The 576,716-nt window shown below is 40.5% G+C and overlaps 3 protein-coding genes across 9 annotated transcripts in view; 1 reads left to right on the forward strand and 2 right to left on the reverse strand.

The window, feature by feature from the left end:
• Positions 1–124,829: 124,829 nt before the first annotated feature.
• LOC126356101 (negative elongation factor A-like) lies at positions 124,830–274,570 on the reverse strand. 2 transcript variants are annotated; one of them, XM_050006800.1, is made up of 10 exons: positions 274,152–274,570; positions 237,807–237,987; positions 188,134–188,219; positions 147,412–147,577; positions 147,130–147,321; positions 141,692–141,940; positions 140,783–140,919; positions 140,097–140,372; positions 139,597–139,696; positions 124,830–125,738 (listed from the first exon to the last, which is right to left on the reverse strand). In XM_050006800.1, exons 1-10 carry the CDS (start codon positions 274,359–274,361, stop codon positions 125,470–125,472), a joined length of 1,866 nt encoding a protein of 621 aa, XP_049862757.1. In that variant the 5' UTR covers positions 274,362–274,570; the 3' UTR covers positions 124,830–125,469. The 2 variants fall into 2 exon arrangements, with proteins under 2 accessions (XP_049862757.1, XP_049862759.1); XM_050006802.1 differs by lacking the exon at positions 274,152–274,570 and adding an exon at positions 213,735–213,865 and having other exon boundaries at positions 237,807–237,891.
• Positions 274,571–274,591: 21 nt separating this feature from the next.
• Positions 274,592–421,711, forward strand: LOC126356103 (E3 ubiquitin-protein ligase LRSAM1-like). Its single transcript, XM_050006803.1, has 9 exons — positions 274,592–274,871; positions 274,948–275,137; positions 330,073–330,464; positions 357,056–357,153; positions 358,271–358,375; positions 358,471–358,559; positions 358,675–358,795; positions 403,460–403,580; positions 418,246–421,711. Exons 1-9 carry the CDS (start codon positions 274,749–274,751, stop codon positions 418,369–418,371), a joined length of 1,365 nt encoding a protein of 454 aa, XP_049862760.1. The 5' UTR covers positions 274,592–274,748; the 3' UTR covers positions 418,372–421,711.
• Positions 421,712–475,776: 54,065 nt separating this feature from the next.
• The window catches only part of LOC126356100 (glycerol-3-phosphate acyltransferase 1, mitochondrial), a 387,533-nt gene continuing 286,593 nt past the window's right edge, over positions 475,777–576,716 (reverse strand). For all 6 annotated transcript variants that reach the window (XM_050006796.1, XM_050006798.1, XM_050006795.1 and 3 more), the window contains 6 exons: positions 571,946–572,130; positions 541,761–541,938; positions 541,459–541,667; positions 521,777–521,881; positions 496,782–496,974; positions 475,777–476,353 (listed from right to left, as the gene is read on the reverse strand). In XM_050006796.1, coding sequence (XP_049862753.1) covers positions 476,172–476,353; positions 496,782–496,974; positions 521,777–521,881; positions 541,459–541,667; positions 541,761–541,938; positions 571,946–572,130 — 1,052 coding nt within the window. In that variant the 3' untranslated portion in view covers positions 475,777–476,171. The remainder of the gene's footprint in view (positions 476,354–496,781; positions 496,975–521,776; positions 521,882–541,458; positions 541,668–541,760; positions 541,939–571,945; positions 572,131–576,716) is intronic.

Raw genomic sequence — 576,716 nt, forward strand, 5'->3', positions numbered from 1 at the left:
TTATGAAAATAATATTTTGATAAATTTTAATGGTGCTAATATAACAGTTCATTTAGAAATGAATTAAAGAAAATTAATCATCATAAATGGACGAGATCGAAAGCTTTCAGTTTTATTCTTTTTCAGAGAATGACAAAAGTAAAAGAATTTAAATTTTCCTAACAAAGATAATGAAATTAATATAGATATTGGTGATGATAGGCTTCATCCCAATCACGATCATATATACTTATGAGTCTTGAAATTATTCAAGCTTACGATTCAAATAATCCCCTAGTAAATAATTAATTGAAAACTGTGTTTCATAGCTATTTCATTTCATAACTATAAAAAGGGAAATGAAATTTTTTCAATATTATGGCATTTTTTTATTTCTTAATCAGTTTCATTAAATTTAACTTTGTCTCTTTGTGATAAAATTATATGCAAGGAGATATACTTAATAATCGTAAAACAGAAAAGTTAAAAAAGCATTCTTTACCCTTTGGAAATATAAGGAGTTTTTTTTAAAGATGATACAGAATTTATGTGGGAAGGAGATTTAACTGTAACTTAAAATGGTCCTCTAGTGTTGATGATTCTGTACTGAGTTATATACTTCTGTAGTCGAAATAAAAGATACTTTGCCAATAGAGGTAAAATTATTATTTAAAATATATAAATCAGAGTACATAATGTTCAATATGGATCTGAATATGAACTTGAATGAAAAAAAAAACACTAAAAGATCAATATCTTCCTATGATTCAAAAACTACAGAAATCGTTAGGCTGAGTAGTAAACATGATTTTGTGTTACATACAACAAATCATTATGATTGAGCTGAATTTTATGTAACTTATTTTGTTTGTTGTTTTTCATAAAAATCCGAAAAAAATCAGCTGATTCGTCTTTTTGTGATGATGTTAAATTATAGAATATTTATTCAAAATATCAATACAATCAATATCTTACTGATCATGTAAGCCATTAAATCTAATGGAAACAGAAATTTGCAGACTAAATAATTAATGAATCCTCCACTCTGTCTCTCTCTCTCTCTCTCTCTCTCTCTCTCTCTCTCTCTCTCACACACACACACACACACACACACACACACACACACACACACACACACACACTAACACACACCAAGAAATATCGCTAAACAGACACAGCACGAACAAAAGACGAAAGATAAACTCACATTGACAGTTCGTAAAAATACACACTGTAAACACACATAAATTTGTCACAAAACGGAAGCGCATGTGATGCGTTGTAATAAATTTAGGTGATAAAGCTCCACAAATCGAGCTGCTGGAGATGGTGATCGAACGAACGCATCTTTAGGGCCACACATATGGACTAATATCATTGGAAATCGTAAGTAATGTAACATAGTAACATATCGTGAGTACTACATGATACATTTATTATACAGCATGTTACAAAAAGGTACGGCCAAACTTTCAGGAAACGTTCCTCACACATAAAGAAAGAAAAGATGTTATGTTGACATGTGTTCGGATACGCTTACTTTCCATGTTAGAGCTCATTTTATTACTTCTCTTCAAATCAAATTAATCATGGAATAGAAACACACAGCAACAGAAGGTACCAGCGTGACTTAAAACATTTTCTTACAGGAAATGTTCAAAATGTACTCCGTTAGTGAGGATACATGCATCCACCCTCCGTTGCATGGAATCCCTGATGCGCTGATGCAGCCCTGGAGAATGGCGTATTGTATCACAGCTGTCCACAATACGAGCACGAAGAGTCTCTACATTTGGTACCGGGGTTGCGTAGACAAGAGCTTTCAAATGCCCCCATAAATGAAAGTCAAGAGGGTCGACGTCAGGAGAGCGTGGAGGCCATGGAATTGGTCCGCCTCTACCAATCTATCGGTCACCGAATCTGTTGTTGAGAAGCGTATGAACACTTCGACTGAAATGTGCAGGAGCTCCATCATGCATGAACCACACGTTGTGTCGTACTTGTAAAGGCACATATTCTAGCAGCACAGATAGAGTATCCTGTATGAAATCATGATAACATGCTCCATTGAGCGTAGGTAGAATAGCATGGGGCTCAATCAAGACATCACCAACAATGCCTGCCCAAACATTCACAGAAAATCTGTGTTGATGACGTGATTGCACAATTGCATGCGGATTCTCGTCAGCCCACACATGTTCATTGTGAAAATTTACAATTTGATCATGTTGCAATGAAGCCTCATCCATAAAGAGAACATTTGCACTGAAATGAGGATTGACACATTGTTGGATGAACCATTCTCAGAAGTGTACCCATGGAGGCCAATCAGCTGCTGATAGTGCCTGCACACGCTGTACATGGTACGGAAACAACTGGTTCTCCCGCAGCACTCTCCATACAGTGACGTGGGCAACGTTACCTTGTACAGCAGCAACTTCTCCCGACTCTGACATTAGGGTTATCGTCAACTGCACAAAGAATTGCCTCGTCCATTGCAGGTGTCCTCGTCGTTCTAGGTCTTCCCCAGTCGCGAGTCATAGGCTGGAATGTTCCGTGCTCCCTAAGACGACGATCAATTGCTTCGAACGTCTTCCAGTCGCGACCCTTCATTCTGGAAATCTGTCTCGATACAAACGTACCGCGCCACGACTATTGTCCGGTGCTAATCCATACATCAAATGGGCATCTGCCAACTCCACATTTGTAAACATTGCACTGACTGCAAAACCACGTTCGTGATGAACGCTAACCTGTTGATGCTATGTACTGATGTGCTTGATGCTAGATTTGTAGAGCAATGAGTCGCATGTCAACATTAGCACCGAAGTCGACATTACCTTTCTTCAATTGGGCCAACTGGCGGTGAATCGAGGAAGTACATTGCATACTGACGAAACTAAAATGAGCTCTAACATGGAAATTAAGCGTTTCCAGACACATCTGCACATAACATCTTTTCTTTATTTGTGTGTGACGAATGTTTCCTGAAAGTTTGGCCGTACCTTGTGGTAACACCCTGTTTATATATCAGAAATGAACATGTATTACAGACTGCAGAGGACGTATCATAAACAAATGGACTGAAATGCATATGGCAAAAAAAAATTGCCTTCTAAAGATGGAACATATCTCCATGAACCCTTTTGAACTATTTAATTCTTTCGGTATATTGCCGCCAGATGACCCAAAAAGTGAGTGACAGTGTTATCAGATATATCTAAATTAAATATATGAGATTCAAGAATTTTTGAATGATCAGCTAATTCATCGATTATAGAAACACCTCAAATTTTTTAGTTTTTAATTCCTTAGCAAGATTTTCTGTATTAATATTTCATAATGGTCTATTGTGTTTTATAATTATTTTTTTAAATCTTCTTCCTCTAGATTTTTGTCGAGCACCTTTCTTCTCTAATGCTAAATTAAGTCATTTTTGTTCTTCCATTCCGTAATCAACTTTTTTTGTTATTTACTGCATTAGCTACAGCAGCTAATAAACCAGCAGCTGCAAAATATGGAAAAAGCATCAAATAATAAAGTAAGAAACCCACTTCATATTCCTTTTTTGCTAAATGTTCAATAATTTTTATCTCAATAGGTATACCAAGTGTTACAAGTAATTTTCGTCAATTTTTTTGTCTCTTTCTTTTCTGAATACCTATTAAAATTAATAATACTATTTAATTGTTCAATATTTAGCTTGATATTAATCACCATGATTTTAGTTTTACCCTTTGGCAACATTGAATATTAGATACTAAAGTTAATCATTTATGTAGATTAAAATTTTATGAAGATGTAGCTTTTGGATGAAAAAATTAGTTTGCAAAAATTTATGAAATTATCCTATTTGCAAAATATTATAACATCCAACCATTTTCATCGAGTCAGTGCCTAATTTTCTTATACCAAACATTATTGCTCTTACTGCTGTTGCTGCTAATTTTTCTCCTAATGTTGAATACATTCTTTAATTTGCGATTTCTTGACTTTTTTTATTTTTTCTTATTTCTTTATCGTACCAAGAAAGTCATAATGTTTGTGTAATTTATTTATTCCTTGATCACATCTACATAATCATTCTTCTAATTTTGTTCCTGAACCCCAGTAAATTCAATGAGGAAGATGCATTTCAAATGGTATTTCTTTGATAAACTGTTTCCAAAACCTTTATCATATTTTTCTGATTTCTAAAAAAAAGAGTAAATTATTCAGAATCTAATTAAATAAGTTATACCTTTTGAACTATTAATAATAAAAATCATAAAATTTCCAGAACTCTGTAGTGGAGTGTGCACTGACATGAAACTTCCTGGCAGATTAAAACTATGTGCCAGACTGAGTTCAAGTCTCAGTCTGGCACACAGTTTTAATCTGCCAGGAAGTTTGATCATTAAATTTTTGTTATGCCAAATGCTGACAATTTTGGAAAATAGAGATCAAAAATTTTTAGAAAACTATTATATTTAATGCCTGTACTTGATTTTATATTATTCAGATTTTTTTCAGAATATAATGTACTTGAATGAAATAATGTATCTATATAATTTGATAAATTTGTTCTCTTATTATTCATACTCATATCATCATTAGTAATCGTTTCTTAATTAAAAGATTCGTTAAACCATCTGTACTCGCATCTGTCCTTTCACCAACTATTAATTTATCTCCATCAAGTTTTACTGGTAATTTACCAATAAATTTAGTTGTGGCGACATGTGTTATACTTCGAAAACTTGATTTCACTATTGTTGATATATTTCAACATTCTTTCACTATTGCTTATTTTTAACATTTTGTTCTTTCTCTTTGTAACCTCTTCTTCATAGTTATTCAGTGCATCTTATATTTCTCATTGATAACTGGTTATATGTCACCAAATTCTTCTGAACATTTAACAAGCGGACCCTCAGTACTTTAATCACAGATATTGATGCGCTTCAAATATGTTGTAGAGGCACTTACCCTGCATACCTGGCTATCCGGTTTTTAAGCGACACGCATTGGTTTTTGGGAAAATCGATTTTGAAGTTTATTGCGTGCTCTGTATACCCATAACATTGCATTAATTCCGAACAAGTCAGTGTAGTGCTGTGGTAAAGGTTCATGACTATCACATTGGAGGTACCGTGTTCGAATCGTGCTTGTGAACCTTTTTTCTCAAAATCAACCAAATTTCAAAGAATATAAACAAACCGTGTAAGGTGTGCAAAATTATAAAGATATATTGAGTTATTAATTTTCTCTGTCATACGAGATTGTAAAATCCTACTTTTCATCGTTCACATTGCTGGATGTGTAAGAACAATATTGTGGGTGATACTTATCATAGAAGCAACCAAAGCACAAATTTCCCCAGCACCACAAGCATTTTATAGAAGCAACCATCTTGCAGGGCCATTGTTTATTCATAAGCGATACTGGGAAACACCGTTGTTTTGCATTCAAAAAGATTATTCTTTCATCCACTGACTTCCATGGAACCATTTGTATCTAATCATGCTTTCAAAATTAGATGCGCTAAATTGATGTAGAATAAGGGAATGTAATTTTATCGCATAGTCCCTAGAAGTGATCCTCTATTGTCTTTCATCAAGTCAGGAGCATTCTGAATAATAAGCATGAGGATTTTCACTTGCTGGTAAAAATAAACATGGCAGGGCTGGCAGTAAGGAGTGCACTTTGGTGGGTGCACTTTTGAGGTGCAGGTGCTCGCTTTCCTTTCATCAGTGAATGGATGATCATATAAAGTTTAATTGGTATGCTGTCCCCACAAATCGATAATATACCAAAAATTTTTCAGTCCCACATACGGAAGAATTATAGAAGCAAAAATTCTTCATACACCAGTTTCATGAATTTCCTGATTTTCGTGCCAGACACGACTACATTTCTGTATTTCCCAGTTAATTCATCGGTTCGTTTTTGAACATTAGGACCAAATTGTCTGGACGGTTCTTCCATATATAAAAAAACATATGAGAGCAGGATTCAAACACAGCACTTCCAGCACGGTAGCCATGAACCTTTACCGTTGTGCTACGCTGACTTGCTAGTTTTCTAACATTTTAAAACATTTTCGTAAATTCTCGAAATATTGGTTGATTTAAACTTTATTCTAAAATAATAAATGATTAATTTTACGCAGTTTAACCATTTTGAGGCTAAAATATAATTATCAGTCATTAATGTTAGTTTACCACAACTACTTGGTCACATTATAGAACATTGAAAAGAATTACGTAGGAGCTATACAAGTTTATTTTGTAATTTATTTCTGGAATTATTGTTTTTAATTCCCAATCAGTTTTATTTAATTACATAATGTTAATAATATTAAATTTTTTTATTAATTTATTTGATCTGCTTATTTCAATTTAACAGTATTTTTCGCTATCCCAAAAATCTGTTTGTACATGAAAGTTGTAGTAGTTCATTCTTATACAATATTTAATCCAAAATTGACTTAAAAAATAATAAATCACATTGTGATGGAGAAACTATAACAAGTCTACTGGGCAATATAGTATAAAAAGTTTAGAAAAATTTATTCAATCTAAAAAACATAGTACATGTATTAAAGAAGATGAAATTTTATATAAAAGTATTATTGAGAGTGATGTTAAATTGTACATAGATATAAAAGCAGAAGAAACTGAGTAGCACAGTCACTGTGGTGTAGTGGTTATGATACTAGACTGTTGTACAGAGGGTTGTCAGTTCAAAACTCACCTGAATTGTTAACTTTCAATGTCTATTTCGATCTGAGTACAGTCTAGAAGAACCCACAAATGTCAAGAATCATTGTACTGGAATGTTTTGTAACTGTATACATACCATATGTGTTCTGGCTGGAGGCAGTTTGCTCTGCACTCTTGTATGTGCAAGTGCTGAATTGTGTGCCACCATATGAGACATCCTTCCAGGTTCTCTGGTGACAATGGCCAAGATCCAAACAAATGGCTGAAGGTATATGAGCTTATGGCTAAATTTAACAAATGGGATGACACCGTGTGTTTGGCTAACGTATTTTTCTGCTTCGAGGGCACTGCCAAGCAATGGTATGAGAACAATGAGGAGATGTTCACAAGCTGGGAAGTATTCCAGGTGGAACTGCGCAAGTATTTCAGCGACACACAATGACAGAATAGCAAGGCTGAAGATAAATTAAAGTTCAAAGCACAGTGTTTAGGAGAAACTACAGCATCCTACATTCAAGACGTCTGGGGCTGTATAAAATAGTGGATCCTAGAATGAAGGAGGAAGATAAGGTTGCACACCTCATAAAGGGTGTTGCTGAGGACTTGTATCAATCCCTACTCCTGAAGGAGGTTTCGTCAGCAGACGACTTCATAAAATGATGCCAGTATTTCGAGATAATGCATCCAAAAAGAATTACATGCGAGAAGTTTGAACGGCTTCCAAACGTCGTATCGATGTCTGTGATGGAGGATGGAGCTGACTTCACAAGTGGTCTTCGTCAAATAGTGAGAGAGGAAGTTCCGAAGGCCCTTGAGGAGGACGCAGGATAACCAACCAGTATGTTTCCAGTGCGGACGACCGGGACATGTGGTGCGCTATTGTCGAGCAAGGTGGCTGATATTTGATGACGCCTGTGCCAGAAGAAGCAGACTGATCTTAACCAACACCAATTCCAGGACGACGAAGATGAACAAGAAGATATTGGTGCAGGACGACGTAGGTCGTCATCGCGGCAAGCTAGCCGCTGGAGAGGACGCTCCCCAACACGCCCATCAAGGTCTCCATCGCCGTTTAGAAGTTTCAGCCGATCACCTAGTCGCCGCAAACTGGAAGGCTAAAGGGTACGGCCTACCTTAGAGGCGAGGCCGTCGAAGGGAAAAATCCTCCGCCGCCGGTCACTACAAAAATGATAGGAAACTACATCAATATCCTCATGGATGTACGACCAGCCCAAGCTCTTGTGGACCGTGGAGCACCATATTCAATCATTTCGGAGAAGTACCGCCGCCAGTTGCAGAAATTCGTATTCGTCGACAACAAAACATCTCTGCTGAAGGTGGCTAACGGGAAATACGTAAAACCTACAAGAAGTTGTATCATTCGTGTGGGTATAAGTGGCCACACACAGCCCTTAGAATTCATCATCTTACAAGAGTGTAGTCAGGACATCATTCTTGGATGGGACTTTTTCAAAATTTCTCAGGCAATTATAGACTGTGGTCGCTCGAAGGTTATGCTAGACGAAATGAGATACTATGGACAGGAAGGTGCGCATCCAAGTGCGTGGAGACTATGTGTGCTGGATGAAGTGATCATTACTGCAGTCAGCACTAGAAAGGTAACTGTCATCTGTCATGCCATGCATCAACCGATGGATCTTGTAGTGAAATGTAAGAGAAGCATACCACCGAAGAATAACTTGGTCATCCCAGCCTCTGTCGTCTTGTTTAAGAACGGATTCGGTGCACTGTGGATAGTTAACTGTCACGGAGACCCACAGATCCTTCCAAGGCGCATGTGCATAGCAAATACTGAGCTGTTAATTGCCGAACAGCTGAGCATCATAGAAACCTCGCATGCTGAGTCTGTGGGCGAAATTGGCGCTACCACTATAAAACAAGATCTTCTATCTCGACTGTCACCAGATCTCACTAGTTTCCATTCTTCAAGAGTTCTCTGAATGCTTTAATCCACAAGTGAAGAGCAAATTAAACAAATCGATGGCGAAGCGCCGGATTAGCACTGGAGACCATCAACCAATAAGCCAGAGAGCAAACCGTGTGTCAGCAAGGTAACGTCGAATAATTCGCGACTAGGTAGAGAAAATGCTGAAAAGTGACATCATCAGCCTTCGCAGAGCCCATGGTCGTCACCAGTGGTTCTCGTCAGGAAGAAGGTTGGCAGTTGGCGCTTTTGTGTTGATTACAGGAAGCTTAATAAGATAACTAAAAAGGACCTTTACCCTCTTCCACGAATTGACGATACACTAGATTGTCTGAAGGGGGCTAAGTTTTTCTCAACCATGGACATGTACTCGGGATACTAGCAAATCAAAGTACACGAGGCTGATCGTCAGAAAACTGCATTCATCGCCTCTGAGAGCCTGTATGAGTTTAAGGTAATGCCGTTTGCTTTGTGTAATGCACCAGCAACTTTTGAAAGGATGATGGATAATCTTCTAAGGCACCTGAAGTGGACGATGTGTCTTTGTTATTTAGATGACATTATACTGTTCTCAGAGATGTTTGATGAACATATAAAAAGACTGAAGGCCTTTCTAAATGTCTACAAAAAGGCTGACTGAAACTTAATTCAAGAAAGTGTCTCTTTGGAGCAAAAGAAGTCTAACACTTGAACACCTTGTGTGAAACGAAGGTGTGCGACCAGAAAAAGTGAGATCTATGATGGAATTTCCTATTCCTAAAAGTATTAGAAATATGAGAAACTTCCTCGGATAATGTTCTTATTACCGTCGTTTTATCAAAGACTTTCGTATCAAAGTCAGGCCACTCCAAGAGTTGTTAAAATCCAATGCTAAATTTATCTGGGGTGGTCTTTAACAAGATTCTTTTGATGTGCTGCGAAACGTTCTGACGACTGACCCCGTACTTGGTCTGTATGACGAGAGAGCACCTACAGAACTACACACAGATGCTTGTGGGTATGGGATCAGTGCTGTTATAGTGCAAATTTCGGATGGAAAAGAGAAGTTTATAGTCTATGTTCCTAGGACACTTACAAAAGCCCAGAGAAACTGCTGAACTACAGAAAGAGAATGTCTTGCTGTGTTGCTGTGTTGTGGGTCATGCGCAGATTTCGACAGTATCTCTATGGAAGGCCATTCACAGTTATTACAGACCATCATTAACTTTGTTGGTTGACAGGCCTTAAGGATCCAATAGGATGACTCGCCAGATGGGCACTACATCTTCAAGAATATGACATTAACATAGTGTACAAAAGTTGAAGAAATTATTATTTGTTGCAATTCTTCATGTAAAAATTGAGGATTAAAAATCAATGTTACTGATGAAAATAATAATTTAATGGATATTAGCGGTGCTGATGTAACAGTTAATTTAGAAATGAATTTAAAAAATTAATCTTTATAAATGAACAAGATTGACTGCTCTGTAACAATAGTATTAAAAGAAAAGTTGGTACTCACCGAAAGGAGAAGCTGAGTCTCAGATAGACACAACAAAAAGACTGTCACAAATAAAGCTTTCAGGCAGTGAATCCTTTGGCAGAAATAGGCTACACACACACATACACACACACACACACAAACACACACACACACACACAAACACACACACACACACACACACATAACTGCAGTTGATGTGCCTGAGACGCACTCATGTATGTGAGTTGCATTTGTGTGAGTGTATGTATGTGTGTGTGTGTGTGTGTGTGTGTGTGTGTGTGTGTGTGTGTGTGTGTGTGTGTGTATGTGTGTGTGTGTGTGCCTGTTGTCTATTTTTGATGAAGGCCTTAGCGACCGAGAGCTTTGTTTGTGACAGTGTTTTTAGTCTACCTATTTGTGACTCAGCATCTCTGCTATATGGCGAGTAGCAACTTTCCTTTTATAATGGTATTATATTCCATCCTTGATTTTCCATTCTTCAAGACTGAGAGCTAACAATTTTATTCTGTTTCAGTGAATGAGAAAAGTAAAAATAAAAACATAAAATAAAAATAAAAAATAATAAAAGTAAAAATAATTCAAATATTCCTAATAAAGATATTGGTAATAATATAAATATTGGTGATGGTTGCTTCAACCAAATCATGCTCATATAAATATAAGTACAGGATGTCTCACCTAACTTTGCCACCTCAGATATCTCTGGAATAACAATTGAAATTAAAAAACGGTTTTCACCAGCATGAATGTACTGCAGGAGCTTGGGAAACCCAATTCTATGCAAACTTTTATAACGTAAATAAATATTATTTTCAACAACAACTTGTGTATTTCTAAATGGACACCCCCTACTGTTTCGTTTGCAATCAATAGCATGAAAAATCACAAAATAACGGCGTTGGCAGCATCGCAATACGTCAGTTACATTCCGAGAAATTGCTAAGTGAAGTTGATACTTGAAATACATTAAGCGCACAGCTAGCGCACTTCGTGAGACTCAAGTGTACACCTCACGCTGCCTGTGTCAGGGGCTCACACAATGGGAAGGTATGCACAATCCACAAAATTAAACAAGTAACACGTCCGTCGCAAAGTTACGTTTTTCAATTTGTAAATGTATGTTTATTCTAGCGAAATGACAACTAGAGCTAATATTAGAGATAACACACTTGAATTCACTTTGCTAAACACTTTTACTAGTTCCCTGTCGCCCACAGAAACTGTATTGTTGTCCATTACATCCAGAATAGAAAATACACCAGCATCTTGACCAATGAAACTGTGTCACTTCAATATATGTTCGAAGTGCCCTCCGTTTGCAATAATACACGTCTGCAGACGAGCAACGAGAGAGTGTTTCACGCCGAAGTAAAACGTTGTTGCATATCCCCCTTGTCGTTTGGGGTTCTTGATATACTCTGTCTCTCACTGCGCCCCAGAGAAAGAAGCCTAATGGCATCAAGTCGGAGGGCCGTGTTGGCCATCGCATAGTACCTCACCGCCCCACCCACCAATTGGAAATGTCGCATCTAGAACGTTTCTGGGAACTTTTGCATTGTGTGCGGGACATCCATCATGTTGGACCAACATTGACAGACGAGTTTACAATCCTAGATCCTCCATGAGGAGCGCTAGTGTGTGTTGAAGACACGATGCATATCGTTGTCCATTCAATGTTCCACAGTAAAAATAGGGACCTACAGTACAGTTAGCAATGATACCGTACCAAACACTGACACTCCACTGTCGTTCATGGGCAACTTGGCGAATCCAGTGGGTATTTTACATGGACCAGTAGTGCATGTTTCGCAGATTCACATTACCATGATTTGTAAATAAAAGTTCGTCCGCAAGCAATGTATTGCTTAGGAATACTCGATTACCTTGCAACTGCTGAAGTGCAAATCGACAGAATGCAATGCTGGATTCAAAGTCATTCCTGTGCAGTTCTTGGTGCAGTGAGATGTGGAACGGATGGAACTGATGCCGATGCAAGATTCTGCACACCTTGTGCAATTTCTCGCACTCCCACCTGAGGATTTTGCGCTACAGCAGCCAGCAATTTCGTTTCCATTGCCAGTCGCTGGCGTTGTACGTCGACGTTTTGTGGGAGCCCAGCTTCCTGTGTCCGTGTGTGTCTTGCAGCTGTTGCCACGGGTTCCACGTGACGGACACCGGCGATCTGGGTGGCATTCAGCATACTATTGCGATGCAACCAACAACATTATTTTTGTGATTTTTCATACTATTGATTTCCTACGATATAATAGGGGGTATACATTTTAAAATACACATCTTTTTGTTGAAAATAGTATTTGTTTATGTTTTAAAATTTCGCGTGGTATTTGGTTTCCTAAGCCCATGCCATACGTTAATGCTGCTGAAAACCGTTTTTGAATATCTATTGTTGTTCCAGATATACTTGAGGTGGCAGAGTTATGGTTCAAATGGCACTATGGGACTTAACATCTGTGGTCATCAGTCCCGTAGAACGTAGAACTACTTAAACCTAACTAACCTAAGGACATTACACAACACACAGACATCACGAGGCAAAGAAAATCGCTGACCCCGCCGGGAATCGAACCTGGGAACCCGGGCGTTGGATCGAGAACGCTACCGCACGACCACGAGCTGCGGACGGCAGAGTTATATATATACAGGTCCGCAGCTCGTGGTCTCGCGGTAGCGTTCTCGCTTCCCGAGCACGGGGTCCCGGGTTCGATTCCCGGCGGGGTCAGGGATTTTTCACCTGCCTCGTGATGACTGGGTGTTTGTGTCGTCTTCATCATCATCATCAATCATCCCCATTACGGTCGGAGGAAGGCAATGGCAAACCACCTCCACTAGGACCTTGCCTAGTATGGCGGCGCGGGTCTCCCGCGTCGCTCCCCTACGCTCGGTAAACGGAGTATGGGACTCATCATCATCATCATCATATATATATGAGCATGACTTGGATGAAGCCAACCATAATCAATATTCCAATATCTGATGGAAAATCTAATCAAAAAATTAATTGATAACGATGTTTGAAAGTTATTCGAGTTTGTAACTACAAAGAAAGGAAATAATATTTTGCCAAGAATAGGACATCCTTTTATTTCTTCATCAGTTTCATTACGTTTAACTCTGTCTCTTTCTGATAAAATTTATGTAATATGATGCATACTTAATAATGCCAAAATAAAAAAATGAAAAATCAAGTTAATTATCCTTTAGATATACACACATCACAAACCGTTTTGCATCACCCTGTTTCCCAGAACTCCTGAAGATAGATGTTGACTGTGTATATTGTATCACAGAGTCCCTTTGACTGTTCAAAGATATCACTAAACCCACCCAAATATGTAAACAACCATTCATGAGCAGCATCTATTAGACTGAGGGAGTCTGGCAGCCAATTAGTTCCAGTCATTCCGCCCGGAAGAAGGTACACGGCTTGTGTTGTCTGTAGTTCAACCATGCCTAGACAGTCAATACCACAGTTCGAGTGGGTCTACATTGTTACTTTGTGCCAGGAATGGCTCTCAACAAGGGAAGTGTCCACATGTCTCGGAGTGTGTTGTTCAGACATGGAGGAGATAGAGAGAGACAGGAAATGTAGATGACATGCCTCGCTTAGGCTGCTCAAGGGCTACGACTACAGTGGATTATGGCTACCTACAGATTGTGGCTCAGAGGAACCATCACAGTAACATCACCATGTTGAATAATGCTTTTTGTGCAGCCACAGGACGTTGTGCTATGACTCAAACTGTGCGCAATAGGATGCATGATGCGAAACTTCACTCCCTACACCCATGGTGAGGTCCATCTTTGCAACCACAACACCATGCACTGCAGTACAGGTGGAGCGAACAATGTGCCAAATGGACTGCTGAGAATTAACATCATGTTCTCTTTATTGATGGGTGTCACATATGCCTCCAACCAGACAATAGTCGGAGATGTGTTTGGAGGCAACCCGGTCAGGCTGAACGCCTTAGTCACACTGTCCAGCGAGTGCAGCAAGGTGGAGGTTCCCCGCTATTTTGGGGTGGCATTATATGGGGTCTACGTACTCTGCTGGTGGTCATGGAATACGCCATAATGGCTGTATGATACATGAATGCCATCCTCCGGCCCATAGTGCAACCATATCGGCAGCATATTGGCGAGGCATTCGTCCACATGGACGACATTTCGTGCCCCATCATGCACATCTTGTAAATGACTTCCTTCAGGAAAACGACTTCACTCGACTAGAGTTGCCAGCATGTTCTCCAGACATGAATCTTGTCGAATATGCCTGTTATAGATTTGACTCACAATGTGACCTTCCAACCACTCTGGGGGATCTACGCCGAATCGCCCTTGAGAAGTGGGACAATCTGGACCAACAGTGCCTTGATGAACTTGTGGACAGTATCCCATGTCAAATACAGGCACACATCAAAGCAAGATGACGTGCTACTGGGTATTAGAGGTACTGGTGAGTATAGCAATTTGGACCACCACCTCCGAAGGTCTTGCTGTATGGTAGTACATCATGCTATGTGTTGTTTTTGTGAGCAATAAAAAGGTGGAAATGATGTTTATATTGATCTCTATTGCAATTTTCTGTACAGGTTCCGGAACTCTCAGAACCAAGGTGATGCAAAATTTTTTTGAAGAGTGTTGAAGGAGTTTTTTTAAAAGAGTAATATGGCAACTAAATTTAACTATAATTTTTAGAAGGTCTTCAAGTCTTGAAGATTCTATATTGAGATGGGCTGATTTAAATAATTCTGGTGTGAAAGTAAGAGATTCTTTACCAAAAGAAGGAAAAATTATGTTGAAAATATATAAATGAGAGAATGTAATATTAAATATGAACCTGAACATGAACTTGAATTAGAGGAAGAAAGATTAAAAAATCCCAAAATACCAATATCATCCTGTGAATTAAAAACTGTAGATTATGTTCCATTATGTAGCAAAAATAAATTTGAGTTACATATAACATATCATTATAATTGAGCAGAGTTTCATATGCCTTATTTTATTTTTGTTGTTTTTCAAACAAATCTAAAAATTACCAGCCCATTCTACATTACTGGATAATGTTAAATTGCAGAATATTTATTTTAAAAATGGGAAGAATGAAATTTTTCCTTGCGAGATATGGAATTTAGACCCACTAAGAACAGAGCACAACTTAATCATAGCTAACACTTGGTTTAAGAATCATGAAAGAAGGTTGTATACGTGGAAGAACCCTGGAGATACTAAAAGGTATCAGATAGATTATATAATGGTAAGACAGAGATTTAGGAACCAGGTTTTAAGTTGTAAGACATTCCCAGGGGCAGATGTGGACTCTGACCACAATCTATTGGTTATGACCTGTAGATTAAAACTGAAGAAACTGCAAAAATGTGGGAAATTAAGGAGATGGGACCTGGATAAACTGAAAGAACCAGAGGTTGTACAGAGTTTCAGAGAGAGCATAAGGGAACAATTGACAGGAATAGGGGAAAGAAATACAGTAGAAGAAGAATGGGTAGCTCTGAGGGATGTAGTAGTGAAGGCAGCAGAGGATAAAGTAGGTACAAAGACGAGGGCAGCTAGAAATCCTTGGGTAACAGAAGAAATATTGAATTTAATTGATGAAAGGAGAAAATATAAAAATGCAGTAAATGAAGCAGGCAAAAAGGAATACAAACGTCTCAAAAATGAGATCGACAGGAAGTGCAAAATGGCTAAACAGGGATGGCTAGAAGACAAATGTAAGGATGTAGAGGCTTATCTCACTAGGGGTAAGATAGATACAGCCTACAGGAAAATGAAAGAGACCTTTGGAGAGAAGAGAACCACGTGTATGAATATCAAGAGCTCAGATGGCAGCCCAGTTCTAAGCAAAGAAGGGAAGGCAGAAAGGTGGAAGGAGTATATAGAAGGTTTATACAAGGGCGATGTACTTGAGGACAATATTATGGAAATAGAAGAGGATGTAGATGAAGACAAAATGGGAGATACGATACTGCGTGAAGAGTTTGACAGAGCACTGAAAGACCTGAGTCGAAACAAGGCCCCCGGAGTAGACAACATTCCATTAGAACTACTGACGGCCTTGGGAGAGCCAGTCATGACAAAACTCTACCAGCTGGTGAGCAAGATGTATGAGACAGGCCAAATACCATCAGACTTCAAGAAGAATATAATAATTCCAATCCCAAAGAAAGCAGGTGCTGACAGATGTGAAAATTACCGAACTATCAGCTTAATAAGCCACGGCTGCAAAATACTAACGCGAATTCTTTACAGACGAATGGAAAAACTGGTAGATGCAGACCTCGGGGAGTATCAGTTTGGATTCCGTCGAAATGTTGGAACACGTGAGGCAATACTGACCTTACGACTTATCTTAGAAGAAAGATTAAGAAAAGGCAAACCTACGTTTCTAGCATTTGTAGACTTAGAGAAAGCTTTTGACAATGTTGACTGGAATACTCTTTTTCAAATTCTAAAGGTGGCAGGGGTAAAATACAGGGAGCGAAAGGCTATTTATAATTTGTACAGAAACCAGATGGCAGTAATAAGAGTCGAGGGGCATGAAAGGGAAGCAGTGGTTGGGAAAGGAGTGAGACAGGGTTGTAGCCTCTCCCCGATGTTATTCAATCTGTATATTGAGCAAGCAGTAAAGGAAACAAAAGAAAAATTTGGAGTAGGTATTAAAATTCATGGAGACGAAGTAAAAACTTTGAGGTTCGCCGATGACATTGTAATTCTGTCAGAGACAGCAAAGGACTTGGAAGAGCAGTTGAACGGAATGGACAGTGTCTTGAAAGGAGGATATAAGATGAACATTAACAAAAGCAAAACGAGGATAATGGAATGTAGTCAAATTAAATCGGGTGATGCTGAGGGAATTAGATTAGGAAATGAGACACTTAAAGTAGTAAAGGAGTTTTGCTATTTAGGAAGTAAAATAACTGATGATGGTCGAAGTAGAGAGGATATAAAATGTAGACTGGCAATGGCAAGGAAGGCGTTTCTGAAGAAGAGAAATTTGTTAACATCGAATATAGATTTATGTATTAGGAAGTCGTTTCTGAAAGTATTTGTTTGGAGTGTAGCCATGTATGGAAGTGAAACATGGACGATAACTAGTTTGGACAAGAAGAGAATAGAAGCTTTCTAAATGTGGTGCTACAGAAGAATACTGAAGATAAGGTGGATAGATCACGTAACTAATGAGGAGGTATTGAATAGGATTGAGGAGAAGAGAAGTTTGTGGCACAACTTGACTAGAAGAAGGGATCGGTTGGTAGGACATGTTTTGAGGCATCAAGGGATCACAAATTTAGCATTGTAGGGCAGCGTGGATGGTAAAAATCGTAGAGGGAGACCGAGAGATGAGTACACTAAACAGATTCAGAAAGATGTAGGTTGCAGTAGGTACTGGGAGATGAAGCAGCTTGCACAGGATAGAGTAGCATAGAGAGCTGCATCAAACCAGTCTCAGGACTGAAGACAACAACAACAAACAAGTAACTTTTTAAAAGGTTATGACTCATTTCATGACTTTAAAAAAGTTATACAATTAGAAGGAGATACTGATATAACACATATAATTTTAATACAAATTATCCAATTTATCTTATAAATATGACACAAAGAAAAAATATGGTAACAACACAAAAAACCACTACGAAATTTGTAGTACTCTTAATGATAAAACTGCTAATGGTGCATTAGCTTATACAACTTTTGTGGAACAAAGTTTAACTTATGATACGCAGCACAGCATATCATGTGAGAATTTTTAATCCTTAAAATATTACATTTTTTGGTTGTTAAGAATGAAACATTTAAAAACATTATGTATAAACATCAATTGTTTATAATTCATAATATAAATCATTTATCAGATTTTTAAAATGAAAAACTATTTGTTATAGATTTTGTGAATATTTGAAACTTGTTAATAAAAAAAGAAACTTATTCGACTTGTGCAAAAAGTAAAATGTTGTTAGATGTTTAAAAACTTAAAAATATATATATTGCGAATATTTGAGTTCCATATTTAGGGAGCTAATTTGTAACATAAAAATTTTATTGTTGTTGTTGGTATTGTTTTTGTTGTTGTTGATGTTGTGGTCTTCAGTCCTGAGACTGGTTTGCTGCAGCTCTCCATGATACTCCATCCTTTGCAAGCTTCTTCATCTCTCAGTACCTACTGCAGCCTAAATCCTTCTGAGTCTGCTTGATGTATACATCTCTTGGTCTCTCTCTACGATTTTTACCCTCCTCGCTCCCCTCCAGTACTAAACTGGTGATCCCTTGATGCCTCAGAATATGCCCTACCAACCAATCCCTTCTTCTAGTCAAGTTGTGCCACAAATTTATCTTCTCTCCAATTCTATTCAATACCTCCTCATTAGTTATGCGATCTACCCATCTAATCTTTCAGCATTCTTCTGTAGCACCACATTTAGAAAGCTTCTATTCTCTTCTTGTCCAAACAATTTATCGTCCATGTTTCACTTCCATACATGGCTACACTCCAAACAGATACTTTCAGAAACGACATCCTGTCACTTAAATCTACTCGATGTTAACAAATTTCTCGTCATCAGAAACGCTTTGCTTGCCATTGCCAGTCTACATTTTATAACCTCTCTACTTCGACCATCATCAGTTATTTTGCTCCCCGAATAGCAAAACTCCTTTACTACTTTAAGTGTCTCATTTCCTAATCTAATTCCCTTAGCATCACCCGACTTAATTCGACTACATTCCATTACCCTCGATTTGCTTTTGTTGATGTTCATCTTATACCCTCCTTTCAAGACACTGTCCATTCCGTCCAACTGCTCTTCCAAGTCCTTTGCTGTCTCTAACAGAATTACAATGTCATCGGCGAACCTCAAAGTTTTATTTTTTCTCCATGGATTTTAATAGCTACTCCGAACTTTTCTTTTGTTTCCTTTACTGCTTGCTCAATATACAGATTGATTAGCATCGGGGAGAGACTACAACCCTGTCTCACTCCCTTCCCAACCACTGCTTCCCTTTCATGTCCCTCGACTTTTATAACTGCCATCTTGTTTCTGTACAAATTGTAAATAGCCTTTCGCTCCCTGTATTTCACCCCTGCCGTCTTCAGAATTTGAAAGAGAGTATTCCAGTCAACATTGTCAAAAGCTTTCTCTAAGTCTACAAATGCTAGAAACGTGGGTTTGCCTTTCATTAATCTTTCTTCTAAGATAAGTTGTAGGGTCAGTATTGCCTCACGTGTTCCAACATTTATACAGAATCCAAACTGATCTTCCCAGAAGTCGGCTTCTACTAGTTTTTCCATTCGCCTGTAAGGAATTCGCGTTAGTATTTTGCAGCTGTGACTTATTAAACTGGTAGTTCGGTAATTTTCACATCTCTCAACACCTGCTTTCTTTGGGATTGGAATTATTATATGCTTCTTGAAGTCTGAGGGAATTTCACTTGTCTCATACATCTTGCTCACTAGGTGGCAGAGTTTTGTCAGGACTGGCTCTCCCAAGGCTGTCAGTAGTTCTAATGGAATGTTAACTACTCCCAGGGCCTTGTTTCGACTTAGGTCTTTCAGTGCTCTGTCAAACTCTTCACGCAGTATCATATCTCCCATTTCATCTCCATCTGCATCCTCTTCCATTTCCATGATATTGTCCTCAAGAACATCGCCCCTGCATAGACCCTCTATATACTCCTTCCACCTTTCTGCTTTCCCTTCTTTGCTTAGAACTGGGATTCCATCTGAGCTCTTGATATTCATGCAAGTGGTTCTCTTTTCTCCAAAGGTCTCTTTAATTTTCCTGTAGGCAGTATCTATCTTACCACTCATGAGATAAGCCTCTACATCTTTAAATTTGTCCTTTAGTCATCCCTGCTTAACCGTTTTGCACTTCCTGTCGATCTTATTTTTGATACGTTTGTATTCCTTTTTGCCTGCTTCATTTACTGCATTCTCCTTTCATCAATTAAATTCAATGTTTCTTCTGTTACCCAAGGATTTGTACTAGCCCTTGTCTTTTTACCTACTTGATCCTCTGCTGGCTTCACTATTTCATTCCTCACAACTACCCATTCTTCTTCTACTGTATTTCTTTCCCACATTCCTGTCAATTGTTCCCTTATGCTCTCCCTGAAACTCTGTACAACCTCTGGTCTTTCACTTTATCCAGATCCCATCTCCTTAAATTCCCACCTTTTTGCAGTTTCTTCAAATTTAATCTACAGTTCATAACCAATAGATTGTGGTCACAGTCCACATCTGCCCCTGGAAATGTCTTACAGTTTCAAACCTGGTTCCTAAATCTCTGTCATACCATCATATAATCTATCTTCTTTCTCCTGATAACGACGTCCTCCTGAGTAGTCCCCGCCTGGAGATCCGAATGGGGTACTATTTTACCTCCGGAATATTTTACCCAAGAGGACGCCATCATCAATTAATCATACAATAAAGCTACTTGCGCTTGGGAAAAATTACGACTGTAGTTTCCCCTTGCTTTCAGCTATTCGCAGTACCACAACAGCAAGGCCATTTTGGTTAGTTTTACAGGGCCAGGTCAGTCATCATCCAGACTGTTGCCCCTACAACTACTGAAAAGGCTGCTGCCCCTCTTCAGGAAGCACACGTTTGTCTGGCCTCTCAACAGGTACCCCTCCGTTGTGGTTGCACCTACGGTACAGCTATCTGTGTTGTTGAGGCACACAAGCCTTCCCACCAATGACAAGGTCCATGGTTCACGGAGGGGAAAAATTTTACTACGTTTTTAAAAATGAAAAAAGCAGTTTATATATTTATTAGGTTTATATTTTTAGAGTTTAAATTTTTTAATTTATTTCTTACACTGTATTATTTGTTTAGTTAAAAATTCGTAATTAACTAAATCTCAGTCATTTTCATGTTTGGTTAAATTTATAGTTTAAGCGATTCTCAAATTAATTCCCATTCATTTTAATTTATAGATTTGGTGGAATTTATTTTCGTAGTACAGGGTGGGCATTGGGTTGAAATTTTTTTTTTAAAGTGGATGATATTTGGAGCTTTACCACTTATCACAAAATCTAAGATTTTAACCAATTATAATGGTAGTGTGGATCAGAGCACCAAATATCATCTACTGTCATCATCATATGTATTATGTCTTACATATTTTCAAAATTAGGCTTTCGAACATTACAGACTTTAGTACACTCACTAAGACATGCCAATTTTCATCTAAATGCTTCTTCTGCATTTGGAACTCCAGTTTGTTGCATCCTATTGTAAATGTTTGACAATAAGGTCATTTTAGTGGTATCAGCCCAACAGTTTTGAGAAACTTCGTCAAACTGCTTCAGAACAGCAACTGGATTTACAGAACCATCTGGTTTAAACTGCAAAAAATTCTTTCTGGTGTTCTACAATAACACTGTAGTTATAGCACTAGCGGAGTCAACTCTCTCAATTACTTTTTGTTCAGTTAACTCTTGTAAACATTCGTCCAAAGTATTCAAATTGTTTGAGACACTTTACATCACCAAAATGTACTTGGTTTCGCGTTTCTGAGATTTTATTATTTATATCTTCGAATTCCTGGGTGGATCCTTCCTCTAAATTGTAATGAGTGGGTGCTAGGAGTTGCCGTATTAAAACTTGGCGAGAACTTTCCAAATGATTTATTTGTTTGCACTACACTGCTTCATTCACCACAGTCCATGTCACAGGGCCCTGCAATGTTGAGGAAGCAGAGGAAGCACCCCAGCGGCCTCTGCAACGCAATGCTGTGTTGTGCTGGCCCTGTATACCAGCTACAGAGTTCCGATTACGTCAGGATGGCTGCGCCAGCAGCTGACTCAGCAGCCACAATCCTCGTTGTTTCCACACTGATCTGCCGGGAGCCTTTGGCCAGCCCGCTGCCACTTCTTCCTTGCTGACGTTGCTGAGAACACAAAAATGACCGCCCACGATCCAGAATCCGAATCTGTGGTCCTCGCCTCAGAAGTCTCCGGCATGTGTGAGGTGCTCAAAATGATCGTTATTTGCCATCGCCTTTCCCTATACTGCGCGACATATTGAACAAACTGTTTGGCTGATATGCGCCCCTGTTGCTCTAAAATGATCTGGATTACAGATCTCAACAGACCTGGCTCCAGAGTTTGATTTAGCAAGGTCAGATTCTGCCTTGCAAAAACCCTAAAGTGGTTTCTGGCCAGTACAGCTGTGGCTCCGCAACATTCAATTGTGTGACTCCTGAAACAGACCCAGGCTGGTGGAAGGTTGATCCTATTGTGTTACACTTAGTTCCACTGATTAAAATTCCGCTCCCCTCGAGCTCTATACGTTTAGCTTCTGCAAATACTCCCCGCTCAAAGCAACTTGTTACTATTACCAAATTCTCGTAGATAGAGAAGATCCAATGCATCCTGATCCATTGCAAGCGTAATTTTGGCTCCACAATGTTTCTTGGACAGTCTATTCCTTTCCCCCTGGCTAAAAATAACTGCGCCGTGCATGTGTCTGGATTGGTAGCTTCATAGGTCCTCCAACATTCACTATTCTTGATCCAAACTCAACACCAATTGTGTGACTACTTTAATCCTTAAATTTACTTATATGCACTAGTGCAATAAACACGACTTTCCTGACCCAGCACTGTCGATGACAAAACATTTAAACAGGAAATCGTACGACTCCGACATTGTTCAACACATATTTATTACGACTCTGCCGCAAAATTCACTCCGACGCATTTATTTCTCCAGAACTGTGTTTGATTTCTCCTCCAACAATACTCCGCATACTTCAGATGCTGCACTTCCTTTTCAGTGACCTTAGGACAGGGATCATCATCACCCTCTCTTCCTCTTCAAAAGGACTGCTGCCCCTAGCAGGCTCACAATACTCGAAAACTCATATAAAATTCAATGCCTACTTAATCTATAAAAACCCAATGATACATAACAAGAAAACAAAAAAACTACAAATACTCTACTACATTCTAGATCGCAAAGCATACGGTATATCACGCTGTACTCTAACTTCCTGGTTTTCGCTGTGCTTTGCACCTCTCTTCACTCTGTCTCTCTTCCTCTTTCCTTCCTGTGACACGCCTGGAATCGCATCCATGCAACCCTTAAATGGCCGTAACCGCCCATAGTGTACTGTTGTTGTTCTAGTTGGCAGCTGAAGCTTAGCATTAACGGGAGATGTGGTTTCAACAACTTGGTATGGCACTTGTTACCTCGTGAGGAACTACTTCGTTTCCCCTTTTTGCATATAGGGGCTGGACAGCATTACCCATTGCCCCACTGTATACTGCAGTAAACTTCGTTTCTACTTTACTGCATCTTCCTACCTTTCCAAAATCTTCATATTTACCTTTTGTACCCGTTTCCAAACATCCCGAATTGTCCTTGAGAATTGACGTACAGATTCACCAGTCCTTCCTTTCTGTAGTTTCAATAAATCAAACAGTGACAGCATTTTTCGCTCGTACACTACCTCATGTGGAGACAAACCGTTGTATGTGCATATAATATGCTTCAAATACTCGTCCCACAGATCGTGAAGAAAATCCACATAAAAACTCAGTATCTTCCCAATTGTTCTGTGTACCCGTTCTGTCCTTCTGTTGGCCTGTGGATGCAACGCCCTCGTCCTCAACTTCTTCACGTTCAACAATTTACACAGCTCCTTCATTAAATCCGACATGAAGTTGGTCCCTTGGTCAGTAATTATTGTTTCTGGTGCACAACACTTCAAAATCCAGTTGTTTACTAACACTTGCGCGACCATTGCTGCCTGTTGTTTTGGCATTGCCACCATCTCCATGTATCTCGAAAAATGATCTATTACTGTGAGAACGAATCTGTTCCCCGATGGTGTTTGCCTAAAAGGCCCTAAGACATCAATCCCGAGCGTAGAGAATGGACACATTGCTTCTGGTAATCGTTGTAGCTGTATCTGTTTCCGGCTCAAATCTGCTCTCTGCGCACATGGTATACAATTTTTGACATACTGATCCACAGCTGCTTTCCTTCCTCTTCACCAATACCTCTCCGCCATTCTCCTATTCGTCACTCTACACTCTCCATGACCAGATAAAATGTGACCATGTGCTTTCTTTAAAACATCATCCCTCAACTTCACTGGAACTACTAACATTGGTCCTAATTTCGTTTCCGTGCACAGAAGACCGTCGTAAATATTAAACTGCGGCTGTGTCCGATACAATTTACAATCATTGTCCACGTCCTGTAATTTTTGCCATACCGCTAGGTCATAACCTAGGACTTCTATTTTTGCCACCTTCCTACGAAGTGCAACCGCATTACCGTGCTTCTTCCCAGGCTTATGCACCACCTCGTAGTCGAATCCACTAAGCCTCACAGCCCATCTAGCGAGTCTAGTGGCAGGATCCTTCAACCCTCAACAACCACTTCAACGCAGTATGATCTGTCACTACCCGAAATCTTCTCCCATGTAAATAAAATTTAAAATATGTGTTTCCATAGATTACGCTAAGCATCTCCCTCTCAGTTGTTAAGTAATTCCTCTCTGCTGTATTCAACTGCCTAGATACATAGGCTTCAAGATGTTCTTTCCCATCAATTTCCTGGCTAAGAACACACCCCAATACTTGATTCCATGCATCGCATACTAGTATAAACTCCTTTTCAAAACCTGGAAACACAAGAACTGGAATTGATGTTAACACTTCTTTCAGTTTGTCAAACGCTTTTGACACTCTTCTGTCCACTCAAATTTCACACCCTTCCGTAACAACCGCGTCGACGGCTGTGCTAAATCTGCAAAACCCTTCACGAACTTTCGATAGAAATTGCAAATTCCGATGAATGACTGCACTTCCTTAACCGATTTCGGTTCCCGAAAATCCCTTACAGCCTGTACCAACCTCGGATCTTTTCGCACTCCGTCCTTACTGATAATACGACCCAAATATTTTACTTCTTCTAATGCAAAATGACACTTTTGCAGGCTCAACATCAAACGAGCTGCTCTTAACCTCATAAAGACTTCCCTTAACCGCTATGTTGCTCCATACTACTTGAAAACACTATAATGTGATCCAAATAGACAAGAGACTGCCGTGGTTTCAAACCCCTCAAAACACTGTCTAGCAACCTCTCAAAAGTTGCCGGAGCGTTTTTCAAACCGAATGGCATTCTAATGTACTGGTAATGGCCTCCAGGTGTAGAGAAAGCAGTTTTTGCCGATCCTCGGGAGCCACCTCTAACTGATGATAACCACTTGTCGAATCCATCGTAGAATTGTACTGGCACTGTCCTGAGTGTTCCAATCTCTCCGATATGTTTGGAAGAGGGTATGCGCCCATTATTGTCTTATTATTGAGGTATCGGTAGTCACAACAGAACCTGTATGTCTTAGTTCCACCGGCAGATTTTTTAGGCACAAGGACAATGCCCTCTCCCCAACTATGCTCTATAATTCCGTCCGAAATGTGCTGATCAATGAAATCCTCCACAATCGGCTGCAAATACCTCAGTATTCTGTATGGTTTACGGTAAAGAGGTGCTTCATTCCCTGTTGATATCTTGTGTTGAACTAATGGAGTTGCTGGTAACAGCTCTTGTGGAAAAAAAAACAAATCCTTAAATTCCCACAATAATTCTTCCATATGCTCTCTTTCTCCTCCTTTGAAATGCTTAATTTTGGCCCGCAATGCTGTTCTATCGACAGTTAGTTGTTGATCGCTACGCCTACCTCTCGAACACCAGTCTTCGTCACCTGGCACATCCAAATTTGCTACTAAAACTCCTTTCCTCAAATTCGCGCCTACAGCTTTAAAATTATCCACGTTCACGGGAACTACTCTCCCGTCGTTCCCCTCCTGTAGGCGCACAACACTACATTTCAAAAAACAACCCAATGGATCCAAAAATTCATTATCCTTCAATGGTTCAGTAATACATACTGTACCCATAGGTAGATTCGACTCCACACTTACTCAAAGCGACTTCCCTGTGCCACTAGACACACACTCATGCGAATTAAGCCTTAATGCTAATGTACTCAGTTCAGTTGGTTTGTTCATTACGTTGAATGCCCCTTGGACAGCTCTGCATTGACAACAGTTTCCACCAGTGGAAATAACATTCCACCAAGTTCCACAGTTGGTTGTCCAAGGTCAATTTTGACATGATGTTGATGCAAGAAATCTACTCCTAGGATCATGTCATAGCCCCGTACTACCTACATGCAAGCATTAAATCGGACTTTCCCTATGCGAAAGTCAATTGTCACCCAGACCAAAGGTGTGATCTCCTTATCCCCCACTCCACACAACCTATAACGTGGCGGGTCTAACATCCTTCGTCCCATTATATTCTTACTAGCCACTGACACTTGCGCCCCTGAGTCCAACAAAATCTTAAACTTTCTAGTTCCTACAGATCCTACCACTGAACGTTCCACCTCTGCATACATATTCGTAGCATTGAAATTAAACAGGGTCTCACTTAGGTGGGTCTTGGGCCCCCTCTGCCGTTTAACGATTGTCCACCTCTCCTATCTCCACTTCTCCATCCTCCACGCTGCTGATTTCCACTCCTTCCTCTATTCCTTGGTGACTGGATACATGTCCCGTACGACCACACTTAAAACATTTCACTCCCGCTGTAAACGCTGTTTGCCTCTCTCATGTCCCTGTTGTCACGACTATTTCCTCACATTGAACTGCCAGCTGAATGGCCGAATACAAATCTTACTGAATCCCTTCACGCACTTTCCGTGACATATGAACCGGCAACCCTATCAAAAATACATCAAGTGCCCTTTGCTCGGCCTCCTGCAACAGAACACTATTCGCTTCATCGCATTGACCCAACTCGTAAGTATATGCATTAATTTCCCTTATCGGGTCTGCAAATTTCTCCACTGTCTCCCGCTGTCTCTTTGTCATTGTACTCACCTCTCCCTAAAGTACCGAGTGCTATCCTGTTTCTTGTACCTTTGTAAAAGCCCTTCCTTTAACTGTTTTAACTGTCCTTCCTTCCTGAAGGTCTCAGAACACCTTACATATGTATTCACTTCACCCATTAATCTAATCTTGGCTATATGTAACAACTGCTCATCAGAGCAACCATTCGTCACAGCTGTAATTTCCAAGTCCTCCACAAACGAACGCACATCCTCAGATGCTTTGCAAGAAAACGGAACAATCAAAGTCACAGTGGCTGGATCAATCTCCTGAACCCTAGGCAACAACGACTGATCAGATTTGGTTTCCCAATCACTTCTAGATGTTAATTCATTTCTCAACTGCGTATTGTCCGCTGTCAATTGTGCTATCTTTTCCATCAAAATCCGCATCACTTCTGGTTCCGACACACCTTGCGTCCTTGGCTCTGCCATTGTGTTGCTTTCGTTGCCAGTTAGTCGTTTTGTTTAGGAATTATGCACAAGCTACAGCTCCGTAACGTCATACTCAGTATCATCATAAACCAATACAAGAATAATCAAACGCCAGGGAAAAAAATCTTACTGCCTCAAATACACTAGCACTTACTCTGACGATAGAAAATACCAAGGAACATAGAATAATATACTACGCCCTTGCAAAACATCTAAAATGTGGCTTGCCATGACCAATACTCGAAAAAACAAAAAACAAAGAAAACGCCCAACTTTCAAAAATAAAACTGGTCAAAACTCACCACATCTTGTGACTATATTGCAGGCGGTGGGCTCAAAAGTTGTACTGTACATATGACGTCCCCTATTCTGGCACCAAATGTAATGGCGACTTCTGCCACCGAGTGTATCAGGATGACCAAATGTGGCGTGAAGACACCAAATGTAGTGCATGGGTGCCAGGAGGTACCATATCAAAATTCGATGAGAACTTTCGAAATTATTTGTTTCCACCACAGTGCTCCAGTCACCTCAGTCTGCGCCACAGGTCCCTGCAATGCTGAGGAGGCATCCCAGCAGCCTGTGCAATGCAACGCTGTATCGTGCTGGCCTTGTACGCCAGCTGCAGAGTTCTGATTACGTCAGGATGGCTGCGCCATCCTCGTTGTTTCCGTGCTGCTCCGCCAATGGCCACAAGCCGCCCCAATGCTGCTTCTTCCTTGCTGGCGCAGCTGAGAACGCGCCGGCAACGACCGCCTGCGATCCGGCGTCTGAATCTGCGGCCCTCGCCTCAGAAGTCTCCTTTTTTTCATTGAGATGGAGCCCCTCAACGCCCACACCGGCATGATGGCCAACTCAAAAGGTCTACTGCCATCTCTGCATAAGGGTTAGTATTCACTAATGTGAGGTGTCACAGGATGTGGGTACTGCGATGTGTGCGTACGTCTGGTTATGGTTAACCATTAATACGCGCTCATCTGGAGATAGATCGGGTCGAAAAGCGAACGAAGGGTAGCGGTTTGAAGGGCAGAGGAAAAAAAGTGCCAAGGCAAGAGCCATGGGAAAAAAAAAACCTCTGCGATAGTTAGGTCGGGTGGTAAGAGCAGTAGCGGATGTCTTGCTGCCTGCGATAGGTCGTGCAAGGGTAGGCTTTGTTAGTAGTGGGTATCATGCTTGTCGATACTTTTACGTAGTGCGTTGCTGCTGCTCGGCGGCTTCCGCTGGTGGCTACGTTGGGCTCTTGCTCAGCGTCAGCAACCTGCAACAGTTAGGTTTGTCATCATTTTGTGTCCAATAGGTCATATATCGGAAGCACAGTGTTGGGTGATGTTGGCGATTGTTTGTGCGTCAGTGGGCGAGCTCGTCGGTTTCCCTGCGATAGCCTGTTTGCCGGCTTTGATAGCAGCTGGTACTTCCAGTCAATGTTGCTGATAAACAGGGGCTTACCGAAGTTTTGTCGCTTGTTAGTGTAGGTTATCTTGCCATAGGTGGTTATGCCCTACCTAGGAGTGTTTTTGGCCGTTTATGCTTCCACCTATGGTTGTGATCGTAGTTACCCAGAGTAAGGATGAAAGGATTGTTCGAGTGTCTCGAGTTCCTGTATAGTCGTTCGGCGTGTTTTTTGAATACTTCCTTGAGAGTTTCAAGGCGGTATTCATTGTGAAGGTCCACGTTGCGTGTGTAGCGTGGAGCGTTGCTAATGATTCGTAGTACTTTGTTCTGTATGATCTGCAGGCGGCGCAGTCGTGTAGGAGCCGCATATCCCCAGAGGGGAGCTGCGTACGTCATCAGAGGTCTAATCAGTGTCATGTAGATGGACCTCGACACCCTCCTATTCAGTGTGCTTTCCTTGTTGAGCATTGGGTAGAGCTGTTTGAGCCTCGCGTGCGCTCTGTTGGCAACGTATTCAATGTGGTCCCCCCATGTAAGTTTCCGGTCCAGCCAGACACCGAGATATCTGACCTTCTCTCGGAAACGTATTGGGCGTGCATGTAGTGTTATTTGTCTACTGTGTTGGTGTTTGCGCAGTAGTTTCGGTCTGCGTGTGAACAGAACTGCTTCGCACTTGTCGACGTTTACTTTAATACGCCACCTCTCGAACCAAGGCTCAGCAGTTCTGAGTGCCGTCTGTATTCGTGAATTTATGTTCGACGGTTTCCAATCTTGCGCAAGGATGGCTGTGTCATCCGCGTAGATGGCTAGCGTCGTGTTATGTGTTGCTGGGAAGTCGTTAATGTACAGGTTGAACAAGATGGGCCCCAGGATGCTTCCCTGGGGTACTCCAGCTTGGATACCGTGTTGTGTTGATTGTTTGCCCTGCACGTCAGTGTTGAAACATCTGTTAGTGAGGTATGAGTGTATGAGACGCACGAGTCCGTCTGGGAAACCAGCTTCGCTTAGTTTGCGTATGAGGCCGTTGTGCCATAGACGATCGAAAGCCTTCTCGATGTCCAGGAACACCGCACCGGTTGCTTTGTTCATGTTGTAGCCGTGTGCTATGTGTTCGACTACGCGTAGGAGTTGTTGTGTTGTCGAGTGGTGATTCCTAAAGCCGAATTGCTCCGGTCTTAGGGTGTCATTGGTGATGAAGTGCCTAATGATGCGTTTTAAAATCACCTTCTCAACAATCTTGCTGAGTGAGCACAGCAGACTTATGGGTCGGTAATTTTGTGGGAGGGAGTGGTCTTTCCCTGGCTTCCTGAACATCAGGACCTTGGCCGCCTTCCAAAAGTCAGGGAAGTGTTGGTGTTTTAGGATGGCATTCGTTATGTGTGTAAGGTATTCTACGGCTCTATCCGTGAACTCCTGGAGGACACGGTTTTGAATGCCATCAGGCCCAGGGGCTTTCCTAGCGTTGGTATGCTTGATAGCCCATGTGACTTCGTTTGTGCTAGTGCGTCTAATGTCGTCGCGCGTGGGCTGGGCTACAAGTCGTGTAACCTCCTGGTCCGTTTCAAGTGTGAATACTGGATCTGAAGGAGCCAGATTCGGCATGAAAGACGCTGCAAGTGTGGTGGCCATAAGCTCTGCCTTCTCCATCGCGGAGTAGGCTGGGCCGTCTGGTCCCTGTAGCGTTGGAATGTAGTGTTTCTCCCTGGTGAAGTGTCTGGCTAGCTTCCACACGCCAGGACGTGTGGTATCTAGCCCAGCGAGTTTCTGTCCCCATTGTTCGTTTTTGAATGTTTGTATTTTACCCCGTATTACACCCTGGAGTCTGTTGACGTGCAGTTTATAGAACGGGCGCCTGGTACGCTGCCAGTATCTCCTGAGTCGGTTCCTCATTGAGATAAGGCCCAGGATCTCCTGGGGCAGGGCCGTCGAGTGTTGTTTCGGTGTTGTTTGTGGAATGGCGTCGGACATTGCGTCTTGGACGGCAGCAGTGAGAGCCTCCACTGCCTCATCGATTTGTTGTGTGTTGTTAATTTCTTGGGTGTCAGGAATGCGACTATCAATCGTTTCCTTGAACAGAGTCCAATTCGCGCGCTTGTAGTTCAGCATCCTGCGTGGTTCAGTGTCCTGCAGTGTTTCTTCCGTGTGCAGTATTACAGGCATGTGGTCTGAGTCCAGATCGGTTTCAACCGTGAGGTTGAGTGTGCATGTGATGCCCTTGATGAGGGCTATGTCTAGCACGTCTGGCCTGTGTCGGGCCTGTGGAGGCACGAACGTGGGGACGTCCGGCCCGAGTATTATGTAGTTTCGGCCTAGTGTGTGTTCGTACAGTTTTTTGCCGTTGGAGGTACGTATTCGTGAGTTCCAGTCGGGGTGTTTTGCGTTTAGATCTCCAGCGGCGATTACTCGCGGTGCAATGTTGAGAACTGTGCTGATATCGCGTGTTACTATGTTTTTAGGAGGATTGTATAGCGATACCAGTGCGGTATTGGCTCCGTTGAACTTGACCCTGACGGCCGTGGCCTCTAATCTCTCAAGCACAGGGAGCTCTATGTTCGTGTGGTCTATGTCTTTGTGTATGATGATCGCCGTGCCGCCTCCCCTCCTGCCATCCATTCGGTCGGTACGATAAACGCAATAGCCCGGGATGTTTAGCTGTTTGCGAGGCGTGAGCAGTGTTTCGTTCACTAGAGCGATTTGGATACCCTTTCGCACCATGAACGCGACCAATTCGGTTCTTTTGCTTGCGATCCCGTTGGCATTCCAAAACAGGATCTGTGAGTTCGTGTTAGCGTCTGCGTTTCGGGGCTGGTGTAGTGTATTATCCATGTATTGGTGTGAGAAGTGGCGTGATAGTGGCTTGGATGCTAGTCCAGTTGAGCGAGCCCGACATGAACAGCGTGAAGAGTTGTGTGACACACCCCATAATCTTCATGACTACTTCGGTGGTCGTGAGCCCGGGGAATAATGTCTCCATTATCCTCTGGAATGTTGTGGTAATGTTGGGTGTGTCAGCCTGAGAGTTGTTGGTCGTGTTAACGGCCGCTGGTGCTTGTGTTGGCGTTTGGTGAGGGCTGGCTTGTGTGTCGGGTGCCTGGGTTACGTTTGTGGGTGCCTGTGTGTTCTCTGTGATGAGTGGGTGTGTTGTGTGGGTCGTAGTATTGGTGTCCGGGTTGTGTTCATGTGTGTTGGTGTTCTGTTGGCTGTTTCTTTGTTGTGGTGCGGTCGTGTTCCTCCTGATTTGGTTGTTTCTCCTTCCCCTTCTCTGGCGTTGTGGTCGTCCCTGTGTGGGTGCGTCTTCTGTGGCCAGTCAGAAGTCTCCTGTGTGTGTCGGGAGCCGAGACGATTGCCCACAGTAGTGAGCCAAAGAGTGACCTGCCGCTGGCTGGCTGTGGAACCCGCGTCGACCTCAGAGGGTCGAACCAATGGCCCACCATGGACTGGGACACTGTCGCCCCAGCTGTTGCTGCATGTAGTCCAATGGTTTGACACGTCTTGCCGTCCCACACTTGAATGCCTTGTTAGAAAACCGGCACCTATATTTATACGCGGCTGTGCGTCTCTGTTTCGCTAACGCGCCGCTTTGCGTCACATACGCGTAACATGTTGGGCTGGCCAGTGGCTCCCTTCCACCTGGGACTTGCGCCATGCAGACTGCTGTGTGTGTGTGTGTGTATGTGTGTGTGTGTGTGTGTGTGTATACACTCTCCAGCAGTTCTACGCTCCTGTGGCCTCTATTTGCCTTCGCAACTGCTGGTATGTGCAACTTACTGGAATCTGGCCCGCACCAGGCTGTGACTTGCTCTCGGAATATCGCACAAAACTAACTTTCCCTATCCTAAACGGTGGGCCGCTACAATATTTTTCACCTTACCATTCACCACTTTAAACCGTTCTTGAACTCCTTTTCAGACCAAATCATATTGTTTTTCTGTTTCAAGCTGTAGATGCAGCCAGCAAAGACGAGATATTGGCTGAGCTGTTCATAAGAACGACGAGGAAAGAAAAGAAAAAGTGACGACGGGGAATCCGAATTTATATCCAGATTTTTCTTATCAAAGCAGTCAGTCTTGTACGTGAGAAACTGGAGGATATGACTGACAGGTGACACTATTTCTGTGCTTTCTTAAATAATACCTTTTATTCGTAGTAATATGCATTCGATTACAGTACCTCGTGAATTCCGTCGTGCTATTTTCGTACATCAGGCACATTTAACTGACGATTCGTACAAAAATAGTCTTGTTTATCTGGTATGTGTTACAATGGCTGCAGTAGCGAAAAGAACTATTTCGTTTTATGTATCAGACAGTGCCATAATAGACCTAACTAAACCGAAAACTTTTTCTGTTTTTGACGAAACATCGACTTTTCGTGTTGCAAAGCGTTTTGACAAAACAACAATTTCCCAATCTCATCAATAGCAGAAAATATTGTCCCATTCTGTTTTGTGTTGGGAATGCCCCTTTTTGTAAAGATCACAGCAGTGTCAAAATAAACTTTCCACTTTTTATTGAAAATATTAGGATGCTTCAGAGCAAGAAGATTCTATCACACCTACTGAAGCCAGTGAACTATTTGCTCTTACTCAGACCAAGTTTAACACAGTAAGTTTAAGAGGAAAGTAAGATTTTTTAAGAAAGTGATGCATTCCCAGCTATAGAACGTAGCTGTTGTTTCTCTGTTATTAGTATTAACCATTTAATCCCAACAATATTCATTATAAAATAATAGCTGTACGTCTATGCTATAAGAACAGAATACTAATCTACACTCCTTTCAACATAAGAATAAACCTCATATAAACATTAGACTATGTATTCTTCCACGATTGTCGAGACATCATTGGATTTCGGTTTCATGTGGAGCGGAAGCTGTCTCGAATACAGTGAAGTACGATAATCAAGATACGTTTTATGCTGTACGTTATGCGTACATCGACTCAGCGTTGATACAAGGCAGCAGCTTTACTGGTGCATTTTACTTGGACAGCACTGGCCAGGCAAGTAGTTGAACGTACTTGCAGTGATGTGAACAGTTGCAGTAAAGACGCAAAAAGAAACCAGCAGACAAACAATATAGCTTTGAATATCATTTAATTTTTGAAGATAAGGAAATAATATGACAAAACTCTGGCGAGACGCTTCTTATGTGACCGGACGAAAACATGACATGCTCTCGATCTTAGCTAACACAGTATTGTAATTAAAAGCAAGAGTGATGCAAATCCTGGCTTTAAAAAGGGTAATTTCTCTGCATGTGTGGTGTGAAAGCGCACTACTGTTTCCCATGAAGTTAACTACTGAAGCCAGTGAAGGTATTACAGTCAGTCGTCTGGTAATCTCTGAACTCCCTCCATATCGGTCTCCGAGCAATTGCTACGTTGATAACGAGACGATCAGCAACAGAGTCCCAAGCCACCATAAAATCCACATTTCCTCCTCCTCTTTTATGACGTTCTGTTCTGCATTTCACCATCGCTCGGCAGTGACGTGCCACAAAGCTTCCTGCGTTTGGCAGCTTCAGTGTCTTGCTATATCTCGTGACAAATCCCTTACCTTGACTCCAGATCCATTCTACTGGGTTCAGATCACAGTGTTACGGTGACAACTGTAAAAATGCAGCATTTGTATAGTGTGCTCGACGCCTCCAAAATTGTTGTTTTCATGTTTCTACGACGCTTACCGCTCTGGCCCATATAAGACCACATTTGTCCTGTAAACCGATGGGCATGTTCAAATAAAGAGTAATTGATTTTTCATTTTTCTCCAAAAAATTTAATTGCATTATGTTTTCTTAACTTCAATAATTTTTTATAAAATATCGGGAAATTAAGACTGTACATTTGCAACGAAAACAAATATTTTGCGTGTGATATGTAATTAGAAAATAGCAGACATGCGTTTTCTTGAAAATTGATGGTTAAGTATGCGTTAATTATCATATATTTGATGAATTTCATATTTAAATGATTTAAGTATTCAAACCGAAACTGTAACGTGTTTCGATCCGCCACCCGCCTGCATTATATGACCACTACTGTTCACGACACGCATATAATTACAATACCCTCCTTTATATTTATTACATAGAGTTTCTCGAAAAACGTCAAAGTTGACTTTTTCGACATAACCTTGTGAAAAATATTAAGAACAACTTTTTTCTCGCAATTAAAGGTATTCCGCGCGTGTGTTTCACTACGAAGCAGGAAGCACTGTCGTCTATTTTCACACTACATATAAACAGCGAGTCAATCAGAGCACAAGTAGCGGTTACAGAGGCTGCGACTGTATATGGTTTGTGAAATAAAAATTGTATAGCCAAAGTATGATTAATAAAAACGTTAATGGCTGTTAATTCATCAGACTGTCTTAAAGGTTCTTTTACAGTGACATAGTAACAAGTTGTCTGAAACATAGGCTGGACCGACTTCCAAGAGCGGAATAACACCAATGTACAAGAGCTACGGCTTCTGACCGCTTATCGCCTTTCTGTTCGTTTGCATCAGGTTTGTTCTTATGATGAGTGAAGTATAGTTATCTGCATAGTTGTAGCATGTGAAAAGAGTTTCTGGAATGCTATGTTTTCGAAGTTCCTTGAATATCAGGCTTCTTTTTTTCAGTGTTCTCTTTTATGTCAAACTGTAACTAGTTGAAAGTAACTTAAATTGAAATATCTTATGTTGTATTTGTGTGAACTACCATTTTTTCCGAAATTGATGGCATATTATGATTGTTTAATGTAACAAAAATATTCGTACCTCTCTAATGTCCCCAGTTCACTTAGCCAGATCTATAGCAGAATATATCGTTCACTCTTACATACCATTGGGACAATAACTTTGCATCATTAATGAATGCTTCAGAGCAAAAATATAGTCCACCACCATTCCTATAAACATGTAAGTTATTTGTGTTTGCTCACACTAAGTATAACCAGTAAAATCAGTAGGAAAATAGTTTTTTTTTAAAAAAAAGCTATAGCAGATATGTGTTGTATTTCTGAGTTATCCTCATGATCACATACGTATTTATCATAAAGTAATTATTTCTGTGTTCCAAGAGCATAGGTACTTTTCATTCAGTTCACATGACTCTTTATTTATTGGATCTACAAAATTAGAACAGTGGAAGGAGTGGCTGCAAATTATGTTTTCAAATTTCTTTTGAATTGTCTCATATCATTCTTTTCTTTCTTTCAGAAATGACTCTGGTCTACCAATGAACCAGCTGCTAGAGATACTTAAATATTTTGCCTCTGGTGATTTATTTCTGTCCATTGGAGGCTTAATTGGTACTGGCAAAGGGACAGCCAGCATGTTCATTAACAGGATGTCTATGACACTGGACAACATTCACAAGAGACAGTTTTTTTTAATTATTTCAGTTCTGTGATGGAATTAAAGTAAAATGAAATAAAGTAAAGAAATATATAAGGATTAATATATTTTTGTTCTGAAATAATTTGTATTAATTTTTATTTTCTGATTCTAATGTTGGGCTTTACGATCCTTTTTAACCAATACAGTTCTTTGTGCCTTCTCTGGTTCTTGTCAAGCTACTTTTGAAGCATCATCATCTGCAACTCTGCTAATTCTTTCACTTTTCAGAATAGGTAGTATTATTTTCTGAAAACAAAACTGACAGTTCTATACTGAGGTGCCGAGAAAAGAAGGAAGGAGACAGTGAAGGTACCAGGCCTCTGGATACTACTCCTACCAGATTACATTCAGGTGACTGCACAACCCAAAATTATGTATGAAACTGTTTCTCAATCATTTAGGTGAGATATAGTAACAGCAGCCTCCAGTTTGGTATTTGCCATAGGTACATTTCCACCCCAAGATTATAAGAAAGATAATGGATGCTTATTGTAAATGATGGCATATTATACTTCATACACACACAATATAATTAATAATCATCACATCACAGAAATATGATTTATATATCTCAAAGAACTGCAAAAAGTGATGCACAAATAGTGTTCAAAATTTTAGCAAGGGTATTTTCTGCATAAAACCCATTGCTGCTGCAGTGAATGAATCATTCTACGATGTAAATACAACAGCAAGCTAGCCAGAATCCCTTTCAGAATTTGTAGTCAAATCAATCTCCATCATATCTATAATGTGAAAGTTTGTTGGAGAGACTGTAAAGACCAACTATTTCACAAAGCAGAGCGCATTTCACAATTTCTTCTATTTATGTGTCTATTTACAATTCAGTTCACCATCTACCCTACAGTCACATTTGATGACGTACTATTGTATAGAAATGTTGCTTCTGAATCAAACCAAATGTGGCATCCTTGTGTTTACAACTTTATCAAATGGTTCAAATGGCTCTGAGCGCTATGGGACTTAACATCTGAGGTCATCAGTCCCCTAAACATAGAACTACTTAAACCTAACTAACCTAAGGACATCACACACATCTGTGCCCAAGGCAGGATTATTACCTGCGATCGTAGCGGTCATGTGGTTCCAGACTGAAGCGCCTAAAACCGCTCGGTCACAACGGCCCTCACAACTTTATCAGTTCGTGTATTTCATTGTAGACAATTTGGAACTTACAGTCCACATATGGGGCGCCACCAATCTGTTAGCCTCCACTACCTTTTCTGTGCTTAACATTTACGTATTTCTTTCTTTAAATAATATTAATACATCTGTTGTAGCTGCTCTGTCAATCTATGTGAAGTTGATTGTGAATGGAAACTGTTGCTAATTTTTTCGTATAATTTATTCGTAAATCTAGAGAAATCTGTTACTGGTCACAAATACACGATCATTTAACTAAATTCAAGATAGGAAGCATATATATATATATATATATATATATATATATATATATATATATATACTACCAATTTATAAATGTTTTGCACTAATATTTTTACAGAATGAGACTGCAACAGCTTTCGTGTTTTCTGCTATACTCTTGAACTCATTGACAATATCTAATAGCCTCAAGGTATCCACAAGCGAAACGTTTTGCGGTCTGGACGTATGTCATTCATGTTTGACATGCTTTTCCTACAGATGACGACTACATAAATATGAAATGACGTAATCAAAAATACCCAGAGAGCTCCTCAGTTGTTGCCAACATAATTCGACATGAACGCTATTCCTGGAATAATTAACTGAGGAATAAAATGGAGACATACAAAGCACACTCCACGATAATCAGTGGTTAGCCCTATTCCTCGGTTAGCTAGCCCTGGACTTATCTCGAGATTGTACATCTACATCCATACTCCGCAAGCCACCTGACGGTGTTTGGCGGAGGGTACCTTGAGTACCTCTATCGGTTCTCCCTTCTATTCCAGGCTCGTATTGTTCGTGGAAAGAAAGATTGTCAGTATGCCTCTGTGTGGGCTCTAATCTCTCTGATTTTATCCTCATGGTCTCTTCGTGAGATATACGTAGGAGGGAGCAATATACTGCCTGACTCCTCGGTGAAGGTTTGTTCTCGAAACTTCAACAAAAGCCTGTACAGAGCTACTGAATGTCTCTCTTGCAGAGTCTTCCACTGGAGTTTATCATCTCAGTAACACTTTCGCGATTAATAAATGATCCTGTAACGGGACACCGCTGTTCTCTGTTGGATCTTCTCTATCTCTTCTATCAACCCTGTCTGGTATGGATCCCACACCGGTGAGCAGTATTCAAGCAGTAGGCGAACAAGTGTACTGTAACCTACTTCCTTTGTTTTTGGACTGCATTTCCTTAGGATTCTTCCAATGAATCTCAGTCTGGCATCTGCTTTACCGATGGTTAATTTTATATGGTCATTCCATTTTAAATCAGCCCGAATTCCTACTCCCAGATAGTTTATGGAATTAACTGTTTCCAGTTGCTGACCTGGTATATTGTAGCTCAATGATAAAGGATCTTTCTATGTATTCGCATCACATTACAGTTTTCTACATTGATATTCAGTTGCCATTTCCTGCACCATGCACCAATTCGTTGCTGATTCCCCTGCATTTCAGCTCCAAGCAAATGTAGCCATGATACAAGAACTTAGCACTGCTAGCACAAAACCCAAAGTGCACACACATAATTTTACGTATTTAAGCTGTACCAAAAACGTCTCGCATCATTACTTTTTTAAATGATGCAGTTCATGACTACAGCTAAGCTGTTGCAGATGTAAGTGTTACCCAAGTGACTAAGAGAGGAAAAAAAATCAAGGCAGTGTACGATGTTGCATAACAGACGACTTCCATCAGTGAAGCATTTAATTCGCTGACATTAAATATTTTACTACAGTTTCTATAGCACAATTCATATGACAATTTGTAAATAGCATAAATTTCACTAACAATGAAACAGTTCCTTTTTTGTTCCCTCCAACCATAACAAAAATGTGAAGTGTCTACTGGATGATGATAACAAACATTTTCCTTACAAGTCATAGTAATTATTAGTTATGTTCAGACAGAAATCGGATGGAGTAAGAAATGGTCATGGCTGTTGTTCTGCAAATAGCGGTGCATATCAGGCATACTTTATCGAATTTGCAAAAGGTGGTGATGCAAACTGACAATGCACAGCTGAATGATGTGTTGAACAAAACTCTCAGAAACTATATTCACCTATAATTTTGTTTATCGAGAGACTAAATCACACTATTAGTTCTGAGTGGAATACAAATAATATTAAGTCTTTTCGTCCTCCTCCTAATGGCAGAGGTCTCACCCTGTCCAGGAGAAGATATTAGTAAAGGCAATGAATCAATTTCTGTATTTGGTACGAAGACGCTTTAATACTGAAAATTATTCTTTTCTATTTCTCCAGTTTTAATGTTTGGTTTTCATTTTCCTTGGGGTTTCTTAATATAGATATAAAGCTTCCGAAACATTAATCCACTGTTTCTTAACACTGGCATTGTTGTGTACGAATGTTTCATAGCATTTATCAACTGCACAAGCGACTCTTTTTTTCACTCGAAATGATAAAATGTTGTTTGCACACTGTTCTTGCACAAAACATGACTGGCTGGCATTATAAACATTTTAAGGGTGACAAGAAGCTTCGTCTTCACGTCAGCTACGAATTTCTCTGTAGTATTACCTGTTGGCGTCTCTACATGTTTGCTGTAAGCAAATTTAATTTCTCAACTTCCTTTTGCGTATAATTTCCCGTATCTATGTCACCAGAGGGCTCAGTCTTCTATACCTCCCTCAGTAACGGTGTATACTAGTACAAACAGTTATAGATCTTTCGAACAGTTTTTCTTTCACTCTATTGCGTGTTTCAGTTTGGTGTATTTTTATGCTTCATGTAAATATTTTTTCCATTTCTACAAATTTCGTTCAAATTTTATGCAGCGAAATTGGATTTGCATACAGCTTATCATTAAGCGCTTTATCCCTGCTTAATTTCACCAAAACATTTAAAGTCTTTTCTTTGTCACCCAAAGCTATTGTTACACTTGTTTGCTTTGTGTAGGAAGGTAGTATATTTTAGTTCTGGGCTTTAATTAGCACAATAATCATCGTTCACATACAATTCATGGAATCGTTATGAGTTACTTATTGTTTCTTGTAATGTTTGAAAGTTTCCTAAGGAAACGCAACATCATTTGAATGGATTTCCATGAAATTAACTGATAAATAACACATATGTAGGTCTTCAAGACAAGAATATTATTTCGAGTGCATACCACTTTCCTGATATTTCATCTTTGCGAGTTTTAAAACATTTATCCACCATATTTTCGGAAGTCATTGTGTAACAGTGACTAAATTGAGGAAGCACTGCTGCATGCAACCAGCGTTCAAAATGGGTCAAGTGGCGTCAACTCCTCGTTCTGTGGTGCGATCTTTGTCTTGTCCCCCAAACTTATGAAAGTATTGTTAAATAATTCGATGGCAGCTGAATATTTGTAACAACTAAGACTGCAAGTATGATAGCTGCACGTTTCATTCACAGCAAATTCAAGCTGTGCTCTTAGATTCCTTTCTATTCACACACTCGGCAATCGACACATATTAATAAATAAATAGCCAACTATTTGTGACATGCAAGAATATAAATGCCATTCCTGCTCATTTCACTCCCAGCAATTAAACTAGATTCCTGCCTAATGCACCCTTTGAAATCGCGAAACATTCTGAAAAATACGGTCAAATATTTGTGACAATCAGGAATATAAATGCCATTACTTGTTGTATCACTCGCAGCAGTATAATCTATCGTTTTTTAAACTGAATGAAATCATGAAATGGAAGGAACCCATTCGTGATAGAGCATGCTCTTATATTGATATAACATTAAACTTTGCAGATTATACATCTATTACAAGAATAAGAAAGTCCCAGAATGCGTTAATGAGCGCAAAGATGGGAAATAAAAGCGTCTACCAGGATATGAATGTAAGTAGTGGGACAAAGCCAGCGGCACCCTCTTTGCATTGTTGCCAAATGTATTCAGGATGGCAGATCCAAGATGGGAGCCATAGATGTGGCAATGTTACAGTGATGTCATTGTGGTAAGTTCAAATTTTTGCGGGAAAACAGGTCAATTGGGCTACCTCCACTAACCTAACCCCCTCCCTTCCTCCCTCTCCTTCCCACCTCCCCCCCACCCCTACACACCAATCCCCTCCCTTCCCACGTCTATAACTCGAGGAAAAAGTCAGTGCTGATCTGCTGGATAGGATGGATGTAGGTCTTCATTTCGTATGCATTTTTCCCTTCCCCTTCCCTCCCACATCTGGAAACTGGTGGGAAAAGGACTCAGTTCGTGCTGGGCTGCTGGGAAGGATGGAGGTAAGTATGAATTATTTATTTACATAATTTGAGTTGTCATAGACAGTAGATCCGTCCAGTGTGTTCATCATGAGGTCTGAAGTCCAACTGACCTAGTTCACAGCACCACCACGAGAGGATGCTATCCTCCCTCCCCCACACCCCTCTTATGATGTAATTCAAGATGGTGATCTGGGGAAAAACCTGCAGGAAAAGGACGCAATCTGTGTCTAGCTGCTACACGGGAAGGACAGATGTAATGGTTTACTGTGTTCAATGGACGAGATGCCAGTGGTGGAGGAGTAGTATATTAGCATCTGAGAACTGTATTGAGCTGGCCGCGGTGGTCTAGCAGTTAAGGTGCTCAGTCCGGAACCGCGTGACTGCTGCGGTTGCAGGTTCGAATCCTGCCTCAGGCATGGATGTGTGTGATGTCCTTAGGTTAATTAGGTTTAAGTAGTTCTAAGTTCTGGGGGACTGATGACCACAGCAGTTAAGTCCCATAGTGCTCAGAGCCATTTTTGAACTGTATTGATAGCAATGATATTTGGTAAAGACGAGTACACTTCATGAAATAATACTAATAGGGCTAAGTTATGCTTCGCAACTCATGCGGATAAATGCATGTGCCGTTAGCATAGATAATTTGATAAAACCCCAGTCAATAAGCCTTCCAAAGCGCAAGAGGAAATATGTTCACCTCAGAGTCTCCATGCCCTGTTGGAAGAGAGGCAACATGCAAGCTTACGGCACAGTGAGGGAGCGCGCCAGCTTAGGGAACGGTCATGCATTAACCACAGGGCCATGCACTAAGCACTTCCTGTCACACTGGAAATACCCACAGCCCTCCTCCTCCTCCGTCCCATCCCCAGTGCAAAGATACCCTTTGTTGTTGAACATGAACTGCTTCAGGAGTTATTACATCTGATGTTGCAGAATATTGTCACATACATAACAAGAAAATGTCTCAGGGACTAAATGTACTGCTGCACAAAGAGAGGGAGAGTGAAGGAAAGAGAGAGAGAGAGAGGGGGGGGGGGGGGGAGACAGCTTTGCAGATGACGCTAGAGTATTTAAACACGTTTTATTCCCAGGAATACCTTGCCGCCATACTCTAAAAAGATCGCGACACACTTCTGAAACCATCCCTGAAACAATTTGTGTGGTTTTTTGGGAAATACCCTTGTCATTGAACGTGAGCAGCTACATTTGTCACTAAAACCAATTGAATATGTCTCTAAATACACCTTCAAAGAAAGGTATCTGCACAATAGTTTGCTTCAGTTTTGCGATATATGGCGCCACACTCGGACATGGACTCTAAAGTGATCGCTGCACACTTGTGAAACCTTCCCTGAGGCACTTCGTGCGCTTTTGTGGGAAATACACTAGTCTTTGAGAATAAGCTGCTTTAGGGGTTACTAAACCCAATTGAATACATCTGTAAATACACATGTAAAAAAGATCGCTGCACAGTAGCTTGCCTCAGTTTTGTGAAGTATACCGCCACACTTGAACACAGACTCTAAAGAAAGATCACGGCACACTTGTGAAATCTCTCAGTCTTCCTCGACTACTCTGGATTGTTAGAGTGCAACAAACAAATTAGGTAAAGTGTTTAATTCCTCAGTACATTTGAGTATGTTACTTTAAACAATTTGTTTCAAATTCACCCACTAAATATTGCACTGTCTTCCAAGGTGCACATGGAACGGAAATACATTACAGAAAAATGCACTCGAAGAAATACATGCCTAAAATAAATGAACGCAAATAAACCGTGTCGGAACTCTGAAGATGATCTTGCAAAATATTGTTAAATACACTACCGTAGTAGTTTGCTACACGAGGCACGGTCGTTACTGGGGGACTCACAAAGCGGCAGAGTATCCGTCAGCAGCCACAGCTTGCCACAGAGTGTTGTGCAGACTGAAAGCCGGCATCAACTTGTCGTGCGTGCTGAGACAAGCACACATCTGCACGTAGGGTAGAATGTCACACTCCTATTGGTTCCTGGGTACAATGGCTGGTGGAGGTGTTAGAGGTAGTGTAAACCCTTGTCGGGTACAGTTACTCTCATTCTGCATTTGTCAGGTCATGTGTGTGCTTGATTGTGTGCTTGATCAGCATTCCTAGTCTTCCTTTGTTCGCTTGTGTGGTACTCATGAACATTACAAGATGAAACATTCAGCCAGCGACACCATCAACAGCGGTAGCGTCAAACGCCTTTGCCAGGACAGTCTAATCATTGAATGTACCTATGTATGCCTCATAATTTTAGCACCTATCACAGCACTTGTGCAGGTTGTAGTCGGTAGAGTCAAACCTCCAGTCTACTGAACTTCTGAATGGCTCGTTGCTATAATTTTAGTTCCTAGAGAATTTTTATTCTGTAGCTGGCGTTACAGCCCTTCATCTTATTCTTGTCGTATAGCCTCCATCCCTGAGGTGCTGTCTGATCTAGATCGGCAGCTGGAGGCTGAGAGACTATTGCAGCAATGGCCTCCAGCAAAATTAACAGACGTAGCGCAGCAAGAACATAAGTAAATTTATTTTTTATTTTTAACATGTGGCTGTTAGAGCATTTTTTTGTTCACTTAAAATACTGTGACTCTACTGATCAGGGCTGCGGAATTTACTTACATTTACTTTTTGTAATGTGATGCATTCAGTTGTCCGAGATATATTCTTTGCTTTTATTGATGTCTCTATGGACGAGAGGGAGACATAGGGGTATGTGTCGAGGCTGAGAGCCACGAACGATCGATTCAGTCTTGTAAGTAGCAGAACACGGTTTACAAATTCGGTCTGTCTAGTACATAAGTAATTTCAGTGAACTAGAGAATACGGTTTTCTGTTTATATTTCAGTGACTTAACAGAAAGGATTTTCAGTACAAACAAGAAATAATTATGTTCAGTATCCTACTGTTCTAGGTAGCACCAGTGTGGATGATAAATGGCTCCAAGACGAGGGTGAAATACCTAAGTGGGTACATGAGACGGCAGCTGCTGCAGAGGAAGCTGAAAGGCAGCGCCTCTTCCCCCTTTGAGGGTGGATGATGAAATTCTGGATTGGGTGGGAGAGCTACTGGAAAACCCAACTGAACTACTCTCCTTGGATTCAGTGCGAAAAAGGTGATTATAAGGCATATATAATGATTATTATTCTAAAATGATGTTATTCGTTTACAGAATATATATATATATATATATATATGTTTTAAAAAATCTTTGCTGTTATACTTAATTTTTTCTCGCTATTCCTATGTTACAATGTACCACAGCTGCCACCAGCAGCACAACAGCTTGTTGAGGCACGAGTGCCCAGAGCAGTGGTTGTGGGGATTGAAATGAGCACCCAAGCGGCATGCAGCGCCATGCTAAGTGCCACTGGCGGCTGTACGAGAGGCGGTAGCATCAGCTGCGGCCGCTGCAGCCCCTGCCCCTGCACCACTTGTACCCCTTGTCGTTCATGGGTGATTCATTTGGAAAAAGAAGAAGTACAGCAATGATCTCCTACCTCCCAGGCTAACGTTGATGAAGACCCCAGCATACAGCAGCAGCATTGCTGGACACCATCACCACAACCGGGGTGTTCCCACAGGTCCTCACTGCCTCTATTTGATCCACTCTGGCTCTGGTCGCCTTCGCCGGCAATGGAAGGTATGTGTTCCTCAGTGCACACACCCGTGCATCTCACCAACTTCATCATTGACAATGTGGACTTCATCATCATCCTGTAGTAGTAGTAGTAGTAGTAGTAATACAGAAGATCCTGTGACTAACGGCAGTTCCCTCTCCCATTCTTTTAGTGAAGGACATCAGGTCAGTGACATCATACCACAGTTAGAATACTTGGTGATTGCAGACGCCTTTGAGGAGCGAATCTGATTCACAAGGATCGATAATCTGGCAGGAAGGTACGTGCCTGTGTTGGTTTTCTAAGGGCTTGCCTGCCTCTCGTGGAGAAGGAGCTCCTCAAAACATGTTTACCATGCACGGGTAGGAAGTGACATGTTGTTCAATGATTATGTAAAGATATGTGCCTACTGCTGGAATCACTCACAATATGGGTTTCTCGTTATTGATAAAACAAGAAAATTGGATGATGGTAGGTACAGGTGAAACAGGTGAGTACATCAGTATACGCTGCACCATGGGCAAATTTGCGCCCATGTCTAGCTCTCAATCAAAGTGAATGGGCGTACAGAGACAGAACATTCATTTATCTATGGACGCGAAAATTCAGGCTGTCGTATACAAAGAAAGAGGTATGTGCAGGGAGCTAGAGAAGTATTACCAGTCCCTTCTGAGAATGGTCAATGCATTAAATGAGTTAGTTAATGAAATCGGTAAGGAAGTAACAGGCGTAACTGAAAATATCGTGTCTATTGAAGGGAAAATAGATGTAGAGGCCTTTGTTGTTGAGAAGGGCGAGCAGGCACATAATAAAAGGAAGAAGAGCGGATATATAAAGCCTCCCGCCACAGAGAGTTCTGATTAGTATACACTGATATGTCAACAAACCCGAAAGTCATTCAAGCACAGAAAGCCATTCCAGAGAAGTTACGGTTGGTACGGTCAGGACTTATGGATCGCCAGCAAACACTAAGAGAGACATTTAAGCAGGTTATCGAATATCTCAGGCAGTTCTCAGCAAAAGCAAAACAACATGATAACGATGGTGTTCCCATTGTCGACTGAATTACCCGTCACGTCCCTGGCCAGATAGATAGGACATTTGGCGTTAGAAGGGGAAGAGCATACATGTTGGGTACGCAGCCTATAAATATAATTGATGACACAATACAGATTGGTGATAGGCGGTTTGAGAGAACGCCTGGCTTAATGAATCTTATTTTCCTAAGACCCACGAAAAAAACCTCAAATTGCTCAGTTAATGATAGCGAAATGTACTGTGAAATACTGCATTTGGCTGATGTACATAAGATAGTAAAAAGCCTGACCAACAAGAAGTATAAAACCAATACTTGACGGTGAAAACAACATCAACAAAAGTATCAGCGGCGGTGGTATTGGCATTGATCACAAAGCAGTGAACAATCTAACCAGCAGATTATGACGACCCCAACGAGCTAATAGATTGACTCTGCCTTCTCATGTCAACAGCTCCTGCAGGTAATACAGCTCATTCGAATCAGGCTGTTTCCATAACCTCTGAGCTTAGAGAGAGAGAGAGATTATCGAATAAGTATGGAGATAATAGTTCGAGAACGGCACAAACCAGCGCGCAAAACTTACCCTCATAGTCACGTTATGACTGAAGGTTTGGACGTCTCATGGCAGGCTGATCTTGTAGATGTGAGAGAATATTCACATGATAATAATGGATTCAAGTATAATGTATTGGTTATTGATACATACTCCATATATGCCTGGGCATTACCAGTTAAAACAAAAACGGGTAGAAATGTTGTGGATGGATTTGAGCGTTTGCTACAGATGGGGACGAATTGATACCCGGACAGCCTCCAAACAGATCATGATGGAGAGTTTTACAATAGGTATTTCAAGGTCAAATGTGGAAGTATTTTAATCTTCTTGGCTCATACAAAGGGACAGATATCCTCACAGGAGTAATCGCTCTGTATAATCGAACCAAACATAGCACAATAAAAATGAGACCAATGGATGTTCGTGATAATGGACTCACGGATATAGTACTGTCGCATTAAAATGCTGAATCCACGAAAATAGAATTTAATGTAGGTGCTTTGGTACTATGTTGTATCAGGCAGCGTAACTTGCTATGACAGTGCGAGACAGAGAGAGAGAGAGAGAGAGAGAGAGAGAGAGAGACAAATGTATTGTTTTTTACTCTGTGGCGGTCAGCGCTCACATAATTATTCTTAGGATATAGAGCTTTTGTTCTTCTTAAGAGTAATTTTTTACTAGAAGAGAGCCATCCTTGTGATGTAAAAATTGATGCCATGGGGAGTTTATTATTCACATTATAAAATGCATGTGTATATAGAAGGAAATCATTCAATAGAACAATAAAATATTGTTCATTTCAAGAAGGTACGTGTTATTCTACACCAAGCGTATACTTCTATTGTGATTTAATAATAAATACCCGCTTGAGAACAGTTCCAACGGGAGCGTTCAGTTCTAGTGAAGTAGTTCGATGTTTTCTTCGGAAAAGGAGTCACTTCATGGAGCATTCAAATCCACAATGGTACCTGGACATTTCTCAGAACTGAAAGCAATCTGCTTGCTATGCAACAGAGCCTCGAAGAATATTTCTCCGTACTTTGGTTACCACTTTCAGCTCAACACGGTATCTGCAGCATCTGGAGCAGATTTCTACAACAGCGGAAGCGTGTAATCGCTATCAGTTTCACACATCGCCCTTTGTACGCTGTGTGTATTTACCCACAACAGTGAACATACAGTTACTCACACACATAGAGAGGCAATACAAGGTGGTGTGGGAAACATTTCACTATAAAGGTCTTGTTGAGCTAAACAGTAATTAGCCTAGTAGTAGTAGTGAACAATTTTTTTTTTCTCAAAGGAGCCTTTATAATCCATACCTCAAAACACAAGACAGCGTTTGAAAAATCGTACCTACTGAAACGGTCAACAGAGATCTTTACAGTTTCAAACGTGCAAAGAACGAATCTTAGAACTTATGTCTCGAAGGTTAGTAAAGGCAAAGAAATTGCAGGTTGCTTCTATGCCGAAGAGTTCCAGAAAAGCTCAGGTCCGGATGTGTTTCGCGTGGAGAGAGTCATAAGAGATCGGAGAAACAGACCACTAATCAAATGGCTTTGTTTTCCTGCAGCACAGAACAGCTGGATTGATGTTAACGATTTGCTATATAATGTGGGGCACAGTCCACAACCACCGCAAGCTGCAGCAGCATAACATGTGTGCTAGAAGATGATTTAGAGGAGGTGGTGTTATAGCTTCAGAAACATTTGGCATAAAGTGATAAGGGGCTTAATCTGCTTGACGGAGTGTGTTTGGAACACGACATTGCTTATGCTGCAAATAAAGATCTCCCAAGTTGTCACATTGCAGAAAGGATTTTACCTGGTAAGGCTTAGGCGATAAGCAGAAAAAAAGATATTGGTATAGGCAAATGCATTGCAAATTTGCAGTTAATAAAAACATGTGTGGAAAAATTAGGTTGGGTTTAGGAGCGATGAATTTCAAGCGAGTTATGAATGCTGCATGTTGTGCACTAAACAAGAAGAAGGAGAATGGGAAGCAGAGCTGTTTGAAGAACTGTGTTCTGACAGCAACGTATGCACCAAAGAACGCTCTGGAGGAGAAAGGTGTGGGAAGAAGAAGAAGAAGAAGAAGAAGAAGAAGAGGATTGATAAACCTTGAGTTCTACCAATACCAAAGTCGTCTGGTGGTTTTCTTCCATTCCTCATTCCTGCCCTCTCCGCTCTCTCAGTGGTAGGGTCCCTCGCTGGTGGTGCTGTCACTATTGCTCAAACAATCAAGAACGTCCAAAACTCCCAAGCGCAGTTAGAAGAGGCAAGAACACATAACCACATGACGCAAGCCACAGCCATCGGAAGATGACTATACTTGAAACCGTTCAAGAAAGGGTTGGTCTATTCATAAATTAAAAAAAAAAAAAAAGGCCATTAGCAGTCGTACCAGGTCGACCACTCAGAAATATCGATCTTCTTCTTAAGTTCGTTAGAAAAAAAATTCAACGTTCCACGATTCCGTGGTGTGTTTATATGGGATACATTACCGAAGACGATGTGTAGAACTTGTGAATGTGGTACTGTGAATGTAGATGTTGTTGGATGTCCAGGTACTCACTTGGTGTTATATGTTTCGAACACTGCAGATACCGTCTACTACTTCGACTAATTTCGTGACCTGCAACAGCCAGAAGAATTACAACGATTCTTCACTCGCAGATGACGTGTGTTCTATAATTTTCGGCGCTATTTGGACACACCTCTGCGAACATCTACACATCATGTTTCTCTTGACGTTTACAAAGGAGAAGAAAAAGAAGAAGAAGAATACAGAAGGAGGAGCTTTAAACATTCCTTCATCAGTTGAAGTTCAGATGCAATTGCGTCGCCGGCCGCAGTGGCCGAGCGGTTCAAGGCGCTTCAGTAGGGAACCGCGCGACCGCTACGGTCGCAGGTTTGAATCCTGCCTTGGGCACGGATGTGTGTGACGTCCTTAGGTTAGTTAGGTTTAAGTACTTCTAAGCTCTAGGAGACTGATGTTAAGTCCCATAGTGCTCAGAGCCATTTGAACCATTTGCAGTGGCGTACACTTTGACTTTAAAAGAACGAACATCTGTACTTCTCACCAATTGATTTAAGTATTGGCGAATGGAGTATTGCATTGATTGGACTGGAGTGTGTAATGGTTCTTTATTTGCGAAACCATTACTATTTTTCAATACTGTAGATTAATGAATATTTTTCTACGTAATGCCTCATACTTTTCACTCTATTCAAATTTGGTTTCATTTTTATATGTATATACGCCGATATTTTGAGATGTTGAAATCGATATAATATCTAGGGTGAAAATCTTTGTACTTATTGTTATCTTTGATGCTGGCCTGTGACTTTTGGCACGAAAGCGTACAGAGTACTCAAGTTTTTGTGCTGAATATGAACAGCCTCAAATTTGTGTTGGAAATGGAAAGATGGGGCTGAGTTGTGGACAATGAAAAATGTGAGTTTTATTAAGAGCAGTAACGGGTGCGAAATTGTATGATGAAGTAATGTTTTGAACATGAAAAAGTATAAAAAGCTTAACAAATGTGAATTTTTATGAAAAGTGAATGTCAAGAATTATTGTCAGGTGACCATTGTTTAAAAACGTTTGGTTGCGCAATGAAAAGATCATACTTTGAGTGTGCGACGTGATAATTTTTGAACCAATTAACTGTTAGTGGAGGTATTGTTATAAGTCATGCAACAGCTTCCCAAATATCACCAAGACTAACAAATAACTGCATCTGGATGTTAATGGTGAGAAAGACATTATGTAACCAGGTCCATATGCTATTGATGATTTAAACGAAGTCTTAAAACAGTCTAGAAAAGGCATTGAGCTGTGTGCAACCATCAGCACGCTTAAATCTGAAATAAGGATTGTGAATGCAACGACTGACTTTAACCAAAAAGGTTGAATAGGGCGCCTACTGGGTTTCACAAATGAGCAGGTTTTGAAGAAGGATCCCAGCAAATTTTACAAGTCAGATCAGACTGTAGTCATACTACCTATCAGCACAATCCGAGTTGAGTGTAACACTGCAACGAACTCCTGCCTAAACGACAGTCTCATTCATACTATTTACGGATTCTTCCCGTCATTTGTAATAGGGTGTAAGATTGTTGAGATTCCCACCAATGCAATATACTTTCCAGTCACAATTCAGACATTGGACTATTTGAAGTTGCGTATTGTGGAGAGAATAATCAGCTTGTTGACATAAGTGATGAGGAAATTATTGTACGGTTACATGTAAGGCAGGATGGGTGCACAGTATAAAACCAGTGCAAGCAATCCACAGCACGTCACTTCCCCGCTGAATCACAAAGTGATAACATGTGCAAACTACGAGTTTCTTAAATCAGTTGGCTTTAAACCTCGCAGTGATGCCCTCGCTCAGGGTAACAAGTCCAGTAGAGTGTGATGTGAGAATTATACATCAGGAATACTTCTCCCATAAACGTTACGATTCACCTACATTTAACAAGAAGATGAAATTACGTTTTTCATCCAGCACCAAGATGTACTGACTCTTCCATGCAAGAGTTTCATATATTTAGAGGGATCATTCAAGAAAACTGACAGCAGCGGTACAGTAGGATCCAAGCTTACACGTAATGATTTAACATTCCTCTTGCAAGACATATGCTATGAACTCAATGGGTCTGAGATCTGCCATTCACACAGTGTTGGCATAACATCAATCCTTAAAACATATGTTTCTGCATCACCCATGGGTATGAATGGTTTAGAAAATGGGGTATGTTTCATAGATGATCTGGTGGATAGAGCAGTTGCAGAGTACAAGCTATTTACTGCATGCATACCTCTAAAAAGGCTTATGGCCTACTTCGCGGATATGTGGCAGATTATTATGATTGCTAAACAGGAACTCATTCTGGTATGGAGTGCAACGCATAATAACTCATACATTCACGGAGCTCAAGAGGAGAATATGATTACAATCAGCAAGATAATATGGAAAATGCCTCATGTGAGTGTATCAGACAAGAGGCGTTTGAAGCTTTTAAAAGTTCTGAATTCCAGTACATTTCTGTCACTAACATTTGGCTCTTGGGAGGATTTTGAGTACCCAGTGCTACCGATGGCAAGCTTACAAACATGAGCTATTAAAACCTCTTCGCAGCTAGACACACCTAGATTCATCATACTTGCGTTTCAGACTGACAGAAGAGGGAATACAGCAATGATTCCACTGTATATGACAAGTGCAAGTTAACTAATGCCAAAGTCTGCCTGAATTCAGAACTGTACCTATATGAGAATTTACACGTGCAGTGGGATGAAAATACACGACTGGCCATTAAAATTGCTACACCAAGAAGAAATGCAGATGATAAACGAGTATTCATTGGACAAATATATTATACTAGAACTGACATCTGATTACATTTTCATGCAATTTGGGTGCATAGATCCTGAGAAATCAGTCCCCAGAACAACCACATCTGGCCATAATAACGGCCTGCATACGCCTGGGCATTGAATCAGACAGAGCTTGGATGGCGTGTACAGGTACAGCTGCCCATGCAGCTTCAACACGATACCACAGTTCATCAAGAGTAGTGACTGGCACATTGTGATGTGCCAGTTGCTCGGTCACCATTGACCAGACGTTTTCAATTGGTGAGAGATCTGGAGAATGCGCTGGCCAGGGCAGCAGTCGAACATTTTCTGTATCCAGAAAGGCCCACACAGGACCTGCAACATGCGGTCGTGCATTATACTGCTGAACTGTAGGGTTTTGCAGGGATCGAATGAAGGGTAGAGCCACGGGTTGTAACATACCTGAAATGTAACGTCCACTGTTCAAAGTGCCGTCAATGCGAACAAGATGTGACCAAGACGTGTAACCAATGGTACCCCATACCAACACGCCCGGTGATACGCCAGTATGGCAGTGATGAATACACACTTCCTATGTGCGTTCACCGCGATGTCGCCAAACATGGATGCGACCATCATGATGCTGTAAACAGAAGCTGGATTCATCCAAATAAAATGACGTTTTGCCATTCGTGCACCTAAGTTCGTCATTGAGTACACCATCGCAACCCCTGCTGTCTGTGGTGCAGCGTCAAGGGTAACGGCAGCCATGGTCTCCGAGCTGATAGTCCATGCTGCTGCATACGTCGTCGAACTGTTCGTGCAGATGGTTGTTGTCTTGCAAACGACCCCATCTGTTGACTCAGGAATAGAGACGTGGCTGCACGATCTGTTACAACCGTGCGGATAAGATGCCTGTCATCTCGACTGCTAGTGATACGAGGCCCCGTTGGGATGCAGAACGGCGTTCCGTATTACCCTCCTGAACCCCCCGATTCCATATTCTGCTAACAGTCATTGCATCTCGACCAACGCGAGCAGCAATGTCGCGATACCATAAACCGCAATCGCGATAGGCTACAATCTGACCCTTTATCAAAGTCTGAAACGTGATGGAACGCATTTCTCCTCCTTACACGGCGCATCACAACAACGTTTCAGCAGGCAACGCCGGTCAACTACTGTTTGTGTATGAGAAATCGGTTGGAAACTTTCCTCATGTCAGCGCGTTGTAGGTGTCGCCACCGGCACCAACCTTGTGTGGATCCTCTAAAAAGCTAATCATTTGCATATCACAGCGTCGTCTTCCTGTGGGTTAAATTTCGCGTCTGCAGCACGTCATCTTCATGTATAGCCATTTTAATGGCCAGTAATGTATGTACAGTCTAGCATATGACATGTATGCAAACTTTCATGGTTCTTACTATAGAAGTGCCGAAGAAATAGGAGGAGGCTGTCTACTGAGTCCATGGAAATTCAAGTAGCTATCGTCAGTCATCGTAACAGACTGCTCAAACTGTACAAACTGAATTTGAATCTTCGGAAAATTTCCTGGAACACAATGCCACGTATGCTCTAGTCGTACATGGCCGTGTGATCAACTATCGCCAGGTCACTGGTGTTGTGCAATGAGTGTATAAATGAACAGGTGCTGTGTCATACCTAGAGCTCAGAGTTTCTCTGATGAGGAGCGTATACAGTTCATATTTAAAGATGTTGCATTTATAACATACACAGAGGATGCCGGAATAATAGGGACATTTTCATCAAACACTGCAGCACCGACGTTGTTCAAGGATGTGAAGTGCACTAAAACATGAAAGAGTGCAAAGTGGTTAACATATTTCTACCATGGATTTCACTGGGATGATCCTAGCATACCCTATAAAGATACAGTAGCGTCGCTGCCATTATTCAACCACGTGGATACCATTGTCTACATGAAGGAGAAGGAGATCTTACAGATGCGTCGAATCTTCAAGTTCGCTGCTATTCAAGACCTGGAATTCTACAGGTGTCATGCTCTCCATCTATTCAAGAAGAAGAAGATGTGTGAAAATAGTGTTCCTGTGTCTGCTTATGAAAACGTAAAATTATTTTTAAGTTGAATGAGAAGTAAATGAATTTTTACCTCATAATGTGTCTATGATTTCTCTTCACCCTGAATGAGATTCTCACCCTGCAGCGGAGTGTGTGCTGATATGAAACTTCCTGGCATGTTAAAACTGTGTGCCGGACCGAGACTCGAACTCAGGACCTTTGCCTTTTGCGGGCAAGTGCTCTATCACCTGAGCTACCCAAGCACAACTCACGCCCCGTCTTCACAGCTTTACTTCTCCCAGTGCCTCGTCTCCTACCTTCCAGATTTTACAGAAGCTCTCCTGTGAACCTGGCGCTCTTGCGGAAAAGTCCCCTGGAAAACGAACAGAAGGGTACGGAGCCACCTCCTGATGCCATGAACCAGATGAAGAAGGCAGCGACTGCTGCGGTGTGGGCGCGTCCAGCTCCATCGGTACGACGAGAGTAGAGGAAGGCTCCGTCTCTTGGGGGACTGGATTCGAAATAAGATACATGCCAGCGCCAAGCCAACGAACGATTTCGCTTCGCGCCCACCGTCTGCTGCCGCTAAAAGCCCTGTAAAAGACTATCATGCGGCGCGAAGCGATACTTGCGGCCTTCCTTGAACGTCAGATGTTGAGGAGGCTGGAAAAGGTAGAGCAGTGCCCGATGGCGGCGGCTGTGAAGCAATTGCGCCCTCGATGGTTCATCTCGTGCTTGCGAACGATATAAGGCGAGAATCAGTTCCAATGCTTGATCCCTGGTGTGTGTGGAGCGAAGTTTGGCCATCTGGTGCTTGAAGGTTTTGACAAAACGTCCCACTTCGCCGTTTGATCGTTGATGAAACGATGCACTACTTAGATGCTATATGCCATTGCGTTCACAGAATGTTTCAAGTTAGCAAAACGATAAGAAACAGTTAAAGCAATAAGCGCCCCTGCAAGGTAAAGACAAGAGAGAATTAAGCTGACAACAGAATTCTGTGGTCGTCAGGCACGGGGTTCGGCGCAAACTCGTCGCCAAATGCGGGGTCCTGCCCAGTCGTCTCGTGTAGAGCGCCTAAAGGATCCTGCATTCTCAGAATGCTATACAGCAATTCAAGCACATCACATTAATAGTTTTTATTACAAAAAAGAGGATTGACAATACTTAACTTTGAATTTACAACGGTGTTGCAAGCGATGGCTGACATGCAAACAAGTAATTTTCTCCACTACAGACAATGTCCATGTAAGCAATTTATATGGATCACACGTCACTGCTATCGGACCGAGCGAGGTGGCGCAGTGGTTAGCACACTGGACTCGCATTCTGGAGGACGTCGGTTCAATCCCGCGTCCAGCCATCCTGATTTAGGTTTTCCGTGATTTCCCTAAATCGCTCCAGGCAAATGCCAGGATGGCTCCTTTGAAAGTGCACGGCCGCCTTCCTTCCCTTATCCGACGAGACCGATGACCTCAGAGTTTGGTCTCTTCCCACAAACAACCCAACAAGGGCCCTCCGCTAGTACTGTGCTGGCCTGCGAGTCCCGGTCTGATTCTGTCCGAATACTGTCCACAATGTCCGGACGAGGCTGGCAGGAGCAGCGCTTATATCCTCTTTGGCTATAGGGTGCTCCTGTCATGGTGTGGTCCTTGTCAGTGTGCTATTAGCTGGCGTCATCTCACCATCTTGTTTGCTCTTGCGATCTTTGTCTTCATGCTGGCACTTGTCAATACATTGGAACAGATATGCATAGCTTTTTGATCGCAGACCTACTAACTCCACAATTGGCAACCCATTCGCCTCATTCTTCATATGGCTGTCAACCCTCTTGTTCTGTGGAACAATACCATAAGGATTATCAGCCATGTATGAGGATGTGTCGAATTCATTACTGTGATACCTTGTTACTTCATATAGATTGCAGTTCTTCACCCAATAGATGAAGCTATCTGCATCCATATAAAGTAATTTACGGTCTGCTAAATGAGTTTTCACAAACTCATAATGAAAGCGGTACATTTGGTGTTTTGATAGGTCTAGTATGCAAATCCCCACATAAATAGGTTTCGTAAACTCTACTGCAGTCTTCGCCATCTCCACAGCAAGAAACTTCTTATTGATATGGTGCCCCACTTAAAATTTGGTCTGTCAATGGATTTTCTAATGCCATAACGCCCATCCCATTGGGTTCTAATCAAAATTTCACGTCGTTACCTCAAATTCTCCATTGTTTTATGGAAAACTGAATTATTCATTAACTTGTAAAAATCTTTCTCAAAGTCACATGCCGTGGAAGCTCTCTGTCTCATATTCAGATCAATATATTCCTTCAACCAGGGGGACTACTTCAAGGGAAGAGCCTGGGCGATTCTAACCACCTCCATCCTCAAACTGAGTCACTGCTGGAGATTATGATAATGGATAGTGTATGTCCTCAGTTTTGGTGTGGGGCCTCGTCATGGAACCAGATGCCCTCGATACAGCGGCAAACCAGCGTGCACATCATACAAACTGATAGGGTATGTGAGTTCTGCCTCCACCACATGCTATATATCAGAATCAGCTGCCATACCTCCCGCCCTCCCCTCCTGATTTTTCATCCTAATCCCTTGCATTCTCCTTGGGCAACCGTCGAAACTCACCAATCGGCAGAGAGTGCTGTGTGGGTGCCCGTATAAGTTATTTACATCAAGTTACAATATGTAACTCGAATCAAGGGATGCGCTGAACCTGTCATGCATCTGTGGGTTGTTTGTCTTCACATGCCTATGAAGATATAGTCAAAATCCCCCACAGATCCTTCGCTCAAAGAAGAGAAGCATGTCAGCATCGGTCAATACTTCAATACTGCACTTCGTTTCCTTGAGCATTGCATCCTAAGACAACCCAGGTGCCATGTAATAAAAGACGGGATGCAGAAAATATGTGACTATGCATAGACTCTGCAATTTCTTGAAAACGTCTGCAAGCAACCAGACATCTATGCCCATGTAAAGCAGTGCATACTGTCCTAAAGTGGAGATGTTGAATTCTCACCAGACGTTCATGGCATGCTCATAGTCTGCATCCATTTTGGCATTGCCTGCAAGGTTGCTTGAGAATACAGTTATATCAGGTAGACTGGTTTCGTTGTTTTGCCATACTATTCACATATTCATATGATAAAACCCCCTTGCTAGTCACAAGTTGAAACTTTTCCTTCTCGGGAAATGCAGCTCTAGGAATATGCAAATCCCCCCTGACGTAGAGTCTCAACAAGTTTCTGGAATGGTACCTGTATAAAACATAGCGTGTCAAGGAAGCAGAGTGTAATTCTTCATCCATTTGAAGAATGAAATGTATTTCTCGATTCTTTCAGATGCACACTGATATGATATTTCTTCATGCCAAAATCAGCCATATGCTCAATTAGAAAGTTAGTGTCATACCCGCTTAAATCATGGAAGAAAACGGGTGTGTGCCTTATTGGCTGGTACTTCGAATTACATGTATTGTAAGTTGCGCCACAGAATTTCCCTGTAAGATGACAGTGGTCCCTACTAGGAGTTTCCACCTTTCTATCTAATGGCAGCCCACAAATGTGACAGTCAACCATGTTATTGTACGAATCTTTAATTCTCCTTCAATTTGGTCATAGGAACATTTCACTGTAAAGCTTATCAACTTTCCCATGAAATTTTTTCTAGCTCAGTGAGCAGCCAAACTGCAGGATTATCCCCACCATAAGATTTTCAGCAGTTAAGACTGGAATCATTGGACGATGCAGTTTGGTACGCTGTGGCATATGGAATGTGTTTTTCTGTAAAGGTGGTGTGTGAGGTCGCGGCGTCACCTTCACAGCAGGTCACAGGAGTGAGGAGGTGTTCAAAGTCAATGTGCACTACAAACAGTCATCACACCTGGTGGGCCTTTTTGACTTTATGAATTTGTCTTCCTCAGCAGGCATAATAACACTGATTGGGTCTTTGGAAATGTAGTCTGCAAGATGCTCTGCTAATAACTTGTCTGAGGAAAAGGTATTGAGGCACCTTAAGCAGATGTACTGCTGATGTGCATGTTTGCTCAGTTGGGTGGAAAGGCATTGGGACATGTCTTTGACCCAAACAAAGTGATAATTATCACCTGGAGAGTAGAGTACCGTGTTTACATGGAACTCACACTCACATGCAAATTGGAGGGGGCATTGACAATATGTTTGTCTTGCTCATCAGACATGCTTTTCTTCTCGAGGTTATAACATGAACTGATATTCTGGTATTCTGCATCTCAAATTTACGTATATCCTGGATCTTGATGGGGAACTCGATACCATCAAAGTTATAACACCCACGAATATTATCACATACATGGTATGTACTGGGATGCTCAGGACGATCTCGGTAATTATATTTTCCCTCTCAAGCCATGACTGACCATGCAAAACAAGCCTGACCCTTTCTATTTGCAACATTAATGCATGCTCGCTTATTAGCTATGTCATTAGGGAGTTTGATATAGCCAGACCCTTCATTTACCAGACCATACACATGTGTATGGCTGTCCAGGTGTTGTATTCGGCTGTTTTAGCTGACTCTCTCACTTCCATCTCAGAAAACCGGACCAGTATAGCACTCACGGTGGATTTATAAAACCACTAGGTGATTGATGTGCTCTGTGTTGTCACACCATGTCCCCGCCCTCCCTCCCCCCAAAGATAATGATGATCAACTTTGGGGGGGGGGGGGGAGTTGTGACAGTTCGATGCAGAGCGCATTTACTGGCAGGATACCATGGGTCACTGACTACTTTGAGGAACTCCTTTTCCACAACAGAAAAGCATGATCTTAGAAAATGAACAGGATCTCGATACCCTTCTGCAGGATTCTCGATCCTTGTCAACAAATTCACTCCTCAAAGGCACCTGTAGTCATTGAGTATTCTAACTGCAGTCTGGTGCCAGTGCCCTGATGTCTTTCACTGAAAGGATGGGAGAGGAAACTGCCACTAGCAACAGGATCTTCTCTATTACTAGCTCTACTACTACTTTAGGATGATGATGATGTGGAGCTAGCGAGGTGCATAATGGTATACGCAAGGTACACATACCTTCCATTGCTGGTGAGGACGACCAGTCAGAGCAGGAGGTGGATGAGGTGGCAGCAGTGAGGGCCAGTGGGAACACCCTGTTTGTGGCAATGTGTCTGGCGATGCTGCTGCTGCTGCATGCTGGAGTCTAGGGGAGAGGGGGGGGGGAGGAATCGTTGCTGTCCCCCTCCTCCTCCTTCTTCTTCTTCTGACTGAACTACCCAGGAACACCAGGGGATACATGATGGGGCAGGGGCAGGGGCTGCAGCGGCCGCAGCTGATGCTACCGCCTCTCGTACAGCCGCCAGTGGCACTTAGCATGGCGCTGCATGCCACTTGGGTGCTCATTTCAATCCTGTCCCTACAACCACTGCTCTGGGCACTCGTGCCTCAACAAGCTGTTGTGGTGCTGGTGGCAGCTGTGGTACACTGTAACACAGGAATAGCGAGAAAAAATTAAGTACAATGGACAAGATTTTTTAAAACTTTTATGTATTCTGTAAACAAATAACAACATCATTTTAGAATTATAATCACTGTCTGTGCTGTAACGACGATGGTTGCCTTGTAATCACTTTTTTCGCACTGAATCCAAGGAGAGTAGTTCAGTTGGGTTTTCCAGTAGCTCTCCCACCCAATCCAGAATTTCATCATCCACCCTCAAAGGGGGAAGAGGCGCTGCCTTTCAGCTTCCTCTGTAGCAGCTGACGTCTCATGTACCCACGTAGGTATTTCACCCTCGTCTTGGAGCCATTTATCATCCACACTGGTGCTACCTAGAACAGTAGGATACTGAACATAATTATTTCTTGTTTGTACTGAAAATCCTTTCTGTTAAGTCACTGAAATATAAACAGAAAATCGTTTTCTCTAGTTCACTGAAATTACTTGTGTACGAGACAGACCGAATTTGTAAACCGTGTTCTGCTACTTACAAGACTGAATCGATCGTTCGTGGCTCTCAGCCTCGACACATACCCCTATGTCTCCCTCTCGTCCATAGAGACATCTATAAAAGCAAAGAATATATCTCAGACAGCTTAATGCGTCACATTACAAAAAATAAATGTAAGTACATTCCGCAGCCCTGATCAGTAGAGCCACAATACGTTATGTGAACAAAAAAAATGCTCTAACAGCCACATGTTAAAAATAAAAAATAAATTTACTTATTTTCTTGCTGCGCTGCGTCTGTTAATTTTGCTGGAGGCCATTGCTGCAATAGTCTCTCAGCCTCCAGCTGCCGATCTAGATCAGATAGCACCTCAGGGATGGAGGCTATAAGACAAGAAAAAAATGAGGGGCTGTAACACCAGCTACAGAATAAAAATTCTCTAGGAACTAAAATTATAGCAACGAGCCTTTCAGAAGTTCAATAGAATGGGGGTTTGACTCTACCGACTACAACCTGCACAAGTGCTGTGATAGGTGCTAAAATTATGGGGCATACATAGTTACATTCAATGATTAGACTGTTCTGGCAAAGGCGTTTGATGCTACCGCTGTTGATGGTGTCGCTGGCTGAACGTTTCATCTTGTAATGTTAATGAGTACCACATAAGACAACAAAGGAAGACTAGGAATGCTGATAAGTACACAATCAAGCACACAGATGACCTGTCAAATGCAGTACAAGAGCAACTGCACCACAAGAAGGGTTTATACAACCTCTAACACCTCCACCAGTCGCATTCGGGAGGACGATGGTTCAATCCCACATGCGGCCATCCTGATTTAGGTTTTCTGTGATTTCCCTAAATCGCTCCAGGCAAATGCTGGGATGCTCCTATAAAAGGGCACGGCCGACTTTCTTCCCCGTCCTTCCCTAATCCGATGTGACAGATGACTTTGCTGTTTGGTCTCTTACCCCAAACAACCCAACCCTACCAACCCAACCTCCACCAGCCATTGTACCCAGGAACCAATAGGAGTGTGACATTCTACCCCACTTGCAGATGAGTGCTGGTCTCAGCTTGCAGGACAAGCTGATGCTGGCTATGCTTTTTCTGCACTGATGAGTCCAGCTGGAAACCCCCACTACTGGTCTGCACAACACTCTGTGACAAGCTGTGGCCGCTGACGGACACACTGCCACTTTGTGAGTCCCCCAGTAACGACTGTGCCTCATGTAGCAATTTTTTGTTTCGACACAGTATATTTGTGCTCGTTTATTTTAGCGATGTATTTTGCCATAATGTATTTCCGTTCCACGTGCACCTGCAGCAGACAGTGCAGTGTTTTGTGTGTGAATTTGAAACAAATTGCTTTGAAGCAACATCTGCACATATGTTGAGGCGTTTAACACTTTACTAGTTTGTTTATGCATGGAATCATTCCAGAGTAGTGGAGGATGACTGAGAGGTTTCACAAGTGTGTCGTGATCTTTTTTTAGCGTATGTGTTCAGATGTGGCGATATACATTGCAAAATTGTGGTAAACTACTGTGTAGCAATCATTTTTGAAAGTGTATTTACAGACATATTCAGCTGGGTGTAGTAACTCCCAAAGCAGCTCATACTCAAAGACTAGTGTATTTCGCACCAAAGCTCAAGTGTGTTCTGCAACATCAGTTGTAATAAATCCTGAAGCAGATCGTGTTCAGTGACAAAGGTATCCATGCACTGAGGAGGGGAAGGGGGAGGAAGAGAGCCACGAGTATTTCCTACATGACAGGAAGCACTTAGTGCACTGTCCTGCAGTTACCATGTGACTGTGCCACAAGCTGGCATGCTCCCTGGCCATGACGTAAGGTAGTGCATTGCTTCTCTTCCTGTGGGATGTGCAGACTGTAGGGTGAATATCTTGCCTCTTGCACTTCATAAGGGTGACTGACTGGAGTTTTATCAAATGATCTACGGTTACAGGACACGCATTTATCAGCATGACTTGTGAAGCGTAACTTAGGCTCATATTAATTATTTCATGATACGTATTTTTCTTCACCAAATATCATTGCTATCAACACAGTCCTCAGAAGTCAATATACTACTCCTTCACCAGCACTGACATCTCGTCCATTGAACACAGTAAACAATTATATCTGTCCTTCCAGTCCAGCAGATAGACACAGACTGAGTTTCTTTCCCGTCAGTTTTTCCCCAGACCGCCATCTTGGATTATGTCACGGGAGGGACGAGGAGGAGGAAAGATAGCGCCCTCTGATGGTGGTGTTGTTATTAGGTCAGGTGGACTTCACATCACATGGTGAACACACTGGATGGAGCTAATGTCTATGAAGAATCAAATTGTGTAAATACATAATACATACTTATGTCCATCACATTTGGCAGTCCAGCACAGCTTGGAGTTCTTTTCCCGACATATTCGTGATGGGGGAGGAGAGGGGAGTGCAGAAATGCATACAAAATAAAGACTCACATCCCTCCCATGTGGCAGCTCAGAAAGTTTACAGACGGCAGAGGGGAGGGGGTTAGGTTAGGTGAGTTAGCCCAATTGACCTATTTTCCCACCAAATTTGGAACTTTCCGCCATGACACCACTGCGACGTTGCCACATCTATGGCCGCCATTCTGGATCCGCCATTTTAAATATATTTGGTGACAATTCAGAGCGGCGCTACACTATTGCAGAGGGCGGCTTCTGAGGTAGTGCTGCTGTGCCACAGCACCACTTGTACGAAAAAGAAAGAGAAATCTATGAGAATTGTGCGTAAACATTGTTTGAGAGTATGTAGTTTTTGATTTGAAGAGGGGCGTTTTGTCGCACGCGTTCTCGCGGTAGTTTTCTGAAGCTTGGAGCCAACTGTAGATTCGCACCATGTGCCCTCATAAGTGCTGTGTGAAAGGCTCAAGCATTGGTTTCTACACGCTTCTTATGACGGAGGTAGAGACACAGCTAGTCTGGCTCAAAGCTTCACAATCTTTCCACCAGAGAGCAGTAAAGTGCAGCACCTGTAGAAGCACGATCTGCCATCTAGCAATCATGTTAGAATATATCGGGGCACAGATTTCTTGTAATCCAGTTTTACAATCTTTGTACAAGTTAATGCTAATACATTCCTAAACGCTAATTAATGCTTAATTAAATGGAATTCAGAAATAATGCACTTAAATATCGTTACAAAAAGCTGTATATAAATTGAATATGAATATGCCCTTAGATTTTGAAACTATGAGCCATTATATTAATTTTGGTATATTTCACAACAGTAGGGCTATTGCTACCGAACAAAAAAAAAGAACTAACGTTTTCACCACCGGTTGAGCATCTGTTTTCCAAGCAAAGGTGTAATATATCTGTTTATTCTTGTCACGTTCGTGTATTACAGTTCTGTACTAACCGTGTACAGCTGTCTTCACAGTGTTATCTGTAAGGGAAAATTCAGTTGACTATGAAAATAGCAAACATGAACAATGTAAATGAGTTATTAAAGTCGCCATTTAGCGACAGAACTCTCATATAAAAAGCACTAGGTAGGCCACTCCTGAATCTGAATCTGCAGCAGCAAACAAAAAATCGATGCTTGGAGTTCAATCCAGACATTTACCAAAAGAAGAAATGGATTTGTGGTTGTGAAGAAAGCATCGCTGTTTTCTGTTTTCCTTATGTGTTATTTGTGGGGAGATGTTAATTGCTGTAAGACCTGAATAACTTATATTGAGCTTATATGGTCTAAAATGAAACTTCATGAAACGTCAAAGCGACACATGAATAACGTGTTTAGTCTTTCATTTCTAGACAAAATCAAAATTATAGACAAACAATTGACAGCCACAACAAACGTGTACAAAAGAATAGATATATTCTGAATTTAATTATAAACTGTATTCAGTTCTGTGGTGCTTTGGAACTGGCTCTCAGGAGTCACGATGAATCTGATGCCTCTCAAAATAAGATGATTTTTTGCGAGCTAATTCAGTTCAACGCGGAACTGGATAAACATCTTCAAGTTCATCTCACTCAAGCATCAGTGTTCAAAGGCCTTTTTAAGATTGTTCAGAACGAACTGTTGCAATGCACATTGGAAGTGTACCACGATGAAGTTCGTAAAGAAATAAAACTTGTCGATTATGTTGGAATAATCTCGGATGAAACCACAGATGTGTCTTGCGAATTTCATTTGGTTATTGTTTTGCGTTATGTTGTTGAGGGAAAACCTGTTGAAAGATTTTGAACCTTTATTAATCCAGAAAGTCAGCATGCTCATTCTATAGCTGAGAGTATTTTGAAAGAAGCTGAACAATTAATTGATAATGATCGAGCATAACTAATAGCTCAGAGTTACGATGATGCGAACGTTATGAGTGACAAGTCGAACGGGCTTCAGAAATCAAAGACAAATATCCAAATGCAAACTACATCCATTGTTGTGGGTATTAGTTCGACCTTATATCTACGGCAACCTCTGTTAATCGCAAAGTCCGCTCCTTATTTGCACACCTTTCAGGTAATTCTTCTTTCTTTTCTAACTCGCCACAGAGTTTAAAAGTGTTGCAAAGCATTATTCAAAAAAAGCTTGCCCTGTTTGTGTGACGAGATAGAATTCCATTTGCGAGTAGTGAAAGACTTTTTTCAAAACAGAGGACAATCGTATTAGTGTTGTGGAAGTCACTGAAACAAGCGAGGGCATAAAGCTCTCTCCTACTATTGAAAAAGCTGGTTCATACAAACAAAGACTTCAAGGTAAGGAAGTCATTTTTCTGGCTATCACTTTTCTATAAGATAATGCCTCATGCAGACATACTTTTTAATCAGCTCCAGAAGAAGATAACCGAACCTACCACAGCAACACAAGACAGTCAAAACATAGAAGCGGTAATGCAAAACATCACAGATGACATTCACCGCATCTTTAACGAAATTAATTTCGAAAATGATGAAACGATGCCTGCCAAGACACGGATTCTTGGTGGGCATCAAAAAATAGATGCTTTATAAGTTTGCGATGTCGTGCTTTCTGAAATAAAATTACGTTTTCAGTTCAATGGACACCTCATTGGTGCCAACTTCCTTGATGTGAATCAGTTTGACAAATACATCACAGATTTTCCTGACGAGTACCTTGAAATTAAAGACACATACGCTTCTGGAAAAAAGAAAGTTGAAGGGCGAGCTTCATGCTAGGCCTGAGTTGAGAGCAGTTGCGTTTCTTTCGCTGATTCTAGAGGATGAACTTCGTGACACATTGGACGATGAGACTGTTAAAGTTTTGAAACTGCTAATCACGACGTCTGTCTCGACATCAGAATCTGAGCGGTGCTTTTCAATGCTCCAGAGAGTTCTAACTTTCCTACGAAACGCCATGAAAGAAGAATGAGTGCCTTAGGAATGTTATCGTGTGAAAAGTCGTTCGTGTGTAAAATTGAACCTTTCTTTCTGAGATAATAGATTTATTGCCAACAAGGAGCGACGAATCGATTTACAATATCGTTCCTACTAATTATTTCGATGCTGTCTTCCCAAAGTCATGGACAACGCTTTTACTTTTAAATGTTGCTAATTTGATTAAATTTGTTTCGCAAAATCCAGATTGCAAGTTCGAATAATTTATACATGCTCTATTATTCCTCGTTCTGGCACTCATGTCGTAGTGGACACTTTTCTGGCAGTCGGCCGCGAACGTAAAACAAACGAGGAGTTCTGGCTGTCGAGGGGAGAAGTGGTAGGAGGGGGGGGGGGGGGGGGGCAAGCCACACCTCCCTCTCACAGGGCTGGCAGCCTACGCCCGCGCATGTTGTTGTTGTTGTGGTCTTCAGTCCTGAGACTGGTTTGATGCAACTCTCCATGCTACTCTATCCTGTGCAAGCTTCTTCATCTCCCGGTACCTACTGCAGCCTACATCCTTCTGAATCTGCTTAGTGTATTCATCTCTTGGTCTCCCTCTACGATTTTTACCCTCCACTCTGCCCTCCAATACTAAATTGATGATCCCTTGATGCCTCAGAACATGTCCTACCAACCGATCCCTTCTTCTAGTCAAGTTGTGCCACAAACTCCTCTTCTCCCCAATTCCATTCAGTACCTCCTCATTAGTTATGTGATCTACCCATATAATCTTCAGCATTCTTCTGTAGCACCACATTTCGAAAGCTTCTATTCTCTTCTTGTCCAAACTATTTATCGTCCATGTTTCACTTCCGTACATGGCTACACTCCATACAAATACTTTCAGAAACGACTTCCTGACACTTAAATCTATACTCGATGTTAACAAGTTTCTCTTCTTCAGAAACGCTTTCAGTGCCATTGCCAGTCTACATTTTATATCCTCTCTACTTCGACCATCATCAGTTATTTTGCTCCCCAAATAGCAAAACTAATTTACTACTTTAAGGGTCTCATTTCCTAATCTAATTCCCTCAGCATCGCCCGACGTAATTCGACTACATTCCATGATCCTCGTTTTGCTTTTGTTGGTGTTCATGTATATCCTCCTTTCAAGACACTGTCCATTCTGTTCAACTGCTCTTCCAAGTCCTTTGCTGTCTCTGACAGAATTACAATGTCATCGGCGAACCTCAACATTTTTATTTCTTCTCCATGGATTTTAATACCTACTCCGAACTTTTCTTTTGTTTCCTTTACTGATTGCTCAATATACAGATTGAATAACATCGGGAAGAGGCTACAACCCTGTCTCACTCCTTTCCCAACCACTGCTTCCCTTTCATGCCCCTCGACTCTAATAACTGCCATCTGGTTTCTGTACAAATTGTAAATAGCCTTTCGCTCCCTGTATTTTACACCTGCTACCTTCAGAATTTGAAAGAGAGTATTCCAGTCAACATTGTCAAAAGCTTTCTTGAAGATGTCTCCCGCAGTCGGAGACGAAACGTTGGGAATCGACACAGAATTCATCAACCGACCACGGCATAAGAGCCCGGATAGTTATAACAGACATATTGTGCATAAAGTTGTAGGTATGCGCAGGGGGCTAGAGACGTATTATCAGACTCTCCTGAGAATGGTGAATGCGTTAAATGAGTTAGTTAATGAAGTCGGTAAGACAGTAGCCGACTTAACTGAAAAGGTCGAAGCTACTGAGGGGAAAATAGATGTGGAGTTCCTTGTTGAGAAGATGGAGCAGGTACATAGTAAGAGGAAGAAGAAATGAGCGGATGTATAAAACCTCAAGCTGTGCAGATGTCTTATTAGTATACACCGAGATGTCGACGAAGCAGAAAGTGATTCAAGCGCAGAAAGCAGTTCGTGAGAAATTACGGTTGCTGAGGTTATGGGATATAGATCGACTGCAATCACTAAAAGAGACCTTTAAGCCGGTTACTGAATCTCTCCGGCAGCTCTCACCAAATACAAAAACACACAATAACGATGGTGTTACCATTGACGAATTAATTTTCCGTCACGCCCCTGGTCAGATAGAAGAACATTCGGCGTTAGCAGGGGGAGACAGTACATTTTGGGTATGCATCCTATAACAGTAACTGATGACACAATACAGATTGGTGATAGGCGGTTTAAAAGACCACATGGCTTAATGAATCTTATTTTCATGAAACCTACAAATAAACCTATAAATTAGTCAGTTAATGATAGGGAAACGTGAAATATTGCACATGACTGGTGTACGTGAGATCACAAAAGCCTGAGCAACAAGAATTATAAAACCATTATAAAACCAATACTTGAAGGTGAAGACAACAACAGCAGCAGCAGCGGTAGTGGTACTGACATTGAGCATAAAGCAGTGAACAATAGAATCCCGCAGTACATACACTCCTGGAAATGGAAAAAAGAACACATTGACAACGGTGTGTCAGACCCACCATACTTGCTCCAGACACTGTGAGAGGGCTATACAAGCAATGATCACACGCACGGCACAGCGGACACACCAGGAACTGCTGTGTTGGCCGTCGAATGGCGCTAGCTGCGCAGCATTTGTGCACCGCCGCCGTCAGTATCAGCAAGTTTGCCGTGGCATACGGAGCTCCATCGCAGTCTTTAACACTGGTAGCATACCGCGACAGCGTGGACGTGAACCGTATGTGCAGTTGACGGACTTTGAGCGAGGGCGTATAGTGGGCATGCGGGAGGCCGGGTGGACGTACCGCCGAATTGCTCAACACGTGGGGCGTGAGGTCTCCACAGTACATCGATGTTGTCGCCAGTGGTCGGCGGAAGGTGCACGTGCCCGTCGACCTGGGACCGGACCGCAGCGACGCACAGATGCACGCCAAGACCGTAGGATCCTACGCAGTGCCGTAGGGGACCGCACCGCCACTTCCCAGCAAATTAGGGACACTGTTGCTCCTGGGGTATCGGCAAGGACCATTCGCAACCGTCTCCATGAAGCTGGGCTACGGTCCCGCACACCGTTAGGCCGTCTTCCGCTCACGCCCCAACATCGTGCAGCCCGCCTCCAGTGGTGTCGCGACAGGCGTGAATGGAGGGACGAATGGAGACGTGTCGTCTTCAGCGATGAGAGTCGCTTCTGCCTTGGTACCAACGATGGTCGTATGCGTGTTTGGCGCCGTGCAGGTGAGCGCCACAATCAGGACTGCATACGACCGAGGCACACAGGGCCAACACCCGGCATCATGGTGTGGAGAGCGATCTCCTACACTGGCCGTACACCTCTGGTGATCGTCGAGGGGACACTGAATAGTGCACGGTACATCCAAACCGTCATCGAACCCATCGTTCTACCATTTCTAGACCGGCAAGGGAACTTGGTGTTCCAACAGGACAATGCACGTCCGCATGTATCCCGTGCCACCCAACGTGCTCTAGAAGGTGTAAGTCAACTACCCTGGCCAGAAGATCTCCGGATCTGTCCGCCATTGAGCATGTTTGGGACTGGATGAAGCGTCGTCTCACGCGGTCTGCACGTCCAGCACGAACGCTGGTCCAACTGAGGCGCCAGGTGGAAATGGCATGGCAAGCCGTTCCACAGGACTACATCCAGCATCTCTACGATCGTCTCCATGGGAGAATAGCAGCCTGCATTGCTGCGAAAGGTGGATATACACTGTACTAGTGCCGACATTGTGCATGCTCTGTTGCCTGTGTCTATGTGCCTGTGGTTCTGTCAGTGTGATCATGTGATGTATCTGACCCCAGGAATGTGTCAATGAAGTTTCCCCTTCCTGGGACAATGAATTCACGGTGTTCTTATTTCAATTTCCAGGAGTGTATATTATGACGACCCCAAGAGCTTATAGATCGACTACGGCTGCTCATGGAATGAGCTGCTGCAACTAATACAGCTCATTCGAATGAGATTGTTTCAATAGTCTCTGAGCATAGAGAGAGAGGTATCATCGAATAAGTATGGGGCCAATAGTTCGAGAACAGCACAAACTAGCTGTGACGTCCCCTGGCAAGACATTCACAAAGTCTTTGTAATATATGTGAAGAAAGAATCATTTATCTGTATTATTATTGTTATGTCATTTCTGAATGAACGGTTGTCGATTATGTGGACTTTGTAAAAAAAGGAAATAATCGTTTTTTTCATTTTTATGTTCGTGCAATGATTATGTATCTATATTTTGCAAATAACGTCTGTGGTCGGCGAGTATAGAAATCAAGCAGACAATGATAATTAAAAAAGATAACAAAGATGCAAATTAAATCGCCTATAAATAATGGAGGTTAAAACACTACTCTCTCTGTCTTCTTGTAGTCGTTTAAGTTGTAAGAGCCTGTAACGCTCGATTAAATAACTGGTTAGCTTTCTTTTGTTCCTTCTTTGAGAAAGACGCCATTGGAGGCTGATGGATGAAAAAGGTGTGTACTTTAAATTTGTGTTGATTTTTTAGTATAGAAATTGTTAAAAATACTTAGATAATTTGTTGCTAGTTTGCTGAGTATTTCATTCCACATTTTTAGCCGTTTTCAGCATATTTAGAATTTTTCATGACGCAAAGAAGTAAAGCGATCGCGGGAGCCACTGTCGCGGCAAATTCAAATTAAACTGTATGAAAGCAGTTTTCCCGCAATTAAGCGGGCAGGTAACGGTACATTAAAATTATTTCTTTCAGCTTCCCGGAGACCTCAGAGGTGAATGGTGGATTTTATTATGTCATTTTCAGGTGGACATGGGCAACTGCTATTACATGCTATTACAATATCAGTGACGTGAATAATATACGTAAATTAGAGCAATAAAATTTTACTTGTGTTTTGTCAAAGACTGCTGTAATGAAACCTGTTCTGGCTAATAATTCAAAGATATTACAAAGAACATAGTATACTGTAACTTCTGTACGTATAATAAAAGTAATTTTCAGTGCATTTCAGAGATGAAAGTAGCGAAGGACATATTTAATTTCATAATTAGTTACAGTAATAATACCGTGTTCCATTTGTAACAAGCCAGATCAGGGATGTATAAAAATAGTTTGCAAATTAAATATCATACATGTGCAGCAGGAAATATTTTAGAGTTGTGCAAATCCCCACATAAGAGATCAAGGTGCACAAAGCTAAAATATTTTCAACTGCAGAAACTAATAGGGAGAATGGCATTTTATCTGTTGTGCTCGCAACAATAAGCAATATACAGTTAATTAAAATATTATGCCATATAAACTGCACATAAAGTCAAAAGCGCGGTGGGGATTACGTGACACAGCAAGCAAAACCTTCCCTCGTAGGCACGTTATGATTAAAAGTTTGAATGACTTATGGCAAGCTGACCTTGTAGATATGAGGAAATATTCACATGAGAATAATGGATTCAAATATATTTTAATCGTTATTGATACGTACTCCAAATCTGCCTGGTCATTACCTGTCAAAACAAAAACAGGTAGAAATGTAGCAGATGATTTTGAGCATTTGCTACAGACAGGGACGAATCGATGCCCAGACAACCTCCAAACTAATCACTGTGAGGAGTTCTACAATAGGTATTTTAAGACCGTGATGAAGCGGTACAGAATACATCACTACTCAACAATCAACTGAAGGAAAGTATCATGGAGCGTCTAAACAGAACAATAAAAGGTCGAATGTGGATGCGTTTTAACCTTCGCCGCTCATACAAATGGACAGGTATCCTCCCAGAAATAATTTCTCAGTAGGCCTATAATCGAACCAAACATACCACAATTCAAATGAGGCCAATTGATGTTCGTGATAATGGACTCAGGGATACGGTGTACTATCGCATTAAAATGCTGGATCGATGCAGACAGAAATTTAATGTAGGTGATTTCGTGCTTATCTCAAAACACAAGATGGTATTTGAGAAAGCATACCTACCGAACTGGTCAACAGGGATATTTACAGTTTCAAACGTGCAAAAACGAATCCTAGACCTTATATATTGAAGGATAGTAAAGGTGAAGAAATTGCAGGCTGCTTCTACACCGAGGAGTTGCAGAAAATCTCAGAAGCAGATGTTTTTCTCGTGGAGAGAGTTATAAGACGTCGTGGAAATAAAGCACTAGTCAAATGGCTTGGTTTTCCTGCTACACAAAACAGTTGGATTGATGCTGAAAATTTTGCTGTATAATGGGGGCGCATAGTCCACAACCACCTAGTAGCAAAACATGAGTGCTAGGAGACGCATTAGAGGAGGTGGTGGCATTCTAGACAAACTGCCGGTGGAATTACACATAACTGAGTATAACTACTGTGGACCTGGGGCAAAACTTCAGAAACGCTTGGCACGAGGTGATAAGGGAGTTAATCTGCACAACGAAGCGTGTATGGAACATGACATTGCATATGCTGCAAATGAAGATCTATCAAGTTGTCACATTGCAGACGGGATTTTAACTGATAAGCAAAGGATATTGGTATAGGTCAACACATCGCAGCATTTGCAGTTGATAAAAGCAAGTGAGGAAAAATTAAGTTGGGTTTAGGAGTGGTGGATTTCAAACTAGTTATGAATACTGCACATTGTGCACTAAATAAGAAGAAGGACAAGGGTGGGAAGCAGGGCTGTTTCAAGATCTGTGTCATGACTCCGGTGTGTGCAGCTAAAAATGCACTGTAGCAGAAAGATGTGGGAAGAAGGAGAAGAAGAGGATCAGTTAAAAGCACCTCGAGTTTTACCAATACCCAAGACATCTGGCGGTTTTCTTCCATTTCTCATCCTGCCCCTCTCCAAGCTCTCTGCCATAGGTTCCCTCTCTGGTGGTGCTGTAGCTATCGCTAGAAGAGGCAAGAAGACATAACTGCGTGATGAAAACCACAGCCATCGGGAAAGGACTATGCTTGAAACCATACATGAAAGGACTTTGTCTATTCATAAATTAAAAAAAGCCCATTAGCGGCCCTACCAGATTGACCCCTCACAAATACTGATCTTCTTAAGTTTGTTAGAAATAAATTCAACATACCAAGATTGTGTGTGAATTCTCATGGGACTTAACTGCTAAGGTCATCAGTCCCTAAGCTTACACACTACTTAACCTAAATTATCCTAAGGACAAACACACACACCCGTGCCCGAAGGAGGACTCGAACCTCCGCCGGGACCAGCTGCACAGTCCATGACTGCAGCACCGTAGAGCGCTCGGCTAATCCCGCGCAGCATACCAAGATTCCATGGTGTGTTTATGCGGGATACATTGTCGTAGACTATGTTATAAACTGGTGAATGTGGCATTGTGAATTTAGATGTTGCTGGTGGCCCCAGCGCTCACTGGGTATCATATGTTGCGAAAAATGTGGATACCATCTACTATTTCGACTCATTTGGTGACCTGCAACCACCAGAAGAATTACAACGATACTTCACTCACAGAAGACGTGTGTTCTGCAATTATCTGCGCTATCAGGACTTTACTACATACCCCTGCGGGCATCATGCTTCTCTTGACATTTGCACAGAAGAAGAAGAAGATGAAGCGTGCTATATAAGAAGAAGCTTTAAACATTCCTTCATCAGTTGAGGTTCAGATGCAATGTCGTACACTTTGATGTTAAAAGAACAATCATCTGTATTGCGTGTAAATTACTTACCACCAATTGATTTGGGATTTGGTGAATGAAATATTGCATTGATTGGACTGGAAACGTACAACAGCGTCCCAAATATCTCTGAGACTAAGAACAAACTGCGCCTGGATATTAATGGTGGAAAAGATATTGTGGAAATAGAAGCGGGTGCATTTGATATCGACAATTTAAGCGAAGTCTTGAAACAGTCTGGAAAAGGTACTGAACTATGTGCAAACATCAATATACTTAAATCTGAAATAAGGACTGTACATGCAACCATTGATTTTAACCAGAAAGGTTCAATAGGGCGCCTGCTGGGTTTCACAAAAGGGCAGGTTTCGAAGAAGGATCCAAGTAAATTTTACAAGTCAGATCAGACTGTGGACATACTTCCCGTCAGCACAATCCGAGTCGAGTGTAACGCTGCAACGAACTCCTATCTCAACAACAGTCTGATTCACTCTATTTACGGATTCGTCTCCTCAGTTGCAATGGGGTATAAGGTTGTTGAGACCCCTGCCAATGCAATATACCTTCCAGCGACAGCTCAGACATTGGACTATTTGGAGCTACGTATTGTGGACCAGAATAATCAACTTGTTGACTTTCGTGGTGAGGAAATCATTGTACGATTACATATAAGGCAGGATGGGTGTATGGTATAAAACAAGTGCATGCAATCCACATCTCGCCACTTCTCTACCAAAGAGCAAATAGATAACATGTGCGAACTACGAGTTTCTTAAATCAGTGGGCCTGAAACCGCGCAAAGACATGCTCACTCAGTATAACCGTTGCAGTAGCGTATGACGTGAGAATTATACATCAGGAATACTTCTTCCATAAAATCTACGCTTCAACCACATTTAAGAAGAACGATGAAATTAGGATCGTCATTCAGCACCAAGACACACTCACACTTCCATGCAAGAGTTTCATGTATCTAGAGGGCTCATTCAAGCAAACCGACGGCAGTGATACAGTGGGTTCCAAGCTTACACGTAACGCTTTAACAGTCCTTTTCCAAGAGATACGCTATGAAATCAATGGGTCTGAGGTCGACCGTAGACGCAATGTCGGCATAAGATCAACCCTTAAAACATATGTCTCTGCATCATCCGCATTTTTTGCTTGCTTTAGAACATGCGGGATGGTTCATAGACGATCCTGAGGATAGAACAGTTGCAGAGTATAAGCGATTTACTGCATGCATACCTCTAAAAATACTTACGGAATACCTTGAGGACATGAGAGAGATTATTATGAATGCGAAAGAGGAACTCATTCTGGTACAGAGTGTGATGGACAATAACTCATACATTCAAGGAGCTCAAGAGGAGAATATGATTACAATCAGCAAGATAACATGGAAAATGCCCCACATCAGTGTATCAGACGAAGAGCGTTTGAAGCTTTTAAAAGTCCTGCATTCTGGTACGTTTCTGTCACTGACGTTTCGCTAGTGGGAGGTTTTCGAGTACTCAATGTTGTGAGTACTGTGAACAGACAAACATGGGCTATTAAAACCTCCCCCCATCTAGAGACACCTCGATTCATCGTACTTGCGTTTCAGACTTATAGAAGAGGTAATGTAGCAAATGATTCCTCTGTGCTCGACAACTCCAGGTTAACTAATGCCAAAGTCTACCTCAGTTCAGATTCTACCCATATGACAATTTACATTTGCAGTGGAATCAAAATGTATACAGTATAGCGTATGATATGTATGCAAGGTTTCGTGCTTCTTACTATGAAATTGCCGAAGGAGAGGGAGGAGGGTATCTACTCAGTCTACGTAAGTTCAAGGAGCTTTCGCCGATCATCATAACAGACTGCTCGAAACAGAACAAGATAATTAAGTCTGGACCTATAGATGTGCGAATTGAATTTGAATCACCAACAAATTTCCCAGAACACACTTCCGCGTTTGCTCTAGTTCTACATGACCGTGTGATCAACTACTGCCTGCTCACCGGTGTTGTGCAATGAGCTGTATAAATGAATAGGTGCTGCACCATATCCAGAGCATTTCACATCGACGTCTCAAGGTGTGAACATCATTGCAGACACTCAGGGTTTCTATGATGGCGAGGGTAGACTGTTCATATTTAAAGATGTTGCGTTTGTAGTGTTCAACCACATTTAAGAAGAACGATGAAATTAGGATCGTCATTCAGCTCCAAGACACACTCACACTTCCACGCAAGAGTTTCATGTATCTAGAGGGCTCATTCAAGCAAACCGACGGCAGTGATGCAGTGGGTTCCAAGCTTACACGTAACGCTTTAGCATTCCTTTTCCAAGAGATACGCTATGAAATCAATGGGTCTGAGATCGACCGTAGACGCAATGTCGGCATAAGATCAACCCTTAAAACATACGTCTCTGCATCATCCGCATTTTTTTCTTGCTTTAGAAAATGCTGGAATAATAGAGACATTATCAGCAAACATTCCATCACCAAGTTCTTTCAATTATGTGAAGGGTGCTAAGACACGGAAGAGTGCAATGTGGTTAATATATTTCTACCATGGAATTCACTGGGATGATCCTGGCATACGCTATAAAGATGTGGTGACTGTGCTTAAATTATTCGATCACACAGATACTATCATCTACACGAAATGGAAGGAGAAAATCTCACGGATGTGTCGAATCTTTAAGTTTGCTGCTATTCAAGACCTGGAATTCTACGGGTGTCCTTCTCTCCATCAAATCATGAACATGTATGAAAAAAAGTGTTGCTGTATCTGCTTATGAAAATGTAAAATTACTTATAAGTTGGATGAAAAATAAATGAATTTTTACCTCACAACCTCTGTGTTCTTCTTTCGCAACCCTGTTCCCATTGTGACAATGTACAGTTTTTCAGCCACATGCTGTGTCTGTGCTTTTCTTCGAGCACAGGAGATATAATTTTAGACATGTCTGCTATATATCTTTGGAAGTGGAGATGGCCTCGTGCTTCCTGCACCCATAACCCAATTCGTGGTGTATGATAGGCGTAATTCCATGTAACCATTCTATATATTTTGTTATCTCCCATGTTCAACTTCATCTCCTTAATAGCACTCATCTTGAGCAAAACTAATGTCGTTTGAGTCATGCACAGCATTTTATGTATACATGTATACATACATAATGCAATTGGGATAGGGTTTATTTTTTTAAAATAAAAACAAAGATGTATGGTAACTAATTTTTTCTTACTTTATTCAGTTCACACAAATACAATATAGTATTGTGGAGGTACAATATAGCATTCTTGAGGTATAATATAGTATTCTTGTGGTACAAATTGACTCTGTTATTCCAATGCAGAAATACTTTTAATTTACGCACTACAACAGTAACACTGGTAGGAAACTTTTTTATAAAGCTATGCTAAAAACTTAAGTTGAGATATTTCGTTTACTACTATAACTAAATTCGACAGCACCAGTTGCAAAGCTTTTAGAATAATTCTGATGGACTGTGCACACTTACAATCTAATTTCAAGAGTCCACAATAGCAAAGGTTTTTACAATAAAAATTATGATGGACTGTGAGCTATATATACACTTGGCTTCTGGTTTGGATGGCTAGTCTCAGGTGAAAACCTTCTATTCTATTTTTAAAAAACTGAGCAGAACTCACTAGATGCATTTTTGCGGGGAATACAACCCGAAACCTCCCGCAAGATTAGGATGGAATTCCCTAAGACTCTCAATGAGGCAGGCGGAATCGCTGTGGCGTTAGAGGAAGTTGAAGCAGTAACAAAGACGTGGGGACAGGAGAGCAATGTTTAATGCAGAAATAAAATGTTTCAGATGTGGTCGGATGGGACACATTATACACGACTGCAAGGAAGTGCAGTGCAGGAAATGCAGATGTAGGGGTCATCGGGAGCGTATTTGCAATGGATCCTGACAGAAACCTGATAGGAAAGGTGCAAGGTGGGCCTCACCCCCCTCAGTGAAACGGAACAGGGGGTGGTGGGTCCACTGTGCAACATCCTCGGTAAGGATTAATGCTAGTGCAGAATCAGTGGCAGACTTTTTTCTGGCCGGCTTGGTGAGAAGCAGACCGTGCACATTTTTATTGGTCTCAGATATCCGTGGCGAGTAGAAATGAACTCAGTAAAGTAGAACTAAAACCACCACGCTGTGCGTTAAGTGGCGTGGGTGGGGGACAGGTGAAGTCACTCGGATCAGTGGTGTTAAACTTCCGAATGGAAATGAGGAACTTCCAGGTGAAGGTAGAAGTTCTTCCTGTTGTTGGCAGCAGCTATGATGTCATACTCGGATTCGATTTCCTGGTTGCACATCACGCAAAAGTTAACCTGGAATGGTGCACAGTAGAACTGGACGGAATACAATTTCGCCTACGTTCTGCAGCCGAAAAACCATTACTGTCGCAAGGTGCCGCCCAGATGTCGGGTGGGCCACCTAAACTGCGTACAAGGTCCCTTATGGTTAACTCGTGGGATACTATACTGAAGGGTACAGGGAAAATAATCGGGGCACATGTTGGAGCTAGGGTGCCGGTAAACTCATTGTGTGTCGTTAAACCTTTGTCTGTGAATGTGCCGCTGGATAAAATGAAGCAGTAGCGTGTCCTACATGCGGGAGGTAGAAGGAATAAAGGTTGTGCCTGTCGGTATTGATAATTTTGGACTTGAAGAGGTGCAGTTAGCACGGGGCACCGTAATAGCGAATCTGGAGATAATAGGGGAAGATGAACTGGATGTGGATTTCACAGCAGATTACACAATGCCGGGAGAGTCTATTAGCTGGTTTGCCCTAAAGGGTAAAGTAGCACATTTAGAACGGTAGGACAGAGAAGTCATGGAGAACGTTTTTGATGGAATATAAAGAGTTACTTAATTCTCATGGGCCACTGCCTGCCACACCATTAGTTCGGCATTACATCCCCACTGGGAATGAAGCATCGGTGTATAAACGTCCTAATAGTATTCCAAAAAGTTTACAGCCTGCCATGGAAGAATTTATTAATCAACAGCTTAGGGATGGGATAATAGAAACCAGCAGTAGCCCCTGGTCCGCTCCTCTCGTAATAGTGGGTAAAAATCACTTGGTGGGGGCAAGGCATATCGTTTTCGTTGTGATTATCATTTCCTGAATCAAAAACCTGTATCAGATGCATACCCAATGCCTAATATCACTGAAACTGGATAATTTGGAGCAGTGTCGGTACTTCACGACCTTGGATCATCGAAGCGGGCACCACCAGTTGGAGGTCGCCCCAGAAGACCGACCGAAGACAGCTTTTTCAACACCTACAGGTCATTTTCAGTATCGGCGAATGCCTTTCGGAATCAAAAATGCTCCAGCAACCTTCCAATGGTTACTAGGTAGCGTGTTATGAGGGCTGAAACCTAATCAGTGTATGGAATATTGGGACGACATAATTGTTTTCTCAAAGGACATGCAAGAACATATTCGCCGTTTGCGCAAAGTTTTCGATCGTCTGAAAGCAGCGCAGTTAACTCTTCATACGGAAAAATGTCGTTTTTTGTTGCAAGAAGTCCGTAATGTAGGTCATATTATAGGACAGGAGGGAGTCCACACGGATCCAAAACTTGTAGAGGCGGTAATGAATTTTCCGACACCTACAAAAGTAAAAGAGTTGCAGTCTTATTTAGGTCTCACCAATTTTTACAGGAGGTATATTCCAAAATTTGCGGAAATTGCAAGGCCCCTCACACAGTTGTTGAAGAAGGGAGCAAAATTTCACTGGTCAGCAGAATGCGAAGAGGCTTTTCAAAATTTAAAAAATTTGTTAACATCCAGTCCAGTTTTGGCTTTTCCAGATTTTAGTAAACAGTTTATATTATATTGTGACTCTAGCAATTTTACTTTGAGTATTGTATTATCTCAGGAAATAGATGGGCAGAAACACCCAATTGCATATGCTTCCAGACAGCTAAACAATGCAGGAAAAAATTTCTCAACACTTGAGAAGGAGTTATTGGCATTAATTTTCAGAATGACCTATTTCTGGTATTATTTGTGTGGACGACGTTTCAATGTGATTACTGACCGTGCAGCACTTAAGTGGTTGTTAGGGCTTAAAGACCCAACTAGTAGATTAACTAAGTGGACTTTGCATGTTAGTGAGTATGATTTTTAAGTGATCCATCGACTGGGCAAATCCCACGGAAACGCGGATGGTCTGACTCGTAAAGTATGCGCCATGTAATGCACAGGAATAAATTAGACGAATGGGTGGAGGCAAAAACCGCTGACATAGTTTGCCAACGATTAGCCTCACAGCGACAGTTCATAGTGGACGACGGGATATTGTACCGTAAAACTAGGAACGGTCCACGCATAGTCGTACCAGAAACATTTTGAAGCGAAATCACATGATTCAATGTTTTCTGGTCATTCGGGTCGAAGAGCAACGGCAAGGAGGGTAGCACAGAGTTATAGGTGGTCAACACATAGGCAAGATGTCGATCAGTACGTAAAGAATTGCATTCCGTGTGCTCAATGGGTGGAATTGAGTCATCAGAAAAATTGTGTTGCAGTGACTACCGGAAGCGGATAGATCTCCCCATTACTTGGCATAGACGTGTTGGGACCATTTGTGCAAACACCAGCGGGTAATCGCTATGATTTAACAATAATAGATCATTTTTCGCGCTATGTGTCTATGACAGCTATTCCGGACTAGTGAGCCGAAACAGTGGCTCATGCCATGGTACATCAATGGATATTGAAATTCGTCACACCTGAAACTATAATTACAGATCAAGTGACAAACTTTGTGTCTAATTTGATGAAACAGTTATGCAAGTTGTTGCATGTAAAGAAATTGAGAACGTGCGCGTTACACCCGCAGGCTAATCGTCGGATCGAGAGAGTTTATCGTACAATAGCTAAGATGTTAAGTAATTATGTAACTTCGGAACACAACAATTGGGACACCCTATTGGCATTTGTAGCCATGCCGTATAACTCAAAAGTGCATGAAAGTACAGGATTGTCTCGGTATGAAGTACTGTTCGGTCGGAAGATGCCATCTCCATTTGAATTGCTCAAGACCCCACAATGAACCTATATTTCGGCTGTTAAGGATTTGGAAACAATCTGGCAGCAGCTGAAAAAAGTGAACACTAAAGTGTAGGACGAACTTCACAACAGAATGGCGGCTTTGCCTAAATATCATTTAGGACAATGGGTGATGATGACTAATCCGTATGTGCTAAAAGGCAAAATGAAAAGATTTGTATACCGTTATCAAAGTCCTTTCCAGGTTATCGAGATGACATCGCCAGTGAATGTAAAATTACAGCTTCCAACTCGCTCTACTATTGTGTATGTGAGCCGAATTAGGCCTTTCAAGGTGAATTTTGAGGAACTTCTTTCATTGTCTGCAGTAACTTCTACTGGAGAGAAAAATTAATCTAAGAAAAAGAATAAGAAAGAAGCAGATAAACAAGAGAACCAAGTTTATTGTGGAAGCAATCAGACATGCTATTATGCTCTTAGGCCACGCGTAGAAAATTGTAGTGAAATGCAGGAAGATCTGCAGCGGATAGGCACTTGGTGTAGGGAGTGGCAACTGACCCTTAACATAGACAAATGTAATGTATTGCGAATACATAGAAAGAAGGATCCTTTATTGTATGATTATATGATAGCGGAACAAACACTGGTAGCAGTTACTTCTGTTAAATATCTGGGAGTATGCATGCGGAACGATTTGAAATGGAATGACCATATAAAATTAATTGTTGGTAAGGCAGGTACCAGATTGAGATTCATTGTGAGAGTCCTTAGAAAATGTAGTCCATCAACAAAGGAGGTGGCTTACAAAACACTCGTTCGACCTTTACTTGAGTATTGCTCATCAGTGTGGGATCCGTACCAGATCGGGTTAATGGAGGAGATAGAGAAGATCCAAGAAGAGCGGCGCGTTTCGTCACAGGGTTATTTGGTAACCGTGATAGCGTTACGGAGATGTTTAGCAAACTCAAGTGGCAGACTCTGCAAGAGAGGCGCTCTGCATCGCGGTGTAGCTTGCTGTCCAGGTTTCGAGAGGGTGCATTTCTGGATGAGGTATCGAATATACTGCTTCCCCCTACTTATACCTCCCGTGGAGATCATGAATGTAAAATTAGAGAGATTCGAGCGCGCACGGTGGCTTTCAGACAGTCGTTCTTCCCGCGAACCATACGCGACTGGAACAGAAAAGGGAGGTAATGACAGTGGCACGTAAAGTGCCCTCCGCCACACACCGTTGGGTGGCTTGCATAGTATGAATGTAGATGTAGAAGAGCTAACGTGAGTTGTTTTTCTTTTGTTTCTCAGGAGGCGAGACCTTCTGGTAAGACCAGTAGTTCCAGCGTCATGGGTTGCACTGAAGAGGGAAGAGGGAAGGTGTGCACTGTCTCTCAGCATATTTATTCTGTTTTGCTGTTGCAACTTAGCTGAAGCCTTGAAGATACATACTATATCAAGTGGTGTTTTGTTCTCGCGACAAGCAGACACAATTATGTCCGGACTGTAATATTTGGGCGGTTGATGACGAAATAAATTAGAGGATACATTTAATGAACTTCATTCCATGGTGGCCAATCAGTCAAGGTTTAATGACACACAGGGGGAATATCAGCTACTACGATCAGCTTTTGCACGCTTACAAACTCAGTTGCGGCAAACTGCAGGGTTAATCCCGCACGTCCGTAGGAAAAGAGGACGGTTAGGCGCAGGTGGCGGTATCCTAAAAACTGTTTTGGGACTGCTGATGCGGAAGATATTAAAAGTATTAACGAAACGCTGTGGCAGGTACAAGATAATGTGAATAGCAACCAGGGAATGCTAGATCTTCACACAACCCAATTATAGAGTTTGGAGAAAGCTGTAGTTAATAATACACGCCAATTGCGAGATTTGGTCGCGACCTTGATGTCCCACATTAAGGCCACAGCCGACACAACCAATCACGATTTGGGTATAATCAAGTACCGGTTGGATAACATCGATTCACAGCTGATAATCGCTAAGCTGCTCCGTTTTCTTGTTGATAGTATTACGGAAGCACGCATAGAAGCCACGGAACTACAGGAGGCTTTGTTGCACGCAAAGCATGGACACCTAACCCCGTTACTGTTACCTTCGGTCCGGCCGCGGTGGTCTAGCGGTTCTAGGCGCTCAGTCAGGTACCGCGCGACTGCTACGGTCGCAGGTTCGAATCCTGCCTCGGGCATGGATGTGTGTGATGTCCTTAGGTTAGTTAGGTTTAAGTAGTTCTAAGTTCTAGGGGACTTATGACCACAGATGTTGAGTCCCATAGTGCTCAGAGCCATTTGAACCATTTGTTACCTTCGGAAGAACTTCGGGAAGGATTACGGAAAGTTCAATCTGAATTGCCCGCATCCCTGGAGCTACTGACGACATTAACAGACGAACACTTATCTCTGTACTACAAAATGGCCACTGTTACCAGTACGCGGACGGGTACCCTGCTGAGAATTCATATCATAATACCATTAACATCTAAGGATTGTAAATTTGAATGTTACGCCTTGGATACGTGTCCAGTGATGTGGGAAATTTTGCAGAAATTCGTACAATTAACCGTACGGGAAATACTGTTAGTGGCACGTAACAGACAAGCTGATGCATGCTTCTCTGCACAAGACTTGCTGTGTTGTCGAACAGGTCCAGTTGCCATCTGCCCCGCGAAATAGTTACACACTGTTCACAAATCTTGTGAGTATTCTCTATTCCGCTCTCAAGAACCAGTCGCGAAGTGCCCTGAGGAAACTGTAGCAGGCACGATGCAGTTCTTTCAGCAAGTGGGTCCAAATTGAGTATTTTCAGTAATGGAAAACACAGTCGTTATTTGCGTTTGTTACAAGCAGGGTAAGCAAGGGAGTATGCAAAGAATAGAATTGCAGGGGCAAGGACTGTTAATTAACGGCACACAGTGTCACATTTCAGGGAGGACTTTCCGTTTACCAGTCGTGATTACTGGAGCTACAATCATGAACATAACAAGCACATTGATCTATGTACCCGACCAACCGGTGCAATTCGTACCAAAAGAAAATCTCACTATTTAGAATAGCACATTAGAGCCGACTTTTCTCGCCTCTTTGGATCGGATGCTAGGAGCTCAGGATGGACGTATAACTATGGAACATCTTTTTCAATGAGTGCGTGAGTACCGTAATGGGCATAAGCAATGCTTAATAGTTATTGGATCATCTACCACCGCTACCTGTATTTTTATGTTTGTCAGAGGATTAGTGTACCATCAACTCAAGAGGAAGGTAGCCCAAATCTCGCCCCTTCCAACCTTTAACCTAAGGGTCCTGACAAAATCACTGAACAGTTGTGAGGCGCTACAGCAGAACACTGAGTAAGGTTTATGGACAAAGATTAGACTGAGGATAGAAGTGAATGAACACAGTGTAAATAGTGAATCAATAGCATTTTTTGTTGATTGTGAAGTGAACTGTAGATGTTTTGACTTTTTGGTTTAATTCGGGGACGAATTCTTTTCGTACGAGGGAGGAATTGTAGAGGACATGCGATTTTTTTTTTTTAAGATATATGGTGCGAAATTGTGATTTAGCGTGTTTCATTGCGCGATGCGCCAGCCTCACAGCAGACGGCGGACGAATGCTAGCTGGAGCGTTATGCAGGTGACACAGTTTTGCAACTAGCGTCGGTATGTGTTGTGATGTCCGGAATTTAAAAAAAGGGAGGGTGGTAATTTTTTGTTTTTTGTTTTTTGTTTTGTTGAAAGGAAAGAAAGAAAAAAGGGTGAATAAAGGTGAAGGGAAGTGGTTCTATTTTTACTGGAATGAACTTATTGATGGACATCACAAAAATTTATTTACCTATTTTTTTTTTTACTCATCGAAGAAGACAACACAACACATATAAAAGAAATCATCACACTAATATTATCCACAGAATGATCGTTTCACAAGACACTTTCTAGCTCGACTGACTCTTAAGACTGAACAAGACTCGACTGACTCTACTCTCTCGCTGGACCACAGCCTCTTCACGTCCCTCTGGACCAGAGATTTCAACTGTGATTAGCACGCCGATTATTTAATTAATCGTACAGCCGCTGGGCGCGCGCTTGGCGCGTCATTTAAATGGGGTTAAACGCACACCGCGAGAGGCGTGGGCTAGCGGTGTCTTACAGGTATCGCCACACGGCCCCCTCTACTGGTGCGTAAGTTTTTCAAACTTCGCGGCAGTACCAGATTTGAGTTGACGAACAAGGTTGTGCAGTGTTTGCACCAGCATTATACAACATTTTCAAACATATGACAAGTACATACATATATAAAGAATTATAGCCTAAAGTACAAAGTTTAAGTAAATATACATAAATTGTTGCACATTACAAAATAGCCACTTTGAAATTGATCAATGGATGATTCATTTTTTTTAGAGAGATGCCTGCACCGTTGGCAGTCCTGTTATTAAAACAATAGCTGCTACCCTGTATTCACAGTTCTTATCGTGTCGACCAGTGAGCACTATGCTTTGCCTCAGTTCAGTGTGGTGCGTCGTGCGAAGCACAGTAAAAGTCACAGCACCACAACTTTGTTTACTTTACAGTTTGCACATCAGGACAATAGGTAATGAATCTACTTACGACAAAAGAACACAAAAGGTCATACAATTTGGTTTTAAGTTGTCGATGACAACAAAGTTCATGTCAGTATTGTTGGTGTTTAAGAGTGGCTGTGCGTGCACGAGTGCAGTAATTTTGATAAAGTGGTCCATCCACCACGCACCGCTGCACTGCGTACAGCCTCGCGCTCGGGTCCGCTGTTGAGGTATAATAGGCGGTGACACGTCTGGCGGCGCCACCCCTTACGACGGACGCGACAGTACTGGTAGCCGCATCCGAAGACCGTACAACGCAGACTTCCAAGCACTTTCCAAGGTAGGGATCACTGTGATACGCATCATTGCACTTTATCGTAGAATTTGAGATTAAACTTATTACTTTGTACGGAAAACACTTTTCTATCATATTTTTACTCTTGACTGGTTGATTTCTCTTTATCAACACTATTTGATTTTTTTTACACTGTTCAGAAGGGAGGTTCGACGTCCTGTTCCTTCTGAGAACACATTTTCACAGACACTTCACTTTTGAGCAAAATTACACTTTGCATCTTTTCTCCTTTTATATTAGGTGCACATAGTAAGACTGTTTTGTGTGTAGCCTTCACAAGAGGACATTTAAGTTTTGAATAGGCAAGTTCAAAATTACATAGAAAAAATGGACATGTACATATACATAAAATGATTACCTACTATAGACATGAAATTCAATATACATAATACAAATGAACTTCTTCGTAGCTAAGTTGCTACATAGCCATTGAAATACTTTGCTAGTCGTGACCTGTGAAACTCTCCCACAATTCATATTTATATAGAGAATACTAGTTGTTTACATCTTCAAAAACTTACAATTAGACATGTTTTGCTAGTCGTTTCCTGTGAAACTTTACAAAATTCAGATTTATATTGAGATTGCTAGTTGTTTACATTTACAAAATTTTACAATTAGACATGACATGACATATTTATGTACACGAAATTCAGGTTGTGCCATCTATTTCTTGCTGTGCATGTGCACTAACGGAGTACTATCTCCTTCTTTACAGAATATTGAAATCTATGGCATCTGCCATCAAGAATTCTGCAAAACTCGACGAGAGACCCTAAGTGCTGCAAATTATGAATGGACAAAATATACAAAAGAATAGTGCAAAAACCTCACTACCCCACTATCCATCGTCCAGCAGTGGGCAAGGAGGTGGGAGAAGGATCAAGATAGAAGGATTGGGTTATATTCATATTTACAAAATCTTCATCAATACAGTAGTGTTTTCACACATGTGTGCGACGAATAGTGTATCTGTTTGCGTAACGTATGCATCATAAACTTTGCCATTGCGCAAGTGTCACTGACTTTAAGCCAATTCATGTTGTATTCAGTTTCATCCTTTAAAGTTGATCCGAATTGCTGTTTAAGCAAAAAGAAATTCAATGATCATTGTCAATCACTTCCTGTAAATCAGTCAAAGATTTTTGCAAGAATCAATGTGAGTACCGTATATGGTTTAATTCACTCGTTGAATCAGTCATGTTTAGGTAAATACGCGCTTAATGACACGGTAGTTTATATTCCTGAAAAAAATTCGGTCAGTAAACGTACTAATAAATGACTATAGGATCCTTCCATAAGAGGTGTACTTTAGTGAGTATCACGTAGTAAAATAAATATATGAATTTCCTGTAGGTAAAGGAAAATGAATGCGCTTTAGTTTCCATAAAGACAAGAAAATCGCTGTGTCCACGAAGACAGCTGCGTCGTACTGCTTCACACACAAATCTTCAAAAACTTATCCACTTTGCTGAAAGAGAAAGAAAAATCTCATACACTAAAGTATGTTTTCTTGTAATCGTGAATTGTACGTCCTACCGGTAGTCGTGTAGTTTTTGTTTCCTGGTCGAGAACATGAGAAGAGAGCGGGAGACTTCGTATCCTAGCAATTGTTTTATGAGAGTCGCATTTTCTTAACTCTGGTCCAGACAGAACGACATAAAATTACATAACTTATATACTATCCCACTTACACAAATACATATGTCCATGTCCTCACAGTATCAAGTAATGAGTGCTAGATTTCACCTAAATTACTTCACAGGATAAAAACATTTTTTTAAATAGTGTTAATGTTAGTGAGTTCATAAGTTCGTAACCATTAAACACGACCTTCGTAAATGTAGAATACGAATCTTACGAAGGCAGCCTGCATGCATGGTACTACACAATTAGCCTGTGTAAAGAATGAGATTCTATAACGACAGCAATTTTTATTCGCTACGTAAGCAGATTATTTATTTCGCTGTGGCTGATAAACATTTTTCCTCCACAATGACCTATGTACAAAATTTACGTTTGTTACGATGGAGAGCACACAAACTCTTTATGCCAAGCGTGAGATAATGGTTTTTTAAATACGGCACATACCAAATAAGTTTTTCTTTCTCCTTTTTTATTGCCTACACGGCGAATCATTTCTCATTAACATCTATCAGTATTCATACACACGTATCGTTTTCATTCATACAGCTTCATATAATTAATATTCACCTTTCTTCTCATAGAACAGCTTCAATATAAATCGCAAATCATCAAATAATACTACGTGGTGGCATCATTGGCTCACACACAACGAAATCCTCATCATCATCATAAAAACTACCTTATAAACTAAAATTCACATTCATTCTTTCACACTCATTTCAGCACAATCATTCACTCATGCTGGCGTATAGTATAGCATTCTGGTGGCTCTCAAATTCATCACAGTTATTAACATAATAAAATCTTTTTTCTTGTACATAGTTTCCTGTTCTAGAAAATGCCTGTTTAAGGAGTAAGTTTGGTCGCTAACTTCGTTGTCCTTGGCTAGTAGTCAAATTATTCGTAGCATAGTAAATATAACGTAGATTAAATAGTTCTTGGATTGCATGTAATGTTTAACGTAGATTTGCTATAGTTTAATGCGTTATGATTCTTTGCATTGACTAACAATTAACACTAACATTTTAGCTGTAACTAGCACATCCTTTCTCTTTCTCTTACTTTACATACTGCTTTAAGTGGTGGTGGGCTTAAAGTCCTTTAACTTTCTGTGTTGTAGGGTATGCTAATAAATAACATCCAGGGTGAGGAATATCGACGATCCGGTATGGACCTGAGTAAACTAATTGCCATTTCTTAAGCAAACGTTTTAGCCTCGTAGATTTGGGATGGGTTGTGAGCAATACCAAATCATCAATTTCGAACACACGTGTCGGTCTGACCCGTTGATCAAATTTTTTCTTCCGGAGCTCCGCAGTGTGTGCCAGGGTAATGGCAGCTTGCCTTACCTTTTCCTGCAAAGAAATATCGTTCGAAGACAACTTAGGCAGGGGACTTGACCATGAGTTTTTTTCTGGTTCGTCTGATAATAACTCGGCAGGTGAGAATCCGGTTGAACTATGTGGCAAATTGTTCACAATGTACTCGAACGGAGCGAGGTATTCTATCCATTTGGAATGTTTTGTAGAAGAATGGATGCGCATAAATTGATTAAATTCTTTAAAAATTCTCTCAACGGGGTTACCCTGTGGGTGAAATCGGGAAGTAAGAACATGTTTAATATCGGAATCTTGCAGAAATGATTTCCACTTTGCACTCGTAAAGTACGATGCATTGTCCGTTAGGACAGCGACAGGTTTTCCGACGCGGGCTAGGTAGTCGGCCGAAAAGCGTCGAATGATAGCCGCAACAGTGGCTGTGCGCAAGGCGTACAATTTCACATACTTAGTAAAAACGTCCAATATAGCCAAAATGTATTTAGCACCACCGCGGGATTGTGGATAGGGTCCGCCAATGTCTACGGAAATCAAATCAAGCGGTTGCTTTGGAAGAATGGGATGCAATTCAATTGATGCATGTTTGTTCAAATATTTTGCCTTCTGGCAAATGATACATTTGCGAATGACCTGCAGGACTCTACGTCGCATGTTAGGAAAATAGCAGAAGCGTAGGATCTCGGCGGCACATTTATTAATGCCGTAATGTCCCCAGGTTTTGTGGGTGAACAAAATGAAGTCGTCAACATAAGCTTCCGGTAAACATACCAACCAACGCTCTGACACAAGATGGGAACGATGAAACAGTACACCATTGTTGATCTTGTAGTAATTTTGAAGATTAGAATTTGAATTCTGACATAATTTTGTTTTTACTGTAGACCACCTAGGATCGGCATCTTGTAACTGTGCAAAATCCTTGCAGATTCGGTGATAGTAGCGGTTGTAGGATTCGTCATACATTAACATGACCTGAAAGTCGGAAGTTTGCTCATGCAAATCTGAAAGATTTTTCGCATCGTGCGGAAGACGAGAAAGAGCGTCCGCAACAATATTGGTTTCGCCGGAGATGTAAATAATTTCGAAATCGTATTCTTGTAACGACAAACACCAACGAGTGAGCCGGGAATGAAGTAATTTGCAAGACAGTAAAAATGATAAAGCTTGGTGGTCTGTATAGATGCGTGTTTGTTTTCCCCAGAGAAAATATTGAAATTTTCGCATAGACCAAATAATTGCAAGGGTCTCGCGTTCCGTAACTGAATACGATCTCTCGCATTCAGTTAAGGTGCGACTGGCAAAACTGATAGGTTTTACTATTGTTCGATCATGTTCAACAGACAGTTGAAACAAAAAGGCCCCAAGTCCATAAGATGACGCATCGGTCGATAGGCAGAAGTCTTTTGACATGTCCGGATGACAGAGGAGCGGTGCGTGGATTAATGATTGTTTAATTTTTTCAAAATCGGCTTGACATTCTGTAGTCCATCGCCAAAGGGAATTTTTCTTTAGAAGATTTAGAAGATGTGGGCTGTTAAGAGCTTGCTGTGTCACGAACTTTCTGAAAAATGACGAAAGACCCAAAAATGCTTTAAGTTGTTTTTTGGTTCGGGGTGCAGGAAAGTTGCGAACTGCTTCAGTCTTTTTAGAGTCCGGCCTGATGCCTTCCGGCGTGATGATGTGGCCAAGGAACTTAATCTGTTGTCGGGCGAACCTTGATTTTTCCAAATTGATTGTCACGCCTGCATCCGCGAATTTAATCAAAATTTGTCTTAGAAGATCGACATGTTCTTCCCAGGTGGCAGTCGCCACAACTAAATCATCCACATAGGGAGTGATTTGTGAAAGTAAATCTGGCCCGAGGACGTCGTCAAGCGCCTCGATAAAGATTCCTGCACTTATTCGTAACCCGAATGGCAAAACACGGAATTGGTATGATCGTCCTTCGCACAAAAATGCGGTATATTTACGTGATTCAGGATGTAGAAGAACCTGGTAGTAGGACGATCGTAGGTCGATATTAGTCAGAAATTTGGCGTTGTGAAATTTCAGGAGTTGTTCGTCCAGATTTACAGGGCGAGTATTTACCGGTATAATAATTTTGTTGATTTCGCGTGCATCGAGAACAAGGCGCACGCTTCCATCGGGTTTCGAAACTGACAACAAAGGGTTGCAATACGGCGAGTGCGAATTTTCTATGATTTTCCAACGTAGCATTCTGTTAATTTCCTGCATAACCGCTGGTTTTTTAGACCACGGTATATTGTAGTGTGTACGACAAAATGTTAGGTGGGGTTTGACATCCATCTTGTACACATACCCACGTATGATACCAGGTTTATCTTGAAAGACTACTGAAAATTGTTGAAGAAGGTGAAACAGATTCTGTTTTTGCAAATCAGTTAGATGGTAGGCTTCGGCACACTTTTCCCACAGAGTTTTACTATCAGCATTGTAAGAAGAATTGCAATTGTTTGTCATAGAAAAATTAGTGATGGGCACAGATTGTACTTTCAAGTGACGTACGTCCCGATAAGAATTGTTGTTATTAATTGTTTTAGATAAAGGTATCAAAATTCTTTGCTTTTCAACCGTCAATTGACAGATACCATTCCCTAAGTCAATCACTGCTCGACACTGATTTAAGAAATCGATGCCGAAAAGACATGGAACTGTTAAATTATCCACAACAAGGAAATGATAACGAACATGCACGTTGGAAACAGCAGAAGTTAGAAGAGCTTGTAATTTGACATTTTTTGATTTGTTTCCAGTGGCACCGATGATTCGGCAGTTCTGCACTGGAAACGTCGGAAGTTTAGAACCTTTATCTAGATCCAAGTACAGGGAACTAGAAATCACGCTTGCTGACGCTCCAGTGTCGAATAACACTTCTACAATGGATTTCTCTAACGATAAAACAGCAGTTGCCTGAACCGTTACCTTTACTTTGTCGTTATTACTAGACTTATTATTCTCGGCAAGAAGGTCATGTTCCATAGTGTGTCCGTCTTGGAATCTCAAAAAACAATTTGCAAGATTATTTGCGCCCGTGCTCACGTTCTCGACCGGGGGTTGGGCGCTTACGCCGGTCTGCTCATGTTTTCCGCCGCGTTATTAGGCGACGCATTTTGGTCATCACTTACCTCAATAATATTTATCCTTTGTTCATGGACATGTTTGGTATTCGGTGGAGTTTGATTACCGCAGTCCTGATTATTAGCATTGTTTGTTGGTACAAAGTGTCGTGCATTCGGAAACATATAATTGTAGTTGTGTGGTGTATAGTTCGGGTTTCCCCACTGCGGGGGTGGATAACTGACTCTAGAATTTTGACAATTTGAATTATTCTGCTGATATGGCGAATTTCTCTCAAAATAACCAGGGTTGTATCTTCCATCCTGACGTCTGTTTTGATTGTTGTTGTTTCGGTTACGGTTGTTGTTGCCTCTGGAGTACTGATTGTTGTTGAAACTACCATTGCGTCTGTTGCCATTACTATTACTTTTTCGGTAAAATTGACCATTACCAAAACTGTTGTAATTGTTGGAATTTTGGAATCGGGGATCGCAAGATTGCTGCGAATATTGTGTGAAGTTGGGCTGTTGTGATTTTTGCCCCTGATTTTGAGGAAGCGGGTTTGCATTCCACATGTTACCGCTGTTGTTATTTTGATTGAAATTATGGCAATTGTTTTGGCGAGAGTTGGAATTAGCATTATAAATATGTGGAGTGTTCCCTGAATCTCCTCTAAACACAAGGTCTACTTCATTCAAATAATCTAGAAAGTTCTTGATGTTAGTTTCCGGAACACCAATTAATTGTGTCCGGTAATGCAGGGGTAAATGACTTTTTAAGGTGTTAATCACATCGGCAAGATCGGCCGGTTTTGACCAATAAAGTGTTTTGTCCAGGTATCTTTCAAAATATTGACGCAAAGTTTCTTTACGAGGGTTGTATGGTTCGGGCTTGTGAACTTCACGTCGAAGTTGTTTTTGCTCATGTTCTGACCAGAATTCCTGCAGAAAAGCCTCTTCAAATTGCTTGAAAGTTAAATTTTGCCTTTTTATTTCAGCTCCCCATCTGGATGCTCGCCCCCTCAACAGATTACTTACAAAAAAAATCTTTTCCGCATCTGACCAGTTGTGCGGAAACATTCCGTCAAAAGACCTAATAAAAACAATCGGGTGCACCGTTTGGGTATCATCGGAACTGAACGTTGGAAAATAGGCATGTTTAATCATGTTACCGTCAACAATACCGGCAGGCACTATAGGGCCTGAACTATTGTTCCCTGGTGAAACTTCATGGCACAAGGGTGGTTGAGAATTACTGTTTTGTGCGATCACTGAGAGCGGCTCTGTTTGATGTTTTTCGCTCGCAAGTGATTCGCTGTTAGACTGTGGAACAAACTACACAGTGAAATTAGGCGGTGAACTCGTTGTGAGTGGGGTTGTAGGCGGAACAGTAACTACGTTAGAATCGGGAGTTAATAACTGAGAAATTTGGTTTTTTAAAGTGTTGGTCTCGGTTTGCACCTGCGACATGGCCTGGTGTAAAATCTCTTTTGTAGCGGTTTCTACCCTTTGCTCAATGAGCTTGTTGCAAATACCACATTCGTGCACTAATTTTTCTGCAATGTTTGCGTTACCCTCTAAAGAAAGCGATTCTGTTTTTTCCTCCAAATGGGAAATCTTTTCTTTCATTTCTAATTGTTGTAAGCATACTACGCTAACTTGTTGAGTAATACCTTCGATATCCATCGAAATTTTATTTTGTGAGGTGGTTTGATTTTGCACGAAATTCTGAACTAGATCATTGACCTGAGCCTGAGCGTTCGTGACCTGATCCAACTTGGTTTTACATGACTGCATTTCGGAATTTGTCACTGTTTGATATTTAACAAAGGAATTTTCGTGAGTGTTTACACGACATGACAATTCGTTGAAACTTTCGGTCAATTGTGTCGTTTTTGAATTAAGTTCTGAGATTTGGTTAGCCTGTTTTTCCAGAGTAGATGTTACCTCAGAAGACAATTGATCGATTTTGCTGTTTAATTCTTTTGTACTCTGCTCCTGTTTATCAAATCTGGTGTCTAGTTTATCAAACCTTTCATTAAGGATGCTATCCATACTTCGCGTAAGAAGTTGTATTAAAATTCCGTACTGATTCGGATCAATGTTTGGATCATTGTTCCTTTCACTAGAATTGTGCAAATTAGGATCGGAGTGGGAAATCCCTAGTTGGACACGTCTACTATCGTTTTCCATGGGGTCAGGATTATTGGGTGTGTCACCTGATGAATTACTTTCGTTACTTAGTATTATTTGATGTGATACACCTGCAGTAAATTCCATAGATTCTGGGCTGGAAAAGCCTAGGAAAGGGGATGCTGATGATACAGTAGCATCACCGTTATCAGTTTGCTGTTGCTGTTGTTCCATTTTTGCCAATAATTAACAAACGTGAAATATACAAATAGTACACCCAGAATGGCGATGGCTTGCAAAGTACAAAAGATAAATAAAATTTAAATAGTTAGACGGTAATAACTATTACTTGATAGAATTTCCAAAAATGTCTGAATTATTATTGTGGTTGTAACCGTATTCGCGTAGCTAATCTGAAAGTGGTGACATGACGTAACAAACAGGATTGACTCATAACAATGACTTCTGCATATCTTACTGTTGAATTTCAATGTTACAATAATAGAAATTCCATTGACAAAGGGTATGATTCTTGTTTAGGGAAAGGCATGGGAAATGGGAATAAAAGTTAGCATAGGCGGGAGGCGCACGCTGGACAATGGCATAGCAGAACAAATGCTTTTGCACTACTCACCGCGCTGCGTTGAAGCTTGCAGAAGTCTTGTTAATCTTGAAACAACGTTAGCTCTCGTTTTCATATTGGGCATGAAAAAGAAAATTACAGTTTTTTAGCCAATGTACAAAACAGTAAATATTACTACACGTATGATTTTACTTTAATTTGCCCTTGTTAAGTTCATTCCAGTAAAATCCGAAGATTGGCGTCCTGTCGCGGTCGCCAGTGTGATGTCCGGAATTAAAAAAAAAGGGAGGATGGTAATTTTTTGTTTTTTGTTTTGTTGAAAGGAAAGAAAGAAAAAATGGTGAATAAAGGTGAAGGGAAGTGGTTCTATTTTTACTGGAATGAACTTATTGATGGACATCACAAGAATTTATTTTACCTATATTTTATTATTTTTTTTTACTCATCGAAGAAGACAACACAACACATATAAAAGAAATCATCACACTAATATTATCCACAGAATGATCGTTTCACAAGACACTTCCTAGCTCGACTGACTCTTAAGACTGAACAAGACTCGACTGACTCTACTCTCTCTCTGGACCACAGCCTCTTCACGTCCCTCTGGACCAGAGATTTCAACTGTGATTAGCACGCCGATTATTTAATTAATCGTACAGCCACTGGGCGCGCGCTTGGCGCGTCATTTAAATGGGGTTAAACGCACACCGCGAGAGGCGTGGGTTAGCGGTGTCTTACAGGTATCGCCACAGTGTGTACGTGCGCGGCAGCCATCAACAGCCAGAACACAGCATTAGCAGAATTACGCAGGCACGGGCCGCGTGTGGCACGGTTGCGTTAGCCAACTCATCGAGAACGTTCTAATAAACATGGCGCCGTGTAACTGGCGGATTCGGCAGTGGTCTGCACTAGTTAAGGGCATCAGAGGTAGGCGTCGGCACTCGGTTCGACCGATTGGGCGTTAGGTCGCTGTTATGTCGTCGTCATCAGTGACGCTGTCCCTCAGGACCGGCCGGTGGAGGGCGTTGTCCGCTGCTGCACCGGCGACTCCCGGCGTCGTCATGAGCCACCGCGTCTGTGAGCTGGGCCACCCCTCGTGACGCTAACCTCCTACCGCCTGCGCAGCCGCTGACCGAGCACGGCGTTGCGTTCCCCGGGCTGCGTGCATCAGCACGTCTCCACCACGACACGAGCGGTGGGGCTGAGCTACCTGTAAATGTATTGGAAGAACCAACAATAAAGAGGAGGATTGCTAAAAACAGCCACCTTCTTCTACCCATGCACGCTCTACAACCCCGACCACATCACCTGCTCCGGTCATCCTATTACTGTCCCAAGACAAAGCAGTTGCTGTGTAATAAAAGGCAGGATCCAGAGAATATGTGGTCATAGGTAGACTCTGGAACGTCTCGAAAATATCCGCAAGGAAGCTCACGTCTGTGTTCATGTAAAGCCATGCATACTCTCCTAGAGCGGAAATATTGAATTTCCGCCACACATTCACGGCATGCTTATACTCTGCACCTGTTATGACATGGCCTGTGAGGTTGCTGGAGAATGCAGTTATGTCAGGTAGCCTGGTTTCGTTGAGTTTCGCCGTACTATCCACATACTCATATGGGAAACCCCCTTCCTAGTCACAAGTTGAAACTTTTCTTCGTCGGGAAATGTAGCTCGAGTAATATGCATATCCCCCACGAGGTAGAATGTCAACGAGTTTCTGGAGTGGTGCCTGCATAAAACGTAGCGTATCAAGGAAGTGGAGCTTAATTCTTGGCATCATTCGCTTGGAGAATGAAATACACGTCTAGATGTTCTCAGGTAGGACACTGACCTGATTGTTCTCCAAACCGAAATCAGCCAAGTGCTCAACTAGAAAGTGAGCATCATACCCACATAAATTGTAGAAGAAAACGAGTATGTGTCTAGGTAGCTGCTACTCCAAATTGCATGCATTTTGAGCTGCGCCACGGAACTGACCCATAAGATGACAGTGGTCCCTATGACGAGTTTCCGCTTTTCCGTCTAAAGGCAGACCACAAATATGACAATCAGTTGCGTTGTTACACAGATCTTCATTCTCCTTCGATTTGGTCATGGGAACGTTGCTGCTGTAAAGCTTATCAACCTCCCGTGAAAATTTTTCGAGCTCAGTGAGCAGTCCAACTGCAGTATTATCCCCAATGTAAGATATGTAGCAGTTAAGGCTAAAATCATATGACGATACAATTTGGTACGCTGCCACATATGGTATGTATTTCTCTGTAAAAGTTGTGCTTGCGGCTGTAGGGTCACTTTCACAGCGGAGCACAAGAGTGAGGAAGCATTCAAAGTCAGCGTACACTACAAATAGACATCGCTCCTGGTGGTGTGCATTGTTAAACTTTATGAATTTGTTGTACTCAGTAGGCATAATAATACATACGGGATCCTTGGAAGTGCAGTCTACTAGATGCGCCACTAATAACTTGTCTGATGAGAAATGATTGAGGCATCTTAAGCATATATGTTTTGGACGACGATTAATTGATAATTGGGTGGAGAGGAGTTGGTATGTGTCTTAAATCCAAACATAGCGATAATTATCACCTTCAGAGAAGGGCAGCATGTTTACATGCGGCTCGTGCTCAATGGCAAATTTTGAGAAATTTTGGGGGGGGGGGGGGGCGACGAAGATGTGCTTGTTTGCTCATCTGACTTGCTTTTCTTCTCCAGGCCATAAATATGAACCGATATACTGGTATTCTAGACCTCATATTTAGGTATGTCCTGGATCTTGATGGGGAACTCTGTACCATCAAATTTATAACACAAATGGATATTATCACCTACATAGTATGTACTGGGACACTCAAGATGATCTCTTCGATCATACTTCCTTTCACAAGCCAGGATTGACCATGTAAAAGAAGCCTGGTGTTTTCTCTTTTGACATTAATGCATGCCTGCTTATTAGCTATATCTCTAAGGAGCTTCATATAGCTGGACCCTCCATTTACCAGATTGCAGATCTGTATATACGTCCAGATGTATAAATCTGCTGAGTGCTTTAGCTGAGCCTTTCACTTCCATCTCAGAAAAGCGGCCCAATATAGCGCTCAAGGTGGAATTACGAAACCACTCGGCGATTGATGTACTCCGCACCAGAAACCCAACAGAATTGTAGAACCCTCCTGCCAGGTTTTCGATCCTGGTGAACGAGATACGCTCCTCAAAGGCTTCGACAATCACCGAGTACTGCAATTGCGGTATGATATCACTGAGCTGATGTCCTTGACTAAAAGGACAGGGGAGGGAACAGCCACTAGCCACAGAATCTTCACTAATACTATAACTATTCGACGGAGTTGGTGAGATGGATAGGTGTGCGCGCTGTACTTCATGTGAGGGTACAGGAGGAGATGCTGATGAATCGAGCAGCTGTGAGAGGTCAAGCCTGTGGAGGCCAGAGCGAAAGCTGTAGCAGTCAGATTAGCGACGGCTGCAGCGGTGGTGGGGAGGTGGTTGTGGTGGCCGCTTCCCAGTGAGAGCAGCCCGGGACAGGCTCGGCCCTGGGTGCTGCAGCCATGGTTGATGAGGTGCGCGCTTCTCACGTGCCGACTAGTGGGACCCTTACAGGCGATGCATGCCTTTCCGGACGCCGCTTTGATGATGCTTTAGCCGCTGCCAGTATGCGCGACACCTTGATGACACGCGACTGTTGTAGAAGTACAAGTAGAAGTAAAATAAATAATAGCTAAGTACATTGTTTACTGCTGCTGGCGCGGTGAAAGGATGGATTCTAACGATCACATCGTTACAAGCAGAGTGAGTAATTACCTTTTTCGTTCTGGTTCCAGGGCATAAACAATGTATCAGGTGACTCCACCACTACCCCCCGAACACACACACACACACACACACACACACACACACACACACACACACGAATGAACGAAATATGTGACGATCGAAGGACAAGTGAGAAAGACTGTTGGAGAGCAATTCCTCTGTATAGATGTGATGATGTAGTGTTGCAACTTCTGCCATCGAATGTATCAGGATCACCAAATGTAGTGGGAAGACACCAAGTGTAGTGGATGGGTACCAGGAGGTGTCATATTAAAACTTGGCGAGAACTTTCCAAATGATTTATTTGCTTCCACTACAGTGCTCCGTTCACATCGGTCTGCATCAACGGCCCTGCAGTGCTGAGGAAGCACCCGGGTGGCCTGTACAACGCAATGCTAAGTTCCGAGGATGTCAGGATGGCTACACCAGCAGCCCGCTCAGTACTGCTCGGTGTGAGCTGCGGACGCCCAGCTGCATCCTTATCCTCGCCAGCATGGCTGAGATTGTGGCGCCCAACAAGCACCCGCTATCCGGCGTGTGTCGGGAGCCGAAATGACTGCCTGTGGTAGCCAGCCGAGGAGTGGCCCACACTGGCTGGCTGCGGACCCCGTGTCGGCCTCAGAGGGTTGAACCAACGACCTGCCGTGGACTGGGACACTGGCACCCTATCTGTTGGTGCGAATGGCCCTCTTAAAACCATGACACAAAACAAAACGCAAAAATTCCTTACTGGACGACCAATGCTTGATCAACCCCTTACCTACTCGTCTCACGTCCTCGGTATCCAATCCACTGGAACTTGGACTGCCCTTTGTTCCCTTTTGTAATTAGCTCTCTGCCTGGGCAGAAAGAAACAACGCATAACAAAGTTGAGGCTGCGATGACACTTGGCACAGAGGTGCATTTCCCTATACTGAGCGACATGTTGAACAAGCTGTTCGGCTGATATGTGCCCCTCTTGCTCTAAAATGAACTGGTTTATGTATCTCAACAGACCTGGCTCAAGAGTTTAATTTAACAAGGTCAGATTCTGCCTTGGCAAAAACTCTAAAGTGGTTTCTGGCCAGTACATCTGTGGCTGCGTAACATTCAATTGCGTGACTCCTGAATTTGACGCTGGCGGTAGGTTGGTCCTATTATGTTACACTTAGTTCCATTGATTAAAATGCCGCTTTCTACGAGCTCTACACGTTTCGTTTCCGTAAACACTCCTTGCTCAAAACAACTTGCTACTACTACCAAAGAAGATCCAATGCATCCCGACCCATTGCAAGCTCAATTTTGGCTCCATTATGTCCCTTGGACAGTCTATTCCTCATGGCTGAAAATAACTGCGGCGGGCACGTGTCCCATATTTGTAGCTTCACAGATTTTCCTCCAACATCCGGTATTTTTTCTCCAAACTCAACACTGATTGTGTGACTACTTTCATCCTTAAATTTACATTATATGAACTACTGCAATAACACGACTTTCCTGACCCAGAACTGTCGATAACTAAAAATTTAAACAAGAAATCATACAACTCTGACATCGTTCAGTACACATTTATTACGGCTTTGCAGCAAAATTTACTCCGACGCATTTATTTCTGCAGAACTGCATTCGATTTCTCCTCCAACAACACTCCACATACATCACACACTACACTTCCCTTTTCACTGGCCTGAGGACAGGGATCACCTTCACCCTTCCTCCCTCTACAAAAAGACTTTTGCTACCCCTAGCTGGCTCAAAATTCTCGAAAACACATGTAAAATACAATGCCTAATTACTCTACGCAAACCCAATGATACATAACAAGAAAACAATATATATATATATATATATATATATATATATATATATATATATATATACTCTACTACCTTCTGGATCGCTAAGCATATTATCTTCCTGTTTTTTTCTGCGCTTAGCACCTCTCTTCACTCTTTCTTTCCCTCCTGTGACATGCCTGGAATCACATCCAGGCAACCCTTAAATGACCGTACCGGCCCAATGTGTACTATTGTCGTTCCCGTTGGCAGCTGGAGCTTAACATTAACGGGAGATGTGGTTTCCACAACTTGGTATGTCCCTTGATATCTCTTGAGGGACTTATTCGTTTTCCCTTTTTGCGTATAGCGGCTGGACAGCATTACCCATTGCCCCACTTTATATTGCAGTAAACTTCCTTACCGCTTTACTGTGTTTTCCTGCCTTTCCAAAGCCTTTGTATTCGCCCTTTGCACCCATTTCCAAACATCCCGAATTGTCCTTGCGAAATGACGTACAGATCCACCAGTCCTTCCTTTCTGCAGCTTCACTGAATCAGACGGTGACGGCATTTTTTACCCGTTGCCGGAGCGTTTTTCAAACCGAATGGCATTCTAATGTACTGGTAATGGCCTCCAGGTGTAGAGAAAGCAGTTTCTGCCGAGCCACCTCTAAGTGATGATAACCACTTGTCAAATCCATCGTAGAAAAGTACTGGCACTGTCCTCAGTTTTCCAAAGTCTCCGATATGTTTGGAAGGAGATATGAGCCCGTTATTGTCTTATTATTGAGGTATCGGTAGTCACAACAGAAACTGTATTTCTTAGTTCCACCGGCAGATTTTTTAGGCACAAGGACAATGCCCTCTCCCCAACTATGCTCTATAATTCCGTCCGAAATGTGCTGATCAATGAAATCCTCCACAATCAGCTGCAAATACCTCAGTATTCTGTATGGTTTACGGTAAAGAGGTGCTTCATTCCCTGTTGATATCTTGTGTTGAACTAATGGAGTTGCTGGTAACGGCTCTTGGGGAAAAAAACAAATCCTTAAATTCCCACAATAATTCTTCCATATGCTCTCTTTCTCCTCCTTTGAAATGCTTAATTTTGGCCCGCAATGCTGTTCTATCGACAGTTAGTTGTTGATCGCTACGCCTACCTCTCGAACACCAGTCTTCGGCATCTGGCACATCCAAATTTGCTACTAAAACTCCTTTCCTCAAATTCGCGCCTACAGCGCTAAAATTATCCACGTCCACGGGAACTACTCTCCCGTCGTTCCCCTCCTGTAGGCGCACAACACTACATTTCACAAAACAACCCAATGGATCCAAAAATTCATTATCCTTCAATGGTTCAGTAATACATACTGTACCCATAGGTAGATTCGACTCCACACTTACTCAAAGCGACTTCCCTGTGCCACTAGACACACACTCATGCGAATTAAGCCTTAATGCTAATGTACTCAGTTCAGTTGGTTTGTTCATTACGTTGAATGCCCCTTGGACAGCTCTGCATTTACAATAGTTTCCCTAATAGAAATAACATTCCACCAAGTTCCGCAGTTGGTTGTCCAAGGTCAATTTTTACATGATGTTGATGCAAGAAATCTACTCCTAGGATCATGTCATAGCCCTCGCTTACCCTTGGTACTACCTCCATGCATGCATTAAATCAGACTTTCCCTATGCGAAAGTCAGCTGTCACTGACCCCAAAGGCGTGGCATCCTTATCCCCCACTCCACGCAATCTATAACGTGGTGGGTATAACTCACTTCATCCCATTATATTCTTAGTAGCCACTAACTCTTGCGCCCCTCTGTCCAACAAAATCTTAAACATTTTAGTTCCTACAGATCCTACCACTGAACATTCCACCTCTGCACATCTATTCGTAGCATTGAAATTAAACGGAGCTCCCTTAAGTGGATCTTGGGCCCCCTCTGCCGTTTAACGCTTGTCCACCTCTTCTATCTCCACTTCTCCATCCTCCACGCTGTTGATTTCCACTTCTTCCTCTATTCCTTGGTGACTGGGTACATTGCCTCTGCACATGTCCCGTAGGACCACACTTAAAACATTTCACACCCACTTTAAACACCGTTTGCCTCTCGCATGCCCCTCTTGCTACGTCTATTTCTTACATTGAACTGCCAGCTGAATGACCGAAGATAAATCTTTTGGTTTCCTTTCACGTACTTTCCGTGACATGCACCGGTAACCCTCTCAAAAATACGTCAAGTGCCCTTTGCTCGGCTTCCTGCAACAGAACACTATTCGCTTCATTGCACTGACCCAACTCGTAGGTATATGCATTAATTTCCCTAATCCTGTCCGCAAATTTCTCCACCGTCTCCCCCTGTCTCTTTGTCATTGTACTCACCCTCTCTCTAAAATACCGAGCGCTATTCTGTTTCTTGTCCCTTTGTTAAAGCCCTTCATTTAACTGCTTAAACTGTCCTGCCTTCCTTAAGGCCTCAGAACACCTTACATATGTTTTCGCTTCACCCTTTAATCTAATCTTGGGTATATGTAACAACTGCTCATCAGACCAACCACTCATCACCGCTCAAGTCTCCAAGTCCCCCACAGACGAACACACATCCTCAGATGCCTTGACAGAAAATGGAATAGTCAAACTTGCGGCAGCTGGATCGATCTCCTGCATCCTATGCAACAACGATTGATCAGATGTGGTTTCCCGCTCACTTCTAGATGTTAATTCATTTCTCAACTGTGTATTGTCTGCTGTCAATTGTGCTATCTTTCCCATCAAACTCCGCACCGCTTCTAGTTCCGACACACCTTGTGTCCTTGACTTTGCCATTGTGTTGCTTTCGTTCTCAGTTAGTCGTTTCGTTTCAGGATTAAGTACAAGAACAACCTGAGTTCTTACAGCTCTGTATCATCATACTCGGTAACATCATATACAAACCATCACAAAATCAATTAAATGCCACGAAAAAAAATCTTACTGCCCCAAATACACTACCACTTATTTTGACAAAATAAATAATATGCATACGCAAAATATCTACAATGTGGCTTTGACACTTCATACTCAAAACACAAACAAAAAAGAAAGAAAACGTCCAACATTCAAAAGAGCAATTTTGACAGCACTCACAACATCTTGTGACTGTACTGCAGGCGGCGGGCTCGAACGTCGTACTGGACAGATGACGTCCGTTATTGTGACACCAAATTTTGTGAGTATCAGATGACAAATGTGGCGTGAAGACACCAAACGTAGTGCATGAGTGCCAGGAGGTGCCATATCAAAACTCGGTGAGAACTTTCCACATGATTTATTTGCTTCCACTACAGTGCTCCATTCACCTTGGTCTGCGTCACATGGTCCCGCAATGCTGAGAAAGCACCCCAGCAGCCTGTTCAATGGAACGCTGTGTCGTGCCAACCTTGGCCAGCCCGCTGAGTTTCGAGGATGTCAGGATGGCTGCGCCAGCAGCCGAATCAGCGCTACTCGGTGGAGCCGCGGATGGCCAGCTGCACCCTTCTCCTTGCCGGTGTGGCTGAGACATGGCGACCAACAAGCGCCCACTATCTGGTGGCCGTATCTGCGACACTCGCCTCGGGAAGTCTCCAGGATGTGTCGGGAGCCGAGACGACTGCCTGTGGTAGCGAGCTGAGGAGTGGCCAACCCTGGCTGGCTGCAGACCCTGCGTCAGCCTCAGAGGGACGAAACAATGACCCACCTTGGACTGGGATGCTGGCGCCCCATCTGTTGCTGCGAGTAGCTCGGCGGTGTGATACGCCCCCCTGTCCAAGAGAGCTGCCACACTTGAATGCCTCTCATTAGAAGACAACACCTATTTATACTTGGCTGCACACCTCTGTTTCGCTAAAACACCGCTTTGCGTCGCATATGCATAACACTTAGGTTGCCCAGTGGCCCTCTTCTGCCTGTGACTTGCGCCATGGAAAATGCTGTGTGCACCCTCTCTGGCAGTTCTACACCCCCATGGCCTCTATTTGCCATTGCAACTGCTGATATGCATAGCTTACTGCAATCCGGCCCACACCTGCTTGTAACACGTGCTCTGAATATCACACAAAACTAACTTTCTCTATTCTAAACGATGGTGCCACTACGTAGTATCATGTGATCGCAGCGTGAACCAATGGCCAATGGGTATTGAACTTTTTCGGGGTTGGGGGGGTGGGGGGGTGGGGGGTGGACTCACTAACAGTCCTAGTGACTGAAAGCTGAACTAGCCAGATGCTTCCAGTACCTTTAAGAGAACTAAGTCCATGATAATTTACCGATTTACAGTGAAAGAATACATGCAATAAGTGAAGATGCTATTTGGAATACACACTGGATGATATTGAATTCAGCCTTTGAATCTGAAGTCATTATGTGTATATTACAAACTCATCTGAGGAGAATGCATTTAGATATATTCTTGATCAAGGAAGGGAGGTGTTTTATTGCATCACGCTCAAAGTATGCAAGCTTTGTGATTTTCGAATGTGACTGCTATATATGTATAATTGTAGGTTGCTGATATTGAGACTAGTGTTTGGTAGATTTAGCATAGCTTCGTAAACACTGAAGGAAATCATTTAGAAAGTCTTGATATGACAAAATAGAGAATTTTTTTAGTATTTAGGAATGGTGTACAGTAGAAAAGATGAAATTCTGGGCTATTTTGGTAAACAGATCATGTTAAGGGAAGAATTTCTATGGAGACATCAAGATATCGAACATTAAGTATTTGTGGGACACTATAGAATTTCCAAGAGTTCAAGTTGGTTCTTATTTTTACATAGTGATGTGACTTTAGAACCTTGTTAGATGCGCGCTTTTCGCGCAGTGTGTCAGCTACACGTCACATGTGTTCTGTTAGAATCACTACCAGTGGAACAAATTTTCTAGAGCATGATCTGTGACATCTGGGCTAGATGCTGTGACATCACTATGCGTATGGGCTACACACATTGCGAGTGTTCTGTTAGAATCACCAGCGGTGGAGTGGATTTCTATTGCACTATCTATGACGTCGGTATGCGTGTCACAAACGTATGTCACAAGCGATGGAACAGTTTTTCTATAGAGTCTGTGAGGGTGAGTCGCTCTGCAAATAGGTCTTTGCAGGACTGCAGATAGAGAGAAGAATGACGTCAGCAAAGGTAAACACACACGCGGTCCAGATAACGATTTGGCACTTATTTAGATAGACATATGACATCAGTATGTGCGTCACATCTTGTGAGCAGTAGAACAGTTTTTCTATAGCATAATCTGTGACGTCAGTATGCACGTGTGGGCTAGACGCTGTGATGTCACCATGCACGCGCTTGCGGGCTAGAGACGTCATCCATGTTCTGTTAGAATCATGAGAGAAAAAGTGGTCGAACAGATGAGAGAGGTGACAGCGCTCTCTGGTGGTGATACTGTGTACTAGGGCCAGACCTCGTGGCGAACATGCTGTTTCCCTCCATTTCACCTCGCCATCTTGGATTACGCCGAGGAACAGAACGGACGACAGTGCCCTCTGATGGCTGTACTGTGTACTAGGTCATTGGACTCTGGACCTCATGGTGGATGGCAGTAGTGCCTCAAATTTTTTTCACCTCGCCATCTTGGATTACTCCGCGGAACAGAACGGACGACAGTGCCCTCTGATGGCTGTACTGTGTACTAGGTCAGTGGACTCTGGACCTCATGGTGGATGGCAGTAGTGCCTCAAATTGTTTAAATAAAGACTGGTGCTTGATTTCAAGAGTTGACGATTAGCAAGCATGTTTGCAGTCTCTTTTAGATGAATTATTATTTCGGCGATTTGCAAGTTCTTTGGCTCTCTGGACATAAATGTACTTAATTATTTACGAGTCATTTGTGGGGCAATGCATTATTTTGGCTGTTTACAATTAGCAAGCGTGTCTACAGAGCATTATACATGGGTTATTTAGGAGTAGTTTGCAGGTCTATAGGCTGTGTGGTGTAACCCCAAGCATGTCAGATTGTGTGTTTTGTATCATTCTGATAAATATACTATCTCTCAAAATCAATCTCTAAATAAATTGTTCCAAAATAAATAACGTACACTCCTTCCTCTCTCCAGCAGCCCAGTGTAGGTTGGGTCCTCTTCCCACCAATCCCTAGGAAGAGGTGGCGATTGGCTAACTTAGTGGAGGTAGCCCATGTGACCTTTTCCCCCGTCAGTTTCTTAGGTTAGTAGAGGTTTGTTGCATTGTCCTGATGAAATTTTAACTTCTCGCCATTTTCTGGGGGAGGGGAGGGGGGTTAGGTTAGTGGAAGTAGCCCAATTGACCTCTCTTCCCACCAACATCCGCCATCTTGGATGACATCATCACCGCCATCTTAGATTATGTCATGCACTGTTGCCAAGTCTACACACTGCCATCTTGGATGATGTCATCACTGCTATCTTGGAGCAATCTGGCAGCAATGGAGAGTGGGGCCGTAACTGCTTTGTTCTACTGCTTACACCAGTATAGAAAGCGCTTTGATGTGGTTATCTTCACGTGAATATGAATTTATTATTTTAGGCTAGGTTTCGTAATTTCCTTGCGCACTATCCCCGCATCATGTCCCTTTCTTTTAACTTCCTAAAACATGGCGGAGGGTTGTTCAATTTGCTCCATACTGGTTGCAGTGTTGCCTCTGTATGGTATTCTCTCTCTTTGGTTTCCACATTGCTTTGAAACTCTGGGACCTGCACATTGACAGATGCTATCAGCAAGGAGTTAGGAAAGAAACACTGAGAAAATTAATTTAGTTTTAACACTGCAAGGGGAACTTTTAATTATTATGGATATTAAATGACCTCCGAGTTCCAGTCAATAGTGAATGTGACTGATTATGACAGAGGAACTACCAACGAAACCTGAAATTTACTTTAAAAATAATGATAGCACGTGTTAACTGTTTACTGACATGACGACAACAAAGGCTGTATGTTTGCTGCCTTCCGTATGCGCTATATGCTGGAACTACAGTAGGGGCGTACATTTCTCCAACCGACTGGTGAGTTACGAATTTTTCAACTTTCAGAACTTTTATAAAAAGTAATTACAGTGTGTTTTAGCTAAAAATTTTATATAGTATTTCGTTCAATGTATTCTTCCTGTATAAAAAATTTCAGAACTGTTCTCAAGGTGTCAAACTGGACCATACCTTGCAACATAACTTTGATATTAGAAACTTATACACTTTTGTAGGTATCACGTCTAATACTTGTCCAAGGGTATTAATATTATTAGATAACTCTTCTTCGCTGGTTTTCATATTGTCAGCTGACGTGCATTTGGTGGCTTTAATATTTTTTAATGAGTTTGGAGGGCTTCACACTATTTGACAGATTGTCTAATGTTTCTAGTTTTTCTAATATTTCAGTTTAATTGCTTCCCATGTGTGGGTTGTAGGCTTCATGCTGTAATCTACATCTACATCACACTTCGCAAGTCACCTAATGGTGTGTGGCGGAGGGTACTTACGGTACTACTATCTGATGCCTCCAACTCTGCTCCACTCGCAAATAGTACGTGGAAAGAATGATTGTCGGTAAGCCTCTGTATTGGTACTAATTTCTCGAATTTTTTCCTAGTGGTCAATACGAGAGATGTATGTGGGGTTGGTTGGTTTGTGGGATTGAATGGACCAGCTGCTAGGGCCATCGCTCCCTGTATGTGGGGGGAAGTAATATGTTGTTTGACTCCTCCTGAAAAGTGCTGTCCCGAAATTTCATTAGTAGATCTCTCCGTGATGCACAACGTCTCTCTTGTAACGTCTGTCAGTGGAGTTTGTTTAGCATATCCGAAACGCTCTCTCGCCAGCAAAACGATCCCGTGACGAAATATGCTGCTCTTCGTTGGATCTTCTCCATCTCCTCAATCAGTTCTACCTGACAGGGATCCCAGATAGATGAACCATACTCAAGAATCGTGTGAACAAGCGCCTTATAAGCCACTTCTTTCATGGATGAGTTACATTTCTTTAAGATTCTTCTGATGAATCTGATTCTTGTGTCTGCTTTTTCCACTATCTGTTTTACATTATCATTCCACTTAAGGTCTCTCTGGATAGTTATGCCTAGATATTTTACGGCAGATGCTGTCTCCAGCGGTGTTTAATCAATAGTTTAGCTGTACAGTAGTGGATATCTTTTCCTATATATGCGCAATATGTGACATTTATTTACGTTTAGGGTTAACTGCGAAAGTTTGCACCATTCATCAATTCTCTGCATGGCGTTCTGCAAATTCTTACTATCTTCTGGCGTTGCTATTTTGGTATTAACAACTGCATCATCTGCAAATAGCCTTAAAGAGCATCCGACGCTTTGTACAAGATCATTTATATTTCCTGTGAACAGCAACGGTCATGTCACACTTCCCAGTGGTACTCCGGATATTACCTTTACATCTGTCGATTTAGTTCCGTTAAGAGTTCTATCTGCAAGAAAGACTTGAATCCAATTGCAGGTCTGCTCCGATACTCCGAAAGCTCGTATTTTTCTCATTAAACGGCAATGCAGAACGGTGTCAAAAGCCTTACTGAAATCAAGGAACATGGCATCAGCCTGAGCGCCGTTGTCCACTGTGCTGTGGATCCCATGGAGCAACAGAGCGAGCTGAGTTTTGCAGGATCTCTGTTTGAGGAATCCATGTTGATTTTTACAGAGGAGCTGTTCATTTTCCAAGAACGTCATAATTGTTGAGCATAAAACATGTTCCATAATCCTGCAACAGATTGACGTCAACGATATTGGTTTATAATTGTGTGGATCTGTTTTATGGCCTTTCTTGTAAACGGGAATGACCTGCGCTTTTTTCAATTACTGCTAGAAGGGGAGCAAGTTCTTTCGCATAATCTTTACAGAACCTTATAGGTAGGGCCTATCTCATTTGGTCCTGAAGCCTTTCCACTACTAAGCGATTGTAGCTGCTTTTCAGTGCCGTGATCGGTTATCTCAATATCTGCCATTTCGATGTTTGCACGACGATTGAAAGGAGGAACAGTGTTACGTTCTTCTGCGGTGAAACAGCTACGAAAGACCGGATTCAGTATTTCGGCCTTCTCGCTGATATCTTTCGTTTCTGTGCCGGTGTGGTAGCTGAGAGAATGAATAGATGATTTTGACCCACTTACTGATTTTACATACGACCAAAATCTCATAGGGTTTTTACTCAGGTCGGTTGACAAGGTCTTACTTTCAAAATCATTTATCACTTCTCTCATTGCTCTACTTAGGCTCATTTTCGCTTCGTTCAGATTTTGTTTGTCAGATAGGTTTTTACTTCTCTTGAATCTGAGATGAAGTGCTCTTTGTTTAAGTATCGCTCTTCTAACATGGCTATTAACGCAGGTGGATCTTCCCCATCCCTTAAAACCTTACTCGGAACATACTTTTCAAGGGCATATTGAACGATACCTTTGAATTTTTTCCATTTATTCTCCACATCTTCGTCCTCATCACAGAGTGTTTGATGCTGACTGCTGAGATATTCTGAAATTTGAATCCTGTCACCCTTGCTGAGCAAGTATATCTTCCTACCTTTCTTAACTAAAACTACAGACTCTGACCCAGGTGGTCTATAAAAGCATTCCTTGTAGGACACGTCGTCATAGATGCTGTCACAGCCTTATGACCACTAATATGTTCCTCTATGTTAACTGGTTTGTTAAGTTTAGGTCTGTTTGTTGCCAGGAGGTCTAAGAATTGGTTCTCTATCTGCCCAAGGTAATATTCGGACAAAACATCCAGAACAATGCCACACGATTCCCTGTCTCTGGCACCAGTTTTGATGGCATAACACTGCCAATCTATACCTGGCAAGCTGAAGTTATCCCCTATTACAAAGGCATGACCATGAAAATTACTAATGGTATTCTGCAAGCACTGACTGAAGCGCTCTATAACTACAGACCCTGACCCAGGTGGTCTATAAAAGCATCCGATCACCATTTTTGATCGTTCTTTGATACTCAATTTCACCCAGATTGATTCACATTCGGAATCTGTGGTAACCTCGCTAGATTTTATCAAATTTTTTACTGCAATAAACACGCCGCCACCATTGGCGACTAACCTATCTTTACGATAAATATTCCAGTCTGAACTTAGGATTTGGTTGTCGTTGAAGTCTGGCTTCCACCAGCTTTCTGTTCCCAATACTATCTGTGCATTATAACCTTCAATAAGCGATACTAATTCTGCGACCTTTCCTTGGATTCTCTTGCAGTTTACTAAAATCATATTAAACTTTTCTATTTCTGATCTGCGAGGACCTACATTGTCTGTGGTCGCTGTGGCTGATTTAACAGGCAAACCATGTTTGCTCCCAAGAGAGGGTCCTCTAACCTAAAAATGACCCATGTGCACGCCACATGTACTCCGATACCCTAGTAGCCGCTTCCTGCGTGTAGTGCGCACCTGACCTATTAAGGGGAACCCAACAATTGTGCACCCGATAGCGCAGGTCGAGAAATTCGCATCCGATACCGTCGCAAAGGCGCATGAGCCTCTGGTTTAGACCTTCCACTCTGCTCCAAACCAGAGGACTGCAATCAACCCTGGGTACGACGCTACAAACAGACAGCTTAGCCTGCACACCACGTGCGTTGCGAGTTGCCTTCATCAAATCAGCCGGCAGCCGAAAGGAGCCGAGGATGGCCTCAGAACCAAAGCAGCAGGCAACATGCTTGCCGACATGTGCCACTACATGCACCCGGTTGCACCCAGTGCGCCTAATAGCCACTGGCAGGGCCTCCACCACATCACGAATGAGACCTACTGGAAAACAAACTGAATGCACACTGGAACTCCTTCTCGATTTCCCTGCCATCTCCCTGAGGGGCTCCATCACCTGCCCAACATTGGAGTTGCCAATGACTAGCATACCCACCCTCTGTACTTGGTCTGGACTGGACAGGAACATCGACTGCTGACCCAACAGGAGAGGCATCTCGTCCTGGTTCAGAGTTATCATCAACACTGCGAAGCACCTCGTACCTGTTGCTAAGACTTAGGAAGCCAGCCACATGGCCTGCTCTCTCTTTTGCTTTCCGCCCAGTGACACGCAAACCCACCACTGTCTGCCACCCACTCTGGAGTGAGGACAGACCGGTCAGATGATGCGTATTGGAAGCCGCAGTGAAGTCCAAGCCACTAGGGGATTCCAGTGACACCAAACATGTCAGAGGTCTCGTCACTGGCGCCTCGATATCACCGCCACTTCGAGCATTAGCTAGATGCTTGTCGTCAGTAGCCAACGCAGCTTCCAGTTGTTTACGGACAGCAGCCAACTCTCCTTTTGTCCACGCACAACAAGCACAGTCCCTTGCCATATCGTACTGTGTATAAAATAGATATAAAGTCTCAAATGAAGCTGCTGATTTTGAAAATATATCAAAGGAGAATAAAGTAACACTAAAAGTTGGCATGCAGATTGCTCACTGAACTCCAAGACCGCAAACTATTAAACAGAAATAAATTCCTCTACACAGAAAATTTACACTAGGAAGCTGCCCTACACTAGGAAATTCACAAGACTTATGAAAAAAAACCTACGATTAATTTTCTAACAACTAGTCTACACAGTAAAATACAGACGTACAGTTTACTTCTTTGCAGAAGCACGCGAACAAGAAACTAAGATCTGTCACTCTGATGCTATTGATGATACTTTTTATCTTAACTGTTTTCTTGTAGGGTGGCCTTTCCAGGATTCTCCTGTTGTAACTGATCTATTATGCAGTGCTCCAAACTCTTCATCTGCAGAGGGTAAAGAACTGGAAGATAGCTTTGTAGTACTCTAGCTACAAAATGACATAACTGTTTTTTTTAAAGAACACTTCTGTATTTTGTTGCTCTAATATAACAATTATAACATTGGATGAATAGATCTATTAATAATTAGAATTTCATCTCTTAGCCAAATCTGAGAAAAGAACAGATGAGAATGACATTTCTCTTCGGCTTCGGGATGTCATTATTGTAAGTAGTGCCTCTTGTTCTCTGCTGCAATGCCAAATCACAAGTGACCCTTTCACACCTGGTGGAGATGCCCCATTGCCGTTACGCCTTGGTGATGTTCTGTGCACACATTATCTCGCTCCAATTCTGCAAATTCATCAAAGCACCATGCAGACAGTGGAAAGATCTCTACAAGTTAACTGCTTAAGCAACTATTCTACATGAACATCATTCATCTGATTGTGAGGAAGAGGTGGATCATCATGTTACACCACAATACGCAAGAAAAAATTCATATTTGGTGTTTATTTCTTTGTATGAAAAAAGCTAATATTTTTAGTAAATAAAATAAGGAGCAACTAATTGCAGGTCCAGAAATATGAGACAAATATCATTCAATATTGAGATAAAGATAGATTTCTAAGTTATGTTCTGTACCCATATATTGTGCAAGTAATGAGGTCTGGAAGTTCTTGGTCGCTAATTCCTTTCATTTACGTATTAATGACTGACACTTCCATCAGTAATTATCAATCAATAATATCTGGTATAGTAAGATGAAATGTTATTAATAATGAAACCTAAAGACCACATGTTTGAATTTTTGCTAATGTACCAAGCATGAACTAAATTTTATTCTGTCAAGTACAGTAGATCAGTAACTATGAATTAATGCAATGGTAAAAAGAGAACAGAAACTATTGTTAAATGTTTGTTTCACCTATGTAACCACATCTTTATGGGTGTCAACAGGTATCCAGTAGCTTCGATCTTTCATAAAAACCACACAAAAAAGTCCATGGGTGTTATCTGGAGAGGCACCCTTGGGAATATTGCACCTATAGTGATATCCAAGTATGAATGCGGCAGCAAAATGTGTTCTGCACAGGGAGGGACAGGGGGAGAGGGTGGAGGGATGGATGGGGGGGGGGAGGAAGAAGGGGTGGGGGGAGATGGAGAGGGAGAGAGAGAATACTTTGCAGTGTCACCAGTGTGTTCTCTGTCTTGTCACACACTGTACCCTGGCCATTGGCAATGTCAGGGTGAGCGTTATAACAGGCCACTTTTTCTGCTTCTGACTTGCCCTTGTAGAATTTGTAAAGGGTGGTTCTGAGAGAATGTTATGAACTTTTAGGAATGATGGAGAAGGTGAACTGTATCAATATGACCTAAGGAACCTGGTTCAGAAATGACAGAGCTGAAAGTTATAAGTGAAAATTGATCTGATATCTGAGACAGTGGACCTCTTCTATGTGAGCTCTTTGCTTTCTATGTTTTGACAGCAGGTAGTATGGACCAAAACAGGGAAAGAATGTCCAGTAAACATGGCTATGTTTTGACAGCAGGTAGTATGGACCAAAACAGGGAAAGAATGTCCAGTAAACATGGACACTTGTTTAGTTGGAGAGATGCATTTTGCAGTAGCATCGGGAATTGCCTTGTATGCTTGGGACACGATTGCTATCACTTCTTAAGATAATAGTGGTCTTGTCTTTTTATGCCACTGTAGTGGCTAAGTAACCTCACCATACTTAAACTAACATGAAAATCAACGCATATATGCACACTCCAAAGTGCATTCTACAGCCAGGCACAGCAGAATGACTATTGTGACTGCACACCATTCTACCACCTGTCTTCTCATATGGCCACCACTGTAACACACCTGGTGCTGTTTGAAGGCATTTTATTGACACACCATAGTATCTCTTCATCAAATTCAAATGTCACCTGACTGTAATACTGGAATGTGGCAGTTGTCTTCCAACAGTAAGGAAATTTCCACTATTGAAAACTGTAAATAATTATGTTCATTTGAGTTGAGAGTTAGAATGAGATGTGCAACAAGTTTTCTCTGATAGTTCCTGCTCACACGTTAACTGACAACTTGTCATCGTGATCAGGCTGATTGGGTATTTTCGTATGCACACTGGTGACAGTTGTGGACATTAAACATTGTTCCCCTAATAAAAATAGCCTCATCCACAGGCAGGACAAAGGCACTGCTTTACTGCCCAGGCACAAAAATTTGCTTGCCATGAATAATCTTCTACTTTAAAAACATATCTTTTGTGCATGACAAGGATGTAAATCATTTTCGTTTGTAACATTCCAGACAAGAAGAGTGTCACTGAGTTTGTTAGTTGTTGCAGGTTACAGTCATTGTTTTGAAATGCTGGAGCACCTGATCTTCAAATTTCAGCCTTTTCTGTCCTGTATTGGCCTTTTTGAGCGCAAACAAGCTTGTTTCTCTCAAGCAATGACCCACAGCCCTAAGGGTACTGATTGCTTGTAACCTTCTGTTTGTTAGTTAATTAGTTGGTTGCGTGCTCCATTGATCAATCGCACGGTACGGTAGCCGTTATGATGTGGAACGTGTAAAGTGCACAAGAAATGTGGCACAAAATGCATATACTATATTTATAGATTTAGTTATTCCTATTCAAGAATTCATCTATGGTATAGAAGGAGATATGATTTCAATTCATTTTTGAAGCTATTACTGCTGTCTGTCAGACATTTCATTTCCTCTGGTATTTGCCGAAAATTTTTATAGCAGCATATTTTACCCCTTTTTGTGACAAAGATAGGTTGAGTAAAGGATAGTGCAAGTCTTTCTTTTCTCTGGCATTATAATCATGAATGTCACTGTGATTTTTAAACTGGTCCATGCTGTCGAGAACAAATTTAATTAGTGACTAAATGTACTGTGAGGCTGTTGTAAGAATTCTCAATCTTTTAAAAAGATGCCTACAAGATGTGCGACTAAGAACCCCACACATTTTTCTAACCACTTTCTAGTGAATAATTTTTGTCTAAATGTTGAATTACCTCAAAATATCATTCCGTATGACATCAGAGAGTGGAAGTATGCAGAGTATGTTAGCTTATTAATTTCTATATCTTCGAAATTGGCAATTATTCTGATTGCAAACGTTTCTGAACCTAGTCGCTTTAGAAGATCCAAAATATGAATTTCTCAATTAAGATTCTGATCTATATGTACACCCAAAAATTTAGTATGCTCTACCCTGTCTACTGACTTCTGTTGATGTGTTATATTTATTGAAGGAACTGTACTTTTTGCAGCAGAAAATTGGATGTACTGTGTTTTTACAAAGTTTAGAGCAAGCCCATTTACAGAAAACCAATTAATTACTTTTCCAAAGACCTTATTTGTATCATTTTCAATTGGAGTTTCTTTTACTCAGTAAATAACGATGCTTGTGTCATCAGCAAACAGTCAGTTTATCTTCCTGTTTCAGATAGGAAGGGAGGTCGTTTACATGTATCAAGAACAGAAGGGTGCCCATGATTGAACCATGTGGAACACCTAATATAATTTCATCCCAGTTATATGAAGTGGCAAACTTATTTAAATCACTTGACCCATAAAAGGAAACTTTTTTGCTTCCTGTTCTGTAGGTATGACTTAAACCACTCACATGCTATTCCATTTATACCACAGAATTGTAATTTCTGTAACATAATATCATGGTTCACACAATCAAATGTGTTGGACAAGTTACAGAAAATTCCTATTGGTGGCATTTTACTATTTAAAATCTATTATGTGGGCAGTGAAATTGTATATTGCCGTCTCAGTGGAACAGCATTTTTGAAACAAACTGTGATTTACCAAGTATCCCATTACTGTTGAGATGGCTAACCACTCGAGTGCATTACTTTCTCGAAGATTTTTGAAAATGCTGTAAGCAAGGATACTGGCCAATAATTATTGACATCTGTGGTGTCCCCGTTTTTGTAGAGAGACCTTACAATGGCATATTTTAACATTTATTTTTCAAAGACTTAATAATCTTATTTATTTAACAAGAGGTTGTTGAGTGAAACTTAATCTGACTAATTTTTTTTAAAATCAGACTATTGGATGTACTGGATGGCTTTTTATTTTGAACTGTCCTCACCAATTTTTTCTGCTACACTTAAGAAATGGTTGTTAAATACATTAGCTACTTGTGTACTTTTGGATAGGATGGTCTTGTTTTCTTTATTAATAAGATGTCTATTTGAGAGATGTTCAGCAGTGTAATCGAGAGTGACTGGACACATCATAATGAATCAAAAATGTTCAGATATGTGTGAATCAATAAGGGACCAAACTGCTGAGATCATCGGTCCCTAGACTTACACGCTACTTAAACTAACTTATGCTAATAAAAACACACACACGCATGCCCTCTGGCAGGAGGGGCCACACAGTCAGTGACATAGCGCCTCTAACCATGTGGCCACTCCTTGTGGCTCATAATGAATCCAAATTGTCTACAGAGAAAGGATGGGCATAACTGGCGAACTGAGTAGCGTCACCTAATTTATGAAAGAGCAGTTTATCTCAATGTGGAAGTCTTGCGTCAAGCTGTGTTACAACGTTATCCAGTACCTGTAAGTAAACCTGTTTGTAATTTGTTGTAACTGGACTGCCAGAGCATTTGTCCATCATTTCAGTTCTATTCATGGAAGCTTCAGGTTGCGAATAAGTCCAGTGTTTCATTGAATTTAAAAAGTTGATAAATTTATCTTAATCTCTTAAGTTCTTTATGTAGGCTATACATTCTGAGACAGTATTGTTACAAAACTTTCCATCGTTGTTTTTTTGTGAATAATGTTGAGAAGCAGTTCAGTTTTTAAAAAATACTTTTAAACACAGATAGAAGAAAAATAGTGTGAAAGTCTAGGAGGCTATTTTTGAAATCTGCAGACATCTCTTGTAGTCTTTACACTAGATTCTGTCAGTTACCTCATTTACCTCTGGACGGTTTTTTGGGAATGGCAGTTATTAATCTGACATTACAGTTAGATTTCATTTCACTGTTGGGAGGAATGCATTTGCCAGCAATATTGTTGATAATTGCTTTTGAGAGGCTGGTGGAAGAAAGCACGAATACCCTGACTTGCAAATGAAAATTTCCTTAGATACTCGTATTATACAAGAACAGCTCTGCTACAGAACTAAATTTAAACAATGTGCAAAACAGTGAGTAAAAAGTGCTAGGAGGGTAGTTTCACATACTTTAGTTCACAGGCCACTCAATTCTCCTGCTAGAATGGAAGCACCATCATACGTCTGGATCAACAGTTTGTTCTTCATATCATAATTCTGAAACATGTTGATTAGTGCACTGAATAAAGCAGTACCAGTTCTGACTTGGTTAACATCATGAAAACCAAGAAAATGTTCTTGAATATCGCTGTTGGAGTCCACCACTCTCACAACACTAGAGGATTGTGGCCTGTCTGAAATGTCTGTTGCTTTATTCATAATGTAGGCATAAAGTGAGGTTCTATCCAAACTTGAATGCATATATTCACAAACCAGCTTATTTATGCATTCCGTCAATTGGTTCTGTATAGTTTTTGAAAATCCCTGGAAATGCTAATTTTCTTCTAGTGTGTTTTCAAACCTTAATTTCTATTTAGCCCTAGTTTAAAAATGGCTCAATTTTCTGGAATTCAGGGACTCTTCTGTCTCAGCACAATCTCTGTAAGGTAGCTCCTTCTTACACGAAAGACTTGTCACATTAATTAGAATTTTCATGAGGTTCATTAACTTTCACATCATTGTTGTGTTTGTTTGTCATTAGTTTGTGATGTTCATTAAGTAGCTCTGAAATACTTGTTTACATAGTTCTTTACATAAAATAAACCTACTTAGAGGGTCTTCAGAAGAAGCATGCTGTTCTAAACCTCTACGCAGATTTTTAGATAGTCAAAACCCTACGTGGATCATACAGTTTTTTTAGTACTTAAGAGCAAACATAGCAAGCAGAATATTTTCCTTTTGTGGGGCTACCACAATCTACTTGCACTGCTCTATCATGAACTTTGGAATGCATGTTTTTTGAACTTATCTTTCTGAAGAAGGTGCACAGCTGGTGTTTGATGTCCTTTCTCCAAAATTTAAAGTTGTTCATTTTCAAATTTGCTTGAAAATGAAAGCTCTTGCAAGGAAATAATGATGTTCTCGTTCAAAAGCATTACATCTGTCGCCATACAAGGCTGGGCTTCATCCATACTCACTGCACACAGGACGAGAAAATTGGAGAGGTGGCACCACAGCTGCTGGCCTCCCACGCCACTAAAGCGCACGGCAACACGGCAGAGGCAGCCTATACCCCCTTCAACTCCTAGTAATGATGTCAGATTACCACAGCAACCAAATGTTTGCAGGCAGCCTTGCATGTGTCTGGCCTCCTCACCGTATGCTACTTGCCTCCAGTTGCCTTACAGTTTAGGGTCAAGCTTTTGTACTTTAATTTGCTCCCTAGTGCTGGCAGTTTAGAAGAAATGAAATAAACTAATGTCTTTTGTTCTCACTAACAAAAGAGCATAAAGATTTATTGTGAAAAACATATAGTGCTACTGCTGCAACTACTTCTGCCACACAAAAGTGAGGAGGCCTGGCTTCCCTTGCCTCCTCTGATCAGCCGCCGCTGGATGGTGCACTTCTAACCTACAGCTATTTGGAAAATTTTGGTAGATTTAATGTCACCTGCCCTATTCTGATCTTATCATCAGGACGCTTTCCTCCACCCTGTGTACCAGCTCAAAATTATTTAGCAGCTGGACTAGTCAATTATTTTACAAGATGAAGTGTAATCCTGCTTAAATATATATATATATATATATATATATATATATATATATATATATATATATATATATATATATATATATATATATATATATAAAATAGAGGGAAACATTCCAAGTGGGAAAAATATATCTAAAAACAAATATAATGTGACTTACCAAACAGAAGCACTGGCAGGTCGATAGACACACAAACAAACACAAACATACACACAAAATTCAAGCTTTCGCAACCAACGGTTGCTTCTTTAGGAAAGAGGGAAGGAGAGGGAAAGACGAAAGTATGTGGGTTTTAAGGGAGAGGGTAAGGAGTCATTCCAATCCCGGGAGCGGAAAGACTTACCTTAAGGGGGAAAAAAAGGGCAGGTATACACTCGCGCACACGCACACGCACACGCGCACACGCACGCGCACAAGCAGACATTTGTAAAGGCAAAGAGTTTGGGCAGAGATGTCAGTCGAGGCGGAAGTACAGAGGCAAAGATGATGTTGAATGACAGGTGAGGTATGAGCGGCAGCAACTTGAAATTAGCGGAGGTTGAGGCCTGGTGGATAACGAGAAGAGAGGATATACTGAAGAGCAAGTTCCCATCTGCGGAGTTCTGACAGGTTGGTGTTAGTGGGAAGTATCCAGATAACCCGGACGGTGTAACACTGTGCCAAGATGTGCTGGCCGTGCACCAAGGCATGTTTAGCCACACGGTGATCCTCATTACCAACAAACACTGTCTGCCTGTGTCCATTCATGCGAATGGACAGTTTGTTGCTGGTCATTCCCACATATACAGCTTCACAGTGTAGGCAAGGTCAGTTGGTAAATCACGTGGGTGCTTTCACACATGGCTCTGCCTTTAATTGTGTACACCTTCCGAGTTACAGGACTGGAGTAGGTGGTGGTGGGAGGGTGCATGGGACAGGTTTTACACCGGGGGCGGTTACAAGGGTAGGAGCCAGAGGTAGGGAAGGTGGTTTAGGGATTTCATAGGGATGAACCAAGAGGTTACGAAGGTTAGGTGGATGGCGGAAAGACACTTGGTGGAGTGAGGAGGATTTCATGAACGATATATCCCATTTCGGGGCAGGATTTTAGGAAGTCGAATCCCTGCTGGAGAGCCACATTCAGAGTCTGATCCAGTCGCCTGGAATCCTTACCCAGTCTGTTACCCCCGAAAACCATCCTTGTAACCATTGATGCCACTTCCCTATACATAAATAACACGCACGTCCAGGGCCTCGCTGCAATGGAGCACTTCTTTTCACGCCGATCACCTGTCACCCCACCTAAAACCTCTTTCCTCATCATCTTAGCCAGCTTCATCCTGACCCACAACTTCTTCACTTTTGAAGGCCAGACATACCAACAATTAAAGGGAATCGCCATGGGTACCAGGATGGGCCCCTCATATGCCAACCTATTTATGGGTCGCTTAGAGGAAGCCTTCTTGGTTACCCAAGCCTGCCAACCCAAAGTTTGGTATAGATTTATTGATGACATCTTCATGATCTGGACTCACAGTGAAGAACAACTCCAGAATTTCCTCTCCAACCTCAACTCTTTTGGTTCCATCAGATTCACCTGGTCCTACTCCAAATCCCATGCCACTTTCCTTGACGTTGACCTCCATCTGCCCAATGGCCAGCTTCACACACCCGTCCACATCAAACCCACCAATAAGCAACAGTACCTCCATTATGACAGCTGCCACCCATTCCATATCAAACGATCCCTTTCCTACAGCCTAGGCCTTTGTGACAAACGAATCTGCTCCAGTCCTGAATTCCTGAACCATTACACCGACAACCTGAAAACAGCTTTCGCATCCCGCAATTACCCTCCCGACCTGGTACAGAAACAAATAACCAGAGCCACTTCCTCATCCCCTCAAACTCAGAACCTCTCACAGAAGAACCCCAAAAGTGCCCCACTTGTGACAGGATACTTCCCGGGACTGGATCAGACTCTGAATGTGGCTCTCCAGCAGGGATACGACTTCCTAAAATCCTGCCCCGAAATGGGATCCATCCTTCATGAAATCCTCCCCACGGCCAGCACATCTTGGCACAGTGTTACACCGTCCGGGTTATCTGGATACTTCCCACCAAGACCAACCTATCCGAACTCCGGAGATGGGAACTTGCCCTTCAATATATCCTCTCTTCCTGTTATCCACCAGGCCTCAATCTCCGCTAATTTCAAGTTGCCGCCACTCATACCTCACCTGTCATTCAACATCATCTTTGCCTCTGCACTTCCGCCTCAACTGACATCTCTGCCCAAACTCTTTGCCTTTAAGTATGTCTGCTTGTGTATACCTATCCTTTTTTCCCCCTAAGGTAAGTCTTTCCGCTCCCGGGATTGGAATGACTCCTTACCCTCTCCTTTAAAACCCACATCCTTTCTACTTTCCCTCTTTCCTGACGAAGCAACCGCCGGTTGCGAAAGCTCTTTTTTGCAACTTCTTGTTGATATGGGTTGCTGAATGTGCAGCGAATTCTCTGAGTGGTGGTCTTTACTCACTCTATTGTTTGCATTCCGTCAAAAGACAATTCATTTTTGTTTTTAACATGCACAAATCTGTGCTTAGTAGAAGCCAGGAAAAAAACTAACTGTGAGTTGGATACACATATGAGAGTAGCTTTTATCATCCAACACAGAAGAGAGCTATGATGAACACCCTAATACACAGAGCCAGGATTATTTTAGATAAGGGGCACCACAGCTTCAAGATTAGCTATCCAATGACTCTCACAGAAACCAAGACACAATGCTGTTCAGACACAACAGGGGGACTAACGCATAGTGGAGCTTCCATATATAAGGTCCATGTTTTAACATACTTAACACTAGGAAGATTATAATTATTTTACACAAATTTGTTAATTAACCTGCATATGCCTTTGTTCTAAATTATAATTAATTATTGTTATCATTGGTGTAAATATGACTGTGTGTAATGTTTTAAAAATTACTTTTAAATATTTTTTCTGCAGGTGCAGGTTAATTAACAAATTTCTGTAAAATAATTATAATCTTCCTACTGTTAAGTACATTAAAACATGGGCCTTACAGTTAAGAGCTTTGTAACAACTGCTCGAAAGTAATGTGCTCCTAAAATAGCGTAAAACATCTCCGATTTATTTTATGAGCATAACATGGAGTCATACGGTCAATGAATCAAAATCGCAAGTGTCACTAATATATCCAATGTATAACGCTACCATTTTAAATACTTGAAAATTGCCTACAGCCGAAATTGCACAACTGTATATGAAATAAAGACAATGGCAGCTGAAGGTCTCATGAAATCTTTCAAAAAAACTCATCACAGCTGCAGACTAACACCCTGAAAATTAAGGAAATGTTGCAACCTGTTAAAGATAATCTTGCTCTGAGAGCACCACAGATTTATAATTTTCCTTGTGAGTGAGGAACTGTTGCTGATTGCTGTGTGGGGAATCAGCATCATGTTAAATATAGGCATTTTGAAAAATCAGCAGTGGCAGTGCACAGCCACTTAAACACAAGATTTTGTTTCTATAAGTGAAAACCCTTGCTTACGCAATAAACTACTGGGAGTCTGTGATGAGGTAAGGAGTTGAAATTATGTTACACGGAGGAGGAGGGGGGGGGGGGGGGGGGAACAACAACAGCAACTTTAAAGAGAGACACCATCTATGCACTTGAGAAGAAAGAACACAGTGGAAGACTTCCTGTAGTTAACCACCTGATGCAAGTGGAGACACTCCAAGCAACACTGGATAGAGTGCACAAACATTATCTACAGAAGTAGACAACACTGCCTGAGTACCTACTGTTCCCAAGGTCTCATTATGATGTGATCCAGCTGTCCAAATCTGGCTCTTGAATGATTCAACCACCGGCCCAATGGACACACACAATGAGGCCCCTTACACACTATGTCAGGTGCTAATAATGTTGTCACACCAGAGTATGCAGCATCTCTGTACCCTTCTCAGTGATCACTCAATATCTGACACTATCTGCACCTCTTATACACCCTGCCACGTCTGGTAACACAAGCATGAACAACATTAATGCATCACCTGACCATGCCTCCTGGGTGTTTCACTTTTTTGTCATGCAGTGTATTCTGTACTGCTGCCATGTAACCCAGTATTACATATTTCTCGATTTACATGTTCATAAATTTTGTATCACGTCGCAAACAGCAATTCATTCAACGTAAAATGGATTGTCAACTACCTATTTTTATAGCTGAAGAGTCTCAATATTACATTCCTTTTACAAGATTTCTGACAACTAACTATTGCTACCAATAATTTCTCCAATTAGTAATTCAAAACGGCTTCCTCCAACTACTAAGAGGTTGGTAATTTACAATTTTCAATTTTCTGTCCTTTTACGTAGCTGCCAAATTGGTAGGAAAAAGATTATAGGACGAATTCATATGCATGTTTAAAACTAGCTTCTGGTCGTAACCATTAAAATTTTCCCTTGTTTCCTTATACCACTTCAAACTACCAGAATTGTTCAACAGCCTGCAATTTTGATTACTGTTGAAGGATTCAGGTGCCTACAAGAAGGAAAAGCTAGCCAATAACGAAACAACAAAAAGTGATGCATCAATTGGACTCTATAATGAATGTCAAAGATTTGATTACTAATTACGTATATGCAAGAGAGTTATTCACGAGGTTATCAGTATGCATGCAACAGCATGCACTATCAATATGTTCCAAAATGCTGTGCATAAAAATGAGATTTTTCTGGGGCTCATACACCTTGTTACACTTGTGATAGAAAGGTAGAGTCAAGTATTTTGAATGGCCCTTGGGCTAGGGACCATTTGCGTAACACGAGGATTGTCTTTGTGTAACTATCTTGCAGTGCAGGTTCAACTTTTGAACATTGCATGCTTCCCCCAGGAAATGGAGCAAATAAGTTGATTTCTTTTGCATTATATGTGGACTACAGTGCACCTTAAGGGGGAGGTACCATTTAGTTCGAGGGCAGTTCCTGAGGAAACTGGAAAAACGTTTCTCACCATTTTTGTTTTGCTGTCACTAGTGGTTATAAATAACAAACGGCAACAAATTCCTAAAATTTTAATGGTATATTGCCTAGGCATTTATCTGGAAGTGTCATCTTCCTGTCACCTTTAGCCACTATCAAGAAATGCCCTGAAAAGATTGTTTTTGGGTACTAAACTAAGCTGGGTATGCCAACACAGCTATGCACAGCAAATGGCTGAAACTTTATGACATATTTCTAAAAATCCCAATTTTGAAAATTTTCTTTATATCTTCACCCATTTCCGAGACACAGAGGTTCAAAGTTACTCCACTTTTAAGATAATACACACACTTAAAATCAGGTGTGAAGTGAAAATATAGTTTATAAAGTGACACAGTATAGAAAACATGCTTTAAAAGTCTCCATTATTATCATCATAGAGGTTCTGGCAACCCCACGTTGATGTACTGAATCACATGTAAAATTTTTGCATTCATAAAATCCAGTCTGAGGTCTAACGTTAGTTCTGCATTATTTCAATTTCACGTAAGTCCACTATCATAATTTTACTGACCCATAAAGTCCTTTTAATATGAGTGGCAGGCAAAAAATGCTCCTATCAAAGCATAAAAAGGCGAATTTGCTCCTATTTAAAGGACACACTGAAAAGTGGGAACCAGCTGCCTCAGTCTACCATCTCAGCATTTTTAAAAAGTTTTAAAAAGTTTCTAAAACATTTTGGCATGTAGACATATTTGCACTTTTTTAAGATGGAATGAGAGAGGAAAGTAATATAGAGAGAAAGAGACACTGGACGGAGTGGCAGTGAAACATAGTTGACAGTGACAGAACAATGCTAGGAAAAGAGAGGAGACAGTGTCAATGGGAGAATAATGAAGAGAAGGAGAATGTGGAAGTGGGTGTGAGCCAGTGATAAAGAGAGGCGGAATCGGTAACAATGACAGCAGCAGCAGTGGGAAGGAATGAAACACATAGCAGCAGTAAGAGAGAGAGCAAAAGGAGACAGTGACACAGAGAGGAGCCAGGACAGAACGAAGGAGACTGCAGCTATGAGACAGAGGACAGTGACCGAGACACATAAAGAGATAATGACATTGAGTTGGGTTTACTGAGAGAGAAAGAATGCAATTGAGAGTGGATAGGTACAGTTGACTTACAGTGATGGACTATTGAGTGCGAGTTACAGTTATGGGAGCTTGTGGAAGTGAGAGGTGAGTGCAAATATCTTTGCACGAAAAAAGTTTTGGGAAATTTTTTAAAATGTTAAGGACAGTAGATTGAGGCAGCCTTTTAAACAGGAGCATATTCACCATTGTCATAGGAAAATTTTTCCACTGAAGTGAAGATGGACAACATATTAAAAAAAAAGAAAAAGCTCCATTTTGCATATATATTCAATATTTTTGTATGCTATGGGCAGACATAGCAGGTATCTCTTAGTGACTTGAGTGAACGTAGATAAGAATTTTCCTAACTGTTTATTCCACCTTCCAAATTCATTACGTAGAAAATAAACTCTGTTAGTTAATCCATGTTACTTTTGAATACTTTTATGCTGTTGTACAGTTATCAAAACAGGTGCTGCAGAGATGGTGTACTGTAAGGCATTTAAAGGTCAGCAGTATGCCTTCACAATATGTGTACCGATTTTTTTATAAGAAACTAATTGAGGACAAATACGTGTACTGCCAAAGATTATCTTCTTTGTAATTTGTGCACAATTAAGGTTGACTTCATTTGTAACATATTACATTTAATGATACTAGAATACAAAATAAATATATCTGCATTTTTCAATGTTCAACAGGCGTGTCTGTAACATTATAATTATGGTCCCACAGAAAATGTAAAAATAACATATTAAGTAGCAAAGTCATACAGTAAATGTGTCTGCATCCATTAAACAAAACTCACTATGAAGCCTCTCTCTCTCTCTCTCTCTCTCTCTCTCTCTCTCTCTCTCTCTCTCTCTCTCTCTCTCATTCATTCAGACTCTCACATACATACGCACAGACAATAGGTGCCAACAAAAATATACATACATAAGTACACAGGATAGCTTCCAAGACAGTCTGCATAATTTCTGAAAAAAGGAAAATTGCAGGCTGTTTGTATTTTTCTGAGTTTGTTTTACTCGTGGGTCACCAGAGTATACAATACACTGTGAAAGTATAGCATATGAGTAATTCAATTTACTCATACTGTCTTATGAAATATACATTAATACATAAGTTCCATAGGAAGCATCTCATATATACATTTACAAAATTAACATACTACAGCTATAACATGGTGACAAATGCACAGTGAAATGCAAAGGCAGTGTCTACGTTGCAGTAGCAGAAGCAGGTTGTACAGATGGTTGCGGAACTGAAGACGACACTGGCGTTGCCGTCGCTACCAAAGCTGCCGTCACGGCACTGTCTTCTGGCCTGCGTAACTTCTTAATGCGCTTCCATTCCCCTGTATTGTAATTCATCTGGAAGTGTGTCTCAATAGTCATTAACTGGAACGTGTCATCAGGCTGTTTGACCTTTTCTTGGCTTTCACTAAGTTTGATTGTAACTATGTTGCCAAGATGGGGACACGGATTATCTGAAACAAATTTAATGCAGTTAGTAATTTTAATAATTTATATTCAGTAGCTGTAACGATAGCGGTTAAAATATCTATTTAGTTGTAATACACATTCTTACATTAAAATGAAGCAGCAAGATAAACCCAAGCAGTTTGTGTTTACTGACATGCTCAGTAGGAGCATTCACTGCTACTGTCGAAATTATTAGTTTATGCCTCACTTCATTCAATATCCTACTCTTGGCAAAAAACATGGACATTTTTTTTGTAGGTTACAGGGATCTGGTGTGTGTGTGTGTGTGTGTGTGTGTCTACAGAGGAGATCGTATCTAAAAGGGAAACCAATAATGCAAAGCCACTGCGACTTCAGAGAGCGGTGAAGCTCAACCAGAATCAATGTCAGGCCTGGTGGTCTAGCGATAAAGTGCATGCATGCATACCGAAAAGTTCTGGTCAGACAATAGAATTCCGAGTCTGCCTTTGAACATTGTGTTCACTTCTCAATGATGTGATTCGGCGGAAGTGGCATGTGGTTCACATCCTATATTACATTGTAGGTCCCCCTTTCCCCTCATAGGTAGTGGTGGTGGTGGTGGTGGTGGTTAGTGTTTAACGTCCCGTCGACAACGGGGTCATTAGAGACGGAGCGCAAGCTCGGGTTAGGGAAGGATTGGCAAGGAAATCAGCCGTGCCCTTTCAAAGGAACCATCCCGGCATTTGCCTGAAGCGATTTAGGGAAATCACGGAAAACCTAAATCAGGATGGCCGGAGACGGGATTGAACCGTCGTCCTCCCGAATGCGAGTCCAGTGTTGCTAGTTGCTGAACCAGCTGACCTATTTGCACTATATCCTTAAGCCACAAAAAATTATGATTACCAGAGTCTACAAATCTGTACATACTTATAGTAGTAGTAATAGAAGAAGAAGAAGAAGAAGAAGAAGAAGACGACGATATTACAGTAGAACTTCTGAGTAGTGGATATGCAGAAGGAAAATAAAAATTTCCTCTTTGAAGAAGTGTGTGTTAATCAGAAAAGAAAAAAAAATACAGCATACAATACAGAAAACACAATGTACTGTAGACAGAAAAATACTGTACTGCTGAAGAAGTACAACAGTGAAAAATTATTTTTATGTAAGTACAGTACTTCATTAACAAACCCCAAATAATTGTATATTATAGCATTAAAGTTTCTTTCAAGCATACTGGAAGGTTGGTTTGAAATAATCATGCATGTTTTTGCACCTGAGGGTTAACAATGTGTGTTCCAAATGCTAGTGTTAAACTGAGTCCCTTTTCATCATATTTCACTAAAAGTAGTGTCTCAATTTTCTTACCTCTACAACGGTCTGCTTATTTGAAAGTAGAGAAACATACAATTCAGTTATGTCTTCATCCTGTTGTCCATTCTCAACATTGTCTCCATGTCCTTTCTGGTGGAGTTCTTGTGATAGTTCACTTACGTTGGTTAATGGACTTTCTCTAAACCGTACACCGTCGATATCAGCATATCCCTCAGACCCACCACAGTCCTTTGTGTTCACATTTCTTGGGCTTGCTTTCTTTGACATTGTCCTCAATCGCTGAGGCATAGTTGTTAAAAATGAATCCTGTCTTGTTGAAACAGTTGCTGACTGTAATGAATGTTACGTGTTATAGGGCGTCAGAAATCCTCATAATTGCATCCAATACACTGATGGATTTTCTGAGTTCAGATCAAGATTCATATTAAATACCATACATTTGAGGCAAAACATGCCGTAACACTTTTTGCCAATAAAACACTTTGTAATTTTGAATAATCCTGTGGTTCACTAGTTGGCAATGTGCAATGGGAAGAGGCATTATATTCCTCCTCCTATCAGACACCAGCAACTACTCAGTATTAACGTCCGCATCATGCAAGATTGTTTACTAGCAAGTCAGTACCATTAAAACATCTATGCTTCCTCATGGCCTTACCGTTGATTAGAGGCTTTTGAAATTCGTCTATCTTAATAGCACACAGGAGGACAGCGAGTCATTCTTGTGAAATTTTGTCTCGTGAACATTTTTTGTCTTTCAAGGCCATTTTTTAAATGGGAAGAGTTCTCAAGGAAAGACCAATCTTGTCACAGCTAAAAATATTTCTTTCTTCAAAATCCTAAGAAAGCCCTGTTATCATTTTTTGTCACTCTGACACTATGTTTTCATCCACTGAACTGGATTCACCACACACATAAAAGACATGTTGTCTGTCCTACATTTGTCAAGCCAACCTACAGATGCTTTAAAAACATGAATCTTAACTCCTTGGTGACTGCGAGTGCTTTATCACAAATCAGAGGTCCACTAAGTGATAAGTTGTTACTGCGAGCATGGCACAACTATTCAAAAGTCATACTATTGACGTTTAGGCTTAGTGGATAGGGATACACTTGTTTACTAGTAAGGTTATCTTTTACAGTTCACTACTTTAGAATGCCCATTTTCTTTCTTAAAATGTTTCTTGAGCAGTGAACCTTGTGGCCACATCTCTTAACACTAAGCTTTGCCTTTTTGTAGGAACCAATGATCTCTATCTTTTCGCTCACAATTACTCATTTCTGTTTTTGTGACATCTTAGCACTACAGTACAGTAAATTTTAAGACAGAAAGAGTAGGCGCTTTAACTTATAAAATGTTCAACATTATGAGAAGGAAAGTTGCTACTCACCATATAGCACAGATGCTGAGTTGCAGATAGGTACAACAAAAAGACTCTTACAATTATAGCTTTTTGCTGTTAAGGCCTTCTTCAACAATTGACAGACACATCCTCGTGCAAAAGCAACTGACACACACGACTGCCGTCTAGGCAACTGATCAAAGAATGTGGTTTCAGTGCCTTAGGCTGCAGTCTCGTGTGTGTGTGTGTGTGTGTGTGTGTGTGTGTGTGTGTGTGTGTCTATTGTAGGCGAAGACCTTAACAGCCAAAAATTGTAACTGTGAGAGTCTTTTTGTTGTGTCTATCTGCGACTCAGCACCTGCGCAATATGGTGAGTAGCAACTTTCCTTCTCATAATACTGTCACGTTTCATCATGGATTTTCCATTATAAAATGTTCAAATGCATGATAATGATTCTTGCTATTTAATTTACAACCATCTTTCTTTCACATTGTCCGCATTTGGAAATTTTAACCAGGAGGTCCATTTCATAGTCCTCCTCCGCTATTCGGGAGAATTTTACCATGAGGTCAATTCTGTAGAATTCTTAAATGTCTGCTATTGGAAGTGTCCATTGAGGGGAGTTTTACAGTATAAATTAAAGGCACTGCCATGTTTCTCTGTCTGTACGTAATGGATAATCTCAGGGATTAAGGGATTCTGATACAGTTTTCACTAATAGTTAATGAGTTACAACAAAGGCTTGTATATGTAGTTTATTACTACTAAGTCAGACAAGTCAGCTAACATTACAACATGCAAAGCTGCAGCAGATTGCTCTAATCAAAAGTATCTGGACACCTAATAACAGAAATTAATATTGGGAGGGGGGGTTCACTCTCTGCATTTTTGATGGCTTTAACTCTGCTGACAACACTTTCAGTGAATTGTCTGTATGTCTTAGCAGGAATGGCAGCCCATTCTTCAAGAACTGAAATTAGAGAAATTAGTCATATTGGATGCTGAAGTCTGAATTGTACATTCTAATTCTCATCCCAAAGCTGTTCCAATAGTTCAGATTAGGTCTCTGAGTGGGACAGACCATTTCAGAGATTTTATTGCCCACTGCTGTATAGGTGCACTGTCATGTTGTTTCCCAAATTTACCTTCTCCAAGGTCAACTTCTGTCAGTCATAATATTTTCATTTAGAGAATCTGTGTCAGTATTTTGAAATGATTACTTTTAAGCTGATGATAAGGTAAGCACCTCCATCATACATCCTACGTATCAGATAGAAAAGTTTTGTCATGGTTTATTTTCTTAAGGATCTTAATAATTCGGATGAAAGGTTATCTACTCCATGTGGCATGTCTCGACTTAAGGCATTTCAGAGCTACATAAAAATCTTCCAGTGCCCTGTCAAAGACTCCCTGCAATACTGCAACCCATAATGCATCCTAACTCACTTTCTTTTTCCATAATATTGCTTTCCAAGTTGGAAGCTGTTCCCTATATATCCCGTACACTTTTCAGTGTTCTCTTTTTTGTTCACGACAAGCTTACCAACTGAGCTCTTGATGTACATACAGTTACTTCTCTTTACTCCAAAGGTTTCTTTGGTCTTTCTATATGAGACATCAGTATTTTCTATAATCAATCACAACCTAGAACTTTTTTTTTTTTTTTTACATGCCTGTGATCCCCTTTGTCTGCTTCACTTGCTGCATTTTTATATTTTGTCCTTTCATCAATTAAATTTAATATCTCTTGTGTTAATGAAGGATTTCTACTCACGTGGGATTTTCCTTTGTCAATTTGATTTTATACTGCTTTCACTACTTTGTCTGGCAAAGCTACCCAATCTTCTTCACCACCACTTTCTTTTCTGCCCATTTCAGTCAGTTGTCGTATAAGGCTCACTCAAACTATTGACAATAGTTTTTTTCCCAACTTATCCATATCCCATTTCCTCTATTTTTTCTGCAATTTTTCAGTTTTGATCTACATTCTAGTAAATTATGGTCATAGATACCATCTACAATCGAGATTCTGAAACTTTTGTCTTAACAGTATACAATTATCCAAAACTTTTTATGTCTCCAGGTGTTTTCCACAAAAAGATCCCTTTCTAATAATTCTAACATGGTGCGAGAGCAGTGATTCAAATGTGTTCTACGCGTTTTTCCATCTCTTACTTTTCATATTATCGAATTCCAGCTGAATTAGAGTAAGCAGGAACCATCCACTTGTTTCTATTCCATTCCCAACAATAAGAATTTTTTTCCTTTATTTTATCTCTCTTGTTCAATAACGCGTGTGATAAAATTAAATTATTTTAAGCTGAAATTCACAAAGTTTTATCATTCCATATGCAATTCCTTGAGTGCCGATGACAACAAATCTTTTAAGGGGACTTGTACGTGAATAACTGTCAAAAAATTGATTTTTTAATTTTTGTCTAAAAAATTCGAGGAAATTAATAGTGGCTACAATCACCATGACGCCACTACAGCACACTGTCAACTTCGCTCTCATTTGTTTTGTTTTTATGACCTTTCAGTTCCTCAAGTTGGCTAACCTTTGAAAGCTTTACAGTTGCTTAACTTTCGTTTGTACAGAGAGTTTGTTTAGTCATCGTTTGTTGTTGTTTTGGCAGGAATATTTTGTTTACAGCAAAGTAATTATGTGCCTGAGCACGTTATTTCACTTGAAAGCAATAGGAAGAATTAAGAAGTTCAGTGTAAAGGTAAATTTTATGGAAATCCGTTCACGAATATCTCTGCTAATACTGAAATACAACCTGATAAGACACTTGAATCAGCTTCGACTATTCCAAGAGAGTTGAAGCTAAAACTGAAATATTTTGACAATAGGCTTGACCGCAATAATGCTGGTAATATAGACACACCAACTATTGGCTCAGATTGTGTTATTGTTGAACTCTCTGCTCTATCTAAACTAATAAATAAGGCTTTGAATGTGGCAATGGTGTCCTGAAGGTAGCTGGGGAGATACATGCTAGAAGAGGCTGTGCATCAAAATTTTTGTGATTTAAGCAAATGATGTTATACTTGTGGCGTAACTCAGCAGAGAATGTATGAGGGTGGATCAAATATAAATGGGGTTTTATTTTTTATTTCAATTCATTTATTGAAAAACTCTGCCTAGAGTTTATAATTGCCTAATTATAAATTATTCTGCCACATAGTTTCCTGCTTTGGAAATGCATCTGCCCTAGAGTACGAGCAGCTTTTTGATGCTCTCATCATAAAAAGAACTGGGTCATGCCACCAGCCTGTCATGCACGAAGTCTTCAACACTCTTGTCATCTTCAAATCATCACCCTCCTAGAGCTTCTTGAAGTCCGAATAAACGGAAATTGCAGGACGATAAGACCGGGCTCTAAGGAGGATGATCAAGTGTAGTCCAGTGCATTTCCTGTAGCTTGGAGTCAGAGCTGCAGTATGGGGTCACACAATGTTGTGGAGGAGGATGACCTGTTGATTCGACTGGTCTCTTCTTTCGCGGCGATGTGCAACTCTCACCTTGTTTAACAGTTCGCAGTAGTAAGTAACATTGATTGTGGGTTGCTCATACAAAAAAAGGTGGAGGAAAAGAAGAGCCCAGAAAAATTTAAGTACGAGATTGAGAAATCTGAAGAAAAAGAAATTAGCTGATGGTACGTACATTAGTGGAATGGTCAGCTTACAGACGAAGAAATAGACAGGTTGCTATATTATTATGGACAAGCCATAAGACAAAATAAAAATGACCTTGCGGGAATGAAACAGGCAGTATGGGCTAGGTTTCAACAATTGTATATGGGTACAGATACCAAAAACTGTTCTAGTAGGACTAAATACTTTGAACATATGTGTTATAGATGTTGTTCTATGTTTCAATGACAGTGCAGTGTCAAGACTTAATGTTATGGAACTAATGGGAATGCCTGGTAGATTAAGTATGCGTAGAGCTCTAATAGCCATTGACCAAAGGAGACTCTTTGAAGCAGAAAAATCAGTGTTGGAAGCCACCAAAAAAGAAAGAATCAGAATAAGTGTGACAAAGAGAAGGGAGGAAGAACAACATAGGAAAAAAGATGAATATGGACCTAGGATGCATTAGTGCCACGCAAGTTTAATAGAAAAAGCTAGTTTTAATTTTAACTTGAATTTTCTGAAAGTTAAATTATTTCATGTTCTGGTACACTTTGGCTAAGAACTATTAAAGATAGAGCGCTGAGATTTTATATACTGTCCTAAAACACATGCTTAACTAAAAGGTAGAGTACTCTTGTGACTTAACATTGATAACAAAATGCTTTTTTCCATGAGAAACCCTGAATTCATTTCTAAAATGTTTCATAATCATACTTAAAACTTTTTTGTACCAAAGACTGCTTCAAAGATAACAGTTTAAAGAAATGACAGGAAACTATATACCTTCTACTTACTTTGTATTTTGAGTAATGTGTACCCATGATGTAAATAAACAGTTAGCATAGTTTATTTCATTTGCAACAAAAAACTACAATTAAAAAAAGTGAGAGAGCTAGAGCTGTGATTGTTCCCAAAAGATGTCTTAAAAGATGGTAAGCATTACATGAGCTTATAAATCTTACTCTTTGGCTTGCACTGTTTAGAAAACTGACCATTTTTTCAAGGTTTTCCTTGGCATTCACAGACCAATCCTCTCAATCTCACTTGGAAACAATTTGAAAGTTTTACCTAGCTTTGTTTCCCCAATTTTGTCAATTACAAAAACGCCAACTTGAACTGAAAAAACATCTTACCTGGCTAATTATTCAACATAGAAAATTATGAAAATTTGTCAATTTTGTTGAGAAAGTGTAATCCTCATGGGTGTATGCATGGTATTAACAGTGTAGTCCATACAACTGTGTCAATTTTCAACTTATCTAACATAGTTAAACCAGATTACTACTTGACTCATTGTGATCCCGTTGTCATTAATTTTGACCCTTCTCCCATTATAAATTAAAATGTAATACCCAAATTCAACAATTACCCATTCACTTGACCATAAGAAGAACCACTGGACGATCGTCTAGTAGTCTGACTAACTTATTCACAGAAGTAACATCTATGTTCGACTACGGCTAACAAAATAGTGTCATTTCAGTATTGTTAGTAATCATTCCCTCTATAAGAGTGTCTGCTTTTGGTTATTGACAAGTCAGAAACTCCACATTAATAGCTTTTGTACAACCTCTCTGAGTCAATACGCGAGTTATTAATAATCAACCAGCACTGATTAAATGTGGTATGTGAACATCTACACGAATAAGAGATTCAGGAACAAAAGGACAAGAATCAATGCTAATGAGAGAATGCAGGTATCAGAGTTTAATCAACTTACACAACCACAAAACACGGTTCATTTTTTGTCTCCTGTAACAGACTGAATAATTTCTTTTATCTTGCCACACTTTTCTAAAATATCTCAAACCTCTGCAGATCTAGTATATATCTAAACTTGTATTGGAGTGATGGCTCTTGACTTAGTGTTTATCTTGGCTATGATGATCCAATCACTAAGCTGTTTATAGCAGGTTACACACTTCCCTATTTTCTTGCTCATTATTTGACGTACTCCAGTATAACTACTATTGATTTGTGCAAGTAACACTATAAACATCAGACAAGAAATCCTACTCTTCTTCCCATGGCACTTCAACAATTCCCACTATACAAGGCGTGAGAGAAAAGAAATGAGACTGACAACACTGCAAGCGATCTGGCAATGCTGTGCTGTTCTACTAGTGTAGACCAGTGTATTCATCCCTTCCAGATGCTCAGTCTGAGTTTCAGCTCCGTACAGCCACACACTATTTTTGAGAGCACCATGAGTGAAGTCATGTTTTTGTTGCGTGTTACGAAAATGGAACAGTGGAATTCAGAGCAATGCTATGCCATAGAGCAACGTTATGCCATCAAGTTCTCAGTTAAACTGGGGAATCTGCGAGTGTGACCTTCAAGAAGGTGAAACAGGCCTGCATGGAATATCCCTTATCAAGAGCTCGAGTTTTGTGCTGGTGCAAAGCATTTTTGGAAGGCTGAGAACATGCTGCCCAGGGAGACATTCAACTTCAAAAACTGACAAAAATGTCGAATATGTGAATGCTCTCGTGAAATTGTTGCTCCAAGACAAACTGTCGATCTAGTGTTTTACAAAGATGTTTTTAAAAAGCTCAGGAAAAAAGGGAATCAAGTGAGACCCGACATTGCAGACAAGTGGATGCTGCATCATGACAATACCCCATGCCATATGGCCACATCTATCATCGTATTTTTCACCTCGGACGGCATTAATGTTGTTGTATATCCCCACTGTTCACCTGATCTGAGTCCTTTCGACTTTTTTCTTTTCCCAAAATTGAGAAAAATCTGAAAAGAACATCACTTTGGGGCTTTGGAGAACATTCAAAAGAATGTGGCTGATATCAAAGGTCCGCCCAGTTGAAGCCTTTCAGCACTGATACAAAGACTGGAAATGACGATCCCTTCAGTGTATAGCTTCCAAAGGGAACTACTTTCTAGAGGACACCTGCATGGCAGTCAGGTATGCTGGTCACTCAGTTAAGAAGGCGGGCACCTCAGCCAATCCATTTCTGTTATATAGTTCTCTACAACCCACTTATGAGCTTTAGAATAACTGGAGAGACAGTAAAGTATTTATGAGTAACTTAGACAGAAACAGTGCTGATAACAGGCTGTTAGATAGTGGAGGATTAACACATGGTTTCTGTGTCATCCGACAGTACCACATTTAGCTGCACTGTAGTAGTGGGCCCCTGGTTAATACTTGCTGGTGTTGCAGTGATATTCGAGTGATTCCTGGGCCAGAGCAAGTCTTTCCAGCTACATTTTATGGCATACGGCTGAGTCTGCCTGAGCATCTGTGTTCACAAGGAAGTAACGGCTACATTCGACAAACAGTGCTGTGCTGGGACACCTCTCGTGTGATGCTCATTGGGTCATTTTTGGATTGGATGATGTTATGATGATGGGCCGTAGTTTTGCAGGATCTTTTACAATATGTTGTGGTTATGTATCACAAACTTTTTTACAATCTATGTGCTTGTTTGTGCATCTTAGTCTAATGATTAATGCTGCCGATATTCTGTAAGCTGAACAGTCACTACTTATGCTTGCTTAATGATACAGAAAGATTACAGTGGTTCATCTGAGTTGATGTTACAGGTATTGGTGGTGCAAGTTTTGTTCAATATTGCTGAATTTTGTTGTTTTCTATTTGTGGTACCAAGCAAAATTGTGGTCTATGGTTTGAACTGTTGTGACTAATGTAAAACTTACCAAGAAGATGTAAAGCCTCTGGACGAGATTCAAAATATACTGTTGCTTAGAAAGCACTACTGTTAGTTTTTGCTTGTATATAATATACCGTTAGCCTGAGTTTAACGTATGCATGTTTCAGGAAATTAACTGCATTTTGTTCAAAGGGATCTCGTGAAGTTGGTTTATGTTGTTATGAAGGACGATGCCAGTACCCCCACTAGTCGTTAAGAGAAGATCATCATAAGTGAAATGTATGATGTGAAGGGTGTTGCTTCTTCAAAAGATCAAGTTACTGTCCAGACAACCTGTCATTTTCTGTACGCTTGTTATTGTTTTAAAACATATGTTCACATTCTACAGTAATTACATTTGAAAAATTGTTCTAAGTTGCAGAGCTACTGAGGAAATTTTTCTTAGTTTTGACAAGACATTCACTTTTAAAGATATTGGCCAGCATCTGTGAATTGCACTGTTACAATGATGTTAAGAATTTCTTGGCTTGGTATCTTGTGAGTAATGATTCTATATTTTGAAGAATATGTAGATGATATTAGTTTGGAGGTGTACTTGCTTTTGGAATGAATAAAATATTTTAAATACATGTTAAATAAACTGATGGTATGAGTGAACCTTCAGTTATACTCCTGTCCTAATATCCCAATCAGCCAAGGCAATGTGGGTAGGGTGCTGAGATTAACTGAGGGATGCATTAATCTGTAGATTAAGATGCACAAACCAGAGCATACATTGTAAAAATGCCAGTGATATGTTACTACAACTTATCATAAAACAGCCTCCAAACTCGGGTCCCATCATAATATTATCATTCAATTCAAAAACGACCCAACAAGCATTACATGAGAGCTGCCCCATAGCAGCACTGCTTGTCAAATGTGGCTACTACAGACTAAGCTGTATGCCATAATAGGTAGCTGGAAAGACTTGCTTTTGCCCAGGAAACACTATAACATCACTGCAACACCTGTAAATGTTAACCAGGAACTCATTACCACAGTGCAGCTAAATGTGGTACAATCAGACAGTGCACAAAGACGTGCTATTCCCTCATGAGCTAACAGCCAACTCTCGGCACCATTTCAATCTAAGCCATTTGTAAACATGTTACTGTCTGTCAAACAAACATCCACCTCTGCTCGCTGCCTGTCTTAGCTTCTAATTGCTCAAATAACATATGAAAGACGTCACCTCATTTTTCGATATCTTAGACACAGCCACTGTTAACTGCATTAGTTCAACTATCTGTCAACTTGTTTGCAAGCCCTATCCTTCGCTTGCTTCCATAGTTCAGCTATTACAGAGCTTTCCTTACATGGTTAGTTGTTTTTCAAGGACTGGTTGATTTTTTTGGTCAGTGGTCGAGAGTTTGGTTGCTTGATGTTATCTTGGTAGGTAAAGAATGTTTCAGGTGGTTCACAGTTAAGGAGAGTCCACAGTAACTAAGATGGAACTTTTGTTTTTGTTAACCATTTCTTCTTCTAATTATATGCCGAGATTATGCTGTTGTACTGTTTGCATAAATGGACCTTGTATGGATTCCACAACATGGCCTACCATATACTGACTACAAGCTCTAAACACATTGTTCTACAATTTTTTGTAGCTCATTAGAACACAAATTTAAAATGTTATCATCCAAAATGCCTGAAGACGAAGCCCTACTGCTCTGAAACAATTTTCCTAGTGATTACAGAGCTTTATGAATGGAATTTTTGCTTTTGCAAAACTTCTGCTTGTTTTCTTCTTTTGGCTCTATTTTAAGCTTTAACAAACAATTTTTTCTGATGAGAAGCAGCATTTTCCCAACAGTGAACTGGGTGCTTCTCTGATTTAAATTGTTTCTCAACACTATTTTTCTTTTCCCAACCAATTCAATAATTACACAATATAAAGAACATTAATATAGACCTTTAATGGTTATTTATAGTCGTCCAACCCGAACTTGGTAACACTACAGATAGAACTGACAAGGCATTTAACCTAAAAATAGAACCGAAAAAATCTCAATTTGCATGTCAGGGGCACAATTTTGGCACAACTGCTATAGTGCACAGTGCAGATACTATAAATTGGTAATCGGCTGTGAGTGTAAACAAACCACAATTATGAGTGCCAGAGGGGAGAGGAGCAGTGTGGGGAAATAAGCCCCACCACTCACTCACAGCGCAGTCATCCTAAATCATTGTTCTGTGTTTCTACGAAAACAGAACTTAACACATGGTCACAGAGATCACCAATCACTTCTAGTGCTGGGAAGGTCATAATCGAACTCCACGATGAAACAAGACCACTCTCTTCACTTGCTTCAAAATAAGAAAACAACAAGCAATGCACAACACAAAGCTTTTCGTAATGGCTACCACACAGTTATTTGCTTAAGTTGGCACCGTCACAAACAACATAGTTCAGACACAACCTCTACTCGCTCCCTAAATTGCTACTTTTAATGTGTCTGCATTATAGTAATTTTTGAACTCTTGACTAGCAGAGAAACATGTGTTTCTTTGTTCTATGGCAAATTTTGTAGCACATGCTCTTATTTTATACAGACCAGTAAATCACAACTGGTGTGGCACCAGAGCACTGAACACAGTGATACATTGTTGCGTTAGTGCACTTATTACGAAACCCTGTCCTTAAGCACATTACCTTTCCAAATTCGGTTTCACCAGACGATGTGCAATACAAGTACCCAAAAATCGGATGCATTTTTTATATTTACATGTAGAAAATAAAGCTATTTCTTACTATCTCTGATAAAATAATTCACCTGGATACAATCCACTATAAAAAAAGTGCTTATTATACAATTTTGCATTCTGAGGCAGGTTAGCATTTATTGCAAAATTCAAAATTTTCAAGCCCCTAGTAACAAGTAACATGGTTTATCGTGGGAACATATAAGCAGCATTCCATCTATTTATGACAAACAAGACAGTGACTGACATACTTACATTTTTAGTGGTATTTTCTCCATTGCATGTGTAAAGACTAACAGATGGGCACTTTGCAGTCTCCACACTTATCATTATTATTTATAGTCACTGTAATTTGCTGGGATTGATTTGCGCTACATTGTCCCCGGCACTGTAACTTCCACTCAGCTCATTTTCATGTCCTTTTTTCCCCAAATTGTATTTATATCTGTTTCTTGTGCCTATCTTTAACTCTGAAGATAAATGTTACACCCATTTTATTCAACTGGTCTATTTGTAATTGACTCCTTCATTTAACTCATACCCCTAAGCAACACTTATGTTTTTATGAACATTTGTGAAAACCAAATAAAATTTCTGTTCATACTTAAACTGTCTCAGCTAGTCTTCATACTATTACACAAATAAACTTGTAAGTCTTCTCCTTGTAATGCAGTACCAAAATACAAAAGGAACAACTATAAGCCACAAAGCCTTGTAGTGTTGAGAGCTTGTAAATGAAATGATAGAGGCTTTTCAAACTATCCAATGAAAGACAATTGATATATATGTGCCAAAGATGCTGAACTGTTTCATCAGGATACCCTTATTAACGAATGATGGTCTGTGAGAAAGCAGAGTACTGTCACCTCAGTGTACAAAACCTGCACTGATAATCTTCTTTCATCAGTCATGAGACCAGTCACACTACAGAATACTGTTTGTGTATCTAGATGTTTTTATTTCATATGGCTGTACTGATAATTTTGACACTAAGACTCCAATTTAAAAAATTCTAGGATCCATTATCAAGTAAATTTTAAATCTTCTCATCACAATTCATTCTTGATTATCTGGATTGTTAAATTATAACAGGTAAGTATCACACTTCACCAATGCAACAAAAAAAGTACAAATCTAATCATAAACAAAATTACTTGAAGGACATGTTATTAACTAGTTGTATTTGGAAAATGAACTTGCATATGCTCACCTCTTGAACCTGCCATGAAACCAAGTATCAGAGCCTTCTCAGGTCGTGTCACTTTGTTAGCAGTACGGAACATTTCTTGGGCCTCTAACATCTGCTCTCTCTGTTTCAAACATAAAAGAAAAGTATTGTTAAGACAGTTTCAAACTGATACTACTGAAGCCATAGCTCCACCGTAGTTCCAGACGTGTGCTGTTTCTAACTGAACATTAATTATTTCCTTCCCCTATATCAACACTGATGATGGTAGCCTCTTCCAATAAATAATACCATATGGAAATATAAACAACTCTCTGCTGCTTAATGCATATTTTTTGTACAGTTCCACTAATTCTATTTGGACTTTTATTATTTACAGTTTCAAGAGTTCTTTTATAATCAAAGGGCAAACACATCTTTTCAGAATAGCAGCAAAAAGTAAAATGGATAAAATTTACTGCCATCCACAACTTTGATAATGAAGGTGCCAAGACAGTGAACAAAAAAATAAATTGGAATCTTACCGTCAACGAAAGCCCTTTTCTCTGCTGTCCAGGATTATTTGTACCAGCTGCTGCATTCACTGGCTGGAATCTGATCTGAGTAATAGGGGGTGCTGGCCGTATTTGGATAACTTGTTTTGTTATAGTTGCTGCAGGCACAGCAGTAGCAGCAATAGCAACAGGTTGAACAGCAACTCCAGTTACTGCAGTGGCTGCCACTGCTGCTGGCTGTACATTTGTAGCACTGAGAGTAGACTGCAAGAGGGATTGTGCCTGAGGTTGTGGTGTACTTGGATTCTGCAAAAGAACTTAGAATTACTAACAGTGAAAATTACATAATTACATGTCATAAATGCGTATCTCTAATTTTGTCGCTACTTTGCGAGTGGTAGGATTTATGAAGAAACTACGCATTCAAAAGTGAAGGATTCTGTTTCTTTCTCAAAAGTATTTTGTGTCAACTAATGTCATCATGAAATAAAGCTTCTGCTAAATGTTGCTTCCAGACAGACCAAAGTTTTGTCTTTGTATATGTTATGCTTCTTCCAGGATCAAAAATCCAACACAACAAATATTTTTAAGCAAGTGCTGTTGTGATATCATCTGCCCCCCCCCCCCCCCCCCCAGTGTATTCACATAAAACATGAAATTTACACACTCCTTTTGGCTTTTAAAAAAAAGAGGGGGGGAATTGGATAACTGCATACCTGCAATGTTGTAGGCGAAGCTTGAGGAACGTAACTTGGTGTTGAAGTATTGGGGGAGTTTGCCAACAGAGACTGTCCTGCTGGTGAAGTTTCAGTAGACTGCGGAAGTGCACTTGCAGAAGAACTGGCTGGTGTTCCTGTAATATGGAAAGGTAAGAAAAAATATATTAAAAAATTGACATAATAAAATGTTAAGTCAAACTTGCATAAAGGCTTTAACTACTGATACTAAAAATGAGCCTCAAAGAATATCAAGGCAACAATGTATAATTAAAGGGAGTGTACAATGACAGAAGCTGACTTTCATTGCGAGTTAAAGTAACAAAGTTACCAGGTTCACAGCTCACTGAGGTTGTCAAGAACAGGCTTTTTTCTAACAAGCTTTCATAACTAAACTGGAAAACTTACAAACGTAATCAGAAATAAGATTTTATCTTCAAGTAGATCAGTAAGGGTAAATAATTGTAGCTAATAATATGTTCTTTATTGACTGCTTCACAAAAGTCTTCTTTGCAATCCGGGTATCCTGTAAATCTACTGGGGTTTGAGAGGAGTGACACAGAGGTAACAATAAGACTTCAGAATAACAGAATCAGACATGAAAAGAGCTATCTAGGCAATGTTTAGAAGTCATTAGGTTTCAAGCCAAGTGCACTTTCAAATTTTTGAGAAAAAGTTAAAGAGAATCATTAATCATTGAGTTACACAGTGTTTTAAATAAAAAGAACTTTTGCTGACTTTGTCATAATACCAAACTTTTTGTACAGTAGCCCAGGAATTGCAATGAAACACTCAGAGGCTAAACAAAAAGAGTAATGGAACAGCTTACGCTTATAGTGCACCATCAACAGAAATGCAAATAAACTGAAATATGTATATATTTCTATTTTGAACTGCAATTAGTCTAACCTGGTTCCCTAGGGATAGTTATAATAGTTGTGACTGTGTGCTGAGATGCAGGGGTAGCCGGGCTATATGATGGAGTAGCAGGGGCAGGAGTAGGTGTGGGAGGATTCATTGCAGTCAATCCAACAGCGTAGTCGGGTGTGCTTGGTGTTGTTCCACTTGTTGGGCTCTGTTGCTGCTGTTGTTGCTGTTGCTGTGATTGTTGCTGGAGGGCAGCTGCTGCTTCTGAAGCCTTCTTTGCATCTTCCATATCTGCAAAAATATGCCATTCACAAGCAAACTTCAGTGTGCATAACAACAATATGACTAACATTTTAACGGTCGTAAGAATCAAACATTACAGCAGAAATATGACTATCAAAAATTAATTAAACATAGTGACAGATACATGTAGAATATTATGAACAAATTCACATGATTACACACAACCTTTCCATAAATTCCAACACATAACTGAAAATAACTGTATGACACAGTCAGTCGTTCAAACATTGATTATATGTTTTTATAAGAGCAGAAGATTTCAGTGCATGAATCACACCCAGTTACAGATATGGATTCTAGCAAATCATTCGGCATTTGCCTGAAGTGATTTAGGGAAACCCCGGAAAATCTAAATCGGGATGGCCGGATGCGAGTTTGAACCGTCATCCTCCCAAATGCGAACCTAGTGTGCTAACCACTGCGCCACCTCGCTCGGTTGAAATTGTGTGCTCCCTCCAAATGCTAATATGATTTTCGGTGTTCACCTCAGCTGCTCAATCTATGTACCTGTCTGTGATGTGGATCTAGCACCTGAAGAAAAATACTGGGTTTGATGATGAAATACCGTGCAGCAAAATGAAACCTCCTACTTGGCCGAAAAGTCAAAAAGTCAACTACAGTGGAACTACGATTTTATATTTTTCATGATTCTGCGCCACAAATTTGTAGCCCTTGTGAAAACCCATACGATCAATCCTACAAATTCTCTAATTTTACGTTTCTTCCTAGTAAGGTTTCCCTAGGTTCTACATTCTTACTTGACATCTCGCTTGACTTTATCCCATTTTCTTTCTACTGACATTTGATGTGGCTGAACAAGTGATAAGTGGCGCAAAAGACTGTTCGGACTACGGGTGGTGGCAGAGTTAATGGAATATTTTAGGCTGTTGTGGAGAGGGGAGATGTCAGGGAGGAAACGCTGACATAATCCATCATTGGCATTGCCAACACAACTAGCAATGTTTAGCTTCGGCGAGAAATTAGAATACAACTACTGATAGGTTACAACAGCAATGGGAAAACATGAGTGTCAATGTAAAGTGTTCCAGACCGAATCAATACCTGATGAAGAGGTCCAGCCTCCACCCTTCCTAGTGCCACTTACAACCCAGTTTCATCTTTTTGCATATATTTCCAGCATACTGCTTTTAGCAACAATCTTGGCTCTCAACCTTTTAAATTCAAACACTCAGTCTCTTAAGAATATACTCAGTTAGGAAATGTTGGCCATTACCAGCTAGTGAGCTCTTATTGATTGGCAGCTTGTTACGTCACCCAATAGCCAACGCAACCACCACACCACAATAACACACACAAAATAAGCTCACCACTTTGTTTAGCTCACTATGTAATAAGTCTGCAGATTTTAGCCAATGAAACATTTGAAATTCTTAAAGTACTGGGTCATAAAGTATAAACAGGCACAATAGCTATAACTCAATGATGGAGTGAGAATTTCATTCTCCTCCTCCTAGGCAGCAATTTTATCAGTAATCTTAACGTCAACTGACATAACCAAACCACAAACCCATAAACAAGAAATAAATTTCAAAATTTTGCAACATATGATAGACCTATTAGGGAAAAAGTGAGTTTTGCCACAAGTAAAACTGTAGGGTATGTAATCTTTGCTAAGATGTAAAAGGTAATTGTGCCATTTCCAAGGAAACTACGGCCACTAATTATACCTTAGAACATGCGGTTTTGAAACTTTTCACTTTCTGTTCACCTAAAAAAATGGCAAAAATTTAATTTACATGGTGAAATAAACTGAAAACTGTGTAACACAGTGAAAGCTACTGGTTTACAACATCTCCGACATTTGTAACATCTCAGATGTTTGTAACATCTTGGATGCTTGTTTTCCACCTGAAGCCAATAGCTGTATAGCATGGTGACATCATGCTAATGCAGGGACTTCTAGCATACAGAGTAATAAACAGCAAGCTTACTTAGCGGCTTGTTCCGAGTATAGCAAATGGGGTGACCATGGTTTTCATTAGGTTTAGTTTAAATAACTATATCTCATTTACCCTTCAATATCGTGCATTAAGTTTATTTATAGTAGTTCTGCTTGAAATCTGTCATAAGAATCCAGAACATATTGTACCTCAATTGACTGCAGCCAACACAGGCTACTCCATTTGCTATGTGCGGCACCAGAATTAACAGGAACAGTTGTAGGACGGCCTTTTCACTTTTTTTACAATCCTCAATTGTGTTTAATGCATTGTGCTGGCAGACAGATTGTTATATTTATAACAGATTGTTGGGTCAGGAAAACACTAGAATCACAGCAGGCTGCACTTTACTTCATATTCATTGGAATCAGTAAGTACCGAAGGAAAACTTGTGTTTATATACATGCTTCTGCGAAACCTGCTGTGTTCGAAGTGCAAACATTGCACATGCTCGACTTTGACCATTCAGCACAATGAACAAGGTAAAGTTTACAAGCAATACATTAGAGATCACTGCACTCATGTCACCAGAGTTTGCTGCACTGCAATTGGCTACAGAGAGAAATGCACCCCCACATGTTAGATTCGAATGCATTTCACTGTACTTCACAGTTTTCAGTTTAATTCACCATATTACTTAATTTTTGCTTTTTTACATACATTATTGCTCGTATTTTAGGGGCTTCAACATTTCCCTCGATTCTGCATTTTCCTCAATTTTGCGTTTTTTTAAAGTCTGGGGCAGATGAAAATATAAAATAGGATTTCATTGTAGTAACTAGAATAATGTTCACCATGAATCTCAAAATTTTAAATAAGAAAGAAAAATTCCTGGCCTTTAAACACTGCAGTTTCAAACAGCAGTATTCTGGATGTGGCTGAATATCTACAGCAAATAGTTTCTAAAATTTAAAGCAATGCATTTTTAGTAAGGAAAGGGCAGAAGTAAATATTGAACACATGAGCAAGCAAAAATGTGTACACGTTTTTATTTTACAAATGAAATACTCTCTGATTATCAATCACGTAGCAATTTGCATCTACAACTACATCATTACTCTCCAATTCACAATGAAGTGCCTGGCAGAGCGTTCACCAAGCGACCTTCAAGTTATTTCTATGTCCATTTCACTCTTGAACAACACAAGGAAAAACAAACACTAAAATCTTTATATGTGAGCTCTGATTTCTCTTATTTTATTATGATCTCTACGTAAGTTGGTGAAAAAAAAAATAAATAAATAATTTAAAATCAGAGGAGAAAGTTGATTATTGAAATTTCACGAGAAGATCCTGCCATAAAATTTGCAAATCATATCCATTACTCTGTTTCCCCTATTTTGCAATAACAGAAAAAAAAGCTGCTGCTGCTCTTTGAATTTTTTCAATGTTCTCCATCAATCTTATCTGATGCAGACCCCACATCACACAGCTCTAATCCAGAACAGAACAGGCAAATTTAGTGTGGGCACTCTCTTTAGTAGACCTTTTGCCTTTTCTAAATGTTTTGTTAATAAAACAGCCTTTGGTTCACTTTCCCCACAACATTATCTACATGATCGTTCCACTTTAAGTTATTTGTAATTGTAATACCCAAGGATTTAGTTGAATTCACAGCTTTCAGATTGTGAGATTCATCATTTAACTGAAAAATAGTGGATTCCTTTTAATACTCATCTGGACGACTTCACTCTTTGAATTATTTGGAGTCAATCACCAGGGTTCGCACCATACAGATATCTTGTTTACATCATTTTGTAATTCGTAAGAGGACTGCTCAGACTGTCTCCCAAATTGTTAACGTCGATCAGGAACAGCATAGGGCCAATAACAATTCCTTGGAGAATGCAGAATTACTTGTGTTTTATTTGATGACTTCCTGTAAATTACTACAAACTGTGACCTTTCTGACAGGAAATCACAACTCCAGTTGCACAACTGAGACTATACTCCAAAGGCATGCAATTTAATTAGAAGTTGCTTGTGAGGAACAGTGCCAAACACCTTCTGGAAATATAAAAACATGGAATCAATCTGACATACCCTGCAGATAGCACTCATCACTTTGTGAGAATAAAGAGCTAGTTGTGTTTCACAAGAACTGTATTTTCTGAATTCATGTGGGCTATTTGTCACAATCTTTTTCTTTGAGGTTTTCCCACCCTTCAGGTATGCACCTTCAAACAAAGAGCGATTGTATCAGCGTACTCTGACAGGTACCTATCTGGTAAACAAAAACACACTGGACCAAAGACATTGCCTTTATCTTTATTAAGTGATTTAAGTTACTTTGATACACTGAGGATACCTATGCCTAAGTTACTCATGTGGGCAGCTATTCTTAATTTGAATCCTGAAATATTTACTTTGGAAAACCGTGTTTAGTAACCCTGCCATCAGCAGTAACATTTCTATTGCTATCAAACTGTGAAGGTACTGATTAAATCTTGCTACTGGTTTACTTTACATACAATCAATATCACATTGAAAAAATTGATTCAACCAGATTACTGCTGCTTCAAGATGATGATACAACTCTGGTGACAACCAGATATGATTTTACAAGTGAAATTATCCACCAAAGCTTTCACTGTCGTACCTTTTATCATATAAGTTACTGATATTAATTTTTTTAATTGGATGGATTAAAAAAAAAAATCTACTCACCAAGTGGTGGCAGAACACACACATAAAACACTCTTGTGGTTGGCAAGCTTTTGGAGCCATCTGCTCCTCCTTCAGGGAGAAAGGTTGAAGGGTGACTTTCCCTAAATCTACCCTTTTCCGTAGACCTCTCCAGTGCTTTCCCTTCACCCTTCTTCCTTCCTCTTTAACCTTTCTGCCTGAAGTAGCCACTGGCTCAGCAAGCCTGCCAATCACAACAGTCTTATGAGTGAGTTCTGTTGCCGCTTAGTGAGTAGATTTTTTATCTATCCAATTAAATAATTTTATCAATAATTGATTACTTTTGTTGATCTTAATTTTATTATTTTTATCTTCAGTAAGTTACGTTTGTTTACCCAAGAATGTATAAATTTTCTAAACATAACATCAGACTTTTTATATGACCATATGGTAATCAACTTACTTCATGTAAGTTACAGAGCTGTTAGCATGTATTATTATTTTCCCCTTTTTTGGAAGACTGTCTACCAAAAAATGTACTGAAGAAGTTATCTCCCAATTCAAGAAAAATCTCCTTCTAACATACAGTACCTTGCATTCGCTTTCGTTTCTTTGCCTGAGCATATCCGAGAGGCTGTTCGTTTATGTCTAGAAGTTTTATTCCACCATCTTTGCGTCCAGCTGGTGTGCGAGGATGCTGAGGGCGAGACATAATAGGACTACTTAGTGATGGCGAACGGAAACCGCCAGATGGAATTCGACTTGGTATGCCTTTTAATGGTGCTGAAAAGTAAGACAATAGTAAATATTAATTTCAGCATCAGAACTGTTTGAATTATTTAATCAGATAACAGGAAATCTGCAGATACTTACTTGTGTCATTCAGTTTTCGAGGCATAACTCGTGACCGAACAGGCACAGTTGGCACAGTGTTTTTCTTAAGATTACTCGCTGCATCAGCAGACTTTTGTAAGAGCTCAGCACGCAGTGCAGCTGATTTTGGTTTCCTTTTCAAAGTAAAATGCTTAAGAGGCTGGGTCTGTAGCAGATAACACAACAAAGTAAGTAATGTAAATAGAATATCTTATGGCAAAGCATCAGTGCAAATATATTAAATGTTTTTGCATCTTTCAGCAGACAATGATAAGATTACTTAAAACCAAGCAAAGACCTCAAAGCAAATTCAATAAAAAACTCTGATAGGAGCATCCACAGTACAGTTTAAGAGTTGACTTGAATATGCATATCCGCTATAGCATCAGCGTTCTTTTAGTCTTTCTAGACTGATCACATTTCTTCACGCTAACATCACTAATGACACAAGAAAGTCTAGTCAACGAAGAAAAATTGCAGGAAAAAATTCGTGTAGCCGCAAAATTTTTGTACAATCTCATGTTCTGTACAATGTGATGAACAACATACTAAGAATTGCAACCAATAGAGTACGGGCATGGTAGAGAGGATGGGGGAGGGGCGTGTCTGAAGGTCTCTTCCCCTCCTCTCTCTCTTGAATATCTCAAGGACAGTGGCTTATAGCAAAAATGTCTTCCAGCTCAAAATTAAACTACAATAAATTTCCTACAAAAAGTCCTATTAATTTTTTCTCTAGGTCTAACAGCTTCTGTGTTGCAAGGGAGTGAGATGGAAAAATCTCAGATTATTATGTTTTAACAATATAAAATAAATGTTTATTGTTAAATGAAGTGGGTTAAGAACAAAAATTAAACATGTATACCACATCTCTGTGCAGCAGAATTATATTAACGGTGGAGTCACGGGGTGGAAGGTTGTTGGGATGGGGAATGGGGTGGAGGTAACTAGTGTGAGGAAAGACATGTCGCTGGATTGAGGGCACGCATTTCCCCCTGCCATAGGTTTGCAAACTGAAGAGTGAAATGGCGATTCCCCACTCTCTCTACCATACAACATCACAAAAAGGAACTACAGAGAGTTTCACAAAATAATACCAACCCTTCCACAGCCCACCTTATGAACCACTGGCTTCACAGTGTGCCGACATGCCCAGGGATGTTTATTTTCCTCAATGTGTGTTGACACAATATGGCATACAGTTATGAGTTATTTGTCTTGTTGTGGTCTTCAGTCCGAAGATTGGTTTGATGCAACTCTCCATGCTACTCTATCCAGTGCGAGCCTCGCCTCTCTCCACTTCTGAGTACCTACTGCAACCTACATCCTCCTGAATCCTGTTACTGTGTTCACCTGTTGGTCTCCCTCTACAATCCCCCCCCCCCCCCCCTCCCCACACTTCCCTCCAATACTACATTGGTGATTCCTTAATGTCCCGCAATGTGTTCTGTCACCTGATCCCTTCTTTTGGCCAAGCTCTGCCACAACTTTGTTTCCCCAGTTCCGTTCAGTACCTCCTCACCAGTTATGTGATCTATTGACCTAATCTTATGCATTACTATTAATACCAATGCAAAAAAGGATATGGACAGAATCCATGCAAATCTCTGCACAATTTGTTCTACAATGTTCGAGACAGCTAATTCTTAGTCATCTTGTACACAGAGTGTATACGTGGACGAGAGAGAGAGAGAGAGAGAGAGAGAGAGAGAGAGAGAGAGATATTTTCCGGTTAAAATATACAATTTTCCCTGGATCAAAATGCACTTTCTCCACGTTAAGTGACAATATACTTTCCCACAAAAGTGGGAAACTTGTCAATCCTTCGAATGGTTAACGTTTTATATGTCATCGGTGTAAAACTTCTGCCGCCACTTTAGAAAACGAATCAAAAAATCTTGGAAATCTTTGATGGTGTGCAGCAACATATGCGTTTAATATTTTCATTATTGCACCAAATACAGCATGGTAGATCCCAAAGCACTGAAATCGGGATTACGATGCCCTTTCGTAAGCTCGTCATAGCTCACGTCGCAAGCCGATATTCAGAGCATAGGACATGTGATGTAGTCATCCAATATCAACATCACTGTTAAATAGCACGAGCACACAAATAAGCAAAGTCAATGGTTTGAATTTATATACATAGTGTAGCTACACGAAAAGCTAAGCCTTCACTTATGATGTTGTTCTCTAAGATTAATAAGCTACAAGAGAAGCTAAGCTATCACATGTCATATTGGTCTTTGTGTGTGTTACACTTCAAGATAAATCATGCAAATGTGCCAGTAAAATTTAAAATAATGTCATGAATGTCTGGCCTTCTGAGCTCGAAATTCTTCTAAATGAACGGTCCTTAAAATGTTACACCATAAACAAGAATCAAACATACTGTGATTTAAGAAATTCATTGCACGTTCTCACACGTAACTTAATTCCTCTTGCAGGGGACGTGAGCGTGTGGGAAGTTCAGCTGCGGAATGCAAGTTTTATATCAGTCAACACCACATTGGGAGACATGCATGCCGCTGATGAGGATGAAATGATAATGAGAACAACGCAAACCCAGTCCACGAGAAAATCTCCAACTCGGCCGGGAATCGAACCCAAGCCCACTGCATAGGAGGCATGCAAGTTAACACTCAGCTAAGCAGGCGGACTGCGTGAAACGAAATTTACTCTGAAAATAACACTTTTCAAACCACGACTCTTAGTATTTTCCCAAGACCTATTAGACACAGGTTCGTTTCAGCAGGTGCCAGAAAACAGGCATTACTGCGCTTGCGTGAGTAGGTAGACCGTATGTTCGTACGTATAAAGCATTAAGATATCTTACATTACGTCATAAAAGAAACAGGGCCTCAGAGGATACTCTAAGAGCATCAGAAGTTTGTAAACCATACTAAAACGTATAATTTGGCTTGAAGTGCACAGTCATGTATCCAGATTCACAATGAAGTAGGCCCAACCTATTATTACGCTGTCCAGTGTGGTTTTTGTGATGTATCTCATGTTCAGTTTTTTATAATGACAAAATGCCATATATGCTAGAATATGAAAATGTGCACTTGAAATTCAGTGAACAGTTGAAACTAGCCTATACTGTGGAATGAAACGCTTGGTTTTGAATAAATAAAAGCCAAATTTCTCTAGCAAACCAACAAAATTAACTTCACTGTTCTGCAAGATAATTATTGCCCGACTGCCAAAAACATGGAAATGAAATAAAATCAGAAAACAAACTAATAATATACACCAAGAGGAAACAGCAAAATCTCTAAATGTAAACGCAGGTCAAGTGGAGACTACCCTATTCCGCAGTACAACTCAGACAGTTTTGTGCATGTGCGAATCTGGCAACTTGGGCACGCCAGAATAAATTCTTCCGATTAGCATATGGCTTCAAGTAGCAAGAGAATAGGGTGAAGGTACTGCTCAAACAAACCTAATGTAAACAACTGTGGCGTCACGCTCATCAGGAGCAGTTAGTTGTTACAAAGTATTACACAGCCTTTGTCCTAAGGCCTTCGGCAAGTTTTGCTGTTGGCAGATGCTTGTGTGTGCACATTGTTTTGTTGTTGGAATTGGCGCATTTCCTTTGCAACTAAAGTTTAATTTTTTTATTTTTCCTCTCATTTGTTTTATTGCTATAGTATTATTTTGCAGTAGCGGGCTATAACATTATTCTTTGTTAGAGTATGAGTCCTTACCAGTCAAAACTACGAAAAATTAATTGAAAATTAAAACTATGAAAAATTCCCGGAATTCTGAATAACGCCTGGGTTTTTTCCAGTATACATCCTGTGTAAGGCATGTGTAATGTTATTTTGGGAAATGCAGCTTCCTCCACCATGAGCACTGCTAGCCTTTAATTTTACAGACAAACTACACCTCCCTGGTATTTCCTGTCCAGTTTTTTCATGCAAGTACACAAAATAAATTCACTGAGCTCATGTTCATACAGCAGTTTATTTTTTGTTTAGTGAGTAGTTACACTGGTGTAAAAAATTAAAGCAACAAACTTCTGTTTCATCATCCTGTGTTTTTAATTCATGATATAATCAGACAAACTGACAACAGATGTCTGTACGATAGTGTTCTGCATGTAAGATGGCATTTCGGTCAACGGAAAACCACGCCAATGATGACATCATGGAATCTACCAAACATAATAGTGTTTGTCGGGTAGTCCCATACCTACAATTGCTGCGAACACAGTCACATATGGTGCAGTATTGTATAGAGAAGACACCTACCAGACACTGCGGTGGATGACCATAGGAAGAATGGAAGCAGGGCAATCAAAAACTCATGTGGCCCGATGGCTTAATATGAATAATTCTGCCGTTTCTCGGATGTGGCGAGAGTTTAGAAAGACCAAAACTGTATAATGGAGACTAGGGCAAGCTGACCAGGTGGGTTATCTGAAAGAGAGGTCCATTACTTGACTGTAAATGCACCTTTGTTTTAATGATTGCCACGCCAATTCACGCATCATGTCTGTGGCGCTATCTCCCCTATTTCGCGATAATACAAAACAAGCTGCTCTTCTTTGAACTTTTTCGATTCTTCTGTCAGTCCCACCTAATGCAGACAAGCATGGTGTAAGCAGGGTCTCTTTAGTTGACCTGTTGCACCTTCTAAGTGTTCTACCAATGAATCACAGTCTTAGGTTTGCTCTACCCACAACATTATCCATGTGATCGTTTCAACTCAGTTTTTTTTTTTTTTTTTTTTTTTTTTTTTTTAAATTCCCTAAGTATTTAGCTGAATATACAGCCTTCAGATTTGTGTGACTTATCGCATAATTGAAATTTAGTGGATTTCTTTCAGTACTCGTATGAATAACTTCACATTTTTCTTTATTCAGGGTCAACTGGCACTTTTCGCACCATACAGATATCTTCTCTAAATCATTTTGCAATTTGTTTTGCAGACGACTTTACAAGATGATAAATGACAGCATCATCTGCAAACAACCTAAGAGGGCTACTCAGATTGTCTCATATGTCGTCAATATAAATCAGGAACGTTACAGGGCAAAACACTTCCTTGAGGACTGCCAGATATTGCTTCTGTTTTACTCGATGGCTTTCTGTCTACAACGTGTGACCTTTCTGACAGGAAATCATGAATCCAGTCTCACAACTGAGGAGACATTACATAGCAGGCAGTGTGGTAAGAAGACGCTTTTGAGGAATGGTGTCTGAAGCCTTCTGGAAATCTAAAAAAGTGGTATCAATTTGACACCCCCAGTCAGTAGCACTCCTTACTTCATGAGTATAAAGAGCTAGTTGTGTTTCACAAGAATGATTTTTTCTGAATTTGGGCTGACTACGTGTCAATAAATTGTTTTCTTCAAGGTAATTCACAATGTTTGAACACAGTATATGGTCCAAAACCCTACTGCAAATCGATGTTGGTGATATGGACCTGTAATTCAGTGGATTACTCCTATTTCTCTTGCTAGTTATTGGTGTGACTAGAGCAGTTTTTCAGTCTTTAGGTACGGATATTTCTGTGAGTGAGCGGTTGTATATACACTATGTGATCAAAAGTACCCGGACACCTCCAAAAACATACGCTTTTCATATTAGGTGCACTGTGCTGCCATCTACTGCCATGTACTCCATATCAGAATGGAGTGCTCTGTGGAATTCATGGACTTTGCATGAGGTAAGGTTCTTGGGTGTCACTTGTGTCATACATCTGTATGCGAGATTTCCACACTCCTAAACATCCCTTGTTCCACTGTTTCCAATGTGATAATGAAGTGGAAACATGAAGGGACATGTACAGACCTTGTCTGTTGACTGACAGAGACTGCCGGCAGTTGAAGAGGCTTGTAATGTGTAATAGGCAGACATCTATCCAGACAATCACACAGGAATTCCAAACTGCATCAGGATCCACTGCAAGTACTATGACAGTTAGGCAGCAGAAGAGGAAACTTGGATTTTGTGGTCGAGCAGCTGCTCATAAGCCACACATCATGACTGTAAATGCTAAACGACGCCTCGCTTCGTGTAAGGAGCGTAAACATTGGATGGCTGAATGGTGGAAAAATGTTGTGTGGAGTGATGAATCACGGTACACAATATGGCGATCCAATGGCAGGGTGTGGGTATGGCGAATGCACAGTGAACGTCATCTGCCAGTGTGTTTAGTGCCAATAGTAAAATTCGGAGGTGGTGGGGGTGGTGTTATAATGTGGTCATTCTTTTCATAGAGGGGGCTTGCACCCCTTGTTTTTCATAGCAATATCACAGCACAGGCCGACATTGATGTTTTAAGCACCTTCTTGCTTCCCACTGTGGAAGAGCAATTTGGGAATGATGATTGCATCTTTCAACACGATCGAGCACTTGTTCATAATGCATAGCCTGTGGCGGGGTGGTTACCCAACAGTAACATCCCTGTAATGGACTGGCCAGCACAAAGTCCTGATCTGAATCCTATAGAACACCTCTGGGATGTTTTGGAATGCTGACTTCGTGCCAGGCCTAACTGTCCAACATCGATACCTCTCCTCAGTGCAGCACTCTATTAAGAATGGGCTGCCATTCCCCAAGAAACCTTCCAGCACCTGATTGAACATATGCCTGCGAGAGTGGAAGCTGTCATCAAGGCTAAGGGTGGGCCAACACCATATTGAATTCCGGCATTACCGATGGAGGGCGTCATGAATTTATAAGCCATTTTCAGCCAGGTGTTCGGATACTTTTGATCTCATAGTGTAATTTCTAAATATTGAGCTATTGTATCATCACACTCTCAAAGGAACCTGACTGGTACACAATTTGGTCTGGAGGCCTTGCCTTCAATATTAAGTGATTTAAGCTGCTTTGCTACACCAAGGGTATCAACGTTTATGCTTCTCATCTTGGCACTTGTTCCTGACTTGAATTGAGGAATATTTACTTCATCATCTTTGGTGAAGGAGTTTCGGAAAACTGTGTTTAATAATTCTGCTTCAGTGGCACTGTCGTCATTTGACTTCACCGTTGTTATCGTACAGCAAAGGTATTGACTGTGTCTTGCCACTGGTGTGTTTATGTATGACAAAAATCTCTGGATTTTCTACCATGTTCAGAGACAGAGTTTATTTGTAGAAATTATTAAAAGCATCTCATACTGAAATACACGCTATATTTCGAACTTCTGCAAAACTTTGGCAATGTTGGGGATTCTGCGTTCTTTTAAATTTGGTATGCTTTTTTTGTTGTTTTTGCAACAGTGATCTAACATGTTTTGTATACCATGGGGGATCAGTACCGTCACTTATTAATTTATGTGGTAGATATCTCTAAGTTGCTGTCGATACTATCTCTCTGAAATCATTCCAACTTCTAAGCTTACATGATCATATCAGAAGGAGCGGATACTGTCTCTTAAAAAGGAGTTAAGAGCATTTTTACCGGCCTTTTTTTTTTTTTTTTTTTTTAAATAGATGTACTTTTGAGTTTCTTTTTGATGGTTGTGGGTGCTAAGGTAGTCAGCCTAGCAGCAACTGCCTTGTGGTCACTAATCCCTGTATTCATCATCATACTCCCTATTTGTCCAGGATTATTTGTTGCTAAGAGGTCACGTATGATTTCGCAACCATTTATGCTTTTAGTGGGCACATGAACTAATTGTTCAACTTCACTATAAGGTAAACTACTTCCAACAGCAATAATTACTCCACAACCAACTGTATTTAAACTACCCTTTCTGAACACCGTTAGGTCGTTTGAAAAAATTTCAGCTGAACTTATTTCCGACTTTAGCCAGCTTTCCATACCTATAACTATTTGAGCTTCAGTGCTTTCTATTATGACCTGGAGTGCTGGTTCTTTCCCAACACAACTACAAAAATTTACACTACAATACCAATCGCTTCTACAACTACCTTACTGTGTTTTACCCGCCCCATTTAAGACTGATGCCCTTTCTGTAGTTTCCTGAGACCCTCTAATCTAAAAAACCACCTAGTCCCTTCCATACAGCCCCCGCTACCCGTGTAGTGCTTCCCGTGTGTAGTGGACTCCTGACCTATTAAGTGGAAACCAGAAACCCACCACTGATGGCCCAAGTCAAGGAATCTCCAGCACACACAGTCACAGAACTGTCTGAGCCTCTGATTCAGGCCCTCCACTCAGCTCTACACCAAAGGACCACAGCTGGTTCTATCGGTGATGCTGCAGGTGATGAGCTCCGCGTCAATCTCGCAAGCAAGACTGGCAGTCTTTACCACTTCCGCTAGCCACCTGAAACCAGAGATAATCTCCTCCGATCCAAAGCAGCACACATCATTGGTACGGACATGAGCCACTATCTGCAGTGGGCTGCATCCTGTACTCTTCATGGCATCCAGAAGCACCATTTCCGAATCAGGAATGACTCCCTCTGCTATGCACACAGCATGCGCAATTGCTTCCTTCCCCTCCTTGGCACCCCATGTTCGTAAGGAGCCCCATTCAGAGTTTTTATTTCCTGAATTTTAACTACTAGAGTAAATGCTGCAAAAGTAAACTTACATCATCATGGTACTATTTACATTAATGTGGTAAATAAAGTGTACATTCAGAAGCTTCTGAGAGAAAGGGACATTTGTACTGAAGAATGTCATTTTGAGAAAACTGCATTAGAAAGAAAAAATTTAATACACAGCCAAATGATACACACAAAATACGTTAAAATCCTCCTCGTTGGTAGCCCTCATCTCCTCCTCCATCTTCCTCATCCAATGCTTTTCTTGGATCTGGCTTCTTTTGATGCAATCTCTGCTTTCACGATCCGCAACTGGTCCAAGTTCATCACACTTTTAGTGGTGTTTCAATCTTTGTGAACTTCAAAGAATTCAAAAACCTGTCGTCTCCTGGGTTAGCCATTATTAAAGTAAGAACACTGTGAACACTGATCTTCCAACAAAAACATTTTTTGGTATCCTTGACCATACAGCATTGTTAAACAGATCCATTGGCATTTGTGTGTTGCCTTTCAGACATTTCTTCAACAGCTCTGGATGGCCAAGATCCCGAAACTGGCAAGCACTTGCAGCATTTTGTATAGTAAGTTTGTGTGACAGTCTGAAATTTTCTTCCTATTTTGCCTTCAAATATTTACACCAATCAATGGAACACAGATTGTGGATTGGCTCAGCACCTGTGGACAGCTTGTGGAAATAAATTGCTTCATCAGCGCTCTCTATACCATCTAAATTATCCCTGTTACTTCTAATAGCCATAGCATAAATATTGTGTAACTGATCACTTTGTTCAACAGTCGGTTGACACCTTATACTTAAACAAATCTGTTAACTTACATGGTAAACTCCCTATCACACTATTCTCACATTTTGTGGTGAGATAGCCCATCAAAAACTGAATACGGAACACGTATGAAAACAGGAAGAAAGAGTACTGAACTACCAAAAAAAGAAGCGAAATAGAATCAGTGAATGATCCAAGGTTAACATGTGCAACACTGACAGAATCAGAATAGCAATGGCATCTTGGTTATGCGATTTTGGTGTTGGACTGCTAAGGCAGAGATTTGTATTCAAACTTCTCTCATGCCTTTTTTTAAAAATTTTTATGTAATTTTTTTTTCACCACATTATGAACCGTCCGCCCAGTCATTGAGTGTCTGTTCACTGTATTCAAATTTGTGTCTGTGTCATGGTGTAATGTCTGTTTGCGACAGCAAGTTGTAACAAAGGGACCTTCAGATGTATGTAACTCCTATTTGTTCTACACAAGTACCACATGTTATGACTCTTGCGTTCCATTTTGGAAGTTTTGACTCTTGAATTCCTTTATTGTAACATAGTTCACATCCAATTATTCGTTGTTTTCATTTCTGTGAAAGGTATATATAGCAGCTCACCTGCTCCCACTATTCATCACATTTAGTTGCACCAGTAATATATTCTTAGCATATGATGCGCCGGTAATATATTCTTTGCATATGACTCACGTTTTATAACTAATGTATAGTATGACAATTGCGAAGACTACAGAAGGAGAACAGACACGGCAATTACTAGATGGGTAGTTCATAATTTGTGGAAAAAAGTGGGCACCAGTGGGGTTTCACCACGGATCTTCCACATGGCAGTCTAACACCGTGATCACACAACCATGATGCCGTAGTTATTACAACAAGCTCTATGTTTTACGTCTTCAGCTTGGACCGTTCACTGTTTCCGATTTGCTTCTTTTTTCATAGTTCAGTACACCTTCTTCCCATTTCCATGCTTGATTTGTGTTCAGTTTCTGAAGGGCTATCCATTGGATCATTTTAACACTAAATGGGGGGGTGGGGTTGCAATATTGAGTTTCCCTTGTTAGTACATCCCAATTGTTGTTTTAGTCTATGCAGTCTCATGCCCATCCTCTTCTGCAAATGATTTATGCACTCTAGTTTTGTAATTGACAGGTCACACGCAAAACAAAATTCTCAGAAAAGTCAGTGCATGACTATTTTCAAATACTTATTTAAAATAGAGGTATTCGAAAATTTCAATAAAATAAACATCAGTTAGAGCATAATTATCAATAGTTTCATAACTTGCATAAAAGTAAAAATGTCAAATTTTCGTCATTTTGGGTGGCACAACAGCATGGTTAAATTGGGTATGGGGGCTAAAGGTGAGATCTTTGGAATTTCTGTGGAGCTGAAAAAATTTGGTGGAAAGGAGTGTTACGGGAATGTTTGGGATCTGGATTCGGTAGCGTGTTGGTCTGTAGTTTTGGGGGATGTGGCAAGTTGAAAAGGTCAGCTAGGCAGGGTTTAGATGCTATGAGGGATGGGCGAGGAAAAACAATGTTTATAGGATAGAGGTTGGATAGTAGTGACCCAAGGAGGCATTAGGATGCCAGCAGGTTGGATAATTTATGGAGGCTGGTGTCTGGTATGCTCCTGGAGAGCAAGATTTCAGATTCTGCCAGCCTCTGGCTCTCACAAACGTTGTACTGCAAAAACACATCTCCATGGTACAGGCATCCCAGAAACAAGTCTGCTCCCTCTGCAAGATACTGTTACTGGGAAATCCCTGACATTGAATTCTGTCCTCTTGAGAGCCTGGAGGAGCATTCCAGACATCACCTCCATAAGTTATCCAAGCTGCTGGCATCCTGCCATCACCTTGAGGCACCACTATCCAACCCTATCCTACCTACATTGTTCCTCCTCATCCAACCCTCGCAGTACCTAAATCCTGCCTAGCTGATCTTTTCAACTTGCCACATCCCCCCAAAACTCCCATATGCTAGACACCAATAATCAAGATGCGATAGGATCAGAGCTTCACAAAGCTATAGAAGTGCAGAGCAATCTGCACTCCTAAATTATGTTCAAAGTCAGTGAAGAATATTAAGGTGTGATCAATACTTTCACTTAGGTTGGTGAAGATGGAGAAGCAACATCAACTTGGCATCTAAAGACCAGCCCCAAAAAGCAATGAAACTCCACCACATTGAGCAACTGATCATCAAGGTAGAGTTCTGGTTGGATAGTACACTGGCGATAGAAGTGCATGATATGCCTTGACAGCAGAAAACAAAGCCATGGTTGAGAGCCCAAAGTTGTCCCTCTCATATGCCACACATCACGTGGTGCTCAGTAACACTCACTTGAGGAGCAACAGTACAAGCAAAAATAGTCAGCATACAAGTGGGGTGTCACTGTGGACCCCAGAGCTATTGCTAGATCACTGATAGCTACTAGAAAATTGAGGCACACACTATTAGAGCCCCTTGGAGCCCTGTGCCCTTGTATATGGATGGGTACTAGGGGAAGCACCAACCTGAACCAGGAGAGTACAGTGTGACAAGAAGTTCTGGATAAAAATTGACAATGGGACCCTGAAGACCCCACTTCTGTAGGGTAACAAGGATGTAATGTGACCTCGTGGCGGCATAAGCCCTTTGCAGGTAAAAGAAGAGAGCAATAAGATTTTGTCAGCAGGCAAAAGTAATCCGGATAGCAAACTCTACACAGACCAAATTTTCATCTGTAGAGCGGCCTTGGTGAAAACTGGCCTGGGATAGTGCGAAAAGACCCCGAGACTCAAGGCTCTAACACAGTTGCCGGCTCACCATACATTCAATACCTGTGTGTGCTTTTGTCTATGGATGCGATCTGGGTCTGGGGCCGCGCCATCACAAAGGGCTCAGGCACTGAGAAATTCCCCTCAGTAAACAGGTGGCAAGTGATAAAAGGTAAGTGAATATGCTCCACCTGCTCTCAGGTTAGAAAATGCAGGCTGATAATTCTCACACACAGAGCTCACGGCATAATGAAGAGTAAAACGTTATATGAGAGCATCTGGACCAGTGCAGACAGTGCCATTCAGGGCGATACCAGATACACTTGTGGGGCACTGGTGTCCAAGAGGTGTTGAACCTTTGCCAAAACCCGAGGATGTGTGTTACGACTTTGCACCACTTGTTAGCAACAGACACCATGGCTGCACCAAAGACTGAGACAGTGTGGAGTTTTGCAATCATTTATTGAACTTTCTTTACAATTTCTCCCTCGTCGTCGCTGCCCAGCCCTGCGGATCCCTCCGCCTGGCTGCTGCTCTGTAGATTCTCTGACAATGAGCGCAACGCGCACTGCTGATCGCATTCCGGAGCCTCAGGCCACCAGTGCTCCATTGCAGCCAGGATGCCCTGTGGTTGAGATGAACTCATCGCCGCTCGGCGCCCCAGTATGGGCACGTCCACAGAGCCACGGAGCCGCGTCGCCGTGAGGTCAGCTGCTGACGCCTGCTGCACTGGCGGCTGGGAAGCCGTCAGTCACGATGTCCATGAGGTACTGTCATGGACAGACCACGCGCTGTGGGGGCGGGTTGCCGTGAAGTCTTGGCGCCAGTCACCGGCTGCGCCTGTGACCAAGACCGCACTGTGGCCGGTCCTGCTGGAAGTTCTCTTTGTAGTTAGTCAGTCATGGTGCCGAACGAACTTGGGCCGACCTCCAGAGTGGAAGATGACATCTGGTGGCAAACGGATGACTCCTGCGAGCTGGAAGAGACTTCCGGAATCGTCACCTACGAAGATTGATTCGTCCGTCCTCAGATCCGAACTACTTCCTAACGGCTTCTGTCTGTTACTGCCTGCACTCCACTATTTATATCCGGCAGTAGGATGTTTTTTACACTCGGTGGTAGCTTTTTGTTATTACTCCCACAGTATATTGCAGCGTAACTTAGTGTGCTGGCCCCTTTTCCCCTTGCTCAGTACTCTCCAGGCTTCGCTCGGCTCTCAGTCTGTGTGCGACCTTGTGTCAGCCTGTTGGTAGACTGGCTGTCTGTGCGTGCTTACTTCGCAATGCCTCGGTCGCTGGCGTGCCTCTGTTTTGCCATTCTCCACTGCGTGAAGCAATGCTTACTACATGTGGCCGCAACAGGTGATTTACACAATGCAATGACAGTAACACATCATTCCTAGCATTCTTGTTCCAGTAATTTTATTAGGTGGTGGACCAGGGCACAGAGGCTTTTAAAGGTAATGAGGTGCTCCATCGATGGATGTCATTTATGGTGATGAAGAGCTCATCTGCAAACTCTAATGGCCTTGGCGATATCTGAAGTCCACCAATGACTGTCTTCCACTGGGTGGAATCTCGAGGAATAGGGGATCATTTGGTTGTGGTCTGGACAGCTGCATCGATACCTCCCTGTGGCAGGGTCAGCATTGTTGAGATACCATCTGGTTGGATGCCCAGGTGAGTGATGTTGAGGGAGGGACAGGACAATCAGGAAGTGATCGTAGGTCACCATGGACTGTCCAATGGACGGAGGAGAGAAGATGAGATCTGCAAATAGAAAGAATAGCAGCATAACAAGAGCCATACACCACACTGAAGTGTGTGGGGGCAGAAGTAATCAAGAGCAAAGACTGAGCTTTGTGAGCAAGTTTTTGATAATTTTGCCATGGCCTGTGGTTGAGGTTCCACCCCCGAAAGTATTATTGGCTTTGAAGTGACCCAAAATTAGGAAGGATAGGTGGGGGGAATCTGACAAATCAGTGCATACAACATTTACTGTGACACTTCATCATCAGGAGGGAGATACGTATTACAGACAGTAAAATCCAGAGACTTTTTCACACAAACAGCCACAGCCTCCTAAAGACGTATCAAGTGGCACATATTCACTGTTGACAGAGTTCAGAATGTGTGTGCAAACTCTGTCTGACACACTTTCATAGTAAGTGCAATTCTTAAAATAGCCTTGATAGCCCTAGAGGGCAGGCACTGCACTGCTGGGAAGCATGTTCCCTAGAAGGCAATGGAGAAAGATGAAAAAGATGAAACACATAAGAGATGAAGCTCACCCAGATGGTGGAAAATCATGATATTGGTATCCTGTTGGAGTATGAAGGGACAAAGGAAGCATGTCATGCCCCAGGGGTCATCTGCTGTCACCATTTGCAGGATATGGCATCAATATACATTAGTTCTGAAGTGTGTGTGTGTGTGTGTGTGTGTGTGTGTGTGTGTGTGTGTGTGTGTGTGTGTGTGTGTGTCGGGAAGGGAGGGGGGGGGGGGGGGAGATCTGGTGTCATAGGTGCCACCAGGAACTCTGCCTCAAATACAGAGTCAGAACCAGTGGGGTCTGCAAAGTCATATGACCAGCAGTCTTCTTCAGCCAATGGCTGATATCTTGTAGCAAATCCAGCAGAAACCTGGGTGTCCTGAAGGACCCCTTCCTGGTGAGGGATGCCACAGCAGGGAGCGGCTTCACCAGTTGGGGTTTGGCATCACCAACAGGAGGGAGGAGTCGATGCCTCCAAAATGTGTGTGGGGGAAGCAGTAGGAGGGGGTCCTCAACTGTTAGAGGAACAGGTGTAGTCAACCGGTCCTGAGGGCCTGATGTAGAAGGCACAAAAGACAAGGGTTCTGTTGCTAGAGAGGATGATGTCATCATAGCCATATCATATGTCATCATTATACATGCAGGATGCTATCAATTATATGTCTTCTAGATCTTTTGATAACTCAGTTGGTCAAGAGCTTTGTATTCTTGCACACAGCTGATAAAGATGGGGGAGGGGTCAGGCACAAAGAAAATTTGAGTGCAACATCTGTCCATGAAACTTCCTGGCAGATTAAAACTGTGTGCCCGACTGAGACTCGAACTCGGGACCTTTGCCTTTCGCGGGAAAGTGCTCTATTGTCTGAGCTACCGAAGCACGACTTGCGCCCGGTACTCACAGCTTTACTTCTGCCAGTACCTCGTCTCCTACATTCCCCAGGCTGTGGCTAAGCCATGTCTCCGCAATATCCTTTCTTTCAGGAGTGCTAGTTCTGCAAGGTTCGCAGGAGAGCTTCTGTAAAGTTTGGAAGGTAGGAGACGAGGTACTGGCAGAAGTAAAGCTGTGAGTACCGGGTGAGAGTCGTGCTTCGGTAGCTCAGATGGTAGAGCACTTGCCCGCGAAAGGCAAAGGTCCCGAGTTCGAGTCTCGGTCGGGCACACAGTTTTAATCTGCCAGGAAGTTTCATATCAGTGCACACTCTGCTGCACAGTGAAAATCTCATTCTGGAAACATCTGTCCAGTCTCTACAGACAGTGCTAAAGTTAGAACGCGAAGACATGTGCCCAAACCTCGTGCATTTTGAAGTACCACATGAGAGGGGGTACATAGTTTCACATCACATCAGTACACCATAACCTTGACCTTTTCAGACTATGAGTTGCATTCAACGGCCATGATGAAAACCCCAATAACAATCCTATTTTCCTTTGGTCCCTACTGGCACAATGGACATAATGCATACTGTCACTCCAAAATGGCATATAACTCATCATCAGTCCATTAGTCAGTAAAACGTGGCTGCAGTTGAAGCCCATACAACATACCATATTAAGACTGTTGTGGGGGGGTGGCAGTTACAGGAACCATGTTTGACAAGGCGAGCAGCACTCATGATAGGGCAGAGGACACCATTGAAATCAGAACTGAACCAATCATAGTTTTCAATATCACTTCTACTTCCCCTTTATGGCCATAAATGAGTCCCCATCATCAGCCATAAAGCAAACTAAGTACGGAAAAGGGGGGTATTTCTATTCTTGTCTCTTGGCCCTACTTTCCTCCATTTGCATAGCCAGGAGGTAATCATTTTGGTGTATCTATCTCTGCAATGTAAGAACCTTCACCTTCAGAAGACAGTGCTGGTGCTTGCAGCCACCAGCAGAAAAAAGCAGCTTAATCCATGCTCTTTGTGAGTCATCCACCATGGTGCCACCCACTTGTGGGGGGGCCTCTCCCCAAGGGCACCACCCAGCCCTAGCAACAGCTACCGGCCAGTGATCTCTTGCACTGAGCCTCGGGGCCCCAGCCATTACAGGCACATACTCCATGGCATATGTGGGAAATTTCCAGTTCAGGCAACAATAGTGTGATCTCTACCTGGTATGGAGCTACCACAGTGCAGGAACTTGACAAGCTATGACTGCGCCATACATTCATTTTTCTGAATGACTCACTGGTTGAACTAAAGCAGCAGTATAAAACTGGTTATGCAAAGTATGTATACCCTCAGATGGTATCTCTACCCTCTAGCCTAAGTGAAGGCATCTCAAGAGTTACGTCAAGTTTAAAATAAGCATTATACATTTTCATTTAATTACATACTGAATAGAGTAATTCTTCTTTTCAGCACTTGTAACTGATTAATACACTGCAGCATATTTAGTTGTACCAGATGACATTTATGTGCAATTAATCAAACTGATGTACTGTTGCATACAAAGTCGAGTGTGAAATTTTCCTTACGATTATGTGAACAAGAAAGAACCCGTGTCAAATTTTTGCAACAGTTTAATCATTTTACTCATTTTACTGGAAATATAAATGAAACAAGCGTATGGCACTGTTGGTTGGGAGGCCCCATGTGGGTCAGTTCGGCCGCCGCATTGCAAGTCCTTTTTAGTTGATGCTACTTCAGCGACTTGCGAGTCAATGAAGATGAAATGATGAAGGACACACAACACCCTGTCATCTCGAGGCAGAGAAAATCCCTGACCCTGCCAGGAATCGAATCCAGGACCCCCATGCGCGGGAAGCGAGAATGCTACTGCGAGACCATGAGCTGTGGATCACTGGAAAGATTTGAGGATTTTACTGGAAAGGTTTTGATGATTTACATAAATTAAAAATCATTTGAATCTTCCCTTTACACACTAACTCAGCCCTTTATTTAGGGGGAAGGTAAGTATATTGTTCAGGAAATTATGATACCAACTAGGCACCTCCAAATAACACCTATTTACATTTCACACATTGGTACTTCAATTTCACATACCTCTAGCCACTAATGTAAACAGTCTGTAACTAAGTTTGCATCCTTCTGCACCACTGGGAGCAACAGTATGACTCCAGAATTCACTCTGCAGTGGAGTGTGCACTGATATGAAACTTCCTGGCGGATTAAAACTGTGTGTCGGACCGAGACTCGAACTCAGGACCTTTCCCTTTCGCGAGCAAGTAATCTACCATCTGAGCTACCCAAGCACGACCCACGCCCCATCCTCAAAGCTTTACTTCTGCCAATATCTCGTCTCCTACCTTCCAAACTTTACAGAAGCTCTCCTGCGAACCTTGCAGAACTAGCACTCCTGAAAGAAAGGATACTGCGGAGACATGACTTAGCCACAGCCTGAGAGATGTTTCCAGAATTAAATTTTCACTCTGCAATGGAGTGTGCACTGATATGAGTTCGTTTCTCGGTCTGGCACACAGTTTTAATCTGCCAGGAAGTTTCAACAATATGACTATGACCATGCTTCATTCAATTCTGAGTGGAAACACTTCATTATTTTGGTGCTGTTATATCATCATTGCTGACTGCACTCCTATCGCCTGCAATTACTGTTACTGTCAGGCATTTATTTGCTTTTTATTTAGTGCAAGTAAGTAGCTTTTGGTTCATTTTTTCATCCATATTTATGAATACTGCATTTGCTTAATGGTGAACTTTGTGCCTGGATCAAAATTTCGAAATGATAAGTTGCAGGGGAATGGGGAAAATCACATGACTGTAAAATTCAATGTGATGTACAATATCTGCAAGGATAATTTACTTTCTGAAACTATATTAACCAACCCTGCCACAATCAACGGCTTAGTTTTCCCACATTTATTCTCGGGTTAGGTGTTATTATGTGTTCACACAATGCGTTTTCCACGCTACTCGCAGAATAGAACTTAGGCGGCTGCGGCCGGGGCCTGTATAACTGGTCGTTAGTAATGTAGCGGTCTGGTCAAAAATGTTCTATCAAAATTTCATTTTCTTCAATACACAGAGAAGATAATACCTAATCTTTTTTACCTGTTATTCCTATTAGTCGTTTATTTCCACTTTGGTTGTCTGAATCTATGGATTTTGCTGGTAATTATAACAACATTGATCATTCGCAAACCCAGTCAACTACATAAGCAAACAGTGATTGGCATTCACCCATTCCGCTTTATTCTGCTCAGCTTGTGTAGTCCCGTCCCCTTCTGACTGCAGGAAAGTTTATTTCGAGATGCTACCGGGATTCCCCTGGCAGAGACATGATGTACACTGTGCACGCATTCAAAAATAAACTAATGATTCCTTCAGAAATCAACTTAGAATATGTTAAAAAATGTTCAAAAACCAACAGGGATACATTTCCAAATCTATGAATAATCAATAGACCAACGTGAGCTGGATACTAGGTGCTTTGTGACACAAGGTTTTTTTTCCTCAAGAATGTGAATTTGGTGACACAGAACGACCAGAAAACAGGTGTCACCACGTGTAGGCAGCTATAATGACTTAGGAAGTCAGTCTGTTCATACAAACGTAGCATTAAGAGATCTTACATGATGCCATAAAAGAAATATGACATCAGAGGATACTCCAAGAGCACAGGAATTTCGTAAACCATACTAAAATGCATAATTTAACTCGAAGGACACATTCATATGTCCAGATACACAATGTAGTAGCCCCCAACCTGATATTAAGCTTTTTCAGTATTGTGGTGTCTCATTTTGGTTCTTTATTACAGCATGATGCCATACATGCCCGAAGACAAAAATTGTGCACTTCAAATTCAGTGAACAGTTGAAACTAGCCAATAGTGTGGAATGAAACACTTCATTTCTTATAAATTGACTGCATCTGTGGGAAAGGTTACAAAAAGCCACATTTATTTAAGAAATCGACAAAAATAACTTCATTGTTGTGCAAGACAATTAATGCTTGACTGTCAAAAATGTGAAAACAAAATAAAATCGGAAAACTAATAACGTACTTTAGCCTTCTGTAGTTATGTGAATCTATTTTAATTCACTTGATAGCTCCCTGCCACAAATTTGTTTTGTTTTCATTTGGCATGTGAACTGTAAACGAAGGGGAAACAGCAAAGTCACTTAACAGAAAAACAGGTCACTATTCCCCTCCTCACTACAATCCAGACTGCTCTGCGCATGTGTGAATCTGGCAGCTTGAGCACACCAGAAAATTTTTTCTGTGTAGCGTAACTGCTTCTTGCAACTGCTGCAGCCACACTTCAAGCATTCAGAAGCGGGAGAAGGCACAGTTCATACGCAACACAACTGTGCATGCACATGAGCCTGCTGGTAGCTGCTCAGAATGAACTTAATGTAAACATTTGTGATGTTGCTCTCATCGGAAGCAGTTTGTTGTTATAGGGTATACCACAGTCTTCATCCTAAAGCCTTTAACAAACTTTTCTTTTGGCAGGCACTTGTGTGTGCACTGTGTGTTGTTGTAAATTGGACATCTCCTTTGCAACTTAAGTTTTATTTTGGTTTTATTCTCTTGTTTACATTTTATTGCTGCAGGAGAGTGCAGCACTGGGAGGCTATGCTGGGAGTGAGACAGGGAAGAGAAGAGAAGCAGAGGAGGAGGAAGGACTATGGAGATGTGGTGGGGGATAGTAGCTACATGTGAGAATGGGATGGGAGTAGGGAAGGGAAGAGAGAGAGAATGACAACATAGACTAGGAGCAGAAAATGCCAGTGAGAGGACTGAAGAAGGTGGTAGTTGATTTATGGGACAGGTCTTGCATCTAGGTCATTTACAGCGGTACAAGCCAGGGCAATGGGTTGGGAACACACAAGAATATGATGTAGGTTGGATGGTTGCCAGAGTAACACTGTACCACTGGTGGTGAGGGTATTTCTCATTTCAGGGCACAACAACAGGTAGTTGAGAGACTGGTGCAGAATGTGATTCACTTGCTCCAGGCCTGAGTGCTGCTGAGTCATGAATGCCACTGAGTCATGGGAGGGCACTGCTTTATGCCCGGTCAATGGGTATGTGAAAGAAATGCACTACTAGCCATTAAATTTGATACACCATGAAGAAATGTAGATGATAAACAGGTATTCATTGGAGAAACATGTTATACTGGAACTGATATGTGATTACATTTTCACGCAATTTGGGTGCATAGATCTTGAAAAATCAGTACCCAGAACAACCACCTCCAGTCATAATAATGGCCTCCATACGCCTGAGCATTGAGTCAAACAAAGCTTGGATGCCGTGTACAGGTACAGCTGCCCATTCAGCTTCAACATGATACCACAGTTCATCAAGAGTAGTGACTGGCGTATTGTGACGAGCCAGTTGCTCGGCCACCATTGACCAGACGTTTTCAGTTGGTGAGAGGTCTGGAGAATGTGTTGGCCAGGGCAGCAGACGAACATTTTCTGTATCCAGAAAGGCCCGTAAAGGACCTGCAACATGCGGTCTGCACTGTCCTGCTGAAATGTAGGGTTTCACAATGATCGAATGAAGGGTAGAGCCACGGGTCGTAACACATCTGAAATGTAACGTCCAGTAATAAAAGTGCCGTCAATGCGAACAAGAGGTGACCAACACATGTAACCAATGGCAGCCCATATCATCACACCGGGTGATATGCCAGTATGGTGATGATGAATACACCCTTCCAATGTGCGTCCACCGCGATGCTGTCAAACACGGATGCAACCATAATGATGCTGTAAACAGAACCTGGATTCATCCGGAAAAATGACGTTTTGCCATTCGTGCACCCAGGTTCGTCGTTGAGTACACTATCACAGGAGCTCCTGTCTGTAATGCAGCGTCCGTCAAGGGTAACTGCAGCCATGGTCTCCGAGCTGATAGACCACGCTGCTGCAAACGTCGTCGAACTGTTCGTGCAGATGGTTGTTGTCTTGCAAACATGTCATTTGTTGACTCAGGGATCAAGATGTTGCCGCACAATCCGTTATAGCCATGTGGATAAGATGCCTGTCATCTTGACTGCTAGCGATATGAGGCCATTGAGATCCAGCATGACATTCCGTATTACCCTCCAGAACCCATCGATTCCATATTCTGCTAACAGTCATTGGATCTCGACCTACGCGAGCAGCAATGTCGCGATACGATACACAGCAATCGTGATAGGCTACAATCCGACCTTTATCAATGTCAGAAACGTGATGGTACACATTTGTTCTCCTTACACGCGGCATCACAACAACGTTTTACCAGGGAACGTCGGTCAGCTGCTGTTTGTGTATGAGAAATCGGTTGGAAACTTCCCTCGTGTCAGCACGTTGTAGGTGTTGCCACCGGCGCCAACCTTGTGTGAATGCTCTGAAAAGCTCATCATTTGCATATCACAGCATCATCTTCCTGTCAGTTAAATTTCGCGTCTGTAGCACGTCATCTTTGTGGTGTAGCAAATTTAATGGCCAGTAGTGTAGGTGACTGGAAGACAAGGTACAAGAAATCTGTTTCTGGACAAAGTGTGGAGGGTAACGTTGGTCTGTGAAGGCTGCAGGGAATGCTTGGCATACTTGGAGACAGGCGGCTGGTCACTGCAGATGCTACTACCGCGAGTTGCTGCATGGACGGGAGTTCGGGATGTGCAATGCGTGTAAGCTGTTGAAATGGAGAAATTGTTGGTGGTTAGTAGGTTTGACGTGGACAGAGATACTGATGTAGCCATGTATCACATGGAGGTAGACAATGAGGAAGGTGGCTTGTTGGGCTGAGGAGGAAAAGCAAAGCGACTGAGGGAGGAGTTTCTAACTTTCTGGAGGAAAGTGGATAGGATGTTCTCAGTTCATATCATGAACATATCAACGAATCAGAACCAGGTGGTGGGTTTAGGATTCTGGGTGGATTGGGAGGATTCGTCTAGATGGCTCATGAATAGGATGACATAGCCACACAGCCATAGCTGTACTCCAGATTTGTTTGTAGGTGATGCTTTTAAAGAAGATGTAATTATGGCTGAAGATATCGATGGTCACGGCAACAAGGAAGGAGGCTGCAAGTTTGAAGGTGGGCAGGTATTGGAAAAGGTAGTGTTAAAAGGTGATATGGCAATAAGTAGCAGGGATACTGGCGTAGAGGGAGGTGGAATTGGCAGACAGAGAGACAGGAACAGTGAAAAATCTGTAAAGAAATGATCAGTGTCTTCTGTTGGAGAATAGGTTGTGGCTGAAAGGCTGAAGGAGTTGCCCAACGAAGGCAGAAATTCTCTCTGTGGAGATCAGTATCCAGCCACAATTGAGCATCATACATTTTCTAAATCTGGTGGAAGACTATCCACAATAGATTGGTTTAGTTCAAGTGTGGCTGCCTGTCTCAACACCACCTCTATGCCATGAGTAGTAATCTATTGTTAATTCATGTTTTTGTCATTCCATCCAGGATTTTGCATGGTTTAATCAAAAGGAGAGTCATTCGCAAGCTAGTTTCATATCAGCTTTAAACTCTTAATGATAGTGAGTTCTCACAGAAAAACTACCTACACTCATGCTATTCAGACTACAGTAGATGAATCTGTCCAGAGACATAAGAGCAAATGCACGAATTTGAATAATTTGTAGCTCTACTTATGCAAATGGAACCACTATTAATTCAAATTACTAATAATATAATACACTATGTCCAATATGAAGAAATTACTGGATGAAATAATTACGCATGGGCTCCTTTTGGTATTTTAGGCAGATTCCTACTTCTGGCACAGTTTCTTCTGAAGTAGCAGAACAGGAAGGGAAGGGGATTACGAGTTTAAAGTTGCGATGATAATGGGGCAGTTAGAGGAAGAGCATTAGCTTAGCAGAGGAGGGATGAGAGAATTTATCACACTGTTGCCAAAAGAACCATAATCAGCTCGACAAGATTTGGGGCAGCTACATAAAATCTAAATCAGTATGACCAATGGGAATTTGAACCCCATTCCTTTCGAATACAACTCCATTGTCATAAAGACACTGCCAACTCCTTCAGTTTGGAATCTGGAACTGCATTTTGAATTACATAACCATCTGGTTCTACCTGACAGTAGTAGTACTCTCTTTCCGCATCTTGCCTATTTGCCTTCTTTTTCTGTGTGCCGCCTCCTCATTCTGTCTTCCTTTTTGACAGTATCTCTTACTTCCATGGATTCTTTCTATTGCATTTTTCTTTCATTTTTCTGTAATAAGTAATGCTCCACATTTTTTAAAAAAGCCATTAATATACACAGACAAACATCTTTGTTGGTGCTTCACATTTGATGTTTGTACTGTGAGCCTATGAAGTTTCGAACCGTTCTGGCAGATGGCAGAGCCGTCGTACAGCATCAAAACGGCGTCTACATATGACTCACGTTACAAGCAGTGTACTGTTATTGAATTCTTGTGTGCAGAAAGAGAAACTGTGGCGAACATCCATAAACGTTTGTGTGCAATGTATGGTGATGCTGCAGTTGATAGGAGTAAAGTTGAGAGATAGGTAGAGAAAGTTACAGCCTCAGGAAATGCAGAAACAGAGCTCCATGATCAGTAACACTTGGGACGTCCTGCCAAGTCACTGCTCCAGACACGCTGATGCCATCATGCGTGCCAAATGGCACTTAAAGATTCTCTACAAGGTATGCACTTTGAAGGTGATGAGAGAGTCAGTAATGCAGTGAAATCATGGCTACACCCACAGGACAAAAGCTTTTACCAGAAGGGAATACACGCTCTTCCTCAACATTGTCGAATGGCAATAGAATATGATGGAAACTAGGTAGAAAAATAGGACACGGACAAGACAGGTTGATATATATTGTCACCAAATTCTGACTCTTAACAATAAATATGTTCTGACACAAAAAAAAGTGTGGCATTACTTACTGAATAACCCTTGTATATTTGGTTCTCTCTACAGGTTTTTTCTCTGGCTGTCACTGAGATTATGGAAATCTCAACTATGTGAACCTATCTACAAGTCTAAGCCCCTAGACGTTGTCATCATTATTTAAGACACCTAATCAGTAATCTAGTAAAAATTTCATTTGTAATTTTAATTATATACCATCCTTGTGTTGCTGTACACATTTGCGTATTTCTAATCTAATTAACTTTTTCTTCTAAAGACGGATTGGTCACTTCTGAAAGACGGAAGTTTCCATCATTCCACAAAATAAAACTCTTACTGCTGTCTCCTGTGCAAGGCGAGTCACGTAATATGTAACACCCCTTCTATGTCATGAATAGTTTGAGATTCTGGAATAATGTTTTCGGCAAATGATAGTATGTTGCAGGGCATGTGCTTTGGTATGTGATAGAGTCTTAACACTATCTATCAACATACTGAAGCAAGTATGACTTTTTAATAGAGTTATACACTCTTTTAATGGTCTGAAAGTGTTTGGAAAGATGAGTACAGTGATACAATGCTTGTTAATGTTGAGGTTGAAACTCTTCGCAAAAGAATCCCAGAAAAATATTACACTCTAAATATGCTCATGCCAGGCTATGTCATTATATCAAGCCTTTTGACCGTTCACTTGTATGGACTGCAGAACCGACAGGAATTGTGTCTTCTATCAGCAGGTCACTTCTCCTTCAATATTCCTTGCAAGTTTACACACACAACAGTGAGGAGAAGTTGGACATGCTACTTTTATACAGCAAATGGTGGCATGAGACGTATTGCCAAGGAATGTGGAATCAGTTTCATTCATATCTTGAATTGACAAATTCCATTCCTGTCAACTGTCATGTCATCAGGCACTCTGAGAACATGATTTCGGGTTTGCTCTGTATCCCTTACGAAGCAACACTATGATTTTCCAATGTGAACTCTTTACTGAGGAAGCAAAGTTATGAACTACGGTATTGTACATTTAAGCAACATGAACTTAGGGGCAGCTGGCTTTGTCAGGTACAATTATGACCATGAAGTATAAACATATGGTGCAGTATCATACTAAATTCCATTGTTGGATTTTACTTTTTACCACACATGTTAAATAGAAATACATATGCATAATTTGTTATGAACATTCTATCTGTTCTTGCTCAAATGGCTCTGAGCACTATGGGACTTAACTTCTAAGGTCATCAGTGCCCTAGAACTTAGAACTACTTAAACCTAAGGACACTACACACATCCATGTCCAAGGCATGATTCGAATTTGTTACCGCAGATCTGTTCTTGTACAAGCAGTACCATTGGATAAGCAATAACATATGTGGCTCCAACACGACAGCTGCTCAGCTCAGTCCTACCATGTTACAATACAAATACTGTATGAAAGTTTCCTGACCGTTGGATATGACTGAATGCTGCAGTTTGTGACGGGCCAGGTCTCTTAATTTGACTCCTCTTGGTTTCTTTCTATGAGAAGCACAGGAAGATGAAGCTCCAACTACACCAGATGATATGCACCACTGAATCACCACATCATGCAATGCCATCTGATCCAGTGCAGATTCATCTTTTCGCCTATCTCCTAAACAGCGACGCAAATGTGCCTTGCAGCTGATGGTAAACAATTTGAGAACCTGTTTAAATACACTGTAAAACCATGTTTCATGAAGGGAACTGTTTATTTTTTTTATTAGGTATTTTGTGTACGAGTCTTTTATTAATAGTGCATAATAATGTGTCATTCTGACAGCATGTTAATTCTGTAAACATTAGCTGTTCCAGTTTACCGCATTGTATTCACCTATTTCAACAATCTCCTGACAAATGATCAGGGTAGTAAATATTATAGTCAAATGTTTTATGTTTTTTATTTTATACTTTCTGACATGTTCCACACCCAAAAGTATCTAATCTAGGTGGCATGGTGACAGTGATTTTGATCAAACAGTTTGGTTTGTTTAAAGTGTATTCCATCCAATTAGAGTTTCAAGAAGAATTTACAGACACGTGTCTGACAGCAGGTGGTTACTTTAGCAAGCATATAGTCATCTCCAGGCAAAGACAGTTCACAGTTTTTTTTTTTTTCCAAATGTAATAAAGTTAATACAGAAGTTCCCTTTTTTCGCTGAGCAGGGCTGTTTACCATTATAAGGGTATCCTACATTTCTGTTTCGGCTCTGACAAGTATGCGGCAACAGGGAGGGTTTAAACTGTAAACTGCCCGACACACGCCCGCACGCGCACGCGCACACGCACACTTGAAAATGTACATACATTGAAATAGTTTTCCCAAGTCCCATCTGATGCACCAGAAGTAGCCCATGCCGTATTTCCCAATAGAAAAATCAAAACTGACCCTGTATCTCTGTCGTATAAGAAACAATGTTTTATCTAGTTGTGTATGCCTGTCCTGCTGCATACAACATCAGAGCCTCACGTAAGAGTTCTGTTTGGCTGTGTTTACATCACAATACCTGACTGTGGCCAAATTTATTTCTTACTTTAGTATACTTCTTGGATTGTTTTGCAAAGAGTTTCCACCTCGACATTGACAAGCATTGTATCACTGTACTTGTGTTTCCAAGAATTTTCAGATGCCGTTAAAAAAATTATATCGTTTTGTTTAAAAATCTTATTTGCTTCATTACCTCAATTGATATGAGAGTTAAGACACTTTATCACATATCAAGGTATATGCCCCTTAGCCCAACATGCTATTACTAACTGAAAACCTCAGTTCAATATTTGGAACCATTCATGGAAGAAGAAGGGATGTTATGTCTTAAGCAACTCATACTATGTAATTACAACAGATAAAATTTGGCATTCACTTGGCACCATTATCCTGCCAGTGCTTCACTATTTTGCATATACAGAGTGTGCAGTAAAGATGAAGAAAGGAGACTATTGAACAATACTGGTAAACGGTTTCTTTACACACAACACTGAAGCAATTGTTCTCACCCCCCCCCCCCCCCCCCATCCACACACACACACACACACACACACACACACACACACACACACACACACACACACACACACACACACACACACTCTTTTTGTGTATGTTAGCTCTGATGCTCAACAACATTTTCAATCTTATTTAGAAACCTGTTGACCACCCAACAAAATTCTATGGTGAGCCATTACCATTACTCCTGTTAGTAGTGGTTAGTGTATTTCACAACTGCATGAACGGTCTCTTACAACAGGATGAGTGGAATGTAATGAAGAAGCAACCCTTATGCTGCTAATGCTGTTGTTGAAAGAAGGGGGAGGAATGGATAGATGATCAGGTACCTTCTTGCCCTTTATGCAACAGAAACAGCAGTGATCAAAGGCATCCAGTTACAAAAGACAATAGAGTGTGTAACGGTACTTCGACTACCGCACCTCCGCCAATACAAAGATATAATTTACGATCGCGCACTCAGAAGAGCGACCGATTTTTATAAATCATTTTGTTCGTCTTTTTATTTTTGTGTAGGTTTTTGTTTTTAACAACTAACTGATTACTCACTCTCTTGTCTTCATACAAAAGACGTGTATTTTTCGGCACTGTGTTGAATGTGCTTTTGGGTGGAAATTAAAATTTTATTACAAAGCGAGGTTGTTTCAATAGTGATTCGAGGTGGTTATCGCCAAATTTGTAAATTGATCATGACAGTGACAACTTGAAGTTTTCAACAGACGGAGAATCAGTTTCTGATGCTATTTCTGTACAGTCGCTTTTTGTAGTGTTGCCGACCCCGTCTGCCATGCACGGTCAAATTACAGCACGATCTAAATCAGTAATACGATGTCCACCTTATTTGTAACTTCTTTCATCAAACTTCAAAACCCAATCAGATCTTCTATTTTATATTTTTCACGGCAGAACTCCGAGGAAAGGAAACACTACAATTGGCGTCCTGGTGACAGGACTTACAATCTCTGGATTTGATATAAGTGTAATTATTATAAATTTTGGACATTTTATCCAATTTTAATCACTTGATAGCATCAGAAAATGAATTTGAACTAATTCTCATTCATTTCAATTGTAATGTTACGTGCATAAAATTTACAACAATATTGTTTGCCCTGTTATTAATTCGTGTTAATTTTTATTTTCATGCTGAGGAAATTAGTTTGTTAAAAAAAAAAAGAAACGGATAACGTTCTATAAAATAATTTGCACGGACGCGAAAGAAAAATTTTGGATCGAAAACTGTATATCTGACGCTACATTTGCAACATAAGACTGAAGAAAAAAAAAAAAAAATTGGCCAGTGCAGAAATTTACATTTTTCCTGTTTCAAGCAGCCATCTGTACTTCCTTTATTCCGATCCATTTATTTTGAAATTATTTTTCCAAATTGTACTTAAAACTGATTTACTATTATTGCAAATGATACGTGAAGAGCATATTCACAGTCATTTATTTATGACAGGGAAATCTCAGTACCAGTTTAATATGAATAATTCAATTTCTAATTAAAAATCATATAGAAATATCCATTTCCATAACAGAAATTTCAGATTTCAACATATCATATTTTAAAAATTTTTTTGCCATTGGAAAATTTTATTTGCAATTAATTACGAAAATCGCAAGATGGACGCTAGACACGTAGAAATTGTTTCCGCGGGCGACAGTCAAATGAATATTGAACTTCATAGTGAGTATGTTCAAGACAATTTTACCGCATCGATTAAGACAACAACCCCTATATTTAAACAGATATACAGGCAAATGGAGAGTGAGTACTAAGCTACAAAACGCGACATTGACAACGTCAACTTCAGAACCAGACATCAATCAGACACGAAAAAATGACGAAACTAAGACACAGGACTCTGACATGCTCAACCAGATTCTGAAGCTACTTAATGACCAAAACAGAACATTTGACACTTTAGACGACAATTTAAAACGTGACATTGGGAAATTTGACACTAAATTTGATGAAAATCGAGACAAATTGCCGACTTGACAGAAACCACCAGTAGTCTTGGAAGGAAATTTACTGACTTATCAGACAAGGTTATGAGACAAGAAAAGGTATTTATGGAATTCAGTGATGAGACAAAAACTGACTTACAACGATGTAATGAGAAATTGTTAACAGTAGTTTTTGAACAACAGAAGACCAGTACCCACGTTGACGAATTAAGACAGTCACACAATTCCATAAAAACAAACCAAGAACACTTAGACCAGACGATTACAGACCTTTCAGACAGATTAAATGATGTAACATTGGAGCAGAAATCCTTACAGGAAAAGTTAGAAAAACTTGAAGACAGAGCAGATGTAGTATCTTTAAAGAATGACACAACTCAAGCAGAAAAACTTGTACATGAATGCAAATTATGTGATGATTATTTAGATGAGAAGTTTGAGACAATGACACATATCATTTTAGATAAGACAAAGGAACAAGTAAAGGGAGAAACAGATAATATTCAGAAAGAGGTAAGTGAACTTAAGGAAAATGTAATACCAAGTTTGTCAGTGATACCAAAACCCATAACAGGCAACCAAAACAGAAATGAGAATCCGAATAATGCTAGACCCAGCACACAGCCGAAAATAGAATTACCAATGCGAGATACGAATCCCAATGAACCATTTTCAATGCTACCACAAGATCAAAATTACTATCAGACATCACCACATACTATGCACAGTTTGACACAAAATGTGGGACCCATAATACCATCGGGAGTAGCTGATGAAACATTAGTACGACATGGATACTTTCAGACATTTTCATGTGATGAGAAAGACAAAGTGCATACGATTGTTTTCATCCACTCTTTTGACAGTATTTTCCCGACACATTGGTTAGAAGCTGATAAAATTCGATATGTTACAAATTTGTTACGTGGAACAGCAGCTAAGTGGGGAGCAGCAATGAAAAGACGATGTTTAACATTTGAACAGTTTGAACAAGCATTTCTTGAGGAATTCTGGTTGATTACAGAACAGCAAAGTTTAAAACAAGAAGTATACAATCCAGAAATTTACAACCCAAAGAAAGAGACTTTACGTCAATATTTTGAACGCTACCTAGACAAAACATTATATTGGACAAAACCAGCAGATTTACCAGACATAATTAGAGCACTTAAAAGACACTTACCATTTCCTTACCGTGATAAATTAATAGGAGTGTCCGAGGACAACACAAAGAAGTTTTTCATTTATGTTGATGAGATAGATGTTGTTTACGGAGATAAGGAATTTCAATCAATTGTATCCGATAAATCCAAGCAATTCGCGTACGCACAACAACAGAAATGACAGAGGCTATTGGAATTTGCCTCCGACACCACAACAAAACACTCAAAGAAACAATTCGCACTACACTGGGGCCATTCCATTCAATATTAGAAACAACTTGCAGCATTGGCAAGGAAACGGCAATTATTACTATAATGGTTATCCGAACAGTAATTACAATCAGAACAATAACAGTTATATTCAAAACAACAACAACAGAAGAAGGAACTGAAATCGTAGAGATCAAAGAAGAGGATAACAGGCACCAACTAGGATATTTTCAGAGAAACAACATACAACAACATCCAAACATGTATTGCAGGAATAACAGTAATGACAATACCAGTTACAGTCATGGGCGAAATAATGTATGGGGAAATCATAATGGACCACCGCCACGACACGTGCAATACAGCAACCCTGAATTCCTACCTAACTGAACTCCCAATGCGACGCGAGGTAATGTCAACAACCAAACAGCTGATACTTGGGTGACGCACAAAAGAAAAGTAAATATTATTGAGTTGGGCAATGACCCCAACCCGCAGCAACAACCGAATTTGCCAGAAAACGAACGACGACCGAGCTAAGCGCTCGAGTTACGGTCGATAGGGAGCAGAGTGGAACAGAACCGACGATTTGTTTTCTCCTATATGATGACAGTAAGAAAATAGAAAAAGAATTATATCAGGATATAGATTTTAATAGTACCAGTAAAACAAAAAAGATTATTCAGCTGTAACACGAGTTACGATTGGTAGTTATGAAGTGGAAGTAATGTTAGAAACAAGAGCAAATGAACTCAAACAAATAATGAACATACAAACATTGCCAGTACAGAATTGTCACATTATAAGTGCCACAGGTAACAAATCAAAGAACGTGAAATTTCAAGCTCTCATTAACTTCACATTTTCAAATGTACCACTCAATTACAGTTTTCTGGTAGTAGACAAATTAGTTATGCATTGGATATTAGGAATTGACTTTTTGAATGAATATCAAGCAATCATAGATTTAGGTAAAGGGAAATGTCATTTAACCGTAAACCAATAACAACTGACAATAGAGTTAACACAGGGTAAAAACCTAAACAGTAAACAAGGTAAGTTTGAACAGTTACATTTTGTGTATCCAACAGCAACAAACATATGTGATTTAACTTTTAATGAAGCTGTATCTCAGGGAATTAAACCTAATGATTTATATGAGAAACGCACAGAATCTGAATATCTGACGAAGGAACAACAACTTGAATTACTTGAAGTTCTGCAGCAATTTGCTGAGGTATTTGTGGAGAAACCTGGAATTATTAGAGGCTATACTTATGAGATGGATGTTAAACCACACAAAACATACTGTAGAACATATTATAATATTCCTTGGTCAAAGAAACCCTCAGTTTTGAAAGAGATTGAAAGAATGCAAGCTTGGGGTATCATTGAAAGGTCACATTCACCATATTGCAGTCCGATCCTAGCAGTTAATAAAATGGATGGTAGTGTAAAGTTAGTGCTGGACGCATGAGAAATTAACAAAGTCATAATCCCAATCAACACACGACCTATAAATTTGGAAGAACAACTTTTAAAATTTCATAATGTACAGTATTTAACCAATATCGACCTCTGCTCATTGTTTTGGCAGGTGAACCTCCATAAAAACAGCCGTAAATACACTGCATTTCTATGTGAGGGACGTAGTTATCAATTTTGTGTTCTACCCTTTGGTCTATGAGTGAGTCCTGGAGTATTTATTGAAGCCTTAGATACCACAATTGTTATCGCAAATCACAGTTTATGTTGACGACATTGTCATTGCCACCACTACTTGGGAAGAACATGTTCATCTTTTGAAGCAACTTCTGACTAAAATTTTCTGATGCTGGTGTCACTATCAATTTATCAAAGACGAAATTAGGGAGGAGAGAAATCAAATTCCTTGGTCACACCATATCAACTCATTTATCCAGACTCAAGAAAAATTGATGCAATTAAGAATTTTCCATCCCCACAGAATCGTAAACAACTCAAAGCCTTTCTTGGTCTATCGTAATTCTTCAGGAAATTTGTACCCTACCACCTTCTTAACATATTATTGTATATTGATAGTTTTAACTTATGGACCGTCTGACAGCAACTGAATAACACACAATTTTAGTGCCATACGCGTTCCGCCTTATTTTCTGCAAGGCATCATCAGTGGCAGGTTGTGTGGACAATTTCTTATATATTGCGCTCCTGTTGCATTTTTGGTGGCGTTCTTCTTCTTATGAATGCCAATTTGCGATTTTTTCCACATTCCACAGCACTATGCACTGAACACTTGTTTTAATGCAATGTTTTGGTTTCTGTTGCCGACTGTCAACAGTCCACACCATCTATCTTTACTCAAAAGAAATAATATTTGGAAATGGACAGAGTTCTGTCAGACAGATTTTGAAGCGATTACGAATGCTTTAGTAAATGCACCGTTGTTATGTCATCCTGACATGACGTCAGACTTTTGACTAGTAACAGATGCAAGTTCCTATGGGCTCGGAGCATTTTTATTCCAAATTCATGTAGAAAATGAACAAACAGTCATCAAACCTATCAGTTTTGCTAGCCACACGCTCACTCAATGCGAAAAGTCATATTCAGTGACCGAGCGTGAAACACTTGTCATAGTACGGGCATTTCGCAAGTTTCGCTACTTTCTATGGGGAAAACGTACTAAGCTTTCTACTGATCATCAAGCTCTTTCTTTCCTGCTATCATGCAAGTTATTACATTCACATCTTACACGCTGGTGTGCATCACTACAAGAATATGATTTTGATATTATATACATAAAAGGAGAATCCAACATTATAGCCAATGCTCTATCTCGTTTGCCACATGGCCTACAAGAATTTTCAGAAGTGACAGAACAAACACCAGATTTCAAAATTTTACTCATGTATGACGGTACATTTGCATCTTCCTACAAAAACATGTGCAGGAAGTTAGCCATATTGCAGGACAATTATCCCAGGTGGATCCAGATAAAGAATAAATTACGTGCAGGAACAGACCCACATCTTGAAAAATATTACACATTAAACAAAGAGGTACTATTTCACCGACAAAACCCTGAATCACAACATTGGTGTGTTTGCTTACCTGAAGCTCATGTTAATGATTTTCTTTTATTTACACACAGAACTTGGGGACACTATGGTGTAACCAAATGTACAGATAAGATTATACAATATTTATATTTTCCAAATTTAAGGCGAAGAGTATTGAGTAATATTAGGAAATGCATCATATGTCAGAAAGCCAAATATTCTAATCGCACAAGCGTGAATGAATTGCATCCAATCATACCTAAGAGGCCATTACAGCTAATTTCTTTAGATGTTGCAAGACCCTATCCATAAGCACGTGGAGGAATGAAATACATCCTTGCTGTGTTCGATTTTTCCATAAAGTATTTAAAATTATATGCTTTACGTTCAGTTTCTACCACTGCTATTACCAGACGTCTATTAACAGATTATTTTGTAAGAATAGGAAAACCTGAAGCTATGATCACGGATAATGCAGCATATTTTACCAGTTTAAAATGGAAAACTTTTATTGAAGAACAGAATGTTAAACATATTTTAATTTCAAGATTTCACGCGGCAGGAAACCCGGTAGAAAGAACATTTTGAGAATTTGGACAGTTTATGAGAACAAACACACACACACACACACACACACACACACACACACACACACACACACCAGAGAAGCACACAAAATGGGTAGAATACCTAGCATGATTTGAACAAATAGTGAACATTTCTACTGGATACACACCAACCGAATTAATTATGGATGAAATAGAAAGAAGTGAATGGACAGACCCTTTACCTAAATTTACAGCAGCAACAAATCCTGTTAGTTTAGAAGAAAATGTAAGACGAGCTTACACAACATTATGTGACAAAGCTAAGGAAAGAAAGCAGAAATATGACAGAGGTGTCAGGAAAGGACAAACATTTCAAGTTGATAAGTTAGTTTTACTAAGAACACATCCTAAACCCAGAAAACTGAAACATTTAAACACGAAATGGCAGGTCTTATACTCTTGACCATACCGAATTGCAAATATTCCACACCCTGGCTGTTATTCATTAGAATATCCATTAACACATAAACCCAGAGGTCTACATCTGCACAGACATTTGAAAAATTACTTACAGTAAAATGTTAGCTAATGAGAAGAAGATATGATATACAGTTATGATGAGCCTACATTGAAGTTATACAGATACTTACAATATAATGAATGTAGGTAAGTCTAGAAAGCAATGTGAACCATCCAACAGCTAATTAGATATTTGGTTATAAGAGGAGTTGCTATTGAGGCATATACACATTAGAGGAGGCAGAGAACTGAACAGAATTATTTTCTTTAGGAGGCATGTGATAACAGCAATGTTGATATGAGTGATGCAAGTGACTGAATGAGATAAGTGAATGTAATTTTAGTTTAATAAGAGGATAAATAGTAATATGGAGAGAGGTAAATGGAATATAAGATAAGAAAAGGGTATTATTATTATTATCGTTGAAGTAAAACGTAAGTGATGATGAATAAGAGAAAAAAAAACAGAAAGAAACTTCCACATGGGAAAAATATATTAAAAACAAAGATTCCAAGACTTACCAAGCGGGAAAGCGCCGGCAGACAGGCACATGAACAAAACACACACACAGAATTACGAGCTTTCGCAACTGGCAGTTGCTTCGTCAGGAAGGAAGGAAGGAGAGGGAAAAATGAAAGGATGTGGGTTTTAAGGGAGAGGGTAAGGAGTCATTCCAATCCCGGGAGCGGAAAGACTTCCCTTAGGGGAAAAAAAGGACAGATGTACACTCGCACACACACACACACATATCCATCCGCACATACACAGACATATGTCTGCTTGTGTCTGTGTATGTGCGGATGGATATGTGTGTGTGTGTGTGTGTGCGCGAGTGTACATCTGTCCTTTTTTTCCCCTAAGGGAAGTCTTTCCGCTCCCGGGATTGGAATGACTCCTTACCCTCTCCCTTAAAACCCACATCCTTTCATTTTTCCCTCTCCTTCCTTCCTTCCTGACGAAGCAACTGCCAGTTGCGAAAGCTCGTAATTCTGTGTGTGTGTTTGTGTGTTTTGTTCATGTGCCTGTCTGCCGGCGCTTTCCCGCTTGGTAAGTCTTGGAATCTTTGAATAAGAGAAAAAATATATATAAAATGCTGAGAAATAAGTATGTTATTTTGTGTAGAATGAATACTGGATAGATGAGAATGTTATGAGTAATTGAGAATATGTTTAGAGGAGAGAAACTAGATTTGAACGCTATATCACATATACTCCAGGAATACATAATAAAAGTGGTGGAAAGAGTATTATTTATTGAACAATTGGTACACCTGAGAACTTATGTGGTGTCTTATATATTCTTATAACTAAAGGTGAAAGTATAGATTTATGTGTAAAGAATTATTTACAGCAGCCACTGTTGAAAATATACCAGAAGATTTAAATCTATAACACTTCAACACTAATCTAATGGGAACTTGTAATGAAATTTTTGGAGTTATCTAGGCTTGACACTAGCAGAAGCCGACCTCGGGGAAGATCAGTTTGGATTCCGTAGAAATACTGGAGCACGTGAGCCAATACTGACCTTACAACTTATCTTAGAAGAAAGATTAAGGAAAGGCAAACCTACGTTTCTAGCACTTGTAGACTTAGAGAAAGCTTTTGACAATGTTGACTGAAATACTCTCTTTCAAATTCCAAAGGTTTCAGGCGTAAAATACAGGGAGCGAAAGGCTATTTACAATTTGTACAGAAACCAGATGGCAGTTATATGAGTCGAGGGACATGAAAGGGAAGCAGTGGTTGGGAAGGGAGTAAGACAGGGTTGCAGCCTCTCCCCAATGTTATTCAATCTGTATATTGAACAAGCAGTAAAGGAAACAAAAGAAAACTTCGGAGTAGGTATTAAAATCCATGGAGAAGAAATAAAAACTTTGAGGTTCGCCGATGATATTGTAATTCTGTCAGAGACAGCAAAGGACTTGGAAGAGCAGTTGAATGGAATGGACAGTGTCTTGAAAGGAGGATATAAGATGATCATCAACAAAAGCAAAACAAGGATAATGGAATGTAGTCGAATTAAGTCAGGTGATGCTGAGGGAATGAAATTAGGAAATGAGACACTTAAAGTAGTAAAGGAGTTTTGCTATTTGGGGAGCAAAATAACTAATGATGGTCGAAGTAGAGAGGACATAGAATGTAGACTGGCAATGGCAAGGAAATCGTTTCTGAAGAAGAGAATTCTGTTAACATCTAGTATAGATTTAAGTGTCAGGAAGTCATTTCTGAAAGTATTTGTATGGTGTGTAGCCATGTATGGAAGTGAAACGTGGACGATAAGTAGTTTGGACAAGAAGAGAATAGAAGCTTTCGAAATGTGGTGCTACAGAAGAATGCTGAAGATTAGATGGGTAGATCACATAACTAATGAGGAAGTATTGAATAGGATTGGGGAGAAGAGAAGTTTGTGGCACAACTTGACCAGAAGAAGGGATTGGTTGGTAGGACATGTTCTGAGGCATCAAGGGATAGCCAATTTAGCATTGGAGGGCAGCGTGGAGGGAAAAAATCGTAGAGGGCGACCAAGAGATGAATACACTAAGCAGATTCAGAAGGATGTAGGTTGCAGTAGGTACTGGGAGATGAAGAAGCTTGCACAGGATAGAGTAGCATGGAGAGCTGCATCAAACCAGTCTCGGGACTGAAGACAACAACAACACACTTGACACTTCAGATTGGAAGAATTATTTAAGAGAATATATTTAGCAGTCATCTAATGGCATAATTAAAGCTCATATACTGTACTGAACTAATGCACCATTAAATAGAAAGGAAAATAAGGGGAAAACAAAACTCAGTCCTCTGTTGCGGCTCATACTCTCATCCTTCCCTTGGAAAAATTTACGCATGTTAATGAAAAATTTGACATTATGTAATTGGTGATTATCTGACAGTATGGAGAGACATACACACACATTTAATTATGAATGGAATTTTACAGGTACCGCAAGGTAAATACAGAATGGATATACAGCATGGAACAAAGCAGCAATTATCTGACAAAAACTAAGAAGATTTATTTATTAAGTAAAACATTTATTTATATTGCTTGATACTCATGAAAGGAAGGAGATGAACTACACAAACTTTATAGGAACATGATTGACTTGAACTAGATATATGTATATACACTTACCACACTGATGTACAAACTTGTAAGATCCTAAGATATTTAGAGGGGCACCACTCTTAGAAATGGTAAAAGAGGGGTACCACTCTTAGAAACAGCAATAGTGGGGACACCACACTCAGAAATGTTACTAGGTATAGGAAATTTTACATTATTTTAAGTAAACATGTATTTTGTCTATCATATTTTATTTTGTGTAATCCACTGTAGGAGATGACTTTACTAGTATTTATGAAGTAGTTAGCAACCATCCCATGAACCTATCCTCCTACAGAGGGCTGTCTTGAAGCTTGAAAAAGGTGTCAATTTTATTCCAGGATACAAGATGAATATTCTAGCGAGTTTCGACAATTACCTTAAAATGTTGCAGGTGTAACGAAAAGGAAAGGAACAAAGAATGGAAAGAAAGGAAAAAGAATGAGCTAACAAATAAAATAAATAAAATGTTTATTTCAATCTGAATGTTAATGTAATTCATGGGTCAGCACAATGATATTGAATGTAACGTAAAAATTTACTATATTTTTCATTTAATTCTGTATATGTACTATATGACAACAATGTAAATATCTTATGTAATGATTAATTGTAAATATGTGTATATTTATGTACTTATTATATCAAGAAATGTATTTTAAGGAGATGTTAATGAACTGCATAGGACTTGTGCATGTAGCACATGATTCATATAAATGGAACTGAAAATGCAAAGAAGAAACCAACGTGATGGAAAACTGGTCAAGAAATATTTATGTAGTGTTAATATGCCTTGAAGTGTATGGTGTAGTGGAAGCCGGGAGGTCTTCAGGTTGGTGTAAAGGACAAGCTCATCACCTGTCGTAGGCAGTGAGGTGTTTCCTGTGCCCTCATTGACCATTTCTACCCCGGTGGACGCCACCAAAATTCGACTGCTGGAGATCACAATTCTATGTTGACACAATGAACAAACTTTAGATTTTATCAAGTCACACGCAAGAGATCCAGGCAGTACAAACACACTCAGAAGCCGATACTACGTTTAAAGACACTGGAGCAATATAATAGAAACATTTATTGTTTGAATTAATTCCATTGTAAACACGAATCATGTGAACTGAATTCAAACGCTGAGCTAAGCAACGATCGTAAGCCACAGTTCAAAGATATTAATGTTACGACTCCTAAAGAAGATACACACCAAAAAGACTGTATACAAAGACTGACATGCGAAGAGCATTGTGCTCAGAAATATTTTTGTAATATGTAAATTTCTTATGTACATATGTATAAATGTATGTAAATTTCCCATACTGCCACGCTCGCTTGCGGAGCGTGTCAGTAGAGGAGGCATTGTAACGGTACTTTGATTACTGCACCTCCGCCAATACGAAGATATAATTTATGATCGCGCACACAGAAGAGCGCTGCGCCAGCGACCGATTTTTATAAATAATTTTGTTTGTCTTTTTACTTTTGCGTAGGTTTTTGTTTTTAACAACTAATTGATTACTCTGTCTCGTCTTCATACGATGAAGTGTATTTTTTGGTGCTGTGTTGAATGTGCTTTTTGGTGGAAATTAAAATTATATTACAAAGCGAGGTTGTTTCAATGGTGATTCGAAGTGGTTATCGCCAAATTTGTAAATTGATCATGACAGTGACAACTTGAAGAAGTTTTCAACAGACGGAGAAAAGTGAAAGACGGGTCGTCCTACAAGAGAAATTAGAACAGCCATGCAGACTATATTGTAATTAGTATTGCATTTCTAACAAGATTATAAGGTAACTTTCAATTAGTTTCTGATGCTATTTCCGTACAGTCGCTTTTTGTAGTGTTGCCGACCCGGTCTGCCATGCACGGTCAAATTACAGCACGATTTAAATCAGTAATACGAAGTCCGCCTTATCCGTAACTTATTCCATCAAAATTCAAAACCCAATCAGATTTTCTATTTTATATTTTTCACAGCAGAACCCCGAGGAAAGGAAACACTACAAGTGCTGCATTCATGGAACAAAAAGAAAATCTAAACAAAATGTAATATTCTAAAATTTTCTCATTATGACCACTTTGTTCCAGGGGTAAATCATTCATTCACTAGATCTCTTTGCAATATCTGCTCATGAAAGGGACCAAACATCACTAATATTCTAGCCAGTAACACCACGAGCACTACTGAATGGCTTAACAAGTGTTGGTACTTCTATGAATGGGAAGATAAATAATGGAGTTGGTTCTTATGTATGACTCAGTGACCAAATCATTATTCTCATAATGAAAAGGAGACTAATATCAATCACCATGCACAGATTTAAATACCTACTTCATAGATTGATGATAATGAAATGGAGAACATAACTGAAAGAGGAAATTGTTTAGCACCTGCCAATGCCCTAAAATGTAGTATCCATGTTTAAAGTTCAAAGAGGTTTCATATGGTGTGCGCTTCTGGATATTAATCTTCACAAGAAGAAGTATAATATCAGAGAAAATCAAACAGATTACAGGTGAAAATGTAATGCAACTGTATTTTGTCATAAAGCAGAAGTCACTGCACTGTTAACTGGAACATCTTTCTTGTTCATGAAACTAATGTTGATACAGAAGTTAAAAATTATTCTTTAACAAAAATACAGTAATGTAAAGTCCTTCTAGGAGATAAATAATTTAAGGAGTAAAGATAACAAAATGGTTCAAATGGCTCTGAGCACTATGGGACGTAACTCCTGAGGTCATCAGTCCCCTAGAACTTAGAACTACTTAAACTAACATAAGGACATCACACACATCCATGCCCAAGGCAGGATTCGAACCTGTGACCATAGCGGTCGTGCGGTTCCAGACTGTAGCGCCTAGAACAGCTCAGCCACTCCGGCCGGCAGTAAAGGTAACAACTCACAAATTAGAAGAGGAATTTTTATGTGCTTTTCAGTGACTCCACGACTCTACTATTTTATGAGCTTTTATCCACACACTCTAATTATTTACATTCTACAACAAAAAGATGATACATACCTGTTGTCCCACCACACTAACTAGGGCTGACTTGTTGAGGAAATGGCATTCAAGTGGCAACATTCCTAGTTCATGGTGCTTCTTGACTGGGGGGAAAATAAAAGGAATCAGCATTCTAAACAATCAATTGCACTTTCATATTACAAGAAGTTGCTATATCAGAGGCATGTGATTTTTAGTTACACACACACACACACACACACACACACACACACACACACACACACACATTTCTTTACTAATTATATTCACTCTGAATCTTTCAGTACACGTACAACAATGTTTTCTTCATCACAGGCATGAGATACATGCTAATACATGGTTAACAAGACAATGGAAGATGAACAGTTAGTAGCAAGTTTTTGATGTGTTATTTAAGCTCATTCAGCTGTCTTTGGACATAAGTTACATAGGCAGTTAAACAGGAGCAGGCAGTTTCTATCATCCTGCCAGCAAGCGAGCTGCAATGAAAATAAGTACACAGAGTCAGAAACAATCTCGATGAATAACATCTTCAAAATGTGATCAGAAACAAAGAGCAGCTGAAACGAAACATTTGCCAAAAAATAGACACTTGCTAACTTTGCTTTTTTCACTCACTGACATTAGATCCAGTAAAACATGTCACATCCTAAATAGGTACAAAATCGGACCATGGAGTCTTCCCCACTAAAGAAAAATTAAATACATGCTACACACAAAAAAGGAAAGGAGAAGGAAAAAAGCAAAGAAGGAAAAAAGTAAAGAATGAATGGGTAACACCAGGTATGATAACCAATATGGAAAACTGTAAACACAGGAGGAGGGAAGTGCAACTACAGGTTAAATGAATTAAGAAGGGAGACAGAAAAAGCAAAGGAGAAATGGCTGACAGAAAAGTGTGACAAGATAGAGAAATTAGAGAAAGAAGGAAAATACAATTTGATGTACAAAGAAGCAATGGATTTGACATTCAGGGAAAAAAGAAACAACAATGGACTACAGCGCGCGCGTTTGAGGTTTACAGGCGCTAAACAGCGTGGTCATCAGCGCCCAAACGCATAGAAACAGGAACACATGCGGTGAAGGGACGAAGACGGACACCGAACAAGGAGAACGGCTAAAAGACACAGGCCTGACGCAGTTCCAAATGCTCACATACAGAGGCAAAACAAGAGGAGAAGAAACACACTAAAAAAGGAAAGGAAACACAAGGAAAAGAGAACAGAAACCGAAGGTAAACAAGGAGGTAACCGTGACTGGCGGACCTCTTACCTAAAACCTGGGTGAGCCAGTCACCCAGCAGCACATTAAAACCCTCTTCCTAAAATCCGAGACAACAGATTGGACAGGACACAAAACCGTAAGACCTTAACCACAGTCGCTGCGTCGTCTTGCAAAATAGAGGGCAAATCCGGTGGCAAAGAAACCACCGCCCTCTGGTTAGAGAATAAAAGACAGTCAAGTAAAATGTGGCAGACAGTAATCTGGACGCCACAAGCACTGCAGATTGGGGGGTCCTCCCGCCGGAGTAAAAAACCATGCGTTAAGGGACTGTGCCCAATGCAGAGGTGAGTGAGGAGAACCTCATCCCGCCTGTATGACTGGTAGGACGTACGCCATGGTCGCGTAGTGGCCTTTACCAGACGCAGCTTATTGTCAGAAACTGCCAGCCACTCCTCTTCCCATTGATGCATAACACGAAAACTCAAAAGGGAGGTTACAGCATGGAGGGGGACGGCACATTCAACAACGTGAGGGAGGGAACATGCATCTTTGGCAGCCACATCCGCCAGTTCGTTTCCCCTAATATCCACGTGCCCCGGCACCCAGCAGAAAGAAACCTCCTTCCCCTGCCGTTGCAGGTGGAGTAGGGCATCATGGATGTTCTGGACGACCGTATCTGCTGGGTACAAGTGTTGCATGGTCTGAAGGGCACTCAGGGAGTCAGAACAGATGAGGAACTTAAGACTGGGAACACATCTCATCTGCTCCAATGCCCGCAAGATTGCAAACAATTCGGCATCGAGGATGGTAAACGCCGCAGGAAGCCGTAACTTGACGACTCGATCAGGGAAAACAACAGCACAACCAACAGAGTCCCCCTGTTTAGAGCCATCTGTGAATACAGGTACATGGTCCGGATGCTGGTTCAAAATATCGTAAAATAAGGAGGTAAAAACAAACGGCGGAGTGCAGTTCCTCTGGTTCTCTGACAAGTCTAGAAGGATGCTGGGCCTCTGGAGCAACCAGGGAGGCAGGCGAGTAAAACCTTGTCGTTGGGGGGCCACAAGCTCCACACCAAGGGACTCGAGCAAATGCTTGGCACGAATCCCAAATGGTCTCGTTGCCCTGGGACGACTGGAAAAGAGACGTTCCATAGGCGGTCGGGCAACGGTAGGGTACGCAGGGGAGGTAGGACAGGCAAGGAAATGACACACCCGTTGCACCATGAGGAGTTTCCGCCGGATGGCGAGCGGCGGTTCCCCTGCCTCAGCACACAGGCTGGGGATGGGACTGGTACGGAAGGCACCAGAGGCCAGCCTGATACCCTCATGGTGTACTGTGTCAAGGATCTCCAGATACGAAGGCCTTGCTGACCCATACACGGTGCAAGCATAGTCAAGACGCGATCGGACGAAAGCCCTATAAAACTGCAGCAGACGCGCCCGATCTGCTCCCCACGACCGATGGCTCAGATACTTCAAAATATTCAGTGCCTTCAGGGCCCGCACCTTGAGGTCTTTAAGGTGAGGCAACCACGACAACTTGTAATCAAAAGTGAGGCCCAGGAACCTCACAGTGTCTCTAAAAGGAAGAACGGTGTCCCTCAAACGCAATTCAGGGGAGGTAAAAAGACACCGAGAACGATTAAAATGAACACACACAGATTTGTCTGCAGAAAAGGTAAAACCCGTCTTTGCAGTCCATGCCTGTAAGCGCTTTATCGTAAGCTGCAACTGCCGACTAGCAGTGACAAGACTGGAGGAAGAACAGAAAACAGCAAAATCGTCCACAAACAAAGAGCATTGGGCAGGACTCCGGATAGTGTACGTGATACTGTTAATAGCGACGGCAAATATGGTGACACTTAAAACGCTGCTCTGAGGAACACCATTCTCCTGCACGTACAAATCAGATAGCACATTACCAACCCGATACCGAAAGAGGCGGTGAGAAAGAAAGGACCGAATGAAGATGGGGAGACGGCCACGGAAGCCCCACTCATGGAGCTGATTGAGGATAAGGCGGCGCCAAGTAGTGTCATACGCCTTATTAATGTTAAAGAAGACCCCTAGACAATGCTGGTTACATAGGAAGGCCTGCTGGATGGCGGCCTCAAGCAGGGTCAAGTTGTCTATAGTGGAACGACATCTCCAAAAGCCACACTGAGAGGGGCTAAGGAGCTGCCTGGTCTCGAGCAGCCAAACCAGGCGGCGGTTAACCATGCGTTCCAACGTCTTCCCAACACAGTTCGTCAAAGCAATACTCCGATAACTACTGGGATGGGTTCGGTCCTTCCTTGGTTTGAGGAGGGGAATCAAAATCGCCTCCCTCCACGAGTCAGGGTACGTGCCGGATAACCATATCATATTGAAACTGAAACAGTTCAGGAGAACTTCCTTGGATGGCAGCAACAAGTGCCGCAGCATGCTGTACCGGATTTGATCATGACCAGGCGCAGTATCATGAGCCACAGACAGCGCAGAATCCAGTTCCCACATTGTGAAGGGGCAGTTATAGGGTTCAGAATTTAGAGACCGGAAGTCCAAGTGACCCCTTTCGATGGCAGTGCGGTAGCGGCAGAAATCTGGATCACAGTTAATAGTGGCGGTAGAGTCTGCAAAATGCATGTCCAGTGTCTGGGCAATGTCTCTCGGCGCCGTGAGGAGACATCCCTGATGCAGCAATGCCGTGACAGGTAGCTGGCTGAGTTTCCCGGAAATCCTCCTGATGGCTTCCAATACTTTCGTAGAACTACTGGAGCGAGAGATGGAGTTCAAGAACGATTGCCATGACCGTCGTTTGCTCTCTTTAATCACTCGCCGCGCTCTGGCCCTTGCCACCCGAAAGGCCGCAAGATTGTCAGCTGAGGGACAGCACATGAAGCGGCGCAGAGCTGCACGGCGGGCTCGGATGGCTGAGCGGCACTCAGTGGTCCACCAAGGGACAGGACGCCTCTTGGGATGACCGGATGACGGTGGGATTGACAATTCAGCAGCATGGGAGATCACGGCTGTAACATGGTCTACCCATTCGTGGACGCTGGCACGATGTTCCAAAACAGCCAGTTGGCTGAAAAGTGTTCAGTCAGCTCTGCAGAGGTGCCACCAGGGCGGCACTGGTAATGCCACAGCCTCATCCAGGAGGCGAATCCAAAGGGGGAAGTGGTCACTAGAATCATTGATTACTTCATGGGGATGAACGACTGTAGCAAAGAAAAATTGTATCTATAGCACGTCACTTGCAGTACTGTCAAGAAAGCCATAATGCGGATTAGATCAGCATTTACTGAACATGATGGCATCACTATCCAGATGGTAAAACTTATTATTGATCAACTACTGCCCTCTATAACAGACATTTTCAATGATTCATTAATCACAAGTGTTTTACCTGAAGCCTGGAAACTGGGACAAATTAAACCACTGTCTAAAAAAGAACATCGCCACAGCACCCTCTGACTACCACCCCATCTGCCTTCTTCCTGCACTATCAAAGGCCTTAGAATATATAGTTCATGACCAGCTCACCAACTACCTAACTGCTAACAACCTACTAGACAAATACCAATCAGGTTTCCATAAACATCGAAGCACAACATCCGCACTGATAAAGGTGACATGACCTGAAACTTGCCATGGACAGACAAAAAGCGACTATCATTTGCTTCTTAGATTTCACAAAAGCATTTGATACTGTCGACTTCGACATCGCACTAGCCAAACTTAGCGGTCTAAATTTCTCAGTAAGTGCAGTGCAATGGTTTCGCTCGTACATGACATCTCGTCAGCAAAGCGTCCTGTCCGGGAATATAAAATCACAATGGCGGCAGGTAGTGTCAGGCGTTCCCCAAGGCTCAGTATTAGATCCCATACTCTTCTCTCTGTATGTCAATGATGTGTCATCGGTTCTGACCTATTGCAAATATCATATGTATGCTGGTGAGCTTCAGTTGTATCTAAGTGTGAAACCAAGCAATCTTAAAAAGCTACTGAAAATTTCAATACTGGTCTCGATGCACTATCAAAATGGGCACAGGACACAGGACTAAAATTAAACCCATCTAAAACCCAAGTAGTACTTGTTGGTCATTCTAAGCTTATTAGCACAAAACATCGAGAATCCGTGCAATATCTCATCTTAAATGGAACAAATATTAATTTCTCTCCCTCAGCAAAGAGTTGAGGAGTAATAATAGATGAAATCTAAATTGGACAGAGCACGTAACTGCGGTGTGCAAAAAAGCATCAGCATCCCTTCACGTCATACAAAAATATAAAAACCCCTCCCTTTCGATCTGAAAAAGAAATTAGTACAAACGCTAATATTCCCAATCATTGACTACAGCGATATTATCCTACAAGGCGCCTCTCAAGAAAATTCGCGACGTCTGGAACTGGTCATGAATGCCTGCGTCCAATATATCTGTGACGTTCAACTTTTTGATCACATTTCACCAGCATATGCAAAATTGTCCTGGCTGCATGCAGACAAACGCAGAATCTTCCATACACACTGCCTGATCTACTGTCTTATAAATGTACACTGTCCCTCATATCTCTCCTCATTCTTAACGCTTATGTCGGAACAACATGACAGGAACACACGTTGCCAACATAATAAAATCCTCTCTGTTCCAAAGCATCATTCAGTCACCTTCTCCAAGGCCTTTACAGTAGCGGGAACCTGACTCTGCAATAACCTCCCTCGTTATGTTAGAGACTTAAAAACATGTCCGGCTTCAAAAACAATTAATGACGTATCTTCTTAAGCAACAGTAATGCCTTCCTCTGTACATGAATGCACTTCAACCGCATTCCTTCCCTCTTTCCCCCTCCTTAAATCTCCCTTCCCCAAAACTTGCTATACTAGTAAACATCTACTTTACACACCAAGATATTAATGTGCATCTGCACAACTCTTCATTACTATTGCCCAATTTTCTCATGTTTATCATTATTATTTGATTTTTTTTTACTGTTACTATTATTGCTCTTATCATAACTTGTATGTATAGCACCTTTTGTAAAAATACTGCCAGCACTTACTTTATGAGGTCTTAGTCATTACTGTTTATTCATATTGTCACTAGAGTAATTTTCTTATTTGAACTATTGTCATGATGTAACTCTGATGTGTGAAATGCTGTATGTGCGAAACACTGGTCCGATGTAAGAGAGAGCCTAATGGCCCTTATCTGATCAAGGTTAAATAAATAAATAATAAATAAATAGAAGTATAAAACCCACTCTCATGGATAAAATGTAAAACTAAAGCTGCTGTGGAGGCATTGTCACCCAACACCAAAGGCAAGGTGATGGGAAAGTAAAAAATCTAAAAGTGGGCAGTCCAGCAAGGGGCAGACGACTGTCATTCGGGAGCCACAGCAACACTGAGATGGGTCCTCACGACATAGTAGGTAAAGGTAACCATGCGTTAGCCACGTATGGCCAATGTAGAGCAGGCAGAGGACAACTGATTCCCTGCGAGAGGTCTGCATGGAAGACTTCCACACATTCATAGTCTCCTTAATGACACGCAGTTTGTTGTGCGTGCTGTTATGCCATTCCGTCCCCCAAAGTCGGAAAACCCTGCGGTGTAAGACAGAATGCAGGTCAGCTTCGGAGATGCATATCTCCAGAAATGGTTACCACGTCGCCTGTTTGGCCAGCCTGTCAGCAAGTTCATTGCCGGGGATTCTGACGTGTCCTGGGGTCCACACAAACACCACGGAACGCCAGGACTGTCCCAGTGCATAGATGGACTCCCGAATGGACGCTACCAGAGGGTGGCGAGGGTAGCACTGGTCGATAGCTTGTAGGCTGCTCAATGAGTCAGTACACAGGAGAAATGACTCGCCAAGGCCTGAGCAGATGTACTCAAGAGCACGAGATATGGCCGCCAGCTCTGCAGTGAAAACACTGCAGCTGAGTGGCAAGGAGTGCTGCTCAATATGCCCTCCATGAACATATGCGAAGCCTACATGACCATCAGCCATTGATCCGTCGATGTAAACAGCTTCAGAGCCCCAGAACACGTCAATAACCGAGAGGAAGTGACAGCAGAGAGTGGCGGGTTAACGGAGTCCTTAGGCCCATGCAAAAGGTCGAGACAAGGCTGTGGCCAAGACGTCACCATGGAGGTGTACGTGAAGGGACCGCAAGTAGAGGTGGTATAGGGAAGGACTCCAGTTCAGAGAGAAGGGACCGCACGTGGACCGCAATCATTAGCCCCGATCTGGGTTGCCAATGCGAGAGATGGACTGCTGCGAGCGGGAAAAGGAGAGGGTAATTTGGATGCTCAGGGGAACTATGACTGTGTGCTGCATAACTGGAGAGCAGTTGTGCAAGTCTGATCTGCAGTGGAGGGACACCAGCCTCCACTAGTATGCTGGTCACCGGACTCATCCTAAAATCTCCTGTCACTAATCGAACCCCACAGTGGTGCATGGGGTCGAGTAAATGCAATGCTGAAAGCGATGCCGAACCATAAACCACATTCCCATAGTCAATTAGGGATTGGACAAGGGCTCTGTACAGCTGCAACAGCGTACAGCGATCTGCACCCCAACTGGTGTTGCTCACGCAACGGAGGGCATTGAGGTTCTACCAGCACTTCTGCTTAAGCTGACGAAGAAGAGGGAGCCAAGTCAATCGAGCGTTGAAAACCAGTCCTAGGAATTGATATGTCTCCACTACAGTGAGTGGATCGTCATTAAGGTAAACTGCAAGTTCCGGATGAATGGTATGACGCCGACGTAAGTGCATGAAACACGACTTTGCGGCTGAAAACTGGAAGCCGTGGGCTAGAGCCCATGATTGCACCTTGTGGATGGCTCCCTGGAGGCGCCGCTCAGCAACAACAGCACTGGAGCAGCAGTACGAAATGCAGAAGTCACCTGCCTACAGAGAAGGTGAGACGGAGGGCCCGACAGCTGCTGCTAGACCGTTAATAGCCACTAAAACTAGAGAGACACTCAATACAGAGCCCCGTGGGACTCCTTCTCCTGGATATGGATGGAACTGTGGAAGTCACCAACTTGGACATGGAAAGTACGAAGCGTAAGTGGTAGAGCGACCCTGGCAGAAGCCGCCTTGACATTGAGCCAGCAAACCACCTGACTCCAGGACCCAACCCAACCGCTGACATACCATACGTTCCAGCAGCTTACAAAGGATGTTGGTGAGGCTGATAGCTATCCACATCAAGCAAGTTTTTACCGGGTTTGAGCACCAGAATGATGGTGTTCTCCTGCCATTGCGATGGAAAAACACCATCGCACCAGAACTGGTTGAAAATGACAAGAAGATGTCACTTATAGTCGGATGAGAGATGTTTAATCATCGGGCTGTGAATGCGATCAGGCCCAGGATCTGTGTTGGGACAATGTGCAAGGGCACTGAGGAGCTCCCACTCTGTAAATGGGTCATTATAGGATTTATTGCAGCATGTAGTGAATGAGAAGACGTTCCCTTCCAGCTGCCGTTTGAGTGTGCGAAAGGCTGGGGGGTAATTCTCCGATGCAGAGGCTTGAGCAAAGTGCTTGGCAATCTTGTTTGCGACAGTACATAATTCGCCATTTACGGTAATACCTGGGACAGCTGTTGCGGCCTGGTACCCGAAAAGACGTTTGATCTTTGCCCAGACTTGGGAAGGTGATGTGTGGCACCCTATGGTGGAGACTTCTCTCTCCCAACACTTTTCCTTCCGTTGTTTGATAAAGTAGCGAACACGGGCACAGAGCTGTTTAAAGGCTATGAGGTGCTCAAGGGAAGGGTGGCGCTTGTGTCACTGTAGAACTCGAAGATGCTCCTTAATTGCTTCAGCGACTTCCGGTGACCACCAAGGGACTGCCTTAGGCTTCAGACACCCTAAAGGGTGAGGGATCGCATTTTCTGCCACAGAAACAATTGTGCCAGTCACCTGCTCAACCATCACACCGATGTTACCGTGTGTTACGGTGACAACAGGGGTGAAAGTTCCCCAGTTCGCCTTGTTCAAACCCATCTGGGCAGGCGTCCATGTGACTGAAACTGGGGCACTGACAGGAAGATGGGGAAGTAGTCACTACCACACAGGTCATCATCTGCTCTCCAGTGGATAGAAGGGAGAAAAGTCCTGGGCTGCAAATTGATAAATCAATGGCTGAGTAACTGCCATGAGCCACACAGAGATGTGTAGCAGCCCCAATATTTAAGAGGCAGAGGTCGAATTGCGACAGTAAGCATGGTACCACCGAACAAGGGGTTATGGGCATTAAAATCTTCCATAAGTAGAAAAGGTTTAGGGAGTTGATCAATCAGTGCAGCTAATAGATTCAGGGGTACTGCACCATCTGTAGGAAGATACACACTGCAGACAGTTATTTCCTGCGTCATCCTTATTCTGACAGCCACAGCTTCAAGAGGGGTTTGAAGGGGCGCATGTTCGCTACAGACTGAGTTTAGGACATAAACGCAAACTCCACCTGACACTTGATTATAGTCGCTACGGTTCCTGTTATATCCCTTATAGCCGCAGAGGGCAGGGTTCCGCATTGCTGGGAACCAGGTTTCCTGGAGGGCAATGCAGATAGCATAACAGTTGCCGTAGCTTAGCCAGGCGGTGGAAAAAATCGCCGCAATTCCACAGGAGGAAACATCGTGAGACTGGGAAGGCACAGAACATTCAATGAGGCAGTTTATGCCTCAGAGTCACCTGCTGCCACTGATTTATTGCCTGAGCATTCTATATCCATTGGATCTCAGAGTCTGGTGAGATCTAGGTCTTCAGCGGATGCCAAAATCTCTGCCCCATCCTCAGCCACAGAGCTTGTAGGTAGCAGTGGTGTGGATGCCACCTCAATTTCCTTGGTCTTAGGTTTTTTTTAAATTTTTTTAAAATTTTATTCCTCTTGTTGCTTCTTGGGTTTCCCTGGCTGGGAGGACTTCACTGGCTCAGTCTCTGGGACTGAGATTGAGTGTGAAGTCCTACGACCAACTGTTTTTTTAGCTCTTCAGCAACTGGTGGGTGCCGTCTTTCCAATTAGAAGAGACCTGGGAAGGGAGTGACCCAAGAAACCCCTTTATAGCAAGAGAAGCTGAAGAAGACTTATGCTTCTCTGGCTTAGAAGTGGGGACAAACGTCCCCAATGGTTGGGGTGGGGGAGTGGGGGGGTGGGGGTGGGGTGTTGCTCCTGAACAAGGGGGCAGATGTAGTCTTCTGGCTCAGAGGTGACCTGGGTTGGCAGAGCTGATGGTGCCAGAACTGTTGTAGCGGCGGCGTAAGGCGATGCCATACACACAGGATGCAGGCATTCGAATTTTCTCTTAGCCTCTGTGTTGGTCAGTCGGTCCAGGGTCTTTTACTCCATGATTTTCCTTTCTTTCTGAAGAATCCTGCAGTCAGGCGAGCAAGGCAAATGGTGCTCTTCATAGTTGACCCAGATGGGAGGCGGGGCACATGGAGTATTGGGATGTGATGGGTGTCCGCAATCTCGGCATGTGATGCTGGAAGTACAGTGAGAAGACATATGGCTGAACTTCCAGCACTTAAAGCACCGCATCGGGGGAGGGATATAGGACTTTCCAGCACACAGGTAGACCATCACCTTGACCTTCTCGGGCAATGTATCACTTTCAAAGGCCAAGATGAAGGCACCGGTGGCAACCTGATTATCCTTCGGATCCCCGTGGACACGCCAGACGAAATGTACATCTCGCTGCTCTAAATTGGCGTGCAGCTCATCGCCGGAATGCAAAAGAATATCTCCATGAAATATGCTACCCTGGGCCACATTTACGCTCTTATGGGGCGTGATGGTTACATCCCCCAGTGTGTCACACGCGAGAAACTCTCGTGACTGGGCAGAGAATGCTGTTTTGATCAAGACTGACCAAGATCTCATATTTGACAAGCCCTCCACCTCCCTGAACTTGTCCTCTTAAATGCTCAACAAAAAACTGAGGTTTCATCATTATGAAAGATTCCCCATCAGCTCTTGAACATACAAGGTACTGGGGCGAATAAGATCTGCTGCCATCCAGAGCCTGACGTTCCTCCCATGGTGTGACCAGGCAGGGGAATGATTTGGGGTTGTGCATTGAATTGAGGTTGTGATCGCTTAAAGAGACTGCTGGTGTTTGACCACCAGCAAGAGATGATGGACTAAGTTTCATCACAAGTCATCCACCCTGATGCCACCCACTCCGACCAGAGACCCTCTGCAAGGGCGCCACCCCACCGCAGCCACGGCCACCTGGCAGGATGGCCATTGTCGGGAGACCCAATGCCCCAGGGGGATGGGCATCTACCTCTTGACATACGTGGGGAGTTAATGGTGCAGGCATCAGTAGGGCAATCCCTGTGTGGTCAGGGGGCTACAACTAACAGGGTACATTGCGGCCCCACTACAACGGACTGGCTACCGTGCTGGATATCAGGTGCGAAGAAGTCCATGGTCGTCGTCGACACATAAATTGACGCTGCATAATGCATGGTGGAAAACGTACCCAGGAAGGTGTCCTCACCCAAGAGATGGAGAATGGGCAGGACTGCAATGTGACGACGAGAAAGTGGGCTAAAGGTCTCAATGTACGACGGACGCGATGCATCCTGTAAGGTGCCCTTCCCCAACTGGCTCGCTCTTCGGGAAATTTTTTAAGAATGGAGGTCAAACCCTACAGGACCGTCACATAAAGGCAAAAACATGAGAAACTCCTTTTGGTCGCCTCGTATGACAGGCAGGAATATCTCGGGCCTATTCTAACCCCCGGACCTGCAGGGTAGGAGTAGTTTGTCTAGGGGGTCGGAGAGTGGAGTGTATAAGATTTACAGACGATATGGTTGTGATGGCAGAGAGTGCAACAGAGATGGAACATATGATAGATGATCTAAACACAAAATTAAAAGAATATGGAATGAAGATTAGCAAGAAGAAAATGAAAAGCATGGTAATTGGAGAAAAGCAGAGAAAATGCTGTGTGGAAATGGGGGGAGAGGAAATAGAGCAAGTGAATAACCTTAATTATCTGGAAAGTGTAGTAATGGATGATATGTATTGCTCAAAAGAAATTAAAAAAAGAATTGCAATGACGAAAGAAGGTTTCAAGAGGAAATTACTTTGTGGACCACTAAACAAAGATCTGAGGAAAAGACTTGCCAAATGTGTTGTGGAGTGTTGTGCTATATGGTGCAGAGACCTGGACATTGAGGAAGGAATAGAAGACTGGAGGCACAAGAGACGTGGATATGGAGAAGAATAGAAAAAGTGAAATAGGAAGATTGAGTAAGGAATGAAGACATATTAAGAAGAGTTGGAGAAGAAAGAAACACGCTGAAAGTCATCAGAAAGAGAAAACAGAACTGGAAAGGACATTGTTTGAGGAGGGACTCTTTATTGAAGGAAGGAATAGAAAGAATGGTGGAGGGAAAAAGGGGATGAGGAAAAAGAAGATATCAAATGCTGGACAATATCAAAGGAGGCAAATATTCAGGAATGAAATGACTGTCTATGGACAGACAAAAGTGGAAGAGGCTCACCCATGACAAGACCTGCCATAAGGCAGAATACCGTACTAGTACTACTACTACTATTACTACACACAAAAAGGCTAATCTGACCTCAAAGTGGCCTTTACAACATATGAAATGAACTGTGCACAAATTACACACGACAAAGAATTCCCATCACTACTGAACGAAGTTTGATAAATAAAGCACAAAATTAAATTTGAAAACACTAAAAGTTGGCCAATCAGCTTCCCATCATAAAATAGACTATCTAAGTAAGTACTAACTGCAACACATTTTGGCCACTATACATGTTGCATGTTGATGACATCAACCAATGACAAAAGAAGGCACACACAGTGTGGACAATTTAACATGGCAATAAGCTGCAAGTGTAAATAACTGAGAGTTCAGACCACTGAGGGGAGGGAAAATATGCAAGGGTCAAGGCCTGCCTCCTTGCAAGATTCATAATCTGCACCTGAGATTGTGCTTCTACAGAGGCAGAACTGACGTATTGTCAAAGGGATAACTGATCCTTTCTGGTGTTATGGAGGTCATATTCTTAACCACGTGATGGACCAGAATTAGTCTCTTCACTTGTTTCAAAATAAAAGAAAACAGTGAGCAATACATGAAACAAAACAAAGTGGTCAACATGAATTATTCAGTAATGTCAACCATGTAAACTGTTTTCTGACACTGACAGTATCATAAACAAAGCAGTGTAGATCCAGACTTCTGCTGGTATCTTATGCAGGCATAGTCTGGAACACCCAACACCTGAAACTGCCATGTTAAAATGTGCACACTATACTAGTACAGATACACAGTTTCACTATTGCCAAAGAAGATTAAACTTTTTATTCGCAAAACATTGAATTTAATGTAACACATGCGAAGAATCTTCTGTACATAAATATTCATTATTAATAAAGACATTAGAAAACACAGTTAGCTGCACAATGCAGTGCACTTTTGTTTTCATTATTTTATAATCCAACTAACAAACTTTTCAGCAGCATTGCATATGGACGTGCTTCAGAATACTTGACAGTGAAGCACTCTGTGTCTGTATTTATAGCACTAACAATTTCAGTCAATATATTTACTCTCCACATGTACCCGCCCTTCACTAGCGTTATTTCTTTTAATTCTTTTTGTAAGAATCTGAAGCGCATACCACAATTTTTTTGTGAAAAAAAAAAGACTACTGAGCAAACATCTCAACATAGTTCCATAAAGAGTCATGTACGACACAATTTAATCACTCCTGTAATCTCGTGCTGATGTTCTTAAAAAGATTGATGGGCATAACTTCTCATGAAACAAATGATACAGTCTTAAACAACACATGAGTTTTTCAGGCAATTAAGTTATTTTTAATTGTCGCATTCCAATTACACTTTAGGTTCCTCAAGTGGATTTTATATTTTTTGATCTTCAAAAAACACGACAAAATATCATAATGTCAGTTAATAAATAAGATTTACAACTGTGCAATATTCAATCCCACATGACTGACTAAACTGTTTCTTCTGGTTACGTTTAAGTACTCAATGTTCTGGTCAATGGCTTATCGCTGGGGTGCTTGCAATATCCTATCTCCTGAAAGCACAGACGACTTTCAGGCCTATTTGAGGAAGTTTAGCAATTAAGGTAGCTACTGATTATATATATAAACAAACCCTAAGTAATGGTCATAAGAAGATGAAAGGCTATATACAGTTTCAGTACATCATTTGGTATAAATATGAATGACAATGGTTATGTAGCTTAGCATACTTTCTGGATTTATTTGAAATGGGGCAGGTGGAAGGAACCCTGGCAAACAACAGATTGGTATTCACTGGTAATTTAAGATTGCTTCTCACAAGAATCTGAATTAACAAAATGTACATAAAAACTGCTTAGGGTACTGGTGCCTGTGACTTGTATGAGTTCATAAAGAGGGAAGAAATTTAAAGTGATCAGAAACTGTATCCCATCGATCCTGTGGGATCTCAGGGATATATAAAGACATCACACATGTACATTTTACTGAAGCGCACTACAATTAAATGACTAATTTTATGAAAGTTTATAAACTGGGTGGGGGGTGGGGGTGGGGTGGGGGAACTAAAGTACCCAAAGACAGTCTGATGTCAATGTACCTCTGTACACATACAGATCATCAGAGGGTATGTAAATGATTTAGAGTTGCAGTTCTCTGTGATAAATGGAACAGCCAACGAAGTGCAATAATGAATAAATGTTTCATGGAGTTTTTGCTGCTTGAGATGTGTCAGTTCAAACATCCGATGACTTCCTCTGCTGTAGCCATCAGATTTTTCAGTACGCCATTTTGCAGTCAAGTTCACTAAAAAATGTCATGGAGACATCACAGAGTCATGTAACTTCCATATGCTACCAGAAATCATGTATATGGCTGTGAATGAAGAATGCTGGTATGTTGCCTTTCAGCATGAAGTGCCATTTCCATGCTCCATTAAAGGTGTAGCCACGGTCCTGGTTTCAGGTTTTATTACACATTTTGATTTCAATGGCTTCTCTGATGGCACAATCCCAGTAGGTAGATGTACGAGATGATATATCCATTTCTTCACTCAATAATACATTTATTTCTTCACCCACAATTGTTCATGAGGCTGCATTCAGCAACAGCAGATTTGTTGAAAATGCAATATTTAATGTGGCTTTCATATTACCATGTTATAGGATGTGAGAAAACAGTAGTTACACTGTAACACTTGTAGTACGCAATTTATTTCTGTCACACACACAGCTCAAAAAAGCATTTTGAGAGACAATGGTCTAATCAACAGCTTGCAAAACTTAGTGAAATGGAATGCAGGTTATTTTCAGTATGTTATCAATGTTACATTTCCTGTTTGTGTTCTGTAATACTACTATGTTTGACAGCAGCAGTTTTATTTACTAAATTTCACTCAGTCACCATTCTTGATGGTTGCTGAGGTGGCCCTGCTAGTCAGTTAGACCTAAACATGCTGCAGCAGTCTTCACAGGACTTCATCTTATAAAGTGTGGATGGGTGCTGAAAGACCACACTAGTTGTCTTCCAAGCTTCTTGAATGACATGACTGACTGAATTTTAAAACTTCTATATTGACACTTTCTCTTACAAAACATTATCTCTCAATATACAATGTTGTGTACAATGGGGCCTGACAGATCTTTTTAAGGCAAGAAGTAACCTCTACACAAGCCAGTTCGACAGACATCTGTCACTTTGTCCATTGCAGCCATGACCTTTTTTTTCCTTTTTCTTCTTGTCATCTGAACACCTTCAAATGACAATGCCAAATAACAAGCGGCCAACACCGCATGAATTTCTCTTCTGTTCCAACCTTTTCTCTCGGAGTAACACTTGCAATCTATGTCCTCAATTATTTGATGTATGTATTCCAATTTCCGTCTTTGCTTACAGTTTTTACACAGTGCAGTTCCCACTAGTACATGTCATATCATATCATCCTGACCCTTCTTCTTGTCGGTTTTTCCACAAATTTCTTTTCTTGTCGATTCTGCAGGGAATCTCCTCCTCCCTTACCTTATCAGTTAATCCAATTTTCAACTTTCTTCCGTAGCATCACATCTCAAACACTTTGATTCTCTTCTGTTCTGGTTTCTTACAGTCCATGTCTCACTACCATAGAATACTGTGCTCAAAATGTACGCTCTCAGATATTTCTTCCTCAAATTAAGACCTATGTTTGATACTACCAGATTTCCCTTGGTCATGAAGGCCTTCTTTGCCTGTGCTAGTCTGCTTTTTATGTCCTCCCTACTGTCATGGGTTACTTTGCTGCCTAGGTAGCAGAATTCCTTAATTTACTTTGGGCTCATCAATCCTGACATTAAGTTCATCAATGTTCTCATTTCTGCTACTTCTAATTACTTTCATCATTCTTCCATTTATTCTCACTCCATATTCTGTACTCATGAGACTATTCATTCCATTCAGCACACCTTGTATTTCCTCTTCTTCACTTTCACTGATATCAATGTAACCGGTGAATTTTTATCTTATTCCTTTGATCTTGAATTTGAATTCCACTCTTGAACCTTCCTTTTGTTTCTGGTCTTGCTTCTTTGATGTACACATTGAACAGCAGGGGTGAAGGACTATGTACCTGTTTTACACCCTTTTCAATCCGAGCACTTTTTTCTTGGTCTTCGACTATTATTGTTCCCTTTTGGTTTCTGTATATATTAAATACACTAGTCAACAGCCATTTTGCATCCGGGATGCGATACATCAACTAGTATGTATATTGGTGTGTAGACTCCGAATACATCTTTCAAAATGTTCTAGCATGTACCATTTTTGAATTTTTAAAGGTTTTTTATTTTTCATATTCAGTATTTCGCTTGTTGCTGTCCTGTTTTGATGTTTAATTTTTTGTTTTTGATTTGCAGAGGAGAGCTAGAAGGTCTACAAATCATCAGTGAATGGTCGTTATGGTAAACCAGTGGTGTGCTCTCAGTGAGTGTTTCCTGTGAAAGATAGTGCAAACTTTTTCTATTTAAAACTTACACCAAGAAAAATGGCAACCAGTAAATCTCGCTGCTGTCTAAACCACCCTGCTAACTTTTGTTATGTGTGTGGGAAATTCACTCTAAAAGCCCAAAGAAAACCAATCACTGATTTCATTAAGAAGGCATATAAATTGTATTTTGATTGTCCTATAGGTGATGAAGATAAAAATTTGCACCTCATATTGCCTGTATAACCTGTACTACAACCTTAATCGAGTGGTTGAAAGGAAAACACTGAGCCATGACATTTGCTGTTTCGATGGTGTGGTGTAAGCCTAATGACCACTATTCAGACTGTTACTCCTGTCTTACAAGTATTTTGGGACATTCAAGCACAACTAGACATAAAATAAAGTACCCAAATGTATCTTCTGTGCATTTGCCTGTGCCTGTCTGTAACTTGAAAGCCACGGAACCAGACACCAAGTCAAGTGAATCAGAAAATACTGAACATATAGAAGAGTAATGTCCTCAATATCGTGACACTTCACCTTCGCTCTTTAATCAAAAGGAACTGAATGAATGGGTTCACGATCTAAAACTTTCGAAACAGCAAGCTGACTGAGTCGAGATTGCAACAACGGAACCTTCTAGCTCCAGGGACAAAAATTCCCTGTTTCAGATCAAGAAGAGCTTCCTTCGCTCAGTATTTCGATGTGTAGAATTCAATATGTGTATGCAGAGATGTCAATGGTCTGATGATGCAGCTAGGTGTACAAGATAGTCCACAGGAGTGGCGACTACATATTGACTCCAGTACAACCAGCTTGAAAGCAATACTACTGCATAATAACAATGCATTTCCATCGGTACCTTTGGCTTACACAGTTCACATGAAAGAATCTTATGAAACCATGGCTTTGCTGCTAGAGGCAATCAAATATAAGAATCATGAAAGACAGCTTTGCTGTGATTTAAAACTTGTTGCACTCCTTACAGGTTTACAGGCTGGATTCACGAAATGTAGCTGCTTTTTGTGCCTTTGGGGCAGCCGTGACACCAAGAACCACTGTACAGTCAAGGAATGGCCTATAAGGAAGTCACATGTTCCTGGAAACATAAATTTGAACAATACCCTGTTGGTTGAGCCTGATACCATAAGAACATGGGGTGTAGAATGTCACTTAAAATTCACTTTTTACATTCTCACCTTGATTTCTTCCTGGAAAATTTGGGAGCCATAAGCAAAGAGCATGGTGAACGCTTTCACCACAAGACATTCTTACCATGGAACACCATTACCAAGGCCACTGGAACCCAAAGATGGGTCACTACTGGTGGGGTCTTGTTAGGGACAGTGATGAAACGGCAAACTAAAGGAGAGCTCTATTGTCACATTTTTCAAAAACCAAAGACAATTAAAGGTGAAAATATCTTCTGAACTAATTTGGAACTTTTATTAGCATCACGCCCATAGTATATTTGTTTGATTTAATTATGTCAATTTTTGCTATTACCATTTTTTGTAGCGCTGTGTATCTATGAAATGTGAAGTCATACTGAAAAACTGATTTTACCAGTGTATTTAGCACCCTGGAACTAGGAAAATCTACCCATTTACAAACCAGATGTAGGAAAAAATTAAATTTGTTAACTAGTGATATTACATGTCTTTCCCAATAGCAGACTCCAGTTTTTTCTCAGAATTTCTAACATTTTGAACAATTTGACACTGTCCAAATCCTTTACTAGCTCGACAAATCTTAGGAACGTGTCTTTATTTTTCTTTCATCTTGCTTCCATTATCACCCATATTGTCAGACTTGCTTCCCTAGTGCCTTTCTCTTTCACAAAGCCAACTGCTTGTCATGTAACACATCCTCAACTTTCTTTTCCCTTCTGCTATATACTGTCCATGTCAGCAAATTGGATGCATGAGCTGTTATACCGACTGTGCCATACTTCTCACACTTGTCGGCTCTTGCAATCATCGGAATTGTGTGGATTATTTTCTTCTGAAACTCGGGTGGTAATCACCACACACTACATTCTACACACCAAAGTGAATGGTCGCTTTGTTGCCACTTCCCGCAGTGATTTTAGAAATGCTGATGGAATAGTTACCTGTCCCTACTGCCTTATTCAATTTCAAGTCTTCCAAAGCTCTTTAAAATTCTGTTTCTACTATTGGATCGCCTAGCTCTTCTATATCAACTCCTGTTTCTTCTTTAAAATTCTGATTCTAATATTGGATCGCCTAGCTCTTCTATATCAACTCCTGTTTCTTCTTAGATCCCTTGTATAGGCCTTCAATGTACTCTTTCCATCTATCTGCTCTCTCCTCTGCTTTTAACAGAGGAATTCACATTGCACTTTTAATGTTAACACTTTTGCCTTTAATGTCACTGAAGTTTATTTTACTTTTCTGCATCTGAGTCAGTCCTCCTGAGAATCACTACTTTTTTCATTTCTTCACATTTTTCATGCACCCATTTTGTCTATCGATTAACTGAAGTATGTCTTCCATTACCCATGGTTTCTTCGCAGTTAACTTCTTTTTACTTACGATTTTCTTTCCAACTTCCGCGATTGCCCATTTTAGAAATGTTCATTCCTCTCCAACTCAACTGCCTACTGAGCTATTCTTCATCTACAGTCTCAGAGAACTTCAAACATATCTCTTCATTCCTTAGTAGTTCCGTGTCCCACTTGTTTGTGCATTCATTCTTCCTGACTATTCTCTTGAACTTCAGCCTACTCTACATCATTATTTAATTGTGATACTAGTCTATATCTTCTCCTGGGTATGCCTTACAATCCAACATCCGATTTTGGCATCTGTGCCTGATCTTTATGTAATCTAACTGGAATCTTCCTGTACCTCCCGGCCTTTTCCAAGTATACCACCACCTATTGTGAATATTGAACACATTAATACCTATTACTAGCTAAAATCTGCTGCAGAACTCCATTATTCTTTCTCTTCTATGATTCCTAGTACCAAGCCCATATTCTCCAGCAACTGTTTCTTCTACTCCTTCCCTGACAACCACATTCCAGTTCTCCATGAGTATTACATTTTCATCTTCCTTTATATTCTGAATTACCCATCCAATATCCTCATACACTTTCTCTACCTCTTCATCTCCTATCTGCATCACCAGCTTGTGTATCTGAACAACCATTGTCAGTGTTGGTTTTCTGCTGATTCTGATATGAACTACCCTACCACTGAATTGTTCACAGTAGCTCATACTCTGCCCTTCCTTCCAATTCATAATATGTCTTACTCCTGTTGAACCATTTTCTGCTGCTGTTGTTATTACCCTTTACTCATCTGACCAGAAATCCTTGTCTTCTACCCATTTCATTTCACTGAATCCCACTATGTCTAGACTGAGCTTTAGCATTTCCCTTTTCAAATTTTCTAGCTTCCCTACCAAGTTCCAACTTATGGCATTCAATGTCCCAACTTGTAGAATGTTATCCTTTCATTGGTTATTCACTCTTTTTCTCATAGCCACCTCCTCCCTGACAGTCCTCTCCTGGATATCTAAATGGGGGCCTAGTCCATAAGCTTTCGTCAACGGAGAGATGGTCATAACACTTTTCCAATTACAGGCCAGGTGCCCTGTGGATACACAGCATTTGCCTTTAATGCAATGGTTTCCACTGCCTTCTCCATCCTCATGCTGTTGATCATCGCTGATTCTTTCACCTTTAGGTGCAGTTTCTCATCCCCGGGGTACATAGTGCCCTGAACATCTGTCCGCTCCTCCAACCTCTTCGACAAGGCCATTAGCAGAATGAGCGTGACTTCTTACACCAGAAGTCTTCAGCGCGTATTGCTTGATGATTTTCAGTCAAAATGTAAGCAGTGATGGGGTTCGAACCTGGGACTGAGGGTTCTTTAACTCCTGATTTGTTACCTCTAGACTATACTAATATTTCCCACAGTGGGTTGTCCTGACACTTGTGACTGAAAGGCACAAACATCTTTCGTCACCTTGGAAGTGGGATATGTTGTTTAATAAAAATGTCATGTCACACTTTATCATCCCCCTCCCGGCAGACAACTGTCTTTGATTGCATAGTTGCACACATGTCACAATATCAATAACATCAGTCAACACTTCTCTCTAGGCATGCCACATACATAAACTTTCCTTTCAAGAATAAACAAGAGCTCTGCTCTCTACTTCAGCCATATTTTAAAATCACCTTCTACTTTACCTTTACGCCTGCTTATGTGCATAGTATTTCACTATGCGAAGAGACTATCTTTCGAAGTCATCACACCCATAACATATCTGGAAATTTACATCCACCATTTGTTTAGCCAACCACCTGTACAGTTCCACAGGAGGTATCATAATCTCTTATGAAACCTATCCCCATAACCTTTAGTCTCATACAAGGTTTCAACATTACTTCCACTTCACTTTAGACAATATTTACATTCTACATAACATCACTGTGCTAACTAGTGGATTTACATATGAGATACTTCGCAAGCTTCCTTTTGTCGAGTCAAATATTATTTAGGGATTTTATAATGTGTTTCTTTTATGCAACAGAGGTAGCCACTGCCACTTCACTACTCTACAAATGCTTATGCATAGGCTAATTACATTCCTTCATTTATGCATCCAAGGAGCTACATGCTGATACATAAATTCAAACCACAACAGCGAACTGCAAATCCCAAACATCTATGAAGACATGCATGCACAGAAATACTGCTGTCCTCTTTCGAAATTAGGGGGTAAGTAACATTACACTGTACCTGTTTGGAGAACACTTTGTGAATGGGGACAATCACTTGCTTCTACACACACTTATATGGGCCAATATGTCTTAATTATCTCTCAATTTAAGATGTTAGTGTCCCTTTACAAATCGACCTCCCCTAATACAGTTCAGGTCATTCCTTCCTAGGATTTGGCCAGCACTTCCGGGCTCCACTATCCTTTATTCTCCAACACACTCATAGCGGGTGCACTGCATCACAAACACGCACCAATATGCGAAGCATCCTACCCTTTCCCCCTACGAAGATGTTGCTCCTTTACCTTTCTACTCTTCCTGGTCACTATACACTTAAGTGCCCAAGCTTCTCTAAATTTAAATTTCTACCTACACTTCTTTTTGTTTGGTATCGAAGTGTTGCTAATACATATAGTTTATTATTTATATTACCATATTTGGAACCAAGCAAGGTGGCGCAGTGCCGTTAGGCAAATTTGATACTACTGTTTCTAAACTGGAGACCTTACCACCATGTGTATTAATGTTAGAATATAATTCTGTCTTTGTGGTTTTAATCTCAGTCACCCACTCCTCCGATTTCTCCGATTTCACAAGTAAGTCCATTACAGTCCCTTCCACACTTCACATGAAAACAGGCATACAACAATGACCAAAATAAGTATTTAGTTTCTTAAATACTTTAAAAAAACATCACTTCATATCCAACCCTCGACAACAATTCAATTCTTTGGGAGTTTAAACACAAAATACATGAAATTTCAGTACTGGGCTCAATGCAGCTCACCAGATGATGAATACAACTTGTTGCGTTGCGATACTGGCTATCAGCATATGCTTAGCCAATGTGGCATGCTGTTGAACTGCATCACAGATGGTAAGTGGAGGTGAGCTGCCCTCTTGTCAATTGTTGGCTACTGTAGTGGTGCTGTGGACTGCATGTCAGTTGTAGCCCATGTCCTGATAAGAAATCTTCTCAGTCAAACAATGAAATATTCTTCTCTTTCCACGTATGGGTTGCTATGGACAACACAGTACAATCTTGAACTTCTCTTTTTACTCAACTTTCTTAAATTTATCTTTTACTTCATATTTAAAGTAACTTTTCTTCTTATATTTCAAGTTATTAAATTACACCACATATGTTTATTTTCTCTATTGTGTGTTGTTGATACTGGTTGTCCTTACACTGACCTATTTTCACCCTTGTCAACGACCTAGTGTCTCTCATTATTTTGATGAAACTTGTAGAAAATCATCTTATTCTCTCTTTCTCTAGCACCGGTAACCTGAGTCCATCACTTCGGCCACTATAATGAAATGCAATGTCAATGGATTCTGGTATGGTATCTACGTTAGACTTCCTGTGTGCAATCTGCAATTCTCCTATCTTTGATGTCAGCAGATTAATTTAGGAAGTTACTCTTGGTTGCCATTCTTAATGATTGCTAAGGTGGTTTTGCTAGTCAATTCCACCTAAGCATGTTGCAGCAGTCTTCACAGAACTTTGTCTCCTTGTGTGTGGATGGGTGCTGAAATGCCTTACAAGCTACTTGAATGATATAAACGACAAAACTACAAATTTTCTATACCGACACTTTCTTTTACAAAACATTGTCTCCAATATTCAATCTTGTGTACAATGCAGGTTGTTAGATCCTTATAAAAACTGATAACAAGACAAGTAGTCTCTACAAAAGCAAGTTCAAACATCATTTGTCAAAGTGTCCATTTTAGCCATGACTTTTTTTTTTCTTTTTCTCCTTATCTTGTGAACAGTTTCAAACCATAATGGCGAGTAACATGGGGCTCCATACAGCAGGTGGAGAAGCTCATTCGGCATCCCGTCTTATAGATGTGTTCACTGTCAAAGAAGCCTGGAAGTGGGACATGTCATTTCATGAAAAAATTCATGTCACACTTCATTAGCTCACGAGGTTATCACGCTAAAATGTCAAACAACATACCTGCGACATTCATCAAATAAAATATAATTTAAAAAATTGGATTGTGGCTCCTCACCTTACATTCCAACTGTTTACTTCTGTCAGTAGATGTCCTACTTCACACTGCACAAGGCTGTGTGCTGTTGAACAGTGTAGGCACGAATATAGCCAAGTAATGGGTCTGTAGAGGTCCAGGAGTGTTTATGAGCTGATATGTCTGTGGTATTATGGTGCAACTATTGATTACTGGCTAATACTGCAAACATGTCAGTTCACAACAAACCCCCAGACCTCTGTAGAAGCACTAACTTGACACACTTGGTGCCCAGAGCATATCAGCAGGATGTAGCCTGGTCTACTGTGGTGTGGTGTGGTGTGGTGTGGTGTGGTGTGCAATGCAAGAGGTGATGGCTACAAAACAGTAGTCAATGATTTTGATGTAAGGTGAGAACCCACAGCCCAATACATTTTTATTCTATTCCATTTTAAGAATGTCACGATACTGTTGGTACTTTCTAGTGTTTTAACTCCAGGAGGTAAGTTTTATAACCTCCTGATGAGGGCTTTGTCTCGTAAAAGGCATTAAGATGTGTCTAAAACAGAAACAAAGTTGAATGTTACCAATTATTACCATTATTTAATGTGTTGTTGATCTGTGCAACACTAAAACTGTTTGCAATGTTTGATCAGTGTAACTGATGCAACATTAACAAAGTACTTTACAATTTCCAGGAACACCGAGGCCAAAGTTGTCTTTTATTGCATGCACCATCTCTCTAATTTTCTTGAATAGTAGGAAAACATATTGAATACCACGTCTGCCCAGGAATGTGCCTATTTTACTTGTTGCAGCTCTGAAGAAAGGAAGGAATGCTGTTGACTGATATCTCTGATAACTAAATAGCTCTGCATTTTGTTTCTTAGAGATGGCTAATATAATGTCTTAATTGCTATTATCATTCTTTTGGTAAGAATTCTTAGATTTCTGCTCTTGGAATCCAGATGTTCCTTGCCATTGACTATTTTAGCTCTATCTATATTGGCATATTTAAAACTAATTTCTTATGAGCTGGACGATGAAAGCTTTGTGAACTGAGATACGGGTCAGCATGTGATGGTTTCCAGAAACAGTGTGCCCTATTTGCCCATCTGATTTTTGTTTACATAGAACATGAGCAGGCAGGGAGCTTTGATTCTCTGTGGCCAGATCATGAACAAGCGTAGTGAAAGAAGCAGGATGTACGAAGAGGAGCTGAATTTAACACATGGTCTTTGAAGTGCTCTATTAAGAAATTAACCACCGCTGGAGACAAATTTACCACTATACAAAAACTGGCGTGATTGTTGACATGATATGCTAACAACTTTATTTTATCTTCCTTAGGGACTTTTGTATGAAGAAACCACATTGGAACTGACCATAATTTCATCTGGATTGATTCTGATTTGTTTATGTCCAAAAACACTTGAGAGTTTCCAATATGTTGTTCACAGTGACCTAAGTAACTTTGTTCATTATTTCGCTAGCCTTTAGCGATTAGCAATACATTGCAATGCAATGTCTTCTTTGTGAATTTTAGTCTTGGTGGCCTAGGAGATCATGAAACTTCCATACGCTACCAGAGATTACCTCGATGTCTGTGAGTGAAGAACAATGGTGGCAACGTAGATTTTGTTAGATGGTGGATGACTCACTTATTTCTCTGTTGCTTTTCAGTACAAGTGCCTGTTTCCATGCACCATTAAGAGTGTAGCTGCTGTCGTGGCTGAAGTATTCAATCCATTTTACGACCACCCAGTACAAGATAGCCTTGGACTCGCTGTCCCTGGAATTTGTAAAAATCTTGTGAATGTGGTAGCAGCTACACTGGTTAGACAATATGAATTTCAGTATGCTGCACACAGCACCAACATTAAATATCATGATTTTGGCAAATCTGATATTACTGAACACAGTCTCATAGACAGAACTAGTATTACGTTAGACGAAATGGAAATGATATCCCATGCATGTTCAAATTAGAATGTGTAACAGCTACTTTAACCAGGACAGCAGCTACACCACTAGTGGTGAATGGAAACAGCCATTGATGCTGAAAGGCAAAGCGAGATAAGCGAATCATCCACCATATAATGAATTCAGAAATCAGTGTCAATGTTCTTGACTCACAAATATCGATGTACTCTCTGGTAGCACATAGAAGTTCCACAACTCTGTGATGCCTCCACAACATAATTCATCCAACTTAAGTACTGAAAGGCCTAATGAAATGTCGGTTGACAATGATGGTGAAGGAAGTAATCAAAATCTTCAGTCTGATAAATCGACATGGAAAGAGCTCTCTGAAGCATTTATTCAAGAATGTCATCAAGAAAATTACATCCTCAGAATGCATTAGTGTTGTTACTTGACCTGATTAGGCATATGAGGGGCTTGAACAGTGTCAGACGTTGAGAGATCACTTCACGACCTTCTAATGAGAGGCACTGTTGTCAGCTCCTGAGAGGGCTTGAAAGGGGCCTCATTGTCAGTGTCCATGTGGTGTCCTGGTCAACTCAAGGAATATCCAGATTTGTGGGGCATTTGGATGTGACAGTAGCCCACTGTTGCACTGCACCAGAACCTGAGAACAGGTACACTTGTCATGGAGGTTCCTGCTCACAAGGGTAGATAGTTGTATTGTGCACAGAGAACATCTTAACCCCTTCGCATCTACACTTGCCACTCAAGAATGAGGAATGATCTCATAGCAAAATTCTGTGTCATCCAGAGATAAAAAAAAAGGAGAGAGTATACACTAGAAATCAAGCCACCACTGTAGACTTAATGATATACCATGTTACTTCCTTATACCATGTTACTTCCTTGCCACTGTAGTTCTGCAAATCTGACGAGTCTGAGAACAGTGGTGCTGTGATCACTTCCTATTCATCAGCTCATTCTCTCTCACTGAAGCATGCGGGAGTGTCAAGTCTAGATGACTCAGTATGGGAGCTAAATGCATGATATTGCAAAACAACACTGACTAGACAAAATCGGTGGAATCACATGGCCTCTAATAAAGCCATTTGTCCTATGTAGGCAGCAAGTTCTAAGACAGCATCACGAGACCAACTGGCAAATTTAAATAGTTCATTTCTGACCTCTACACACAGTAGGTTGTATCAGGAAATTAATGACCAATACGTACATCAACACCACAACACAAATGGCTGTATCTGAAATGGTGCTGTACCTGGCAAGGATGCCTATTACTGTGTCCTCCATATGGGAGTCTGCGAGGTGGTCAAATGATATGTTTGTATGAGCCTTTTGTGTAAACGATTTCTTAAACATGTATTTAAAACTTAGGCTTTCCTTTTGCTGTCTTTAATTGGTCAACAAGTGACTGGACAAACACTTTGAACCCCTTAGTGATTTTATGTAGGATCAGAATTTTCTCAGCTTCTTGGCAATATCTTTTGCTACTATACGAAGGCGATGGTAGTCATGCGCTTCCTGCATCAATCTTTTTACCAATGCATAAATTTCTACAACTTTTGCCTGTCATCACAGGGTGTATATGTGGACAAGGAAAAATATTCTTGGATTTTTCCCAGTTTTCCCAGTTAAAAAATACACTTTCACCGGGTGAAAATATACTTTTTCTGTGTTAAGTGACGAATACTTTCCTCCAGAATCAGAAACCTTATCTATCCTTTGAATGGTTAAGGTTTTATACACCAGGTTAGAAGCTCCTGCCGCTTTAGGAAATGAACCCCCGAAAAAAAAAAAAAATTGATTTCCAAAGATATCTTGTTTTGCAGCAACATGTGCACTGCATATTTTCGTATTATGAACATATGAAATGTATCATAGAAATCAATTTTGTTTTCATTTGACTTGAGAGCTGTAAACCAAGAGGAAACCGCAAAATCACACAACGTAAACACAGTTCATGTGGAGACTACCACTCGTCCCACTACAACTCGGACTGCTGTGCACATGTGCGATTCTGGCAGCTTGGGCAAACTAGAAAAAATGTTTCCAGGAAGCATCTGGATGGTGGTTGTTACTGCTGATACCTTGGATACAGTTAGCAGCAGCAGCACTTCAAGTAGACAAAAGCAGGAGAAGGTACTTCTAATACGCAACTCAACTGCTTATGCGCATAAACCCACTGGCAGCTACTCTAACGAACTAATGAAACCGTTGTGACGTCATGCCTGTCTGAAGCAGTTTGTTGTTATGAAGTATTGCATAGTCTTAGTCCTAAAGTCTTTGACACATTTCACTGTTGGCAGACACTTGTGTTTGCACTGTGTTTTGTTGCTGTAAATGGCGCATTTACTTTGTAACTTAGGTTTTATTTTTTTCCCCTTGTTTATGTTTTACTGCTGCAGCATTATATTGCAGTAGCAGGCTAAGGTAAAATTCTTTTTTAGAGCACCGGCTCTTACCAGTCAAAACTACAAAATTTAACTGAAAACTGAGACAACAAAAAAATTACTGTGTTTTTCCCAGTTTTCTCCCGGATGAAAAAATTCCCGGGTTTCTCCCGCATTGCCCAGTTGTCCCAGAGCATATAAACCCTACCATCATTTGTGCATTCTTTTTTTAAACTGAGAATTCTTGGCAAGATCTTGTGCTAAAGTATGCAGGTGATAGTAGTTGTATGCTTCATGCATTGATCTTTTTGTAGACGCATGAATTTCTTCTAACTTTTGTCCATCTTCATTTGCACGTACATTTTTGAACCGAGTGTGCAACAGTCTCTGCTACCTCAGAAATTTCCGAATTCTGTCTTTTCCATCCTTAATCCACCTACTCGACACTTACTTCTCAACCCATGTACTTCATATTGCTTCTCCTCCCTTTCTGGGTGCTACACAATTTTTACCTGGCAGTGTAATATTATAGCACAAATATTAATTATAACTTACATTAATTTCAAGAGTTTATATGAAGATGACCTCCAGTGGCGTAAGAGTTGCCTGACAAAGAATGCTTCATTTAGTCCACTAAACCATTCACAAAACACAAAGTATGCTGTGGCAGGTTGCTGAATGTGTATGTACCCACCTAACTCCTTTTGGTACACATGCTATGCTCTTGAAGTCTTTATAGGTTTGCTTTGGTCTGAAGGGTTGTATTCAGGTTTTGTACTAGTTTTTGACGAAAAAGAAGTATTAGTAATTGCAAAAGATGTTAACAATTATATGCATTGTGAAACAGCTGTCAAAATTCAAAGTTTTTGAACGAGTCTCTGCAAAATGCCCTGCAACTAATGCCAGTTCACATACTTTCAATAAAATTCTATATTCTGATACTGTTATTCCTACATGTCAAGTTTCCACAAACATGATTACACAATTCAATAGGGACTGAAATATACGGAAGGATTTGATTTCTCAAGATTTCTATCATCTAAAGCTGTAGTCATGCGTAGTGGTGCCACCTGACTTCACTATGGAACCGAGCAGCCAACACAACATTACTGTCGACTGCTGCGGCACCAGTACCTAGATGGCACTTATCAGGAGTGTCCTCTAAAAAGATCAGGCCAAAGCCCTGCACACAGGCTGGCCCAGTAATTGTAATTAGGTGTGAAGTGTGGTCCAATCATTATACAGGTTTGGTCTACGGTGTTTTTATATCAAACTCTGGTTATTAATAGTGGATCTCTTAATACTCTGCAAAGTGGACTCTGAAAGGAATTCATACATAAAAATAGCTTCCATTGTTTGGGAAGTGTTCTGTAACAGTTTTCACTTCATCAAATAAATATGGATGAGGCCCCAGTAGTTCGTGTGTCACTTGCCTTATAAAAAAGTGGCGATGAGGAGAGGATCTTTGATGCATGCAAACAGGACTTTAGGCAGTAGCAGTATTAGTGAATGTAACAGCATCTTAAGTCTTTGTGGTGATTTTGAAGTAACTATAAATGCACAAGTTGAAGTGGAAGCTTATCTCCTATCCAACCTGGATGAATTCTTTGCAAAATTATGTCATAGCACCTTATTCTGTAAAACTGACTTCACACAGAAAGTTGTTCAAATTCTCTTGGACGCAGCATCAAAAGCTTACCTATTGCTCAATATGTCATATGGCCTCCACTTTTATAATCATTTACCTTTTGAAATCTCCTCAGTAGCTGACACTCCAGAATTTTATGGGGATATTATCACAAGTTATTCCAAATTGTGCTGCATACCTTGGTGATATTTTTGTTACAGGTGCAACTTCAGTGTACCGCCTGTGCAACCACAAGCTCTGAATCCAGAGACTGGCAGTAATAGGACTAGAATGTGACCTGTGCAAAAGTTCTTTCATGCAATCACCCTTGACAAATTTGGGGTTCAACCTCTTGGTCAATGAACTTGGGCAAAGAAGATTATGTCATCACTGCCACCTGCAAGGAAAAAAATGTCAGATGCGGCACCTAATGCCCTTTGTTTTTCTAGCAACTTACAGGGCTGCCTGACAACAGAGCCAAGTGAAGTGGCTTCTAGGCTACCCTCACTACATCCAGTCAAATGTGCTGTACATACCACTGGTGCATGTTGTCATTTAAGCTCTTCATTCCATGAGGGTGCCCTAGAGAGGGCCCACAAGCTCCGGTGTGTGTGTGTGTGTGTGTGTGTGTGTGTGTGTGTGTGTGTAAGTAATGTCATCCAACATTGCTACAGTGTCCAAGTTACACACACCAGCACTCGTATATGTACGTACGTACGTCTGTATGTACGTACAGCGTGATTCTGTGATGATAAAAAACTTTCAAGGATGATGGAAAGGAAGGGACACTGGTCCAGAAACAAACAAACAAAGTTATTAGCAAAAATTGTTCTGATACCTCTCAACAGAATGCATGTAATGGTATCATTGTAGGGTTGATACCTCTCACAACAGTATGCATGTACTGGTATCATTGTGGGTTAGATTGTAGGGTAGGCAACTTCCAGTGGTGGTAGTATGGACCAAACGCAGCACAAATTGGCTTCCAATATGCATATTTCAATAGCTATGGGCACCTGTTCAATAGATTAGATGTGTTTCACAGTAGTGAAGATGAATAACTGCCCATATCTCCTCAGGTACACATTTTAGAGCACATGTTTACTGGACTTTTTTCTTTTTTTGCCCATACTACCAGCTCTGAAAATTGCTTATCCTACAATCTAAGTAACAACAGTACCAATACATATGTTCCACTATCAGAGATATTGGGATGATTTTCAGTATAACTTTTGACTTGTTTGTTTCTGAACCTGGGATCCTTACACCAAATTGATACATTTATCCTTCTCTATCATCCCTGGAAGTCTGTAACATCACCATAGCTCTGTAGAGTAGTTGGACGACGTTTCCGAATATGGGTATCTATCCTTATTGTTTCTCAAAACAAAATCTGTAGCCCCTTGAAGTTTGTCACTGTAATTCAAACACGCGATATATACTTGTATATCTGCTTGTTAATAAACCAGGTTGAGCCCCTGTTGGATGTATGTGTAGACGGCTTGGGTTTTCCAATTACACTTCTGATCTATCTGTAGTTACCAAAAATGCAACTCAGTGATTCAATATATCACATAAGCTAAATATGTGTAGATGTGTACCGATGGAATATAAACACTTCGCAAAAGAATGTTGCTTGTACCTGTAATGTATGGTATCACAGTAAATTAATCAAACATAAATGGAGAGATTGCCAGCAATGACATCGATTCTTTTGAAACCATCTATACAGCAACTTAGGTTAAGCCCGCCAGGTACTATATGCCCTGTAACCATTCACCCTGCTGGGCCTTCACCTGTAAGTAATTGAAAAAAGTGTAGATGCTCTAGAGCTTTAAATATATTGCATTTTATGAAGGGCTTGCGTAGAGTAATTGTTATAGTGCAAACAATGGAAAATCTAGGATGGAATGTCACAATACTATGAGAAGGAAAGCTGCTTCTCCCCATATAGCAGAATTCCGAGTTGCACGCGCACACGCGCGCGCGCGCACGCACGCACCTGCAATTGAAACCACCAGAATTTCAGTTGCCTCAGACTGCAGTCACGTGTGTGAGTTGCGTTTGTGTAGGCCCTATGGCCAAAAGCTTTAATTGTGAGTGTCTTTTGTTGTATCTATGTGCGACTCAGCCTCTCCGCAACATGGTGAGTAGCAACTTTCCATCTCGTAAAATTGTTATATTATTAAATACAAGAGGTTGTGGATTCGAATCCTGGCAGATGCTTTGAGATTTTATGTTTTTAAGCTTTATTGAAGTGCCTTTGATCACTATTTTTATTCAATTAACTGGTTTAAATATAATTTTTTAAAAGTTTCTATTCCTCTGTCAAATCATTTTAATCACTGTATTAAGTTTTTCAATTGCTGTCTTTTTAATGCCTATCATTCCTTTTCCACTTGGAAACATTGTGCATGTGATTTTAATTATTGCCATGTATTAAAATTGATGTACCTTCTTCCATTTCATCATCCTATATTATTTTGTCCATTAAGCAATAAAAATTAAAGTTTTAAATAGCCAAGGAAATGTACATCTTGTAATGGAAATTACATTTTTGACACCACTGCATATATAAATAATTTTTTAAAGTGACTGATCAGCATTTTCAAATATTTAGGTATAATTACATATCTAAAAACAAAGATAATGTGACTTACCAAACAAAAGTGCTGGCAGGTCGATAGACAAACAAACATAAACACAAAATTCAAGCTTTCGCAACCAACGGTTGCTTCTTCAGGAAAGAGGGAAGGAGAGAGAAAGACGAAAGGATGTGGGTTTTAAGTGAGAGGTTTAAGGAGTCATTCCTATCCCGGGACCGGAAAAACTTACCTTAAGGCAAAAAAAAGGACAGGTATACACGCACGCGCACACACACTTGTAAAGGCAAAGAGTTTGGGCAGAGATGTCAGTCGAGGCAGAAGTACAGAGGCAAAGATGTTGTTGAAAGATAGGCGAGGTATGAGCGGCGGCAACTTGAAATTAGCGGAGGTTGAGGCCTGGTGGATAATGAGAAGAAAGGATATACTGAAGGGCAAGTTCCCATCTCCAGAGTTCTGACAGGTTGGTGTTAGTGGGAAGTATGCAGATAACCCGGACGGTGTAACACTGTGCCAAGATGTGCTGGCCATGCACCCAGACATGTTTAGCCACAGGGTGATCCTCATTACCAACAGACACTGTCTGTCTGTGTCCATTCATGCGAATGGACAGTTTGTTGCTGGTCATTCCCACATAGAAAGCTTCACAGTGTAGGCAGGTCAGTTGGTAAATCACGTGGGTGCTTTCACACGTGACTCTGCCCTTGACCGTGTACACCTTCCGGGTTACAGGACTGGAGTAGGTGGTGGTGGGAGGGTGCATGGGACCGGTTTTACACTGGGGACGGTTACAAGGGTAGGAGCCAGAGGGTATGGAAGGTCGTTCGGGAATTTCATAGGGATGAACTAAGATGTTAGGAAGGTTAGGTGGACAGCGGAAAGACACTCTTGGCGGAGTGGGGAGGATTTCATGAAGGATGGATCTCATTTCAGGGCAGGATTTGAGGAAGTTGTATCCCTGCTGGAGAGCCACATTCAGAGTCTGATCCAGTTCCGAAAAGTATCCTGTCACAAGTGGGGCACTTTTGTGGTTCTTCGGTGGGAGGTTCTGGGTTTGAGGGGATGAGGAAGTGGCTCTGGTTATTTACTTCTGTACCAGGTCGGGAGGGTAGTTGTGGGATGCGAAAGCTGTTTTCAGGTGGTTGGTGTAATGGTTCACGGATTCCGGACTGGAGCAGATTCATTTGCCACGAAGACCTAGGCTGTAGGGAAGGGACCGTTTGATGTGGAATGGGTGGCAGCTGTCATAATGGAGGTACTGTTGCTTGTTGGTGGGTTTGATGTGGACAGACGTGTGAAGCTGGCCATTGGACAGATGGAGGTCAACGTCAAGGAAAGTGGCATGGGATTTGGAGTAGGACCAGGTGAATCTGATGGAACCAAAGGGGTTGAGGTTGGAGAGGAAATTCTGGAGTTTTTCTTCACCGTGAGTCCAGATCATGAAGATGTCCTCAATAAATCTGTACCAAACTTTAGGTTGGCAGGCCTGGGTAACCAAGAAGGCTTCCTCTAAGCGACCCATGAATAGGTTGGCGTATGAGGGGAGCATCCTGGTACCCATGGCTGTTCCCTTTAATTGTTGGTATGTCTGGCCTTCAAAAGTGAAGTTGTGGGTCAGGATGAAGCTGGCGAAGGTAATGAGGAAAGAAGTTTTAGGTAGGGTGGCAGGTGATCGGCATGAAAGGAAGTGCTCCATTGCAGCGAGGCCGTGGAATTGGGAATATTTGTGTATAAGGAAGTGGCATCAATGGTTACAAGGATGGTTTCGGGGGTAACAGATTGGGTAAGGATTCCAGGCATTCAAGAAAGAGGTTGGAGTCTTTGATGAAGGATGAGAGACTGCATGTAATGGGTTGAAGGTGTTGATCTACGTAGGCAGAGATACGTTCTGTGGGAGCTTGGTAGCCAGATACAATGGGGCGGCTGGGATGGTTGGGTTTGTCAATTTTAGGATGAAGGTAGAAGGTAGGAGTGCAGGGTGTCGGTGGGGTCAGGAGGTTGATGGAGTCAGGTGAAATGTTTTGTTGGGGGCCTAAGGTTCTGAGGATTTCTTGTAGCTCCGCCTCGACATCAGGAATGGGATTACCTTGGAAAACTTTGTATGTGGTGTTGTCTGAAAGCTGACGCAGTCCCTCAGCCACACGATCAAGTACCACGGTCGTGGAACCCTTGTCCGCCGGAAGAATGACGATGGATCGGTCAGTCTTCAGATCACGGATAGTTTGGGCTTCGGCAGTGGTGATGTTGGGAGTAGGATTAAGGTTTCTTAAAAAGGATTGAGAGGTAAGGCTGGGAGTCAGAAATTCCTGGAAGGTTTGGAGAGGGTGATTTTGAGGAAGAGGAGGTGGGTCCCGCTGTGACGGAGGACGGAACTGTTACAGGCAGGGTTCAATTTGGATAGTGTCTTGGGGAGTTGGATCATTAGGAGTAGGATTAGGATCATTTTTCTTTGTGGCAAAGTGATATTTCCAGCAGAGAGTACGAGTGTAGGACAGTAAATCTTTGACGAGGGCTGTTTGGTTGAATCTGGGAGTGGGGCTGAAGGTGAGGCCTTTGGAAATGACTGAGGTTTTGTATTGGGGGAGAGGTTTGGAGGAAAGGTTAACTACTGAATTAGGGTGTTGTGGTTCCAGATAGTGTTGACTGGAATTTTGAGGTTTTGGAGGGAGTGGAGCTGGAAGTGGGAGATTGAGTAAATGGGAGAGACTGGGTTTGTGTGCAATGAGAGGAGGTTGAGGTTTGCTGGAAAGGTTGTGAGTTGCCTTTCCAGAGGTGGGAAACCAGGAGATTGTATAGTTTTTTGAGGTGTAGTGTGGCATGCTGTTCTAATTTGCAGTTGGCCTGTAGGAAGATGCTCTGAACAGCCGGTGTGGATACGTAACCATAAACAAAACATTTTTTATGCTTTCAACACTACCGCTGCTATAAAATCCACCGTTTCTAGTTCACAAACAGTTCCTTTCATCTATTAAACAACCATTTCGACTAGTTCCAATAACTTTCGCTTTATTTCGATTTCTGTTTTTCACACATCACTGACCATTTTTAGCCTCTTCCCACAGGTTTTAACGTCATTATTTCTTCGTCAGACAATTGTTAGCCTCATTTTCATGATCTGCCACCACGAAACCACTCATTTTAATACATTTACACATAGTATTTTCCCGAATTTCTCCATCCTTTAACGTGTTTTGGCGGCAACACAACCACCTAACCTTTATGCACATCGTTGTCTACCAATCCCAGTTCACCACAGGATCAACATAGCCCAGCTTTAGCCAACAACTTTTTGCCTTTTTTCACACCAGATCTCCAGTTGCTTTCTAGTTCACCTTTATCTCTCCCCATATATTTTTATTTTCATTTTCATTTCAGCCTCATGTTACACTTTCCACCTTCTAATACCATGTCACCCTCACAACACCCCCACAATGACCCCATTAAGTTTTATTTACATTCCCTCCGCAAACATTCCTTTGCCCTAGCCAGATTACGCTCCAATATTTTATTTGCTCAGGCTTGTCTGACATTTGGCATTACCCCCAAAGGCCTCACACTAAAAAGTTCCCACCTCTGGCTGCAACCCTTCTTTCCATCAGTCCCTATACCAGTTCCAAACTGAACAATCCATTGCCCTCACCCACCTAATCCTTCACCTACACATCAACTCAGCCAATGAACACACCCGTCAACTCCTATCCTTAATAAAAGTCCTCAATCTTTTCTCTCCCACATCCACACCGTCTGTTCAGAGCATCTTCCTACAGGTCAACCGCAAATTAGAACAGCATGCCACACTACACCTCAAAAAACTATACAATCTCCTGGTTTCCCACCCATGGAAAGGCAACTCACTCACCCTTCACAACCTTTCCAGCACACCTCAACCTCCTCTCATTGCACACAGACCCAGTCTCTCCCACCTACTCAATCTCCCACTTCCAGCTCCACTCCCTCCAAAACCTCAAAATTCCAATCAACACTATCTGGAACCACAACACCCTAATTCAGTAGTTAACCTTTCCTCCAAACCTCTCCTCCAATCCAAAACCTCAGTCATTTCCAAAGGCCTCACCTTCAGCCCCACTCCCAGATTCAACCAAACAGCCCTCGTTAAAGATTTACTGTCCTACACTCGTACTCTCTGCTGGAAATATCACTTTGACACGAAGAAAAATGATCCTAATCCTACTCCTAATGATCCAACTCCCCAAGACACTATCCAAATTGAACCCTGCCTGTAACAGTTCCGTCCTCCGTCACAGCGGGACCCACCTCCTCTTCCTCAAAATCACCCTCTCCAAACCTTCCAGGAATTTCTGACTTCCAGCCTTGTCTCTCAATCCTTTTTAAGAAACCTTAATCCTACTCCCAACATCACCACTGCCGAAGCCCAAACTATCCGTGATCTGAAGACTGACCGATCCATCGTCATTCTTCCGGCGGACAAGGGTTCCACGACCGTTGTACTTGATCGTGTGGCTGAGGGACTGCGTCAGCTTTTAGACAACACCACATACAAAGTTTTCCACAGTAATCCCATTCCTGATGTCCAGGCGGAGCAACAAGAAATCCTCAGAACCTTAGGCTCCCAACAAAACATTTCACCTGACTCCATCAACCTCCTGACCCCACCGACACCCCGCACCCCTACCTTCTACCTTCATACTAAAATTGACAAACCCAATCATCCCAGCCGCCCCATTGTAGCTGGCTACCAAGCCCCCGCAGAACGTATCTCTGCCTACATAGATCAACACCTTCAACCCATTACATGCAGTCTCCCATCCTTCATCAAAGACCAACCACTTTCTCGAATGCCTGGAATCCTTACCCAATCTGTTACACCGGAAACCATCCTTGTAACCATTGATGCCACTTCCTTATACACAAATATTCCGCAATTCCAGGGCCTCGCTGCAATGGAGCACTTCCTTTCAAGCCGATCACCTGCCACCCCCACCTAAAACTTCTTTCCTCATTACCTTAGCCAGCTTCATCCTGACCCACAACTTCTTCACTTTTGAAGGCCAGACATACCAACAATTAAAGGGAACAGCCATGGGTACCAGAATGGTCCCCTCGTACACCAACCTATTCATGGGTCACTTAGAGGAAGCCTTCTTCGTTACCCAGGCCTGCCAACCCAAAGTTTAGTACAGATTTATTGAGGACATCTTCATGATCTGGACTCACGGTGAAGAAAACCTCCAGAATTTCCTCTCCAACCTCAACCCCTTTCGTTCCATCAGATTAATCGGTCCTACTCCAAATGTCATGCCACTTCCCTTGAGTTGACCTCAATCTGTCCAATGGCCAGCTTCACACATCCGTCCACATCAAACCCACCAACAAGCAACAGTACTTCCATTGTGACAGCTGCCACCCATTCCACATCAAACAGTCCCTTCCCTACAGCCTAGGTCTTCGTGGCAAATGAATCTGCTCCAGTCCGGAATCCGTGAACCATTACACCAACCACCTGAAAACAGCTTTCTCATCCCGCAACTACCCTCCCGACCTGGTACAGAAGTAAATAACCAGAGCCACTTCCTCATCCCCTCAAACCCAGAACCTCCCACCGAAGAACCACAAAAGTGCCCCACTTGTGACAGGATACTTTTCGGAACTGGATCAGACTCTGAATGTGGCTCTCCAGCAGGGATACAACTTCCTCAAATCCTGCCCTGAAATGAGATCCATCCTTCATGAAATCCTCCCCACTCCGCCAAGAGTGTCTTTCCGCTGTCCACCTAACCTTCCTAACATCTTAGTTCATCCCCATGAAATTCCCGAACGACCTTCCATACCCTCTGGCTCCTACCCTTGTAACCGTCCCCAGTGTAAAACCGGTCCCATGCACCCTCCCACCACCACCTACTCCAGTCCTGTAACCCGGAAGGTGTACACGATCAAGGGCAGAGTCACGTGTGAAAGCACCCACGTGATTTACCAACTGACCTGCCTACACTGTGAAGCTTTCTATGTGGGAATGACCAGCAACAAACTGTCCATTCGCATGAATGGACACAGACAGACAGTGTCTGTTGGTAATGAGGATCACCCTGTGGCTAAACATGTCTGGGTGCATGGCCAGCACATCTTGGCACAGTGTTACACCGTCCGGGTTATCTGCATACTTCCCACTAACACCAACCTGTCAGAACTCTGGAGATGGGAACTTGCCCTTCAGTATATCCTTTCTTCTCATTATCCACCAGGCCTCAACCTCCGCTAATTTCAAGTTGCCACCGCTCATACCTCACCTGTCTTTCAACAACATCTTTGCCTCTGTACTTCCGCCTCGACTGACATCTCTGCCCAAACTCTTTGCCTTTACAAATGTCTGCTTGTGTCTGTATGTGCGCGCGTGCGCACACACACACACACACACACACACACACACACACACACACACACACACACATTTGTAAAGGCACAGAGTTTGGGCAGAGATGTCAGTCGAGGCGGAAGTACAGAGGTGTGTGTATACCTGCCCTTTTTTCGCCATAAGGTAAGTCTTTCCGCTCCCGGGATTGGAATGACTCGTTACCCTCGCTCTTAAAACCCACATCCTTTCGTCTTTCCCTCTCTTTCCTGAAGATGCAACCGTTGGTTGCGAAAGCTTGAATTTTGTGTGTATGTTTGTGTTGTATCAACCTGCCAGCGCTTTTGTTTGGTAAGTCACATCATCTTTGTTTTTTAGATATGTTTTTCCCACATGGAATGTTTCCCTCTATTATATTCATATCATTAAATAATTAACTACTCATGTGCAATTATTCCAACTGAAAAATGAATGATGGGAATTAAAAATTAGGGCAACTGATAAAGACAAAACAACAATCAAAATGATGCAACATAATAATATGAATTTTATAAAACATATTTAAAACAATTAACTGAAAAGAAAGAATGACAAAGATTTAAAAATTAAAAAAATTCAAAGCACCCAAGGAAATTTGAACCCTCAGCCTCTTGCATATGTGGTTAGTAATATAACTATTCCTCTCTGGGGAACACCACATTGATGAAGCACTGTCCGAGCGGGTGGAGAGACTTGCGTATCTGCCTGAGGCTGAGCCCTATGCAAAGGTAGAGGACTTACTGCCGGAAAGGCCTCAGCCGACTGATCAGACTAAGAGTGTCCCACAACGTCCCATCTCCCTTATCCACTCCTATTCCTACCCTAGTCCCTGACCCCATCCAAGGTGTGATGTGATCAGTGCTGTGGGGTGCATGGAACTTGGGAAGATGTGTCACAAACGGAGCCTCAGGGATACCGGGTGACCTCCCTGAGTAATTAGCCTTAAACTGTGTCGGGTATTTGAGGTGTGGATCGTCTAGATCCCCAAATACCGTGGAACCAATATGGACACGATTATAGAAAATAAAGAAAAACAAACTGAGGGGCAAATCGAGACCTCAGATAACCAAACATCAAGGACAGAACTGATGGAAGGCATTCCCACTACTGAATCAGGGTCTAGACCTGAGCCAGAAGTGGGAGCTGTAACAGAGAAGTTAGACTAAATTGAGATCAAAGGCTTGTCTGGGGCCCAGAGGAGGAAGTTACTCAGAGAACAGAGGAAAAAGGAAGGGAAAGAATGGCTTCCTAAAGAAAAGTGGAGGGAATTAAAGGGACTAGAACCTAAGACCACCAGGAAGAAACTGTCTCAGGTTGAAGGGGACACACAGATGGCAGTTATCCAGGAAGGTTATCCATTGGTGGCCATCACCTCACAGCACGAGGAACTGGTACAGATGGCCCTCTTTGGAAAGATTGGGGGGACACTGGCTAGGGATCCAACTTCAGGAAGGTCTATCTAGATTGTAGTGCACTCATTTTTTTCTATGAGGGGGTGCACACAGTAGAATGGCTCAAGGACAAGGTGCCCATGATATCCCTGTGGGAAGAGTGAAGCTCCTGTTTAAGATTAATTAATTAATTAATTAATTAAGGTTGATTAATCTGCAGCACTGTAAAGGGGCCTCTGAGTCACTGCCTGGGGAGACAGGAAGTGAGCGTGGCCCTGATACAAGAAACCTATTTATACAAAGGAGGTGTATCGAGCCTCGGTGGCACTGGAGGTAAACTGATCCATGCTAGGAATCTAAGAAACTCCAGAACATGCATCTATGTAAGGAATGGCGTTTCTTTTATGCCAATCATGGATTTCTGCTCTAGGGACTTAGTGACCATTAAAATGCAGCAATGTGAGGAAGGTACCACGAGGGAAATTATTTCGGCCTCAGCATACTTTCCTTACGAAGACAGCTCTCCTCCTCCTTTGGAGGTGAGGAGACTGGTAGAGACTTGCCATCGGCAAGGTGATCAACTGCTGGTGGGATGCGATGCCAATGCCCACAACCTAGTGTGGGGGCAGCAAGAACACCAACAGTGGAGGTGAGTAACATGTTGAATTTCTTTTAGCTAACAACCCGAGAGGTACTGAATAGGGCAATGAACCTACATTCAGGAATAGCAGAAGGGAAGAAGTAATTGAAACAACCTTTGGTTCCATGACAATGGATAGCTACATCAAAAAATGGCATGTGGTGTTGGAGCCATCCTCATAGGACAACATGTACATCAAATTCAATGTTGAAATGGGAATCAGACAGACCATGACCTATAAGAATCCCAGGAAAACAGACTGGGAGACATACTGGGATACATATAAGAGGGACCATGACTTAGGCTTATCGGAAATTAAAACCTTGATAAGGAATCCAGTAGAATTTGAGGAAGTAGCAGAGGCTGTTACCTCTGCCATAGCGACCTCGTATCAGGACAACTGCACAATCACAGGGAAGTGCACAAATAGGAATGTTCCTTGGTGGAACAACAAACTGGAAATGAAAAGAAAACAGGTACAAAGACTGTTTAATATTGCGAGACATAAAGGACAATGGGTTACATATCGTGAGGCCCTTGTCACTTACAATCTTGCAATCAGACAAGCAAAAACGGCACCCTGGAAGGCATTCTATGAGGAAGTGGAGGGCATGACTGCACAAGCCGGACTTCACAGGATTCTCACTAGAGTACCAACCAATCCAGGAGGTACATTGAGGAAGAGGGATGGGGAATATACAAAGACAGCATATCAGACACTGGAATTGCTCCTCAAAACTCACTTTCCTCAATATGCTATGTCGGACAACACAGAACAGTATGTGACCCCAGAGAGACAATGGTTCTCAGGCATTCGAAGAGAGGACTGGGGATTGGCCAAGGAGAGTGTGAACTTCAACAAAATCCAGTGGGTGGTGGGAACATTCCAACCATAAAGTCACCTGGTCCAGATGGAATTTTTCCAGCTCTCCTGCAACAGAGAGGAGGAAAGCACATAATAGTCCTGTGCAGACTCTTCAGGGTTAGCCTAGCAGTAGGAATAATTCCCAATGCTTGGAGGGTAGTGAACGCTGTCTTCATTCCAAAGCCAGGGAGAATTGATCATCCCAACACCAAGGATATGAGACCAACCAGTCTGTCATCCTTCATTCTAAAAACATTGGAAAAACTGGTTAATGTATATGTTGGGAAGAGGAGGCTAAGTAGGGTCCCTCTACACTCGAACCAACACTAGTACCAACCAGGTAAATCATGTGAGACAGCTCTCCACCAACTGGATGAGGAAGGTGGAAAAAACACTTCACTTCCAAGAAATAGCCCTCTGCATCTTCCTGGACATCGAGGTGGCCTTTGGTAACACGACCTTTGATTCCATGGTAAGGACAGCAGAGGTGCATGACCTCGGGACCACTATATGTAGGTGGACCAGAGCCATGCTTAGTCGAAGGAAGGTAGAAGCTACCATGATGAACGAAAAGATGGTAATTAAGACCACTAGAGGCTGTCCACAAGAAGGAGCTTTGTCTCCTCTATTGTGGAATCTAGTAGTGAACGAACTCACTGAGGAACTAAGTTCTAGACAATGCTTCTGCCAAGGATACACAGATGACCTTGTCATAGTAATATGTGGCAAATTCACTGACACAGTTAGGAATATGGCACAAGGAGGATTGGACATCATGCAAAAATGGTGCACTAAACAGGATCTGAGAGTTAATCCTAAAAAGACTGTTGTGGTGCCGTTTACAAAGAGACACATTCAACACTCAAGTTGGACTCTAAAGCTCTTCGATGAAACTCTACCTGTGAAGGGGATAGTGAAATATCTAGGGGTGACCTTGGATGAGAAGCTAACTTGGACCCCTCACATCAAGAGCATCTGCTCCAAGGCAAGAAGTACTCTAGTGAGTACTAGGGAGGGCTTGTGGCAAACACTGGCGCCTAAGCCCCAGGGGTATGCACTGGATATCTTAGTGTGGTGGAAGAGGGTAGAACAGCGGGTTCCTGCTAAGGTGCAGAGATTGACTTGCTTAGCCATAATGGGTGGAATTAGCAGCACACTAATCACTGGAATGGAAGTCATGCTGGACATGCCTCCACTTCACGTTTGAGTCAAGATGGAGGCAGCAGCTGGGGCACACAGACTTAAAAATGGCAACAGACTTAAAACTGGCAAAAACTGGGTCTCATTTGGATATGCAGAATCACATACTAACATAGTGATTGAGGTAAATATACTAGAATTTCACCTCAAGGTGAAGCTACTCTGTCGCTTTCCTTTCAATATAAAAAGGTAGATAAATCTCAGACTAACCAAGCAGGAGAGGACATAGTAACAAACAAAATATGGCAAAGAGGCTATCTGTCATAGCCAGAGAATCTTTCATTTGGAGAGAGTAAAGAAATAGGGTTAAGGAAATTTCAGTTAGGTTTCATAGTCCACCACAACTCCTTGCCAAGGAAGATACAACAAAAACATGGAAATAAATGATAAAATGTTACAATACATGAGAAGAGAATACCAATAACTCAGAAGTGACAAAGAGGGCTGGTAGCAAGTTGAAGATAACTTCAGCTGGGGAAAAACAAAACAGTAATTTAGACAACATGAAAATCAACATAGAAAATTAAATCAACTTTATATTTTTATTGTTTCAAAACATGATGATGAAATATTTCTCTTTTGAGCAATGGAATATAATTATATACAGAAAACTGTGCACAGTGCAGGATGGAAATGACAAACATTTTTGAAATAGCTTTATTAGTGGCAGTGTGTGTTTGACATTATTTGGTTGTAAAATGAGGATCTTTTCCAGCTCAGTGAGTTTGAAAATAGTAAGAAAGCTTTAACACCATTGACATTAGTCAATAATGAAACTCCACAAATTTCAATTGAAAAGAAACACATCAGTTACAAGATAACAATGACGGGTGGTACTGTCATCTCCCATTGTTGGTAGTTTTCTTCTGCAATAAACTTAACTAAAAGAAAGTACATATCTTGAAATATTGTAAGACTGTGTGTAAACAGTAGTTGCTCAGTGGGACTCATTTTTCATTGACATGGTGCTGCTACTTAACACTTTAGAATTTTAGTTTGAGGGAGGTTGTACAATCAGTTTCTGGATTGCTTGATCCAAAGATGTGCCATGCCAATCCCTAGATATGATGCCCTGCAATTTTTCGATAGAATTAACAAAGAAAGAGGTATCAGAATAAAATAAAAAACAATGGATGAATTTCAGGCAGCAATTTGCCATGTGCTCAACATTATACTTGACAACTGCACACATACTATGCTGATCAGGAAATGTGTCACCATTACAAAGGCATCTGTGGATATTTAAGTCAACTCAAACAATAACCTCAAGAAATTGGAAAGGGACCATTTAGATACAATAAAAAAATCCTACATGTGTAATCATGTTTGCACCACTGATTTTTCAAGAAAATGTTGGGATAATATCATAGGTGTTTCATACTAACATGTAATTAAATTATCAGTCTCTTTAATACAACGATTACGCACTGTAGTCTAATGGTTACAGAATGGATAAATAACAAGTATGGACTGTCACTATGTAATAGTTTGTACTTTTTTCCCCATTTCCCTTTTGATGCTCTCATTTGCTCGGCAATGGCTTTTCTGGCTTTTTTTTGCTACTTTCAACATGAGCGTTCCTCCCTTAAGCCAGTAAAATTTTACTTGTGGTGGTGTAGAGTGCTAATGTTGGCAATACACAGTTGATCTGCACAAGCACATTAATTGGCTCAATGTTTTTTAATTAAATCTGGGGAAGAAGTAAATGGATCAATGTCTTAATTAAATCATGGGAGAAAGGCGGAGGATCATTTTTTAAATATATTGAATGTGCAACTCAATTATGAACAAACATTAATCCACCTACTTTTCCCATGATTACATTAAAAAAAATATTGATCCACCTATCAGCAGCCTCATGCAGATCGAGTGCGCATTGTCAACATTAGCACACTTCGCTACCATTGCTGTAAGTAAAATTTAACCCGCAAGTCCTATGAGACAACATCTTCCATTATTTTGTAATTTTTCATTTAATATCGATTTTCACTTATACTCTGATGGATATTTTTATTGTTTCACTTTGCATCCTAGTAGTGCTCCACAAGCTCTTCACAGTGACACCCATGTCAATGTCCTACCCAAATAAGTTTCCATGCTGCAATAATTTTTAGCTTTACACAAAGGTAATTTGTAACAACAAAGCTAATTCATCACAATCACATGCACACCCCTATACTGGTACAATGATGCCATAGGTGAAGCAAATCCTGTGTGACAAACACATACAGACATGAGTTATGTATTATGAGCTCAATCACTGTTTATGCATTATTGGGTTATTAGAAATTCAAATCTGATGGTATTTTGTCATACAAGAAAGTTAGACTATCAAGTGAACAGATTTTTTCACATCAATGTAGTTTTTATTATATGTTCTGGTCTGGCATAAATTTTCAACTTGCCCCATTGATATAAATAAATGCCCACTGGCAACTAAGGTCTTGAATTCCTTTGTGCACCAACAGATTTTATTTTCTATTTAAGGAAACACAATTAAAATAAAAAAATAATGTTCAGCAGCTTCTGTACTCTTACCACAAATCTCTACATCTGAATGTTACGTTATCATTCATGCAACAGGATACTTTACAATGCCCTAAATTATTGGAGAAATTGTATGGAGATTTCACAAAGGCTACAAATAATCTTACTGTAAAAGCCTTGTTACTTTTGTTTTATATGTGTCGATACAGCACTTTGTTATCAATAAATTTTGTTACACATCAATTTCTCCCAAGTTTAAATAACCTGACCTCCTCACATAGTCTGTTTACAAACTACTTTTTTGTGAGTTGTTGCCTAGTATTTGTTTATAAAACCATAAAGTTTTATCACTTCTGGATTTGTAGTTTGAAATTTGTGGAGACAAAGTTGTCCAACAAACAATTTGCTGCAAAAATAAGTGACTTTAGAACTTTTGTATCGAAAATGGAAAACTTAGTCAATACTTATGTTAACTGCCATTTGAATGAGTATTCTTTTCCCTACAAAATATAAATTTTTCAAGATTACTCATTTTCACCGAAGGTCTATGATTTTCCAATAAAGTTACCCATACAAATCACTACTTCGAAGTATCACATTTTAACACCGCAAGGTATGTTGGGTGACAGTAGCAAATGCTTGCACTAATTCAGTATGCCTTGAATGAACAATGAAACATGGAGGTTATTCTGTAATTTTTCAACTTTTTTGACAATCATACACACTTGAAAGATTTAAATCAAATTTTTTTTGTGGTGACTTTTCACATTGCTTTAAAAACTGAAGAAGTCAGTAAATGAAGATGATCTGCCAAACTGTTTTTCGGTAATTTGGAGACTTACAATGCCAGCAACATGTTGAAAAATGCTGGGAGAGTTTTTCCATGAACAGAAGGAACTCTTAATGAGTCTTTCTGGCCTGCGGTTCAGTGATTGGTTAATTTGTCTTCTTCATAGAGCTATTTTGCTGACAAATCTGAATCTATGCAAAGATCATGCTTTAATTTATATGCAAAGAAGGATCAAAAATAATTGAGACAATTTCATGAAACTATGGAAACAATTGTCAAGACGGCATAACTAGATCCCTGAGAGCTCATTGCGCAGTTGCCAGCTTTCAACTGCGAAAACAGTAGCCATCTATGAATCTGTGACAACACTGAGGCTTTGCTGTTTAAATATTTACAAAATTATGTTATTGGTTGGGGGCAAGCCTGCATAGCTGCCTCGTCCAGCTCACTGCAACAGTCATGGATCAACTTGCGCCAATTCAACTATGTTGTTGTTATTGTTGTTGTCTTCAGTCCAAAGACTGGTTTGATGCAGCTCTCCATGCTACTCTATCCTGTGAAAGCTGCTTCATCTCCCAGTACCTACTGCAACCTACATCCTTCTGAATCTGTTCAGTGTTTTCATCTCTTGGTCCCCCTCTATGATTTTTACCCTCCACGCAGCCCTCCAGTACCAAATTGGTGATCCCTTGATGCCTCAGAATATGTCCCACCAACCGATCCCTTCTTCTAGTCCATTTGTGCCACAAATTTCTCTTCCCTCCAATTCTATTCAATACCTCCTCATTAGTTATGTGACTACCCATCCAATTTTCAGCATTCTTCTGTAGCACCACATTTCTAATTTTTAGCATTCTTCTGTAGCACCACATTTCAACTATATGCTATGGAAATTAAGCAACTGTTGCTTGCAGCATCTACACTAATCAGTCAGAACATTATGATCACCTACCTAACAGCTGGTACGTCTACGTTCAGCATGAATAACAATGACAATGTGTCATTGCACGGAAGCAGAGAGGGCTTGGTAGGTTGCTGGAGGGAACTGGCACCTCTGCACACACAATTCACCTAATTCCCATACATTCTGGACAAGGGGAACGAGCTCTGATGCCACGTTCAATAACACCCAATATATAATTGATTGTGTTCAGATCTGGCAAGTTGGGGAGACAGCAAATCAACTGGAACTCGCTAATGTGTTCCTCGAGCCACTCCATCACACTCCTGGTCTTGTGACAAGGAGCATTATCTGCCTCTGCCACTGCCACCAGGAAACACTATCATCATGAATGGATGTACACGGCCTGCAACGAGTGTACGATATTCCTTGCCTGACATGGTGCCTTGCACGAGCTCCGTTGGACCCAGCAATGTTCCCCTGAGCATAATTGAGCTGCCACCAGGTTGTCTCCGTCACATGCTACAGGTGTCAAGGAGCTGTTCCCCTGGAAGATGATGGATTTGTACCCTCCCATCAGCATGATTTAGAAGCTATCGGGATTCATCAGACTGTGCAGCACTCTGGCACTGTACCAATATCCAGTGAAAATGGTCATGGGCCCTTATCAGGCATAGTTGTCTATGTTTTGGTGTTTACACTGGCACACACATGCATGGGTCATCAGCTGTGGAGGCCAATTGAGACATTTGTATTGTGTCCAGCATTAAAGTCTGATGTTAGTTCTGCCACAGTTCGCCACCTGCCCTATTTTACCAGTCTGCCCAGCCTATGACATCCGACACCTATAATAAGGGGTGCCGCTCAACCCCATGACGTCTTCATTTTGCCTTCATTTTGTCATGTGTTGAACACACTCACCACAGCAATCCTTGAACACGCGAAAAAGCCATGGGGTTTCCGAAATGCTCATGCAGAGCCTCTGGGCCATAACAATCTGCCCTTGATCAAACAGACAGATTGCATGCCTTCCCCATTCTACACGTGGACAGCACATTCACTCAATGATGCTGCAAACACCATGCGTGTGTCTGACTAGCCGACTTTACCCGTCAGGTGATGCTGCTATTGCTTAGACAAGCCTATATCGGTAGTAGGTTGGTGGTCATAATGTTCTGGCTGATCAATGTAAATTAACAAAAGAGCACTTTCTCATGTCATCTTCACTGCTGAATCCATCAGATTCAACAAAACAATATGAAACATCAACTGCCTAATTAAAGTTTTCTAGAGGGTAAAAAGTTGAATTATCGCCAACTAATCCTTTCATTTACGGCATACTGAAGCAGTGCAGGCATTTACTATTGCCATCAATCAAATTATGTTAACTTACAACGTGGTGGTACAAATATTGGCCTAAGGGGGAGCACTATTGGAAAATTGCAGACCATCAGTGAAGTTAAGTAATCATGGTAATTTTATATCTTGTAGGGAAAATAATGTTTTTCAAGCAGGTGATAGTAGCAAGTATGGATCATGTGTATGTTCAGATACAAGGATTGTTTTTGCAGCAAACTAATTGTAGGCCAACTTCAGTCCTACATACCTACAGGATTATAAACCCAAAAATGATAAAACTTGCAAGTTTTATAAACAAGCTACTTGAGAACAAGGTCAAAGAAGGAGAGCTACATAAACTAATTATGTTAACAGCTCATGCTACTTTAACTTGCAACAAAATTTACCGACAATATTTAAATACTACTTTGAACAAGAGTGGCGAATCAAATGACAAATTTGCACAATTCCAATGGTTCAAACAGCCTGCTAAAGTCCTCAGCTTTACCTCAATTATTCATTGAAATGCACCACTTCAACTGTGGGTAAATTTTCTGAAACGTCACTGCAACATTTTGTGATCATTCATCCATTTATGAGGCTTTGACTAAAGTATTAACATTGGGAGCCAGAAATTGTTGTTCATTTAGCAAACCTGTACACAAAATCTGAACATAATCTGAGATGGCTGATTGGGGACTCTTCAACCATTTGACAAGCCATCAGCCAAAATATAAAACGTAAGGAATGAAACCATGTGCACGCATCACAAAAGGTACAATTATTGAAACTATTAAATTGAACAAAAGGATGACTATCAAAGAAATACAAAATATTCTTTTTCTGCAGCTTAGAATAACAGAATTAGGGTCACTTTTGCCACACATACGTAATACAGATGTTATAAGTTCAAGCAGGCGTAATTGAAAGTGGACTTATTTGCATTTTATAAAGTCCCACAGAGAACCAAGATGAACAGTGATGTGGTTTCTGCTGACAATGTCACAATCACATCAAAATAAATTAATTGTATGTATGCACAAGGTGCACGACTGTCGTGGCATTATTCATTTCTTTTGATCATAAATGACACAGTCTCACCAGTAGCTTAGATTCGATCAAGTCAATACAAATAAATGAAACCACATTCATGGTCAAATTTTAATTATACTCTTAGAAAACAGTCTTACCTAGTTTTCTGAGATCGTTGACTAAATCTGTAAAAATTCTTTTGTTTTCTTCATTTTCTCCAATCTCAGTGTTCAGTGAACCAGTAGCAGGAAACGTTTTCATTATTTCTGCCAACATTGATACCCACTGCTCACTGTCTCCTTGGGCAACTTCTAATATTGCTTCCAGTTCACTAGACCACTGAAAATAGTAATTAATAATAATTATTATTTCAAAATAGCACACCTACAGAATTAAAGTATCTAATTTAGTAAAGGTGGGCTTGGATAGCACTTGGATGGGAAGTTCAACATTTCTCACTTTCTTTCCCACTGATAAGCTCTGGCTTGATAGGAGTTTGTAGTTTTTGTGAAGTTGATGCTTGCCTATAAGATCACGCAAACCTGCATTTGATAACAGGGTGTATACGCGGACAAGGGGGAGCAGGCATAGAATTTCCCGGCACTATAGAAAACGAAAATCAGGGGAAAAAAAAGACACGTTTTGGAAATATCTATGATGTGCAGCAACATGTACGCTGCTTATTTTCGTATTACAAAAGTATACATTGGAATTCCACCAAACACCGCATGTTACTTTCTGAATCATTGAAATCGAGATTGTGACGCGCTTTTGTAAGCCAGCCATAGCTCATCTGATGTGATCTCGCCAGCTGATGACAGCGGATATGCAGAGCATAAGACACGTGATGTCAGCCAACAGGTTGTGTTCCGAAAATGAACAGCATAGAGACAGAAGTGCCGACACTTTCTGCAGGACCTGACCATGTTGCAGCACAATGCTCAAGCACGTACAATGCAAGCTGTTACTGATCTGTATATATGGTTCTCGGGCGAGACGTCGGATGTCATAGTGAAAGCTCTACAATATTTCGTAAGCGCAACTGGCCGACATCTTCAGGTGCGACGAAACACACTGCTAAGGCAGGACCAGGGCCCCCTATTTATACCAGTTTTGGGCAGGAAGTGTGCATGCATGGAGGTGCCAAATTCGACGGCCAATAGCGACGATATCAACTGATAGCTGGAAGGACAGCAACGCCACCTACAGGATGAAGAACCAAAGACTTCGGCGCACGAGCGGAGGCTGCCGCCGCTGCTCTGTGCTGCCATCGGCCGCCCCAGCGACCTCTGTCAGAAGCTGCAAGCAAAACTGCGCGTCCACGTAGGAGCCTTTATAATCCTCCTGTTGCCAACAGAATAGTTATGTTCCTGGCGAATCGTCGTCAGTCTTATGACCAATAGCATTCCTCTCTGCTTAAGGCGACTTCAATGTGTCCAGTGCTGGATCCCAAGCTGTACTAAGCTGAAAGCCCGTGTCTCTGTTTACAAGATTCGTCGAGCTACATATTTCCACTGCTTCCTTAATAACACTGTCCCAGTACGAACTCGTCGATACGAGAATTTTTGTTTGTTGATAATTCATAGAATGGCCTGTACTGAGACAATGCTCGGCCACTGCAGACTTTTCTGGTTGTTGCTCCAGACGAGTGTAGCATCAGTGTTCAGTGCATTTCTCTTCTACAGTGCGACAAGTTTGTCCGATGTACGACATGCCGCAGCTACAAGGAATCTCGTAAACACAAATAGGAAGATTATTGAAGAGGCATAAACTTAAATGTGTTTTCCATCCGCGGGCAAAACTCAGAGCTCTCTTGGGCTCATGTAAGGACAGCCTTGGCCTAAGAAGACTCGGTGTTTACGAGATTCCTTGTAGCTGCGGCTTGTCGTACATCGGACAAACTTGTCGCACTGTAGAAGAGAAATGCACTGAACACCGACGCTACACTCATATGGAGCAACCAGAAAAGTCTGCAGTGGCCGAGCATTGTCTCAGTACAGGCCATTCTATGAATCATCAACATACAAAAATTCTCGCATCGACGAGTTCATACTGGGACAGTGTTATTAAGGAAGCAGTGGAAATACGTAGCTCGACGAATCTTGTAAACAGAGACACGGGCTTTCAGCTTAGTACAGCTCGGGATCCAGCACTGGCCATATTGAAGTCGCCTCGAGCGGAGAGGAATGCTATTGGTCATAAGACTGACGACGATTCACCAGCAACATAAATATTCTGTTGGCAATGGGAGTATAATCAAGGCGCCTTCATGGACGCACAGTTTTGCTTGCGGCTTCCGACAGAGGTCGCTGGGGCGGCCGATGGCAGCGCAGAGCAGCGGCAGCAGCCTCCGCGTGTGCGCCGAAGTCTTTGTTTCTTCATCCTGTAGGTGGCGTTGCTGTCCTTCCAGCTATCAGTTGATATCGTCGCTATTCACCATCGAATTTGGCACCTTCACGCATGCGCACTTCCTGCCTAAAACTGGCATAAATAGGGGGCCCTGGTCTGGCCTTAGCAGTGTGTTTCGTCGCACCTGAAGATGTCGGCCAGTTGCGCTTACGAAATATTGTAGAGCTTTCACTATGACATCCGACGTCTCGCCCGAGAACCATATATACAACATGTCCGTCAGGAAAGCCTCAAGCAACACATCTGTTGCTGATTTGTTTGACTGATGGGGCTGCCAAGTGCTATACCACCTACTGCACTCCCCTGACTGAAGCCCTCCTGAGTTCAACTTGATTTCTAAACTGAAGGAAACACTTCACGGCATTCGATTCAGAACTGCTACAAATTTGTCAGGCAATAGACCGCACCGCTGAAACTGTCAACACGATTCGCACTGCTATGGGTATCCTACGACTTCCACATTGCTGGCAACGGGTTATACACAATGCTGGTGACTATTTTGAAGGTCAGTATAACTTTGAAACACGTATCTATTTTGTACGAGCTATAAATATATAGTTGATACTACTAAAATCACAACCTCATAGAAGGAGTCGTCCAGTAGAAACTTTTTCAGCTTGTTCTCATTTTTTACTTTGTTGCCTGTTTGTTGGTTTGTGGGATTGAAGGGACCAGACTAGTAGGGCCATCAGTCCGTTTTTCCACGAACTTGAAACACCCACAAAGAATAAAAACAAACTATGGAGATGGCAAGAGACAACTCAGGACAAGAAAGACACAGAGAGCAAACAAAAGGAATTAAAATCACACCGAGTGTGACTGTGGTTGGCCAACCGTAGAAACGAAATAGGAAAGGCCAACCACCAAGAAATGCACTAAAAATGCCAGTCTAAAATTGTAGGCCAAAGGCCAGACTCAACTTTTTTTTTTAAAAAAAAAAAAAGGACAAACACTTAGATCAAGCAATAACCCCCCCCCCCCCGAACGAATAAAACTCAAAACTAAATCTGCCACTGCAACGTCATCTGATAAAAGTACAGGAAGCTTATCAGGCAGCGCAATAGTCTGCCTGAGTGGAGTTAAAAGCGAGCAATCCTACAAGATGTGGGCCACCGTAAAAGCTGACCCGCAGCGACATAAAGATGGGTCCTCTTGGAGCAATAAATAGCTGTGCGTCATCCAGGTTTGGCCAATGCGCAGCCGGCAGATAACAACAGAGTCCTTGCAAAAGACCCGCAAGGAGGAGTGCCACGCACCAGTAGCCTCCATGATGGCCTGAAGTTTGTTGGCGTCATTGGAAAAAGGCTCAATAGTGGCAATGGAGGTGAACAAGTCCCAGTCAGCCTTATTCATAGCCCATCTGCAGGGGCACCCAGAAGAGCGATGCTGTGTCAGTGACAGGAAGATTGGAAAGTGGTCATTACCGTACAAGTTGTCATGCACAATCTATCGGACAGACGGTAATAGGCCAGGGCTGCAGATCGAAAGGTCGATGGCTGAGTACGTGACATGCGCCACACTGAAATGTGTGAAGGCACCATTATTTAAAAGAGAAAGGTCGAGCTGTGCCAATACTTGCTCAACGATGCTGCCTCGGCGTGTTGCCACTGATCCACCACACAGAGGGTTATGGGCGTTGAAGTTGCCCAGTAACAGAAAAGGTGGCAGCAGTTGGACTATAAGTGCAGCCAGGACATGCTGTGGGACATCACCAGCTGGTGGAAGAGAGAGACTGCAGACATTAACAGCCTGAGACATCCACACCCAAACAGTGATATCCTCTAAAGGTGTTTGTAAAGGCACAGACTCATTGTAAAGGGAGTGAAGGGCATAGATGGAGACGCCACCAGATACCCTCTCATAAGCTGCCCAGTTCTTATAACAACCCTGATAGCCATGGAGGGCGTGGGTTCGCTTCACTGGAAACCAAGTTTCCTGAAGAGCAATGCAGAGGAAAGGGAGTAGGCTGAGAAGTTGTCTGAGCTCAGCAAGATGGTGGAAAAAACCGCTGCAGTTCCACTGGAGGATGACATTGTCCATGGCCGAGAAAGGCGTGAAGGGACCGAGGAGGCAGACTAAGCCGCTGAGTCACCTGCTGCCACCGACTGAGTACCAACAGGAGCGACATCCATCATGTCTGAGCGACCAGCAAGATCTAGCTCCTCAGTGGACACCAGAATTGCCACCCCATCCTCAGGCGAAGAGCTTGTAGGTAGCGGTGGAGTGGGTGCCACTGCAATTTCCTTGGCCTTAGGGGTCTCCGATTTTCATTTCTCACTCTGTTCCTTTGGTTGCCCTTGTTGGGATGGCAGAGGGCTTCTTTGATTCAGTCTCCAGGACTGAAGAGGACCGCAAAGCCCTACGACCAGCTACCGGGGCTTCTCCAGCCCCTGACGGGTGTCTGGTTTGACACTGGTAGGAACCTGGGATGGGAGTGACCAAAGAAAAGATGTGCCACGCTTCATTGCGTGTCATCCACCCTGATTCCACCTACTCTGACCAAGGGCCCTCCCCATGGGCGCCACCCAGCAACAGCAAGGGCCACCTGGCAGGGTGGCCATTGCCGGGAGTCCCGATGCCCCAGGGCGATAGGCATCTACTCCTTGGCATACATGGGGAGTTAACGGCGCAGGCATCAGTAGCGCGATTCCCAAGTTGTCAGGGCACTGCAACCAACAGGGTACATGGCGGCCCCACCACAACGGACTGGCTACCGTGATGGATATGAGGAGGCAAGTGGTCCGTGGTCGTCGTCAGCACAGAAAGCGTCACTGCAGAGTGCATGGCAGAAATCGCACCCAGGAATGTACCCTCGCCCAAGAAATGGAGAGCGAGCGGGACTGCAATGCAACGACGAATAAGCTGGCTAAAGGTCTCCATGCACGATGGACACAATGCTCCAAGTAAGGCGCCCTTCCCCAATTAGCTCGCTCTTAGGAATAATTTTGATATATGGTGGTTAAATCCAGATTGAACCATCACATAAGGGCCGAAGCGTTTGAGACTCTTTAGTCGCCTCTTACGACAGGCAGGAATGTCACGATCCTATTCTTACCCCCGAACCTGCAGGGGCCTTTGTTGCCTGTCAGACATTTTACATCAGTAGGTAAGTGATCAACATTTTGTTTCAGCACTGTGCATCCCTTTCTGTGATAAAGATAATCACACATTAGTGTGGTAATAAATGTCTTTCTTCTTCTGGTTTTGTAATTATGCACATCATTGCTACTTTTGAACTGTAATGAATTATTTCCAACAATCTTTATGAGGGAATGAATATAGTGTGAAGCAGTACTGGGAATGCCAAACTCCTTAAATCAATAGCTATAGCATGATGATGGGTGAGCATCACATATTGTTCTTAAAGGATGTTTTTGAACAACAAATAATTCCTTTCTTGCAGATGAATTACCCCAGAATATTTATTCCACATGAAATTAGAATGTGCATAATATATCAACTTAACAATTTGCTTCTCCCCAAGATTTGCAATGATTGAACGTGCAAATGTGGCTGAACTGAGTAATTTTTGAGGCTCCAAAATGTGTGTGTGTGTGTGTGTGGTGGTGGGGGGGGGGGGGGGTTGAGAGTTTATCTATTATTTCCGTAGCACTTTCGCAATTACTAAATGATCCTGTAATGAAGCGTGCTGCTCTCTGTTGGATCTTCTGTATCTTTTCTATCAACCATATCTGTTACGGATCCCACACTGGTGAGCAATATTCAAGCATATAATATGACACATGTCATCCAACAGGAGATTTATCATGCTACGCAATATGACAAGTGTGATTGAAGTTCAGAATGCATGAATCTACGTTCTGGGATATTTCTTATTAAAGGTGCACCCAAACTCTCAAATCCTTGTTCCATAGATAATGAATACGACTTTTCATAATGATGTGCGACATGTCACTTTACCATAAGTTTTCTTTACACAAAATAATTAATCATATATATATATATATATATATATATATATATATATATATATATTTTTTTTTTTTTTTTTTTTTTTTCAGTTGCCACTTCATATCTAAGAATTCATCTATACCGAGTGCAAGGAGTTGTCATTCAGAAATTCTTTTAATCTGCTTTTCAATGTTGGTTGGTTATCTGTCAGACTTTTAATACTATTTGACAAATGACCAAAGATTTTTGTGGCAGCATAATTCAACCCTTTCTGCGCCAAAGTTATATTTAATCCAGAATAGTGAATATCATCCTTTCTTCTAGTGTTGTAGCTATGCACTTCGCTGTCATTTTTGAATTGGGATGGGTTACTAATGACTAATTTCGTAAGTGAATATATGTATTGCGAAGGTACTGTGAATATTCCAAGTTCCTTAAATAATTGTCTGCAAGTTGATCTAGGGTGGGCTCCAGCTAGTATTCTTATTACACGCTTTTGGGCAATGAATACTTTCTCTCTTAATGACAAATTGTCCCACAAAATGATGTCATATGAAAACAGTGAATGAAAATAAGTATAGTAGGCTAATATAGAGGGAAACATTCCATGTGGGAAAAATATATCTAAGAACAAAGTTGATGTGACTTACCAAACAAAAGCGCTGGCAGGTCGATAGATACACAAACATTGGCCTTTACAAGTCTCTCTCTCTCTCTCTCTCTCTCTCTCTCTCTCTCTCTCTCTCTCTCTCTCTCTGTGTGTGTGTGTGTGTGTGTGTGTGTGTGTGTGTGCGTGCGTGTGCACACACACACGCATACACACACACACACACACACACACACACACACACACACACACACACACACACATTTGTAAAGGCCAATGTTTGTGTATCTATCGACCTGCCAGCGCTTTTGTTTGGTAAGTCACATGAACTTTGTTCTTAGATATATTTTTCCCATGTGGAATGTTTCCTCTATTATATATATATATATATATATATATATATATATATATATATATATATATATATATATATATATATTAAGAGAATCAGGGACCCAATACTGAACCCTGTGGGACACCATCCTTGATACTCCCAGTTAGAGGACTCTGATGGTTTTTGTAGACTACCTGTACTATTAATTTCGACCTTCTGCATTCTTCCAGTTAAGTATGAACTAAACCATTTGTGCACTGTCCCACTTATACCACAGTACTTAAGCTTATCTACAAGAATTTCATGATTCACATGATTAAAAGCCTTTCAGAGATCACAAAATATCCCAATAGGTGATGTTCGGTTATTGATTGCATTTAATATTTGATCAGTGAAAACATATGTAGCATTTTCTGTTGAAAAGCTTTTCTGAAAACCAAATTGACATTTTGTTAGTACTTCATTTTTACAAGTATGTGATGCTACTCTTGAATAGATTACTTTTTCAAGAATTTTGGATAAATCTGACAGAAGTGAGATTGGGCAGTAGTTGTTAGCATCATATCTATCCAGTTTTTTTATGCAATGGTTTAACAATAGCATATTTCAGTCTATCTGGAAAAATTCCCTGTTTCAGTGAGCTACTACATATGCGTCTGAGAATCCTACTTATTTGTTGGAAACAAGCTTTTAGTACTCCGTTGGAAATGCCACCAGTTCCATGTGAGCTTTTACTTTTGAGTGAATTTATTATTTTCCTAATTTCAGTAGGAGAGGTGGGTTGAATTTCAGTTTTATCAAATTGTGTAGGTACTGCCTCTTCCGTATACTGCCTTGCATTTTCTAGTGAATATGCTGGAACCTATTTTCTCTACAACACTTAAAAATGATTATTGAAAATGTTTTCTACTTTTGACTTCTTGTTAACAAACTTTTCATTGTGTTTGATAGAAATACAGTCTTCTTGTGCTCTCGGTTGCCCTGTTTCCCTTTTCACAATATACCAAATTGTTTTAATTTTATTATCAGATGTGCTGATCTCAGACATAATGCACTTACTTCTGGACTTTTTAATAACTTTTCTTAATACAGTGCAGTAGTTTTTATAATGTTTCATTGTTTCGGGATCATTACTCCTCCTAGCTATAAGATCCATTTCCCTTTTCTGTTTACAAGATATTTTTATCCCTTTAGTAAGCCATGGCTTTTTACAAGTATATTTCACTGTTTTCTTAGGGAGACTGTTTGCAAATATACTCACAAAGGTATCATGAAATAGGTTAAACTTTAAATTAGCATCATGTTCCCTGTACACCTCATCCCAGTCTAACTGTTAGAAGCTTTCCCTAAAATTTTGAAGTGTTAAATCATTAATGGAATGCACTATTTTAGAGGGCTGTTTTGCATTACTGTATGGAGCTGTATCATATACTGTAACTAGCTGTGCATCGTGATCAGACAGACCATTCTTAACAGGAACATTTCCTGTGCAACATTAATTAAATGTTTTCGTCCACCTTTTACAAAATATGAACTGATTCACATGAGTCGCAAATATAGATGTAGCGTGCATAAAAAACTTACAAAAACATGTTTTTTTACATATAAAAAACTAATAAAGCAAGATTTTTAAAAGCAAGTTAAAAATTTTATCATAAGAATGAATTTTAGGTGCTACATTTAACTTCAATTTAAACCATCGTGTCTCTAAAATGTATAAAGATTACTGGATTAAAAAAAGAATCATTCCAACTTTATCCACGTATCTACCTTCACACGAAGTTTGAACCAATTCATACAAGTTTAAAGTTCAGAACTGGCCTGCTTCAAACACTTACCAGAAAAATGTATTTTTTGCACTTAAAACACAAACAAAGTACGACACTTCAAACAGTTAAAACTTATCTTAGACCAAAGTCCTACATACCAGTGGGCCAAATTTGAACCATAAGGGGGGCCCAACAGGCAGGAGTTATTTAAGGGTGCCTGCTTCTGCAGGTAAAATCCAAATGGTGTACATACAATGCATATTCCAAAACTAAGATCCATTTGGTCATTATATATATATATATATATATATATATAAAAAAAAAAAAAAAAAAAAAAAAAAAACTCACGAGGAAAGGTTCTTATGACAGTAGTAGTTTACTATGTATCTCTGCTATTCCAACCCAACACTTACAACAGACTGCCAGAAGGCAAGGACGGAGACACCCCTATAATCTACGATTGCTGCTAAAACGCTATGCACAGCCAACGCCCGTCACACTGGCCTATCGGCGCTTACGGTGGCTCTATAAAACCAGCAACGGCAGGGCTCAGACCTCAGTCATCTTCCGACAGCGTTCGTGTTCATTTATCTGTTCATCTTGGCTCTGGTCACTGATTGTTGTTACATCTTGGTATCCAATTTGGTTTTGTTCTCTAGTTTTGATATTTCGCCATGTAATTTGTGTTGTCAGCTGTCCCTGTTGTGTGTATCTGCACTGTAGCTGCAATTCCCATTGTCGCCGCCGGCCCTTGCACTCCAGTCTCAGCTGATTCCAGTTACTAGAATGTCTACTTACTTTCCACGAAGTCACTCTTCACATCTATACACTTTCTGTGACAATGCACCAGCTTCTGTAAACCCACTGCCACCTGAGAATTGAGCCCTGTCAGTGATGCCAGTCATAGTTCATCATTGTTCTGAATTTACCGTCTAGCCAGCTTTTTCTGATGCAAAAAGAGGAAACAGTCGCTTGGTGCAAAGTGAGGACTCTATGAAGGGTGCTCAAGTAGTTCCCAACGTTCACTTGTGTTAATGTATTGCTGCAATGGCTGGTCGACATTATCATCGCCGTTGGCGTCGCAGTGTTCCTGTGTATAAGTCATTGAAAGCAGTAAATATTAATCTTACTGGGCAATTCAATAAGCAGCAGTTTATTGCAGGGTCTTGAGTCTCATGGGCTGTGAATGCAGTTCACCTGTGATGTTTCAGCTGCCTTTGGAGGCAGTACATGGTTGACCATGGCAGTTATTTGGGGCAGTCATGGAGAGTATGGTGGCCTTGAAGCTTTCCCTGATGCAAATATTTTGGCTTGGAAGACTTAGTATAAGAGAGAGTACAGGACTACTAGAGAGTACATTACTACTAGCTACGATTCCGTATGGTACCTTGGTTTCAGATAAGCCATTTTCTTGTCAACTAGAAGAAAGAAGCAGCTCAACTCAGGCAATTATAATTATAAGTTTAAGATTGTGGGAGACACCATAGACGATAAAGTTGACCTTGAATGTATAAACTTTTATTTATAAAAAAGTGACCTTGAACCCAAAAAAATACTGCACATTGATCCTTGTTTTTGGCAGTAGCACTGAAGGAGGATTTTGCCAGGCAATAGTTTCCAAAGGTGTCGATTTTGGATCACATGTGTAAGTTCAGTTGGCATTTTGTAGTACAAACCAGCTGTAATTGTTGACCCATGGTCCACAAAATCAATCAAAAGGATACTCTTTTTGGCCCAAGAAACAGTAGCCATCATTTTTTAAAATTTGAGAATGGAGATTCTTCTTCTTCCTGGCTCCACAAGCCTTGATGGGCCTTGGCCTACTCTAGGACATCATTCCATTCATCCCTGTCCAGTGTCTTGTGACTCCATCCTCTGACATCAATTCCTAAATCATCTTTTATATCATCCAAGTGTCGAAGTCTTGGTCTTACAATGCTTCTTTGTCCACCCCCTCTCATGTTCCATGTGAAAATGTGATCAACTCATTTCAGGGTTTTTTATTTTAATGAACTTTATGATTTCAAGATCTTTATCAAATCTGTTAAGTTCAAAATTAGATTGTCTATGCCATGCTACATCTTCGTGAGTCACCCCATAAATTTTGCTAAATATCTTTAGTTAAAGACATCCTATTCGCTCTTTGCAGACGAATGGAAAAACTGATAGAAGCTGACCTTGGGGAAGATCAGTTTCGATTCCGTAGAAATGTTGGAACACGTGAAACAATACTGACCCTACGACTTATCTTAGTAGAAAGATTAAGGAAAGGCAAACCTACATTTCCAGCATTTGTAGACTTAGAGAAAGCTTTTGACAATGTTGACTGGAATACTATCTTTCAAAATCTGAAGGTGGCAGGGCTAAAATACAATTTGTACAGAAACCAGATGACAGTTTTAAGAGTCGAGGGGTATGAAAGGGAAGTAGTGGTTGGGAAGGGAGTAAGACAGGGTTGTAGCCTATCTCCGATATTATTCAATCTGTATATTGAGCAAGCAATAAAGGAAACAAAAGAAAAGTTCGGAGTAGGTATTAAAATCCGTGGAGAAGAAATAAAAACTTTGAGCTTCGCCGATGACATTGTAATTCTGTCAGAGACAGCAAAGAACTTGGAAGAGCAGTTGAACGGAATGGACCGTGTCTTGAAAGGAGGATATAAGATGAACATCAACAAAAGCAAAATGAGGATAATGGAATGTAGTCAAATTAAGTCGGGTGATGCTGAGTGAATTAGATTAGGAAATGAGACACTTAAAGTAGTAAAGGAGTTTTGTTATTGGGGAGCAAAATAACTGATGATGGTCGAAGTAGAGAGGATATAAAATGTAGACTGGCAATGGCAAGGAAAGCGTTTCTGAAGAAGAGAAATTTGTTAACATCGAGTATAGATCTAAGTGTCAGGAAGTCGTTTCTGAAAGTATTTGTATGGAGTGTAGCCATGTATGGAAGTGAAACATGGACGATAAATAGTTTGGACAAGAAGAGAATAGAAGCTTACGAAATGTGGTGCTACAGAAGAATGCTGAAGATTAGATGGGTAGATCACATAACTAATAAGGAGGTATTGAATAGAATTGGGGAGGAGTTTGTGGCACAACTTGACAAGAAGAAAAGACCGTTTGGTAGGACATGTTCTGAGGCATCAAAGGAGCACCAATTTAGTATTGGAGGGCAGCGTGGAGGGTAAAAATCTTAGAGGGAGACCAAGAGATTAATACACTACGCAGATTCAGAAGAATGTAGGCTGCAGTAGGTACTGGGAGACGAAGGAGCTTGCACAGGATAGAGTAGCATGGAGAGCTGCGTCAAACCAGTCTCAGGACTGAAAACCACAGCAGCAGCAGCAGCATTAGCTCTTCACTCTGTTGTGTCAGTGTCCAAGGTTTATAGACTTAGGACATATTAAAGTTTTATGCAGGTGACATTTTGTTCTCCTGGACAGATTTCTGGACTTAACTTGCAGGGCCAGCCCATAATAGCATTCATTAGCTACGCAGTTGTGACATCTTTATTTCCATAACAGTATATTTCTGTGATGTTATCAGTGTTCCTAGATACACAAATTCACTAACATATTCTATTTGCGCCTTGTCAATTTCTAACATTGTACTTAATTATGGTCCCATTATTCACATGTATTTGATTTTATTGATGTTCACTTCCAGTCCGATTTCTACTGCTGCTACCATCAGTGTCCTATACGTTTCTTTAGCAGCTAGTTCTGTTCTTGCTATAATATCCACGCCACCTGAACAGATCAGAAGCTGCACCACTCTATTGTGTATTGTGCCTGTTGTGTCTTTTGAGCTGCCCTTACTACTTCTTCAGGCTACGTCAAAAATCGTACACGAGAGTGTACCCCTTGCATCAATCTAGTTAGTTTCCTAACTTGGTATAATATTTCCTTGTATCCATACTACTTTTACCATAGTCAAAATTATGAGGTTTATTAAATGTTGTGGTAAGGAGGAGATGTGTACAAGCACGGTCTCTGTCACACCGTCCACTGGTGAATCTCACCCATACATGTGCGGAACAGCACTGAGTAACCCTCACTATGTTCTTTTGATTTGTACTGCTCGCTTCAGTTATTATATGTATTGCTTTGTTGAACCTTCTAAACGATTCTTTTGTCTTGTTGTGTGTGGAATCACGAGAGGCTTACTTCTGTTATTGTTCAGAGGTTTATCACTAAAGCCATAGTTATGTTAATTGATCAGTTTCATGTGTTACTTGGTTACTACACAACTGGCGATAAGTTTGGAACGGTTTCCACATGTGCAATCTTTAAAGTGTGGCTCCATCAGGTTTAGTCGTTATGGATGCCATGCCACTGGCCCTGACTGAACAGCTTACTTTGGGAGTGAACACTTCCATTAACAAATAGGGTATAGTTCCACCAGTCTATCCACTCACTTTTCCTCCGTTTGATAATTCAGCTGAGGATTGGGAAGCTTCATTGGGGGGGGGGGGGGAGAGAGAGAGAGAGAGAGAGAGAGAGAGAGAGAGAGAGAGAGAGAGAGAGAGAGAGAGAGAGAAGAAGAAGAAGAAGAAGAAGACTGACAGCATTTTTGGCTTTCAGTGTGACAGACAGGAATTTGTGCAAAGCCTTATTCCTCAACCTAAGGTGTTACTTTACAAGAACCATCAGCTCTTACTTTTGATATATGCAGTGTGTTGTCCAGCTACCATCACAATAAACGCATGTCACAGCGACGTGAGTTGAATTCTACCAGTGCCACAGCAGAACCTACTCAAATTTAGACAAAGTTTATCTTCATCAAAGTCATTAACACTTTTTAAGTTTTCTGAAATTATGAACTACTTTGTGACACACTTTGTTTACTATATGTCCAACATAGCACTGTTCATTCACTTTATTGCATTCCAATTACTCTTTCAAATTCATTTATTATTAAATTTTAAAATTATTTTTTGTTAATTACAAATTACACTCACTATAAAACCACATAAAATATTCTACACTCTCAAAGTGTGTACATCCACTCCAGCAGAGGTTTCTGAACAGACTAACTACAACATTGCCACATCCAGCAAATGTAGTGGGGAGGGAGAGGGGGGTACACAGTTCATGTACATGCTTGCCATTGACTATTGGGCTCCTGTGCAGACTTTCAATTCTGTCCACTGAGCTTCTGTACACACTTGTCTTGAGGGCTAAACTCATGCACAGAACTGAAGCCTTCTCAACAACAGAGAAATTTCACATGTTTATTATTTTACTTGTATTATTTTTAACTTGTAATAAAGTGCTACTTAATTGAGAGATGCAAAACGGGCAATTTTTTTAAACATAGAACTAAACCAATAACTCTTACTGTCTCCTATTTTATTACTAAGATAAATTATACTGACTAAATATAGGATTATAGAGATAACTAAATATATATTACAACTAAATTAAATTACAAACAAACAAGAAACCATTTAAATAGGCAACAACTATAAGATCAGTTGTAGAATAATGTCCACTATTTCATTATTTTCAAAAATTAAAATCATTCTTCACTGTCAGATATCAATGTTGAAATTTTTTCAGTACTCTGCTATCAAAAGTATACAAAATGAACAAAAAATCAAATTTTTATATTCAGTCCCACCAAACTTAACAAAAAAAAATTTTCAAATTTCAAAAATTTATAAAAAAATTAAGGAAACATTTGTCACTGTTCTTACTCTGTATAAGGGTAGTAGTTTATGATATCTAACTAGAGAAAAAAAATACACACTGATAAATCACTTCTTGGTTCTTATTTTTGGGTCTAAAAAGGGGATTTTCTAAATTGTCAATACCGAACTTTGGTCATTTTGACTGGTTACTTCGGGTATTCTGAGTAATAAACAATGTTGTAGAGGAGACTTTCGTAAAAAAAATAATTTCAATTGCAATACTGTAACCTAACCCAGAGCAGATATATTCCAATTAATGCTAACATCTGCAAATTGAAAACTGTCATGCGCTTACAAACAAAATGGCTGCCATTCAGTAATAGCGCAAGGTAATTTTTTTAATTTTTTTTTTAGTTTCTCATTTACAGAGTATTGCAAGTAAAAAAATGGACAGCGTTATCTCACTAGATCACTTCATTATGAATTGACCCACTAGTGATAAGCTTATCTCCCAAGTGTTTATTATTGTGCCATTGTCTTTCGCATTTTGTTATGGCATGGAGTCTCCGGTTCAAACATTAGTGCAGCAACCGAAGGACCTCATTGTGGCCAAGTTACAGGCTTTGCCAGCATTGCTCTCCAAAAATTCATCTCTGGTTCCATTCCTTAGTTCCTACCATGTGACGAGGCAGCATGATATTGGAAGGCATATGAACATTGACTACAGCAGCATTTTCACACCTCCCAAGATACAGATGCAGAGTTATGTCAAGCATTATTTCTGACACGGATTTCTCCTATCTTGTAGCACATGTCGCAGCAGTTGGCCTCATTGCAGGACTCTTCCTTCTTGTCCTTTGGAACCTTATAGTCACTGTTGTCTACCTATTACTGCTGCTGCAAGCATACGATGGATGCCAAGGTTGAATTTTACCAATGCAAGATGCAGCCCCATCAGACTTATTGTACCTGGAAGGTGATCCCTCCATGGTCTTAGTCAAAGGTGACATTTTGTTACAGACAGATGAAACGAGTCATACGCAGACATCATGCTTCACAATGCTATCATCTGCTCTGCCCTGGATGTGGGAGTCCACCAAAAGGTCCTCCAGTTATAGAACCCTGAAGAGGTTTTGTCCTCTCCCCAGTCACATGAGGTATCACGAGTCACTGGTCAGCAACCAGAAACCCGATGTTATGTTGTGTCTATACAGTGTGGCCCAGCTAAGTCCACTGCATCTGGGGAGGATGACGACATGGCGCTGCAAGTTGGCCAATCCAGCAGCTCCTGCAGTGTGGATACAACATTCCAGTTGCCACTCCATTTCTGTCATGTGTATACTATTACTTCAAATAAAACAGATCAGAGTGTACCCAGCATTGGGCCACGTGTCACAACAGAAAAAGGTCGCATTTCATTAGTCTGCCAATCGAATGCACAGAGCACAACATCAGAGACCATGGATATGGATATTACGAATGTGTCATTGCCACGGCCAGTTCCTGAAAATGATTCCAAAAAGCTTTTTATAGAGATTTTGGGTCTCTCACAACAGCTGCAACTGCAGGTAGAGACCAGTGTAGCAGTTTCCCTGTTTATCGCCCAAACATATTAAGACCATGGCTCTCCGCAGTTGTCACTGAAAGCAGACTCCTCAAGAGATACAGTAAACTGAAAATCCCCTTGCTTCGTTAATTCATGGCAGAAGTCACCTATAAATTAGTGACTCAATCTACTACCCTTCTTGTCATCAACAACACTGGTTCAGCAAACGATTTTGGAGTTTGTGGCTGTCAGGCATTTGGCTTTTCGGTCACTGAATCCACAGTTGGTATGCCAAGAACCCCCCTCAGTCATTGGAATCTCTGTCCTCTGAATTTCAGGATATCACTGCGGAAGGCCAAGGCTGCACCACAGGCTTTCAAGCCAATGTAACCTTGAAGTAGTCAGCTCGTCCTACATTTTTTCAAGCTAAGCAGATTCCCCTGGTCTTCTGCTCCCATCAAGGTGGAGCTAGACTGGTTTGCCTCTCTTGGGTTTGTGGTTCCTATTTCCTCTAGTGAATGGGTCACAAACCTTGTCATCGTTAAGAAACTCTCCAGTAAACTGCGCCTTCGAGGCGATTTTTAACCTACTATGAATTCGCGGCCCATGGTAGACACATACCCATTGCCATGTCCTGATGAACTGTTCAGACACTTAACAGGGCTTCAATTCTTCTCCAAACTTGATATTTCCAAAGCATATTACAAGTTAAGCCTTTATCACTACCATCGGTGGATACATGTGTTTAAAGTGCCTCTTCAATTTTTCAACACTATTTGGAACAGATCGCATCCAGTATTCCGCAATGCTTCAACTACCTAGATGACATCATCATTACAGGGCATACTCCAACCTCTGCCCCTTGGGTTGGCATTGCAGTATACATAAGTCCAAATTTTTCCAACCATCTCTTGAGTATCAGAGCCATGTCATCTCAAGGTAGGGTGTCTGATCCACGGCGAATCTTGTCAGCGCTATTATGTACCAGCTGCATCCCTCGTTTTTGCAAGAACTGCAGGCTTTTTTTAAAGTTAAATTACCTATTATCGCCGGTTCATTCCCAGGGCATCCACCATCACATACTCACTGCATCTCTTTCTATGCAAATTTGCTCCCTTTGTCTGGTCTCCAGTGTGCCACCAGACTTTGATTCCAACCAGTAACTGGTTTTGACTGCGGGTGTCACACAGCACAGCATGGAGGTGATCCTTGCCCATTGGAAAACAGATGGCTCAGAGCAGCCTCTCATGTTAGTATCCTAAAATCTCAGTCCAGCACAGGTCCAGTACTTTCTGGCCATTGTGTATGTGGTCACCAAATTTCACTTTTTGTTGTATAGGGCCAAATTCCAACTAATTAGGGACCATAAGCCCTTAATCTCTATACTTAGTCCACCTGCTCAAGTCCTTAATAAGGCGGCCCACAGGTTGCAGTGGTGGGACTTGGTACTCTCCAAAATATACTTTTGACATTCATGCAAAAATATAGTATAATAATCAATGAAGCAAAGTCCGCTCTGTGATAAAAGCAAATGACATTCCTTGGTCATGAATGTTTCAGCAGCTGGAATCTTTCCACTAAAATACAAGATCATCATGAAAATAGAATGCCCAATGGATTTTTAACAATTAACAAGATTCCTGAGAATCATGAACTTTTACCATTGACACTATAACATCACACATGTTTAGACATGCTAATCAGCTGCCCAGTAATGATAGGTTAAAAAGAGGGAGGGAGGGGGGAGGGACCAAACTGCGAGGTCATCAGGCTCTTGCTCCTGGTAAAAATGATAACACAAGGGAAAGAAGAACATAGGAGAAAGGACAACCAACACAACAATGGACAAAACAGGAAAAGAAAACCACAGAGAGAAGCAAGAAACAGGCAGAAGGGATAAAAACAAGAGAGCAAATGACCGTGGCGAATCAAAGGAAAAGCCAGCCACTCTGCGACACATTAAAACATCCAACCTAACAACATTAGAGTGGAGAACACAAAGGACAAAGGACATGCGCTAAAACACACACAGAATGATAAAGCCCACCGTCATGTATAAAACATCAAACTAAATTAGCTGATGAGGTGTTGTCAGCTAAAATTAATCGGTAACTGAAGTGTCCGTCTCAAGGCAGCCAAAGGACAGCTCACCACGATACGGGCCACTGTCAGCTGGGCGCCGCACCGACACGGAGGCGCGTCATCAGGGCACGGAGGTAGCCATCTGACACCCCCCAAGCGTGGCCAATGTGGAGCCAACAGAGAGCCACAGAGTCCCTGTGAGAGGCCCATGTGGAGGTCTTCAACACACTTGTAGCTGCCTTAATGGCATGCTGTTTGTTGTGCATACTGAGGTTATGCCATTCCGTCACCCAAAGCTGCAAAACCTTGTGGCGCGTAGTACTGAACACAGGTCAGTTGCAGAGAAGCCGATCTCCATAAGCAGTTTCCGTGTAGCCTGATTGGACAGCCTGTTGGCAAGTTCGTTGCCTGGGATGCTGATGTGACCTGCGGTCCAGACAAACACCAGTGAACGACTGGACCGTTCCAGGGCATATATGGACCCCTGGATGGCCGCTACCAAAGGATGACGAGGGTAGCACTGGTCGACAGCTTGTAGGCTTCTCAAGAAGTCAGTACATAGAAGAAACAACTTCCCAGGGCACGAACGAATGTGTTCAAGAGCACGGGATGTAGCCACAAACTCAGCAGTAAAAACACTGCAGCCATCGGCAAGAAATTCTGTTCAATATGTCCTCCATGGACATACACAAAGCCGACATGATCATCAGCCATCTAACCATCAGTGTAAACCCCGTCATAGCCTCAGTACATGTGAGGAATTGAGAGGAAGTGGCAGTGAAGAGTTGCAGGCTTAAACGAGTCCTTAGGGCCATGTGAAAGGCCCAGGCCAATCCGCAGCCTATGTATACCAAATGGTGGTGTACATGAATGGACCTCAAGTATAGGTGGTAAAGGCAAGGACTCCAGTTCAGAAAGAAGGGATCGGGCATGAATTGCAATTGGAAGCCCTGACCTGGGCTGCTGATGCGGGAGATGAACCGCCATGGGTGGGAAAAGGAGACGATTAATTCAGATGCACAGGAGAATTACAAACGTGTGCAGTGTAACTGGCCAGCAGTTGTGTGCACCTAACCTGCAATGGAGTGACTCCGGCCTCCACCAGAACGCTGGTCACTGGACTCGTCCTAAAAGCTCCTTTCACTAGGCGAACGCCACAGTGGTCGAGTAAACGCAACGCTGAAGGCGCCGACGAACCATAAACCAGACTCCCATAGGCAAGGCGGGATTGAACAAGGCTCTGTACGGCTGCAGCAGCGTAGAGTTATCTGGACCCCAGTTGGTGTTGCTCAGGCAGCAGAGGGCATTGAGGTGCCGTCAGCACTTATACTTAAGCTGACAAAGTTAATTGGGTGTCGAAAACCTGACCTAAGGATCTATATGACTCCACTATAGTGTACAGTGAGTGGATTGTGGTTAAGGTAAAGTTCTGGTTCTGGATGAATAGTACGACGCCGACAGAAGTGCACAAAACAAGACTTTGCGACCGAAAACTGGAAAATGTGCGCAAGAGCCCATGACTGCGCCTTAGGGATGCTTCCCTGTAGGCGTTGCTCAGCAATACCAGTAATTGTGGAGCAGTACAAAATGCAGAAGTCGTCTGCATGAGGGTGAGATGGACGGCCCTACAGCTGCTGCTAGACCATTAATGACCACTAAAAATAGAGAAACATTCAATACAGAGCCCTGCAGAACCCATTCTCCTGGATACCAAGGGGGTGGGGGGGGGGGGGGGGGGGGGACTATGGGAGGCACCAACTTGGACACGAAAGTATGAAGCGACAGGAAATTTTGAATAAAAGTTCGGAACGGGCCCCAGAGACCACACTCCTATAATGTGGCAAGGATATGATGTTGCCAGGTCATGTCATACGCTTTTTGTAAACCAAAAAGGATGGCAACCAGGTGTTGGTGTCTGCAAAAGGCTGTTTGGATAGCAGACTCGAGGGACAGAAGATTATCAGTGGTACAGCGATCTAAGCGGAAGCTGCCCTGACATTGAGCCAGTAGGCCGCGTGACTCCAGGACCCAACCCAACCGCCGAAACACCATACATTCCAGCAGCTTACAAAGAACATTGGTAAGGCTAATGGACCGATAGCTACCCAATTCATGTGGGTTTTTACCAGGTTTGAGAACCGGAATGATGGTGCTCTCCCACCATTGCGATGGAAAGACTGCCTCGCACCAGATCCGGTTGAAGATCACGAGCAGATGTTTAATCATCTGACTGTGGATCCGATCTGGTCCAGAGGCTGTGTCGGGGCAATATGCTAGGGCACTGAGGAGCTCCCACACTGTAAAAGGGAAAGAATGTTATAGGATTCATTGTGGCATGTAGTGAACAAGAGGACTTTCTCTTCCAGCCACTGTTTGAGAGCGCAAAAGGCTCGAGGGTAGTTCTCCGATGCAGAAGATTGAGCATAGTGCACAGCAAAGTGCTCAGCAACTCCGTTTGAGCCAGTAGATAACATGCCATTTATGTTAACACCAGGAATACCTGTTGGGGTCTGGTACCCGAAAACTCATTTGATCTTTCACCAGACTTGGGAAGGAGAATTGACACCCAATGGTCAGGACGCATCTCTCCCAACAGTCCTGCTTCCGTCATTTGATAAGTTGGCGAACTCGGGCACGGAGACGTTTAAAGGCTACGAGGTGCTCCAGGGAAGGGTGCCGCTTCTGCCACTGTAGCGCGCCAACGCTCCCTAATTGCTTCAGCAACTACCAGAGACCAACAAGGGACTGCCTTCCGCTGGGGGCACCATAAAGAGCGATGGATCGTGTTTTCTGCTGCAGAAACGATAGTCACCTGTTCAACCATCACATCGATGTTACCGTGTGGGGGAGATTCAACGATGACAACATATTAAAAGTTTCCCAGCCACCTTGTTTAGAGCCCATCGGGGCAGGCGTCCATGGGCCTGATGCTTTTTTTTATTTATGGTTTTAGGGCGCATAACTGCTACGGTCATTAGCGCCCAGTCTGTGACTTATGAAAAGGTAAAAAACGAAAATGGAAACCAGCAGCAATGGAAATGAAACTCAAAAAATTGGAGAAACTAAAAGCAGATGGAAAGCTTAAAAACCACTACAGAAAGGGGTTGGTTGTCCCCAAAAAGAGCTTCAAATGACTGACGTCATCTCACTGGCACTAATAAACTCGAGTATGCGATCAGCTGAGCGCGTGTCATCTGCTAAAATGGATGATATTTCAGGTGACAGCTGTAGACGCGTGCGTAACGGAGTAAAATAGGGGCACTTAAGTAAAAGGTGTCTTACCGTCCACAGCTGACAGCAGTGGGGACAGAGTGGAGGAGGATCACCACTTAAAAGATGTCGATGGCTAAAATGACAGTGCCCTATCAAGAGTCTAGTTAAAATTACCTCCTCCCGACGACGCGTTCGGGAGGAAGAGGTCCAAGCACAGGGAAAAGCTTTCACATCCCGCAATTTATTATGGGGAAGTGTCGACCAATGTGCATGCCATAAAAGCACAACACGACATAAAACACTCTGTAGATCGGCTAAGGGAATTGTGCGAATAGCTGGCTGAAGAAGAGAGACTGCAGCCTTGGACGCTATATCTGCCACCTAATTTCCACAGATACCAACATGTCCTGGGATCCAGAGGAACGCCACCGAGACACCCCCCAAGTGGATCAAGTGGAGGCAATCCTGAATCCGATGGACCAGAGGGTGGACAGGGTAGAGAGCTTGGAGACTGAGGAGAGAGCTAAGAGAATGTGAACAGATAACATACTGTACCCGCTGATGGCGACGGATGAATTGGACAGCCTGGAGAACGGCGTAAAGCTCCGCAGTATAAACCGAACACTGGTCGGGGAGCCGAAATCGATTTGGGGTGTTGCCAACAATAAAGGCACTCCCTACACCAAACGATGTTTTTGAGCCATCAGTGTAAATAAATGTGGCTTCCTTCATTTGTGCACGTAGAGCAGCAAATGCCTGACGATAAACAAGTGAAGGGGTACCATCCTTGGGAAACTGACAAAGGTCACGAAGCAGGCAGGTCCGGGGACGGAGCCAAGGCGGTGCTGCACCCCAAGTTGTCAAGAAAGTTTTACGAAAGCTGCAAGGAAAGAGAATGGAGCAGTTGACGGAAAAGGACTTCCGGTGCTAGTAGGGAGGAAGGGCGGCCTGCATACACTAAATCCAAGGAGGCGTTGAAAAAAATGTCATGGGCCGGATTAGCAACCATGGAAGACAAATGGCTAGCATAACGACTTAGAAGGACAGCTCGCCGATTGGACGGCAGAGGTTCAGCAGTCTCAGCATAAAGGCTTTCCGCAGGACTGGTGTAAAAAGCTCCAGACACTAAACATAATCCACGGTGGTGGATAGAGTCGAGACTCCGAAGAATAGATGGCCAAGCAGAAGAGTAAACTATGCTTCCATAGTCCAATTTCAAGCACAGTAAGGCGCGACAGAGGCGGAGAAGGACCACTCGGTCCGCTCCCCAAGAGGTACCATTCAGGACACGGAGGGTGTTGAGGGATTGCAGACAGCGAGCTGAAAGATAGGAAACATGGGAGGATCAGCACAGTTTTCTGTCAAACATAAGACCCAAGAATTTAGCGATGACCGAAAACAGAAGGTTGACAGGTCCTAGATGTAAGGAAGGTGAAAGAAACTCCGTACGACGCCAAAAATTGACACAAACAGTCTTACTGGGAGAAAAGCAGAAGCCATTTTCGATGCTCCAAGAGCGGAAGCTTTCGAGACAGCTTTGAAGACGTCGTTCCAGAAGGCTTGTCTGTTGAGAGCTGTCGTAGATCGCAAAATCATCCACAAAGAGGGAGCCCGAGACATCAGGAGGGAGACAATCCATAATTGGATTTATGGTAATGGCAAACAGTACAACACTTAGCACGGAGCCCTGGGGTACCCCGTTTTCTTGGCAGAGAGAGAGAGAGAGAGAGAGAGAGAGAGAGAGAGAGAGAGAGTAGGGTTCACCTGCACTTTAAATGTGCGCTCTGCCATAAATTCGTGAAGAAAAAGGGGCAACCGACTGCGAAAGCCCCAAGAGAACAGTGTGCGGAGGATGCCTGTCCTCCAACAGGTATCGTATGCTCTCTCCAGATCAAAAAATATTGCTACTGTTTGGCGTTTCCGGAGAAAATTGTTCATGATATAAGTGGAGAGAGCAACAAGATGGTCAACTGCAGAACAATGCTTTCGGAAACCGCATTGGGCAGGTGTTAAAAGATCGCGGGACTCCAGCCACCAAGCTAAACGGTAATTCACCATACGCTCCAAAACCTTACATACACTACTCGTGAGAGAAATGGGGCGATAGCTAGAGGGGAGATGTTTGTCCTTTCCAGGTTTCGGAACAGGAACGACGATAGCTTCCCGCCATTGTCTGGGGAAAGTACTGTCGGTCCAAATTCGATTATAAAGGCGAAGAAGGTAACGTAGACTATGGTATGATAAATGCAGCAACATTTGGATGTGGATACCAACTGGTCCTGGGGCGGAGGACTGAGAAGAAGAAAGTGCATGTTGGAGTTCCCACATGGAGAAAGCAGTATTGTAGCTTTCGCGAATTTGAGAGGAGAAAGCAAGAGGTCGCACTTCCGCAAGAAGTCCCAGCTTGTCTACTTGCTGTCGCATCATTTGCGATGACACCATGCACGGAACTGCTTATAGCGGATACAGTTGGCCAATGTAGGATGGTGTCTGAAAACGCAAAGAGCATGTCGCCGCTCACGTATTGCGTCACGGCATGCCTCGTTCCACCAAGAAACTGGGAGGGCGCTGGGGCAATTCGGAGGTGCGAGGTATTGAACGTTCCGCACCTGTAAGAATGGCGTCTGTAATATCATCGTCGACGCTAGGAAAGTGACAGTCATCGAATGTCGCTAGAGACGAAAAAAGTGTCCAATCAGCTTGGGCAAACTTCCAGTGTCGCGGGGCCTGATGCTGTGACAGTGACAGGAAGATGGGGAAATGATCACGACCACATTGGTCGTCATGTGCTCTCCAGTGTATAGATGGGAGAAGTCCTGGGCTGCAAATTGATAAATCAATCGCTAGTAACTACCATGAGCCACACTGAAATGTGTGACAGCCCCAGTATTTATGAGGTAGAGGTTGAGTTGGGACAGTAAAGTTTTGACATCTCTGCCTCGGCCAGTAGGTGCAGTGCCACCCCACAATGGAGTATGGGCATTAAAATCTCCCAAAAGTAGGAAAGGTTAGTGCAGTTAAGCCGCCACAATTCCACTGGAGGATGATGTCGTCATGAGACTGGGAAACCATGGAACATTCATTGAGGCAGTTTACGCCTCAAGGTCACCTGCTGCCACCGACTTTTTGCCTGAGCAGTATATATCTATTGCATCTGAGGGTGTGGCGAGATCTAGTTTCTCAGCGGACACCAGAATCTCCACCTCATCTGCAGACACAGAGGTTGTAGGTAGTGGTGTTGTGGGTACCACCGCAATTCCCTTGGTCTTGGGGGATCTTCCTTTCGGATTTCTCTCGCTGTTTCTTGGGTTTCCCTGGCTGGGAGGACTGATTCAGTCTCTGGGAGAGAGGATAGCTTGAAACCCTATGACCAGCTGTTTTTGGGCTCTTCAGCCACTGGCAGGTGTCATCTTTCCCACCAGCAGAAACTTGGGAAGGGTGTGACCCAAGGGACCCCTTCCTAGCGAGAGGAGCCAAAGAAGACTTACACTTCTCCAGTACAGAAATGGTGACTGATATTCCTGGTACTTGGGGGGGGGGGGGGGGGGGGGGTTGCTCCCGAAGTAGATGGTGCAGGAGCAAGAGGGACATAAGTGCCCCCCACACCATCAAAGGGAAGGGTGTAGTTTTCTGGTTCTGAGAGGCAACAGGAATGTGAGGAACTGATGGGGCGACAACTGTTCTCGTAGCACCGGCGTAATAGGAGGTCATAGCCACAGGATGTAAGTGCTCAAATTTCCTCTTAGCCTCAGTGTAGGTCAGTTGGTTCAGGGTCTTACATTCCACGATTTTCCTCCCTTTCAGTAAAATCCTGCAGTCTGTCGAGCAAGGTGAATGATGCTCTCCGCAGTTGACACAAATAGGAGGCAGGGCACATGGAGTATTGGGATGTGATGGACGTCCACAATATTGACATGTGACACTGGAAGCACAGCGGAAAGACATCTGGCTGAACTTCCAGCAGCGCATCGTGGGAGAGAATATGGCTTGATGTCACAGTGTTAGACCATCACCTTGAACTTCTCGGGCAATGTGTCACCCTCTAAGGCCAAGATGAAGGCACCGGTGGCAACCTAATAATCCGTCAGACCCCGATGGGCGCGCCACATGAAATGAACTCCACATCGCTCTAAGTCGGCACACGGCCCGTTGTCGGACTGCAAAAGAAAGTCCCTATGGAATATAATTCCCTGGACCATATTAAGCTCTTATGAGGCGTGATGGAAACAGAAACATCCCCCAGCTTGTCACAGGTGAGTAATGAATTCTATTTGATAACGACTGACTCAGATCTCATTTTGGACACGCCCCCCATCTGCCCAAACTTGTCCTCTAAATGCTCTACAAAAAACTGAGGCTTCATCGACACTGAGGAGTCCTCATCAGCTCTCATACATACGAGACACCAGGTGAATAAGGTTTGCTCCTATGGTGTGGCCAGGGAGGGAAACGATTTAGGATCATACTTCCTTGCAGTGTACTAAGACTTGGAATGCTTAGACTGCTGGCATTTGATCACCAGCAAGTGATGACATGGTATGCTTCATCATGCATCATTCGCCCTGATGCCACACACTCTGACCAGGAGCCCTCCCCACGGGCGACACCCAGCCGCGCAGCAAAGGCCACTTGGCAGGATGGCCACTGCCGGGAGTCCCGATGGCCCAGGATGATGGGCATCTAGTCCTTGGCATACTTGGGGAGTTAAAAGCACAGGCATCAACAGAGCAATCCCTGTGTAGTCAGGGGGCTTCAACCAACAGGGTACATGGCGGACCCACCACAACGGACTGGCTACCATGCTAGATATGAGATGCAAAGAATTCTATGATCACTGGCAGCGCAGAAAATGTTGCTGCATAGTGGGTGGAGGAAAATGCACCCAGGAATGAGGCCTCATCCAAGAGATGGAGAATGAGTGGGACTGCAATGCCTTGACGAGGAAGTGGGCTAAAGATCTCAATGCACGATGGACACGATGCACCATGTAAGGTGCCCTCCCCAATAGGCTCACTCTTCAGGAACACTTTGAAGAATGGAGGTCAAACTCTGCAGGGGATCATCACATAAAGGTTGAAAGGTGTGAGACTCCTATTAGTTGCCTCTTACGACAGGCAGGAATACCTCGGGCCTATTCTAACCCCCAGGCCTGCAGAGGGCCAGTATTAGTATGAGCAAGATGAATTTGTTGTAAGGCTGAACACTAGTGGGCTCAGGTCTCAGCAGTTCCAACTTCCACCTAAGTGACCAGCACAAGTGAGTCCAGGTACGAAGACTAGCAACGTGACTGAATATGGGTAAATCCCAAAGCTGAGAATATGGACAGCTAATGCTTGCATTGCCTTTATGCAGAATATGTTCCAGGAAAAGGCAGAGTGTCAGAAAATCTTAAAAATGACCAAATTAAAACTCTGAGATTCGAAAATAACTCACATCAAATATTAATGCAAATCTGAAAACAACAGCAATCTCATAAATGTAAGGTGCATCCAATGACATAGCAATATCTCAACATCTTTAAAACTACAAAAGTCGCAGTGAATAAATATTTACACAATGAACCTCTGAATTAAGAAATTTTAATCCCTTCATACTATTTCAAAAAATGGTATCTCAGGTGATAACATTGCACTATAACTGCCATCCCTGAAATCTATGTATTCTTCAATTTTATTTATTAATTTACAATGTCTTTCATACGTTTCATTATTCAAATGCTTGTCATGTCACAATCACACAACAACTGAATACAGCATGAATACCTCATATTTTGTCATAACTGTGTATTTAATTGATTAACAGTCTACTATTTTGCTAGTAACTTAATTCAAAAGTTGATTGCAAACTTTGCTAATTTGAAAGTGGTCAGTCAAATGTGTTAGTGGACACGACAATTGAACAGGGAATCAAAAAGCTTCTGTCAAGCAGGCCTTAAAGCAAAGTACATATCAATTCAGGCAGGCCAGGAAAATATCTTACTTTCAGATGTTATTGAATTTAGCATACATTTAAATGAAGGACGAGTAAGGATTACGTATTATTTTGTTTTCCCCAAAAAAATTTCTGCTGTGAGCTACAGCCCTCAAAAGATGACACTGCACATACTATTTTGAAGATGCAAATTTTAGAGACAATTTTAAAATGCTGTATCTCTAGAACAGTTCTAGATATTTTGTTGGGATTTTTTTATTTGAAAGGTAATTGCTTTATGATTACAAAGAAATTCTTCATTCAGACTTATCTGTAAAATTTCTTTTATTATAGCGTTCTTAACATTTTTTTTATAATTTATGGATTTTTTTTTCCAAAAAATGCCAATCCATAAAATTCTGATTTTTCTCCTCCGTTTACTAGAACAATATAGTTCTACATTCCCTGAAAAGGAGAGCTTCCACTTTTAGGTTGAACAGGTTTTATAAAACACTGAAATTTTTGCCATACATAAACCTGTTTAATTACCACAGTATCACATGACAGGCTCACAAAAATCAAAGCCTACACTTATTTAACATAATTTTAGTTTTGAAAGATGAGTAAGAGATTCATTTTTCAAACATCTTAAATGGCTCCAAAATGTATGTGAAAGGTACAAAGACTTAAAGGTTTCAGTTTATACAACTTCTGTGCACTCTGCTTTGTACTGAAATTAGCCACTCAATGTGTTACACTGCTTCAGTATCTTTCTTTGATATAGAGTGATGCCTTCCTGTTGATCCAATATGAACTGGAGCACTTACAATCTTCAAAATATTGTGAATAGGAAGTGAGCACTCGCACTGTTGCTGTCCTTCAGCTGGAAACCTATATCCAGCAGCTGGTCCAAGCGGTAACATAAAGTGCACTGACATTTCGTTTAACACTTAACTGGTGTCTATAATTTCCGCAACCCACCAGTCACAGTCATACACACATGGCACAAACATCCCCATCTCAGGCTGTGAATCTGAATATTATCCTGCTATTTGTGAGGTGTTGGCTGAATGAATGAAATTTCTTCTTTCTTGCTCTTTAAAGTGCGTGCAATATGAGTTCTCCCACCACTGAGTCCAAAAATGTGTCTTCTGAATTCCTTTCACAGGATTAGTTTGTTTGGACCATTTTTTTTTCTGTTCACCGAATTCTTCGATTTCCTCTTTGGACAAAAGATTACATGATTCTCGTAAAATCCTCAGAATTCTTAATCACAGCTGTATTTGGTCTCGAAAGATTTTGTTTTGTAGCATGGTGCTTCAACAGGCCGCTTAAACCATCACAAGGTCCCTTCCTGTGACCGGTAGCACTGTATACCCACTCAGTTGGCACAAGCGACTTAATTCAAACAGCTGGGAAGAGTTTTTAAAATGACTAAGAGCACCATCAGAAATACCCCTGATTGAAAGTGATGAAATTTTGCGGATTGCTAGCAAAGCATGTGCTGTGTCACGCACAGGTGAGTTCTCAGAAAAATCACAGTGAAGCACTAAACATAGTTCTTGAGCCTGTACACATCCTTTCACTTCAGTAAATGTATTGCTGCAATTTCTTCAGATGTTGGTGTGTCACTACTTTCAGTAACCATTTAGCAAGTTTATCAATGAAACTGTCAAAGGCAACAGTTTTCTTAATCAGTTTATTTTCCTCTCATGTCGCATATGTAATTTCTGCACAGTTATGTGCTACATCATTCAAGCCAAGTGTCTGTAAAGACAGTCTTTTTCCAAGGCAGTCACCTCATTCTTGAAACAAACAAGTCTCTCGCTTTACTTCACAGACTACTATTGACTTCACACGCTCAACCAAAGTGTCACATGCTCCCGTAAGTTCATCAAAGTTACCACACAAAGTTCAAATTTCGTGCAGTACCCACATAAACAGACATCTCTAGGTGGGTGTGTAACTAGACACTGAGGTCATAGTGCATAGAATTTTAATCTTCCAATATGTGAAGTTTTATAGTTGCTCTTATAAATTGCAAAAGCTTCTTTAATACTGCAAGTCATGTACCTCTTTACTTTCACAACTTTTTGACAGATATAGTGTCTTTTTTGTTGGCACTCTGGTGAGAACAGTCCCATTTATCTTCCAGATAAAATGACTGCACTATATGAACTTGAGCTGCTTCTACAGGATGACCATACCAGGTAACTGGTCTTCCAAAGACTCCTTTTACAGACCTCACATTTCTTGATTTGTCTACCATGTACTTTGATACTGATAGAACATGGTTCAAAATTGTTTTCCTTGAAAATGTCTCTGAAATTATACATAACCTTTTCACTGTTTGTTGTTGTGGTCTTCAGTCCTGAGACTGGTTTGATGCAGCTCTCGATGCTACTTTATCCTGTGCCAGCTGCTTCATCTCCCAGTACCTACTGCAACCTACATCCTTCTGAATCTGCTTAGTGTATTCATCTCTTGGTCTCCCTCTACGATTTTTACCCTCCACGCTGCCCTCCAATGCTAAATTGGTGATCCCTTGATGCCTCAGAACATCTCCTACCAACCGATCCCTTCTTCTTGTCAATTTGTGCCACAAACTTCTCTTCTCCCCAATCCTATTCAATACTTCCTCATTCGTTATGTGATCTACCCATGCAATCTTCAGCATTCTTCTGTAGCACCACATTTCGAAAGCTTCTATTCTCTTCTTGTCCAAACTATTTTCGTCCATGTTTCACTTCCATACATGGCTACACTCCATACCAATACTTTCAGAAACGACTTCCTGACACTTAAATCTATATTCGATGTTAACAAATTTCTCTTCTTCAGAAACGCTTTCCTTGCCATTGCCAGTCTACATTTTATATCCTCTCTACTTCGACCATCATCAGTTATTTTGCTCCCCAAATAGTAAAACTCCTTTACTACTTTAAGTGTCTCATTTCCTACTCTAATTCCCTCAGCATCACCTGAGTTAACTCAACTACATTCCATTACCCTTGTTTTGCTTTTGTTGATGTTCATCTTATATCCTCCTTTCAAGACACGGTCCATTCCGTTCAACTGCTCTTCCAAGTTCTTTGCTGTCTCTGACAGAATTACAATGTCATCGGCGAACCTCAAAGTTTTTATTTCTTCTCCATGGATTTTAATACCTACTCCGAATTTTTCTTTTGTTTCCTTTACTGCTTGCTCAATATACATATTGAATAACATCGGTGAGAGGCTACAACCCTGTCTTACTCCCTTCCCAACCACTGCTTCCCTTTCATGTCCCTCGACTCATAACTGCCATCTGGTTTCTGTACAAACAGTAAATAGCCTTTCGCTCCCTGTATTTTACCCCTGCCACCTTTAGAATTTGAAAGAGAGTATTCCAGAGGATGCATAATATTCAACAGGTGAATTGATATTTGTGAAAAATTCCTGGCAAAAGATGCAGGAGTGCTTTGGTTCATTTTCGTTCTGAAGACGGAATTTCTATTTTGAAGAGTGTGGTCAGTTTTGCCGCAGATTATTCATCCATAGCTCTAGTAATTCCTCTGTGCATTCTTGCACAGAGCTTATGACTCGACTTCACTGACCACAGCGGGCGTCCTTGACACTGCTTTCTCAGTTTACTTATGTTTTATTCTCTTATACAGCATTTTTTTACCGTTTCTCACTTTCTTTGCTCATATGCTTACATTTTACTTATTTTGTCCATATTATGTTTCTTTTAATGTGTGTCAGGGTTCTGATAATCTCGACATTGAGACCCATAAGCAAGACACACACACACACACACACACACACACACACACACACACACACACACACACACAACAGGACTAACAGCTATCTCTGTAGTTGATTGATTCATGGTACTTAATTCTTACTCTACTGATGCAAAATCTGCATCATCTGCACCATGGGAGGCTTCACCTTGTTCGGTTACCATCATTATCGTTATTCTGTCGAAAGATTTACAACACAGAAAAGTCTGTCACTGGAAACATCTTCACTTGTGGCCCCATTCAGAAGACATTTCGAACAGTCCTTTTCGCAAAACACACTGCAATTGTGTCAACTGACAAATTCCTCACGAAAACACAGAACTCATTGGATGGTCTCAGATTTCTTAGAAGCCTCTTCAGTAAACAAATTAGTAGTGAAAAACTATAATAAATAAATCTGTAATTAACAACAATGACAAAGAAACTACAACAAAGAGAAAGAAATACCTGCAACAATGAAAGTGAAAAGAAATAACTTCAACAAAGAAAGTTATAAGAAATAACTGCAACAAAGATGATATAAATAAACAATGTAACAAGTAAATCAGTAAGAAACAACTTCAGTGAAGACACACAGTACCCTTGAAAACTTCTAAAAAAATGTTTTTTTTACCGTGAAACCTGTGCAACTTACAAATGGAATCTCATTTACAGAGAATATAGTACTACATGGGGCTAATCAACAGAAAAAAAATCTAGCTTTTCTGGATAGGCATTTTTGGGGGAAAAAATCTGTAAATTATAAAAAAAAAAATTCAAAAGGCGACAGTAGAAGAACTTTGACGGGTATGTCCAAACAGAGGATACCATTGCAATCTCAAGGCAATTATCTTTCAGATAAAAAAACTCTATCGAAATATCTAAGTGTTACCGACATACAGCATTTTAATTATTTTTTCGAAATTTGCATCTCCAAAATGGGGTTTGCAGTGTCATCTTAGGAGGCCTATATCTAGGGACAGGAATTTTTTTAGAGAAAACAAAAAATATGTGTTTCTTACGTATTCTTGAATTTTAACACATGCTAAATTCAATAACATACGAGACTACGAAGGTAACCCCCCCTACCTGAAGTGATATGGATTATGCCAAATATTATTTAAACAATATATAAGGACAATCTGTAGTCATTTAACATGAGCGAACTTGTGTAAGAATACTGGCCTATTTATTTATGAACCAACCACTACTTATATTTATTATAAATTATCTGGGTGTAACCAAATGTTTATGATTTTTCTTTACTTAAATATTGTTGTAATATATTAGTTTAGTTCAGGTCAATTTGAATCAAACAATGCCCGTAAAGTTTTAGGACTTAAGTATTTTTGGTGGGGCTGGACTTCAGCCAATGAAGAAACAGATAGTAACAGAACACTATAAGAGTTAAGTGAAGACTGGGACTTTTCAAGTGAAGAGCTCAAGGGAGCAATTCTCGACACTTTATGGAGTTCTTGAAGAAGGCAGACCTGCCTGCACTAATATGCGCGATTCACTTGTCGAGCTATTTGATTCCAGGCATTGAACAGTCGCTATCATACTTCTGATGGGGCTTTCTAATCAAGAGGTTTGAGTGCACTCCCATGTTTGACACTCTATTTCTGCCGGATTTAAAGAACTGAGGATAGACAGAGCACGAGTTGTGATTCTTCATATCATGCGTGTTAATTTGTGCATTGTCGTATTGAACTCTGAACTGTTTTGAGCTGATGAATATTAGTGTACTGTGATTATGAAAGGAACTTAGTTTTGCATATCTTCGATGAGTATTTAGTTTGGGGGTTGTGCTACCATTCTCGCAACACTCTCGACCTAGCTTTACTGCAGCTGATAAGGGTATTTTCTAACTATATTTTGATTGAATATCATAGTACCACATTCCATTTACTTGATTTGTCCTTTCTTGAATAAACACTATTCAACATGATGCCGTGCAATCCACATCAATTACAGATGTTAGAATAGGATGTTTGGTAATATTCATTTAACTTTTATTTTGTTGTTCTGTGTATTTTATTAACTTACAATACTAGCCAAAGCATAGGCTATTTGACTACAGGGTCGCACCTACAGATTATTATTTGCAGCAAATTAGCTGTGGGGCATCAAAGCAGACATACATGGCTCAACCACTTGACTACGTCGAGCTACTGTTTTTTTTAAACAGAGCCGAGCATAACCCAAGTGCCTGAAGTACGAGTAACTAAGTAATCACACAACTGGTTTGCTCATATGAACTGCTCTTTGGAAGACAACTACTCAGCATTAACTCTTATGGACCATTGCAACACCTACCAGGAGCAAGAGGGGTTCATACACAACTTATGGTAGCACTGTCATGTGACGACACAACAGGTCAATGTCCTCTGCCATGAACACTGAAAATGCATGGAGCCTTTGAAAATGTGAAAGCAAGCTTGCAAAACTAAGTTGTTTTGCCCCATCCACTTCAAGATAAGCCATTAGCGATAGTGGTAGAAGGAAGCCTGTAGGCAATCGGCACAGCTCTCAATCAGTATGCAACAAGGCACAGGTAGGTATTGGTTTTTTTTTTTCCTCTCGTAAACTCAAGGAGGGTAAAATCAGGTGCAGCACAATGAGCAGAAGCTACTGGCCATTTACGAAGCCATGGAACACTTTTGCCCTTATGTGGAGGCCAGGCCTCTTGTAATCATTACACACAACAAATCTATAACGTCAGCCTGTAGCAAACAACAATAGCTGTTACCCACATCAATTTGCCAGCTTCAGTTTATTGGCCAGTTGACCATGGACACATAGCAAGGGTGAAGAGTGCAGTAGCCGATTTTTTCTCACACATTGGAGCCATCTTGTGCACAGTTTGATTACAAACAACTCAGCACAACACAGGCTATTGACAGACAGTTGAAGGATATTTACAAAGCAGTTGAACGCCCTAAAGTTTGAACTGGTGCAACTTTTAAGGGCTATGTACACAATTTAGTGTGATTCTCCAAAACCAGCCTCCCAGCCACTGCATGCCAGAAAAGTTACACAAAGTGGTTTTTGTTAGCATTAATACACGAGCCCATCCAGGCACAAAAACAAGCATTAAACTGTCGATAAAAAGGTTTCTGTGGCCCAGCATAAAGGGATATTGTCAAGAACATGCATAGCATGAAATTGTTAAGTAAGCCAATATGTACACAAGCTGGTGGGAGAGTTTCTAGAGGCAATGTACATTCAAACAGTGTGGATCCACTGCCTTAATCAGAGGGATATAACAACTGACAGATAAACCTGATGGGCAGAGGCAGTCCCAATCAGTTGGGTCTTGGCAGACAATGGGAAGATTTTTTTAACAGCATGGCTATTACAGTTTAGCCAGCCATCGCACATTACTACAGACAACACTGTTCGCGGAGCTGTCCACATTGTGCAGATTCCAACACCAACACACAACCAATTATCACTCAGCAAGCAACAGGATGGTAGAGTGCTGGCATTGGACACTGACAGCTGTACTTATGTGTTATGAAGAGAGTTGGACTTCCACACTGTTTGTAAGCTGGACATTAGGGGCAACAATAGCACAGATGGTATTCGGTGAGATGTTACACTCATACAATAAGGTGTTTTTATTTGTTTTCCAACATAGGAAATACGGAGGACGACAAAACTGCTGTGTTAGCTACAGTAAATAACAACCCAGACATACAGGCTGCACTTTTCGCTGGCATCGTGCCATGGGGGACATACAATTTCCGTACACAGAGATCTGAAAACATGCTTTCATGTAACGGAAAGAACAGATGCAGTACATCAGCTGTAGCAACCTCGTCCTCTACTCTATTTCAGGTTTTGAAATGAGACAAACATACAGTACAGCTACAATATAACAAATCACAAAAGGTGTCACTCAGTGAGTTATTCCAGCATATCTGCTTACATCAGACAATGCTATAGTGTGCGAGGAAAATGAAAAAAATGCACCTTTGTCTCCAGAGCAATGGAGGGACTGGGAAAGTGTAACCCTTGGCTCAGCAAGCAAATTGGAAAGGAACATCTGAGATACCAACAGTCTGGGCCACGACTGGCCAACGAGTGCAGTACAAGTACCCACAATTCCAGGAGCTCTGTTCTGCCGCAGGGAAGAAGAGAGGGTGGGGGGTGGGAGGCACAGATTTCAGAATAACATCTGAAGACTTTGCTTTGGACAGCACACATACAAATAATAGCATATTATGTTTAGTCTTTGACAGTTTTGACAGTTCTGTGTTTATTTGTGACCTGATCATTGTGATAATTAATCGTGCACAATAAAATATATTGAATTCAGAAGTGCTGATACATTGCTTCAATAACAAGGGGAGCAATGGGGGGGTTCAACAAACAGTTTCGAGAACAGAAAAAACATTTGAGGAAGTCATATGATGATTAGTATTTCAACATTGCAACCCCAGTTGCTTTTCATCAGCTACATACGTCAATATAGTATACATTCACACAACAACGTGTAGGGTTATAAAAATATAATTTAAAAACGCGATTGTGACTAATAAATAACCGGACACTCACTTTTATGAGTAAACTGGGAGTGGTAAAGCTTTGGGTATTCGACGGCACAAACATCATTTCAGCTAACGTAATATACTTCTGGCGCAGAACACACTTATCATATATGCTTCCAATGACACACACACACACACACACACACCACACAGCGCGCGCATATCAAAAATATCACAACCAATCATAAGCACTGAAAATACAACAAACGAAATCTTACTACATACATAACCGGAAACGACTGTGAAAACACTATATAAATACTTACAATTTAGTTGATGCATGCAGCTTTAGCTAGGACCGTTAAGCATTTCAATGGGTATAATTTTTAAATCTACAAGTTAAAAGTATGTAGTACCAAACGATCTATATACATATATCGTTCAAGGCAGTCATCTGCTCTTTCCAACACTTAAATAACGTAATTACAGCTGAACACCTAAATTCACAAATCGCTGACACTACCGCAGCAGAAAATCACTGTTTACTTTTGCAAAGAAAAGAACCTTTGGTAGTAATAACTGTCACATTTAACACGCTGACGGCGACAACCAATAAGCTGTATAACAACTACACTGCAATAACAACTTCGTTTACCGTAACACTGGTATATACAGCAGTTCACTTCTATTGTCTTTCCTTCCACCAAGGCTTCCAGGTTCAAACACAAGTTGATCGCAAAATACTTTTATTCGTTACGTCACTTATCAGCTTATGTTACGTCGATATATTTTACAACTTATTAAGCGCACTGCATTGTAAACCATACCTCGTCTACGTTCCTTCGAGGTATGTGAAAGAATGACAGAAGTAATTTAAGCTTGACTTGTGTTTGCAAGTCAGGAAAACAGTCCTTAATGTTTTTTAGAACTTCAGGGTTGAGCTGCGAGGTAATTGATCCACCCGTCCAGGAATCATTTGACGTACCAAGCTTATTGTGAAGCCACAACGATGTATCACTGTCCCTAACATTCGCCATATTAAGTGGTATAATACTGGGTTCTGCCGTTAGGATCGCATAGTCGTACGTACTACGTCCACATTGACGTACTGCCTACATATCAACTTTTCTAATCTAACATGTAAATTAAACTCAAATTTCTTTTTAAATATTAGATGCATAAATTTAGTATTGTAAATTTGCTCTGGACCTCTCTTCATATATGAAAAAATGTAAGACCAGTACTTGAACGACTTCATGCGTTATTTAACTCTGGCGGAATTTTTAATTGTCGTCATGACTCCGAACTATAAACATCTTCTTTGTTGTGAATGGAGAGGCACTGTGTACTGTAAGACAAGGTTTCTCATGTGAAGGTTGCATTTTAATACACAAGTAGTTAATATTAATAATCAGTACACCGATATGCAGAATATCATTTCAGCGCAGAAGTGTGACAGGGATCACAATACAAGTCACGCAGATTTTAGTAACAGTAGCCTGGAGGAAGTTCCAGATTGTGTTTTGAATCATTTTAAATTTCTGAAGGTAATGGGCATGATCTTATATTGTTCCGCTTTTGTTTACTGTTACCATGAAATAACAAATGTTCTGCTTCCTGCAGTTTCTGTATTTAAACAACAACGCATTGAAAATTTTACCGGACTGTTTGTTTCAACGTCTAAACTCTTTAAAGTGGCTCGACGTTAGAAATAACCAATTGACAGAACTACCAAGAACTATTGGAAATCATCCGTTTCTGGAAGTTATTCTTTTACAAGGAAACATGATCAGAAAACTACCTTTAGAGTTAGGTAGGTTACAATACCAAAGCTGACAAAGAAGCTAATCTAGTCTTATGTTGCAATGTTTTATTCAAAGTTTCAATAATAGCCTAAGTTTGTTGAAGACAGTGCAGTCACACTGGTAATTTTGTGTCTGATGTTACATCTCACGAAAAAATAAATGACAACAAAATAGGTCCCAAAAACTTATTATCCTTTATTTGAGTGTCCTGTTGCTTTCATATTCCATAGGGCCAGTACTTGTGTATACACCATAGTAATGCTTACTTTTTGTTGACATCAATAAAAATTTTACTCCACATCCTCCTCAAGATTGTTTTCCCATTGGAAGCTAATTATAGTTGTGTGGCCATCTTCTGCAGCAGTTGTTAACATCAGTTATTATACGTTATCTAACTTCAGTTGACTGCAGTGTAATTAAAAAGAATCACTCCAGATGCGTTTTGCTTTTATAAACAATAAGCGATTTGGCAACACTCTTGAAACAATTGTTGTCTGGCACTTTACATAGCTGAAAATATTTCGCTGCCTACTCTTTCATTTGGAAAAAAGAGAATGGTGTGAAAAATTCCAATCATTGTTACCAATGTGCTGTTCTTGTTTTTCTTATGTCTATCTAAGTTTATATCACTATTATTAAGACTTTTGGCCACAGACATTATGTAAGTAGTTGATTGATAATTTGAGTTTTATTTTGTTCCACTAAATTACATTCTGTCAAAAGTCGTGTTGTAATGAAGGAGGACAAGTCAAAAATACAATATTACATAGACAAAAAAAGAAGAAAACCAAACAATATTGTTCTGTAGACTTTATTAGTAGGAATACAATATTACATGCAGTACTTCAAGAAAAACAAAATAGCCTACTGCAGATGGTATACGTACAAGACACAAAATTACACCATTAGCATATAAATTACATCATTTTCATGGAACTAAAAAATCATGACCCTACCATGTATGTATATTTTTTGAAAGTATTTGGTTTCTGAAGGCACATGAGGAACATTTTCGGCCAAACAGCCAAGTCCACAATTACAAAATGAGAAAACAGACAATTTTCCTAGAGGTTCTCACACAAAAGTAAAGTATTAAAAAATATTATGTATCAACGTAAAATTCTATTTAGTGTACTACCAAAGGAAATTAAAAGAATATAAAAATTCCATACCTTCAGAAAAGAACACACCTGCTAATTAGCAAGAGTGTTTATAATGTCAAGGAATTCTTGAAACATCAGCATGCAGAATAGAGCAGCTTATTTCAAGCAGAATAGAGCAGCTTATTTCAAGCAGAATAGAGCAGCTTATTTCCTTCATCGTAGTTACCTCGAGTGCTCATTACAGAATAAATGGAATTCATTATTTTGTATATCACGACTGTTATTGTATGGTTTCTTGTTATGCATGAGAATATGTTATAATTAGCCAACATACAATTGTAATTCTTTCTTGCCCTCTTATCTGTGTAAGGTCATCTATGACACAACCTGTATCATTTTATTATGATGAGATACATGGATGCTAAATAAAATTTGGATATAATAGATCTTACTCAAAACTTGGAGCTCTAGAAATTCATTTCATTTATATACAGTATGATTTATGAGGTACTGTTACAATTTCTTCTTGAATAGGTGAGGCTTGTCGGTGTCCTTTTTTATATTCAGTTGGACCCTATTGGAAATTCTTATTCTAGATTGGATAACTCCTTTTTGTGCTCTGTTGAGAGTTACTGAATCTTTGTGAAGGCTTTGCTTCTGTCTTGTCACAATTGTTTGCTGATTATAGATATCAGTGAGGAATTGTACTTACTTTTGAGTGTGACTATCTCATAGGCCTTGAATACATGCCTACATAACGTCCAATTTGCAACACCACAGATCAACCTCACAGCTGATTTTTGTAATTTAAAAACTTTTTCCATTTCTGTAATATTTCCCCAGAATTTTATATCTATGATCTATTGTTGCTGTGGACTTCAGTCTGAAGACTGGTTTGATGCGGCTCTCCATGCTACTCTATTCTGTGTGAGCCTCTTCATCTCTGAATAACAATTACAACATACATCCTTCTGAATCTGCTTACTGTATTCTCCTCTTGATCTTCCTCAACCATTTCTACCTCCTCCCACTTCCCAATAAATTGGTGATCCCTTGATGTCATAGAATGTGTCCTACCAACTGATCTCTTCTTTTGGTCAAATTGTGCAACAGATTTCATGTCTCCTCAATTCTGTTCAGCACTACCTTATTAGTTACGTGATCTATCCACCTAATCTTCAACATTCTTCTGTAGGACAACATTTGAAAAGCTTCTATTGTCTTTTTATGTAAACTGTTAAAGTTTCACTTCCATACATGGCTACATTCCAGACAAATGCTTTCAGAAAAGACTTCCTAGCATTTGCACCTATATTCATTATTATCACATTTCTCTTCTTCAGAAATGCTTTTCTTGCTATTGCCAATCTACATTTTATATCCACTCTACGTCAGCCATCGTCAGTTATCTTGCTGCCCAAATAGCAACATTTGTCTACTACTTTAAGTGTCTCATTTTCTAATCTATTTCCCTTAGCATCATCTGATTTAATTTGACTGTATTCGATTATCCTTGTTTTGCTTCTGTTGAAGTTCGTCTTATATCCTCCTTTCAAGGCTATGTTCATTCCGTTCATCTGCTCTTCCAAGTCCTTTGCTGCCTCCGACAAAATTACAGTGTCATTGGCAATCTCACAGTTTTTGTTTCTTTCCCCTGAACTTTAATTTCTACTCCAATTTTTCTTTGGTTTCCTTTACTGCTCGCTCAATGCACAGGTTGAATAACATCAGGGATAGGCTACAACCCTGTCTCATTCCCGTCTCAACCACTGCTTCCCTTTCATGTCCCTTGGCTCTTATTACTGCCATCTTGTTTCTTTGTAAATTGTAAATAGCCTTTTTCTCTGTGTGTTTTACCCCTGCTAACTTCAACATTTCAAAGTGAATGTTCCATCCAGTATTGTCAAAAACTTTCCAAAGTCTAAAAATGCTGTAAACATAAGTTTGCCATTCCTTAAACTATCTTCTTAGATAAGTCATAGGGTCAGCATTGCCTCATGTGTATACATTTCTCCAGAATTCAAACTGATCTTTTCCATGGTTAGAGTCTACCAGTTTTTTCCATTCTTTTGGAAAGAATTTGTGTTAATATTTTGCAGCCATGACTTATTAAACAGGTAGTTTGGTAATTTTCACATCTCTCAGCAACTGATTTCTTTGGAATTTCAATTACTACATTCTTCTGGAAGTCGGAGGATCTTTCACCTGTCTCGTAAATCTTGCATACCAGATGGAAGAGTTTTGTGATGGCTGGCTTTCCCAAGGCTACCAGTAGCTGTAATGGAATATTGTGTACTCCCAGTGCCTTTTTTTTTATATTTAAGAGCTGTCAAATTATTGTTGCCATATCATACCTCCTGTCTCATTTTCATCTTCTTCCACTTTCCTTCCTATAATATTGAGTCAAGTAAAACAAAGTGGGAATTATATCAAAATTTTAGAAGTAGACACAATTGAGCTACAGTAGCCCGTTAAAAACATGCTTAAAATGATATTAGCAAGGCAAATAGTGTGTGGTTAAATACTGTACAGTATTTAATGAATCATTTTCCGAGCATTGCTGGTGGAATTAAATAAACATTTAGTTTTTACAGGGAATCATGTAACTCTCTTGGCAAATGCCTTTCCGAGATTGATGTCTGAAATCCTCCTCTGTGATACAGACAAGGGGGAAATTGAGTCCATAATTAAATAGCTGAAGGTTAAGGACTGTCATGGATATGATGGAGTGCCTAGAAGAATATTAAAGTACTGTGCTGCAAGTCTTAGCCCTGTATTTAGCCATACTTGTAATTTTTCCTTTATGAATGGTCTGTTTCCTAAAAGATTAAAGTAGTAGTAAAGCCGCTTTATGAAAATTGAGAAAGGGATAATGTAGACAATTTTAGACGTATTTCTATGCCCTCAATGTTTGCGAAAGTTATTGAAAAGGCTGTGTTGTTATTGTTGTTATTGTCTTCAGTCCTGAGACTGGTTTGATGCAGCTCACCATGCTACTCTATCCTGTGCAAGCTGCTTCATCTCCCAGTACCTACTGCAACCTACATCCTTCTGAATCTGCTTAGTGTACTCATCTCTCGGTCTCCCTCTACGATTTTTACCCTCCACGCTGCCCTCCAATGCTAAATTTGTGATCCCTTGATGCCTCAAAACATGTCCTACCAACCGATCCCTTCTTCTAGTCAAGTTGTGCCACAAACTTCTCTTCTCCCCAATCCTATTCAATACCTCCTCATTAGTTACGTGATCTATCCACCTTATCTTCAGTATTCTTCTGTAGCACCACATTTCGAAAGCTTCTATTCTCTTCTTGTCCAAACTAGTTATCGTCCATGTTTCACTTCCATACATGGCTACACTCCAAACAAATACTTTCAGAAACGACTTCCTGATACATAAATCTATATTCGATGTTAACAAATTTCTCTTCTTCAGAAACGCTTTCCTTGCCATTGCCAGTCTACATTTTATATCCTCTCTACTTCGACCATCATCAGTTATTTTACTTCCTAAATAGCAAAACTCCTTTACTACTTTAAGTGTCTCATTTCCTAATCTAATTCCCTCAGCATCACCCGATTTAATTTGACTACATTCCATTATCCTCGTTTTGCTTTTGTTAATGTTCATCTTATATCCTCCTTTCAAGACACTGTCCAGTCCGTTCAACTGCTCTTCCAAGTCCTTTGCCGTCTCTGACAGAATTACAATGTCATCGGCGAACCTCAAAGTTTTTACTTCGTCTCCATGAATTTTAATACCTACTCCAAATTTTTCTTTTGTTTCCTTTACTGCTTGCTCAATATACAGATTGAATAACATCGGGGAGAGGCTACAACCCTGTCTCACTCCTTTCCCAACCACTGCTTCCCTTTCATGCCCCTCGACTCTTATTACTGCCATCTGGTTTCTGTACAAATTGTAAATAGCCTTTCGCTCCCTGTATTTTACCCCTGCCACCTTTAGAATTTGAAAAAGAGTATTCCAGTGAACATTGTCAAAAGCTTTCTCTAAGTCTACAAATGCTAGAAACGTAGGTTTGCCTTTTCTTAATCTTTCTTCTCAGATAAGTCGTAAGGTCAGTATTGCCTCACGTGTTCCAACATTTTGACGGAATCCAAACTGATCCTCCCCGAGGTCTGCATCTACCAGTTTTTCCATTCGTCTGTAAAGAATTCGCGTTAGTATTTTGCAGCCGTGGCTTATTAAACTGATAGTTCGGTAATTTTCACATCTGTCAGCACCTGCTTTCTTTGGGATTGGAATTATTATATTCTTCTTGAAGTCTGAGGGTATTTCGCCTGTCTCATACATCTTGCTCACCAGCTGGTAGAGTTTTGTCATGACTGGCTCTCCCAAGGCCGTCAGTAGTTCTAATGGAATGTTGTCTACTCCGGGGGCCTTGTTTCGACTCAGGTCTTTCAGTGCTCTGTCAAACTCTTCACGCAGTATCGTATCTCCCATTTCGTCTTCATCTACATCCTCTACTATTTCCATAATATTGTCCTCAAGTACATCGCCCTTGTGTATGTAAGGATAATTGATCATTTTATATCACATGATTTGCTGTCAAATGTAGAGTTCGGCTTTAGAAGTCGTTTAACAACTGAAAATGCTATATTCTCTTTTCCCTGTCAGCTACTGTATGGATTAAACAAAAAGTTTTGAATGCTGGGCATATATTTTGATTTAACTGAGGCATTTGATTGTGTTGATCACAAAATATTGCTCCAAAAGTTGGACCATTATGGAATACGGGGAGCAGCTCACAATTGGTTCACCTCTTACTTTAGCAATAGACAGCAAAAGGTCATTATTCACAGTGTTGAGAATGGCTTTGATGTGGGGTCTGAGTGGGGTACAGTAAAGTGGGGGCTGTCCCAGTGATCAGTGTTGGGGCCACTCCTGTTCTTCATTTATATAAATGATACGCCCTCTAGTATTACAGTTAACTCTAAAATATTTCTGTATGCTGATGACACTAGCTTGGTAGTAAAGGATGTGGTGTGCAACATTGGCTTGCTTTCAAATAGGGCAGTTTATGACATTAGTTCATGGCTTGTAGAAAATAAACTGATGCTAAATCACAGGAAGACTCAGTTTTTACAGTTTCTAACACATGATTCAACAAAACCCGACGTTTTAATTTTGCAGAATGGGCATACGATTGGTGAAAACAAACAGTTAAAATTTCAAGGTGTTCAGATAGATAGTAAACTGTCGTGGGAAGCCCACATTCAGGATCTTGTTCAAAACTTAATACCGCCATTTTTACTATTTGAACGGTATCTGAATTGAGTGTTTGTTCGATATGAAAGTTAGTCTACTTTTGAGGTAACTCTTCCCATTCGAATAGGATATTTTTGGCTCAGAAATGGGTGATTCTGGCAATAGGTGATGTAAGTTCAGTAACCTCTTGTCGACCCCTGTTCATGATTCTGGGTATTTTGACATTGGCCTCTATATTACTGTCATTTTTGTTAACAATATTAACTTATTCCCAAGAATAAGCAGCTTTCACTCAGTTAATACTTGGCAGAAATCAAACATGCATTTGGATCGGACTTTCTTAACTCTTGTGCAGAAAGGCGTTCAGTATACTGCTGCATCCATTTTCAATAACCTACCACTCAAAGTAAAAAATCTTAGCTGTAATTCACGCACTTTCAAATAAAACTGAAGAGTTTGCTTATGAGCCACTCCTATTCTGTCAAGGACTTCCTTAAAAAATTAAGCTGATTCTTGTTGTATTGTTGATTGTGTTTACTCAGACTTATGGTTTGACTTTTTTCGGATTCGTAAACATTTTATTTTTATCTGTTATTACTTTTATGTTGTAATTTCATGTACTGACATGTTCCACGGCCTTGGAGATTTGCTCACCAATTTGGTCCTTTGGAACTTGATGTGTAAATAAAATAAAATAAAATGGTTCTACGTCCTGACAATTGTTCTCTAGCCACTCCTGTTTAGTGGTTTTGCACTTCGTGTCAATCTGATTTTTTAAACATTTGTTTTCATTTTTGCCTCCTTCATTTTCTGCATTTTTATATTTTCTCCTTTCATCGGTTGATATCAATATCTCATATGTTATCCAAGGACTTCTACGAGATCTCACCTTTTTTCCTGTTTATCCTCTTATGCCTTCATAATTTCATATGTTCCAGCAATCTATTCTCATCTTGTAATGCATTCCTTTGTCCTATTCTAGTCAACCGTTGCCTAATGCTCCCACTAAAACTCTCGGCAATTTCTGGTGTTTCAACTTATTAATGTCCTATCTCCTTAATTTCTTACCTTTTTCTCATTTCTTCAGTTTTTTATGTACAGTGTGTGACCAATAAATTGTGTTCAAAGTCCACATGTGACCCTATAAATGCTTTACAATTTAAAAGCTTATTTCTAAATCTCTGCCGTACCATTATATAACAGTCTGAAACCTTTCAAGGTGTCCAGGTGTCTTTCACATAAACAGTCTTCTTTTGTGAGACTTGAACCAAGTGTTAGTAAGGATTAAATTATACTCTGTGCAAAACTCTACCAGGTGACGTCCTCTTTCATTCGTTTCCCTAGTCGGCCCATCAGGGGCACAGCATTCATTTGCTGAATGTGGGCTTGGCGACACCGAGTTTCCTTCGCCATAAACTCTGGGCATGTTTCAACGACCACTGTATGGTGCAGTAGTGGAACATTGTGTGTCACAGGGATCTTGGCGCGACCACCCAGATCGCGAGGATCATAAAAACCTCCATAAAAAAAACCTCTCAATCTCAAGATGTGCTGTGCACTGATGAGATGCATGACTGTTGAGGTGGAACAGTTGTAGTATGCAACCTCTGGGGACCTGCCGCACCTCAGTTATATAAGGCTTAGGCCGGTATTATACTATCAAATTTCTTTGTCCAATATCTTTGTCAAAGATATTTAATGGTGTAATAGGGACTTTGTCAAATGTCATCCAACATTTGATCAAATCTAGGGCCTCACTGTAGATTTGATCAAAGAAATCGCTTGTCTTCTGTTCACTGCAATGTGACATGTTACCACATGGAGCACTAGCATTGCTGCAGCGTTCTGTCGTCTGTAGTGTTCTTATAAACATTACGGTAAATACAATTGGTGTGTGCCAACAACTACAAAGTTAATAGAGATGTATGAAGCTGATGAGGTGCTTTACAACGTAAGGCACCCTGAATACAAAAGTAGATTAAGAAGTTTGGAGGCCTGACCTGACCTGACCTAACCTAACATAACATAACCCTCTCCCGTAGCAAGGAATTGGAGTGTTACAGTGAGCCTGTCTTCTGAAGATGTAGCAGTTGTTAAGTGAATATTGTGCTTTTTGATATGAGGCTACACTTCACTGAGCACATACAGAAATGCATGCTCATCCATTCTAAAGTAATTGATGTACGACTTGATGTCTTCCACTGTAAGCTCACGTAACAAGTTTTGTTGAATGCTTTTGTCGTGTCGTCGTAAAACCCACGGCTTCATACAGATTAGATTAGTTTTTTGTTCCATTGACTTGAAGATTTACCCCAGAATATTATCCCATATGACATTATGGAATGAAAGTAGGCAAAGTATGCAAGCTTTTTCATTTTTATGTTACCTATGTCTGGTAACACTCGAATTGCAAATACAGGTTTGTTAAGCCGTTTCTGCAGTTCTGTGGTGTGCTCCTCCCAACTGAATTTATTATCAAGTTGTAATCCCAGGAATTTAAGACTGTCAACATCGTATGTATGGTTCCTTTTTTCCCCCAACTTCCTTTCCGCATGTGCACACAATGCAGTTGTGGTACGTGCAACTGCTGTGGTTAATAACAAGTTGTTGTCAGCCATCTTGAAGTTTGCCGAAAAATTTGATGACAGTGTAATACCCCTTCTAGCGCTATGTCAAAGATTTTTGTTAAATATATTTGATCACATCTTTGACAAAGAAATTTGATAGTGTAATACCGGCCTTATCTAAACATGTGGGGCTCTGACAAGATGGACTTTTGATTCTGTAGCTGCTCGTGAGGTCGAAGTGAATCCTTCGAAATCTTCTCTTCCTCCTCTCAGCAGAAAGGGTATGCTGCTCATAGGTATCAACACCCAATTAAACAAGAGGGCCCGTGTAGCCAGTCCTCCAGATTTGCGATTTTCACAGACTCTATCATTTCTAAGTAAGAGCATGAATGCTAGAGCCAGACTGTGTTTCTTATAATTAAGGGGAAAGAAGGGAGCTTTGTGAAGGTTTCACTTTTTTACAAACAAAAAGTGTTAAAGGGAATCGTTGGAAGCTTAAACAACTAAAAAATGACAAATTTTTGACTCGCGAAACAATGTTGTTTTCTTTATAACTCATGTTCTAATTAAGCTAGAACAATAAATTTTAATTCATTGGAAAACTCTTTTAAAGAGCTTTTATATGATACCATACATCATTAGTTTAATACAGATATACACATTGTTTATAAAAACAACATTGTTGAATTTATCGAATTTTAAAAAACTGTATTTTTAAAATTCAATAGGTACACTTTACTTTTACATATTCTGAAAGTTTCAACTTGGGATGAGCATGGGATCACTTTCAAAAGCAATTTTACGTTAAGGGTGATGCTTTAAAAATTCTTAAAAACTAATTTATTTTAGATATTATGCCTACTTCTCATCAGCTATATGTTGTTGTAAAATGTTTAAATTAAAAATAACTTATAATTGACAAAAGAACATATGTATTATGCATATGTAATTAATAAAAATAAAATGAAAACTAAAAAAAAAAATTTAAAAATGAACACCGAAAGATGAATACCAGAGATCAGACCTAAATTCAGTTAGTAATTACTATTATTTACAAATAGGCATCCTATCAGTGCACTTCTTCATGCTTCAAACTAATCAGTCTGTTGCACATCAACATTTATGCACTGAATAACATATATGTTCGCCCTGTAGCAGTTCTAGGGTTCACAATTGCCACTACTTCCCTAGTGCTTATGGAAAGAATGTCTGGATGACTTCGAAATGTAAAAGATGGTGACGGTCCATGTGGATGTAAGAAACTAAGTGTGATTTCATCCTTCTCCTGATTTTTTTCAAGTACACAAGTTAACCACCAGTGTCCATCATAATCACAAGCAACATATCCTTTTATGTCTTTGAATGGTATTGTATCACTGTCAGAAACTGTCACCAATTCAACTTTACTATCATCAGAGTTTGAATACACTTTTGTTATTATCTTGTCCTTGCTAACAGGAATAAAAGTGTGAAGTTTTTGTGTCCCTACAATTTTGCAGCATTTCTCAAATCTCTCCATAAGTTTCATTTTTTCATTTTTGTGGTCTTCTTTAGTAGCATACTTGAAGTTCATTCCTTTTATGTTATACTTGGCAAACATATAAAGTTGTTTTCTTGTCATTATTTGATCACTGTATGGCCGTTGCAAACTTGCTCGAGCTGCAGTCGTTTAACTGTTTCACTAACACCATTACTAGCTCCCTTTCCATGCGAGGTGGCTGAAAAATGCCATTCAGCTTCAGTTTGGAAATCTTCTTCATGATGGCACAGGTTGATAAAGTTCATCCTATTTTTATGATGAGCTGCTGCTCATTCAGAGAAATAATATATTTTTCTTGGTTTTCTACCGAATTTAACAGTCAGGAAGTACGACTGGAACAAATGCACAGCAACGGTGTCATGTGTTAGGCATTCTGATAATGATTACAAGGCTTGTGTGCTCGAGTTTGTTCCCATCCTTGTAATAAGCAACAATGGGATGAATCGTATGCATGTTTGTCCAGTGATAGCCTTGAACTTTGTCCTGGATGACAAAGGAGTAATTCTCAGAAAAGTCATAGATCGCTAAGACCTTGCCTTCTTTAAGTTCATTTTTGAGTCTCCTTTTGGAAGATTGATTGTTGACTAGCAACAAATGAATGTCGTGTAAGCGATTGTAATATATATATATATATATTAAAAACAAAGATTCCAAGACTTACCAAGCGGGAAAGCGCCGGCAGACAGGCACATGAACAAAACACACAAACACACACACAGAATTACGAGCTTTCGCAACTGGCAGTTGCTTCATCAGGAAAGAGGGAAGGAGAGGGAAAAATGAAAGGATGTGGGTTTTAAGGGAGAGGGTAAGGAGTCATTCCAATCCCGGGAGCGAAAAGACTTCCCTTAGGGGAAAAAAAGGACAGGTGTACACTCGCGCACACACACACACACACACACACACACACACACACACACACACACACATATCCATCCGCACATACACAGACACAAGCAGACATATTTAAAGGCAAAGAGTTAAGGGCAGAGATGTCAGTCGAGGCGGAAGTACAGAGGCAAAGAAGTTGTTGAAAGACAGGTGAGGTATGAGCGGCGGCAACTTGAAATTAGCGGAGGTTGAGGCCTGGCGGATATCGAGAAGAGAGGATATACTGAAGGGCGAGTTCCCATCTCCCATCTCCTTTCCATCAGTCCTTATACCAGTTCCAAACAGCACAATCCATAGCCCTCACCCGCCTAATCCTTCACCTATACATCGACTCGGCCAATGAACACACCCGTCAACTCCTATCCCAAATCAAAGTCCTCAATCTTTCCTCTCCCACATCCACACCGGCTGTACATAGCATCCTCCTACAGGCCAACCGCAAATTAGAACAACATGCCACCCTCCACCTCAAAAAACTATCCAATCTCCTGGTTTCCCACCTCCGGAAAGGCAACTCACTCACCCTCCACAACCTTTCCAACAAACCTCAACCTCCTCTCATTGCACACAGACCCAGTCTCTCCCATCTACTCAATCTCCCACTTCCAGCTCCACTCCCCCCAACACCTCAAAATTCTAGTCAATACAATCTGGAACCACAACACCCCAATTCAGTAGTTAACCTTTCCTCCAAACCCCTCTACCAATCCGAAACCTCTGTCCTATCCAAAGGCCTCACCTTCAGCCCCACTCCCAGGTTCAACCAAACTGCCCTTGTCAAGGATTTACTGTCCTACACTCGTAGTCTCTGCTGGAAATATCACTTTGCCACAAAGAAAAACAATCCTGATCCCACTCCTAATGATCCAACTCCCCAAGACACTATCCGAATTGAACCCTGCCTGCAACAGTTCCGTCCTCCATCACAGCGGGACCCACCTCCTCTTCCTCAAAATCACCCTCTCCAAACCTTCCAGGAATTTCTCACTTCCAGCCTTGCCTCTCAATCTTTCTTGAAAAACCTTAATCCTACTCCCAACATCACCACAGCCGAATCCCAGGCTATCCGTGATCTGAAAGCTGACCGATCCATCATCATTCTTCCGGCTGACAAGGGTTCCACGACTGTGGTACTTGATCGTCGGGAGTATGTGGCTGAGGGACTGCGTCAGCTTTCAGACAACTCTACATACAAAGTTTGCCGAAGTAATCCCATTCCTGATGTCCAGGCGGAGCTTCAAGGAATCCTCAGAACCTTAGGCCCCCTACAAAACCTTTCACCTGACTCCATCAAACTCCTCACCCCACCGTCACCTCGCACTCCTACCTTCTACCTACTTCCTAAAATTCACAAACCCAAACATCCTGGCCGCCCCATTGTAGCTGGTTACCAAGCTCCCACAGAACGTATCTCTGCCTACGTAGATCAACACCTTCAACCCATTACATGCAGTCTCCCATCCTTCATCAAAGACACCAACCACTTTCTCGAACGCCTGGAATCCGTACCCAGTCTGTTACCCCCAGAAACCATCCTGGTAACCATTGATGCCACTTCCCTATACACAAATATCCCGCACGTCCAGGGCCTCGCTGCAATGGAGCACTTCCTTTCACGCCGATCACCTGCCACCCTACCTAAAACCTCTTTCCTCGTCACCTTAGCCAGCTTCATCCTGACCCACAACTTCTTCACTTTTGAAGGCCAGACATACCAACAATTAAAGGGAACAGCCATGGGTACCAGGATGGCCCCCTCGTATGCCAACCTATTTATGGGTCGCTTAGAGGAAGCCTTCTTGGTTACCCAAGCCTGCCAACCCAAAGTTTGGTACAGATTTATTGATGACATCTTCATGATCTGGACTCACAGTGAAGAACAACTCCAGAATTTCCTCTCCAACCTCAACTCCTTTGGTTCCATCAGATTCACCTGGTCCTACTCCAAATCCCATGCCACTTTCCTAGATGTTGACCTCCATCTGTCCAATGGCCAGCTGCACACATCCGTCCACATCAAACCCACCAACAAGCAACAGTACCTCCATTATGACAGCTGCCACCCATTCCATATCAAACGGTCCCTTCCCTACAGCCTAGGCCTTCGTGGCAAACGAATCTGCTCCAGTCCTGAATCCCTCGACCATTACACCAACAACCTGAAAACAGCTTTCGCATCCCGCAACTACTCTCCCAACCTGGTACAGAAGCAGATAACCAGAGCCACTTCCTCATCCCCTCAAACCCAGAACCTCTCACAGAAGAACCCCAAAAGTGCCCCACTTGTAACAGAATACTTCCCGGGACTGGATCAGACCTTGAATGTGGCTCTCCAGCAGGGATACGACTTCCTAAAATCCTGCCCCGAAATGAGATCCATCCTTCATGAAATCCTCCCCACTCCACCAAGAGTGTCTTTCCGCCGTCCACCTAACCTTCGTAACCTCTTGGTTCATCCCTATGAAATCCCCAAACCACCTCCCCTACCCTCTGGCTCCTACCCTTGCAACCGCCCCCGGTGTAAAACCTGTCCTATGCACCCTCCCACCACCACCTACTCCAGTCCTGTAACCCGGAAGGTGTACACGATCAAAGGGAGAGCCACATGTGAAAGCACCCACGTGATTTACCAACTGACCTGCCTGCACTGTGATGCTTTCTATGTGGGAATGACCAGCAACAAACTGTCCATTCGCATGAATGGACACAGGCAGACAGTGTTTGTTGGTAATGAGGATCACCCTGTGGCTAAACATGCCTTGATGCACGGCCAGCACATCTTGGCACAGTGTTACACCGTCCGAGTTATCTGGATACTTCCCACCAACACCAACCTATCCGAACTCCGGAGATGGGAACTCGCCCTTCAGTATATCCTCTCTTCTCGATATCCGCCAGGCCTCAACCTCCGCTAATTTCAAGTTGCCGCCGCTCATACCTCACCTGTCTTTCAACAACTTCTTTGCCTCTGTACTTCCGCCTCGACTGACATCTCTGCCCTTAACTCTTTGCCTTTAAATATGTCTGCTTGTGTCTGTGTATGTGCGGATGGATATGTGTGTGTGTGTGTGTGTGTGTGTGTGTGTGTGTGTGTGTGTGTGTGTGCGTGTGTGTGTGCGAGTGTACACCTGTCCTTTTTTTCCCCTAAGGGAAGTCTTTCCGCTCCCGGGATTGGAATGACTCCTTACCCTCTCCCTTAAAACCCACATCCTTTCATTTTTCCCTCTCCTTCCCTCTTTCCTGATGAAGCAACTGCCAGTTGCGAAAGCTCGTAATTCTGTGTGTGTGTTTGTGTGTTTTGTTCATGTGCCTGTCTGCCGGCGCTTTCCCGCTTGGTAAGTCTTGGAATCTTTGTTTTTAATATATTTTTCCCATGTGGAAGTTTCTTTCTGTTTTATTTATATATATATATATATATAAACAATAAAGTTGTCAGACGATTTTATGATTGTTTCTAGAGATGTGTGATCAAAGGAAACCCATTGCTGATAAGTTATTTTATCAATATCATTAGTATTCAACAAATCTTGTAAATATGTCTTAAATGTTTCTGGGCCAGGGCAGAATTTACATTCACCAAAATGACAAGCAGGAAATGACGGATTACATACAACTCTTGCAATGCAGTTTTTATTGGATTAGCTTCATCCTTTGTCATCTGAGGAATGTTACATCCAGTCAGCATGAGTTTGAAGTTTTGATGGGTAGTACACACACACAGACACTACGTGTACCACTACTTCCAGCTAAAACACAATTTTTGGGACATAGGTCTGCAAACTTCGAAAATCCAATGTCGAGCTCTGGATGGTTGTCTTTAAAGTTCGTGTAAATTTCTTTCAAATTACTTAAAATTATCCGTTTTTGTACTTGCAGTTTTTCTCCATTATCTCTCACAAACACAAATTTTTTTTCCCAGGCATTGCTCTGCTTATCACATCAGAATAATAAAAGTTTCTAACAAAATCAGTAGTTGTTTAAACAAGAGTCTTGCCAGGTTTTGGGTTTGGTGAAGACAAAATTCCCTTGGCCTTCACCAAATCTTTTACTCTTCGAGCCATGTAAATTGTTTATAAAAACAATAATTGTATTTCTGTCGATAGTAGATGCTTCGTAGACTTTGCACAAGCGTTTGTGAATATGCCTCACAGTTTTTTTCGCCATAGTGAGAAATTCAATGACAACACGTTGCTTGTAATATCTCTCACCTACAGATGCCATTTTGAAACTGTCCTGCATCTGTGCTATCTGTCGAAAGTGACAGAAACTTGGCGTGCTCACTTAGGAGACTTCAAATAATACATATGTAACGTTTTGCATTCATAGCATTGTTATTGGCAGAGAGAGAAAAAAAAAAAAAGTGATGCACTACTTTCTGGGCAGCCCTCACATATTTAATTTATGATAAATGTATACCATATAATACAAGAGAATGAAAATATGCAAAATAGGACAAAGTGGGGCAAAATAGCTCTTAGCGTAAAGCATGTTGAGCTTAGTTTCTTGAACGGATGATCAATATGTTCATTCCATCTTAATTTATTATACATTCTTATTCGTAGAGATATTATATGCGAAGTTTCATTTACTTTCTGACCGTTCCTATCTACATCAGAAGCTTATGTCTTGTTATTCGTTGTCTCATTCTGCGTTAAATTTGTTTTTGAGGGGCCTAGTGATGCACTACTTGGTATGAACCATTGGTATACTTGCTTTGCTAATTTTCAGTTGTAATCTTCATTGAGAATTTCATGCCCTTATCAAAATAGTTGTGTCATTACTATATTTGCACTGTTATTTACTGCTGCTTATAGGTCATTACATCTATGAGAGTGGTTTGAAAAGTTCTCAGAATCACCACAAGAGGTCAGTGCTAGTGCAATGAGTTGCTCATGTGATATTCATTGGCCTGTTGCCTGTAAACAAGTGCCACATCAGTGCCCTTGGAAGAGCACTGTGGTGGTGACGTGGTTCTGTTGTTGTTCCTGCTTAGTGATTTGCGAAGATGGAAAAAATCAAGATTCGAGCAGTGATTAAGTACTTCATAAAGAAAGGTATGAAAGCAAAGGACATTTATGCCAATATCCAGAATACACCGTTGGATATCTGCTCCTCCATATTCAACTGTTGCCAAGTAGACAAATGAATTTAAATTTGGTTGGGAGAGCTTAGATGATGATCCATGCATTGGTTGGCCAAGATGTGTCACTACTCCAGAAATCATTGCAAAAGTGCACAAAATGGTCGTGGAGGATCGCCGATTGAAAGTGCGTGAAATTGCTCATGCGTGCCAAATGTCATCTGAAGGGGTGCATCACATTTTTACTGAAGAATTATAAATGGAAAAAATTGTCTGTAAGATGGGTGCCATGACTCTTGATGCACACCAGCACGTATGTGCCATCGGCATGGCAAAATTACACAAACTAAGATACAAATTGTTGCCACACACACCTTATTCAGTTGACATGGCATTGTCAGACTTTCATCTCTTCCCAAAACTGAAAATTTTTCTTGTTGAAAGAAACAAAGAATTGATAGCCAGAGTTGACAACTATTTTTCAGGCCTGTAGGAAACTAATTTTCAAGATGCTATCAAGGCACTGGAACATTGTTGGACCAAGTACAGTAATCTACAAAGAGACTACACTGAAAAATAAAATAGTTTCAGTGATGTAAGTACTTTTTTTCTTTCCATTCCGAGAACTTTTCTAACCACCCTTGTACATTCACACTTTGAAAACTATTGTATGGTGCATGGTGGAGGGTACCTTCTACCACTACTAGACATTTCCTGTCCTGGTCCACTTGCAGACAGAGTGAGGGAAAGAGCAACTGTCTGAAAGCCTCCATATGAACCCTAATTTTTAACATCTTGCCTTCATGGTCCTTACCCGAAATGTACTATGGTGGCAGTAGAATCATTCTGCAATCACCCTCAAATGTCAGTTCTTTAAATCTGCACAATATTCGTGCTGATTGAACCTGCCGGTAACAAATCTAGGAGCATGTCTCTGAATTGCTTCAATGTCTCTCTTTAATCCGTCCTGGTGGCGATTCTGACCATTCAGACGGACTCAAGAATGGGTGGGACTAGCATTCTATACACTGCTCCTTTATAGATGACCTATACCTTTCCCAAAATTCTCCCAGTACAATGAAGTCGAACATTTGCCATCCCTCCTATCAGTCTGATGTGCTCATTCCATTTCATACTGCGTTGCAACATTACATCAAAAATTTTGATCAAAGTGACTTTGTCAATCTGCACTGTACCAATGATATAAGCAAATGTTATAGTACTGGTGTTTTTTTTTCCAGCTGCATTAACTTACATTTTTCTACATCAAGCACAGGTTGCCATTCATCACATCACTTTCCTGTACACCACAGCATCATCAGCAAACAGCCATAAATTGGTGTTCACCCTGCCCTTCAGGTTATTTATGTATACAGATGATGAAAGCAGTTCTGTCACACTTTCCTGGGGCACTCGTGACTATACTCTTGTCTCTGATGAACTCACAGTATCGAGGATCGTGTACTGCTTTCTGTTACTGAAAAAGTGTTTGGACTATTCACATATCTGGGAGCCTAAACCATCTGTTTAAACTGCCATCAAGTCTGCAGTGGGGCACTGTGTCAAATGCCTTCCAGAAATGTAGGAATATGGCATCTACCTGTTGCCCTCCATCTGTGGTTTGTAGGATATCCTGTGAGAAAAGGGCAAGCTGAGTTTCACTCTAGTGATGTTTTCTAAATCCATTCTGATTTGTTGACAGAAGCTTTTCTGTCTCAAGGAAAATTATTCAAACTCATATTGTGTTCAAGAATTTTATAGCAAACCAATGTTACGAATATTGGTCTGTAATTATGCTGATCAGTTCTTTTACTTTTCTTGTCTACAGGAGTCACCTAAGCTTTTTTTCCATTTGCTTGGGACTTTGTGCTGGACAAGAGATTCACAACAAATCCAGGCTAAGTAAGGGGCCAGTGCTGTATAGCAGTCTCTGTGAAACTGAATCGTGATTCCACTTCAGCTTTCCTTTTGCTGTTTTTGTATTGCCATCCCAGACTGGTCAACAATTGACTGAATATAACCATTTGACCCACTTAGCGATTTTATGTACAAGATCTGAGATTACACAGTTCTAATACCAGCAGATACATTCCCCCAATACTTTATAAGCTGTGCAGAGAAAATCAGGAAGTTAATAAGAAAATATAATGAAACACATATGGATTACCTTAAGAACGCAAACCTAAATCATGGCCAGGCCGGATATTCAATAAGCACATTTACGGAGGTAAACCAAGAGGAAGTTCTTGAAATGGTTAAAAACTTGAAAAATTCATATAGTACAGATATTTTTAGTGTGTAAAATAACCCACTGAAAGAAATAACATATTGCATTGTAGCTCTCTTAAAGTCCTCTGTAAACTTGTGTCTTTCAGAGGATGTTTTTCTCGATCCCCTCAAATTATCCAAGATGACTCCAGTCTGTAAGAAGGGAAGTAAGTCTGAACGTGCGAACTACGGGCCAATTTCACTAATCTCAGTACTAGCCAAAATGTTTGAAAACATCATCTATAAACAAATGTATGAGTACCTAGAACTGAACAATGTTATGCACATCACAGTTTGGTTATAGGAAAGAAACATCATCTACACAAGCTGTAGAACTCTTAGACATTTTATGAGAATTCAAGGAGCATGCTCATACACGGACAACCTTCTGTGATGTGAGTAAGGCCTTAGACTGTGTTGCCCATCATGTTTTGCTCTTCAAACTGAAATTCTATAGAATTTGTGGCATTAGTCTAAAATTATTGAAATTGTACCTCAATAAAATAAAGCAGGTGTTGAGTCCAGGACGTCAGATGTCAAACACATTTGAGGTTCAACATGAAGTTCCGCAAAGATCAAAACTAGGACCTCTTCTGTTCCTGGTACAAATAAATGACTTATTGGATAATACTCATGTAAAGAAATAAATGTACACATGTCTGTAAACTATGTACACTCCTGGAAATGGAAAAAAGAACACATTGACACCGGTGTGTCAGACCCACCATACTTGCTCCGGACACTGCGAGAGGGCTGTACAAGTAACGATCACACGCACGGCACAGCGGACACACCACGAACCGCGGTGTTGGCCGTCGAATGGCGCTAGCTGCACAGCATTTGTGCACCGCCGCCGTCAGTGTCAGCCAGTTTGCCGTGGCATACGGAGCTCCATAGCAGTCTTTAACACTGGTAGCATGCCGCGACAGCATGGACGTGAACCGTATGTGCAGTTGACGGACTTTGAGTGAGGGCGTATAGTGGGCATGCGGGAGGCCGGGAGGACGTACCGCCGAATTGCTCAACACGTGGGGCGTGAGGTCTCCACAGTACATCGACGTTGTCGCCAGTGGTCGGCGGAAGGTGCACGTGCCCGTCGACCTGGGACTGGACCGCAGCGACGCACGGATGCACGCCAAGACCGTATGATCCTACGCAGTGCCGTAGGGGACCGCACCACCACTTCCCAGCAAATTAGGGACACTGTTGCTCCTGGGGTATCGGCGAGGACCATACGCAACCGTCTCCATGAAGCTGGGCTACGGTCCCGCACACCGTTAGGCCGTCCTCCGCTCACGCCCCAACATCGTGCAGCCCGCCTCCAGTGGTGTCGCGACAGGCGTGAATGGAGGGACGAATGGAGACGTGTCATCTTCAGCGATGAGAGTCGCTTCTGCCTTGGTGCCAATGATGGTCATATGCGTGTTTGGCGCCGTGCAGGTGAGCGCCACAATCAGGACTGCATACGACCGAGGCACACAGGGCCAACACCTGGCATCATGGTGTGGGGAGCGATCACCTACACTGGCCGTACACCTCTGGTGATCGTCGAGGGGACACTGAATACTGCACGGTACATCCAAACCGTCATCGAACCCATCGTTCTACCATTCCTAGACCGGCAAGGGAACTTGCTGTTCCAACAGGACAATGCACGTCCGCATGTATCCCGTGCCACCCAACGTGCTCTAGAAGGTATAAGTCAACTACCCTGGCCAGCAAGATCTCCGGTTCTGTCCCCCATTGAGCATGTTTGGGACTGGATGAAACGTCGTCTCACGCGGTCTGCACTTCCAGCACGAATGCTGGTCCAACTGAGGCGCCAGGTGGAAATGGCATGGCAAGCCGTTCCACAGGACTACATCCAGCATCTCTACGATCGTCTCCATGGGAGAATAGCAGCCTGCATTGCTGCGACTGATGGATATACACTGTACTAGTGCCGACTTTGTGCATGCTCTGTTGCCTGTGTCTATGTGCCTGTGGTTCTGTCAGTGTGATCATGTGATGTATCTGACCTCAGGAATGTGTCAATAAAGTTTCCCCTTCCTGGGACAATGAATTCACAGTGTTCTTATTTCAATTTCCAGGAGTGTATTTGAAGATCTTGTCAAAAGAATGAATTTGGTGAAAGAAAGTGTAATATCCTGGTTCAGTGCAAATGGTTTACTATTAAATGGAAATAAGTTGCAGAATATGTGGTTCAGTCTGTGAAAGACTGCAAAAACATAAAAACAAAATGTAAGTATTACACCTGACAACAAACTGACACGGAACAATCATGTAGAACAAGTGACAATTAGGGTGTTGTAGTTGTTGTTGTTGTTATTGTTGTTCGTGTTGTGGTCTTCAGTCCTGAGACTGGTATGATGCAGCTCTCCATGCTACTCTATCCTTTGCAAGCTTCTTCACCTCCCAGTACATAGTGCAGCCTACATCTTTCTGAATCTGCTTAGTGTATTAATCTCTTGGTCTCCCTCTACGATTTTTACCCTCCACGCTGCCCTCCAATACTAAATTTGTGATCCCTCGATGTCTTAGAACATGTCCTACCAACCGATCCCTTCTTCTAGTCAAGTTGTGCCACAAGCTCCTCTTCTCCCCAGTTCTATTCAATACCTCCTCATTCGTTATGTGATCTACCCAAGTAATCTTCAGCATTCTTCTGTAGCAGCACATTTCGAAAGCTTCTATTCTCTTCTTGTCTAAACTGTTTATCGTCCAAGTTTCACTTCCATACATGGCTACACTCCATACAAATACTTTCAGAAACGATTTCCTGACACTTAAATCTATACTCGATGTTAACAAATTTCTCTTCTTCAGAAACGCTTTCCTTGCCATTGCCAGTCTACATTTTTATATCCTCTCTACTTCGGCCATCATCAGTTATTTTGCTCCCCAAATAGCAAAACTCCTTTACTACTTTAAGTGTCTCATTTCCCAATCTAATTCCCTCAGCATCACCCGATTTAATTCGACTACATTCCATTATCTTCGTTTTGCTTTTGTTGATGTTCATTTTATATCCTCCTTTCAAGACACGGTCCATTCCGTTCAACTGCTCTTCCAAGTTCTTTGCTGTCTCTGACAGAATTACAATGTCATCGGCGAAGCTCAAAGTTTTTATTTCTTCTCCACGGATTTTAATACCTACTCCGAACTTTTCTTTTGTTTCCTTTATTGCTTGCTCAATATACAGATTGAATAATATCGGAGATAGGCTACAACCCTGTCTCACTCCCTTCCCAACCACTACTTCCCTTTCATACCCCTCGACTCTTAAAAATGTCATCTGGTTTCTGTACAAATTGTAAATAGCCTTTCGCTACCTGTATTTTACCCCTGCCACCTTCAGAATTTGAAAGAGAGTATTCCAGTCAACATTGTCAAAAGCTTTCTCTATGTCTACAAATGCTAAAAACATAGGTTTGCCTTTCCTTAACCTTTCTTCTAAGATTAGTCGAAGGGTCAGTAGTGCCTCATGTGTTCCAACATTTCTACGGAATCCAAACTGATCTTCCCCGAGGTCGGCTTCTATACGTTTTTCCATTCGTCTGTAAAGAATTTGTGTTAGTATTTTGCAGCCATGACTTATTAAGCTGATAGTTCGGTAATTTTCACATCTGTCAACACCTGCTTTCTTTGGGATTGGAATTATTATATTCTTCTTGAAGTCTGAGGGTATTTCGCCTGTCTCATACTCATACATCTTGCTCACCAGATGGTAGAGTTTTGTCATGACTGGCTCTCCCAAGGCTGTCAGTAGTCCTAATGGAATGTTGTCTACTCCGGGGGCCTTGTTTCGACTCAAGTCTTTCAGTGCTCTGTCAAACTCTTTACGCAGTATCATATCTCCCATTTCATCTTGATCTACATCCTCTTATATTTCCATAATATTGTCCTCAAGTACGTCACCCTTGTATAGACCCTCTATATACTCCTTCCACCTTTCTGCTTTCCCTTTTTTGGTTAGAACTGGATTTCCATCTGATCCCTTGATATTCATGCAAGTGGTTCTCTTTTCTCCAAAGGTCTCTTTAATTTTCCTGTAGGCAGTATCTATTTTACCCCTAGTGAGATAAGCCTCTACATCCTTACATTTGTCCTCTAGCCATCCCTGCTTAGCAGTTTTTCACTTCCTGTCAATCTCATTTGTGAGACGTTTGTATTCCTTTTTGCTTGCTTCATTTACTGCATTTTTATATTTTCTCCTTTCATCTATTAAATTCAATATTTCGTCTGTTACCCAGTGGTTTCTACTAGCCCTCGTCTTTTTACCTACTTGATCCTCTGCTGCCTTCACTATTTCATCCCTCAAAGCTACCCATTCTTTTTCTACTGTATTTCTTTCCCCCATTCCTGTCAATTGTTCCCTTATGCTCTCCCTGAAACTCTCTACAACCTCTGGTTCTTTCAGTTTATCCATGTCCCATCCCCTTAAATTCCCACCTTTTTGCAGTTTCTTTAGTTTTAATCTGCAGGTCATAACCAATAGATTGTGGTCAGAGTCCACATCTGCCCCTGGAAATGTCTTACAATTTAAGACCTGGTTCCTAAATCTCTGTCTTACCATTATATAATCTATCTGATACCTTTTAGTATCTCCAGGGTTCTTCCATGTATACAACCTTCTTCCATGATTGTTGAACCAAGCGTTAGCTATGATTAAGTTATGCTCTGTGCAAAATTCTACCAGGTGGCTTCCTCTTTCATTTCTTAGCCCCAATCCATATCCACCCACTACATTTCCTTCTCTCCCTTTTTCTACACTCGAATTTCAGTCACCCATGACTATTAAATTTTTGTCTCCCTTCACTACCTGAATAATTTCTTTTATCTCATCATACATTTCATCAATTTCTTCGTCATGTGGAGAGCTAGTTGGCATATAAACTTGTACTACTGTAGTAGGCGTGGGCTTTGTGTCCATCTTGGCCACAATAATGCGTTCACTATGGTGTTTTGCATTACCTCTATTTGCTTTTGTATTTATAACCCTGTATTCACCTGACCAAAAGTCTTGTTCCTCCTGCCACCGAACTTCACTAATTCCCACTATATCTAACTTTAACCTATCCATTTCCCTTTTTAAATTTTCTAACCTACCTGCCCGATTAAGGGACCTGACATTCCATGCTCCAATCCATAGAATGCCAGTTTTCTTTCTCCTGATAATGATGTCCTCTTGAATAGTCCTCGCCCGGAGATCCGAATGGGGGACTATTTTACCGCAGGAATATTTTAACCAAGCGGACGCCATCATCATTTAATCATACAGTAAAGCTGCATGCCCTCGGGAAAAATTACGGCTGTAGTTTCCCCGTTCGCAGTACCAGAACAGCAAAGCCATTTTGGTTAGTGTTACCAGGCCAGATCTGTCAATCATCCAGACTGTTGCCCCTGCAACTACTTAAAAGGCTGCTGCCCCTCTTCAGGAACCACACGTTTGTCTGGCCTCTCAACAGATACCCCTCTGTTGTGGTTGCACCTACGGTACGGCTACCTGTATCGTTGAGGCACGCAAGCCTCCCCACCAACGGCAAGGTCCATGGTTCATGGGGGGAGGACAATTAGGATATGAAGTGTAATATACGTGTTGAAGAGACTGATGTCGTGTCACCTTTGAATATGTAAGGACAGCATATTTTGATTTTTTCCAATATGTTTTAAAATATAGATTTATACTCTGGGGAAATAGATAAAATGAAATTTTTTTAATTCAGAAGAAAGCAGTTGGAGTAATGGGGAGAACAGATTGCAGACCTCGTTGCAAGTCTTTGTTCACTAAGTATGAGATTTTAATTGTAATAAATTTATATGTTCCAGAAAGGGTTAATTACAGTACATTGCACTACCAAATTTAAGTGTAACAAATCAAAGATGTAATTATAATACAAGAACCAGTAATACTCTGATCTTACCACAAAATAGACTAGCAATAATTTAATTAATTAATTTTATTTAGATGTCAGTTCCATAGGACCAAATTGAGGAGCAAATCTCCAAGGTCATGGAACGTGTCAGTACATGAAATTACAACATAAAATTAATTACAGATAAAAATAAAATGTTTATGAACCCAAAAAAGTCAATCCATAAGTTTAAGTGAACGCAATCAACAATACAACAAGAATCAGCTTAAGTTTTCAAGGAACTCCTTGACAGAATAGGAGGAGTGACCCACGAGGAATTACTGCTAAGAATTTTGAATTTGAGTGGTAGCTTATTGAAAATGGATGCAGCAATATACTGTGAACCTTTCTACACAAGAGTTAAGGAAGTCCGATCCAAATTCAGGTTTGATATCTGCTGAGTATTAACTGAGTAAACGCTGCTTATTCTGGGGAATAAGTTAATATTGCTAACAAGAAATGACAGTAAGGAATATATGTATTTAGAGGCCAATGTCAAAATATCCAGACTTGTGAACAGGTGTCGACAAGAGGTTCATGAAATTACACCACTTATTGCCTCAACTGCCCGTTTCTGAGCCAAAAATATCATTTTAGACTGGGAAGAGCTACCCCAAAATATAATACCATACGACATAAGCGAATGAAAATAAGCAAAGTAGACTAATTTTCGTGTCGAACAATCACTTACATCAGATACCGTTCGAATAGTAAAAGTGGCAGCATTAAGTCTTTGAGCAAGATCCTAATGTGGGCTTTCCATGACAGTTTACCATCTATCTGAACACCTAGAAATTTGAACTGTTCAGTTTCATTAATCATATGCCAATTTTGTTAAATTAAAACGTCATGTTTTTTTTATATATAATTGTGTGTTAGAAACTGTAAAACAATCTTCCTGTGATTTAGCATTAGTTTATTTCCTACAAGCCATGAACTTACGTCATGAACTGCACTCTTTGAAATCGAGCCAGTGTTGCACACAACATCCTTTACTACCAAGCTAGTGTCATCAGCAAATAGAAATATTTTAGAGTTATCCATAATAATATCATTCATATAAATAAGGAACAGCAGTGGTCCCAACACTGATCTCTGGGGCACCCTCCACTTGACCATACCCCACTCAAAACCCACATCACAGCCATTCTTAACACTATGAATAATAACCTTTTGCTGTCTGTTGCTAAAGGAAGAGGTGAACCAATTGTGAGGTACTCACATAATTCCATAATGGTCAAACTTCTGGAACAATATTTTGTGATCAACACAATCAAATGCTTTAGTTAAATCAAAAAATATGCCTAGCGTTTGAAACCTTGTGTCGTTCCCTTTTTATAAAGTGGCTTTACTACTGAGTACTTTAATTGTTCAGGAAACTGACCGTTCCTAAAGGAAAAATTACAAATATGGCTAAATTCTGGGTTAACATGTGCAGCACAGTATTCTAAAATTCTGCTAGGCTCTCCATCATAACCATGAGAGTCCTTAGTCTTCAGTTATTTAATTATTGACTCAATCTCCCCTTTGTCTGTATCACGGAGGAGTATTTCAGACATCAATCTCAGAAAGGCATTTGCCAATAAAGTTATATGATTCCCTGTAGAAACTAAATTTTTATTTAATTCACCAGCAATGCTAAGAAAATGATTGTTAAATACTGTACATCAGTAGCAGAAATATTTTCACTATGAACTGACTTTATATCGTCGACCTTGTGCTGTTGACCAGACACTTCCTTTACAACTGACCATATGGTTTTAATGTTATCCTTTGGATTAGCTATTTTATTTGCATACCATTTACTCTTTGCCTTTCTAATAAAATTTTTAAGCACCTTACAATACTGTTTGTAATGGTCTACCATAAAGTGATTGTGACTACTTCTAACATTTGGATACAATTCCCGCTTTGCTTTACATGATATCCTTATGCCGCTAGTCAGCCACCCAGGATGCCTATCACTGCTAGTACCCTGTTTAGAACCTTCTAATGGAAAGCAGATTCAAGCATTATATTTTTCATCTATATTATCAGCACAATAAACATCCTGCCACTCTTGTTCCTTGACAAGGCTTAAAAACTCTCTATTGCTGTTAAATTAACTTCCCTACATAGTTTGTAATTATATCTGACATTTGTTTGCATACAAAAGCCTTTTAGTGTTAAAATTTGTGCATCATGGTCTGAAAGGCCATTCACCCTTTTACCAACAGAATGCCCATCTAATAATGAAGAATGAATAAAAATATTGTCTATGGCTGTGCTACTGTTCCCCTGCACCCTAGTTGAAAAAACAGTCTGCATCAGATCATATGAATGTAGGAGGGCTACCAACCTTTTTTTTCTTGCACCATCATATATAAAATTCATATTGAAGTCACCACATATAACTAATTTCTGGTACTTCCTATAAAGTGGATCAAGAACCCTCTCTAGCTTGAGCAGAAATGCTCTGAAGTCAGAGTTAGGAGACCTATAAACAACAAGAATTAGAAGTTTAATTTCGCTAAATTCAACTTCCCCAGCACAACATTGAAATATCTGTTCAGTGCAGTGCAGTGCTGTGATATGTCTATGAACTCAAATAGAACACTGTTTTTTTTATGTACTTAGCCACTCCCCCACCCCACAAGGATCTCCTTGAAAAACATCCAGCTAATCAGTATCCTGGTAAAGGAACCTCTGAATTGTCAAATTATTTAAGTGGTGCTGGGACATACCAATAATTTCAGAGTCAGCATCTATAAGCAGTTCACTAACTTTAACTCTAATACCTCTTATATTTTGATGAAATATGCTAATTCCTTCTCTGCTTGCAAACATGACATCCTCTGAAGGTGAGCCCTTAGTTAGCGGGACTTCCTTTAAGCAGGTATACCTATCAGCTGACTTCAATCTAAAAAAGGCAAAGCTCTAATGGCAACTACTACAGGAATTTTTCCATGAGTGATCCCACCACCACCCACTAGACTGTCGCCTATAAGCTTTGCCAGCCTCCCCTTCCCATACGTATTGAGGTGCAGGCCATGCCTAGTGAAACCCAATCTACTGATAGACCCAACTGGTACCAGTGAAATGTGACCCACACCACCTGCCATCAGCGCCCCTCGCCAGCCTCATGTTAACGCGCTTAAGAGCTACATTAAGATGAGGCCAATCATGATGCTGAAACAGTTGCACGAAATGCACATTAGTGCTACCAGTTTGAGTAGCTATCTTTACCAGATCACCTTCTACATCCTATTCCCTGTCCCTATCAAGACTGTTCCCTGCTCCACCCGCTCTCATTGCCTGATCCTCCTTCGTAAAATTCCTACATAACTCCCCTGTGCTGTCAGTCACCTGCACCAACCCTGCACTAGGTTTCACAATGCTGGTGACTTGGTACTCACTCCCCAACACTTCCTGCAACTCACACCACTACCATGTGAACTACCTTCCTTCTGTCAGACTTTACAACTGACCCAGGCCTCCTAACTGCTGAGGACTGTTGCATGTTCCCTACATCTACAGCTGCAAGAGGCTCCTCTCCCCTCAGTTCTGATAGTTAGTCTATTGCATATAGACAAAGTATAAGTGTCTGAATACCACCTCCTACTAGTTGCTTATAAACAATAGTCATGCCTGCATTAAAATCAAAATATGTAACAAACTGTGTAAACATATCGCAAGCATGCCAGTCAAATTGTTCAAGGAAGAACTACACAGCTTCTTGCTAACTAATCTATTTTATTATTTAGAATGTTTTTTAGAAATGCCAAATACAAGGTAAATGATTTAAATATGTATCTCGTAATATTAGTAAGTAAATGTACTGACGAAGTCTAATGCATGTACAAATGCTGAATGGCTAGTAAAGAATCTGAATCTTTTGCTAATGTATGAAGGTGGAAGTTGTTATATGCTGCGCGCATTGATCTTATTGTAATCTAAGATGATCAGCAGTCCAAGGATCAAGCCTTGCAGAACACTATACTTAACAGTTCAACAATAATGGAAATGCCTTTATGGAGCAACATATAAACTAAATGAAGGCCAGCCACGTGTGTATCACAGATCAATCCACAGTCTACACTAACACATAACAGAAAACAGCATTCATTCTAGCTTCCAAACAGTAGCTCATTTTTCAGGAATAGTAAACACATTCACACATACAATCATGCAGATGCCTAAAAACACATTCCCATGGCCATGGCAAAACTGTGGCAATGGCTGTGGACATCTGGATATCTCTCTCTCTCTCTCTCTCTCTGTGTGTGTGTGTGTGTGTGTGTGTGTGTGTTATTGCTGGAATAAGAACTAGTGCTCTCTCTCTCTCTCTCTCTCTCTCTCTCTCTCTCTCTCTCTCTCTCTGTGTGTGTGTGTGTGTGTGTGTGTGTGTGTGTGTGTGTGTGTGTGTATACTATTGCTGGAATAAGAACTAGTGCTTGAAAGATATTGTAAATTGTGTTTTTTATTGCATATTACTGTGCTCAATGCATCGTCCCGCTATAGGTGGTGGTTGCCTTTTCCTTATTTTATGTACTTAATAGTTCTTCACTGTAATTTTATTGAGTTACCTGCACCTTTCAGGGCAACTCTTTGTTTCCTGTTGTGTAAGTAGAATTTCAGCCAAGCTACTACTTGGTTCTGTGGTGCCATAGTGCAGGAGTTTTTTTACTAATATGTTGTGCTTTATACCGTCAAAAGCTTTGGTGAGACCACATAAAGTCACCACAAGATAACTTCTACAGTTTAGTTCATCAAGAATTTCTTTTGTGGGATTAAATATTGCTCCCTCAAAGGAGGGCCCTTGGTGAAAGCCAGACTGGGAGGTTGTAGGTGAACTATTTTGTGTTAGATATTCATATAGCATGTTGTACCCTATCAAATATTTTTGAAAGAACTGGAAGCAGAGAGAAAGAGAGAGAGAGAGACTGATGGTTAGATATTACATGTCTCTCACAACCTTAGTGTATTGGCATCACTGTAACGTATTTTAATTTGTAAGGATATACCCGAGTCTTCATACACTGAGTACCTGCTCTAGCACATGACGTTATCTAGTCTTTGTGTCTACTTATGTTCAATTTAGTTCTTATTTGTTTGTGGAGGAAGCTGTCTTCACTGTGTTTGAGAAATAGGTTTAACAATGAGGTAAATTTCATATCAATAGTGGCTTCATGTGTGTAGTGAAAGGTGTACCTGTTGGATAGAGTGTAATCAACTTATTACGGTTTGGGGTGAGTAAGTTTTATTTCTTGGATAAAGAATAAGGCAGAGGATAAATTCCATGAACAGTAATAACTAGACAAAAATTTCACAAAGGAATAAAAGATTGTGCATCAGTCAGAAGTGGCAAAGATATAAAAATGTCAGACATCACAAGATAATCAGCACAAGAAGCCTTGCTACGTAAAGTCCCAGTCTGTTTACTGATTTTAAAGATCCAATTAATAATGATTTACAGTTAGTTGGAAGTTTTCTTTTGTGCGTTCTTTTGTAAACTTGTCTGCCAGTTGATCTTCTGACTTGACATAGGATATAAGAATAAAACCATCACTTATCTTTTCACAAATGTAATGAAACTTTATCTGTGTTTAGTCCTTTTGTGATTTCATTATTTTTAACAACTACTGTGCCCTTTGGTTGTCCACAAAGATTGAGCTGGTTGGTCCATCTTGGTTCCGGGCTCCTGCATGAGTCTGCAAAACCACATTATTTAATTGGCTGTGTCAGATGTTACAATGTACTTCTCTTCCATTATAGGTCTGGCAACACATTTGTGCTTGCGAGATGTGCTGATGTTGAGTACCAAGCGACAGTATCTTCAGCAAAATCAGAATTTGAATGAACGTGATGTTTAAAATTGCTACCACTACATTTAATACTTTGCCACTTGTACCTTCAAGATATTTTAGGAAGTGTTTAGCAGCAGTCCAATGTTCAGGTGCAGGGTTGTTGAGAAACTAACTTACTTGATTGATAGTAAATGCTATATCAGGTCTTTCACTGTGCCATCAAACATCAGCTCACCTTTAGCCTCATGAAATGGAATATTTTCCATGGCATTTTGTCTTCGTTTGCTGGACACTGTCCCAAGTGCAACAGTAAACTGTAATCATAGGTTTTGCATAAGGCTTGCAGTTGTTCATGTTGAATTTTTCTAAGAGGCCACTAATCTAGCTTTCTTGACAGATGAACAGTTCTTTAGTTGCATGATCTTGTCCGATTCCTAACCCTACAGAGTAACTGGGATCATCAACAACAATTCCAAAATGAATCCTGAATTCTTCGAATATTTTATTTATAGCTGCTTTTGATTTGCTGAGAATTAGTCCATCAACAAAAATAGCTAAAAATATTTCAAGGCCATCAATTAGAGTGTAAACTGTTTGAAATCAAAATACTGTTTTATAAATTGAGCATGTGTCTGATTCCAGCATCGAGGAAACTGATGCAGTCCATAAAAGACAGTTCTTAAATTTGCAGTCTAAGGTTGCTTTATTAGTGATAAAATTTTGAAGCAGTTCCATAAAAATATCTTCTTTCAAGTCTTCATTGAGCAAGGCAGTTATCACATCAAACTGCTTCATACCTGTAACAACAGGTGAAAAGTTTCTTCACAATCAAGTCTGGGTTTCTGGGAATATAATTTTCAACATAATCTAGCATTATACTTCATTATACTACCATCTGATTCACAATTAATTTTGTGAACACATTTACGACCAAAATCCTGATGATCTGGATGTAAATTTGTTAAGTCCCAGATATGTATTGCTGTTGTCAGTGAGCACATTTCATCTTTCATTGCTTCATGCCACTTCTCAGAGTCTGTGGACGTCATTGTCTCTTTGAATGTTTGTGGTTTGTCAGTGACTGCTGACCTAGCCACATAATTTTGAAAACGAAATGGAGGGCATCATTCATCATGGTTTCTAAGGTTCATTTCAGGTTGGGCAACATTCTCAATACCACAGACCCCTTGATCTTGCGTGACAACATTTTTAATTTCCTCAGAGGATGAATTACATCTTCTTGTGCTTCTATTGGGAATTAGTATTTCTATGTAATGTTGTTGATCCTGAGTTTTAGGATTTCCCGTGGTATTTTTACTGAAAACCATGTCTCGGGAAACAGATTCCCCCCCCCCCTTTCGTGTAGCCTACAATTTTTACTGTAACTACTGTACTTGACCATCACCATCGTCTTTCATTTGGATTATAATTGTTTGGTAGTATGCACAAAGCATTTGCCTCCAAACCTTCTCATATTCTTCAATGATGTTTTATTTATTCCCAAATCATTTATTACAATGCTTTTCACAAGTAAACTTAATAGAAAGAGTTTTAATGTATAAACTGTGTGTTGGCAACTCCTGCACAAAGTGTCTCAGGAAGGCCAGAATCAAGAAGCAATGTGCGAGAACTTTCCACTGTTGATTAGATAACATGCTCAGCTGTGATTATGTTGTGAACTGGTTTTGTAGATAAAGCCACTCTTCTTGAACTGGTTATGAAATTGATCATTGGCAAACTCTGCAACCTGATATTTTCCCAGCTTTCATTGGGGAAACATTAGGCACTGTAGAAGAGTGGTGCCATGAACATAGACACCACGCTGAAACATGCCTGCCCACTAAATCACTCATGGCCAACCATAGTATAAAAACTGGCCATATTATGGACCACATCAACACCAAAACACTTGGATCGTCTTCATACTTCTGCAATTGCCTGATTAAAGAGGCTGTTGAAATCAGAGTACGAGATGGTCCTATGACTAATAATAGTGGCCTACAATTGAGCCAGGTGTCGAACCCTGTGATGAGCCTGGAAAAATAAGAGTGTTAGAGTGTTCCCTTACAATGAGGTCCTCACCTGACAGCGATTGTGTGGACACTGGAGACCGGAGTTCAGATCCCCAGGTGCTGAAAGAGACATAGTAGGGCAGATAATTTGCCGTAAAGCTTGTCTAGTAGTTAAGGGATGTGCACAAGTCAGATGTTTTAACTATGAAGAAATGTATGCAGTGATGGTATGAAACAATTCACTCAGATATTTATTTAACTTAGCTGCCAAATATATCTTGGACATTCATCGTTGTGATGTAGTGACAACTATTTTGCAAGGCAACTTGAAAGAAGAAATTTATGTTAGAATTCCCATAATTGACTAAGTGACAAAAATAGTAAAAGACAATGGCATTAAAATACTTAAGAAACCATTGTTGGAATGTCAAAAGGGGTAAAGCTCTGTTAAGTTTAAATTTCAGAATGTCTACAGTTGCACCCTGTGTTTACCACCAAAAACCAAGGAAGAGAGACATTCATCATGGCAGTTTATGTAGATGGCAAGCTAGTCTTTTGTAACAGTCTGCAACAAAAATTTGCATTTAAAGAGAAACTAAAGCAACAGTTAACTAAAGGACCTAGATGATACAAATAACTAGAGATCGCAGGTGTGAACTTTTATGGATGGGCCAGATCCATTATATAAATCAGATTTTGAAAATATATAACACAGAAGTCTGCCAGCTGATACCCACAATGCTGGATAACATCAAGCATTAACTCATGAAGTGAGCCCAAAGAAAGAAGGAACTGTCATGAAACATATTCCATACAGAGACGCATAGGTAGCCCAATGTATGCACACCTATGTTCTAGATCAGATATAGAATATGTTATCGGAGTAGTGAGTCAGTTTAATAATAACCAAGGAGATAGAAAATCTATCACTGGTTTCTTGTTTATGCCACAATGTGCAGCAATTCATGGAAAAGCAAAAAACAGCCAACAGAAGCTCTCTTGAAGACAGAAGCAGATTCATGGAAAAGCAAAAAACAGCCAACAGAAGCTCTCTTGAAGACAGAAGCAGAAAACATGGCATTAACTTCTGCCTGTCAGAAAGCGCTTTGACTGCAAGGAGAAATATTCCCTTTCCCAAAAGAGGAATAGATTAAATTGGTGTGTAACAACAAAGGTGTAACTGACTAAAGGCAAGATACAAAGGCAACTGTAAACACTAGACAACCTTTGATCTAGGAAAAAATTAATTGAGGAGAAATAACAGTGAATCAAACAGATTAAATGTTCACTGATACAATCAAGAGGCCACTGCTGAAAACAAGACATCTTCAACTAACCCAAGAATTTGGACTATGATTATGAAGTACTGAGAGACATTGCTTCTAGTGGGGGTGTTAGAAGTTGTCATTTAAAAACCATATCTCTACCAGAAAATTTTCTAAAGTTTTGTTTCTTTTGTGGCGATATCTGTAAGACACCGCTAGCCCACGCCTCTCGCGGTGTGCGTTTAACCCCATTTAAATGACGCGCCAAGCGCGCGCCCAGCGGCTGTACGATTAATTAAATAATCGGCGTGCTAATCACAGTTGAAATCTCTGGTCCAGAGGGACGTGAAGAGGCTGTGGTCCAGAGAGAGAGTAGAGTCAGTCGAGTCTTGTTCAGTCTTAAGAGTCAGTCGAGCTAGAAAGTGTCTTGTGAAACGATCATTCTGTGGATAATATTAGTGTGATGATTTCTTTTATATGTGTTGTGTTGTCTTCTTCGATGAGTAAAAAGAAAAATATAGGTAAAATAAATTTTTGTGATGTCCATCAATAAGTTCATTCCAGTAAAAATAGAACCACTTCCCTTCACCTTTATTCACCCTTTTTTCTTTCTTTCCTTTCAACAAAACAAAAAATAAAAAATTACCACCCTCCTTTTTTTTTTAAATTCCGGACATCACACTGGCGACCGTTTACAGGACGCCAATCTTCCAATTTTACTGGAATGAACTTAACAAGGGCAAATTAAAGTAAAATCATACGTGTAGTAATATTTATTGTCTTGTACATTGGCTAAAAAACTGTAATTTTCTCTTTCATGCCCAATATGAAAACGAGAGCTAACGTTGTTTCAAGATTAGCAAGATTTCTGCAAGCTTCAACGCAGCGCGGTGAGTAGTGCAAAAGCATTTGTTCTGCTATGCCATTGTCCAGCGTGCGCCTCCCGCCTATGCTAACTTTTATTCCCATTTCCCATGCCTTTCCCTAAACAAGAATCATACCCTTTTTTCAATGGAATTTCTATTATTGTAACATTGAAATTCAACAGTAAGATATGCAGAAGTCATTGTTATGAGTCAATCCTGTTTGTTACGTCATGTCACCACTTTCAGATTAGCTACGCGAATACGGTTACAACCACAATAATAATTCAGACATTTTTGGAAATTCTATCAAGTAATAGTTATTACCGTCTAACTATTTAAATTTTATTTATCTTTTGTACTTTGCAAGCCATCGCCATTCTGGGTGTACTATTTGTATATTTCACGTTTGTTAATTATTGGCAAAAATGGAACAACAGCAACAGTAAACTGATAGCGGTGATGCTACTGTATCATCAGCATCCCCTTTCCTAGGCTTTTCCAGCCCAGAATCTATGGAATTTACTGCAGGTGTATCACATCAAATAATACTAAGTAACGAAAGTAATTCATCAGGTGACACACCCAATAATCCTGACCCTATGGAAAACGATAGTAGACGTGTCCAACTAGGGATTTCCCACTCCGATCCTAATTTGCACAACTCTAGTGAAAGGAACAATGATCCAAACATTGATCCGAATCAGTACGGAATTTTAATACAACTTCTTACGCGAAGTATGGATAGCATCCTTAATGAAAGGTTTGATAAACTAGACACTAGATTTGATAAACAGGAGCAGAGTACAAAAGAATTAAACAGCAAAATCGATCAATTGTGTTCTGAGGTAACATCTACACTGGAAAAACAGGCTAACCAAATCTCAGAACTTAATTCAAAAACGACACAATTGACCGAAAGTTTCAACGAATTGTCATGTCGTGTAAACAGTCACGAAAATTCCTTTGTTAAATATCAAACAGTGACAAATTCCGAAATGCAGTCATGTAAAACCAAGTTGGATCAGGTCACGAACGCTCAGGCTCAGGTCAATGATCTAGTTCAGAATTTCGTGCAAAATCAAACCACCTCACAAAATAAAATTTCGATGGATATCGAAGGTATTACTCAACAAGTTAGCGTAGTATGCTTACAACAATTAGAAATGAAAGAAAAAATTTCCCATTTGGAGGAAAAAACAGAATCGCTTTCTTTAGAGTGTAACGCAAACATTGCAGAAAAATTAGTGCACGAATGTGGTATTTGCAACAAGCTCATTGAGCAAAGGGTAGAAACCGCTACAAAAGAGATTTTACACCAGGCCATGTCGCAGGTGCAAACCGAGACCAACACTTTAAAAAACCAAATTTCTCAGTTATTAACTCCCGATTCTAACGTAGTTACTGTTCCGCCTACAACCCCACTCACAACGAGTTCACCGCCTTAATTTCACTGTGCAGTTTGTTCCACAGTCTAACAGCGAATCACTTGCGAGCGAAAAACATCAAACAGAGCCGCTCTCAGTGATCGCACAAAACAGTAATTCTCAACCACCCTTGTGCCATGAAGTTTCACCAGGGAACAATAGTTCAGGCCCTATAGTGCCTGCCGGTATTGTTGACGGTAACATGATTAAACATGCCTATTTTCCAACGTTCAGTTCCGATGATACCCAAGCGGTGCACCCGATTGTTTTTATTAGGTCTTTTGACGGAATGTTTCCGCACAACTGGTCAGATGCGGAAAAGATTTTTTTTGTAAGTAATCTGTTGAGGGGTCGAGCATCCAGATGGGGAGCTGAAATAAAAAGGCAAAATTTAACTTTCAAGCAATTTGAAGAGGCTTTTCTGCAGGAATTCTGGTCAGAACATGAGCAAAAACAACTTCGACGTGAAGTTCACAATCCCGAACCATACAACCCTCGTAAAGAAACTTTGCGTCAATATTTTGAAAGATACCTGGACAAAACACTTTATTGGTCAAAACCGGCCGATCTTGCCGATGTGATTAACACCTTAAAAAGTCATTTACCCCTGAATTACCGGACACAATTAATTGGTGTTCCGGAAACTAACATCAAGAAATTTCCAAATTATTTGAATGAAGTAGACCTTGTGTTTAGAGGAGATTCAGGGAACACTCCACATATTTATAATGTTAATTCCAACTCTCGCCAAAACAATTGCCATAATTTCAATCAAAATAACAACAGCGGTAACATGTGGAATGCAAACCCGCTTCCTCAAAATCAGGGGCAAAAATCACAACAGCCCAACTTCACACAATATTCGCAGCAATCTTGCGATCCCCGATTCCAAAATTACAACAATTACAACAGTTTTGGTAATGGTCAATTTTACCGAAAAAGTAATAGTAATGGCAACAGACGCAATGGTAGTTTCAACAACAATCAGTACTCCAGAGGCAACAACAACCGTAACCGAAACAACAACAATCAAAACAGACGTCAGGATGGAAGATACAACCCTGGTTATTTTGAGAGAAATTCGCCATATCAGCAGAATAATTCAAATTGTCAAAATTCTAGAGTCAGTTATCCACCCCCGCAGTGGGGAAACCCGAACTATACACCACACAACTACAATTATATGTTTCCGAATGCACGACACTTTGTACCAACAAACAATGCTAATAATCAGGACTGCGGTAATCAAACTCCACCGAATACCAAACATGTCCATGAACAAAGGATAAATATTATTGAGGTAAGTGATGACCAAAATGCGTCGCCTAATAACGCGGCGGAAAACATGAGCAGACCGGCGTAAGCGCCCAAACCCCGGTCGAGAACGTGAGCACGGGCGCAAATAATCTTGCAAATTGTTTTTTGAGATTCCAAGACGGACACACTATGGAACATGACCTTCTTGCCGAGAATAATAAGTCTAGTAATAACGACAAAGTAAAGGTAACGGTTCAGGCAACTGCTGTTTGATCGTTAGAGAAATCCATTGTAGAAGTGTTATTCGACACTGGAGCTTCAGCAAGCGTGATTTCTAGTTCCCTGTACTTGGATCTAGATAAAGGTTCTAAACTTCCGACGTTTCCAGTGCAGAACTGCCGAATCATCGGTGCCACTGGAAACAAATCAAAAAATGTCAAATTACAAGCTCTTCTAACTTTTGTTGTTTCCAACGTGCATGTTCGTTATCATTTCCTTGTTGTGGATAATTTAACAGTTCCATGTCTTTTCGGCATCGATTTCTTAAATCAGTATCGAGCAGTGATTGACTTAGGGAATGGTATCTGTCAATTGACGATTGAAAAGCAAAGAATTTTGATACCTTTATCTAAAACAATTAATAACAACAATTCTTATCGGGACGTACGTCACTTGAAAGTACAGTCTGTGCCCATCACTAATTTTTCTATGACAAACAATTGCAATTCTTCTTACAATGCTGATAGTAAAACTCTGTGGGAAAAGTGTGCCGAAGCCTACCATCTAACTGATTTGCAAAAACAGAATCTGTTTCACCTTCTTCAACAATTTTCAGTAGTCTTTCAAGATAAACCTGGTATCATACGTGGGTATGTGTACAAGATGGATGTCAAACCCCACCTAACATTTTGTCGTACACACTACAATATACCGTGGTCTGAAAAACCAGCGGTTATGCAGGAAATTAACAGAATGCTACGTTGGAAAATCATAGAAAATTCGCACTCGCCGTATTGCAACCCTTTGTTGTCAGTTTCGAAACCCGATGGAAGCGTGCGTCTTGTTCTCGATGCACGCGAAATCAACAAAATTATTATACCGGTAAATACTCGCCCTGTAAATCTGGACGAACAACTCCTGAAATTTCACAACGCCAAATTTCTGACTAATATCGACCTACGATCGTCCTACTACCAGGTTCTTCTACATCCTGAATCACGTAAATATACCGCATTTTTGTGCGAAGGACGATCATACCAATTCCGTGTTTTGCCATTCGGGTTACGAATAAGTGCAGGAATCTTTATCGAGGCGCTTGACGACGTCCTCGGGCCAGATTTACTCTCACAAATCACTCCCTATGTGGATGATATTTAGTTGTGGCGACTGCCACCTGGGAAGAACATGTCGATCTTCTAAGACAAATTTTGATTAAATTCGCCGATGCAGGCGTGACAATCAATTTGGAAAAATCAAGGTTCGCCCGACAACAGATTAAGTTCCTTGGCCACATCATCACGCCGGAAGGCATCAGGCCGGACTCTAAAAAGACTGAAGCAATTCGCAACTTTCCTGCACCCCGAACCAAAAAACAACTTAAAGCATTTTTGGGTCTTTCGTCATTTTTCAGAAAGTTCGTGACACAGCAAGCTCTTAACAGCCCACATCTTCTGAATCTTCTAAAGAAAAATTCCCTTTTGCGATGGACTACAGAATGTCAAGCCGATTTTGAAAAAATTAAACAATCATTAATCCACGCACCACTCCTCTGTCATCCGGACATGTCAAAAGACTTCTGCCTATCGACCGATGCGTCATCTTATGGACTTGGGGCCTTTTTGTTTCAACTGTCTGTTGAACATGATCGAACAATAGTAAAACCTATCAGTTTTGCCAGTCGCACCTTAACTAAATGCGAGAGATCATATTCAGTTACGGAACGCGAGACCCTTGCAATTATTTGGTCTATGCGAAAATTTCAATATTTTCTCTGGGGAAAACATACACGCATCTATACAGACCACCAAGCTTTATCATTTTTACTGTCTTGCAAATTACTTCATTCCTGGCTCACTCGTTGGTGTTTGTCGTTACAAGAATACGATTTCGAAATTATTTACATCTCCGGCGAAACCAATATTGTTGCGGACGCTCTTTCTCGTCTTCCGCACGATGCGAAAAATCTTTCAGATTTGCATGAGCAAACTTCCGACTTTCAGGTCATGTTAATGTATGACGAATCCTACAACCGCTACTATCACCGAATCTGCAGGGATTTTGCACAGTTACAAGATGCCGATCCTAGGTGGTCTACAGTAAAAACAAAATTATGTCAGAATTCAAATTCTAATCTTCAAAATTACTACAAGATCAACAATGGTGTACTGTTTCATCGTTCCCATCTCGTGTCAGAGCGTTGGTTGGTATGTTTACCGGAAGCTTATGTTGACGACTTCATTTTGTTCACCCACAAAACCTGGGGACATTATGGCATTAATAAATGTGCCGCCAAGATCCTACGCTTCTGCTATTTTCCTAACATGCGACGTAGAGTCCTGCAGGTCATTCGCAAATGTATCATTTGCCAGAAGGCAAAATATTTGAACAAACATGCATCAATTGAATTGCATCCCATTCTTCCAAAGCAACCACTTGATTTGATTTCCGTAGACATTGGCGGACCCTATCCACAATCCCGCGGTGGTGCTAAATACATTTTGGCTATATTGGACGTTTTTACTAAGTATGTGAAATTGTACGCCTTGCGCACAGCCACTGTTGCGGCTATCATTCGACGCTTTTCGGCCGACTACCTAGCCCGCGTCGGAAAACCTGTCGCTGTCCTAACGGACAATGCATCGTACTTTACGAGTGCAAAGTGGAAATCATTTCTGCAAGATTCCGATATTAAACATGTTCTTACTTCCCGATTTCACCCACAGGGTAACCCCGTTGAGCGAATTTTTAAAGAATTTAATCAATTTATGCGCATCCATTCTTCTACAAAACATTCCAAATGGATAGAATACCTCGCTCCGTTCGAGTACATTGTGAACAATTTGCCACATAGTTCAACCGGATTCTCACCTGCCGAGTTATTATCAGACGAACCAGAAAAAAACTCATGGTCAAGTCCCCTGCCTAAGTTGTCTTCGAACGATATTTCTTTGCAGGAAAAGGTAAGGCAAGCTGCCATTACCCTGGCACACACTGCGGAGCTCCGGAAGAAAAAATTTGATAAACGGGTCAGACCGACACGTGTGTTCGAAATTGATGATTTGGTATTGCTCACAACCCATCCCAAATCTACGAGGCTAAAATGTTTGCTTAAGAAATGGCAATTAGTTTACTCAGGTCCATACCGGATCGTCGATATTCCTCACCCTGGATGTTATTTATTAGCATACCCTACAACACAGAAAGTTAAAGGACTTTACGCCCACCACCACTTAAAGCAGTATGTAAAGTAAGAGAAAGAGAAAGGATGTGCTAGTTACAGCTAAAATGTTAGTGTTAATTGTTAGTCAATGCAAAGAATCATAACGCATTAAACTATAGCAAATCTACGTTAAACATTACATGCAATCCAAGAACTATTTAATCTACGTTATATTTACTATGCTACGAATAATTTGACTACTAGCCAAGGACAACGAAGTTAGCGACCAAACTTACTCCTTAAACAGGCATTTTCTAGAACAGGAAACTATGTACAAGAAAAAAGATTTTATTATGTTAATAACTGTGATGAATTTGAGAGCCACCAGAATGCTATACTATACGCCAGCATGAGTGAATGATTGTGCTGAAATGAGTGTGAAAGAATGAATGTGAATCTTAGTTGATAAGGTAGTTTTTATGATGATGATGAGGATTTCGTTGTGTGTGAGCCAATGATGCCACCACGTAGTATTATTTGATGATTTGCGATTTATATTGAAGCTGTTCTATGAGAAGAAAGGTGAATATTAATTATATGAAGCTGTATGAATGAAAACGATACGTGTGTATGAATACTGATAGATGTTAATGAGAAATGATTCGCCGTGTAGGCAATAAAAAAGGAGAAAGAAAAACTTATTTGGTATGTGCCCTATTTAAAAAACCATTATCTCACGCTTGGCATAAAGAGTTTGTGTGCTCTCCATCGTAACAAACGTAAATTTTGTACATAGGTCATTGTGGAGGAAAAATGTTTATCAGCCACAGCGAAATAAATAATCTGCTTACGTAGCGAATAAAAATTGCTGTCGTTATAGAATCTCATTCTTTACACAGGCTAATTGTGTAGTACCATGCATGCAGGCTGCCTTCGTAAGATTCGTATTCTACATTTACGAAGGTCGTGTTTAATGGTTACGAACTTATGAACTCACTAACATTAACACTATTTAAAAAAATGTTTTTATCCTGTGAAGTAATTTAGGTGAAATCTAGCACTCATTACTTGATACTGTGAGGACATGGACATATGTATTTGTGTAAGTGGGATAGTATATAAGTTATGCAATTTTATGTCGTTCTGTCTGGACCAGAGTTAAGAAAATGCGACTCTCATAAAACAATTGCTAGGACACGAAGTCTCCCGCTCTCTGCTCATGTTCTCGACCAGGAAACAAAAACTACACGACTACCGGTACGATGTACAATTCACGATTACAAGAAAACATACTTTAGTGTATGAGATTTTTCTTTCTCTTTCAGCAAAGTGGATAAGTTTTTGAAGATTTGTGTGTGAAGCAGTACGACGCAGCTGTCTTCGTGGACACAGCGATTTTCTTGTCTTTATGGAAACTAAAGCGCATTCATTTTCCTTTACCTACAGGAAATTCATATATTTATTTTACTACGTGATACTCACTAAAGTACACCTCTTATGGAAGGATCCTATAGTCATTTATTAGTACGTTTACTGACCGAATTTTTTTCAGGAATATAAACTACCGTGTCATTAAGTGCGTATTTACCTAAACATGACTGATTCAACGAGTGACTGATTTACAGGAAGTGATTGACAATGATCATTGAATTTCTTTTTGCTTAAACAGCAATTCGGATCAACTTTAAAGGATGAAACTGAATACAACATGAATTGGCTTAAAGTCAGTGACACTTGCGCAATGGCAAAGTTTATGATGCATACGTTACGCAAACAGATACACTATTCGTCGCACACATGTGTGAAAACACTACTGTATTGATGAAGATTTTGTAAATATGAATATAACCCAATCCTTCTATCTTGATCCTACTCCCACTTCCTTGCCCACTGCTGGACTATGGATAGTGGGGTAGTGAGGTTTTTGCACTGTTCTTTTGTATATTTTGTCCATTCATAATTTGCAGCACTTAGGGTCTCTCGTCGAGTTTTGCAGAATTCTTGATGGCAGATGCCATAGATTTCAATATTCTGTAAAGAAGGAGATAGTATTCCGTTAGTGCACATGCACAGCAAGAAATAGATGGCACAACCTGAATTTCGTGTACATAAATATGTCATGTCATGTCTAATTGTAAAATTTTGTAAATGTAAACAACTAGCAATCTCAATATAAATCTGAATTTTGTAAAGTTTCACAGGACACGACTAGCAAAACATGTCTAATTGTAAGTTTTTGAAGATGTAAACAACTAGTATTCTCTATATAAATATGAATTTTGGGAGAGTTTCACAGGTCACGACTAGCAAAGTATTTCAATGGCTATGTAGCAACTTAGCTACGAAGAAGTTCATTTGTATTATGTATATTGAATTTCATGTCTATGGTAGGTAATCATTTTATGTATATGTACATGTCCATTTTTTCTATGTAATTTTGAACTTGCCTCTTCAAAACTTAAATATCCTCTTGTGAAGGCTACACACAAAACAGTCTTACTATGTGCACCTAATATAAAAGGAGAAAAGATGCAAAGTGTAATTTTGCTCAAAAGTGAAGTGTCTGTGAAAATGTGTTCTCAGGAGGAACAGGACGTCGAACCTCCCTTCTGAACAGTGTAAAAAAAATCAAATAGTGTTGATAAAGAGAAATCAACCAGTCAAGAGTAAAAATATGATAGAAAAGTGCTTTCCGTACAAAGTGATAAGTTTAATCTCAAATTCTACAATAAAGTGCAATGATGCGTATCACAGTGATCCCTACCTTGGAAAGTGCTTGGAAGTCTGCGTTGTACGGTCTTCGGATGCGGCTACCAGTACTGTCGCGTCCGTCGTAAGGGGTGGCGCCGCCAGGCGTGTCACCGCCTATTATACCTCAACAGCAGACCCGAGCGCGAGGCTGTACGCAGTGCCGCGGTGCGTGGTGGATGGACCACTTTATCAAAATTACTGCACTCGTGCACGCACAGCCACTCTTAAACACCAACAATACTGACATGAACTTTGTTGTCATCGACAACTTAAAACCAAATTGTATGACCTTTTTGTTCTTTTGTCGTAAGCAGATTCATTACCTATTGTCCTGATGTGCAAACTGTAAAGTAAACAAAGTTGTGGTGCTGTGACTTTTACTGTGCTTCGCACGACGCACCACACTGAATTGAGGCAGAGCATAGTGCTCACTGGTCGACACAATAAGAACTGTGAATACAGGGTAGCAGCTATTGTTTTAATAACAGGACTGCCAACGGTGCAGGCATCTCTCTAAAAAAAAATGAATCATCCATTGATCAATTTCAAAGTGGCTATTTTGTAATGTGCAACAATTTATGTATATTTACTTAAACTTTGTACTTTAGGCTATAATTCTTTATATATGTATGTACTTGTCATATGTTTGAAAATGTTGTATAATGCTGGTGCAAACACTGCACAACCTTGTTCGTCAACTCAAATCTGGTACTGCCGCGAAGTTTGAAAAACTTACGCACCAGTAGAGGGGGCCGTGTGGCGATACCTGTAAGACACCGCTAGCCCACGCCTCTCGCGGTGTGCGTTTAACCCCATTTAAATGACGCGCCAAGCGCGCGCCCAGCGGCTGTACGATTAATTAAATAATCGGCGTGCTAATCACAGTTGAAATCTCTGGTCCAGAAGGACGTGAAGAGGCTGTGGTCCAGAGAGAGAGTAGAGTCAGTCGAGTCTTGTTCAGTCTTAAGAGTCAGTCGAGCTAGAAAGTGTCTTGTGAAACGATCATTCTGTGGATAATATTAGTGTGATGATTTCTTTTATATGTGTTGTGTTGTCTTCTTCGATGAGTAAAAAGAAAAATATAGGTAAAATAAATTTTTGTGATGTCCATCAATAAGTTCATTCCAGTAAAAATAGAACCACTTCCCTTCACCTTTATTCACCCTTTTTTCTTTCTTTCCTTTCAACAAAACAAAAAATAAAAAATTACCACCCTCCTTTTTTTTTTAATTCTGGACATCACACTTTGGAGTCTTTTATATGTGTTTTTTGCCCTTTGAGTTATTAATACTTCATGTTGATTAACACACATGTTATGTGTTACATTCATTTTGAGTGAAAATAAAGTGCTTAATTTAGTTTCAAACCATAACTGCTTTTTATATAAGGGTTCGAAAACAGCATCCATAATAACAAAACTGTTCAAAATTCTTTGCAAATCAAATCAGTTCAACAATCTATACGACTTTGGAATGGTCTTAAAGTCTGACAACATGGCCAGTCATGCAGCTACTGGATAACAAAACTAACAGGACTAAACCAGCATTGTAAATTCCAGTATGCAGACACATGGTGGAAACTCGGAATGGGGTGTTAACCATTTCTCTTTCCTTCGACTCTTCATACAGCATGATATGCAAGTAAGCATGCACAAGATCATGTTTAGAGAACAATTTGATATACAAGTGGTGATACCCACTAACATCGTGGCACTTGCTCCAGAATGCACAGTTTTTCCAGTTGATCAAATTCAATCTAAACGACATACTTGAATGTGAATGAAATAGGTCATGGACAGAACTACTGCAGTTTGAATGTAATGTAACTAGTTTACCACATATGAAAGTTTTGGGGAGGAAACAATGGCATATTCTTCGCAAAAAAATTCAAATGATTGAAAAGGGTTAGCTTCTGAGATTATCTGGTTGGTATCTGCAATATTGCATCCAAAATCAATAAATAAATCTAGTCCAAAGAGGTTTTTGACAATCAGGTGATCCATTACCCCTAGACTCAGATGTTTCTGTTTGAGCTGGGACAAGACTGGAGATCCCAACTGCTTGTGGGTGCTGAGGTTAGTTAGTATTAATGATGTGCCTGTATTGACCTGGAATTAGTGAATCATACCTCTGTACTGAGGTCTTTAATTCTTATTGCCAGTCTTGATGGATTTGATTGTTGTTGAATCCATTTTTTGCCCATGTCTTAAAACTGTTACCATGGTGATCTTAGGTTGCATGGTGGCCGCATTGCCCAGCAGAGGCAGGGTAATCAGGTATTCTACATTTTTAACAAATCCACATCTACAGTCTGCAAACCAATTGTAAGTGCATGCCAGAGAATCTGTCCCATTCTACCAGTTATTAGGATTTCTTCCTGTTCCGTTCATGCATTGAGTGCAGGAAGGAGGATTGTTTAAATGCCTGTGTGGTGCTGTAATTAATCTAATCTTGTCCTCACAATTCCTATGTAAGTGACCAGTAGGGGTGTAGTATATTCCTATAATTATCATTTAAAGCCAGAGCTTGAATTCAACGTCTCTGTGTCACTCTCCCATGGATCATGCAAACCAGTCACCCCTCATGCTGCCCTTCTCTGCATTCATTTGATATCCCCTCTTAGTCCTATTTGGTATGGGTCCCACACACTTAAGTAATATTCTGGAATGGCACTACAAGTGATTTGTAAAGCAGTCTCCTTTGTAGACTGATTGCACTTCACCAGTATTCTACCCCAGTAGTCTACCAACTGCCACCTGCTTTATGCACAACTGAGCATCTGTGATCATTCCATTTCATATCCCTTCAAAGTGTTACACCCAAGCATTTATGTGAGTTGCCCAATTTCAGCTGTGACTCATTGATATTGTAGTTGTAGGACACTACATTTCTTCATTTTGTGAAATCCACAATTTTACATGTCTGAACATTTAAAGCAAGTTGCCAGTTGTTGCATCACTTTGAAATCTTACCAAGATCTGGCTGAATTTGTGTGTAGCTTGTTTCAGACAGTACCTCTTTATAGATAACTGTATCATGTGCAAAAGGTCCAAGGTTACTATTAATACTGTCTGCAAGATCATTAATATACAAGATGAACAACAAGGGTCCCAACACATTTCCTTGGGCCACACCTGAAGTTATTTCTACATCTGATGATGACTCTGCATCAAAGGTAACATGCTGCATTCTCTCTATCAAAAAATCATCATTCCAGTCACAAATTGAGCTTGATACCCAAAGATATGATCACTCTCTATCAAAAAATCATAATTCCAGTCACAAATTGAGCTTGATACCCAAAGATATGATCATTCTTTTGACAATAATTGTATGTGTGGTACTGACTGAAATACCTTTTGGAAATAAAGAAATACTGCATCTAACTGACTGCCTTGATCCTAAGCTTTCAGTGTGTCATGTGAGAAAAGAGCGAGTTGGGTTTTGAATGATCAGTGTTTACAAAAAAAAAATGGCTCTGAGCACTATGGGACTCAACTGCTGTGGTCATCAGTCCCCTAGAACTTAGAACTACTTAAACCTAACTAACCTAAGGACATCACACACATCCACACCCGAGGCAGGATTCGAACCTGCGACCGTAGCAGACCCACGGTTCCGGACTGCGCGCCTAGAACCGCGAGACCACCGCGGCCGGCTGATCAGTGTTTACAGAATTCATGCTGGTTGGCATGCAGGATGTCGTTCTTTTCAAAATACTTCATTGTGTTTGAGCTCGGAGTATGTTCTAAGATTCTACAACAAATTGATGTGAAGGATATTGTTTGGTAGTTTTGTGGATCTCTTTTTGTAACTGGTTGTGACTTGTGCTTTTTGTCAATTACTGGGCACAGTTTTTTGTTTAAGGTATCTGTGATGGATTGTAGTTAGAAGAGGGGCTAGTTCAACTGCAAATTCAGTATAGAATCTGATAGAGATTCCATCAAGCCCTGGAGCTTTGTTCAATTTTAACAATCGCAGCTGTTTCTCAACACTATTGACACTAAGATGTATTCTACCCATCTTTTCAGTTGTATGAAGATTAAATTGGGACAGTTCTCCTGGGTTTTCCTATGCAAAGAAATATGTACAAATGAAGTCAATCATTCAGCTCTTGTTTTGCTACTCTCAGTTTTGGTTCCTGCCTCATTCATGGGTGACTAGACACTAACTTTGGTACCACTGACAGCCTTCACATATGACCAGAATTTCTTTGGTTTTGTTCTACATCTATATATATACTCTGTAAGCCACCATAAGGTGCGTGGCAGAGGGTACCATGTACCACTAATTGTCATTTCCACACCTGTTCCACTCTCAAATAGAGCAAGGGAAAAATTACTGTCTGTACAACACTGTATGAGCTGTAATTTCTCAAATCATTCAGCAGTCAGCATCAAATATGGGTTCTCTAAATTTTGTCAATAGTGCTTCCTGAAAAGAACGCTATCTTCCCTCCAGATATTCCCATTTGTGTTACCAAAGCATCTCCATAACACTTATGTTTTGATAGAACCTACCAGCTACAAATCTAGCAGCCTTCCTCTGAGTTGCTTCAATATCTTCGTTCAATCCAACCTGATATAGATCCCAAACACTTGAGCAGTACTCAAGAATAGGTCACATCAATGCCCCATATGCAGTCTCCTTTACAGGTGAACCACTCTTTTCTAAAATTCTCCCAATAAACCGAAGTCGACCATTTGCCTTCCCTACTGCAGTTTTCAAGTGCTCGTTCCACTTCAAATTCACATGCTCATTCCACCTCTTATTGCTTTTCAGTGTTGCGTCAGATATTTAAACAACTTGAATTGACTGTGTCAAACTGGACAATAGTAATACAGTATCTGAACATTATAGGTTTGTTCTTCCTACTCATTTTGTATAAAGGATTTCTTGAATGTGAAATTTTAGCTTTCGTTTTGGTATCTTCAACTGCCACACCAGACTGGTCAACAAGGGACTGGACGGAAGCCTTAGATCTGCTCAGTGATTTTACATACGAGTAGAATTTTCCTGGGTTCTGTCCCAGATCTTTTGCTAACTTGTGACGGTGATAGTTGTTGTATGCTTCGCGCATAGATCTTTTCACATATACACGAATCTCTAATAACCTTCGCTTGTCGTCATTTGTGAGTCCCCTTTTGAACCTAGAGTGCAACAGCCTCTGTCTGCTTCCTCAGCATCTTAGGAATTTTGTTATTAAACCACGGTGGGTCTTTTCCATCCTTTATCTACTTACTAGGCAACGTACCTCTCCAGACCATGATTTAGAATCTGCTTAAACTTTGTCCATAATTTCCCTAGATCCATCTTAGCGGTACTAAGTGATGCCAATTCACTGTCTAAGTAACATGTTAATAACTGCTTATCTGCTCTATCTAGCAGGAGCACTCTCCTAGCCTTCTTGACTGATTTATTAGCTTTTATAATCATAATTGCTGTAATGATATCATAATTGCCAATCTCTGTTTCTATACTGACATTGTTGATAGGGTCCGTCCTATTTGTAGCTACAGAGTCTTAAGACATTTCCATTGCATGTGGGCTACTCAAAATAATTTTCAGAAAACATGTTCAAAAGTATTTCGTATGACTGTCTGTCTGTACCATCTGCAATTAATCCATAGATGTCCCAGTCTATACTCAGTGGGTTAAAGTCACCTTCAACTAGTACTGCATGATCTGAGTATTTACGCGCTATTGACTGTTGACTTACTTTGAATGACTCTAGAAAGATCGTTTGACAGTATTCTGCTGCAGTAGTGATTGAAGGGTTCATGCATTGCTCCTTGGCAGCCCAATGTGTTTTAGTCAGCATCTCTCTAGCAAAACCTTTTTTCTTTGTTTTACACCTATTATGCAGTTGTATCTGTTTCTTTAGAAGTTTGGAAGTCTCTTGTTGATAGGAGTAGTTGGATCATTTATATAACTTAAGTAAAGTTCAGCGTATAGAAAAGTAAAAAGAAACTTCAGTGAAATTAAAAGAAAGGTGTTAACATAAAGAGGGCAGGTGGAATTCTGCTGTTAAACATAAATGAGAGAGATGGTAAGTGAAAAGAGTACACTGAAGGCCTGCACGGGAAAGAGGAATTGTCTGCTGATGTGATAGAGGAATAAATGGAAATTGATTTGAAGGACATAGGGGATCCAGTATTACAGTCAGAGTATGATATAGCTTTGGAGGACCTGCAATCAAATCAGACAGAAGATATAGATAAAATTCCTTTGGAATTTCTGTAATCATTGGAAACAGTTGCAGCCAAGTGGTTATTCAAGTGTAAAATAATCTATGAAACTGGAGGAATACCATCAGACTAGTTGAAGCAGTTCTGAATTTAGCCAGAGCAGGTAAGCAATGGTGCCCATATGATAGTTTGCAGGGGGAGGGGGGGGGGGGGGTTGAGCTAGACCTGGGGGTATGGTGTATTTTTAACATTTTGGAAAATGGATGGCAACTTAGGAGTAGCCATGAAAAATTTCCAGTTCCGTTTATGTCAAAAACCTGTGTAATACTGACTTTTAATTGTTTTATTGAAAGATAAACACCTGAATGCACTACAATCTTTTCTTTCCATGAGAGCTAGGGAGTACCACTGCCCCCTCCCCCCCCCAACCTTGCCCATAGGTATAGATGCCCTTGCAGGTGAACTGTCAGGAGAACTATCACACAGTTGGCATAACAGCTCATGTGTCCAAGTTGCTCACAAGAATAATACACAGAAAAGTGGAAAAGATAATTGAAAATCCCTTTAAGTAATGATCAGTTTGGCCTTAGGAAAGTTAAAGGCACCAGAGAGTCAGTTCTGACATTGGAATCGGTAATGAAAGCAAGAGTTAAGAAATATGAAAATGGGGTCAGAGGTCTGTCAACCTGCAAAAAGTGTTTGACAATGTAAAATGGTTCAAGGTGTTCAAAATACCGAAAAAATAAGAGTAAGGCAGATAATGTACAATATGTACAAGACCAAGATGGAATGGAAGACAACGAATGAAGTGCTTGGATTAAAAAGTATGTAGACCAGAATGCATTGTTTAGCCCCTTATGTTCAATCTATACATCAGAGAAAAAATGACAATGATGAAGAATAGGTTCAGGAGCACAATTAAAATTCAGGATGAAGAAAAATCAATGACAAGTTTCACTGATGACATTGATATCCTCAATGAAAGGGGAGAAGAATTACATGACACACTACACGGAATGAACAGTATGCTGAACATAGAATATGTGTTGAGGGTAATTAGGAGTAGGTGAAATGAGGTTAGCAAAAAAATTAACATCAAAATTGGTGACAAAGAAGTAGAAGTAGTGAGCGAATTGTGTTATCTTTAAAGCAAAGTAACGCCTAATGGATGAAGTAACGAGGACATAAAAAGAAGACTAGCAAAGGAAAACGGCATTCCTGGCCAAAAGAAATCTACTAGTACCAAACAACTGACAAGAAAGAGGGACAGATATCAGAGAATAACTTCTGTGGCACTAGAGGTAGCTGTAGAGGGTAAAAATTTTATGAGGGATATATGTTACAGTATATACAACAGATAATTGAGGACATTGTGTGCAAGTGCTGCTATGAGATGAGTCGGTTGGCACAGGAGAAACAGTCATGATGGACCTCATCAAACCAGCCGAAAGACTGATTCTGAAATAAATCATGCTATAGGGCACATAGTACAAGTTTTGTTTAGGGTTGGTCAAAGGATGTTAACAGGGTCGGAAGGAGATTGACTGGGACTAAGATTGCACAGGAAATCAGATGAGCCTTGACCTATGCTACTTCCATTTTTCTCTGTATACACTTCAAGATAGTGTATAGCATACATCATTTCCTTAAGTGCAGGCCCTGGAAGCTTTAGCACTCCTTTCTAAACCTGCTTGTATGGCAAAAACTCACTTGCAATGCCCCTAATAAGAAATCTGCGTATGATGCTTCACATGTCGAATTTTCACACATAAATTACAAAGGACTGAGCTGCTGCATGTCTGTGATCCATATTGTGTATGTTTGATTTGGTAACTTCAGGCAATAGTGAAATTTTAGTGACTACACAGTTCTTTAAATGGCAGTGTAATTGAGTTGTGCAATGACATTTGCTTTTTTTAGAAGCAAAAGTAGTTCAGGTTCATTATAGCCCTGGTATGTCTGCATCTAAAGTGTTGTAATTAGCATTGATATACATTCCTGCCTTCTTTCAGAAAAGAGGCACAAGAAGAATACCTGTAGCTTGCATTGTGCTGATGCCCATCTCAGCTACATCTCCAGGAGGTAATTTGTTCCATGTGCTGATCCTGTTGCTCCTCCAATTGCTTCTATTGTTGATCATGTTGTTGTTGCATGAACTGCAACCATTGTTACCAAATTGTTTACTTCCTTTTACCGTGTTACACATTTTCTAAAGTCACAGTAAAATTTATTGACAGGCTCATCATAAGGTACCAACACAATCACAATACAGGCCCAGAAATGAACAAATCAGTTGTAGTACAGTGACCCAAAGTCCAAAAGAAGAAACCAACCAGAGTCGGTGATTAATGCAAGGTCTGTAATATCAGAAAAGAGGAGAATCCATGTCTAGTCTGTTCAGTCTAGTGATTCAAGCAAGGTAATAAACTATTGCGTTCACATTCTAGAATAGACTGATTAAAAGTGGCTGTGTATCACCTTATATCATGCTTGAAGTGAGAGGCCCTGCTCATGACACAGGATGTTCTAGATGGCCAAACTATGTTGCCTCACATAATTGTCAACACCCTGGAATTCTGATCATTGGTAGCCAGAGATATAGGCAGATTTACAACTGGCAATAGCTGTGTGCCCTTGTTGTTAAATGTTGCTGGAACTACTGCTCTGTTTACTACTTCCACCTTTGATGCCAGCGGAACATCCATGTTATTGCCACAGCTGTAGCTTGCATTGTGCTGATGCCCTTCTCAGCTGCAGCTACAGAACATTTGGATGCATTGGGGAGATGTATTGCAGGGTGCCCACATGCTAGCTGCTGCAGTTCCTGGCCAAGATTCAAGAATTTATTTAACAGATTGCCAAACGCTATAAAACCTCTCTGTAGGAATCTTTTTAATTCCATTATACTACACAGCACTGCAAAACTTAAGGGTGTCATAGAAAGTAACCTAACATATTACTTATGTTGTGGATATTAATGAAAGTGTAAGAGTGTGTTGCTAGAGGTCTTCGAGCCGTACACAGAAAGCTAGATGTCATATAGTACTGGTCAGCTTGATTATAGCACCAAATGGGATTCGGTTCACAACAAAAGGCAGTTGAAGGAGTGGGAAAAAGACAGTGTGTGTCAATCAGTGAGCAATTACCGTATTTACTCGAATCTAAGCCGCACCTGAAAAATGAGACTTGAAATAAAGGGGAAAAAAAATTTCCCGAATCTAAGCCGCACCAGAAATTTGAGACTCGAAATTCAAGAGGAGAGAAAAGTTTTAGTCCGCACCTCCAAATCGAAACAAAGGTGGTCCATTGTAATATGAGACCCAATTTAGGTCGAATGAAAGACGCTACAGTAGTTTGGTTCGAGTCGTAATCTTAGCCGTTAAGCTTTAAGCTATGCGTCAGGCGCTCCATCCGTATTTATTCGGGTACCCTTCCTTTTTCAAGTGCTTTGTCTGCTTTGAATCGATTGCTTATTTTGCTTTGATCTGATAAGTACCGTTTTATTTGTTATAGGTGTTTACGTCACTCTAAGCTGAAAATGCATTACTGTACTGCGTCATGCATTGTTTGTCGCATTCTGATAGTGCGTGTTTACGGCGTGTCGCCGCTCGCGGCAAGGCTTGCTTTTGTGTGCGCTACCGCCGCTTACGATTTTAAAAAAAAGAGATAGGAATCGTCTCATTAGCGAAACAATGACAAGAGACTGCTATTTGTTGTTACTTACACTGCTGCTTTCTGTGATAATGATCAACAAGAACCAATTGATAGACTGCGTATGATAGAACATGTTCTGAATGAGAGTTAGGCGAAAATTTTTCTCCGTTTGAAAATCTTTGCGGCCGCTTCTTTAGTACATCAAATTGTACACAGAAATTAGTCATCTTAGATGCGGTAGCGTGCACAGAAGCAAGCCGTGCCGCGAGCGGATACAGGCCGTAAACACGCACTATCAGAATGCGACAAACAATGCATGACACAGTACAGTAATGCATTTTCAGCTTAGAGTGATGTGAGCACATATAACAAAGAAAACAGCACTTATCAGATCAAGGCAAAATAAGCAATCGTTTCAAACCAGATGAAGCACGTGAAAAAGGAAGGGTACCCGTATAAATAGGACGGAGCGCCTGGTGCATAGCAATGGCTACCTGGTAAAGCTTAATTGCTAAGCTTACGACTCGAACCGAACTACTGTACCTGTATCGTCTTTCATTCGACCTAAATTGTGTCTCATATTACAATGGACCAACTTTGTTTCGATTTGGAGGTGCGGCCTAAAACTTTTCTCTCCCCTTGAATTTCGAGTCTCAAATTTTACGTGCGGCTTAGATTTGGGATTTTTTTTTTTTTTTTTTTTTCCCTTTATTTCGATTCTCATGTCTCAGGTGCGGCTTAGATTCGAGTAAATACGGTATGTCTCCCCAACACATCTTACATGTACTCGGTAGGATTTAAGTCAGGGAACGACCAGGCCAGTCCATTCGCCTAACATCCTCTGGTTCTAAGACCTCATTCAACTGCATTGTTCAATGTGGTAATGCATTATAATCCATAAAAATGAAGTCATTGCTGAATGCACCCCTGAAATGGTGCCTGTGGGGAGGGAGTTCAATGTCACAGCAATGTCGACCAGTGAGTTTATCATGTTCAAAGATTTTGAGGTCAGTGTGGCCATGCAATGAGATGCCTCCCTGCACCAGGGCACGTGCACCACTAAGATGATTGTGTTTGACAACATTCCTGGGTGCATTGTGTGTTCCCATCTCTCATCACACGAGGGTAAATCCACAATCACTATTTAGAATGAATCTGCTCTCATCTGAGAAGAGCATTCAAACTCACTCTTTGTTGATTCAGTCCCTATATGCTTGTCACAATTGCATACCGTGCCTCTGATGTGTGGGTGTTGACAGAATACAGCATGTTAAATTTGGTTGCAATTGCACCCACTGCTTAATGTGTGTCCCTTCTTGTCTGTTGCACAGTGTAGTAGTCATTTGCTGCTGTTGTAGACTGTGTGTTGGAATGCTTCTCATGCATGTGTAACAATCCTGCGAGCAATACAAAACTCCTGGGCTACACTCATCACACCTCACCCTTCTTGTAGCTTCCCGTTGATTCTTCCCCATGTGAAGTCATCCAAATGAGTTACATGCCAAACTGATTATCTCAGAAACTTTTCATCAGCCATTCACCATTCTCTAGGACAAATATAAAACAAGATGTAGCTTCATTGTGTCATAATTTAATTTAGTTATATATTAAATGGTGTAATAGTAGCAAAACGAGCTCCTACATACTATTAGTCATATGTCTGATGTCTTTATAATGACATGCTATTGGAATAGGGAAGTTTTTGACAATACAGTCTGTAAGTACATACAGTAAATTAACCTATACTGCTTCGTGTAATTTTATTGCAGGACTGGTGCCTAATTTAAGGGGAGTGCAGTTTACAGGAAACCCAATAGAATATCCACCTCAAGATATATTAGACAAGGGAGCCCAGTGCATTCTGAAATTTCTGAATGAGGAGTGGAAAATTCAGTCTGAGTTAGATATAAGACCAATTGTGGAGCCATTTTACAAGACAGAAGATGAAAAGGAAGGAACAAATGTGATATTTCACAAAGCGGAACGACTCAAATCAAAATCTGCATTTTCCTTCAGTGATCATTTTAAGCATTCTGTTCCAATAACAAGAAGATTAAAAACATCTTTACCATCACTATCTGTTATAAGTTACAGTGTAAAGGCAGAGGATACTACATTATTAGTCCCAACAAATTCACCTACTGGAAATTCTGGATATGAGGTAAGATAAGTATAATAATAGTTTCTCAAAAGTGTTTGTTTAATGGATATTAACTCTTTTAATTCACTTAGGATCACAAATGAATCATTAAATTACTTTTATAAAATATTTACCATAATGCCATATCTTAAACTTAAGACTTCTCAAATATAAGCTAGCATTACAAGCAAAACTGTTATTGACAGCTTCTATGAGTTCAAGGACATACCATGTGGACTACGCAACACTGCAGCCACTTTTGAATATATGATGTACAACCTGTTTCTGTGCCTTAAATGGATGGCATGTATTTTTTATCTGGATGACATTGTCATTTTCTAAGCTGCCTGACAACAATGTTGGAGTGTGTTCAGACTGCATGTCCCCACCTGAATCTGAAAAAGAACCTCATTGTCTCCCAAGAAAGAAAAATCTTGGTGCATCTAATGAATGGCGATGGAGTCAATCTAGATCCAGAGAAAATGGGAGCAATCATAGATTTTCCAACTGCTTGGCACAGTCATGATGCGAGAAGTTTTAATGGAATGTGCTCATACTATCAGTGATTCATAAATGACTTCTGTACCAAGGCTCATTCCTTTCAAGAACTACTGCAGAGAGATGTCAAATTTTCTTGTATCAAGGCTCAAGAGAGAGATTTTCATGCCCTTAAGGAGGTGCTAACATCTTCAGTTCTAGCACTGTTAGACAAGAATTGCAAGACAGAACTTCACACCAATGCTTGCAGTTTTGAGATAGGGGCACTTCTGACAAAAATTCAGGAAGGTACTGAAAGGGTGATAGCTTATGCTACCAGAGTGCTCTCCTACTATACAATTGAGAAAGAGTGACTTGCAGTCGTTTGGGCCATCAGCAAGTTCTGGCTGCATTAATTTGACAAGCTATTCATTGTTCTGATGTATCATCATTCTCTATGCTTGCTGACTAGCCTGAAGGATCCATTGGGCTGACTAAAGAGACTGTCACTAAGGCTTCAGGGGTACAACATATAGCGGTATATGAACGTCGACACAAACACAAGGATGCTGCCAGTCTTTCCCAAAATACTTTGATGGAACACAACAGCATGAAAAGAAATCTGAGTCAATGCTGCATAAAATGACTGCTGCTAAATAGAGAGAAGATCCAGCACTGTTGATTGTAGAAGCATTGAAGAAGCCTTAATGGTATTCCTTCTCCAAATTTTGTTTCTTTTTCTGCTTTTCACATTATACAGGCTGAATAACATCGGAGACAGGCTACAACCATCTCCCATCTCATCTTCATCACTTCCTTTTCAATAACAGGGACGACCGGGAAAAACCCGGAAATTTTTTCATCCTGGAGAAAACCGGGAAAAACCCAGGAATTTTTCATTGTTTTAGCTTTTAGTTAAATTTTTGTAATTTTGACTGCAGAATTGATTTTCTAGCAAAGAATGTTATTGTATCCTGCTACTGGAGAATGATACTGCAGCAATAAAATACAAACGACAGCGAAAAAAATAAAACTTTAGTGTCAAAGGATATGTTCAATTTACAACAACAAAATACCGTGCATGCACAAGCGTCTGCAAATAGCAAAAATATGTCAAAGGCCGTAGGGCTCAGACTGTAATTCTTCGTAACAATAAACTGCTTTCTATGAGCATGACGTCACAACTGTTCACGTTAGGTTCGTTTGACCAATTGCCAGCGGTCTGTTGCGCATGCGCATTTGACTCGTGTATAAGCAGTACCTTGTATCGGTAGTAGCAGCAAGCAGCCACATGCAAGCGAGAAAAATTTTTCTCCCGCGCCCTAGCTGCCAGATTCACGCTTGCACAGAGTTGTCTGAGTGGTAGTGGGGAGGGGGTTAACCTCCACGTGACCCGTGTTTACGTTAAGTGATTTCGCTGCTTCTCTTCGTGTACGGATTTCTGTGGCCAGGAGCTATTAAGTAAATTAAAATACATTCTCATAATTATGGAGGACAAAAATATATTATTAATTTCAGTTTTCTGATTTTATTTTATTACCAAGTTAGTAGCAGTCAAGCATTAATCGCCTTGCAGAACAGTGAAGTTATTTTTGCAAGTTTGCTAAAGAAATTTGGCTTTATTAATCTTTTCGCTGGGCAATCATTTTATTTGAAACAAAGTGTTTCATTCTACAGTATTGCATAGTTCCAACTATTCGCTGAATTTCAAGTGCACGTTATCATCTTCTGCCATATATGGCATTATGCCATAATAAAGAACCAAAAATGAGATCGCAGAGTACTGGTATTCCAAGAAAATTTACATCCCCAAAACCACACTGAAAAGCTTAATATCAGCTGGGACCTACTTCATTGTGAATTTGGAAAAAGCCAATTTGCACTTCAAGCCGAATTATGCATTTTAGTATGGTTTACGAAATTCCGATGCTCTTTGGTGTATCCTCTGATGCTCTGTTTCTTTTATGGTGTAAACACAGGAGCATGCGGGCTTCCTACACCACTACGGTTGCACACGCACAATATTGCCTGTTTTCTGGCGCTCTCTGGCAACTGGTAAATTGAACCTATTTCTAAGTCTCCGGATAGTATTGCGAACGGTGGTTAGAAAAGCGTTACTTTCAAAGTAAATTTCTTTTTATGCAAGTGAATTATGTTACTTGTGAGAAAGTGGGATGGATATCTAAAGAAACTGAAAAGTTTGAGGACCAGCCACTTACAAGAATTTCGAACCGAGACATTTGTGTCAAAATTTTAAATTTACTGGCACATTTGTGTGGTGTATCTTAAAGTATAACACACGCAAAAAAAAAAAAACAATATTACATGTGAAAGCTTAGCTTCTGTTGTAGCGTGTTAATCTTAGAGACCAAAATTATATGTGAAAGCTTAGCTTTTCTTGTAGATATACGGTACGGTGTACATGAATGTAAACCGTTAACTTTTCCCCTTGCGTGTTCGCGCTATGTAACAAGTGATCTTGCTCTTGGCTGACTATAAAACGTGTCCTATGCTCTGAATAGCTGTTGTCATCGGCTGGCGAGATCTCGTGGCTTGAGATACGACTCGCTTACAAAAGGACATCGCAACCTCGGTTTCAACGCTCCGGGAACTAACGCGCTGTGTTTGGTGCAATTCGAATTTATACTTTCGTAATATGAAAATATGCAGCGTATATGTTGCTACAAATCAAATGTCTTTCCAAAACTTCTCTAATTTATTTATTTATTTATTTTTTATTAAAAGTCGCTCCAAAACTTATCTGCCACGTCCTTTCTTTTTTTTTCCGGGAAGTTCTACGCGATTGTATAAAACGTTAACCATTCATAGGATTTATAAGTTTTACTGTTCCGCGGGAAAATCTACGGAAAACATACTGTCACTAAGCACAGAAAAAGTGTATTTTCGCCCGGGAAAAAGCATATTTTTTAAACGGGATATCCGGGAATAATCCTGGAATTTGTTTTCCTTGTCCCCTTATACACCCTGAATATTATTGTTTTCAGATTCATCTCCCTTGCAGACCCCCTCTATTAATAGTTCTTCCACATTCAGATTTCTCTTCTTTGCTTTGAAACAGTTTTTCATCTGGCGTCTTGATATTCATACAGCTGACTCTCTTTTCTTCAGTGGCCTCTTTAACTTTCTTATAGGCGGCGGGTACCTATCTCTCCACTCGTTATACATGCCTCTGTAACGACATTTATACTGTGTAAACCACTGTGAGGTGCATGGCAGAGGGTACATCCCATTGGACCAGTTATTAGTGTTTCTTTATCACCTCAGATGCAGTGAATTATTATTCTAAATAAATTCAGTATCACACGGTGTGCCTCAAGGCTCCATTTTCGGGCCAATCCTGTTCCTATTCTATGTAAATGACTTACCCATAAATATAAATTGTTTGCAGACGATACTTCTGCATTAATTGAAGATGATGATGCAGAAAAAATTCCGAGCTCCACCGTAAGCACACTGGATACCTTAGAAAACTGGTTCCAGTTAAATGGGTTGAAACTGAACATTGCAGAACCCATATGGTACATTTCAAAACCAAACATTCAAAATGTGTGGAACTTAAAAGACAACATAATAAGCTCAAGCAGTATTTCGCACTGGTTAGCAAACTGGACTCTCTTTTGCGAGGATGGTGTTTCTAACCCGCATCTGTCCATCGTGATTTAGGATTTCTGTGATTTCCCTAAATCACTTCAGGCAAATACCAGGATGGATCCTGTGAAAGGGCACAGCCGACTTCCTATCCCCATGCTTCCCTAGTACGATGGGACCAGTGACCCCTTTGTTTGGTCCCTTCCCCAAATCAATCAACCAACCAACCAACAACAGAACAACCAACTTATGAACGAAGTTGACATGGTCAAATTCCTGGGCTAAATGTGTACGGGAACTTAAGCTGGAATACACATATTGGCTTCCTATCAAATAGACTAAGCACTTTGCATTTGCAATGCAAATACTAGCAAATTCCACTGACTGAAGTACACAAACACTTATGTATCACAATTATTTTGAATCTGTCATTAGATATGGGATAATTTTCTGGGGAAGTTCAAGTAGTGTATCTTAAATTCTGAAACTACAAAAATTGCCCAATACATGTGTACTGCATAGCAAAGAGCGTCTTATTGACCATTATTTCGGAAACTAAACATCCTAGCTGTTCCCTCCATATACATTTATGAAGCTATAATCTTCCTACACAGCAGACAAAAATTATTTGAGAAGAATCATTTTAACCATACATATAACACTAGAAATAAAAATAATTTTATGCTACTCACACACCAGTTGAAATTATATACATGGACTCCACAATACATGGGGATGACGTTATATCAAAAATTAATGGGAAAAACATATTTAAAATGAACACAGAAATTTTAAAAATTAGGCTACAGCAGATTCAGTGGGAGGAATGCTGCTATTCTATAGAAGAATTTAGAGAATAAAGTGATAATTTGAGTAAGGGATAATTAAGTGTTAGATTTTATTGTATGTATGTATAATAAAATTGTATATCATTACGATGATGCTGCTTGTTAACATCAACTGATCTTTGTTTATGGTGAAATTTGACCACAAAATGACATGTATCCTAATTATTCTAATCTTATCCTCACAACCCCTATGTGAGTGGTATGTAGGGGGTTGTAATATATTCCTATAGCAGTAATGTAAAGCAATCATGTGAAGCTTTATTAATAGACTTTCTCGGATAGTTTATGTATATCTTCAAGTGTCTTCCAGTTCAATTCCTTCAGTATCTCTGCGATGCGTTCCCACAGATTGAACAAACCTGTGACTATTTGTGTTGCCCATCTCTGTGTACAAGTTTTACACCCAGGTATTTGTGTGACATACCCCTTCAAAGTGTTACACCCAGGTATTTATGTGAGTTGGCTGATTCCAACAGTGACTCATTGATGTTATAGTCATAGGATACTGCATTTTTCTGTTTTGTGAAATACAAAATTTTACATTTCTGAACATTTAGAATAAGTTGCCAATGTGTGCACCATATTGAAATCTTATCAAGATCTGGTTGGATATTTATACAATATAAATATATAAATAAAAAACATCTACTAACCATGTGAAGGTAGAACATACACATAAAAGAAGATTGCACTTACGCAAGCTTTCAGAACCAGTAGCTCCTTTTCCGGCAGAAAGTCAAAAGGGAAGGAAGAGGGGTGATGGAAAAGGACCAGAGAGGTGTAAGAAAAGAGGTTCATTTTAGGAAAAGTCACCCAGAATCATTGGTCAGGGGAGACTTACCAGACGGGATGAGAAAGAAAGACTGATCCTTTTCCTTCCCCTCTTCCTTCCCCTTCAACCCTCCTGCCAGAAGGAGCCACTGACTCCAAAAGCTTGCATAAGTATAGCCTTATTTTATGTGCATGTTCTCCTGAGGCCCTTGCTAAGTAGATATTTTGGCTATCCAATTACATTATATTGTCAAAAATTGATTATTTTTATTGAATATTTATGCAGCTCCTTTCAGATAGTACTTCATTATAGGTAAGTGTGTCATCTGCTAAAAGCCTGATTTTGCTATTAATATTGTGCTATTAATATTTTCTGCAAAGTTATTAATTTACACCATGAACAGCAAGGGCCCCAACACAGTTCCCTGGGGCACACCTGAAGTTATTTACACCTCTGGCAATGTCTCTGCATCCAAGAAACATGCTGCACCGGCCGTACCACAAAGTCCTCAATCCAGTCACAAATTTCACTTAGTACCCCATATGATCGTACTTTTGACAATAAGCATAGGTGCAGCACTCGCTGAAAGGCTGTTTGGAAATCAAGAAATACAGCATCTGCCTGGTTACCTTGACCCAAAGTTTTCAGTATGTAATGTTGGAAATCTGTGAGTTGGTTTTCAAATGATTGATGTGTTTGAAATCCATGCTGGTTGGCATATCTTGCATTTGTCCTCTAGCCATTCTTCCTTAGCCATTTTGTGCTTTCTGTCAGTCTCATTGTTTTAGATGTCTGTATTCCCTTCCACCAGCTTCATTTTCTGCATTTGTATATTTTCTCCTTTCATCGGTTAAACTTAGTGTCTCCTGTGATATCCAAGGATTTCTACTAGGCCTTGTCTTTTTACCTATTTGATCCTCTGCTTTCTTCACTATTTCATCTCTCAGTGGTACACATTTGATTTCTGCTACATTTATTTACCCTGTTGCCTGATGCTCACTTTGAAACCTTCAGTTATTTTAACATAGCCAGGTTCCATCTCAGTAATTTCTTGCTCTTTTGCAGTTTCTTCAGTCAATTTCTCTTCAATCCATAGTTTGTAACCAACAGATTGTGGTTAGAGTACACATATGTCATGTCTTACAGTTTAAAATCCGGTTCAGAAATCTCCATCTTATCATTACATAATCAATCTCAAATCTTCCTGTATCTCCAGGTCTCTTCCACATATATAACCTTCTTTCTTGATTCTTGAAGCAAGTGTTAGTTGTGATTAAATTATGTTCTTTGCAAAATTATTCCAAATGGCTTTGTGTTTTATTCCTTTCCCCCAGTCCATATCCTCTTACTATTTTTCCTTCTATTCCTTTTCCTATTATTGAATTCCAGTCCCCCGTCACAATTAAATTTTCATTTCCCTTAACTGTCTGGATAATTTCTTTTTATGTCATCACACAGCTCTTCAATCTCATCATTATCTGCAGAGCTAACTGGAATATAAACTTGTACTATTGTGGTGGGTATTGGCTTCCTGCCTGTCTTTGCTACTATAATCGATTCACTATGCTGTTCATAGTAGCTTACATTGTTATTTTTTATTCACTATTAGATATACTCCTGCAATACCCATATTTGATTTTATGTTTGTAACCCTGTACTCATCTGATCAGGTGTCCTGTTCCTCCTGCCACCAAACTTCAGTAATTCAAACTGTGTCCGACTTCCAACTACCCATTCACCCGTTTTTAAATTTTCTACCATTTCTGTGCAATTAAGGGCTCTTTGTGGGAAACTAAAATGGTATGCCAAAGTCACCCACCTTATGAACAAGAAGCAGAGTGTCACTGTGATTAACTGCAACATGAAATAGTAATAAATTCAAAAAGGGGGTACCTTCATTCATTCACACGTCAAGTTCCATAAATCTCGTCAGTAAGGAGAGCATTCAGCGAAATAGAATGAATGCTGTAGGACGATAACAGACACAAGCAACCAATGCTGGCTATTTCTGTAAAGTATACTAAGAATTTTCTATCCTGTTCTGCATAGGTAGAAACACAGTTATGATAGGTTGCACTGATAGTAATGTAGAATCTCATGGATCAGAATAGAATTTCTGGAGATAAGTGACAGAAGAGATCACTAGGTGAAATAATAACTAAAACAAGTCCAGTGTGTAGTCGAGTTGTTTAAAGCAAATACGAGGTGTATGCGCCCTGAGACAACTTGGCAAAAACACTGGATTTTTATTTTTATTTATTTATTTATTTATTATTATTTTTTTTAATTCTGGGAATTTTTTGTTGTTTTAGTTGTGATTTGAATTTTTGTAAAGTGACATTCTAACAAAGAATTTTACCTTAGCCCACCACTGAAAAATAATACTGCAGCAACAAAACATAAATGAGAGAATAACACCAAAATAAAACTTTAGCTGCAAAGAAAATGCGCTATTTACAACAACAAAACATAGAGCACACACAAGTATCTGCCAATAGCATACTGTGTCAAAGGCTTTAGGACAAATATTATGCAATACTTTGTAACAACAAACTGTTTTTAATGAACGTGGCTCACAACTGTTTACTGTTTGGCCATAATAACTTCATGATTTCCATAGTGCTGCCAGAAGCGGAGAAAATTGCTACTAGTTGTAAGACATTCAATTGTCTCCAAACGCTTCCAGTGTCACACTGCCCACGGATGCACATTATTACTGTACACTTTGCGAGGTTTGTGTCAACTAACAAGTAAATTCTGCAAGCACTTGCTGAGGTGTGGGACAAATTCATTTCAGAAACCCACTGCATTATTGTTATTATTAATTAATAAAAATCATGGCAAAACAGGAATAAAGAGCAGAAAAAGAAGTGTTACTGGGATACATATTGATGTTACCAAGAAACACTACTGAATTAACTAAAATCTGAGGATGCCACTTAGATTAAAAACTTCCTGTGGATGTCATATGCAACTTTTGAACATCTCTATTTTATAATCAAATATTTGATAACAAGAAACAAAAATACAGCATCAGTCTCTACGAGTGACTGCCTTTTAATTACTCTTTGATTTTTACAAGCAGTATTTGTAAGTTATATTGCATATTTTACATAAGCATTAAATAGTGAGCTTAAAAAACTCACACGCACATGACAATAGTCTTTGATAGATGGAGCTCCAGCTGCCAGAGACTGTGATCGTGTGTGTGTGTGTGTGTGTGTGTGTGTGTGTGTGTGTGTGTGTGTGTGTGTGTGTGTTTTGTCTACTTTTAACGAAAAAAAAAAAAAAAAACTTTGTTGGCTGAAAACGAACTTTCTGACAGGCTTTTTTTGTGCCTTTCTGTGACTCAGCATCTCTGGTATACGATGAGTACCAACTATCCTTTTCATAATATTGTTACATTCCATCTGGGTTTTTCATTGTTTGATTTTGCCTGACTGGCACATTTGATGCATGACAGTGAAGCTTGCAATCAAGCATGTCAGAAATATTCAGCTGCTGCAATTTAAGCTGTGCCCTTAGGATCCTGCTGAACCACAACCCTTGGGGAGGAGGGAGGGGGGGGGGGGGGGGCAGCAAAGAATTTTTGATAACCAATATTATATGTGAATGCTTAGCTTTTCTTGTAGCTTTATTGTATGTATATTAATGTAAACCATTAACTTCTAATATTTGTACTTTTGTACTACTTAACAGTGCTGTTGCTATTGGCTGACTACATCACATGTCCTATGCTCTGAGTATTTGCTGTCATAAGCTAGCAAGATCACATGATATGAGTTACAATTGCTTGACAAAAGCACATCATACAGCGAAATCTTGATTTCAGAGCCTTGGAAGCCACTGTGCTGTACTTGGCGAAATTTGAGTTAATGCTTTCATAATAAGAAAATATCCAGTGTACATGTTGCCACACAACCAAGATCTTTCCAAAACACATTGTTTTTGTGCTGAGTTTTTTTTTCTAAAATACTGGGAAGTTCTACTCCTGTGAGTAAAACCTTAAACATTCAAAGGACTGATAAGCTTTACAGATCTGAGGTGATATATGTTGTCACTGAACATGGAAAAATGTACTTTCACCCATGGTGTACTGTATTTCTACTTGGGAAAAAATGTATTTTCACCCAGGAAAGAGTGTATTTTCTGCCAGGAAAAGGTGTGCTTTAAACCAGGAATAATTCAGGCCTCTTTTTCTTGTCCACATATACATCCGGATATACAGCTATACTGGGAGAAAAATCCAATCACAAATGTAAATCAGCAGTTTTTATTTATTTATTTAGCCATCCGTAGACATTTTAAAATGTATGGATGTTGTTAGTTTCATACATACATATATTTATACAGTTTGTTGTTATATGTAGTTAAACATTGTGACATATAAGTTATTTTCAATCATTTTTGCTCCTTATCAAAATATTGTGATACAAAAGCTATTTATCATTTTGTACTAAGGAATTCACTTATAGTGTAAAAGAAGTGTTCCTGCAAAAACAATTTAAGATTTTTTCCTAAAGCGGTACATTTTATTTGCTTCTTCTATTTTCTGCGGCAGTTTATTATACAGTTTTACACCTTCATCCAAGGAGATATTTTGAGTCTTATGTTTATTCTTCCTGTCTAGGTGAAGACAGTGGCTTGTTCTTGTACTAAAGTTATGAAAACTGCTATTTTTCTTGATGTACACTATGGTTTGGAATATAAATTCACAAGGAACAGTTAGAATTTCTAACATTTTGAAAAGTTCTCTGCACTGGGCCCACTTACTGCTTTTTGTTATAATTCTTACTAATCTCTTTTGCATTTTAAATACTGTTTGTAAATCCTGAGCACTGTTTCCCCAGAAAATAATACCATAACTGATTACTGAATGAACGTAACTAAAGTATACAGTTCTCAAACATTCACTACTGCATGCAGATACAAGGACTTTAAGTACATAACATGTTGTGGATATCTTTTTTGAGAGTTTCATAGCATGTTCATTCCACTTCATTTGGCTGTCGATGTGGAACCCTAAGAATTTTGTTGTAGGTGCATCATCTATGGAGATGTTACCTAGTTTTAAATTTAAGGGACTCTGTTTTCTGTTCATTCTAAAGCATATTGTATTTGTTTTCTTTATGTTGAGAGTTACTTTGTTTTCCTGAGACCATTTGTGAACACCCCTCAGCACTTCAGTAGAATTTTCCAACATTTGTGCTGGTGTCTTACTGGTGATTACTATGTTCTGTCATCCGCAAACAATATCTTCTCTCCATGGCTGATGTGTTGCGGGAAATCATTTATATACACACCAGAAATAATACAGGGCCTAGTACACTTCCTTGAGGGACCCCAGTATTGATATTGTGGATCAGATATATGTTTCTCAATGTACTTTGATCCACTGGAGACGTGTGTGATCTCTACTGACTGCATTCTGTTTTCTAGTTATGAACGAAACCATTTGAGTACCACTCCCCTTACTCCTAGTGCCTCTAATTTATGCGACAGCTTCTGGTGGTCAACTGTATCAAACACCTTAGACAGGTCTTGGAAAAGGCCAGTTACAGATCTATTCTCATCTAGTGCTTCTAAAACTGTTTTTGTAAATTGTGCTATTGCAGATTCTGTACCTCTGCCAGGCCTGAAACCATGCTGGTCATTGCAGAGGAGGTTGAATTTACTTAGGTAGCTCAAAAGCCTGTTTTTCATTATTGTTTCTATCACTTTGGAAGCATGACAATAGGGCTATTGGTCTGTAGTTCTCAACGTTTTCTACGCCACCTTTCTTGTGATTTGGTAAAATTGTGGCATGCTTCAGATAGTCAGGGAAGCAACCAGTTTTTAAGGATTCATTTATGATTTCTGTTAGTGGAGCTTTGATACCATTTATGCATTTTTTTCAGTACACACATTAGGATTTCATCTAAAGCTGCCAAGTTTTTGTTCTGTAATTGCCTTACGACATTGCATACTTCCTCCTCAGTAGTTGGAAGCAGTACTATTGTGTTTGCTATATGCTTCTGTATTGGTTGATTAGCACCTTTTGGAAAATTTTTCTCTAAGTTCATTGCAATGCTGCTAAAGTAGGTATTCACATAATTTGCTGCTACTTTTGGGTTACTTTCTAAGTTTTCCTTGTTCCTGATTTGTATGTTTGTACCTCTCTGCTTCACAGTTCCTATTTCTTGTTTCACTACAGCCCATGTAGCTTTACTTTTATTATTGGCTAAATTTATGAACCTATCGTTGGCTGATTTTTTTTTTTTTTTGCAGTGTTGAGTACCTTCCCGTAGACCCTTTTGTAGTTGCGCAAAAAAAAAAAAAAAAAAAAAAAAAAAAAAAAAAAAAAAAAAAAAAAAAAAAAAACTTGATCACTATTCTCCTTTTTAATGGAGTTTAGGTATTTTCAAGTTTAAGTACTTTTTCTAATTCCTTTAGTAATCCATTTGTTGTTGGTGGGTGTTCCAATGGGAATTAATGCTTTGGGGAACGTTTCTTCAAATTTTAATTTAAACTCCGACATAAAATTGGAGAACTTGCTATTCACTTTAGTTTCTATGTATACTCCTTCCCAACTATCATGTGATAACTTTCGTCTACTAGATTCTTTTATATACATGCAGTTTTGATTTTTTTTTACACGCAATTTTTCTTGTGTAATCTGACATAGATGGTCAGACAGTCCCAGATTTTTGACAAGTACATCACAGTTTTCTCTGCCTACATCTGTAGCTACATGGCCAATGGTAGATGATGACTGTGTGGTTATTCTTGTTGCATAGTTGACTAGTGATGATATACCAAAACTATGTAGGATATTCATAAATGTGGTACTGGTGTCATCTGTTTTAGTTGTATGTACATTAAAGTTCCCACACAAAAGGATATTCTGTTTCAGAGTCAACGCTAGTTCTAGGCTTTGTATAAGTTTTGAAAAGAATATCTCTAAATTACCACTGGGAGAATGATGTACACGTAATATAGTTAGTTTCTTGGGCATATTTGTAGCAACTATCTCTATTGCTGACACTTCAAAGTCTTTGTCTACACTTAACATGACAATATCATTTCTCACTTTAAATTCAATGCCGTTCTTAACATAAATACATGATCCTCCACCTTTTATTGTGTTTCTGCAAAAGAACATTCTGGGACATATGAGGGTAAATTAATATATAAGATTTCACTTTCTTTACACCAGTGCTCTGTAATACAGATAACAGTACTGTCTAAGATATGTAACTCGACTTCCAGCTGTTGCACTTTGTTTTTTATAAACTGAATATTTTGGTGGAGTACTGTTAGACATTTAATGTTACTTATCTTGGAGGCTTCTTTTTCATCATATCTGCAATTAATCCATAACTTCCAAGCGTGTCCATATGGACACAATTGTTGACTAGTTTTGTTTTTACTTTGTGGCGACGTCATTTATCCATTGCGCTAAAGATAGCGGGTGAAAGCTGCAGCTGATAGATATTTATCTTTGCCGTAGTCAGCTTGGTTACGAGTTGTTTATTCTTGTTAGTTTTTGATCTGTGTTTCTCATCTCATGAAAAAGCTGTTACTTCATAAAATATAAAGGCTGCCATAGTGGTGACCCCGAAAAATCGTAGCAGAAGCATAAAGAAAATACAGGGTGATTCAAAAAGAATACCACAAGTTTAAAAATGTGTATTTAATGAAAGAAACATAATATAACCTTCTGTTGTACATCATTACAAAGAGTATTTAAAAAGGTTTTTTTTTTTCACTCAAAAACAAGTTCAGAGATGTTCAATATGGCCCCCTCCAGACACTCGAGCAATATCAACCCGATACTCCAACTCATTCCACACTCTCTGTTGCATATCAGGCGTAACAGTTTGGATAGTTGCTGTTATTTCTCGTTTCAAATCATCAGTGGTGGCTGGGAGAGGTGGCCGAAACACCATATCCTTAACATACCCTCATAAGAAAAAGTCGCAGGGGGTAAGATCAGGGCTTCTTGGAGGCCAGTGATGAAATGCTCTGTCACGGGCTGCCTGGCGGCCGATCCATCGCCTCGGGTAGTTGACGTTCAGGTAGTTACGGACAGATAAGTGTCAATGTGGTGGCACTCCATCCTGCTGAAATATGAATTGTTGTGCTTCTTGTTCGAGCTGAGGGAACAGCCAATTCTCTAACATCTCCAGATACTGTAGTCCAGTTACAGTAGCACCTTCAAAGAAAAAGGGACCAGAAACTTTATTGGCTGAAATGGCACAGAAAACGTTCACCTTAGGCGAGTCACTTTCATACTGAGTGGTTTCCCGCGGATTCTCAGTGCCCCATTGTGACGGTTGACTTTCCCGTTAGTGTCGAAAGTTGCTTCGTCACTAAACACAATCTTTGAAACGAAAGTTCATTTGTTTCCATTTGAGCAAGGATAAAATCACAGAAATCGATTCTTTTAATCTTATCAGCTGCAGACTGTGCTTGAACCAATTTCAGACGATAAGGTTTCATAACTTACCTTTTTCGTAGGACTCTCCATACAGTTGATTGTGGAATTTGCAGCTCTCTGCTAGCTCGACTTTCCTGGGCCATGAACAAATGCTTGCTGGATGCGTGCTACATTTTCATCACTCGTTCTCGACCGTCCAGAACTTTTCCCTTTGCACAAACACCCATTCTCTGTAAACTGTTTATACCAACGTTTAATACACCACCTATCAGGAGGTTTAACACCATACTTCATTCGAAATGCACGCTGAAAAACTGTCGTCGATTCACTTCTGCCGTACTCAATAACACAAAAAGCTTTCTGTTGAGCGGTCGCCATCTTAGCATCAACTGATGCTGATCCCTAGTCAACAGCGCCTCAAGCGAACAAATGTACAACTAAATGAAACTTTATAGCTCCCTTAATTCGCCGACAGATAGTGCTTAGCTCTGCCTTTTGTCGTTGCAGAGTTTTAAATTCCTAAAGTTGTGGTATTCTTTTTGAGTCACCCTGTATATAAACCGACGAGAATAATGAATTCAGAGGCAAAAGCATGGGGCAGTGAAATCAAGATTGAAGACCATAGTCTGTTCGACCAAGGATCGCGGTCCACGCCCTTTGATTCGCCACAAAACGGAACGACAGATGTTAACGCAAAAGATGGGAGTACCTACGCGCGACACGGAAATGTTAAGCTTTCTGCGTTCTGGCCGACGCGCCCCCAGCTTTGGTTTACGCAGGCTGAATGCATATTTCGGCAGCGTGGGGTGTCTAACAATATTGACAAATTTAATATAGTGGTTTCACATCTAAATTTAGAAGTGGTAGAGCAAGTAGAAGAAACCTTGTCACAACAAAATTACTTTGTGCTAAAGGAAGCTCTCATACAGCATTATACGTTGTCAGCAGATTTGCGACTACAAAATATTTTCGCATACGAAGATTTGGGCGACAAGACTCATTCACAAGTACTCAAAGCCTTACATACATTAGCCGGTGCGGAATTCCTACCTGAAGAGTCTTTACGTCCAATATGGCTTCGTAAACTTCCTGGCAACATCCGTGCCGTCATTGCAGCAGAAACAGACTTACCATTGTAAGTCTTAGCAAAAAAGGCAGACACCATCGCAAACACCTTAACCGAAGTTTCTGCGTGTTATGAATCCAACTACAGCCAGGATAGAGGCCCAAGAACACGTAGTGTGATGGAATCTAACGTCAGTGAGCCAGGAACATGCAATAATACTTCCCAACAGCAGTGCTCATCGACCAAGCCCACCATACAGCAACTGGCAGCACAAGTGGCAAAACTCAACGTGCTAGTAACTTCACACCACCAGCAGCTACGAAGTCGCAGATGGAAAAGACAAAGAAATGATATCCAACAGGATTTGACAGATCAATGGTGCTCGTACCACAGACGCTTCGGTAACACTGCCCGTCAATGTATTCAACCCTGCAGTTACCCAAACTTAAAAGGCGGGCGTTAAAGGGTGCTAACGTTCGTCAACAACAACATAGGTGCCCGAGTCATAGCGTGATTCAAAGAGGTGAAAACGCCACTGTATCTGCAGTCAACCAATCACACCGATTGTTCGTGTTGGACCTCTCTTCAGGTGAGAAGTTTCTGATTGACACAGGTTCAGAAGTCAGTGTTTATCCAAGAAAGAGAGGTGATATACTCACGACAACAACCCAACATGTGCTGACTGCGGCACACAATTCCAGAATATCTACCTACGGTGAGAAACAGTTGGCATTACATCTGAATTCTAACTTCCATCCAAAATGGACTTCTGTGGTTGCTGATGTGCCGAGTCCTACAATTGGAGCGGACGTTTTACGAAACTACCTACTTATGCCCGACCTGGTTAACCGTCGTTTGGTGACAGTTCCCACAGAAGGGATATAGTCTACTGCGTCTTCCGCGTTGGTACAAGTGCAGTGCTATGTGCCCGTGTCTTTCCGCACAAAGATTTCCGGCTCCTCTACCGCGTCATCCGCATCGGGATATGGTGATACAATTTCGTATCCACAATTAAGCGGGGCGCACACGTGTGTGTCACGCAAGAAGACACCCGACAGTCGTAACGATTTCTATACTGTAGGCAATATCAGAGCACTGTTTTTCGTAAACTGCTTCAAGACTTTCCAGCACTTACTGAATCCGTCAACGCAACCAGGAAATGCAGATACAATACTCAACACCACATCAGCACGACACAAGGTCAACCCGTTGCCTTCCGCCCGCGGCGTCTGCCTCCAGAGGAGCTGCTCGCGGCGCGAGCTGAGTTCGGCAGACTTCTAAAAACAGGTATTGTAAGTAGGTCTGATAGTTCATGGGCATCTCCAATTCACATGGTCCGTAAAAAAGACAATCCATGGAGAGTATGTGGAGACTACAGGGCGCTCAATGCCCGCACGATTCCCGTCCGCTACCCAGTACCCAATGTGACTGATTTTAACAGTACGATTAGCAATGCCAAAATATTTAGTGTGATTGATTGCGCCAAAGCATTTTCCCAGATTCCCATGGCTCCATCTGACATTAAAAAACAACAGTTATCACACCATTCGGTTTGTTTGAGTACAATTTTATGCCATTTGGCCTCAGAAACACTGAGGTTAAGTTCCTGGGATATTTGGTTTCAGCAGCAGGCCTGTCACCTTTGCCTGAGTGGGTTGAAGCAGTGCAACAGATGCCCCTTCCCACAACTTACAAAGGACATCGCAGATTTTTAGGCATGCTCAACTATTACAGATGTCACTTACCTAAATTAGCTGCCGCCCAAGAGCCACTCACAACGTTACTTGCAGGTAAAAATACAACAGAAATCGTAAAATCCCATGGAGTCCAGATGCTGAAGCAGCTTTCCATGGCTTAAGGAAATGTCTTTCTCTGGCAACACTACTGGAACATCCAAGATTGAGCTCTCCTTTAGCGCTCATGGTTGATGCGAGCCAAACAGCAGTAGGTGCAGCGCTACAGCAAGAAGTTGATGGCAGATGGCAGCCGCTCGCATTTTTCTCTAAAAATCTGACTCGACAGCAGCAAAAATGGAGTGCTATTGACCGTGAGTTGCTTGCTATTTACTTAGCCATAAAGCATTTTCGCACGTCTGTCGAAGGGAGGCACTTTGCAATTTTTACCGATCACAAGCCGGTAGTAGCTATATTTCAACTAGTCACAGAGCTCAATTCACCACGTCAGTGCAGGCAAGTCAAGTACATTGCACAGTTCACAACTGACGTGCGTCACATTTCAGGAAATGACAACCTGGTCGCAGATTGCCTGTCTAGGAATTGTGCCAGTTTAAATTCAGTTCGTTGGACCGAGTTAGTGTCTAAACAACGAGAAGATCCTTTCTTGTGCCGTCTAATAGAGGAACAGAGAACTGTGCTGCAGCTCAGACGTGTGTCTGTCCCAAATGTTCCAGATGGAATTTGGTGTGATGTAGCAAAAGGAAAGGAGCGCCCTTACATACCAGAACAATATCGTCGCGAGATTTATAATGCACTACATAACCTATCACATCAAGGAGTACGAGCTACAGCCAAGTTAGTTTCCTTCAAAGTAGTGTGTCCTGGAATACAAAAAGATTGTCGTGCATGGGCGCGTGCATGCCTAACATGCCAGCGTAATAAAATCAGCAGACATGCCTTTGCACCTATTTCTGACTTCCCGACGCCATCTGCAAGATTTTCACATATACATGTGGACATTGTGGGCCCGCTATCATGCTCTTCAGAACAACGCTATTTGCTCACAATCATTGATCGTTTTACCAGGTGGCCAGAAGTAGTTGTAATACAAGACATTTCTGCAGAGTCAGTTGCAAAAGCACTGTTGCATTCATGGTTCTCCCGGTTTGGCGTTCCGCAAAACATAACAACAGATCGCGGAAGGCAGTTTGAAAGCCGACTTTTCAATGAACTTTTACAACTGTGCGGGTGCAACCATCTACGCACCACAAGCTATCATCCATCTAGTAATGGAATGGTGGAACAATTACACCGCATGCTCAAAGCTGCATTAATGTGTAGTTCCACTTCATGGCCTGAAGCACTACCACTGGTCCTACTTGGATTGAGAACGACCTTGAAGGAGGACTTACAATGCTCTTCCGCAGAATTGGTTTATGGCGAGCAATTGAGGGTTCCTGGACAGTTTATCATTCCAGCATCTACACAGCCGTTCGCCCCTGAGCTATGCACGCAATTCGCGAGACAACTCAGCGTTAGAATGAGAAACATCAAACCCACTAACCCTGTCAGACATGGAGACCGGAGAGTGTTTTTACATAAAGACCTGCAAGCAACGTCCTATGTGTGGCTTAGGTATGATACGGTGCGCCCGCCGCTCGTTTCGCCTTACTCTGGACCATACAGGGTAATCACAAGAGGAAGCCACAGCTTCAAAATCAATAAGGATGGTAAAGAAGAGATAGTTTCAATTGAGCGGCTTAAACCTGCTTACACCAAAGAGGGTACACTCCTTCCTCGGTCTGCAAAATCACCCTCAAATGTGGAGGCCAAAGAAACAGCAGATAGTCTCACCGAGCCCTCGGTTTCAGAAGAGGACAAGTAGGCAGCAAGTGCAGAACAGGAGCAGCCATTGCCTGCACCAGATGTTTTCACGAGAGCTGGTAGAAAAATCAAGTGCAAGTTTCCCCATATACCTGGTGCACCCGGTTTCTAAAGGAGGGGGGCTGATGTGGCGACGTCATTTATCCACTGCACCAAAGACAGCGGGTGAAAGCTGCAGCTGATAGATATTTATCTTTGCCGTAGTCAGCTTGGTTACGAGTTGTTTATTCTTGTTAGTTTTTGATCTGTGCTTAAAAAATAAAATGTTTTCTCATCGCATGAAAAAGCTGTTACTTCATAAAATATAAAGGCTCCCATAACTTTATTTATTTTTAGCGTTGGCGGTCACATATTGTTTTCAGGGAGGGTTTGAATTGTACATACATTGTGTTAACACTTCATTGTTACCATTTACACTGTGATTGTGACTGCCTGTATTTCAGGGAGTGCTTTGACGTCCGCAATGGAGCATGTTGATGTTAAGGAAGTAATGTTTCGTAAAGAACTTCTTCATTCTGCCATGTGAAACTGTTTGCAGTACATCTAAATATGTTTATAGAGAGTTTCATTTAAGGAAAGTTGTTATCCATTGAATCACTTTCTGTTTATGAATTGATTATATCAGCCGGGTCCATATTGACACGCTGGGCAGTTGCAGAGTCAAAAATGGTTTTGTTTCTTGTTCTCTTTTCATATCATAATAGAGGTCTGGCAGAATCTTAAGAACCTGGTTTGACTGTGCAGGATGTTTTAGACATCCTGTTTGAGGATTCAAACACTCCTCAGGCTGATGGAATTTACATCATGCCCCCCTGATCCAGCAGTCCTCACGGATGAGGATTCGGGTGATGAGTATGAAGGAGGAATAGCTGATAATCTCAATCCTAGACAACTCCGGGCTGAAGCTGAAATAAGATTAACAGACACAAACACAGAAACAGATTTCAGAAATATAAATTACAGGAACAGAAATATGCAAAAAAAAGTGGGTTCATGGTGTACTAATTTCAAATTTGAAGTCTTTTCCTGATCCATGCTTTGACATGTATGTTGATAAGTCTGCAGTGGAAATTTTCGAACTATTCTTTAATGACGATCTGATACAATTCCTAGTTGATGAGTCAAACAACTACGCACTTTTCAAGAACTTTCCAAATCCTAATATAACTTGTTAGAAATGAGGTGTTTTCTGGGGATCCTCATTCTAAGTAGTTATAACTCTCTCCATAATAAGAGATTATACTGGTATTCCAATTTAGACACACAAAATGATTTTGTATGCAATGCCATGAGGAGAAATCATTTTGAACAAATTCTTAGATTTCTGCACTGTTAACGACAATAACAAATTTGATGAAAAGAACAAGATGTGGAAAGTTAGACCCTTTATTGAAATAGTAAGAGACAAATGTAATAAGCTGTTTGTTCCTCAGCAACATCTGTCTTACGATGAATCAATAATAAAATATTTTGGGAGACACTCTTGCAAGCAATTTATCAGGGGGAAACCGATACGATTTGGATATAAAGTATGGTGTTTATGCACCGCTTCTGGATATCTGGTAAATTTTTCCTTTTATCATGGAAAATCACCAAATCTAAATACAGTATATGCAGCACAGTTTGGTAAGGCTACTGCCCCACTCGTTCAGATGATAGATGATTTGACACTGGATGTAAAGCTACTGCCATTCCACTTTTTCTTTGACAACCTATTTACAGGTTTTTCTGTTCTGTCATACCTGAGAGAAAAGGGCTATGGAGCAACAGGCACTATCAGAGAAAACAAGTTCCCAAATTGTGCCCAATTTCCTCAAAGAAAGCGCTAGTTAAAAAGGAAAGAGGGTATTTTGAATCCTCACTTTGCAAGGATGATGGTGTTATAGTCACAAAATGGGTGGACAATTCAGTGGTTACTGTAGCTTCTACCTGTGAAGGAGCTGAACCTGTATCATTTGTAAAAAGATGTTCCGCAAAGGAGAAGAAGACAGTTCAAGTACAATGTCGTCAAATTATCACAGCCTATAATAAACACATGGGAGGAGTGGATAGGATGGATGAAAACATTGCCATGTGCAGAATAAACATTCGAAAGAAGAAGTGGTACTGGGCTTTACTTTCTTGGCTGATTGCTGTATCTGTACGTAATGCGTGGCAGCTGAAGAAACGAACGGTAGCTAGGACTACTCAACTTGAATTCAGAAGAGAAATTGTACAAGTTTACCTAAAAAGATATATGAATCTTGTAAAAGGAGCAGGCAGGCCGTCTATCAGTCCTATGTGTGGATATAAATCGCATTTTCCAAGTGATATCAGATATGATGGTATAAAGCACTACATCAAGAAAACTGAGAAGAAGAGAAGATATGTAGGTTTGTATTGCAAACAGAAATCATCAGCTATTCGCTCAAAATGTGGGGAATGTGATGTAGGACTGTGTCTAGAATGCTTTGAAGTGTACCATGAAAGTCAGTAAAACAAATGATTGTGAATTATTTTGTGTATGGTGTTATAAATTGGTTTGTAAGAATTATTTTTTTCAGATTTTGCCTTACTTGTATTAAAAATCTGATTAATAAAACATATCTTCAAATGTATTTCAATATCACAGAAAATATTTCAAATATGCATCTGAGTACCCAGCATGTCCATATGGACATGTTATGTTACAGACAAACTAAGACAGAGAAGAGTCAAATAATAGCTTATATGCACTACTTAGATGCACAAGAAGTCAAAAAATTGAAAATAAATTTAAATATCCAATTTTGAAAAATTCGGGCAGTTAAAGGGTTAAAAATCCTTCAGATGGGAAGGAGGTGTCCTTTTCCCTCTACTTGCTGCCCCATGGATGATTGTTTCCATGTCTGCTGCTGCTCCTGCTCCTGCTATTGCTGGGATTTCTACTGTTACTGCTATCTGTGATGCTGCTGTTGATGGTGATGCTGTTAGTGGCATTTCTGCTTTGATTATTGTTTGCACTGCTGCATTTTGCGTAACAGCTGTTGGTTGTGTTTGTTCTGCTTTTTTTGTTGCTGGTATAATCTGTGATGAGATGGCTTCTCCGTTTTGAGTTGATACAATAATAGGCATGATGTTGTTTTTTGTGTACATCATCTGAGCCCTCTCATTTATTCTAGAGCCTATGAACTTTTTCCCATGATTATTTAAACTCATACCATGCCTACTGAAGTGTTTCCTTTCCAAGAATTTCACATCTAGGAAGTTTGTTTTTCTGTATGCTTTGCATATTTTGCGAAATTGCCTGTTGGCCTTAATAATTTCCTTGTTGACACATGACGCTTCTATTAGGTCATCTCTGTGTGGTATTCCAGGCACTATTACACTTTCATTTTTCACTGTATCTAGGGTTTTCCAGAGGTAACGGATGGCACTTTTTAGTTCATTGCAATAAACATCATTTGCACCACCAATTACAGTGCATAACTAAGACTTCAGTGACTAGTGAGAGACTGACTGCAGTTACTAGGCTGCTATATATCAGTAAACACTTAGAGGGTGGTGCCACATCACTTACTGCAGCATAACCGAGGTATCCCTGACGAGTTCTCTCTGTCGATACTCAGGCTAGGTTGAGAATCCAAATCCCCTTCAGATACTGAGTCCTTTTCGCCTTTAATCTATAAGTAGGGTCACCGCACAGAACTCATAACCTAGACAGACTCGCAACACAGTTATGAACCTTTCCTCCAGAAGCCTTAGTCCCACAAAAATATCAGTTCTTTCCAAAGGCCTCACCTTTCGTCCCACCCCTAAATTCAACCACGCAGGACTAGTTAAAGACCTTCTCTCTTTCTCCCGGTCCCTACAGTGGAAATATTTTTTCACCACAAACCCGAACAATTAGACTCAACCAAAGACCAATATTGAACCTTGCCTAACTCAGTACACTCTTCCATCCACCCCCATTGCCTCCAAACCACCCCCTGTTAACTTTCCATAATTTCCTAACCTCAAACCTGCAGTCCACCATCTAAAAACTGATCCCGACCTTATGATCCTACCGGCTGACAAACGCTCCACCACCATTGTTTTGAACCACAGGGATTACGTGGCAGTAGGACTTTGTCAGCTTTCAGATACTTCCACCTACAAACCATGCTGCAGTGATCCGATTCCAGTAATCTAGCAGAATCTCCAGTCACTACTTAAATACTTAGGCCCATCCCAGAATCTCTTCCCAGAGTCCATCTCTCTACTTACCCCTATCACTCCCTGCACTCCCACCTTCTACATGCTCCCTAAAGTCCATAAACTCAACCACCCAGGACGCCCCATTCTGGCCAGTTACTGTGCCCCCACAGAGAGAATCTCTGCTCTCACCTTCAACCTATTACCCGGAACCTATCCTCCTATATAAAAGATACCAACCATATCCTTGGCCGACTCTCCACAGTTGCTGTCCCTTTACCACACAGTGGCCTGCTCGTCACTATTGATGTCTCCTCCCTGTACACTAACATTGAACACTACCTTTCCAAACGCCCTATGAATTCCAAACCAACAGCCTCCTTCTTAGTCTCCATGACCAACTATATCCTCACCCACAATTACTTCACCTTTGAAGGCATTACCTACAAACAAATCCACGATACGGCTATGAGCACCTGCATGGCACCTTCCTATTCCAACCTATTCATGGGCCATCTAGAGGAATCCTTCCAAAAAACCCAGAATCCTAAATCCCTCACCTGGTTCAGATTCATTGATGACATCTTTGCTATCTGGATTGAAGGTGAGGACACCTTATTGACATTCCTCCAGAATCTCAACAACTTCTCCCCCATTTCCTTCATCTGGTTCTACTCAACCCAGCAAGCCACCTTCCTAGATGTTGACCTTCACCTCAAAGATGGCTACATCACTACCTCTGTCCATATCAAACCTACTAACTGCCAGCATGACAGCTGCCACCCGTTTCACATCAAGAAGTCCCTTCCATACAGTCTACCCACCTGTGATTGTCGCATCTGCAGTGACGGGTGGTCCCTCTCGAAATATACAAGTGGTCTCACTGAGGCCTTTGCAGACTAATTATCCTCCCAACCTCGTACAAAAACAAATCATTCCAGTCACTCATCGCCTCCCAAAGTCTGACCATCTGGCCGCAGAGGAGCAGTCCCCTTGTAACTCATTACCACTCAGGACTGGAGCAACTGAATTACATTTTCTGCCAGGGTTTCGACTACCTCTCATCGTGCCCTGAAATGAGAAATGTCCTGCCCACTATCCTTCTCACCCCTCTCTCAGTGGTATTCCACAATCCACTGAACCTACACAATATACTCGACCATCCCTACACAACCACTGCTCCCAACCCCTTACCTCATGTCTCGTATTCCTATGATAGACCTAGATGTAAGACCTGTCCCATAGCTCCTCCCAACACCATATACTCCAGTCTGGTCACAAACATTACCTATCCCATCAAAGGCAGGACTACCTGTGAAGCTAAGCTGCAACCACTGTGCTGCATTCTATGTTGGCATGGCAACCAACAAGCTATGTGCTGCGTGAATGGCCACCGACAAACTGTGATCAAGAAACAACAGGACCACCGTGTTGTGGAGTATGCCGCAAAACACAACGTTCTTCATTTCAGTGACTGCTTCACAGCCTGTGCCATGTGGATCCTTCGCATCAACTGAACTGTGCAGGTGGGAACTCTACCTGCAATATATCCTACATTTCTGTAACCCTCCTGGCCTCAAACTTCACTAGTCATTGTTCTCACCCATCATTCCCTTCCCTGTTCCCATTCCAGCATTACACAGCACTCTATTCCACTGACACACTTGTTACTTCTCTCCTTTTCTGTAACCCCCCACCCTTCCTCCACTCTTTGTCCAAGCCCCCGTCTGCACCTAGCTGCTGTACCCTCTCTCCACCTCATCCTTGCATGCTTCCCAACAGCACTGACTGTCCCCCACCCTTACTCTGTTATACCTCCTCCTCCCCACTCCAGCCTCCTCCTTACCCACACCCAGTTGCCTCTCCCATCATGCACTGCTGCTGCTGCTCATGGTGTGGCTTCAGCTGCCACAGGCTGGGTCATGTGCGTGAGAGTTGTGCTTGCGTGAGTGTGTGTGTGTCATCTATTTTTGACAAATGCCTTGTTGGCTAAAAGCGTATTCTGTGGTAGTCTTTTTGTTGTGCCTATCTGCAACTCAGCATCTCCACTATATAGTGAGTAGCAACTGTTCTTTCCATAATATTAAAACAATTTATTTACTTTTTCTCCATCTGTCTCATTTCATTTGACTGCTCCTTATATTTATCGTAGTATCGTGCTTGAAGTTGCAATGAGCTCATGCCGTCACCACAAGTTTTCTGGTGTATGTGATCTTGATATAATATGTTAGTAGGATATGTAATGTAGCTTTTTCATTTCATCCACCTTAGCTGCTGTTGGACTGTCTTTGTACTTAAACCAACTGTGGATGATTATGGCCTTGGGAAAATCCGCACATCCAGTGTCCAGCCATCCTCCATTCCTTGGCTGGTTAGCTGGTCACCAATGCCTCTCACTCTGTGAACTGGCTTCTTATAATGTCACAGAGTCATAGAACTAATGGGTGTGATTTTTTTTAGTATTTAGAGCATTTGTAGAGGATAATTAAATGACCAGGAAAAAAAATTACAGAGAAATTAAAAATACCTGTAGTGCTCTCAGCAACCTAAACAGGGCTTTCCAAAAAAAATCATATGATGTGTCTAAAAAGGATAGATTATCAGTGTACATTACCAGTTTTTTTTTTTTATTATTTGTGACAGTTAGGCATGGACTTTTAACGTGAAAACCATCAAAATGCTCATTGAGCAATGGAGAGATGCATGTTGAAAATTACTAGGATAGACGGAAAAAAACTAGGAATAGACTGGAGATGAAGAATTAATCATAATTGCAATGAAAATGTAATGGGAATGGCTGAGACAGGTAGTCAGATTAATGTATGATAAATAGGCGAAATAAGTTCATTCCAAGAGAGAAGAAAATGCTGAGATGATGACCTAATGGAAGGCAGTGTTGATGACATTGAGATGTGATGGTGATGCATAGTGCTGAAGACTGTAACACACACAAAATTTAGAAAATCACTTTCTCTAGCACTGGATGTACAATGCCAGATGATGTTTCTACTACTGCTTCTTCTTCTTCTTCTTCTTCCTCCTCTCCTTCTTCTTCTTGTTCTGCTGATGCTGCTGTTTATGATGATTGTGAGTAAAAGAGTCAATCATTTCCACCACACCCAGTCAATACTTCTGCATCTATTACAATCTTTTATTGAGCTGTAACTTTAATTGGATTTCACAGTTCCGGTGGATTCAGTTTTCAAACAAAAATAACTAATACCCTGGCTCTGTAAGATTAATATCCAGAACCATTCAAAAATTTAAGAATATTTCTGAAACATGAGATTAAGTATGTAACTCCCAAACAGCAGTTCATTTTTTTATGTTCTTTACTACTTCAATGTGATTAAGAAACAGCAGTGTAACTGTGCTGAGAATAAAATAAATTTCATTACCCTACTCCATCATTATAAACCCATTTTTTCACTGCACCCTGATGTTTCTATTTCTTTTACTTGTAAGTTTTTTTATTGTGTCTGTTTGATGTTACTATTTTCTGGTTGGTCTAAGAAGATTTGTGCCAAAACAATATCAAGCTTTTCTTTCATGAAAATCTGCTTACTGCAGGTTGACCAAGTTTTCTTGTGTAGTTTTTGTTTGAATCGTGTTTATTGTTAGCATCTTAGTGCAGAAGCAGTTGGTAATAAGTGTATGCTAGTTTTTATGTCAGTGTGTATGCTTAACACAAGTACTGTTCTGTTATTAGCGTACAATCAGTGACTTCAGACAGAGCAGTGATGCAGGATCAGCATGTAAAGTGCCACCTGTTCTTAAGAACAACAAAAGAGGAAACACTGTCACAAGGTAACATTCTGATAATGAGTTTCTGTGTCATTGAATGCCTTGGTTGTTTGATAAAGTTACAGCTCTCATGCAACAAATTTAGTACCTGTAACATTTATTTAATTTGTGAACCAGATGGCAGATGATATAAGGCAGACTCTAACTTCAGTTTGTGTGTCACTTGTATTGTAGAAAGTAATTACTCCTGTGATGTAATTTGTGATGGTTGTCATTGTTGCTGTTGTTGTGGTCTTCATTCGGAAGACTGGTCTGATGCATCTCTCCACACCCATTTGAATATGCGTACTGTATTCATGCCTTGACTACCATCTACAATGTTTACCCCCAACACTTTCCTCCTTTACCAAATCATCTATTCCTTAATGCCTATCAACCAATACCTTCTTTTAGTTGAGTTTTTATGCACAGGTGATGCTATTTTGTTTCCTACACATTATATAATTTCCAAAGGTGTAAGTATAGCACTGTAAAATAATGAATTAAACTCTGGTGTGGAAACTATGACACCTGATTCTCTTAGTTTAACTACTTATGTATGAGCACTCTACTTAATCACTAAGAACAGCTTTTAAACCAAGTACATCTAAGTGCTATTTAGAGGTAAAATGTGTGATTCTGCCCATAGATGCATATAAAGGTTTTCAGAAAACTACTGAGTGTGTCACTTTTACTTCGATACATGTATGTCGGCAGTACTACAGACTTTGCTTGCTGAAGGAAAGTGATGGCCAGTAAGTATGTTTCATAGTTTATTAAATTTCCTATTGAATTTTCCTTGATACAATTTTGTTTAGGTGTCTAATAACCTTGATACGCTTATAATTTCCTACTTCATTTGTTGCATTCACTTCTTTCAGTTTCAAACATGCTTCTGCTCTTCCGTAAAGTATGACTGTTGCAGTTTATTGCTCATAACCTGTTATTCAGAGAAATGGCTTGTCATTTCTGTCGCATTAGTCTGTGGATACAAATCAATATCACACCTCAACAATTCAGCAGTTGCTAAAATTTTTATGGATACATATAACATGACTAGTGACTTGCTGTCTTGCAGTTTGAGTTCTTCGCTCACAATATCACTTCTGATTAATTATGGATCTTTGGATTTGTGTTATAGAGCTGAATGTGAAAAGAAAGTTTATGAAACTTTACTGAGGGATCTCTGGATAACAAAAATTAAGTTTATATTGGAGAAACAAAATGAAATAATTCAGAAAAGAAGGTATGTTCGTGGAAACTAATATCAGTCCCAGTAACAAATTATTCTGCTGAATCACAGAATTGTGAAATTGATGAACTAAAATCACTTTCTTACAGAAATACTGAATTACTCCAGCAGTGGAGGAAAGATACAGAAAAACTGAATCAAATAAATAGAATGCACCTTGAGAATTTTAAGAAACATGGTAAGGAAATAGCATCCAATTTTTGACCTCTGATGGTTTTTAATGGAGTGTGACTATGTTATGTAATTACTAAGAGAATAAACAAACATTTTATTCATATTCTTTATTGTTTCAGGACTCAAAATACCGTTTGATACAGACGAAGATTATATGAAGATACTCTCAAGATCAGACTTACAAAATTCACTGTCAAGAGGAAGAGCTATCAAGTCCTTGACTGTGCACCCAATGATAAAGTAAGGAAACTCAGAACAGATGAAATATATTTAGCTTAATGCCCTCATTCCTGCATTTGCAAGGAATGTCTCTTATAAAAATCAAATTAAATGTCATATACAACATGTAACAGCGAAGAACAGACACAAACATGCATACATACACTCCCTTTGTGACCAGTTGCCAAATCAGTGAGAACTTACATGGATTCAGAATAAGTAACAAAAAGAATAACAATTAGCAACAGTGATCCAAGCATCAGAATGGAAGTAGTGGGATAGTCACTTCATTGGTTCCTAACATGTGTATTCACGTTTAGCAAAGAAGATCAGAGCAGCATCTCCAATGTGCTACTTCCTAATGGCAATTTTAACCAAGCACCATCTCTTCATTCCATATTTTCATTTTAACAAAGGTGAACTAAGTGTCATCTGTTTTGCAGTAGTGATCCAAATCATTCAAGTGACATCACTGACAGTAACAAAACACTGCTTTGTTTTGTCCAGTATCAATGGGAATACAATTTATATGTGGTGTTTGTATGTTATGTTGACTATTTAAACCACCTCTAATTCACAACTCAACCTCACAAATTGTTAATGAATGATATCATACATGTATGACTTAGACCAAAATAATATTAAAATAAGGGAAACACAACCACTCACCTATAGTGGATAGCTGCTTGGAGCACAGAAATGAATAACAGCTAACAGCATTCACACTCACTTTTGAGCATCAGCTCTCATTCCAGTAATAGTACACACATTCACATAAAGTGTGTACTACTGATGGTAAAGGAGCAAGTGCCCAAAAGATAGGGTAAATACTGTTTTCTGTTGTGTGTTACTGTATGCCTTGTGTCAGCCACTGTAGATGACTGGTTGCCTTTCACTTGTTTAGCATACTGCTTTATCCAGGAATTTCCATTATTGTTTTACAGTGAAATAAAATTACTTACCTCACTATGGAATTCTGGTTCATTTTTTCTTTCCTCTTCAGCTGGATATCTTGCCATGTTCATGATTGTTTAATGTCAAAAGAATTTACATTCTCAGTCTGCAAATGTGAGAAAGTATGCCCTGATATTGCGATTGGAGAAACACAATGTAAAGAATTCAGGAAGTACAATTAACTACAACACAATGCTAAGACTGTTTATTACTTCTGTGGTAAAACAGGTGCCAATTAAACAGAAAAGAAATGCATTGTTTGCTAGGAACAAATTCTTAAGAGTGTACACAATTGCTGGTGTTGAGGTATGTTGTGATTCTTTTGTGCAGAAATTTCATATTACTCGTCAAAAAGTAAACACAGTACTACAAAACTTTACCTCTGATGATATTTCTGACATGAGATTGAAAGGTGGTCATAATAAGATTTATGATCAAAGGATTCAGGAAGTGGTAAACCAGATAAATAAAATTCCTAGATATAAATGCATTATTGTTGAAAAGTAATTGATGAGGAATATTTTCAAAGCCACATAACAATAGGAGAATACAAATTGGAAGTTAACAATCCAGTGAAGATGTCAAACTATGAAGCCATATTTTACAAATATTTCCCATAAAAGGGGCAGCTCTGAAAAAGGATACTTCTGACTGCTACAGTTTACTCCAAACAAAAATGCAATCAGAGAATAATTCAACTCAGAAAGCATCATTGCGTTTAGAAGTTAAAAATCATCTAAAAGCAGCTAGTGATGCTCAGAAAAAAATGAGATAAGAAAAGGGAAAAAGAGGTTAAAGGATTGAATTAATCAGCTTTGATCATGAGAAGACGTTGTCATTGCCAAGAATCCCAACCAAAATTTCATTGAAGTGTGTGTGTGTATAATTATGGAGTTCATTCTGATACAATTGGAAAAGGGTTTTGCTTTGTCTGGACCAAAGGTACTGCAAGTTGAGGTGCTCAAGAAGTAGGTTAGTGTCTCAAGAAATATACTGAGAGCATCTGAAGGAAAACATTACTAAACTAATTTTGTGAGCAGATTCATGTGATGGCCAAATACAAAACATCAAAATAACCTTGATTTTTGAAGGCTATTATGGAAACTCGTGCTTTTTTTCTTGCTTCAGTCTCTTTAAGGTTCCTGCCTCCTGTTCATGTATTTCTGCCAAATGATGCCTACATCAATGATGTTGAATGAGCTTTGAAAATTCAGCAAAGTTTGTATCTACCAAGTGTGTAGGCTATTTACATGTTGTGGAAACCTATAGGAAAAGAAATCATCTTGTTGTGACTATGGATTTTATTGGATGTTCTAAAATGGAGAACAACATTATGAACCTAAGGTTGACACTACAGGAAACAAAATTAATTGAATGCAAAAACTTGAAATAACATTGAAAAAGGAAGGTCCATTCAAGTTGTAGATGGAAAAAAAAACTATAATGGTGATGCCTATGTCACTGTTGGCCTACAGGAGAAATATCAGGGAAGATCTTCTAACTCAAACATTATGTGGACCCTTTGAAATATTGTGGTCTCAAGGGAATGATCTGAAGTCTATGTTGTGCTCAATACCCAGAAATGCCAAGCACTTTCATCATTCTCTTGTTGGAGATGATCAAGTCATCACTGACCTCAGAGGATATGACGGTGTAGTCCTTTTTGAAGAAGATGCACGATGATGCCAAAAAGGCTGAATAATGTACAAAACAGAACATTGGGTTGAATACATGTTTCATATTACCTCTCTCCATATTTTATTTGCTTTAGTATGAAACAAATAAACAGTGCTGAAAAATGTGTTACACTGGGCGTTGAAAAAAGAATGACCTGATTTTGGATGATAATAATTACAAACCACTAGATGTGCTGCCAAGGGAATATGTGTTACTCAAATGGGTACAGCCTAGAGTTTCAGAAAATGGGCATTAGATATCAGATAATGTGTCTTCTCATTTTGCAGGTAGTCAGAAGTAAGATGGCATCCACTCAACAAAAGATATTTTGTGTATTGCAGTTTGCAAAGAGTGAGCCAGCAATTTCAATCCAGTGTGCTTTTCACCATCATTTTGGCATTGATCGACCTGCCCGCACCCAAAAACATTTGTCATTGATATCACCAATTTGAAGCGACAGAATGCTTGTGCAAAGGTAAGAGTCCAGGTCAGCCTCTGACTTCTGATATCATGGTGGAAAGAATTCAGCAAATGTTCAAGTGGAGTCCACAGAAGTCTACTCACCATGCAAGCAGAGACTGTCGGGCAAGTGTTACGGCATCCTTTGGTCTATAAACCACACAGGTTCTCAATGACATTTTGCCTCAGTGCTGGATAAGGCACAAGGGACCCCAAGACACTGCCCTCCATTCGTGGCCTCCAAGATCACCAGACATGACGTCATGAGATTTTTTCCTTGTAGGGATATGTGCTTGTTATGACAAGATCAAGATGTCTACAATTTAGAGGAGAGAGTTAATATGAAACGTATTCGATCCAATGTTCTATTTTGCAAATTGTCAAATCTATCTATTTGCCATCGTTATACATCTTCTTCAAAAACTACTACACAATTAAACCCTATAGTGTCAGCAATGAGTTAATTATGTCCAACAAGAGAGTGATAAAAGTGCTTGGCATTACTGCAGATCAAGTGCAACATAGAATGGATCTTTCAAGTTGAGGTCAAGCTATAGATTTCCCTAAGACCACAATGGTTCAAAGAGTCCACAAAAGTTTTGAGTCTGTGACCCAACATGTCCATTGTATGGTGAGTAGCAATCTATCCTTTTCATATTATTGTGATTATTTTATCTGGGATTTTCCATGTTCTAAAATAGTGTACATAATTGACCAAATTTCCACAATTTTTGAAATGATAGCCACTACACACAATTTACAGTGAGAAAGTTTACAAATGGATCAGTATCTCAGTTTGTGATTTCAGAGCTTGGATGACTACTGCTAACTGCAGTCCAATTAGCAAAACATTTATAATAGTCAGTTTACCACAGAGTGCATTAGTTAACACTACTTATTAATATGGCTGTTCCATGCTGTTGACATTTATGTTTGTTTACAGTAGAATAAGAAATACATTGCACTTCAGTCAGGAAAGCAATCATTTTAAAAGTCCCTCACTGCTATAAAAATAATGTAGGGGCAAATTTATCTACTTGTATGAAAGTATGTATGATTGCACATTGAAGAAAATCCTGTTGCATCCGGAGGCAGACTGATTAACTTCTATATATTTATTCCACTGTAGCATTGTATTAACCCTCTACTACTTGTGGATTATCTTAGGGTTTTCTGCATTGTTGAGTTCTTTCTGAGTTACTTATTATTTCATACAGTCCTGAAGGAGAAAGATGTATAGCATTTTTTTTTCAACATTTCCACACACATGCACGTGGCTTTCTTTTTACTATTTTAAACTATTCTCCTATTCTCAAAACTGCATTTTTTGACTGAGAAACTATATATCAGGAGAAAATCAGCAAAATACAAAATGACAATTGCACCAAATATAAATTATAATAATGCAAAGAGGCACACAAAATATTATTAAAAACTAATGCTACAGTAATACTTATGAATGTCATTGCATTGAACCAAAAAGTGTTGAACAATGAATACCCCAAGATGTATTTGATATAAGAACATAAAAAGTGAATGTTTAATAGCAAGTAATGTTTTTAGCTCAAATGAGCCGCTCTTGGAGTGCATCAGCAACTATGAATGCATGAGACATTGCCTTAGTAAGCATCATATTTAAACATGCATGTTTTCCTAATGGCAGATATAATGGTTTTGAAGATAACAGAACTTCCTCAGATATTCTGGTTACTGTTGTTAATTACAATTACATACCCTGTCGACAAATTCCAGCAATGAGTAAAAATTAATTGAGGTACAGGCCTTCTTTTAAGATCACACAGGGGCCCATAACACTGATTAATTGCAGGTCCCTTATTCAGCAGTATGTTCTCATATTTTAGATGTGTTTTGTACTTAAACATAATGTGTGAATGTAATGTCCAAAAATTTATTTCACTAATGTAAGCACTTATTACAAATACCATGCTACTTGATTTTTGATCCTATGAGGAAGGTGCTATGCAGAAGAGCTGAGTTCAATTCCTGGTACTGCCAGGGAGGTTTTTGTGAGGGGGGATGTGAGGTGGAAATTGGTTCACTCAGCCTCTTGGTGCCAGGAGCATCTTGAGTGAGAAATGCTGGCCGCAATGTCTGGGAAACACAGTGGCTGGACGAGTGGTGTGGTGAACCCATTTCTCTCCATATTGCATCCAAGTAACACTATTGTTAAAAGGTTGACATTGCAGGTGGTCAGTACTGATTGACGCCTCATGGACAGTATAGAGATGATATCTGAGCAAGAGGCTGCACCCGGTGTGTGTGTGTGTGTGTGTGTGTGTGTGTGTGTGTGTGTGTGTGTGTGTATTTATATTTGATGAAGGCCTTACTGGCTGAAATCTTTATTTGTGACAGTCTTTTTGTTGTGCCTATCTGCAACTCATCATCTCTATTATATAGTGAGTACCATCTTTCGTTTTCATAATGCTGTTACATTCCATCCTGGTTTTTCCATTGTTTGATTTGTCAGCATAATAAACATTATTCAATAATTAAAACTATTGGTTACAGTTCACTCTTAGTAACTACATTCAAGTAACAAGGAAAAATCGCTGTTCACAAAAAATAAGTCTCTTATTAAAATTGGGATAAAATTTTTGGACTTCTACCTAATTAATGTAGGACTTTTTGCTACAGAAACTTGAGTTTATGGTTTAATTATAAGCCAACCAATAGCCCTATCACAAAATAAGTTACACAAATAGTTTTCCTGTTTTATTCTGCTTTAGGCAATATGGAGCAATTTGCTTTTGAAGTTCAATGCATATTCTTATATTAGTAAGTAAGGATTGTCCCATTTTCAGGGTCTTTGCTACAAACTGCTCAGTTTAAAAATATGTAGCTTGAAATGTGTTTGTCCAATGTTAATGAGATTTTAATAGGTTATAGGCACATTTATTGGTAGTGCAAATCTCAAGTCACAGAATTTTTCAGTCACCCTCAAAAAAGTTCTTACAATTTTTCTAAAGTAATGTTTTCTGAGCCCAGAATAAATACATGGTAGAAAGCATGGGTTTGTTTTGAAGATCTCTTTTGTGGTTGGAAAAAGCTGTGTGATACAGGTTTTATAAAGAGGGGTATTTAAGACTTGGTTCTGTGCATACTGGTCCTCACGATTAACAGTGTGCATAGCTGTGAAAATGTGTGTCTCATTGCCTTGAACCCTTAGACTGTTGGAAAAGGGTCTGCCTATGACTGGCAACATACCACCTGATTCTGCCACTGTGGCCACTGTTATTCCCATTGTCCAGCATGCGCAGAACCAGTCTTAAATATAACTTTTTAAAAAGTCTGAATCATGCTGTATGGCCACAAAGGTTGTAGCTTCTTACAACTACAAAAGAGATTTTCAAAACATACTTGTGCTTTCTGTTATATGTTTATCCTGGACTGAGAAAAGGTAACACTAGAAATATCATAAGAACTTTTTTTGGGTGATTGAGAAGTTCGATAACTTGCAATTTCCCCCACTAATATGTGTCCATAACCAATTAAAACTTCATTAACATCAGAAAAACACAGTTCAAGTTACGTTGTTTTGAAGTGAGCTGTTCATAGCAAAGGCACCAAAAACCAGACAATCCTTACTACAATGTAAAATAAAAAATATATATTGAACTTTCAAACCAAATTGCTCCATATAGTCTAATGCCGAATAAAACAAGAAAGATATTGATATAACTCATTTTTCGGTAGACCTATTGGTTTGCTTCTAATTAAAGCTTAATCTCGAGTCTCCATAGCAAAAATTCTGTTAGTAGATAGAATGTACACTGAAACAGCTTTTATTTTTGTTTGTTTTCATTGAGTGGTTACAGTAAGATGCTCTCTGTTCCTGTTTTTTACCACTGCTGAACTTACCAGTAAGCATAACTGACAATGGTCTGCTGTTGCAGGCACTGACTGGTACAGACTGTCTTGAAAATGATTATGAATTATTACATCTGATGTTAAAAACTAAAATCATTATATTATAAACTTATAAAATTGAGAACTTTTGATAAATCAGAGTTCCATGAAACACGCTAAAGTCCTGTGCCATGCAGTAAAATGTTGCACCGTACCAGATGGGAAATCTGGATCCAAATTATGCTTAGCAGTGGAAGCTGGAATGCTGCAGCATCCTCCAGAAGAAAATGAATACACTAGCTTATCTGAAAGGGGTAAACTATTAAAGCACACATGATATTGGACAAAAATATGTTGAAATGTATTAAACAAACTTACTGTAGAGGCTTACTGTGAAAAGTTGAGAGTGTTCGAGGTGGTAAAAATATGTAAAAATATTGGCACAGGTTTAATATTGATGCATTACTTGTCAATCAGTCTTCAGTTTCTACCGTTGAAATAGCTTCCAACTACTGTAGATGACAACTCATTTTTATTAGAATTTGGTTTACATAGAGTAGGAAGAGGGAGAGAAGGAAACATAGTAGGCGAATATGGATTGGAGGTAAGAAATGAAAGAGGAAGCTGTCTGGTAGAATTTTGCACAGAGCACAACGTAATCATAGGTGACACTTGGTTCAAGAATCATAAAAGAAGGCTGTATACATGGAAGAACCCTGGAGATACTAAAAGGTATCAGATAGATTATATAATGGTAAGACAGAGATTTAGGAACCAGGTTTTAAATTGTAAGACATTTCCAGGGGCAGATGTGGACTCTGACCACAATCTGTTGGTTATGACCTGTAGATTAAAACTGAGGGGTAAGATAGATACTGCCTACAGGAAAATTAAAGAGACCTTTGGAGAAAAGAGGACCACTTGTATGAATATTAAGAGCTCAGATGGAAACCCAGTTCTAACCAAAGAAGGGAAAGCAGAAAGGTGGAAGGAGTATATAGAGGGTCTATACAAGGGCGATGTACTTGAGGACAATATTATGGAAATGGAAGAGGATGTAGATGAAGATGAAATGGGAGATAAGATACTGCGTGAAGAGTTTGACAGAGCACTGAAAGGCCTGAGTCGAAACAAGGCCCTGGGAGTAGACAACATTCCATTAGAATTACTGATGGCCTTGGGAGAGCCAGTCCTGACAAAACTCTACCATCTGGTGAGCAAGATGTATGAGAGGGGCGAAATACCCTCAGACTTCAAGAAGAATATAATAATTCCAATCCCAAAGAAAGCAGGTGTTGACAGATGTGAAAATTACCGAACTATCAGTTTAATAAGACACAGCTGCAAAATACTAACGCGAATTCTTTACAGACGAATGGAAAAACTGATAGAAGTCGACTTCGGGGAAGAGCAGCTTGGATTCCGTAAAAATGTTGGAATACGTGAGACAATACTGACCTTACACCTTATCTTAGAAGAAAGATTAAGGAAAGGCAAACCTACGTTTCTAGCATCTGTAGACTTAGAGAAAGCTTTTGACAATGTTGACTAGAATACTCTCTTTCAGATTCTAAAGGTGGCAGGGGTAAAATACAGGGATCGAAAGGCTATTTACAGTTTGTGCAGAAACCAGATGGAAGAGTCGATGGGCATGAAAGGGAAGTAGTGCTTGAGAAAGGAGTGAGACAGGGTTGTAGCCTCTCCCTGATGTTATGCAACCTGTATTTTGAACAAGCAGTAAAGGAAACAAAAGAAAATTTCGGAGTAGGTATTATAAAATCCATGGAGAAGAAACAAAAACTTTGAGGTTCACTGATGACATTGTAATTCCGTCAGAGACAGCAAAGCACTTGGAAGAGCAGTTGAACGGAATGGACAGTGTCTTGAAAGGAGGGTATAAGATGAACATCAACAAAAGTAAAATGAGGATAATGGAATGTAGTCGAATTAAGTCGGGTGATGCTGAGGGAATTAGATTAGGAAATGAGACACTTAAAGTAGTAAAGGAGTTTTGCTATTTGGGGAGCAAAGTAACTGATGATGGTCGAAGTAGAGAGGATATAAAAATTTAGACTGGCAATGGCAAGGAAAGCGTTTCTGAAGAAGAGAAATTTGTTAACATCGAGTATAGATTTAAGTGTAACGAAATCGTTTCTGAAAGTATTTGTATGGAGTGTAGCCATGTATGGAAGTGAAACGTGGACGATAAATAGTTTAGACAAGAAGAGAACATAAGCTTTCGAAATGTGGTGCTACAGAAGAATGCTGAAAATTAGATGGGTAGATCACAAAACTAATGAGGAGGTATTGAATAGAGTTGAGGAGAAGAGGGTTTTGTGGCACAACTTGACTAGAAGAAGGGATCGATTGGTAGGACATGTTCTGAGACATCGAGGGATCACCAATTTAGTATTGGAGGGCAGCGTGGAGGGTAAAAATCGAAGAGGGAGACCGAGAGATGAATACACTAAGCAGATTCAGAAGGATGTAGGTGTCAGTAGGTACTGAGAGATGAAGCAGCTTGCACAGGATAGAGTAGCATGGAGAGCTGCACGAAACCAGTCTCAGGACTGAAGACCACAACAGTCGATGTGGCGATGGAAGCTCCTTACCACATTTGCTGTAATGTAAAGGCATCTGCTGGTAAACTCCCACCACCACCTTCCAGACAAGGAGTATCTCAAACAAATAATATGATACAAAACAAAAATTTCCACTTCTACAGAATAACATTGTTTTGTAACAAGGGATTCTTATGAATAGCGTGTAGGCCAACAAAAGATATTTGTTAGGAGTGAAAATGTAGTTTAGGTGGTTGTTAAGTGTAGAAAGTCCCACTGTGCATCTCTGGTTTTATGTACATGCAGTTGAAGTGTAAGGTGTAAGTCACATCAGCTCAGGATATCAGCAAGGCACAATGGCGAATAAACTTCTTCACTTGCTGTGGTGGATCGCTTGTTCTTTATGTGTCATGGTTTGGCAATGCCTTGGAGGTTAAGGAACAAAAAGATCCATGCTAGAAAGTAAACAATCTTAAACAACTGAAAAATCATTGTAGGAACTCTCAGTTGCTAATGTCAAAGCAATGCATACACTGAAGCACCAAAGAAACTGGTATAGGCATGTGTATTCAAATAAAGAGGTATGTAAGCAGGCAGAATACGGTGCTGTGGTCAGCAGTGCCTATATAAGGCAATAAGTGTCTGGTGCAGTTGTTAGACTGGTTACTGCTGCTGCAGTGGCAGTTTATCAAGATTTAAGTGAGCTTGAATATGGTGTTATAGTCGGTGTATGAGCATTGGAACACAGCATTTCTGAGGCAGCGATTAAGTGGGGATTTTCCCGTGCGACCATTTCACCAGTCTCACATTTCACAAGTCTACTGTGAATATCAGAAATCTGGTAAAACATAAGAACTCCAACCTTGCTGTGGCTGGAAAAAGACCCTGCAAGAACAGGACCAATGACGACTGAAGGGAATTGTTCAACATGACAGAAGTGCAACCCTTCCACAAACTGCTGCAGATTTCAATGCTGGGCCATCAACAAGTGTCATCGTATGAACCATTCAATGAAACTTAAGCAATATGGGCTTTCAGCACCGAAGGCCCACTCATGTACCCTTGATGACTGCATGACACAAAACTTTACACCTTACCTGGGTCCGTCAATGCCAACATTGGACTGTTGATGGTTGGAAACATGTCTGGTTAAATTAGTCTCGTTCCATATTGTATTCAGCAGATGTATGTATAGATATGGAGGCAGCCTCATGAATCCATGGATCCTGCAAGTCAGCAGGGGCCTTTCAAGCTGTGGAGGATCTGTAATGGTGTGGGACACATGCAGCTGGAGTGACATGGTACCCTAATACATCTAGATAGGACTCTGACAGGTGACATGTACGTAAGCATCCTGTCTGATGCATGTCCATTGTGCATTCCGACAGATTTGGGCAGTTCCAGCAGGACAATGTGACACCCCAAACATCCAAAATTGCTACAGAGTGGCTCCAGGAACACTCTTCTGAGTTTAAACACTTCCATTGGTGACCAAAATCCCCAGACATGAAAATTATTGAGCATATCTGGGATACCTTGCAATGTGCTGTTCAGAAGAGGTCTCCACCCCCTCATACTCTTACAGATTTATGGATAGCCCTGCAGGATTAATGGGGTCATCCAGCACCCACACATAGCAACAAGGTGAGGATATCCAATGGCATAGAACCATGGCACTACATAACAAGATGACAAAAGTAAATAACTTCAAGATTTTTGGCAACTAGAAAGTATTTAACACACACACACACACACACACACACACACACACACACACACACACCGGCGCGCGCGCGGAGTTATAAATTCACCATGTAAACACTGAGGTGACAAGTCATGGGATAGCAATATGCTTAGATACAGATGGCGGTAGTGTCACATACACAGGGTACAAAATGGCAGTGCATAAGTGAAGTTGTTCTTTGTGCTCTGATGATTCAAGTGAAATGGTTTCCAAAATTATTACGGCCCAACGATAGGAATTAACTGACTTTGAACATGGTGTGGTCGTTGGAGCTAGATGCAAAGAACATTCCATTTCGGAAATCGTTAGGCAGTTCAATATTCCAAGCTCAGCAGTGTCAAGAGTGTACTGAGAATGTCAAATTCCAGGCATTACCTCTCCCTGCAGGCAACACAGTGGCTGACGTCCTTTATTTAACGACCAAGAGCAGTGGTGTTTTCAGTGTTAACAGGCAAGCAATTCTGCATTAAATAACCACTGAAATCAATGTGGGACATACAATGAACATATATATATTTGGACAAAGTGAGAAAACTTGCCATTAATGGGCTATGGCAGCAGACAACTAATGTGAGTGCTTTGCTAACAGATCACCACCACCTCCACTGCCCCTCGTGGGCTCTTGACCACTTCATTTGGACCCTATATGACTGGAAAACTGTTACCTGGTCAGATGAGTTCCAATTTCAGTTGGTAAGAGCTAATAGTAGGTTTTGAGTGTGGCAAACACCCCACAAAGCCATAGGTCCAAGATGTCAGCAAGGCACTGTGCAAGCTGGTGGTGGCTTCATATTGGTGTGGGCTATGTTTACATGGAATGGACTGGATCTTCTAGTCCAGCTGAGCCGATCACAGATTGGAAATGGTTATGTTCAGGTGCTTGGAGACCATTTGCATTCATGGACTTCATGTTCCAAAAGAAGAATGTCAATGGACTACAACTACTCAAGACTGGTTTGAAGAAAATTCTGGACAGCTTGAGAGAATTATTTGGCTGCCTAGATCACCCAAAATGAATTGTATCAAACATTTATGGTACATAATTGATAGGTCAGGTTGTGCACGAAATTCTGCACTGGAAACACTTCTGCAGTTATGGACGACTATGTATGCAGCATGGCTCAGTATGTTTGCAGGGGGCTTCCAACAACTTGTTGGGTCCATGGCACATCAAGCTGCTGCACTACACTGGGCAAAAGGAGGACCATCATGATATTAGGAGGTATCCCATGACTTTTGTCATCTAAATGCATAAAAATGATGCTCGACTTATTTAAACCACCAATATTCATTTATATATGAAGTCAAAACTATACAAAACTTCACACTTCTGACACATAATGGGAAAATCCTGAATCTAATTCAGCAAAAATTCTATACCTCCACAAAGTCAAAATTAGTGACAACAATGTGAGGCCAAATTGCAAAAACAGCGCTAATTGAGCTAGGTTATCACTCACTATAATTCAAAGAATATCTTTCAGACCTTGGGAGTATTCTAAATGTCTGGCTGTTTCACTGAGCTCCCCACATCATCTGGTAAGAGAATACATTGACACTGACTTTTGATAAGTTTTATTTATTAGGTAATCATTATAATAATGCACTGCAAGCATTAGTGGAACAGAACTTTTAAATAAAACTGCTGTGCCAGTACATAATATGCAGCAAATACGCTTCTCGGGTTTGCTGCCGGATCCTATTGTGTAACTCACACAATATTTCCTCGATGCAACTGCTCAACATCGTCAGGTGGTAGTAGCTGCTGCTGTCACTGCTGCAATAATAATTGCGTGGCAGCGGTGCAATTTATCATGATGGGAGCAGGCAATACATCTGCTTACCAATGACCAGTATTTTGAATAGGTGGACGGTGTCGCCATGGGAAGTTCTCTGTCTGCCATGGTGGCCAACTATTTTATGGAAGACTTTGAGGAAAAAGCACTGCAGTCGACAAGTCTCAAACCTTCTTGTTTTCGGCGGTATGTAGACGATACTTTTGTGGTGTGACCCCACAGAGCAGAGACATTACCCGTGTTTCTCTGACATCTGAATTCGCTCCATCCCAATATACAGTTCACTGTTGTTGTTGTGGTCTTCAGTCCTGAAACTGGTTTGATGCAGCTCTCCATGCTACTCTATCCTGTGCAAGCTTCTTCATCTCCCAGTACCTACTGCAACCTACATCCTTCTGAATCTGCTTAGTGTAGTCATCTCTTGGTCTCCCTCTATGAGTTTTACCCTCCACGCTGCCCTCCAATACTAAATTGGTGATCCCTTGATGCCTCAGAACATGTCCTACCAACCGATCCCTTCTTCTGGTCAAGTTGTGCCACAAACTTCTCTTCTCACCAATCCGATTCAATACTTCCTCATTAGTTATGTGATCTACCCATCAAATCTACAGCATTCTTCTGTAGCACCACATTTCGAAAGCTTCTATTCTTTTCTTGTCCAAATTATTTATCGTCCATGATTCACTTCCATACATGGCTACACTCCATACAAATACTTTCAGAAATGACTTCCTGACACTTAAATCTATACTCTATGTTAACAAACTTCTCTTCTTCAGAAACGCTTTTCTTGCCATTGCCAGTCTACATTTTATATCCTCTCTACTTCGACCATCATCAGTTATTTTGCTCCCCAAATAGCAAAACTCCTTTACTACTTTAAGTGTCTCACTTCCTAATCTAATTCCCTCAGAATCACCCGACTTAATTCGACTACATTCCATTATCCTCGTTTTGCTTTTGTTGATGGTCATCTTATATCCTCCTTTCAAGACACTGTCCATTCCGTTCAACTGCTCTTCCAAGTCCTTTGCTGTCTCTGACAGAATTACCATGTCATCGGCGAACCTCAAAGTTTTTATTTCTTCTCCATGGACTTTAATACCTACTCCGAATTTTTCTTTTGTTTCCTTCACTGCTTGCTCAATAAACAGACTGAATAACATCGGGGATAGACTACAGCCCTGTCTCACTCCCTACCCCACCACTGCTTCCCTTTTTATGTCCCTCGACTCTTAAAACTGCCATCTGGTTTCTGTACAAATTGTAAATAGCCTTTCGCTCCCTGTAGTTTACCCCTGCCACCTGCAGAATTTTAAAGAGAGTATTCCAGTCAACATTGTCAGAAGCTTTCTCTAAGTCTACAAATTCTAGAAATGTAGGTTTGCCCTTCCTTAATCTAGCTTCTAAGATAAGTCATAGGGTCAGTATTGCCTCACATGTTCCAACATTTCTACGGAATCCAAACTGATCTTCCCCGAGGTCGGCTTCTACTAGCTTTTCCATTTGTCTGTAAAGAACTCGCGTTAGTATTTTGCAGCTGTGACTTATTAAACTGATAGTTCGGTAATTTTCACATCTGTCAACACCTGCTTTCTTTGGGATTGGAATTATTATATTCTTCTTGAAGTCTGGGGGTACTTCGCCTGTCTCATACATCTTGCTCACCAGATGGTAGAGTTTTGACAGGACTGGCTCTCCCAAGGCCGTCAGTAGTTCCAATGGAATGTTGTCTACTCCAGGGGCCTTGTTTCGACTCTGTGCTCTGTCAAACTCTTCACGCAGTATCTTATCTCCCATTTCATCTTCATCAACATCCTCTTCCATTTCCATAATATTGTCCTCAAGTACATCGCCCTTGTATAGACCCTCTATATACTCCTTCCACCTTTCTGCTTTCCCTTCTTTGGTTAGAACTGGGTTTCCATCTGAGCTCTTAATATTCATACAAGTGGTCCTCTTTTCTCCAAAGGTCTCTTTAATTTTCCTGTAGGCAGTATCTATCTTACCCCTAGTGAGATAAGCCTGTCGATGTCATTTTTGAGACGTTTGTATTCCTTTTTGCCTGCTTCATTTACTGCATTTTTATATTTTCTCCTTTCATCAATTAAATTCAATATTTCTTCTGTTACCCAAGGATTTCTACTAGCCCTTGTCTTTTTACCTACTTGATCCTCTGCTGCCTTCACTACTTCATCCCTCAAAGCTACCCATTCTTCTTCTGTTGTATTTCTTTCTTCCATTCCTGTCAATTGCTCCCTTATGCCCTCCTTGAAACTCCATACAACCACTGGTTCTTTTAGTTTATCCAGGTCCCATCTCCTTAAATTCCCACCTTTTTGCAGTTTCTTCAGTTTTAATCTACAGGTCATAACCAACAGATTGTGGTCAGAGTCCACATCTGCCCCTGGAAATGTCTTACAATTTAAAACCTGATTCCTAAATCTCTGTCTTACCATTATATAATCTATCTGATACCTTTTAGTATCTCCAGGGTTCTTCCATGTATACAGCCTTCTTTTATGATTCTTGAACCAAGTGTTACCTATGATTACGTTGTGCTCTGTGCAAAATTCTACCAGGCGGCTTCCTCTTTCATTTCTTTGCCCCAGTCCATATTCACCTACTACGTTTCCTTCTCTCCCTTTTCCTACTACTGAATTCCAGTCACCCATGACTATTAAATTTTCGTCACCCTTCACTATCTGAATAATTTCTTTTATTTGATCATACATTTCTTCAATTTCTTCGTCATCTGCAGCGCTAGTTGGCATATAAACTTGTACTACTGTAGTAGGTGTGGGCTTCGTATCTATCTTGGCCACAATAATGCGTTCACTATGTTGTTTGTAGTAGCTTACCCGCATTCCCATTTTCCTATTCATTATTAAACCTACTCCTGCATTACCCCTATTTGATTTTGTGTTTATAACCCTGTAGTCACCTGACCAGAAGTCTTGTTCCTCCTGCCACCGAATTTCACTAATTCCCACTATATCTAACTTTAACCTATCCATTTCCCTTTTTAAATTTTCTAACCTACCTGCCCGATTAAGGGATCTGACATTCCACGCTCCGACCCGTAGAACGCCAGTTTTCTTTCTCCTGATAACGACATCCTCTTGAGTAGTCCCCACCCGGAGATCCGAATGGGGGACTATTTTACCTCCGGAATATTTTACCCAAGAGGATGCCATCATCATTTAATCATACAGTAAGGCTGCATGCCCTCGGGAAAAATTACGGCCGTAGTTTCCCCTCGCTTTCAGCCGTTCGCAGTACCAACACAGCAAGGCCGTTTTGGTTATTGTTACAAGGCCAGATCAGTCAATCATCCAGACTGTTGCCCCTGCAACTACTGAAAAGGCTGCTGCCCCTCTTCAGGAACCACATGTTTGTCTGGCCTCTCAACAGATACCCCTCCGTTGTGGTTGCACCTACGGTACGGCTATCTGTATCGCTAAGGCACGCAAGCCTCCCCACCAGCGGCAAGGTCCATGGTTCATGGGGGGGAGGACAGTTCACTATGGAAGTGGAAAATGATGGCATCTTACCAATCCTGGACATCTTAGTCAGAAGAAGAGCTGATGGTACACTGGGACACAGCGTCTATCGCAGATCAACTCATACAGACCTATATTTGCAGGCCACAAGTTACCATCATCCTGCGCAACGCGGTAGTGTACTATGCTCTTTGGTGCATAGAGCACATGTAGTCTCAGATGCCGACAGTCTACCTGGTGAACTACAACACTTGAGAACGGTATTCCAACAGAATGGCTATTCCGATAGGCAGATACACCATGCATTCCATGCCAAGCAAACTCAAAGCAGGGATGTAAATGAAGATATGGAGGCACCCACTGCAACAGCATTCTTGCCCTATTTTGGCAGCATATCTTTGAGAATAGAAAGAATCCTCAAGAAGCACAACATCAAGTGTGTTTTTCGTCCACCAGCAAAATTGAGGAATTTATTGTGCTCGGTCAAAGACGACCTTGACCTTAGGAAACATGTAGTGTATAAAATCCCATGCCAATGTGGAAAATCTTATATTGGACAGACCATCGTCATACATGCCTGGGGCAACCTGATAAATCAGCGGTAGCGGAGCATTGCCTGGACATGGGACATCATATGCTTTACAGACAGACAGAAATTTTATCCCCAGTATCATCTTCCTGGAACTGGGTTGTTAAGGAGGCCATACATATCCACACAGCGGACAATCTTATCAACAGGGATGCAGGTCTTCAGATAAGTGTTGCCTGGAATCCAGCACTGACTGCCATTAAATCAAAAACAGGGAAAACAAGAACTTCTGAATCATCAAGTGACGCAACGTGTGACTGACATTTAGTTGAGATTTTAACTGCAGGAGCGTCCAGCAGCACAGTCATTGCCCATAGCGCACGCGCGAATGTCCTTTCTGTGGCTCCCAGGAGGGGGCATCAGGTGCATCGCCTATCTCCAACCTCCAACTACGTGCGTCTTCCCGTGCGCGTGTATTGCCTGCTCCCATCATGAATAATTCCGACACTGCTGTGCGATTATTATCAGTCGCGCCTTGCAGCAGTGACAGCAGCAGCTACCACCACTTGATGATGCCGAGCAGCTGCATTGAGGAGATATTGTGCAAGTTACACAATACGATACTTCGGCAAACCCGAGAAGCATATTTGCAACAAATCCGTTGGGAAAACATGAAAAGTCACACATAATATACAGTTTTAACTTAGAATTTTGTCGATATATTCTTCGAACGTTGGAAGATATAGTTAATTTTTGTGTCAATGATTTATTGTCTCTATTGATCTAAAAATCCTGACAGTTTTATTATTTTGAATCCAATACTATTAATGATTCTCAGCCACATATGTAATAGCTCTTTGGAGCAGGATGTTTTCCCCGATAGACCGAAATATGCCATTGTAAAACCATTGCATAAAAAGGGGGATACGTCGGATTTCAACAACTATCGCCCAATCACTCTTCTGACAGCTCTATCAAAAATTTTTGAGAAAGTAATGTATTCAAGAGTAGCCTCCCATATTTGTAAAAATAAAGTACTAACAAAATGTCAGTTTGGTTTTCAGAAAGGCAAAGGCTTTTCAACAGAACATGCTATATACACTTTCACTGATCAAATATTAAATACTCTGAATAACCGGACATCACCCGTTGGTATTTTTTGTGATCTCTCAAAGGCCTTTGATTGTGTAAATCCTGGAATTCTTTTAGATAAGCTAAATCATTATGGTTTGAGGGGGGCAGTGCACAAATGGTTTAATTCATACTTAACTGGAAGAATGCAGAAAGTTGAAATAAGTGGTTCATGTAATGTTAAAACAACAACTGATTTCTCAAACTGGGGGGGCTATCAAGTACGGGGTACCACAGGGTTCAGTCTTAGGTCCTTTATTGTTCTTGATATACATTAATGACTTACCATTCCACATTGATGAAGATGCAAAGTTAGTTCTTTTTGCTGGTGATACAAGTATAGTAATAACATCTAAAAACCAAGAACTAAGTGATGTAATTGTAAATGATGGTTTTCACAAAATTATTAAGTGGTTCTCAGCAAACGGACTCTCTTTAAATTTTGATAAAACACAGTATATACAGTTCCGTACAGTAAATGGCACAACTCCAGTAATAAATATAGACTTTGAACAGAAGTCTGTAGCTAAGGTAGAATTTTCAAAATTTTTAAGTGTATCCATTGTTGAGAGGTTAAACTGGAAGCAACACATTGATGGTCTGCTGAAACGTCTGAGTTCGGCTACGTATGCTATTAGGGTTATTGGAAATTTTGGTGATAAGAATCTCAGTAAATTAGCTTCCTATGCCTACTTTCATTCACTGCTTTCGTATGGCATCATATTCTGGGGTAATTCATCATTGAGTAGAAAAGTATTCATTGCCCAAAAACGTGTAATCAGAATAATTGCTGGAGCCCACCCACGGTCATCCTGCAGACATGTATTTAAGGATCTAGGGATACTCAAAGTAACCTCACAGTATATATATTCACTTATGAAATTTGTTGTTAATAATCCAACCCAGTTCAAAAGTAATAGCAGTGTGAATAGCTAAACACTAGGAGAAAGGATGATCTTCACTATGCAGGGTTAAGTCTGACTTTGGCACAGAAAGGGGTAAATTATGCTGCCACAAAAGTCTTTGGTCACCTACCAAACAGCATCAGAAGCCTGACAGATAGTCAACCAACACTTAAAAATAAATTAAAAGAATTTCTAGATGACAACTCCTTCTACTCATTGGCTGAATTTTTAGATACAAATTAAGGGAGGGGAAGGAAAACAAATAAATAGTTTTAACTTAAACATTAGTGTCATGCAATATTTTGTGTAATGTAATATCTTTTACAGACATCTTTTATTAACCTGACACGTTCCACATCATTACGAAGTGTCGTATTCATGATCTATGGAACAAATATTAAATCTAATCTAATCTAATCCGGAAAATAACTGGGCAGTGCATTTGGAGACCTTCATTTTTACAATGCAGTTTATATCTTAGGAGCAGTTACTCTTCAATATTTTTCTTCATGCCTGGTAGCTCGCTCTCCTCCAATGTGCTGACTGGCAGCTGAGGTTATTTACCTTCTGGTTACCAGACTCCCGTGACAAATCATGAGCTGCTAACTACTTTATTGTCATTCATTCACTCACTTAGTCACATATAATGTCCAGTGTATATTGTCATCAGTGTGTAAAATGCAGTGTCTTTTAGTTACATATTATTCATAAGTGCATTCAATTCTTAGCTATGGCATTCTTTTTTGGGGAACGAATGCACAAAATATGTACTCAATTTTCAAACTCCAGAAAAGAGCCATAAGAATAATAACCAAAAATACTAGTCAAGCTCATTGTAAAGATCTGTTCAAAACACTGGGGATATTAACTGCTCCATGTGAATACATTTACCAGTCAGTTATACACATAAAAAATAATATTTGTAATTACTGCACAAACAGCTCTGTCCATGACCATGCAACAAGAGATAGACTCAACTTACATTTACCAAGAAAAAATAAACATAAAACTCAAAACAGCATTTTCTACCAAGGAATAAAACTGTACAATAAATTACTAAAAGAGATGAAACAAATTGCAGAAATACACTTATTTAAAAAGGCAGCAAAAAAGTTCCCGTTATGGAATACATTTTATACATTGAAGGATTACTTAGCTACAACAGAGTAAGGGTTTGATAAAACAAATGTTATAAAAATAAATAAATAATAATAATAATTATTATTATTATTATTATTGTTATTAGTATAAAATATCCAACATTCCACATAACACTCTCACTTTGCTTTTTTCCTTCTAGAAATACTTACCCCAAGCTATGCATAGAACAATAATAGCACCTCTTCCTCTTTCTGAGCTCTACATCTCACTCCTTATGGAGGGATGCTGACTCAATTTTTCAGGATAGCAAATGGGAAGTTGCGGTACAGAAAATGGCCCAGAGATCATGTGTGTGTGTGTGTGTGTGTGTGTGTGTGTGTGTGTGTGTGTGTTTGTAGTGAGTGAAGTGTTATGAAACAATTTGTGTATAGTGTGTGCAGTGACTGATAGGTGAAATATGAGTGAACAGTGCGGCATTACATTATTTAAGAAGTTATTTGTAAAAAAAAAGTATTGTACACCAGGAGTAAATGTAATGATTGTCTCTTACTAGAAATCTGTAAATATATGTGTATACAAATTAGCTTATTTTAAATTGATCTAAATTTGTAAATGCTTTGACATGTCCTATATCCTTGTAAAAAGAGATCTACGGACGAATAAAGCTGCTGCTGGGAATGAGATGAATTAAACATTAATTGGCATCGCTGTAAGATACCTCTGTAAGGTGCGTTAGCAAGAGCTGCCTCTGATGAAAAGGATATGACTTTAAATTTTCCACCTGACTGTGATTATTGTGGGAGTGCTTCTATACATTGCCAGAAAGCTGTTGATGACTCCCTGGGATGATGACGGTGTCACTGCTTTCCTCATCTGTGTTGAAGATTTTGACCAACTGCTGCTCCTCTGAATTTGATTGGGGGGGGGGGGTTAAGAAGTGGCAGTGGTCAGATGTTTTTTCATTGGCAGAACAGATGAAACAGAGATGAAGTGAATTGAGGATGGTTGGCTGTATAGTGGGGGAGCACCTTCAGTTGTGAAGATACTCACAAGGGCACAGTTGGTAGTATCTGCTATTTTTGTAGGCATCCATGCCACATAAGGAAAATTTGAGAGCACATCAAATACCAGCAATCATAGTATTTCCTAAAATTGTTCAGTGAAGTCAACATGCACCCTCTTCCAGGGCTGATATGGGATTGGCCAAAGGGAAAATCAGTGGGATCAGGTCACCCAACTTTGCTTATGAGACAGCCCCCAGTGCAATCTGCGAAGGAGCTAGAGGCTGCGGAGCAGATTTTGGCTGGAATAATGGCATGGCTTCTGCCTCCGTGATAGCTTGCATTGGAATGGTTTTTGTGTTATTCAGACAGTGAGACAAGAAGAAAAATATTTGAACTGCTGGGTCAATGCTGTTTGGCTGCTATGGCTATTCCCAGTGTACTGGCTACAGTACCTTACAAAGTAGTGGGTCGTGCTTTATGGCTGCGGCTACTTCATGAGCAATTACAAGAAATTCATTAAGGGTACTTTACATGGTGTATCAGAGGCAAAACACAATGCCTCATGCATATTGAAGTAGGTGCCCAGTGAGACAGATCATCAATCTTTGCCTGTTCGGTGGTGGGATGATAAAATATATCATAATTATGATTACTCAAAAATACTGGTCACCACTGTAGTTGTTGCACCATTTCATCTGGGAGCTTGTTACAGTGGTTGAAAAGTGAGATCAGCAACTCATGGTATGTTGGCAGATGGATTTTTGTGCCATACAGAAATACTTAAAAATTGTTGATACCATAGATTCTTATAAGTGCCTTCTTTTGAATCTGATAATATTTCATCTGTGCCACCATAAATTTTTTAACAGCAAATATTATTGGATATTCTGTGCAGTCATAAAGTTTGAGGGACATCAGCCATTGATACCATATTGAGAAGAAGCTCACTAAAGTTAGATAGATGCCTGGCACGAAGATTGCCAGGAGGGGATCAGATTTAAGATATTTTTTCGTGTGACAAAATCCTGCTGCAGACATTGTACCACTTAAATTTTATGGCTTTATTACTGAGTCTGTTTATAAGATATGCAATTTGAGATGATTTAGATACAAATTACTATAAAAATTTACATCCCCCCCCCCCCCCAAAAAAAATTGATGTACTCTCAGATTTTTCGGTGCAGGTTACTTAATTATAGCTCTTTTTGTGGTCCTATGTATGCTTAAGACTGTCCTTCCTCAGAATGTGACATAGATATTTAATGCTTGGCTAAAAACTGTACTTATCAAGTCTATAACAAACAATTTTCTTCTTAATGCATAAATAGTTATTGAACGCTTAGCATGTATTGCTCCCATGCTCCTTTCATCTGAGTAATATTATCCAGGTAATTTGGATAGTTAGGAATACCTTCTGTTCACTTTTCTAAGTAGCACTGAAATATGGGTGGCTCATTAGCCACACCAAAAGGTACATGGTACACGGACAGCATGAGATGTATAGAGCACCATGATCTGTTGCCATATCTCTGCTCATTGTATTACAACTGTACATATGCATCTGCAGGTTCAATCTTAGAATAATATTTAAATAAAAATAAATTTTTAACAAGTCATTTTTTTAAGTTAGACGATAAAGTGCAAAATAGTTTCTCATAGCCCCCCACAAATTCCATCTGCTTACAGATAGTCCTGAAAATTTGTGACCGTTAATTTTTAATAGCTGCAAAAATACTTACAAGATTCAAAGCAAAAGAGATAATAGTAAGGAAGTGAACTATGCATCCATGAATTAGTGAGTAGTGTAATAGCAAGGAGTTGAACTATTCATGCATGTGACCCACCTTTTTCATTTTAATTCATACAAGTATGTTTATGTTGTTGTTGTGGTCTTTGTTCTTCAGTCCAGAGACTGGTTTGATGCAGCTCTCCATGCTACTCTATCCTGTGCAAGCTTCTGCATCTCTTGAGTAACTAATGCAACCTACATCCTTCTGAATCTAGTTAATGTGTTCATGCCTTGGTCCACCTCTACAATTTTTACCCTCCACACTGCCCCCCAATACTAAATTGATGATCTCTTGATGCCTCAGAACGTGTCCTACCAACCAATACCTTCTTTTAGTCCAGTGGGACTAGGAAAAATTATTTTATACTTTTTATTCTGATTTAAAAACATGGTATATTGAAACTTTATTTTTGTTTAAATAATTATTTTCTGCTTTTTAGTCTTGTGTGTGTGAAATTTTTGAGTTGTTTTGTAAACAATTTTATGCAATTATAACAGAAACATGTTAAATTTCAGGTTTATTTTAGTGCCTCTTCAGCTGGTAATATCTTAAATAGAATAGTGCTGTACCTACTGTCTAATAACACAGATATCTCAGTCAATTTCATTGTTATTTACCTAAAAATAAAACAAAGAAGCAAGCAAAATTAATTTTATATGATTTTTTTTGATATTTTTGTTTCAATAGTAGCTTTTCACCCACATACGAGTATATCACATAGATTGCACATGTTTCCTCTGCTTCCTCTCTTTGGCCATCTCCTCCTCCCCTTTTCTCTGACCATGTTCTCCTAGCCCTCTTTCCGTTATCTCTACATCCCTCTCTCTTTTTCCATCTCCTCTCCCTCTCTCTGTCTACATCCTCCTCTCTCCCATTCTCTATCTGTATCCTCCTATCCCCTCTCTCTCTGTCCACATTCTCCCCCTCCTCTTTGTTTATCACCTCATCCCCCCTCTCTAATCATATCTTCTCCTTTTCTTTACCCATTGCCTCCTCTTCCCCTCAATGCCCATTGCCTGCTTCTCCTCCTTCTACCTCCTCGTCTCTCACTCTCTGTTTATCTCTTCCCCCTCTTTTTATCCATAACCTCTTCTCCCTTCCCTCTCATTGTCCATCTCCTCCTCCTCTCATTTCTGTCCATCTCCTCCTCCCTCCCTTCATCCATTGCCCCTTCCCCCTCTCTCTGTCCTCTCTTCCTCCCCTCTCCCTGGCTATCTGTCCCTCCCCCCTCTGATCTCTTCCTAGCCCACTTTCTTTGCCCATCTCCTCCATTTCCATGTCTCTGTCCAACTCATACTTCCCTCTCACTATCCATCTCCTCCTCCCCTCCCTCTCTACTCAGCCACGTCCATCTGCTGCATACACCCTGAAATGCATTCTGATATTACCTGCACAATATACCAGTTGTGCAGGGCAGTCTAGGTGTCAGACATTACCTACATTTTTCACCCTACTTCACGCATCCCCTAATGAACAGACTGATAAGGAAGCAAGTTAATATTGTATTGTCATCCAGTTCTGAAATATGTTTAAAATTTCAAGTCTCTAGCTGATCGGGAGTTGGTGTAAAATTCATTGCAAAAACAGACAGATGGGGCAAACAAGAAAGCAGCCTGATAAAACTTTGGTAAAAATATTGGCCATCAGCCAGTTCTGCCAGTAATTCTTTTGCACATGGCATTGGATACAGGTCAGTTTCAGAGTGTGCTATAATACGTTGTCTCAAAATCATCACAAATTTGGACACCACCACTATATTTTTAACTACACTCGTAGCCATTGCCCAGATACTTGCTGATACAAGCTTAATGATGCCTCATCTATTAAGTCCATCTAGTTCTGCTGTAACTGTGTCATTCAGAATGAATGTAACTGGCCAAGACAGACAGAAGCAAGGTTGAGCAGACTGTTTTGTGGGAATCGCACCCGTCAGAGAAAATAAATGCACTATGAATCAAAGTGTTCTGCTTTGAAGCGAGAAGAGTGACATTATTATTAATCTTTGTTTTTTATAACACTTATGTGTAGGTTAGGGATTTGATATTCTCACCTCTCACAATGGGCAGTGCAGTGGCTGACGGTCTTCACCTAACCATAGCCTTATGTTGGTACGTGTTCTTTGCATACTATTTATAGCAAATATTGCCATGAAGTTGTGATCCTGCAAGCAACAGAGTTAAAGTTCACACATGTGGATGTGGAAAATCAGGCAATATCTTCAGGTAAAGATGCGATGAGAGAAGGGACAATTTTCAGAGGCATATTGCAGACCTGCAGTTAGTGATGTCACTGCAAACAAGTCCAGCGACAAGTCTGCAATCACAAAATGGGACTAGATGTGCTATTATGGGAAGGCTGCAGTGAAGGTATGGATGCAGTAGTTCCTAGCAGACAAATCATCACTTATGGTTTGTGATGCTGGAACTTATGTTCGAGCAAAACAAAGTAATGGATGAGTGCAAAAAATTAGCAGCAGCAATTAATGCATTAGATGCCAGGGCAGGTGCTGTCAGTGCATGTGTAAACCATTGAGTGTTGTACCAGTGTATCCAGCAACTGTTACATTTCGAGCAAGCCAGGGACAGAAATTGGCGGCACTTGGTGGCATTGTGAGAGATGCAGATTTACCAATTGGAATGCTGAGGCATGTATGCTTGGCACAGCTACCAGAAACGGTGAAAACAGCAGTGCAAAAAGACAATATTATCACACTGATACTGCTAGCAGACAAAGTCTGTGCATCATAAAACAATTCACAGACAGTGAGCGGCACGGATTGCTATTGACTGTGAAAAATAAGAGGCAGCAGCTGTACAAAGAAACCAACAGTCGGATCTAAATCAGCAGCTGTACAAAGAAGCCAACAGTCGGATCTAAATCAGCAGCTTGCAAATAGTACACAACATGGTGCATCACATTAGAACAAACCAGGTCAACCAGTACTGCAATGCCCAAAGAGGTTAACTCCAGACTATTTTGCAGCAGTGAAATCAGAATTTGAAGATTTATTGCAAAATGGTATGTTACAGAGGTCTGACAGCCTATGGGCCTCACCATTGCATTTGGTGAAAAAAAAAAGATTATTATTGGAGGTCTTGTGGTGATCCACATCTTGAGAGCCTTGAAATTTGGAGGCCTCCAGCATCAGACCATTTTTAATCAAACCTCAAATAAAGGCAGAATATTATCAGTTAATAAGAGGAAGTTTGGTGTTTGAGTTTCCATGCATATGCAAAACATAAACATAGGTGCCTATTTACCTACTATCAGGCCATGGCATTTGTCAAAACAATTTTGGTAAAATGTTGGTTGAAACTAACAAACTTTACAAAGAAAATTAGTTGTCTGCTAGACGCCACTATTCTACATGAAACATTTTCCGATACTTTCGCCGTAGGACTAAACAGATGTACAATAAAAAAGTTTAAAAATATTGAAGAACTCACCAGTGATTTATTAATTTTTCATTCCAAAAATTACATTTTCCGAGTTTATACTAATTATTACAGAATGTATTTCGTGAACATGAAAATCAAAGTAGATAAACTATGATAGAATTTTGTGTGTGTGTGTATATATTGGTTTTTACTGACTGTAGGCATCAAGTTGTCTGTATTCCGTATGTTGGAACTCAATATAGAAAAATGTTAAGTTTAATTAAAGTCATAAAGGAATGTGTGGAAGCAATTGTGAGCATTTTGGAAGATAAGCAAGATCCATTCAAGGCAAATCTTGATACTAGATCTGCAGCAAGCTTGGTCCTTCCAGCTAAACATGATTTTATCTTTTTCATGTGTACATCAACTTTTGGCACACAATACTGGCGGAAATAAATTTGGTCCAACATTATCTACTGTCTCCAAAAATGACTTTGGGTAAAGGACTCACCGCTAAAAACCCTGAATGAGTTTTAGTAAAGGAATGAATTACAATCAAAGGCAGTGTTGTTACTTTTGGCATTAAAAATGTAGTGATATGGACATTAACATTGACCAGCAAGGAAAAAGGAGGGTACATGAAACAATGCTGGCTGGACTAGCTCATGACACTGGATTATTGAGTCAAGAAGTTCTTGATCATTTATGTTTGAGTGCATAGACCATTTTATACAAAAATTGTCGCAGTGTTATGCAGCATTGAAGGAAACCATCAAAATTTTTCAGTTTGTTGAAACAAAATCCATGCTTCAAACTTATGACAATGCTCTTGCAGTAACTTAGAGATTGGTGCAGAAATTTGCAATAAAAAAAAAAAAGAGGTATCATAAGCATCTTACATGCAGTCGATGTGAGTGTGGCCATTGCTGCCAATGGACAGCCCTAGAAATCATTCAGTTTATAATTAAATCAGACATCAGTAAATCATTACTCTGTACATCAGTTATAGTCCAAGACTTTTTGTCCTTTTGTATCTCAGTAACATCATGCGAGAAAAGTTTTTGTAAAGCAATGATGATAAAACATTATCATCACTCTATGATGAATCAAGAATGGCTAGCTAATATGACCATTTTATCAAGTGAAAGGAAAGTTTCAAATGAAATAGGTTTCATTGACATTATTGAGAATTACAGTAAAATAAAGGCACAAGGTCATGTACTATAACACCACCAATAATAACTGCTATCTTGTACTATGCTTATAAAACGGATATTATAACTGCACACATTTTTCTTCCAGGCATGTAATATAAAAAGTAATTTTCTAATTCTATTCTTTATTATTTATTTGCACTCTGCCTGATGGTTGCTGTGCTAAATACTGATGATGCATATTCTAATTTTCTCAACTGTATCTTTACATATGGATATTACAATTACTAGTGTGTAGAGTACACACATTATAAATACTTGATTTTTTTGTCAGTCATTAATCTGTAGTATTAATTTTTTTACAAAATGTATACTACAAATATATCGGTTCCTAAGCAGACCAGGGGCCTCATTCATTTTTGCTGCCCCAGGCCTCCACTGGTGCGGCGTTTACTTACACTAGAGGCTGAGGCTGACAGTGGCTTTTTCAGTCAGATTGAAATCATTATCTGACAAAGTGCAGGAAGTATCCAGAGCTAATCTAAGGCTTAAACTGCCACTCATCACCAGAATACGATGGATGGTGGGCTATTAGAAAAGGAAAATACATTTCTTACGCCTGTTGACTGTTGTTCACAACATCAACATCATAACTACTGCAGTATCATTCTCAAAAACATGCTGGGCAGAAGAAAGAATGGCAAGTGATTTAACCAGGTCCAATAATTCACTGGGAGAAGGATCAAACGATGAAAGTGCATTTGATTGTGTTTCTCGATCAAGAGCTAAGTGAACACCATGTCTCTCCATGAATTTTGGATCCACAACTAATGAATATTCATTGCAATGATGACAAAGTTCCTCATAACCAACTTTGATATTCTGAAAATGCTAAAGTTTTTTTATTTTGGTTGATGCAGTCCAGCTGCAGTGACACAAAACACAAAGCAGGTTTGTGGGCAAAGGAATGTCCTAGATCTTATGTTATTACATTAATATATTCTATGGTTTATTTGAGAGGTTCTTGAAAGATATTTAATGAGTCTTAGTCTACTTTACCATTTATTTCCTCTTGCTGACTGTTTGTTCACTAGTTTTTCATTCAAGTCCACTATGTGTTCTTTATATTGTATGACCACTGGGGAAGCTGTAGCTCAAATCAATAAATAAATGTCATGTAACTCTCAGTGAAGTGCAAACCTTTTAATTTGAAGTCACTTTGTCAATTTCACTGCTTATTCATGAGAACTGCTTACTTGACTGAGTAGACCCCATTGCAGGATTTTCCGTCAAAGGTGGTCACCAAGGAATTGAACTCATGATCTTCACATTGCTAACTGCTAGGCCACAGAGATGGGCCACATTGAATCTATACAAATAAAAATCAACTGCCGCATGTATGTCAGAGCAAGGTTTGTATGAAATAAGATTTTTGTAAAATCCACCAGAAAAGTTGGAAATTTGGATGGTATTTTTGTATGTAATCTCAGTGAAAGAAATGTGACAGTTGCTTTGACAGTTCTGCTGTTGCTTGCTTTCACAACCACAACAGTTTCCACATTGAATACTGATATTTTGTGAAAAAGAATACAGTAGAAAGTGATATACCAGTGGTTATCTTGTCTTTGATGTTCTACAGTCATTCAATTGATTTCAGTTTGTGATTTATTTCTTTGGAAAAAATGCCACCAGAGAGGCATCGAGATATCGGTCAGTGTACGCGCAATGCAAGCCAACTACATGACTTTCAAGTAAATGAGACTGACAAAGAGTGTAGACAGCTGCTGATGAAAACTCTCAGGTTAACAACGAATATGTGAGTTGTGTTACAAAATGACAAATCGGTGGAAATTTGTTCTAAGCAGTTATTAGACACTGACAATGGAAAAATTCCGATTGATGCTTCCACTGGCCTCTTGTTGCTTCCGCCTAACTTTTATCAGTTCACAACATCAAAAGAAGAATTAATCATGAAATTGTTCCCAAATATTGCTGCAAATTACAAAAGCCACGTTTGGAAGTGAAAAATAAGGAGTAGATGATTTGAAGATAAAACTTCAGAGTCAAATTGCTGATTGCATTCATTTAATTCAGTTGATTCCATTACTGATCCAGATGCAGTCATCAGTTATCCACTTGAAATCCTGGATTTGCCAGGAATGCCACCACACATTTTGCAGATCAAGGTCGGCTCGATGATAATCATGTTACGTAATTTGAACCAACTGAAACTATGCAATGGAACAAGACTCACTGTTAAATAATGGATGCACAACGTAATTGAAGCAATGATAATCATAGAAAACTTCAAAGGCAAGGTTTTTCTGATTCCAAGATTGCCACTGATTTCAGTTGACTTGCTGTTTGAGTTTAAACATGTCCAGTTTCCAGCTCTCTTTGCATTTGCACTGGCTATTAATAGATTAGATTACATTAGGTTAGATTAATTATTCATTCCATAGACCCACAAAAGAGGGGATCCACCTGGGTGTGGAACATATCAGATAAAATAATTAGAAAAACTTGAGTTTCATTAATTTTAATGATCCTCAGTCAATAAACAATAAAATTATGTACATGAATTAAAATTAAACTTCTAATATTTACAGGTTTAATACTTACATCTGCTTTCATTAAATCCATCATTCACACAGTAGCTAGTTACTTGGCTATTACAACCAAGTACTGCAAAAAATTAAAGTAAATTATTCCTTTCAGTGGTCCACAGCTAAGAACAGTCAAATTATGTACAAGATTTAAAATTAAACTACCACTATTTACAGACTTAAGACTTACATCTGCTTTCCATACATCCATCATTCACAGAGTAGGTAGTTACTTGGCTGTTACAACCAAGTATTGTCAAAAATTGAAGTACAATAAATTTTCGTTAAAATGGTCTACTGCACTTGTTTAGAAATTCATGGTTGGAATAGAAGGAATTGGCCACCAAAAATTCTTGTAATATATGTTTAAATTGTGCCTTGTCTGAAACTAAACTCTTAATGGTTGCTGGTAACTTATTGAAAATATGCATTGCTGAATTCTGGACTCCTTTCTGGGCAAGAGTAAGTGATTTTAAATCATTCCTAGTATTGATACTGTGTACTAAGCAGTTAGTTGGAAAAAGAGATGTATTATTTTCAACAAACTTCGTTAAGGAATAAATATACTGAGAAGCTGTGGTTAGTATGCCCAATTCTTTGAATAGGTTTCGACATGATGTTCTTGGATTTACATTACACATTACTCTTATTATACGCTTCTGCACTCTAAAACGTTTTCTCTGTTTGTATAGTTTCCCCAAAATATGATACCATACCCCAAAATATGATACCATGTGACATAATGGAGTGAAAATAAGTAAAATGTGTCAGTTCTTTCATTTATATCTCCTATGTCTGACATCACTCGCACTGCAAACACAGACTTGTTTAGGCACTTTAGCAGTTCGTTAGTATGTCACTGAATTTATTATTAAGTTGTAATCCCAAGAACTGTACACTCTCAACTTCTCCTATTTCCATGTCATCATATTTTATACATACACTAGAAGGAAATCTCTTGGAAATTCTGAACTGCATATAGTGGGTCTTTTCAAAGTTTAATGACAATGAATTGGCTATGAACCACTTATTAATGTCAGTAAAAATTTGATTGGCTGCCCTTTCTAAATTTATCTTTGATTTACTGTTTACTGCAATGTTTGTATCATCTGCAAATAAGACAAACTTTGCATCTGGTAATGTAACAGATGACAGCTTACTGATAAACACAATAAAAAGTAGTGGACCTGGTATGGAACCTTAGGGGAACACCACATGTAATTTCTTCCCAGTCAGATGATGTCTGATTACCTACTGCTGAAGTGTTATGTAATGACACCCTTTGTTTTCTGTTAGTAAGATATGACTGAAGCCACTTTGCAGCACTACCAGTGATGCCATAATATTTTAATTTACTTAAAAGAGTGCTGTGATTCACACAGTCAAAAGCCTTTGACAGGTCACAGAATATGCCAGTCGCCTCTAGTTTGTTGTCTAATGAATTAAGGACATTTTCACTGTTAGCGTAAATAGCCTTCTCAATATCAGAACCCTTAAGAAACCCAAACTGTGACTTTGACAGTATGTTATTTTCACTAAGATGCTTAAGTAGATACTTGAACATAACCTTTTCAAATATTTTTGAAAAAGCTGCCAAAAGTGAGATCGGTCGGTAATTTGATGGCATTTCTTTGTCCCCTTTCATGTGGAGAGGTATAACTTCAGCATATTTAAGCCAGTCTGGAATGTTCCTGTGATAAGTCATTGATTACACAAATAACTTAAGATATGACTAAGCTCACATGAACACTCTCTTATTAACTTTGTTGATATATTATCATAACCACTAGAATGCTTTGATTTCAAGGACTTTGTGGTGGATTCTATTTCTTTGGGTGAAATAAGTGTCAATTTCATTTTACTGAGATTGCTTGTGTGCACTGGCCTCAGATATTCCGTTGCATTATTTACTGAACCTGACAACCCCATGTGATCAGTAACAGAGACAAAATACTTTTTTAATGGTTTACAACACAACATGCAATTGTTACCACGGTTTCATTTATTTTTAGAGCTATTTGTCCCTCCTCATTTCTGGTCCTACCTGTCTCGGACTTAACTGTACCGTAATTTTTGTAATGAGCTATAATGCTAGTATCAAAGGTGTCCCTACATATCAGATAGAGTTTCCTTTTTGTCTCAAATAATATCTTTATCCCTTGTGTGATCCACGGTTTCATATTAGACTTCTGCTTAATTTGACATAGCTGGCCGCTGTGGCCGTGCGGTTCTAGGCACTTCAGTCTGGAGCCACGTTGCTGCTACGGTCGCAGGTTCGAATACTGCCTCAGGCATGTATATGTGTGCTGTCTTTAGGTTAGTTAGGTTTAATTAGTTCTAAGTCTAGGGGACTGATGACCTCAGATGTTAAGCCCCATAGTGCTTAGAGCCATTTGAACCATTTTCAATTTGAGTTACCTTCAGGGAAAACAATTTTCAAATCAGGTGCCAACTTTATTAGTGAATGTTTTGTATTTTCCATTTGTGTCTTGGATGCTGTAAACATCCATCCAATTAATCTCTTTGAGCAATCTCCTAAATTTCTCAGTTTTTGACTGTTTTATTGGCCTTTTGTTTTCAGTTATGATAGATGTTTTACCCTGACAGTTTTCCAAATTTAATGTTAGATGTTGCATGTCATGGTCAGATGGCCCATTTACTATTGGTTTTGTAATGTGGCTTAGTTGCCTAGAATTGTTTATAAAGATATTATCAATGGCAGTCTTAGAACATTTGTGTACCCTAGTTGGGAAATTTACAGTAGAAATTAAATTGAATGATAATGTAACTGATTTCAATAACTGTTCACTGACAGTGTTTTTCAGGACATCTATATTAAAATCACCAGCAACCACTTGTTCTTTGTTCTTTAAAAAAAAAAATAGATGGGATAATAAATCTTCAAGACTGTTTATAAACAAATTGAAATGTCCCGAAGGTGCTCAGTATATGGCTACTATTGTAAAGGATGTATTATGAAATTCTATCTCTGTTGTACATGCTCTAAGCAAAAATTATTAATGTCAATATTCTTCAATTTAAAACTGTGTTTAACAAATGTGGCAACTCCTTCTTTCTCCCTATTTTGTCTACAGAAGTAAGAGGCTAACTTAAATTCTGAGGTTTAACGTATCTATACCAGTGGTCACATGATGTTCAGAGAGGCAGATTACATCAACTGGGTTCGAAGACTGTAATTTATCAATTCACATAAGTAGTTCATTAATTTTACTTCTAAGCCCTCAGATATTTGGCGCACTAAAGATAATTGGGATTTCACATTTACTGAGATGAAATTGGGTGGAAGTAAAATTTCTGCTGATTGCTGTAAATTTTTAACCAACAGCTATGTTCACTGATCCAATGTGCCAGGATTGTGCTGTTTGATTTCTTTCTCAAACTAAAGGTTCATTTCAATCTTTACTTCTCTCAGAAATGACTTTGTTCTGTCCTACCTATCCTAAAAAATGTGCTGCTCCAACACCTATGACCACTGGTAGATTACCACTCATGGCATGCTTCCCCCCCCCCCCCCCCCTTACATTTGTGTCTATTAGCCCAGCCAGTTTACCCTCTCCTTTCCTGTTGAGGTGTAAGCAATGACCAGTATAATCCCACCTACTGAGAGAATCAACAGGAACCAAACCAATATGTGACCCTGCACTCGAACCAAGTAGCCATTCCAACTCCAAATTAACTCTCCTGACAGAAGAGTTTAAATGAGGTCGGTCATGGCATCTCAGAACAGACACAAACTCAACACTGGTATGTCTCGTTGCTGATGCAATCTTTGCCAGGTCACACCCTATATTGTACCAAAATTGCAAGGCCAGTCATTTGAAGCATGTGGAATAAATCTTGAGATGCCATGTTCTTCCCATGGACAGTTGTATGTGGCATGTTCAAGAGTCTGTAAACCATCTGCAGTGTTTGTTTTCTATCTGGACAGAAAGACAAAAAATATCATTCATCATCAAATGTTGTTGATGAACCTACTAACAAATACAACAAATTATTGTCAAAACAATGAATTCTGATTTTTTTCACTTCAACAAATTCATGATATTACTGAAGTTGTTTTGTTTCAATTAACACAAATTTCGGAAAGATTCTCTTGCATGAATCCCTTCTAGACCAACTGACTGACTCGCAGACAGTGCACAGCCTAAACCATTGGAGATTATAGACATGTTATACATTAAATGTTTTATGTAAAAGCGGCTGCATGAAAGAACATGCTAAGCTGAGCTGTGAAAATATGTGGTTTTGTTATACTTTTCGCAATCATTTTTAACTGAAAACAGAAAGTTGTGTTTATGGTTAACTTTATAAGCCTATCTGTTTGTAGATTAAAACCATGCAAAATACTGTCATTAAAACTATTATCCTCCCAGATGCAGCAGCTGGAAAGGTCTATCTCATACTCCATGTACTGACGATTCCAACTGATTTACTCATACATTTTCACTTCTATTCCCAATCCAGGTTCTGTCTGCAGTAACAATAATGCCAGAGAGAGGGAGTAGGAGATGGACAGAGATGGGGGGAGGAGGAAGGAGGAGAGGGATAGAGACAGAGGAGGAGTAGGAGATTACAATGTGTATCCAATTCCTATACATATTTAGCAATTGTGAAGCATTGCTGGATTCGCTAGTTCTTTATAAATACTGTTGGAAATGTGACCTTTGTCTTTCATATGTAGAGCTATGGAATGTGTCTCAAGTGGGTCATAAATTGATGCATTGTGTTCTTTATGGTTTGCATGGAAGCTGTGCCTAGTTTATCCTATGTAACATTTTCAGCATGTTGGACGTTCACTCAAAATACAAGAGAAGGAGAATTTCCTCTGCTTGTATTACTGAGATTAGATTAGTTTTTCATTCCGTAGATCTGTAATGTTGTAATCTAAGAAAAAGTTATTTGTATGCCATACAGCTTTGAATACTTTAGCTATTTGCTATTATAGGTGTTTAAAATATGGCATACACAAAAATGGATGTTTATTCTTGACGTCTCAGAAAATCATTTTTTCTCTGTTTTCTTCATTAATCTGCTTACAAAAGGTGGTTGACAGTGGCAAAAATTGTCTGTGTGTTATACATATGCGACACTCAGTGTTATTGCAGCTAGTGTGTAACAATTTTTGTCATTAAGACAAGTTATTTGTTCTAATATTTTTAATCATATTATGCAACAAACACATAATGCAAAAAAGGGAAAAAAACATTAAAATCAATGTTAACCACAGTCCACTAATCTATGTAGACTGCTCAGATGATGATGAAGATGTAAAACCCACTTGCATGACTTGCCTTAATTGTCATGAATATCTCAGAACACTGTAATGATTATCAGTTTACAGGTAAGAAGTTCCGTAACTATCACAAAATGGGTCAGCAAAGTACAAGAGATTGCTAAAAACTAAGGCCTGTCAATTTTTTATGTAAAAACTCTTAATGCTTTTAAATAAAACAAATGTTATTAACGTTGCACATCTTTATTCTTCATATCTACATATTTGCAGCCCTCTACCACCAGAGGGCTCTGAATAGTAGCACGTGACATGGCAATGTGTAATATAAGTATGTTGGTGTGTCAGGAACAACATGCTGTAGTCAAGTTTTGAATTTGAAGATTTCGTCCACACATAGAGCACCCTCTCCTTCAGCATGACAGTGTCAGACCATACATGACTGCTGTGCCATCTGCAACAATCAGTTGCCTTGAGTTCACTGCCATCAATCATCCTCCATACATGATTAGTTTCTCCATGTCTGGATAACGATCCTGCTGATATCACAACTGATGTTCAATTAATGAAATACAGCTCCAGTTGCAGCTTTTTATTAATTAATCCCCCATACAGTCCCGATTTGGCTCAATGCAGTTTTCATCTATTTGAAAACGTAAAGAAATCCTTTGAAGAGTTCACTTTGATAGTGATGAAGCAGTGCAAGCAGTGGTTCAAAGTCACACTGTGCCGAGAAAAATATATGTAGACATGAAGAATAAAGATGTAGAATGTTAATAATGATTGTTTTATTTAAAAAGCTTTCAGAGTTTTCACATAAATAATTCAGAGGCATTACTTTTCAGCATGCCTTCGTACAAAGACTTAAAGAATTCTACCTTAAATACATGAGCTGTATTTTCTAACTATCTGAATACAGGCGAGTCACTCATTCTTGCTGAGTTTGACTTTGTCTTACTGCTGCTCACTGACTCAAAACATTATCCACCAACTTTTTGAACATGAACTGCCTAAGCTATTTAAAGCCTCACATAGACAGGTTATACAAAGTGTTGAAATACATATTCAACAGTAATAGAAAAGACTAGAATACAAGTAAAAATATAGTTGGGAAACATGTGGCAGAATGTAATTGTAAATTTCAGACTATAAATACACTACCAGAAAAAAAATAGTACACTACTTAAGATGTTTCATTTCACTCAAGATTTATAGCTGCAACAGTGCATATGGAGTACACGAAATGATTACATTTGCAGATCAATAGCACAAGTAGTTCTGAGGTACCAGGTATTAACCTATACTGAAACACTCATATTAGTATGTGGTGTAGGCTCCATGGGCAGCAGTGCAGACATTAATTCTGGCAGCCAGTCAGTCGTACAGATGATGAATAATGTCCTTGGATATATTATGCCATGCCTGCTCAACCTGTGCATGTAGTTCTGTTAGAGTTGGTGACTGACAAGTCTATAAAGATATTATCAATGGCAGTCTTAGAACATTTGTATACCCTAGTTGGGAAATTTACAGTAGAAATTAAATTGAATGATAATGTAACTGATTTCAATAACTGTTCACTGACAGTGTTGTAACCGTTTTTGTTGACGTTTCTGGGCTAACAACCCCTTTTATTGGTGCTGTGGTAGCTCTATGGTCTTCCACTGCTGCCCTTACAATATGATGATCCTACTCGGCATCTGTGCTTCATGGATGTCCAGAAACTCATCTAGGAGTGTGAGGACATTCATGTGACTACTGGTACTAGGATCATTTCACAACCGCTTTAGAACATGTGGTCATTCTCTGAAAGTACCAGCCCATTGCTTGGAAGGCTACAATTTGATGCCTTTTAAACTCGCTCAGTTGGCTGTAGAAAACATGAATCTTGCCTGTCTGCCTCAAATGTCTGTACCACATTGAGCCTTCTTGCTGTTAACATTCCCTATTAAATAGTAGACACAGATGATGCTCTGGTAGCTATGCCACTACACTATGTGTTGGCAGACATTGAAACGATTGGCAGTACATTTGCTATCCCAGGTGGCATATGTACTTATTTGATCAAAATCAGTGTCTTCACTCCATGTGTACTAATTATTTTTCTGAGCAGTGTATATTGATCGAACACCTCGTGTGTGTGAGTTGTGTGTGTGTGTGTGTGTGTGTGTGTGTGTGTGTGTGTGTGTGTGTGTGTGTGCGCGCGCGCGCGCGCGCGCGCGCGCGCGCGCTTTGTCTATTTATGACAAAGGCCATTTTAGCTGAAAGCTAACTTTCTGATAGTCTTTTTGTTGTGTCTTTCTTCAACGCAGCATCTCCACTATATGGTGAGTAGTAACTATCCTTCCATTCCACCCTAGATTTTCCATTGTTTAATCAGTAGTATCATATACTCAATAATAACAAATGACAATTTCAAGTACAAGATCAACATTACAAAGTACTATCTTAGTACATACCAAAACCTCCAGATTGAGACACAGCCCCAAAGGGATCACCAAAAGTCATAAAGAAACTGGAGTCCTGGCTAGCTCAAACCAGTAAGAAGTAACAATCCTTAAGCACAGTACTTATTAAACAGTCCTCATAGATAATTTCAAACAAATACCAAGGAGACCAATAGCTTCAGGACTCCAGGTAGGCACCAAATAATACTGCCCTGCTGCTCATGACTTCTAACAAGTTGTTCAGTACATCTCAGCATATTTAGCACTGTACTACTGACTGATGCATGTTGTAACCAGGTTGCAATTGATGAGAGTGATTCCTTGCCCACTAAACTCACTGGTACCAACAATCAAACACTGCAGGAAAACAAGGGCCTAACAGTCAATGGTGTTATCTCGCTGCAATTGCTAGGATGACGAGTACTCAGGCACATCCCATCCAGCTCCTTGTCTGTCCGATCAGTCACTACTACACAGCCCCAGAGGAAACACACAACCCAGCAGTGATGATGTGATGAGGGCCAGAGTCCATGGAATGCGCACACAAGTGGCACCAGTAGGATCATGTCCTCACAGAAACTGCCACATCCCAAACTCCCGGCTCCAACCTAAAGATTCCCCCGACAAGAAGAGAAGCAACACTAATTAACAAACTTCACCTGACCAAAATGCACTTCGAAGGGCTTCCCAGTGTCCAACTCTTTGACTAGCAAATTAACCCGCCCCAAAACCATGATGATAGAATATGGGCCCACTGAACGGGGGTTGTGAGTGGTTAACGTACCAACAGCAGCACTATTCTACGTTCACTCCATAAAGTTTCTAACAAAAACTTTATCTCCACCTTACCATGGAAGGGTCATCTGCCGCGGTTGTAGGGCCTTGCTTGACAACAGTGAGCCAATTCAGTATTCTGCCTAGTCTGGTGCCAGTTGTACTTGAGCTTACCTGGAGCGATCCATGTGGATAAAAGGTCATTAATGCTGCACAAGTTGTAGGAGGAAGAATTAAGGGGATACGCTAATAAAAGAGTGGCAGGAAAAGCCTCGTAAAAGAGTGGCAGGAAAAGCCTCGGATGCCTCATGCTGGGCAGAATTGAATGTGAAGTTGAGCCATGGAAGGGGTGCCATCCCATTTGCTTGGAGACTTAGCATTGTATACAATTAAGACTGCCTTAAGATTATGATTGACCCTCTTTGCAAAGGACATCTTATGTTAATATGGCCTGGTGGTAATATTCGTAATAGCATTGTGTAAACATAACTGTCTAAACTGCCTGGAGACAAAGGCTGGAGAGTTGTCACTCACAAGGGCCTTGGGAGGGCCAAATCATGTTGGTTAGGTGATGAATGATAATGGCAGCTGTAACCTCTCAGCTAGGGAGCAGCCAAACAACCAAACAAAGCTAGAGAATGTGTTGACAACAACCAAGATGTAACAGTTGCCACTCTTATTACGGGAAGAGGTCCTATAAAATCAAAGAGCTTATCCTTAGGATGCTGCTCTCGCTCACACTGCAGCAACCTCTGGGCGAATCAGTGTTCAGTTTACCCCTCTTACAAGACTCGCACTCATTAACCAAAAGGCAGATATTGCTGTACAGCGAATGCCACATGATGTGAGCACATACCTTTGCCAAGATTTTGTAAAGGCCTAAATGACCACCCACCATGGAGTTATGGAAATAATGAAAAATGGCGGGACATAACAGGGAGATAAATCCCAGCCTGCAGGCAACAGTTGCCTCCTAATAGGTTCCACAATGGATCCTGATCCTGCTTGGCCGTAAGGCTGCCAAACAATTGCAGTACTTCGGCTAACACTCTGCACGCAAGATCATGAGGCTCCCCACCCTCACCTTCAGGTCCTGGATCCTCCTGTTCGAACATGCAACTAAGCGTGTCTGTTACCTGGTTGTTGGAGCCTTTAATATGTCGCACTTTGAAGCGGAAGGGTGATATGTGGACAGTGCATATCACAATCTTACCAGTTTTCCAGGGCCTAGCCAGAAACCAACTCAGTGCCTGATTGTTGGTTTCTAAATCAAATTCTCTATGTTCAAGATGAAAATTTGAACTTTTCAAGTGTGAGTAGAATGGCCAAGGTCTCATACTCATACACCGAATACCTCAGTTCTAGACCTGTCAGTCTACCTGATGCAAAAGGTGAAGGACATCTTTCACTCAGATCCTCCTGGAAAAGAACTATGGTGATGCCAATGTTCAAATCATCAGTCTAAACAATAAATCTCTTGTTGAAATCAGGAACAGCGAATACTGGAGGATTAGTGATGGTGGTCTTAATAGCCTGAAAAGCACACTGCTGCCTTTCTCCCCACACAAAGATCTCTCCTTTCCTGCACAAATTATTAAGGGGAGTAGCATGTTGGGCAAAACTGGGAACAAATTTATGAAAATAATTAGCCATTCCTGTAAACCTGGCCACTTCCTTTCTACTCCTAGGTGGAGGAAATTTATTGAGGTTCATTGTTTGTTCCTGTTCAGTCCTAATGCCATCACCTGAAACGAGATGACCCAAAAATGAGATCTGGCACCTGGTGATGGTAATTTTGGACGGCTTCACTGTTAACCCAGCAGCACGAAGTCTGGACAGCACCTGACCAAGGTGAGGAAGGTGTTCGCTGAACAAACGGCTATAGACAATCACATTATCAAGATAGCTGTAAACACACACAAATTACAAATCCCCCAGACATTAGCTAATATATGAGAAAGAACAGTGGCTCCAGTTGTCAACCTAAATGGCATTCTATTAAACTCATGCAGATTCCTGTCCATGCAAAAGGCAGTGAGATGCTTAGGTTCTTTGGTCAATGGAATCTGGTAAATAGCCTTGATTCAAGTTGAGAAAACTGAAGCAACTAGCCCCAGAAAACCACATAAAGCAGTTGTGAACATCAGGCAAGGTGACAGATTCCGAAGTGACCTCCTTGTTTACGAACTTGTAATCAACTAACGGCCTATAGTCCTGTCCCTTAGCTTTAAGGACAAGAAATATTGGTGAGCACACAGGGAAATGGAAGGTCTAATCACCCCATCCTGCAACATAACACTAGTCTTCTTCCTCAAAATTTTCATTGTAGGCGGCAAAAGACAATAAGGGGTCTGTTGAACTGGAACATTATCAACTAGATAAACATTATATTGAATCAAATTAGTAACACACAATTTGTCAGACAAGAGATAAAGAAACTTCCACAACAGGTCCAACAACTGTCTTGCCTGTCCCGGCTGAAGATGACCAAGTGCAAACACCCTGGTTCCGTAGCTTACAGAATTAATGAGAATTGGAGCGTGACAAGAGCATCGCGCTATCTTCTCCACTGGGGAATTTAAAGAACAAGGTACCACTTGCAAAGTCAAGGACCAGCCTGGTCGACTGAATAAAATTGCAGCCGAGCAACAAGGGATCACCAAATCCTTAACTACAAGAAGTCTGATTGGCCAAGAGAAGTTACAAACAGATAAATTACTGTGTACCTTGCCAAACAGAGGCAACTATTGCCCATTTGCTGCACGACATCTCATGGGAGACAATTTACTCAAGTGGCCAAACTCCAAGTACCATTTCTAATCAAGTGAGGAGACAGAACTGCCAGAGTCTAAAATCACATAAACTGGTTCCAGTCCAAGTGGGCACAAGCATTAGGAAAGTAAGATCATTCCATAGCACAAATATGCATACAACTAAACAGTAACCCCCTCTGACACGTTTTACAGATCCCCCGGGAATCACCTGTTAGGCCTGGGGATTCTCACAACAGGGCACTCATGCACAATGTGGTCACTCACATAGCAACACAAACATCACTTGCAACTGATGGGACCAATCAGATTTGGACCATGGATTATTACCTCACAGAATAGAAGGTGTCAATGGTAGATTTCCATCTGACCCATGCAGCTCGTCAGAAAATGTCAGTGTCTCAGTTGACTCTAGCAATTCCTGAAATTCATAAAAATTAGTCATTTGGCGTGCAAACACCAAGCGAGACAAATCCTCTGGGCCCATGCCTCCTAAAATACTGAAGATACTGTCAGATTCAGTAACTCCCTTATTAAGAGCAGGCACAGCCATGTGCACTCATTCAACATACTGGCTCTGTGTCTTAGAAGACACCTATACCTGCCAATAATATCTATGCTCAAGTTAATTGTACATGTGTGCCAACAACTTTCTGTCTATAATTCAAGCTGTGAGCTGTCCTGTGGAATACTGATGCATCAAGGTTTCAGAGACCAAAATACTCAGTGTCCCTTTTGTTAATGATAAAGCAACAAAAGGATCACAGTGTGGTATGCGCAGGTCATCACCATGAGACTCAAACCTGACAAACGGCCACATCACTTGCTGCACTTGATGCAGATCATCACTAGACAACTCAGATATACCTGTAAGGAGGCTCATAATAGGGTTGAGCAATTTGGCAAAGAGATCAGAGGGCAAATTTCCAAGACCACAGGCACTGGACCGCTGAACATCAAGGAGCTGATTATGACTTAAAACTTCATACTCCGATCCCAGACCTTCACTCTCTAAACTCAGGGATGCTGCCACAACCTGCAAGTCCCTTACCCAATTAAGTAATTGTTTAATCCCTTGTTTCTCGAAATCCTTATGATTGAAATCCACTAGACAATTCCCCCAATGTGCTAGATGTGCCTGGATCCTACAAGACTGCTTATAGATGGGTTGGCTGCCCTTCGGGAAGGACACATTATATTGCACAACATCTAACATGGCTGAAGTAATAGAAAAAGAGGCACCTAGCTCCCCAGTGGTGTCCAAAGAATGGCACAGCAGACTGTCCATGGACACATGCTACCTGGCCACCAGTTCATGAACACTACCTTCTATAGGCAGGCCACAAACCTTTAATTCATAATGTAGCTGCTCCCTTTTAAGATGCAAAATCCCATGACACCTTGTGGAATCCATGGTCGGTAGTGACTTCCTGAAAACAACCAAAAGTATTAATATAATAGCTCAAGGAATGACATATGTGTTACTACAATAACTCAAAGAAATGACAGATGATGTCAAAGGATAAAAAACTATGCACCTAATGTCAGATGGTCAGTTAAAATATTTACCTACAACCCAGAGGGCTCCTCAACATGGAGAAAGGGAGTGTGCAAATACAAATACGCACACACACATGACCCACATGTGTGTACCTTTAGGCTGAGTGCACACAGCTTTAGTTACAGGCCAAATCCAATAACTCACTCCAGGGAGGGCCATAAAGTCTACAGCAAATGCAAAGTACAGTCAGTAGTATCAAATTCTCAATGATAATAAACAATGGTTTCAAGTAGCAGATTAAAATTGGAAAATACTAGCATGGTGCTTACAGAAACCTCCCCATTGACACACACAGCCCCAAAAGGGATCACTGGAAGGCATAAAGGAACCAGATTCCTGGCCAACTCACACTGGGGCAGAATTTACAATCTTTTAAGTACAAATAAATGACAAGGAGGCCAATAACTTCAGGACTGCAGGCAGGTGTCAGATAATCCTGCCCTCCTGTTCATTGTTGCAAACAAGTTGTCCACTACATCTCAGCGTATTTAGCACACCACAGTTGAATGATGCACATGGTAACTAGGTTGCACACAATGAGAGCCGCTCCTTGCCTGCTGAACTTGGTGGTAGCAGTGGTCAGCGCTGCAGGAAAACATGGGCCCCTATAGCCCAATGGTCAGCAGTTTCAGATCACTGCAATTGCCAGGCTGCCGAGTACCTAGGGACATCCGTTCAGCTCTGTGTCCCACGCACCGCTCCCACACACAATTCTAGATGGAACACATCTAAGCAAAGATGATACGACAAGGGCCAGAGTCATTGGAACACACGCACAAGTGGCATCAGTAGAATCACACACGTGCCCTCATAGAAGCCACCACAGCCCAGTTCTTTACGTACTACAGAAACAGACCTTCCAAATGAGGTAAGGCATTACTAAAACAAACTATTGTTAGTGGAATGAGATTTTTAATTGTGCATGGTTTTTGTGAGTCTTTGCTATGAATATTTCTTCAAAGAAAAATGTTTTACAGAAAATAAATACACTGTTTTCATCAATAGCCTGCAAATTGTACTGTGAACAATAAGGTTTAAAACATTACAACTTAATAATTTTGAGTTATTTATGTATGTGGTACATAAAAGAAATCAGAGAAAGGAAAAAGTAGTACCAGAGTTTATCTTAGGAATGGTATCAGAGCAAGTGGAGCAATTTCATCTTGCTACATATCAAGCCTATTGTGAAATAAAGAAATAATTATGTTTAATGTGTTTTATTTGACATCTGGCATAATGAAGTCTGTTTGAAGATAAATATTAGGCTGTTCCTGCTTGTGTTTCCACCAGCAGACAACCATGCACAAAAGCTGACAGTAAGGAAGTAGGGCATCAGTATTCGTGCTGATCCCACTTGAATATTAATCCATAGACTTCCTCCGGAATTTGTAAAAAACTGTCATACAGCAATCTTCAGATAAGCATATACGTCATGTTATTATTATGAGAGACAAAATAACAAATACACTAACACTAGTCAAATTAATGAAGTGAAAGAGTGAGGAAGCTAACACTAACGGTGATCTCAAACTATTTGTGTATGAGTTTTTTCATGACCAATTTATGTTTAAAGAGTTTTAATCTGTTCCTGTCAATGCCATTACATAATCTGCATATTTAGCACAGAACAGATAATTCATCATTATTGAAATTTGTAACACTAACTGTATTTAAATTTACAGCATTTGTTTTATTTAATAATTTGCAGCTTTCTGTTCAATAGGTCTATCTCCCAAGAAATGTCAGAAATCTTGTCAGTACTGGATGCTGTAGCCAACAAAGACATCCATACCTCATCGGCACCACGCACAGTACAGAAAACTGCTAGTGATGAAATACAAAAGGTACGTAAAACAGTAGTTTTATTAGTTTTCACTTACAATATAGTACACAATGTATAGTAGTGTGTTGCGCAGAGTTGAGTTACGAGATCCAGATACTATAATTTGTTTTGCACATTAAATGATATAGGAAGGAAAGACCAAATGTTAAGAGTTTAATTCTCCATTGACATCACACAGAGATGAGTAATTATAGGTGAAGACACTGGCTGTGACATTTTTGAAGTAATTTTTGTGGCATTTATTCACAATGATTAAGGGAAAGCATAGAAAACATAATCAGTTCAGACAGGTTGGTGTTTGTAGCGTACTTATCCTAAATAAGAAACAATTAGTAAGTGGAGAAGAAATATTGTTCATCGTGTAAAAATATATCACCCATAACTGTATTATTAAGGTTGTCTTTCTTGAGCTTCTTCTCATTGTCACATTTGATCAAATTCTAGAACACGCAACTAACTTGTTAAATTCTGTGTGTCATCTTGGAGATCATCATTTCAACATCTTTGGCCTGTATGGCATATGCAACAGGATGGACAGTTTATGATATTCAGTGGGCAGTTCCCAGTCAACTGCAGCACTCACTCACCCACCTCACATGAAATAAAAAAAGAAACAACAACCAGGATCAAATTCTTTTTTTAAAAAAATTAAATATATTAAATAATAATCTTTCAGAGGTATAATTAAATTAGACACTACCAGTGATTGTGCCAGCAACAGGTGTATGAATATTGTTGTCAACAAGTTTTTGACACTACAGTATGTACCAGAGAAATGGTGTTATCAACTGCCATTGTTTATGAAAGTAGCATGCTATGACTGTCTTTCTTGGAAAATGCTTGCTTTGGAAACAAAATAATTACATGTGGATATTACTTTGGCTATTCATTGTGGTTGTAATGTTAAAATGAGGCAGTAAATGAAACACGGTGAACAGGAAATGTCAAGTTCTTCTTCTAAAGCAATAAATAAAACAAAATGAAGACATAAAACTGCTGCATCTATGATATTACATGTATTAGTCATGATACCTTAAAATGTGGCAGAATTGTGGACTAAGAAGCGCAAACAACCTGTATCTAATTCTCCCCATCATCTAACCACAGATTTATCTGTTAGCTGAATGTTAACTTCACCCTCACAGTAATTGAAAATTATTTAACAGAATAAAAGAATTCATTTAATATTATAAATGACTACTGCTAATCTGTGCAGTCCTCCTCTACATGCACCTGTTGCGAAGTAGGATAAATTGTTATGATCTGCTACACATTATTTCTCAGCACATTGCAACCGTTTATGGACTGTTTCTTTACACTGTGATGACACACTTTCTCAGCTTCGTATGGTTGAAAAGTTCTCCATATGAACTGCTGTATAAGAAGTCATAGAAAACTTTACTCCCATAAAACAGTTCAGTTCTCCTGGCCAGTTCAACAAGAGGTATATTAAAAATCATAATCTTTCCTCTGGTCATTATTTTTACAGATGAGGATGCTCTCGGTACCAATGTGGCCTCTTATTTTAAGTTGTTTGACCAATATAATTGTATAATGCACCTAACAATCACCTCCTTCCATTCAACATAGAATTCTGAGGTGGGGTGCTTGGTCAGAAATGCAAAAAATTGTGCTGTTGATGTCATCTGAGGAAGCACTCACCAGCGTCCTCGCTACATACTGTTCCAGCCATGTTAATGTTCATAATCTACCAAAACATTGCACATTCCATGACTTTCTGCATATGACATAAGGAGCCTGGAGCTGCCATGTGTACACCCCTTGTTATAGTGAAATGTCATACTTTTGGCCAGAACCAAAACTGGAACTGTTTAACATGATAATCATACAGAAGAAGAGAAGAGATTATATAAAGAAATGGTTGGCCACCAAATCTAAGCTTTTGTCAAATATGTCTTCAACTGTGATAGAATATCAGCCTTTATTGGACACTGAGACTCAAATGTTCAAAAGATAATGAAAGAACTTAGACTGATAATACTTGAAATTGTTTTAGAATATGTAGGAAGTATGCCTGTCGGCAAATTTATGGCCAGTATTTCTGGGACATCCATGTTCACAGCATGTTGTCTGATATCATGTAACTTTTCAAATGGAAGCAAGTGCCTGATTAATGTGTGTAATTAACTGTCCTGTGTTTAAAAAAGCCACAGTAATATTTGATCAATGACTCCATCCAGATTTTTACATCTAAATGGCTTAGCCATGGTCAAGATTAGGCCTGTTCATTGACATCCTGTATTTTCATGTTTAATCTTTGAGTAAAACAGTCACAAAATACATGTTCATGTCAATTTAAATTTCATCCTAAAACAGCATTCATCGTAAGGTAGCATCAGTTGTAAGAAATATCATGTTTCAAACATAGTCGCCTAATGTTCTTCACGTCATTAGAATATTAAAAGAGATGTAAGTTTATGTTTGTTGTCATTTCTCATTAAAACAACAGTCTTAGCAAATAAATTGGTCACAAAATGCATCAGTGAGTGTCCTAAAGTGCTACACACTGTAGGAAATGTCATTAGTGGCCGTAGAATTATATATGTTAACAACTTTTCCTCTTGTGAACCTACTTCATTCTGATTTTTCAGCCTCTTCCTTTCCTGTCCCAATCACTTCACCCCACCATTAGTCACAGTGAGCTGCCTGGTTGCTCTTTGCTGACATGTAGGTGTGAGCCATCATAAAATGGTTCAAATGGCTCTAAGCACTATGAGACTTAACATCTGAGGTCATTAGTCCCGTAGGCTTAGAACTACTTAAACCTAACTAACCTAAGGTCACCACACACTTCCATGCCCGTGGCAGGATTCGAACCTGTGACTGCAGCAGCCGCTTGGTTCTGGACTGAAGCGCCTAGAACCACTTGGCCACCGCAGTCGGCTGAGCCAGCGCGCTTGAGCATTTTGGTGAACAGGCCTTACCTAGAGGATTGTTTCAGAATGAATCTCTCACTCTTCAGTGGAGTGTGTGCTGTTTTTGAAACCTCATAGCTGATTAATGCTTTGGTTAAGCCACTTCTCTGTAATATCCTTTCTTTGCTGGAGTGCTATTCTAATGAGGTGTGCAGGAGACCTTTGATGAAGTTTAGAAAGCTAAAGAGAAGTACTAAGTTGTGAGTTATACCTTGATAGCTCAGTCAGGAAGAACATTACCTGCAGAAAGTTAGGTTCCATATTTGAGACCCGCAGAACCCAAAAGGTTTCAGTTTTACAAACCAGTTTTCAAACTTTAAAACATTCTCAGGAGCTGTGTGAACTTTGGCCATAATTTATTTGTTGTGAAATGCAGATTGAAGATGAAAATACTGTAGAAAGCCAGGAAATTGAGGTGATTGGACATGGATAAGATGAAACAACCAGAGGTTGTTGAGACTTGAAAAAAAAAAATACATTATTTAATGACTAACTGAAACAGGAGAAATGATTACAGTAGAAGACGAGTGGATAACTTTCAGTGGTGAAATAGTGAAGACCACAGGAACAAATAGTCAAACAGGTAAAACCAAGCAGAAATCATTGAAACCACATGAGGTATAAAATTTAATTGATGAAAGGAGAAACATGGAAATCCCAACAAATGAAGCAGGCAATAGGGAATACAGTCCTCTACAAAAATTAGATTGATAGAAGGTGCACAAGTGCAGAGCTAGAATGGGTAGAGGAACATGCAAAGTTCTAAAAGGATGGGAAATATTGATGCTGTGTATACAAAAATTAAAGTAACCTTTGGAGAAGAGAGAAGCAATTTATGAAACTCAAGACCTCAGGTTCAGGTGTGATGCTGATACCAAGCAAGGGAGGAGCAAAGGTGAAACTGGAAGGAATATAGATGGACTGTATAAAGGAAAGGAAGTTGGAGACAATATTGCGGAAATGGAAGTAGAAGTGTGTGAAGATGACATGAAGGAGGCAGTACCATGAGAATAAATTGACAGAGCACTTAAAGGTGTGAGGTGAAAGAAGGTACCTGGAATAGACAAATTTTTTTCAGGATTATGAAGATCCTTGTGAGAACCACTTATGACAAAACTTTTTGGTCTGGTGTGAAGGATATAGGAGACAGGCAAAATACCATTGGAGTTCAAAAATAATGTAGCAATCCTAATGCCCAAGAACCTAGGTTCTTACAGGAGCATTACTCAACAATCAGGATAATAAAAAAATGCCAACACAAATTATATACAGAAGAATGGATCCTACAATTATCTTACAAGACAGACTGAAGAAAGGCAAACCTACATTTATAGCCTTTGAAGTTATCAGCAGTAAAACACAGGGAGCAAGAGATTATCTACAATTTGTACAGAAAGCAGGTTGTAGTTAGCAAACTTGGAAGTCAAAAAGAATTCCGTTCAGTTTATTGGGTACGAATTTTAGACCTGTTATCTGGAAACTCTAAACAGGTCATACATATTTGTTAATCATGATTACATACATTGTTTTATATTAACATTGTAGGAAAGGATAGATTGCTACTTACCTTAAAGAAGACATGTCAAGTAGGCACAATTAAAAGACACTTACGTAAAGCTTTTGGCCACAGCCTTCATCAGTAAAAGAGAGACACGCATCATTCACATACACAAGCAAGCACACCTCACAGGCACACGATCACCAGCTCTAGCATCTCAGGCCAAGATGTTACTTGCAGCCATAGAAGAATTCAGGGTTTGCGGACTAACTACAAATATACCTACTTCTAAACCTAATGTTACTACACTATTCTACATCACCCTCACTGGTATGTGCATGCCTCAGCAATCCTCGAGTCTGCGTGTATCTGTGTGGGTAGCCACAGCATTCTTTCTTTTTATTTTTTTCTTATTTATATGCATGTGTATTTAAAGGTTCTCTTAATTAATTTTATATGTGCCTATCATATTCCATAATTGAGGAAATCCTTCTTGTAACCTGTTGATATTATTTTGATATTAAGGGTGTTGACTTGTTCTTGTAGACAGAAAGATAAGCAGTTGCCGTATAGATATCCATTGTGCTATCATACTGACTTTAGTTCACAGATTTTGGTCACTGACAGTTGGTTGCAGATTGCCATCTAATTTTCTTCAGTCTCTTTTTACCTGAAAAAGGGGGCATCTGAGAATTATATGTTCTGTGGAACCTTTCCCTTCACATTCACAGATTGGTGTGTTACTACAACCCATTTAATGCAGATGTTTGGAATATGGACTTGACCTTTTAATAGGTGCACCATACCTCAAGTAGGGAAAATGTCACGCAGTTTGAGCCTGTTCCTAATGCTTCAGAATACGCTGTAAACATGCCCTGCATGCTCTTAGTGTTAACTTTCAAGCTCATAAATCTGTTTTTTATCAGTAATCTGCATTACTGTGATATTGTGCACACAATTATATTACTCACACCCCATGACATCCATCAGACATATCATGAGGAGCAACCGTAAACCCTCTACAGATGTAGTGTGAAAGACACCAATGAGCCTCAAAAGTATGCTCTACTGAATTTGTTGCAGTATTGCTTTGTAGCTGCCTAGTCTAAGGCGCTGCACCCAGACGCTGGCAGTGGAGCCAACAGTGGTGTTGAAGATAGCTTCGTGAAATGACCACACCACATGCATCAATAATTAATAGTCATCAGTACCAGCATGGGCAATCTTAAGCATTATTTTGGCTGCTTTCTGAATAACAGATTATACATGTTCTAGAATGTTTCTCTTCTCATCTAGAAGAATGCCTAAGCATCTACAAACAGTGTTGCATTTTACAGGTATTCTGTCAAACTTCGGGGAATGATTTCTGACCAGAGAAAGATGTTCCTGCAGAAGTATGTGTGCTTTTATGAACAGCTATTGTCAGTTAATTGCTCTTGCATCAGTGTTGCATCTGAGCAAGCACATAATTTGCCTTTTTCTCAAGTCTTGCCCTGGAGTCTGCAGACACAACTACTAGGATGTCATCTGTATATGCAACAACTCCTTCAGTAGCAAATCTGCCCCATCTAACAGATGTAACAGGGATTCAATACTAAGATTCCAGATCAGTGGACCTTTTGTGGAACCTTGCTGAAAGCCCTTGGTAACCACCTTGCTCTTCCCCACAAGCTACTGGATGCTAAGTCCACTGCAGTACTCTACAAAGCTCTTCTGCAGACATTTGGGGACCCTGAGATCTCAAAGGTGTGCAAACATTGAAGGCCACCAAAGACTGTCAAATGCACTTTTGACGTCAATCATAAGTGGGACTGCATATACTGTTGTCAAACGTTCTATATTCTGAAGAGCTCTGCTAACCACATCATCTATAATCTTCCCTCTTCTGAATCCATATTGAATCAAAGTATGTGTAAGGGAGATGATAATTGAGAAGGGAGTGAGACCAGTTTGTAGTTTATTCCCCTTGTTATTCAATTTCTACATAGGCCCAGCTGTGAAGGAGAAATCTGGAAAGGGAATCAAAGTTTAAGAAGAAGTAATAAAAACTAGATTAATTAATAGATTTAGCAGCTTCAGCTTGGATAAGTCATGGAATTCGGCACTTTCTGTAATAAACCTACTAGATGTCACAACAGTATAGCACATAGTGATAGAGCAATATCCCAGTGTGGATCAACTGTGCAGCCACAGACATAATTCATGCACTTGCACTTATTTGCTGCCAATCAACATCTCTTGCACCTGTGAATCTGTGGATGCATGCACAGTGGTGCAGTCCATGAGTTTAAAAGGATGGAGTGAGTGCTGGAGCGTTACGTCTTTTGGTTTGGTCTGAGGATGACTAAACAATATACAGCAGAAACATTAGAAGCGGTTGCACTTATGAAGTTTAATGGAGTAGTCATTGCACTGTGTAAACGTGAAGATGAAAATAACAAATCTCAACCAGAAAATACAATGATAGTTGAGAATGCTCATGATATGAATCAAGTTGACTTGTGTGAAACGAATATCATGTTCTTAGGAGGAGAAAGGTATAATTTGTTGTTTAAGGATGATTTTTTTCCATTTGTGAACCATTTATTTTCTGAAGACAAAAGCCCAGACTGTTCACAAATTAAAAAATTTCATGAAAATAACTAAAAATTACTTTGGGAGGAACGTCAAATGTTTAAGGCCAGAAAATCGGACCAAAATCAAGAATGCTCACTCTAGAAGAGTTTTAGATGAACTTTAACTTTTCCATATCAGGATAAACACATGTAGATCTCACAAGATGAAAGTATTGTAAGAGAAATGCATACAGAAGTCAGAATGATCAGCAGTGCGTGCATGAAACCTGAATGGTAACTTGTGGGCCGAAGTGTTAAATTATGCAGTGCTTATGCTAAATTAAACTGGAATGAATAGAATAAAAATTCTGCTGAGCTGTGGGGTATGGATGAGGAGTGGATATTGCTAATTTGAAACGTTTAGGATGTGACTGCTTTGTTCTGATTGATGATCACAAATGAAGACAGACCTAAAAAGAAATGAAAGAAAGCAATCTTCACTGGATATGCTTCGGATTCTTTCTTTTACAGAATATATGCCCCTGAGAAAAGACACATTGTTTGTCTGATGAAGTAATTTTTTATGAAAGAATCGGAGATTAAAGTTATTCTACTGAAGTTAAGACTTTCAAAAGAGAAACAAGAAGGAAATCAAGTACGTAGAAGAAAACCAAATGTCTGGTAATTCACTCTGTGATGTCTCTGAAGATTGTAGTGTATCATTTGCTATATAACTCAATATAGTCTCCCATGGCAAATATGTGTTTGACACAACTTAGGACACCTACCAGATTCACTGACTATGAATTGGATCTTCTGCAGCACACTAATAATTCAAACTTTTACATGATAGGAAAAGAAGACATTTCTTTTTCAGATTCCATAAAAGACAAAAATTAGTTTAAAGCCGTGTCTGATGAATACAAATCCCTAAAAATTTAAGAGTCTTGTAAAGCTTCCAAAGAATGTAAATCCTTTAACCTGCCATTGTGTGTTGTGTCAAAAAGCATGACAGTTTCTATGAAGTCCGACTAGCTGCAAGAGGTTGTGACCAGCAGGAGGGACAAGACTATTCAGAAACTTTTAGTCCTTTGATATTTTAAGACTCAACTAGACTACTACTCAGTCATTGAGCACCTATTAAAAAGAAAATAATGACTTTTGATGTTAAGACAGCATTTTTATACAGTAACTTGCAGTAAGAGATTTACATTAATCAACCTGCGAGATTCAACAACAGTTCAAATAAAACTTATAAATTGAAGAAGAATTTATATGGCCTAAAACATATTCCAAAAAACTGGAATGAGAAACTTTCGAAGTTTAATAAGAGACTGGAATTTGTAAATACTGATGACAATCCTTGTGTTTTTTACAATGAAGACAGGAGCATTATTATAGCATTGTTTGTTGATGATGAAGTAGTTATGTAGTAATGCAGACATCATTGCTAAAATTTAGAACCAGTTGATCCAAATATTTGAAACAACATTTGACAGGATATTTTTTGATTAAATGTCACAGCTAAAAACAGAAATTAAAATAAGTTCACAGATAATTTTTGCAAATCAAATTACATATATGAAATTCAAAGACATTTTAAATTCAATGGTTCAAATCCAGTGGCTACACCTATTGAACATGGTGTGGTGATAGTTAAAGAAAAACATCTGACTGACGAGCCACAGGAGAGAACTGCACCATGCTGAGAAGCTATAAGAAGTCTTTTGTACCTTTTAAAAGTATTTCATGTGGATATCAATTTTGCTCAAAGTACTTACGGGCATTCAGCCAGGTTGAATTTTCGACAACTGCCGATATTTCGGCGGATGCACACTCCGCCATTTTCAAGGCTTAACTGCAACGACCAGACGAAGTGCAGAAAACACGAGAGCTCGGTTCTGCGAGTCTAACAGAAAAGATAACACACACCTAAACAAAAGCCACCAAAGATGAACGAAGTCAGAGCTATCGATAGTAAGAAACTATGGACTGGTAGTTGAGGAAACGTTAACTCTGTCCCTATGTTTTTTAACAAGTGAAAGAGCAGGATTCCAGGCCGAGTTTAAACAAAAGCCTCCATCCCTATTCACAAGGTTGCTAGCCAATTTAATTTCAACAGACTCCTTAATCACACTATCCCAATAGCCGGACGTGCATGCTAATATCTCGGTATTATTATACCACATGGGGTGACCAGTGTCCAAACAATGTTCGGCAATAGCAGATTTGCTAGGCTGCTGTAGTCGCGTGTGCCGTTTATGTTCAATACACCGGTCCTGATGGTCTGACCAATGTATGCCATGCCACAGCTACAAGGAATGCGATAAACACCTGCCTTACGTAAACCAAGATCATCCTTAACAGACCCCAAAAGCGCTTTAATCTTAGATGGAGGTCGGAAAACACATTTCACATTGTATTTCCGTAAAATACGACCTATCTTGTTTGAAGTGCTTCCTATGTAGGGCAAAATGGCAATAGATTTAGGAGTCAACTGAGAATTATCATCAGTCACCCGGCGCACAGTTGGTTGATATCGCAACGCCCGTTCAATCTGTCTTTCACTATACCCATTGTGGCGGAAGGTAGCCTCAAGATGGGCCAGCTCCGCAGGCAAAGTCTCAACGTCGGAGATGACATGTGCCCTGTGTACCAGGGTACGAAGTACCCCTTCACGTTGGGCCGGATGATGACAACTGTCCGCCTGCAGATACAAGTCAGTGTGAGTACGCTTCCTATAAACCGCATGTCCCAACGATCCATCCACCTTCCTCCTAACCAAAACGTCAAGAAAGGGAAGGCAACCATCCTCTTCCACCTCCATGGTAAAACGAATGTTGGGGTGGATCGAGTTTAGATGTTCTAAAAAGGCATTCAAATGCTCCCTGCCATGCGGCCAAACAACAAAAGTATCGTCGACGTATCTGAAAAAACAGGCAGGTTTCAATGGCGCCGACTCCAATGCACGCTCCTCGAAGTCTTCCATGAACAGATTTGCAATCACAGGAGATAACGGGCTACCCATCGCAACTCCATCTGTCTGCTCGTAATACTGGTCATTGAATAAGAAATACGTGGACGTCAACACATGTTGAAACAAATTAGTTAGTTCCAGTCCAAACTTCACTTCAATTAACCGGACAAAGGAACACGAGTAAAGAGCGAGACCACATCAAAACTTACTAACATATCAGAGTCATTCAACTGCATTCCCTCCAAACGCCGTAAGAAGTCAGCTGAGTTCTTAATATGATGTTCACAACGTCCAACTTGTGGGCTTAACATTGAAGCAAGGTGCTTAGCCACACGATATGTTGGAGCACCGATATTGCTGACTATGGGGCGGAGAGGGACCCCCTCCTTATGCAGTTTCGGAAGGCCATATAACCTGGGGGGAACAGCACTATAGGTGTTAAGACTCTTGATAGTGTCCTGTGGCAAACCACTTTTCTTCAGGAGGTTGTTGGTCTTCCTCTCAACGCTTTTCGTGGGGTCAGCATCGATCCTGCGATACGCTGAGTCGGATAATAAACAATTCATCTTTCGTACATAGTCATGTTTGTTCAAAACAACGGTGGCATTGCCCTTGTCCGCAGGTAAAATGACAATGTCCGGTTCAGCTCTGAGAGAGCGTAAAGCAGCCCTCTCCGCTGATGTCACATTGCTCTTGGGTGGACGAGCCCTAGTCAAAACACGACATGTCTCCCTCCTGACATCCTCTGCATCAACAGGAGGTAGTTTGTAAACTGCCTGTTCAATCGAACTGATAAAATCCACTACCGGCAAACTCTTCGGTGTTGGTGCAAAATTTAAACCCTTCCCTAGCACGGATAACGCTGCGTTGTCAAGGGATTTCTCTGTGAGATTTATCACAGAACGTCCGTGAAAGGATTCGTTTTACTCGTCGACGGTTGGACTCTGTTTCCAAAGAATTGTTTCGTTTCCATTTATTGATGGCTAGTAAACTGTCTGAATTTACATGGGATTGGTTGGACGGTGCCTCATGGACTCAGGCTGATTGTGAATATCGTTCTGTCACTGCTCGGCATCTGGCTAAGTTTGAACGTTTCCGTGGCTCGGAGGCTGATCCTATCTCCCGACGTTCTGTGATAAATCTCACAGAGAAATCCCTTGACGACGCAGCGTTATCCGTGCTAGGGAAGGGTTTAAATTTTGCACCAACACCGAAGAGTTTGCCGGTAGTGGATTTTATCAGTTCGATTGAACAGGCAGTTTACAAACTACCTCCTGTTGATGCAGAGGATGTCAGGAGGGAGACATGTCGTGTTTTGACTAGGGCTCGTCCACCCAAGAACAATGTGACATCAGCGGAGAGGGCTGCTTTACGCTCTCTCAGAGCTGAACCGGACATTGTCATTTTACCTGCGGACAAGGGCAATGCCACCGTTGTTTTGAACAAACATGACTATGTACGAAAGATGAATTGTTTATTATCCGACTCAGCGTATCGCAGGATCGATGCTGACCCCACGAAAAGCGTTGAGAGGAAGACCAACAAGACAATGGGTATAGTGAAAGACAGATTGAACGGGCGTTGCGATATCAACCAACTGCGCGCCGGGTGACTGATGATAATTCTCAGTTGACTCCTAAATCTATTGCCATTTTTCCCTACATAGGAAGCTCTTCAAACAAGATAGGTCGTATTTTACGGAAATACAATGTGAAATGTGTTTTCCGACCTCCATCTAAGATTAAAGCGCTTTTGGGGTCTGTTAAGGATGATCTTGGTTTACGTAAGGCAGGTGTTTATCGCATTCCTTGTAGCTGTGGCATGGCATACATTGGTCAGACCATCAGGACCGGTGTATTGAACATAAACGGCACACGCGACTACAGCAGCCTAGCAAATCTGCTATTGCCGAACATTGTTTGGACACTGGTCACCCCATGTGGTATAATAATACCGAGATATTAGCATGCACGTCCGGCTATTGGGATAGTGTGATTAAGGAGTCTGTTGAAATTAAATTGGCTAGCAACCTTGTGAATAGGGATGGAGGCTTTTGTTTAAACTCGGCCTGGAATCCTGCTCTTTCACTTGTTAAAAAACATAGGGACAGAGTTAACGTTTCCTCAACTACCAGTCCATAGTTTCTTACTATCGATAGCTCTGACTTCGTTCATCTTTGGTGGCTTTTGTTTAGGTGTGTGTTATCTTTTCTGTTAGACTCGCAGAACCGAGCTCTCGTGTTTTCTGCACTTCGTCTGGTCGTTGCAGTTAAGCCTTGAAAATGGCGGAGTGTGCATCCGCCGAAATATCGGCAGTTGTCGAAAATTCAACCTGGCTGAATGCCCGTAAGTACTTTGAACATAGTTTACGCCAGGAGAAGCTCAGGTATCACATCAATTTTGCTGTTAATTACTTAAGCAGATTTAATGATGAACCAATGACAGCATGGCTGAAAGCCGCACGAGGGGCCTGGGTTCCATTTCCAGCTGCGTCGGTGACAAGCAAGATACCAAAGTGGTATTAAATAAAAAGACTTGCATCAGGCAACCGAAATCCTCGAAAGGGGCTCCCAGACAAAATATGCCATAGGCATATTTCATTTTACTACAAAATTTTCCGTATTTTTCCACATTTAAATTAACTACATTGTCTGGGTTAGACTTTAATGGAGACAAGCACTACTTGCTCATGTTGATTCTGATGATGTGGTGATACCTCAACTAGATGCGTCACCAGTAGAGCTCTCGTCATGTGATTGTACTACTCCTTTGACTGGTATGCCCTTAGAAAAGATCAATCAGCAGAACTGTGTTATTTACAATCAAGCTGTCATACATTCATTGAATTATAGCTGATCAGGTGTTCCCCAGGGAAGCGTCCTGGGACCTCTGCTGTTCCTGATCTATATAAATGACCTGGGTGACAATCTGAGCAGTTCTCTTAGATTGTTCGCAGATGATGCTGTAATTTACCGTCTAGTAAGGTCATCCGAAGACCAGTATCAGTTGCAAAGCGATTTAGAAAAGATTGCTGTATGGTGTGTCAGGTGGCAGTTGACGCTAAGTAACAAAAAGTGTGAGATGATCCACATGAGTTCCAAAAGAAATCCGAATTCGATTATTCGATAAATAGTACAATTCTCAAGGCTGTCAATTCAACTAAGTACCTGGGTGTTAAAATTACGAACAACTTCAGTTGGAAGGACCACATAGATAATATTGTCGGGAAGGCGAGCCAAAGGTTGCGTTTCATTGGCAGGACACTTAGAAGATGCAACAAGTCTACTAAAGAGACACCTTACACTACACTCGTTCGTCCTATGTTAGAATATTGCTGCCGTCCTATGTTAGAATATTGCTGCGCGGTGTGGGATCCTTACCAGGTGGGATTGACAGAGGACATCGAAAGGGTGCAAAAAAGGGCAGCTCGTTTTGTATTATCACGTTATAGGGGAGAGAGTGTGGCAGATATGATACTTGAGTTGGGATGGAAGTCATTACAGCATAGACGTTTTTCGTCGTGGCGAGAACTTTTTACGAAATTTCAGTCACCAACTTTCTCTTCCGAATGAATATTTTGTTGAGCCCAACCTACATAGGTAGGAATGATCATCAAAATAAAATAAGAGAAATCAGAGCTCGAACAGAAAGGTTTAGGTGTTCGTTTTTCCCGCTCGCTGTTCGGGAGTGGAATAGTAGAGAGATAGTATGATTGTGGTTCGATGAACCCTCTGCCAAGCACTTAAATGTGAATTGCAGAGTAGTCATGTAGATAGCTACAGAAAAAAATCAAGAAACAAGAAAAATATTGAAATTACAAGAAAGTTCATTTAACAACACATCAGAAAGACTATCAAATTAAAATATGTTGGGAGATCAGATTAACCTATTGGTGTACTGACACAGTTTACTTGTAAACTGTTTGAAGAATTAGGAAGAAAATTATTTCAGGAAGAGTGTTGAGAATTAATTATTGTTTTTTATTCCTGTTTTGTTGTTATGTATCATTCATAATGATCATATGTATTTTTCCTTGTCTTTTCATGGTACTATGGCATTGTAGTAACTACTTTTTGATCCGTCTCTTTGTGAGTCTTATAAATATGTCACATGAGAATGTGTTCAAATTAAAATGTTGTCTTTTTTTCCAATAATATTCAAATGGTTACTTACAATTAAAGTCAATCAAGATGATGTTAAACTGTGCTAGTGTTTTCAGTTGGGAATATCACAATTTCAACATTGACTGTCCAATATAATTGCTTCTTTACTGAGAAGGAATATTATAAATTTCAACAATCTTGAGGCAAAGACTAGTCACAGTAGCTCTTTTATCTTTTTGAACACTTAGAAAATAGATCTTATGATGTGTCTACCTGTTCATCTTGTGATTGTTAAACATCTTCATGTTTTCTTCTCTCATAGAAAATTAACTTGATATCTCAATTCCCACGTCCATTCTTTCAAAATATGTGTGTCAGATGTTTTATCTCAGAGTCCAAGTTGGGCCAAGGATGGGTGTGGAAGCTGTGCATGCTGCTGATGTGTGTGTGTGTGTGTGTGTGTGTGTGTGTGTGTGTGTGCGCGCGCGCGCGCGCATGTGTGCGTGATGGCGAGAGAGAGAGAGAGAGAGAGAGAGAGAGAGAGAGAGAGAGAGATATGGTGAATGGTTGCCTGTCCTCATTTCTGTTTTTATTTCAGTTGCGTCAGCTCAAGAAGAAACTTTGGGCTCTCCGTCTAAAATCAGCTGAAGACAGAGACTTCTGCACAGAAAGTAAAAGTGCTGCAGTATCAACTACAAAAACGTCAAATTTTGAGAAAGAATGAAAATATCACTTCTGGTAAAACTAAAGAACTGAAACTTTCAGTTTTAACCTTTAAGAAAATTTCTGGAATGCATTTCATTTGGTAGGTCAAATTTAAGATTAACAGCTATGCAGAGTCTACAGAAAAAGTAATTTCTCCATTGTATGTGAATATAATAACTATAACAATTACTCCCTATCTTGTCTCACCACCACTGTAGGTGAAGCTGAGACTAAAGCAAATAGCACATTTAAGATCAGATGAAGTAACTGTAAATGATATTTTTAAGTAAATGATTTCACCAGAGTTTTCATTGATCAATTAATTTTTAATATCTCATTAATTAAATAATGTGGACTTGCGGTAGATCTGAAATAGTCTTGATTGAAAAACTTAATTTTTACTGACCTTAAGGAGATAATAATTTATCCAATAAAATTAGGTAGTATTCTAACAGTGAGTGTGATGCTGTGTTTAACACTCTCGACATTTGTGTGGAAGGATGGAGTTCAAACCCTCATTTGGGTTTTTTGGTTTTTCTATCTTTTATCATAAGTCACTTCATCTGAATCCCAGAATGGCGTTCTCAGCACTGCTACATGGTTGTTCCTCCCTTATCTTTGTCCATTGGAGCTAGTGCTATCCCAAATGACAACTTAACAACAAGAGACTGGACTCTGATCTTCCTTCCCTTGTAACAAACTGAAATCTTCTCATTCCAAGACATTGTCATTACAAAATGCATGACGTAAGATAGATCATGAGCTAATAATGTGAGTTAAATTTCCTATCTCTCTGCAGTGTCCAGTGAAGTGATCACAAGTGAGAGTATTGATAATGATCACTTTGTTGGATGGTGATGTTGAGCTCAGTGGTCCCCTTAGTTCTATGTAAGAGGAATAGACTATGTGGCCACAATGAGTTTCACTCTCTCCCATACTTTTAATTGCCAATAAGCAACACAAACCTGACACGACTCTAAGCATGCTCATCACATTCACATATACTCAAAAAATACACTTAAGCCACAAATTCACACTTTTCACAATAAAAATATTGCGGCAACCTCTAAATTCCAAATTCAGTGACCCACACAGTCTTTCCTAGCAGATGACTCTGTCCATGCAGCTGGACCTGAACTTTCTCCAAAGAGCCCACTTGTGATAAGCAACTGCTGACAGGAGTGTATAGTGTTCTGTAATGAGGACCTAGGTACTGTACAAACACTTGTGATTGCTGCAACTTGATAGCTTTCCAATGGCAGTGCATGGCCATATCTCAGTGAGTTCGCATTGCATTGTATTTTGCAAATAACTTGCAGGCGTCTTGTTTACCAAACAGGACCAGTCGCGTACCTATCAGTATGACTTGAATGTGCAGCTAGTTGTTTTAATGCGAACACCTAGCTGTTGTCAGCCACCTTTCAGAAACAGCACAGTATATTCCATGTGAATAAGAACATGAACAGTAATAAACAGGTGGTTGAACAATTTTGAACAAAGTAGTTTTTGATCATCTGTAGTTTGTGCTTGAATAAATAATGGTGTGGCAAAACATCTAACCTCGTGCATATTTTGAAGCTAAGCACTCTGTTCTATTGTACTCCTGACTACTTTGCCTTTCAAATTAAGTGGTAAGTGCTCTGTGCAGTAAACACTGACAACACAGCATGCATACTGAAGCTGATGACCCTGATTCTTGAAATTTTTTCACACAGCCCCTCTCTCCATTAGAGTGCCCATTGTATACCTCTGTGCCACACAGCGTCTGCGTGAGCACCAAACGTGCAATCCTTGTCTTCCCCTCTTCCAATTTGTCCGGCCACACTTATTACTGAGATGCACCACATGTCAGGAAATGGCCCCACAGAGCAAACCTCCAGAACCCCTTCCGTGGTGGAAAGCATTCCCTCTGATCACAGCCATGCAAATGGGCCTTCCAACATGCAGTCACAGGCAGTCAGCTATAATCAGTTCCTCACCTAATTTGCCCAATTCATGAGAACTGCTGCACCCCTCGCACAGGCTCCAGCGCCAACCAGTCAACCGAGTGAAACTTCCACCCACCTCCCTGCATTCAATGCCGATGACCGGCATCTGTGGTTTTCATCCGCTGAGGCGATCTCCACTGAATCAGGAATTATTAGTGACACAAGGAACTTCACCCCTACCATAGCTCAGCTCAGACCCACGGTTGTAACAGAAGCTTGTGATATTATCACTAACCCCCCCACACACACACACACTCTGCCCGGCATCTACTATAACTGAAAAAGCAACTATGGGGTGTACGAAACCCTTGATATTTTGCCTTCAGCCGCAGCTCATTCTCCTTACCTGCTTTCTCTTGCCTCGACTGTTTCCAGCATGGCAACAAGTCTCCCAGCTGCTCTGAAGCACAGCCGGAGAATATGCCACATCCTGTGCCTCGGGACACGGAGTCCAAAGTAGCCATGCCTGAGCAGCGAGATGGCCAACTTAACCAGTGCCCTTGCACCTGCCCGCCTCCGTCCCTTTCTCACTTCACTTCACAGTGCAGGGCTATTACCCTCATGGCGCACACAACCACTAATGCACACGACATGCAGGCACAGCCTATATCATACCTCATCGACACTGGTTCGGACTTGTCCATCTTCCCATGCAGGCTCCTACACTCTTTCATGCAGGCTCCTACACTCTTTCAGCCGCAACCCTCCCTCCCCTTTCGTGCTTACCACAGCAAATGGTTCCAACATCACCATCTATGGCCCCCACATCCGTTTTGTTGACTTTGGTCTCATTGGGGATTTTCTCTGGACTTTCACTGTGGCCAGCATCACTGACCTGATCCTAAGCACAGATTTTCATTCCCACTTTAATCTTCTCCCTGACCTCGCAGAGCATCACCTGACTGATGGCACATTACATCACTCCACACCCTGTAACCACTCCGCCTCCACTTTACTGTTAAGCACCTGTCCTACTGTGAGTCTTGATTTTTGAGACTTTATCTTTATAGATCATAAATTTTGGTATATGATATAATTAGGGCCGAGAATCTAATACATATGTAATAATAAAGTGTAATTGGAGTTTGTACAACTATAATAGTTATAATGGTTGTTATGTTGTTTTCTAATAGTGACTGTATTACAATTCATTTTGGTAGGAATCCAAGAAATGATGGTAAACCACCTAGAGATAATAGGGATAAAAATACTAGGAATTTAATTTCAGTTTTTTAATTTCTAGCTGAGGAAATCTGATTTATAAAGAACAAATTTATTTCCTTGAATAATAAGAATATAATTAGTCTTGGTAATGCATAAATAATAAAGTATAGTTCCCAGATGTTTTCTATGACTGTTAAAGGTCTGATTATTCGCTAATCCCATCAATGTTCTGACTTACACCATCACCGATTAATGTTATCTGAAATAAATTAAACTTAATTTTACACAATGAATTTAAAACATTATTAGGACCAAAATCATTTAATGGCACAACATATGTATAATAGTATTATTAGTGTTATAATGACGATCGAAATAAAGATGAATGTTGTTCCAATAAATGATTTTGGTCCTAATTAAGTTTTAAATTCGTTGTGTAAAGTTCAGTTTAATTTATTTCAGATAACATTAATCCATGATGGTGTAAGTCAGAACAATGATGGGATTAATAGCAATCCTAAGAATGTTCTAGTTCAATTTAATGCCAAGTTGAAGATATTAGTTGATGGATCAAATGTTGAGAATAAGTTTGTTATAATTTTCAATTTAGATTTTCTATTTCAATTAATCTTTTTTCTGCTCTTTTAATGAGGTTAGGTTTAAATGAGAAAAGGTTTATTTGATTGAATAGGATTAAAGTAGATGAAAATATAATGAATAGGGAGAATTATACATATGGGAGGAGATATTTGAGGGATCTGGATTTAAATTTCCCCATCAGAAGTAGTCATTAATTTGCTATTGTTTGGTTTAAGAGGCCATTACTTACTTTCAGTTATCTGATGTTTCAAGATATACTAATTGTTTAGTTATTCTAGATTGACACTCTAATGTTAAATGCTTTAACTAACTACTTAGATTATCATAGATAATCACTTGATAAATAAACTTCCTGAAGTTCTTTCAATTACAATTGGTATAAATCTGTGGTTTGCTCCACGAAGTTCTGAGCATTCACAAAAAAATACCCCTGGTCGGTTATTGTAAATGTTCCTTGATTTAGTTGACCTGGTGTGGCATCAATTTTAACCCCTGGAGCAGGTACTGATCATGAGTGAAGAAAGTCTGATGCTCTTGTTAATACTCATACTTCTGTATTTATTGGAAGAATTGTTCGGTTATCTGCATCTAGTAGTTGAAAGCCGTCATTTTCTAAATCTTGTTCTCGTGTTATGTAGGTGTCGAATTCTACATATATAAAATCTGAATATTCATATCTTCAGTACCATTGTTGTACAATTGTTTTGATTGTGATTATTGCATCTACTGGATCATCAAGCAAATAAAGTAGTCTTAGTGATGGGAGTGCAATAAAAATTAGGGTAATTGCTGGTACTGCTGTTCAGATAGTTTCAATTAAATGTCCATGAAGTATGTTTCGGTTTGTATAGGCAATAAATAGTATATAACTTAGGGCATAACCTAAAATTACTGTAATTAATAATAATACAACCATTGTATGATAATGGAAGAATGATAGTTGCTCCATTAATGGTGAAGCTCCATCTTGAAGGGATAAATTTGATCATGTTGCCATTTCCTTGTTTCTAAAAAAAAGGGTCAAACCTTTATTTGTAGAGTTTAAATCTACTGCACTAATCTGCCATTTTAGAATCTAGAGATTAATGGTAATTCTGAGTAACCATGTTCTGCAGGTGGATTGTTTTGTAGCCATTCTGTTGACCTTCTTATATCAGCTCTAAATAGAATTGCTCGGTTTGTTATTATTCTTTCTCATATAATTACAATGAATATAATAATGCCTGCAATAGAAATTGTAGACCCAATTCTTGATACTACATTTCATGATGTATATGCATCTGGATAGTCTGAATATTGTTGTGGTATTCCTGCTAACCCTATGAAGTGTTGAGGGAAGAATGTTAAGTTTAGTCCAATGAATATAATTGTGAACTGAATTTTTAATCACGTATTGATTATAGTTACCAACTTCCAAATCAGGGGAACAGCCATGGGAACCAGGGTGGCTCCGTCCTATGCCAACCTCTCCAACCTCTTCATGGGCTGCATGGAAGAGGCTTTCTTCAAGACCCAACAGCTACTTCCCCTGGCCTGGTATAGGTTTGTAGATGACATCTTTGTGGTCTGGACTCATGCTAAAGAAACACTCCTTAATTTCCTCCACAACCTCAACTCCTTTTCAAATCTGAATTTCACCTGGTCCTTCCCCAAAACCGAAGCCACCTTCCTGGATGTTGACCTTCATCTTGTTGAAGCTCACATCCACACCTCAGTCCACATCAAACCCACAAACAAACAACAGTACCATCACTTTGTTAGCTGCCATCCATCCCACATCAAATGCTTCTTTCCCCACAGCCTAGGTATTTGTGGCAACTTATCTGCTCCAGTGATGAATCCCTCAACATTTACACCAATAACCTGACCAATGCTTTCCTCTCCCGCAATTATCCTGCAGACCTTGTCCACAAAGAGATATCTCGAGCAATACATTCCTCCCTGCCCAACAACAATGTTCCTACTCCCAGACCACACAGAAGCATCTCCCTTGTTGCCCAGTATATCCTGGCCTTGAATACATCACAAATTAACCTTGGCAGGGATATGTCTTTCTCAAGTCAAGCCCTGAAATGAGATCATCCCTTGACAATATTCTCCCCACACCACACGGAGGTGCCTTTCGTTGCCCCCCCCCCCCCCCCCCCAACCTCCGTAACATCCTTGTCAAAACCTACAATATTCCCAGACCACCTTCTCTATCCAGAGGTTCCTACCCCTGTAAGTGACCCCGCTGCAAAACCTGCCCCATGCATCCCCAACAACCACCTACTCCAGCCCCGCTGCTGGTAAAACATACACAATTCAAGGCAGGGCCACATGTGAAACAACACATGTCATTTATCAGCTGACATGCCTGGACTGCCTAGCCTTTTACATTGGTATGACGACAACTAAACTGGCTCAGCGCATGAATGGGTACAGACGAACTGTCTGCCTAGGAGATATCCAATACCCAGTAGCGGAGCGTGCCCTCCAGCATAATTCTATCAACCTAGGGACCTGCTACACCGTACGTGCCATTCGGCTTCTCACACCCAACAACAGTCCCTCGGAACTGCGGAGACGGGAACTTGCACTCCAACACATCCTTTCATCTCGCCATCCCCCTGGACTGAACCTACATTAACCACCGTCACTCCCATTTACTCTTCAGTCTTCTCCTCTTTTCCCTTCCCTCTTCAGCCATTCACGCATCTTTTCATCCTACATAGCTGTGTTTATCTTTATACTATATACCTCTTTACTCCTGCATGCATCCTCTTTGGTTGCAATGTACTTACAGTAGAATATCTTTGGCTTGCTTTTGACACCCATGCCTCCATCTTTGCTACCCTCCCTGTTTACCTTTCCCCTGTTGCTTCATAACCTGGGTTGTGAGTGGCTGTGTCCACCTTCCCTTCTTCCCTTTCTTTCCCCCTCTCTCCTCCCTGACGAAGGAACAGAGTTCCGAAAGCTAGGATACGTAAATTTTCTGTTCTTTTTTGTATATCTGTCGCCTGTACTGAGCTGAGGTAAGTACTGGCCAGCCCCTCTCTCTCTTTGTTAGTATTTGTTTCACATCTTTGTATGAGATTTTCCATTAACCTTTTGATGAATTAACTCAAACAGATGCACTTAAGAGAAGGCTACTAGAAAGAATTCAAATGGGGTTAGTTTATGGGTCAGATTATTCTGTAGACCCGTTCCTAAAATGTATAGAAAAGTTGGACAGGGTGTATAACGGGTTTGGCCAAAGCAGGGATGATTTCAGGAGGCCAAACTGGAGTAACCACAGTCATAATAGAAATAGTAATAATAACAACAATTTTAACCAAGAACATAACAACAACACCCTGGGGAGAAATGACAGGAATCCAAATAATTTTAGAAATTATCAGGATGTAGACCAAAATGTAGGGACCAACAGTTTTATGAAAAAAGAAATTCTGGGAACAGAAATGGTGATAGGAATTTTGAAAATAGAGTGGATAAGGGACAAACCAGTCGCCCCCACATGTGAGAGATATTGGTAGTAGAGGTAATAGTTTAAACTGAAACCCTCTCAGTTGGTGGAAACATTGGTAGACACATTCATTTTTGGCAGTAAACAGAAATGTAAAACCTATACAACACTGATTATCTAAACTTCAGAGAGTTAACACCTGTTTTATTATTTTCTGATAACAATAGTAATGCATAAGGACATTTCTCTCTTTGTAGTGAAAAAGGTTTTATAATACCAAACACCCTGAGTAACCAGTTAACATGTAAGTGTAAAAGGTTGTATAATTGCAGGAGTAATGAGTTTTGTACACAGTATGTACACAATTTTCAGTAAATATTGAGGAAGTATGTGTTATACACTATGTGATAAAAGTATCCGGACTCCTGGCTGAAAATGACTTAAAAGTTTGTGGCACCCTTGGTTGGTAATGCTGGAATTTAATATAGTATTGGCCCATCCTTAGCCTTGGTTACAGCTTCCACTCTCGCAGGCATACTTTCAACTAGGTGCTGGAAGGTTTCTTGGGGAATGGCAGCCCATTCTACATGGATTGCTGCACTGAGGAGAGGTATTGATGTCGTTCGGGAGGCCTGCCACGAAGTCAGTGTTCCAAAACATCCCAGAGGTGCTCTATAGGATTCAGGTCAAGACTCTGTGCAGGCCAGTCCATAACAGGTATGCTATTGTTGTGTAACCACTCCACCACAGGCCGTGCATTGTAAATAGGTGCTCGATTGTGTTGAAAGATGCAGTCGCCATACCTGAATTGCCCTCCAACTGTGGAAAGCAAGAAGATGCTTAAAACATCAATTTAGGCTTGTGCTGTGATAGTGCCACACAAAACAAGAAGGGGTGCAAGCCCCCTCCATGAAAACACGACCATACCATAACACCACCATCTCCGAATTTTACTGTTGGCACTACACAGGCTGGCAGATGATGTTAATGTTGATCGGGCATTCGCCATACCCACACCCTGCCATCGGATTGCCACATTGCATCACTCCGCACAACATTTTTCCACTGTTCAATCATCTAATGTTTACACTCCAAACACCAAGCAAGGTGTTGTTTGGCATTTACGGGCGTGATGTGTTGCTTGTGAGCAGCCACTTGACCATTAAATCCAAGTTTTCTCACCTGCCACCTAACTGTCATTGTACTTGCAGTGGATCCTGATGCAGTTTGGAATTCCTGTGTGATGGTCTGGATAGATGTCTGCCTATTACACTCTTCAACTGTCAGCAGTTTCTGTCATTCAACAGACAAGGTCGGCCTGTACGCTTTTGTACTGTACGTGTCCCTTCACATTTCCACTTCACTATCACATTGGAAACAGTGGACCTAGGGATGTTTAGGAGTGTGGAAATCTTGTGGACAGTCCTATGACACAAGTGACACCCAATCACCTGACCACATTCAAAGTCTGTGAGTTCTGCGGAACGCCACATTCTGCTCTCTCACGATGTTTAATGACGTCACTGATATGGAGTACTTGCCAGTAGGTGGCAGCACCATGTACCTAATATCAAAAATGTATGTTTTTTGAGATGTCCGGGATACTTCTGATCACATAGTGTATATAGCTATTACTAGAAGAATATGCCTGAGATATTTAGTGTCATGCACTAGTTTTCAAAGTGTTTGTATAATGTAAAACGTGAATGTACAGTTGCCTAGTGAAGTATATTTGAAAGTAATTAAGTGATTGTAGGGAGTATTACCTCTCTGACCCTTAAGTTGAAGTAACATAATTGTATACAGTAACGAGTTGTGGAAGCAGTGCAAAGATTACAAATAGTAAAGGAGTAAAACATGTAGTGTAATGACTGTTTCTACTGTAAGAGGAAAAGCTGTACCAGTTGTGAGGTCTGCTGCTACGTGCTGTTATTTTGTGAGGATGATCTATTGTGTAATATGAAGCAGGTGATTTTTCTTAGGTGATTATCATTATGAACTAATTAGCGGAGTAATGAGGTGATATTATGAGGATATGAGGTGAAGTTATTATGTTGATGAACGAGGAGATATTTGATGTATTTAATGAAGTATTGATGTATTACTGATGTAATGTTAGGTAGGGACTGGTTAAGGAACCTGTTTTTTCTTGCTGTGGAGGAAGTTTATGAAAGACACACATAATCAGCAAGATTTGATGATACATCTGAACACATTTGATACAGTCTCTGATAACAGCATTCCCTAAGGTAATCCAATGTGCGAGGCAAGGATTCATGTCAATGCACTACAATTTTAACTGGTCCTAAGCAGGGCCAGTTTAAGGTCACATGGGGGTCCTGCCTGTTAATAAGTAGTCATATTTTTAAAACATGTTATTTTATTACCATATAATGTGATAAGGTAGCATCTAATAAAATGTTATTTCACTTATATAAGCACTAATAGAGGATATGCACTTTTATTTTTGAACCATTATCTGATGAACATATAGCGTTGCTCAAGAGACTAAAATTTTCTGTACCGTTGACTCTTTATCAGTTCCACCCACAGAGTAAAGGAAAAAATACTGTTTAGGAAATAAATCTCTCCAACAAACAGAAGGTAATTTTTTGGATTACTACCTACTTAAGGTCATGCATACACCTAAACTGACCAAGTAACCACAGAGCTCTTGCACTTGTTTCTACTAAATGGGAATTGTAAAGCAATGACTGTTCCAGATACTTTCCACTGATCAAATTGGTGCCAGTAGAATTAATAGTAGCTTTCCATTGCAGGCTCAGACTTCTATTGTACAGACTGTCTTGAAACTAGCTAAAAAAATTTACAGCTCACAATAAGAAGCAGAATGCATCATATTATAATTTTTAATTTGCCATCTAAACCCCTCACTCTCATACTATTAATTAATTTCAAAAATAAAAATGTTCTTCCAAACCTCACTTCTATAAGGATTGTGTTGGAATCAATTTTCTTCAGCTTCTTAAGGTCTGACAATAAGAGAATAAAACTTAGCTTATAGATGTTATTTGCAGTAATAATGGTGAAAATAATTATTTAGACTTAACTTTTTCTCTATGTCCATCACAGTTTCTTTTATTGTTGGCACACAGTATTTTCAAGGTATGTTATTTTCCTATGTGGTTACATGAGAATTTTGGTTCATTCCATTTGATACTTTCAAATCAATAACAAGACATTGCAGGCCTTTTTATTCACTTTTAAAAATTTTTATTGCATATTTGGAATTAATTTTAGTCAAATTTCTGTTCACATTATTCACTGCTTCTAACAACTACCACATTATAATTGCAACCAACCTGCCATGAAGAATAGAGATTTTACATATCGAAGAAACTCTTTAACCTAATCAATGACATGTGTATCAAAAATATTTTCTGATGTTACTTTGAGAGGTTATTTAATGAATCCGACATCACTAGCTTCAAATGCAATTACAATGCTGAAATAAATCAAAACTATGAAAAATAATTAAATTAACATTATTTATGTTAGATCTTTCATTTGAGTACATGTTTGTATACTTCAATATCAATAAAATATCACATTACTATTTGTTTATACATAAGCTAAAATATATATGTGATTTCAGAAAAATGTCTATGTATCAGGTTCCATTTTTTCTGTGTATCGAGTAATCCTCTCCTTGACTGGCTCACTCATTTTTAAATGGTCAGCCACTCGCATTCCCCTGTTCCTTTCTTTCAGCTCTCCTGTGGTTTTTACTGTTTTAATCCCAGGTATAGCACCTTTCACCATAGAGAGCTCGTGTGGGTCAACACGAGTGAGGTGAGAGGGAGTGAATGAGTGTCAGTTTATAGGTTTCCTCCTCACTGATAGACAATAATTTTAGTCATTTTATTCTAATTTGTGTTGTTTTCATATATGTAAGGGTGCTGAAGTTTTACACACACACACAATTATCTCCTTAACTATATCAAGAAGAGATCTGTATAGCTTAAGGTGACCCACCCATCAGTTCCATTGCAGTGACACAGTCCATAGTTATGTGCCGCACAGTAAAATGTCAAAATAATGAGAACATCAGTATATCCAAATGACTTGAACATTAAAGCAAAAGTTTTACAAAAATGCATTGAAACATAATAGAGAAACTGGTTAGATACACTGTGCATGAGGTCAAAATTTGTGAAAGTAATGTAAAACAGGATCACAAAAGCAGCACTCATTCAGATAGTTACTGTGAAGCTTAATTCAAACCTATAGCTCTCAAACTTTGGACACATTCAAGTGTCCGACTATTTTGCTGACAGCCTTGTAATCTGTTATGAGGGTATATACTAACAAATAATTTTTAGGTGAGCTTTTTAACAATTTAAAGCAAATAATTTATGTTGATAATATTGTGCTTCAGTTTGTAATAATGTGTGGGAGACCATAGTGGAACAAAGAACATAAATAAAAAATAAATTAAAAAACTCTTGTGTCAATACAAAACAGTCTTCACAAGAAAGAGGAAAAAAGTGACTGATCTTATTAGACAATACAACTCTTTACAAACACTTAATGTTCCTAATTGACATCTCCAGTCTGCACAAAGTTAATAGTTTTATATACAAAGAATAGTCATTAAGTTTTGATTATCATATCATAAAAATGAAGTGTACTTTAGAAAACCATTAAAGGAGTTAAAACAGAATGGTATAACCCACTGGTAAAATGGAACATAGTGCAGTAATTAATTTTCTACCTTTGAAGGAGAACTCATTTATTTCAGGCAAGCATATGGGAATTACACAAAATAGAAAATAAACATAATCATCTACAAATCCAAGCCTGCTTGGTTCATAGAGACTGAAAAGCAGTGTGTATAATATTACACATTAAATAATATGTGTACACTGTGTGTAATGCATGCAGTGGTCAGTACTGGTAAATGAATGAATACTGTAGCCATACCTTTTGCAAAACAGTGGTGTACACTGTGCATGAACTGAATGAGGTTACTCTGTTTAAAATGGAATGACCTCATATTCAGGAGGATGGTGGCTCTGGTATCCATATCATCACTATGATTTAGGTTTTCCATTATTTTCCTAAAGTCTGTGATGAAAATGTGGAATTGATTCCTACATAAGGCCAGTGCAAACTTCCTGTACCATACGTGTTCATCCAGACATGTAAATGCCTGTATATTCAACTACATCGATGAACATAATAAATTTTTAAGAGATTATTTTTATTGATATATTAGTCTGTGTGGCCATCATTCCTTCTCATGTAACCCCTTGCCAGTCTTTGCTGTCATCCATATTGTTCAAACCTTCATCTGTTTTCTACCTTATGTGCTAGTATGCTTGTTTATTTATCTGTACCACTTATATTAATCAAAACTTATGTGCCTAAAGCTTTTCCCGTATTGGTTACTGTGCACATAGACAGGTCCATTACTATTTACGAATTTGCATACAACAATTCTTTTTTTATAATTCACTACACTGCAGGAGCTTTTCCTGATTGTCTTTCACCTTTTTTTTTTCTTTTTTTTTCAAATTTGACTGCCATTTTCTTTTCCGCCCTCCAGTTACCTTGCTTTTACATAATTTGTTTTTTTGCCAAACTGCTCTGACTGAATTTTTTCTGCTGTCTTCTACATTCCTTTACCTGCCAAACACAGTAGACTACGTTTTCTCCAATGACTTCTTCTTTCTTCTTGCCCATTTTTTTTAAAAAGATTTTGTCTGTTTTCACAACCTACCACATCTCCCCCCCCCCCCCCCCCCCCAAATAATCATATCATACGGGCCACTTTTCTGGTGAGAAATTCTCACCCACTCATAATCTCTTGTCTGTTCTCTAGATTTTTGTACAAATTTTTGTTCCCCCACAGACTAACAACCCACCTTCCCCCTTGCATTCCATCCATTTTTCTATCTTTTCCTCCTTCTGTTTCTCGTTTTTGCCAGTTCCACCGTCTCTACATTCCAGACTGTTCTTTCTTGCCATGATGAATCCCATAACATATTATACCCATTCCTTTCGAAAGTATGCCTTTGCACTATCAAAACTAAGGTACCAAAATAATACAACCCTTTTGTTTTATATTCCTGTTTTGAAAGTTTCGTAATTCCAATGGTGTCTAATAAGTTATTTCGTGTAATACATTAAATCTCATAAAATTTATTATGCCATTTGTTTACTAATAGGTCATTCTTGTCCAATATATGTTTGCAATATTTTGCACATTTACAAATGAAGCCATAATCAAGAAAATTTAGATTAGCATTGTTATCTTTCAGTATTTTATATAATATGACTTATATCCTATGTAAAGGCTTTTCTATTGTGTACGCCAGTTACTCATAAAATGTTACACTTTTAATTGTTAATTTAATAAATTTGGAATGTAGTTTTATTGACTTGATTGTTAACAAACTTATAAATGGGAGGAGCACAAGAGCCAAGGATGGACAGCTGGAGAGTTTTAAGACGCACTGTGTTGCATGTCTGTGCAATAATTTAATTGTTGTAGTACAATATTGTGAGTATGTAGCCCGTTATGTGGAGTGGGCTCCCACTGAGAACAAATGGTGCAGCTTGTCATAAATAAATGACTATAAAAACAACTTGGTACCTGGATTATTTCGTGAAATTCACGTAACTTGATCCAGTTAGCAGTTTAAATGGACCGAGGCAACAGCTACTTCAGCAGCAGCAGCAGCAATCAGACTACTCCGAGTTATACCGAACTAAGATACATATAAGAAATCAACTTACGTGTCACTGCAGAACTAATTACTAAAGTGTAATGTTTGGAAACTGTTCTAGCAGTAAACATTTGCATTTGTCTCAAAGTAATTCTTTGAGTGAGGAGGCCAATGTGATCAGTAAGAAACACCCCCATGATCACATGTTTCTTCATGTCTATGGAACACAAGAATAACAACCAATTTTTGAGGTTGTGTGTTTAAATCAGATAATCTCTTTTTGACGTTGAAAATTTCTTCGCCAGCAAAATTTCACTGACTTCCCCACATAACTAGTTCCGTTCAAATGTGGAGGAGGAGCTGGGATGTATCAAATGGTAAACATTAGGATGAGGTTTCCTCAATGGATACAATTTTATAAATTTTGAAAACAGATCTACTGCAACTAAAATGTAACAATAACCATCTATTTTATACTTACTTTTTGGGAATTACTTTGCATAAAACCATGATGCTTTTCATTGGACACTTTAACTATCTAACATTGGTCACAGGTTAACAGAAAATTCCTAACTCTCCTAGAGATATTCTTGAAATATACATTTTCCTCCAGTTTTTGTACACATTTCATTGTACCACAGTGTCCATAAGTTCAGTGTATGTATTTAATTAATGTGTCTAAGTGTTGTTTGGGCCAACATACTTTCCAACTGTCTGAGTCAGGACTACTTCTTTGAAATAAAATCCCTTTAAAAACCTGATAATATAATTTAGCTTTTTCATACCCCTTTTTACCTATTTAACTCTTTACTAGTCTCCATTCTTCGTCTTGATTTTGGTTATGCCGTAATTGACTACAGATATTAGCAATTTCCTTTTCCCCTCTTATCCTCTGCATGTAAATGATATGAATTTTTTTTTGTTCTGTAAGTTTTCATTTTCTTGTTCACACCCCACTCGTAATCTAGACAGAGCGTCCACTGTCACATTTTGGTCTCCTTTTAAGTAATGTATTGTGTAGTCAAATTGTTGTAGGAAAATAGCCCACCTGATAATTCTGTCATGAAGTTTGCATTCCTGTATGTAACTCAAAGCTTTGTGGTCAGAGAAAACTATTGTTTTATGACCAGTTAGGTAGCTCTTAACTTTTAAAATCCCCAGGCAGTAGCTGAAAGTTCTTTTTCTGTGATAGTATAATTTCTCTCTTGTTTTTGTAATCCTCTACTAGCAAAGCTGGTTGAAAACTGTTCTACAGCCCCATTGATTTATTTCTGCTGAAAAAGGTGTACTCCAAGCCCATAATCACTTCCATCAGTCATAAGACAGAATGGTAATGTCCAATCAGGTCTGTGAAGAATTTTACTGTTGTGAAGCTGCTGCTTAATTTCATTGACTGCCTCATGACATTTAGTTGTCCATTCCCAAATTAAATATTTCTTAAAGACGTGGTGCATTAAGTGCCTGTGTACATACATATTTTCGGTAAAAGCTTTTTGCCCTTCTTATTTTTGGTATCGGAAATTCCTCAATGGCAATGAGTTTATTTTTGTCAGACGGAATCCCCTTTTCACTAATAGTGTGGCCTAAATATTTTAATTCCGTCACTCCAAATTTACATTTCTCTAATTTCAAAGTCATACCCCCCCCCCCCCCCCCGTCTAAACTTTTTTTTCCAATTTGCCTTAAAGTTTCAATATGTTCTTCCCATGTGTTACTAGTTACTAATATATCATCCACATAAATTACCAATTTGGACAATAACTCCCTACCTAAGACATAATCTAAAGCATGGATAAATTCAGCAACTGAAATGTTAAGTCCAAATAGCACAACATAATATTGATAGCTTTTTACATTATATAAAAATGCATGTTTTGATAAAAAATGGATCATGCTGTCTCATTTTCAATTTGCAAACATAATTTTAACTCTTCCTGGCTTCTACAAAAAAACATTGCAATATTCCCACAGAAACTGATCTAAATCTTCTCTCTCAGAATTAGAAAATCCATCTGCACTATTTACTGTCTCCGCTTAACTGTGAAAACTATTACTATCAAAATTGCCCTTCTGTTACTCCTCTAAACCTTCAATGTACCTGTCATCAGAAAATTCAATTTCTCTTATCTGATTACTGCAATTTTCTGTACATTTTAAATGTAATTTGTCCTCACCAGAACTACCAGATTTTGGTTAGCTTCCTTAATCTTAACACCTGTTACAGGAAATTCTATGTATGAAGCACTTGTTTTCCAGCCTTCTCTTAATTACAATACAATAAATAGGGCTACTTGTATCTATTAGACACATGCTTTTCCAATTCTCAATTGTTATTTCGAAATATGAACTACCAGATACCTCTTGTTTATCAACTTTCGCTCCCTCCATTAATAAATCATTTTCTATTTCTTTAAAATCTAAATTAATGCATGACTGTTGCTTGTTTACTGAAGCTGTTTGTAACTAACACAGAGACATATCAATATTAGACTGAATTTCATCTGGACCTGACTAAGACTCACCTCATTTTTTATTTGTTCCATGACATCATTATTCTCAGATTCCAAATAATCATCATCACTGCATTTTGTGATTTAAAACCTCTAAACATTGTAACCTATCTGCTCAGTTTGTTCCTTCTTATCATTACTCTTAGCCAAACTCTCCCTGACATCAACAGAAAACTATTGACTTTTATGTACCTTATCACCACTCATCAAAACCTACTAACTCACTATTATTAACTTCATTTCCCAATACTTCTACAAAAAGCATCCCATCAAGCTCCTCTTTAAACAAAATATCATTAACATTGTCATCATCATCAGAGTCACATGCATGTGCATGGATTTCAGCTACAGTGTCAAATCTCACCACTACTACACCATCATCATTTTTGTGTGCAAGGTTATCATTTTGGCTTACTACATCAGACAAAGCTGGATCATCATAATCATCATCATCATTAAAAAACCAGCAATACTAAAATTATCATCATAACTATTGTTGTGGCCATTTATGCCACCGAGTGTATCAGGATGACCAAATGTAGTGGGAAGACACCAAATGTAGTGGGTGAGGTGCCAGGAGGTGCCGAATTAAAACTCGGTGAAAACTTTCCAAATGATTTATTTACTTCCACTACAGTGCTCCGTTCACCTCGGTCTGCGTCACAGGGCCTCGCAATGCTGAGGAAGCACCCCAGCTGCCTGTGCAATGCAACGCTGTGTCGTGCCGGCCTCGGCCAGGCCGCTGATTTCCGACGGTGTCAGGATGGCTGCACCAGCGGCCAACTCAGTGCTACTTGGTGTGAGCCGCATCCTTCTCCTCGCTGGCGTGGCTGAGATCTTGGCGATCAACAAGCGCCCGCTATCCGGCGTCCGTATCTGCCTCCCTCGCCTCGGGAAGTCTCAGGCGTGTGTCAGGAACCAAGATGACTGTCCGCAGTAGTAAGCCAAGGAGTGGCCCACCGCTGGCTGGCTGTGGACCCCGCGTTGGCCTCAGAGGGTCAAACCAATGAGCCGCCATGGATTGGGATGCTGTTGCTGTATGTAGCCCGGCGGTGTGACATGCCTCGCCAGCCATCCAGGAGAGCTTGTCACACTTGAATGACCCACGTTAGAAAACAACACTATTTATATTCAGCTGTGCGCCTCTGTTCTGCCAAGTGCACCCGTTCGCGTCACTTACACACAACACTTAGATTGGCCAGTGGCCCCTTTCTGCCTTTGACTTGCACCATGGAAACTGCTGTGTGCGCCCTCTCAGGCAGTTCTACGCCCCTGTGGCCTCTATTTGGCTTTGCAACTGCTGGTATGCATAACTTACTGCAATCCGGCCGGCACCTGGCTGTAACTCGTACTCTGAGTATTACACAAAACTAACTTTCCCTGTCCTAAACGGTGGTGCCGCTACACTATCCTTGGATACACTCTTGCTGTCAAATAAATTTGTCAGGACCTCATCACTAACTTTACAACTATTTTGTGTTTTTTTTTGTCATCATTACACATTGCTGTTAACATGTAGTTCCAAAATTCATAGTGCTTAGTTACATTATTAGCTTGGTAGTACCTACTGTTATCTGTGTGGTGTGACCTATGTCTGTTTCTCCTGCTCTTAAGCCTCGTTACGAGTTTTTCTCCTCGTCTCAAACTGACAGACCTCAAATGATGCGGTTAATTGTTTTCCTGTCTATACTGATTTGAGTTGGCGTTTTGACTGTAAGTGTTGCTATTTTGACCACTGTTCCTGTTACCATAGTTATTTTGACTGATACTATTATGATAATTTTGATTTTGAGAGAACCCCCCACTCTGGTGTTGGTACTCCCCCCTACTTTGATTGTTTGACCTGACATGACTTTGCCATGCATAATCTAGCTTATCCACATACTTCAAAAATTCTTCAACTGAGTCGTCTGGCCCATAAACTGGGCCCCACTGAATTCGGTTTGGTAGACGTTGTTTCAGTGCATCAATTTGAATTAACTCATCTAAAGGTTTGTCTAATTTTTCTTAGCTGTATTTCATAAAACTCGCGTAATTTCCCTTCTCTATTTATGCGGCCATTCAAAAATTCAGGCTTTATCCTAGCTTGTCTGCTTATTTAAAAACAATGTATCAAATGTCATTTCAGGGCTTACATTCTAATTTGCTCAGGATAAAGCTTCACCATCCAGAAACCGCTTAGGTACTTTCACTTTTAATGGTTCTGGCATACCAGGTGTGAAACTGTCTTTGCATTGATATAATAAATCTCCAGGATGCAACTTGACATCTCCAGGGAAAGTTTTTAACAATACATTGTTACATGGGTTGGCAGACTGTTGTTATTGTAACAATTAGCAACAAGGTTATTTTCTAAATTATTTACTTACAAATTGGCTGTTTGAAAGTTGTGTGTTACTGACTCAACTTTTTCATTCATGAATTTAACCTCTTCTGCAACTAATAAGGAGTTCAATTTCAGTTTCTCATCTACATATTCACTTTCGGAAGTAATATATTCCTGCATAGCTTTAATTTTAGCTTTTCTGCTCTTGATCAACACATCGATAACATTTGTTTCTGTGAATCTGGCCCGTTCCTCAACAACTTCAATCCTATCATTTATTGATTTTACTTCTGAGTCAGTGACTTGACTTAAACAATCAACTTTTGTTTCAGCGTGGCCAACACAAATGTTAGTGTAGGCCAATTTCGTATCTAAACTTTGTTTGAAAGAACTATTCATGTTCTGATTAACCTTTTCTATGTTCTGATTAACATTCTTGCTGTGCTCTAACATTTTAGCATCCAAGAATTGGAATAACTGTTCAATTACATTTAGAGGTTGACCTGACTGTTCAAAGCCATGTACAGGTGAGCACGAACTGTGTGACACATTTTCGTGACTATGAGTTTCAGAATTTAGTGGACATAGGTTCATGATGTATATTATTGTCGCTCATAATGGGAGTATTACACTTGTGACACTGCTCAAAATCAATAAATAATATTCTCTACCCACGAATCGTCGCACGGACAAAACAGTGTACTGCAACGATTAAAGAAGTAGCAATTTCTTGAAATTACAGTTGAGCTACCGTTTTCTTGCGTCCACACATATAAACAAGGTTCATCGTTCATTTGACACTTACTCAAGGCACCTGGAAATCACAGAGATTAGCACACTAGATAGACTTACGACAATCCCACCTCATATTTTCTATGAGATGGAGTGGAACCTCAAATATGCTTTCCCTGCGAGAGTAATAATGAAATATTTATCTAAAGTTGGTCTTAATTTGCATATGTGGTGTCAGTTTTTATCAAAAGCTGACTGATCAGTTTGTCGTTGGATTATCTAATTTGCATTAACACTGTCATATTCTATCTTAATGTTGTCTAAGAGGAAGGATCTTGATTATTTTGTGTTGGATTAAAACAGGATCTGAGTGAAAGCCATTGCATTGATAAACTGTTTGTCAGCATTTTTGTCAAGGACAGATTATCCCAATGCGTATGGCTGATACATGATAAAGAAACTATTCATATGAATATTATAAAATAATTGTTTAAAATGTTAATCTAGTTATGTAATTTCTAATATTTTTTTATGACATTTAATCTTTTCATATGTATATGTTTTTTGGTGTATATGTTTTATCTACCAATAGTTTGGGAGATGATGCAGATTGGAACTTTCAGGTAAAGTGATGCCTGAAAAACCCTTTACTGAAAGCAAAGCTTTTTATTTCTAAAGAAGAGCTTTTGCTCTCACAGATACCCAAACCTCTTTGGGGGTTATTGAAATAAAACAACCCTTTTGTTTTATATTCCTGTTTTGAAAGTTCCGTAATTCCAATGGTATCTAATAAGTGATTTCGTGAAATACATTAAATCTCACAACATTTATTACTCCATTTGTTTGCTAGTAGGTCATGCATGTCCAATATATGTCCACAGTATTTTGCATTTACAAATGAAGCCATAATTAAGAAAAATTAGGTTAGCATCGTTATCTGTCAGTATTTTATATAATATGATGTATATCCTATGAAAAAGTCTTTTCTATTGTATAAGCCAGCTTCAGCATAAAAAAGCAAGGTTTTGTGGATAGTTACTCAAATTTTTATTGTTAATTTAATGAATTTGCACTGCAGTTTTGTTGGCTTGATTGTCAACAAACGTATAAATAGGAGGAGCACAAGACTGAAGTATGGACGCAACCACTGTGTTGCACATCTGTGCAATAATGTAATTGTTGTAATAAAGTATTGTGACTATGTAGCCTGTTACGTGGAGTGGGATTCCACTGAGAAGAAATGGTATAGCTGGTCATAAACAAACCACTACAAAAACGACTTGGTACCTGGATTATTTCGTGGAATTCATGTAACTTGAGCCAGTTAGCAGATGAAATGGATCGAAGCAACAACTTCTTCAGCAGCAGCAGCAGGAAGCAGATTACTCTGAGTTACACCGAACTAAGATACATATAAGAAATCAACTGAACTATATAAGTGTCACTGCAGAACTAATTACTAAAGTGTAATGTTTTGGAAACTTTGAAACACCCCCAATTAAGTCTTTTACTGGATTTTGAGCAATTTTTGAAAGCCGCCAAACAGTTAATTATTATGATTATATGACCGTGTGCTTAATAAATGAAAGGCTATCGATTTTCCAGCTGTGGTTTCGGGGATATTCCAACCGAGTGCGGCTATTCTGAGATTGAATAGTGGAATGATTGAAAGTTCGTCTATTATTAAGGACTGCAAAGGTTGCGATTTACAAACTGTGTTGTATTTCCTGCAAATACACAAATTCTGAGGCAGTTGCTACATTCGCCTTACACATCTAATCACAGTTATATCTTTTATTGGTTGCCGATTTTAATTACATCGCCACACGCAATGACGATGGTTAACATTGACAACAATCCTCACTTCAATCCATGGTTGTTGCTGGCCGACGAGGTTGTGAATTTTACCATTTACAACTCACCCGACCATCATTCTTGCCCGTCTCTCCAACACCGCCACTCGCTCGACACTCTCTATTACCACTCTGCACTTAACTCTTAGTCTCACTGCCTATTGCAACGCTTGACAATCGACTCCTGTCTACTATCGACCTGAGTATCGGATACTAGCATCTATGTTCGTGGGATCACGGATCCCGTACATCCCCACCCTAAAAACCTTCTTTGTAGCCAGAGGCGAAAAAGAATAATAGGAAAAAATTATCACATAGCATATAAATGAAAATGAGGAACGTAAGTTCTGGTTCAAATACTGAAAATTACATCATATCACAAATAATACCCTGTTGGCTCCGGTAGCAAACTGCCCGTACAGAAACATTATACAACATCAATATATCTTAATTAACATAGGATGGTAATTATTTTTATGAAACTTTGTCTTACATTCAATTACCAAAAATCTTCACTTTCAAAAGTGAATATTTGTTATTACTTGCTACAGCAAAGACAAAAAAATAAATTAGTTGAATGCCAGCCACCCCTTTGGTATGCCGTCCTTTCTGCAGGGTACGTACTGTCCATAATACTATCACTCTAACTTATAACTCACTTGGCCAACACACATTAAAGTTAAGGAATAAATTCACAACTTATTAATTTGAGTCCTTAACACAAGCAAAATTGAATATCAAAACAAAATATAGCATTTATACCTTGACTTATGCAATTATTTTACAATTCCTCATACCTCTAGAGATTGATTCAATAATCTTGAATGCTACATGATACCATTAAATATGTCTAACATAACGATTAGCGCCACTATAACTAATGTGGTCATCCAATGAAAAATTTTAAACTACTGATCATTTCATTTTGCCAAACATTACTACTACATGTGAATTATCACTAAAGCTTAGATGATAAGTACAATATTTAAAATTTTTCCTATTATATTGACATTAATTCAAATCCACTATACGGATATTTATTCTACTTCTAAAGCTTGACGTAAGCATATCCATACTTGACTTTGATAGCTAATTGGATACATGAATTACTCATTACTCATGAGTTACACTTTCTGTTTTATCAGCATGCCTCAGATCAACATGTATATCTATAAATAACTTGCAAACAGATGTTGCTCATGTGCTAAATAACATACTTCATTACTTCAAACATCTCATACTCCATACATTTCATTACACATAACTCCCTCAACGTAACAGCAACTTCAACTGCAAATAAATATGTATCTTCAACCTACATCAATCCTCCATATTCACTGAAATAACTACATAAAAATACTACTCCAGGCTCCTTGGCCTCTCCGTTCATCATATTTCACATCATTTATTCGAACAACTTCTTTATACGCCATTCTAATTACAAGCTGATAAATTACTTCAATTTTCTTACAACAGTTTGACCTTTTCATGCCTCATAAAACAACTCTATAAGATTACACAAACTCTTATTTAACCAATTAGCTTCCAATCACATTTATACACGTTGGCTTTCTGATCCGGATGTCATTTTATTACTTCTGGCACTATGAATTTTGTAATGTACTGACACTAAACTGATTTTTGACTTATTGATACTCTGACATGTCACACTCTACATCAACAGTAACTGCTTATCCTTATTTTAAGTCCACTATAAATCTCTTAGATGGGTCCTGGCTGAATTACTTGGATTAACCTAAGGATAGAGAAAGATGGAAGAGGAGTGAAACTTGAAATAAGAAATAAAATCTCACCCAACTGGGAGTGTACCAGTCGCCACTTAGTATACCAGCAAAAGAGTTGCTGCCTCCCTACACCTTAAACTGCTTTTATTCCATTATCTGGGTTGCCCTTATGCTTATGTGGATAGTATCTTTTTATATTCTCAACATGTTCTTTACCATGAGCTATTTTTGTTTGCACGTATTCCAATTCAACTGTGTTAGGGTGATCAGTTCTTGTGGTCCTATATGGTCCATTATAAACATGGTTAAATTTATGTATCTCAGAATTTATTTTCTTCTGTTTAGCGTGCACTTTTACTAGCACCAGATCCCCAACTGATAAGTTATTGGCTTTATCAATTTTTCATGTCTCTCCTGTCTCCTCTTTGCTTTCTCTTTTATACTCAGTTCCACTAGTTCTAATTTCTTCTCCCATGTTATGTCATTTCCAGGTGGATAATGTAATAACTCACGAAGCATACTATCAGGTTCTTGGTTAAGTAAGATCTCACACGGTGCAAATCCCATCGAGTCATGTGGGAGGTGATTCCTGATATGTTCAAATTCTTCCAGGTATTACTTCCATGACCCATGCTTCCTGTGACAGTATGTCCTGCATAAACGATTTAATTCCTTCATCGATCGTTCGGTCGGATTGGAGGTCGGTCTATATCTTGAGATTGCAATTGGTTTTATCTGATGCCTATCTAGCATTTCTTTGTTTTCTTCCTTGATTTCTTCATTTCCTTCGGACATCTCTTCTGAACGCTTGTTGATTTCTTTATTTCCTTTGTACATCTCTTTCATACAGTTGATGATTTCTTTCTGCCCTTTCTTGATTTCTTAATTTCCTTCTTCTATTCGCTTGTTGATTTCTTGGTGCATCTCTCCCATATGTTTGTTGATTCCTTGGAGCACCTTAAGTATTACTGACTGTGATTCTCCATCCTCAAGACTCAGTTCCTTTCTAATTGGTTTTACCGGTGTCTCGGGATAACTGGTTGAATGACCCAATGGGCTGTCCATTGACATTCCACTACTACCAATTCCTGACTCATTCTTGTCCTCCTGAACTATATACATTTTTCTAACCACCTCCTCCACAACCTTTTCTTTCAATTCAGGATCCATTCTAACTATTCACCCTCGACGCTCGTCGAAGTCGCGATGTTTTGACGTTTGAAGTCGAGCTACTAGTCGTGTTGGCGTTGGCTCCTCTGGCGCGCGGCTGTCAGGCGATGCGTTGCTGTAGCTTGTGTGTGGTGCCGTGTGCAAAGCGAAGCTTGCGGCGAGAAGCGCTGATGCAGTCTCGCAGTTCGTTGGTTGGCGACAGGATGGAGCTGATGTCACGAATTTCGTTGATCGGCGGATAGGTGGTGTAGACGTCGTTTACTTCGGGGGTACGCCACTAGATGTCGAACTCCGCGTCGTCGTTGTTTCCATTTCAGCCACTTGGCTCCGTTGTAGTCACCGGTCAGTGTGGTCCATCTCCGCTATTCAAATTTTGCTGTCGCGGCGTGTGGAACTTCTTCACTGCTTTATATTCTTTGGCTAGCTGCTCACAGTCTGGGTGACGTCATTCAACAATTACGCCACAATCAACACTCGCAAATGCGGTAACAGTTTATGGGTCCTCATCAAATTGAGCGATTTACACCCTTCAAAAGATAATTTTGGATACAAAGTCACTTGAAATGATTCTCCTGATATTTTCGTAACGGGATTTTGGCTGGTTCACTCGAGATTATGCACAAACGCTCTTTTTCTTAGAGTATGAATTTAACAGTACTTCATGAAGGTTTTCGGGTCCACCCTTAAATACATTGCTCATTAACACTGCTTTGGTCATTTGAACGTGTAAAAAGAAATTGTTTAGTGTTCCTCAGTCACTTTTGCACTCTATTGTCAAAATAATGTGCTTCGTTCCCGCAATTTCTAATTTCACCATAAATGTTATATTACAATGTTTCTAGTCGAAACACTCACACTTTAGTGACGGTAACGGCTATACCACATTGCTCTTGCACTAAAATTGTCCGATAATTGCAAATGCCATTCCACTGAAACCAAAAACGGTGCTTAATAATTCATTGTTCGGATCCGAAGATTGCAACTGTCCTTTTAAGGGGAGCCAAGATGAAACACGCCCGATTAATTTCTTGTTGGGTTTTGTGTAATTTATCGAAGCCGCCAAAAAGTTAATTATTATGTTTGTATGACCGTGTGCTTAATGGATGAAAGGCTATCGGTTTTTCTGCTGTGATTTCGGGGGTATTTCAACCGAGTGCGGCTGTTTTACAACTGAATAGTGGTATGATTGTAGGTTTGTCTATTGTTAAGGACCATAAAGGTGGCGATGTACAAACTGATATATATTTCCTACTAACACATAAATTCTGAGACAGTTGCTACCTCCGCCTTACACATCTAATCACGGTTATATCTCTTATTGGTTGCTGATTTTAGGTAATTCGTCACACGCAATGATGATGGTTAACATCCACAACAATCCTCACTGCAATCCATGGTTGTTACTGGCCGACGCGGTTGACAAGAAACACGAAATTCGGCACTGCTCACTCCCCCCATGAACCATGGATCTTGCCGTTGGTGGGGAGGCTTGTGTGCCTCAGCGATACAGATAGCCGTACCGTAGGTACAACCACAACGGAGGGGTATCTGTTGAGAGGCCAGACAAACGTGTGGTTCCTGAAGAGGGGCAGCAGCCTTTTCAGTAGTTGCAAGGGCAACAGTCTGGATGACTGACTGATCTGGCCGTGTAACAATAACCAAAACGGCCTTGCTGTGCTGGTACTGCGAACGGCTGAAAGCAAGGGGAAACTACGGCCATAACTTTTCCTGAGGGCATGCAGCTTTACTGTATGATTAAATGATGATGGCGTCCTCTTGGGTAAAATAGTCCCCCATTCAGATCTCCGGGCGGGGACTACTCAAGAGGATGTCGTTATCAGGAGAAAGAAAACTGGCGTTCTATGAATCAGAGCGTGGAATGTCAGATCCCTTAATCGGGCAGGTAGGTTAGAAAATTTAAAAAGGGAAATGGATAGGTTAAAGTTAGATATAGTGGGAATTAGTGAAGTTCGGTGGCAGGAGGAACAAGACTTCTGGTCAGGTGACTACAGGGTTATAAACACAAAATCAGATAGGGGTAATGCAGAAGTAGGTTTAATACTGAATAGGAAAATAGGAATGCGGGTAAGCTACTACAAACAGCATAGTGAACGCATTATTGTGGCCAAGATAGATACGAAGCCCATACCTACTACAGTAGTACAAGTTTATATGCCAACTACCTCTGCAGATGACGAAGAAATTGAAGAAGTGAATGATCAAATAAAAGAAATTATTCAGATATTGAAGGTTGATGATAATTTAATAGTCATGGGTGACTGGAATTTGGTAGTAGGAAAAGGGAGAGAAGGAAAAGTAGTTGAATATGGACTGAGGCAAAGAAATGAAAGAGGAAGCCGCCTGGTAGAATTTTGCACAGAGCACAACTTAATTATAACTAACACTTGGTTTAAAATCATGAAAGAAGGTTGTACACATGGAAGACCCTGGAGATACTAAAAGGTATCAGATACATTATATAATGGTAAGACCGAGATTTTAAATTGTAATACATTTCCAGGGGCAGGTGTGGACTCTGACCACAATCTACTGGTTATGACCTGTAGATTAAAACTGAAGAAACTGCAAAAAGGTGGGAGTTTAAGGAGGTGGGACCTGGATAAACTGAAAGAACCAGAGGTTGTACAGAGTTTTAGGGAGAGCATAAGGGAGCAATTCACAGGAATGGGGGAAAGAAATACAGTAGAAGAAGAATGGGTAGCATTGAGGGATGAAGTAGTGAAGGCAGCAGAGGATCAAGTAGGTAAAAAGACGAGGGCTAGTAGAAATCCTTGGGTAACAGAAGAAATATTGAATTTAATTGATGAAAGGAGAAAATATAAAAATGGAATACAAATGTCTCACAAATGAGATCGACAGGAAGTGCAAAATGGCTAAGCAGGGATGGCTAGAGGACAAATGTAAGGATGTAGAGGCTTATCTCACTAGGGGTAAGGTAGATACTGCCTACAGGAAAATTAAAGAGACCTTTGGAGATAAGAGAACCACTTGTATGAACATCAAGAGCTCAGATGGAAACCCAGTTCTAAGCAAAGAAGGGAAAGCAGAAAGGTGGAAGGAGAATATAGAGGGTCTATACAAGGGCGATGTACTTGAGGACAATATTATGGAAATAGAAGAGGATGTAGATGAAGATGAAATGGAAGATACGATACTGCGTGAAGAGTTTGACAGAGCACTGAAAGACCTGGGTCAAAACAAGGCCCCCGGAGTAGACAACATTCCATTGGAACTACTGATGGTCTTGGGACAGCCAGTACTGACAAAACTCTACCATCTGGTGAGCAAGATGTATGAGACAGGTGAAATAACCTCAGACTTCAAGAAGAATATAATAATTCCAATGCCAAAGAAAGCAGGTGTTGACAGATGTGAAAATTACCAAACAATCAGTTTAATACTAGCACGACTTCTTTATAGATGAATGGAAAAACTAGTAGAAGCCGACCTTGGGGAAGATCAGTTTGGATTCCGTAGAAATACAGGAACAAGTGAGGCAATACTGACCTTACGACATATCTTAGAAGAAAGATTAAGGAAAGGCAAACCTATGTTTCTAGCATCTGCAGACTTAGAGAAAGCTTTTGACAATGTTGACTGGAAAACTCTCTTTCCAATTCTAAAGTTGGCAGGGGTAAAATACAGGGAGCGAAAGGCTATTTACAATTTGTACAGAAACCAGATGGCAGTTATAAGAGTCGAGGGACATGAAAGGGAAGCAGTGGTTGGGAAGGGAGTGAGACAGGGTTGTAGCCTCTCCCCGATGTTAATCAATCTGTATATTGAGCAAGCAGTAAAGGAAACAAAAGAAAAATTCGGAGTAGGTATTAAAATCCATGGAGAAGAAATAAAAACTTTGAGGTTCGCCGATGACATTGTAATTCTGTCAGAGACAGCAAAGGACTTGGAAGAGAACTTGAATGGAATGGACAGTGTCTTGAAAGGAGGATGTAAAATGAACACCAACAAAAGCAAAACGAGGATAATGGAATGTAGTCGAATAAAGTCGGGTGATGCTGAGGGAATTAGTTTGGGAAATGAAACAGTTAAAGTAGTAAAGGAGTTTTGCTATTTGGGGAGCAAAATAACCAATCAAAGTAGAAAGGATATAAAATGTAGACTGGCAATTAAATTATCGTCACCCTTCACTATCTGAATAATTTATTTTATTTCATCATACACTTCTTCAATTTCTTCGTCATCTGCAGAGCTAGTTGGCGTATAAACTTGTACTACTGTAGTATGTCTGGGCTTCGTATCTATCTTGGCCACAATAATGCGTTCACTATGCTGTTTGTAGTAGCTTACCCACTTTTATATTTTGCTATTCATTATTAAACCTACTCCTGCATAACCCCTATTTGATTTTGTGTCTATAACCCTGTAGTCACCTGACCAGAAGTCTTGTTCCTCCTATCACCGAACTTCACTAATTCCCACTACACCTAACTTTAACCTATCCAATTCTCTTTTTAAATTTTCTAACTTACCAGCACGATTAAGGGATCTGACATTCCACACACTGATCCGTAGAACGCCAGTTTTCTTTCTCCTGATAACGACATCCTCTTGAGTAGTCCCAGCCCGGAGATCCGAATGGGGGACTATTTTACCTCCGGAATATTTTACCCAAGAGGACGCCATCATCATTTAATCATACAGTAAAGCTGCATGCCCTCGGGAAAAATTATGGCCGTAGTTTCCCCTTGCTTTCAGCCATGCGCAGTACCAGCACAGCAAGGCCGTTTTGTTTATTGTTACAAGGCCAGATTAGTCAATCATCCAGACTGTTGCCCTTGCAACTACTGAAAAGACTGCTGCCCCTCTTCAGGAACCACACGTTTGTCTGGCCTCTCATAAGATACCCCTCCGTTGTGGTTGTACCTACGGTAAGGCTATCTGTATCGCTGAGGCACGCAAGCCTCCCCACCAACGGCAAGGTCCATGGTTGATGGGGGGAGGATTAAAACTATATGGAATGTAATAAAGAGGGAAACTGGCAGGACAACAGGGAACATGTCTCAGGTAGAGACAGGGGACAGTATCATAAAGAAACCTGAGTTGGTTGCAGAAATATTTAATAACCACTTTTTGAGAGCAGCAGAGAAGACAGACTGTAATGGTTCTATGGAAGAATCATTGTCCCTCCTACATAAAGCTATTAGCAACAGAATCCCACAGTTATCCTTACCTCCAGTTACTGTAAGCTAAGTCATAAGAGTAATTAGATCATTAAAAAATAAAAATTCTGCTGGTGTGGACAATATTTCTAGTAAAATACTGAAACACTGGTATAAATTTGTTAGTCCCGTCTTATGCAACATATACAATGCATCCCTACAAGATGGGATTGTACCTGACAGACTTAAGTTGGCTGTAGTGATTCCTATCTTTAAAAAAAGTGATAAAAGCATTGTTACAGATTATCGCCCAATATCCCTATTAACTACCTTCTCCAAAATTCTGCAAAAACTCATGCACAGGAGGATTGTAGACCATCTCAACTTCCACAGTATCTTAAACAAAAATCAGTTTGGTTTTCGTGTCGGTCTTTGTACTGAACAGGCAATATTCTCTTTCAGCAACCAAGTTTTGGAAGCCATTAACAAAAAAATGTCTCCAGTGGGTATTTTTTGTGATCTTACGAAAGCCTTTGACTGTGTAAACCACCGAATTCTTTGGAAAAAGGCAGAATACTATGGTTTAGGTGGTACTGTTGGCTTGTGGCTACAATCATATCTACAGGATCGGAAGCAGACTGTAATGCTAAATGGCTGTTCTGGAGAACGTGCCTCGTCTGAATGGGGCACGATAATGTGTGGTGTGCCTCAAGGCTCCGTTTTGTGCCCACTGCTTTTCCTCATCTTTATTAATGATCTTCCTCTTTGTTCTGAGACAAATAGCAAGTTTACCCTGTTTGCCAATGATACCACAATTCTAATTGACGATTTGATTGATCATGATCGTGAACAAACTACAAATGCTGTTTTTAATGACATCTTAAATTGGTTCTCCTCAAATGGTCTCTCACTCAATGCAGATAAAACTCATTATATGAGGCTCCATACATCACAAAGTAATCCCAGTGAAATTAACATAAAATGTAGAGATCAACCAATACAGAAAGTAGAAGATACAAAATTCCTGGGTGCTTACATAGACAGTAAATGTAATTGGTCAGTTCACATTCTTCATCTATGTAAAAAAACTTAGCTCAGCAACATTTGTGTTACGGGTAATTTCTTCAGTGGCTGAAGTTGACACTATTAAGGTTGCCTACTTTGGCTACTCATTGATGTCATATGCTATCATATTCTGGGGGAACCCACCACTTACAAAAAAAAGTTTTCACCATCTAAAAAAAAAAAAGGAAGAAGAGCAATCAGAATAATGTGCAGGGTCCATCAAAGACACACTTGCAGGCACTTGTTTCGGAAGATAGGTATCCTAACAACTGCCTCACAGTATATTTTTTCCTTGCTGACCTTGTGTGCAAAAATTATTCCATCTACCAACACAACAGTAAATTCCATGGTTATAACACCAGAAACAAAAACAATCTACATTTCAAAATGAAATGTCTCATTCTGGTACAAAAAGGAGTTTACTGCTCCAGCATTAAGCTGTTCAATGCTCTACCACTACATATCAAATGTGTTCATACAGAACTGCCAAAATTTAAACAAGTTCTCAAAGATTACTTGACAGTGAAATCTTATTATACTGTGGATGAATATCTGAAAGAAAATGTATACCATCACTAAAATTATTGTGTCTAGAAGTAGTTCAATTGATTTTATTGTGCATTTGGGCATTAGCACACTTTTTGTAACAACAGATTGGCTGTACATGTATTTACTCTTGTAGGCCTTATATCTGATTTAACTTTGTGCTCTTATCTTTAACGTTTAATTGAAACTCCTTTTTCTGTTAATTGGTTGTTATGTTATCGAGCTGACATTGTATCTGTTACTGTATATATAGTATGTCTTACATAAACTATGTACAATTTGCCATTGAATTGCCCTTGTGTTTATTGTAAGTTTAAATTGAAACCTGTACAATTTGACACGTTCCATATCCTTGTGACTGACTCACTAACTGGATCTACGGAACAAGAAATAAATAAATAAATAAATAGCCAAAGGTAATCCACTTTATGTTGTTTTTGACACATTGCCTATGCCAGCACAAAGTTCTCAAATTTATTGAAGAAGACAAGGTTTAAGTCTTTATTAACATAAGGAGTTACATGCTCACATTGTAACCTACACCAGTCTCCACTAATTAAAGTTTCCGGTCTGTGGTAAGGCAAACAGGCACAGAAACATAAATTCCAAGAATCATCACTGTTCAGGTAAGCCTATTAATCTGTGACTAATTTGGAGAACACTTCAACAGCATGACTACTGTCACTGTATAGCTTCATACCTTTGTAAGACATGTGCTCACCTTATTCCATGGGCAGATACTGTGTACAGAATTGTTGAGTTTGCAATGTGGGTCTCTCTCTCCTTACCAATCTACACTCCTGGAAATTGAAATAAGAACGCTGTGAATTCATTGTCCCAGGAAGGGGAAACTTTATTGACACATTCCTGGGGTCAGATACATCACATGATCACACTGACAGAACCACAGGCACATAGACACAGGCAACAGAGCATGCACAATGTCGGCACTAGTACAGTGTATATTCACCTTTCGCAGCAATGCAGGCTGCTATTCTCCCATGGAGACGATCGTAGAGATGCTGGATGTAGTCCTGTGGAACGGCTTGCCATTCCATTTCCACCTGGCGCCTCAGTTGGACCAGCGTTCGTGCTGGACGTGCAGACCGCGTGAGACGACGCTTCATCCAGTCCCAAACATGCTCAATGGGGGACAGATCCCGAGATCTTGCTGGCCAGGGTAGTTGACTTACACCTTCTAGAGCATGTTGGGTGGCACGGGATACATGCGGACATGCATTGTCCTGTTGGAACAGCAAGTTCCCTTGCCTGTCTAGGAATGGTAGAACGATGGGTTCGATGACGGTTTGGATGTACCGTGCACTATTCAGTGTCCCCTCGACGATCAACAGAGGTGTACGGCCAGTGTAGGAGATCGCTCCCCACACCATGATGCCGGATGTTGGCCCTGTGTGTCTCGGTCGAATGCAGTCCTGCTTGTGGCGCTCACTTGCACGGAGCCAAACACGCATACGACCATCATTGGCACCAAGGCAGAAGCGACTCTCATCGCTGAAGACGACACGTCTCCATTCGTCCCTCCATTCACGCCTGTCGCGACACCACTGGAGGCGGGCTGCACGATGTTGGGGCGTGAGCGGAAGACGGCCTAACGGTGTGCGGGACCGTAGCCCAGCTTCATGGAGACGGTTGCGAATGGTCCTCGCCGATACCCCAGGAGCAACAGTGTCCCTAATTTGCTGGGAAGTGGCGGTGCGGTCCCCTACACCACTGCGTAGGATCCTACGGTCTTGGCGTGCATCCGTGCGTCGCTGCGGTCCGGTCCCAGGTCGACGGGCACGTGCACCTTCCGCCGACCACTGGCGACAACATCGATGTACTGTGGAGACCTCACGCCCCACGTGTTGAGCAGTTCGGCGGTACGTCCACCCGGCCTCCCGCATGCCCACTATACGCCCTCGCTCAAAGTCCGTCAACTGCACATACGGTTCACGTCCACGCTGTCGCGGCATGCTACCAGTGTTAAAGACTGCGATGGAGCTCCGTATGCCACGGCAAACTGGCTGACACTGACGGCGGCGGTGCACAAATGCTGCGCAGCTAGCGCCATTCGACGGCCAACACCGCGGTTCCTGGTGTGTCCGCTGTGCCGTGCGTGTGATCATTGCTTGTACAGCCCTCTCGCAGTGTCCGGAGCAAGTATGGTGGGTCTGACACACTGGTGTCAATGTGTTCTTTTTTCCATTTCCAGGAGTGTATATAAAACAAATGCTGCAGGTCAGTCCTTCTATGAATTAACCTGTCCTAGCCATAGTCCATCCCTTCACTGGGTCTGCCTGCCCGTTACTCTCCAATGCATTCATTATACAGCACAGGTCATTCCTTCTGTAGATTCACCTGATCAAGGATTAGTCCATCCCATCCAAGGGTCCACCTACCCTTCCACTCTCCATACCTACATAAAATGGAGTCTGTCCTATCTTAAAAATGTTTTCGTATGGCCAGCTTCTGACACTTATGTTCATAACTTCCAGTGATGAAATTCCTATGTTGCCTCTTGAGTCTACTGGCTATTGATGTTTCCTGACTCCTTCCTTTATATAATTTCTCTTGTGTTTCTTGCAATGCCATACCTCATGTCTGTTCTATCAAGCTATCTATTGAAGACCCTCCTCACACGTTACTCATTCTACATTTGTTTTCCCTTTTATTTTCATATCATTCATGTGCAGTGGCAAAACAGTTTGCTTGCCACACGATTTCATTTTGATTGATATGTTAGCATGTCATGATCTCTTTTAGCGACAAGTATTGGCTCCCTTCCTTTACCCTCCCTTTTTAACTGATACTGCAAGCACATGTGTTTCAGATCAAAATACAAATGATTAAAAAACTTACTGTCTATGTCAATACATCATGTGTTTGTTTGTTACCCTGAATTACTGAACCATCTCTTTACTTTATATTTTAAGACAGGTTGTAATTACCATAATGTGGCATGGATAAAAGAAGTGTTTCAGCAATAGAAACATATGAATCTGGACAGAGGAAAGATAGAATTCATATTCTTGTTGAAGAAGAATGAAGTGAAAAGTAAGAATAAGTGGACTAGGATTTAAGAAACAAAAAAGACACAGTCCTATCCCACACCCATCCCAGGACCCCTTTCCTAATGTGTTCTTGTTCGAGGCACCAGAGGATGAAGTGCATTTGACTTACCCAACAGAATAGATTTGTCTCGGTTACGCCCATACAGGCCCCAAAACCTGACTCTAACTACACCCCTATGAGTAGTCAGTAGAGAAAGGGCAACAAAGTGTTAGTCATTAGTAGTAATTAGTTTTTTAGTCATTAGTCTGGTAAGTCAATGCATGCTCATAGTATTTCTCCACTGTGAAATATATATATTTGATTAGAGGTACCTGTGTCATAATAGTTTACAGTACATTTTTAACACTACTGAACCTCCCCTGCAAAGTATGTGTACAAAACCCAACAAAAGTTTATAAAGTAACAAAGCAGTTGACTTAGGTTGCTGATGGACTTCACTCCACTGAATTTTCAGAAGGGTGAAAATTCTCCTGGGGATTTAAATTTCTTTATCACATCAATATTATACTAGCCTTTTTCTTGATTTGTAGACTAGTCTGAAGTAAAATATATTTCTATATAAACTACTGCAACACTTATAACATTCATTTAGTATTTCATTCCAGTAAGGCGAATATTGTCAGCTCTAATAAACAGTAACACCTTAGCACCTGTGAGAAATTTGTTCAACATTAAGCTTATGCCGGTTAAGCATAATAACAGTCATTCTGTTACGTAAATATGTTAGCTTTTTACTCAGGTCCCTCTCATAAAAAAATAAAAAAGAGAGGGAGAGGCTAACTTTGTGTAAGGTAAGTAATTAAACTATCATTTTATAACTTTTTGTAGATAACTTTAAAATATATGAGTGTACCTCTCCCAGCTCTGTGAACAATAACTTGAGGCACACTGCATCCATAATGATCTTTAGGTAACCTCAAAATAATATATGTCATGAGAAAAGTCTGTATGCTTCACCTTTATGATAATTAGTACAATTCTTCTTACCAAACACTGTGCATGTACATAATGTAGAATGCCTGAATCAGCCTACGGTTCACTAATAAGAAACTTTCCTCCTGCAAGTGATGATAATTGGTGAAATATACTATGTAAAGCACATTCATAGCTTAATACTCTACTCAAATATTCCAGATTGTTCATATACTCATTAGAATAACGCTTATAAACAATAAATATCTTAGCATCTACGCTAGTCATCAACTTCCCTGATGCACATAGCGTTCAATGCCCGATTCCTCATTTGAATATAATTATCATTTGTATATTTTTCATAAATTGGCTTACAATCATATAACTGAGTATACTGACTTATAAATTCCCTCTTAAATGCTACTTCAGATTGACACTAAGTCTTGAATGTATTTCTGCATTTAGAACTCCAGTCTACTGCTTCCCAATATAATCATTTAAGAATAAAGTTAACTTCCATGGTGTCTGCCCAACCTGTGGTCGCCATTTCCTCGAATTGCTTCCAAAATACACTGGGTGTACAGAACCACTGCTGATGATGCCATTCCACAGGACTATTAGTGGTGGGTGGTAGACACAAGCTCAACTGGAGTTCATGCAGAGCAATGCGGAGAGAGCTTTAAAGAGACAGTATTAGGTTGGTGCATAAGTTTGTGATGTTTTTCAGTACTTTTAATAAACACAACAGATGCACAAAACAGAGACCTTAGCCATCAATAGTAATATATTCTTCTTTACTATTTTCTACAGTCTGCCAATGCTAGGGTAACTTTTCGATCCCACAACTATAGGATAATGTGGCTTTGAGGCAAAGACTCATGGAACCACAGTTAGAGCGCATTTTCATCCTGAATGTTTGATAGAGAGCAGAAAAGTTGAACATCTGAGGGCACAAGATCAGGTGAATAAGGTGGGTGCAGAATCACTTCCCAACCCAACTCCTGTACTGTGTTTTACCCAACTCCTGTATAGTGTTTTACATCAGTCTAGCAGAACGTTGGTGGGCGTTATTGTGGAGCAGAATCACTTCACACAGTCTTCCTGGTCATTGTTCTTAGATTGCTGGTTGGTTGGTTTGTGGGGGTTGAAGGGACCAGACTACAAAGGCCATCGGTCCCTTATTCCATGACCAAGACCATGAAACACCCAGAAGGACGAAAAACAAGCAACAGGGACGACAAGAGATGACACAGAGCAAGAAAGACATAGACATAGACCAGAAAAGAGGATTTAAAAGGACCCAGAGTGTTACAGTGGTTGGCTGACCGTGGAAACAAAAAAAAGGAAAAGCCAACCACCAAGAGACACACTGAAAATCCCAATCTAAAACCGTAGGCCAAAGGCCAGACCGAACACAAAAAAAAGAGAGAAACCCTCAGATCAAGCGATAAAAGCCCTCTGCATGAATAAAACTCAAAACTAAGCGTGCCATTGCAGTGTCATCCGTTAAAAGTGCACGGAGCGTATCAGGCTAACAGGATGTGAACCACTGTCAACACTCATCCACAGCAACATAGAGGTGGGTTCTCATGGCGCAATAAATGACTGTGCATCAGCCAGGTGTGGCCCATGCATAGCCAGCAAAGAACAACTGAGGCCTTACGAGAGGCTCACAAGGAGGAGCATCATACACCTGTAGCCTCCTTGATGACCCGACCTTTGTTGGGGGAAGGCAGAGAGTGACATTCGTCACCCCAAGTACCAACGACTTTTTGCCACAATACTTACTGAAGATCACATTCTGGAAGGTCGATCTCCAGGGCTGGTGCACTGATAGCCTGTTTGGCCAGCATGCCAACACATTCATTGCCCGGGATGCTGACATGACACGGGGGCTACACACAGGGTGTACACGATCCAGACAACCGGGAGATCCGGGAAAAACCCAGGAAGCTTTTCATCCGGGAGAAAACTAGGAAAAACCCAGGAATTTTTTAGGATTCTGGGAATTTTTTGTTGTTTTAGTTTTCGGTTAAATTTTTGTAATTTGGACCTGTAAGAAACAATACTCTAACAAAGGATGTTACTGTATCCTGCTGCTGCAGAATAATACTGCAGCATTAAAACATGAACGAGAGAAAAAAATAAAACTTAAATTGCAAAGTAAATGCACCATATAAAATAACACAGTGCATTTACATGCGTCTGCCAACAGCAAAATGTGTCAAAGGCTTTTGGAAGACTGCAATGCTTCATAACAACAGATTGCCTCCAATAAGCGTGATGTCACAACTGTTTACATTAGATTCATTTAAGCAGTTATGAGCGGGCTCATGCACACGTGCAGTTGAGTCGCATATGAGTAACACCTTCTCCCGCTTCTGGCTACAGAAATGTGGCTGTTGGCTGTGCAGGCAGTAGGAGTGGGAGGGGGAGGGGGGGGGGGGAAGACAGGTGACAAACCAGCGTAACGTATCTGAACCGGGCGGCAATTTCGGAGGGAGGGGCAAATTCATATTCTTGAGGAAAAAAAACCTTGTGTCACAAAGCGCCTAAAATCCAGCGCATGTTGGTCTACCGATTATTGATATGATTTTGAAACGCACCCCTGCTGGTATTTGGACATTTTCTAAGTTGATTTTTGAGTGAATTATATGTTAAATTTTGAATGTGTGCATAGTGTACATGATGTTTCTGCCAGGGAAATCCTCATTGCATCTAGGAATGAACTTTCCTGCAGATAAAACGGGATGGGCTATACGAGCTAAGCGGAATATAGCAGAACCGGTGAATGCCAACTGCTGCTTGTTTATCTGGATGATTTGTTTTGCAAATATTCAGTGTTCTTATAATTACTGGCTTAATTCATAGATTCAGACTACCAGAGTGGAAATAAACGACTAACAGGAATAACAGGTAAGACAGATTATGTATTATCCTCTCGGTGTATCCAAGAAAGTGAAATTCTCACAGAAAATTTTTGGCCAGATCGCTACACTAGACAGACCAGTTGTAGTCCTCAGCTAGCAGCCGCTTAAGTCCCATTCAGGAAGTACCGTGAAAAATGCATTGTACGAACACATAATAACACCTAACTGGAGAATAATCGTTGGATAACTGAACCGGTGACTGTGGCAGGTTTTGTAAAGTTAACCGGTGAATGAGTTTGACAGTGGTAGGAATAGCTACAGAATTAGTGATGATAAGATTGATTGTTAGAACGAGGAAGGAGAAGAAATGAGGACACACACAAATTATGGAAGAATATGAAGATTCCAAATTTATACAAAAATTTCATTCTACTACTTTTCAGTCTCCTGCATGAGAAACCGGAGCATAGAAATGAAATGTGAAACTATTTCCTAACATAAGGCTTTTTGATTGTAGTAGGTCAAATAGGTATTTCATATTGGTATTTTGTGAATTATATTGTCGTACTCCCCCCCCCCCCCCCCCCCCCCCATGAACCAAGTGCCTTGCCGTTGGTGGGGAGGCTTGCGTGCCTCAGCGATACAGATAGCCGTACTGTAGGTACAACCACAACGGAGGGGTATCTGTTGAGAGGCCAGACAAACGTGTGGTTCCTGAAGAGGGGCAGCAGCCTTTTCAGTAGTTGCAAGGGCAACAGTCTGGATGATTGACTGATCTGGCCGTGTAACAATAACCAAAATGGCCTTGCTGTGCTGGTACTGCGAACGGCTGAAAGCAAGGGGAAACTACGGACATAATTTTTCCCGAGGGCTTGCAGCTTTACTGTATGATTAAATGATGATGGCGTCCACTTGGGTAAAATATTCCGGAGGTAAAATAGTCCCCCATTTGGATCTCCGGGCGGGGACTACTCAAGAGGATGTTGTTATCAGGAGAAAGAAAACTGGCGTTCTACAGATCGGAGTGTGAATTGTCAGATCCTTTAATCAGACAGGTAGGTTAGAAAATTTAAAAAGAGAATTGGATAGGTTAAAGTTAGATATAGTGGGAAATAGTGAAGTTCGGTGGTAGGAGGAACAAGACTCTGGTCAAGTGACTACAGGGTTATAAACACTAAATCAAATAGGGGTAATGCAGGAGTAGGTTTAGTAATTAATAGGAAAATAGGAATGCGGGTAAGCTACTACAAACAGCATATTGAACGCATTATTGTGGGCAAGATAGATATGAAGCCCACACCTGCTACAGTAGTACAAGTTTATATGCCAACTAGCTCTGCAGATGATGAAGAAATTGATGAAATGTATGATCAAATAAAATAAATTATTCAGATAGTGAAGAGAGATGAAAATTTAATAGTCATGGGTGACTGGGATTCGAGTGTAGGAAAAGGCAGAGAAGGAAACATAGTAGGTGGATATGGATTGGGGCTAAGAAATGAAAGAGGAAGCCGCCTGGTACAATTTTGCACAGAGCACAACTTAATTATAGCTAACATTTGGTTTAAGAATCATGAAAGAAGGTTGTATACATGGAAGACCCTGGAGATACTAAAAGGTATCAGATAGATTATATAATGGTAAGACAGAGATTTAGGAATCAGATTTTAAAGTGTAAGACATTTCCAGGGGCAGATGTGGACTCTGACCACAATCTATTGGTTATGACCTGTAGATTAAAACTGAAGAAACTGCAAAAAGGTGGGAATTTAAGGAGATGGGACCTGGATAAACTGAAAGAACCAGAGGTTGTACAGAGTTTCAGGGAGAGCATAAGGGAACAATTGACAGGAATGGGGGAAAGAAATACAGTAGAAGAAGAATGGGTAGCTCTGAGGGATGAAGTAGTGAAGTCAGCAGAGGATCAAGTAGGTAAAAAGACAAGGGCTAGTAGAAATCCTTGGGTGACAGAAGAAATACTGAATTTAATTGATGAAAGGAGAAAATATAAAAATTCAGTAAATGAAGGAGGCAAAAAGGAACACAAACATCTCAAAAATGAGATTGACAGGAAGTGCAAAATAGCTAAGCAGGCATGGCTAGAGGACAAATGTAAGGATCTAGAAGCTTATCTCACAAATGGTAAGATAGATACAGCCTACAGGAAAATTAAAGAGACCTTTGGAGAATAGAGAGCCACTTGTATGAATATCAAAAGCTCAGATGGAAACCCAGTTCTAAGCAAGGAAGGGAAAGCAGAAAGGTGGAAGGAGTATACAGAGGGTCTATACAAGGGCGATGTACATGAGGACAATATTATGGGAATGGAAGAGGATGTAGAAGAAGATGAAATGGGAGATACAATACTGCGTGAGGAGTTTGACAGAGCACTGAAAGACCTGAGTTGAAACAAGGCCCTCGGAGTAGACAACATTCCATTGGAACTACTGAAGACCTTGGGAGAGCCAGTCCTGACAAATCTCTACCATCTCGTGAGCAAGATGTATGAACAGGTGAAATACGCTCAGACTTCAAGAAGAATATAATAATTCCAATGCCAAAGAAAGCAGGTGTTGACAGATGTGAAAATTACCGAACTATCAGTTTAATAAGCCACAACTGCAAAATACTAACACGAATTCTTTACAGACGATTGGAAAAACTAGTAGAAGCCGACCTCGGGGAAGATCAGTTTGGATTCCGTAGAAATACAGGAACACGTGAGGCAATACTGACCTTATGACGTATCTTAGAAGAAAGATTAAGGAAAGGCAAACCTATGTTTCTAGCACTTGTAGACTTAGAGAAAGCTTTTGACAATGTTGATTGGAATACCCTCTTTCAAATTCTGAGAGTGGCAGGGTTAAAATACAGGGAGCGGAAGGCTATTTACAATTTGTACAGGAACCAGATGGCAGTTATAAGAGTCGATGGACATGAAAGGGAAGCAGTGGTTGGGAAGGGAGTAAGACAGGGTTGTAGCCTCTCCCCAATGTTATTCAATCTGTATATTGAGCAAGCAGTAAAGGAAACAAAAGAAAAATTCGGAGTAGGTATTAAAGTCCATGGAGAAGAAATAAAAACTTTGAGGTTCGCCGATGACATTGTAATTCTGTCAGAGACAGCAAAGGACTTGGAAGAGCAATTGAATGGAATGGACAGTGTCTTGAAAGGAAGATATAAGATGAACATCAACAAAAGCAAAACGAGAATAATGGAATGTAGTTGAATTAAGTTGGGTGATGCTGAGGGAATTAGATTAGGAAATGAGACACTAAAAGTAGTAAAGGAGTTTTGCTATTTGGGGAGCAAAATAACTGATGATGGTCGAAGTAGAGACGATATAAAATGTAGACTGGCAATGCCAAGGAAAGCGTTTGTGAAAAAGAGAAATTTGTTAACATTGAGTATAGATTTAAGTGTCAGGAAGTCTTTTCTGAAAGTATTTGTATGGAGTGTAGCCATGTATGGAAGTGAAACATGGACGATAAATAGTTTGGACTACAAGAGAATAGAAGCTTTCAAGATGTGGTGATACAGAAGAATGCTGAGGATTAGATGGGTAGATCACATAACTAATGAGGAAGTAGAATAGGATTGGGGAGAAGAGAAGTTTGTGGCACAAATTGACCAGAAGAAGGGATCGGTTGGTAGGGCTTGTTCTAAGTCATCAAGGGATCACCAATTTAGTATTGGAGGGCAGAGTGGAGGGTAAAAATCGTAGAGAGGGACCAAGAGATGAATACACTAAGCAGATTCAGAAGGATGTAGGTTGCAGCAGGTACTGGGAGATGAAGAAGCTTGCACAGGAAAGATTAGCATGGAGAGCTGCATCAAACCAGTCTCAGGACTGAAGACCACAACAACAACAACAACAACAACAACAACAACAACATTGTCGTACTATAAAAATGATCATTATTGCCAAAACAGTCTTCCTTATTTGGTGTGTGTTACAATTGCTGCAATATTAGAAATGCCTATTTTTGTTTTATCCAGCACACAGTGACAAAATAGAGTAATCAGATCAAGAAACCACACCAGTCCCGGGTACCATTTATATTAACAGCTTTTTCATTGTTAGACGATGACCTTTTCGATTTTTCATGTAGCAAAACGTTTGACTAACTTTGATGAGGAAATAGTTCTTTTGCAAAAAGGAAAGCACGCCATGTAAAGGTGTAGCAAGATTAGAGAGAAAAATTGCTATTACCTAAGGATTGAAGAAATGTGTACTGTCTTGTCCGTCTCTTGTCTTTACTGGTTTTAGATATCCTATATTTAATTTTCTGTCACACAGAAGAGCAAGTTATTGGCTAATAGGCAATAAAGAGTCCAGATTTTCTGATGAGTTCTTGTTCTCCCAGTTACAAATAATTTCATCCATCATTAGTTGCGTTTTTTTATTTTATTTTTAAGAGAGGCAGGATGTCAAACCAGGAGACTGGGAGCAGGAGAGGCACTACAGGACATTTTAATTTCCACTGCCCTGAAATAGTTTGATGGCATCCGTTACAAAAATACACGTTTGAGTTCCACAGAGTGAAATACAGTGACGTGTGGTATAAGTATGTTGTTTGAAGAGACGTGGCACTGCACGTCGGCACACTTACGACCAAATAACATCTCTTACATTTCCTTGAAGATATATATTTTATGTATCAGATTCTTCAGAAATATGTACACTACAAAATGCACTTCTTTTTTTCCTTTCTTTCTTTCTTTGACGTTCTGATGCATAGAGCAATCTGAGTTATAGTGGGAGTCGGGGTTAGTCTCCAGTTGACGTATGTTTACATTTAGTGATTTTTCTGTTTCCTCTTTGTTTACTGCTCTCGCGTCAAATGAAAACAAGATGGATTTCTGTGGCTGGTACCTATCAAGTGAATTAAGATACATAATTATGAAAGACTAAAATATGTTATTAGTTTCAGATTTTATTTTATATCCTCTTTTCTGACAGCCAAGCATTAATCGCCTTGCAGAACAATACAGCTATTTTTGTGGGTTTGCGAAGGAAATTTGGCTTTTATTAAACTTTCCTGCTGAGGCACTAAATTTATTCTAAACACAGTGTTTAATTCCACACTTTGGCTGGCTAGTTTCAACTGTTCGCTGCATTTGAAATGCACGTTTTCATCTTCTAGCACGCATGGAATTATGCCATAATAAAGAGCCAGACATGAGATAATACAGTACTGGTACTGTAAGAAAATTTACGTCCCGAAAACCACACCGAAAAGCTTAATATCAGGTCCAGACCTGGATTGGGAATCTGGACATACGAATGTACGCTTTAAGGCGAACTGTGCATTTTAGTGTGGTTCACTAAATTCCGACCCTCTTGCAGTATTCTCCGATGTTTTGCTTCTTTTGTGACATAATGTGAGTAAGATCTTTTAATGTTATACACGTACGAACATACAAGCACGATGTCGCCTCTTATCTGGCACTCTGTGGCAACTGCTGAGATGAATCTATTTCTAAGAGGTTGCGGGAAAATATTGCAAATTGCAGTTCGAAAAACATTATTTTCAAAGTAAATTTCCTTTTACGCAAGATGAACTATGTGCAAGAAAGTACGATGAATTTCTTAAATCACAGAGCATTTGCTCTCATTTAAAAATAAACTCTTTGATGATGAACCATTTAGAAGAATTTCGAGCCCAGAAGATCAGAGGTTTATGTTGGTATTAAAAATTTTAAGGCATATTTTTGTGATGAATCTTAAAGTGTAACATGCGGAAACAGATCAACATCATATGTGAAAGTTTAGCTGCTCTTGTAGCTTATAATCTTCAAGACAAATTCGAAACCTTTGCTTTTCTTGTAGCAACACTATGTATATGAACTTAAACCATTAACTTCTCCTGTTGGTGGAATTCGAATTTATACTTCCGTAATATGAAACGTACATGTTGCTGCACATCAAAGATCTTTACAAAACGTGTTTTTTTCCCCCTGAGTTTCATTATCTAAAATGCCGAAAAATTCTACTTCGCTGTATAAAACCATAACCATTCAAAGGAATGATAAGTTTTACAGTTCCGATGTAAAGTATACTGTCACTTATTACAGAAAAAGTGTATTTTCACTCACAAGGAAAAATATTTTTAACCGGGAAAAATCCGGGAATCTTTTTTTTCCATGTCCGCGTATACACCCTGACACAAAAACCACGGAACGGCCGCAATGGGTAAGAGTATGGATGAACTTCTGGATAGCCATCACCAGATAAGAGTGAGGAAAACACTGGTCAATAGCTCGTAAACTGCCCAGGGAGTCATTACAGATAATGAAGGACTCTCCTGAATGCGAGCGGATATACTCTAGGGCGCAAGAGATGGTGACAAGCTCTGCAGTGAAAACACTGCAGACATCCAGCAATGAGCATTGTTCACATTGTTCCCCAAGAGTAGAAGCACAACCAAATTGACCAGCAACCATCAAACCATCGGTATAGACTACAGCAGAGTTGGGAAACGCGGCAAGGATGGAAAGAAAGTGTCAGCAGAGGGCCTCAGGAGGGAGACTGAGTCTTTCGAGCCTTGTGCCAAATCCAGCTGAAGGCATGGGTGGGGCACACACCACGGGGGTATACGTATATGGGTCCGGAAAAGAGGTGGAAGAGGGAAAAACTCAAGCCCAGAGAGAAAAGACTGGACATGAACCACAATCGGACACCCTGACGAAGGCCGCCGATAAGGGAAGATGGGCGACCGAGGTGGGGAACAGGAGACAGTAATTTGGATGCCTGGGCAAGCTACAAACATGTGCAGCATAAGCGGCCAGTAGTCGTTAGCGCCAGATCCGCAATGGAGGGACACCAGCCTCCCCAATAGGCTATTTACAGGGTTTGTGTGGAAAGCTCCAGTTGTGAGTCAGATCCCACAGTGAAGTATGGGGTCAAGCAACTGCAATGCGGAAGCCGATGCCGAACCGTAAGTCAGGCTCCCATAATCAAGACGGGACTCAATCAACGCCTGATACAGTTGTACAAGGCTAGACTGATCAGCACCTCAGCTGGTGTGACTCAAGCAACGCAGAGCGTTAAGGTGCCACCAGCACATTTGTTTAAGTTGCCAAATATGAGGGAGCCAAGTCAACTGGACATCAAAGAGCAACCCCAAAAACTGATACATCTCCACCACAGCAAGAGGTTCGCCCTCATGATAAAGCCAGGCTCAGGGTGAGCAGTGCGACACTGGCAGAAATGCACAACGCAAGTCTTGACAGCCGAAAACTGGAAGCCATGCAACGCAGCCCAAAACTGTGCCTTGCGGATAGTAGCGTCCTGCAGCTGCTGTTCAGCAATTGAAATTCCAGAGGAGCTGTAGTACACGCAAAAGTCATCAACATACAAAGAAACTGATGTGGATGTTCCCACAGCTGCAGCTAGCCCATTCATTGCAACTAAAAAGAGGCAGACGCTTTAGACAGAGCCTTGTGGGACCCCATTCTCCTGGACTTGGGAGGGACGAACTTGCATGCGGAAGGAACGAAGTGACAGAAAATTTTGAATAAAAATCGGGAGCGGACCCTTAACAACGCATCCATGATGCGTGGTGAGAATGTGATGGCACCATGTTGTATCGTACGCCTTCCGCATGTCTATGAAAGACAGCAACACCAGATACTGATGGTGGGCAAATGCTGTACGGATGGCAGACTCCAGGCAGACCAGATTATCGCTGGCAAAGTGGCCCTTATGGAACCCACTCTGAGATACAGCCAGAAGGCCCCGTGACTCAAGTAGCCAACCACAAGACAGACTCCACCAGATATCCTCGCATAAGCTGCCCGATTCTTATAATAACCCTGATAGCCACGGAGGGTAGGGGTTTGCATCGACAGAAACCAATTTCCCTGGAGAGCAATGCAAAAGAAAGGGTCAAGGCTGATAAGTTGTCGGAGCTCAGCAAGGTGGTGGAAAAAACCGCCGCAATTCTACTGGAATATAATATGATTGGGAGGCTGGGAAAGCACTGAACATTCAATGAGGTGGCTTACACCTCAAGGTCACCTGCTGCCACTTACTGATTTCCTGAGGAATCGAGATTCACTGTGTCTGAGGGTCTGGCGAGATCCAGTTCCTCAGCCGACACCAGAATCACCACCTTATCCTAAGATGCAGAGCTTGTAGGTAGTGGTGGGGTGAGTGCCACCACAATTTCCTTGCTTAGGGGTCTTCTTCTTGGACTTTTCTCGCGGCTCCTTGGGTTTCCCTGGCTGGGAGGGCTTCACTGAGTCAGTCTCCAGGACTGAGATGGATTGTGAAGCCCTACAACCAGCTGCTTGTGGGCACTTTAGCCACTGGCGGGGGTCATCTGGTGGAAACCTGGGAAGGGAGAGCCTCAAGGGACCCCTTCTGAATGAGAGGGGCCAAAGAAGTTGGACACTTCTCTGGCTTAGAAGTGGGGATGAATCTCCCTGATGGTTGGGGGGGGGGGGGGGGGGGGGTGTTGCTCCCAAAGTAGGTAATGCAGTAGCAACAGGGAGGGGATTGCCCCCCCCCCCCCCCCCTACAGTCAAGGGGGCAGGTATAGTCTTCCAGCTCTGAGAGGTGACTGGGATAGTTGAAGCTGATGGGGCTAGAACAGTTGTAGCAGCAGCATAAGGGGAGGTCATACAAACAGGGTGGAGGTGTTCAAACTTCTGCTTCACCTCAGTTTAGGTCAGTTGGTCCAGGGTCATATATTCTATGATTTTCCTCTCTTTCTGTAAAATCCTGTAGTCTGTCAAGCAAGGTGAATGATGCTCTCCGCAGATGACACAGGTGGGAGATGAGGCACATGGAGTATTGGGATGTGATGGGCATCCGAAATCTCGACATGTGAGGCTGGAAGTACAGTGGGAAGGCATATGGCCGAACTTGCAGCACTTAAAGCTCCGCCTCGGTGAAGGGATATAGGGCTTGACATGTCAGCGGTAGACCATCACCTTGACACTGTCAGGCAATGTATCATCCTCGAAGGCCAAGATGAAGGCCCTGGTGGCAACCTGATTATCCTTCGGACCCCGATGAATGTGCTGGACGAAATGAACACCTCGGCACTCTTAAATTGGCGCGCAACTCTTCATCAGACTGTAAAAGAAGGTCCATGTGGAATATAATATCCTGGGCCACATTTGAGCTCTTACAGGGTGTGATGGTAACATAAACATCCCCCAACTTGTCACAAGTGAGTAATGGCCGTGGGGCGGAGGATGTTGTTTTTATCAAAACTGCCTCAGAGCGCATTTTGGACAAGCCCTCCACCTCCCCAAACTTGTCCTCTAAATGCTCTACAAAGAACTGAGGCTTCATCATCATGAAAGACTCCCCATCAACTCTTGTACATACTAGGTACCAGGGCGAATAAACTTCACTGCCAAGCTTGGCCTTTCGTTCCTCCCATGGTGTGGACAGGGAGGGGAATGATTTGGGGCAATACTTCTGCACATTGAATAGAGCCCTCAAACACTTAGAGACTGCTGGTGGTTGGCCATCAGCAAGAGATGTGCCACACTTCACTGTCTGCCATCCGCCCTGATGCCACCCACTCTGACCAAGGCCCCTTCCCCACAGGCGCCACCCAGCCTCGACAAGGGCCACCTGGCAGGATGGCCATTGCTGGGAGTCCTGATGCCCCAGGGAGATAGGCATCTACTCCTTAGCATATGTGGAGAGTTAACAACGCAGGCATCAGCAGAGTGATCCCTGTATTGTCAGGGGGCTACAAACAACAGGGTGCATGGCGGCTCCACCACAACGGACTGGCTACCATGCTGGATATCAAGTGCAAGGAAGTCCATGGTCATCGTCGGTGCAGATAGTGGCACTGCATAATGCACGGTGGAAAATGCTAACAGCAAGCTGTCCTCGGCCAAAGGACGGAGAATGAGCGGGACTGCAAAGCAACAACAAGAAAGTGGGCTAAATATCTCAATGCACGATGAACACAATGAACCATGTAAGGCACCCTTCCCCAATTAGCTTGCTCTTCGGAAAAATTTTGAGAGGTCAAACCCTACACCGGAGGTCAAACTCTACAGGAGACCAACACATAAAGGCTGAAATGTGTGAGACTCTTTTTAGTCACCTCTTATGACAGGCAGGAAAACCTCAGGCCTATTCTTACCCCACAGGGAGCGGGTATTGGATTGCATACTATTGCACAGTTTCCATTCACACGTAATAGATATTCATAAATACAGCTTTTATGAGAACCAGAGCCATCTTTTGGTTGTTGGCGGTTAACTGAATGATACATGCATAAACCATTCAGATAACTATTTTGGTGATTAATATCACCCATAGCCCAGAAACTGTCAAATAACGTCTTCCCTTTCATCCTCTGAAATTTTATTGAAACATTTATGTGCAAACCTGCAGTCCACATTGCGAAATGTTTTTGGAGGAATTATTTTACCAGTTGCTGTGACGTACAAGTCCCCAGTGTTCCTTTTTTTCTTTTGAATATGCTTTTCATGTGTGTGTGTTTTCCTTGCATGCTCCTTGTTTCAAGAATGCATCCGTTTTGTCTGCATATTTGCGGCTGCATCGTTTGCACAGGCATCAGTAACAGTATCTCCTGTTTTGTCATTTTTTGCCCTTTCATTGGAAGCTTCATCATAATTGGTACTGGTATCTAGATAGAAAATAACACAAGTTATGATTTATACAGCACCAGACGACTGAAAACATATGTACATGTGAAATACATTAAGATCGGCACCCTCATTTTCCATTGTTATTGTCAACATAACTTCATTCTCGCATATTCCTTTTTTTGGAAAAAAATGTCAAAAATGCTGAGAGAAAATTAACTAATTTTTTTTTTCACCGGAAATCATTTGAAAGTCTGGATCATCAATTTATCACAGTCACTTGATAATGCTCCTGAATCCATCATCTCCGCAAGAAACAGCAACATGCTTCTTCACAAGAAAAAGCAACACGCTGCAATGCACAAAAGCACACGGACTTGTACCACTACTGAAATAAATTCCTGCTTGCTTTCTCTAATGCGTCAGCATTGAACTGTTGTCAGCAGGATGAAGCTGGAGCTGTCCCACTATGCAAACAAACTAAAAACGACTTGTGTGAGTACGTACTTGAGGTTAATTCCATTTTTTGGAAAGTGGACTTGTACCACTACTGAAATAAACCCTTCAAATGTCAGCAGTGTTGGTTATACCTCAGGGAAGCAATTCATAGTGCATTGCACCATTGCTGTTCTACCAGATGCATAACATTATTTTTGTGGGTGTGCGCAGGTCTTTGTACGGGGAGTTGCTGCTTTGTTTGGGACCAATCATTCTTTTCTTGGCCTTATGTTAGCATAAAGGCACCATTTCTTGTTGCCAGTAATGAAACAGGGTAGGAATGGTTGGTGTTGTTCATGAGCTAATTTATGGTGAACAAGCAGAGATAAACATATAGCCACTTGCTAATTTTTGTGATTATGGCTTAGAGCAGGCAGTGCCCAATACACCCAATTTTTGAACATTCCCCATTCCAAACGAATGTCACACAATGGTGGAATAATCGTAGTTTATCTCATATGCCACTTCTCAAGTACACTGGCATGGATCATAATGTGTTTATACGATCTTCTTCAAACCCCGAAGGTTTTCTTGAACGTACAGAGTCATTAAAGCCAAAACAATCCTCCTTAAAATGAGACAACCATTTCTTTGCTGTGCTCTGTCCAATAGCAATATCCCCATACACGGCTCACATGTTTCTGATTGCCTCCAGTGTTCTCACCACTTTTTCCTTCATGTGCAGAACCAAAACTGTAGTGTCCTGCGGTTGGCGGGAAAGAACTAACGATCAAGTTTAAACACACTTTATTTAACTAAAACGCCTTCTTTGCATGCACTAATTTCCAAACTCAAGAACAACAAGAAATGTAATAATTCTTGTAGTGGCAAAAGCCACATAAAAGTTACAAGACAATGAAAAGAAATAATAACAATCAAAATACAGCGTTACACAATTCTAAAGTGGCGTTATGCCCAACAAGATACAAATTTCTACAAAAAGACTATGGCGAGTGTCTACTGGGCTAGAGCCGGCCTGCGTAGGTATTGGCTAGAGCTTTCCTAGCTTTATGTAAACACTGCCGGTCTGACTCTGCTGGCGTGCTTATAACACCGAATCTGCGGAGTCCTACACTTGTTCGCATTAGTTCCAATTGGTGCACCTCAGTTACATGGCTTCATAAAGTAGCACCGTGTTTATGTGGAAAGTTTGTTGATGTTTACATTCACTGGCAATGCTTTCATATGAGCTCTTGAAGGGAAGTTGGCAGCTCACCTTGCTTGTCTGTTGTGTGGGCCCTGTAACTGATAAGGGGCCGCTGAGGCAAAAGCCAGATAAAAGTTACAAGACAATGAAAAGAAATAATAATCAAAACACAGTGTTACACAGTTCCTAAGTGGCATTAAGTCCAACAAGATACAAATTTGTACAAAAAGAGTATGGTGTCTACTGGGCTAGAGCCGGCTGGACCTGTTCTAGCTGTATGTACACACTGTCGGTCTGACTCTGCTGGCGTGCTTATAACACCGATTCTGTGGAATGTTGCACTTAGTCGCTGTTATTGTTGTGGTCTTCAGTCCTGAGACTGGTTTGATGCAGCTCTCCATGCTACTCTATCCTGTGCAAGCTTCATCTCCCAGTACCTACTGCAATCTACATCCTTCTGAATCTGCTTAGTGTATTCATCTCTTGGTCTCCCTCTACGATTTTTACCCTCCACGCTGCCCTCCAATACTAAATTGGTGATCCCTTGATGCCTCAGAACATGTCCTACCAACCGGTCCCTTCTTCTTGTCAAGTTGTGCCATAAACTCCTCTACTCCCCAATTCTATTCAATACCTCCTCATTAGTTATGTGATCTACCCATCTAATCTTCAGCATTCTTTTGTAGCACCACATTTCGAAAGTTTCTGTTCTCTTCTTGTCCAAACTATTTATCATCCATGTTTCACTTCCATACATGGCTACACTCCATACAAATACTTTCAGAAAAGACTTCCTGACACTTAAACCTATACTCGATGTTAACAAATTTCTCTTCTTCAGAAGAGTCGCATTAGTTCAGAAGAGTCACATTAGTTCCAATTGGTGGACCTCTGTCACATGCCTTTTCACAAAGTAGTGCCGTATTTATGTGGAAAGTTTGTTGATGTTTACATTCACTGGCAATGCTTTGATATCAGCTCTTGAAGGGAGGCCGGCTGCCCACCTTGCTTGTCTGTTGTGCGGGCCCTCTAACAGACAAGGGGCCGCTGCATCATTTCTCCCCCTGGAAAAAGAATGCAGAGCACCACAAATGACCCGGTCGATATCCATAGGTTTGTGACTGTCAGAGGCTGGAGGCAGCGACACAGCAGGGACAACTGGCAGTGGATGCAGCAGCTGATGCAGATATGGAAGCAGAGGTTCTGGCACAGGGTGGCCGTCAGGCACTGGCAGCTCCCCCGCATCGTGGTCCACCAGACAGGAACAGAGTTGGTTGAGGTGCAGGAGACCGGTGGGACCATCAGCAGGGTGTATATGAGGACAAGGAAAAAAAAATCCCGGGTCTCCCAGTTAAAAATACATTTTCTCCTGGGTGTAAATACACTTTTTCCGTGCTAAGTGACAGTACACTTCCTCTCGGAACTGTAAAACCTACCCTTTGAATAGACATGGTTTTATACAGCAGCGTAGAATTTCCCGGCGCTTTAGAAAACGGAACTCAGGGGAAAAAACACGTTTTAGAAAGATATTTGATGTGCAGCAACATGTACGCTGCATATTTTCATGTTACGAAAGTATAAATTCGAATTCAACCAACAGGAAAAGTTAATGGTTTAAATTAATATACATAATGTTGCTATAAGAAAAGAAAAGCTTTTGCATATAATATTTGTCTCGAAGATTAATAAGCTACAAGACAAGCTAAGCTTTCACATATAATGTTGATCTGTTTAGCGCATGTTACACTTTAAGAAACATCACACAAATACGACAGAAAATTTTGTAATACCGACATAAATCTCTGACCTTCTGGGCTCGAAATTCTTGTAAATGGCTCGTCATCAAAGAGTTGCTTTTTGAAAGAGAGCAAACGCTCTATAATTTAAGAAATTCATCGTACACACTTGCACATAGTTCATCTTGAGTAAAAGGCAAATTTACTTTGAATATAATGCCTTTCAAACAACAATATTTATCCGCCACCTGTTAGAAATAGATTCATTTCAGCAGTTGCCAGAGAGCCCCAGATAAGAGGTGTCACCGCGCTTGCACAGCCATGGTGACGTAGGAGGCCCGTATGTTCATAAAACATTAAAAGATCTTACATTATTTCATAAAAGAAACAAGACATCAGAAGATATTCCAAGAGCGTCAGAATTTCGTGAACCATACTAAAATGCACAGTTCGCCTTACAGTGCACATTCGTATGTCCAGATTCCCAATGACATAGGCCTCGATCTGACATGAAGCTTTTCAGTGTGGTTTTCGGGACGTAAATTTTCTTGGAGTACCAGTACTGTATTCTCATGTTTGGTTCTTTATTATAGCATAATGCCATATGTGCTAGAAGATGAAACCGTGCACTTGAAATGAAGCGAATAGTTGAAACTAAAGCAATATTGTAGAATTAAACAGTTCGTTCCAAATAAATTGAGGGCCTCAGCAGGAAAGCTTATGAAAAGCCAAATTTCTTTAGCAAACCGACAAAAATAACTTTATTGTTCTGCAAGGCGATTAATGCTTGACTGTCAGAAAGGTGGAAATAAAATCTAAAACTAGTAACATTTTAGCCTTCCATAATTACGATAATGTATTTTAATTCACTTGATAGCTGCCAGCCTCAGAAACCCGTCTTGTTTTCATTTGACGTGAGGGCAGTAAACGAAAAGGAAACAGAAAAATCACTAAATGTAAACACGGGTCCTGGGGAGAGCTTTTGTGAAGTTTGGAAGGTAGAAGACGAGGTACTGGCGGAATTAAAGCTGTGAGGACGGGGCGTGAGTCGTGCTTGGGTAGCTCAGGTCCCGAGTTAGAGTCTCAGTCCGGCAGTTTTAATCTGCCAAGAAGTTTCATATCAGCGCACACTCTGCTGTAGAGTGAAAATTTCGTTCTTGACTATATTTGGTTTGAGCATTGGTCAATTTTTTGGATGCAAAAGCCACCAGTGTCTCAATGCCATTTACCACTTGCAACCATGAGGTATAAAATGCTACTAATAGTTAATTTGACTGAGCATGGATTACAGTTGCTTAATGTTGGTGGGAGGAGGCAGGTTTTGAATCACCTCAACATACTCCTTAGAAGCATGTAAGCAGCGGGCTTCAATCATAAACCAAAGATAACTGACCTTGCACTCAAAAAAGTCACACTTTTCTATCTGGCAATGCAGGTTAGTCTAGGAAAGTTTGTTGGTGTTCACATTCACTAGTGATGTTTTGATATGAGCTCTAGAAGGAAGGTCGGCAGCCCACCTTGTTTGTCTGTTGTGCGGTCCTTCTAACTGGCAAGGGGCGGCTATGACAAACACCTTCAATAATAAAGACCATGTAGATACAATGTACAATTAATAACTGCAGGTGAAGCATGATAATAGTGTTGTTGTCAAGTTTCTCTGGCTAATTTGGATCAAGTATGAACCATGTTCAACTGATCCAAGTTTAGTGCTAAACAACATAGTGAAGTTGTTAACTAGGTTCATTTTCAAAATTTATCTCTAGTCAGTAATGTTTATACAATCAGCCCTAAATCTTTTTTAGTTGTTATACCTGTTAGTTCTCAATAAATAATGTGATTAATTACATAAACATAATGATCAAGAACGCTGTCATTGGGTATTCTTTGAAATCTTTGAAATAAAGGTCTGCATTGCTGGAAAATTTGCTTCCTTGCACAGGCAGAAAGTGCCCTGCCACATACGTAAGAATTTTTATTCAAATTCTGAAGCGCATTTTCTAAAACCTTTTCCTGTCTCGCATTTTTATCCTCAGCTAAGTTATAATATAATGTTCTTTGCACCCCATGTGCCGAAATGTCAAGTCCAGAAAGTACCGGGTGATCAAAAAGTCAGTATAAATTTGAAAACTGAATATATCACGGAATAATGTAGATAGAGAGGTACAAATTGACACACATGCTTGGCATGACATGGGGTTTTATTAGAACCAAAAAAATACAAAAGTTCAAACAATGTCCGACAGATGGTGCTTCATCTGATCAAAATAGCTATAATTAGCATTAAAAAAGAATGACAAAGCAAAGATGATGTTCTTTACAGGAAGTGCTCAATATGTCCATCATCATTCCTCAACAATAGCTGTAGTTGATGAGGCATTGGCATCGGATGTTGTCTTTCAGCATCCCTAGAGATGTCGGTTGATCACAATACACTTGCGACTTCAGGTAACCTCAAAGCCAATAATCGCGTGGACTGAGGTCTGGAGACCTGGGAGGCGAGGCATGGCGAAAGTGGCAGCTGAGCACATGATCATCACCAAATGACGTGCGCAAGAGATCTTTCACGCATCTAGCAATATGAGGTGGAGCGCCATCCTGCATAAACATCGTACATTCTAGCAGGTGTTTATCAGCCAGGCTGGGGATGATGCGATTCTGTAACATATCGGCGTACCTCTCACCCATCACAGTAGCAGTTACAAAACCAGAATCACAGATTTCCTCAAAGAAAAAGGGCCCTATAACGGTAGATGTGGTAAATCCAACCCATACGGTGACTTTCTCGTCATGCAATGGAGTTTGCACGACAAATCTAGGATTTTCAGTAGCCCAAATTCTGCAGTTGTGGGCATTGACAGACCCCTGGAGCGTGAAATGAGCTTCGTCGGTCCACAACACTTTACTCAACCAATTGTCATCTTCCGCCATCTTTTGAAATGCCCTCTGCTTCACTAAATTGCCACGTAACAGTTCATGATGCCGATGGATTTTGTACGGATAGCATCGGAGGGTACACCTAAGTGCCAACCAAACAGTAGTGTATGAAATGCCGGTGCGACGTGCGACTGCACAAGCACTGACTTCCCCGTGCATAGACGAACCCGCTACAATCTCCATTTATTCCTGAACTGTCTCAGCAGCATTACACTTTGTGCTTGGTCGGCCACTACGGGGTCTATCGTCCAAACAACCCGTGGCTTCGAACTTTGAAATCATCCTCGCCACAGCTGCATTTGTCAATGGACCTTTACCCGTCCGAATCCCCTTCCTATGGCGATAGGATCATAATGCTGAACTAGCACATTCCCCATTCTGATAATACAGCTTCACTAAAAGTGCCTTTTCAGGTAACATCAAATTGCTGCGACTGCTGGGGCATCTGATTCTCTCTCTCATTACAGCTCCTTTTATACATGATTGTCATGCACAGTCACTGGCGTTTTGCTGTCAACCCCATGTCATTCCAAGCATGTGTGTACATTTTTACCTCTCTATCTACATTATTCCGTGGTTTATTATGTTTTCAAATTTATACTGGCTTTTTGATCACCTGGTAAGTTCCCATCACATCCAGAGGTGGCATGAGTTGTTGGATAGGAAAACACACATGCACAGGAGTAGAAAATAGGTATGTGAGAATAGTGCAGTGCAGTTTCAGTCTTGTGGTGGCAGTGATTACGCACAGTGCGAGGATAAAATGGCTACTGTGATACTGTATCATTCTGTGAGGTTTGTGCAATTATCCATTTTTTGCACACTTAGAAACAATCTCCAACAGAGATCATTCACCAACTGTGGCATGTTTATGGACACAAGATTATAAATGATAGTATGGCCAGATGGTGCAAGCAATTCCCTGAAGAACAAAACAATATTCATGATGAAAACTGTAGTGGCCGACCATCACTGGTGACATCTGACAGTAAGTGTGCAGTAAACAGTTTTGCAGAACTGGTGCTGCACAATCTCAGAGCTATCTCACCAATTCCCCCCCCCCCCCCCCCCCCCCCCCCCCCCCCCCCCCCCCCCCGATGTCTTGCTTGCTGTTGCACGAAATTGTCTTCTACTGGATTGTTTTTCATAAACTGTATGCAAGATGGATGCTAAGGCAATGCACAGTGAACAGAAAACCAAGCATCTGGCTACAGCATTGACATTCTTACAGTGGCATGCAGAGAAAGGCGAAGAGTTTTTCAATCGCATTGTCACTGGGGATGAAACGTGGGTGTCGCATACCCCACTAGAAACAAAACTACAATCCATGCAATGGTAGAATAGTGATTCAACTGTGAAGACTAAATTCAAGCAGACATTCTCTTCAAAACCCTTGGCATCTGGTATCGATGTGGTGTCCTCTTGTGCAAGTTTTTACCTTTCGGGGAGACTGTAAATGGTGACTCGTATTGTGAGACACTGAAACATATGAGGATGTGATCCAGATCAAGAGACGTGGTATTCTGACAAGAGGCATTAAGCGTGTGGATGACAATGTAAGACCCCATACAGCTAATGTCACAAGAAATGTGATGAATCATTTTGGATGGGAGATCTCTGACCATCCATCCTGAAGTCCCAACCTTGCCCCCAAGTGACTTTCATCTCTTCCAGCTTCTGGCAGCAAGACATTACCACAACAATGCTGAGGTGCAGACTAAATGACTTTGCAGCTCCAGGCATTGGTGAGCAACTCCTATGACATGGGCACCCAAGTGATGGTGCACTGTTTTGATAAATGCTTCAACAATGGTGGTGACTATGTTGAGAAATAGTCAGTGAATCTATGTAAATATTCCAATAAACATTTCGTATTTAGGAAGTTTTTATTTTCTTTATCGGTCATTGGAACTTACTTTCTGAATGCACCTTGCATGATAGTACATCTCAGTATTGAATATTGCTAACTATGTTGCACATCCCAATTTTCTTTTCTGTTTTGTTTCCTCTTTCCCCATTTGTAATGTAGTTTTCTGATAATAAAATTAGGAACTCTTATATGACTGTCTACATCAAAATGAACTAGCATGAAATGAATATGATATTCACTGGCTTACTAGTTTTTTAAGGATATCACGTTCAATAACCATGGATTATCTACTGCAGTTGTGCCACTGCTAAAATTGTATCACTTGCTGCTGAAAGTCACTAGGTCCATAAGAAAAATCATGGATGTCTAAATTACAAACATGTTACAAGAGTTCTCTGCATGGTCGTTAATTTTAATTATTTCTTCTGCTTTATACTGAAGGACGTAGATGTAAGATAACCTTCAGTAAGAGAATAGCTATTAAATCACAATGTGACTGCAGTGTGTTTACCCAGTTTTTAAATAATTTTTGGAAATTGATGTTATGCTGTCAAAATTGGTGCTATTATCTGCCAGTGAACAGCTAAGTTTTATGTATACATGACTGTAATAACATACTACTGCAAATACCATCTCAGTGTTCATTCAAATGTGTTGCAAGCATGAAAGTGTCAATACCATATGTCCATTTGTTTACATGAAAATATACAAATAGTGAATCTCCTGTTCTCAAAAATAAAATCACTATTTTTGAAACAGTAATGAGTTGATCAATGAACAAAACAGTGAAGATAATTAATCCAGTTACCACTCACAACTACAAACAAAATATAAACTTTATTGTACTGTATTTAAAATTATTCTAAGTATGTACAACTGTGAGAACTCTCACAAAATATATGCCACTGAGGACAATTATTTTACATTATTCATTCTCTAAGAATACATATCTTAGATAAAGGACTTTTTCCATTAAAGCTGCAGAATCTGCAATCAATAATGAATTTTACAGCAGAAAATCATGTCCGATAATCTGCAAAAATTATGTCTATTGTTGTGTATGTACAACAATTTCTTGATTTTTACATATCATCAGGGAAAGTGAAACCTAGATGACAATGGGCAAAGGAGAAAAAAATAAAGAACTTTAATTGAACTGAACAGTTTTGAATCACTGTAATGTTATATACACTGCACAAACGTGATGCCAAGTTCATCTCTTGATGATCCTGAATTTTTGAATCTTGTCAAAAATTTTCTGCACTTGATATTCAGAATCAAATTCTTCTTTCAAATAATATAATTTGATTTTTTCTTGTGTATGGCACTCCAGCAGACCCCAATGTTCAAACAACTTAAGCGAATTCTTCACAGGTTCAACAGACAAACTTTCCTCTGAAAGAAAAATGGAGCCAGCATTACTCAATTACATATAACAGTATATATATATATATATATATATATATATATATATATATATATATATATATATATATATATATATATATATATATAAAACAGAAAAAACATTTTGGAGGGAGAGAGGACAAAAGGAATAACAAATAAATCAGAATAAAAGGCTTGCAAATATTTGCAAGAAACACTTTGTAGGCACAAAAGCTTTTGAAGTCCTGATTCCCCCCTCTGAAGAAGAAGAAAGGAAAAAAGACTTACGCCACCAATGTCAAAATAAAATAAAAACAGTGAAGGATGTATACATTAATCGAAACTGATTTTTTCCTTTCTTCACGAAGACTGTTCTTCTGTTTACCAAAATGAATGAACTAGCACTGTAGTACTGATGAACCAACCCTGGTGGAAACTGTGTGTGACTCTTGATGAAATGAGAGTGTGCCAACAGATTAACGGGCAGAACTAGAGTGAAACCACTTCCTTCATCACCTCTCTTCCATCAATACCCCATTATTACCTAGAACCCTGTTTTCCACTACAGATACCTTCTCCCTATCCACAAACATGCCCTTGGCCTTGCTGGCATTAAGCACTATTATGACTCCCAATGTCGCGCTGACTCCAAACATGAAACTTTATAGAATGATCAACTAAATCCTAACCTATGACTACAACTACAAATCCACAAAACACCTAAACTGTTTGTGAGCCTTTCAAGACACTCTTCCAGAAACCTAAATCCCTTATCCGGTTTGAGTTCGCTGGTAACAACATCATGATCTGAAACTAAAGCCAAGATCCTGTACCCTCAATCCTCCACCACAGTCTCCTTCACACCATCTCTACTGCCTCTTTCATCTGCTTCTCCTTAGCTCAGCATGCCACCTCCTTGGACATAGATCACCAGCTCTCTAATGTCATAAAAACCTCCATCCAAATGAAACCCCCCCATCAACAATATTTCCACAAAGAGAACTGTCATATTTTCCACACTAAAAAGTTTCTCTCTATGGACCTGTAGCTACTAGGTGGGGCAGCACGGACTCGGCAAGTGAATTGTAAAAAAATCCAACAAAGATAATTTAAAAAGGTTTTTGTTTCTGAAAACTAAATCTAATGTCATTTTATTTTCATTAGGTTTTTAAAACTATATCAATCAGGTGATGACTTTGGCGAGCCCCTTAGGAGATCAGAAGCCGGGAAACTCTATTCTTGCAGAATTTGGCATGAACAATGGGCAGTATGAGGTGTGGCACCATCCTGTTGAAACCAAAAGGCTTCTGAGTCATATAGGCATATTCCTCTCCATACTCTTCCATTTTGGGGAGTAAAAATTTCTCCAGTGTCTCACAATAGTGCCGAGTTAACAGTAACAGTTGCACCTCGAGATTCAAAAAAGTAAGGCCCCATAATGCCTATGGAGGATGTAGCACACCAAACTGTCACTTTGGGGCTGTGCAGAGCTCTTTGGTGAAGTTCACGAGGGTGTTCACTTGCCCAGCAGTGAAAATTTTGCTTATTTACTGAGCCAGATAGAAGAAAATGTGCTTCATCACTAGACCACAGAATAGTGTCAGATTGCACAGAGACTAAGATTGCATTGCAACCATCTTATGGACTAAGTTCTTGAACAACCATCAACTTGTAGGGATGTAAATGAAACTCTGGTTGGTGGGGTATGCACTGGATGAGATCTGAAAAACTGAGGTCTTGAAGATGGATGATAGGGTAATAAGCAGGTAGACAGCTGAGGTGGGCACGGAGTGGGTGGGTGGTGGTGGCAGGGGGATAGACATGTCAGAAAACAGAAAAATAAATGGGAGTGAAGAAAAGAATAGCTACTGAAAAGATATGCAGTGACCAAATAAATTAATGTAAATTAAGGAAATATAGATGGCAAGAACCAAGAGCATGTTTTACCACCAGTTCCCACCTGTGCACTTATGAGAAACTGATATTGGATGGGGAGCAGGGAATCAAGATCTCACAAGTGGTGACACCACACCAAGGTCACAACTGTCATGTTACAGGGCTGGTAGGACGGTGCATAGGGCAAGCCTTACAGATCGTCTCATACCTGTGCCCAATCCCACCACACACCTTTGATACCATCTCCCTCTATACCAAAATTCCCCATGTACACACACCTGATACCAAACCTTTCCTGCTCAATTTCTTCAATTTTGCACTTGTGAGAAACTACTTTATCTTTGAGAAGCAGAAATGCAAACAGATCAAGAGGACAGCCATGGGAACCAGGATGGCTCCTCGCTATCCCAACCTTTCCATGGATTGCTTGGAGTGGGCTTTCCTACTGCAAATAGAGTATTTATGTAACCCTCAACATCCTCCTCACCCTGGTCGATCTCCAGCGGGATGACCAGACCAGTTGCACCAGACAAGTAGTATTTCTTCCATACGGAGTTTGATGAATTAAGGTCTGCACCATTCCATCTCTCCCTGCTCTTGTTTCCATAATGCGGACTCTCTTCCACATATGTCTTGGTCGCTTATCCTCTTGTAAGGGCACAATGTCTCCCATTCTATATTTAACCTGTTTCTTGTTCGGATGCTGCAATTCATGAAAGTTTCTTAGTTCTAACAAATATTCTTTCTGCCATCTATTGATAAAATCATTTTGCAATTTTTTTTCACAGCTTTGTTTCTCTTCGCAGATCCTTATGTGAACTCGATTTAGGACCTGTGGGTATTGCAGTTAATAATTCTCCTGTTAAGAAACGGCTTGGTGTCAGTGCATCTGATTTCCCATGTATGATTGTTCATGAGTTGTTGGTGGCTTCTATTTCTATTAATAAAGTTCTGACTGTTTCTGCATCTATTAGTGATTTTCCCAGAATCTTTCATATTTCCTACCATGCATTCCCACTAGCCTTCCCACCAAGCTGGCTGTGGTACAACAAAACTTCCAACAGACACTTTGATGAGCAAAGTGCTGGCTGAGCCTTGTGTCTCCAAAGAAATGTGTCAATGTCTTTCAATTCTGTATTGCTGCTTGAAACATTGTTTGCGTTATCTGAATAAATAGTAACTGGTAGTCCTCCTCTTGTAGTAGATCTTTGGAGGCCATCAAAAGTTTATCTGTGCTACATCTGATATGAGTTTGACGTGGAGAGCTCTTGTAGTAGTAGCAGCACGTGTAAATAGTAACGTATAACATTTTTGGAAGTTGCCGACTTTGACAGAAGGTGGTCCTGCGCAATCTAAGCCTGTTACTGCAAATGGCCTAGTGAATTTATGTGGTCAGGTGTTAGGGGAGGTTCTCTCTCGCATCCTCGGGCACTTTTGGCTATCTTACAAGGGGGACACATGTGTATGGCTCCTTTTACTGTTTGTCTCCCCTTAAAACCCAATATTCATTCCGTAATTCAGATAATACTACAACAGTACCTAAATGGTGTAAGAGTGAATGAGTCTGTCAAATAAGTAACTTCGCGAGTGGATGAGAACCTTGTAAGAGTATTTGATCTTTTTCCAGTACACTCAAGTTTGGAAAGCGAAGTCATCCTCCAAGTTGTATGAGTCCATCTTGAAGAAACGGGTTTTAATGTTCTATCTTTCATTTAGCTTGAAACTCTGCCTTGTTTTTAAGTGGGTGGTATTCCACTGGAAAGCTTTCCTGCTGAGCCATCTGTATCCAACTTCGTTTTGCTGACTCTAGTTCATGGGCAGTGAATTAACCCTCTATCTTTTCTGGATGTGTAACATTATGGATGAAACGGAGAATCCATGCCATTATATGCCATTATGAGCAACAGTTTTTAATAAGAACTGTATTTTGATGCGTCAATGGAACACACCCACGTGTTAATAGCTAAAACTTGTTTGGACATCTTTTGTGTGTCTAGTAATGGGTCACAAGAGATTTCTTGCTGAGGCCAAGTTTGGGTTCAGGTTTTTGAGTTAGCCATGAACGCTTATGCCACCACAGCATGGAAGACTGTAATTTCTCTATCAAAGTTCCATGTGATAGCATATCTGATGGATTGTCTTTGGTAGGGCAGTGTCTCTACCGTGATGGCATTAAAATTTTATCACTTTCCATTACTGTATTAGCAACAACCATATTCCAGAAATCTGGATTGCTTCATATACAGCCAAGTGCCACAAGGAATTACTGCACATTATTGTGCTTGTAATGTTAAATAAATCTGGAAGCCTGGCAGAAATACCTCAGAAGGCGTGAATTCAGTAAAGCAGCTAGTAATTCCAGCCGTGGAAGCATTACTCTTCTGATACAAGAAACTCTATTTTTACTTGCAACTAAACAGACAAATGTATTCTTGCTGTCGTATGAATGAATGTACAGCACTGCTCCATATGTCCTTTCTGAGACATCACAAAAAAATGAGAATTTGAGATCTCATCCCCATGTATGTCTTTACACCTTGTACCTCAAAAGGGGATTTTTCCTGTTAAGGATATTGGTGAAAAGATGCCAAGAGGATCATAAAATTTCGCTGTCGTGTGCAGTAATTGAACATTAGTTGTGAGTCCATTTTCTAATTTATTGGTAATGAGATGGTGATCGAAGAGGACTGAATCTGATTCCAGTTGGTTGGTTGATTTGGGAGAGGGGACCAAACAGCAAGGTCATAGGTCCCAGTAGGTTAAGTAAGGATGGGGAAGGAAGTTGGCTATGCCCTTTCAAGGGAACCATCCCAGCAATGTGACTTAGGAAAATCACAGAAAACCTAAATCAGGATGGCCAGATGCAGATTTGAACCCTCATCCTCCAGATCCTGATTCCCATCCCAGTTGATGCCTAGGGCTGCGTCATGTTCTGTAACTGATCACCCTTCTGTTTTTCATATGCCCTTTAGTATATTAGAAATTGTAGCCCATTCTACCACTGGACATTTTACTTGTTACGATAGATCTGTCACCTGTTAGCACACAGATGTGACCATATTTTCATTCTCACTAGCAACAAAGTCGTCCAGAAAAGAGGTTTTATCTATAAGTTCTACTGCAACCGGATTAGTGTATTTAAACCTTACAGCCAATTCATGCAAACGCTGAAGATAGCAGAAATAGGCTGCATGTGAAGCCAAATGGTAAATGTGTAAATCTATAAATGATGGCATCCTGAAATAAATTAAGGTTGGCAGTATTTCAGGCAACAAATTCAGTCCTGAATTTAGTGTGTCATTAACGACAGTGAATCATTTTGTCGTGATGAAGCATCAAACACAATTCTCCATTTTGTAATTCCCAGTCTTAAAGCAACACCCTGTGAGTAATACATCTCAAGAAAAGGTTACTAGAAAATTTTCTTTGTAATGAAGTAAAGCGTGTTTTTGCATTGCAAGGATTTAAATAAAGGATCATATCTTTCTTTCTTAGTAATGAAACTACTCTCTTGTCTTCCATCATTTGGAACCTATCATGGAAGTTCAACAATATAGCAGCCTGTTTCAGAAAGAGCAATCATTCTCGTTATTCCTTCACACCCATCAATTCTAAGTCCCGGAAGCAATGCATTTATGTTACTAGTCAGAGATATATAATACACAGATTAATACACTACAAAGGGAGTATTTATTAAACCCTCAACACCTACTTTCCTTGAAGCTGACCTCATCCTCACCAAATGTCAGCTATACACATCTGTTTATATTAAAGCTACTAACAAACAACAGATGTATATTTTGAGTTACCCTCCATTCCACGTCAAATGTTCACCCCCATACAGCCTTGGCATTCAAGGCAAACATATTTTTTCAGATGCAGACTATTTACAGCAATGCACTACCATATGTCTGCTTGTATCTGTGTATGTGCGGATGGATATGCGTGTGTGTGTGTGCGAGTATATACCTATCCTTTTTTCCCCCTAAGGTAAGTCTTTCCGCTCCCGGGATTGGAATGACTCCTTACCCTCTCCCTTAAAACCCACATCCTTTCATCTTTCCTTTTCCTTCCCTCTTTCCTGACGAAGCAGCCGCCGGTTGCGAAAGCTGGAAATTCTGTGTGTGTGTTTTATTCATTGTGCCTACCTACCGGCGCTTTCCCGCTTGGTAAGTCTTGGAAGCTTTGTTTTTAATATATTTTTCCCATGTGGAAGTTTCTTTCTATTTTATATATATAAAAGGGTGAAGGCGAGTGTTTTCTCTGCCCTGAGTTTCGACCACTGCATTGTTCATCTTCAAATGTAGCAGCATTTCAATGTACTACGAAAATCCGACTGGAAAGACTGTTTGGGATGTTTTTCAATATGGCCAACTCTCAAGTTCTGAATTTTTTTCTACCTCTGAGAAGCAATAGTTGCTAATAGGAACTTTATGAACTGTGAATCACATGCAGTATTCTCTTCACCATAAGAATAATACGAATATAAACATTTTGACATGTATTCTTTCGTGTTTGCTGCTATCTCATTTAAATCCTGTCTGCCTAATAAACTACGAAACTAGACTGAGACAACAGGAAACGCGGAAGAATATACATATCATGTCATGTTTATATTCGTATTATTCTTGTGCCTAATAGTGATACAGTCAGAAATGAAGCACGGAAATTGACTAGATTTTTAAATCTACGATGACTCTAATTTCTGTGCAGAATGTAAAGTACTAAAGAGGCATCTGCAAAGATTTTCAAACAGAGAAAAATTTTCGCTAAACTCTCGTTCAGAACAACTTCTATCTTACACAGTCTATTATTTGGTTCTAGTTGATCATTATCAAAGAAAGCAGCAGTGTAAGTAACAACAAATAGCAACAGCAACCATGCTGCGAGCAGTGACAGGCCGTAAACACTCATTAGCAGAATGCGACAAACAATGCATGATACAGTACAATAATACATTTTCAGCTTAGAGTGATGTAAATACCTATAACATAGAGAACGGCACTTATCAGATAAAAGAAAAATAAGCACTCAATTCAAACCAGACGAAGCACCTGAAAAAGGAAGTTTACCTGTATAAATACGGACGGAGCGCCTGACACATAGCAACGGCTACCTCGTAAAGCTTAACTGCTAAGCTTACGACTCGAACCAAAGTACTGTAGCTGTATCGTCATTCATTCGACCTAAATTGTGTCTCGTATTACAATGGACCAACTTTGTTTCGATTTGGAGATGCGGCCTCAAACTTTTCTCTCCCCTTGAATTTCGAGTATCAAATTTCAGGTGCGGCTTAGATTCAGGAATTTTTTTTTTTTCCTTTATTTCAAGTCTCATTTTTCAGGTGCGGCTTAGATTCAAGTAAATACGGTAATTTTGTTTGACATTTTGAACACCACATAGCTTTTCGTCACTCCTCCAATCTCTGCAAAATCCTGGTCAAACTCTATGCGCCTTCTGCTCCCATTTCCCTGCCCTATGGCTTCTAGCCCCGTGACCATCCCTGCTGTAAAACACACCCTATGCACTCTCCTTTCACCCCTTACACCAACCTTGTGCCTGACAAAACATATACTATCACAGTACAAGCCACCTGTGAAATGACATCATTTCTGCATTGGTATGATAACCACCAAGTTATCAGTTATGACGAATGGGCAATGACAGATGGTGTATAATGCATCACAAAATACCTTCTTAAAGAACATTCTCTACAACATTAAGTTGTGACCTCAGTGCCTATTTCACCTCATGTGGAATCTGCTTTCTCCCTTAACACCAGTTTCTTGAACTACGCCGGTGGGAACTAAGGTTACAGCATGTTCTTGGTTCATCCACCTGGCTTAATTTAATTTCTTCAGGTTCAACACTTCTTTTCAGTAACTCTTCCTTATGTAAATCCCTTTTCATTTCCTTGTTTCCTCTTTCTTTTATTTTCTCATGTGTCACCCCCATCCCCTGCCATCTACCATGCATAATGCACTTAGGTTTCTGCTCTTATTAACTTTTTAACAATGTTTTGTCAATAATTTCTGTCTTGCTTATTTCCTTATCCTCCACCTCTAAGCTCTCAGGTCTACAGAGCAGTCCTCAACAATCAGTCTTTCCTTCTTGCCCTGTTTGGTATGTCTCCCCTGCCCTTACCTAGGCTTCTGCGTGACTTTCCCATAACTCTCCCTATTTTCTAAACCTTGCCAGTCCTTTTTTCTTCATCCCTCTTCCTTCCCCTACAACCCTTCTGCCAGAACGCAGCACTGGCTCCAAAAGCTTGATCATTTCCTTATTTTTTTTATACGGGTTTGCTCCTGCTGCCCCTTGTTGAGTAGACTTTTTTTATTCATAAAATTATATTACACTTTTCAAAATTATATTTTTTTCACTGATATATACCACAGTTATTTGCAATAACTGATGTTCTCAGCAACAGAGAAAGTGATCTTCATGTAATTATAAAATTATAACTGACTATGATTTTATCAACCAGGGTATGTTCTTCTCCTTAGTTTTGTTTCTGCTTTTAACTTACAGTTTCATTTTCTACTATTTACTATATACGATCTGGTTCATTTCCTACAGATGTAGGAGCCACTCTCAAATTTTGTACTATTACATAAAAGTTTTTTTCACTGAAACTGCCTTTCATACAAATGCAAGTTAATGATTGATGTGATTTCTACTCATACAAGAACTTTATTCAACTTGATTCTGTTACAAGTATTGTATATTTTTAAATTATCGCTATTACACTGGAATCTCATGTGTTCATTTTCAAATGCGAGTTACATAAGGATATTTATTCCGTTCATGGTTTGCTGACATTTTCACTATGGTTCAAATGGCTCTGAGCACTATGCGACTTAACTTCTCTGGTCATCAGTCGCCTAGAATTTAGAACTAATTAAACCTAACTAACCTAATGACATCACACACATCCATGCCCGAGGCAGGATTCGAACCTGGGACTGTAGCATTTTTACTATAAATGATATTTTTATGGCTTTGTAATGACATCTTCTTCCGCCATTTCCAAATTTTTTTACAGTTATTTGCTATGGAAGAAATTTCTATTTGTTGTTTTTGTGCATTCCTACAGTTTTGTTGGCTCAGTTTTGTTTCTGCTGTTAGCAAACAAGTTTATGTTGAACCCACATCGACTGTGAAGCATATTCATTTTTTTATTTTATTTACACGACAAGTTCTCTAGGATCAAATTGAGGAGCAAATCTACAACGTCATGGAATGTGTCAGTACATGAAACTACAACATAAAAGTAATAACAGATAAAAATAAAATGTTTATGAACCTTTTTGGGTGCAATCCATAAGTTTAAGTAAACATAATCAACAATACAATAAGAATCAGGTTACTTTTTCAAGGAAATCCTCGACAGAACAGAAGGAGAGACCCATTAGGGAAATCCTCAATTTCGATTTGAAAGCGCTTTTGAAATCGAGTGATAGCTTACTGAAAACGGATGCAGCAGTATACAACACACCTTCCTGCACAAGAGTTAAGGAAGACCGATCCAAATGCAGGTTTGATTTCTGCTGAGTATTAACTGAGTGAAAGCTGCTTATTTTTGGGAATAAGCTAATATTGTAAACAAGAAATGATAGTAAGGAATATATACACTGAGAGGCCAATGTCAAAATACTCAGACTTGTGAACAGGGGCCGACAAGAGTTTCGTGGACTTACACCACTTATTGCCCGAACTGCCCATTTCCGAGCCAAAGATATTCTTTTAGAATAGGAGGAGTTACCTCAGAATGAAATACCATAACACACAAGCAAATGAAAATATGCAAAGGAGACTAATTTTCGTGTTGAACTATCACTCACTTCAGATACCATTTGAATAATAAAAACGGCAGCATTAAGTCTTTGAACAAGATCCTGAACATGGGCTTTCCACAACAGTTTACTATCTATCTGAACACCAAGAAATTTGAACTGTTCAGTTTCACTGATCATATGCCCATTCTGTGAAATTAAAATGTCATTTTTTGTTGAATTGTGTTTTAGAAACTGTAAAAACTGAGCCTTACTGTGATTTAGCATTAGTTTATTCTCAACAAGCCATGAACTTAGGTCATGGACTGCACTATTTGAAACTTAGCCAAGGTTGCACACAAGATCCTATACTACCAAGCTAGTGTCATCGGCAAATAGAAATATTTTAGAGTTACCCATAATAATATCATTTATATAGATAAGGAACAGGAGTGGCCCCAACACTGATCGCTGGGACACTCCCACTTGACAGTACCCCATTCACACCCCACATCACAGCCATTCTCAACATTGTGAATAATGACCTTTTGCTGTCTGTTGACAAAGTAAGAGGTGAACCAATTGTGAACTACTCTCAATATTTTACAATGGTCCAACTTCTGGAGCAATATTTTGTGATCAACACAATCAAATACCTTAGTTAAATAAAAAAATATGCCTAGTGTTCAAAACATTTTGTTTAACCCACACAGTACCTCACAGACAAAAGAGAATACAGCATTTTCAGTTGTTAAACGACCTCTCTAAAGCCAAACTGCACATCTGATAGCAAATCTTGGGATATAAAATGATCAATTATCCTTACATACACAGCCTTTTCAATAACTTTAGCAAACACTGATGGCATAGAAATGGGTCTAAAATTGTCTGCATTATCCTATTCTCTCCTTTTATAAAGCAGATTTACTACTGAGTACTTTAATCAGGAAACTGACCATTCCTAAAGGAAAAATTACAAATATGGCTAAATACAGGTCTAACATGTGCAGCACAGTACTCTAATATTCTGCTAGGCACTCCATCATAACCATGAGAGTCCTTAGTCTTCAGTGATTTAATTATTGACTCAATCTCCCTCTTGTCTGTATCACAGAGGAGTATTTCAGACATCAATCTCCGAAAGGCATTTGCCATGAGTGGAATATGATTCAATGCAGAAACTAAATTTTTATTTAATTCACCAGCAATGCTCAGAGAATGGTTGTTAAATACTGTACATATACGGTACCTGATTTATCAGTAACAGAAATATTTTTGCTGTGAACTGACTTTATATCATCGACTTTGTGCTGCTGAACAGACACTTCCTTTGCAACTGACCATACGGTTTTAATGTTATCTTGTGAATTAGCTATTCTCTTTGCATACCACTTACTCTTTGCCTTTCTAATAAAATTTTAAGCACCTTACAACAGTGTTTGTAATGGGCTAATGTAGTTTGATTGTGACTACTTCTAACATTTTGATGTAATTCCCGCTTTGTTCTACATGATATCCTTATCCCTCTAGTCAGCCACGTGGTCTGCCTATTACTGCTAATACCCCATTTAGAACGTTCTAATGGAAAGTAACTCTCAAAGAGCATGAGAAATGTGTAAAGGAAAGCATTATATTTATCACCTATGTTATCGGCACTAGAAACATCCTGCCACTCTTGTTGCTTGACAAGGCTTAAAAAACTCTCTATTGCTGTTAAATTAACTTCCCTACATAGTTTGTAATTATATGTGACATCTGTTTGTGTACAAAGCCTTTTAGTGTTAAAATTTGTGCATCATGGTCTGAAAGGCCATTCACCCTTTTACCAACAGAATGCCCATCTAATAATGAAGAATGAATAAAAATATTGTCTATGGCTGTGCTACTGTTCCCCTGTACCATAATTGGAAAAACACAGTCTGCATCACATCATATGAATTTAGGAGAGCTACCAACAGCTAATCTGTATCCTGGTAAAGGACATACAACAGCTTTTACCTACAATGTTACAAACTGCCATTTTTTACTGAAGCAGTAAGTTTCAACCTTGGTTTTTGTGTTTTCTGCCAACATTTTTTCCTTGAATATAAAGAGGCTTTTCTAAGGAATTTTTTGTAGTTTCCTTGTTCATAGATCTGAAGATGGTTGTCACTTACAACTGAAACTACTGGTCATTATACTGTAATTGTCTTATGTAAATGCAATCAAAACATTAAAACATTTTGTAAAAGAATTGTTAAATTGTAACATAGATTTACCATTTTTTATCATGTCTATGTTTTTTCTATACTGGTTCCATCATTACTATCTATTTTCTGAATGATTCCAAGATATGAGCAACTGTTAATTTATTTTATTTTCATACAATCATACAGTTTCGGTTTACGCCATTTCTGTTTGGATATATTTGTTAGCTCTTTGATCATATCTGTGATGGCTAATATCATTTTCAGAACTTTTCATAGCATCTTCGACTTTTTTGTAAAATTGTGAGCACATTCTTGAAGCTGTCTGGGCTCAGCAGCTTCCTGGATCTTACTCAACCAGTAATGTAACATGACTTTGTAAACATCTCTATGGCAATGCCTCAGTGTCGTTTCAACTCTGCAGATGGCTACTGTGTGCACCTGCAGCTGTTAGTGTTCTGAAGTTGAAAGATGGTACAGTGCTACAAACTGTCGGAGATCGTCTTATGTTATCACGATGATAGTAGGCATGAAATTATCATCCTCCCAGATCACTTTATGGTGTGGATGCGTTGCCACCAAAACATAATGCACACATCATAGTAAGTCCATTGTCTGAAGTCCTCTCAACTACATTTAAATGTATCAAATGCACTACAAGTGATACAAAAATTGACTGGTAAACAACAGTACTGACTTGGGATTTTAGAATTTTGCTCGTATGCAGTCAGTATGTGAACTGGATGTGCTGATCCTAGGCTCTTAGTTTCAGATGCGCTCATGCAGAGCTGCACTCATAGTAGTCTCAACCTGGGCCTTAGTTTAGCAATGTTCAATCTCTGCTATTTGACAGGCTACTGTTCCATAGGGAGGTCTCCAGAACCCCTACTAAAGCCATTGTATTACTTGATGAAATTTGTCGAAATGAATAACACTCTCAACCTTAGAAACCCAACTGCATTCACAATTTTCATTTTGAGACAGTAAATTGCAGAATTTTAAGATTAGAATATAGGTTCTTGTAGATGGAAAAAAGAATTATGATCAAATAACAAGTACAGCAGTGAAATGCAATTTTGGAACCTCCACCAGCTACAAGAAATTACTCACAGCAACATAAAAGACCCACAACATGAATTTTATTTACAATGCTTTAAATTTAAAATGCCCATAACTTGAAAATGATATCACATCTTGCAGGACTGTCACTCTAATCTGATTAACTTCCTCCTGAATTTGATCTTTCAGTTTCTGGAAGGTGTGTGTTGGTTAACATCAGAAAATCTGAGATTTCAATGACCCAAAAGGAAGAAATCACAGGCTGAAAGCCATTCTTCGAGATGAGCAGGTAAGATGATACGTAGCACATTAATGAAATGCTACAAAATATGGCATGTGGTCCCATCTTGTTGGGAGAATGTGTTTGTGCAGTAAGAGTTATATGTGGTGTGAACTCAAGAACATCCTGCAGAAGCCTGTTTAGGGAACTAGGGATACGGACTACTGATTCCCAATATATTTATTCTTTAATGAAATTTGTCATTAAAAATATATCACTTTTTCAAACCAACAGCTCAATTCATGGAATCAATACTAGCAATAAGAATAATCTTCATAAGGATTTAAAGTCACTTAGTCTTGTACAAAAAGGTGTGCATTATTCAGGAACACACATTTTCAATAACTTGCCAGCAGCTATAAAAAGCTTAACAACCAATGAAATTCAGTTTAAGAGAAGCCTAAAGGATTTACGACTCCATTGATGAATTTCTCAGTAGAACCAACTGATATATATATCGTATTTACTCGAATCTAAGCTGCATTTTTTTTCCAGTTTTTGTAATCCAACAAAGCGCCTGTGGCTTAGTATCACGTGCAAAGTAAGCGGAAGTCCTGAAAAATGTTGGTAGGTGTCGCCACAACTAACTTCTGCCATCAAATATATGTAGCGCAACACAGGTATGCTATGCAGGCACAAAGATAAATACTGGTGCCCAAACTTCTGCTCAGTAAATAAACTAAAAGAAAAGGTAGAAAAATGTAAACATTATGCTATGTATTCTTTTGTGTTTGCTGCTCTCTCATTTAAATCCTGTCTGCCTAATAAACTACGAAACTGGACCAAGACAACAGCAAACGCAGATGAATATACATATCATGTCATGTTTATATTCGTATTATTCTTATGCTGAATACTGACACAGTCAGAAATGAAGCATGGCAACTGACTAAATTTTCAAATCTAAGATGACTCTAATTTCTGTGCAGAATGTAATGCACTAAAGAGGCGTCTGCAAAGATTTTCAAACAGAGAAAAATTTTTGCTAAACTCTCGTTCAGAAAATCAATCATACGCAGCAATTATTTGGTTCTTGTTGATCATTATCAGAGAAAGCAGCAGTGTAAGTAACAACAAATAGCAGTCTCTTGCCATTGTTTCGCTAATGAGATAATTGGTCTTTTTTTTTCATTTAAGTGGCGGTAGCACGCACTAAGCAAGTCACGTCGCGAGCGGCGGTAGCACGCACTACAGTGTGTTAACTGTAAGACGGCAGAGTTGTGAGGGGAGTGCGGGGAGAGGAGGAAGCAAGCATTGGCTGGCGAGGGGAGAGGAGCCGTTGGGAGGGGGGACTCAAGGCACGCCTACCAGTTGCAGTGCTGGCACTACAAATTGCGCGCCATGCTTACACGAAAGCAGACGAAAGGCTTGTACGTAAAACTCGCTTTAAATGTAGTTCGTAAACGAAACTGAAATAAGATTCCAAGACTTACCAAGCGGGAAAGCGCCGGTAGATAGGCACAATAAATAAAACACACTAACACACACACAGAATTTCTAGCTTTCGCAACCGACGGTTGCTTCTTCAGGAAAGAGGGAAGGAGAGGGAAAGACGAAAGGATGTGGGTTTTTAAGGGAGAGGGTAAGGAGTCATTCCAATCCCGGGAGCGGAAAGACTTCCCTTAGGGGGGAAAAAAGGACAGGTGTACACTGGCGCGCGCACACACACACACACACACACATATCCATCCGCACATACACAGACACAAGCAGACATTTGTAAAGGCCTTTACAAATGTCTGCTTGTGTCTGTGTATGTGCAGATGTCTGTGTATGTGCGGATACACCTGTCCTTTTATAGCCCCCACAGAACATCTCTCTCCCTACGTAGATCAACACCTTCATCCCATTACATGCGGTCTCCCATCCTTCATCAAAGACACCAACCTCTTTCTTGAATGCCTGGAATCCTTACCCAATCTGTTACCCCCGGAAACCATCCTTATAACCATTGATGCCACTTCCTTATACACAAATATTCCGCACGTCCAGGGTTTCACTGCGATGGAGCACATCCTGTCACGCCGATCACCTGCCACCCTACCTAAAACCTCTTTCCTCATTACCTTAGGCAGTTTCATCCTAACTCACAATTTCTTCACTTTCAAAGGCCAGACATGCCAACAATTAAAGGGAACAGCCATGGGTACCAGGATGGTCCCCTCGTATGCCAACCTATTCATGGGTCGCTTAGAGGAGGCCTTCTTGGTTACCCAGGCCTGCCAACCCAAAGTTTGGTACAGATTTATTGGCAACATCTTCATGATCTGGACTCACAGTGAAGAAGAACTCCAGAATTTCCTCTCCAACCTCAACTCCTTTGGTTCCATCAGATTCACCTGGTCCTACTCCAAATGTCATGCCACTTCCCTTGAGTTGACCTCAATCTGTCCAATGGCCAGCTTCACACATCCGTCCACATCAAACCCACCAACAAGCAACAGTACCTCCATTATGACAGCTGCCACACATTCCACATCCAACGGTCCCTTCCTTACAGCCTAGGTCTTTATGGCAAACGAATCTACTCCGGTTCGGAATCCCTGAACCATTACACCAACAACCTGAAAACAGCTTTTGCATCCCGCAACTATCCTCTCGACCTGGTACAGAAGCAAATAACCAGAGCCACTTCCTCATCCCCTCAAACCCAGAACCTCCCACGGAAGAACCCCAAAAGTGCCCCACTTGTGACGGGATACTTTCCGGGACTGGATCAGACTCTGAATGTGGCTCTCCAGCAGGGATACGACTTCCTCAAATCCTGCCCTGAAATGAAATCCATCCTTCATGAAATCCTCCCCATTCCACCAACAGTGTCTTTCCGCTGTCCACCTAACCTTCGTAACTTCTTAATTCATCCCTATGAAATCCTCAAACCACCTTCCCTACCCTCTAGCTCCTAACCTTTAACAGCCCCCCCCCCCCCCCCCCCCGTGTAAAACCTGTCCCATATACCCTCCCACCACCACCTACTCCAGTCCTGTAACCTGGAAGGTGTACACGATCAAAGGCAGAGTCACGTGTGAAAGCACCCACGTGATTTACCAACTGACCTGCCTACACTGTGAAGCTTTCTATGTGGGAATGACCAGCAACAAACTGTCCATTCGCATGAATGGACACAGGCAGACAGTGTTTGTTGGTAATGAGGATCACCGTGTGGCTAAACATGCCTTGGTGCATGGCCAGCACATCTTGGCACGGTGTTACACCGTCCAGATTATCTGGATACTTCCCAGTTACACCAACCTGTCAGAACTCCGGAGATGGGAACTTGCCCTTCAGTATATCCTCTCTTCGCGTTACCAACCAGGCCTCTACCTCCGCTAATTTAAAGTTGCCGCCGCTCATACCTCACTTGCCATTAAACAACATCTTTGCCTCTGTACTTTCGCCTCGACTGACATCTCTGCCCAAACTCTTCGCCTTTACAAATGTCTACTTGTGTCTGTATATGGTCAGATGGATATGTGTGTGTGTGTGTGTGTGTGTGTGTGTGTGTGTGTGTGTGTGTGTGTGTGTGTGTGTGTGCGCTCGCGCGTACCTGTCTTTTTTTCCCTCTAAGGTAAGTCTTTCCGATCCCGCGATTTGAATGACTCCTTACCCTCTCCCTTAAAAACTCACATCCTTTTGTCTTTCCCTCTCCTTCCCTCTTTCCTGAAGAAGCAACCGTCGGTTGCGAAAGCTTGAAATTTGTGTGTGTGTTTTTTATTGTGTCTATCTACCAGCACTTTCTCATTCGGTAAGTCACAGAATCTTTGTTTTTTAATATATTTTTCCCATGTGGAATGTTTCTTTCTATTTACACACACACACACACACACACACACACACACACACACGCATTCTCTCTAACTTCTGCACCTTTTCAGTGCAGTCATGTGTTCATTGTAAGTAAGTTTTATAGTAGTTGTATTACATGTTTAGTACCTTATAAATAAATAAAAATCTTTTTTTATTATTTTAAAGTCAGTGCATTAGTATTTGTAAAATGATTCTTTCATATAGGGTTCATTAAAAAATGACGATCATTCCACTTGAGACCTGTGGAATGGTACATTAGCTTATTTGTTTGAGATGCAAATATTTGTCATTTATTGTTGCTTTTCTGACATGTTCCACATCCTGGAGGACCTCCTCACTACAGAACAATTGGAATGAAAGTAAATCTAATCTAATCTGTAGTTACAGGAAGATCGAGGTATCACAGCAGGAAGCGCTTCATGTGAACATAGTTTTGCATATAGTATTCACAGTAACAGCACTGCTGCAATTGTCTTCAGAAAAATAAGTCCCTTCAATTCCAAATGATGATATGCCGTACCACACTATCACTTTCTGTGTCTGAAGTGGTGTCTGATGAAGCATTCCAGGAATTTCACATGACCAGTATCTTATGTTTTGCTTGTTAACAAAGCCTGACAAATAAAAATTGGCCTCATCGCTCACGATCAGATTGTCGCACACGCATGGGTTGTTGTTCATGAGTTCCAACAACTCCCGGAAAAAGCGCAGTCTCTTTGGGAGCCCATCCGAATTCAGTTTTTGCACTGCCTGCTTCTGTACGGGAGGTACTGCAGTTTGCCATGAAATATTCACTGTATCCTATGATCTGATGTGCCAAGCTGAAGCACATGGTTGCTTGCAGAATGCCTGGGACTCTGGCAAAAGATTTCCACTCTTGCAACAATCTGTAGAGTGCAAATCTGTTTTGCACTTCCTCCCACCTTTCTTACTGCATAAACCATTTCCTCAACTACTGTACACACACTTTGATGCCATATGCCAATGGGACTGAGATTCTAATGAGCACGAAATACATGCTGTGTGGCCATGTAGCTGTTGTTGTTTTTGTAAAACACCTTCATGGCACTAGTGCATTGTTCACTGGTCCGCAACACCACCTCGACTGAATATCGGTATTGGGGTCAATGGCAAGGTCTTGTTGTCCAGGCAGCACCACTCCTGTTCTCTAACTCCTAATGAAATGTGATACTGCCAGGGTCGCCAAATTACCTGTTTAACTGCTGCACCAGATACACTTAAAATCAGCAGGGATAGAATTAAAGTACATAAATATTTTTACAATGTAAATGTGGTACACACTGAAATTTATGTACCAGTTTACAATGTTGTAAATTGGTATTACTAACTTGTACATGTAAACTGACAAAAGTCTTTCGAAGTATATAAACACACAAATGAACTAATCATGTAAGAAGTACACATTCTATTCAGTGCTTGTAATTTGAAATCCATAAACTGACGACGAACACCGGCAAAAGTTGAGTAGCACCCTCGGGGCTTCAGAAGATTTATTTAATCACTACTACTGAGAGTTGCCGGAGAGGTCACTGCCCTTATTGACAAAAAAAAATCTCATGAAGTTTGAACATAGGCATAACAACCTCACTTTAAAAAATTTGTTTTCCAAAACCATTACTACAGAGGTGGATGTGAAAATGCCATGTGCCGAAGAGAACTTGACATGCCCTAGCTAATGAATGAACCATCAAATGTGCAGTATATATGGAATGATTGATAAATTATCAGCATGACAATAACAGACAGCAGAACTTCATCTTGAGTGTTAGCCCTAGTATGAGGCTCCACTGCAAGTGTGACATTGTTCAATACCCAAAGGACATTAAGTACGTACTCCTTTCTTCCAGACACCACTAATACTAATGTAAAATTTCTGTGATAGTGATCAGCTCATAGATTCACTTGGATTGCTACTGACAACACAAAGTTATTTCCTAATTAACCTCACTTCAAATTCTTCTTTAATGTTGGACAACTGTGAGTGAGAAAGGTGATTGCCACCTACAAGTGTACATTATCCATACTGATGTGACGTTAAAACCTAATACTTCTTCCGTTCATTAACAAGCGTAGTACTAAATAAATTTCCAGTGTCATGGACAGAAGACTAATTGGTTGATTCCTACTGCTAGGATCTGTTCTCAACAGTTAAAATGCTATATCAAGGAAACATTGAATGTGAATTGGATGTCAGTCATGTAATATGTTTTTGACTTTTGGGAATAAGCTCCAACTGAAAGCTGCTTGTCTAGATGATGCAAGGAAGTTCGAGACCACTACTCTGTATACAGATATCACTACACTCTTGCTATACGTATTTGCCAGATATATTGCCACAACTTGTTTGCAGTGCATGTCTAGTGGTCAATACATCTGACCCTACACCTCTAAACAGAAGCTGTCCAAAATGCTATCTATAGAGGCAATTTATCAACCACCATAACTGAATCTGGTAACTCACAGTACTGCTGTGCAGCTTGCAACAAAAGTAATTTGTTCATCTCAGTGGTGAAGCACATACTGGCCCCCAGAATTTGGTCAACAAGGGGAGAATAGCAGAATGGTATACAGTTCTTGCTCACCATGCTGTGCACTAACATCTTGGGATGAATCTCAGACTTTTTCACTGGATTAAATCCCAATTGTTCCCACAGCATTTCATGGACTGAGACTATGTGATACTGTTTGATACATCTTTGAAAGCATACATACACCTCAGCAACCACTTGATGATATCTTGACAGAGAAGACACTGTGTTGAACCAGGTTTCATTCTCTTGCTTCCTTCCATCTCATACTTATCCCCAACACCACAAAAATCTTCCACAATTTCTTCTGAACAAATTTCTTCATGGAAGAAAAAAATAAAAAATAAATGTTACTCTAGAAGTACCCAAAACACTCAGGACATGGCAGCCCATGACAGAAGTGTTGGTAGCTTCCTGTACAATCTGCACCTACTAGCACTAGCACTTGAAAGCAGTAAACCTTATTAGAGTCACACTGGTATGATGCAAATTCCTGATTCCCGGCATTAACAAGTTAATGATGACAGCTAAAAACATCTATAGAACAAAACAGATTTTGCATTTGTATCGGGATAACTTCCGGACACTTCTGAGTTTCAGGTAAAATTAACAATAAGTCGCTTCATAGCCTCCTTAACATTCAGTATTTGCCTAGAGACATAAGTATGGAATTTACATTACAAAAAGTAATTCATGGAGTGTACAATATGTGCTAAGTACAAACAGAGACACAGTGGTGGGAGGGACCACAGAGTTATACGCCACTATTTTTATCATGAAAGATGTATCTATAATAGAGCTCTACTCAGTCAACAGCTACATTACTATGAAGAAAATGATTTGTCATGTTTTCAGGTTCCACACAATTTAAAATCAAGATCAACTTACCATGGAAGCAGCGACCAAGGTCAATCTGTGTTTTGATTTCTGCTAGAATTTCTTGAACCAGTTCCTTCTCGAGCAACTGCCGGCCTACAAGGCGACTCAGAACTTCTGCGCTAATAGCATATGTATCAATCAATGGTCTTAAAAGACCTTCCAAATATCTCAGATGCTCTATGGATTTTGCATCAAGATTTACCTGAAATAAAGCAACAGTAAGAAAAATAGAACTATTACAAGGGCAAAAAACGAAGCTGATAGTCTAAGTAACCAACAGAAAATGTAGTTGTAGATGTGAGACAAAAATTACTGTAGTAGATTAATGCATTGTGCATTTAGTTACAGTTGTTTCCACAGCAAATATCATCACATTATAGCTATATAATTATGTTTTTCATTTGATGGGAACTAAATTTATTTTTCTTGTGTTTTGTTGAAAGTTACAACCACAGTGTTCCTATACTTCAAGGCTTTTGATCATGTATATGCATGAGAATATTTGTTTTTCTGCGTAACCTGTCACAACGGTATAAGAAGGAAACAGTGGACAATAAGCTTGTTAATTTTTGCTGTGAATTTTCAGCAAGTACTGCCTCGAAGTGTAAGAACTAGGTCTCTCTCTCTCTCTCTCTCTCTCTCTCTCTCTCTCTGTCTCTGTCTCTGTCTCTCTCTCTCTCACTCACTCTCTAAATAAACAGATGACACTGTTATAATGGAAATGGATTATCTCTCTCTGTAAACTGTTGGCAACAATTAGGAAGAACATGAGGTGGGATCAAAAATTCAGTGTAAATGAACTGTTTATAAATACAAGTAAAACAACGTACATGTGGGTCTTTGTCAGAAGAACAATCCACTTGGTAAATACAGTAAACCTTGGTCAAAGCAGAATGTGTAATATTTGGAAATCTGGCCAAATTGTACAAGTAATTCAGTCTCGACGCATTCAATACACTGTTATATGCTAGTTTTTTGTATAAATCGGAATGTGATCAACACAGAAATGGAATGCAAAATTTAAGACTTAATTAATAATTCTTGTATAATGTGGAAAAGACCTTATAGAGTATTACTGTATTACGTTATACATAAGTTATTCAGGACTTTACAAGGACGCTATTTTTAACACAAATACTGTGCAGCCCTGACAATGATGCAAAGCCAAGAAAAGAGGTTTAGCGCAGTGTAGCACTGTGGGTGTGGACATCCAACTGCTTTGCTGTGTGCCACAACAAAACATGTTATGCACAGTGTCAGTACGTCCTAGGACAAGTTTCGCTCATGAGCCCTCTGTATGTCCATGTTTCTTGTTGTCCATTACTACTGACACATTGCATTACTACTGAAACGTTGCGGCATGCCTACGAACACTCTGCTGCAATCTGCTTGGTGAAAGAGGTGGGTATTGTTCTGTTAAACATTGGTTTTACCCCATAAGTTCAAGTATTCCAATGAAATGCACTACCTGCATCATTTTCTGCCAGTTTCAGTTGACTAGGAGCACTGTAGGTGATAACATGAAAGTATGTGTAGCTAACACTTAATGAAAGGATTAAGGGGATCGAGGCAAGTGACAAAAAGTTCTGTGTGCGAAATAATGTTACATTCAAAATGCAATAAAACAAAAAATGTATAACATTTTGAGAAAAAAGGATAAGATGAAGGATGAATGGATGAAAGAGGATGAACAAATGAAAAGAAAGGCACAGAAGATGATAAATGAAGAAATTAACAAGGCAATGTGGGAACAGTTCGTAAGTGCATGGGCAAAAAACTTACCTTTGTCTGGACCCGTGTTGCGGAGTGAGGCTCTGAAAGTTACTAAAGTGCTTGAAAATATGGAGTTTGAGGCATCTACAGAAAAAACTATTTTGAACAGGAAATTCAAACAGGTTTTCCTCTTTGATATTTTGTGAAAAATGTTAAATGTAAAGAAAATAAGCACAGGAATAATGTGTATGTATATACAACAACAAAAGAACTTAAAGTTACAGTAAAAATACAGAAATGCCATATCATTTTATCAATTAGTGTAATAGTCTAGTGTCCTACTGTGCAATAGACAGTACACGAACATCTACTATGGAGGAGTGAAGGTATGTATATATGTGCACAATTACAGATTTATACTTTTGTGCATGATACCTGACAAATTTTATGTACTCTAGCAAGTTCTGTGTAATCCAGGAATTTGTAAAATTTGGAAAATAATTTTAGTACCAGGTGATCCCACTTTTGAAAAAGTTTTACTGTATTACATCATCCTTGAAAACTCAGTCTTGCAGTGAACAGAGAAACATATTAAAGAAAGGACAAAAGTAGGCAAGGGCACACCATCTCATATAGAATCACGACTACTAGAGTACAGTGCTGTTCTGAACAACCGTTGCGCTGATGCCAGCTTTACCTCAGTATGGCGTCATTGCATGACCGACATGTAAGTGGCAAAACCACATTTTTTCACCTCGAATACTTGTAATACTGCCTACTAATTTAGGGTATCCCAGCCAACATGTATACAAAATAGATGGTAATGCTTTCACCCAAGGTATTAACTGCCATGCAAAAACCCTTCATGACAAACTTACAGACAACACTTCAAAGATTTATTATAAACAATTATTCTATCCTTACATATTCGAAACTGTTCTCATTTCGTAAGTTTATTGTGTGCCTTGTGGTGGAGAGAGTTGCAGAACAATAAACAGGAAGGATTATAATAGCAAGGAAAGTAAATAGCTTAAATTAATGGATAAAGTATGAAAATAAATTATTCATTCTGAGTGGCCTACACAATAGAACAGAAGGCATATACTCATTAATGATAGCTAAATACTTTTCAGTCAATTACCATATTTTACATAATAATATGTTTTGAATGTTAATCTGTGTGTCTCTTATTCCTCTTCTGAAAACTGTCATCAGTTTTCTTATTTGCTTACGTCCACCCTCAAACTACAAATTGTGAACAGTGGTAGCATTTCTTTTTTCAGATTTATTTGACAGGCTTTACCTTGTGGGTAAACAAGCGGCAATTTTAACAATTTGCAGATCCCATATTCTGCTGTGTGAGAGCCACAGGAACATATCTCAGGAAGAGAAAACAAAAAGATCTTATGAATCTTTGCCACACTGACACTATCAAACAACAGTATCCTGCATTTTACTCAAGTCTTCAAGAACAAAGCTTCCGATCCAGACTGTGGTGGCAATGGTTGTGATCAAGTTAATGAGATAGTGAACATTCTGTGGTGACGTCAGTACAAAAATCCACTCATATGCTTTTATTTTAACTGGAGTTGATCTGTCTTTAATGTGGAAATTAACTTTTTATGCTACATTTTCTCAGCCAAGCATGTATCTCCAAAGTGTAAAAATCTCTATTTAGAATGATATGCTTAGATAATGACATCCTTCAATAGCACTATTTTAAACAGTCACTACTGAGGAGTTGGTAAGAACTACTTTTAGATAGCTTTTTAAATATATTCTTCAGTGATGTAGAGATTTTTTAATACAGATTGTACTAAGGCACTGAAACACAAAATTTACATGATAAAATACCTTCTTCCATCCCTCCCTTAAAATCACTTAAACAGAGTTACCTTCCTCCGACACTCACACAGCAATATGATGATGAAAAATGCTTAATTTTCAATTCTCTATTGCCCCTGTCTATTTTGAGTCAATTGTGCATCATGAACTCCAAGGGTGATTTCCTCAAAATTCAATGAGCGTTGAGCGAAAATATTTTAGTGCCTTTCATTTTAGGTTGTACACAAGAAAATCTGCCAAATATGAGCTAAATCAGTTGGCCATGCCTGAGGTCTTTCCCTTGTCAGTAGGAGAGTTACTGGATAATGGTACTGTACACGTAGTATGAAGAAAACTGACACCTCTGTTCCAAGTAATATACAAACAGGCTTTTCCTCTATCAAGACCAAACAATTTGAATCGGAAAAAGACAGATAGAAAACAAATCAGATGTCCTGCAACACTAATGAAATGAATTATGAGATGACAAGTACTTAAAACAGTTAAAAAGGTAAAATATTATGAGAAGGAGAGCAGCTACTCATCATATAGTGGAGATGCTGAGTCGCAAGTAGGCACAACAAAAAGACACTTACAATTAAAGCTTTTGGCCATTAAGCTCTTTGTCAAGGATGAAGGCCTTAATGGCCGAAAGCTTGAATTGTGTCTTTTTGTTGTACGTATCTGCGACTCAGCATCTCCACTATATGGTGAGTATCTACTTTCCTTTTCATAATATTGTTACATTCCATCCTGGATTTTCCATTGTTCAAAATGTAAAATCTTGGCCAAACTGTTATCTGACATTCAAAGGAAGATTAATATTAGTTTTGAAAACCATACACTAAAGGCAGTATTGTAGTAAAAGAGCTGTGTCCTTATTCACTATTGTAATATTATATGAGTGCTTATACAGTACACTGAGACTAGTTGTTATTTATAACATTATAATTATGGTTTGATGTTAGTTGAAAAGTACTGTTGTACCAGTACATTACTAATAAATACAGATGGAGCAGAGGAAATGAAAGAAAGAAGAGAGTGAGGCTGATTCCTACATGTCTGTTGTAAGAAAATACTTTATAAATTACCAGCTGTAAATGATAATTAGATATAATTTAATGTTTGGGGAATTCAAGCCACTCATGAATCTGACTACTTTAAGAAATAATCATTAGAAAAATATGTGCTACCCCTCCAGGAACATCTAGTCATCCACTATTCAAGAACCTAAAAATATTAGCTGTCCTTGCACTGTACATACTTGAAATTATCCTCCTTTTACACAGTAATCCTGAGAAAACTGAAGGAAACCATTTCAAAGATATGTACAAAACTAGGAAAAAAGAAAACGTCATGCTTCCAAAACTCTGCCCAAACATTACCAACAGACACCCCAGTACATGAGAATGAAAATCCACAATAAACTCCTGGATAGTGATGTACTGACCATGGAAATTGGTGCACGGAACACTACATGATATCATGATGGGAAAGTGTTAGTACTCAATGGATGAATTTATGAATGGTGATGATGATGTCCCATACTCTGAGGAGCGTAGGGGACGATGCGGGAGACCTGCACCGCTGACTAGGCAAGGTTCTAGCGGAGGTGATTTGCCATTGCCTTCCTCCTCTGACCATAATGGGGATGAATGATGATGATGACGACGACACAACAACACCCAGTCATCTCGAGGCAGGGAAAATCCCTGACCCCGCCGGGAAGCAAACACCAGGTGCGGCAAGCGAGAACGCTACTGCAAGACCACGAACTGCGGACAAGAATGATGAGACGATCATTTGAGCTATTTAATATCAGAGTGTAGTATATAATATTGTATTTATAAAATAATGACTGGGAAGTATAGACATCAAGTGTTGGTGCGTTGTAAGCGAAACAATATAATAACTGCGTTCAGCATAAAACTGTGCTTGTAAATATAGTGTGTTAAGGATGTAAAGGAACTGAAAATATTGTGATTTAATCGCAAAGGTGCTGAAAAATTGTTCCAGTGACACACCAGAGAAATATCTGGTAAACTTTTTATCTTTGAGAGACATAGGAACAATTTCGCCCTTCGTTTTTTTTATTTCTTGTATGAACGACTACTTTTTGTTCTGATGGGCTGGTGGGATGTCGTACTGTCTAATTACTAGTGTGTGTGTGTGTGGTAAATGAAAGAGTTAAAAGACGCAAGATGTGTTTTATATTATTTTCATCGCACAACAAGCCTTATTCCCATGCCTATGGAGTATTTATGTTAAGCAGAGAAGGTGAGTTTTAGATGGAACCGAAGATCTTCAAAACGGCGCTGCTCAACAATAGAGGTGCGTGATTGTGCTCTCTACTTTCCTTTCGTGGCCGCTAAAATTACTTCCGATTCGTTTTGCCGAGACATTCAGAACCTGCAATCTTCTTTTTCTTATAAAAATACTAGTCCGATGCAAAAGAAATACTCTTAGATTTAAATAATTGCCATTCTTTTACCCAGGCCACGGGGAATGATAGAACGTACGTGCCTCTACTCTGAATGTACGTTCGCAATCTCCGAGTGTGTTACGACGAAATTATTTCACAATGAAAATTTCTCATCAGACCGCAACCACTCGCACGCAAATGTACGTACCCTCTGAATGTATCTAGTCAGTCACGCGCGTTGTTCAAAAGCTTTACTTTTAATATTCAGTGGATTACATTTCCAAAATTAATTTTTGTTTATGCAGCAAATCGTACTTCACGCGAAGTATTTATTACGTAAGTTTCAGGCTCAATTTAATAAAAAAATAAATAAAAAAAAAAAAGATTTCGAATAATAGAAATAAAGAATAACAATCAAACAAATCAAACTTAAATAAACAGAAAGAGGGAACGTTACAAGGAATTAAGTACCCAGACAGAAACTGACACGTCTCCTGTATGATACAATCAGATGATCTACAAAATGTGTCTGATGATGCAAATAAAATACAATACAATTACAAGTAATCCTAATGTGCATAAGGGAAAATAATGTGTCCCAAACTCCGCATAAAACTTTGATACTTAATAGCAGGGACAAAGATTGTCAAGTTTCCTATGATATAAAACCACAGAGCACAAACTCTCTGTAATACCTCTTGATAATTGTAAAGCAAGAATGAGTTTCGCGGTTTTAGAAAAGCCAGATTAATTATTCAGAAATAAATAAGCAGTTATCTGGAATCTCAGGACTAAACTCCTCAACATTGTTGGAGATGCTTGTTTATGTGCAGTTTACACGAATAAATCAATCAACAATGGTGGTGACCATCTGCTGTGACCACTACGTTGTCTGAGATATGTAAACTGACTTATGCAGTCAAGCAGCAGTTTATTGCAGAAACTCTGGAGCAAAGAAGATTTGCAGCAAGCCTGATGGAAGTGTGTGGTTTTCACACTCTTGTCCGTGAGCAGTTTAGACAGGGTTTTGGACACGAGTCACCATGCCATTTAACAGTGTACTGCACTTACAAGAAGTTTGTGGATAGTGAATCAATAGCTAAGAACTATTGAGGCAATGCAGGACATCCAAGATCAGGAAGGTGCGAAAAACAACACTGCCATATCCAAGAATTCTTTGAAATCAAGTGTACGATGCAGTTTGGAAACAGGAATTCCTTAAAAGAGAGAGAGAGAGAGAGAGAGAGAGAGAGAGAGAGAGAGATGAAGAATATCCAGCATGGTATTCTAAATGTAACGGTATTCAACAAAGAAGCTACCTTTCACACAAGTGGATTTGTGAAGAAACAAAACATGATTTTCTGGGTCACCAAAAAACCACGAGTCATTCAGGAGCACGAACATGATTCCCCCATACTTAATGTCTGGTGCACTGTGACTGGCACAGAAGTAATTGGATCTTACTTTATCAATACATGAAGAGAAACTTCTGATGTCTACTTATAGATGTTGCAGCAGTGCACCACTGATGAACAACCACAAGAAATCTGCTGTTTAGGGTATTTCCAACAAGAATGTGCTCCACCACACTGAACCTGTAACTGTTACAGACGATGCCGAAGCGATGTTTCCAGATCAATGAAGTGGTTGTAATGGACCAATGTGTTGGTCTCCACAAACTCCTGACTTAACACTGTGGGATTTTCTGTTATGGGGCATGGTAAAGGAGCGTGTTTTTAGTAGGACTGTTTGTGATATCAATGACCTACAGTAATGTATAAGGGATGTGATATCATCTATTTCAGTGAAATGTGTGTACAGGCCTTAAATGCTGCTGTTAAGTGTTGATTTTTATGTGTTGAACATGATGGCAAACATGTTGAGTCTGCTCGCAGCATATCATTTAACACATTCAATGTTATAGATGTATGTAAAGTTAATCAATTGTTTCTGCCATTTGAGTGTTAACATAATTTTGACTAACCCTGTAATTGTATCAACTTTGTGACTACTTGTAAGCAGCATAAATCACCAGGGTGATTTTTTGGTTACAAGACTTTTCATATACTGCCCTCAGAAGCTGATGATCAGATATGTTCAAAGGGGTTCTTTCAGCTCATAAAATATCAGTGAACATATTGGATTTTATTCCATGTGACATTATTAATTAAGCTATAAATGTTATAGTGGCCAATTTCTAGCAGAGAATGTGCACTGAAAGTGAGAGATTATTAAATTAATCCCGACTGAGATAAACATTAATATAGTTCAAATTATACATTAATATAGTTCAAATTATATGCATAGGCATCAGCACTTTGAATTACTTTAGTCACTATCGAGATGTTCCACCAGTTCTTTACTGTGATATCACATGGCGAAGTAAAGTCTGATCGGGAGTCAAGACTTCCATTGTTCAGTGGTGCTCGCCTTACAATTTCAGCACACTTGCCAACCTCTTCTGACCAAACTACATTTCTCAATGTACTACAGTTACTACTGGAAGTTCCATATCCAGTTCTCAAAATAAATAAAATGCTTCTGTTACATAACACACAATATACTGTGCTCTTTTTTATAATAACCATTCAATATGCAAATATGTCAACATTTGAAACTTCACAATTATATTGATATGAACTAAGTCAAAAAATGGTCTCTCTTATTAATGGAGTCCAAATGAGAGAATATATAACAAAATTTTCTTGCACCTATGATTTCATGTGCATTCACAGCTGCTCTTCCTCTATGGCTCGCACTATATACTTGAGGCAGGACCTGACAATGTGGAATAAACCGCCCAATCAGCAGATACTGCTAATATGGTACGATGGTTTTCATAATTTTGGCTTGCAGATACACTGTGTCCATCTATTTCGATACAAATGCATAAATAAAAAAATACATCCAAACAGTAGATTATGTAATTCATTGCAAAATTTAACTTTTTTTTAGCGGCAATCACATTCATTTGTTTGAGAAATGCTTGTGCGACACACCACTTCACCAAAGCAATATACTGCACTACACTATGTAGTGTCAATGGCAGGCTAAGTACAGTAGAAAGAAAGATTAAGGCTTAACCTGTCAATGACAAGGTAATTACAGATGGAGCACAAGCTCAGATTTCATAAGGATTGAAAAGAAAATCATATATATCTATTTTCAAAGGAATTATCCTGGCATTTGCCTAAGATATTTAGGAAGACAACAAAAGAATTAAATCTGGTTGGCCAGTTAGGGATTTAAACTGTTGTCCTCCCCAACAGGAACCAATGCCTGCCAAGAACAGTACCATTAGCCACTAACTCTTCTACTAAGTGGCATAAATAATGTTTCAGTAACATCATAATATCAAGTAAGTAACTCCACAGAAAAACTACCTCCAGTGTTCCTTAAGATACATTATTATTTATGAGGGGGTGGGCATAACCAAGTAAGAATCTCTTCAAGAATATATTCTCTATAGCAAATAAGAAAATTGGCATCATTATACAGATGACAAATATGAGGTTGGTGTTCCGTATTCGGCAACACAAGATGTGCAAGTTCTGATATCAAATAATGCAAGATGACAGACAATTGTTTCGGTAATTGCGAAATTTTTGCTGCAGCTAACAGTGATAACAGTGACAACAGTAAGTCATCTGCCCTGTTTCCTATCAAACTGCAGATAAAATTCAAAATGACACAAGCCTGAACAGAGTAAAGCTTAAACCAGCACTTCAGATGTGACAAGGACAGGAAGAATGGCTGAAGTGTGATTCAGAGTGACACTTTCATTACATTTCACTGAAAAGGCCAACAGAGACATAACCATAACAAAACACAAAACCTTAATGTCAAAACACAAAAGTGAACTAGAAATTATAAAGGGTTTCAGGAAACAGAACACTGAACAAAACATCAAAGCTACTGAAGAATTCATCTCCGGTAGAGACGAAGAATATCCTTCTAGCATTTTGTCCACAAACAGCTTCTTGTATTTCAAACTTGCAACTTCAGTCTTACTGCAAAATATTTCCTTTCAACACGTCAAACTTTAAAATCCTAGGACATGTATTACCAATAACCTGCCCGATTTTTTCCATTAAATTTTCTTTAAGTTGGTGAAACTGGTTTCTTCATTCATACACATTCTCACTAAAAACTATGTTGACCCACTCTTTTGTAGTTTTGTTTTTTATGTAATCCAATGATTCTAATATATGCTGACCTCACTGTGTTGTTATAGGGCAGGCACAAAGTGGATGGCAACAATTTACTGGTACAGGCCACAGCACATATGCCCATGGAAAAAAAAAACCTCTGAAAAAACACTCTTTGTAAAATCAGAGATTTTAATTACATATTAATTTAGTTAATATGTTTAAGGAATTAACTACTTGGGTATGTATGGCCTTTCCCAGGTTTTACGAGTGGAATTAAAATTGGCTTACGCCACAAGTTGGGAGAGTGACCTGACACCCAAATGGCATTAAAATGTGCAAGGAAGATATCTTTGTTTCGCCTTGTGAAGTGCTGTCCCGAGCCGCAGACAATGCAGAATCCAGCTCCCACATGGAAAATGGGTAGTTGTAGTTTTCATCAGAGATGCTCTATGGTGCTGGAAACATGGATCCTGATTGTTGCAGTAACTGTAGCAAAATACGCTGCCATAGTCTGGGCAATGTCTTGCGGAATTGTTTGGAGAGTGCCCTTCCCCATTACAGCAGCCAGGGGGGCACCTGCCTCCTCTCCCAGAAATTCTCCTGATGGTCTCCCACACAATGGAACTTTTTTTGATGGAACAATTAATGGTGTCCAGGATTTCTGTTGCCACGACCTCAACTCGCTCTCTCAAATAATTCAGCGGCACTTTGCTCTTACCATCCGAAAGGCTGCAAGATTCTCTGCAGTTGGCTGTCACTTGAACCTATGCAGAGCTGCACGCCTGGTCTTGATTGCAAGGCGGCATTCGGCACTCCACCGAGGGAAATGTTACCTCTTCTGTTGTCCCGTTGACTGTGGAATGGATGCTGCAGTAGCATGGTGGATAATTCTGGTAGCATGATCAACTCATGCCTCGACTTCCACATGATGTCTGAACTGGGCTAACTGGCTACCGAGCACTCATGGCAGCGGTCTCCTTTCGGGCTTTACCCCACCTTGAAGGTGAATCCCGATCAAGAAGTGATCATTTCCGTGCAAGTCACTGACCACTTCCCACTGAGCAGTGTGAGCAAGGGCTGGAGAGCAATGCAAGAGATCAATGGCAGAGAATGACCCAGTTGCTGTGCAGACGTAAGTGCTCTGTCCTGCATTTAGCAAGTACGCACACGAAGACATGCGAAGTCTCTCAATTGCTCTACCCCTGGGGCAGGTAATTGCAGAGCCCCAAAGCACATTGTGTACATTAAAATCACCACAGAGGATAAAGGGGGAGGGGGTGGGTGGGTGGGTGGGTGGGGGGTGGGGGGGGGGGGAGCTGTGTAATAATGTTGGTTAGTGCCTCTTCGTTAAGTGCATCATGTGGGGGCAAATAAAGGGAACATATTGCCAATGGATAATGCACATGCACTGATACAGCAACTGCTTGTAAAGTCATCATAAGTGAGAGAGGTGAGGAGTGGTAATCTGTACTGATGAAAAAACCTGTGCCTCCTCTAGCTCTCTCTCCACTTAGGTTGTCTTTTTTGTACAGAGCCTTATAGCTCAGGGGTGTACGATTGATGTAATGAGTCTCCTGGAGACACAGACACAATGAACTACATTAACATAAGAGATGGAGTTCCTCCACATGCGTCTTGAGCCCCTGAGAGTTCCACAGTAGGATGGGAGCCATTTCATCGATGTGGTTTTAATTTACCCCTATCTTTGCACTGTGGATTTGAAGCACTTGTACAGCGAGAGGGAGTGGAGGGGCTGCATGGATCCAAAGCACCTAACTCCATGATGTCCTCCTCATCAGTCAAGATGTGAAAGAATGACGTCTGATGGCGCTCGGAACAGCTTTTGACCCAAACGCCGTGAACCTTTTCCTGCACACTGTCCCTTCGAGGATGAGGGAGAAAGGGGGCACTCTGCCCATTGTGTGCCTTCTTGACATTCACTACAGAACTGTTGCTGGTCTTTTCTGTGGCGGCTGCTTGGATTGCTTTATCCTTACTCGTTTTGCCTTGGGATGTAGACATGCAAGTACAATTTCTGGTGGTGATGGCTGTACACTGGACAACATCTGTGTCAGTTTCTGCACCATGGAAGCAAAAGGAGTGGTAAAGATGGGAGGTTTCATCACTTTATATTCCTTTTTGGTTTCAGCATAGGATATCTGCTTGGTGACTTTTAGTTCCTGAATTTTTCGTTCCTCTACAAAAACAGGGCAGTCTCGGCTGCAGACTTGGTGGCCCCCAGAGCAGCTAATACAGACTGCTGGAGATGGACAGTCAGTCCCATCTTCATGGGATGCTTTCCATATTTCCCAGATGTCACTTCACCCCTCAACTCAGTGCAGTGTAACCGAAATGCTGCCATTTGTAGCTACGCACAGGGTTATGTACGTAAGGCCTCACCCAGAGTCGGAAGAAATCTGCCATGATGTGGTCAGACAACGTTGGAGAATTAAAGGTCACAATGAAGGTGGCGGTCTTCTCAATTTCTCCGTTATTCCTATGCATCCTTTGCTCTATATCCACTATCCCCTGTAATGGACAATCCTGTTTACGTACGGCTATGTCGATATCCATAATGCCACAGCATGTGACCACACCCTTGCTAGAGTTAAGGAAGTTATGCAGTTTAACAGTTACATCATATTCACACAATTTTTCAGGCTTCATAAGTAGTTTCACATGAACTGTCCTGTTAGTCTCAACCAGTAGTGAACCATCCCACAGCTGCTTAACAGACTTTGGGCTTCCAGCAAGTTCTTCCAAACCTTTATAGATATACGAGGGGGACACTTTTCTAAATGTCCCCTCCTTCGTCTTAATGACTAAAAATGTATTTTGATTTATGACTCTTTGAGCACTGTTGCCATAATTCAACTCATGCAGGTTACCACGAGAGCTAGCTCCCTTATTCATTTGGAGGATTGGGTGTGAATACTTTCAGGTGGTACACCCTTCCCACTGGGAGGAAAAGATGATGATTTCAAAGGTTCCACCTCAGTTCCACGAGCAGCTAGGGAAACAAGGGTTCACTCAGACAGAGCTCCGCGTGCCTGAGTAAGCCTTATACAACTGAGGTGTGGCAGGTTCCCCACAGGTTGCCTGATAATGACTTTTCCAACTCAACGGCGCTGCATCTCATCAGCACACATCACACCTTGACACTGAGGGCTGCTTTATAGAGGTTTTTATCATACTCACAATCCGGGTGGTCAAGATACCCATTCCCTGTAACACACAATGTTCCACTGCCACTCCATACAGTGGTCATTGAAGCATGCCTAAAGCTTACAGTAACAGGAAACTGGCAGCACTTACCAGCTCAGGAGACCCAGGGTTGAAGGCCCGTACTCAGCAAACGAAAGCTGAGCCCTGAGGGTTGCTTCACTGTAGCCCACTCATGCACTATCATACTACATGATAGTCAATGGTGATACCGGTTCATTAATACACAGTCGCCCATGGCAGCTGACTCTGGTGGTGGTGATTATCTTCAAACTGATATATTAAGATACATTTTTGACACAATGGCACATGTAAAGGTTAGTGCCTGCACAAGCTTTCGAGATGGGATGTTCCACATGTTACACAGTTGCGCTGAAATCTGTTAATAAGTCACATCTTGTCTATTCCGTGTTCAGTTATCATGCTGGACAATTCGGGAGTCAAATAACATCCACACCTTTCCCGCTGTGTCAAACTATTTGATTCATTCTTGCGGCATCAACTCTTTATATCCAACACGGCAGCTATCCAATTTAATTTCTCATTACATTGTAGTTAACAGTGCTACGTGCTGGTCATTTACCACTAATTTACTATTTATCTCTCTTTAAGAATTCATCTATTGTACGGAAGAATTCATTACTGTCTGCCACACATTTAATGTCCATTGGTAAATTGTCAGAGTTTCACAACTGCTCCTTTTTGTAACAAAATTATGAGTACCCAGAGGGTAGTGCAGTTAATTTTGCTTTTGGTAGCACATCTGTGAACATCGCTACATTTCTGAAATTCAAATAGACAGCTGGCAACTATTTTCATCAGTGAATATGTGGTGCCTGTATGTGTGGTGATAAGAAAGACCTACAAGAAGTACGAGTGTCGACTATACACATAGTTCCAGTTACTTTATTTTGAGTAATGAATACTTTCTGCCAAAGTGATAAGGTATTTCAAAATACCCAACATGATAATAATAAATGAGAATATGCAAACTATGTTAACTTGTCGATTTGTGTGCCTCTACAGTTTCCAACTATTCCTTTTCTAAAACCAACTAACCTAAATGATTTTCAGTTCAGGTTTTTATCACTATTTATTGTCAGTATATTAAATGTTGGTATGGTACTTTTTTTTTATAATAAAACACAGGATGAACTGTGTATGGTTCTCCCCTTCCCCACCTGAAGTTTAAAGTTCATCTCTTGGTGCAAAAATCACTTAGCAACTTCAACAAACACACTACTTACCATTCTTTCTGTTGATGATTCATTATCTGACTTGAAAATAGCATTTCCATCATCTTATATTTCGGTTTTGCGTCCTGATTTATGGAACAATCAACCCATTCAGTGCTATCAAAGTCTATGTAGATGATGTGACTTCCTGAATTATTTGTATAGCCCTACGTAATTTTCTGCATGTTGTCTCTTACAAAGAATCTAAACCAGGCATGTGCTGAATGAGAAAAAAAAAAATTATCTAACTTCCCTTATGACTGTATGAATGACAGGAGTGATGTTGGTTGGTTTGGAGTTAAATGGACAAACTGCAAGGTTATCAGTCCCTTCATCCATTAAGTAGTAAATCAGGAGTGGTTGTCAAAGGAAGGAAGTGAAAGGTAAATCCTGGGAAGTCTAAGTGCAACCATCACAATAAAAAACTGAGATAAAAGCCAAGAAGGAGACAGGACAGACAAGTCATTAAAAGATCAGTCGAGACAAGGCACTAAAACTAAGAAATGAAAAACAATAGAGAAAATAAAAAAGTGGAAAGGGTAAAGACCACGCTGGGCTACAGAGCAAGGGCAGACAAGAGACCTCTTGGGGTGGGGGTGGGGGTGGGGCATGCCCCACCAACCCACCAGGCAGTCAATGAGGGCAAAAATCTCTACATTACAGGGATGAATAGAAACCACTTTGTGGGCAAAAAACAACACAGGATCAGTTGCTTCAGCACTGTCTGCTAGCACCATAGGCACTGTGTCAGAAAGACTTAGATGCTACTTAAAAGCAGCCAAATTAGGGCAGTCTATGAGTAAGTAGGCCACCATCAGGCAGGCTCTGCATTGGCAGCAAGGAGGATCCTCATGTTGGAAAATTTGAGCCTGGGTCAGCCAAGTGTGGCCAATGCGAAGTTGACAGAGGTTGATGGATTCCCTGTAAGAAGCATGCAGGGAAGACTGCCACATGGTCGTGGTCTCCTTAATTGCACTCAGTTTGCTTGGGGAAATGTGGGCAGACTATTCTGAGTTCCATACTTCCAGCAATCTATAGCACATAAATGACCAACGGTCCAGTTCTGGGACCCCCCTTTCCACAATCAACATTCTGGTGGCCAACTTGTTCATTTCCCAAAATTCCAATATGACTGGGATCCATACGAAAACTATTGGCTGTCAAGCTTGATGGACATCAGAAAAAATATCTTGGATAGCTGTAACCAGTGGGTGAGGGAATAGCACTGCTCTATAGCCTGAAGGTTGAGTAAGGAGTCACTACAGATTAGGATACCCTTGCCACTGCAAGAACGAACATGGCTAAGGCAAGTACAATGACCTTTAATTCAGCAGTGAAAACACTCCAGCCGTTTGGCAGAGAGTGGAGTTCGCTGCACTGTGCATGTGTTTATGCAAAGCCTGTTTGTCCGTCAACTGTTGAGCCACCTGTGAATTCCATTTCTGAACCCAGATACTTCTCAAGGACAGCTGAAAACAGGTGGCGAAGAATCATAGAGAGTATTGAATTTTCTGGACAAAAGGAGACTTCGAGGCCAATCTGAGATTGAGGCACTAGCCATGGGGGCAGATCCAATGTCTACCTGACCAGAGGCAACAGTGGAGAAAGTTGCAGTTCCAAAGAGAGACACTGGAGCCATTCAGCAATTGTAAACCCGGTTCTGGTTCGCTGCTGTGGTAGGTGGAGCTCCCTTCCAGGGAAAAGGATATGGTAGTTGGGTTGCTCAGGGGAACTATGAATGCATATAGCATAATTCAACAGCCGTTGTTGGCACCTGACAGGTGATGGAGGGACTCCAGCCTTAACTAGTAAGCTATTCACAGGGCTAGTTTGGAAGGCTCCTGTTACAAGTGGATACCACAATGATGAATGGGGCCCAGTATCCACAATGGTGAGGGTGATGCTGAACCATATTCCAGAATCCCATAGTAAAGACAGGACTCAATCAGGGCTGTGTAGAGCCACAAAAGGGCAGAGCGATCTGCACACCACTTAGTGTTACAGAGGCAGCAAAGTGCATTGAAATGTCACATAAGTTGGTGAAGGTGGGGAAGTCACATGAGCCGGGAATTGAAGGCCGGTCCCAAAAAGTAGAGGATCTCAACTACAAGAAGTAACTGATCGTCTAGGTAAAGTTCTGGGTGTGGGTGGGCACTATGATGGTGACAAGTGCATGACATGAGTCTTGGCAGCTGAAAACCGAAAGCCATGGGTGAGAGCCCATGACTGCGCCTTTCACATGGTACGTAGTGCTCAGGAACACCCATAGTAGAGGAGCAATAATAAAAGCAAAAATTGTTAGCATTTAAGGCGAGTGATACCTAAGACCTCAGAGCCACTGCTAGACAGTTGATGGCAACCAGAAAGAGGGGGAGACTCAGTACAGAGCCCTGCAGGACCCCATTCTCTTGGATATGGGGGTACGGAGTGAAGGACCCACTTGAACCTGAAACATATGCTGTGACAGGAAATTCTTGACAAAAACTGGAAGTGGGCCAGAAGACCCCACCTATGTAATGTAGTAAGGACATGTTGTGTCATAAGCCTTCTGTGGATTGAAAAAGACAGCGATGAGGTGCTTACGAGGTGCAAAGACCAATCGGATGGTGGACTCCATATGAACCAAATTATTAGCCTTTGCGAAAACTGCCCTGAGATGTAGCCAAAACGTCCCAAGACTCAAGGAGCCAACACAGCCGCTTGCTCACCACGCATTCGAGCAACTTATAGGGACATCAGTAAGGCTGATTGGGTGATAAGTATCCACCTCTAGGAGTTTATTATCCAGTTTCAGTAGCAGAACTATCGCATTTTCTTGTCACTGTGAATTTCCCATTTGAAACTCATCCCCATTCCAGATCAGATTAAAGAGGGCAAGAATGTGACGCTGACAATCCACTCAGAGATGTTCCGGCATTTGATTGGGGCCACAGCAGAGCAACGGGCTAGGTCGTTGGAGAGTTCCCATTCATTGAATGAAGCATTATATGGCTCCAGGTAGCGGGTAGTAAAAGATAAGTACTTTCACTCCATCCACTGTTCTATAAGCCGAAAGGCCAGTGGTAGTTCTCAGATGCAGATGCACAAACGTAATACTCAGGAAAATGTTCGACAAAAGCATCTGGATCTATAAACGACACTATTGAAGGAAATACTGAGTATACCTGCAGGGGATTGGAAGCCCTAGAAGTGTCTGATCTTTGCCCATACCTGTGATGGAGAGGTGTGTGATCCAAATGTGGAAACATGCTGTTTCAAGATTCTTGCATTTGTCATTTTATGAGGTAATGAATATGCACACAGAGTCATTTAAAGATAACGAGGTGATCCAGTGAAGGGTTCTCCTTATGGCATTAAAGTGCCCACCAATGATTTCTAATGGCCACAGTGATCTTTGGAACCATCTTCCAAATGGTGGGATTCCACCATGAGGGGATGGCTGCCATTGTATGCTGTACAGCCGCATTGATACTGCCTTGTGATGGGGAGCTAAGGATGACAGCAGAGGTGAGCCGATCTCAATCAGAATTTTGTGGAGAACCCATCTAGGTGTGCATCTGGGGGAGCAATGCTGAAGGAGGGACAGGAAGTTCGGGAAGTGGTCACTACCAAACAAGCCATCGTGGAAACTCCAGTGGACAGATGGTAGAAGATCTGGGCTGCAGAAGGAGAGATCAATGACCATTTAAGTTTTGTGGGCCACACTGAAGTGTGTGGTAGAGCCATAGTTCATGAGGCAAAGATCGAGGTGTGCCAGTAAAGATTCGATGTCTTTACCATGGCCAGTGATCATTGAACCAGGATGAGCGTTAAAGTCACCCAGACTAGGAAAGGTGGGGGTGGGGTGGGGTGGGGGTGGGGTGAGGGGGAGACCTGAGAGAGTAATGCAGATAGTACATCCTGGGATGTGACATCATTGGGAGACAGATAAACATTACTGATGGTAAAATCCTGATGTGCCCTTACCTGAACTGTCACAGCCTCCAAAGATGTATCAAGAGGCATATATAAGCGACCAGTACATGCAGCTGGCACTATAGAATGCAGGTTAAGTGCTTAAAAGCAGTCATACCTCCTCCAGGTGGTGGAAAAATTTGACAATTCCACTGGACGATCAGACAGTCTGAATACTGCGTGTGTATGAAGTGTATGAAGGGGTCATATTATGATGCAGGGTCTTGTACTGCCACTGTCTGAAAGTTATGGGATCCACTGACATAGGTTCTGCAGCAGTTTGTCTGGGGAGATCTGGTGCCTCAGGGGCCACCTGCATCTCCACCTTGTGCAAACACAGAAGTACATGCAGAGACGAGACCAGTGGCATCGGGTCACCAGACTTCCTGTCTTAGAAGACTTCTTACTGTCCTTTTTCTCCTCAGAAGATGAGAACTAAGAAGGTTTCTCTGAATTGGTTTCAAAAACATAGGAAGAAAGAGAAGTTCAACAGCCAGCAGAGCGTGTTTCCTCCAACCATCTGCTGGCATCTAGCTATGGACCAGCAGGGACCATGGCAGAAAAGAGTCCCAAGGGACTTCTTCCTAGCTAGAGAAGCTGGAGGAGGAGGAGGAGGTGGTGCCTCTGACTGGGGGGTGGGGCCAGTGTCCCCAGCAGGTGGGGAGCCAATGCTACCAAAGTAGGTGTGGTGGAAGTACCAGAATGGGCCAAAGTACCAGGGCCCCGGTTGCAACTCTGTTTTCCCTTGGTCCCATATGGACATGATGGATGAAGTGCACACCCAGTTGCTCTAAGTTGTCCCACAGCTCATTATAAGATGCAGAAGATGACAGTGAAAGATGACACCATGGACCACAATGAGACTCTTGTGGGAAGCGACAGTTGTGGGAATGAACCTGACTTTTCGCAACAGAGCACTATTTGTGACTTGGCAAGAGATGACATTTTAATGAGGAAGGAACTGCTCTTCATCTTCATCAGCTGAAATTTCCCTGTATTTGTCTTCAATGTTTTCCACAAAAAAGAAATGCTTTGTGGCCAAAAAGGTGCTCTCTTCAGTTCTGGTATAGACCAGGTATGGGGGGGGGGGGGGGGGGGGTAGGATATTGCTCCTTGTTGACTAGTCCTGTGTTCCTCCCATGGTGCGGCAAGGAAAGGGAATGCATTGGGATCATACTTTGTTGCATCGTACGAGGGCTTTCCATCTGAATGGAGTGCTGAGGTTGAGTGACCACCAGAGAGAGAAAGTTTAAGTCGCTTCACATGCAAACTATCCATCATGGTGCCACCCACATCAAATGAGTGCTCTCTTCATGGGCACCACCCAGCCACAGCAATGGCTATTTGGCCAGTACTCCATTGCTGGAAGACCCTACACCCCGGTCATAATAGGCATGTATTCCATGGCATACACGAGGAGTGTGCAGCGCAGACATCAACAATGCAATCCCTGCATGGTCAGGGTGTTAAACATAGTGCAGGTATTTGATGACTCCCTCACAACAGGATGGCTACCATGCCGGATTTTGGCCTTACTACAACACCAGGAAGGAAGGTGCCATTGTGGATGGGTACAGAGGTGGATTGTAAACCACAGTGGGCAATCTTCCCTGCACAACATGCACTTCCATAAAATTTGGAAAAGATGGCTGGTAAAATCCAATAATGGGGACCTTAATGGAGGGTGAAGATAGTGTTGGGAGTGAAAACAAAAATCAAGACCAAAATTGTGAACCAAGTTTGAACAGGATCTGCACCAAAAGAAGCATCTGATGGAAAATCACAGGAGGCAAGAGATAGTCAAAATTTAAGTTTGCAGCACAGGAGGAGGAAGCAATGCTGCAAATGCTGGGGGCCCTTGGTAGCCAAGCACATGGTCACAAAAAAGTGATGACCCCCCCCCCCCTCCCCCGGGATGTGGAAGAACTGATGCAAGCAATTGATCACTAAGTGTGTGTGTGTGGGGGGGGGGACAGAGAGAGGCCGAAGTGGAAAAATGACACATAGCTTGATACCTGTGTCATTACATGTGTCTTACTGCATGACAAACATACTCTTCAAATCACTCTGAAGCACATGGCATAGGGTACCTAGCGTGGTACCTCGTCTTTGGGTTTCTTCACAGTTCAATTGCACATTAAGTGAATGAATGCTCAAATGCTTGTGTGCATGCTGTAATTCAACTACTCTCATCTTCATTGTGCTTACAGGAACCACACAAATGGGGCTGAATAATACCTGTATAGTTGCCACTTAATACAGGTTCTTGATACTTTCTTAACAAGGTTTTGTAAAATAATTGGCATGTATTCACTACACATTAACAACTGCAGGCAAGTGATGCCTATTTGAATCAAATTCAGAAAATTGCAGAAGACTACAAATGGTGTTATTAAATGATCAAAAACCATTATTACAGACTCAACAAATGTAAAAGTAGATACGCCAGTAAAGTGACCCTTCGGTGTTCAAATGAATATTAGTCAAACATCTTAACGTTGTATATGTAGGTGGCAAACCCTGAAAACATTATCTTTCAGAAAAGTTTGGAAAATGATTTCAAGAGAGAGACTGGCAAAGTGTTACTGACATCTCTGTGCTCTTTCTTCTTACTGAGACTCTGAGGTCCTGCTTCTTACAGTGAAATCAACAATGTGATGTTGTAATCTGGTATACTGTGTTGTATAAATTCATAGTCTAAATCAAACAATGAAAAGTCCAGGCAGGAATGTCAACGATGTAGGAAAAGACAGATTGCTACTTACTTTAAAGAGAATGGGGATGAGATGAGATGACATAGGGGGTGGAAACTGTTGGGTGGAAGATGTGGGGACAGTATGTAACCCCCCGAGGCGAGTCTAAAGTGAAAAATAAGAAACATGTTTCAATCCTTGACTGGACGAAGAAAAGATGTCAGCTCGGTTGCTCAGCATCTTTGCTGAAATAATTTATAACGGAAGATTCAAGAAGTTCTTTTAATTATCTTAGAATGTCAACGGAACTGTTCACATTTTTTCTAAATAGAGTTAATTATGCAACAAGGAATAAAGGTACTGTAATGCATGAAGTACTGTCACCAGAACTGAAATTACATATCATATTGCGAGCATTACAATCGAGAACACTCGGCATGCTATAAGATACAGTTTTAGTTGGTGATGACGCTATTTTATTAGCGCCAAGAATTATTAATGTTAACAGTAATAATTATGAATATTAGCAACAATAATTGTTCGAAGCAGGCCACATAAAGGAGAGAATGGTTTGCAAACTACTCTCTTGAAGATAGATCTTTACAGTGGCAGTATTTCAAAATTCTAATATGTAAATGGGCACCAGTGTTTCAACATTTAAATAGACGAATACTTAATAAAGAATGCGCCTTCTTGAATTTGCTTAGCTTCCCTCCGGTCAACAATATTCCTTAATGAAGAGTTGGCCAACTCAAAAGAAGGGATTTTAGTCTTGTAGACGAGAGCATTGCAACCGCTAGAATTAATTACACTTGCTTGTATTTTTCTTAATTCGGTTGTAGCCCCTGTATGTACTCCTAACTCAATAAATTTGCCCATCAGCTCAGATATTGTCACCATCTATGTTATGATCGCACATGATGGTCTCAGCAGCAGCAATATGTTGCTTGTTTTTGTAATCAGCATCACTGAAATCCAACAAAAACCTATGCAAAGCATATATATCCAAAAGCGAACATTATTCTCAGTTCCCCACTTCATATTTCAGTATGTCTACACTCTACGAACACGCATAACCTCAAAACTCATGCAACTAATGTCACCAAAGTTGGAACATCCTGAAAGTGTTTAGTTTCACCAGCGAGTTGCGCGAATGCGTGGCGAACATGCACAGTGGCCAGTAGCGCAGTTGCCTGTAACCTAGTGTTGTCCTGTAAACCAGGCTTAAGTCTGAAGCCGGGAAATTATGAGAGTGGAAAACTTCCATCTGTGCAGTTCAGAAAAGCTCGTGGTGGAGAAAAGGATCCAGATGGTTCGGACTTTGAAGCAGCCACTGAAATCAAATGTTATATTCAGCTGCATGTTGTGCCACAGGGTGGTCTACTTTGCTCTTGGCCACAGTCTGGCGGTCGCTGTTCACCTTGCTAGACAGCTGGTTGGTGGTCATGGCCAATATAAAAAGCTGATTGCAGTAGAGCTGGTAAATGACATGGCTGCTTTCACAGGTGGCCCGGCCCCTGATGTGGTAGGATAAACCTGTGAGAGGAGTGAATAGGAAGTGGTAGGTGGGCGGATTAAGCAGGGATATGATCCTTCTGGCAAGGGGTTGGGATTGGGAATAGCATTGGGATGGACAAGGACGTTGCGGAGGTTTGGTGGGTGAAGGAACACCACTTTAGGAGGGATGGGAAGTATCTCGGGTTGGATGTCCTTCATTTCAAGGCATAACGACAGGTAATCAAAGCCCTGGCAAAAGATGTGGCTCAGTTGCTCCAGTCTAGGTTGCTTCTGGGTGATGAAGGAGACACTCCTTTGTGGCCGGTTCTTGGGGATGGTGGGAGGATCAGGGGTGTGAGAAGAAATGACATGGGAGATTAGTTTGCAGACTAGGTCTGGGGGATAGAGCATTTGTGAGACTCTCGCACACTGAGCAAGGGAGTTTTTGTCACTGCAGATACACCATCCCTGGATGGCCAGGATGTATGGGAGGGATTTTTTGGTATGAAGGGGATGACAGCTGTCACAATGTACGTACTGTTGATGGTTGGTAGGTTTAATGTGGACAGAGGTGTAGATGGAGCTATCAGAGAAGTCAATATCTAGGAAGGCTATATGCTGGGTTGAGGAGGGTCACATGAAACAGAATGGAGAGAAGGTGTTGAGTCTGTGAAGGAACGAAGATAGGGTGTCTTGGTCTGAGTCCAGATCATGAATATATCATCAATGAAACTGAACCAGACTAAAGGTTTGGTGTTTTGGGAGGCCTCCTCTAGAAGGCCCATAAAAAGGTTGGCATAGGAGGGTGCCACGCACGTGCCCATGGCAGTGCTGCAGATTTGTTTATATACCTCCCCTTCAAAATGAGGAGTACTTGTGGGTTAGGATAAAGTTACTTAGGTCTATGAGAAATGAGGTACTGGGTTTGGAGTCTGAAGTACGTTGGGAAAACTAGTGTTCAGTAGCAGTAACACCATGTGCCTGAGGGATGTTGGTGTATAGATGGTGTCAACAGTGACGAGAGTCGGTGAAAGAAGTGGCTGAATTGTATGGAAGCGTTGTGTCAATGCGGAATGAAATTCTTTCAATGGGGCACAATAACCGGCCACAATGGGAGGTCCAGGATTGTGGGGTTTGTGGATTTTCGGGAGAATGTAGAACCTGGGTGTACAGGGTTTCATAGGGGTAAGGATGGAAATGGGTTCAGGGGAGATGTTCTGGAAGGATAATGAGGATTTAAGCAGGGGTCGGAGTTTGTGTTGGATGGGAGTTTGTCTTACAACACACTCCCCACTCTCGTAATTATTCTGGCCTCAACCTATGGTAGCATACTGTCACCACACCCTCCGTCCAACAGCGGAGAGAGAGTATTAGGTGGTTTTGTGGGGAACACCCCCTCTGTCATGTCATCTCATCCCCATTCTCATCTCCTACCCTGTTTATTTGTAGTAGCCCTCTGTCAAAACATCCACAAGTCTTTCCTCACTCCTCTCCTTTTTTCCCCACCTCCCTGCCCCACAACCTCTTGACACTGTGCTGTTGGCAGTCTAGTCACCACACACTCCGGCAGACAGTGTTCGTCTCTCTCTCCGCCCAGACACTATTATCCCTTCCCCTTTCCCACCCCCTTCAGATTGCTGCTTGCATTTCCAAATGATTGTTTCATTCCAGATGGAGATGCTGGAGCTGGCGGTTCTGTGTGCATGAGGTGTGCTTGCTTGTGTTTGTGAATGTGTCTCTCTTTTACTGATGATGGCTGTGGCCGAAAGCTTTATATAAGTGTCATTTAATTATGCCTGTCTGCAACTTAACAGTTCTTCTTTACGGTAAGTAGCAACATGTCTTCTTTATGGCAAGTAGCAATCTGTCTTTTCCTACATTGTTTACATAGCATAAAAGTGACTAAGAATATTATATATTGCATAGGGCCATAATGTTTTAGTGCCTTATTAGATACACCATACAAACTTTTACTTTTATGGGCCTTTATGTATTTTCTCATTTCGCAAGGGGATGTGAGAGGAATTTTAATTTGACTAAATCCCCCACCCTCCTCCATGTCACTTCTTTAGTATACTGTTCTTGTCATATTTCATCTAGTTAAAGTTGGTGTATTAAACACATTTAATCCTACATGATTACCAAGTAAACACTTTTAAAAAACTTTCACAATTATATAATTGTGTGTACATTTATACTACCACTTTCATTCACAGAAAACATTTTGTACTGCAAATGTGATAGATTAAACCATACAGCTTTATGGACTATATCCTGAAAAGTTGAAACATACCACATAATGTGTAGGCTTTGTGTGTGATTCTTCATCTGAACTATCATCTGGCAAAATGTATCTTGCTAGTCTTCTACTCCTCTCCTGTTCTTCTGTGTAACATACCTGTTTCAAAATAGATACAAAAATTAAATCATGTGTTGGAGAAACAAATACAAGGCATTATTTGATTAAACCAGTAAATAACACAAATCTCTTAGACATAATGTGCCACCTTAAAAACACTGTTCTTTCTTTACTCACAAACAGATGTTCACGTTAATGGAAAATACAGGTTGGAATATAATTTATACATGTAAACATTCACTAAATGCAGCACCCACTGAGTAGTGGATAAGGCACATATGAAAGAACGGGGAGAGAGGATGAATGAGAGGCAGGAGGGTGGATTTACTTATTCATTTAGTTATTTGGCAGCCTGGACATGTACATTAGTATTTTCTGCAGAAATGAGTAGCATTTCAACCATGTCGTCCTGGGTTCAAGGTGAACATCAATATCTCGGTGCAACAACACCTACTAGTAAAATGTGCCTGCGACTCTTGTTGTCGCTGTAAAACAAAAGTAACAGATCAGTGTGACTTGACCAGATGTGCAGGATGCCTTGCAAATGTATGCGCGAATCGTACTGTCCAATCGGTGAGCTTGAAATAGGGCGCATTATTGGGAGGAGAGAATGTGATGCATCAATCCACGAAATTGCTGCTCGTGGGGGTTGAAGTGTTTCGGCAGTGCAATGGATGTGTGCTGAATGGTTCACTGAAGGCTGTAGAACACGACGAGATGGGTCAGGTCACATGATCGAGACCATCCCCGAAAGATCGACACCTCATCGGAATGGCACTGCTGGATACATCTGCACCCTCCTTGGCTGTGGCACGACAGTGGAACACACTATACACTATCAGGGGTGACAGTCCACTGCTTTTTGAAGTGCCAGCTCAGGGTCTTACTGTGTGGGGTGCTATTGGGTACAACCACATATCACAGCTGGTGCTTGTCCAGAGCACTGTGACCAGTGTAGCCTACATGAATGACATCCTGCGACCTGTAGCCACACCCTTTCTGCACAAAACCCCAGATGTTATTTTTCAGCAAGCCAAAGCACGATCACATGATGCTGCATGAACATGTACTTTCTTGGTGAAGCTCTGTGACGCAATGACAGCGACCATAGATGAGCTTTGGAACGAGTTGAATGTAGCATGGATGGCTGTACCACAGGATGCTATTCACACTTTATATGTCGATGTCATCATGAATGGAACAAGTTACCAGGGCCCAAACAGTAACAGTAACAAAACAGTCTGTTTACACAACTCCTTCCATTTTTGTTGTCAATAAAAACTCATACAAAGCTGTAGTCAGACTGAAGTCTTTGTGACTTAGAAAGTCTCAATTGCAGTAGTTGTACCATTATTCTCATCTGTTGAAATCTGTTAGTTTGTATTTATTTCCTGGACCAATGTCCCAAGGCTTCACATCTTCTAAGGTGAGAGGAAATGGTATGCTAAGAGTTTCTAGCCAGACTAGAGGTATGACCTGAGTGAACCTATAATGCACAGTAGGGTGGAATCCTACTTATGTGAAGAGCACATGCACATAAGCAGGTAACTGTGAATGGTAAGCGTGCAGAGGCAGCCGAGCTATCCGCTATCTGCTCTCCCCTCCATGCACTTCCCCCACCATCTCAACACTTGCTTCCTCTGTAATATGTTAAATTTGCTTTTTATTAAAGCTTGCATTATTAAAAGAAATCAGGGTTTCAAAGAGTTTTACTTAATACTCATTTTATTTAAGTATCACAAGTCTAATTCACAATGAGGTTAACACCCAGTACAAAACTTATGTGTGCAGGCAAACACAAACAGTTCTGTGAACTTTTATCGCTCATGTTTGCTCTTAACCGCGATTTATTAATTTTCATAACAGAAAAATATTTCTCACAAAAGTACATCGATCAAGATAGTAAAATTATTTTTGCAGATTCACAAAGAAGACAAGCACACTCTTGCTGTGGAACATTTTGATAAGATTCTATTAAATTTCTTGTCAAAAAGAACTGTCTCTCATTGTAGATCTATTACTTCCAGTTGAAAGTTATGAGGTGTATCATCTATGGAAGTAGCAAAGGACTCGAAAAATAGTTCAAAAGCTTGGGATAGATTTAATGCATACCCAAAATTGCTTGAGAAATTCCTCTTTTATTGTACTAATTAGAGGAATATACTCCTTATAATTTTTTTCATGGACGGCAGACAGAGTAGAGAAATTCTCTGATGGAAGAGGCCTTCGTCACAATGCAAGCTTTCTGGTGAGAGCTTACACCATTTCAGTCATTTCACAAATTGATTGATTTTTACATGCAAACTACACTCCTGGAAATGGAAAAAAGAACACATTGACACCAGTGTGTCAGACCCACCATACTTGCTCCGGACACTGCGAGAGGGCTGTACAAGCAATGATCACACGCACGGCACAGCGGACACACCAGGAACCGCGGTGTTGGCCGTAGAATGGCACTAGCTCCGCAGCATTTGTGCACCGCCGCCGTCAGTGTCAGCCAGTTTGCCGTGGCATACGGAGCTCCATCGCAGTCTTTAACACTGGTAGCACGCCGCGACAGCGTGGACGTGAACCGTATGTGCAGTTGACGGACTTTGAGCGAGGGCGTATAGTGGGCATGCGGGAGGCCGTGTGGACGTACCACCGAATTGCTCAACACGTGGGGCGTGAGGTCTCCACAGTACATCGATGTTGTCGCCAGTGGTCGGCAGAAAGTGCACGTGCCCGTCAACCTGGGACCGGATCGCAGCGACATACGGATGCACGCCAAGACCGTAGGATCCCACGCAGTGCCGTAGGGGACCGCACCGCCACTTCCCAGCAAATTAGGGACACTGTTGCTCCTGGGGTATTGGCGAGGACCATTCGCAACCGTCTCCATGAAGCTGGGCTACGGTCCCGCACATCGTTGGGCCGTCTTCCGCTCACGCCTCCAGTGGTGTCGCGACAGGTGTGAATGGAGGGACAAATGGAGACGTGTTGTCTTCAGCAATGAGAGTTGCTTCTGCCTTGGTGCCAATGATGGTCGTATGCGTGTTTGGCGCCGTGCAGGTGAGCGCCACAATCAGGACTGCATACGACCGAGGAACACAGGGCCAACACCCGGCATCATGGTGTGGGGAGCGATCTCCAACATTGGCCATACACCTCTGGTGATCGTCGAGGGGACACTGAATAGTGCACGGTACATCCAAACCGTCATCGAACCCATCGTTCTACCATTCCTAGACCGGCAAGGGAACTTGCTGTTCCAACAGGACAATGCACGTCCGCATGTATCTCGTGCCACCCAACGTGCTCTAGAAGGTGTAAGTCAACTACCCTGGCCAGCAAGATCTCCGGATCTGTCCCCCATTGAGCATGTTTGGGACTGGATGAAGCATCGTCTCACGCGGTCTGCACGTCCAGCACGAACGCTGAGGCGCCAGGTGGAAATAGCATGGCAAGCCGTTCCACAGGACTACATCCAGCATCTCTACGATCGTCTCCATGGGAGAATAGGAGCCTGCATTTCTGCGAAAGGAGGATATACACTGTACTAGTGCCGACATTGTGCATGCTCTGTTGCCTGTGTCTATGTGCCTGTGGTTCTGTCAGTGTGATCATGTGATGTATCTGACCCGAGGAATGTGTCAATAAAGTTTCCCCTTCCTGGGACAATGAATTCACGGTGTTCTTATTTCAATTTCCAGGAGTGTAGATTTTGAAAAGCATTCATATGTCCTGCAATCTACACTAATAATAAAACTATAACTGTTATATCTGTCTGTCTTTCAACAAGCTGATCTCCAAAACTACTAGGCGGATTCTACGGGCTTTTCACAGCTAACTTCACCATAGCTTGGGGCAATGCAGAGGTTTTATTTCATCCCAACTGGATCAAGGAAGAAAAGAAATATTGTGATTTAAAGTTTTACTGATTTTTCTTGTCTCTTTGTCTGAACATATTTATTTCCAACACTACTAGAAGAATTTTCATGGGATTTTTGCTGGTAACTTGAGTATAGCTTTGCACACCGTACAGGCTTTATTTAGTCAAAACTGGACCACAGAAAAAACGATATCCATACATACTAGAAAAGTATATGTAAATATGTTCCACATTTCCTCAAACTAATGAGCTGATTTCAACCGAACTTGGTACTCATATACTTATAGTCTGGAAAGAATCACTGTTTGATTTATGACCACCTCTCTCTCGAAGGGGTGGGAGTGGAGGTGAAAAATGATGTGCAAATACCCATCTTTTATTCAACCAGTGTTTGAGAATGAGAGCATTTAGTGACTTGCAACAAATTTTAAACATGATTTCAAAGCTTTACGAAACTTTTTCTTGCTGACTCTCCCTACAAAAAGATGAAAAGAAAAAAGTTTATTGTGCACTACATTTTCACTGTTCATGCAGTAAAACTGCCACATTAGGTATTAAGTTTTAATTTATTAGTTATTTACTACTAACTATTTTCATGACATTTTGCAGACATTGTTCACATATACCACTGAATGTACCTGCAAAATTTTATCATTGTACAGCACATAGTTCATGAGATGATGATGATGAAGTCCCATACTTCTTTACAGAGCTTAGGGGAACGACCCGGGAGACCCACGCTGCTTTACTAGGCAAGTACCTTGTGGAGGTGGTTTCCCATTGTCTTCCTCCGAACGTAATGGGGATGAATGATGATGATGAAGACGACACAACAACACCCAGTCATCTCGAGGCAGGAAAAATCCCTGCCCCCCCCCCCCCCCCCTTCCCTGGGAATTGAACCCGGGACTCATAATGGCATCATAATACTGAGAAGCATAAAAAACTGTTGCATCATGCATGACATTTTAATTTATCATTGTGTTTATTATTATTAACCCATTCAGCCAATTCTGCTGAAATGCAGTAACAAGATGGATTGACTACTGAGGAAGAACAGAGTCTACTTCAGAAAGTGTGTAGTAGAAGATACTTATTGATTTGAAGAATATTACGAGAATTAGGGAAAAATATATTTCTTTGAGATAGCTATTTACGGTCTGACTTTTGAACTTTATCACATTTATCGAAATGCTTTTATTTGTTGATATGTGCTACATGATATGATTCAAAGCAATGAAAGCAATGCTTATACAATCTTGTGTATGTTTAATCCATACTTCCATAGTATTTGTTGCATAAGGCACACATTCCATAATGTACAGCTACTGTGTGCACTACCCAGAATTTGAGAACGAGAGCACTCAGTAACTTATGACACACTTTACACACAATTTCAAACCTTTGTTGAACTTTTTCTCACTTACAACCCCCACAAAATGATGAAACGAAAAAAGATTTATCTCTTACTTTATTTTCACTGATCAAGCAGTAAAACAGTCATATCAGGTGTGACATCATTATGTTTAAATTTATTACTTCTTTCCTATTAACTCTATTCCCCACACATTTAGTAGTTAGTATCCACATAAGCCCCTGAACGTACCTACCAAATGATATCATTGTATGATACAGACTGAGGTGGAGGAGGAGATGGACAGAGAAGAGGAAAAGGGGGAGATGGTCAGGAAGAGCGGTACGAGGAGATGGACACAGAAAGGAAAGAAGAGATGAACAGAAAGAGGGGGAGGAGGAGATGGACAAAGAGTGAAGAGAATGGCAGGTGGAAACAGAGGAGGGTGGGACGAGATGGACAGGGATTGGGGGGTGGAAGAGGTGGACAGAAAGAAGGGCAGAGGAGATGTACAGTGAGACAAGGAAGGATGAGATGGGCTACTAGAACTGAAATAAGAACATACATGGGCAACATCAGGTACTCAGCTAGCATCCACTAAAAATACAACGTTTGGAACCCACGTTGCACCGTTTAATTTGGGGTAAAGCCTTCTGTTGTTCTTTAAACACTGATTTACGGGCAGTCTCAATTCAAAACACCTTTTCAGTATATTGCTGTGGCTAAGCCAATGGACTTCACTGTGTATGGTAAATCACCATATTCATCTACAATTTCAACCAAAAATTTGCGGAACTATTAATGAGTGAAACAATGGGATCTCAAATAGCTGACTGTCCAAGTAACCACTTGCATGGTGTCCCCTAATTTTGCTGTTTTTGCACAGAGTACCTCTTGGTGCAAAAGGTAGTGAATTCTGTACAAGGATTCTTCCGAGTTCTAGAGCTACTTTCATAGCAATCCAACATTGCAGGTCATCCAACTGTTGGCACTGACATCAAACGTTCCCAGTGTACACCGAAAGAAGCAACAGCTCGTTCAGTGACTTTTAGGACATCCATGCCGATGGTAGTGCTCCTCAAAAATATACTCCCAAGCTTTTATGAAAACAAATCTCCCATGCCTTATCTTTCCAGTCTCCCACTACCTCCCACCTCCTCTCATAACTCAGTATCACCCAGGATTGGAGCAACTGAACTACATTTTCCACCAGGGTTTTGATTACCTCTCGTCGTGCCCTGAAATGAGAAATGTCCTGTCCACTATCCTTCCCGCCCGTCCCACGGTGGTATTCTGCTGCCCACAGAACCTACACAATATACACATCCATCATTACACAACCCCTTCTCTCAATCCCTTACCTCATGGCTCATACCCTGTCCCACACATCCTCCCACCACCACCTACCCCAGTTCGATCACTAACATCACCTATCCCATCAAAGGCAGGGCTACCTGTGAAACCAGTCATGTGGTCTATAAGCTAAGCTGCCACCACTGTACTACATTCTCTGGCTGGGTAAAATATTCCGGAGGTAAAATAGTCCCCCATTCGGATCTCCGGGCGGGGAATATTCAAGAGGATGTCGTTATCAGGAGAAAGAAAACTGGCGTTCTACGGATCGGAGCGTGGAATGTCAGATCCCTTAATCGGGCAGGTAGGTTAGAAAATTTAAAAAGGGAAATGGATAGGTTAAAGTTAGATATAGTGGGAATTAGTGAAGTTTGGTGGCAGGAGGAACAAGACTTCTGGTCAGGTGACTACAGGGTTATAAACACAAAATCAGATAGGGGTAATGCAGGAGTAGGTTTAATAATGAATAGGAAAATAGGAATGCGGATAAGCTACTACAAACAGCATAGTGAACGCATTATTGTGGCCAAGATAGATACGAAGCCCACGCCTACTACAGTAGTACAAGTTTATATGCCAACCAGCTCTGCAGATGACGATGAAATTGAAGAAATGTATGATCAAATAAAAGAAATTATTCAGATAGTGAAGGGTGACGAAAATTTAATAGTCATGGGTGACTGGAATTCGGTAGTAGGAAAAGGGAGAGAAGGAAACGTAGTAGGTGAATATGAACTGGGGCAAAGAAATGAAAGAGGAAGCCGCCTGGTAGAATTTTGCACAGAGCACAACTTAATAATAGCTAACACTTGGTTCAAGAATCATAAAAGAAGGCTGTATACATGGAACAAGCCTGGAGATACTGACAAGTTTCAGATGGATTATATAATGGCAAGACAGAGATTTAGGAACCAGGTTTTAAATTGTAAGACATTTCCAGGGGCAGATGTGGACTCTGACCACAATATATTGGTTATGACCTGTAGATTAAAACTAAAGAAACTGCAAAAAGGTGGGAATTTAAGGAGATGAGATCTGGGTAAACTAAAAGAACCAAAGGTTGTACAGAGTTTCAGGGAGAGCATAAGGGAGCAATTGAAAGGAATGGGGGAAAGAAATACAGTAGAACAAGAATGGGTAGCTTTGAGGGATGAAGTAGTGAAGGCAGCAGACAATCAAGTAGGTAAAAAGATGAGGACTAGTAGAAATCCTTGGGTAACAGAAGAAATATTGAATTTAATTGATGAAAGGAGAAAATATAAAAACGGAATAAGAACGTCTCACAAATGAGATCGACAGGAAGTGCAAAATGGCTAAGCAGGGATGGCTAGAGGACAAATGTAAGGATGTAGAGGCTTATCTCACTAGGGGTAAGGTCGATACTGCCTACAGGAAAATTAAAGAGACCTTTGGAGAAAAGAGAACCACTTGTATGAACATCAAGAGCTCAGATGGAAACCCAGTTCTAAGCAAAGGAAGGGAAAGCAGAAAGGTGGAAGGAGTATATACAAGGGTGATGTACTTGAGGACAATATTATGGAAATGGAAGAGGATGTAGATGAAGATGAAATGGGAGATACGATACTGCGTGAAGAGTTTGGCAGAGCACTGAAAGACCTGAGTTGAAACAAGGCCCCGGGTCAACATTCCATGAGAACTACTGACTGCCTCGGGTGAGCCAGTCCTGACAAAACTCTACTGTCTGGTGAGCAAGATGTATGAGATAGGCGAAATACCCTCAGACTTCAAGAAGAATATAATAGTTCCAATCCTAAAAAAAGCAGGCGTTGACAGATGTGAAAATTACCGAACTATCAGTTTAATAAATCACAGCTGCAAAATACTAACGCGAATTCTCTACAGACGAATGGAAAAACTAGTAGAAGCAGACCTCGAGGAAGATCAGTTTTGATACCGTAGAAATGTTGGAACACGTGAGGCAATACTGTCCTTACGACTTACCTTAGAAGCTAGATTAAGGAAGGCAACCTACATTTCTAGCATTTGTAGACTTAGAGAAAGCTTTTGACAATGTTGATTGGAATACTCTCTTTCAAATTCTGAAGGTAGCACGGGTAAAATACAGGGAGCGAAAGGCTATTTACAATTTGTACAGAAACCAGATGGCGGTTATAAGAGTCGATGGACATGAAAGGGAAGCAGTTGTCGGGAAGGGAGTGAGACAGGGTTGTAGTCTCTCGCCGATGTTATTCAATCTGTATATTGAGCAAGCAGTGAAGGAAACAAAAGAAAAATTCGGAGTAGGTATTAAAATCCATGGAGAAGAAATAAAAATGTTGAGGTTCGCCGATGACATCGTAATTCTGTCAGAGACAGCAAACGACTTGGAAGAGCAGTTGAACAGAATGGATAGTGTCTTGAAAGGAGGATATAAGATGAACATCAACAAAAGCAAAACGAGGATAATGGAATGCAGTCGAATTAAGTCGGGTGATGCTGAGGGAATTAGATTAGGAAATGAGACACTTAAAGTATTAAAGGAGTTTTGCTTGTTGGGGAGCAAAATAACTGATGATGGTCGAAGTAGAAACGATATAAAATGTAGACTGTCATAGGCAAGGAAAGCGTTTCTGAAGAAGAGAAATTTGTTAACATCGAATATAGATTTAAGCATCAGGAAGTCATTTCTAAAAGTATTTGTATGGAGTGTAGCCATGTATGGAAGTGAAACGTGGACGATAAATAGTTTGGACAAGAAGAGAATAGAAGCTTTCGAAATGTGGTGCTACAGAAGAATGCTGAAGATTAGATGGGTAGATCACATAACTAATGAGGAAGTATTGAATAGAATTGGGGAGAAGTGAAGTTTGTGGCATAACTTGGCCAGAAGAAGGGATCGGTTGGTAGGACATGTTCTGAAGCATCAAGGGATCACCAATTTATTATTGGAGGGCAGCGTGGAGGGTAAAAATCGTAGAGGGAGACCAAGAGATGACTACACTAAGCAGATTCAGAAGGATGTAGGTTGCAGTAGGTACTGGGAGATGAAGAAACTTGCATTAGATAGAGTAGCATGGAGAGCTGTATCCAACCAGTCTCAGGACTGAAGACCACAACAACAACCAACATGCTATCTGTCCACATGAATGGCCATCGACAAACTGTGGCCAAGAAACAAGTGGACTAATCTATTGCTGAACACTTTTCCAAACATAATATCCTTCATTTCAATGACTGCTTGCTTCACAGACTGTGCCATAAGGATCCTTCCCACCAACACCAGCTTTTCTGAATTGTGCAGATGGGAACTTTCTCTGCAATACGTCCTACTTCCCCGTAACCCTCCTGGCCTCAACCATTATTAGTCACAGTCCTCACCCATCCAGCCTCTTCCCTGTTCCCATCCCAGCACTACACAGCCGTCATTCCACCACCACACCCAGTCTCTCTATTTCTCTTCTTTTCCATTACTTTCCCCCCTCCTCCTTCCCCACCTCTCCCCTGCCCTCAGTCTAACCTGCAGCACTTCGCTGTCCACCCCCCCCCCCCCCACCCTACTATCCATTCTTCTCCCTGCTCCAGCCTCCTCCTTACCCCCACCCAGCTGCCACTACCATCATGCACTGGTGCTGCTGCTTGCAGCTGCCTGAGACTGCAGTTTTGTGTGTGTGTGTGTGTGTGGGGGGGGGGGGGGGGGTGCTGAAGGAGGTCTTAACGGCCGAAAGCTATAATTGTGTGTCTTTTTGTTGTGCCTATCAGCTACTCAGCATCCCACCTATATGTTGACAATCCTATACTTTTTAAATAATTTCAATTCTTTGTTTATTTGATGACACAGCATTTTCTGTCATCTTTAATATAATGTATACTATATAGTGATCACTTCTCATCAACTTTGGTTACAGGAGTGTACTATTGGCCTCAGCTGCCAGAGACCTGCCATCATGCCTCGGGGACTGCCCCAGTCTATGCTTGTCAGGAAGAAATGCTTATGTGCAGCACCATGCATTCACAAGCTGCGTGGAATGTTTGCCCACCCCACCACAGTGCATTAGCATTGTAGAGTTGAGTTGGGTTTCACGACTTCATACATGCACATTCAGCCGTACAGGTGCAGTGTACTTTATTGCACTCCGGAGAAGTCGTAAAGCTCAGTGTTCGCTTTGGTGCAACAATTGGTGACACAAAGTTTTTCAGTGTTCGCTTCTGTGCAACAAGTAGTGCCGCAAAGCCTATGCGAGATGATGTCCGTTGTGCATATTTTATGGTGAGAAGTTGACACATTGTTGCTTCAAATACCTAAGCAGACCAACTCCCAGATATGTGGGGTAAGGTTGTATCTAAACAAGAGAAGATTGGAACGGGTTACAGGAGGGAGAGCAATGGGATTGGAAAGTAGGTGGAGGAGAGACTCCCCAACCCTGTTCTCACTCCACTTCATGCTCCTACCCCCATACTAGTTCCTTGATCTGTGTTGCATTTCTATTGATCCAGCCCAGCCATTCTAATATTCCCATATTTCCTCCTCCCAGTATGGGTTATTTATCTCCTCCTTGTAATATCCCTTTCTCTCTCTCCCTGAATGTATGCCCTAATGTTCTACTTACCTGTTTATGGATGTACCTCCATGTGCCACCCCTTCATTATGTCTGTTACTCACACCCACCCCACCAGGCTGTAAGTGCATAGCACCAATACAAGCAATCATTCATTGCACAAACACAATATTGGAATTCCCACCAACTACATTTTAATTCGCTTCCACATAAACGAAAAATACAGCCATGCTGAATGATGATGTAGTAACTACAACATACAAAAAATGGGTTATATTAATGCACAGTCTAACACGGAAGTGTTCAACAGTCACGCAAACATTACAGCAGCTGAAGGCCTGATGCACCAGCTTATATATGCCTGTTTGCACATGGCGCAACACAGATGCACTGTCTGTGCCACTGTGAGGCAGCCTCTTTAGGCTGGCCATGGAGGCACACGCTGTTCAACTATGGGGGCACGTCATATATGGTTACAACACTTCTTCCCCCTTGAGGAAAACTGATCACCATGCAGATATCCCTGTCATCATTGGAAAGGGATGGCTGTTGGAGAAGCCACCGTGCCATCACGTGAGAATATGATCTGAAATGGCACAGGTGTGAACAAGTGTGATGCCCACTCCACTGCAAGAAACTGTAAAGGAGCATCTGTGATGGAGGTGCCATATCCATGTCTATCTCCAGGTAGGTACTTGCCATTGGAGGCAGCTGGGAAGACAAGCGCAGCGGTGACAGTGGGCCATGGAAATGGAGGTGGACTGGCATTAATTACCCTGCCCAGCAGTGGTGGACCACATAATGAAGATGGCGCAGGAGCTGAAGGGGACCAGAAAGGGTGCTGGAGGTGCCTGCAGAGCAGTGGTGTCCCTGACGTGTTGTCGGTCAAACACGGGCGGAGCTGGTCGTAGTGGCAGGACACAAAGCCATTTGAAGTGCGAACAACTCAGAGGCAGCAGCCTCAGCAGTTATGAATAACTGCCAGGATCCATTTAGGGAACCAGCCAGACATTCAGACCCAGTCAATGGAGTCTGGATGGAACCGCTAAGATGTGCATGCTGGCAGTTGGCTGGGCATTGGCCAAAGCAGATGAAGCAGCATAGAAGACTGGTGGCCATGCAGCAGCTCTGCCAGGCTACAGTCACCAATGGGAGTTAACCTGTAGTATCTCACAAACCTATAGAGGGCTACCTCGGGAGAAGGTAGTGTGATGCATCTTTCCATCCGAGTTTTGAAAGTACAGAGCAGCCACTCTGCCCTATTAACTGACTGAGGATGAAATGGAATGACCATAACATGCCAAATGCCAAATGTCACTCTTTGTGCAAAAATCTCCAGTGTCTTCAGACACTAATTTTGAGATGTTGTCCATCACAAGCACCTAATCTTTGCCAGGGCTGAGACTGTAGCCGCCGTGGATGCGGACAGGCAACAAACCATATAAAGAAACTCTGAGAAAGCATAAACTACAACAATCCGAAAGGAGTCGAGGAATGGACCTGCAGAATCAGCACAGGATGAATATGCTCTCAGAGCCTCTGGGAATCAGGAAAGAGGGAAAGAGGGGACCATGGCACTGCCTGATGGGTGGTGCGCTGTGGGTAGGCCGACACAACATGCATGATCTCCTCGTCAATACTCAGCCAAAACACATGATGCCCCACTGAATGTGGACAGGATCAAACTCTTGATAGTAACTCTTCAGTAGCCAACTGCACCAAACCATCAAGAACTGAGAGTTGGTGTTGGAGAGCATATTAATTATGCAAAGGATCCAACACTCAGGCTGGTAGTTTATCTGGCCAGCCATGTTGGACAAATTGAACGACATGACGTAAGACAGGATTGGCCGCAACAGCTGCCAAAATCTGAGAACTGGTAATGGGAAAACCACCCACGGTGTTTTGGGCTTCAATATCTAAATGGATACATAACAGTTCATCCTGATCAGATGCTGAATCAGGGCCAATCGGCAACTGAGAAAGAGCATCTGCATTAGTGCATTATATATTGCAGACAAACTGCTGCTTTGTCTGAAAGAGACGCCAATGGATGGAAACGAGAAACCAGAGGTTTTTCATCAGTAATCAAATTAAATTTAGAACCATAGAGGAAAACATGCCATTTTTGAGTGCTTTTACAATAGCAATGGCTTCTTTTTCTATCTGGGAGTAGTACTGTGATCTAGAGTTTTGGAAGCATTCGTAACAGTGCATTCAGAGCTGTCCTTGGATTTGTGTGGAGGAATGGCTGCATGACCACACCACCAGGTGTCTGTGGCCAAAATTAGATGTCGGCCAGGACTGAAAGTAGCCAAGCAAGGTGCGGAATGTAATTTGGACTTCAGCAGGGTAAAAAGCATGCTCGCAGATGAATGACCAGTGAAAAGGAACTTCATTATATAAGAGAGCTTGAAGGGGCTGGGCCACCGTGGCTGCATCAGGACGAAATTTATGGTAGCACACAATCTTTCTGAGAAATCCCTGCAACTCTGACATTGGTAGAGTGCAGCAAAACCGTAATGGTGTCACCACGCTGGCGTAATGGCTTGATGTCAGCACGAGACTTCGAAATCGAGACAGATAATAACACGGCTGGAAAAATTGTGATTTGTCCAAGTTACCTTTTTCAAACTGGTGGCCTGTAGCACTGTGAACAAGGTACGAAGTTTCTTTAAGTGTTGTTCTCTTTGGGAACCAAAGACCACAGTATAATCTAGGCAGTTGACGTACCCCAGCACAGAGCCTGTGAGTTGCTCCACAAATTTTTGGAAAATAACAGTGCTACCGACATTGAATGTCACATGTTGGATCAATATAGCCAGAAGGGGGCATTCACAAAAAGGATACATCTGGAATCATCATCCACAAGCACTTGAAAACAGGCTTCTGATAAGTCTATTTTGGAAAAATTACTGGCCCCCGGAAAGCCATGTTAGGAGTTCATCCTCACGGGGTAATGGACAGGTATCAATAACAGACTGTGAATTTACAGTCTACACCAAATGACATAACTTTATGGAGTTCCGCTTTGTCTTGATCCTGTAAAGCAATGGAGATTGGGCAGGAATGAAAAAAACAGGAAAGCACTGTTGGTTTCATTGTGACGTGATCCTTGAAATTGGTAGCACATCTTAAAACATCTGAAAACACTGATGCATAGAGCATCCAGATGATGGTATGGAACTTGATCCAATATCAGATGCACTTTGCCAGAAATAAAGAAGCCAAAAGTTTTGAAGGCATCTAACCCAAATAAGTTTTTAGTGTTGGCATCATCCACCGTTAGAAAGGTCAAACAACTGCTTTATTCACTGTGGTAGTAGAAAACTGTCATAATATCATAATATGGGTCTTTGTTGTCTACTGTAATTCACTAATCAACAAGAAACAGGGGACAATGCCAGTCATCCAAGATCCACATACGTTTTGATAACTTAAAGTGGCTGTTGCACCCTTGTCTAATTGCATTTTTAACATCTTGTCCATAACATATACTTCAATATAAAGTTTGTTTGGGGCTAACATCACTCGAGAAACATTGCTCACATCCCTGTTAATGTCTGAAGAATGAGGGTGAGAGTTACATATGGGTGCAATATTTTTTTTAACAGCTGTACATCACCCAATGCTTTGGGCACATGACCCACTTATGTTGAACAAAGCAATAAGGGTACGATGGGAGAGGAGCACATGACCACTGTTGTGGTGGTAACTGCTGCTGCTGTTTAACACTGCACTGCCCCATGTGATATGGAGACCATGACTGCATGGCTCCCCCACATGAGCTAACCAATAGTGGCTGAGGAGGAGATGCAATGGCAGCTACTTCAAACCAAGCTTCTATCTCATTCCCTGCTTCCCTAAATGCTTCAAAAGATCAGGCAATGTTCACAATCTCTGTGAGAGAGGTATTTTCACATTTTAATGCATGTTCATGAACTTCTCTTTCAGTGTCCGGGCCTATCATACCATCATGAGCCACTGAAACAGCATAGGATACAGGTGAGCTTCAGTAACAAACTGGCAACAATGACTAAGCCTGTGAAATTACCTTTGTACATATGTTGTCGATGCTTTTGACAATGTTTGAACTCAATGCAAGCAGTAATAACAAAAGTGTGTTTGCAATAACTAGAGAGCAGCTGACATTTCACCAAGTTCCCGAGGAGGACTAGGTAACACAAAATATGACAAATACAAGGAGAAATCCATGACAGAAAGAAAGCCTAACACATGTTGGAGTCAGTGCCACCAAAAGCTTGGAAATGTTGCAGAAGATGTTTTTCATATGCATCCCAATCCTCCACAGTACCATCACATGGAAGATACAGTGGGGGTTGCATCAATGGTAGTGAACCCTGGTACTTCAACAACGCTGCCAGCTGCCAAGCTGTTTAGTGCCATGAAGACAGCCTAATATTGGCTGGTTAGAGATTGTATTTATTCAACAAGAGAGGTAAAGTTGATACATAGTGCATACACGGACAAGGAAAAAAAATTCCTGTGGTTCCTGGTTAAAGCATACACATTTTTCTGGGTGTTTAAATGACAGTAAACTTTCTGCCAGAACTGTAAAACTTACTAGTCCTTTGAATGGTTAAGGATTTATGCACTGGTGTAGAATTTGCAGGCACTTTAAGAAACAACCCCTACACCCCAGAAAAAAAAGTTTTGGAAAGATCTTCGATGTGCAGTAGTATGTATGCTGCGTATTTTCATATTATGAAAGTATGTATTCAAGTTCCACCAAACACAGCATGTTAAAACACATTGAAATCGAGATTGTGATGCGCTTTTGTAAGCCAGTCATAGCTCATGTCACGTGATGTCGTCAGCCGATAATATCACATCTTCGGAGCAGACGACATGTGATATACTCAGCCAATAGCAACATCTCTGTTAAGAACTGCAAACACATCAACAGGAAAAGTTAATGCTTTCAATTAATACACATAGTGCAGCGACAAGAAAAGCTAAGCTTCCACATATAATATTGGTCTTTTATGTGTGTGTTACTTTAAGATACATCACACGAATGTGCCAGTAAAATTTTAAATAATGACTTAAGTGTCTGGTCTTCTGGGGTTGAGATTCTTCTAAGTGGCTGGAATCTTCAAAAGAGAGTCAAACAGTCCTTGATTTAAGACATTCAATGAACATTCTCGCATGCCACATAATTCACCTTGCGTCAAATGAAGTTTAATCTGAAAGTAAGGCTTTTCAAACAACCATTCACAGTATTTTCCCACAACCTGTTAGAATTCGTTCCAGCAACTGTCACAGAGCACCAGTAAACAGGCGTTACTGCTCGTGCACAACTACCAAGATGTAGTAGGAAGCCCGTATGTTCATATGTATACAGCATTAAGAGAGCTTCCATTACGTCAGAAATGAAATGGGACATCAGATGATACTCCGAGAACATAGGAATTTTGTAAATCATATTAAAATGTATAATTCAGCTTAAAGTGCGTAGCCGTATGTCCAGATTCACAAAGATGTAGGGTCCAACCTCATATTAAGCTTGTCGGTGTACTCTTTGGGATGCAAATTTTCTTGGAGTACCAGTAGTGTATTATCTCATGTTTGGTACTCTATTATGGCATAATGCCATATGTGCCGGAAGATGACACATGCATTTGAAATTCAGCAAACAGTTGAAACCGGCCAAAGGTGTGGAATGAAACACTTCGCTTCACATTAATTAACTGCCTCAGCGGCAAAGCTGCAATTTTTATGAAAATGCTACAAGACGGCGCGGTCATTTGGATGCACTTTCAATAACTTACGTCTTGACCACACTTATTTTTCATCAACCTTATGCATTTTGACTTCCCATCATTTTCAAAGCCTACAAAAATATAACATAAAACTGGCATCAGACGATATGAAAATATAATACATTTCAGCAATGATAAGAGACATGTTACAATGACTAGAATGTGACCTCCTAGCCTACCTTTGCTATGTCAGTCATATTGTATTCATAAGTGGCTGCACAGTGCTTCATACTGCATGGCACAACTTGAAAACTGTTGACAGCAGCTCTATTATAACTGTTTCGCAACCTATATTTATTACTTTATTTAAAAGTTGTCATTTTATAAACATTCATAGTTTCTGTATTGCAAACAGTTTTATAAGATTTTAATATGCCAAGATAAATATGAGTACCGCTTCCCCATTTTTGATTTACGTCATGACATTCTACAATGCTTGTTATTCACAGAAAAACAGTTTTATGGCCATACAACCACATACGGTATCTTAAGTATGCTGATAAAGTATTCATATGCATCTGCTCAGTGCCTCATGCAGCATGGCACAAGTTGAAAATTTTTGACAAAAGCACTACTAAAGCTGTTTCAGAACACTTCTACATTATTTTATTTAGGTTGTCATTTTATAAACATTTGTAGTCACAATATTTCCAAACGATTTTACAGGATTTTTTAATATGTTTTGATTAATATTTCCCGTTGACCCCTCCTCCTAACTGCGACATAGCGAGCTACGTTTTTTTATTTACAAAAACGATTTTATCTGATGTACGGTATCTTACTTATGTCAGCTTTAATCAGTTCCCTTACAAGTCTCTAGTAATCTATATAATTTTAACTTTCATTAAATATTTATAAACTTTAATCAATGGTAGTAATTTATGTGCTCTAAGTTGTAAATAAAACAAAAGACTTGTTTGTTAACTGACAGTTGAACCCAGCGCCAATCAGTGCGGCCTTCCAATGTATTAGAAAAAGAAAAATGTAACATGTTGTTTTATACATTAGTCCATTATTTACAAAAAGAAATGAATTATGAATAAAAAACTTGCTTGGTGTAACTTATTTTCAAACAATGTATGTGTGTTGTTGAAGTGGGAGGTGGTAAAGTACAGGGTGTACACGAAGTCCAGGAACACCTTTAATTATTTATTGCACAAGAACCAAACATTGTACAAATATCATACATATGTCATTTTGAAGAGAAACCCTGAAAGATTCTCCCCCCCTCCCATGTATACTGCCACAGCGTAGTTTGTTAACGCTAGTCACAAACATGACGAGTTCAGGTGCAGAATGAGCTTTCTGTGTGTTGGAGTTCGACAAAAGCAAGTGTGCTACAGCTGTCCAACGGATGTTTAGAACCAAGTATGGTAAGAAACCACCAACAAGGAAGGCCATTTACTACTGTCACAACAAATTCGTTATGTCGGTTTGCTTGGGCCCAGCAAAGAGAAGGCAACTGCCACAGTCGACGATGCCATGCTGGGACAGGTATAGCAAGAATTCGATTACCGTATTGATGGCTCACTCATGGCACGCATATAGAATGTTTGTAAACTTTCAACGTTTCTCTTCAAAATGCAATATATATGACATCTGTACAATGTTTAGCTCTTGTGCAACAAATAATTGAGTGTTCCCAGACTTTATGTACACCCTGTAATATCTTTTGTAAAACATTGTAAGTAATTCCCATATTGATTGATGAAATTATTTTATAGGTTGACACAATGAAAATTGTGATTGTAAACAGAAACAAATTGCAGTGTGTACCAAGTATTGAATGCCACCTCCCGCTTTAGTCCACTTGGCTTCCAAAATTTTCACTTGGTAGCAGTTTGCACTTCTCTCGTGCACAAGAATTGATGTGATGTAATGTTTTTATGTGACTGACATAGCAATGGTAAGCTAGGAAGCCACATTCTAGTTGTTATAACATGTCTCTTATCAATGGCGAAATGTATCATATTGTCATATCGCCTGATGCCAATTTTATGTTATACTTTTGTAGCCTTTGAAAATGACAGAGAGTCAAAATGCATAAGGTTGATAAAAGATAAAAGTGTGGTCAAAACATAAGTAAAGTTAATACAAGTAAAATCAGTGGAAAAGACTAATAAATCAAACTGAAGTTATATTTAAGTTACATTGAATCCCCTAGGTTCACTGATCGCTTTCACTTTCTTGCGCACAATAGTGTCATTTGCATACTGTTCTAGATTACTGCTCACCACAGATGAGATACTGTTTATACCTGTTCTATTTACTCAAACCTTTGTTGGTCTAGGAATATGATAAAAGCCTGTTGCCCTGCATCCATGGTGCACAGGAGGTTGGGTGTGGAGGAGAATGTTGTGTTTCCTTCCTTCCTTCCTTCCTTCCATCCATCCATCCATCCATCCATTCCTTCCTCTGTGTGTGTGAGGGAGGAGGAAAGGAGGGGGAGGGGGAAGGAAGAGAAGAAGTGAAGGTCCATCCATCCATCCATCCATCCATCCCTTCCTTCCTCTGTGTGTGTGAGGGAGGAGGAAAGGAGGGGGAGGGGGAAGGAAGAGAAGAAGTGAAGGTGATATTCCACGTAGCAATATTACAAAAAGCCAGCAAAGGAAGAGGGCTGGTTGCAGGTGCAGTGTTAGATCAGTGGGTTACAATGATATTATACATGTAAAAATAATGAAACCATTAACTTTAATTATTCTAATGACACAATGTTACAAGTAAAACAAACTTACTATATCCTGTGACAAAATATCTTTGTACTTGAAATTGTCTAGCTTGTCAATGATGACGTTTTCCAGCATCTGACAAGGTTTGCAGAAGATGAATTCAAATTGAAGTATATTACACAGTTCATACGCCCGCAGTATGATAGCTTCTTCAGATATCTGTTTCGTTTGTGGTGACTGACACTCCCATTGTATGAGAGAACAAAGGGCAGAACCTTAAAAAGATAACAGTACAGTAACTAAATATTGAAAACACTATGTTAATTTGACACAACAGCATGTAATTACAATGTGCGAGACTTACTCACCTATTGTACCTTCCACAGCAAAGAATGGAAGTAATGCACTGCTATAATAATACAATTCTATAACATTAGGCAGCATAGTAACTGGCTCAATAAAAACAGTAGGTTCTGGTTCTGACTGTCCGTCTAAAGAAACCACTCGTCTATCTTTTCTAACAAGGCCAGGACCCAGAAGTTCAAGCTGAAAAAAATGATGGCATGTAATGTTACCTCTGAAATAATGTGGTCTACATCAATGAAAACAATCAAGGACACAAGTGAGTTAAGATCTCTTATAGTCCACAATGCCAATGAAATTGAGATGAGTAAGTTGATTGTACAAAACAGAGAAGAGACAAACTGCCATTAATTTATTTCACTAATTCGAAATTGTCGAATGTAAAGAAATATCAAAAGAGGAAACTATTATGTGCAGTACAGAAATCAAATCATGAAAATATAACTACAAAATTATGGTAAATGATTTCCATTGGAGGGCGCAGGGAATAATTTTCAGGTTTCTAACACAACAGGCAGCAATTTTTTTCTTGTATACATTGTGAAAATAATGTCCAATTTATTACACCCTGCTACATCCAGCACCCCACTACATCCATTTACAAAACAGGCTGGCACAAATGAAAAGCTTAATCTGCCAAATATTGTAGATTTTTTTTAGTGGGCAAGTAGCAATGGACATCAACAGCTGTCCTAAAGTTAAGCAACTGATGTCTCAAAGGAGAGTGTTGCTTAGCACGTATTGGTAACATTAATAACTTTGAGACATGTCTGTAAAATCTGTGGTCAAGCTCTAATAAGCTTATCAACTGAATGGTGGGAACAGACAGAGGATAGACAGAGGGAAATCAGCATTATAAGAAGAGAGATAGATGGGTGTTGGAGGGGAGAGGTGGGGGGAAGGAGTGAGCTACACAAAAATGATATAAGACAGGCAGTAAGATTAAGAATAATGTTAACAGAAGAATGAACAGAAGCAACATATGCATTTTGCTTTGTACAACTTGGTTTTAACCAGACTGAGTGTTCTGAGCACTGCAGTGTGGGCATATGAGGCATCAGCATCACAGATTGCTGAAACATTGTAGGTATATTCATTAATCGATAGTTCCACTTACTGCCAGCAAGTGGAAAATATGGCGCTGTAAGCAGTAAGAATGTTGTGTGGGTACAGAAAAGGGTAGGAATTATCAAACACATGGTAACACATACTTCTGGCACATTTATTAGGATATCGTCACAATTTACAACATGTGTTCAATATAGCTTTCCAACTCATTAACATGCTGCATCCATAACACGACACTGTCGACAGTTGCTCGCAACATATCTGGTGTAATCAGAGCGATATGTTGTTGTATGCTTTCCTTCAGATCAGGAAGAGCATAGATACATCCCTGATTAATGAGGTAACATCTTTCAGATATCCCCAACCTTCAGGAGTCACATGGAGTTGGTCGGAGGATCTGGAAGCTACACTTCTTTAAAATGCCTAGAGGTGATGTGGTCATTACCAAAGGTTTCTCAAACCATTTCTTTCATCTGGAAAGTGACATATGGTGTCACCCATCTTGCATAGTTAGAATCACATTACACAAGGAGGCCCTTATGACAAGCAGAAGTCACTGTACATGTCATAGACCTGCGAGGTGTCATCTCTGTATTGAGAATGGCTGGTGGGCCCCCAAGAATGCACTGTCCGGTGCACAGTACCGTAAGGTGCTTAAAAATGTTATTAGGAAGGCAAAGAATAATTGGTAAGCAAACACAATAGCTAATTCACAGGATAAAATTAAAACCATATGGTTAGTTGTGAAGGAAGTGGCTGCTCAGCAGCGCAAGGTCTACGATATAAAGTCAGTTCATAGTAAAAATATTTCTGTTAATAATATCAGTATATGTACAGTACTTAACAATCATTTTCTGAGCATTGCTGGTGAATTAATTAAAATTTTAGCTTCTACAGAAAATCATATAACTCTCTTGGTAAATGCCTTTCCGAGATTGACGTCTGAAATACTCCTCTATGAAACGGACAAGATGGATATTGAGTCAATAATTAAATCACTGAGTACTAAGGACTCACATGGATATGATGGAGTGCCTAGCAGAATACTGAAGTGCTGTGTTGCACACGTGAGCCCTGTATTTAGCCATATTTGTAATTTTTCCTTTAGGAATGGTCAGTTTCCTGAATGATTAAAGTACTCAGTAGTAAAGCTGCTTGGTACAAAGGGAGAAAGGGATGATGTAAAAAATTTTAGACCCATTTCTATGCCATTAGTGTTTGCTAAAGTTATTGAAAAGGCTGTGTATGTAGGGATAATTGACCATTTTATATCACACGATTTGCTATCAAATGTACAGTTCGGCTTTAGAAGTCATTTAACAAGTAAAAATGCTACATTCTCTTTTATCTGTGAGGTACTGGATGGGTTAAACAAAAGCTTTTGAATGCATGGCATATTTTTTGATTTAACTACTTAGGCATTTAATTGTGTTGTCACAAAATATTGCTCCAGAAGTTGGACCATTACGGAATACAGGGAGTAGCTCATAATTGGTTCACCTCTTACTTTAGCAACAGACAGCTAAAGGTCATTATTCACAATGTTGAGATTGGGTTCCGAGTGGGGTACGGTCAAGCGGGTGTGTCCCATGAATCAGTGTTGGGGCCACTCCTGTTCCTTACTTATGAAAATGATATTATTATGGGTAACGCTAAAATATTTCTCTTTGCTGATGACACTAGCTTGGTAGTAAAGGATGCTGTGTGCAACACTGCCTCAGTTTCAAATAATGCAGTTCATAACGCAAGTTCATGGCTTGCAGAAAATAAGCTAACACCATATCACAGTAAGACTCAGTTTTTACAGTTTCTAACACACAATTCAACAAAACTTGACATTTTAATTTCACTGAATGGACATATAATTATTGAAACTGAACAGTTCAAATTTCTAGGTGTTCAGATAGATAGGAAACTGTCATGGAGAATCCCATGTCCAGGATATTGTTCAAAGACTTAATACTGCCATTTTTACTATTTGAACGGTATATGAAGTGAGTGATTGTTCGATACAACAATTAGCCTACTTTGCTTATTTTCATTCACATTGTTGTATGGTAGGTAACTCTTCCCATGCTCAGAAATGAGCAGTTCACGCAGTAAGTGATGTTATTTCCTGTTAACAATATTAGCTTATTCCCAAGAATAAGCAGCTTTCACTCAGTTAATACTTGGTAGAAATCAAACCTGCATTTGGATTGGACTTCCTTAACTCTTGTGCAGAAAAGTGTGCAGTATACTGCTGCATCCATTTTCAATAAGCTACCACTCAAGTTCAAAAACCTTAGCAGCACTCGAAGAGCTTTCAAATCAAAACGAAGTGTTTCCTCATGGTTCACTCTTTCTATTCTCTCGAAGAGTTCCTTGAAAAATTAGGCTGATTCTTGTTGTATTGTTGACTGTGTTTACTTAAACTTATGGATTGACTTTTTTGGGTTCATAAACATTTTATTTTGTCTGTTATTACTTTTATGTTGTAATCTCATGTACTGACACGTTCCATGACCTTGGAGATTTGCTCCTACGGAACTTGACGTATAAATATAAATAAATAAATGCTGGAAACACCACCAGCTCCTGCTTGCTGGTTGTGGGCTGTAGGGCTGGAAGTAGCCCACAGGGGGGATGGACACTGCACAGACAGAGGTGCAGGAGCTTGAAACAGGGTGCTGCTGGGCTGCCGTGGGATGCACCAGCTTCTCCACATCTTTGGACTGCACTGTGCCACGGAATGGTAAGAGCACTGGAGCTACCGGGAATGGTTGCAAAGTGGGAGACCCCAGGTGCCGCAGTGGCCATTGAGGGGATGAGCGACTGCTCAGAGGGGCCACTGGGGCAGGGGGAGCGGTCGATGGGGTAGGGTGGTGGGGGGCTGCTGGGTGACAGTAGACAGTGTCCTACTGCTGATGGCCAAGCTGATGCAGTCGTCATCTGCCCCAAGTCCAGGATCATGTGGTACCTAATACCATCTTCTTAAAAAGTGAGAGTGGTTCGGGGAAATGAAAAGGGTGGGGGTACCCAGGTGTGTAGGACCAGAGGTGAGCAAGAAAGGACAGGAGTGGATCCATTCACCAGTGGGGCCACTGGAATACCTGGAGGGGATGGCGGTGGCCCCTGTCCGGCAATGCACAGGCAAAACTGGTTGAGGTGGTGGGAAACAGATCTGTCACCCAACTACAGCATAGAAACCTTGTGCTCCATTGTTGCGGGATGACCAAATGCATGTGACCAGACTCCGAGGCCGGGAAGGAATTTCAGCACCGGTTGTACTGGCCTCAGGAGCGGAGCTGGCATTAGCAGGTGAAGCAGCGTGCGGCTGGTGGCCACGGAGAAACTCTGCTGGACTTTTCTCACGCAAGAGTGTGGCTTTGTCAGAACTTAAAAATTGACTTATAGCATATTCCATTGAACAGTCATCAATGTACTTGAGACTTTGAGATTTAAATGTGCCACCAGATGCTCAACTTCACCATTCAATTGTGGGTGAAAAGGTGGATTCCAAACATGTTGGATGCCACTTGTAGCACACAAGTTCCAACAGATTTGCGACAGAAACTGGGAACCACTGTCTGTTAGAAAATTCTGAGGAGGAGTTTCAATGGAAAAGAGTTTTGATCAGGCCGTGATGGCAGTGTCCCCTGTCATAGACCTGAGGCTGACTAGATATGGGAAGTGGGAATATGCATAAATCAGAATGAGCCAATCTGTTTCTAGTGGACATATTCCCAATGGGGCTGCGGATTAGAGAATCTTGGGAGCCACTTGCTGATCAGTGCATCTGTTGCATGATTGTACCATCGGCTCTAAGTGTTTTTCAATTCCTTGCCAGTATATACATGGCATCGTTTTTTGTTCTGGATACCCTCCCAGTGGTCAGAATGGAGAAGCTGCAGTATGTCATTCTGTAATTGGAGGGGGATGACGATTCACAACGACACATATTCCATAACCATGAGCACAACTCCATCTACCAAAATCAGCTGAAAACACAGATAAATGAAATCTGCCTTCCTTTGTAGCAGCTTCTCTAGCCTATCCCCCCTCCCTCTCCCTCCCAAAAAATGTTCAAATGTGTGTGAAATCTTATGCGACTTAACTGATACAGGGTGTGTACGTGGACAAAAAATTCCTGGATTTCCGGGTTAAAAATACACTTTTTCCCCGGATGAAAACATACTTTTTCCCTGTTAACTTTTGAACGATTATGGTTTTATACACAGGAGAAGAATTTCCCGGCACTTAATAAAACTAAACACAGGGGGAAAAATGTGCTTTGGAAAGATCTTTGATGTGCAGCAACATGTACACTGCATATTTTCGTATTACAACAGTATAAATTTGAATTCCACCAAACACTGCATGTTACTTTCCGAAGCATTGAAATAGAGACTGTGATGCGCTCTTGTAAGCCACGTGATTTCACCAGCACATAACAGTGGGTATTCAGAGCTTAGGACACGTGATGTAGTCAGCCAATAGCAACATCACTGTTAAGTAGCGCGAACACACAAACAGAAAAAGTTAATGGTTTAAATTAATATACATAGTGTTGCTAAACGAAACGCAAAGCTTTCACATACAATTTTGGCTTGTAAGACTTATACACTGCAAGAGAAGCTAAGCTTTCACGTACAATGTTGGTCTTTTATGCGCGTATTACAATTTAAGATATATCACACAAATGTGATCGTTAAATTTTTAATAACGACTTAAATGTCTGATCTTCTGGGCTCTAAATTCATCTAAATGGCTCATCATCAAAGAGTTGATTTTTAAATTAAAGTCAAACGCTCTGTGATTTAAGAAATTCGTTGTACATTATCGCACGTAGCTCCGTTGTAACTGTCAGAATGGTCCTTTGATGGTAACGCTTTTCAAACCACCATTCGGAATATTTTCCCGCGACCTGTTAGAAATAGGTTCGTTTCCGCAGTTGCCAGAGAGCGCCAGATGACAGGCGTCACCGCGCTTGCGCAGCTACGATGTCGCAGGGAGCCCATATGTTCGGACATGTAAAACATTAATAGATCATACATTATATCATAGAAGAAACAAGACATCCGAGGATACTCCAAGAGCATAGGAATTTGGAGACCCATACTAAAATGTGCACATTTGTATGTCCATATTCCCAGTTAAGTAGGCCACGACCTGATATTAAGTTTTTCAATGTGGTTTTTGGGATGTAAATTTTCTTGGAGTACCAGTACTGCGTTATCTCATGTTTGGTTCTTTATTATGGCATAATGTCATACGTGCTAGAAGTTAAAAACATGCACATGAAATGCAGCGAACAGTGTGTGGAATTAAAAAGAAAATTTCTTTAACAAACAGACAAAAATAACTTCATTGTTCTGCAAGGCAATTAATGCTTGACTGTTAGAAAGGTGGAAATCAGAAATCTGTTTTGTTTTCATTTGATGTGAGAGCAGTAAACAAAGAGGAAACAGCAAAATCACTAAATGTAAACACGGGTGACGTGGAGACTACCCAATGTAACTCAGACCGCTCTGCACATCAGCCCCGCATCTACGATATTTCCGAACCGGTGCAATACCCCACCACTCCCTCGAGCGTTTGAGATAGGACGTCAAAAACTAAAAAAATCGAATTTTCAAAAATATGTTCATTTTGAAGTGGACCTCTTTCTGAAGAGTCTGATGCATAAAACTTGTGTTTGAGGAAATGTAAGACATGTTATTTGGTCGTAAGTGTGCCAAAGAGCAGTGCCTCGCCTCCTCACACAGCATTCTTCTATTGCATATAACTGTACTTCTCTCTGTGGAATTGAAACATGTATATTTTGTAATGGATGCCATCAATCCATATTCACGACAGTGGAAATTAAAATGTCCTGTGGTGCCACTCTTGCTTACAACTGGCCAGTTTAACATCCTGCCCCCCCCCCCTCTCTCTCTCTTTTTATGCACTCTTTATTCCCTATCAGCGCTAACAACTTGCTGCTTTGTGTGACATAAAATTAAATATAGGATACATAAACACAGTAAGGACATGAGACAAGTAAGACGATACACATTTCTTCAATCCTTAGCTACTAGAATTTTTTTTCCTCTCTAATATTGCTACAGCTTTACATGGCATGCTTTCCTTTCTGCCAAAGAATCTATTATCTCATCAAAGTTCGTCAAATGTTTTGCTACATGGAAAGTCGAAATGTCATCGTCTAATACTGAAAAAGCTGTTAATGCAAATAGGACCCAAGACTGGTGTCATTTCCCGATCTGATTACGTCTATTTTGTCACACTTTGCTAGATAAAACAAAATAGGCCTTTCTAATACTGCAAAAATTGTAATACACAACAAATAAAGGAGACTGTTTCGGCACAAACGGTCTTTTTTGTAACAACAGAATATAATTCACAAAGTACCAATATCAAATTCCTTTTACGCCTACTACAAGCAAAAAGCCTTACGTTAGGAAATAGTTTCACACTTCATTCACATGCTCCAGTTTCTTAAGTATGAGATCGAAAAGCAGTAGTGCGAAATTTTTATACAAACTTGGAATTGTCACATTGTTCCATAATTTATGTGATGTCCCCGTTTCTTCTCCTTCCTCGTTCTAACGAACAGTCTTGTTATCACTAATTCTGTAACTATTCCTGCCAATGTCAAAGCTTATTCGCAGGTTAACTCCACTAACTCCGCCAGAATCACCGGTTTAGTTATCCCGCGATTATTATCCGGCTAGGCGTTGCTAAATATTCGTACAACGCATTTTTCGCGCTTCTTCCAGAATAGAATTTAAAGCGGCTGCTAGCCGGGGACTGTTACAACTGGCCCTTACTAGTATAGCGATCTGGCCAAAAAATTTCTATGAAAATTTCATTTTCTTAGATACACCAAGAAGATAATACGTAATCTTTCTTACCTGTTATTTGTTTATTTCCTCTCCTGTAGTCTGAATCCATGGATTTAACTAGTAATTATAACAACGCTCATCATTCGCAAACCCAATCAACCACACAATCAGACAGCGGTTGGCATTCATCCGTTCGGCCTTACTCCGCTCAGCTCGTATAGCCCCTTTCGTCTGTAGGAAAGTTTGTTTCTACATGCGACACGGATTCCCCTGACAGAGGCATCATGTACACTTTGCACGCATTCAAAAATCAACTTACGATTCATTCAGAAATCAACTTAGAATGTGTTAAAAAACCGACAGGGATGCGTTTCAAAGTCATATGAATAATCGATAGACTAATGTGCGCTGGATGCTAGTCGCTTTGGGAAACAAGGTTTTTCCCCTCAATAGTATGAATTTGCCCCCCCTCCCTCCTAGTTCTGGGCCTGCTTTGCATGCAAGAATATGACAGCTTGGGCTCTCCCATAGTATTTTTCCCGGTAGCATCTTGCTGCTTACTGTGACTGCTTACACAGCCAAACAGCCACGTTTCTGTAGCCAGAAGCGGGAGAAGGTACTACTCAACTGCGCCTGCGCATGACCCCGCTTGTAACTGCTAAAACGAATTTAATGTAAGTAGTTGTGACATCACGCTCATCGGAGGCAATTTGTTGTTACGAAACATTGCATAGTCTCCCGAAAGCCTTTGACACATTTTGCTCTTGGCAGACGCACTGTGTTTTGTTGCTGTATATGGCGCATTTCCTTTGCAATTTCAGTTTTATTTTTGTTTTTTCTCTCATTCATGTTTTATTGTTGCAGTATTATTCTGAAATAGCGATATACAATAATATCCTTTGTTAGAGTATTGGTTCTTGCCAGTCAATATTACAAAAATTTAACTGAAGGCAAAAAACAATGAAAATTTCCTGGAATTCTAAAAAATTCCCGGATGAAAAAATTCCCGGATTTTTCCCGGATCTCCCGGGACTTATACACCCTGTGATAAGGTCATCAGTCCCTAAGCTTACACACCTAAATTATCTTAAGGACAAACACACACACACACACACACACACATGTCCAAGAGAGGACATGAGCTCCCCCCCCCCCCCCCCCCTCAACCCCCTCTCCCTGACCAAGAGAAAGTTCCTACAAACGTCTTGTAAGACAGGGTCTGCATCCATGCATTCGCCAATATTGGGAAATGCACTGACTGAAAGCTCATCCTCCTCAATGTCGTAGAAACATAGACCCTCTTCTTTGGCAAATGACAGATCAGGACCTGTTGGTAGCTGAGAGATAGTATCTGCATTTGCATGTTTATCCATGGTATGAAAATGAACTTCATAATTCTATTTACATAAGAAGAGTGACCAGCACTGCAACTGGTGAGCCATTTTGTCAGGGTGCCGTGATGAGGGTCTGAACAGTGAAATGAGCAGCATATCATATGAAACTTCCCCAAACAAAAAGATGTGAAATTTCTTAAGTGCATATATAATGGCCAAGCCTCTTTTTCAATTTGGGAATAATTCCTTTGAGCTGACGTCGATGTCTTGGAGGCATAAGCTATTGGTTGCCCATGCCCATCCAGTTCTGTTGTCTGAGGCATCAGCCACCATTACCAACTGTTCGCAAGGCTGAAATGTAGCTAAACACAGGGCTGAGCAAAGGCAAGTTTTCAATGTTTGAAATGCAGTTTTGCAATCCTGTGTCCAAGCAAATGGGGTGCCCCCTTTTTGCAGTTGGTTCAATGGATGAGCACTCTTTGAAGCATTGGGGATCAACTTGTTGTGGTAGGAAACACTCCTGAGAAATTACGACAGTTCCTTGACATTCTTCATCCACGATAGTGCTGTGATCACTTCCACAACAGTGGTCATTGGTTTGATGCCTTCATGCAAAATTACGTGTCCCAAATATTGAACTGATGCCTGAAAGAACTGAGATTTGTCAACGTTACACTTTTACCTTCACTGCGGAGTGTGTGAAGGAGTGTACACAGACTCTGGAGATGCCCCTTGGTACTATGATGCCCTCAAGATAATTTATACAGCATGGTATATTTTGCAAAATTGGTTAAGAAATGGATGAAACAGGGTGGGGGCATTGGCAATTCTAAATACTAAGCACCTCTATTTAAAGAGGCTGAAAGCAGTATTGACTACCAGGAGCTGCTGCAACTCTACATCAAGTGAAAGCTGCAGGTACACTTCGGCCATTAATTCATCCAGACGTAGTATCAGATATGAATCAATGTGAGCCTGTACATTTATTGACATTCTAAAGTCACCAAATAGTCACAATTTTCCAGTTGGCTTCTTGATGACTCCATTCCCATCGACTAAACACAGCCAGTTCAATGATATAAAATTGTGTTGGTCTATCAAGCTCTTCTTTAACCTGGTTGTGGAGAGCTAATGGGACAGGACATGCTCTGCAAAAGTTAGGGCAAACGGAAGGTTAGAACTAGATGTGGGCTGTGAAACACTTAATGCAGTCAAATCCAGGAGAGAAGAGTTCAGCAACTTTCTTGCACAATGCTTCTAAGTTCTGGAAGGCTACTTCATCTGAAACCAACCTAACAGTATTTGTGATTGTAAAACCAAATGTCGTGAAAGTGTCCAGACCAAACAGTTTTTCTGCTGAGCGGCTATCTTCTACTAGAAAAGTAATTTGCCGAACAACACTTTTGCACTTGGTGTCAACTGTGAATTAACTATTGATAGGACTGGTTTGCCTATCATAGTTAACTAAGTGTTGAGTCGTTGGACATGGTGCACTGATTTTCAAATAAGTTTGTATATTGAGAAGTGAAGTGCCAGACCAGTGTCTACTTGCAGTCATACCAATTAAGCACTGATGGGCACTGTGATAAACAATTTATTGGGAATGGAACTGCTGGAAACGATCAAGTTTATGTCTATAGGCTGTTCTTGCTATTGCAAAAATGAATCGCAGAAGACTGACTTGCTGAGTTAGACGAAAGCAGATGCCGTTGCAACTGTTTACCTGCTGCAACATGTGCATCGGCTAAGGCCTGTTTACAGGCAGGCTGCAATATCCGTCCATGTTTCTAATTACTGGCCTTCTGCATGCGAGACTTTGAAAGCCTGCGCGAAAGCTAGAACTTGTTCAAGTGATGAACCATCAAACTGTAAAGCTTGCTGTCTAGCTGCTTTATGCAGAGCAGACCTGATAATGGCATCCCTAGCCATTATGTTGGCATATGATTCCTTATGTTTTGAAGTGACGAAATGACACTTTCACCCAAGACCGTGCAGTTCTGCCGCCCGCATCCTGTATGTCTGATTAGGGTGTTTATCACACTGATAAAATTCTACCCTAGATACAATCACAAGCGCATGCCGCTGGTGGAATGTGGTTAGTAAACTGCACATTTCCTCAGACAACAACAGAGTGTGTTCAGACAGTGGAGCCAGTTTACATAAAAGTCTATATCCAGAATGAGATTTTCACTCTGCAGCAGAGTGTGTGTTGATATGAAACTTCCTGGAAGATTCAAACAGTGTGCTACACCAAGACTCGAACTCATGACCTTTGCCTTTCACAGCAAGTGATCTACTATCTGAGCTACCCAAGCATGACTCATGCCCCATCCTCACAGGTTTACTTCTGCCAGTACCTTGTCTCCTACCTTCCATACTTCACAGAAGCTCTCCTGCAAACCTTGCAGAACTAGCACTCCTGGAAGAAACGATATTACAGACACATGGCTTAGTCACAGCCTGGGGGACGTTTCCAGAATGAGATTTTCACTCTGCAGCAGAGTGTGCGCGGATATGAAACTTCCTCGCAGATTAAAACTGTGTGACGGAACAAGACTCAAAGGAGATGAGGTACTGGCAGAAGTAAGGCTGTGAGGATGGGGCATGAGTCGTGTGTGGGTAGCTCAGACAGTAGAGCAATTGCCCACGAAAGGCAAAGATCCCTGAGTTTGAATCTTGGTCTGGCACCCAGTTTCAAGCTGCCAGAAAGTTTCAAAATCTATATGTTTGTGGCTTGATCCTAGGCAACAGAAGAGCTTTTCCAAATTCTTCACTTGTATGATTCCTAGTCCTCTGGTGATTCTCGTATGGTGAGAACAGCGGCAGGTGGGCTGGTTATGGATGCTGCTGGAATTCCACAAGTGCTTACAAAACCCTTCCCAACATAGAACTGTTTTTGTGCCGAATTTGTTCTATCTGTGTCTAGCTTCTCCAACTGGCATTTCAGCAGGCTATGAAGTACAGTTTCCACTTCTATCATCCATGATACACTGAGAAAAGTCATGGTACTGGTACTAAACTCTCTAACTTCAGAGCACTGTTCATTGATGGCACTCTATTATTACCACTCTTATCTCCTTCTGTGCACGTTCTGTTCAGGGGTAAATCAAAGGTAATTGTATTTCAGACTACAAGAACATGATTATTATGGTGCAGATATTGAAGTGAAGTATAGCACTTGGGCTGTGGCCTAATTAAGCCACCATGGTTCAAATGGGCACCAGTCAGCAAGCTGTCAGCATCTATGGGTGCATCTGTGTTGGGGACACCCTACAGGGAAGGGGTGCGGTTCCTACCAGCCAATTCTGAAACAGACACCATGGCTAGCGGATGATCCTTGATGATGTAGCAGGCTGAGATGGAAGGTGACAAAAGGCATGATGCTGTTTCTGCGGCAACATGCTAATTGCGCATATTTCGAGAGGTGCCCAATGAACAGCTGTAGCCAATGCTGGAGAAGTTCCCACCAGAGATGGAGAGGCCTAGTAACGTGGTAAAATGTGGGAGTTACTGCAAACTAATAAAAAAAAACTAAAAAAGAAAGAAGGAGCTTGTGAAACTGCATCACACAGTCACATAAGCTGAGTGCAGTGGATGTTTGTGCACAACATGTGGCAGAGTGGACCCCATATACGATAGTTCTGTACATTCACAGCACCATGCACAGTGAAATGTGCATTGCATGTCCAAAGAATATTCCCTGGCACGTCATCCATTATCATGCATGCCAAAAAATGAAGGATAAAGGCACAGCTTTCTGGCCTATCTTAGGACTCTTCATTTGGCCCACACACTGAATCTTGTAGGGATACCAGGGAGAGAGACAATTCTCATGATACAGCTTGAGCACTGGCTGCAGAATGTGAATCGTGCTGCACAGTTGGCTATAGCTACAGCAACTGCAAAGGAAATGGGCTGCCTCCCTCTCCATGCTGTACCACACAATTCATCTGCTTTTCCAAATTGCTTGATCACATTGTCTAGGCCATTTATTGACATGGGGCCTCTTCACAGCTGTCTCTGGTGGCAATATTTATTTATTTATTATTTTTTTTTTTTTTGCATATAGTCACCAACTGGTGACAGTACTTCATAATGCAACATACAGTTGTTACATAATATAGGTATTTGAATTTATAGCATGTTGTTACAAAAATAATGTATATTACAATCACTTCTGAATAGGTACATCATATAGATAGAAGAGTTAGGCCTACATTTTAATATCAGTATTCATTCAGTGAGTACAAACATTTGAGAGTTAAGAATGATTTTAATTCCCATTTGAATACTTTACCTCTGTGGCATCTTACAGCACTTGGCAGTTTGTTATTCTATTTCTGGCCAGTAATCCAAGGACTATGATCTGTTGTCTTTAGTTTAGTTCTGTTTCTGAAGAAGCAATCTTTTTGTCCTGTGTTATGGGTATGCACATCAGAGCACTTAGTTTCATTATTTTTATGGTCCACAAAGAATGTTATTAATTTGTACAGATACAATGAATCTACTGTTAGATATTTATGTCCTACAAAGGTTTCCCTACATCAGATACAAGGAATCTACTGTTAGATATTTATGTTCTACAAAGATTTCCCTACATGAATCTCCGTATCCTAGTCAATGCTAGGTCCTGATTGCTCTATTCTGCAGTGTTAGGATTCTGTTCATGTGTCTATCAGCAGCACATCCCCATACCTCTATTCCATAATTAATACATGCAATATTGTCCCACAATAAGCAGTTTTTGTTTGTTGAGAGACTAATTTTGATAGATTGCTAATTAAGTTCAGTGAACAGCAGATTTTATTGCATACATAATTGATGTGGTCTACCCATCTAAGATCTTCGTCTAGGTATACCCCCAAAAATTTACATTTGTCAGTGTCTACTTTTTTGTGCCACTTAGAGGTGCCTCTAAATCATTAATGTAGACCAGGAAAAGGAAAGGGTCCAATACAGAGCCCTGAAGTACACCTTGTTTTACTGTTTCATAGCTGGATTGGAAATGTTTGATCTGATCATTAATTTCGTAACTCAGCTTTGTACATTGCTTATGATTGGTTAGATAAGTGATCAGTAGTTGTATGGAGGTGGCATTTATATTGTAAGTTTCCAGTTTGCTTAGTAGTAGCTCATGGTTCACTGAGTCAAATGCTTCAGTAAGGTCTAGAAATATCCCTCCTGTCTGCATTCCCTTATCCAGGGCATCATACACCTTGTGGAGAAATTCGGTAATTGCCGTAATTGTACTGTGATGCTTTCTGATGCCATGCTGCATTTCTCCTAGTAAATTATTCTTTGTGAAATCATCAATAAATTGTGTCAACAATGCAATTTCAAATATTTTACCGAAAATTGGTATTAGTGATATGGGCCTGAAGTTTGATAGCTCTTCTTTCGATTCTTTTTTATGAACAGGTTTAACTGTACTTTTCTTCAATATATTTGGTAATGTGTGCTTCCTGATACTACTGTTGATCATATGGGTAATTATCCCAACTAATTCCTTATTGCATTTTTAATTATAAAGCTACTCAGTCCATCCGAGCCAGATGAGGCTTATTCTTTAAGTTATTTATTATTTTTCCTATTTCCTCCACATTCACTTCCTTAAATTCAAAAGCAGTTTCCAGCCTAGGATAAGGCTTTACCATCCGAGTCAGACCCGTGTTATTAACTGGATTCACAGCTGAAGATATAAAATACTCATCAAATATATTTCAGATTTTATCTGGATCATTAATATGGTTTCCTTCATGTTGGATTCTGTCAATTTGAGCATCTAACTTAAGGGTGGCTTTGCGATATCTATTTTTAAAATTCCATGAAGTCTTCTCTATATTTAATGGCTGAGCTATTTCCTTTTCTAGGATCTGTTTTCTTAAATCTGAGAGCTGTTCCTGAAATTGTTTTTTTAGCTTGATTGTACTTATCCTTAAATATTTGCAATTTAGGTGCAGGTGCCTTATGTAGCACACTTAGATCCTAGATATTTTACCTGAGTTTAATCATATAAGCTGGAAGAGTCAGTCTGGTTTTTTTTTTTTTACATTTGGTTTGTGAGTTACTACTTTCTTAATTACTTTCACTAGGCAGTAAAAATTAAGATTTTGTAAACTCATATCATAAAATTTGGCCCATTTGTATTCGGACCCTTTTTGCTGAAGAACTAGTTGCCATTCCTCAGATGCTAGTTTAATTTTAAAAGCATTAATGATTTTCTCTTTAAGCAGTCTTTTATGTTCTATGACCTGAGTCCTTTCTTGGATGCTTGTGTGTTCATAGTCTACAAATTGACATTTGTGGTCTGAGTAGTGGAAGTCCACATTCTAGCATCTAATACTATCTTTTACCTCTTTACTTAGAATTATGTAGTCTATTCTACTAGAAGTAAGCTGAGTTACTCTCGTATCTGAATTTACGGCATTCATAATAATATAGGAGTTAAGGGTATATATTAGCCTGCTGTTATGATTATTGCAAGATGTTGCCTCTATATTCAAGTCACCAGGTATTGTTACCTCGTTTGGGTCACAGTGTCCCACTCTTCTAATAAAAATATCTATGAAACGCCCTACCTCTGATTTTGGTGGATAATAAATCCCAACAATTTTCTGTTTCACCATGCCCTTTCCGCAACCTTTGATATGGAATTCAATGACTGTCACTTCAGTCAAGCCTTCATTATTATGCAGATCTAGATGGTTTAATTTATTTACTTTGAGCTGCTCTCTCACAAATACTGCTACACCTCCACCTTTATGATGATGTCTACAGTAGCTATTTCCTAGGATAGCCATCTAGTTTAAAGAAAATAATTTCCTCAGATTTCAGTCCATTCTCGGTTAACACAACAACATGAGGTGAATGATCATTTACAAAAGTCTGCAAAACAATGAGCTTATTTCTAAGATCTTGTATATTTAAGTGCATGAACCTTAATGGTACTTTTAGTTTGTCACTTTGAATTTCCTCCTGTTCTGTTTTGTTTTTGTTTATATTGGGCCAAATCCAGTTGGAGTTGGCCCTTTCCACTAATTTCCTGCATGTTGGCATTTAGGGTGATAGCTTGTCTGTTTTCACAGCTGTTTTCATGAATTATAACGTCAACAGCTTTGTTTATCTCTGATGCAAGTCTCTTTTTACCAGATAGATTTAAATGTTGACCTTGCGTTGTGAAACTAGTGTTTTCATAGCTGTTGACGTCAAGAAGTCTTACGTTTTTAAACTTGGAGCAGAAATGTTGTAATTTTTGATTTCCACAATGCAATGCTGCTGCCATTCTGATAAAACAAATTTACCAGCAGTGCAAGGTCTTTCTTCTCAACAGCAATTGTGTTTCACATGGAAAACTTCAACTAACAGTAACTTCACACAAGAAACTGACATGCGTTACCAAGCGACAAACAGCACACTGGTGTCACAATGGGAAACACTGCACATTCTGACTGGTTATTATGTGATATTTTACCTGGTGGCAGAAAGTAGAACTGTTCTCATCACCCCCCCCCCCCCCCCCCCACCCCTCCATAATGTATACAGCCAACACTGCAGCATTCGGAACACCATGAGTTTAATTGTAACCATTCTGTTTAAGCCTACTGTTTACTTTGCAGCACACCACAACGTGTTGAATTTCTGCAGCTTAGTAACTTCAAGACCATTTGACATTCAACGTGTCACCCTTGGTATCTCCCATCCTTATCCCCCCCCCCCTTCTTCTCTGCCTGCCTCCTCTCTCCTTTATACCTTTTCACTGTTCACATATTGGATCTGTTCACTATCAGCTATTTTTATATTCTTTATTTTAGGGAAGGGGTACTTTTGGGCCTTCAAAATTGGTAAAAAGGAAAACAATTTACTTTGCAAAATGTTGCCATATTGGCCCGAATATAAGTGGAATCCTTAATTTTGAGTATGATGCTCACATGGGAAGGCAGGGTAGCCACACAACATCAGACACTGTTGTCAAACTTCAACAATTGGTTTGTGTGGATTGACATCGCGGGTGAAGTGCGTATTGGTTACGGGACATGTCAACGAATGTTAACTGATGAATTGGACATGCATCGTGTTGCCGCAAAATTTGTGCCAAGGATCTTGACTGCTGATCAGAAGGCACAGCATGTTGCAGTGTGCAAAAAAACTTCGTCAAACCGCATCTGAAGATCCGACCTTCTTGTCACGGGTTACCGCTGGTGACGAGCGCTGGATTCTGCTTATGACCCAGAGCATAAGCAACAATCGTCCCAGTGGAAGAGCCTGGGCTCTCCAAGACTCAAAAAAGCGAGGCAGGTGAAGAGCAAAGTGAAGAGCATGATCATCGTTTTCTTTGATACCAAGGGAATTGTGCACAAAGAATTTGTCCCACCCAACCAAACAGTGAATGTGAAGTTTTGCGTCGGATCCGTGAAAATGTGCAGCGATGACACCCCAAACTTTGGCATCAAGGGAACTGTCTGCTGCATCATGACAATGTGCCCTGCCACACATCCTTACTCACCAGGACCTTTCTGGCAAAAAACAACATGATGGTTGCACCCCACCCACCATACTTGCCAGATTTGGCACCTTGCGACTTCACGCTGTTCCCAAAACTTAAACTCAAGTTGATAGGCCATCGGTTCAACACTCTAGAGAGGACTCAATAAGCATCACTGATGGTGATAAACGCCCTCAAAGAACAGGACTTCCAGAAAAAGCTTGACCAGTGGCAGAAGTGCTGGGACCGGTGTGTAAGTGCGGATGGGAACTACTTCGAGGGTAATGGTGACCATTAGTCCAAAGTTAAGGTTTTCAACAGATGGCAGAACCAGTCCTGAAAATTTTGGATAGCACCTCGTAAGTAGAAAGTGTGTAACAGTTATGTGGTGTAAATGTTGCAAGTTCAATTAGCAGGATGGATTTTAAAATCGAGAATGGTGAAGATTATGCCTGAAGGGGGAAAACAAAGTGGCTTTCGAAGAGGCAAATGATGTGTAGATAACATCTTTACCCTATGACATATCATGGAGAAGAAGATGGGAAGGAATCCAACCAGTTACTTAGTCTTCATAGATCTTGAGAAAGCGTATGAGAAAAGTGCCACTAAAGATACCACTTGAGGTGCTGCGGTCAGGGGAATTGCCAAAAATTTATGTAAAAGGCATCATAAGCCTCTAAAAGTCAGCAAAAAGTGTGATTAAAATGGGGAAAGAAATTTATAGAGAGGCCTTCAGAATAACTGAAGGATTGAAGCAAAGATGTTGTCTTTCTCCCACACTTCTTAAGATGTGTGAGCGGAAGGCACCAATGTTCTAATGTACAAAGTGCATGGGCATGGGAACTGAAGCAGGGAATCAGTGTAGGTACACACTTTTCTATGGTAATGATGAGGTCATTGCGACAAAGATGAAGAGAATACATCTTACATGCTTAGGAAGTTGGAAGAATGTAAGAGTAGGGTTTCAAAATGTATTCCGAGAAGCTGGAATATCTATGTTGTAGAGAAAAGAGAAATAACTTTGACATCCGTGGACATCAAATTAAAGTGTGCAAAAAGTTTAAGTACCTGAGTAAAGAGTTTAAGTACCGGTCCTAAAAATGAGTTTAAGTGGTAAAGTGTGATTATACAAATCCGTCATAGGATGATAAGGGAATATCAAATGAATAGAAGAGGACAATGGCAAAGAGAGCATTTTTGTGGCAACCTCCTGGAAGAAGAAGAGGGAAACCATGAAAAGCGTGGCTAAAGGGTATTCACAAAGGGATGGAAAGAAGAAGAATAAAAGAAGATGAGAAATAATGGAGAAATCAAAGCATATGGTTACAGATCTACAACAATCTATAGTTGTTTGCTGATAATGCTAATAATGTAGAAAAATGTAAGCTAATGTGAATGTGTACGAAAAACAAACCTGTAATGTTTGGATATAGCATTAGTAGTGTCCTGATTAATGAACAGGGTGTATATGTGGACGAGGAAATAAAATTCCCGGATTATTCCTGGAATTCCCGGTTAAAAGTACATTTCCTCCCAGGTGAAAATACACTTTCTGTGTTAAGTGTGAGTATACTCTCCTCGGAACTGTAAAACTCACCAGTCTTTTGTATGGTTATGGTGTTATACACTGGCGTAGACTTTTCCGGCACTTTAGAAAACGAAACTCAGGGAACAAAACACGTTTTGGGAAAATGTCTGACTTTCGGCAGCATGTACACTTAATATTTTCGTATTACAAAAGTATAAACTCAAATTCCACCAATTACCGCATGTTACTTTCCGAAGCATTGAAATGCATAATTTGGGTTAAAGTGCACATTCATATGTCCAGATTCAGATGTAAATGCGCTTTTGTAAGCCAGTCAGAGCTCATGTGATGTGATCTCGTCAGCCAACAACAGCGGATATTCAGAACATAGGACAAGCGATGTAGTCAGCCAATAGCAACATCTCTATTAAGTAACGTGAACACACTAATGGGAAAAGTTAATGGTTTAAACTAATATACATAGTCTTGATACAAGAAAAGAAAAGCTTTCACATATAATGTTGCCCCTTTTTGCGCGTTTTACACTTTGAGATACATCACACAAATGCGGCATTAAAATTTTTTAAGAACGACATAAATGTCAGATCTTCTGGGCTCGAAATCATTCTAAATGGTCGTCCTCAAAGAGTTGTTTTTAAAATGAGAGTCAAAAGCACTCCGGTTTAAGAAATTCATAGTACATTTTCGTATGTATTTCATCTTGCGTAAAAGGAAATTTACTGTGAAAGTAACGATTTTCAATCCACCAAACGCAACATTTTCCCGGACCTGTTAGAAATACGTTCATTTCAGCAGTTGCCAGAGGGCACCAGATAACAAGCGTCTCTGCGCTTGCACAGCTACGATGATGCAGGAAGCTTGTATGTTTGTACGTGTAAAACATTAAAAGATCTTACATAATGTCATAAAAGAGGATACTCCAAGAGCACGGGTATTTCGTGAACCATACTGAAATGCATAATTTGGGTTAAAGTGCACATTCATATGTCCAGATTCAGATGTAAATTTTCTTGTATTACCAATATTGTATTACCTCATGATTGGTTCTTTATTACGGCATAAGGCCATATGTGCTATAAGATAAAAACGTGCACCTGAAATGCAGCGAACAGTTGAAACTAGCCAACAGTGTGGAATTAAACACTCCGTTTCAAATAAATTGCCAATAAATTGGCTGTTTCAGCGGAAAAGTTAATAAAAGCCAAATTTCTTTAGCAAATCGACAAAAATAACTTCATTGTTCTGCAATGCATTTAATGCTTGTCAGAAAGGGGAAATAAAAATCTGAAACCAATAACATATTTTAGCCTACCGTAATTATGTGAATGTTAAAATCCACTTGATAACTCCCACTCACAGAAATTTGTTTTGTTTTTATTTGACGTGAGAGCAATAAACGAAACGGAAACGGCAAAATCACTAAACGTAAACACAGGTCACATGAGACTACCCACCTCCCCATTACAATTTAAGGCTGCTCTGTAGATCTGCCCGGATCTACGACATTTTGGAACCGGAGCAACACTAGAAAGTGGCACCCCTCCTCCCTTGAGGATTTGAGGTAGGACGCCAAAAATTTAAAAAATCGACTTTTCAAAAATGTCCATTTTGAAGCGCACATGTTTCTGAAGAGTCTGATACATAAAACATGTGTGTTTGAGAAAATGCAAGACATATTATTTGGTCTTAAACGTGCCAAAGTGCAGTGCCACACCTCTTCACACAGCATTCTTCATTACTGTATTTGCTCTGTGCAACTCAAACATATACCATTTTGTAGTGGGTGCCATCAAACTATATTCAGAGCAGTGGAAATTAAAATGTTCTGTGGTGCCTCTCCTGCTCCCAGTCGGTCGGTTTGACACCTTGCCCCTGTTTTAAAAACTCACAATAAATACTGGATGGATTATTTGGCATAAAATTAAATATAGGATACATAAAACCAGTAAAGACAATAGACAAGCAAGACAGTACACATTTCTTCAATCCTTAAGTCCTTGCACTGCTGTTCTCTCTAACCTTAGTACAGCTTTACATGGCTTGCTTAGCTTTTGGGAAAGAATCTATTAGCTCATCAAAGTTCGTCAAACTTTTGCTACACGAAAAAACCAAATGTCATTGCCTAATACTGTAAAAGCTACTAATACGAATAGTACCCCAAGACTGGTGCGGTTTCTCGGTCTGATTACATGTATTTTGTCACTGTCTGCTAGATAACACGAAATAGGTCTGCCTAACATTGCAGCAATTGTAACAGACATCAAATAAACGACACTGTTTTGCCACAAATGGTCATTTTTATAGCATGACAGAATACAATCACGAAGTAGCAATATCAAATGCTTATTAGGCTTACTATAAGCAAAAAGTTTCATGTTAGGAAATAGTAACACATTTCATTCATATGATCTAGCTTCTGAAGCATGAGATCGAAAAGTAGTAGTACGAAAATTTTATATAAATTTGGAATCGTCATATTTGTGTGATGTCCCCATCTCTTTTCCTTCCTCATTCTAACAAACAATCTTGTCACTACTAATTCTGTAACTATTCCTGCTGTTGTTGTGGTCTTCAGTCCTGAGACTGGATTCATGCAGCTCTCCATACTACTCTATCCTGTGCAAGCTTCTTCATCTCCCAGTACTTACTGCAAACCTACATCCTTCTGAATCTGCTTACTGTATTCATCTCTTGGTCTCCCTCTACAATTTTTACCCTCCACGCTGCCCTCCAATGCTTAATATGTGATCCCTCGATGCCTCAGAACGTGCCCTACCAACCAGTCCCTTCTTCTTGTCAAGTTGTGCCACAAACACCTCCTCATTAGTTACGTGATGTGCCCATCTAATCTTCAGCATTCTTCTGTAGCACCAAATTTCGAAAGCTTCTCTTTTCTTCTTGTCCAAACTAGTTATCATCCATGTTTCACTTCCATACATGGTACACTCCATACAAATACTTTCAGAAACGACTTCCTGACACTTAAATCTACACTTGATGTTAACAAATTTCTCTTCTTCAGAAACGCTTCCCCTTGCCATTGCCAGTCTACATTTTATATCTTCTCTACTTCAAACATCATCAGTTATTTTGCTCCCCAAATAGCAAAACTCCTTTACTACTTTAAATGTCTCATTTCCTAATCTAATTCCCTCAGCATCACCCGACTTAATTAGACTACATTCCATTATCCTCGTTTTGCTTTTGTTAATGTTCATCTTATATCCTCCTTTCAAGACACTGTCCATTCCATTTAACTGCTCTTCCAAGTCCTTCGCTGTCTCTGACAGAATTACAATGTCATTGGCGAACCTCAAAGTTTTTATTTCTTCTCCATGGATTTTAATACCTACTCTGAATTTTTCTTTTGTTTCCTTTAATGCTTGCTCAATATACAGATTGAATAACATCGGGGAGAAGCTACATCCCTGTCTCACTCCTTTCCCAAGCACTACTTCCCTTTCATGCCCATCGACTCATATAACTGCCATCTGGTTTCTGTACAAATTGTAAATAGCCTTTCACTCCCTGTATTTTACCCCTGCCACCTTTAGAATCTGAAAGAGAGTATCCCGGTCAACATTGTCAAAAGCCTTCTCTAAGTCTAGAAATGCTAGAAACGTAGGTTTGCCTTTCCTTAATCTTTCTTCTAAGATAAGGCGTAAGGTCAGTATTGTCTCACGTGTTCCAGCATTTTTACGGAATCCAAACTGATCTTCCCCGAGGTCAACTTCTACCAGTTTTTCCATTTGTCTGTAAAGAATTTGCATTAGTATTTTGCAGCTCTTATTAAACTGATAGTTCGCTAATTTTCACATATGTCAACACCTGCTTTTTTGGGATTGGAACTATTATATTCTTCTTGAAGTCTGAGGGTATTTCGCCTATCTCATACATCTTTCTCACCAGACAGTAGAGTTTCGTCAGGACTGGCTCTCCCAAGGCAGTCAGTAGTTCTCATGGAATGTTGTCCCGGGGCCTTGTTTGAACTCAGGTCTTTCAGTGCTCTGCCAAACTCTTCACGCAGTATCGTATCTCCCATTTCATCTTCATCTACATCCTCTTCCATTTCCATGATATTGTCCTCCAGTACATCGCCCTTGTATAGATCCTCTATATACTCCCTCCACCTTTCTGCTTTCCCTTCTTTGCTTAGAACTGGGTTTCCATCTGAGCTCTTGGTATTCACACAAGTGGTTTTCTTTTCTCCAAAGGTCTCATTAATTTTCCTGTAGGCAGTATCTATCTTACCCCTAGTGAGATAAGCCTCTACATTTTTACATTTCTCCTCTAGCCATCCCTGCTTAGCAGTTTTGCACTTCCTGTCGATCTCATTTCTGAGACGTTTGTATTCCTTTTTGCCTGCTTTATTTACTGCATTTTTATATTTTCTTCTTTCATCAATTAAATTCAATATTTCTTCTGTTACCCAAGGATTCCTACCAGCCCTTGTCTTTTTACCTACTTGATTGTCTGCTGCCTTCACTACTTCATCCCTCAAAGCTACCCATTCTTCTTCTACTGTATATCTTTCCCCCATTCCTGTCAATTGTTCCCTTATGCTCTCCCTGAAACTCTGTACAACCTCTGGTTTAGTCAGTTTATCCAGGTCCCATCTCCTTAAATTCCCACCTTTATGCAGTTTCTTCAGTTTTAATCTACAGTTCATAACCAGTAGATTGTGGTCAAAGTCCACATCTGCCCCTGGAAATGTCTTACAATTTAAAACCTGGTTCCTAAATCTCTCTCTTACCATTATATAATCTACCTGATACCTTTTAGTATTTCCAGGGTTCTTCCATGTGCACAACCTTCTTGAACCAAGTGTTAGCTATGATTAATTTATGCTCTGTGCAAAATTCTACCTGAATAATTTCTTTTATCTCATCATACATTTCACCAATTTCTTCATCATCTGCAGAGCTAGTTGGCATATAAACTTGTAATATTGTAGTAGGCGTGGGCTTCGTGTCTAGCTTGGCCACAATAATGCGTTCACTATGCTGTTTGTAGTAGCTTACCCGCACTTCTATTTTTTTTATTCATTATTAAACCTACTTCTGTATTACCCCTATTTGATTTCGTATTTATAATCCTGTAATCACCTGACCAGAAGTCTTGTTCCTCCTGCCACTGAACTTCACTAATTCCCACAATATCTAACTTTAACCTATCCATTTCCCTTTTTAAATTTCCTATCTACCTGCCCAATTAAGTGATCTGACATGCCATGCTCAGATCCGTAGAAAGCCAGTTTTCTTTCTCCTGATAACAATGTCCTCTTGAGTAGTCCCCGCCTGGCGATCCGAATGGGGGACTATTTTACCTCCGGAATACTGTACCCAAGAGGACACCATTATCATTTAATCATACAGTAAATGCCCTCAGGAAAAATTACGGCTGTAGTTTCCCCTTACTTTCAGCCGTTTGCAGTACCAGCACAGCAAGGCCGTTTTGGTTAGTGTTACAAGGCCAGATCAGTCAATCATCCAGACTGTTGCCCCTGCAACTACTGAAAAGGCTGCTGCCCCTCTTCAGGAACCACACGTTTGCGTGGCCTCTCAACAGATACCCCTCCGTTGTGGTTGCACCTACGGTACGGCCATCTCTGTATCGCTGAGGCATGCAAGCCTCCCCACCAATGGGAGGGTCCATGGTTCATGGGGGGGGGGGGGGGGGTTAAAACTCCGGTTAACTTGACTAACCCTGCCACAATCACCGTTTCAGTTATCCCTTGTGTATTCTCCGGTTAGGCATTATTACGTGTTCGTACATCGCGTTTTCCGCGCTACTCCCAGAATATAACTTTAGCGGCTGCTAGCCGGGGACTTTACAACTGGCCCTTACCAGTGTAGCGTTCTGGCAAAAATATTTCTGCGAAAATTTCATTTCCTTGGATACACCGAGAACATAATACATAATCTTTCTTACCTGTTATTCAATGGGGTTGCGTTCCAAAATCATGTGAATAATCGATAGACCGACGTGCGCTGGATATTAGGCGCTTTGTGAAACAAAGACTTTCACCCCCTCCCAGAAACTGCCGCCGGGGCAGATATCCCGGTTTGCCCCCTCCCCCTATATCCAGGCCTGTTGCGCATGCGTGAATCTGACAGCTTAGGTGCGCAAATAAACTTTTTTCCAGGTAGCATCTGGCTGCTTGCTGCTATTGCATATACAGGTAACTGCCACACTTTTGTAGCCAGAAGCGATAGAAGGTACTACTCACATGCGACTCAACTGCACATGCGCATGAGCTCACTCACAACTGCTCAAATGAATCAAAAGCAAGCAGTTGTGATGTCACGCTCAGTGGAGGCAATTTGTTGTTATGAAGCATAGCATAGTCTTCCTAAAGCCTTTGACACATTTTGCTGTTGGCAGATGCTTGTATGAGCACTGTGTTTTTTTGCTGTATATGGCGCATTTCCTTTGCAGTATAAGTTTCATTTTTGTTTTTTCTCTCTTTCATGTGTTATTGCTGCAGTATTATTCTGCAGTAGTGGGTTACAGTAATATTCTTTGTTAGAGTATCGGTTCTTACCAGTCAAAATTACAAAAATGTAACTGAAAACAAAAACAATAAAAAATTCCCGAGTTGTTCCCGTTTTTCTCCCGGATGAAAAAATTCCCAGGTTTTTCCCGGATCTCCCGGTTGTCTCGCATCGTATACACCCTGACAAAGTTTGTTGTTTAAATATCTGGGTGCAATACTGCAAAGCAATATGAAGTGAAATGAGCATGTGATGATTGTGATAGGGAAGGCAAATGGTTGACTTCAGTTTATTGGGAGAATTTTGGGAAAGTGTGGTTCATTTGTACTGGAGGCCACATAAAGGATACTAGTAAGACCTATTCTTGAGTATCACATGAGTGTTTGGGACCTGCATCAGGTCAGATTAAAGGAAGACATTGAAACAATTCAGAGCAGGGCTGCTAGATTTGTTACCAGTAGGTTCAAACCACATGTAAGTATTAGTGAGATGCTTTGGGCACACAAAGGAAGCAACGCTATTGATAAAATTCCCTCCATGAAAAACACGACCACATCATAACACCACAGCCTCCGAATTTTACTGATGGCACTACACACACTGGCAGATGATGTGTATTCGCCATATCCACACCCTGCCATCGGATTGCCACATTGTGTACCGCAATTCGTCACTCCACACAACTTTTTCCACTGTTCAATCGTTCAATGTTTATGCTCTTTACACAAAGTGGGGCGTCGTTTGGCATTTACCGGTGTGATGTGTAGCTTATGAGCAGCCGCTAAACCACGAAATCCCGCCTAACTGTCACAGCACTTGCAGTGCATCCTGATGCAGTTCGAAATTCATGTATGATGGTCTGGACAGATGTCTGCCTATTACACGTTACAACCATCTTCAAGCGTCGCCATTCTCTGCCAGTTAACAGACGAGGTTGGCCTGTACACTTTTGTGCTGTACATGTCCCTTCGTGTTTCCGCTTCACTATCACATTGGAAACAGTGGACCTAGGGATGTTTCAGAGTGTAGAAATCTCATGTACAGACATATGACACCAGTGAAGCCCAATCACCTGACCATGTTCGAAGTCTGTGAGATCTGTGGAGCACCCCATTCTGCTCCCTTGCGATGTATAATGCCTACTGAGGTCGCTGAAATGGAGTACCTGGAAGTAGATGGCAGCATAATGCCCCTAATATAGAAAACATATCTTTTTGATCACATAGTGTATGTATGTAGATGTGGAGATTTGAGGTGTGGCAACAGCTGCAAGACTCTCATGACAAGAAGAACAGAATATCTAATGTCTTCGCAGTTTCCAAGCCTTTAACTGGATTGTCTGGCAAGAGGTAGGCAACCCACCTTTCCTTGTATCTTGCACAAAGAAAATAACCTTAAATGGAACTTCTGGGTATTTCCCAGCTTTTGGCCCTCTGTAGTATTAGCATTTCCTTGTTGCAATGATAGTAGTTTGCAGCTTGGTCTTCAATTTGATCAAATTCCACAATTTGGATTCGTTCAAATTATTCTTTTTGCCAGCTCCTCTACAAAACATATTTTTCAGATGTGAGTTTGAAATTTGCTTCCTAACTGAACCAAATTAAGAAGTTTGTTTATTTTTGCTACGTTATCCCTATAGCAGAAGGCTAAATTTGGTTCTTTTGACAGAGAAAAACTGTGCTTGTCTTATTGTCCAAAACAACATAACTTTGGCTCTATCTAAATCAAACATCAACAATTAAATCATATATAATAATTGATTTCCAAACACTAGTGATACTGTTGCTCAATTTTGAACTATGGAGCGAGCACTACACTGTAAGTTTCTGTAATGTGAAAATATACGCTCGGGTAAGCCTCATTCTAACTTTTTGTGACCAAATTTTGGGAAGAGTACACAGCAACAAGCAGATAAGATATGTTTAGCCAGGTTGTACCTAGACAACAGTAGGAAGAAAAATGAACAAACAACTAGCATGCATGTCATCTGTCAGCAATGTCTCCAAAAAGCCAACAGAACCTTGGACCAACACAATGTCAAATGAGTAATCCCATTCCCCAAGCAAGAACTTGACACTAATATGTTCAGTAAAGGATGATTTTGGCCTTCAGAAACTGGAGGCCTACCACAACCTTTGCCAATGCAACAGGCCAATAAATCAGCTGTGGTCACTCATAGTAGAGATGGTAGCAATACTACAGATTACAACAAAACAAAACCAAGATACTTAGGCAATATTTCTCCTTCTGGGATTGTGTGATTAAAGAGGCTATTGATATTAGTGTCCAAGATGGTATAATTCAAAGACAGTGGCCTGTAACTGAGTTTTGTATTAAACCCTGCTCTCAGTCGAGAAAAACCAAAGTGTTCTGATACACCATGTGGTCACAATGAGCAATGCGAAAGCTGCGGTACACAGTGGGCATTGCTACTTCGCACTGCAGTGGCTGCATGGACAGCAAGAGCAGTAGTTGTGGAAGAGATAACAACCAACATATACAGGACACCAAACTGAGCAGAGTACCAGTCAGGAACCACTTGAGGATGGTAACAATTCTGTTTGCTGAAATATTGTAGAGAACTAAACAACAAAGGTGAACAATTGAGAATTCTACAAACTAGAAATATGACAGGAAAACATCAGATCACATATCAGATGTTAATAAACTCAAAACTGCAGTTCAGCAAGGAAAATCCTCCATTTTTTCCTGAGTTAATTGGAGAGAACAGCAGTGTAAGAGGAGATTATGTATACTGAATTTTTTGAATTATCTGTGATCTCCCTTTTTGGAGAGCTGTCTCACATTACCCATCTCCCAAGTTGAGTGGCAAAAGCTATTTATTTCTTTAAGTTGATTATATTCCATGATTAACTTGAATTATAACATTAAAAAAATAAATAAAAAAAATGGAATTCGTGATATTTATACTTACTTTGTATGTCAAAACACAATTTTGTGCCTTTTTGATTTCAGTATTCTTTCAAAACTTTACACTTATCAGGTTGCTGATAAAGATATACCTCATGTAGTTTTAACAAAATTGAAACGTCGTATGGGACCTGCCACCTTCACCTAAGCCATCTGTAATCCTAATCAGTAGTCTGAATCAAAAATGAAACAACCAGATGAGAATTTTAAAAAGAATTGAGTATAAAAGTTGTAAATAATACAGGAGACTTTCATAAAGAATAAATAATTTTATAACAAAACGTGTTTTTCTTATCACGTTTCCCTCACAAATGCTGTGCAGTGGATTTGTAACTTTAATTATTAAAATTACTGTACTGTCTGCCATCGGGTTCCCCTAAATGGCTGGCAGCACCACATAACAGCCACGCTATGAGGGAAACAAACCAACAGCCAAACAGGCGAAGACATCAGGTAAACACGCCAAAGATTCCAGTCGATTAATAGGAACCTTTCCTTGCAGAGGTCGCCGCGACATATCCAGCCAAGGATTCCTACGGCGTGTTTCTATTGGCTTCAGCTCACTATATAGGCCCGGCCGGTCGAAGGCAGACCAGTCTTCGTCCGCTGCTAATGGCAACCGCTATAGCAGAGTCTCCGAGAAGATATCACCGAAGCCGCTGTACTGCATCACCAATCGAAGTACCAGCCAACCGAGAGGAACCACATCTCCGGTTAGATCGACGGACATCTACATCTATTGTACAGCCAGTTATTGTATTGTAGAAGAAGTTACGTTCAATAAACTGTTGGAGAATACAACAGTTACTGATTAATCAGTTAATTCTGAGCAATATTTTGTATTTGGTTTTATGTTGTCTTTTCTTCAAATGTAAGGGACGAGGAGCTCCCCTTCCCTTTTACTACTGAGCCCAAATTACACACACCTTATTTTTTATCTAGTGGACCTAAACTAGGATGTTCAGAAAAGAAAACAAACAAACTTGAAAAATAAGAGACACACTGATCTCCCAACCTTTCTGTTTCAAACCTGCTCTCCAATTTTCCCAGTTTTTCCTTAACTTACACCACCCATTCCTTATGTGCACCTTTCCAGTTTTCTCTTCAATTCTTATGATACTTCTTACACTCAGTTTTTTGCACCTATGCAGATTAAACTCAACTCATGCATCTCATTCGTTTTGTCCATATTTGAAGGCCTATGTTGTTCATGGTGCCCTATAAATGTTGAGACAGATAATAATGCACAGTTCTGATACTAATTTCTTAAGGATATGATTCCAATGTTGTAACTACACAATTAGCTATGTGACTCCTCCTGTTGGGCTGGTATTGAAAACAGTCAAGCATCTAATTACTTTCTTCACTTACACACACTTTATTTTACTCAATAAAATGGTCCTCAGACTTGATCAAAAATGTATGAATTGATGACATTCTATGTCTTGTTACTTCTAATATTATTTTACAAACATATTAAAGATAATGAAATCTATTTATATACTCACAGCATGATTAATGACATCAACAGAATGTCCTGAGAAACCTGTATCTCTTTCAGCAAGATGTAGGTCATCACGTAACCTGTCCATTTCTTGAACAAGCTGACAAACAGTAGCGCCAGTCCTAAATTTTCCCAGCAGCAGAAATGCTACTGCATTGGTAGACATGACTGCCGTGGAACAACTGGCATCTATAAAGTAAGAACAAATTTTAAAAAGTGTAGTTATTAAACAATAAATGAGATGGCAGTCCAGAACATTATAAATTTATGAACAAATAATTGCTTGCTTGTTAAAGTATGTTCAGTAGTTAGCTTTCATTGGGGAAAGAGCAATAAGTGCAAATATAATTAAACTCCAACTTAAAAAGCTAATGCTTGCTTCTCTTTAATTGTATCCCACTTATATAACTGGGGGAAGGGTTCTTTCTACTTACAGCACCTAATCATGTCTTCCAATCAGAGAAATTTTAATGAAATCTGGAAGTTTATAAAAGTCTACATGTACGACTAGCTGCAAAGGGATCAGTACTGTTGTTGGACTAGCATTTGTGGAAAGACCAGACCATATTTCCTGAAATGAGGCAGCAAGTTATTTGTTAGTTACATGGACGACTGCCTGTATGATTGACTGATCTGGCCTTGTAACATTAGACAATGTGGCCTCATTATTTTGGTACAGCACAACGGGTGACAGCAAGGAGAAACAACAACTGTTTTATTTTGCAAAAATATGCAGCCCAAGTGCACGTTTTAACAATTATAAATCCTCCTTGGTAAAATATTCCAGAGATAAAATTGCCCCCTTTTAGATCTCTAGACAGAAACTACTTGGATGGGATGCTGTCATAGGGAAAAAACAAATCTGGTGTACTACTGGTCAGAATGTGGAATTTTAAGAGGCTTCAACCATGTAGTTTGGACAAGAAGAGAATAGAAGCTTTTGAAATGTGGTGCTACAGAAGAATGCTAAGATTAAATGGGTAGATCACATAACTAATGAGGAGCTACTGAACAGAATTGGGGAGAAGAGGAGTTTGTGGTACAATTTGACAAGAAGAAGGGACCGGTTGGTAGGACATGTTCTGAGGCATAAAGAGATCACAAATTTAGCATTGGGGGCAGCATGGAGGGTAAAAATCGTAGAGGGAGACCAAGAGATGAATACACTAAGCAGATTCAGAAGGATGTAGGTTGCAGTAAACACTGGGAGATGAAGAAGCTTGCACGGGATAGAGTAGCATGGAGAGCTGCATCAAACCAGTCTCAGGACTGAAGACAACAACAACAACAACCATGTTGGTAAATTGGATAACTTCCAAAAGAGAAACAGATAGATTACAATTAGATATTGTGGGAATTAATGAAGTGCAGTGGCAGGATGGACAACATTTCTGGTTGGGCATGTACAGGGTTAAAGATGCAAAATTAAATATGTCTATGTCTATCAATGAACAAGTAAATAGGAATGTATAAGATCTACCATGAACATTGTACAGAATGGATTATCACAGCATACATGCCTATTACCATAACAGAAGAGTGGAAGGATAAATTAGCCATATTGGCAGCTGAAAATAGGGAGGAGGAGGCACTATCACAAATAATTATATGTGTCAGAAGTACATATACTTTTAGGTTACATGACTCATTCTGACAGCCAGCTTTAAAAGAGATCCAGTAAAATGAAGTGTCACAGTTTGCATAAGTTTGGCACGATGCATCAGACTGTTTACACGACTAAAATGCTAAGTTTATGACAATCTAGAATGCCAAAAGAAAGTTGATGTCCGAGCACAATGAACCCATTCATTAAACATTGAGGACCATAAATTAGTAGCCTATTTTTGTAATGGTAACACGGAGAAAGGAGTAGTTGTCATGTATCTTAAAAACAACATCCAGTCCAAATCTACTGAGACAAGTCATTTCTGCTTGGATCAAGAAATGGAAGCCTTTATTTGTGAATTCTGAACTGGAAAAGTCATTTATTATTATTACAGTATATAGATCTCCACAGGGAGGTTTTCAAACATTTTTGAAGAAATTTGAGTAACTGATACACCACTTGGCAAACAAAATAAAGAAAATGATAACTATTGTGAAGCCATCATACAACTGTATCGTGAATTTGTACTGAGAACGTTATGCAACCAGTTGTCAAATGTGTGACATTTTTAACACAACATGTTTCGGTAATACACTACTTCATTATCAAATGCTATAAAACAAGGTAACAAAGTGATAAATGACAATACTACACATTCTGAGAAACATAAGGAAATATTTATATCAACCTGTAGCAAACATACCTTAAAGCTTCTATGCCATTAGGCACTGTCAAAAGTAATATCCAGTGGCAAAGATGTATTTTCAAATATAAAACTTTTCCCAAAACATTACATGTTGGCATATTGTTCTCTCAAGGCACAACTGTAAATGAAAGACAGCCAGCACAGCTGTAAACTTTCCTGTAACACATGTCACAATCACCCAGATATTCTACGAAAAGTTTTTATGTTTGACAATGCATGTTTGAGGCTGGATTTTCTTTTAATGACGCCTAAAGACACAGAAGTTTTAAGGTATGTTATTCCACAGGATAATATAAGTATTTCTCTATGGTTGTCAGTATGTGCAGTATTACAATTTGTATTTGTTTTCCAGCTTTATAGCACTTGATAGTTGGATAACACAAGGTTGAAACATGTTGCGATAAAAATATTACTCATTTGACAACTGGTGGCATAAGATTCTCAGTTCATAACAAAACTATACGATGGCTTCACAACAGATAACATGGAACATACCAAGCCAGGCTCATGCTGTGTATATGTGTAAAAAGGCTGCTCAAGAGTGGAGAATCTACAAGGTATGTTCAAATGTGTAAGAAATCTTGAAATCTTATGGGACTTAACTGCTAAAGTCATCAGTCCCTAAGCTTACACACTACTTAACCTAAATTATCCTAAGGACACACACACACACACACCCACACACACACACACAGACACACACACACACACAGGCCCGAGGGAGGACTTGAACCTCCGCCAGGACCAGCCGCACAGTCCATGACTGCAGCACCTTAGACCGCTCAGCTAATCCTGCACGGCTCTACAAGGTATGAAAATTATTACTTCCAGCAAGGAAATATGTGAGGACATGCCCAGTCATCATGGTCTTTGTTTAAAATTATGAAAATGAAGGACATGAGGCAAATGAGAAAGAAATTTTAAATTAAGATTTAAAGAGCATAATAATAAAAACAATGGTTCATCAGCAGTGATTAAGCACCTCAAGAACGAGCAACATTTGTTGGGTAACATCACAGACAGCATGTAGGTACTGCACTTTGAGAGTAAAGGACAGTTGTCAAATTTTGTTTGGATGAAGATGAGATAGTGGATGTAATATCCTGAGAAGTATTTGACAGAGCACTGATAGATTTAAGTGACAGCAAGGCCATGGATTGGTTGGTTGGGTGTGGGATTGAAAGGACCAGACTGCTAAGGTCATCGGTCCCTTGTTCCACGATAAAATCACACGAAATAAAAACTGTCAGTCGTTAAAAACGGAGAACTGAGACAAGGGACGACACAATACAAGAAGGACAGACAAAGACCAGACAAACGGAACTAAAATCACACTGAGTGTGAAGGTGGTTGGCCGACCATGAAAATAAGGAAAAGCCAACCACCAAATGACATTAAAACCCACAGTTTAAAACCACAGGCCAAAGGCCCAAGTCAATACAGGAAATAAAAGGACAAACACTCAAATCATACGAGAAAAACCCCCTGCCCGAATAAAACTCAACACGAGGTCCGCCACAGCAACGTCATCACATAAAAGGGCAGGGAGGGTATCAGGCAGCGCAAACGTCTGCCTGAGTCCTGTTAAAAGCGGGCAGTCCACCAAAATGTGGACCACCGTCAGAGCTGCCCCGCAGCGACATAGCGGTGGGTCCTCCCGGCGTAACAAATGGCCGTGCGTCAGCCACGTGTGGCCAACGCGCAGCCAGCAGAGGACGACAGAGTCCTTCCGAGAGGCCCGCATGGAGGAGCGCCACACACCGGTCGTCTCCTTCACCGCCCGAAGTTTGTTGGGCGTGGGCAGGGTGCGCCACTCGTCACCCCAGGCACCAAGCACTTTCTGGCGCAAAAGCGACAGGAGATCACACTCCATAAGGCCGAGTTCCAGAGCCGGTGAACTCACTGCCTGTTTAGCCAGCGTGTCAACCCGCTCATTGCCCGGGATGCCGACATGACCTGGGGTCCAAACAAAGACCACGGAGCGGCCGCAACGGGCAAGAGCGTGGAGCGACTCGTGGATGGCCATCACCAGACGGGAACGAGGAAAGCACTGGTCAAGAGCTCGTAAACCACTCAGGGAGTCACTACAGATGACAAAGGACTCACCTGAGCGGGAGCGGATATACTCTAGGGCGCGATAGATGGCAACCAACTCGGCAGTGTATACACTGTTCCCGGGTGCCAGCGACCGTTGCTCACAATGATCCTCTAGAGTAAGAGCATAACCAGTGCGACCAGAGACCATCGAACCGTCGGTATAGGCCACGGCAGATCCGGGAAACTCGGCAAGGAGAGAAACAAAGCGGCGGCGGAGGGCCGGAGGAGGGACCGAGTCTTTCGGACCCTGTGCCAAATCCAGCCGAACGCATGGTCGGCGCACACACCAAGGGGGCAGACGGAGATTGGCCCGGAAAACAGGCGGGAGAGGAAAAAACTCAATCCCACACAGTAGAGCCCGGACGC

Source organism: Schistocerca gregaria, chromosome 3 (assembly GCF_023897955.1).
Source record: "Schistocerca gregaria isolate iqSchGreg1 chromosome 3, iqSchGreg1.2, whole genome shotgun sequence".
NCBI lineage: Eukaryota > Metazoa > Arthropoda > Insecta > Orthoptera > Acrididae > Schistocerca > Schistocerca gregaria.

Bases quoted from the DNA above. Each gene is read 5' to 3' on its own strand.
- LOC126356101 (XM_050006800.1), bottom strand. From the start codon at position 274,361: ATGGCGAATGTTAGGGACAGTGATACATCGTTGTGGCTTCACAATAAG. The intron at 147,322-147,411 runs GTAAGTATCTGC...CTTACTTTTCAG, and splicing joins TCGAAAACTGAATGACACAA to CACCATTAAAAGGCATACCA. The intron at 140,920-141,691 runs GTTAGACTAATT...TCCATATTACAG, and splicing joins AACTATCCCTAGGGAACCAG to GAACACCAGCCAGTTCTTCT.
- LOC126356103 (XM_050006803.1), top strand. From the start codon at position 274,749: ATGCAGAATATCATTTCAGCGCAGAAGTGTGACAGGGATCACAATACA. The intron at 357,154-358,270 runs GTAACATTCTGA...TTTGTGTTATAG, and splicing joins AGAGGAAACACTGTCACAAG to AGCTGAATGTGAAAAGAAAG. The intron at 358,796-403,459 runs GTAAGGAAACTC...TCTGTTCAATAG, and splicing joins ACTGTGCACCCAATGATAAA to GTCTATCTCCCAAGAAATGT.